Source organism: Falco punctatus, assembly GCF_963210335.1.
Source record: "Falco punctatus genome assembly, chromosome: 2".
In the NCBI taxonomy this organism is placed as follows: domain Eukaryota; kingdom Metazoa; phylum Chordata; class Aves; order Falconiformes; family Falconidae; genus Falco; species Falco punctatus.
Window position 1 is genome coordinate 94,735,373 of NC_137581.1, and position 567,333 is coordinate 95,302,705.

At 40.0% G+C, this 567,333-nt stretch overlaps 4 protein-coding genes and 1 long non-coding RNA gene across 15 annotated transcripts in view; 1 reads left to right on the plus strand and 4 right to left on the minus strand.

Annotated features, from left to right (window-relative positions):
* Positions 1-72,192, plus strand: part of LOC308059481 — a 199,387-nt gene extending 127,195 nt beyond the window's left edge. For 2 of the 3 annotated variants that reach the window (XR_013926266.1, XR_013926267.1), the window contains one exon: positions 8,810-21,199. This is a non-coding gene — a long non-coding RNA (uncharacterized lncRNA). Of the gene's footprint in view, positions 1-8,809; positions 21,200-61,627; positions 62,640-63,555 lie in introns of those variants that run through there. The other variant, XR_013926265.1, reaches the window with a different exon arrangement.
* Positions 39,555-41,155, minus strand: TMSB4X (thymosin beta 4 X-linked). The gene is made up of 3 exons (XM_080376907.1): positions 41,013-41,155; positions 40,344-40,457; positions 39,555-40,013 (listed from the first exon to the last, which is right to left on the minus strand). The coding sequence occupies exons 2-3, from the start codon at positions 40,441-40,443 to the stop codon at positions 39,979-39,981; spliced, it is 135 nt and encodes a 44-aa protein (XP_080233033.1). The 5' UTR covers positions 40,444-40,457; positions 41,013-41,155; the 3' UTR covers positions 39,555-39,978.
* Positions 72,193-96,945: 24,753 nt separating the features above from the next.
* Positions 96,946-109,651, minus strand: TLR7 (toll like receptor 7). Of its 3 annotated transcripts, none has more exons than XM_080376882.1 (3): positions 107,392-109,651; positions 107,121-107,167; positions 96,946-100,570 (listed from the first exon to the last, which is right to left on the minus strand). In XM_080376882.1, exons 2-3 carry the CDS (start codon positions 107,121-107,123, stop codon positions 97,430-97,432), a joined length of 3,144 nt encoding a protein of 1,047 aa, XP_080233008.1. In that variant the 5' UTR covers positions 107,124-107,167; positions 107,392-109,651; the 3' UTR covers positions 96,946-97,429. The 3 variants fall into 3 exon arrangements, with proteins under 3 accessions (XP_080233008.1, XP_080233009.1, XP_080233007.1); XM_080376883.1 differs by lacking the exon at positions 107,392-109,651 and adding an exon at positions 107,258-107,381; XM_080376881.1 differs by lacking the exon at positions 107,392-109,651 and having other exon boundaries at positions 107,121-107,385.
* A 620-nt stretch (positions 109,652-110,271) lies between these two features.
* On the minus strand, positions 110,272-174,665 carry PRPS2 (phosphoribosyl pyrophosphate synthetase 2). Of its 6 annotated transcripts, XM_080376902.1 has the most exons (10): positions 171,007-174,665; positions 151,548-151,668; positions 139,276-148,059; positions 128,626-128,809; positions 126,031-126,051; positions 122,474-122,572; positions 121,364-121,488; positions 118,677-118,850; positions 114,431-114,590; positions 110,272-113,526 (listed from the first exon to the last, which is right to left on the minus strand). In XM_080376902.1, exons 3-10 carry the CDS (start codon positions 139,395-139,397, stop codon positions 113,434-113,436), a joined length of 978 nt encoding a protein of 325 aa, XP_080233028.1. In that variant the 5' UTR covers positions 139,398-148,059; positions 151,548-151,668; positions 171,007-174,665; the 3' UTR covers positions 110,272-113,433. The 6 variants fall into 6 exon arrangements, with proteins under 6 accessions (XP_080233028.1, XP_080233027.1, XP_080233030.1 ...); XM_080376901.1 differs by lacking the exons at positions 151,548-151,668; positions 171,007-174,665 and having other exon boundaries at positions 139,276-150,010; XM_080376904.1 differs by lacking the exons at positions 139,276-148,059; positions 151,548-151,668; positions 171,007-174,665 and adding an exon at positions 138,458-139,111.
* A 7,880-nt stretch (positions 174,666-182,545) lies between these two features.
* FRMPD4 (FERM and PDZ domain containing 4) lies at positions 182,546-483,396 on the minus strand. Of its 2 annotated transcripts, none has more exons than XM_080376879.1 (17): positions 482,657-483,396; positions 294,770-294,886; positions 250,541-250,701; positions 248,301-248,403; positions 213,709-213,754; positions 204,557-204,661; positions 203,280-203,387; positions 200,027-200,158; positions 197,824-197,943; positions 196,930-197,066; positions 195,611-195,737; positions 193,150-193,239; positions 192,384-192,566; positions 188,960-189,098; positions 187,311-188,372; positions 185,697-186,968; positions 182,546-184,482 (listed from the first exon to the last, which is right to left on the minus strand). In XM_080376879.1, the coding sequence occupies exons 1-17, from the start codon at positions 482,695-482,697 to the stop codon at positions 183,131-183,133; spliced, it is 5,295 nt and encodes a 1,764-aa protein (XP_080233005.1). In that variant the 5' UTR covers positions 482,698-483,396; the 3' UTR covers positions 182,546-183,130. The 2 variants fall into 2 exon arrangements, with proteins under 2 accessions (XP_080233005.1, XP_080233006.1); XM_080376880.1 differs by having other exon boundaries at positions 184,352-184,487.
* Between the last annotated feature and the right edge of the window lie 83,937 nt (positions 483,397-567,333).

A 567,333-nucleotide genomic window follows, 5' to 3' on the forward strand; every position in this document is an offset into this window, starting at 1 on the left:
ACAAATTCTGCCTGTAACACAGCCCAAGAGAAGAGAATGGACCCAAGAGAGGCTGTTCATGATGATACAGGTCGCCATTTTTGACATGGGTAGGGTTTTGCACCCTGGCTGTCCTGCTCCACACATGTTACTGCTGAGAACAGTGGTCTCCCTGCCTCCTCTTAGTGCCTTGCTTCCTCATAGAACAAAACAAGTGAAATATTCACCATACCAAAGGAAAAGGTTAGCTTAGTACCCTGCAGTCAGTACTGGCACAAGGGAGGGGAGAAAAGGAAGAATGAATCCCCCTTTCAGCATCAGCTGGCTGTAACATGAATTTGCACCCTGCAGTCTTGCCCACGCCTGCCTCTTTGTTTCCTTCAGATTGTACAATCCATTTAAACCGATTAACTAATGGGATACAAATTCACAACGTACCCATGCATCAATAAAGCCTGTAGTAAAAAAAGCATTTTAAACTCCTTCTATCACCAGCTTTGCCAGTGAGCTTGACTCCAGCTCAGCTTGGTGCCCTGGCGCCCTGTGCCAATGTATGCCTGCTGCTGGCAGGGGCTCTCTGCACTCCCACCCAGTCCCACCAGCTCCCTCCTCCCCTGGGTACAGTCCCCGTGTGGGTGCTCCTGCAGTGGGGGGCTGATGTAGCTTTTGTGACCCCAGCCTCAGCTTGCCATGCCATCACACAGGGAAGATGCTGCACAGAGCCCAGGCCTTCCTCATGCTCTCTTTCTGCCTCTTCATGCTATGGCCACCAAAAAGGAAAGATGTCTTGAAGACAGGGAGAGACAGAATGGAAACAAGGATGAGATGGATTTTTCCTGGTCCATCTCAAATTTATTCTACACTCCTCACTTTGAGAAGAACTGATCTATCACGTATTCCCTCAGCACTCTGACTAGGCTTTTGGTTTTGATTTAAAATAACCACAACTTAAACTAAATTAAGATAGCTACTAGATTTTTCTCTTTTTTCCCTTTAAGAAGCCAAAATAGATGAAAGGAAGAGTTAGTGTCAGGAATTTTTCCAGATGAGTTTTCTTTTGATGTTGTGGTGCAGTCTATATTTATTAATGATATTTAATACCTGCTCTCAGTTTAGTGTTTGTTGTGTTTCTGGGTTTTATTGTTATTATTATTTTATACAAGTATGATGAAGGGATTCTAGTGTTAGAGTTGTGTTTCAGTCCCCTCAGTTATCCTGGAAAGATTTCTGGCAGGCTGGATAGGAAGGAAATAGAAGGTTTAATGACATCAGGGCATGGGTTGCTGATACCAGAACATCACCTGTTAATATACAGCAACCAGTGAAAGATGCGTGTATGCTTTAGAAGGAGAAGCATTTCTTATTCTGAATGGTGAGGGAGGACACACGTGCATGTTGTTTCTTTCAGAAAAGCTTTTACTCTGACATTATCAAGAGGAGAGATGGAACCTCAGCAGACTCACTTTTAAGCACTGAAGAAACCAGTTAAGTTTCAGAGTATTGGCATCTTTTTTTTGAATTAAAGATTGCTCGATATTTTTATCCTCCAAACATTTTTTAGCATCCAAATTTACTTTAGGTGGTTTCCCCAGGCAATTAAGTAAAGAAAGCAGCTCAGTACTATTCATTTGTCTTTATCTTGCTTCATGCTGTGCCTGGTGGCAGAGTGTTGTCCTTCAGTTTCCCATGGTTTTTCATGAAAAATGAGAACACTGAATTCTTCACTGGACAATGCAGTTCTGCAGTTGTGTTTGTTTTTGCAGATTAAAATCCTATTTCAGCACAGTGTTAGCTTTGGACCCAGCACCTAGTGTTAGCATGGTGTAGGCTTGGCTGCTACATTTCTCCAGGTAAAGCACAGCTGGCAAGCGTTAGATATTCATGTCCAAAATAGCCTTTTCTATAGCACAGCAAGCAGAAAAAAGTTCAGGGATTTTCATCTACCACATTTGTTGCGGTGGTTGAGCTCGTAACATTGCTCAGTGTTCAAGAAGGGTGAGGATCCCTGAGTGCTGCTAGTGGAGGGTGGTATCAGCAATTTTTAAAGAAGAGCAGAGAGGAAACACACACTGAAGGACAAGAAGAGAAAATGAGTGGAGGAAAGAGGCAAGGCAGAGGAAAGAAAAGGAGAAGCAGGCAGAGCAAGACAGAGAAATAAGTAAAAAGAGTGATGTGCTGGAGCTGAGAAAGCAGAAATGGAAGTGAAAGAGGGGGTGTTCTGGAGGACAACCCACACCAGCCCAGCCGCAGTAGGTCAGCACTCTGTGTGATCCTTCAGCACAAGCCCAGAGGAGTGGTCTCTCTCCCAACTGCTGCTTAGGGACACCACTGTGCCAACCGGCCACCAAACAATGCTGGCCTGCCCTTCTCAGTCAGGCAGAGCAGCATGAAATGAGGTCCTCTGCAACAGAGAGTACACAAAATAGGGTAGGAAATCCCTCCTGGCTAAGGGAAATAGCCGGGAGTCAAATATGCAAAATCTCAGAGCTTCCCATCACTGCTGTTATTTATATCAGTCCTGATCCATTTTTATGCTGAAGTAGCTTCATGTATGGCTTCCCTAGTTGGCTGAAGCTAAGAAAAAAATGAAACAAACAAAGGGTAGCACTTCCCCACAGTCAGTAGCCTCCCATTAAGTAACCAGCTTGCTGGGTAAGAGGTTCCTTGTGAAGTCATGGTCACTTGTTATTTTCATTCTGCTATGTCAGCCTTTCTGGTGTCTGTGTCAAAGAAAAAAGTCAGTTGCCTGAAACAAACTCCAGTTGAACTGAAGACTGAACTAGCCCTACCAAAAGCCTAACAAGTCATTTCCATATCTTCCCTATTTGTTTTCTAGTCAGGAAAAGTCCCCCTTAGTTTGCCAAATTTTCAGAATTTTCAGCTCTTGAGCTGTAAGTTTGGAAGCATTTTTTTGTGGGTGGTTTGACTTGCTCTTTTTATTTTGTTCCGCTTTCATTCTATGTGGCTACACAGAGTGCCAGGGCAGAGTGGACAGGAGTGCACTCTCCTGGCCCATGCACGTTTTCACATTGGGCAGAGGTAACCTAAAGAGCGAACTCTCTTCTGGAGCCCAGGCTACACGGCCCAATATTCAGTTACTCTCACAGCTGTGGAAGTTGTTAGTGAGGCCAGCGCTGCTTATTCTGAAGTATTTGTCAAGTTGTGCTATGTGAATCCAAAGGGACATCTGGTCTGAACTTCTCTAGAAATGCTTATCTCTAAGCGGATTCAGCTCATTTCTTTAATTTCTGCTTTGGTTTTGGTCTGCCTCGTCTCCATGCCACCACACCACTGGGGCAGCTTCACTTAGAGCAGAGCTTCCTTTTGAAAGATGATGATTCATATGCTCCTACCATGACTCTCTGCAGCCTTCCAGACAACTGCTTCACTTGCCGAAAAAACCCCAAACCAGAAATAAGAAGTTCATAGCCAGGTTGTTGGTGTTGTAGACTAAAGTAACACTTAACAAATCAATCATGCAGTCAGCTTACACATTCTCATTTTGTCCTTGTGAAAGGTTTGTAATAGCACTTTTGTTAGGCTATTCGGTGCTCTTACACCACTTCACAGGTGGGTAGCTTCATCTGTCAGTGAAGGTACAGAGCAGGATGAAGCATCAATGGCAAACACTAAACTTTTAATTCAGTAACTCATTTAATGGCAAGAGTGTGCCAAAGTTTGAAAAAAACCCTTTATGACTGAATCACAGTCCTGATTCTTACAAGCCCAGATTTTAACCAGGCTGCTTTCTTCACTACCTATTCATTTGTGTTCATTGCAGGCTGTATTTTTGTAACTTATGTCAGAGAAGTGTCTAAGCCTACCACAAAAATTCCTTCCAACCCTTCTTTTTGCAGTGACCTTTCCATGCAGATGCTCTGCAGTGAAGCTGATCCCCTGCGAGCCCGACAGGGACAAGCCAGGAAATGAAATGCTGAGAATCTCAGGCTTGAGCTGGAAGGCAGCCAGGGCATACTCCGAAAGCAGGCAGCGACGCTTCTGCCTTGAATGTAGGTCACCGCTAACTTATGGAAATTCACTGCTCATGTGAAGAGTGCCATGAAGCAGAGCTTTAGGGAGAGGAGGCAAACGTGTAATGCTTTCTGTGCGGTAATTACAGCAGTGAAAGGAGGAAGATGCCGACTGCTTTGGCTTTCTCTACTCCATTTTCACCAGCTTTGTAGAAGTGAGGCATATGAGCATCTGACATCACTAGAGAGATTCCTTGAGGGCACATTTCATTTGGAAGCATAGTTCAAATACAAAATTTCTTGACATAAATAAGGCATCTGCCTTTTGTCTTTTTAAACAGATTATGCTCAAGAAGTTGTTCCAGGCTGAACTCTATTGTCAAAGGAGGAGTTGCCTGTGAGCTAATCTCCCCATTCCCTGCAGATCCCTGCCCACCAGCCCGCCTGCAGCAATAAATGGGGATCTTTCCTCACTTGTGGAATGCAAACACACACACACACACACAGATACATATTGTGGACATCTGACTTCTGGTGGACTCTATTAACACCAACTGCAGAGCATGCTTACTGTTTGCATGTAACCACACAATGAAATATGCTGGATGTTGTGCTCTGAAAGCAAGGAAGAAAGAACTAGTTTGGTTAAAATGAGAACTGACAAACATTTCTTTGGTTTTCATTTCACTGAGTCATTATCCTCATCAGAAGCACATCCTCTCTCTTTTATCTCATTTAACCTCAGGACAGTAATGCCCAGTTCTCTTATGCTTCTCCATCCCTTGTTTTGGAGCTCCATCACCAGTTACTTAATGCCCTGCTCTTCTGGCCACTGTCATCACACTGTGCCATCATCCTGTACCTTCAATATATCGTAACGCATCTCAGGCGTGATGATGCAATGAAGATGTAACTGTTCAAAAAGGTCTCAAGAGAGCTCACACTGAAAGAACTTGTACTGGTGCTTCAGTCTTACAGGTGAAGTGGTTGAAGTCTTTCATACTGGCAATCTGTTCTGAAAAGACATCATCTCCTGTTATTAATGATCCTGTTCCTACTTTTCCATCTGCCACATGGTATATACTGTCTCTGTTCATTTACATTCTGTGTTTTTCTTAGTCTCTGCATGCATTCTTCTCCATTACATTGTCTTATAAAAATGGCTTTTCTGTCCATCATACCACTAACAGTTGCACTTCCCAGAATTAACCTTCTGACAAATAATGCAGTTTGGCTGTATGAGGCACACCAGCACTAAGATTAGCTCTTCACCGTAGCTTTGGGCCTGAATCAGAAGTTGCCCCACGTCTGTGGAAACAATTACTATGAAAAAAGAGCCTCCTATCTGCCAGCAGAACAGGGGCTGTAAAAGGAAAGGATGCTGCTTGGCAGACAAAAGTAGGACATCACAGGCCCCAATCTCATACTGTCTCAGTTCTGGCCTGATGTCATAATTATTTAATTTTGCTCAGAAATACTGTGGTTAGAGAGATGGCGCATCTCAGTTCAGTCACTCTGAGCTCAGAGGAGAAACTCATGCAAGTGAGTTTCAGATCCCAAATCTGACCCATATTTAATACAATTTTTAAGACAACTGTCAGGACAAAATACTTTACTGGCCAATGACCAGTTATGAACATATACATCTGGGGTTTAGGGAGGATGTAGGTACCTACATCCAAAATTGCACTGCAGAACCCCCCCCTGGTTCCGACTCTTAGGGAGTTTTTTTTCCAAATACTGTTTTAATTTCCTCTACCCCTAGTGATGCATCTCTGAGCATCCCTAGAAGTGCCTTCCTGCTAACCCAATTGAACAGGTTGCCATCTGAGCCTGATTAGGATTTGCAGACTGGAATAAAAACTCTACATTCTATCTGTTAGCAACCAGGCAGACAAATTTTCCAGTTCCTCCTTGGCTGAATACAGCTAGTTACAGTTTTGCACTGTAGGAACCAGGTGCAGCCACAGCCCTTTCTGTAAGATAATAAATACTGAATTGCTATTCTGTTTCTGGAAGACAGTGTCACTTGTGCTCAAACCTCCATACCCCCTGCTCTAGCCATAGTCTGGGCTCCAGCACTTCTCTTGGTAAATCACTTTGAACCTCCCCATACCCTGAGTTGCTGAGCTGTGAGACAGGTATGCTATGAACTCATCAGATGCTAAGAAACTGCATTTAGGCTTTGTGCAATGACACATACAATGAACTGTCAGTGGGACTTGTCTACAAAGCCTCTAGCTCCAAAATACAAGCCCCCACCTATTTAGCACAAGAATAGCTCCATTAGATTACAGTATCAGGAAGTGACTATACTTAGACTCTTATACGAGAAGGGTATGATAATATGTGGTTATTGTGCAAAATTAATAAAATACCCCAGGACCTTTAGTGGAAAGAGGTGATAGAACTTGAGTTCGATCCACCCATCTGAATTATTTATCCTCCATTAATTTCTGTGTCCCTAGAGAGAGATTTCTATTATGCAGCTCTAGTCACCTAAGAGTTGGCTATCTTGTCAAAGTTGATTGTTTAAGGTTACTCAAATAGTGGAAATATGGGCAACTCCAGAAGAAGTGTCACCCCTTTTACCTTAGACACTTTCCTTAGACTGTCCACATTGACCACAGAAGAAATTGAGATGTGTAGCTCAAACAAGGTAACTACCTTCAAATGCTAAATATGCGCAGGGCCTACCTTGGGTATGCAATTAGACCCTAGTGTGGGTGTACCAGTGAGCCTTTTGCTGCCCCATGCTGGGCCAGGGCTTGTTGCAGGCAAGGCACCCTGCCTGTTCCTGCTCCTGCTGACAGACTCACTCCAGAGCCACTGGCACCTATCCAAAGCAGCAAGAGTCTAATGATTTGGGAAAGACAATGAAGATGGGGCGAAGGAGAGAGAAGAAAAGAATGGTGTTCCCCAGGGCTCAGTAGTAGGGCCAGTTCTGTTTAATGTCTTTATCAATGATCTGGATGAGGGGATCAAGTGCACCCTCAGTAAGTTTGCAGATTACACCAGGCTGGGCAGGAGTGCTGATCTGCTTGAGGGTAAGAAGGCTCTGCAGAGGGATCTGCACAGGCAGGATGGATGGGTCGAGGCCAATTGTATGAAGTTCAACAAAGAGAAGTGCTGGGTCCTGCACTTGGGTCACAACAACCCCACACAACGCTACCGGCTTGGGGAAGAGTGTCTGGAAAGCTGCCTGGTGGAAAAGGACCTGGGGGTGTTTGTCGACAGACAGCTGAGCATAAGTTGGCAGTGTGCCCATGTAGCCAAGAAGGCCAACAGCATCCTGGTTTGTATAAGGATTGTGTGGCCAGCAGGACTAGGGAAGTGATCATACCCTTGTACTTGGGACTAGTGGGGCCACACTTCAAATACTTTGTTCAGTTTTGGGTCCCTTCAATACATTGAGGTGCTGGAGCGAGGGCAATGAAGCTGGTGAAGGGTCTAGAGAACAAGTACTATGAGAAGCAGCTGAGGTAACTGGGGTTGTTTAGCCTGGAGAAAAGGAGGCTCAAGGGACACCTTATTGCTCTCTGCAACTACCTGAAAGGAGGTTGTAGGCAGGTGGGTGTTGGTCTCTTCTCCCTAGTAACAAGTGATAGGATGAGAAAACAGCCTCAAGTCATGCCAGGGGAAGTTTAGACTGAATGTTAGGAAAAATTTCTTCATCAAAAGGGTTGTCAAACAGGACAACAGGCTGCCCAGGGAAGTGGTTGAGTCACCATCCTTGGAGGTATTTAAAAGATGTGTAGACGTGGTGCCTAGGGACATGGTTTAGTGGTGGACTTGGAAGTCCTGAGTTAATGAATTGACTCGATGATCTTAAAGGTCTTTTCCGACCTAAATCATTCTATGATTCTAAGAAGAAAATGAAAATACAACAAATGGAAATCAGCTGCAGGAAAGACAGCAGTGAGGGGAGAAGGAAAGAAAGGAAGAAAAGGTTGTTTGAGAGAAATAAATAATAAAAAAAAAGAGCACCATTTGCAGCCATCAATTAAGGTTGATGCTTGGTACTCCGTGCAGGAAGTTGCATGGGTGCATGACCAGGCAGAGCCATCCCCCAGAGCAGGGCAGGCACTCTCCTCTCCTCTGCCGGGTGCTGCCCAGCTTTCCTAGCACTCTGCCCTACTCCGAGAGGCTTACTTAATGAATCACGTTGACAGCCAGGCATCATAAATCACCTCCCATCACACTGCTCTCATGCTTCCATCCTTGCACACGTTCATTTGTTACCAGGAGGGCTGGACGAGTCAGGAATACGGCTGCCAAAGCAAAGCCGTCGGAGGAGAGGCATTGCTGTGCCATAAGCTGCCCAGCACACACCGCTCCCCATGCTCAAGGCAATGGCCTCCACTAGGCACTTATGGGAAGGACAGGAAGAAAACCAGCACTCAGATGTCCTGAATATGCAGATTTATATTTGGAGGCTGTTACAAATAAAAATAATTTTAAAGCAATCACATTAATCAGGGCCTTTTTATGCGTTTGCTGCAATAAGGCACAAATGAAGAGTCACAAGTGCATACTGAATGTAAAGGTTAATCAAAGTCAGCTTCCTTTGCCAGCTACATCCTTCTGCTGGTCTTTGCCAAGAAACACTTCATTGTTTCTCCTTTTTTTTGGTTTGTTTTTTATAGTGAAAAAAATTTCACTATATAAGTCCAACCTCCCATTCTCAGGTTTCCTAAAAATTAGGATTATATCACACCTGTTTTAAGTACCTGCAGAAGAAAGTGGTGAACCTGTAACATTTCAAAGCTACTTTGACAAACATGTTTTCAGCTTCAGTAGTTTTGACTGAGACTTTTCTATATGTATTATAAAAGGTGCTGACAGATCCTTTGTTGCAGGCATTGAAGGCGATCCCTTTAAGAAAACCACCTGAGCTAGCAGAAGACCGCAGAGCAGTCCCAACCCATCAAGAAACTGTACAGGCCTGTTGATGTATCTGTTCCAGGGACGTTACTTCTCACACACTGCCCAGTGAGGAAGCATTTGGAAACATTTTATGGACAAATTCAGCATGAAATGGTGGGTTGACTGGAGACTGCAGTGCAGAATAGTAGCACCTAAGCCAGCATTTGACAAGCCCGTGCCAATGTAAGATGTCGTTTACCTGGTAACATCCACTTTGGGGAAACAGAAACATTGCCTGTGCTCTCATTCACCCAAGCAGATCACCTCATGTAGCTTCAATCACAGCTAAGCCACCACAGAAGCCCTGATGGCAGAAGTGGAAAGAGAAGTATTAAGTCAAAGCACCACAATTATGTCACTTTCCCTGGGACCACTGCTCCCATTGGAGGTGGAATGGATCTGTGGGGGAAGGCTTGTAGAGCTTCCCAGTGGGGCAAGGTTTGTAGGGCTCCCAGAGTCTCGTGCTGCTGTGAGCCAGTGCTGGGCCAAATCCAGGTGGCGATGCTTGGTCCTTTGGTACAGCAGCAGTACTGACCTTGGCTTCACTCTGCCATAAGCAGCACAGTTCTCATAAGTCATTAATTTTTAACTTTCTTCAGTATGTGCCAGGAACTGAATTGCTCCTATTGAATTTGAAAAAGAGGCTGAGATAAACCAGGAAATCACCTTTTCTTATTGAAAGGATTTTACTCTCCAAGACCTAGTCAGTACAGTAGGACCACTTTCATATCCCACTGTCTCTGTCCTTACTTTTAGCTCAGCATGTTTTATTTTCTGATCACAGAAAGTCTCTAATAATTTTCTTCTTCATATTCTTATGCCACCCCAAACTTAGCTCTCAGAATTTTCTTCTTGTTTAAATTTCTCTTTCTCTGCTCTTTCTGCTGCTAGAAAGGTATAAGGGCTAAATGAGGTGAATAATAGTTTAACCCTGCAACATACTTGTACTTTCACAGTCAGGCCCTGGTTCTTAGCTTCAAAATTCTTCCACTAAAGCTTTGCCTTCAGACTTAAAATAGATGCAGTCAACATCCCCAAAATTTTGCTAGAAAAAGGCAGATTTCTGAGTTTCTTTTAGCCTGATGAAGTAAAAACCTACTTTTGGCTCTGCTCTTGAGACACATCAAATGATCATACTATCTGCTTTCAAATCTTCACCTGAAAAGAAAGTGAGTTTCCATCTTGGTTTTTCACCCACATTTAGACTATTTTAAAATTTCTAATTTGTCTAACAATTTTACATGGAAGCTATGGGTGAGATCAAAAGCCTGCTTTGGGTGTTTTGCTTTGTCCAGTAAGCAGCAGTTTCCATAATCTCATTGTGTTTTCTCTTTACGTACTGTGGCTTTAAAGGCAGTAGATACCATTGAAGCATGTTATCTACATCTGCGTTACAAGCATTACTCATGCTGCCCCAAACACTCCATGGTGACATTAAAATGGCTGCAGCATAGTAGAAGAAGGTAAGGCCTTCTGCATCTGAGCTTAGTCATGAGACATGGAGGCCTGTTCTTGTGCCACAGGGCTCTGCCCTTCTATCTGCGATCCAAAGTCTCCAAGAAGAGAAAAAAAACTACTTCAGCCACAGGATGAAGAGATTCCCTACTGTGCCAAAACCGATAAGCACCCAACCTCCTGGCAGGGGCTGGAATTTTGCTGGAGGTCTTGATGATGACAGCTTGTCCATCCAGATCAGGAAAAGGTAGATGGGTTGAGCAGCCCTGGGAAGCCTGTATAACACATGTTGTCAATAACCCACTCGGTGGATGGTTTCCATCTTCCAGGCAGTTTGATAATGATTTTTCACAGCACTTGAGCTGGAAAAGGTCAGGATTTCTTCTGATGAAATAATATTGGTAGTCTGTGGAGAAATAGCCGTTTGCTTGCAAACTGAACAGTTACTGAAGAGGACCAATTTTTGTATAACTTTGATCAGGAAAGGTCTGTTAGATACAGAGGGGAAAACCTCATCTAAGAGTGATTTTGTTTTAGTAATGGAATGCAATTCACATTTCCTGATACGGGGGGGGGGGGGGGGGGGAGAAGAGGGGAAAAAGAAAGAAAAGAAAAAAAAAGAGGAAAGGGGAGAGAAGAAAGAGGGGAGAAGGGAAGGGCAAAGATCTGGTAAGTGCTGGAGATCATGGCCTATTACATCTGAAATTGTTGTGCTGTGAAAATAGAAGATGGTTCTGTTCTGCTTAGGAATTTAGGTTACTATGACAAACAGCATTGCCCTGTTCAAACACAGCTTTGCAATGGAAAAAATATGTTGGTAAACATCATAAGCTGTACTCTAAAAATTCTTATTCTGCCAAATTCTTCTCAATTTCTTTGGGCATCTCCTGTTATCTCTTCACTGGACACTAGCTAACAAATTTGCTATGTAAACTGTTTATCTCACTGGTGTTGTAGGGTAAAGTACAGCCATCCAAGATGTATCTCTGCTAAAATGATGATTCAAAACTACTTGTATGACTTACATGCTGCCTCTCCCAACAGATACTTTATTTTGCTTCATGACTGCATTTCCAGATTTTATCTTATTGCCATTTACCATAGTATTTGTTGTGTGGGTGTATTGCTAGTGAACAAAGACTAACTAGATTTGCTTTACGAATGCCGTAAGCATAAACTGCAGTAACCACTCTGAAAATTATTATGCCTTATCAATGTGCAAATACTATGTTCCTACCCACATGCCTCTTGCAGTGCTGCAGGTCTGCAGACGGGCCGGGGCAGTGCTTTAGGCAGTATCTGCTGCTCAGCTAGTACAAAAGCCTAGGCAGAGGATAAGACATCCATATATGTTTGAGAAGCTGAATTAGTGGGTCAAAAAAAATATTTAACCAATATTCTGAATTTGCGTGTGCATGCATAACCATGGTGCGTATCAGCAAAGAGGTTCTTTATGCTAAAAATACCTTCTTTCTCTTCTCCATCCCTTCCCCACCTCCACTGGCCATAGCTCAAGGGTACAGTAAAAGGCCACCTATAGCACGTTAGAGGAGTTGGAGACAGGGCTATACAGCATATCAGAATCTACGTATTTCGCTCTGGCAGAGCAGCCCATGAGGAGCCGGTACGAGTTTCAGAGCTACCCTCCCATCAGCAGCCTGCCATCCCATCCTTGCCATTCTGCTCTGACAGTCAGCACACCTCGGAGCCTGGCTGTGCAGATGACTTTTAACAAAGCCCTTTGAAAATCAGCATGGACATTTCTATTCAGGAACCATGTGAGCATTACTCAGGACATACACTGAGGTACATGAGCCCTAGCTCTGAGAATACTGAGATGGTAATTTTTCCCAGCTAGTGGGGAATTTTGCCTTTTTTCTCTTCAGTTCCTATTGCAATTTTTGTCATCACCAGACAAAAGAGACCTTGCATTCTGGCAGATAGTGTGGAGGAACTAGGAATCCTTGTTCCTCATTACAGCATTAGACTTAGCAGTCCCCAAGGTGTTACGAAACACTGCAGAGGGGTCACAACAGGAAGCACAACCAATAGCAGCAAGTAAAATAAAGGCGTTCCTTCCTATTCTAAGATTTCAGAACTTCCTTATCCTCCAGCTCAAAATCCTCTTACAGTTGTTGCATTTATCTAAAACTTTTTTTTTTCCTATTTCTGCCTGGGCAACGTTAAGGACCCAACACCTGCTTGCTCCTATGGCATGCTCAATTTACATAAGAAACAGGCAGAAGGAAAATAAAAGTTGCAGCTTAACCAATCCTCAGAGAAGACCTTGAATCGTCTGGTCAAAGGTCTGAAGACTGTATTAGGTACTCACGGTACCCACTCCCCTGGCTCTATCTGAGCTCCTGCTGCAGTTCTGTGTCTCATTCCTCCAGCCTCATTTCTCTTTTTCTAATTAGACATGGTGCTGCCATTCAGGATGGAAAGTAATCTCACAGCCTATTTAATATGTACCTGTTGACTCCTGCACAACAATTTAATCAGAACTTGATAGGGTTTGGAGACAATCTGTCTGTTTAAAGGCTGAACAAATAAAAGCTGTTTTAAGAAACTGCTCTCAAAATCCAGAAGAGGGATTTTTTCCAACTAGGTGCAAAGACTGGGTCAGATCCTATTCTTTTTATTTATACGAGCAGTCAGACCATGAATGGAATGACATGACTGCGCTAGGTAAGCAGGATCTAACCCATTATTTTCAGCTCCCTGAATACCCCTAGTCCTCATTCGTCAGGAGTCCCAAAGACCTTTTGACCACAGCCAGACAACACAAGCAGCAAGTTTTAGAACAGGATTATCCAAGCAGTTAAAGTTAGGCACATGCTTAAATGCTGGCTGAGTTAAAGTTCAGAGTAGTTCCTGGGGTTTGGTCTTCCCTGCTCTCATTTGTGGACATGAAGGAAAGTCTGCGAAGACATGGCTGCATCTAGCTTTCACACAGGTTAATACGGTACAGCCCATAATTTTTTTTTGCCAGCTGGGGAGATTACTGTGTGCGGGAATTTCTCATGCTTCACAAACAGGACAAAAAGCAGTGACCCCCACTAGCTGGATTTCTTTTCTCACCTTTAAGTCTGACTATCTGCATGGGCAGAGATGTAAAAGGGCTATTGCATAAATCCCAGGAGGATGGAAGAGAAAGGGGGTTCCTGGGTGTACTGCAGCCATGGACCACTCCTGTTGCCAGCAAAAGCAATGGCTGCAGCTCCTGGCCAGGGCTGTGGGAAGGAGACAGAGCCTGGCAACACAGGCAGCCTTCATGTGCGATGCCAGAGCAGCATGCCCACCTTCACTCGCACACTCTGTGCTCCGCACTCTGTTTTAGCAGGCAGGTACAGCATTGCTTGAGCACATGGAGAAAAAAGATGGGGAAAACATAATATTGGAGCCAGGCTGAAGCAGATGCCCTTTTGACTTTATCCTTAGCTTTACCCCTAGCACTCTGAGGAAATTAATACTTAAGCCCACTCCACAGACAGCTGGCAGGTTGCAAGCAACTCCCTGTCCCCACCGTGGACTTCCACAGTGCTCAGCTTTTGTTTCAGGGTTCAGTAGCTGCTCCAGCTGGAACAGCCCTCAGGGCCTTCCACTGCAAAGCAACCTCTGCAGCTCCAGGATTATCTGGCTGTCAGGACCCAGGGACTGTGTTGGTTTTCACTTCACCAGGCTCCTGCAGCACACAAAATGCAAAACGAAGCCAGGGGGAGGGCAGCAAGATACAGGGTAAGTGTGTACTGCAGCTTCTCAAGGTTCCCTGGCAGCTGTTACTAGCCCTGAGCTGTTGATCCAGTGGCCGTTTGTCTCTTTAGGTCAGGATACAGACTGCAGAAAAGCTCACAAAGGAGTGAGTGATGACAGACAAAGTCACCACTCTCCTTCAGAGGACAACAAGAAAACTGACCCAGATGGGTCAACCTCCTTCAGCCTTCTTCAGCCTCCATCCATCCTGGGCAAATACTCAGTGTGCTGGTTTGCTAGAAAATGCGCAGCAGAGGAAAGTAACAATAGAAATTGTAAATTGTGTTTTCTTCAACACCCACTGTAAAAATGCCCAAGGATTCTAAATCCAGGACTGCCTGTATCACTGTCCTTATCCTCTAATTTCAGTGATGCTTCTTCCTCTTTACTATACACTGTCTGAGTAATGTATTTAACGAAGTAATCTTGTTCTTTCCTAACTTTCTTTTTGCTAAGCTAAATAAGCAAAGATCCAGTAATCTCATCTCATTAGTTACTCTCAGTTCCTGTATCACCTTGGTAGCTTTTCTCTGCTCCCGTTTCAGTTTATTTATTTTTTTTTTAATGTAAAGCAACTCTAATATTCTCCAGGTATTCTTATATATGCCTCGTATTGTGGTACTAAAGCTTCCTTTTTTCTGCTGAACATGCTTGGATTGATGCATCATAGAAGTAGAGCAACGTAGGATTGGAAAAGGACTGCCTGGGACTACTCCAGCCATTCAGTCCTGCTCCTCACAGTCCCTAGAAATTGAATCCCAGCAGTATCACACTGGTGGTTCACAGATCTTCAGCCACCTATCCACATTCCCCCTGCCCTCTCTGCTGCCTCTGACACAGGGACCCAGCTTTTTGTGAGTCTATGCCCGTGTTTTTTCATTTTGTGCTTCTATAATTCACCCTGTTCCTGTTGCTCTAATTCACAGGGTCCTCCCTGAATGATGCTCCTGTCCTCTTCATCCTTAGTGACCCTGTGTCACTTCATATTACTGACACATGTCTTAAGCTTAGAGCAAGTTCCAGTACCAAGGTCAATAACGAATGAATTGGTTTGTGTTGGTTTCCAAACGTGTCCCTGAAGAACACCACTGATAACCTCCTTCACCCTGGCTCCCCTTGACAACACTCACCTGCTCCCCACTCTTAATTCTTGTGCAAAACCCACTCACCTCATTACATAAATGCCTGCAACTACAGTTTCAGCAATGCTCAAGGCCCATGGACTTATCCACAGAAAGCACAGAAAACACATGTTCAGTAGAAAATTCTGCAGGGCTTAAACCCACACTTTTTTGCTTTTGATAGATATAATAATGAAGGCAAGACCTCCTCTTGTAATCTAGGGCAAGGCTGATGTAAGAAGCTGTATTGTTTTAATTCTTCTAAATTAATAGTCAGAAGATTGAAATGACAGTTTATGAGGTATAAATATAATATTTTCTTATTTTCTGGTGCTCTCTAAAGTTACTGACGCCAAGCTATCTCTATTCAATATAAATAATAATAAGAATAACGCATTCTCAAAAACATTAATGACAATAGTAAATAATATATAAATAATGAAAAAAGAAAAAACTAGAGGAAAAATAGAGTGAAGTAAATATCTTTAAAAAGTTTAACTTTGGTAAAATGGTTGTCCAGCTATTGTGCAGCTACTGAGTATGACTTAAAAGGAATGTACTTTAATAACACCTTGGAAATTGTCATATAGCAGGTATTTATTGAAACCTCTTCCATCCTCCTCAATTTCTCACTCTCTTCATAATACCTGTAAACAAATTGGCTTTGTAAACTGTAAGTGTGAGAATTTTGAAACAGCTAATCTTCAAAAGATATTACAGTCATAAATTACCTTCAAAAAACTTGGGGCAGGAATCTGGTATAGGAATCAATACATTATTCAGTTACCAGGAACTACCTCCAGAAGCTGTTATTGATGGGATCAAAAAACATTAGTCAGTAAGTTCTTCTGATATTGCATTATTAACACTCAAAATGCAAATTTTCTGAGATGAATTTGCAGCCAAAAAAAGACAGTAGCAGTAGGATATCTGATTTATGTCAGCAGTGATATGAAAAGAAATACATTTTGCATGTAGCACTATTGTGTCTGTGAAAATTGCCACCAAATTGCCACTGAAAACATTGTCATGCTTTTCTTCAGTTTTATATTTATTTGCTAAACAACTTATGAAAGTCTACAATCAACTGTCTTTTCTTAAATTATCTAAAAATGCCATTCAGTGAAATTATCAGATCATTTCCTATTAAAACACAAAAAGGCAGTTTATGATTACAAAGCAATAGATTTATAGTTGCATATGAATTTTGGCCGCTCTGAATGTGGGGTAGAAATAGGGAGCTGACTTTTGTGGGTATTCCTTCCACTGTCCCTAAAGATATCTCTCCCTATCTTTCAGCAACATTGCTCAGTGCTCTTTCCTGACAGGCGGGGAGGCTGTGAGCGGAGCCCAGCTGAAATACAGGGTCTGAATCAATGGACCTCAGCCTTCCTCCTGTCAAGTGGTCACAGGTTTCCCCCGCCAGCCTTTTTAGCTTAAGTTCTTTATTGTTTGCACATGATGCTGCTTCAGACAGTGCTTTGTTAAGGCAAACAAGGTCTACTGCTCCTAACATTTCTATAATCCCCTGCCTTTACAGACCTCTCCTCTGTTACTGCTAAAAGGTCACCCTTTGGTGACTCGATGCAGAGAGGGCTTTAGCTTAGCACGCTTACAGCCAAGGGAACCTTCTCCCCACAGTTGAAGTTCCCCGCCCCTCCGCAGAGGCAGCTGGCATTTATTTAAGTGAGTTGAGATTTTAACACCGGTCACTGCTAGGACTCCCCAGTTGCCTTTGCCAGCTCAGCATCACCTCGCGGGGTCCCTGGGTGTGCTTGCAGCCGCACCAAAAGCTGGGCTGATCCTCTCCACTGTGGCTGTGATCTCCTGCAGCTCCAAAGCCCTCGCTCTACTCAGGGCAGCTTCACCAGAAATCAAGCGAGCGCAGTGAAAATGAGTGAGTGTGAACCTTTTCGCACCATGCGGTAAAAATATACATCATTCATTTATTTCACAAAACGGGGAGGATCCAGCTCACAGATTAACACCATGGAAGTTAGCAATTCAGGTGGCCAAATTCAGAGACGTGGGGCTAACCACAGGCAAGGTGGCGGTGAGCAGCACCCCACTGCCTGCACTGCTGGATACATGGCAGAGCAGCAGGAGCCGCAGGCAGGAGGAGGGGAAAAGCCACAGCAATGAGCCACCGTCCTCTTCTTCCCCACACACTCCCAGATCTCCGTGCAAAGCACCGTGGTGCACGTAGGAGCGATAGGGTGCTCTCATTCTGTTCCCCTGGTGAAATGCTGGTTTTGGGTGGACAAGTGCAGCCTTAGTGTAAAGGGTCAGAGCAGCTGCTGAGCCCCAGGTGAGAAATGGGGACAGAGGTGGCTCTGTACAAGTTTCAGGTGCCATGTTCCTGTGATCAAGAGTAGAGAGAAAGCCAAGAAGACAGCAAGGGCCTGCCACCAGCCCCAGGCATTTGGATCCCTGCTCTGGGCTACAGTAGGCTAGCCAGGCCCCTTCTCTTGCTCTGGACTCCTTTTTAGGGAAATCCTAAACTTGACTGTATTTTTATTTTCATATTCAGGGAAAATAAAAGACAATTCAGTGATTTAGATTTATCTTTGGAATGAGTCATTTTTAATCACTTCCTCCTTTATTTGATACAGACATGGCATCTCTGCGGATTGCTGGCTTTCTCTGAACTCAAGCTAGCGACAGTGAAGCTGAGCAGCCGTCTCTCGCTTCCTCCAGCTGCTGAAAGGAGCTATTTGCAAGCGTGTGCTGTGGGTAACAGTCACTTCCTTACCATGTTTGGCCAGAGAAAGAGATTGCACTAAACCCGGAACTGCTCATCATTGTGCAGTTCAGGAAAATATTTTAAACATCTCTTTTGCCTTCCTGCTCTTTTTGTTTTTGCTTTTTTTTTGTTTTGTTGTTATTTTTGGTAAGGGAAGATACATATGCTTCAACAAAAGGCTGAGCCATCCAGACCTGTCTCAACAGTTTTATTTGACAAAGTAGCATTCTGTGGTTGAGCTGAAACTGGCTAAAACATAGCGCAAGCTTCAGCAAATGCTCTCAGGGCACTTACCGAGCAAAGTGGTGGAAGGACTCAAGCACCTCATGTGTCCCTGCCTAAGTGAAGTTATACTACAATGGATAAAAAAACCAACTAGTATAAGAGCGAAATTAAGCACTGAGCATGAAAGCATTAAACACTGAGTGAAGGACTGCTTTAGAAACCTGTAGTTTTAGCACTGTCTACATGGAAATGAAATTAAAATACAATCATTTTCCATTTTCAAGTAAGCTTGGCTGGGATGTGTACTGCTAGCTGGACATCAGTTTTAAATGCTACCAAACCTGTTACTTGTTGCATTTTTTCTGTCTCATAAAAGATCAGTGTCTCGAAGAATTCAAATTAGACTCGCACTGTGGCAGCAGAGTGCCTATTAGTGTCTTTCTTGGTGTAAACAGCACCCACAGATGCCTATGAACACCCAGGGGTCCGAGTCCCATCACTCACTGCTGTGTGCCCATTAACACAGGATGCTAGTGTGTCCCCTTCTGTTGTGTTTGTCTTCAGGCTTGCCAGTGCAAAAGAGAGTCAGTGACTACGATCAGAGCTGAAACCCTGGTGCTCCAGGTTTGGCTGGCACCATGAACAAGTGGCATAAGCCAGAGCAGGCCTCAGATTGAAATGTAAGGATCTAAGTAAGTCTGAAAGGTGCCAAGCAGGGCTGCTAGGGCATGTCCCACAGGCTGCTCTGGAGGGGATGTCCCTCTTGTCCCAGTTGGGTGCCCGCATGCCTCCTGCCCCCACGAATGCCTCCTGCCCCACAGGCAATGCCTCTGGCAAAGCAGGATGCTAGCACAGCTGCATTCGCAGGAAAGCAGTGGTTTTGCTTTCAGCGCACCTTTTCCTAGCAGAAAGACAAGTGGGCTGATAGCAATGTGTAGCTACGTGTGCCCAAGACACACGTTAGTTTTGTTCTGCTGCCTGGCACCAGGCCGTGCAGTGCCTCCCTTTCACAGCCCTACAACTGCAGCAGGCGGTCTGCAGCAAGAGGAAATCCATCCCTTTCCCAAAGGCAGCCCCACGTGTGCTGGGGCACTTTGGGTTTTTCCTCCTACAGGACTGAGGCTTAGGACAGTGTGCCTGCTTGGTTGCTCATTTCAAAATCCTGGACGAAATAATTCCCCTCATCTATAGGACTGGTTACACTCCTGTCCTCTGCTGCAGGCTGGCAGCGCTCCCTCCCAGGTGTGGAAGCAGTGCTGGTGAGGGCAGCCCTAGGAGCAGTGTGCCTGGGGAGCTGCTCCCCCTCAGCTGCCAGTCAGTTGGCAGGGCAAGGGCTCCAAGCTTTACACTGGCCCGACACGTCACAGCACAGGGGTCAGAAAAATCCCCCTCTCTGGGAAAGCAGTTGATCCAGCTTCTACCAGGGAAACATTTCAAAGGCAATTATCGGGAAGAAAGAGCGATTCTTTATTAATAGTAATAATAGTAACGGCAGCGGCAGCAGCAACAACGGACTGCATTCATCTTTCTCTGCACTGAAAAGCTTTCAGCGTCATCTCTCTTAGTTCTAACATGAAGGGTTTCTGGGAAATTAGAGCTTATTGATTTCCCGGGGATTCATCCCATTGCCTGGGATCCAACCCGGTTTAGGAGGATCATCACTCCATGACTGCAGCTGATTCACACAGCAAGGTTGCTGGTTGCCCATTTCTGCAGATGGTCACAGCCTTCCTCAGAGGCCATGTGCAGACGCGTGGAGCCCCAAAGTCCTGCCTAAGCTGTAGGTAGAGAGCAAACACATGCCTCTGGGAAGAAGGTGTGACTGCAAGGACTGTTGTCTGCAAGTCCCTGCAATGAGAAAGAGCAGGAAGAAAGGCCTTTCTCCAACCACTGCTGATCTTATGCAAGGACAACATTTTCTAGCGAACTCTTTTTGCTGAGAAAATGTTGAATTCCTCATTTTTCCAAGTACCATTCTACAGAGAAGGGGTACTCCTGTACCCAAACTAGGAGTTCCCAGTCACTTTGGAGCTGGCTCTTTCCTCCATCTTCCAGCTGGTTTCTTTCCTGGTCTGAAACTTTAAACATTTTCATAGGGTGAAAATACAAGATTACCAGCCCCACCTCCTCGTAAACCTGTGTGGGACCCTCATGCCAGGCAGAAGTGCACTGCTGATGGAAGGAACAGGGCAGCTTGACTGCTGCCTGTATTTACCCTCTGCATCTCATCTGAGATCACATACCACCCACCCTCCACCCTGAGGCTCAGTCTGGCTTTCAGCCTTGTCCAGTGCAGCCCCTGCCTCTTAAATTCACACCCAGTTTCCTCTCCTTTTCCTGTTTTTGCACACATTTTCTCCTCGCTTCCTGCCACACTTCAGTGCTCCCCGTGCGTGAGAGCAGAACCCTCAACAGACGTCACTGTCGGTTACTACTGTGAGCACAAAACAGCTGAGATTAACCATCAACCTTTGTTTGTGTTCCATAAGTACCTAAAAGACAAGCAGCATCCTTTTCAGGGACAAAAGCTTAAAAGCAAAGATTTTGCAGTACTAGTGGTGGCACTATCCAGTCCCACCACCACCTAAAGGGTCACTCAAAGACTGGTGCTGACCACCAGTCCCAGAGAGCTTTTCTGGTGGAATTAAAGAGCAAGAGGATCCAGGAGCACCAGGTACAGCAATGTGTGATTTGTGTTGCTTTTTGTCTTCAGTTTATCATGTCAAATATTATTCAGTTTATTGCCTGGTGGAGTGATGGTTACTCTGTGGGGTGGGTGGTGGCTCGATGGCAGCGCCCCACCTGGGACAGCACCACGGTGGCTCCTCCACCTCCACAGCCCAAGACTACGCCCATGGACTTGGGAACCAAAACAACAAGGGAGGACTATTGGAGGGAAAACTCTGCTAAGTGGAAGCTGCAACATCCACTACACATCTACCCTGTAGCTTCTGAGTCATCCTGAAAGTGGCGTTGGTGGGTGCTGCCATCCTGGCACAGCCATTTGCCCAGCCAGAAGTCACCACCCTCACCCTCACCCTCACCACCCTCACCGTGTAGCCATAGGCCAAAGCCACCTTCCTACCCTGTTACAACGAACAGGTTGAAACAGAGGTGCTTCTAGAGAAGCACACCCTGACTCATGTTGCTAAGTTCAGCCAACAGGGCAAGTTTCTTCTTTGTCTGCTTTTCTCTCACCCAGTAGAAGAGCTCTTGAACCAGTTGGCCAGACGTGGTGGCAGGATTTAAGTTGTTGCTCACTGAGGTGCCTGATGAAACTGGCAGAAACAACTTACATTACCTGTGACTCACCCCTCTATAAAGCCATGCCCCTTTCAGTTCCAATTGGTTTTTTTTTATACTGTCTGATACTTATCAGTTCTTGTGTTTTATTAGACTTCCAGGTCAAGGGTTTTGAACTTGTTTGTCACGTCTTATTGTGCAATAAAATTAAGTAAGCTGGCTTGACAGCACAAAATTTTGGTTTTCAGTGAGGATTTCAGTATTCCCTGCATCACATGTAGTTCTCCACATGTCTGAATGCTTATGGAGTCAGTACAGATTTCCTGTGTTTGGTTTATAACGTACCGGTTATATGCATCGTTCTTGCACCTACCAGGTTCCTTCTTCATGGTGTCTGACTCCATCATTTCACAGCCTTCTGCTATGTGAAACCTTAAACATTAGCCTGGCCGAGCTAGTATTTTTGGTTTATGTTTTATTCTGTGTAACTCTGGAAAACAGAGCTGAAAGGAGCTTTGAGAGGCCATAAAGTAGAAAGAGTCAACTCCAGCCAAATATCATTTAAATTAAGATCAGAAGTTAAGTGAAACTGCAAGCTCATAGCATCCCGGGACAATGATACCTGTAGAAGGAATATAATCCAAGTACACTTGTTGATATGGGTACAGGCTTGGGTTTGCAACCTCAGGCAGGAGAAGGATGCTTTTAGCTCCTTGGGTGTGTGAAGTCTTTGGTGGATAGTCTGTTCCAAACGTCAGAATCAGAAGGATGTCTCTGCCACTGGCAGTGAACTGATAGTCGTCATGGGACTGACAAATGAAAAATGATACTAATGCATCGGGTAAGAATGTTGAAATGCAAATAACGTATTTGTTCACCCTAATATTTTCACAAACTCTGAAATGCTGGAAGTTGAAGAACTGCTCAGTTGCCTTTGAGGCTGGTGTACCCATAGTCACTGCAGGAGGGTACAGTCACACATAACAAGATATGAACACAACTGAAGTTGTTATGTGACTGAGTATTGCCTGCCTGGTGTGAATTACACCTGGTGTAAATAGTCACCACATTGCCAGTATTCATCTCACTCTTTGGAGAAAAGGAATGACTGCAAGCCATAGGCCAAGCAACGCATTACAAGAAACACTGCAGCACTGATCTGGTAACACACCTGGTGAAAGAGCAGGGAAACAGTTCATGCTGTGATGATCATATGATATAAATTGTATATGGCTTCTGCTACTCAGTGCTCATGCCATACCCTAGCATGCAGCTGCTAGTTTCCTACCTTCATGCTATGCACTAAATTGTTATGGAATCATAGAATAATTTAATTTACAGAAGAGCTCTTCAGGTCATTTGATCTAACACCTGACTTAAAGCAGAACCGAGCCTGCAGTTAGAACAGAATGCCTGGGGTCCCTTGGAGCTTTGAAGATCTCCAGTGATGGAGGTTCCCCAACCTCTCTGTTTCCAGTGTTTGACTATCCTGATTGTCACAACCTTTTTTCTAGTATCTGACCAGTTGCAACTTGTAGTTGGGAAGACTGCCTCCATCTTCCCTATAATATCCTGTTAAGGCTGGGTTTGCTCCAGGCTGAGCAAACCCAGCTGCTCTTGCAGTCTTTCCTCTTATATCAAGTGCTCCAGTCCCTAGCTGTTCCCCATTGGATGTGCTCCAGTAAATCAATGACATTATTGTACTTAGAAGCCCCCCAAAACTTTTTCCCAGCTGCAATTCCCATCCTCCATTGTTTTCAAACTTGTAAGAAGATCAAGAATGGTTAATCTATTTATTTAAAGGAAATAAAAGAAAAAAAGTCATATAAGGGCACAATCCCTGGGCTCTCTCTTCATTTAGCATTAGACAGATGGCTCAGATTCCACCTGTGTCTCTGGAGGCAGATGCAGCCTAGGTCTAAATAGGGAGCTACTCAGCTGTGGCCATGTCAAATGCTGACCATATGTCACAACTGCTGGTGTCAAGGGGAAAAGGGGAAAATGGAGCTTTATAATCCTGCCCAAGTGTCCTGGAAATCAGCACCAGAGCCTCTCGTAGTGTCTTTGCTGTAGATCTTAAATGGACAAGGAATTTTTCTGTGGTCATCTGTCAGGTAAATAAGTTCCAGCAAAGGATAAAAGTCACCACAATATGTAGCATCTCCTAATGGCTTGTTCTGGAGTATAAACACCTTAATGAGAGACCACAGAAGCAGAGAAGCAGAACTGCCCACTTAGAAGACAGCAAAGTTCATGAGGAGGTAAGAATGTAAGCAGTAGCCCACACAGAGATGAGTACAGGAGGATGGGAGAGATGGCAGCAATTACATACCTACCTAGAATAATGGAAAAACTTAGACTGGTCCCTGTCCTTTAGAAGGAAATTTTTCTTGCCATTGGCTGTATGAAAGGCCTCAGCACTGTACCCACACACTGCTTTGCCTAAGAACTAGACCCCTGCCCTCAGCTAAATTAAGTGCTGTGATCTCACCCTTAGCCTTTCCAATAGTGTCTCTCAAGATGCATCCCTGGGTATTTCTAGTGATTCTACAGAGCCAACTTATAATACAATCAACACACAAAAATAATGCAAAATCACCATCACATCATTACCAACGACCTCCATACCAGCTTACTCCTTGAATAACATACCAAGAAAAGTAAATGTTTACAAACTAGACAACGATGGTCAGCAATGTCCAGACATCTGGAAGAAAGTACCAAAAAATGTGTATTTGGGGTGTCCCACTTCTCGGGTGCTTATCTTTGACAGAGAAGTTTTTTGGTGCTTATCAAAGCTGAGAGTCCTTTAATGATCTCAAGCTGGGCACCCAGAGTCACGCTCTGTCTTACTAGACAGCAAGAACATTTTAAGATGAGCTGCGAAAACATCTAAAAATAGAAAGTAATGGTTCTAAACACACTGCTACCTACATACCACTGCCACAAGTAATTGCCAGCGGCTGTACCACAGACACAATTATTATATCAGTGATGTCCTGGTGGTGGTCCAAAAATAATTGTACCATTGTTAGGCATGATTCAGGAAAAAAGAATCACTTTTGTAGCTGGAGAGAACCAAAGGGCACCACATCCATCTGCTTGCCTTATGGCAGGCTCAGTTTGCTATTTGTTGTGAGCGGCATAGTTTTGAATGTGACTCGCACCTCTCATTTTGCCCCTTGCCAGGGAGCTGAGTACTCTGAGTCAGGCGAGTCCTGTCACCCCCACTCGAGCAGCCAGTGTCAGGAAGTCTCACTAAGCACATAGGAGTAGGAGTAGAGGAGAACCCGCTTCCCAGAGGGTGCAAAGTACATGCTTAGCAGGCTAGAGAAGGTGCAAAGCACCCCCAACTGTGCTGTTCTGGAGCCTTCCTGAAGGCTGCTGCCTCTCCTTCCCTGCAGTATGGAGTCTGACGTTGCAGGAAGAGAGGGAATGGCAAATCCAGGAACAAACAGTCTAAAGGCAAGGGAACAAATAGCTGCTGAAACTGGAATTAGCATCTTGGTAGGAGGTTCAGAATAAACCTGTTACACTTAGCCTCTCTTGCAGCTATTTCAGAGAAGGAGGTTAGATCTAACAACGAACCCAGCAGGTAGCATACAGGAACGATATGGGCCAAAGTAGCAGCAACTCTCTCTTCTCTGTCACTTATTATAAGTATACTTACATAAGTATACTCATTATTTATCAAAGCCTAGAGTCCCCAGATTCTTCAGTATTACAATAGCCAAAATGACAGAGCACTTGCTAACTTATTTTAGCACCTTCAGAGAACAAAATAAGGTGGAAAGTAGAATCTCCTATTCAACTAACATGGAAAGCTGCAGTAGCACTGCAGGCACGTGGGCTTCACAGGGGTTCCAGCCTCTGCTGCTGCTGGAGGACCCCAGTCCTTCTCTCCTCTTCCCGCTTCCCACCCGCACCTCTCTGTTGAGCAAGCCTTCATGCAACCACCCAGAGAGCTGGAGCAGGGAAATGCTCTTGCCAGAAAAGAAAATGGTTTTGAGTGATAGTTTTTCATCTCAGTTGTGGTCACTATGTGCCCATACCAACAGCTGCGCCAGCCCAGTGAAGGGAATGGCAGTAGTGTGGATGTAATTCAGCAGGGTTTAGGAGTGAGAGGGAGGAGAAGGCAGGACTACTTACACTTAGCTTGTTGCTAGGCATGTAAGTATGGCCTAAGATGGGTGAAACCTGCTTGCTAGGCTGCTCCTGGGGACCAGAGCTGCAGCTAGTCTTCCCCTGGCATCATACCAACATCTGCCAGCATGTGCTCTCCTGTGCACTCGTCCCAGTACTGGCGTGCTCCTTACAAGCTGCTGAGGATACTTGTCACTGGGAGAGACTTTTGAAAGAAGGCAGGGACTTTTAAATCCTTTTCAAATTGCACACTTTAAACCTCCAGCAGAGCTGCAGAATCCTACATAGCAGATTTCAATGCTTGGTTTTCTGAAGTACCATTTTAGCCAGGATTCCAGGTGGAAAATTGAGGGTCTGAGATGCCAAGCACAAAATAAGTTCTAGGTAGGGAGAGCTCTGTCAGCTTGAAAGTGTTGGGCTGCCTTCCTCCTTTGCTTCATTACATTTCTGCACAGACAAATAGTTCCCAATATGATATTTCCCAGGAAGCCTGATGGCTAATGGTTCATAAAAATGTGTGATAAGGCTGCTTATGCCTTATAAAACAAAGGGAAGAATATCCAACACAACTACCCAATCAGACAAAATCAATTTCTAACTACTTTGGAGATACTTATCCATAGGTTTAGCTAATAAGAACAAAACCGGTAGAGTAGTTTCAAATAAAAGCTCATCCAAAATGGGACTATGGGAGCTAGTTTTTGCCAGAAGTAACACAATAATGTCAGAGAGTAACTGGGAGTTTTCCTAACTGTAAGGAAAGGAACAAAGAGGAAGGGATCTGAGAATGCCCTGTAATATAGAAATGAGCCGAGCCTCTCATAAATAGACAAAAATTGACCGAAGTACACACTGAATAAAGCCTTTAGTGAGTTACCTGCTGGAAGAGGTGAGGTGATGCTTATTCTCCAAGCCACCGTCATACCTACAGATCTCACTGCACCTGGAACAGCATGGTGACTCCATAGGGTCAGTCTGCTTTTTCAAATTTGTCCTGAGCCCCATTTTTAAATGCCCAGTTCTGTAAGAATGACTTTACAGAACGACTAGAACTCTACTGAAAGCCGGGTTTTCAATGCGTACGTGTGTCTAAATGCACTGGATGCTTTTGTAGATCTGTCCCTACCTGTGTGAGTTAACTGATTTCTGAAAGCCTATGTAAACATAGTGTACAAGATAGTCCAGGCACTCAGCACAGTTTACAGTGTAAACAAGAGAGGTGTCAGTGTAAAATTTTCCGTTTGCTTTGTTGTTTTTTTTTAAAAAAAGAAATACTAGTTGCTGATATTGTTAACACTCTGAGCACACTTTTTAATTATAAGATATGCACTACAGTCCCCTCCCTCAGTGGGTTTGCATGGATGCACTTGGATCCTTCTCTTTCATGGGAGCACTAGGGTCTATCCTTACAGACCAACACAAAGGAGCAGAGCATGAAACACTGTAAATCAGGAAACACATTGGAATAAGTCTAAGAAGTGAAAGAGAATGAAGGAGGAAAACCATATTCATAAAGGCAGTAGGGCTAGGCAAATGCTAAATAGTGTATATAATGGTATATTTTGCTCTATAAATGCTTCACATAACTATGAAGGTCTATACTTAGAACTTTTAAATGTAATAATCTGTAGGGCTGACATATATATGCTCCTAAATGCAGCATTCACTCAACATATGGAACTATATGAAATACTCTTATTAAAACAATTGCACAGGATCTAGAAAAAGCAAGAGATCATCAATTAAATCTTTTTATATAGGAGATCAGCCAAGCACACATTTTAATTCTTTTAAGTTACTGGGAGAAAACTGAGACAGTTAAAAATTAATGACAGTAACAACCCTTGATACTTGGTTAATTTCATGGGGGATTTATGACACACATATTTCATAATGTTTTTACTAAGATTGCATTGTCTAAAGTGGACTAAGTTTTTATGCTTTCACCCTGAAGTCAAAAGTTGCAATCAACCAAATATCCATACATTTCAGTTTTCACAAGAGAAAAAAACCAAGGCATTGCCCTGTCCCAGATTTCATCTTCAAAATTATGGAAATTCTAGATAATATTGGTAGCTGTTGAAATTATATCAAGAATATAAATCAAAGGAGCATACTGCATAACAAAGGTGTGCATTTGTGTGGTACAAAATCCAGTGTTGCTCTAATATGACTGAATGTTTACCATTAGGGTAAACTAACCAGAAGATCCAGTAAAGGGTAAGTGATAAAAGTGAGGTGCAATTAGAGACTCATAAGATATCATGGGGAAAAGGCAATTATTCCTTTCCAGTCCTATTATTTTGCTGCTGAGATATGACTTCCTACTGTGAAACGAAATCACTGGTCACAAATTAGAAAAGGATTAAAAAGATGAGAATAATAAAACCACTGTCTATTCAAAACTTCATTTAATCCTCATATATTCATGCCTGCTTTCTGAAGGTGGTAAAGTATGTATATTCTTGTCAATTAAACTACTGACTGAGTTAAAAGTGTGGGTTTTTCAAAAATCATCATTGCCTTAAGGGATAATGCACGTATGATCGAATGTCTGAAAAGCAAAGAACGAGCACAGTAGGACCTAGAGGAAATAAAAGGTGGTACCTCATGTGTCTAAGTGTTGATTTCATAACCTTTGTCTAGCTCCAGACAAACCTTGAGTTAGAAATGAAACATTTCTCTAAGCAATGACAGTGCAGTGCCAGCCTGTCTTCTTGTGTGGTGAGCGTGTTGCCTGTTGCTGAGGGATGAGAGAAGGAGGGACTGCTCTTCAGCGCAAACCAAACTCCTCACCCATGAGAGCCAGGGATGGCAATGAGTGGCAGGGATGGCAATGACTCCCACAGAAGCAACATTCTTTTCCTTCTGCTTGTAAAAAAGGCTGTCCGTGTTGGCACTTTTATTTTCCTAACCAAGTCTAGTAATATCAGGCAGTAAATGATGTGTCAAGACTCAGGGTGGATATATATTTCCACAGTTCCTCTGAGCTCCGTTCATGGAGCTATCCACCCCTCGCTAGTCCAGCTGAGTATTTGAAATGTAACCCACAAAACACAGAGTGCAATAACAGGCTCTTGTTATAACGGTATCTGCACCATCTGTTTTAGGATGGTTTGGTGATCTAACTTCTGTGCAATTTGAAAAATCAAAACTAGCAGACAAGTTCCCTTTTAAAGTCAATAGAGATGTCTGCAGTAGCAAGCTGAACATTTCCTTGCTTGTTGAGATAAAACGGAAGTATGGTTTAACTTCAAAACTATGTTAGCTTGGTTAAATACGTAGTAATTCTTAAAATATTACTAAGAATACTATATGCAAATTAATGGCCAGTTTTAATCTTCTATGTATATCATTTGCCTTAAGCAGCACTGTATACACTCTAATGAATTACACTGGAGAGGGTTCTTCATCTATCAAGTGCTGTAATGTTTGAATGTTCATAAGGGCTTGAGTATGTTTGGTTACCTTACTGGAAATACTGTTCTGCATATGAGGAAGGAACGTCTGCCTGTGATATGCCCCTTCTATGTAAGCAATATGCCGTGGACAAATTGTGCTGAATTTGTAATAATGGCCTTGTTACTGTCAAAAGCAAGAATAGTGGCTGAAGGCAGTGGACAGTCCATTACCAGATTAAAGATCTATACACTGCATCTATGGAAGAAGCAATCTGTAAGGGCCCACTAACATCAAGACATATGACAAAGGGTAATTTCTCAGACTTCATTAAATCTATTGAAAGGAGTCAGTGTATATGGCTGAAATTCAGCATGATGTTATAAATAATTCACATTTGCAAAAACCAGAGCACAGGCCTTGATCACATAATAAATTGATTTAACTGAGCAGAGAAGAACTGAGTACTTAATCCTGGCAAATCTTTGTTCATCAGTGCAGTGTTTACTCATGTGATTAGTCCCACCAGTTACTGCCACCTTTATGCAGCCTGGAACATGCCCATCCCATAAATAGCTCTCCACATAGGAGTGGACAGCGATGTAAACTGCTAGTGATTTCTTTATAATCATAAGCTTTTATTAGTTTGTTCTCTCTAGTGGCCTATTTTCTTTTAACACCGATAGCATTTTAGAAAGATACCATGCCTGAAGACGCGTGTGATTAAGATGCCTGTAATACAGCACTGATGTAAGCTATATTACTTCTGTATAAAAATCAATAACAGGAAATTTTAAAACAGATGTTAAGTACTGCACGGTACTGTAGTTTACTATCTGTCTTTTAATGCTGCATGTATCTTTGGATACAGCTCTGTGTGAAGGATGATGGGCAAGATGCTTTGTCCGAGGAAGAGCAGTGCTCCAGGTAGCCCCCTCCTTGCTGTCTCTGGGCCAGCAGCAAGTAGCAAAAATGATCAGCTGCTCTAGATCACTGGCCAGTGCTGGGCACGAGGGGATGGCCCTTTCTGCCTGCCCTGCTTTGTGGGGATGTGCAAAGAAACTTGCCAATGGCAAGACTCTAGCTGGGGCTTGCTGCTGTCTTGGATGTATCCAGCTGAAGTTCAGGTTGCCCTTACCCATCACCTGTGGCTCCATTTTGTTGCCTGTACTGGGGTGGACTCCTACAAAGTCCTGCAGAAGTAGCAGTGGTCATAGCCACTGAGCAAGGCAGTGGTGACAACAGAAAAACCTCGACCAAATAGCACAAGCCTTTTTCTCTTGGCATTTGGAAGTACACTCCATTTGGAAATTGCACGTGTGTGCAATTGGAAATCACACACACACACACACGTGTGTGTCTGTGTGTGTCTGTGTGTGTCTGTGTGTTGTTACAAAGGGGTGTCACAGTCATTCAGGCCAGTTTTGCATCGAGTCGAATCCTAACCAACAGCAAAGCTGTTTCTTGTCCCTGCTGACTCTTAGAAGAAGTGGCAATGATTCACTGGACTGTGCATGGAGATTTCATACATGTTTACCTTATTATATATCCCAGCCATGCTACATACAGTCTGTTAGCTTATGGCACTGCTGACAAGGACATACAGCACCTCCACATCCCTGCTGTGCAAGATAAGCATACAGTATTGATATAAAATGTAATTGATTTCACTGGCACATCCTGACCTGCAGCTCACAGGCAACATACTAAAATAATTCAAAGGGATCAATAATCTGCTATTAGACTGCAACTATTAATATGCAATATTGCTCTTTCAAAACTCCCAGTGAACAATTTGCAATGGCTTCCTTTCTTTCTCTATAACTTCAGCCTCCTTTCTTTCTCCTTCCATATATATCCCTCATATATACTTGTCTGAGCACTCCTGGAGGATGACATGTAGGAAAAAAAGGTATACTGAGACATAATTACACTGGTATAGCTAACAAAAAAGGCCTAGATGTTTCAAATGTCAGTAGATCTGAAGATGTGTGGGCAGGATTTACAACACTAGTATGTTGCCACTGGTAACTGACTGCATTTTTAACCTTCCCACTGCTGGCTAGCAGCATGAAAGAGGGTAAGTCTAGGGACTTAGCATTAGAGATAAACAAGCTCATTAAACAACATCTAAAACTTATTGTTTTGAAGCTGAGCCAAACAAGGGGAAGGACGGCACAAAGGTCAAATAAGAGCTCTTTCTTACTGTCATGCAGCCTACACAGCACCTAACCCTTCCAGTTTGCTGATGTGCCAGCTGCTTCCTCTGCTGGGTCAGCCCAGAGGCATCAGTTTTTGTTATTCCAGAAAAAGGGGAAAGAAAAGAGTGAAGCTTTTTCTGGGAGTATTTTAAAGGCATAGCCATCTCAGGCAGAAGCTATTTGATGGAGTCCCACTGTCAAAAAGTTGGCAGCAGCCTCCTGCTGCGAGTGAGCGATTTGGAGACACCAAGCAATCTGACAGACTATTACGCTGTATAATGGAGTCAGACACACAAGCTGAAGTAGGGAGTAGTTGCTGGCAGGGGTGGTACACGCACAGTTTGGGTATGATGAGCGAGGCCTGAAGAGAAGACCAAGCTTCCTGGGCATGTAACAATGGTATTATTAGGGTGCCTATCCAGAGGGAGGCGGACAAATTTAGAGAAGGGAACAGGATTCGGTGAAAAAGAAGAATATGTGAAAGGAGATAGCAAGAACAGAAAACCTTGAGATATGCAATTGTACTTTGTATGTCATGCAAAGAGAGGGGATACTCCCATTCCTTCTGAGAAGTGCTTGTTGCAACAGAGTCCTGCCTAAGAGGCCCCATACAAGCTGGTATCATAAACTGGGAGGAGTTACAAAGGACTAAAACTATGTTATTACCCTTAATTAGGCACTCAAATAAAAAATGCCCTGATGTGCATGTGCCTTAAACATCTAGAAAACTCCCTGAAATGAATGGAACCACTCCTGCTCAGCACCTCGGCATTTCATTGGGCTTTTACTTCAGCAAGGAGGGAAATTTCACAGGAAGCTGTGAGCATTCCAGCTGCTCTGTTATCGTTATCCCTAAATATCCATTTAGGAGTCTTTCAAGCTACCAAATTGCAAATTGTGTGAAACCATTCCTGGTCTCAATGCACTGCTGTTTTTTTTGATCTCAGAGAGCACAAACCGTAGATACATAGAAAAAAGCCACAGCGTGGCCTTTGCTGAAAACAAACTCTGTGCCTATCAGCTCACCAAGTCCAGCTGAAAAGGATACAGAAGAGATGATGCTCGTGCTGCAATCATGTGTCTAAACAGCTCTGTTCCATTTAAAGACCTTTCGGAGAATGCCAGACTGTTCCTAGTTTTAACCTTTAAAATGCAGCAAGGACTTTGAGAGCTACTTTGGCATTTCTCAGTGTAACTCACACCTCCCACATACAGCAGACATGACTTTATTAAGCAAAGCATCAGGAAAGCAGCCATATATGGGTATGCACAGCCTATGGACCCCTGTACAAGGGCGCATCTCTCCTGGAAAGGTTTTTCACCTATGTTCCTCTTGGCATCACACTAACTCCTCATGCAGAGAAGTGGTGTCATCTATAATAGCCTCAACCACTTTCAGAGTTTCCCCTTCCCACCTCCACTTAATGCCGGCAAGCCAACTACCAAAAGCAAAGTAGGCAGCAGATTTTTCTGTGTCTCCCAGAGTGGTAATTAAAACTGCTAAAAAAAAAAAAAAAAAAAAAGGAAACGTGAAGTTCTTCCTGAGAGCGATGTTCTCTGTATTATCCAAGAAAGCATCAGCTGCTTTTGTAGTCACAAGCTATGGAGATGAGACTGTCTGGGATCCTTCTGTCCTGCCCTAACATGTCAGTGTGGTGGTGTATAGCTCAGCCACTAGGAGTTGTCTTATTCCTAATTCATGCTGAAGCAATACTGTGGAACCAAAATCATTGATGCCTTTATCAACTCACTTTATTTCTTGTAATGCTTTGTTTGCTACCACTGGGGAATAGAACGTTTGTATAAAGCTCATTGGTATTGCTTTCTCATGGAAGTAATTTTAATATGCCCTTTGCTGATAACTTTTCATGGGACCTTTAGCCTTTGACTTGATCTAAGGACAAGATTTTTTTTAAGATCTAGGCACCAGGCTCCCTATGAAGAGGCCCTGGTGAGGCCACATCTGAGTACTGTGTCCAGTTCTAGGCTCCCCAGTTCAGGAGAGATAAGGAACTACTGGAGAGTGTCCAGCAGGGAGGGCTATGAAGATTATGAGGGGACTGGAGCATCGCCCCTATGAGGAAAGGCTGAGAGAGCTGGGCCGGTTTAGCCTGGAGAAGAGAAGACTGAGAGGGGATCTTATCAATGCATACAAACATCTTCAGGACGAGTAGCAAGAGGGCAGTGTCAGGCTCTTTTCAGTGGTGCCCAGTGACAGGACAAGGGGCATCAGGCAAAAACTGCAACACAGGTAGGGCTTAAGCATTTTACATTACTTCTCTGTATGGCTGAAACTTCATAACTGAGGTGACAGGAAAGCTGGATAGAAATGTTAAAATAAAAAAGGCTCAGATGCCCTGGGCAGCATCCTGAGGTGCCCCTGTGATATTGCCAGCAGTGTGCACCACTGAGTGACACTGTGGGTGATTTGCCCACCCCATCCCTCTTCATGAGAATCAAAAATGGTTCAAATAAACCTGCTGTGAGCCTGGAGGGTGGTCAGCATGCTGAAGATGGTTTCTGCTTTGGGAATGTAGATGCTCAGAGCTGTGTCCACTTTTCTGTCTGGGGATGTCACTCTGACATGGTCTCCTTTTCCTCCCCACTGGTTGCTTTTGTTGCACATTAAGAAAAAGGTGCAATGCAAAGAATGGACTTTCTTGAGCAATTCTCTCTCAGTACTCCTCTCTGGTCTTTTGTTGTTTGTTGTTTGTTTTTTTTTTTTGTTTTGGTTTGTTTTTTTTTCCTTTGGTAGAGGCTCTGCTGCCCATGCAAAACCTAGAAACCAAAGATAAATGTTACTAATAAGCCAAATGGTGAGGATACATTGAATCATTGGGCCATTGCATGCATGCAAAGGCACAGCTGCATATAGGAAGTCTGGCATAGTCCTCGGGTGAGACGGGAAAGCAGGAGGTCACATTTTAAAGGCAGACTATAATCTGTTGGAGCCTTGGGTCTACTTCGAGTACAACTCAGCTTTGCTTGCTGCAGGCAGTCCCCATTCAGACTTGGGATTTTACCATATCTGCGCCCATGAGTCAGCTCTGTTCGTGCAGGAACAGTTTTTTCACTACACGTCTTCATATCCCTAGTTTCACAACAGGCACCAAGGTGCTATCATGCTATCATAATACCTTGAAAAAATAATAGTGATAAAGTCCAAGCAGGTATTTCTTTGGCCAACTTCACTGGACACCAGCATCCAAACTAGTATCTTATTTTTATTGTCTGAGTTTGATGTGGTCACATCCTTTGTAAGTGATCAAATCACACACATGACATCATGGAAATGACTTAGAGATTCTGTTCTTCTACTTGGTTCACACCTTGGTTTTGATATTTATAACTGTATAGTTTCAGAGAGGACCATAAAAGCCTCTGAAGCTGACCTAAATTTAGTTTTCATCCGTAGCGTTGTCCAATACCAAATTAGGACCCTTGGGAGTGGTAAGCAAGTCTTATGAGCCCCTTGCCAAAAAGCTGACATTTCCATCCTTCAGGAAATAACATACCACATCAGACCTTGTACGTATTAATACTAACTGCTATTCCTACTGCACAGTGAGTCAGTGGCATTTCTGAAAGGCAGTGCCCAGTTTAGGGGGAAGGATGAGGAATATCCCTGTTGGCTGAATTTTCTTATATGGGCTAGATGATATAGAACAGGTGAGGTGAACCAAGATGCATGAAAAATTAATCCACAAGTGCTTTTTCAGATTATTATGTAGTTCCAAAATCCTCTACATTATCTTGCATCAAAATCCAGCTGTGCAGAGGGCCTTAAAGATAAATTCCAAAGCTGCAAGTTTGAAGAAATATTCCTCCATTTCAAAACATTTTAAAATGTTATACCTGAGTAATATAAGCCATATTATACATAGTTATATGTCAGATGGAAAGGAAGCACGATTATAGGAAATACAACATAATGTAGTATCTATGAAAATTTGTAAAATACATTAGGTGAGATTCGAACCATCTCAGAGCCTGAATTTCATCCTTTTGGCCTAGAGAGAAGTAGATTTCAGCTAGTTCATCTGTCTTATTTTAGAGACCTCAATGTTGCTTCAAACCATTATTTGGGATGACTAAATTATTCATGGCAAATACAGAACGTGCATATGCATTCCTCTTCTTGAGTTTTGGTTTTGTTTTTTTTGGTTTTGGTTGGGTTTTCTTTTTTCCATTTTCAAACACATCTCTAGTCAGTTTGTAAGTGTACTCAATATTTACCCATATGCAAACAAAGGGCACTGCAAATATCTGTTCATGTAATATGCAATGTCTACAAAGTCACATGAGATTGTTTCTGGGCCCAGATTTCAAGCCCTGGACCACATGCCAAAGATAAAATGATTAGAATGACAGTAGCGGCGAAAAGTTTCTTCATCACCAAGAAGCCTTTGGTCAAAGGAATAATGATTTTTTTTTTTCAAGACAGTGTTCTGGTTGGACATGTGAATATTTGGGGACTATTCAAATGCTGGAAATATATTGAAATTAGAGTAAATCCATCGATTCATTTGCAAAATATTGGTGAAAGAAAAATTGATGTTAGATAAACAGTAACTCCAGAGCCATCAGAAACTCTGAGGCCACTGGAATTCTGAATTAAAAACAAAAAAAAGAAAAAAAAAAGACAGAGATTTACTTTTTACAGTCTCACTTTGTCATTCTTTCATATCATGGCCTGAAACTAATGCTATAGATTTGATTCCGCTTTGCCGTATCAGCATCCTCTTACTGTGAGTGAGCAGTCGTTGGAGAATCTTTCAGTTGCCAATTCTCATTACATTGCCTGAATCATGTCGTGCCTGACAGTTTTCATAAAGCCCAAGCTCCAGGAGACTAAAAAATCTCCTGAGAACCCCAGCTTTTGAGTGCAAGGAAAAAAAGGAATGTTGTAGTCCTCGTGATTGCAGAAACAAGAGAAAAAAATTATCTTCGCTGTGCTCCCAATATGCTGAAGGCTTATTAACCCGGAGGCAAAATGAAACATCTCTCAGAACCCACTATGTTTGATTTTTTTTTTTCTAAGCTGGAAGAAGAGAAAGTCAAAAGGAGGTCTGACGTTTTTGAAACCTGGTAAAAGCAATACTGGAATTCAGGTCATTAACTTCAGCTGAAACAGAGAGAAAAATGGGCGCTTTCTTGTCATAAGTCACAGAATTTTGAAATAGGTGTATGGTAAAGAAGCAGAGCTTTTTAAAAAAATCATCGTATCACAGGGACAATAGCAAATTAATCTGTCAGACAGTGTATAAATAATGGATAAACATTGTCTGGAATTGCCTTTTTCCAAATTAACAAAATAGCCCATTTTATTTACAATTTGGCTGCCTTGCCTGTTGAATTGAAAATGCACAAAGCTGGCGCATCAGATGATCTCACAGAAGGCAGCTCTGCCAAGACTGCCATAGGTTGCTTTGCATAGTCATCCTACTGTATATCAACAAATAAGCATGAGCTGCATTTCTTATTTCTTCACACCCCTTTTAGTATCAGCGCCGTGGAATTATTGCACTGAGCGCTGTATTATGTGCTCATTGTATTTTATATGATGCTTGGATTAGCGCACAGTTCCTTATTTAATAAAACTGTGTTGTGCTGCAGTTGTATGTGGCAGCCATATATGATTACAATACACAATAGGAACTGCTCATTTCTACACTGTTCCTAGGGAAGTAAAGGGTTACTAGGGGAAGTGGTGTTTTATCACACATTCAGCATTGCACAAAAATAGCCTAGAAGACCAAAATGTTTGCATTAAAGTCTCCACACTTCTGTAATTAATTTAACTCCACAATGATCTATTTTGGATATTGTTAGCGTATGCTTTCTGTCCAGTATATGCATAGTTAATGACATGTGGGGAGGTGCATGAGACAGATATAAAATCTTTTCTTAAATATTGAGAAAGGAAGAATTTAGTTCAGTACTTGAGGGCTGAGCTACACACCATGTAGCCTTGGTGGAGCTGCCTCTGCTGGGGGTGGGGAAGCAGCACACCAGACACTGTAAAGCCTTCATCTTGTAGGACTGGGATAATGTGACTGCACAGCGTGTGAGATCAAAAACCATATGTGCCTTTCTGTATCTGATGACCCTTTTTCATAACCAGGTTTTGGGCTGTATTTTTTTTTCTAGCCAGTTTGTTGATGGTGAAAGTTTCTAGACTGACAGTTGAAGAGATTGGTCTCCTTTATTAGCCACAGCCAGCAACCCGTGCAGGCACAGCCCTGAATATTAGAATCGATCCACCCAAGCCTTCATGTTTCATGCCATCAATTCCATTGCTGTAAAATAGGCTCAGATGTGACCACCTCAATGTTGCCTATGCAAAGCATGGCAAAGAGCTGCCACGATTTTCTCTGAATATATGCAAAAAGCTGAACAAGGAGCAAAGCAGGAGATAATAGGCTCCAGCAATTCCTAGATTTGACCTGGAAGATTTATTTTCTGGTTGATTTTGTATTTTGTTCAGCCCTTGATGCCAGAAACAGAGCTCCTAAAAGCAGTAGTAGGTTATTGCTGCATCTCCTGAAAATCATCTCTTACCACATGCCTGAGGCCATCAGGCATGTCGCAAATGGTACCCTCTGGCCAGCACTGTCTTCTGATGTCTTTGGACTTGTAATTCTGAAGTCAGAGGCTGCCTATCTCATTATGGCTTTGCTGAACTACACTGGCGTACACTTTTGTTGACTTACACCAGGCTATGTATATCTCATGCTTTGCCTCTCTCAGAAATATATTGCTTTGGTTTTCTTCCCATAGGTGAATCCGCAGTGAGCAAGTGCTCGCCTCTACTCATTTGCTCACGTACAGTTCAGACTGTGTGCTTTTGAATTTAGTCATGTTACATCCTGTGTTACCTGATTAAGATCAGTAGCTGGGAGTTGATTGTTTAATTGACTTTTCAGAAAATCAACTAGAAGTTTTCTACATCTTTCCCATTATATGAAGGGAGTAAGATGAAAGCTTGAAATATTTACAAGCGCAAGAAATGGTTCACTTCATTCCTGAACTCACCAGCTTAAACTAGCGTGGAGGTCCTTACACCACCAGGACTTCCCAAATTTTCCCATGGACTGGATCAAAACATCTCAGGCTTGAACCCTAGCTTCTCATCTAACACTCCATCCTACAAGTTTTCCACTGCTGGAAGGCTGAGGGCTGCACCTCAAGCACAAGGCACCCCTGGGCTCCCTCCTCCTCCAGCAGCACAGACATCCACCAAACCTCCGAGCAGAGAAGCCCCACCACCCCCACTGCCCCACCACCCCCACTGGTATAAACTCAATGACAGTTTGCTGCTGCAGTCAGATGCTGCACAGGAGAGGTGGTAGAATGAAACCCCAAAGCTACGTGACCCCATCAAGCCACCAGCCTCAGCAAAACCCAGGCCTCCCCAGAGGGACCGATTCTGCTTTATAGGAACTGGCTACAACAAATATAGGCTCAACCCGTTAAGATAAAAGTACAGCACTGCAGAACTATGCTCACCACCCTCCTACAGGCTATCTGACAGCATTTCTTCCAGAGTGTTACTCACTCACTTTAAAGTGCAGTGAGTAGTGGATGAAATACATGACAATTGAAGTCAACTCCTACTGATCACAGGTTTTACCCACTGTCATTTGAGGAAAAATAACGAAAAAGCATCCCAGGCCCGAGTGAACTGCTGTAAAGCAGTGGTGTGGAGTGTTGCTATTTGCATACAGGGTTTATCATCTTAATTTTTTGTTACCGTAACATTTTTGCTACCAAACAGTTAATTATGAATTAATGAAAGTGTAGCTTTTAATACTAATTTGTAGGACCGGGTAGCCATTAAGAGATTAAAAGTCTTCAAAATACGAACAGTATTTTCTTAAAATGGTTATTTGCATGGGACACCAACCACTAAAATAGCTTTGATATAGTAAAAATCTTGAACTTAAAGTTACATTTTCCTTATATACTGTATCAGCAGAACAAGCCTTAATTATTAACTAAACCAATTACAGATTTATACAACTGAGGTTGAATCTCTGCAACAGTACAGAAGGGTTCTGAGTACAAGAGCTATGCTATGGGTGGGGCAAAGCAACAAATGTCGCAAAATTTTTTTGCCTTTATCAATCTCTACATTAAATACTAAAGAAATATTTAAAGTGATATACTCACATGGTAACAAATTAAAGACATGCAATTTTTTACTGAAATGTTTCTAAAAGCTAGCTTCGAGGATCACAAATTTATCTATTGGTGAGAGCACGTATTGAAAAAAATGAGAATGGTGATTGAGGCATCTCCAAAGGTTTTATAGTATCCCGTATTGTCTCAGTACCGGCTTTTATGCTTCGTATCCTTTGATACAGTTCTCCAAATAGAGGACATAAATACCATCCAGATTTTAAAACATTTTATTTGCATATTAAAAAAATTGTGCATTCCAATAATTAAAATCATTTGAACAAAAAAAAAAATGGCACTCGATTAACTGCATTTTACAGCTCGCAGGACCTTGGTACAGCTTTGCATTTATTCGTGTGTTACTCTAGTTTACTGTAGTCCCACCCAAGTTCTTCTTTCATCAACATGCAAGCTCTTTCATGCCACCAGGACCAAAGCCAGACAGGCAGAGGGAAAGGCAGCGCCTTCATTCAGTGTCAGTAGTTCTCTCTATTCTTTTGATGTGAAAGGGGCAGTACAGTCATTTTAAACTTTATCCAACCTCTTTGCATCTTACAAAGTTAAACAGCTAAAAGAAGTAAAATAAGAAGGCAATGCTTGTGGAATGTACAGTGCATAATTTGGAAGGGCTGATTTCATTACGATTCACCCGCTTGCTTCTCCTGTTCAATTGCTAAAAAGGGGGAAAAAAACAGAAAAGGAGAGAAAAAAGAATGAAGATCAAGAAGCTGAAACGCATTCATGTGACAATTCCTACGATTTGTAAAAATGTATCTATCTATCTATATCCACCTCAAAAGAGAAAGGTAAATAATTGTAAATACCGCGCTACTAGGCGGTGGGTTCAGGTTTTCGCTGTCTGGCACAGCCACAGCCCTGCACCCCCGCTGCAGCCCCGCACCCACCGCCCCCTGCTCCCCCCCCCCCCCCCCCCCGGCCCCTTTGTCTCCTCCCGCCTCCCCCCGCCCCCCCGCCCGCCCTCCCCGCCGGTGCCCGCACTCACTTTCTTTTGAAGGCAGCGGGTTTTTCTCTTGCGTCTCTGTCTTCTTCAATTTGGACTTGTCAAATTTCTCGATCTCAGCCATGTCTGGTTTGTCGGACATGTTGGCAGGTGACTCTGCGCACACAAGGAACAGACCGTCACCCCCTCGCCGGCTGCCCGCGCCCCCCGCCCCCACCCCCAGCGCGGGGACCCGCCGCCGCGGGAGCCCGGAACTCGGCGCACGCCGAAAATACCGCGCTTAATCCCCGGCATATTTAAAAGTTGTTTTAAAAAGCGTTAATTTAATCCACCATCAAAGGCGGTGCAGCTCGCCGCCAGCCGCCGCCGGGGGCAACTCCCAGTCCCTGCGCGGAGCCGAGTACAATAGAAGGGAAGCGCCCGGCGCGGACCGTGTTTTTAACTCATTAAGGGAAAATTAATTTAAAAATAAAGCCCTGGAACAGCAACAAAGCCGGCTTGCGGCTCGCACGCCACCGCCCTGTAGCGGTGCGTCCCCCAGACAATAGCCCCCTCCCCCCCCCGGACAATAGCCCCGCGCCCTGCCCTACCCGCGGTCCCTCCCCGGCAGGGGTACCGGGCAGGGGGTCGTAGTGCCTGCGCTGGGGGACCCGGGAGGGGAGGGAGGGGGGAGGGGGGGAAGGGAGGGGAGGGGGGTGCGGCGGGACCCACCGGTATTGCCGCGCGGTGATGCTCAGCCCCGCCGCTCGGTGCTGCCGCCGCTCCGCACGCCAGTATAAAGGGCGCTCGCTGGCGGGGCGGTTTTATCCCCGCGCCTATGCAAATGACGGTGATGTCACCCGCTAACCATTTTGCCGCTTTCCGCTCTTTTTCTTTTTTTTTTTTTTTCTTTTTTTTTTTTTTTCTGCCGGCTTCCTTCCCGTCCCTCCACCGCCCAGCCCGCCGCCCCCCCGCGCACACGCACACAAGACTACAGACACACACGGGCACACACGCCCGCCCGCCCGCCCTTAAAGCCGGAGATCGGCCCGGTGCCGGTCCCCGCCCCGGCCGCGGCTGGCGGCAGGCACCCCCGCGACGGCCCGGTGAGGGGGGCGGCCGCTGCCCCCGGCTCCCTGGCCCCCGCCCGTCCTGCCCCGCCGCCGCGGGGCCGCGCAGGGCAGGGCCGGCCGGGGCGGGCAGGGTCGGGCGGGCGGGGGCAGCCGCAGCCACCGGGCACCTTCCGCAGCGGCCGCGGGCTGCGCCCGGCGCGGGGCTTGCGGTGGTTTGGCTGCGGCTCTGCCTGCCCCTCTCCCGCTCGGGCAGTATCAGGTCGCTGGTTACGTTACTGAGATTTCCGCATGTAGAAGGAAGAGACGAAACCCTCGCCCCTTCAGAGCTCCGGGAGCTGCCCGCCTCGCTGCCCCCTTCCTCCGCTGCCCTTGCACCCCTGCTGCAGGGAGAAAAAGCCCTTAGGCTGCCCCCGCAGCCCCGCTGCGCAGGGCTGAGCGAGCCCGCCGCCCCCGGGCCAGGCCACGCTTCGGTGCCGGCCCAGCAGACAATAGCTCCGGCCCTGCCTCCCCGCCCGCTCCCGGCAGCGGCTCGGCCCCGGCGGGGGCACCGCCCGCACGGCCCCGGCGGCCCTGCCCGTGCGGGGGAGGGCCGGGGCTGAGCCCGCCGTGGGTCCCGGCCGCAGCGCCCCAGATGTCCCCAAGGGCTCGCTCGGGGGGTTCAAGCAGCGCGCCCCGCGCAGCAGCCGGCCCTGACCCTGCACCCTGCCTGCGGGGGGGCAGCCGGGGGCGCACGGCACGGGTGGCTGGTCCCTCTCTAGATCGCCGGGTAATAAACGGAATTATTCCCGTGAAAAAACTGCCACGGGGAAGGGGGGGGGGCGGGGGGGAGAGAAGGGGGGTGTATGTGCGCGTGTGCGCGTGGCTGAATGACAGGGAGCCGGGGAAATCTGCGCCTTTGTCTGGCAGCAGCCCCGCCGGGAGCAGCCACGCTGGCTGTCAAGGTGTGAGGTGGGACAGGAGCCGGCGCCTGGGAGTTCTGGGACATCTGCATGGACCCCATGGAGCCTGTGGCTCCTTGCTCCCTGCCCTGAAGCAGGGCGTCTGGTGCAAGGGTGATTGCTGATGCATTAAAAACCCCAAATCATAAACGGTATTAATACACACAAGGAGAACTGTAAATACATTTCAGGAAATTCCCTGCGGATGATGCTTCCTCAGTTTTGTGGCTGGCCTCCCTCCCTTGGCTGGCCATTTTTCATTGCATTTCCAGAGCTGTAATTTCAAGGGGGTAAAATCTCATCCCCATGGCGGTCCCAATAAAACTTACAATAGCAAACCAGGATTTCCAGTCAGCCCAGAATCTTCCTAAAGCCGAGCTCCTTCACGTTTGGAGGTGTGTATAAAGTCTGGTTTCCTCCTCTAGTCCATGAGCACCACCATAATTGAGGCGAACAGAGCAATGGTGTGAGCTAAAAGTATTCCTGTGATCCAGGCACTCTGCGAGACTGAAGGCCAAAGGAATTGCTTAGGAAAAAAATGACAAGGAATATATCATATAGTTTGGGAATATTCACAGATTTTCATAATAACATCATTAAAAGCGTTCTCAAGGGATCCTCTGTGTTGGATACTGGCTAACTCTCCTAGCTTTTGAGCGAGTTCTGTAAAATGAGTTTATGGCCTTTTACCACTTTGATGCTTTTGAGCATTGAACCTGGTGACTAGGAATTCTGAAATTTCTCTGATGATTAGTTCATCAGCATCCCCAGTGATGTTACAGCTTCAGATTTTTCAGTTTTGCCAAAGATATTTTTTTTTTGCCTTTTAAATGAGACTAAAGTTAATTACATATTTCTTTTGAATTGTTTTCTGTGGCTGCTGCCGTTGCTTACCCATGTGTCTGAGGAAATCAGTATTCCCCTGACTACAACGCAGGCAATGCACTCCTGAAATTAAAGAACAGTGAATGTTTGGGGGACTGGGGTCTGCTTTTTCAGAAGCCATTTGTCCTGTAGCAGTACTGCCTTCTTTTGCCTCTGCTCATTTTCTGACAGAGCCGCAGATCCCTTAAATCAGCGTGACCCACCGCCTTAGATGGAGCTTTGCTACTACTTGCAGACCAGGCCCCTTTGCTGAGTATAATTATAGTTCTGAGAGATGGAGACAAATAAAAGATTTACACTTTTGCTGCTTCTTTGCCTTCCTGTCTCTCCTTTCTGATGGATCAATACTGAGATAGTCACAGATAGTCTGAGATAGTCTTAGAAAAGTCGTTTGTACTTTACTACATATATGAAGAAACTATTGTCCCACTGAAGTGAAAATGAGGGTGTTGCATTCTGGTGGCAGGACATGGGCTAATTTCTGTAAGAGTAAATCCTCTTTCTAGCATTTTGTATTAGTGGTATAGCTACAAAAATAGCATATCTCCATGTCCTTTTATGTTTGCTTCTGTTGTTATTTGGAGAATGCGGGGAAGGTACATGTTCATACAAGACCGCACCATGTCAAGTAACTTCTGGGGATAATAAACTCCAAAGCGTGCTTGGATGGGGCAGAACTGACATCCTCAATAAATGTCCTAGGCCACATGACTGAAGGGATAGCTAGCTTAGTAATTCTTATTTTGGGTATTGATGAGCCGCTCCATTATTTTATTGCTTTATTGGGTTTTGTGTCAGCAGTTTCTTATCACGATTATTTTTAAAAAAATCAGCCAACAAATATTTGGTGGTATAGCACCCTGCTAATCATGCCTCTCTCAGTCATTTGCATGTTAAAGGAGAGCAGTTTTCAGCACATTGCTGATCCCATTTGCAAGAAGGAAATTGGACCCTGGTAATATAGTTTTCAGCTAACACCTCTGAGGGTTGAACTAGAGCAAGGCTGCAAGTTCTTTCATGCCTTCTAGGAAATTCACATTGTAGAAAAGTTAGTAAGTGGTTATCCATAGTCTTGTGTCTCATTTGTATGTCCGTGTTTGAAGCCGTGTAGAAAAAGTGAACACTCCTTTTCCAGGTGAGTGTGTACTGCTCCCTCCTGTTTGCGAAAATGTGATGATAAAAGACATGCTGAAGGCCATGCAACAGGGGCTTCATCAGATATTAACAGATGTCAGCAAAAGGGTCTGTGTCTCAGATCCACTTCAGGGGGCTTTTCCTTGAAGTCTACTTGGAGGCTTTTGAAACATGATCAGGAGCACAAATCTTCTCACCTTATGCTAATTCTGCCATGGAGTCTGTGCATTTATAAAAAAAAAATAAAATAAAAATTAGGGGAACATGAAATGTCTATGTGACAAAGCACCCCAGATTAATTCCCATCTCAGCTTTCTTATTCATAATGGGATCCCAGGCACATCAGATGACTAGTAAGGTAAAAATAAACTCTGTATGTAAATTTCTCAATCATATGGAAAATAAATTAATGGAAGAGAAGCCAAGTGATTGTTTTCCAGGTCTCAGTTTCACATGTGAAATCTTCTTTTCACATGCTTGACTCTCTGAGAGAGAATGCATTCGCTCGCTCCACATACCGCTAGAGGAAACAGCTGGCAGCGATCCTGAGAGTGCAAGGGAAGGGACAATCCCTTTGGGTAGCTGCTCACTGCTCTGCCTCCCTGCCAGCAGCAGAAGGGTGTTGGTGGTGACATCAGGGTTTGGGCGTTCAACTGTTCAAACGTCAGATCACAATATTTGTGGTGTGTCACATGCCACCAAACGCTATTGGCAATTAAAAAAAAAGGGTAACTGATTCATGGAGCAATGTGTTTAAAAGGAGAGCCTTCCCACCCACCCCCTTCATTTACTTTGCAAAATGCCTGTCCTGGCTGGATAAATACTGGCACTAATTGACTTACAAGTAGCGGCATTTCCTTTTTTACTGTGCTTGACAAAGGGAACTTTGCAACAGGTCATGACTTTAAGAAAGCAGTGCTTGTGGGAGAGGAGAAGCCAGGCTGGGAAGCTCAGACTGCTGCAGAGGAAGCATCTTTCAGTAGCAGATGCTCCTCTCCCATACCAGGCTGCCTGACCCTGCTTTCTGTCTTCTCTGTACCCATATGTAAACAATCAAAGAGCGTTGGCCTTTTCTTTTAATGCACGCAGGAAGCTGTTGCAAAGCAACAGTTTGGAAGCTAGGCTGTTGGACAGTCCAAGAGGAAGGCTGCCTGTGTAAGGTCAATAACAAAGCAAACAAGATGAGGAGGGCTTCAGCTGTGGTTGCCAGTTTTTGAGGGATGCTAAGAGTTTACTGTCATCGTGTTCTGAAATTTTTAGTAAGTGGCAAGGAAGCAAGAGAAGTATGTTTCCAACTTTCAGAAAGATTTCTTTACATTTGCAGGGAACCACCAAGGTTTTGGTTATTTGTCTTAGATATTTTACAAAGGAATTATTTTGCAAAGGTCTGTGAACTGAAAGTGTCCAAATGACGTGTTTTGGCTGGAGTACCTTGCTACCAAATCCATGTGCAAACACTATGTTTAAAAGCTATCTCTAGAAACAGAGGCTGATTCACAAACTACCTGAAAAAAGTGAAAACAATACCCTAGCACACCTCCTGACTAAAGTAGGCATCTCTGTGCCAAATTTTCACAATTTTCATCACTTTATGAATTTTGTGGTGACTTTTCTTCCTTCTCATTTATATGAGTGAAAATAGTTTTGAAAGCGTGCAAGTGACATCAGCATAATGCATCACAAAAGCATGATGAATCATTTCTCCTAGTGCAACTCAGCAGCATCTTGATTCTCAATGTTATGCTTCTCCTAAGTAAAACTGGTAATTATATGGCACATGCATGGGTGTATACAGAGATTACAAACAGAAATCTCAGGCAAATAGAGAGACCAGATTTTTATGTCACCATTGATTATGAGTTTCTTTCAATGCAAAGATAAAGCTAGATATACATTAAAAACACTGTGGTCTCTACTCCACATGCAAACGAGACCAAAGACAAGGCGGCTATTCTTACCTGAATTCCATTGAAAAAGGGATGACCAGAGTAAACAGGCAGAATGAAACAATGACTAATAGCTTCAAACTGCCAAGGCTATTGTATGGGCTTTGGCAGTCCCTTTGGGGATTGCCAATCCACTTGATCATAAGAAGCAGCACAGAGATAGGGAAATACCCATCAGTGAACAACCCCAGGATTCCCTACTCATGGATGAGTTGCAGAGCAACAAAATGTAGCTAACATCATTAATTAGGGGAATTATGTCATTCCAGCTGTGGGATTCTCTCCCTCCAAAGCTGACATTCTCATGACATAACTTGACATGATACAGAAGAGCAGCATAAGTTACAATGCATGAGCATACAAGAAAATTAATTTATTTAGCCTGGAAAATAGCACTACCCTTGAGACCACACCTGTGCCACGTGCTCTGTATATAGCTATCTCTGCGCTGGCTTTAAACTAGCAGCAACTTGGAACTCACTCCAGGTTTATTGCTTTGTGTTGATTTTCTTGGGTGGATTTTACCACTTGTGCTGAATGCTGCTGGCCATATCTGAGGCATTTGCTTTAAAACCAACTTAAGCGTATTCAGCTATCAAGCTCCTTTGTGTTTTCAGCTCCCCAAACACACACAAATGCAACAGTCTTTTGTCTCTTGTAAGATTGGAGGCAGGCAAGATTTTTCAAAGTTTACATGTGAGTTTATCTCTCTAATTTATCTATTTATTTTTTTTCTCCACTACTCCCTTCTTAATTTAATTTATTTTTAGTGAGGAAAAAAAAAAAAAGAAGAAGAAATTAAGTTTGCCAACCAACCAGATGTGGAAATGGCTAGGAGGTCTGCTCAAAACCTGACTCACCTCCTTGACATTTGAACTTTCACCAGGGTAAGGAGTGAAGGATGGAGCTGTTGGAGTAAAGCACATCCAGTCCTTCAAACTTAACACTTCTTTCACAGTGCCAGTCTGCAAAAAGTAAGGGAGAAGTGCTTCTTGTCAGTGCTACAGCCATGGATTTCAGTTGCCTCTGGTGTACTCTGCAGGTGTCAGGGACTAGCAGTGTGCATGTTGGGGGGGTTACCTTCCTGAGGATGAAAGGCACAGCTCTTGTGGGGTGAAGGTTTCATCATCCCACTATAAGTGACAGAAAAGATTGTCCTGGCACCCATAGAGCTCCTGAAACTTTCCAGTCTTTTGCCCTTCACGTTTCTTTTTCAAGATGGAAGGGAGTTACAGTCTCTGAGTGCAAATAGAGGTGGGGACTGGGATGGGCATCTGTTGAAGCAAAGTCACACACGCAGGATGTGTGAGTTGAAAAGGAGCCTGTGCTTGGTAGGCATTTAGGATTTTCTCAGGCTTCTCTATGTCTCACTTTTTCAAACAATGTCACTTTAACTACTATTACTGCTGGGGCAATTAAGGCAGGCGGGCAGGAGGCACAGGAAGGCGTTGCTTTACCCGTAGGAGTGTTCAGGTTATTCCACACAGAAGCGTATTGACCAGTGCTAGAGGTTTAAGACTGATCAAGGTTGTGATTTTTGTGTTTAAAGTATCAGGCTTAGAGAGAAATGCACCCAAGGACATGGTCGCTGTCAGTAAAAGTAGTGGCAGGGACAGGTGGAGCAGGGTCCATTTTCCCTTGCAGGAAGAGGACCTCTCAGAGTCACTCAGAGTTTCTGGTGGTAGCAGGGTCTGTGGCAGCTGCTTCCTCAAGTGTCATCTCTATTGCTCATCATCGCTAGGTACAGGTTTGTTTATGTCTAACAGAAACAAAAGCATTCCCTGGCATGTTTTAAAGTTGGTAGGAAGTTACTGCACACGTGCACAGGAAAAACAACAACAGTAACACTAATACATATTGATGTAGTGGGATTATTGCCAAAGCTTGTCACTGCAAGCAGGCAGGCAGGCAGAGCTCGTTTCTGCAGAGAGTTGTACAGCTTCTTTGCACCTGAATGCAAACTATCACACAGGAGCAGAAAGAGCAAAAATACACAGATTCCAGTTTTTCAGTCCATGGGTGATTTGCTACTGATATTATTAAGGATGGGATTAAGCCCAGCTTCCTTTTGTTGCAGTTAGTCAGTGTGCCTGAAAGAGAATGGATGTGAAACTGGAAATAGTATCAAACTTCCCAAAGGTAACACATCTCAACTTCCACGCGTAGCCTTTTCTGCTGATTAGTCTCCTACACTTGTACTATACGTTTTAGTTCACAGCTGCGGTCTTCATAAAATCGGAATTATGGGATGAGAAACAGGAGCAGCCCTGTAGCCTGAACTGGATGTGAAGGTTGATTCTCTCCCCATAAATCACCCATGCGTGCAGACCCCACGCTGTTCCAACGGCGTTTTGTCCACTGGTAACGAACTGCTGCCACCCGTGGGCTGCGGTTTGTATTGACACACGCTTTTAATCCTGCACTTGTGAGATTTTGTAATCCACATCTGAGATATTCCAAGACTGCAGGTCTCAAATGAAGCCACTCCTGCACGGGACGGTTGGAGGGAGCCATGTGCTGGGTCAAAAATTTCCTGCCTGTCTCTGCAAGACGTGCTGAACGTAGATGTTACTCTCTTGGTTTAAATGCACTCAAGAGTTCCATAAGGGGCAATTTTTTCCCGATAAACTTCACAACACATCCACCGCTGCTAGTCCTCCCACACTGGTTTATTTGGCAGAAATACAATTGTATATGCATAAATTGTAGGGATCAAATTTTTGCTGGTGATTGCCAAGGAAACACAAGCTTTAGATACTGAAAGGCAGCTTCAGCAGGAAAGATACATGCGTTTCCTGAAATAGACACGTAAACCATAGCAGCTTTGAGCATCCACTGCTTCACTCTTGACCAAGTTTATTGAAGACCTAGAAATGAAATCACTTTGGAATCCCTTAGGGCCTGGTCGGACCACGGCCTGCACACACTAGGAAACCTGGCTCTTCAAAAATGTGATTTTTCCCACCATTTCTGTGAAAATGTGGCCAGAGATTGTGGTGATGATAATCCTTACAGATATATGTATATGTACCTACTACACATACATATATAAGACATAGATAACATATATAATATGTAATGTATAATGTAGGATATGTAGGATATATAATATATATGATATACAATATAAATGTGCAGTGTAATATAATATTAAACTTTATAATGTGATATAATATTATAATATTATAGTGTGTATATATAATATTATATTACATTATGTTATATTGACACAGTGGTTTTAGTTGTTTCTTAGCCTGAGGATGATTCAGATTAACATCTTTTACCTTGCTGGAAAATATCCTACCCAGGCAGGAACAGTTAACGTAGCATATCCAGTTTATGCATCTCTAGAAAGAAAACAAAGCAAGAGCAATGGAGAATCATTGCTGTTTGAACAGATTACTGACATAGGAAAAATTATTTAAAAGGACAAATTCAGGCTCCTTAGCCAAAATGGACTTCTTGAAAAGAGTCATAATCCCGTAGCATCCCATCCCTCCTGAGCACTGAGGGTTGCAGTCTGTGCTGCCGTTTGCATGACGGAAGCACAGCCCGCAGTCTGCTCAGCTCTCCCATCTGCACCCCAGGACCATCCACCTTGCTACAAATTTTCACCCATTAAAAGATGATACTGAACTGAAATATAGAACACACAATGTTCATGCTCAAACTTCATGTCCATACGAGGTTTGCTACTATCACCATCTTTGCTACAAAGTTGGAAAATCTCAAATTTGCTTCAAATTCTTCAAGGCAGTAAGGGATTATGACTCTGTAAATACAGGGTGGTTTTCTTGTTAAGTGAGTAATGCTTTACATTGGTCTAAAGAGACTCTCCTGCTGATGCTTGGCCAGAGTCCTAGCAAGAGCATCATTTATCACTTGCTGGTGAGCAAAACAGCTGCTCCAATTCCTGCAGTGAGTCTAAACCCATCATTTTGTTCAGCATTTGCAACTCCAACACACTGCCACGAGTAAGGTTTTGAGCATTAAGGGAATACCGCTGATAATTAGGTAGTATGCTCCTTTTCTAGAATTCCCTAATATGAGGAATTTAAAATTATATATCCTCTCCCAGAGTAATATGAGGTTATCAGAAAAATAAGACTGCGACTCTATTAATAGCAGTGGGGGGATATTCTGTTGGCTGCCTGAATGAATCTGTAAAATACTTCAACAAGAAACAAAATATTTTGTTGGTGTTTGGTCAAATTTCTTTCTTCAACCCATACTACAGGGCACAATTGCTTCAGCATCCTCTAACCATCCACAGTATATGGGATTCCAAGTCCATGGTTATGTGCTTCATAAATAACTTTCTTTGCATTTGCTGACAGATGTTTACACAATACATGGAAAATAAGATTAATTTATTTTGAAGGTGAAACAAAGACTTTGGAGACTAGTTTTGTCCATTTTTTAAAATAAAAACCAATAAAGATAATAACAAAACTAAAAAATACCAAAACGCTACCATTTATGGATTATTTTCCTTTCTCATGGCAGAGAGAAAGAGAGAGCAAGGAGTGTGAAGGGAATCATCCAAGAGGAAACTCTGAGGCTTTTCAGTTTCCTGTTCTTGGCAAGAATGAGGGATCCAACGGTGGGGAACCTGCAGTCAGAGAGAGGGACACTCACTTGTTATCAATTTAGTTTGCAATATTGTAGGTCAGTAAGTCACACCAAAAGCTTTGAAGAAGCAGATCTGCTGGGAATCCACATGATCTCATTACAGTCAACTGCTGGGCAAGTACTTTACTGGGTAGAGAGCACTGCATATGTTTTATTTAATTGAAGGTTTGTATGGGTTCATTAGCTGAATTATAATTGAAGTTTTAACATATTCTTAGAAAATACTCTATGATGTGTTAGTATTGCTTCTGGAAAACAGTAAGATGTTGCTTCCTGACACATTAGAATATGAGGGCTAGTAGAGCAGAGGATAAAAAAGAATCAGTAACTACTTTATTTTTTAAAAATCTATGGGAGAGATCTCTTGCGGGGACTCAGAAATCAGACAGTGAGGCAGAAATGGTAGATTAGAAATGGGGAAAAACAGGCTGGAGGTAAATATTCAGGTCTAAGTACAATAAGTGATCCACGTAGGAGAACTGCAAGGATCTGTACAAAGACTGCCATATGGATGCTTCCACATCCATTATTGATGTGGGAACCCCACTGTCCTTTGGAGTGAAGCATGAAGCTTTATGTTCCTTCAGGAGAATGGAAGAACATAACTGTACATTTGCTTCATAACCTTCTTCGTGAGTCTTACCAAGCTTTTCCCCTCAATATCTTGTGACAAGAACTCCCAAAGCAGTTCAAACCAGTCCTCTCTCCTTGCATACATCTGCATTTGCTTTTTACCTGCCCTAAAATCATGCTTTTAATGACTACTAAGCCAAACATCATTAGGGAGAAAAGAAAGAACGCCATGAAATAGAGAGCAAGCAAGTGAATATTTGCAGGGGATACTATTTTGCTGAGGTAAGGCCAAGTGGAGTTGTACATGTACATATTAATGCATTTATGAATGCATTGCTCAAAATGAGTTATCTTATGCCATTATGAAATGCTTTGAGCAGTATTTTGGAGCTCAGCAGTCTGATTATTAGCCTTTTCCTTTTATATCTGGAACTAGCCACAGACAAAGAAGTCACTATGGGACTGCTCTTTTTATTTCAGCCATTGAATCTGTAAGTCTTTCTAGCATCCAAAGCCCCTCTTGGAATCAAGGAAAGATAACATGAAGTCAGACACCATAAGAAGTCATTTATGCTTATTAATCTTGGTCATTGCCCATCTACACCCAGCGCCCATAGTAACTTGCCTTGAATGTAAAATCTTAAAAGCATCCATTATTTCTTTTGCACAAGCAAAGATATGCTATGGATAATATCTGCATTAGTATTCACCTTTGTCCTGTAGCTTGGTGCCAAAATGGGTCAGTTTTGTGGCTATCCCACTACTACCCCTATTAGACTGTAAGGAGGGCTGAGGAGGTTCAATATCAGCTGAGATGGGGGGAAAAGAGACTACTTGTGATACTTCTAGTAAAAACTTGCTTTGGGAGAGAAAGCTACTGTGTATTTTCAATTAATGGGCAAAGGAAAGAAATGAAAGGTAAAGGACGTGCTGGTAATGGAGAAAGAATGAAGTACAAAGTAAGACTGATAAGTCTCACTCAGAGAATGAATTAATTATTTTCTGACACACATTTTTGGCCCAAGCCGCCTTTTGGGCAAGAATTCAAGAGGCACTGTAAAATGACTAGGTATTAATGGGAATTTGGGATAATTTTTTCTCTCAGCATCTTAAATAGTTTATATAAATCTGCCACTTTTCAAATGATGTATTAAAATACTCTTGTGGTTGCTTAATAGCAATATTCCTCTGAGATTTTACAAATACATCAGCAAATTAGATGGATGAATTCCAGTCTGCCATAATTCAGATGCCCAGTATAGGCAATGCTTCACTGAACATTTGAGTATGCAGCCTGAAGCAGGGGAAAAAACCAAGTCTGCTTTAATGTTTCTGCCACGCGTGTCCTGAAGCTCAAGAAGCGGGCAGGGGAAGATGCACTCTGCTTGTCATCATGATTCCTGGTTTTGACTATGGAGGGACCAGAGGCATTTGCCACAGGTAGTCCATTCCCCCACCCCTTCTATTGGTGCTCAGTGGGATCCTGAGCACCCACCCCTATCCCGTGATATCCCCTGGCCCTTTGCAGAGCAGAGGTGCAGTGTGTGCCCGTGCCTGCTCTTTGCACCTTGGTTTGCTAAGATATGGCAACCTCCAGGTAGATAAAGCTTCTCAGCCTCTGTGGGGTTAAAACCTTACTTTAAAATCCCAGTAGAGCATCTTAAATCTAATGTGTGCCCCTCACCCAGACCATAGTGGGATGGGAACATCGCATGAGCATGAGTGCAGGGAGCAAGAAGGGTCCTGGCTTGAAACCACAGGCTCTCCCATTTCCCAGATAATTGCTGTAACTCCACGATTTTTCTCATGAGGTTATTGGTCTTATTACCTATCACTCCCTCATTTAGTTGGTGAGGCCTGTCTGCTTTAACGTGACATGTGACAGAGCAGGAAGCACCCATGTGCCTGAAACAAAAACTTCTGAGCAAATATGAGTGGCTAAAACTGAAGCCCCCCCCTAAGAAATTGTAAGCTAAATAAGAAAACACTTCGTGCCTTTGGATGCCAAAAGGTAAACTGTGCTAAGGACTTAATCACATTAATTTAGATAGATGAAGACAGGAATGGAGTTCAAGCTAAGTGAAGATGGGCTGAGACAGTGTGGCTGAGATATAAATGTATTCAAGCTGAATCATTCTGGTGAAATTTGCTTAAAATATTTATGCAGCGAATCAAAGTAATAACGCATAGACCGTTCTTCAAAGAATGTGGAAGAGACAAGAGATGTCTCTGAAAAGCAGGAAAGGTTAAAGACCATACCCATCTTTAAATGGTGGAATACAGAAAAACACTGGATTATAGACTCGACAGCCTAACTTCAAACCTCAGAAAAAAATTAAATACGTGGAAGATAATGTCATGATAAAGAATTGCCAACAGGGACTCAAGCCAATCCAATTTCTTTCTTTGGATAAGGAGAAAGCAATAGGTGTAAAATATCCGGATTCTACTCGGGCCCCTGAAACCGCTTCTGTGTCATGTTCCTGTAAGCAAACTGAGAACGGCTGGCCAGGATGGGAAACCCGTACAAAACGTGTCTACTAAAATGAAGATTCAACAATTGGTTCTCTACCAAGTTGAGAGATGTTTTCAGAGAGGGACTTTTATCAGCAGCTTGGAGGATGCAGTCTTTTTCAAAAAAACAGAAGTGCCTTGGAAACCTTAATCTGTCTTGCAGAAATAATGGACACTCCCTGATTGCCCTAACGGCTTTTGCAAGCACCACAGAGGGTGTGAGTCATCCTACCCAAAGCCAGTATGCAGCTGTAGCCCAGGCTGCTTCCCACAGCCAGTGCAACTGCATCTCTTGGGTGATTCATCCCATCTAAGGGTAGAGGTTGAGGATAAAGGAAAGTAACCACTCCCCAGAGTTGCCTCTTCCTGCTGTCCTCTTGACTGTAGGAGAGTATAAAAGGACGACCCTACAGCAGCCACTTAGCTTTTAAATAGCTCACATTAGGTGAAATGAACCCCATATTTATTAGTAGCCACGTAATTACCCAGATTCTCAGAGATATTTGGGTACTTAATTCTCTTTAAAGTAGACACTAAGCAGATCTGATAACTTGACCTGGGATCTGTTGACTGAGTGATAAGCCTCCCACATGAAATAGGATATATGGGGATCTTAAGATTCTTACCTTTCCTGCATTTCCCAGGTAAGTCACTGGGCTCACTAAGGGCTCTGAATACAGTAGGAAGGCAGGATCAAGTTATCATCTGATAGTTTTAGTTGTTAGCTACTCAGAAGGAAGTATGAAACTTAGGGTGTAAGCCTGGCTCACAGTCTGTGCAGTATTACAGAGTGGAAACGAGTACAATTTGCACAAATACATCAATGGAGCTAATGCTGATCCCCTGCCCCGAACATCCTCTTCCCACGCAGACCACAGTGATGTTAGTGGAAGCCTTTCTTGTGAAATGAAGAGCCACAAATTGTATCTTACTGGAAACAGTCCTTCAATGGAAATACTTCTTTATGACTTATACCTGGTCCCTTGCAAGCATTGAGGAGTGGTAGTGGCTCCACAATTATTGATAATTCTGCTATTGAAGAATTACGGGTAATTCTCCTTTTAGCATGAAAAAAAGAGGGAGAAACAGCAGACTTCTCTGCATCAAAAGCCAGGAGAGAGCTCTACTACCCTGCAGGATTTTCCATGCAGCCTTTCAATGCACATTCTGTTGATTTTTAAAGTTTTTTAAACAATTCTTCACTCCACATCTCATCCCTGAGGCCAACCTAACCTAGACTCACAGCACTCACAGAAGTGGAGTAGGATCTTGTGTTCATTTTCTGTGGCTCAGTTGCCAAGGTCTGACATTAACAAAGCCTTTCTGGGTGGCTGGCAGCACAGCTGAGCCCAGTGCACAGCCGTACCACACCCCCCCTCACCCGCCCCCGCCTCTGCCAGCCCTGGCACCTCTGTCACTGCAGCCACCAGTTGCTTCTCACCCTGCTGTGGCAGCTGGCCACAGCAAGGGGCTTGTGTCCCACCGCACTGTCTCCTGGACACCAGCAGGTCTTCCAGCTAAGGCAAAGGATGAGCCTTAGGGTTGGTGCAATGACCGTGATTTTTAGGCACAAGCAGCACAACAAGAGTTGGGGCAAAGGGTTGGCTTCTCTCCATTTGGATGAAAGTTGAAATGGCAGCGTGTGGCAGGGATCACTAACAGGAGGGAGATTGCGTCTCTGAGGTCCAAAGGTGGGACCAAATTTCAGCCCTCTTTTTGTGAGGGAAGGCGCTCTGTGGTGTCTGTCACGGCTCTGCTCCTCAGCCAAGGCACTGAACCCCCAGCCCAGGTAGAGTGGAGGCGGCTGCCACTGTGCAGCAGCCACAGGGTGCTGAGTAACCACAGGAGCAGCTGCTGCTGCACAAACCCGGCCCAAAACGCTCCAGCACGTAAACCTGTTTACTTGGTATTATAATGATCATATGGATAAGGGAATGGATCAGAAATGTACACAGTCTGAAAAAGGATCTTATTAACAGATGCCAATAATTAAGGCAGATGAAACAACAGATATTTGCTTACATATTTTCTTCCCTATTCCATATTTTAAAGCTTACTCATAGCCTCTTAGAGGACAATACACTTTCTCCTGTGTATTTGGCAGCGCAGGGGAATGAGGTGTTTGAAAGAAAGAGGAAATGAATTGTTCTGTTATGAAATACTTAAACCCTCTGTGCTGGTAGAATATGAAGGCAAATGCCTAAATATATTCCTGTATTTTTTCTCTCCAGCTATAGAGGGAAATTGCTCTCTCAGGTGAACAGCCTGCTGCTGGTGAGATCCTTGAAAGGCTCCACATCCTGATGGAAGTTGCAGTTAAGATTAGCACACCTGCCCCATGGTGTCATCCAGGCAGTTCCTGCTGCAGGAAAAAAACATCATATGTTGGAAAACAGTGTTTAATTCTTACAGGGAAAATTTAATCTTGTGAAGGCTGTAAGTGATTCCCAGGGCAGGATATGGAGCACATCATCTTACTCCAGTCCAGTCACACCTGCTTAAATGTTAGGTGATGCTTCATAAGGCACTGTGAACTTCATAACTTCATTTTTTTTAAAGCAGCATATTGTTGTGTTCATTCCTGTTTTGTACAATTATTCCAGGATCAATGGAAATCTGCTTCTCCTGAAAGGAGTTTCTTTACATCTTGCAGTTCCATGAGAAAAAAAGTGAACACTGAGTTTACTTTAGAGGTCACAATATACCTTCTTCAGGCCATCAAAAGCCAAAAATTTCAATATAAGAAGCTATTGCCATGCCATGCAGTTTTATGAGTGTATGTGTGCCTGTTCATGTGCATATACATATGTGTTTTAGTGCAAAATAAAATAAAACAAAACAAAACACAGTTTATCTTTTCTCACGGATGCCACTCTTTGCCTGACCCCCTGCTTCTTCTCCAAGCTTTCTCACACATTCCTAACCGCCCCATTTTCTTTTTCTTTGCACACCTGCCAGATTCCTCCTCTGCCCACAGAAAAATTTCTGGCATGTCTGTCACTCTGTTCATATAGTTGCCAGCACAACTGTTCTTACTTGCTTGCTTAGTTTTCTGACAATAATACCAGACTGCATTTGAAAGTACAGTGGTGCTTGAAAATAGTGTCAAGCAAAAATACCAAGCTATGGAATACCAAACACAATTTCTTTCAATTTCTAAGCAAAAAGCCTTGCTTCTTTTCATTTTCTTTGCTTGCATAACCCCTTCAGAATTCCAGCAGCCAGCAGCACTCTGCTGAATTCATGGTACATTCATTCACCACCTCTGCATGACCTTGTCCCAGAGCTTTGAGCGAGGCTGGCTGAACCGCCGTTTATGGCTCCCCGCATCTGTTCTGAGAAAGAAACTGAAAGGGAAATACAGAGTGCAGAAGAGTTGGGTTTTTTTTCCTTTTTTCTCCCTGCCACCCCCCCACACCCTCCCCTTTTTTTAGAAGTATCATGCATACTAAGCCAATTACTTCCTGAAATAAAAGCTCTTAAAGATAGGGTTAGGATTTATTGTCTTTAAGCCAGTTGTTAAAATAGTCACTCTAGGCTCCCTCTATGCAGCCATAAAGGGAAATATCCACGTCCAAAGGGCAAAGACCCTAAGATCAAGGTAAGCATCTGCAGCTGGTCAGATAAATCCTCTACGGAAGTATCTGTTCCCCACTGTTGACTATAACTGAAGCCCAATTTACTCATTAAAATTAAGGGAGATGCACCCCCCACTTGATACACCAGGAAGAAATGGATGTAGGGCTCTTATGTGGATGTGGGGCTACCAGAAATAAAATGGTTGATTTTTGGTGTGTGTGGCTGGATGTTCAAATTCCTTAAGCAGGGTGGTTACATGCGCATATCCAAGGTGCAAAATTGCAGATCTGGTTCAAGCAGAATTCTTACTAAATTACATCATGGCAGTTTAAGTGGAGGTGGAATTCATTGCCCTACTGGAGGCCAATTGTGTTTTTCTTTCATTTTCTTGACTGTATTTACTTATTCCATTTGCCTGAAGGATTGCTCCCAAGTTTTTTAGCTGCATATTTGAACTATATACTGTGTTGAACAGATGCCATAATTTGTGAGTAATATTTCTTTTCAAAAGAAAATTTGTAGTGTTTTTCCTCCCCTCCAATTTAAGAAAAAAAAAAAGAGAGAAGTATTAATCTCAACATAACACTTCTGAGAAACCTACAGCAGCAATCTGCTGGTGCTCCAGGTAAACCAGTGAAAAGAAACTCCTTGAGGGAAGTAGATATGTTTCACAATTGTTAGAATTTTTTTGAAACAAAGAATATTTTTTTTTAAGAAAATAATCCTGGCAGTAATTTGGATATTAAGTATGACAGTGATCTACAAAGGAACTTAATAATTTGCTTGACTTTAAGCACATGATTAGTCTCACTGTCTATTCACATGCTAAATGTAATATTTAATGCACTTTGTTAAACATAGATATGCTGCCAGAAAGCGTCACTGTAATTAGATTGTTACAGCAATGCATATATGAACTTTACAGCATAATTTCCCTGCTTAGCATGATCATTATTAAAAGCATCTTCTTTCAGAGAATATAATTATTTTTTACAGGCTGTCTTTAGCAAAAAACAGCTTCTGCATAGAATGGGAGGGTGCCTTTTAGATCGTTGATCATTTATACTGCTGTATTTTTAGGGAAACACTGCACTCTGCAGGTGAAAACTCTTCCTCATCTTCTAACACGTTGGAAAGGTCTTGGGAAAGAAGCACAGATTTTCTGGGGTGAGCAGTCGGTACTTTTTAACCAAGGAAGGGCATTGTCTGCAGCATGCTTATAAATGGGAACAAGTCTTCTTTCTGTTCTTCTCCACTTCTTACTTTCTGAAGAATAACCAAAAGTATATAGAAAGTCTGTAACGTTTCCTGCAGTAAGGAATTTGTAACTAGACAATAAGCACAAGTTGGCTGTTCACATAATTTGCGGGGCTCAATAACAAGTTCTGTGTCAAATCTAAACACCCTTTGCCATTTCCTGATGCTAATCCTACAAATTGAATTTCCAGTTAGAAACAGGAGCACACTAAGGCTCAGCCCTAAGCCTGCACTCCTAAAGTGAGTCCCTTGCCTCATCACCCTCCTTCATCACTGCCTTGCAGTCGTATCATCTCTCCCTAGTCTCTATTTTCTGATTTCTGGCCATTAGATGGCAATCGTGACCATCATCTGCTTCTCCTATCCATGTCCTCTCAGGGCCAACATGCTTGTGTGCTCATGCTCCTGAGAAGCCTTTCTTGTCCCTCTCTGCCTTTCTTAGTTCCAGCAGCAGTAGTTACGCAGAGACTGGTAGTTACACCTGGCGCTGGTTAACATGGGAAAAAGGAATTGCTTTTACTCAGAAGGACAGTGTTGTCCTGGCACAAGAAATTTGCAGTCCAGCTGAAAACAGCGGCATTGCATGTTAAGGCTGCTGGGAGCTCTCCTCTGTGAGGTTTACTTTCCAGATCCCCAGAATTCCACCGTGGCCGGTCTCTGGCTGGCGTTTTCTAGGCATACAGTGGCTTTGTGGCTGTGAATACGAAAAGTTGGTAAATCTATTGATTCCCAAGAACAAAGTTGAAGCAAATATATGGTGCAAAGCCTTTTAGCTGAGAATATCTTGTCGCCACTCTGCCTTTTGGCAGGGATTTGAAGCTTGCCGGATATAGCAGCCTGAGGCCCGTTGCTGACTTTGTCCATATTGTAGCCTCTAAAGAAGTCTACAGTGCCAGTAGAGACTGGTTTGTGTTTGGCTGCAGCATTTTCTGCCCCTTCCCTGGCTGCAGAGCTGCTATGAGACCACAGAGGAACCCTCTGCTGCAGGTGCCCACCAGCCCCTCCATGTACAGTGTGCCAGCACACCTGCATAGCCATGCAAGCCCGTGCTTACGTGCATCCTGCTCAGGATCAGTAACTGTGGTGCAAAGCTGCAGGCTTTGGGCAGCTTCTGGATCCACACTGGAGGGGCACCTGTTGTTACCTGCCTCTGGCCAAAGCAGACTTTCAGTTTGGCTGCAGAGAAGCCACCCTCTGCAGCCATCTGAAATCCCCTGTGTTGGCAGATCCTCCCTCTCTCCCCCTTTTTCTTCTCACCATGGGGAAGCTGGATGGTACTTTGTAAGTCTCCGTTCAGTGTTTAATCCTCTCTTTTCCCTTCAAGTGGCCCCAGACTTCCAGGATATCCCTGTTCTGCCAACCCAGCTCCTGGACCCCAATGTACAGGTGGCAGTGGGAAGGCAGGATAGTCCCTATGGCTGAATAACTGGAGTGGGGGGAAACGTGTAACACACTAGTCATGGGAATACCCTTCAATATGAAGCAGAGATTCTGCCTCTGAATTCTGGGGCCTTCCCTGTAGATGGCACTTGTCGGTGCTAAAATCTACTAGAGGTCAGCTCATAGCTCTTTCCAGGAACACATCTCATCATCAGAGAGAGGAGCACACTTGCATTTTTAGGGCATCATTCATGCTCTGGCAGAAACACCAGTGACTCCAGAGGGTTAAGTCTGGGTGCACATTCTCGCTAAGGGGCCCCAAAGCAGGCTGGATACCCTGTGCTCTGACTAGCTTTTGGCCAGATATGTATGTTCCTTATGGCAATAAGTTGAAAAGCACTTCTACAATTCCGTCATAAATAGCTATTATCTCTGCTCTCAAGCTTCTTGTTGACAGCATCTGCTGCTGGTTATGTCAGGATCTGTAACATATTAAATTGGAAATTTTCAGCTAGCATTAGTAACCCACAGTTACATAGGCAGGAGTTCCATTGTTTGTACATGTTGTGGTACTAGGCTGAAACATTTTCATAAAAATCTTCAGACAGTTGTGCAGTCCCTGCTAACTAACTGCTGTCAAAGTGCGGGAGCCTGTGTGCTGGCTTCAGCTGGGATACAGTTAATTTTCTTCCTAGAAGCTGATGCAGTGCTGTGTTTTGGATTTAGTATGAGAATAATGTTGATAACACACTGATGTTTCTGTTGTTGCTAAATAGTGCTTACCCTCAGTCAAGGCCTTTTCAGTTTCCCATGTTCTGCCAGTGAGGAGGTAGTATCATCATCATCATCATCATCATCATCATCATCATCATCATCATCATCATCATCATTATATTTTGCTTTATTTCAATTGTTAACCTGTTCTTATCTCAGTCCAGGGGTTTTAGCTTTTTCCTGATTCTCCTTCCCATCCCACCAGGGGAGGGGGAGAGAGGGTGAGGAGCAGCATGGTACTTGGCTGCTGGCTGGGGTTAAATCATGACAGACCTTTGTGGCACACGCTGTGGGGCTCAGTGGGTTGAGATAATGACAAATCTGACTAGAATGATTTTTTATAAGCACTTGTTACATTAGTTTAATGGTTGCTGGTCACAATGTTGATTTATTCACTCTCAGAGTTGGTGTGCTCGTTCTTAAAGTTGCGTCATGTAATATTGTACTTGCAGTATGTGCTCCCTGTTGTTCTGTTTATCACCCATGGGAACTGGGCTAAGGTTATCATGTTGTTGTACTTTGTACCACTGGCTTACGATACAATAGAATGCTGGTTGTGAGATTAATCTGGTATTTGTACTCAGCATTGCCGTCATCTCTGTGCTTTGGGAGCTGTCTATCAGAAACTATTAATAATTACACCTTTAACCTTTTCTCCTCAGACACCAACCTATGGAGGAGACATCTTCCATCATCTCCCCCTTCCCTGCCATGCTGATTACAGCAGCATTTGAGAGTTTTCAAAATTCTGGATATTCTTGGGATGTTGAAATCCACATGGTCCTATCGCTAAGAACCCGCATGTTGCTGAATGTGCTCCAGGTCTTGTTTAAGGTTAAACAACTATTTAAGAATACCAGCCAGAGATCTGCCCTGAGGCTGCATAGTTACGAGTGGCAGGGTATGGGACAGTATGGGCAAGTGCCTAGGACAGTGGGCAGCTCTAGTGTTTTGGAATGTCACATCTGAACAAGTCCAGAATCTGGAAGAACTAGTAAAATATTTGGAAGTATGCTGTCACACTGGCAATTCCAGAGAGGCACAAATCACTGCAATGTGCTGGGGCCTGGCCCATGCTTCCCAAGCCCTGGTCAACACTATTCAGTACCCTCAAGGGGAAGAGAAGATCTCTGGATCTGGCGGCAATGCAATAGGCCCTGGGGCTACTCCAACCCCCACGACAGGTATTGCAGCTATCCAGCCTCTGCTACAGACTGCAGCTGAACCAGAGGACCAACTCATGCCAGTACCAGTCACCCCTATACACAAGAAGAAATGGACATGAAAGTCAGCTTGTTTAGTAAAGGAGGATGAAGCAGGGCCATTATATGAGCTGGAGCCGAAGGCAGCCAAGCTGCATGCCGCAACTGATACTGCAAACGTGGTTTTCTTCAATCCCTTTGGCTGTAGAGTGCAGGCCACAGTTTGCTTTCACTTGGAGGGGCATCCAATATGCCTGGAATCGACTGCCCCAGGTGTAGAAACACAGCCTTGCCATCTGCCATGGACTGATCCGGGCTGAATGGGAACAGGGTGGAGCTCTGGAACACTGGCAGGACATTAATGACATCATTGTGTGGCACTTTTACGTCTCAGCTTTTATGCCATTTCAAGATGGAATTTCTTCTGACTGACTTTATTTTCTGTTCTGGTGAAATTTTGTCATATTAAAATGTAAGTAAAAATAATGTTATTTGATCAGTTGCTAGTACAGTTGAGGGAAGTAATTTTTATGATGAATTGATCTATCTTACCCACTTTTGCTTTTGCCACTGATGGTAAAGAATTTATGCTGAAATCTGAAAACCTGGCAGTCTATGGTGTTGTGGAGTATTTCTGGGTTTTGGTGGCCTTTAATGTGACATTTTTTTCTCCCTGAATGGGTGAGGGAGCAACATGGAATTCACAAAGCAGATAGTGCAAACAGTCTTTCAAAGAGGGCAAAGCTCTGTTTCTGGGACAAGTAAAACACCAGGAAGGCAAGTCAGAAGCAATGATATTTGCTAAGTTAGTATTTTGCTTTATTTTCTTAGATGTGGAGATGATTTTTTAAGTTGCCTGCACCAAGAATGATGTCCTTGTAAATTTCTTTAATGTCTTTAAAATGCATGATAAGATAGTAAATGCAACACAGGAACAGGACATTTACCTGTCAATAGAACTATATTATCATTAAGGACCAGAAATTATGAACACGCACTTTTGTACACAAGAACTCCTTCTGCATGTTTCAAAATTGTGATTTTTCCCAAGTTGTGGTTGTTTGGCTTTTTAACAGAAATGTTTATAAGAAAACTGCAAGTTATGACACTATACCAGTAGATGATACTGAAGATTATGTAGCAGAGTTCTTGTTTTTTAGGGCTAACATGACAGTACTGGTGTGTCCAGAAAATGGCTTTCCTTGCATAGATCTTTCCATTACCTTTTTCATTACCTGGTTGCTATCAGTGATGCTTATAGAAATAGTTTTTACATTTTTTAATGTCACAGGACGATATTAAGTAACATGCATTATTGAACTGCCCTATAACTATAATTAAAAAATAAGAAATGAGAAGAATCAATCACAAAAAGAACTTTCTGCCAGTCACAGGAGCATGGATTTTGTGATAGAAGCCTGTGGAAATGTCTTGCTCCAGAAAGTCTACCAGAAGGACAAAACACAGAAAAGGAACTAACTACTTTGAGGTAATCATATTACTGATGCGTAGGCTACTGTAACTAATGGCGTCATGGAGCAAAACCTGTTCGAGAATATCCAATCCAATGGTCCATTCTGGCCAATAGTTAAACAAAGACATGTAATCATGTTAGTTTTAACTCAATGGGCTGTAAACTTCAACACTGGAGGAAAACGAAAATGGGGTCTCTGCAAATTGAAATGCACTGATAATTGCTGGGGAAATTTCTCTTTCTACCACCTACCAGTAGTGACACCTCAGAGCAAACATGAGTCAGAAAGTTTCTGATTTCTCAAGCTTTCATTAAGCATCACCAGAATTAAAGATAGAAAGAGTATGTAAATAACGATACTTGGTCTATTTTTTACCACCTTTTTAATGGAAAGGAAATTAAAATAAAATATGAAACTACTGGTGGAAACTCCTTGAATCTGGAAAGAGTTATTTTCTTTGTTGAAACAGGCTATTTGTTAAATTTAAATGGATGGTGAAAATAGATAGTGAAAATGCTGTAGTTTTGACAAATCCTTTTACTGACAAAGTTTAGAAGAAAGCCTTGATGTTGCAGATATGACGTATTTGAGATTTTCAAAACTAAATTGTTTCACATTCTGGCATCAAACTGAAATTTTATTTTAAAATCATTCATCAGTTTTGTTGCTGGAAGTTTTGTAAAGACTGGGTTTAAAATTAAGTAGTTAAATGATAACATTTCATTAAAATTTGATTTTTTTTCCCTAGATATTCGGTTTATAAAAACTGTCAAAATTTGACAAATTTTCCATATTTGTTTGGGAATGACTGCTGAATGTTTCAGATATTTTTGCAAGGTAGAAGCCTGTTTCTGCAATGCTCAAACTACAAGGAGCAAAATAGCAGGAAAACCAGTTTAATAACTGTTTCAACAGATTTTTTAAGTGTTGGATAAATTTAAGTTCCAGTTGCATGTCTTTAATTCCATGTAGCTGAGGGAAGTATGGATTTAGGGCCTTACGTCGTCACTCTTAAATTACTTTAAAAATTATCATTGTTTCTTTTCTAATCTTCAGTTAATTTTCTCTGTTCAGCCTGGTTCAGATTTTCCAGGGAAAGTTTGGAAACCTACTTTGGGAAGTAGGAAACTTTAAAAATCTCTTTCCTTATGAATGGTTTGGGAATGAACCACAGATGATGGAGGTGGAAGGACAACCTTATGTAAAGCAAGGATATGAAGCTGACAGTGAGGTGGCAGCAGGAATTTTCACACTCACTGGTTTTAAGATCAAAGGTAGCTGCCCAAATCCTCAGGCTCCCTTTAAAGTCAATAGGGATGGTTGTGCTCCCAAATATTAGGGTCTGGCCCTTTTGGAGAAGCTTGCCTTTCTCTGACTGTATATAGAGGAGCTGACATAAGCATTTACAATGCCACATGAGAAAATTTTCTGCTTGTGAAAAATAGATTAATGAGCTAATTATTCTAATTAGCACAAAACTACACCCCCCCCCGCCCCAAGATGTAATATTTTAGCAGCAGCCTATGTTATATGTATTATCTAATTCAGACAGCCTCCAAAAGCGCATACCCATAACTGTGTCCCAGCTAATCTGTTCATGCCATTGGAATTGAAGGCAGATTTTCCACTAAGTTCAAAGAAGACAAGTATAAAGAAGTTTATTTTATATGGAAATTATTTTTTATTTTCTTAAATTCAGCTTCCAAGTCCATAAGGTTATCATCAAGAAAGGAGAAGAAAAAAGATTTTTTTTAGGAATATTAATATATTTGGGGAAGACAGAAGGGTCTCCCTTATGAAAGAAATGTTCTATTCCTCTAATACAATTAGTATTCTAAGGAGCAAATCCAAGTATGTTGATGAAGGCCCTAAGTGCTTCATTGTGTGCTTCTGTGTTTCTTGTCTGTTATTAAATATATCTATTTCATTCACTTTAAGTAAATGATACTTAGCTGATGATATGAGCCATGAAAACTCTGGACTTCAACCACTGCTTTTGTGCTTGCAGGAAATTAAATAAAAGAAAGTATAAATCCAGTTACCATTACACAGGAAAAGGTACTGAAAGACAAGCAGGTGGTTGAGTACTTTGGTGGACAGGGAACTATAGGAACTGTAAAAAATTATTTCAAAATGAATAATGAAAGAGGAGGAATAAATTAATTGAATGATAGACAAAGACAAAAAGCATTTAGGAATTCCACTGGAAAGTGGGTTCATAACTATTTAAAGCTGTGTAAATCCATAATATTTATTTTTCTTCCCCCCCTCCCCAAACACAAGTATATTATAACATTTATGGATATGATGTTCTATTTATATAATATTATCACACTTCTCATAAAATCAGGCCAAAGCTTTATATATAGTTTCCAACTCTTCCAATCTTTTGCATTTTTTTCAATACAAAACCTACTTTCCAATAAAATTATGGCTACCTTCACAATTCAGGTAATTTCTTCATGCTCATAAAGCAGTTTCTAAGGTGAAGGTTGATTTTGCTGCCCCATCACTCAATGAAGTCTGTATAAAATCTGCTGTACTAGCTTGTATTTTCTGTGATCCCTGCTGTTTCTGTACCCTGCCAGAAAAGGCCCCCAGCCTTGCCCACCTCCCAGGCCCTTTCCTCCAAGTGTGGCAGGACCCCTTTTCCTCAAGGCCAAACTGAAGCTTGGTTCTTTCCATGCTGGTCACCGCTGGCTCTTGCGTGTCCTGTGCAGTGTGTGTGTTGTAGTGAGTGTTTTGTGTGTTCCTGGATGCACAGCCAGGGACTTTGCCAGGCAGGGCTATTGTAACAGTCAAAATAATACAAGAAGAGAAAACACAACATAATGCTGGAACCTCATGCAGGTGCGTAGGTCTGTGTTCACTGTGTTCTAACCTGCCGAATGATCTGGTACTGCATTGATGACATCAGTTGCTGGTCAGGGGATGCTTAGTTAACATTTACATACAGCCATTTTGAGAAACTGGGAATTGCACAGGTACATTTAGAAGGATTCCCTTCGACACCCAGTTACACTAAATAATTTAACTTATTAGACAGGAAGGTTGCTTGCTTTATGTGATGAAGGTGGCTGTAAAAACAAATTTAGATTACTGGCCTCACAAAAAAGTCCATTAGCAAGCTGGAATAACTTGTTATGTTGAAATGAAGTACCTGAAAGGAGGCAAAGCTGTTGGCAGGATTATTATACCTATATTTTAACGATATAAATTATTATTATTACCATCATTACATGACTTTATTATTGAGTATTCATAAATTTTTGCTTTTTCAGCTTAGATGCTTTATTTGAGGGTTTAAGACTGTGCTCTCCATTCAGAAAGCACTGCAGTTCATTGTTGTTTATAAATCGTTTGAATAAATGCTGTGGATCATCAAGGAGTTTCTGGTGGGGAAGTTTGTGAAGTTGTGAAAATGAGGAAGTTTGTTGTGGGATATGTCAAGATACACCAGACTACAAAGATTTTTTAATTGATCTACATAACGGTTATCTCCATCTTTCCCTAAATAGCTGAGATGGTTTCCATCAAACACTAGCGTTTCTAGAGAGCTGTTGAGTAAAATAGTCTCTGTGAGTGTAAAATGCCAAACAACTTGTTGAGTAGCTGAGGTTGGAAGGAACCACTGGGATCATCTAGTCCAATCCTCTTTGCTCAGAACAGTATCAGATATGACAGGTTGCTCAGGATTGTGTCCAGTTGGGTTTTGAATGTCTCTAAGGATGAAGACTCCACAACCTCTCTGGGCAACCTGTTTGACCCTCAGTTTTTTTCTTCTGAAGATAAGGGTTGTGGTCCTGCTTCTTGCTTTGTTCCCACCACTCAGGATCCTGATCTCTGCTATCTCATGATCATTGCCTGTGGTTGCGCCTGACCTTTATGCCCTTGACCAGTCCTTCCTTTTCCTGTAAGTACAAGGTCTAGAAGAATGCTTCCGCTTGTCAGCTCCACCTGTGCCAGGAAGCTGTCATCAATGCACTCCAGTAACAACCCGGATTGCTTGTGCCCACCGTGTTGCACTGTCAGCAGATATCAGGGTAGCTGAAAGTCCCCGATGAACACTAGGATGTGCAAACATGAGACACCTCCTAGTTGTCTGAAGAAGTCCTCATCTATTTCTGCTTCCTGATCAAGTGTTCTGTAGCAGACACCCACAACACTGTCACTCATGTTGACCTGCCTGCTCTCAGCTGGCTTATCATGTTTTCTCACATACAGAATAACTCCACCATCTCACCATCCTGGCCCGTCCTCCCCAAAAAGCCTGAATCCAAGACAACAGCATTCCAATCCTATCAACTGTTCTCCCACATCTCTATGATCCAGACGAGTTTGTAGCCCTGTAACTGCACACAGACCTCTAATTCCTCCTTTTGTTCCCCATACTGTGGGCATTAGTGTATAGCACTTCAGAGAGACATCCACATGTATTTCCAAAGAAGTGTGAGAGCTTCCACCATCATTCTGTCCTCTTGACGCTTTCTTATTCATATGCATACACCTGAGGTAGACCTCCTTACACCCCGTTTTGTTGCTTTCAAGGTCTTAAAAAAAAAAGAGACAGATAAAACTCAGCTTATGCATTATCCCTGCCACAGTAAAGTACTGCTTATTTTCACCAAGATCCAATGCCTCTAAAGCAGGTGGTTTATGAAAAGCATAATGAGGAACTAAGTCCAGTTTATGACTGGAGAAATCTAAATATTTCAGATTAGGTTGGAAGATAAAATTGGTATAATTCAGAGCTTGGCTAATGCTATGAAAAGACAAATTCAAACACAACATCCTCTAAAAACCTCCAAATTTCTCTTTGTCAGTGAAGAAAAACACAAAGTTTGAACATCGAAGGATTTATCAAAGATGTCACACTGAGTTTTCAGCAAAGATATACCACTGCTGGGCTTATCTTCTGGCAAGGGCTTATTTACTCGAGGTCTTTATCTGTTTTTGATGGATTTCATACTAATAGCACTGTTGCTGTACCCTGTGATAAAGGTGGTATTCTGCTGCCAGACGAAGAAATTGTACTTAGTTTACTGAAAAACTGAGATCAATTTGCTTGATAAATAGGACTGCAAAACTGCAGGTAGGAAGATTTTTCTGAAGGGCGTTAGCTGTTCATTATAAAGTCCTTGAACATCAAACCTCTTAAATACAGCTACCAGAGGGAAGCAGGTTACAGTAGTTAGGCATGTTTGTATACCTGCGATTGCACTTATCTTCTGTGATGAAAAGATGAGTCAAGAAGCTATAAATGACACAGAGCAAAAACTCACCCCAGGCTGTACCTTTTGCTAAGCAGTTGAAGTCAAGAGGAGCAGGTTTTAGACATAAAGCCAGCTGGGAGGTGTCATTGGAGGGAGGCTTCAATGCCACCCGTGTCCTGGGTACTGGCCAGAAGTAGCCCCAACACACCCCTCCCCACACCCTTGGGCCCCACGATGCCCAGGGGTCCTGTCCCAGGGGAGGGGGCAGTTCGCTTCAGCCTCCGAGGAGGCTCTTCATAAAGAAGTATGGTTGTCAGGCATGGAAGAAGCAGTGCTCTGTGAGGAAAGAGTTGGGGATTTCAGGGTTTTTTGTTTGTTTTGGGGGGGTTTGAGTTCTTTTTTCTTTTCTTCAGGGATTATTGTAAAGCTGATTCTCTTCCAAAGAGTTCTGCCACTGTGCAAGTGCTGAAAGAAATGTTGCTGATGGAAAATGTGCAATTATTTCTCAAATTCAGAGCAGTTAAAGGAAATGGAAACCCAGCTGGTTTTTTACATAAATTATTTTCATCAGGCAGTAATTCCCTAGGATTTGCTAAGTTAGCAAAAGATTCATCTTCACTTTCCACCATTTTCTTGTATAAATCATGAGGCATTTCAATTGCCTTAGAGAGTGGCTCCTGTGTAGATTTATTTTCATCAGCTTGTTCAGACTGTGAAAAGAATCTTCTAAAAGAATCTTTCTTCTTGTGGTTGTCTGAGAGTTTCAGTTCAGTTACATCTCTGTGCTCTGCTTTCAGGTGATGCATACTACAGCCCAAAATGACAGAGGAATTGTTCATTCACATTAAGTTGTGTCATATTGCATATTTGGGCTCAACCAGTATTTTGGAAATATCGAAGTACAATTCATAAGAGTTGTGACTGAGGCATTGAATTTTCCTTTAAAAAAGGAGCAATTAATTTTACTGTTAACAGGTACATTATTTAAATAAAATTAAATAATAACAAAAAAGATTTTAAAAAGTCTTATCATAAATACACATATTTATGGACTGAGATTTTTCTAAGACATTTGTAGACCTCAGTTTTGCTATTCCATACAAACAATTTAAACAGAGATGCTAGTAATTGAATTTGAATTCATGGAGGGTCTTTGCACAGCAAGGATTGCAGAATTCTTCTGGGTTTTCATTGCTACTGTAGAGAAATTAGACGCCTCTCTAAGCTCCAAAAGCACAGACAATGAGGACTCCTTAACAGAAATAGGATTTATTGCTAATGGAAGATGAAAATACTAGAAATATTTAATCTTTCTGAAAGGCCAATCAGAATTTTGTTACTTTTATATGTTTGCATATGGGAATATGTTTGTATTGCTATTATTATGTTCCAAGACCAGCTGAGGACAGGAAAAAAGTTCTCATTAAATGTGCCAGATAATGTTTGTAGCACCAGCATTCAGGCATCTTTATTTCCCTGGTCAGCTTTGTTCTTTTGCTTTTTTTTTGGATGGAAAATTAAGAATCATGGAAAGAAAGATGTACCAGTCTCAAAACCACAGTAATATTTTGAAGCACAGTAATATTTATGAGGAAAGAAAAAGAATTAGGAAATGTTTAAGAACATTATTATACAAAATAATACATGCATATGGTTAGAAGGAAGTTATTGAAGTGTTGCAGACAAGATTCAGATAGGGAAACACAGAAAGAAGAAAAAAGGGGAAGAATGTGAGATGAAAGCGATTAAAGGACTACCATCAAAAGATAGTAATTAAAATTGTGGTTAGATGATGATGTGATAGATATTCAACTGGTCTGACCACAGACAAGATCGTGCTCTGCAACCACAATGCAATAAAATGCAACAAAACTGGATTTAAAAATATCAAGAACAACCAAACATATAAAATATTTAATAAAAAAATTGAATTTTAAAATAGTCTGAAACAAAGATGAAACTTATCTGTAAAGCAGGATTACTATGCTTCAATGGCAGCACTCAATATTTGATTAAAATACAGTGTTGTCTAAACAAATATACTTCTAAGAAATACTGGAATGTTCTTATGTTTTTCACCATGACAGGGTTACCTGGGAGACTTCCTAAGGTAACCCCAGCTTGTGTAATACTAAAAAAGCATACTTTTTTATAAAGTCTTTTTTTCTAGAAGCGTAATAATTCTCCAGTCAGTAACTGTGAGATTGACTCCAGTGACACATATAAAAAGCTATGTGTGAATAGGAATCAGCGTTAAGGAAAAGCAGACTCAGCCTCTGATTTCTCAAAATCCTGGCAGCATTGCATGTGCTTTAAAAAATGAAAATACTCATCCTCTTTATTTCTCTGCCATAAAAGAAGTCATTGCAATAATAGTTAGCAAAAGATCTATGCATCTTAATAGCAAAACTGGAAGCTGTCACCTACTGATCAACTGACCCAGAGGAGCCAGCATGTAGACAGAAGTGATCTGTGGTTTTCTAGTGTTTGTCCTGGAGTAACTGGAAGTCACACTGACTTTAATAAAGTAATTTCTATACTTACCTGGTGTAGGAATATGAGTTCTAATGACAAAATATGGCCAAATGGGACCCAGAAGCACGATGAGCTGTTATGCCAAGAAAGACACAAAGCTGGTGACCCACCCAGGAGGTAAAGTACAAAGAAGAAACTACCTGAGCATTGGGCCCACAAAACTCCACACTTCTCTACTTAGTACCTTAAGTATTTATGTGCATATACGTAAGCCCCAATGAACTCCAGCCAAAGCTTTCCTTATGGGCATGTACATTTACTTCTACTGGTCTCACAGGTCTTAACAACTCACTAATGAGTCCATCAGTGAGGATGCAGCTCACTGACATGTTTATAAAAGCCTTATAAAAGAGACAGAACAAGCTAGGAGAGCGTGGGAAGTAGACAGGCTTTTACAGCATGAGAAGCTATTGCTTATCTCTGAGGTGTCATGAAAGGCAATCCATGGGCTTTCTGTCTACTTTTCTGAGCAACAACAGACTAACGGACACCTAAGGAAGGATGAACAAGAAAGAAGGACCTCACCTTCTGGGAGATGGATGACTTCTGCTGATGTATATCATTTTTCATTTTGCTTTTTTAGTCAAAAGAGTGGGATGTTCCCGTTGTTGCAGGAGGTGGGCAGGTTTGCAAGCATGCCTCTCAACGCACATCGCCTACTGCTTGGCATAAGGATGCCTCCACTCAGTTTTGAACTCCACCTTAAGGTGCCTTTCTCTGTCCCATGTCCTGTAGGAGAAACCTGGCTGAAGACTCTGAATTCATCTCCTGCAGTTGGATGTTGCCTTAAAGATCATTGTCTTTTGGGCATCTCATCAGCCAACTTCTATGATAGTTTCATGTAAGGAAGAGAATCAAAGCCATAACTGGCATGGCTGAATATCAAGCCCTACAGGGAGAGAAAACCTGGGAAAATGGTCCTAATCATTTCTTGCAGCCCATGTGAGAAGGCCAGGATCACCTGAAATGATCAATAGAAATATCTCATCAATAATGTTAGTAGCTTGAATGTTGATTGGGCACTGCTCTGGGAGATCCTGACAGATCTCCCCTTGGCAAGATGAGACTCCTTGTGTCTTTCATCTCATTACCTCAAGGCACTTTATGGATACAAATTTATCTTCAAAGCAGTTCTCATTATCTACATTGAACAGATTAAGGCAAAGGACAGAGAGGCTTAGAGGGTACTCCTGGGTTGCTCAGAATGAGCAAACACATGTACTATACATAAGCAGCAAACACTCTTACAAGCAGAAATGTCTTTGAACCTTAAGATGATGCCTTTCCCTGCATATCTTGTAAGTAGCATCTTGCTGTGTTGTCCCAAACGTGGAGGCAAGTGTTGCTTTTCTGCTGCTTGGACATGCTGTGCCCAGCTCCCAGGACCTTCCCTCTGGGCAAAGCAGGACTTGCTGCTCCCCGTTTCCTCCAGGCCAGATCTAACACCGGTGAAGCTTGGTGCTTTCCTTGCTGGCCACCGCTGCCTCTTGGGTGTCCTATGCAATGTGTGCATTGTTGAGAGTGCTTTCTGTGGCCATAGACATACAGCCAGACACATTGCTGGACAGGAGCAGTAGGTGTAGTGGGCATCCCAGTGATATAATTGTTGTGTGGTTGCTGTCACAATGATGCTAATAACAGTAAACAGGAAATCATGTGAATCTCTGCAGACCAGTATAGATAGTGTCTCTCTGGCACCAGGAAGTGCTGGTTCTTTTTAGATCCCAGAAAGAAAGGCAAAAGCACTATCAGGAAAGTTAACAATGTTATTAATATCCCACAAAAGGTGATAACAAGTTATAACATCTTATGCCCTCTCTGATGCTGGGATCCCCAAAATGATACAACCTAAAGTAGAGCTCTGGCCACGGCATGGCACACTGCTCTGACTTCCCATCTGTGGTGAGGTCTGCCTGTCACCTTCAGAGTTTTTATATGATTTTATTACAAACAAAGCAACTCTATTCATAATGTTTACTGTGGTGCAAAAGACTGTTTATAGGAAAACATGCAGCTTTGCTTCAAGATAAAGTCCGGGACATGCTCTTGGCATCATCACTGGTGACAAGTTGGTGCTGCCTACAAACTCCTCGGTTACAAGCTGGTTGCATTTATCCTACAGCAAGGGATGTGGGTGGCACGGCACAGTCCTTAAGGCCAAGCTGCATGTGTAGTACAGCGTGAGACAGCACAGGCCTGCAGTGCTCCAGTCAGCTGCAACATGGATCACTACCTCCTCCATGTGCAATGGTCTGCCAGGTAGGACCCCCACGGGGTTATTGTTTACATGCTTGCACAGCAGTCTGTGGTTGTTGCCTGTGGTATAAAGGTGTTAGCTGGCTGTGTCCATCTGATTAAGTCATTATTTTGTCCGTTTGCCTTTTCACTATGTGTCTTTTCAAGCCTTGTAGGTTGACTGGCTCTCTTAGCATGCTGTAACTCGGATCAGGGTACTGAGGACAGCCTTTTTTGACAGCACATCCCACAAAAACCTCAGAAATCCTGTTAAGCCTTATCAGCACAGTGAGCCAGGAGTCTCCAGGGAAAGCATCAATGGCCATGATAAGGCCAAAACTCTGCTCATTCAGCTGCATACAACTAAATACACTGAAGGGTGTTAAGTCAAAGGCTTTTTCTTTGTTGCTTTTCACAGCTAGCGTAGTAAGTATGCTTCAGTGGGGCTTGTTTCTCATTTAATGTGGGATATACCGAGATGTGTTAGGTTATTGACATGCTTTAAAAATGTATGTCTTTCCCATATCTATCTGCTGCCCCATAAAACTTTGAAGTGGTTTCCTTTGAATGCTGATTCCTCAGGAGGATTACTGCTTAGATGGTTGTCTCTACATGTAGTAAATGTGCTCCAACACAAGCTAAAAACCTTCAGGCCAGGGAGATTTCCCATAAATGCCAGCTGAGATGTGAGTCCAGTCTAATAGTTCCGGATTTCTAATGTCTTGTAATGCAAAACTACAAGTAAAATCCAATATACTGTTTGACAGACAGATTTAAATATTTGAAATCACATAGATTGAATTCAGGGCCATTGAAAGCCTGACTAACGCAATTTGTAGACAAATTCATTCAGGTAATTTTCCCAAAGCTTATTAACTAATCTGAGTTAATGAATGTGAGGCTTTTGAAGCTCAAATTCAATGCGTTGCCAGGTCAGGTATTCTGTGGTCTGAGAGCAGACAAAATAAACAGTACATGTTTTTGTCCTAGCAAATGTATGAAAGGCTCAACTAGTCATCTTTTCACAAAGTTAAATGGATTTTTTCCCCAAGAAATTGTAGCAGACTAATTTTATCTGGTCCTAAAGGTGACATCTTGCAAATTAATTTCTGTGAGAATATTAACACTTTGAAAGATAATGAAGTTGGGTTGTTTCATAAAGTTGATCCCAGAATAAAAAAGCTTGACTTTTTATGGGAAACAGAGTTTTTGAATAATGTTCAGATAGGTCTTCAAAAACATAACTTGAAACATTTTATTGTTTTGAAGATATCAGAGAAGAAAAAGACTGTGTGAGGTTTAGATACTGTCGGTCGATTTTTTTTCTCAACATTTAAAGATAACTTCATCCAGAAAGGTCAAACTGCAAAAATTTTTCAAAAGCTATTTCATTCCTTAAATAATTAAATGTAAGGTGTAAAACAGTTCACTGGGGCATGCTATGAAGCCAGATGGTGGGTACAACAGTGGGAGAAAGGCTGGTAGCAATTCAAGTGTTTAGTTTGTTAGCAGTTTTGCAAAGCCAGCTAGTGTTTGGATGGAAGTGTTACCCATGCAGGACTCGTATATGAATTGAGCATTATAATGCCTCAGATAATGCCTGCTTAGATCAAGAGCTTCCGTATTGAAAAGTATATTTAAATCGCATCCATGAGTGCTCTTTATTTAGTTAAACAAAGGTAAAGTTCTGTTCCTGAGGAGAGCAGATGGAGAGGTGCTCTGGTAAAGCTGCTGAAGAAGAAAGAGTGGTTGAATCAGTAAGACCCGCAAAAGCCCCATCTCTTGAATCAAAATTTTATCCATGGGGATCGCTGTAGTAGCAGTCCTTGCTCATTCAGAGCTCCTGTAAATAGAATTGCCAGACCAAACTTCCGGTAGTGCAAACAGCACTGCTGACATTTAGTCCTAGTGTAGCAGTGGAGATGAAAGACCTTTGGGTATTTTGTGTGGATTGCCACTGAAATGTGATTTCCCTAATTCTGTTAAATTAAAGAAAAAAAATTATTTCCATTTATTGTTAAAACCTTCAAGTTTCAGTGCAAGACTATGAAGGAACTGTGATGATTTCTACTTTTACAGTACATGGTAGTTTTCTGGAGTAACATATTTGTGGTCCATGAGGATCACGAAGAGCAAGCAAACCAGGTAGTATTGGATGCAGCCATTTTATTTCAAGGGAAAAACAGTCTGAACGGGTTTTCTCAAGAGAGAATAGCTGGATGAATGGCTCATTAATAAAAGCAGCAATATGGTAATTCTGTCCTATAGTTCTAATAATCGCATTCTAGATCATTTTTAATTATACAAAGGGTGCATTTATAAAAAGGTCACAAGAAAAACTATTAGCAACTTTATAAATATCATGGATTCTAGTTATTTATGGGTTTAATAAGTTTTTTCCTCCTGAGGTTAAAACCATCACATTAAAGGAATGAATATTATATTGGGCTGGTTTTGTGGGCAGTATTTAACATTGCTTACACTGTCTGATTGGTCACATCTCAGCACATAGTGTGACACAAGAATAATTTGCAGAGCAAACCAGTTGGTAGTGAGGACTCACTGTCCATATTATATGTGTTTTAGGGAAGTTTAGTTTAGACAGATGCTGTATTCTAGTCCTTAGACTGTTAACAGCCTGTTAGCTGTGCCTCTGCATAATGTCTTCCAGCTTCGTTTCAGCTGAGAGGAAACTAAAGGGTGTGTTTCAAGACTATTTCATATAGTGAACCAAAACCCAGCAAACACAAACAAGTAAGAGAGTTGCTTCCAATTGCATTCACTCCATATCTAAATAAATATGCTACTGTAGATACAGCCTGTGACAAGAAATGGGCATATTTATGGCTTCCTGCCCTAAAAATGTTCAGTTGCATGTAGCATGTCTAATCTGAGGAATGACGTCTATCTGCTGGACATGACTTGTTGAAGCAGAGAAGTAATGTAGGTATCCTCTCCAGAGGAATATCTTCAGCTTGACCTTATTCCTTTGTTTTCAAGGACACATGGTATAGCAGTTAGCTGCACTGGAGACTAGCCAAAAATAGCTTGTTAGGACTTTCTCCAAAGCCTGTTTAAGAAAGTGCAAAACCCTCAGGAACTATATGCTCCAAGGGAATTCCATATTGTGTTACCTGCTTCAGTGGAAACAAAGTGAAATTACTTTGCGATGGTTGTTCACACCATGGTTAGAAACCCCTGAAATACTGGGATACATTCTGAGTCCTTGGATTTGTCCTCCCTGAAGTCAGAAGTTTAAAAAGTCTTAGTGATGGACTTAACTGAAAGTGGGTAACACTCCATTTTCAGGGGAAAAAAATAATCAAATATTTTGATCTTGTTAAAGGGCTAGGGAACTGAACTTTGTTTACAGCTTTTTGGAACATAAACTGAAGCTCTTTCCATTAACAGAGGTGAACCGAGTAGCATTTCAAATAATACTAATCTTTGCAAGCACAGCTAAAATCTCTTCACATAAAAAAAAAATTATATGCTGACATGTTTTTAGAATCACAATATACTTTTCAGTTACCTGTATTTTTTTAGATTTACTCTGAAAAGAGAGGTGGTTTAGTATTAATGAATAAGAGATGTATTTATAAAGTAGCTTCCAAGGATCAAATTTTAAAGTTAAATTTATCAGACAAGACACAGAAACTAACTCCTCTAGGTGATTTCAAAAAGCATAGGAAAAAGGATGGGAAGACATAAACTAGATTCTTAAAACTCTTCAAATGATGATAGTAAAATCTGGGAAATAAACTAATATGGATAGAAGAGGGGAGAGAGAGAAAGGAAACCAAAAGACCAACAAGCAAAAGCCGTAGTAAAAATGTTGTTCTAGATACTTGCACGGCAAGAATGAACTAGAGGAAGAATATAATCTCCACTCAAAATCCTGTAAGATCTAATAAAAACGTGCATTTAATGCATCAAAACACATGAGTAGAAGTGTTCTGTTTACAGAGTAGTCTATAGGATAGGTCACATATATCTAAAAATCTTAGAAAAATGGAAGATCAGCATTCAATCTAAGTATAGAGCTGTCTAATCAAGCCACTAAAAAACCAGACAAAAGTTCTTATTCTTTTCAGTACCATCAAATTATCCAGGTGACTTCTTAACCTAGACGTGCTCAGAACTCATCATCATCAGTTGTTCTCGACCGTTTGCTCATTAAGGTGAAGGCTTTTCCAAATATATCCCCAGGGCTGATGCTGATTGCACTTAGCCAGCAGTAAAATTCATGGCAGGTGTCCTTGCTGTTGGGCTCAGCAATTTCTGGAATTCCTGGTGTCACTGAGCATGCTGCTATAAAATAAGAGTCAAATCCACTGAGCCACTGCTGCCAGTGGTGGTGGTGTCCTTCCCCAGGCAGCGTTTGGAAAGGAGGGGCAGAGGCACAGGCAACCTGCCTGCAGGCAGCCCAGGGGGATAAGAGAGGCCACTGTCACAGCTCCCTACCTAGGCCAGGCAGTGCCAGTAACATCTGGCCATGGTTTAGTGCCACCTGCCCAGGGTGACCTATTGGCCGTGCTGGCTCTGGTGTCAGCCTTTATTGACTTGTCACAAGAAGAGACAGGTCAGCTCTAACCTGGGGGACGTCCTGTCAGAGATGAATATTCTGGTAAACTGCTTAGAAGATAACAGTGTAAGCCACTGCAAAGGCAGACAGTTTCGTCACTCGCTGCATGCTCCTACTCTTCAGTGCGTCTTTTGCCACATTATGTGCCCATAGCATAAAAAGGCTGCATAAGCTTATGGAAGGCAAGTCACTGAGGTTATTATTCAATAGCCACAGACAGAAGACTTTGTTGCAAGCATGCAGGACTTCACTGACTTGCTCCTATTTGCTCAGTGTACTTTGACTGCATTTTAGGAGTGTAGTGAAGTGGTAGCTTTTCCAATTTCTTTTAGCAGCAGCATCCTTCCTGTCTAACAGCTGCAGACCTAGCTTAAGGAGCAAATGCTGTTCTGTGCAAATACCTGCTGGGGTGGTTTGTAAGCGGCACTGGGCATTTCCAGCCTCCATGTGGATGATGAAGAATGAGCAGCTCTGTTCTTTGTGGGATGGTATTGTGGTTTTCTCTTTCCTAAAAGAAGAAAAAGAGATGCTTGAAAAATTCACTAACATGAAGCTATTCAAATTTTCATGTAGAAGGGCAGGCTTAACTATGTGAGCAGTTGTTTTTTCATCAGAAAGGCATTCTTGCTTATCCAAGCTCACTACTTCATTTAGTGGCGATAGAAAAAGATTCATTTCCCCTTATTCCTGTCGTTTGAAAAGGCTCAGGGTTTGAAGTCAGTAACAGAGCCAATAGGACAGCTGAGCCGCAGTGACCAAAATTCAGTTCCTCCTCTGCATATGGGTACATACATCAATGCATAGTTCTCAGGAGCAAAGGGTACAGGATATTCTGAATTGTTCCTGAACAGCTGCTTCTGTTCCCCTTTAAGTAATCTAGTATAGTAACAATTTGGGGGTTGTTCAATTTCCCGTTCTGTACAGACTTTTTCAAGGTGAAAAATTAGGATGTTTCATTTCAAAATTGTCACAACAAAATGTTTTCACTTATTTCAAATTTAATCTTCAACATCTTCTAGCTTATTGATCAAGGTTCGTAAACCTGATGTGCCGACAGGTATTCTGAATACTTAACCAAATACTCAGCTGCTACAGTAACCAGGCTCGCTCCTGTACCTTTTCAGTTCTGACAACATTAGGGAAGTCACTCTTCTGATTATAAACAGAAGCAGAAATTCAAAGCAGCTTCACCAAATTTACGTTCTGATGGGCATGTTAGCACTTATCTGCTTTCTGTGTAAGCACAAGATAGTACTTTCATACTATTAAAAAATAAAATGTGTTAACGTCACACACAGGTTTGAACATGAGCTATGGTTTGACAAAAATGGGGTACAGAATTGCTTTTCAGTACTTGCTCAGGGTGTGGGGGGAAGGATTATGGCAACAGGAGTGTCTCAGAAGCAGTGATCTAGTCAAGCAGAAAATAAAAAGGAATGTAGGAGATTTTTATCTTGAGCTTATTTTTGTATTTTTTTCTAGTTTGGGATTAGTATCACAAATCCTGCTACAACATAAGATGTCATTAAATAAAATTTCTGAGCTTGCCTTCTATTTCCTATTCTGAGAAATATGCATCAATTGGGCTGGGAAAGTTGTGCCAGGCTAAAGCAGGAAACGCCTGTGATTTCACATGATCCACGCACCTGTGATTTATAGATGGTCCTGGATTTCATGGACATGAGCTATGGGATGAAACTTGAGAAGGTGGTCCAACCAGTGCACAGTCATCACATGCCCTTAAACAGGGTAGGTTTTCAATTCAGAAAAAACTGTCAGCAGGTTTTAGATCCAGAAATTGTGGAGCCTAGTTCAATTAGAGGCATATTTAGAGAAGTATTTAGAGACTTAAATTTATCTGGGCTTATGGAAGCATTTGACAGCTGCCAGCACAATTCACTCTGGAGCATCTTGAAGGTCTATTGCATGCCAACAAAAATCATGAACCTCATCAAAGTTTTATGCCAGAGTTCTGCTTGAACAGTTAAGGTAAATGGAAACTTGCACAAATGGGTTAATCAAACTTTCCTGTCAAACACAGACTCATTCATTCAAAATCCCTATGTCAGACTTTGACTTTATTACCAAAAAAAAAAAAAAAAAAAAAAAAAGATTAAAATTATATGAAGCAAGCATGGCAAATCAAAAAAGGGCTGTACCAGACTATTAAAATGATACTGTCAGCTCAAGCCTAAATTACAAATACAGACAAAAGCCTTAAGGACTGTCCCTCCCCACAAAAATAGACAAAGATACTGATTGGCCAGGTTAAAACGTCCCCGCAGAATGGACCTACTGAACAATTGACCTGCTCCCACTGTGTTACGGTAGAAAGCAATGCCATGCAAGAGGTGAGTGAACTCTAACTCACAGGAGGATGCCAACCAAGAGAGGCCACCTGGAGAAAAGAATGTCATCAAGTACCAGAGTGATGCCAAAGTGTTTAAGCTTCAGCAGCTTAAACAAATTTTCATCACCTTCTAGACTATATATATGTCCCAGGTTGTTGCTACATATGGCCAGGGCAGGTGTGTTCCATAGTGTATCATGTACCTTCTCCCTCCAGGTCTGGGGACCTTCTGGAGGGCACCGATCCTCCCTGTCTGGCTGCAGTTCTGGATTTCCTCACAGTGGGAACCCAGTGGTGTGCAGATGTTGTGTATACCCAAACCTTTTCTCCCCCTGTGCAGTGAGAATATGGCCGCACGTGTTTCACGAAGGCCATGCTACAGACCAGAGTGGCTCTCAGAACAGGGACTGCCTACATGTCCCCTGTTCAAATGCACGTGTTGAAAACACACCAAAGGCAGAGGCAAGTATCTAAATGAACTTGAAAGAAAATTCTTCAGAAAAGGTCTGCAAATTAGACAGACTAACTGTATAAAGAACATCAAGATTCAAAGGAGTTAGCAAAAAGTGATCTTCAAAGTTATTCAGAAAAAAAAAAAAAAAAAAAAAAAAGGAAGGAAGTGTAATGTAGCTGTATGGCAGATGAAGCCACAGCAGCTACTAGAAAAGGAACTGACTGGACAAATAAACCCCTTACTAGACACTACATTGGTAAAATGAATACAATTTCTCTTAATCCAAACAACCAGCCAGAAATTCAGGTTTTGTAGATTGCTGCAGTTAATGGGAGAACCTGGTGTTTGAATCAGGCACATTCTTATTCATACTGTTTTGCAAGCTTTTATTCATAACAGTAGACAAGGTCTTGTTTTCCTGGCTGCAGCGAAGATGGCCCCAGCCACTGTAGGTATTTGCCTTGTCTGAGCCCAAGCGTCCTCTTTGCCAGAGCTGCAAAGACTTGCTGGCTCCTTCCTCACCCCACAATGCTGCCCTTGGCGCCATTGCAGGCTTCTCCAACAAGCTGTCTCACACTGCTCAGCTCTCCCTCTCACATTGCGTACTCTCACATGCAGAGACACCTACCTGCTTAGGACTATACTCAGGCAAAGCATCTATTTCCAAGTAGTTTGAAATTCCTGAGCTGCCTTTGCCTTTCTTGTAGGAATCGGTGATGGGTCGTTGGAGAGTACTACTTAACTGCTGACTTTCAGGGAAGAGTTTAATGACTTCTCATAATCACTTTAAATAAAGTGGTGATGCCCAGCAGCTTCAACAAGGTGTAACACAGATGCATCTGACCTTGTCTGAGACATAAGGATATCTGATAGTGCAGAAATTCACTGCTATTCAGCTATCTAAACATGCAGATAGGTATCAAGTGGGATTTACAAAAGTGCTGGCACATACGTTACTTTATAAAGCTGCCCCTCAGGACCTGAATCAAAGCTGTTGTAGTCATGGTGAAATCACTACTGACTTCATTAGGATTCAGTTTATATTAATGTTGCACACTCCTTTGCTGCCCTTTGCTGACTCTTCCTGTGACTTGGATTGTTCCCTCATGGCATTGCAAAAAAAGGATAGAAATGTTAGCAGCAATGCATGGGAAATTGAATAACGGTTCTCCTGGTTTTAACAGTGTCTGTTCCATGCAAAAAGAAAAATACTGGGTTTAAACCTTAATAGAATTGTTGTGTTCATATCTTTAAAGGATTACTGCATCTTTAAAGAAATTATCTAACCCCCAAATGAAATATTCCACCTTCTTTTTTAAGAGGAATAAACGTGTATGCCACTTCCTGGCAAAAATAGTGAAACCTCACTTATTGGAGTAGGCTGACTGAAAAATTATCCCATATTCCTACAGTAAACATCATGCCCATGTGCAAGAATTTAATTTCTACATCACTGTAGGATATATACCTAAAATCTACCAGCAGTAAATCTTTTCCAATATATCAAAATGTCTGATAATATGCACTTCACACCAAAATTTCCTTCTCTAGCTCTCCTAGGCACCAAACCAAATACCTTAATGAAAACACTGAAGTATCCAATACCTGCAGAATAAATAAGGGGACAAGATTTTTTTTTTTTTTAAGAGTATGTGATTGGATACTGTCTGGTTTGGGAAGTGAAAGAAAAATGAAAGGGAAGATGGAATCAAAAACTAAGAAACAGGAACCAGTTATTTGGTAGTGGGAGAGAGAAGGAAGATAAATTGAAAACAAGTGTAGTGACACATAATTAGTCTGCAGTGGTGAAGAGGTAATTTTGAATTTTAAAGAGCTTAAATCTGTGATTTTAAGAGGAATCCTGCTCTGCATCAGACCCAATGATGCTCCCAAGATCATTGCTATGGGCTCTTACCCACAGAGTAACTAGCCTGACTGAAGAGCTATTTCCAACATCATCTCTACTTGCAGACAGCAGAGAGGAACCAGCCTCAGAAAGGCTGATCTTGGGAACAGAGAACCACTGCTTGCAGGCATGTCCCAGCACAGCCTGGGGAAGACAGAGGCTGGCCATAAGCAGGGGAGGGATTTCACTGCTGGAAAGAAGTAAGGTTGTCACTCAGATAGGCTTGTTCTCTTTGGTCTGCCTCACAGTTTTAAATATATGGACATCAAAAATTCCCTATAGTTATGTGGGTATTCTGGATGTGCACTATCCCTAGCCAGTCAGTCTCAGATACACATATGAAGTGGTGTAGGGCAACCAGCCAAATCTATAGCACAAGTGTACAGCATGTATGTCACGTGTGCAACAACTCCAACATCAACTGGGGAACATCAGATTTCCTGCAAAAAACCTCAATAGCCGATCAGCTCATGAGCAGTAAGCCTGACCCATCTGAGAAGTATTAGGCAGATGGCACATGCACTGTGTTCGTTTGGGACTCTCATCCCAAGACTCTGCATAGTTGACTTGGTTGAAGATTTACATTACAGATGTTTGCCAACTGTGGGCTGTGAACAAGCTTAGCAGTTAGCCTCAGGCGCCCATGTAAGTGATAAAGTGTACTGCTTATGTAGGATTCATCTGGTAAAACACAGATGTCTACATTTGACCTTTTCATGAAGTCCCTTTGCCACTGATGAATACAAAACGCCACTTCCGAAAGATAAATATTCTCCTTCTAAAGTAGGTTCTGGAATAAGGTGAGATGACTGCAGTGGCTATGCTGCATACAGCAGCCCAACAGGCTGAAAGTCTGTTGTCTGAAAGTGGGATCATAAAACTTCAACAAAATGGAAATTTATGACATTTCTGGCTTGGGATTTTTTTAATAGCACTCTGTAGGATTGAGAGTGACCAATTAAAAATGTTTAATAACTCTCTCCTGGCCAAGGGAGCTTCTAGCAGCTGCCACAGGGCCATGGTTACAACACATTTTGCAGATTTCTTGTGGGTGCAAATTCTGCCTCTCTGTCATCCAGATATAGTGTGCCCAGCTGCTCGTCATGGCCATACACAGCTCCCAGGCTCTTCCCTCTGAGCAAAAAAGGACCCACTTCTCCCCGTTTCCTCCAGGCCAGATCAAGCTCAGTGCTTTCCTGGGGTGGTCACCGCTGCCTCTTGTGTGTCCTATGCAATATGTGTGCTTGGCTGACTGAAATCATGCAGATAATTGCAAGATAGGAATTTTGGTTTTCTGGAGTGAACAGGTGTAATGAAAACAGTCCCACCTTGATTTAAGGAAACTGTATAATTTCCAATAGGAATGTTGTCTTGTCTAAGGCTTGCAGTTGGCTACGAATCAACTCTAGATATAGTGGAATGCAACTCCATCAGTTAACTCAATAGAAATCTTAACAATTTTGTTATGTCTCAGAATCAGAGTGTGAAACAACTATGTGTAATTATAGATAGAGTAGTCTTTAACTTTATAGCCATCTGTAATCAGTCCAGACTTAAAACAAGCAGCTTCATGGATTTAAAGTAGCTAAGTTTTTCCCAGATGAGAGTATGTACTCAGCTGCTACTGAGATACAGTTCACTTAAGCTCCTTGACAGATTTTCTAATGCCAATAGAGAGATATATAAAAGTCCATTATAAGAAAAGTCAAAATGTGTCAGATATTTGAGTTGCTTAAACCATCCTATATAATATGCCTCCATTTCTGCATACAGTAACAAGATAGTTCTCCCTGAAGCCCAATTTTTGAAGGGAAAAACATCTTAGTTCAGATCCTAATGATGGTGAAATCTCATTCAAGTTTAAATTTAAAATCTTTACTTCAGAAATATTTTCAATAAAAAGGAGATTCTGTTCCAAACGTGCTACCAAAAAGTATTGTTTGTTATAGCTGATGTCTAATACCTCAATGTTATGTAATTCTTTAAATGCAAAATAGCTTCTGAAACCAAATTTGTTGAGAGATATGTAAATATTACAGATTTAGTGAAAAGGTTAATTCAGTGTTATTTAAAACCTCACCAAGGACGCTTGAAGACAAATTCAAACAAGCAGTACCTTTAAGATCTTTAAACTGATTTACACAAATGAAGAAAGTATTTTTTAGATCTAAATTCAAGACTTTATGATATGATTTATAATGCTGATTTCCCAAATAGTATATTTTCTCTTTTTCGCTATCAGAACATCTTAGTGATGCATGTGACTTAGTTTTCTATTTCCAGCTGTAAAGGTGATCAGCTACCTTTTTTCTCATAAATTTAAGAAAAATACAATCCTCTTTGTTTGTGGGAACATTTTATTTTCTTTTAGAGATAGATCTGTGAGGTTATTAAGTTCCTTGAAGACAGTTATGTCAGCTTTTCTAATACAGTTTGGACCAAGATCAAGGACATTTAGCTTTTTAAGGGTAAATAGAATTCTGTGTGTGCTTTGTTTTGCTTCTTGAAAACACCCTTTAATGTAGTGACTTCAATGATAACTTTAACTACAATGATTTTAGAGATTATAAGTCTTGAGAAAAGTTTTGAGTAGATTTGATTCTGGTAATTGAAAAGTAGATCTTGCTCCTCCAGAGCAGACGAACTCTGTACCAAGCTATCCAGAGGTTATCACCCATGTAAAGAAATCAAATGGAAAAGAGATGCACTTGCAGCTCTGGCAGTTTCTGAAAGCAGACAGCAGGTATTTTGGGAAGTCAGAATTAAAGTCTGCTTTGTTAAGAATGCATTTGAACAGGAGGGTTTCTAATAGAAAAATATCATTGAGGCACTATGACTTATGTCAAGGTGCTGTAGAGTTATGAGTAGGCAGGATGGCACTGTGGAAGCAGTCAAGTTGGTGAGAGTGGGACAGCCCCAAATTCTGTGGGATATTTATAGCTATGACTGAAGCACTAGTTCTCATCCCCACTGATTTCCTTCTAGTTTGTGGTGCTGAGGAAGTGTTCTAATGGAGGAGATGCTGCTGGATGTGAGCCCTAACTAGGCTACAGCAGGTGGAAGGCCTCTGGGTACTGTCTTCAGTAATAATTGCCATCTAGACGCTGTTCCTGTAGCTTTTTAAAACTTCAGAAAATTGCATGTAATCAATACAAAGGCTGGAGACCTCTCCTGGTTAGGTTCTTTGGGATTAATGTGCCCATTCCAGTCTAGCATCAAAATCTGAAGGTTCTCAAAATTGCTGAAATCCTTTTGAGAAATCTCTTCAATACTCTTAAAATGTCATAATTTTAAGATGCAATGTTTCTTTAGTTCTCCCAGGTCTCAAACTTAAAGGTTGCTGATGCTATTTTTCCTATACTAAAATAGGGCATTCATCCTGTAGTACAGACCAAGCAGTGTGCTCATAGTCTGTATTAAAGTGACCAAGGTGAAGTTACATTGCATACTGGTCATCGACTTGAGGGCAAGCAAACATCTTCACATAAAAAGAATGTGTAGGAAGCAATGGCATTAGCTACTGCAAGCTTTGAAAGCCTCTCCAGTAAATTAGGAGTTAGCCTGAAGGAAAAACTTTAGTGATGAAAAACATTATGAAGTCCTCTACACTGATAATTCAAAAATTATTTACATTAACAGCTGGATCACATGCAGCAACAAGCCTGAAACATAATGCAACTCTCTAGCATAGCTATTCCTATACAACACTGTCATGCACAATCACACAAATCAAAAATAACCCAAACTACTTTCATAATTAACAAAGAAAGACTAAATATGGATTTATGCTGAAAGAGATGACTGTTTACTTGTAGGAATGACAAATATACTGGCAACTAATGCAGTGGTTTTACTGCAGTGAGATGAAGGAATGTGTCTGGATATGAATATAGGCATTTTGTCTTCTGCATCATTGTAAAATGACATGAAGCTGTTCCCTGGATATGCTTTCATTTAATGTGTATGCATATAAAATATCTCATACTGAATAGTTAGCATGAGATATTCTGTCATCTAAAATGAGGACAAAACATAATGACTAGAGAGAATATAGACATTTGAGATTAATGTTGAGTCAATTTGTTTGCTCTGCAGAAAAAGCCCTCATAAAACGAAGTGAAAGTGAGATAAGGGAGGAGATCAATCAGAAGTGCTAGGAAAAATAAGAAGTAAAATTGTTATGTCCAGTCATTGATAGGTGAGCAGGCATGTGGTGATCAGCAGGCAGAGGAATGCGAGGATTCATTAAAGAACCAGCTGTCTCAACAACAGTCTTCCTCAAGAACAGAAATATATCAAATTCAGATTCCAGTCATGCTCCAGTTTGTATTGTTTCATTCTGCCAACATGCATTTTCCATTCAGTTACACTACAAGAAATTTTCCAGTTCTGTCCGTGAAAAATAACTGCATCATATTACTAAGGCACAAAAGCTCCTGTGCTCTGCTGCAGGCTTGACAACATATTGAGAGGGAGAAAACATGACACAGAGTGAGAGGGAGAGGTGGGAAGAGAGGAAGAAGGAGAGAGAGATTATCAGAACTTTTTTTTGGCTATCAGGAATTTATGAACAGGAGTTAATATAATTTTAAACTACTTTTCCCCCTGCACATTATGCAGTATAAAACAAAACCACAACAAATCACAGTTAAGGACACATAGAGGAAGACTTGGAAACAAGAGGGAAAGAGCATAGTACACTAACAAAGCAGCTCTTTGCATGATGTCCTGATTAGTTCATCTTTCATTTAGGTGGTCTTTGGGTCTGCAGAATTTCCCTTGTCCTTCGGTCCCTGGCTCTGCTCATCCTTCTCAAGCTTACGCTCAGTGAAATGGCAACCCTACCTCCATCCAGAGAGGACAGCTAGGAGGACTGCCAAAAAGGCTTAGGCTCTGTGGTGCTGAGTTTGCCTTTAAACTCCAGGCTGAGCCCTCTGCCCTGCAGCAGAATCAGAAAAGTCTGTATAGATGGGTATGAGAAAACAGTTGAGCCTGGTGGCCGAAACTGTGAGCTTTATTTGTCCCAATGAAACAACATTAGAGAGACTTGGGGGTCTGCAGCAGGTTGTCTCATGAAAGGACAGTCTAGACTGGGGAGTTTGAGAGGTGGGGGCAGTTGCACTACCCCTTTTTAACCCTCCAGTGCAGGTTCCTGCAGGAGGAAGGTAGCTCCCCCTGGGACTCCCTGGGGACAGCCTGGCTCCTCCTGAAGGTGGGGAGCTGCCCAGGGCAGAATTTGGGTTTGGGCACCCTGAGCTGCTCCCTCTTAATTAGGGTGTGCAGGGCAGCTGCCCACTGAGGGGGCAACTGAAGCACCTGCCCTTTTCACTTGCTGCTCCTCCGCTCATGGCACCACTCACACTAGTTCGAAGTGCGGCGAATGAAGAGGCGGGACGCAGCTTGATGCAAGCAAATGTCAATTTATTGTACAGAAGCACGAGTTTTTATAGACTTTCAGAAGCTGCACGTTTTAAACTAATTGGTTCTTGAAGCTAAGCCTTGCATCCTAGGCAATCCCCGATTGGTGGTTAACTGCCATCAATTAACAGCAAGGTGTTACCTTTCCTTGGCACCATCCTTGGCGCCATCGGTCTCCCACCCCCTGTGCTCTGTGAACATGCCTCATCATGTTAATTGTTGTCTAGACAAGCTCGAGCACATTCCCCTCAGCTAACTGATTGCCACGCATGGTCCTAGTTTGCAGCCCGCTCCTGCATCGAAGGGCCTTGCCGTGAGGCACTAGAAAAGGAGAGCTTTTCTTTTTCTTTTTGAAAAGATAAACTGACTTATCGAAGAGAAACAGCTAATTTCTCAATATTCATTAGTAAGTCACACATTGCATAAAATTACTAATATAAGAAAATACTTGAAAACAGTGCCAGACTTGGACTGTTGGTTAATTATTTTTGTCCCTGAGAATAGAATACTATGAAAAATACTTTTCTTTTCTGCTCTTAGATTCCTCTTTCTTTAGAGCTATTTATATACTTAGCTTGCGTTACGAGTTCTGCTTTCTGTGGGCTTTTTCTTTTAATACATAAACTACATTCTTTCTTTCTGTGAGATTTATTGACTGATTGTGGTATGCTGTTGGCAAAAAGAAATGAAACTCGGATTGTTTGAAGAAACCTTGTTGTAGTAGTCCATGACATAAAAAATTTCTTTTTTTTTTTTTTTTTGGGTGGTGTGTTTGGTTTTTTTTTAAAGCAGAAGATTTTTTGGATATACATATAGATGTACACAAACACACACACACGTATTTGTATATATAAAACTGCTCTGGGATTAGTGTCTGATCAAAGGGAAGAGTCTCAGAAGGTCTTAGCTGCTGCAAAGCTGAGCTCCACCACAGCTCCTCTTTGCAGAGGTGGTTACACCTCTTTCTCTGTCACCCGTAGAGCTGCACCCCTGCTGGCAGGTGCTCTGGTACCAGGGTTAGAGCCAGAGAGGGTGCACATCACCCTTCAGAGCCCATACGTAGGCACATCTACTACTACTACAATAGTCTAGTACATGCTAGACTGCTACATCGGTCTCAGGGAAATTCAAACCCAGAAATGTCTGTAGTCCAGAAAATTAGCTTTTCTGCTAGGCACTAGATCTGACCTAAAAGCAGGGTTTCATTCACAGCCAGCCACAGGAAGCTGAAGTAGACTGTCTGGGAAGGAGCAAGTACTAAGAGGGAATCTGTTGTCTTTCATTTACTCCTTACGCATGTATAGCAACTGTAACTGAGAAGTATCTTACAGACATTGTTCCTGGTCTTAAGAATGTGTTTAGGAAGCATTGCCTACGCTTGTTATTTTTGTTAATTAGAACAAGTGAAAAAATAGAATGTGTAGGGTGGAGTATAAGTATGTGCATTACTTACTCTGCGATGTATTTCACAATGTTTCCAAAACTTAGGAGTTATCCTTCAAAATGCAGCACGCCCTTCTCCCAGCTACCACTGAGTTTAATTGACATGCCCACCCACAGCCCTCACCCTTCCCTCTCCCTTTCCAGACCCAAGTGAGATGCACATCAAACCCAAAACCAAGATGGTCATATGTAGAGGAATTATAAAGGAATGAAGGTGGGTTAATTAACATTGATAATATACAGCTGTGGGCTGGCTTCAGGGGCGGTGGGTTGGCTGATGTAGGTAAGGTGCAGCTGTGGCTGGTTCCTGCTAAGTAGTTAAATAGCTCTAAGGGGTATGGAAGAGAAGTAGTGGATGAAGAGAGACCCAGAAGAAGCAGAGAGAGTGTGCTCCTCATGTAGGAGAGACAAGGAGATGCCCTAGGAGAAGCAGAGAGAAGGAGGCCCAGATGAGGCAAGGCTGGTTGGAAGCAGAGCCCCAGATGAAGGGAGACTCTGGATGCAGCAGAGGTAATAAGCAGGGTGGCCTGGCCTGGCGAGGATGAAGAGACAGCATGGACAGTAGATCAAGTCATCTGCATGAGGGGCTTCATCTTTTCTTATGCTAGAATGGTCCTCATGTAGAATTAGAGAAGATATCTAGGGTGAAGCAACAGGACACATGGCTCCAGCAATATCACAAGGCTGGAAGGTAAAGCCACCAGTTGCTACTTCCTTCTTAACAACACTGATGTCTAAGTTGCCTGGAGTCAAGTACAGGCTATACATCATTACTCCATCCTCTTCTTGCAGGAGCCCAAATTGCTGGTTGGCTTTCAAAGATGAACAGCCCGGTACTGGGATGTTGATCTGGTGCCACTGCTGCATGAGGTGGGGTTCAGGACATAATAGCTTCTGTCACAGTGATGCTGTGCAACATCTGAGGTGAGAAACCACAGATAATTATGGAAGGGCTTGGGGATATGTTTTTCCAAAGGCACAAGGGTCAATGCAATTCTTTTTTGGAAGTCTTTGTTTTTCACAACTTGGTGGTTCAGTTTCTCCTAGGTTAATACTAAAAAGTCATAGTCCAAGGTAATTAGGTAACTAGGTTAAGAGTTCTTATTTACAGAATGTAGCATTCAGCTGTGAGGTTCAGGAGCATAATCTTGTATGAATACAATTCTTCCATTTGGAGTTGTGGATCCCGAATATTCTGGATAAAAGGTGGAGAAGAAACATCTGCAAAAAATATAATGTAAAAACTGTCTTGGCTTACATTTCAGGAATTTTTCCTTTGCTCTTGTACACAGAGAGCAATTTGCTACTAACATGTCAGTTAAAAATCAGATTTCAATTGATTTTTTTCAGTTAGAAAAGCAAAAGCATAAAATTAGGGTGGGAAAAGATCTTCATGAAGAAGGTCTTGCTGACAGTTTCTCTCCTCAACTGAGAAGTACTACATCTATAGGAAAATACAAGACTATGGACATCTGTGTTTTTAAGCAACTAATACTTCCAGAACTTTTCACTCTTGTGGAATCTTAATAAAATACAGTACACTAGAGTTAGAGATAATACTATGCAAAGTATGACATAGTCTGTATACCAACAGCTAAGACAGTGAGGATGGAACTTGGCTTATAAAATGAAGGAAAATATTCAGAAAAAAGACTTACAAACCAGAAGTAGAAACCTTCAATTTTACAAGCTTTTCCATAATTACATAAATTCATTGTCAGTCCTTCAACAATGCCATTGCTAGAAAAAGACTGAAACTGTATTTCCTCAAAAGCTTCTGAATTTGCATTGGCAAAGATTTTGATTTTGTAGGTGTTTCTCTTTAAAAAAAAAAAAAAAAATCTCAGTTACCTAGGTCTGCTTTTGCTCAGGATTTGCCATTAGCAGTATGTCTCGGTAACAATAAAGGAAGTAAATCACAGGTCAGAGGTAAGACCATGGATTTAGATCTGTGGCTATCCTGATACCACTTCTTTGGCTCAGGTCTGTATATCCTGACAAACATACTCTCCCACCAAAACAAAGATAGATGGAAGTTCTACAGAACTTAGTAGGCCTTCCTATTGTCTCATACTTTGTGCACCCAAATTAAGAATTTCTCACCAGGTACATTTGTTTCTGTTTGGTTATTAATTAAATCAACCTGTGTATAAGTAATCTCTAAGTGCTTATTAACAAAGGGATGCATGCAGGTTGCTTCTATAATTTGCATATCCAGATTCCCTTTTCAGTTTCACCAGCAGCAGAAGGACATAGTAGAAAAGATTTGACTTCTCTGTGCTTTATTTTTCCCACTCTATACTCCTGGAGATAATGGTGGATTAATGTGTATGTCTTTTGCATTTAGACACACCGTTTATCTTCTCAAATTAGGAGGCTAACTTCCAAATATACTCAATGAAATTGAGCTCCTCCAGAGGCAACTGAGAATAATTATAACCTAAATGACCTGAATATCTTGTTCAGAGTGAATGGAGACATTTTGCCTGTGGCTGGTTTTTTGAACAGCCTATCACAGAGCTTATTTCTACAGGCAGACACCTTCAGAACAAGATTGAGAAAATGAAAAGGCAAGGGTTATTCAGAAGACAAAAAATGTTCACTGTTTTGGTGGGCTTATTGCCCCAAAATTGGATCTACTACAGCTCAAGGGCTCCTGATCTTCAGAGTTTTTTAAAAGATGCTGTTATGAAGTTCCTTTACAGGATGCCATGTTTGCTATGTAGCACCCCAACTTTATTGCAGAACAGGAACCTAAGCAATTTAATGCTCTGTTGAAATTAGACCTGCTTTAACCTTCAGCGGTCCCTTCTAACATAAATTATTCTCACAGGGAGAAACCTGCATGTTCCTTATGTGTCAGATCTTAAAAATAGGGAGACAGAAGAGACAAAAGAGGATTTATATATTCATATAAACCTATGCTATAAGGATGTTTCTTGCCAGTTTTCATTGATCGTTCTTCTTGTGCCACAATAATGACAGTAATATAAACAGTGCATTTTCCTGCCAATTCCACAAGAACTGTAAGAATCAATAAATTTGCCAATATTCCGCTTCCTTTCTCTTCTTTCTCCTTCTTACACTCCATGTGTGGTCTTTCCAAGCCACTTAGACTAAATAGCAAGTCTAGCCATTGCCTGGTACAATTTCTGTAAGGAAATACCAACTGACAGGGGACAGCTTCGATCATCACAGTTTGTGTTTTAGTACTTCAGACATGTTGTCTGCATGACATGGTTATTCAAGACCAACTTGCCACTAACCGCACAGGTAAGCCTGGAGCAGCACTCGCTTTGCCTAACTGAAGGTATCCACAGTGTGAACACCTACATCTGAGCTGGTTACAGTGGGAACTCTTTATAGCTAATGGAGAGAAATCCTACTTTTGGGTTGCAATTCCTTTGACTCATCTTAAACCTCTGCATTAGGATGAGGTAAGTGATATTCAGAAAATGTCTCTATCATCTCACCTCTGAAAGGAGACTGGTGCATAGACCTGTTAATGCAGCAGCCTACATCTAGGCCAGCTGAATGCCCTTACTTATTTTTGAACCTCACACCAGATCACAAGCTATACTATCATGAAACCTTGAGGTACAGAAACCTCAGGACCCTTGATGTTTTGTAAATTCAGACACTGCTACACCAAGCAGGCAAGCAAGCTCAGAAGTTAAAATTCTCACGCAGCTAAAGCAATAAATTGTTAGTCTGAATCTGTCCGCTAACTCCTACATTTTTTGTGGTGCGCCATTATAAAGAGATTCCAGGAGGAATGGAGGGCATGCCCATTTAAGGCATTTCCTGGCTATAATCCTAACTAACCTAAATTCAGATTGTTTTTCCTGATTAAGACTTAGAGTGAGCTTGTACCTACCAATTAAATGCTCTTAGCTACTACGTATGAAACTAACTTAAAAAAAAGTCCCAAACCCAGTTATTCCATGAGTACAGAGGTAACCTTCAGTCTCCAAAACACACGTGGTCCAGGACAGTATGTGGCCACCTTCTAGCACACCCTGAAGCACTGAGAGAGAAGGACGTAGTCCTGCCTCAGCTAACTGGGATAGTACCTCCTCCTTGAAGCATGGCAACTACCTAGGGATGTTACAGGACACAGAAATGGGGTGAGGAAGGGGACAGGAATTGTCTTCTCTGGCTAAAACCAGAAAACTTGGTGTTTCGATCTTCCTTGATCCCTCCTTATTCCTCTGGCCCTGATCTTTTCAGGGCAAGGCTGCAGGTATCGGGAAGTGATTTGTGACATGAAAACAGCTTTGGGTTGTTCTCCCAGGAACTCGGGCACTGGGTGAGAGTGCTGGCCCTGGCAGTGGGCAGTACCATGCCAGCAGGTTGCTCATTTCCTACTGCAAATTGCAGGGCCATTCACTGTCTCTCTTGGATGCCCACAAAAGTGGCCTCTCTGTGGTCTTGCACTGCAGCACGCATAAACCCCTTGCCACACCATGCACTTGGAGTTTTGTGTGTGAAGTAACATTCTTCAAGGGTCGGTGTTGTGACTGGCACTGTTTAACATCTTTCTTGGCAACATGGGCGGTGGGATTGAGTGCACCCACAGCAAGCTTGCTGATTACACCAAGCTGTGTGGTACAGTAGACATGCTGGAGGGAAGGGATGCCATCCAGAGGGACCTTGACAGGATTGAGAGGTCAGCCTGTACAAACCTCATGAAGTCCAACAAGGCCAAGCACAAGGTCCTTCATGTGGGCTGGGGCAATCCCAAGCTTAAATAAAGGCTGGGCAGGGAATGGATTGCGAGCAGCCCTCAGAAAGACTCGGGGTGTTACTTGACAAGTAGCTCAACGTGACCTGGCAATATGCACTTGCTGGTCAGAAAGCCAACCGTATCTTGGGCTGCATCAAAAGAAGCAAACCCAGCAAGCTGAGGGAGTGGTTCTCTCCCCCTGCTCCACTCTCTTGAGACCCCACCTGGAGTACTGCATTCAGCAGTGGGGTCCCCAACATAAGAAGGACATGGACCTGTTGGAGCAAGTCCAGAGGAGGGTCACAAAGATGATCGGGGGCTGGAGCACCTCTGCTATGAAGACAGGCTGAGAGTGTTGGGGTTGTTCAGCCTGAAGGAGAGAAAGCCCCAGGGAGACTTTCTAGCAGTTTTCCAGAACCTAAAGGGGGCTTACAAGAAAGTTGGAGAGGGATGTTTTACAGGGGCATGGAGTGATAGGCATATAGTAATGGCTTTAAACTGTAAGAGGGTGGGTTTGGATTAGATATGAGGAAGAAATTCTTTACTGTGAGGGTGGTGAGGCACTAGAACAGGCTGCCCAGAGAAGCTGTGGATGCCCCATCCCTGGAAGTTTTCAAGGCCAGCTGTGCCTTGGCTTTCCCGATCCCCTCCCTGCACTCCTGGGCCATATCTCTATAATCTCCCCAGGAGGTATATCCCTGCCTACGCATTTTGCATTTGTGTTTCAGTTTGGCCAAGAGGTCATGGCTTAGGCAAGCTGGTCTGCTGCCTCCCCTTCCCAACTTCTTGCATGTTGGGGTTGACAGCTGTTGTGCCTTTAGAAAAATGTCTTTAAGTAGTTCCCAGCTATCATTCGCTACTTGATCTCTGAGGGCAGTTCCCCAAGAGATCCCATGGACTAGCACCCTAAACAGCCACAAGTTTGCCTTTCTGAGGTTTACGGTCCTGACTCTACTTTTTACCCATCCTATAGCCCTCAAGAATGAGAATTCTACCAGGGAGGGCATAATCGCTGCACTAGGTTGAAAGTTAAGAGTGTTGGTTCCCCATCTGCCAGAGCTGTCACCAAGACTTATTGCTAGAAAAGAGAAAGGGCTTTGAGAGAGAAGGGAGAAGCTGCCCAGACTGTGCTGGGGACAGGGGTGTCCAGCAGGGTGAGAGTGCGCAGCTTCTCCCAAAACAGAGATCATCACAGCAAGCAGAGAGCCCACCCATGCCATGCACAGAGGTTTAGGCTGCCATTACAAAAAGCTTCAGCTGAAGTACTGTCACGTGTTGACAAGGCTGTGCCACGAACCGGAGCAGGGAACAGGCCCAAGTGTTTATGTTTCTGAGCACTGTTTCTTCCCTTTTTCAGGATGCCTCTAAAGTCAGACGTGTTCCCAACTCAGGTTTTTAGTGGTGCCTCAGAAGCTGCTCTGGGAGAGGGACCTGCCTGGGGAACAAGGAAGCAAAGGAGGCTTGAGGCTGCTCCGGAGCACCACAGCATGGCTGAAGAAACAATGGGAAGGATGCTTTCCTTGTACAGCGTGGTCTCACGTGTTTTGGGCTTTGAGCGATAGTATTTAGCTCAGGAGAAAGCCTGGGTGGGCAGAGGGGAGTCAGTCATTTTGGCATGTCCTGAGGCCCCAACCCTGGCTGGACCTGCTAACACCATTCCAGTTGATACGCAAGGGGTTGTAACACAGAACCTAGGTGGAAATGGGGAAGTGAGCTCCTAAAGCTGACAACACAGCGCTGGAGAGGAGCTCTGAGTCCTCAGGGAGCTGCCAGCTCAGCCAGCAGCCAAGCAGGAAGGTGAAAGGCAGAGAGAAGAGGTTGCTTGGAAATTAAATGCTGCTTAGCTTGTATCATGCCTTAGTTTACCTGTGCTTTTCTCCATTCTTTTCACCTCTTCCACTTTCTCTTTTTTTCTTTTTAGCTTCCTTTCTTTGTCTCTTCCTGCTTCCTCTTTGTTTTACTTGATTTTCTCCATCTGCCTTCTGCCTCTCCATCAGCCTATCTGCTCTGCTGCTCCCCTCCTCACTCCCACGCAGCAGCTCCATGCACAGGGACTCCCTTTACCTTGTAACTCCTGATCCACAGCCTGCAAACCCACCCGCATTTGTTTCTTACATACCTCCCCATTTTAGCCCATACATGTTTTTCAAAGTCTCTTCAGACTTACAGGCTTATGTATGCAGCAGTGGGAGTTCCTACAGTTCCTACACCACACCCAAGTGCCTGACAGCAGTCCCACCAGAATTTCGTCTCCCCAGAGATTAGGGCTGTTGCCCACTCGGACAGAAGCAGTGTGCTCAGCAGCTGTAAGCCTGAGATGAAAAACTAGTTCCTACATTTTCCCAACTCCTTGAATCAAAGCATGAGCTTTGCTTAGGGTATTTTCTGAGATGAATGTGTCAGCAACTGTTTTTGTTTTTCATAAATACACCATCAAATACAGAAACCAAACTATAATTTTCTATTACAATCACATTTGCTCCAACAGTGATTTGAACAGCAGCAACTTTAGGCACGACCAACCTCCTTCTGGCAGTCTGTGTACTACAGTAAGCCGAGCAAGTGTCTCACCCCCGTCTGACCCAACCACAGGAGATGCTGGAGGCCTCCTGTGAACTGAAAGGTGGAAGCAGTGATTCTGTTCTAAACCAGGGACTTCCAGTGGGTAGTGCACCTTCTCTTGTTGTGCAGCAATCAATGCCAAGGAAAGTGCATGTCAGCTAAACATTTGTGCTGGCAACAGTTTCTGTTCAATCTTGCCATAGTAAAACAAATTAACTACCAGCTTTGGGACTAATTGTGCATTTTTTGGGGGGGTACAGTATCACAATTACATTTATCCTTCATGCTTCAACACTTTCTCCAAATGTAATTTAGGACCTTTTTCTCACTGTGCATCAGTATTTACAGGGAAGGGTACGGCTAAACAGTTTCTTGGAGAAGCTTGTTGTAAGCCAGCGTATTGCTCATAGCTATTGCATTTTTCAGACACTGCCAGAAGTAGGGCTGAGATCGAGGGTTGGTTGGCCACTCCAGGACAGAACTTCTGCACAGCCTCTTCCTCAGCTGGACATACCGGGACTTCTGCAAAATCTTCTCAAGAAATATCAGTATAATGACATCCATTTTTTCATCTAGAAGTCGCTGGTGGGCCATGTAAAATGCTGTCTTGAAGCTGCCACTTTTAATATACTTGTTGGTCAGCACAAATATGGTCTTTTTGCTCAGCTGAATGCTCTGGGAAAGGTTGTCAAAGACTGGCTGTCCTGGCAGCCAGTCCCTTTCTTCCAGGCATAAATTGAACTGTCTGGCTTTTTGATCTTCCAGCCTTTCAACCAGTTCTGCCAGCACCCACTCATTCACAGCTGGATCTTCATTGTCATAGGCAATAAAAGCATCGTAGCAAGCATCTGGCAAAGATAACCACCGATAGCCCTTCAACTTGGCAGTGCAGTAATGGTAACTGTACCACACATCCCAGAAATAGAGATGGCTCATCACGGTGAACACCATGAAGCCTAGGACAGTTGAAGCTGACAGAGCATACAGGATTACATACGAGGTGTCCAGCTCACAGGTATACAGATCCAAGAAAACAACACTCCTCCCTTTATGTGCCCCTGGGCCAGCACAGGTCACATCTGTGGCCAGAAGAGGAATAGTCACTTGAGTCTGGTTGATCCACCAAACAAACCACACGGCATCACAATTGCACTTGAAAGGGTTGCCATGCAAAAGCAGCATCTTCAGGTTGTTAATGACATTTTCAGGGAAGCTAGATTTCTTAATTATTTGGATCTTGTTTGAGCTGAGGTCCAAGTATTTCAACTTGAAAGCGCCTCTGAGAAAATGTTTGGTTAGCCGTTGAATGTGATTGTTTCGGAGCATCAGTTCTTGGAGCGTTGAAGAGCAATTGGACAGTTCTTGGGCAACAGTAGTAAGAAGGTTATTGCTGAGGTCCAGAGTTACTAGTTTCTTCAGATAGTGGAGGTCCCCCCAGTTGAAACTCTTCAGCCGGTTATTGGTTAAGTTAAGGACCTTGAGTTGTGGAGGCATAGCTTCAAAAACACCATGAGGCAAAAAACTGAGTGAGTTGAAGGAAATATCTAGTTGTTCCAGGCTGGTCAGGTTCTTGAAGAATGACAAGTATCTAGCATTCCCATCCATCCATAAAACATCTAAACGATTTCCACTGAATTCTAAAATTTGAAGAGATTGACTTTCCATTCCTGTGTTAATTGAGGTAGAAATCTCATTCTCATTCATCATCAGCTTCTTCAGGTGGGCCAAGTTTTTCATAAAACTAAGCACATGACTAACACCTTCTGCCAGAAAATAATGCTTGTTATTGCTCAGGTCTAGAATTTCTAAAAGTTTTAGCTCTTCAAAAGCAGTTGAGTATAGTAAGTCAATCCTGTTATTAGAAAAATCCAGGTATTTCAAGCCAGTCAAGTAGGAGAATTCACTTCCATTTAAAGTTTGACTTATTGCATTACCTGACAAGTTGAGGCATCTGAGGGAATCAAGACCACGGAAGTCTGCAGGGCTAATGAAAAATATGTTGTTTCTACTTAAATCCAGAGTTGCTCCATATTTCAGGCACTCTTCCTTAACTGAAGATTTGTATGAAGCAGCCTCCTTGTCTTTGGATCTGCAACTTCGCCCATACTCATCATACCTGAAATAATGCATCTCCTGTAATACTTGCCTGTTGTATTGCTCTACTGAAATCCTAGGATTAGTGCAAAATCCATAAAAGTTGCTTTCACTTGAAGAAGGAGAAATTTTGTTCACTGAGAGGTCTATGAGTTTGAGAGCTGGGAATTCCTTGAATACTCCCAGGTCAGCAACTTTAATAAAGTTAGTCCCAAGATCCAGCACTTTTAGTTTTCTAAGACGGAGCAATGGATCTAGATTTCCTTCTCTCAGTTCTTTAAAGACATAGCCCCTGAGTCTCAGGGTTTCCAGGTTAGATAGGGAGGAAAACGTCTTGGAGAGATTCAAGGATGGGGAATACATCTTCAGTTCAAAATTAAAGGACAGATCAAGCCCTACAAGGCTGGGGATAAATTTCAGAAACTGAGCATCTCCAATCTCCTTCATGAGGAAATTTTGGGAGAGGTCAAGCTCTTTGAGATTCCTGATGTTTTTAAACCAGCTGCTGGGTATGCTCTGAAGAGAATTACTGTGAAGTCGCAAAATTCTTAGATTTTTCAAGGAATAAAAAGCCTTTGAATGTATCTCAATTGTGCTCTTGGGGCAGGGTATACAAGGATATGGGGCATTATAACAACGTGGGCAATTACCACTCAGATCAAGAATTTCTAGGTTGTGAAGGGCACTTAAATCATGTTCTTGAATCACTTGAATCATGTTATTGTAGATATACAATTCCTTTAAAGTAGATGACAAACTGGGTGGAATATAAGTCAAGTTGTTAGACTTCAGGGATAGTATTGTTAATTTTTTCAGCTCCAGAAAGGCTGTTTTTTCAATTTCAAATGAAATATTGCATGGATTACGATAGTAACAGTTCTGTCCCAAATATAATGCTTCTATGTTTCCTAGCTCTGACAAACTGATTTTTCGTATAGAAAAGATACTGTTCGCTTCCAGGCTCAGCAGACTTAAAGAAGTAGGAAGACCACGGGGTATTTCCGAAAGCTGGTTTGCATCCAGATACAATGACTTCAATCTTGTCAGAGCAGCAAAACTGCCATTCTCAATCTTTGGTCCCCTGGTGCACACATGATCTTTTGGCCCCATTCTGACAGGCACACAGTTGCATCTGAAGTCAATCTCCACAAGGTTTTCAAGATGTGCAAAGGATGTTGGATAAATATGGGGGATATGGTTAATATTAAGGGTGAGGTTGGTAGCATTTGCAGGGATCCCTCTGGGGACTTCAATGAGACGCCGATCAGTGCAGTCCACTGTCACCATATCTTCAGAGGCTTTGACTTCACAGGGTAAACTTTTGGGAAACCAAGCTCCTGACAGCAGCATTGGAAATAAGAAGAGCAAGACAAATGCTGACACTTTTGAGATCTTTGCACGAGGTACCTAAAAATAAGGAAATAGGGAGGTATTAACCTGATGCAATGAGAACATCTCATAGGCATATGATTAAAGGCCCCATCTCTGTGAATTTACTTTTTTTAAGGGGAAACAAGCAGTGTTAAACATCCAGCAGATTGCCATTGTATAATAGCATAAATTCCAAAGTTTTCAATGCATTTGAAAGATAGAGAAAATCTATAGTCACTGAAAAGCTAGTGTAAATCTTCAAAACCATACTAACAGGTGAGTGCCTAATTTGAATTTCACGTTGTCAGAAGGATTTTCAGAATCATAGAATGTAATCATAGAATCACTTAGGTTGGAAAAGACCCTTAAGAACATTGAGTCCAACCAGCTCTACCAAGTGCACCACTAAACCATGTCCCTGAACATCACAGCTAACATGCCTTTTAAATGCCTCCAGGGATGGTGACTCAACCACTTCCCTGGGCAGCCCGTTCCACTGTTTGGCATGCCATTCAGTGAAGAAATGCTTCCTAACATCCAATCTAAACTACCCCTGGTGCAACTTAAGGCTGTTTCCTCTCATGCTATTACTTGTTACTTGGGAGAAGAGACCAACCCCCACTTCACTATAACCTCCTTTCAAGTAGTTGTAGAGAGCAAGGTGGTCTCCATGAGACTCCTTTTCTGAAGGCAAAACTACCCCAGTTCCCTCAGCTGCTCCTCATAGGACTTGTTCTCTAGACCTTTCACCAGCTTCGTTCTTCTTTGGACATGCTCGAGCACCTCAATGTCTTTCTTGTAGTGAGGAGCCCAAAACTGAACACAGTAATTAAGGTGCGGCCTCACCATTCCCAAGTACAGGGGGATGATCACTTCCCTCGTCCTGCTGGCCTCACGATTTCTGATACAAGCAGGATGTTGTCGGCTGCCTTGGCCACCCGAGCACACTGCTGGCTGATACTGAGTCAGCTCTCGATTAACAACCCCAGATACTTTTCTGCTGGGCACCTTTCCAGCCACTCTTCCCCAAGCCAGTAGCGTGGCATGGGGTTGTTGTGACCGAAGTGTAGGACCTGGCATATAACATATAACAGAAATTCTGTCCTGGTTTCAGCTGGGATAGAGTTAATTTTCTCCTTAGTAGCTGGTACCGTGCTGTGTTTTGGCTCTGATGAGAGAACAATGTTGATAGGACACTGGTGTTAGTTGTTGCTGGGTGATGTTTATACTAAGTGAAGGACTTTTCACTTCCTTGGGCCCCACCAGCCAGAGGGCTGGGGGGGGAGGGAACTGGCAGGGGACACAGCCAGGAGAGGTGACCCAAGCTAGCTAAGGAGGCATTGCATACCATATGACATCACGCTGAGTATATAAACTGGGGGAAGAAGAAGGAAGCGGGGGAAATTTGGTGTTATGGCATTTGTATTCCTGAGTAACCGTTACACATGATGGAGCCCGGCTTTCCTGGGCATGGCTGAACACCTGCCTGCCCATGGGAAGTGGTGAATGAATTCCTTGCTTTGCTTTGCTTGTGTGTGTGGCTTTTGCTTTACTTATTAAATTGTTCTCATCTCAGCCCTTGAGTTTTACATTCCTTTCTGATCCTCCTTCCCATTCCTCTGGGTGGGGGGGAGTGAGCAAGCAGCTGCGTGGTGCTTGGTTGCTGGCCAGGGTCAAACCATGACAACTTCTTGTAACCGACCTTGGCCCATCTATCCAACCTGTCCAGATCCCTCTGTAGAGTCTTCCTACTCTCAAGCAGCTCAACACTCCCACCCAACTTGGTGTTGTCTTGCAAACTTACCGAGGGTGCACTTGATCCCCTCATCCAGATAGTTGATAAAGATATTAAAGAGAACTTCCCCCAGCACTGAGCCCTGAGGAACACCACTTGTGACCAGCCATGAACTGGATTAACTCCATTCACTCCACTAGCACCACTCTGGGCTTTGCCATCCAGCCAGGTTTTTTACCTGGCAGAGTTCATCTGTCTAAGCTGTGGGCAGCCAGTTTCTCCAGAAGAATGCTGTGGGAAATGGTATAAAAAGCTTTACTAAAGTCTAGGCAGACAACATCCAAAGCCTTAAGATTAAGTTCTACTTGGGTTTTGGCCCTTCTTCTTTTCTCCCTGCATAGCTTCATGACATCCTTGTAGTTCTCCTGAATTGTCTGCCCCTTCTTCCAAAGCTCATAAACTCTCCTTTTTCCCCTGAGATTCAGCCAAAGTTCTCTGTTCAGCCAGGATGGTCTTCTCCGCTCGCTTGTCTTTCTGCACACGGGGACAGCCTGCTCCTGTGCCTTGATTTCCTTCTTGAAGAGTGTCCAGCTTTCCTGGGCTCCTTTGCCCTTGAGGCTGTCTTCCAAGGCACTCTGTCAGCCTGGCCCATAAACAGCCTGAAGTCTGCCCTCTGGAAGACCAAGCAAGCAGTTCTGCTGACCCTCCTCCTTACTTCTTCGAGAACTGAAAACTCTCCCATGCTGCATGTACTGGTGTAGATGCTCTTCAGCTGAGCTATTGATCCTGACACCTGCTCTTCGGGAAAAAGCCCTTAGTCTGATGTGACCATTCTCAGGTGCTTTTGTGGTTTCTAACAAAACAGCCCTTGCACCTTTGCTGCTGTGTGGTTCTTCATCCCCTACCCTCGCTGAAATGGCTAAGGAGCCTTGTTTGCTTTTTACCCTGCTGCATTCAACTTCACAGGTGTCATCACTATGGACAGCAGTCCCTCAGGCTTGCCAGTTTAAAGCTCATTTCACCAAGTGTGCTAGTCTGTTGGCAAAGATTCCTTTGCCTTTTCTAGTCAGGTGGATCTCACCCCTCCCTAGCAGGTTATCAACATGAAAGAGTGTCCCATGATCATGAAGGCCAAAACCTTGACGAAAGCACCAGCCGTATAGCCAAGTGTTGATTTGCATGATGTACCTGTTCCTGCCTGTATCCTTTCTTCTAACCAGTAAAATAGAGGAAAAATTAACTTGAGCACCAACTCCTTTCAATCACACCCCCAGAGCTCTGTAGTCGTGCTTGGTTCTACCCAGGTTCCAGCTCACTGTGGCATTTGAATTTCATATGAAAGAGTGTCTAGTAAGTGTCATAATGGATGGATGGTTGACCTAAGCCAGTCAATGCCTATATTTTCATAGATTTAATACCAGCTTCCATTTTTATTGTCCGATAAGGACAGAGGACCAAGAGGGCACTGTATCAATGTGAAGTGTAAAAATGAAAATCAAAGACAGATTTAAGACTGAGCATGTCCCATAAAAGAATAATAATCAGCAAATAATCAGAGCCAAAATCCTACAGGCATTTAAAGAACTTTCCAAAATACACACTCTCTCTGTCAGGTCTTTGTGGTCTTACCTACTTTATAGATTTGTGTGCATTACGAGAAGAGCAATAAGCTTTTGCTATTTCACAGCTTACTAGTTACTTCCTCAGGAGCGGTCAGCGTCAAAGCAACCCTGTCCCTCTGGCCAGAGGCAGCCAGCCAGGCAAGCAGGCCACCAGCCTTGGCTTGCCTGGCACAGGCAGAGGGGCCATGGCCATCTTGCTGCCTTGCACAGCTTCTTAACTGCCTGTGTCTGCCGCTGGTCAAGAGATGTAGAGATGATAAACCCCACAATAATCAACATCATCATTTCTCCCCAAAAACTCACTGTTGAAGGCTTGGAGATGCATGGCACACAGAATGCTCTGAACAACTGGGATTAGTTATGCATGGGATAATACTGAGTAAACGTGAATACCCAGTTAAGCAGCTGAAAATCAGATGATTAGGTAAGGTGTTCAAGACAGATGCACGGAAATGTTTTTTCTCTTTAGCTGGGACACAAGAACATATAAAGGCCTGCTCAAACAGTCTGTGAAAACCCTATTGAGTATTGCCCAAGCCATGTCAGGTGGGTGGAGACTTGGAGACTAACCGAGGCTTCCTGTTGTGCACTCTGTTTACTTAGGCCACCACATCCTCTGTATAACTTTGTGTCTCTGTCTTACCTTAGATAGCTATGCTAAATCTGTCAACGTGTCTGTGTGCCTGGAGGAGTCTCTAGTGACTGTCAGGGCAGCAGATGTGAGCGAAGCCCAACCAAGTCTCACACAGCACCACACTTGTGCGATCTAGATCCCACAGCCAAACGGAGTCACTCTGGGCGTTCGTTCAGTCAGGTTTTGAACACAAAGCTTCAGTATGGAAGGAAAAAATGTAAAAGTCCACTGCAGACCTTGAATTCAGTGTACTGCCACATGAGATGTGGATCAGTAGTGTGGTACTGTACTACACCACACCCTTTCCTCTGCTACCATTTCTTTTCCCATTGCCCCGAGGTTGCTATGGTGCTTTCTTCTTTTCAGCAGGTCCTCAGAAAAAAGGCAATGTAGCTAAATGTCCCAGCTGGTAGCCATGACTATCTTTCATATAATTTCTCAGGGAAAGCAAACCTGGACTAACTAGGCTTTGCCTCTGAATTCACATTTCATTGTTTTCAACTCTTGCAAAGTCATTTGCTAAGAATCAAAATAACTTTCATGTAGTTTACAGGAATTCACTCTGGAAACTCACCCAGACAGAGGCCGCTGGGCAAGACAGTTCACCAGTGTCTCCGGTATGGTCTAACCAATCAGCTTTAGAGGATTATTAATTTTTCTGATTTCCTGATGTTGACAAGCACTTGGATGACAATGATGAATAAGAATAATCAGAGTAAGCAGGGAGCTAATTTGGAAAAGATAAAATGCATTTATTTCCTCCCACCATCCTAGCTTTTTTTTTTTTTTTTAGAACTCTTTTTTTCTCTACTAATTTGGGCAGGGATGTGGGAGGGAGAAGGGCAGGCTCTACCGCTGATATTAATTACATGGAAACCTGAAGGTCTTTCTTTGAATGTAAAGGGACATTGCTGAAGGAAAATCTGGATATGTTCTTGTAAATAGTTTCCCTTCCTTCTTTCCCTATATTATACATGTAAAAGATGTTGTTAGACTAACGAAGACTAATCCTAACTGAATGGCCCGTGATGCCACAGCCCCTGACTACCTCTATCTCTTGCTTTACCAGACCCACGTAACCCAGGGGCCAGGGCTGTTATCAAGGCAGGTGCCCATGCAGCACAGCAGAGAGATGTCAGGGAAGCTGCAGAGGCTCCCTGCACACAGGACATGTTGCTCCATCACATGGATGCCAGTGGCCTTTATCCATTGATGCACTCCACAGCGGACTGTGAAAGTGCCAGCCCTTACCAGCCATGGATACAGTACCTGCAGACACCCTGTCCTTTAAAAGAAGGAAGGAAAACCTCTGCTGCTAACTGTGGGTCAAACCACAGATTTCCTGCTCTTGAGGAAAAGTTAATTAGAATCAATCTTTAAAGGTTGCTAAAGCAAATTATACCCCCCTGTCCAAGCACTACAGTAGGACCTGGGCAAGTTGAGATTGCAGTCTAGACCGTTACAAACTTTCTACATGAACTCATACTCAGCCACTGCACTCAGGCACCAAAATTTAGGCACTTAACCAATTTCCTCAATTCGTTGCCATCAACCTGGGCTGCACTGACATTCAAGAGAGAGCGGAGAGAGGAGAGAGACCCCTCTGCAGGCACCGCTTAGCTCTGAAGATTGAGGGAGCTCTCCCTGTCTGCGCACCGAACAGAGACTAATACTGCAGGTTTTGGTGCCTAAAATTAGGTGCAATGAATCTGGGCCTTAAAAGCCTTCATGAATATGTTTGTAGGTTTTTTAAGAAGTCAAAAAATGCCTTTTGAGATCTTTGCAATACTCAGATTTTGAACTGCCGTGTACTGCAGTATTTTTAGGAACCTAAGTGTTTTTGCAAAGCCAGCCTAGCTCCTACCGCCTTTCTGTTTCATTTCTTTGTATATCGTTCTGTTCCCTGATACCTTTTTAATGCATTAACTATTTTAACTGTAAACTGTTACATTCTGGTGCTGTGTCTAAGTATTTGCATGTGTAAAACCTTGTGTCTGTTATAGAACCAGAACAAATAAAAAAGATTGTTTTAATTAGAAGAAACACACAACGCTGACTTGTGCAATGTCTTTGCCATGAGAAGCCAGCTTATAAGTACAGCTAAAGTATGCTCATGAACTGTCCTTTTCCCTGTGATCTACACTTGGCTTTATAGGAAGTTCAAAAAGCATTGCTCTGCTGATATTAACTAGCACATGCATAAACCATAACAATTAAGGGTATTCTTCAACTATTCAGCAACAGTACAGCTAGGTGTTTCTGGAGGTAGTTTTTTCTTTAGAGGTTCCATATGTATTATAGAAGGTGAAAGGGGGAAAGGCTAGAGGAAAACAAGCACCTCAGAAGTTATAGCAATTAGAAAAGACATTACTGTACTCATTCTGTAGTACAGTAGTACAAATAAATGCTAGCCAGTTAGAATTAGTGCAAATAAACACTTTCCTGTCATTATGTATTGCAGCTTCTAACCACAATAGTACTGGAATATATAGAAAGTAGAAAAGGAGATAAAGGAGATTATGTTTGTGAAAGTCCTCCACAACACTTCCAGTCAAAGAGGTCTAAGAGCAAATTTAAAATGAAAGTTTAACTTACCATTTTCTGTGTGCTTTCAGGTCTGGCAGATTTGTCGCTGGAGGAGACTGTAAATCAAAGCAGATGAAAACAGCATAAAAGAGGTCCCCACTTGTTCAGCTCAGGTGTGGAAGAGAGTATAGCATGGCATAACTCACTCAAGACAACAGCAGTAATCACTATTCTATCATTACTCTTCAGCTGGACCGCAACTTGAGAAATAATTAAATGTGAAACAACGGCTGCAACCTACTTCCTCAAACATTTGTAGTTAAATTTAAAACAAAAGTACCTCATTTACTCATCTGTCTCCATAACAGCAACTGAGTAATCTTATTTTTTCCCCTTTAAGCAAATTCTCACACTACTCATACTTCCACGCACTTTTGTTCTCATATGGTGCAATTTGTTCTAATCTTCGCTACTTTTAAACATGGTTTTCTTTTCAAACCGTGTATTTTACTTAGCTATAGTGTCATATCTACTTGAAAAATGTGAACGCCAACCCACAGGAAACCCCAAAAGAGGGCAATTGCGAAATACTTGGTGACAGACTGTAAGATCAATCAGCTATGAGACCAATACATGACACAAGCCTAACATTCAGTTCAGACTATAAAGATTTGCAGAAGCTCAAGCTCCTTCTTTTTTTATTTCCCCCTTTTTTAGTATGAGATGCACAGAGAGAAAAAAATTATTAAAAATAATTGTTAAAAAATTTGACATTAGAATATTTTAGATTTAGAAGTTTAGTAGTAGTAGTAGTAGTAGTTGTTGTTATTTGGGTTCATTTCTGCTGCTCATAGCTTCAAGGACTCAAATCTTCCTAAGAATCACTTGTGAGCTCATATAAGCAGACAGATCTCCCAAGCTGAATACTTTGTGGAAGAAATGCCTACCAAGTGAAAGGGACTTTGGAGAAGGTAACCAAAATAAACCAGGAAAAAAAGGGTAGTGGCAAGGGCATAAGAAACAGCATATAAAAAGGTGAAAACTGCATGAGAGTGTAGAAGGGACCAAGTTGAGATGAGATGGCTAGACTTAAGCTGGTGACACTCCGTCATTCCATGGAACACAGTGTCTGTTTGAAAGTTTCTGACTTAGAAGTTTCTATGATTAGCAGGACAGACTAGTTCAATGGTTAGGATATTTAATAGGTGGGGTTCTGTTTCCCATGTCTTTCCCTAATATTTTTCTTCACATTTTAAGTAGCAGCTCATAATTTCTCTAACTGGGGTGGAGCTGATGAACTCATTTCAGAAGACTGCAACCTGAAGAAGGAAGGGGAAAAGAATGTGCAATCATAATTTTACAGTCCCTGGTTTTAGTGGACGAGTCATATAGACATAAAGAAAACCAAGAAAGTGTACAGCATCGTTACTATTTCAATCAAGGCCTAAGAAAGGGCTCATTAACTCACCATAGGTTCAGGACTGTGTTGCTCACTTCTGCGCCTGATCACCGAAAGTACTGTAACAAAGTACAATTTGTCTGCTATTCACTGGTGACTGGATTGTTCTTTTCACGCAGGATGTGCTGAGAGAGTTATTTTCATTGGGGGTTATTGTAACTAATGCAGACATCTCACTAAAATCATGCTGCTTTCTGCAAGGCCACTCAACACATTTCTGGTAGTAGGAAAACCTTTGCAAACACCCTGTGCTAGCCATTCCGCTCCAATTACTTCACAGGTTCTATGTCGACAGAAGAGAAAGTTAGCTTCCACTTCTTATCATCATTCACCTTACTGTAAAGCAGATGTGTTTAATTAGCTGTCAGATAAGACAAGGACTTGGCACAAGCTGGATCATGAAAGTTGAGTTCTTCGGGCACCCAACCACGTCTCTGTTATATGACACTGGAACATTGCTTACACATGAGATGCTTAATGCCCCCTCGCTTTGGATGTAAGTAGGTTTTCTAAAGCACAGCGTCCAGTCACCCAACCCTGTAATTTCTGAGTGGTGCTCAGTGTCTTTGGAGATGTCCCTTGCAGTCTATACCTGCAAACTTTGGAAATTTTAATAGCTGTTTCAACACTTTGCCTCTTCTTCTGGACTGGAGACCGATTTTATTTTATTTTTTCATATTAGGAACTTGCTGTCACCCAGCCAAGAGCACATGAGTTTCAATTCCTTGCAGAGTGAAACTGCAACTTCAGCTGAACACCGAAATCAGAGAGGTTTTTGTTTGTTTTGGTTGGTTGTTGCTGCTTTTTTTTTTTTTTTTTTTTTTTTTTTTTAACCTAAGAAATATGGGAAGCAAAATACAGCAATAGTTCCCTTCAGAAGGTGGGGGGTAAATGCAGGGGAGCTCAGCAGTCCAAAACTTCAGAACTGTAATTTGATTTTTAGAGGCACGGGGAATCACTGATTTACTGATTTTAGAAGCTCAGGTCTCCCTCAGACTTAAAATTTCTTGTGCCTCCAGTGAAACACAAAGTAACTGAATGCAAAGAACCTCCTACTGTGCTGCGTGCTAGGGGAGGACCCACTAGTAACACCGCATGCATTTTGCCACTTCCGTGAGCGGAGAATGTAATTTAAATTAGAGCAAGAGTCTTTACTCTCCTTCATCATCTGCTGTGGATAACTGGCTAGCTGAAAAAGTTCACATAGACCTAGTCCAGCTGGCTGGACAAAAATGCACATCGCTCTCAGCTTATCTGAAGTAAAGCAAAATACACTGTCTTTGGCTGTTCTTGTTACACAATAACAGGAAGATTTCGGTGGGAAAAGAATGTTGCAGGTGGGAACAGATAACTACAGAAGAGAAACTAGGGGCAGGCTTGGTATTTAGGCAACTAACCAATAATGAGCTTAACTTTTGTAATATGTATGAGCTAATTATAAGAAGGCATAAAAGGTGACTGTAAGGTACAATAAATGAAGTCTGCTGATCACTCATATTGAGTGACTGTGTCTTCCCTCCGTCACAACAATCTACAGGTTTGGTTTTCAATCAGATTGAAATTGAACTGGTGACTTTTTTTCCCCCTCTTCTAAATGAAAACTGGTAGCCAGTCTCATGACTCCCAGGGAACTTGCACAGGCTCAAGGCTGCCTCTGTTTCTCACCCTGCCCCACTGGGGAGCAGGCTGGGGGCAGGCAAGAGGCTGGGAGGGGGGACAGCCAGGTCAGTGCATCCCAGCTGACCAAAGGGATAACCCAGCAATACAACTGGGGTGGCAGAGGTTCGCTAAAGCAGCCATCACTCGAAGGCTGGCTGAGCATCAGTCTGCCGGTGGGAGGAGGGTGAGCGATTGCTTTTGCACATTTGCTTTTTTCCCCTTCATTTATTAACCTGCCTTTATCTCCACCCATGTGCTGCTCTCACTTCTGCCCTCCCAATCCTCTCCCCAAGCCGGCTGGGTGGCAGCTGGGGTCAGCCACCACACAGCACATGACAGACCGCAGAGCACCAGCATTAGCAGTAGATGCCTGACAATAGGGACACTGACAGTGAAAATGCTCTGGTTTTACTCCTGACAGTACACTGCCTCAGCCACAAGCTCTAAGCTTTCGGCATTTAAACACTGTGGAGTCCGTGACAAGAGCTTGCAGGAAGGCTAAAAACCTCAAGTACTTTTACCAAGAAAGGCAAAAAGTTGCACTTCTACTAGGGGAGCAGAATGAATCAAAATAAAGTCTATAGACAAACATGGGCTAAACCTGCTAACTTCTTGGACTGCAACACAGTGCTTTTCCTCCTTTATTTCAAAGTAGTGCTGCTGAGAGAAAGAAATTTCCCACCAGGCTGATCTGTCATCTACTCTTCAGACTGGAATCCCAGCATAGACGAGGCAGCATAGACCACTGAACAGCAAATATCTCAGAGTTTTCTGTTTCCATGCTTTTTAATTATGTTAAAATGGATGGCAGTTTCACAGAGCTGTTGGAATTCACCCATAACTCTTCATAAGCATTTCAAGTGCACAAAACACAGCAGACAGTAAGCTTAATTCTGTATTTGCCTTCTGCTCTTTCCCCCATCTCATTCTGTTAAATACAGTTGAGTGGGTTTGCTTACAACCATCTGAGAAATGAGAACTTCAGCTGCTCATCAAGTGTTAACTCAAACTCCCAATGAAGTTTAAACATCGTGTCCCTTCTGTCGGGCCAGAAAAAAAGAGAAGGATGATCTTATTATAAAGATGTGTACCAGTCTGGTGTGATTAACAGTTCATCCCTACATCCAAGACAGCTGGAGCATGATTTATGAGCAAGGTTTGCATGAGAATAAATGCATACATTCTTCCCTCTTTGACCCATGCAGAGCATGGTCTTAAAAAAAAAAAAAAAAAAAGTGTCTCAAAATAAGACAAGCAATCTCTTGGCACAAGTAATTTTCATAATTTTCAAGTTTTATTTACAATACTTGTGCACAGTATAAGCAAACAACTCAGCATTTGGTTTGTAACAAAGATCTGATCTACAGAGCAACCAAATTGATACTGTCCATTAAATGTATTGTATACCTTTTGCATAGTAATAAGGACTAAACTTTGGTATGATTGTCTCTCAACAGACTTGGGGATGAAAATACTGCTTCACAGTTAACAGGTTAAATAATCTTACATTTTAAAAATTGCTTTGGTGAATAAAACGATCTAAATTAATTTCCATTTTTTTAATAATGTATTTTTTAAAACTCCAAACTGTCATGAGAAACTCCTCAGAATGAGTGGCTGAACTGAATTCTCATCACAGTATCTTACAAGATATTCTTTACTCATCACTGAAAACACTACAGGTGAAATTCCTGTACTAGTTTTCATCTAAGAAAAAGAAACCCACAGAAGAAAGAAAATTACTGGAAAAAATTAAGAGAAACTAGATTAATTCTCAGAAAAACCAAAGGGATAATCCATCTAAAGTCTACCTTGGAATGGAAAAAAAATCCATTTATAGTACAACACCGTGTCATCATCAGTATATCCCAGAATAAGCAAGGCAGGATGAAAAAAAGCTGTTTTTTACATGCAGCTCCACAGTAAAGAAGCATCTGTCAAGCATGGCAAATGCTTTTGTAATTAACAACTGCAATTTCAGGTAAGAAACTGAGATTTCCCATGACCTAGGTGTGACAACACTACCTTAATACATAAACTCTTCCTTTTTAGCAGGAAGACTGAAAACATTCCATAGAAGGATTGAAAGACCTAAAATTAACATTAGAGTTGTTATTCCCCCCTCCCCCGAATCCATTACTGACTGCATTACCAGTAGTTAACCATAAGCTTTTTCTGTATACGAGATGCAAAACTGTTTTTGTAAAGATTTTCTCCAATGTTAAAAGTATTCAAGACTAGTTAAGTCATTAAGTCTACTGTTGTTCACTGGTTCCACAGTGAAGTACTGTGATACTTTGTAATAGAAACATGAAGCTCTATTGACTGTGCAATTAGAAAAACAGAAAACCAGAAAGTATTTTCAAAGACTTTTTAATCAAGTAAATGTAGGTAGAGACCAGCTTGTATAAGGGTGTTTAAACTTGCTGTTTGGACTTTGCATAGTGAAGCTTTACAATACTAACAGGAAATCTACAACAAAATAATTCATATGATCACAATCATGGAATGTCAAAAAGTTATGGGGAAAAACTGAAATTTAAACCAACTGCTCATTATTAATTGGTCCTTATTATTGAAACACAAAATTAATTATCCCAGGAATACTGAAACATTAATCTTACAACTGAAGACAGTAACTGCACAGAATAGATGTTAAGCAAATGATTTAATGTAATGAGAGCTTTACAAAAGAAAATAGCAGCCACATATCATGTGGAAAAAAGAATGTGAAGTGTATGAAACTCAATACTATGGATATGTCAACAGTTCCTTAAAATTAACATGAAGTTTACATTCTGTTAGGACTTATGTTTAGCTACAATGAATAATATTTTATAACACAAAACCCAACATCTGCTTGCCTGAGAGATTAGCAGGTACAAGATACCTAAGCTTGCAGCATTTAGTTTAACAAAGAATATGATCTAACGTACAACTCATGAAGCTCTATGCACAGTTTGCAGTTCTGTATAGAAGAACAGATCTGAAGCAGAAGTTTAGCAGAAAGTGAGGATGGGCACATAAAAGAAATTAGGCAACACAAGACTTCCAGACTCTCAGGGGAATTCACAAAGTTTCTGCAAGACTGAGATTTATTGCCCACTTACAAACAACAAATGGTAATTACAAGACAAATATAATAATTAAACATAGAAGCTCTGGAATTGTACAAAGATACTAATTTCTTGTGGTTGAGATGCATTGTTAAAAACAGTGCTAGCTGAAGGGATCTTTGCAAAGATGCAATGCAATCTCCTGCAGTTACAAGGGGACATGGCTGAACAGGTAAGACACAGATTCACCATTGTGTGTTCTTCGAATTGCCTCAGCCAGGATCATGGAAATGTCAATAAACTGAAATAAAATTCAAGAGGAAAGTTTATATTTATTTTTCTTGGCATTGCATAAACATATGAATATTTATTCAATTTACAATTGTGCTTGTACCTCTTCTAGGAAGTAAAATAATATTAAAGGATAGGTACTTAACTGCATTAATTCAACATAAAACTAAAAGATTGAGTAAGAAAGCATTGAATAGAATTGCTGCACAGACATATTGCTAAAGATTTCTGGCAGAGGGCATGTTGTCAAAAACCACTATTCTAGCCATCAGATGGCAGTGTCCACTTGACACAAATACAGTTTAAGGGAAGTATAACTTAAGTGCTTGCCTTGTTTCAATAAATGCCAAAAACATTTTAAGCTTTTTAAAAACTCAATATTGCATTAAAAAACCCAATCTTTTATGCTTTCCTTCATTCTGTACTAACGAAAAACTCCATAATGGACACAGGACTTCCCAGAACAATCTCATTTAAAAGCTACTGACACGTCAGCTTTGTATTTTCAGTTTGGTTTTTAAAAAGAAACTTGTCATTGTTATTTTGAGCATTTTCATTAGTTATTTAAGAAAAGCACACCATCTAAGATTTCTGTGGCATCCACAAAAACGTAACTGAAGTTTCTACATACAAATATTGTATGATTAATACTGATCAAAAAAACCCAACCCAGCCAATTTTACATTTGCCACTCTTTCACAGTCAAGCATACTCAATCTGTTGTAAATACCCAATATTTTGCAATACTCTACTACCAGAATCCCCTTAAAACAGCTCTTTAGCATGCTTTAAGCAAGATGTTCTGCAAACTATATTTCAGAATATTGTTTTCTTCTCAAGGCACAAATTCTAGCGTCAGTGAACAGCAAGATGCAATTCCAGAGTTTGAGCAGATGACAAAACCACCACTGTACCTGAATTTTTGGGCAGTGTTTCATTTTCTCTTCCTGGGGGATTGTATTAGTTACCACAACCGCCTCAAATGACGCATTATTAATCCGAGAAATAGCAGGACCAGAAAAGATGCCATGAGTAAGAATGGCATAAACTTTAGTAGCTCCAGCAGATACTAACCTGTAGAACAGAGGAAAAATAAGCTGTGATACATGTTTACATACACTACTACAGATGAAACCACATACAGAGCTCTCTAAAATACATGTTACACACAAATTTCTCCTGGAAGCTACAGGAAAAATGTAAGTATCTACAAACTAATTCAGAGAATTTTTAACTTTTCCAGGTTATACAAGTAAGTCTCTCACAAAAAAACCCCAGATGAAGCATAAATAAAAATACTGCTATAAGTAGGAATGATACCAATATAAAATGCTGCACTTTTGACCATATCAGCACAACACAACTGAATTCCAGCACAAGTTTTCTATCTTAATCAGGCAAAAATGAAGTAGGTTGGATGGCAGTATTCACAAATACTGTGCTTTCATTTTGTGTACCGTTATTTTCATTTGGAATTCAAACAATTCCACTTGGAAAGAGTTTCTGAGGAACAAGAAATATTAATGATTAAAAGCCTAGCTTTACTGCAAGCTTGTGGGAAGACATGCTGCTGATCCAAGCATGTAGTGAAATGATGCACCACAGGAGGAAAAAAAAAGTATAAATCACAGAACTAGAACACCTTGTGAATGAGTCAACCTCTTAATTTAGTTTTGACTGGCCTCTCTGCCTCTGTATGCTCAGCTATGTCCTAGCTCCTTTCTAGTCTTACAAACGAAGGCCCTGAAGAGTGATACTTTATCAGATCATAGTACAAACACATTAAGATAGGAAGAGAAACAAAACAGAAACATCATCTCATTTTGAATGACTCACCAGAATCTGAAGTTTTCTGGTCAGTCTCAGCGTTACATTTAGTAACTGCCACCTACAAGGAGGATGTACTACAACAGGGTGCATACCGAGGGTGTGTACTTAAGTTCATACTTAGCAAGGTGATCTGCTGGATCTGAAAATACATTTCTTGGTTCATCTACTTACATACGTCTAGGTTGCTACGACAAAAAGAGGTCTAAAGTAATTGGGTGAGCAAGCCTAATTAAGCACGAAGTACATCTCACCTAGATATGACATTAATGAAAAGCACTACTTCAAGCCAAGAGCATGATACAAGGCAGCCTCACTCACACAAAAACATCTGTCTTGGCAAACACTGCAGGTACATTGAAGGTTTCTGATTGTTTTAGAACATGCTCTCTAGAAATTTCCTGTAGATAAATAAAGTGCTTCTTTCTTATCAGGAAAGAAAGGCCCCTTTTTGACATTAACTTCCTCTATGCACAGGAGTATAAAAAAATATTTCAAAAAAATCACTGGGTAGGCAATTTGTGGGTTTGATCTACAAAGGGCACAGCCTAGAAACATGATTTGGGGTCTGATGCAGATTAGCATGCAGATAGCAAACAACTGTACAACATCTCTTTGCAAAATTCCATCAGATTTCCAACAAAGTAAAAAGAATCACAAGACTATATGAATCCCTCTACCACAAGTTTTTCACATCCTTTTTATCTAGATGCAAACAGCAAGCCTGCAACTAAAGACTGTAGACTCAGGGGACGATCTTTACTTCAAACCACCAACAGTAGTATCTGGCACTTAAGCTTTACCCTGTTGATTTGACACCATTTCCCACAGCACACTCCTGGAGAAACTGGCTGCTTACAGCTTGGACAGGTGTACTCTTTGCACAGTAAAAAGCTGGCTGGAGAGCTGAGCCCAAAGAGTGGTGGCGAATGGAGTTAAATCCAGTTGGTGGCCTGTCATAAGTGGTGTTCCCCAGGAATCAGCACTGGGGCCAGTTCTTTTAAATATCTTCATGAATGATCTGATGAGGGGAAAGCACACCCTCAGCAGATTTCCAGACAACACCAAGTTGGGCACTAGTGTTGACCTGCTTGAGGGTAGGAAGGCTCTGCAGAGGGATCTAGACAGGCTGGACCGATGGGCCAATTGTAAGAAGTTCAACACTGTTAAATGCCAGGTCCTGCACTTGGGTCACAACAACCCCACACAGCACTACGGGCTTGGGGAAAAGCAGATGGAAAAGTGCCCAGCAGAAAAGGACCCGGCGGTGTTGGTCAACACCAACCAACAGTGTGCCCAGGTGGCCAAGGCAGCCAACAGCATCCTGGCTTGCATCAGAAATAGTCCGGAGAGCAAGACTAGGGAAGTGACTGTCCCCCTGTTTTCAGGACTGGTGAAGCCACACCTAAAATACCGTGTTCAGTTTGGGGCCCCTTAACTACAAGACAGACATTGAGATGCTGGAATTTGTTGAGAAAAGGGCAACAAAGCTGGTGAAGGGTCTGTAAGACAAATCTTATGAGGAACAGCTGATAGAACTGAGGTTGCTTAGTCTGGAGAAAAGGAGGCTTGGGCAAGACATTCTCGCTCTCTACAGCTACTTGAAAGGAGGTTGTAGTGAGGTCATGTTGGTCTCCTCCCCCAGGTAAGAAGCTATAGGACAAGAGGAAATGGCCTCAAGTTGCACCAGGGGAGGCTTACATTGGATGTTAGGAAAAATTTCTTCACCAAAAGGTTTGTCAAGCATTGGAATAGGTTGCCCAGGGAAGTGGTTGAGTCACCATCTCTGGAGGTGTTTGAAAGATGTGTAGATGTGGTACTTAGGGACACAGTTTAGTGGTGTACTTGGCAGTGCTAGGTTAACAGACAATGATCTCAGAGGTCCTTTCCATCCTAAACGATTCTATGACTCGAATAGAGTCAGGCAGGAAGTACTATATGGACCCATCTTGGATGCAAGAGTATTTCATACCCTCACAGTGTCTACAAATACGTTGGACAGGAATGTAAATTCAAGATGCTCTCAGCTGACACATACCAGCTTTAGAAAGGATTACATCCAAGAGTAGCAATGCTACAGTAAATGTTCAGCAACATCAATTTAACACATTTCTGTGTCTTTCTCCTCAGCAGTTCCTTCCCACTTCCAATGTGCACTATTTACAATCATACGGGGGTGGGCTTTGCTATAAACAATATCAAAATACAGGATCTTTGAATGGCAGATTTAAAACCCGAGGACTGTGGGCAAGTTTAGATTGCAGTCGACCTCCTAAACCAAAATTGGTAGCACAGATTTGGATATGCATGGAAGGGCAGGAGCACTTTAGTCCAGCATTGTTCACCTGTAATACATCACACTTTTTCTTAATGAATTTCAGCCCATTCCTCCAGTTTTTTCAAAACTATTTTGAAGCTAGAGTTGCTGCCATATATATGGCCAACGATAGGAAGAATGAATCGTTTCAGGAATCTGGAACTTTTTTTTTTTTAAAGGCTACAGACATTACCAAAGTTCAGTGCAGTCAAAAATGCCAACTTCTGTGGAAAAACTATACCACCACCCTGAAAGATACCAGCATAAAGCCAGCTGGAAAACCGTAACATAATCCTTTCTACTTAGCACTGCTAGAGCTTCAGTGAAGCTAGTGGGCCTACATTCACATGCTGTGCTCCAACAAGTGGGCTAACTGGAAAGAATCCAGAGGGCATTGATAACAGAGCAAAAGTCTAGAAACTGTGTGGAAAGACTGAACAAACTGAAGTTACTTAGTCTAGAGGGGAATGAGAACACTCAACTAACTTCCAGACACAAGTCAGGAAAATTTATTCTCACCTCCCAGGATGAAAAGTACAAGTAGTTTTTATAAGGAAGACTTGCATTAAAGATTAATATTAAACATGCATTAAACACTGGGGAGACAATACTTTCCAATATTAAATCAAGTAAAGCTTTGTGAAAGATTGCCTAAGGAAAGTGGAAAGGCTCCATGATGAAGTTCAAGAGAATGATTTTCTGTCTTTTCTGCCTTGGAATTGAAAAGTGTGCTAGATGGCCCAAGTCCTTTCCAAGTTCTATGACTTCATATTTATTCTGTCCTCTTTCTAAACACAGATAACGTATTTCTGTAAATATTTTCCCAATTCCATGTTCTAAAGAAGGACACAGCTTGATCACAATACTGTGTGACCTATAGACACAAGGATCAGAGACACTTCATGCTACAGAGGTCAGGCTGGGTTATAAGCATACAGGACACAGCAACTGCTTTCACCAGCTGTCTGAAGGTTACCATACATCAAGACAGGGGGCCAGTTCATAATACTACTTACTTGTCTGCTGCATGACATATTGTGCCACATGTGTCAGCCATATCATCAACAAGAATTGCCACCCTGTCTTTCACATCACCAACCAAGACCATTCTGTCCACTTCATTTGCCTTCTTTCTTTCTTTATGAATGAGAGCAAATTCCACATTCAGTCTGTCAGCAATTGAAGTAACCCTAAGTTACAGGAACAAATACACATTTAGGGAATTATTTTCAAAGAAAGAACAGAGCCATACATCTGCATTTGTCATAAAACACAATTTTAAAGTTTCCTGCTGTCAAACTACTGCAGCACAAACTTCTGCACCTAGTAAGACAGGTTAGCAACAATCTTAATTCACTGCTAATAAGTACAACCAGAAAGACATACTCCAGAAATCGTGTTTTGTTTTGCTTTGGTTTTTATATTGAATTGACTTGGGTTTTCTGTCATTAAGTGCCTAGCTTTGAAAACATTTTGTTTATTCACAAGCTTTTATTAAACTGCTGAAATACCTAGTCACACTAGATAATTTAAAGTAGAGTAGCCTCAGTTCTAAGCCCACAGCAGCGCGCACTTTAACATCCTAACTGAAAATACCATTGTAGAAACATGAAATAAAACCAAAGGGAAACCCAAACAAGCAAGTTAATAGTGACTAATAATTCTTTTAGCAGCACTTGACTAGTAAGCAAGTAGCTTACTTCATCAGTAACTCTCTTAGCATACATCTGCTTGACAAAGATCTTTTAAAACTATGCAGGGTGACCACTGGTGGCCAGACAAACCTCCAATAACAAATTTAATTTGTTACAGTCTTCCAATTGCTTTTCTCAGGTTATTTAATATGCCAGAGCTGGTAGGTATAAAGACACAGGAATAAACAATACCGTGCTTTTTCTGTGGTGCCACAACCTTGTAGTCTGTTTTTTTAGACTACATTTAGAATGTTGTTAACAAGGTTATTAACATGCACAGTTAACAGGGAATACAGTTTTGTTTCTCTACCACTTAAATATGAAGGAATTGTTAGTTACTGTTTCAACAACTGGGTGACAAACAAAAGCCTCAAATGTTTTGGCATTTTTTGAGACAGTGCAATTTCATATCAGATCTCAATACATCCAAGGCATTAAGATAACTATGGAATCTGCATATCTTGTTTCAGTAATAAAATTTAATAAGCTGGGTAAAAACACCAAACAAATGGTAAAAAAAACCAAAAAAGAATTCAGGTATTTTAAATGAGCTTTTTTCTTTTATTTCTTTGATGTTTAGGGAATTAAAATTTAAGACAAGCTTTCTTCATATTCTATTCACTTTTCATTAACCCAATAATTATTTTTAAGGTCTACATGTTTTAAATGTAAAAGCTACACCATTTACTTTACATTACTGGACATGAAAGAGAAGCTGTGATTATACTGAAAGCAACATTATCCCCTACTTCACCAGTAACTGCTCGATTGCATTACAACAGAAAGTTACCAAAGATAGACTCCATCTATGTTAAATAGTGACAGTGGTCCTCAAACACCCCCACCTCCACCCACCTCTCTTACAAGCAACTTAATGTACAAATATTTTGTAGGGGAAAAAAAATGCTGTCTTATTTGAATTCTTAGCAAAGGCTGTATTTTGTTTAACAAACAAAGCAAAAACAAAACCACAAACAAACAACAGTATCCAGATAGGAACAAAGAAGTTTAACTGACAGTCATCCGAGTTTTAGAATGCTTTCCCTAGTTAATGTTCTTCACATCTTTACCTTGGTTAACCTAAAAGAAAACAGCTATGGAGTTCTAATCAGTCTTATTTCCTTATTAATTATTACAACATGAACACTCACAACAGACCCAAGGACTTCAATTAAAATCAAACTGTGACGGTCTTTCACATTTTTCCCCCTACTACATTTCAAACATTTAAATTATTACAGGCTCACATGATTCTTATATCATTTGCCTTGGCTCCCATTCATTCTGTAGCAGCACCACAACCAATAAAACTTGAAAATAAGCATTTTGCCTTAATGGCATGGTTTAATACCTCACCAGCCAGCATGCTTCTGAGCTTTTGCATTAGTTTATACTCAACAGATACCATACAAAGGACAATCTGCTAAATGAATAATGCATGCTGTGAATGAAGAAGCACCCCAATGAATTAACTTCTCTATTTTTACCTTTTGCCACTCAAAACAAAACTTTACTCTCTTTTTCTAGTATCCACAGCGCACAACTTGGGGTCAATAGGTTTACAGCTGGAATGCAATAACGTAATGAAAAAAGAAACAACTCAAACAAGCTCTTACCTAAGTGCCAGCAGGTACAGTGGGGACAGGCCACATGATTTGACAGAGAAGGGAAACTTAGGCAATTCCAGAGTGAAGCAGGAAGAGATGCAGCAACTGGACTAAAGAAGCAAGCAGCAGGAAAAAAATCTCTTCCCCCCTGCAGAGGGATTCAGCTAATGAGGGCATATCCAGGGAGAGAGAAAAAGATTTTCTTTAGACTATAGAATGCTCCTGGATGTTTTCAAGCACGAACAACATACGAACTAGTTGTTCTGTTTTTACAACGCAGTTGGATTCATCAGTGATGTATCCTATATCATGCACAATTCATAGAGGAAAAAGATAACTAGACAAACTAGTTCATTAACCACTAACCGTATGGAAAACTGATTTTTTAGGCTTGTATAGTACCTTTTTGCACCACCTGCATCAGGTGAGACTATGATACAGTTTCTCCACTCCAAAATGTTCTCTTTAATCCACTGCAGCACCGCAGGTTCTGCATACAGGTTATCTACTGGAATGTCAAAGAAACCCTAGTCCGAAAGGGAAAAAGAGTTTTATGAATATATGTTTATGTCTTACCTGGAAGAAAGACAAGGGAAATAACCGAGCCTTTGACTACCATACATGATATTATTTTACACTGACTTCTGATATTACTACAAAATGCAGCAGAAGCTAGACAAATACTAATGTCTCTAAGCATGTCACCCAATAGTAGCGAAATAGAGAACATCTGTTCTCAAATGATAGAAAAGACGATCACCTTCAGGCACTCAAGTAAAATTATGCTTCTGAAAAGCTATCAAAAAATCCAGTGAGTAATACTCAACTGCGATAAATTTCAACTGCTTGACATTCAGTGTTTCAATATGAAGATTCGAGTTAGTATTACTTGACCAGCAGAAATGGAATCTTACTTTCTGTGCAAGTTGTAACAAGAAATCTGTATTAAGCCACGAATGAAACTGTTTTTTATTTACATGACAGCCATACAGCATAATAGAAAATTCTGATTAAACAGAATACCAGAACTGGAAGAGAAGATATTTTCTAGAAAAACAAGGTATCTTGAAAGGAGGTACACATGAGAATGATAAACTATGTTTGCTCTGTGTCCGAGTAAGCCAGCCTTTGTCTCCACTTCTCTTAAGAGAATATCGTTCCCTTGGCTGTAACAACAAAACTATCTAGAGCAATACCATAATCTCTGACCAGGCCAAGATTAAGAGAACATGCCCCAAACCAGTATATTTTATGTTCTGGACTTGGCAAATTCTATTGAAGACTCCAAGGCACAGGTATTTGAAATGCCTGCAAAATCACCCCATAAAATCAAGGCTGGTCTCCTTCAAAAAGGGAATTCAATTAGAAACAGATAGCGAGACTCTGAACCCCAAGAATTTCACTTCTGTACATAGCCTTTCAAAACAATGAGAAAAAACAGATAGTTAATACTAGCCTTTCACATTAATTCAGTAGAGCTCCTAGCCACTGTTAGTAAGAACTGATAGTTACCTGGATCTGAGAGGCATGCAAGTCCATGGTGATGATGTGGTCAGCCCCTGCAACTGACAGCATGTTGGCAACAAGTTTTGCAGAAATTGGAGCACGACTCTGAGGAATAAAGCACAAAATTTTAGTTTTTAAAAAGATGCCAACTAGAAGCACAGTCAGAAAGTTAGCTACTTTTATTGATTTTTCCTTTAGAATATTTAGAATCTAGACATGAAGAGCTTCAGAACTATTGCCAAAGCAGCCTGTCAACAGCTGATCTTGCTACTAGGGTTTTGAAACTCAGCAAAACATTTCAGAATATCTAAATCAGTCTGCCTAATAATGCTTTGTAGGAAGTAGACTAAAAAGCAGATAAAATTTGGGATATAAATTCCCAATTCTATTGAAAACTTTTAGCTAGCTTTTCTATTACAGAAAGTCAGAAAAACTCCATTTCTCTAAGCCACTACCCTGTAATTAACATCCAACTCTCATGCAACTATCCTGTTCTAAAAAACATTGCCAAAAGCGAAGACTGGGTGAACCCAACTTTTGAAAGCACTGCTTTATAACACAGTATCAAGCACTCCTTCATGACACAGTAAAGCTTGTACCAGATCCATGTTGCAGGGGCCAGCCACCCCAGCCTATTTATTCTTTTTTGCTAATTCAGGCTTAATTGTTGGATGCAATTGGGAATCTAAAATTCCCAAAAGGGACAGAAGGGATGAAAAAAGCCAGAGAAGTGGAAAGAACAAAGAGCAAAAATCCAATTAACAGAGTTAATGCTAATGTCCAGAACTTTAAAAAAGTGATAAGGATACAGAACAAACAGCAACATAAAGATGAAAAATCATACCTGAAAGATACCTCATTTTTTTGTGAGCAACTCCAAAGTTTTGTTAGGAGTTCTTTTATGCTCTGAAAAAAGTTATGCTGCTCTAGACAGCTTTCTTGGTAATAGAAATACTAAAAGAAACCTCCTGTTTGGTTTTTGCCAGTCTTTAAATAAGGCTAATAGCTGGCAATAACATTAGCATGAAAGCACAGCCGCTATTCAGAGGTTCCATCTCACTGTTAGACTTGGTTTTTGCTGGCACAGTATGCTCTCCTGCTACACCTCTTATCGAACAGCCTCATTCAGCTCTGCCTCCACCCCATGCAAACAATTAGAGTATCTTTACCTTCCTTCCACCAGTGCTCAAGGGCATAACTGAAAACAAGCTGAACCACTGCAAATTTAACCTGGAAGTTTTTCTGCCTGTGTCATATCAAGGAGCCAGTATTTTCCTCAAAACATTTGCTAATTTAGGTGGAAACTTGGCATTTCTCTGTTTTAGCATGTAGGTTGCCAACATCCTTCCAGAAGGGAAACTGCAATATTGCAGTCTCTCCTATGGGTGGGTCAAATTTAATCACCATCATTACAGAAATGCTTCATTTCAAAAACCATCCCTCCTGGTTTTGTGTTTCACAGAACATCAACACCATGGCATCTGTGTAAGATACACAGCAGATACATGCAACAGCCAGTACTTCCCTAGATCTCTGCAATTCAGATGCACATGGCTTCCGTAAGAGTTTGCCAACATTAGTACTTCAGCACGGACAATCTTCCAGCTACTGAGGACTATGCTGCTCCTCATTTAAATTCAGTTCCATAAGGCCTAAGTCAACCAAAGCTTTCTGGATATTTTTATTACTTGTAGTAAACTTTTGGTTTATGCCATACAGATTTCTAATCACTTCAGCTTGCCTCGCCAGTACAAACTGACATTTTCAAGTTAGGCTTCAAAACATTCTCAAGTCTCTGGCAACATCTCATAAGACAAAGATTTAGTTTCTACTCTTTGGAGACTATCACAACGTTCTCCTATTAGCTCTTCACAAAGATCTGGTTTGATGCTACCGCTAAGCTGGACTAACAGGTGATGCTGAAACAAGTTGTTTACTCCCCTGCTTGTTCCATCCCTTCTTCCCAAGCTATACACTCCCACCACTTCCCTTGCACTGCACACCAGGACTTGCCTGGACCCACAGCACCCGGATGAGGCAGCTCAAATGGAAGAGAAGGGAAGATGGCAAACCAGGACCACCCCTTCTGGTAGAAACAGATAACTAGTTCAGGCTAGCTGCTAAAGGCAAATTATATTCTTCCCAGAACATGGTTTGCCATTTCCATTCCATCCAGCATACTGAATTTTGCTTTTATTTTTTCCCCATTTCTGTTCAACGCGAATACCACTTAGCTTGTCTCACGTATAATGAGTATCACCATCACAGAAAAAGCCACCCAAAATACTTTCCTGCATCAAATACTAATGTATACATTACCAGTTGTTACTTCTTTCAGCTGCTGGCCTTGCAGGCTGCCTTCCCAGAAGGAAAAACTTGAAGGTTTTACCACTAGGTAACTTGTTTTAGCAGACATGCACACATCAGATTGCCTACGTGTTGGTAGACAGAGGGTCTTGGAAGGAAAGATAGCCAATACCTGTTTCTCAAAACGGGCTAATAGGAGATTAAGACAAACGAAGTTTGCAGCTATCCAAATGTTTCCTTTACACAAACTTGTGCATTAAAAAAATACACATGTTCAAAAGGATTTGATTGCTTGCATACAAAATATTTGTGCTACAATACCGTCCAAATTGAAGATTTTTAAATCAAAGGAAGTATATTCACAGGAACCTCAGATAACCTGGCCTCATTATTCAGAAATTTAGATGACAAAGGTAGATGAGAACTCAAGATTTTCTTTAACTTCAAGTTTGTAAGGTTTGCTTCTGATCAGAGAGGCAAGAACACAAAGAAATTCACAGTATTCATTGTTCCATTTTTTGACAATTTGAGATTAATTTCAGAATTAGTGTAAAATGCAACATAACATTATGTACAGAAACTAAATTGTAAAAAAATAATCACTGAATTTTTAGTTCCTAAGCAAATTCCCCACTTACATATAGTAAGTTGTATAAATGATTTCTTCCTTTGTGATGCATTACAAATTTATTCACAATTCCTGAAATTACCAGGGGCAGGGGGGAATCCACAAAGCTAATATTAACAACCTCACAAGAGTAACTATGCAAAGGACACATAGCTGAAAGTAGAAGTTGTCCACCAAGATTAAAGCTCTGTTGGCTTTAAGCATCTTATTACATTGTCTTGCTCAAAATGCAACACATGCATACTGAAAAGATTTCCAAGAAACCCTTAATATTTATAACTGGAACTTTCACTTCCAAGAAAGCCAGTTGTGAAGTGTATGGATACTGAATGTTCACTAATGTATTACCTAAATTTATTGTTTCAAAAATGAGATATGCTTTGAAGCTTCAGAAGTTGACAGCCATTATCTTGAATGTCCAGATAAATTTTTAACTAGAGGCTAGGAATCTTCTAGTAGCAAATTATTCCACAGCATTAATATCATGGCCCAGGTGAAACAACAAATCAAGAAGTGAAACTGAAAATGTTCCCAGTTATACATAATGTAACCCAGTAAGTTTCACCCTTTGAGGCCATATTAATGGAAATGCATAGCGTTAGATAAAAAAATAAATAAGGATACCTACCCAACGCTCCACGGACCCCTTCTACAAATCAAAAAAACAAAGTTACATGAGCTGTAGAACACCAAACTCACCTGTCACTCTACTTTGAACTTATCTCAAAGGCATCTCTGCAGCATCCTACATAAATGTGTCCTGCCCATGGCTTTGAAGGTTAGCATGATTAGAGGATGCATGAATGCAACTATGGCCAAACACAGACACACCTGAGCTAATTTTAAATTAGCCAGCTTGTGTATCAGAAGTGTTCCAGTTTACGGCAGTACTTGACTGTGTCTAAGTTGATTTACCAACTTTTCTACGATTCTCAGCAAGCCTTTTTTTTTTAACCTCTGTTTCACATTTAAAGCTAGTTCAGGTTTAATGCTAGAATTTCCAGAGTAGATTACACAGGCCTTGTTCAGAATATGATTTTTTACTGCAAGACCCTTTCCTTAAATAAATAAATCAAGAGCACTTTCATTGTTCTCAGTGATCATAACTGCAAGAGGCATGAAGAATACAGGGTTATTTCAAGCAGCAAGTACTCAGTCTATTTAGTTCTTTATGGATTAACGTTAACAAATTCAAACCAGAAAACAGCATCCAGCGAGTGAAGATTACACTGCTTCAGTTCATGGTCAAGAAAACTACAGCAATAACTTTCTCCACAGAAAAGAAAACTTGTGTGTAACCATAGGAAGAAAATGGCTGGCACTTCTCTGACACTTCAGGCAGCATATAAAGCTTGTGCACTCAACACGGGTCAAAGACCAAATGATGTGATGCAATCCAACAGCGGGAGGAAAGATCTCCCTGTCAATAAGCTGCCCAGTGCTGACAGCTATATTATAGCTTATTTTGCAACATGGAGGTCAACTACCAAGGTTAATTTCCAAAGATGGCAAACATTTTCTCAATTGCAAAACAGAGGTAAAAAAAGAAAAAGAAATGGCTTGCCTAGAACTGCAGAACTCTGAACTGTTCTAGAGAATAGTCTGGAACAACATTCAAAATCTGTTAATCAAAACCACTTTCCTAGGCTATCCATCTTCAGATGCCATTTCTAAAAGACAGGATGCTCCTAGGTGGCATGCTGGGTGATTACACTACACTACAGGTTTTAAGTGTCTCTGAAGTCTGCCACATGGATTTTGGGTTCCCTTGACAAGGCATAACCTGGATGCGTGGAAAACTTGGGACATACTCATCCTTTTCCCACACCCAGAACTTACAGTATGGTCCAGCAGAATCTTCCAATATCAATTTGGAAATCAAATCGTAGTGAGATGCTTTCCTTTTTCAGCACAACATTTATTGCTTCCCTTTCAAGCTCTTTTGATAAAAAGTAGTATTTCAGCTCTCCTGATCAAGGTAGAGCATTATTCAATACAAAACACAGCAAAAATGAAGAACTAGGAGAGCTAGGCAAAGAATATGGAGCTACTATCCAACTCCTGGATTTTATTTTTGGAAGTATAACAAGTGGGTTTTGATAATGTTAGTACGGTGTTAGAGAACCTGCACTTAAAGAGCATACCAGAAAATAACTTTTCTGTATTAAGCTTTGTTCACAGGCTGAGCATTACATATTTTGTAATAGCTGCTATTATTTTTAGTTTCTGCATTACTACTTAGTACTGTTATTTTTTTTAATATAAACTAAAGAACAACAGAAGGGTTTGGGGGGGGTGGGGGTGGATTTCCTTGATGCCCAAAGTGAAAGGGAAGGGACAGTCCATTTATGGAAAGTATCGGATAGGGGCAATTTTCCAAAGAGTTAACCATTGCAATTCTTTCTTAAAAGCCAAATTCACATTTATTCTTGTTGGTTCTTTTCAAGTGAGTTTAGGTAATAGTCACACAACATACTAGAGGGTATTTTTATATAGAGAGATAGGAAATTTATGTTCTGTATTTTTTAAAAACAAACTCGTCATACAGAATTTGTTACTGTGGTCAGCTTTGCTGAACTGGTATATTCATCAGTTATGGCAGATCAAATTCAGGAAAAGGGGACTAAGATCAGAAAAGTTTTTATAAAATTTTAGGTTTACATCTATAAAAATAATTACAGAAACAAAAGCTTCGTTAATCTGCCTTGCAGCATAAAATAATGTTTATATTAATTACTGTTATGCATTGCAGATTTCATTAGTTCCTTCCATTTGGCTCTGTTCAACCATATAGGATAAACCTCACCTACATAATGGTTACAGCACTTCAAATTTAGGATTCAATTCCATGCAATTAAAATGTTTAAAAGGGTGTACTCTCTTCATATAAAGAGGTAAAAACAGTAAAGTTAGAAAAAGCAGGAAAAACAGTCCCATAAGGTGAGATTTGCTAGCAGAGCACTCTGCAATATACCACACACACAGGACGTGCCTACTTTTTCAAACCAAAGGTATGTCAATTACCAAAACAAGCAAAAAATAATTTGTCTCACTTCATTTCACCTATAGATGAAATAATTTAACATTTTACCAAAAAAGGATGGGGAAAAAAGTGCAAATCTTTCAAATTACTTAAACATTTCTGAAAATATGTTTCATCTCCAAAAATTTCAAGTGAACAAGGTGAAAAAAAGCCTCCTGACATTACACGTGTCTTACCTACCTTGTCTTTCTTATCTTGTCTGGCATACGGAAAACATGGAATTACGGCAGTCACTCTGGAGGATGATGCAATCTTGCAAGCATTGATCATGATGAGCAGTTCCATTAAGTTGTCATTTATTTCTCCACAGCCACTCTGGATGATATACACATCTTCTCCTCTCACACTTTCACCAATTTCTACACTGAAAGAGCAGGAGAAGACCATTTAAACCCTTGAATAACTGGAAAAGCATTATTAAAGAACAGAAAAAAGTTTTAACAAGCTTTCATAAGATTATCTGCATGTAGAGTAAGATTTTTTTACAGCGATTTGGATAACTGTCCCCTTGATACAAAGTCTGTTTCATCATAAGTCGGTTTAAAATTTATTTCAGCCTAGATATGGTTTTCACAAGGTCTGCACAAACCAATGTGTAATTAAGGCTATAGCACAGATGCAGCTCAGATTCTTATTAAGTTTGATACTGCTTTTTTTCTTTAGTCTGTATATTCTGTCTCCTTGCCATCTCCTTGGAGATGGTCATTTAAAGAATAACCTACATAAGTACAGAAACAACAGAGCCAACTTCAGAGCATTAAATACTACCGGCATCAAAATACCTCCTTAAAAAAGGCATTTTTTTTCTGTGATAATTGAGATGTTAGCCAGTTTGAGAAACTACTGTATTTTAGAAGAGAGAAGTACCAAACCACAGCCCCAAAACAGAAAACTGGTTAAAATTTACAACATGATGTCCAAGTATTTTTTTTTTCCTAAATTAAAATCTTAGAGAAAAGCCAAGGACTGCTCATCAACAGCTCACCATGACTCAACAACTCTCAGGGTCTGTCCGTTGTTTTATTTGCTCTAACTGTGCTTACATACTTTGGTTCCTTATACTACCAGTTATTTTATTCTTCCACAGTTTTCAAGGCAAGCTCTGGTACTGATCACTGCTCACATCACAGAATTAAAAAATTAAACAGAGCTTACAAATAAACAGGAAAATTAAAACAAATCGATGTGGATTCTTTTTAAATTCTAGACCCAAGCAATAGAAATCTACTGTTGAACCACACTAACTTTTCACACCCGTTACTCCAAAACGTACACGTAAGAACAGCAGACTAACCTTCGTTGTTCCCTGAATCCATGCAAAACAAAAGAAACATACAGACTTCCTAAATAATGAGGCAATCAGACCTTTCAAACCCACGTTTTGTCATGTTTGTCTTAATTATTAAATGCTAAAAGTCTTGGGCCCTTATTTAAAAAGTTGCATCTTTAAACAAGACAAATAAGCAAAAGCTTCTAGCTGGAAACCATCCAAATGGCCCAGATGTGGGTAGAATAATTTCTCTGATGGGTCCTTCAGTGCTGAAGCTTGTTCTACTGAAACACAGTCCAAACAGCTTCCGTATACCAGCTTTCGGGGTGCTGTGTAACAATCATTAGCTTTCTGTAGATACAAAACACAGAAAGGAATTTACTGCTTAAAACCTTAGTGACATGCAAACATCTGATTTATTACTATCAAGATAGTTGAGTCCATGCTCTCAGCTCCCCTACTTGACTCCTCTGCAGTCCCACACAAGCCATAAAAACATCCTGTCATAATTTTTCTCCTTAATTGAATACATTTTTTTTGCCCGAGAATGCTACTAGCAGGATTTCTTAAGGCCAAAAGAAAGCAAAACATCTAGCAAACACCAGGATCTCTGGAAGTCCAGAGGTGGTCAAGGACAGTGTCATTTGCAGATATGTCAGTGTTAATCCAGGAAACCTTTTGGAGGCTTTCATTATGGCACAAAGATGCAAATTTTTGGTCATAAAACTTAGTTCCCTGTCTAAGATTTTGATCAATAGGGCTGTTAAGAGAAAACTGTTTTGATCAACCAATTTTCTTAGTTTGTTTTCCTTTTTGGACAACATAACAAATTCAGTAAGACGTTTAAGTATATTCCATAAGGGGAAGAACTGGTCAGGCTTAATTAGAAGCCCTACCAAAACCAGTTCTGGTGTTAAAATACCAGAGTACCACCTCCCAGAAGAATAAACAAAACCTGTCATTGCTTCTGGACGCACAAATCCAGCTCCTCAGCTGCACCTCAAATGCTGTGTTCAGGTTTGAGCCGCTCACTGAAAGACAGACAAAGTGCTAGAGCGTGTCCAGAGAAGAGCAATGAAGCTGGTGAAAGGTCTAGAGAAACAAGTATGATGGAGGAACAGGAGGGAATTGGGGTTGTTTAACCCCAAGGAGGCTCAGGGGAGACCTTATTGCTGTCTATAACTAGCTGAAAGGAGGTTGTAGTGAAGTGGGAGTAGGTCTCTTCTCCCAAGTAAGAAGCAATAGGACAAGAGGAAATGGCTTAAAGTTGTGCCAGGAGAGGTTTAGATCAAATATTAGGAAAAATTTCTTCACCAAAAGGGTGATGAAGCATTGGAAAAGGCTGCCCAGGGAGGTGGTGGATCACCGTCCCTGTACGTGTTTAAAGAACACATAGATATGATACTTAGGGACATAGTTTAGTAGTGGACTTAGCGGTTCTGTGTTAATGGTTGGACTTGATCTCAAAGGTCTCTTCCAACCTAAACGATTACCATGATCCACCCACTAGCTAATGGGCACAGCCTCAATCATTGTTACAGGTCCATCGTTACTGTTATAAGGACTCTAAAAAATTATAATCACCAGCGGACATGGCACATAGACCTGCTTAATAACAAGTGTCACATACCAGCCCTTTGGAAAAGGTCCAAAGATGACCACCACCGCATGCAAAATTCTATGGCACCTCTTTCAACTCAGAACTGTGAGGTTAGACTCCAGTTCTGGAAATCAAACTAGGAACCATTACAAAGGAGAAGAAAGTAGAAAAAGCCTAAGAAAACACTGTCAATTTTCAGGGGAGAATGCTATTGGAGTGATAAAGAAGGGCAGAATAAGTCGTTAGTACTCAGGGAAAAAAGTAACCAAATGTTTCATAGACACATTATGTAACAGTAATAGAAAAAAAAAAAAACAACTTTGCTGAATGACAAGAATAAGTGATCCTGTTGCTCATTATAAAACCACAAAGAACACTGAATTACAACACTTGGAGTTGTTTTGCTCCTTTAAAAAACCCAATCATTTCTAAGCATACTGCTAAGAAATAACAGGTTTCAAAATGTCAGGGAATACTCTGAGATAAATATAGATCTGGTTAATACAATGAACCTGAAGCGATCCTTCTTCAATTGCCATTAATTACTATCTTTTCAGTGAACTTAAGCTAGCAATAACTTTTTCATCTTGTAAACAACTTGAAAAACAAAAATGCTACTACTTTCTTTCTTGATGCATTTGAAAAATTTTTGGTTATGCTTTTCAGGCCAGAATGACATACTTATTTGGCACACAGAAATATGAAAGTATGTGCATAGGTATACAGAAATACCATTTCTAGTGGACACAGAAGTTACGTACAGACTAAACTAAATCACGCTTAAATTACCCAAGTGCTATGCAGGTGTTAAACACGCCAGAGAATAGCATAATGTAATTATTGCACAAAGATCTTCTCCCAATCAACTGGAGATAGCTGTGCAACAGATCAGCTTTTCCCATCTCTCATCATCATCTACCTTCTCAAAAGATCAGTATTGAGAAATATTGTGTCTGTTGGTTGAGTTTACACATAGCTGCCTATTTTACCTTCATTGAGCCACACAGTAAAAGATAACTAGTCATTGTGTTGCAAGTATTTCATCAGACGTAGCCTGTACTAACCCTGCTGATTTTTTTGGGATGGATCGGGGGTTTTTTTTGTTAGTTTTTCTTTGGGGGGAGGGGTGCGGGTAGTGGTTTGGGGGTGTGTGTGTTTGTTTTGGGATTTCTTTTGCATTTTTTCAGGGGTTTTTCCTTTGGCTTTTTTTTTTAACACGTTCAGCTATAACACAGGCAAACAGTAAGATACTATAAACTACAGTATCAGATATCTGAGGTATTGTACCTCTAATATCTATTAGAGAACACTAAGTTAACAGCAGTCAAACTTTGCAGCAGTTACTAACATTACTACTAAATTCCAGTTAGACCATCTATATCATGACCCATTAACTGTTAGTGGGGTTATTTAAACAATTCCACATAGCAAGGACACAGAGAAAGGACACAAGAACAAGCTCTTACCTCAAGATTACAAGCTCTGTTTGTTTTATGCAATTGAATCAAATTCAGCTATTTGGTAACAGTTTAAATAAACTTCTCGTTCAAGAAGAGTCAACAGAACCTGTGCATTAAAAGCCCTGACACCACACAATTAGGTTTTAAATTAAAAGTTACAGAAATTAACAGCCCACAAAAGTAATTAACTTTGAGCCAGTTGCTTGGAATCCAGAAGCACAAGGGTCTAGTGGGAAAGATACACATAAGACAGGACATGATGAAAAGCAAGTTTGGATGTTGGTATCTGCCTTCATCTTGCAAAGGCTGATTTGAGAGTTCAGTGTACTACGTAAAAACTTGGAAAGACTAATTACCACAGATTAAGGCTAAGGCTTAAAACCCACTTATGTTGCAAACAAATTTCAATGGCTGAAGCATCTGTTAAACAAAATTCAAAGATCAGCTGTAACAGCAGACTCAGCTCCTTCTGAGCTAAATTTATAGCATGCTCCCAACAGAATTTACAGCAATGGGAATTTTAAATTTGTACATACTAACTAAAAATCCCCGACAAAACAGTTGTGGGCAAGCAGGGGAGTAAGTATGCAGAGCCAGATTTAAACGGTAAATAATGTAAATCCATAACTAGTATCCTGTTGAAATCATGCACTTAAAAGGGGTCTACGTACTTCTGAAAATAATTACAGCAGATTAAACTTCTAGCTATGCTTACAAGTAGTAAGATTTCTCAAGCAATTTAGGTACTGATAAAGTAGATGTGTACTTCAGACACTTTTAATTTCCAAAGAGGCCAAAATCTAAGATCTAGAGTCCTCATACAGTGTGCAAAATGAATCGATATTTCAAAGGTGATCAAAACCAGTCCACATGCTCAATTTGCAATCCTTTGAAACCCAGCCAATGGACAGCACTAAGCAGAGGGTGTGTTTGACCTCTTACCTTTGGGAACGCATTTTGCAGAGCAGTCTTTTAACACAAAACCTCCAACTCACCGGGTAAATATTTTTAACTGCCCTGATGTGGTATAACAAAGCAGGTACTAGCAAAGCCCAAAACAACAAACAGTAAAAATGCCAGCTGGTTTTAAATCTGTAGGTATCCTATATCTCCTGGCACCCACAGTCTCCCCTTAGCTCTAGGCTCTTTCAGCTTGAGTAACAGCTCCAAGACCAACCCCCAACTAGATCTTCATTGACACTGCCCCACCCTAATGGTGGACACGGGCATGCTAGGCACCACAAGGCAGGAAATGCCTTCTCACACTCCACTGTGGCACACAGCCTGCCACCGCAGGAGGAAAACACCTTCACTTGAGCAGCTCTGGGTTAAGCCGTGTGTAGTCCAAAATGAACCCTCAGAAATTTGGAAACAGAAGTCTAACAAACCTGAACAGAGAGTCTTCAAAGGCTGAGTACCAAACACTACAGCTAAGGACATGTGGAATCATCGAGCATGATTCAAATGGATTGTTTTTTGTTTGTAAATTTCAAGCATGTAGCATCTACTTAAAGATTAAACTTGCAAAGTATACAGAAAGGTCAATAAAGTGGAAGCGTCAAGCCAAAAGTTTGAAGATTTTTTGGGCCTTTTCTGATTTGGAGCAATGAAGAACGTGATAAACGGCCATATTTACTGCACCTTCAATTCCCTATATAAACAAAACATGCAATCCAGAAGAAATTTTTATTTTGTTCAGCCAAGCTAGTAAAATCTGTTTCTGCAGTTTCTTCTTGCACACAACAGCATGGATGGGGGGGGGTGGGGGAGGCAAAGGACACAGCTGCCTCCACTGTCACAGGCAGCACACAAAAACCCCAGCTGCAAATCACTTGCTCAGTGTCTGGGCAGTATGGAGTCACTTCACATCCCACTATATCCCTAATCTCTATGCTTTTAGCCAATTTAACACCAGCTAATCACCTGAGCTTGTTTACTCCACAATCAGGTGTCTGCAAAAACCATAACCATCTACTCCAGTGAGGGTGAGTAGCACACACCTCACAGCCCCTGCAGCAGCCAAATCCAAAGGAACCTGGGTACAAGAGATGTAGTGAGGTCATGCCTTATCTGAGATAACTGCAGAGAAGAGCTGGAGGATGCTGAAGAGAAGATGGGAGGGAAATGTTACAGCCCAATGCTCAATTGTACTTCCCTGAGATATATCGCCAATATCAAAGTTTCCAGCTTTGCTCCTGATTTCTCAGTTCTTCATGGAATTGTTTTCATTACTCCACTGTGTGAAATACAGACTCACAGTGATCCTTGTAAAAATTCTCATTATAAAAATCAGCTATTTTCCCCCCATCTTCTAAGATTAAATTTTAGTCCAAGACTCCAGTTTTATTTATTTACTTACAAAAGGCCCTCATAACAACACAGCTTTTCCCATGCAATGTCCCTTTGTACTCAATCCATACTTTCCTCTATAAAAGCATACACTTAATGTTTTTGAAACAACCCAGCTTCAGCAGCTAAATAAGGCTGTGCCAAATTCACGTGCCGGGCAGGACTCCAGTTCCCTCCCTCACAGATCTGTCAAGAAGATCTGCAAGCAGGCCTTCAGCCCATGAATCTGACTGGAAAGCCAGGAAGCTCACAAGAATGGATAGGAGCACTAACTTCTTCCACTGAGACAGATGCGTGTATGACTGTCACCTTTCACTCCAGTTTCCCCATTTTGCAAATAACAAGTATTTCAAGGACAGAATTAAAATAAATAGTCTTTAGAGAAGCAAACATACAATTTATTGTAAGAAAATACAATCATTAAAAAAGTGATGTACAGTCAACAATAGTTTTTTTTTATTAAATCAGCTGACTCACCAAATATACCTGCTTTGAGATTTAATTGTGTATCAACTATAACTAAATGCCATCTCAGTGTATTTGGAGACAATTTTGTGAAAAACTTCAGTGTTCAGTATCTGTATGCTTCTGTTGCATGTCTGTCAGTTTCACGATGCTGAGGTTACAACAGCCATGCCTGTTTAAGAACTTCCATTCCTTTCCTCTTCCTCTAGCTGCAAAACACTGCTGATGACAGTTGCTTGTGGGGTTTGAAAAAGATAAACTGACTGAGCCCCCACTGCAGCCCTAGCATTTGCTAGATAAGGGAGAAGGTGCTACTCCTCAAGCTCCTACCATGACACTGTGGCTGGCACTTAATTGACACACAAGCTCTGAACACTAAACAGAGTTATCTTCCATAACCAGACATTACTGAGGAGCTCTCTTGCTGCTTTAGTTAGGGTTGCTGGACTTTGGTAGTTAGCTGAAGGAAAACATTTCCATACAGTTTAGATAGAAGAAGGAAAAAAAAAACAGGGCAGTGGCCAAGTCTACCAGCAATTTCGCTTACTTCCTCTAGCACAGACTACATTTCTCAGTTACAGACAGAGCTGCAAGACTGCTGAAAGGCTAAATCTGAGGGGAACTGGGATACTGCTAGATATGCTCCTCTCAGTATACATTATATATATATAAAGCCCTTCTCATTTTAAATGTCCTGGAGTTGGGAATGTACCTGCCCACTTAGCCACAGCGCTTGTCAGGCATGGTCCTATCCCCAGCTAACCTTAGGGCACACAGCTTTAGTTCCTCAAACCTACTGACAACTGCTATGGACTGGGCTCTAAAGCTTGTTTGAGTTGATTCAACACAAAATGTTTAATGACTCTTCCCTCCACTCTATTCCGCAAGCCAGACTAACTGCAGTTACTAAACTAAAAGGTTTCCAGCTATGACACTCTGACAAGGATTTAAGCTTGAGGCTGCACATATTTATCAGTTTAGCCATAACTTACATTTATGTTTAAGGGAACGCTGCAAACCAGAGCTTTTAACAAAAGGTGAATCTTCTCTGCAGCTTGCTAACTTAACAGATCTGACAAAGCAAGAGTTCGTTGACCCTCGGGTCCAAGCTTATCTGTTTGCACTGGAGTTTGCCAGAGTGCCATCGGTAAGGTTTAAGGTTCTCTGAGCATTTTAACAATCATGTTCCAGTATTCTGCAATACTGCAAATGTATTTTGTAATGCCAATACATTTGTTTAAAATTTAAAAACACAACAAGAAAAAAAAAAGATTGTCCTAGATTATCTTTCCGTACATGCACACACCATGAAAATTTTCTATAGAGACTAAAAATCCAGATGCCTCAGAAAAGGACCACTACAGCATAAATCTTATAAACTGTAGCTGTAGTTTAATTTCAAACACATTGTTGAGGAATCCTCTTATTACTATTGCTGATTTTTTTCTTATGAAAATTAGTCTACAAAACAGGAAGGCCAAATCCTGAAATAAGTTGCTAAGGATATTGAAAAGATTACCCACTTAAAACATTACGTAGTGGATACAACTGTGCTGGCTGAGGGGTTAAAAAAAAACAAACAAAACAACAAACCACCACAACACCACCACCACCACCCCCCGAACTTCATTTTACAATCTCATAAGTATGGAGCAGTAGATGAAGAAAACAAAACCAAACATTTAAAGTGTTAAGGCATTTTAAGTTCATAAAAAAAAAAGTCAAAAAAAGACATCAAGCCTAACTGGTCACTGTGTTGCAACAGAAGCAACCAGAAATAATGTTTAGATTAGAGCCATTCCTCCTATCTCTACCACACTACATCCCTATTTGCCTAAGAAAATAAACTAGCACTACTAGATTAGCCAAACTACTGACATGCTGCAGTCACCACTACCTACTTGTTTAATGGCAGAGGCCAATACTGCATACCTGAAAAATCAGGTGAAATTATAAACTAAAGATTACTGTATGATGCAGCCTAGAATTTAATTAAGCCTCCTCACGAAATAAATATGCAAACTTTAGAGATAAATTTCTACCTTGGATGAAATCTAAATCAGTTAATCTCTCCTTAAAACATAGCAAATGCAGAACCAAAGATAAGTGTGTCTGGGGAATAAACATTAAAAAAATTAGAAGTTAGCAAGAAAGTCATGCAACCAAATACACAAATTAAGTTTTATCATGCAGAAAAGAGATCAAAGAGCAATAAAGTGAGTATGGGGCTGGAATGACTTGAGAGAAGATTTAAACCTTCATTTAATCAGGAATGAATAGAAGAGTTAGTGTGCAAATATTAGGTTGCATAAACACCAATGGAAGAGGGTTTATAGTAATGCCAGTGAGCATAACTAGAACAAGAGCAATTAAACTGAGAATGCAAAAACGTAGACAGACTAGAAGGACAAGCTTTGTAAGAGCAGTTTTAGAATACACCATGTTAATCTTTCAAAGGAAGCAATGAAAACACGTTTGTTTAGGAGATTCAGAACAAGAACAGATAAAAACAAACAGACAGTAACCTCAGAGACTAGCCAGCTACTTCCAGTCAGGAACTCACGTTTCAGGATCAGCTGGCAGCCAAGTCTCATACACCTATACAGAAAAGCAGCGGTACAGTCTTACCAGCTCACGGGCTGTCACCTCAAATTAAAATTCTCCATTAAAAATGAGTAAATAAAACAGGTGGGTCAGAAAGCGAAGATGACAGACTCATAAAGAGAGGCAATATTAGTAGAAAAAGCACCTGCAAGCACATTCTCAGGGAGTCAGGGGGAGCAAGCTGTCCTCACGGTGTCACACAGGGTCTTTTGCACTGTTACCAGAGGCACTTTCTGCATTTGGCTGGCCGGGAACGCAACACACCTGCACTTCCAGCAGTCAGCCAAGGCCATCGTAACAACCGTACTACCCTCATGCGGGACAACAGCTTTGGACTGGGGAGGGAAGCTGCACAGGAGCTGGAACTGCTGCACCACACACCCCCCCGGCTGCTGATACAGAATAAAGACCCGCTGCAACAAAACCTGAAGCGCGATTCGAGCCAGGCTCCTTTTCAAGTGCCTGGCCGATCACTACCACCCTGCTCTTATGCCCACTCACACACAGAGCCGGCCCAACTACAGAACCGCGCAATACACTGCAACCCTAGATCAACCCAACCTAACACCAAAACGGTTTTATCTTTACGGCGATAAAGCTGCTCAGCCGCTCGGCCAGCCGCCCGCCAAGGGCGGGATGAACCCCACGCGGCAGACAGGCCGCCTGCAGCACCCGCCACCCTCTCCCCCCACAGGAGGATGCTCTCCGCCTGCCCAGGGCCCGGGCCCCCGCCCCTCCTCCGGCCGGCTCAGCCCGAGCGAGCGGGACAGCTCCGGGGCAGCGCCGGTGCGCCTGGCCCCTCCTGCCGGCTCCGGGGAGAGGGGGGGGCGGCGGCCGGGGACGAGCGCCGGGGGCCGGGCAGGACGCGCCTGGCCGCGCCGCACCCCGCGCCCGCCCCGGGCTGCCCACTCGCGGGCCGCGCCGCCTCAGCCGCCCCGGCGGGACCCGCCGCCCGCGGGGGTGGGGCCGGAGCGCGCGCAGGTAACGCCGCGCGAGGCCGGCGGCCGGGAAAGGGGGCCCCGGCGGGGGCAGCGCCGGTGGCCGCGCGCGCCGCTCCCGGCTGCCCGCCCCGCCGCGCGCACCTGGTCTCCTGGTTGCTGAACTTCTTGGTGACCACCTTGCCCAGCTCCAGCCCCAGCCGGTCCGCCACCCGCTGGGACAGGTCGTGGTGGGAGCTGCCGCTGAACAGCACGATGTTCGGCATGGCGGGGGGGGGGGGGGGGGGGGGGGGCGAGAGCGGCCGGGGGGGCCGGGGCTGCGGCGAGAACGGGAGAGAGCGCGGGCACCCCGCCGCGGGGGCAAATAACCGGCGCCGCGGGCCCGCCCCGGCCCCGCCGCCTGCAGCGGGGAGGGGCCGGGGGCGGGGCGAGCCGGGGGCGGTGGGGGGCGCGCGGCACAGGTAGCGACGGCGGCCGTCAGCCCGGGGACGGTGTCAAGGAGGGGCGGTGCTCGGGCGGGCAGCGCCCCCTCCCCCCGCGCCCCTTCCCCGAGCCCCCGTGCCCAGGTGCGGCCCGTGCCCCCCGCAGGCCGCCAGCCGCCGCCCAGCCGCGGAGGCGGGGGTGGCCCGGGCTTTCCCTCCGCGGGCTGAGCTCTGCTGCGCTTCGCTCCGTGCCCTGATCGGGACGGAGGGAAGATCTTAGCCGGGGTTTGGCTACCTGTGCGGTTGGGTGTGTGTGGTTCCGGTGACAGACAATCGCTACATACAGCTCTGGGTAGGCATCTGTTTAGCTGGATAGATACCTAACTAGTTTTACCTACCAGAGCTGTCCTTAAGTAAGCTGCAGCCGATTCTGGATGTGCACCACTCATTTTCCATCATGTTTTTCTCGACTGTTGCTTAGAAGCAGGCTCATGCGCAAACTACTGGCAGAAAATTGAACAAAGACAAAATGGTCTTAACTTTCAGCTAGAGTTATTTTAGCTTGTGCGTATAAAAATAAACTGCATTGGATAAGTGACTTTAGAGCCACCTCCGTTAACCTGCCTTAAGCAAACCGTTGCTTTGAGGAGCACAGTCTTGAACATACATTTAAGAATGCTCTATCAGTGGGGTAATTCATGACCAGGTACACCCCACTGCTGCAGAGTTCACCTCTACAGACATTTTTAGGGCTGGTCAAAAATTCCTGTCAAAGTAATTTTTTAACTGAATACTGGATTTTCAATGAAAACTAATTTCTGTGCAGAAATTAGATTTTTTTCCCAGTCAGGAACTTTCTCCATAAAAAAAAAAAAAAATCCTAAAAGAAGAACAAATGTATGTCTGAAACTGAATATTTTAATCAACACCTGAGTCATAAGTGTTTTGGGTGGGGGAGTTAGGGGTTAATAGTTTGGGTTGTTGCCATACCCATTCTGTGTGGTAGAAACCAACCATCCAGCTGGATACTTCCACAAATCAGGGACACTTCTCGCTGCCCTAAGTATTGCATCGCTGCACAGGCAATATAAACAGGGGACACAGCTTACAGGGACAAGAACGGGAACAATAAGTGTTGTGACTTACCACACATAATTTCAGAATCTATTCCGGTGTTTGGTGCATTGCCACTATGTCAAACGTATGATGACTTACGGCCCACTCACCCCTTTGCCCTCTTTGTATTTTCTCCTTATGCAATTAAAAAGAAACGGGTTTAACTGTTAGTATTCTAGGCACATAATAGCATCTGAAAGTCAAGCCTGTGTTTCTTCCAGTTCATACATCAACAACTGATTTTGTAGGCTGTATTTTGTTCTTAGTTACTTGCAACTACAAGTTTTGCCAGCTGTCCTGATTTTGTTGTGATTTTTAATATTGGTTATTCTAAAAATTTTAGCTTCTGTGACAGGAGATCTCAGCTTCCATTAGACTGCAGGTTTCAAATCTGTGAAAAAAAATATTTGCTGGTATGACCTCAGGTTTATGAGAACTAAAGCAATGCTAGATGGAAAAGGGTAGTTTAACTTCAAAATAATGTAATAAAGGAAAACCATACTTCGCTGTAGACTCAAAACAACACTAGAATTTCTGAAATGGTCTGCAGCAGACAAGAAAACATCCTGGGCTGACAAGAGGGTTTTTTATATATGTTTGGCAGCACTGAACCCTACAGTGAAGTAGCTCGCTTGGTCAATGTCTTGACCCACTCTCTTTCCCCTCCTCCCCCGGGATATCCAGTTAAAAATCTTACCCTCACATGCAGTTTAGTATATATTCCTCTATTTGCTGGCTTAGGATACCCAAACAATGCTTTTCAGCTCACTAAAATTTTTATGCTCAACAGCTAATTAGTGTTTATCCTGTAGCTACATTATAGAAACTGCAGTCATTAAAACCAGTTGTGAAGGCTGACATACAAAAGTAGTGCTGATTGACATGCAGAGTATGATTATCTTTCATTTGGTTGTGAGAGACTGAAATAGTGGACCAGATTTCAAAAGTTTATGTCATCACCACTTGAAGCTTTCCACTATTCTAGAGAAGAAAAAAAAATAATCACTGCTTCCCCTTTTTCTCTTTTGATTAAATGAGAACAATAAGGAAACTACCTGCCTAACAGCAAAAAGTAAATCCTTCAACAGGAAATTGCTTTCTTCTTTTTTTCATGACATCGTGGGTAGAAATGGTCTTGCCTGATGTAGGATGTAGTAATCCGCAAAGAACAAGAAAATGCTGTATCCTGGTAACTAGCTGTTGGTTAAGTATTGGTCAGTTTAGCCAGGACAAGGACTGCAACAATTACTAGTCGGCTGGACTGGAGAAAACATACAATTCTGCTCCTGCAACAGAAAGCCTTTCCAGCAAAGATAGGAGAGCAATGGAGTAGTAAGAGACTTTAAAATATCAGGAGAAACTGGACTACCAAGAGGCTCTGATTTATATAAAACTGAAGAATTTTCACCCATCTTGGTTTCATTGCAGTGCACAGTTTTGCAGATCTTACCACACAGCACACTCTATGATCTTCCTTACAGTTCCCATTCTAAAAAATGTTACACCCTAAAAAATTCACTCAGAGTAACCCAGGGTCTTTGTGGTTTTGTATCACAATGACTTCTGACTGTCTTTTATTTTTTTTTCTTCTAAATTACCAAATACCTTTATGGGGGAATATCTGTTGGGGGAAAAAACCCACAGCCTTTTAAAAGAACTGACAAAATCCCTGTTGGGTCTCCAGAAACAGTCTGCATATCAAGCTGTTTTGTTCCTTCCTTTCACAGTTATAATTTGCAAAAGACTCCATTGACCAATTTCTGCTCTCAATTACAGCATTTAATTGTCAAGTGTTAGCAAATCATGGCTCTGGTTTCAAAAGAGTTGATCGTGAAAAATCTAGATTTAAAATAAACAGGTGCAGGGTATTTTTGATGTGTGTATTTTTAATATGTTAAATTTTTAAAATGTTAGCGTGCATTTGGGTCATGATTTCAAGAATTTTTCAGAATCTCCCGTAAAAAAAGTGAAAGCTACTATTTGCCTCTAATAACTTCTTTTCCCAAGGCTTTGGCTTGAAGAATAAACAGCAAATATTGGAGGCCTTGATATGGAATAGCAGCAGCTGACAGCATTACAGTCACATCTGTCCAAACGTATTATCTCTGCATTTTGAGACCTGTGATTCTATTGTCTTCAAATGCTGACCTGGTTCTCCCAAAGCTTGTTCTATCCTGCAAGTATAAAAACATAAAAAGTTGTTAAAGGAATAAGACTACTGAGAAAGCATAAAGTTTTGTCGTAAGATCCCTACAGTTGTTCCTACCACACAATTACTTAGCATGTTCTTCATGATTTTGGCCACCCACTGCTCCCAAACTGCCCTCGATGTTCCAAACTTCCACATAGCTCCAGTCATCTCCCTCCCAGCTGTCTTCAATACCTCCATTGCTTCCCTGCTTTGCTGTACGGCTTCGAATTTCTGCAGTAGTTTCTAATGTGACCTCTGGATATTTTCTGAATACTAAATATATCAGCAGCTGCTTCTCTTTCAGATCCACAGCTCTATGATACACTATTTGGCTGCTATTGAAAACTCTGATTACTTAGTTTTACTTTTCTTTGTCAGCAGATACAGCTCCTACTGCCTCACCTACTTTATTCTGTAAAGAAGCTTCTTACATATATTCTGAAGGAAGATGCTGTCAAACAGCTTTCATCAATTTCTCCTAATACACATTGTAACACACCTTCCTCAGCTCAAATCATCATCTAACAAGTGGCACCTTATACAGTGAACGATTTATGAAGAGAAAAGAAAATTTCAAACTGCAAGTTATATAAATTTAGCTGTCTACTGTATGCTTTGTTATCAGGATGTTTTTACATCAATAGCCTAGATTGTTCTTAGCCCCCTCCTTATCTCCATAGTGATGTTCTCTGCTTCTCTAACAGATTTTCTCCTAAACTACCTTTAATTGAGCAGCAGAAAATGTCTATTGGTGCTGAGCAACCTGGAAAACTCATCACTATTTTTCCAGTCTGAGCTTTGATGACTATGTTTCAACTGCAGTAAGCAATTGTTTCTTTATTCTTGTAGTTATGACAGGTTACCAAACTTACATGTATATGTCATCTCATAATGCTGCAGTTCTGCCAGACAGCTTACAAAGCACCTTTCAGTATCTTATATTTAAAAAGCTGTATCTGGCATATGTGGTTTGCCCTGAGCATGAATTTTCTGTGACATAACAGTAGCAAAAATGGTCTACTGAAAGCGTTTTTGTAGGTAGTATAGGTTTTTCCTTTCCTATGGAGGAAAGGGCCAGACTAGGTGATTTCTTAAGATCCTTTATAAATCTTATTTTCTGTAAATCTAGATTTTGTCACTGCCAGGAGTTTCTTACAGGTTTCACAATAATATAATTCTTCATCACTTTTTCCATATTAAATCATCATACAGACATGACATTTTGTTCATACATCAGTGCTTCTCTTCAACTTCAGTACTAGCATTTATGTCCATTATGGAAGTGTTTTGAATATCAGCTAAGTTAAAACATCTTTCTTCATTTGCATTTTATTTATTCTGTAGTAAATGATAAATTGACCTTGACTGGCTCTTGAAGTGGCTTCTCATGGGGAACAGCAGTGGGTTCTTCATGCAGAAGAAAGAGTTCTAAACCCTCAAGAACTGTCACGTATTAAAATCTTGTCCAGCCAGCTTTGTTACATATTTGATTCCTTCTCAAGATGAGGTCTCAGATCCTGAAGTTTTTGTTGCAGCTTATCCCTCTTAGGAAGTTCCAAGTTGAAGGAAGTAATTTACTTGATAAGAAGTGATCTGATTCCCCTTGTTTTGTCCTAACAGTTTGGACTAGGATTCTTCAATTTGTGTTTCCCAGTGAATCATGAAACATTTTAATTTTTGCACAAAGTCTCTACTACTAGATCTTTTCTCAACTTTTTCTAGGAAAACAATCACATGCTGTTTTAATTCCTCTCTTTTCAAGTGTTTACAGAACTTCCAGTTTCTGTAATACCGCTTTCTTTAATGCCTTTTCACTGTTTTTTCCTTTCTGCCATGATTTTGCCCACTTGAACTCCAAAGGAACATTGGCTCATAATCTTCATCCTTGAAAACTGCATTTCACCTCTAATACCAGGGGTTTTACCTCTGATTTCCCCAGTTAGGCAACTGCCAGTCTTCAGCATCTTCTGTGTTACCACTTGCATGAGTAAATAAAGGTAAAACAGCAGACTAATCTTAGAATTAAATACTTCTTTGTAAGTCTGTATGTAATCAAGATTGCTGTTGCTTTGCAGAACACAAGCTGTAGGGACTGCACTATTGGAGAATGAAGCATATCAGTGCTAAGCTAAAGTGGAAGCAGATTGTTGTCATCCATTCAGCTATCAGAGGCAAAAGACCAAGACTGTCCAGAAAACCATTTTCTACCCCTTTAAAAATAGCCTAGTTCAAGATAAAAGATCAAAGATTTCAGTTTCTTTTGCAAGACTAAAGCTTGTGTATTCTGCTTCAGGCTAATTTAGAAAGTTTTAGCTTGTTTTTTATGCATCTTAGTTCTAAGTCTGGGCAGCCATAGGACTCCAGCTTAGCCTGCAAGCCTGTCTGTTTATTCTCTGCTCTAATCTTCTACTAAATCAACATATCACCATGCTGTGTCTCAATTCTGTCAAATCACATTTTCCAAAAGAAAACCATTCTGCATGGACATTTTTGACTGGTAAAAGATAAGGAAGCAAGCAAGAGAAGGAAAGAGATCGTGATCTGAGACTGCACTCTTTCATGTCATACTTCACAACCACAGGCATTTGCTTTTGGCTCTAGTCAGAGGCAGAACATCAGATATCTCTGTCAGATTTGGTCTGACCCAGTATAGCCTTTCTCATGTTGTTATGTTCTTGTGTTCTGACAGCACAGAAATCCAGAGTGCCACATCGAACTGAAGAAAAGTGTCCCTGAAAGCAGACAGCCCCTGGTCTGTTTTGAAAGTCACAGGGTAGATCACTGTGATGTCTGTGATGCTCATTCTACTAACATTATTGAACTACTTCTATTTCAAAGGCAAGATCACCCATTCAGTTTACATAGGCTTTCCATCAGCTTTCGATTAAACTTGCTACAGGAAGTTTTTAGGAGCTGTCTTGTAGTTTCTCTGGCTGTGGTTATGCAATGAGACCCAAGAGGACTTCCTTGCTTCCACATCTGAGTGAATATTCCATGTCAGGACAAGATCTGCAAGTGGACCACTGATTATCAGCTACCTCTTGATAAAAAAATCAAGCACACTGTAAGAAGAGATCTGAAGTACACTCTAAAAACAAACCAGGACCAAAGAAGAACCCATCTATTAGCGAGTCAAAACTTCCCTTCTCTTTCCTGTTCCCACAGTATAATTGCTATGAATACTGCTAGTTATTTAAGAAATGTGCACAGAATCTTGATGTAACACCAGACAATAATATAAAAAGATTAACAAAGTAGAGCAGAAATAAAAATGAGAAAAATACTTTTGCTGAATCTGAAATTAAGTATCCCTACAATGTTGCTATAATCACACACACAAAAATAATACAAACCAAATTAAAATTAAATTAATTTCTTTGATATTCAGAAAAGTCTTCTACTGAAGATTCTTTAAAGCTTTTTGTAATATTTGGGGAAAAACCCCACAAAAAATACCTTTTACCTACCTATGTATTCTTTCCAAGTATTTACAGTTATTACTGCAATTCTAACTAAGGATTTAGCAGACCGGAAAAATACTTCTCCATATATATCTTGAAGAATGATGAATCATCTCCACCATAGTGTTATTAGTTGAGACAGCTGTACAAGTTGACTGTTCTACTCAAAACTGATGTGAGAAATATTTTCTTCACTAGATAAAGACAGGCATGCAAATCAGGTTTCACTAACACTGGCATAACAAGTACCAAGGATTAAAAATTACATGAAACCTAGAAAGACTTGGTACTCCTAATCCACTGTAAAAGTCACTCTGTCTTTGAAATGTTTCTTCATGTTGCCTGTCTTCATATACAAACCAAACAAAGTGAAAGCTGCATCACTAGTGTTTAGTCCTTTTTGATTATTCCAAGCTGATTTCAATGATAGCTTCATTAGTTATGTTCAGGATTGGACACACTTACTTTGTTATTACTCCAGGGAGAAATCACAGTAGCTTGTGTTTATTAGCTTCATTCTCATGAAAAACAAACTCTTTCTTCCCCCGTGATCGGGTGCCAACTTATCATGAGGTGGAAAGGAGAGTGAGATTGATATAGAAGCGCTGACTGCTATGGTGCTTGCATTCCCAAGTTATGTGAACTAGGAGCTGCCATGGGCTTGCTGAGACTGCCAGTTGGACTGCTAACCTCCTTAGTGAAAGGGTCATTAATCTGTAAGGATGACATATATGTAGAGAACATTTCTATTTTAAAGTAGACCTACTTAGGTGTTGAATGCTATATCACAATTGCTATGGGACATGGATTGTTTAAAAAAAAAAACAACTGACAAAAAGAATTTATTAAAATAGACTTAAAAATACAGCAGCTATTCCCACAGAGCTTGGCAACTGTACAACTGAGTACAGTTGCTTCACACTCTAAAAGTTTCCTCCAAGATTAGAAGGAACTAGAAACTTTCATATGTATATGTGCAAGTTTGCCATACATATGAATTATAGCTGCAAAAGCTGAAAGCATTGGTCATGCAGGTCCAAAAAACATATCTACATCAATGAGGTCTTGCAAAGACTTTAGATACTTTAACATGCTAAAAAATCTGGAGCCTTTACTAGGAAAAAAAAAAGTTATAAATGAGGGGAAAAAAGTATATGTATACAAAACTGCTTCAAATCATCCACACATTAATGTTCACTTCTATTATGAGGCTAAACAGAGAGGAATGAATATTGAAAAAGTGCAATATGTCAGTGCATATTTGTTTCTGAAATTATTTTAAAACATTATAAATCTCTCAGTAGTTTTGTTTCAACATAATGGTATAATAATATCAGGTCCTAAAAGTATTACGTGGGTTTGGTTTCTGATCATGTCCTGTATCCTGACTTCAAATTATGCATGAAGTTCTGCTCTAATATTCTATGAAGCTTATTAATGAATAAAATTACTCAGAAATAAAAAACATAATAATGCATCAGTTGAGGATTGGATGAGGATATGATTTGGATGAACGTTAAAGCTGTGTATATAAATATACTTGCCTTGTGTTCAAAGTCCATTTTCATCAAATCATTCTCCAAGGTTCATGTATTATTTATATCAAAAGAGGATTCTGTATTTTCAAATCTTCTTTAAAATCTTTAAATACTTTAAAAATCTTTAAATCTTCTAATTTTTTCCCTCTGCAAGTCCTGTAAACTTGTTTCCTGTTTCCTGTTCATCTTTATGGAACCATCTCAAAGAAAAAGGAAAATAAGGTACGTATGGTTAAAAAGAAATGGACAAAAACCTGAAGCCATTTCTTGCCAAGATGAAATTCACAGTAACAGGGATCTCCTGGGTTCTCCAAGAAATAAGAGAAAACAATATCCACGCTCAGCCCCTTTAACTGTCTTGTTCCTAAATTTCTCTTGAGTAGCTATATTGGAACCTCCACAGACCTCCATTAATTTGATCATTATATCCATGGACATGATTGCAGCCCTGACTTCTGCCTTTATATCTTCCTAATGGTAATGGTGGCCATGATTTGACCAGGCTTAATGAAATTTGTTTCTTTCTACCCTTAGCTAAGAAGCCTTAGTTAACCAATGATCAAAACAGGTTCCAAGACACAACACTAGAAGTAACTAAAGATCTTCTGATGATTATAATACTGGTATCTCAAAGGGAGACGGAGAGTCCACAACACCTCAGACCTTAGTTGAACAGTGCTTGATCAATGTTTAATGGTTAAGTATTTGAGATGGTGCTTTCTATGCAGTTTTAAATCCTGATCTTGTTGATTTTTTACTGGGAAAAGAAGAAAAGTTACTGAAAATTGTACTTTTAAATGTAACAGTGTTTCAGACGTGGTAAATCTGTGAACAGAGTTCTACAGAAAGACATGTCAAGTTAAAGATATGTACAGGTGTAGATGGTATAGATGTGTCCTGTTGACTACAGAGCAAAAATGCAAGACAGTGGAAATACTATTAAGGTTCATGTCAAGAATGTGTATATTGTCTGTGAAGCTCAAGAAGAGATCAGACACAGGCTTGTTTAACCACAAAAATCTGTGAAGTATTAATCAGGAGGAGGAGGGATTCTTCAAACTGTCATCAGAAGTCTAAATAGGCAGCACCAAATGATACCTGGTGTCACTAAATCTATTGGAAAAACAAATGTACAGGGTACACTAATCTTACAGACCAGCAAATGAAACCCATTCTAGAATTTTCCTTTGCACCGAGGCAAAGTAGCATGTAATTAAGTAAATCTCTTAGATTCCAAAACAGCGTCTGTGTGCAAACTCCCTATTGGTAATGACCCCCAAAATGATGATCTGCCAAATTGCCCCCGAGAAGTATTTGGGGAAAGCACTAGCTGGAAGGGCCAATCTCACAGCAGGACACAGTTTAACAGTTTGTTAGCATAAAGGATCATGTTCTAAAGGTCAGCAGTAATCTCAGGCATGCTGAATCTCCTAGCACAGCACAGTTATTCCAGAAAGTTCTTATGGCAATGTTTTCTCCCTTGCCCTGTCCTCCCCACCACCACCACCCCACCCCCACCTCGCAAACTAGAAGATACTCATGAAGTGGCTATATTCAATTTGATTTTCACCAGAAAATGACTGAAAACTTAAAGGCGGGAAGCAAGCTTAGTGAAAGTGAATGAGAAGAGTTTATTATTGTAAGAAGAGGAATGAGTTAAAAGATTAGAAGAAAAAAAAGCCACACTGTAACCCACTCAAGGATCTGGCAGATGGAGTCCTCTGGAAATTTAATTTAGATGACAGAACACTGCCAGGAAGGTAGCAGTAACTGAAAAGGTCTATAAATGGAGAACAGAAAACCTCTCTGATGCAAGACAGAAAGCAAAGATAAGAAATCACTGTGGCTGTACCAAGAGTGTTACAAGATGAGAATTAAAGAGAAATCATGCAAGGCACAAAGACATCCTTCCATAAGTATGAAGGAATCATATAAAGGATTAACACACAGGGGTAAAGTCAGAAGGGTTAAGGGCTATAGCAAGGGTTCAAAAAACAAGAAGGGAAAGAAGGGAAAGAAGGGAAAGAAAGGAAAGAAGGGAAGAAAGGAAAGAAGGGAAAGAAGGGAAGAAAGGAAGAAAGGAAGAAAAGAAAGGAAGGAAGAAAGGAAGAAAGGAAGAAGGAAAGAAGGAAAGAAGGAAAGAAAGAAAGAAGGAAGGAAAGAAAGAAGGAAAGAAAGAAGGAAAGAAAGAAGGAAAGACAAGAAGGAAAGACAAGAAGAAAGGAAGGAAGGAAGGAAGAAAGCAAGAAAGACAAAGAAAAAAGGAAGGAAGGAAGAGAGAGAAAGAAAGAGAAAAAGGAAAGAAAGGAAGGAAGAAAGAAAGAAGGAAAGAAAGAAAGGAAGGAACAAACGAACAAAGAAAAGAATGGAAGGAAGAAAGGAAGAAAGAAAGAGAGAGAAAGAAAAGAAAGGAAAGAAAGAAAAGAAGGAAAGAGAAAAAAGAAAGGAAGGAAGGAACAAACGAAGAAAAGGAAGAATGGAAGAAAAAGAAAAAGAAAGGAAAAGATAAAAAAACAAAAAAGAAAAAGAAAAGAAAGGAAGGAAGAAAGAAAGAAGGAAAGAAAGAAAGGAAGGAACAAACGAACAAAGAAAAGAATGGAAGGAAGAAAGGAAGAAAGAAAAAAGGAAGGAAGGAAGAAAGAGAGAAAGAAAAGAAAGGAAAGAAAGAAAAGAAGGAAAGAGAAAAAAGAAAGGAAGGAAGGAACAAACGAAGAAAAGGAAGAATGGAAGAAAAAGAAAAAGAAAGGAAAAGAAAAAAAAAAACAAAAAAAGAAAAAGAAAAGAAAGGAAGGAAGAAAGAAAAAACAAGAAAGAACAAAAGAAAAAGAAAAGGAAGGAAGGAAGAAAGAAAAAAGATAGGAAAGAAAGGGAAGAAAGAGAAACAGAAAGAAAGAAGGAAAGAAAGAAAAAAGGAAGGAAGGAAGAAAGGAAGAATGGAAGTAAGAAAAAAAGGAAGAAAAAGAAAAAGAGAAAAAGGAAGGAAGAGAAAGAAAGAAAGAAAGAAAAAAAAAGAAAGAAAAGGAAGGAAGAAAGAAAAAGAAAACAAGAAAATAAAGGAAAAGAAAGAAAAGGAAGGAAGAATGGAAGGAAGAAAGGAAAGAAGGAAAGAAGAAAGGAAAGAAAGAAAAAAAGAAAAAAATAGAAAGGAAAGGAAGGAAGGAAGAAAAAAGAAAACAAGAAAGAAAGAAAGAAAAAGAAAAGGAAGGAAAAAAGAAAGGAAAGAAAAAGAAAGAAAGAGAAAACAAAGAAAACAAGAAAGAGAAAGAAAAAGTAAGGAAGAAAGAAAGAAAAAAGGAAGGTAGGAAGGAAGGAAGATAGAAAGAAAAAGAAAAAGGAAAAAGAGAAAGAAAGAAGAAAGAAAGAAAGGAAAAGGAAGGAAGGAAGGAAAGGAAGTAAGGAAGTAAGGAATGAAGGAAAAGAAAGAAGGAAAGAAAGAAAGGAAAAGGAAGGAAGGAAGGAAGAAAGGAAGAAAGGAAGAAAGGAAGGAAGGAAGGAAGGAAGGAAGGAAGGAAGAAAGAAAAGAAAGAAAAAGAATGAAAGAAAGAAAGAGAGAAAAAGAATGAAAGAAAGAAAGAGAGGAAGGAAGAAAGGAAAAAAATAAAGAGCTAAAGAAAGAAAGAAAGAAAGAAAAGAAAGAAAAAAGAAAGAAAGAAAGGAAGAAAAAAGAAATACAAGCACATTTGCTTACCAGGAAAGGAAGTGCTTATATCTGCTGACTGTCATGGAAACCAAGGGAAAAAATTAGGTCTTTCTTTTCCGTGTCAGGACTCTGATGATCAGCTCATTTCCAATGGTTGAAAGGGATTGCTCTGCACAGAACAGAGAAGAGAGTGGAGAGATAGAGAAGCAAATTCAAATGGCCAAATGTAAACATTACTAGAAAGTAAAATGCTTTTGACACAGTCTTCCATAGTATCCTTATAGCTAAGATAGTGAGATGTGTACTTCTGGGGTGTGTGTTAGGGTGATTGGAATATTGCTTTGCTCATTAGGCTCAGAGGTTTGTGGTCAACTGTGCAAAGTTCAGCTGGCAGCTGATTACCTGCTGCTTACCTTAGGGATCAATACTGCAATATTGATCTAGTACAGATCTAGAATAACTAGAACTACTAAAACTGTTTTATTTCTTTCTTAACAATCTGAACAATGGGACAGAGGTACGCACTCAGGTAGTTCATGAACAATACCAAATTGAGGAGAGTGGTTGATATGCTGGAGGGCAGGCCTGCTATTCAGAGGCGCCTCAACAGGCATAGAAATGTACCACCAGGAACCTCAGGACATCAGCAAAGGTAAATGGCCTGCACCTGGACACCAAGAAGCCCAGGCACCAGTACATGCTGGGGACTGAACAGCTACAACACAGCTTTAAAGAAGATGACCTGGAGTTCCTGGTGAACGACAAGTTGCATATGAGCCATGAATGCACCTGTGGCAAAGGCAGCGGGTGCCATCCTGGGCTGCATTATCAGGAGTGTGGCCAGCAAGCCAAGGCAAGAGTCTCCCTCCTCCTCTCCTCAGCACTTCGGAGACCCCTTCTGGGGTGATGTGCAGAGCTTTGAACTCCCTGGTACAGGAAAGACACTGACATGCTGGAGTGCATCCAGCGGAGAGCCACCAGGGTGGTTAGACGGCCAGCACACACGATGGAAAGGGAGAGGGTGAGAGAACTGCGCTGGTCCAGCTCAAAGACGACAGAGAGATATGCCTGCTGTCTCCAGCCACCTGCTGGGAGATGACAGAGATGGTGGAGCCAGAGTCTTTTCAAAGGTGCACAATGATAGGAGGAGAAGCAATGGATACAAGCTGGAATGCGGGGAAATCTGATTAGAGACAGGAAAACTTATTTCACCTTGGGGTGGTCCAACACTGAAACAGGTTGCCCGGAGAGGCTGTGAAATCTTTGTCCTTGGAGATACTCAAAACTCAAAAAGACCCTGAGCAACTCAGTGTAATTTGATCTACTTCAGAAAGGAGACTGGAGTAGATGACCCCCAAAAGTCCCTTAAAACATACATGATTCTATGATTATGAAAAAGTGCTGATTGCTTTTGAAGGCAATCAAGAGATGGATGTGCTAAATACCTGAAAGAAACCATCCCTTTCCTTTCTCAGAAACTGTTTCCTTTGAAAACTATTAACGTGCCTGCAGTAGAAACTCGTATTTTTTCCAGATTCTAAGTAGATTTCAAATCAAATCGTAACATAAAAATAATTTCTTCAAGGTGGCAAAACCTTGGTATTCCTATGTTCTGACTCCTCCCTACCTGTCAAAACATAATGGCAATAAAAATGAAGCCATAACAAGCCTAACATGTAGAAGAGGTAAAATCACCTTTTCCAGCAGCCTGAAAATTAGAGGTCTTGTCACCACTTGAAATTATTCTTGGTCTATAAGCATCCAGAGGAGTTTCTTTGCTTAAGGGAGAAACCTTTTTGCTACTGTTTTACACTTCATTAGGAATCTTTTACCCATTTCCAATAGTTCACATCACCTTTACAGCATGGAAGGGTCTCTGTGCTGAGGACTTAGAATTGGTCCATTAATTTAGATTTTCTAGTTACAGAATTAATGTTCTGCACCCAAGTACTTTATCAGTGACAGGGGCTACTGAAATAATAAGCACCCCATAAAACTAAACTACAGTACTCCCAAGGCTACAGTGGGGATTGGAGAACTCCTTAATATTTATTTGTTTCCTAAAGGTTTGCCCCGTTTAAAATACATTCAGACACTTCTGTCCAGTAAACCAAAGGCCATAAGTAAGGGCAAAACAAACCTGCTGCTAAGGCTGGTCTGGTTTCTGTAGGTATAAAAATTCTGAATTTTACCCAGTGCTGGCAATCTACAGCAAGACTACAGAAAAAAGGACCGATTTTCTTTCTCCAGACCTGAGTGTAATTCCTTGTGTACAAGGTTTCACTTTCTGCCATCAGGTCTTACACAGTTCCAAAACCTAGTTTTATTCTGTCATTCTTTGCCCCATTTTTTAATGATACGAACAAAAATAAACTATACGTGGTTTTCTTTAAGGTAAAGTGACTTTATACTTTTCAGCCCTAGTATTCTTACTGTTTGGCTTAAACATTCTTGTAAAAAGGAGAACCTAACCTCTACTTGTAATTGAGGAGAAAACACATTGTTATTTCATGAAGAACTCCACTGAAAATACAAGGTTGGAAATGGTCACAAGTACAACTGAATAACAGCAGAGGCAGGCTTTAATTGCCTTGGAAGATGGGTGCATTATAACAGCTGCTCTAAAGATTTTTTGTATGTCTTCATATTTCCAACTATTTTTCACTTTCACAGTATACGCGTCTTTTCCTCCATTTTTATCATTTTCCCTTCACATAGTAGTCTGATGTTCCATACTCTGATCTGGGTCTGATCACAGCTGTATGCATATTCCATTTCAGTAGCACTCTGTAAAAGAGACAGAGAAGCAAGGCAATAAACAACTTTTTTTCATTAAATAAATTGTAACCTGATGTGATGCCTTGGCAATATCTCATTTTTTTCACATTTTCAGAGCTAAATTCTTGACTCCAAGGTCTATGGGACAAGGCTACTGTTTTCTCCTTATTTATAGTACAAAAGTTGTACATTATGGACATTATATAAGTCACAACTATCATGACCTGAATTTTGTGATTTTCTTCTGGATTAACTGTGGAATTTCATGCAAAAAGTTTACGTGGTTCAGCTAAGCTCTTTAAATCACCCCTCCCCCTAGATAAAAAAATATCAAATGCAACAGTTCCACAAATGGACATGGACAGAACAATCATCTCATTATGGAGAGTACACTGTGTTCTCATGAGAAAGAAGCATGCCTGTTTTCTTTGAGTGTTTCAGCCGAGGCTGGTATGTGCTGTTCCTTTCTATAGGAGGAACCGGTCTCAGCTTTTTGTCGATCCTGAAGGAGGAGTAGAAGATCACTGCCATCGCACAGCTCTGTAAATCTGCTTGCTTAAGTTTTTTTGTGGGTTTTTTTGTTTTGTTTTCCTTGAAAGGCAGAATAATCCTTAGGGCACTGAATAAGAGTTTTAGTTCCAAACAATATTGTTTTATTTTTTCCAATATCCTTAAAAGCAGGGGAAGGTGATACATCCCTTCCTTTCCTTCTCCTGCACAACCTGCTAATTCTGCCTCCGGCCACCAGATAACTCAGCAAAAGGGCACTGAGGAAAATGTGGCCACTTGTCCCACCTCTATAGAGATGAAGTATACAGAGGGTACACATGAAGTGTGAGATATGGAAGAGGACCTACCAAGGAGAGAATGCAACTTTTATTTCTATTTTTACCCTTTGCAAAAACGTTCTAGTATTAGTAAAAGAACATTTATAAGGCCTTCAAAAGCCTCTGGAGTATGTAGGAACAACATATATATTGCTTTTTGGGTTTTTTTGCAGGCAGGTCTAAAGCTTATACCTGGAAGTAGCCTCAGATTAAAATATTAAAATATCAATCCAATTTTATTGCTAGGAGTATCTTAATTTAGTCTGTTGGGAGCATGGAGTTCTTCAGTGATCTTCTAAAGGCAGTTTCAGGCACTGTATTGTCTTACCTATTTTTAATCTTATGCAAATATTTAAATTTGATTTTTATGTATATAATTATACCACAGTCAGATTAGAATGTCCCAATTGCTATTCTATGATGTTCTGGCACGGTAGTTTGTGATACTGTAAAAGAAGCAGTATTTAGGATTCAGATGATAAAACTCTGGATCATCTCCAAGAGGATCCTCTTAGGCCCATTTCAAACCTACTGACTTGTTATTCTGCAAAGGTCATTTTAGATTCAAGTAGTACTCAGTTCACATCATGTTTAACAAGAGAAGAGCAATATTAAAGTAATTGTTACCCACAGTGCAGAGACTGAGAATGAATGAAAACAAAAAGGAATGGAAAGGAGACTCTTAAAATCAGAGAATCATAGAATCTTTTAGGTTGGAAAAGACCTTTGAGATCATCAAGTCCAACTGTTAACCACGGACTGCCAAGTCCACCACTAAACCATGTCTCTGAGCACCACATCTACGTGATTTTTAAACACCTCCAGGGATGGTGATTCCACCATGTCCCTGGGCAGCCTGTTCCAATGCTTCACCACCCTTTCAGTGAAGAAATATTTCCTGACATTCAATCTAAACCTCCCGGGGTGCAACTCAAGGCTGTTTCCTCTTGTCCTGTTGCTAGCTATCTGGGAGAAGAGACCAACAATCTCCTTTCATTTAGTTGTAGACAGCAGTAAGATCCCCTTAAGAGAAGAGTCTTCTCTTCTCCAGACTAAACAACCCCAGTTCCCTCAGCTGCTCCTCGTAAGACTTGTGCTCCAGACCCTTCACCAGGTTTGTTGCTCTTCTCTGGACACGCTCCAGCACCTCAGTGTCCCTCTTGCAGTGAGGGGCCCAACTCTGAACACAGCATTCGAGGTGCAGCCTCACCAGTGCCAGGTAAAGGGAGACAATCAGTTCCCTAGTCCCGCTGGCCACACTCTCTCTGGTACAAGCCAGGATGCTGTTGGACTTCTTGGCCACCTGGGCACACTGCTGGCTGATGTCCAGCTGACTGTCAACCAACACCTCCAGTTCTTTTTCCACCAGGCAGCTTTCCAGCTGCTCTTCCCCAAGCCCGTAGCATTGTGTGGGGTTGTTGTGACCCAAGTGCAGGACCCAGCACTGAGCCTTGTTGAACCTCATACAACTGGCCTCGGCCTATCAGTCCAGTCTGTCCAGATCCCCCTGCAGAGCCTTCCTACCCTCAAGCAGATCAACAGTCCCGCCCAACTTTGTGTCAGCTGTAAATTTACTGAGGGTGCACTCAATCTCCTCATCCAGATTCTTGGTAAAGATATTGAACAGGACTGGCCCCAGTGCTGAGCCCTGGGGAACACCAGTTGTGACCAGCTGCCAGCTGGATTGAATTTCATTTACTACCACTCGTTGGACTCAGCCATCCAGACGGCTTTTAACCTAGCGTAGAGTACACCCATCCAAGCCATGAGCAGCCAGTTTCTCCAGGAGAATGCCGTGGGAAATGGTATCAAAGGCTTTACTAAGGTCCACGTAGACAACATCCACAGCCTTTCCCTCAACCGCTGGGCCAGTGATTTTGTCGTAGAAGGAGATCAGGTTTGCCAGGCAGGACCTGCCTTTCATAAACCCCTGCTGGCTGGGTCTGATCCCCCCATTGTTCTGCACATGCTGTGTGATGGCATTCAAGATTATCTGCTCTGTAACTTTCCCTGGCACCGAGGTTAGGCTGACAGCCCTGTAGTTCCCCAGATCCTCCTTCCAGCCCTTCTTGTAGATGGGCATCACTTTGGCTGACCTCCAGTCTTGTGGGACCTCTCCAGTTTCCCAGGATTGTCGTAAATGTTGGAGAGTGGCTTGGCAAGCTCCTTTTCCAGCTCCCTCGGTACCCTTGGGTGGATTCCATCCGGCCCCATAGACTTGTGCCTAAGTGGAGCAGCAGGTCATTAACCGTTTCCTCCTGGGTTGTGGGAGCTTCATTCTGCTCCTTTTCATCCCTGTCTTCCAGCTCAGGTGGCTGAGTACCCTGAGGGTAACTGCTTTTACTATTAAAGACTGAGGCAAAGAAAGCATTAAGTACATCAGCCTTTTCCTCGTCCTTTCTGGCAATGTTCTCGGCTGCATCCAATAAAGGATGAAGATTATCCTTAGCCCTCCTTTTGTCTGTAATGTATTTGAAAGTACATGAAGGGAAAAGGGAACCAAAAAAGGAAGGAGAAACACTGCTGAAACCTCCATTCCTAGGTTTCAAGAAAAAAAGGTTACCTCTAATTCTCAACAATGATTTGCAGACCACTTGTTTGGATCATAATATACCAGAAAGCCCTGCAAGACTAAGCCCTTTAAACTTGCCTGTATTATTTATCTTCTTCAGTCACTGAGATTCAGCAGGTCAAATGCCTGTTTATGAGAGCCTAAAGGGATCATTAAAAGCAAAATTAGTCAGCAAGCTTGTTGTAGCAAGTTAAAAATTAGCTACTTTGTGGGTCAAATTGCAAGACAAGCAGAAAAAAAGAATGCAAATTTTATGTGTAACCAATGAATTCTTTAATGCACTCAGTGAGACACAAACACAGACTGCCCAGTACTCCTCTGTGGAACCCAGTTCTTTCCTTGGAGGTAACAACATGCTGATAAAACTAGTAGGAAGTGTAGCTTGATTCTCTCACAAGTTATCTTCATTAATTTCAGATCCAAGAAATTGCAGCTGAGCTCTGGAAACTAAATTAGGTTCTTCCAGCTCTGTAATACTGCTTCTGAAGCTCTTATCTATGCCCTTATCTACACCTAAAATGTTTCCAGATGATCCAACCAGCTTTATGAACACTGATAAAGAGAACACCACAAATATTCCGGAGTGCTCTTCATCAAGAGTATTTTTGTTCAAGGGACATATCCTGTGTGAGTGTGTGTGTGAAATCACATGCAAACAGAACAAATTCATTTTGTAAACATAGTTATTACATATGGATGGAGCTGATATAATGCCCCATCCACTACACCAGAGATTCTTATTCAAGCATGCAGTGCAAAACAAAAAACTGCTGTCACAGGAGCAATGGTGGGACACATATTGTGGTTATACCCAAAGCAGGTTCAGAATCATCAAAATCACAAGAAACAATGAATCTGAATTTTGCCTCATGATGGCTTTGACCACTGGACTACAAAATATAAAGACATCTGCTTTCTTCCCAGTCAGTGATGCTTGGTGTTTCTAAACCTGAACGCTTTTCTTAGCAGAATTAGAAAACTTGACCCTTATTCACAAATTGTTTTAAGATAGTGCAATGTATTTACTGCTTTTGGCAGATACTGAGTCTTATACATACTTATGCATACCTCTACTTGTTTTTACTGTTAGAGCAAAGAAAGCATGTACAATTTTTGAATTTCAAAATCAGAAAACAAACCTTCACAACCTCCTATCTCCACAGAGAAACGTATCTCTTCTGATTCTTTCTGTTTCTCCAAGAAAAAAGTTTGAGGGGGTGTCAGTAGGACAGATGTCTGTCTTGTTCTTTGTGTTGTGGCCTTTTTTTTTTTTTTTTTTTTTTGGTCATTCTGGTCATAATTATACCAAAGGAAGAAACAAAATCCCCAGAATCTCAGGAGGAAGAGGATGTGTGCTTTCAAAGGTCAGAATGAAACAATTTTCACAAAATAGTATTTTTAAGAGTAACACTAACAGCAGAAAAATTCAACGTGATGGAACTGACAGTTCTAAAAGACGAAATCGTGAAGGACATTGATTTGCCTTTCTTGGCCAGGTGTGAGGCCAACTACTGAATTGTCTGCACTTCCCAGGCTCAGAGAGCAGTGCAGTCTCTCAGAGAATGTGCGCTAAGATGTTTTTACTGTATAAATTCACAGCAGAGATGCTCTGCTGATGTATTAAATGATCACCACAGCTTTTATACCTGTATGGATTTTACAGTAGATTGAGAACTTTAATGAAAGAAAGCATGAATCATGCAAAATAATTTCAATCTAATTTCCCTTTAGGTGTTACAGGCAGTAATTCTTACTGATGTTTAATTTTAAAAAAATTATTAGATTAACAGCATTAATAAAATGTTAGTCATTAATGTTTCCCCCTAATCCTGCAGAGAATAACTAACAACTCATCAATGCTTCAGGCTTCTGTGATTTCATCCAGTCTCACAGACTTAATGGATGTGATTAAATTATTTTATGCAGAGTAAACATTTGCAATGTTTCTCTTCTTGCTCCTGTCCCAACCTAAGCAAATAAACTGACTGCCAGCATCAGTCTCATGCTTCTCATGTGAAACCTACTGTGAACTTTCAAAGCCTAGTACTGTAAGAGAGAACCTGATGTACTTCTAAATAAATTCACAGATTAATTTGCTTAATAGCTTTGAACAATTAAGGTTACAGCCCCAGTCATTTGTCTACAAAGTATTCTGTGGGAAATTAAATGTAACTAGAAGAAAATTATTCTTCCCGTTTTCATTCCCATTGCTTAAAATGTCTCTCCAGAATAAAATATTTTCCCCACATCCATTTTCACTACATAACTAGTTTTTCTTTCCTGGAATTTGAAGCGAGTTTTCAGGAAATAAAATTACAACATTTATAGGTTCTACTTTTGTAATAAAAGGCTGGATTTCTAGAATGAGGAAATAATGCAGCACAACTGAATGTGGACTGGCTGCAGAACTATTTATTTAACATTGCTTTCCTTCACATGCATCTCCTCTGGCATTGCCAAATCCCTTATGAGACTTCAGTTTTGATATCTATGCACCAACTGAAAATTTCCTTTAAAGGATTATTAAAAGTCTTTACCTATCAATCCTTAAAATCCTTAAAATCCCTCCAATTTGTTATGTTTAAATAAATTATTCAAGATCATACAGTCAGTCAGTGGCAAAATCAGGAATGGACACCAACAGTATTTGAGGGTTTGGCTTCCTATCCTAGTATCTCAGATAACAAGCTCCTGCCATGTGCATACACTCGCTCTCTTCCCTTGTATGCCACTGCACAACTTTAAAATAATTAACATTTGACCTTTCTGGAGAAAGCTGGACAGCAGGTTATTAAAGAACCTGTTTCGAGACTACCCCTAATGTATGAGAGACACACTTTTAGCGTTTGATATTTGCTCAGATCCAATTTTTACTCAGAATATTTTGAATTCCATTAACTGCTTCCAAGTCAGATGGTGGTAAAGGCAACATTTTCACTGTTACAAAATATGAGCATTTCCTCAGTTCTTAAGCAAAAATGTTTACACTTTGTAACTTGAAATTTGTCATGTAATTATTGCCATACAATACAATGCAGATTCAACTGAGATTTGAATGTCAAGTGAATTTGTGAAAACTATATACCACAATTCTCAGCAGCTTTTCAAACTTCAGATATGACATAGTACATTCATCGCTGGAGACACGCTTAACAGAGATGGCAGGATTAAAGGTGAAGCGGTGCACTTCTGTAATCAATAGCAGAGTTTCCAAAGGGCCTGGGCTCTCTGCTTTCTGCTTCTGTTGGTGCTGTAAAATGCTAATTTTGATAACATAGGTGAGATGGCAGAAACTTGCCTGCAGCTGCAGCACAGGGATACACTGGGGTCAAAATTTTTCTTGTTGAGTTTTTCGGAAGGACAGTTGTTTCTTACACTCAGGTCAACCACCAGAAAGGCCTCATGAAAGTAATGAGAAAGCTGGGGCCTGGTGCTAATTGATGATGCCTGTCCTAAACCTCTTGCTGCTTACAATGACTTTCTGTACACATTCTCTTATATTAGGCTATGAATAAATTTGCTAAAATAGGCCTGTCCTACCTAATCAGGCTAGGAATCAGAGCATGTGACAAGAATAAAATCTTCCTTTTTGCAGAGTTATTTGTTCTAAGGTTTGTTTTTTTTTTTTCTCTTGTTAACTCAGTTCCCAGTTGGTGACCTTCAGCGGTTACAAAATACAGATGGTAGCAAGAGTAACCAGGACAATTGCCTTTGCTAGCCAGGCAGTTTCAACACTTTATATACAAACAATCTCTAAACTGCTGTCATTCAGGGTGTCCCTCAAAATCATGGGTCAATGGAGCTGATGCAAACTGTGGCATTCTCATAATCAGCAGTTGTTATGTGATGGGCAATGTTGGGGCTCCACAGTTTTCCCTGGCTACCTGAGACTTAAACAGAATTCAGAATGTTTCTCTTGACCAAGAAATGCATTTAGGGCCAGATTTTTTGCCATCCATGTCTCTCCTTTTGCAATACCAGTCAATATTAGCAAAAGTGTTAAGCTTCTACATGTTAAAAAAAGTAGGTAGTTTTCCCTATCTGGAATTCACTCTCAAATGCCATTTTTGAAAAGGTTACTCCAACAATTTTGAACTTTTAGGACATACACTGAAGATGATGTTTCTCTGTGCTTTCATTTAAGTGGGACTTAACTAAATTTTTTGTTTGTTTTCTTTCCTTGGGGATGAGAATATGCTACCACTTTTATTCTCTGTTGGGTCCCTGATTTTCGCACCTGTCAGAGAGCATAGATTGGGGCAGGTCATCCAAAGAACAGGGCTTTAAATAGCAGCACCGAGGACAGAGTGGACGGAAATACTTTTCAAGTGTTAAGATATGTCTAAAGAACCAAACTAACGAGAACAGTAAAGATCTTACACCTGAAAAGTCTGGACTTAGACAAATGCTCTCCATCTAATTGAGTTTATACAGCTGAAAAGGAACATTCAGGGAAAGCAAGTGTGGTAGATCTGGGGTCAGGGGAGGCAAACAGTTGTGTTATGAAGCTGCTGATGTTTGCACTAAATCAGGTTCAGTGAGCAAGATACTACGAAGGTTGAAAAGAAGTATTTCCATGAGCACGCTAGCACTGAGTGGAGCAGGACAATACTGGACTGTGTCTCACAGAGAGGGAAAACTCTTGGTAGGTAATTGCTGGAAAGCCAAGAGTACTTTCTTTTGGCCACAACATCCACTACTAAAGACCTGTGATGAAGTGTTTAGGAGAGCTAATGACGGATGCCACTTCTGACTAAAATATTAAAGAATGGCTGGAGAGTACTTAGTGGTTTTCTACTGAAATGGGCCTTATGAACTTATGCCAAGGCACTTAAAAATAGGACCTGAAATGCTGCTAGAAAAATGAGAACTGACAGAGATGAGGCACTGAAATCAGAGGACTACACTGAGTTCTTGAAGTCAGTAGAAGTATTCAAGGGTTGCATCTAACTATGTTTAAGTCCATGTAACTTCAGGACTTAACATCAAATATGTAATGTAAGCTGAATACAGGAAGGAGCACGTGTACAATGGCCTGCAACAACACAGAAAATTTACACATTAATCCTGCTTTTTTTTTCCATTTTGTTTGATTTTTATGCTTTCTCTCCTTTTTAAATCATTCAGTAAAATTTCTGCGGTTAAATGTAATAGATTTTTCGCTTGTCTTCCTAGATCTGAAAATTCTCCAAAACCTGAGCTGCAGACAAAGATTTCAAGATGTGCCCATTCAAATAAAGCTGGGCTATAAAGCAAAGAAATTCCCGCAAATGAGAAGCAATCTTCAATTAGTGGTAGGATTCATCTCATCAACATTTACACATTTACAAAATAGAAGTCTATAACTGCACTAGCCTCCCTGAGCCCTTACACAGCTCCTGTTCAGAGTCAGCAGAGAAACCCTCCAGTATTTCTTGGGCACAAATAATCTGGCTCTTTTTGACATCTTAATTAGGATGAGAGGAGTGCTGCTGCAGGATCATCCCTTGTCTTTCTGTTGCTTATAAAATGAAGGTAAAATGATTTTTATCTCAATTTTTTTTCATAAATGCCATCCTGAGCGTTAATGCAAAAACATCATAACTGGAATTGTCTGCAAATAAACAGATGTAACAACCAACTCTCCTTGCCTTTCATTGTGCTGAAAGATACATCCATGAATTTAGAATGAGGCTTTTTTGGTCCAGAAGTAGCAGTAGAATAAGTAACAAAATGAATAAACAGAGTCAGTTCATCCCACATTTTCAAAGATAAATTCAGTTAAAATAATCTGTATCAAACTTTTATATTTTATTGTGAGATTCAGAGGCTTATATTAAATATTTGCTTTCCACTTCATCTCCATTTAGGCTGATACAAAACAGATGCTAAAATCTGCTTCTGAACAGCTATGGGCTTGGAGAAAGTTCATATCTGCCTGTCACACTCATAATTTGCATGCACAATACTTTTCCTAGGATTTTCTTTAAGTTATTTCTGTGCTTTTTCTCTTGATTGTTCTAGCTCTTGGAAGAAAGATAAATATGCCCCTTCTGATTTGCTTGTTTAACCTGATAAGGGCTAGTAAGATTAATTTTCCTTTCATACATTTGCTAATAAGGAGACATTAGCAATCAGAAGATATTCCCATTAAGCATTTGATTTACACCGGATAGAGATGTAGCATTACATTTCTTTAGCAGTATTTGGTCTTGTTCAACAGATCTTAATGAAGGATTGATTTTGATGCCATCTTTGATGAATACATGAACAAAAAGATTAAGTCCTTATGTAAAGCTTATCTGAGACACTGAAAATAATTGAAAAGCTTAAGGTGGCATACTGAGACAGGTCTACTCTAATGTAACCAAGCCACCAAAAATACCAGACTGTCAATATGGCTATCAAGTATTGATTGAGTGTTGCACAGAACAAACAGAGGTGAATATTTGTTTCAAAATTAATTAGGATATATTCCAGAATGATCAGTTGTTCTCCCTCACACTTTGTACATACTCAAGAGATCTCAATAAAGCCACAACATACATCTAATAAGTGTAGATGCTGTTGCTTACATGATAACCCGTTCAAACTGGGGCAGCATCTACTCTTCCTGAGTGGCTTTAGCCAATGTGGAGTAAGAAAAGACCACTAAAGTGGCACGAGAATTTCACTTTAGATTTTTGAGTCTTTTAAGAACGTTATCTCTATCTTCTAATCTTCTCTCATGAGATATTTTCTTATATAACTAAAATCAAAATTATTTTAAAACATTACTTCTCTTAGTTACTGTATGCTTTTTGTTAAAAGTCATCTCATTATTTAATTATAAAACCTGAAAATATCAGAGATAAGATCTATTAGCCACTTTGAGTTAATTTTCCTGCTATAGTAAGAAATCTTGACAAAACTAAATTTGCAAGTTTTTTATCTATAACGATTTCTTTGCCATGTACTGTGACTTAAAAAATTCTCCTCCTCACCAAATTCTCCTACTCACCTGATGGGGTTTTACATTTTGAGTGTGATATTGCAGCAATCCATTAAGGTGAGCTACATACAGAGAAAATAATGACAGTGGAGCATAAACGGTTTCCTTTGCTGTGAACCGAATAGGTCTAATCTAGCATGGCAGCAGTAAAACAAATATTTAAGTAAAGAATCAACTTTTCCTTTTACTTTCCATTTGAAATGTTTCTTTCTCTTTCTCCTTCCCTTCTTCAGTCTAATGGACCTACACAATTACTGAGACTGGAGAATAGCACACCTTTGATATCACAGTCTTGGAAAAACATGTTTGCAACTATATGCACACACATGCACTTTGGAAATCCATGCAAATATCTATTTATTTTTACATTAAAGAGTATAGAATATTTCAAGTTGGATACAAGGCAATTTACTTCTTCCTGATTTTTTCTGTTGGTGATTTTATATTTTGTATTATCTTTCATTCCTCCCATTTCCATTTCATTTCTTCTCTTGCTCTAAATAAAAGTGCAGAAAAGAGAAAAATGTCTGTACTCAGATATTTAATTTCACTTTGATTGCCACTTTCAATTCTGGAACACTTGAGGTCATATTAAAAATATTTCTAAACAACTGCACTGTTTCTCTTCTCCCTGACATACACACACACACACCCAGCCAGGTTGAAATCTAAAGATAGTAGGCTGATTGTAACAAGAAGCTATCTAGCTTTTATATTACATGACCTAGCAGACAAAAAGGAAACAAATTTTTCATTTAATGCTTTGAAACATTCCTTGCTTAAATGCACAACTGTAAGAGTGTGACTTTTCTTGCATAGAATTATCACCACACAGCTTCTACCCAGTTTCACTTTGTCAGGTATTTAACGTATAAGGGAACTAAAATTAGGAGTTTGTCTATGAAAATCAAATAAAAGACTTGGTATTACAGTAAAATAACTTGATTTCTCCTGGTGAAATCAGAAACCTTTTAATGATAAGAAAGGAGGGGGAAAAAAAAAGTATTGCCTCTCTTCAAAGATATTTTTTTTCCGAGAATCATGATCCAGCAGCCCATGCTGCCTGGTGACATATTGTAATACAGCAGAGGTTTTGAAGTTCCCTAGATCCTTCAATCTGAACACATTGGCTGTCCCTGCTTGTACTCATACCCTAGCCTCAGTTCACACCTTTTCATGAAAAAAAGGCATGAATTTTTATGTAATAATGAAATAATTTCTAGTCACTTTCTTTCCCACCCTGCTGCTTGGGAAATGGGATGTTTTACTTGGATGAGTCACAGAATGCAATGCTGCAAAGTGGTTCCAACGGCACTGGGTTCTCATGCTAAAGTCTGAACCTCTCATCCTACTTTTTAGTTTTGTCTGCTGTCCCAGCGTTTCATCTGCTGGAAAAAAAAGTCATCTTTGTATTCAATATTTCTGCTTTGCCATGACTGGCACACACACTGAGGCTCCTAGTCTGTGCTATTTTTAAGAATGAAAGGTGACAACAGCTTTCTTTGCTAGTACAATGTTAATCTTTTTCCACTTCCTTTGGGAACTCACTCCTTGGGATTTCAATATCTTCTAATCTATGTCACCATTCCTCCCCTGTCTTTGCTTGCTCAACTGGGCTTTGACACATTTCAGGCAAAGTCCAGTTCTTTGGGAACTGCCTAAATTCTGCATCTTTGTTTTGCTTTGAAACACTGAAATGGCTTGAAAGCTACTCATGTATGTCTGATGGGGTTTTGGTTTGTGAGCTTCATTGTTCTGTTTCTTTGCTGTTTGTGAAACAGAAATGTCTCCAGCTTAAAAATACTATCAATATTACTCTGATGACAACTTTCATCTCTCGTTATGTGACTTTCTCGTTTGACCTAACACAGCTGTTTGGCGTGCCTGTTGTAAAGGCACGCTGAATTTCAGATAATCGCAGAACATTTGCCCTTTCTTCACACAGCTCCAGATGCCCATCCCTTATAATAAGATCTTTTCTACAGTCTGGTGAGATGTTCTGGAAGTTCAGCCCAGCCTTAATTTAAGACCCAGTCAAATAAAATCTCCCAAGAAAAAATCTTCCAGATAAAACCTTCCAAGTCAAAAATAATACAAAAAGATAAAAATAATGTAAATATGAACACTGGCTACAAACATTTACCAGGCTGTTAACTGAAAGTCCTCATATACTCTGTGAACTGTTCTACAAGGATGCATGAAAGCTCTGGGCTTTTGGGAACAACAGCACCTCTGAGTTAATAGTGACAGATTCTTTCAGTCTGTGCACTGGGGGTCTGTACAGAGGCAAAGCCCTGCACCTGGGGAGGAATAACGCAGGTACCAGTAGAGGCCAAGGGACAACTGGCTGGAAGACAGCTTTGTAGAAAAGGTGGTGCTGATAGGTAACAAGTTGAATGTGAACAGCATCCTGGGCTGCATTATCAGGAGTGTGGCCAGCAAGCCAAGGCAAGAGTCTCCCTCCTCCTCTCCTCAGCACTTCGGAGACCCCTTCTGGGGTGATGTGCAGAGCTTTGAACTCCCTGGTACAGGAAAGACACTGACATGCTGGAGTGCATCCAGCGGAGAGCCACCAGGGTGGTTAGACGGCCAGCACACACGATGGAAAGGGAGAGGGTGAGAGAACTGCGCTGGTCCGGCTCAAAGACGACAGAGAGATATGCCTGCTGTCTCCAGCCACCTGCTGGGAGATGACAGAGATGGTGGAGCCAGAGTCTTTTCAAAGGTGCACAATGATAGGAGGAGAAGCAATGGATACAAGCTGGAATGCGGGGAAATCTGATTAGAGACAGGAAAACTTATTTCACCTTGGGGTGGTCCAACACTGAAACAGGTTGCCCGGAGAGGCTGTGAAATCTTTGTCCTTGGAGATACTAAAAAATCAGCTGGTCCCAGAACAACTTGACCTTTCAAGCTGAATGATGCTGGGACTCTATCTCAGATACTGTGGGAGTATGGCCCTACAACTGAGCTCCTGTATTGCTCTCCTTCATGGGATTCAGAAGGCATAACACCTGTCAGCCCGCAGCATACATAATTCGAGTGATGGTGTCATGTGACTGGGAAAGAATGTCCTCTGACATCCATTGCTTTTTATGCACATTGCTTTCAGCACAGGAATCCTGTGCCTCATTTTCACAGTAGAAAATAATGTTAATTGCTGCTTTTCCTTGTCTTTTTCATCTTTTATTCTACTGCAAGTCTCCAGTGTTTCCAAAATAAGTTTAGAAAAGTATAAAAATATCTTGGTTGGTTAAGTTAAACAATATTGTCCATTCAGTGATACAGCCATGCTGAGAAACATGGATTTCAATTGTAACTCTTCCATTAAGTGAAATTTTCACTCTTCATTTCTTTACACTTTGAACTCACTTATGAGGTACTTTAATATAGATTCCACAACTTTTTATAGCACAGTTGTTTTGTTGTTCTTCCTGCATTTTTTGTGGTGTTTGTTTGGGTGTTTTTTGTTTTTGTGGTTTTTGGTTTTTGTTTGTTTGTTTGTTTTAGAGAGGAAGATCAGGATAAAATTTAGGAAAAAAGCAGATGTCTTTAAGGACTAGAAGTAATAGAAGTGGGATAAATGTGCAGTGTCAACAGATAATGGTAAAAGCCTTAACTGTTGGCACTAATCAATGCCAGAATGATTAGGAGCTACTGATAAGCTGATAATGAAAAATGTAAATGAGATCACATTATGCACATATGAGGTACCGTCAGCAGAGATAGATGACTATCAATGGTGGCCTGATTAAGTAGATTCTGAAGAATCGCCTATATCAAAATGGTAGAAAGAGCTTGTTGAATTCAGCTAAAGAAAACCAGAGGGAACCTGACTATGTGAAGTGGAAAGATGCTGTCAGAGGTTGGAAGAGAACTGTTTAAAAGTCCCCAGTTGCAACAAAGTTAAGTATTATTTTAATCTGGAAATTAAAATGAAGTTTCTAGCTGTGGAAGGAGTGAGGTTGCAGGACAGCTATCCAGGAGGAGCAGTGTGAGTACCACTACAGAACATAAAGAGATTTGTTGGGGTTTTTAACTCTAGAAAAGTTGCTTACAAAAATTAACTAAAAAAGTCAGGGAAGGTCAACGCTTCAAAAGTAAACTCGACTGCCCCTGCAAAATTTATATTTCCCTTTCCCATATGCATGATTTCCACAGCAGTCTTGCTCAATCAGGACATGTGGAAAGAAAAGATACATGAAGATAGTAACCAGACACGGCTGTACAGAATGGGATTTTATGCTTTTCTCCATCAAAGAAGTTCGACATGTTGCTGTTTCTAGGATGGCTCATGGCATTCTCTAGTTTTCCCCTTGAGGAACACAAGAAGTTCAAAAAGTCTTTTTTCCTGATGTAAAACAAATCTCAGTGCCAACACTTCACATTTCACTAAATTAAATGAGCAAATGGGGAAATCTAAACAGACAAGTGGTGGCCATTGTTTTAAATTAAAGGAACAATTATTTACACACAAAGAAATTCTATTATTCAGTATGTATTCCATACAGGCTTATTTCAAATTTGAAAAGAACTATAAGAGGATTTAGGGGTTTGGTTGTGGTTTTTTGTTGTTGGTGGTGGGGTTTTTTTTTGTTGTTGTTGTTGTTATTTGCTGATCATATAAGAATCGCCACTATGCTCTGACTGTCTTTGCAACAGCTCATAAAAACCCCTCTAAATAAATTAAAATTAATTGCATTCTAGGTTTGCAGCCTCTCTCTTTTCTGTTTGCAAAGATATAAATCAAAAGGACACTGTCATTCTCAGCTGCCAGCCAAAACTGAATTTATGCTAGGTTAAGTGTTTGCAGGAACAAGCCTTACAGTAACTTGTACCATAATGACCTGGATGGAGCAAGATTGATGGGGTCCAGCCCTAGAAATGTTGCCACAGCTTGGGAGAATTTGATAACATTAAAATATCTTTAACAATTCTAGATAAATTATTAATAACGAAACAAACAAACTAATGTTTGCTCTTCAGGTCACTCCTACAACATTTTGTGCTTTTATTCTGCAGCACCAAAAGAAGGGACATAAGTTAATTAACAACTGTTTTACTAGAGTCCCACTGACATCACTGATGATGCAAGTTAAAAGTAAAGAGTGAATGTGTCTGGACTGCTTTTGATGTGGTACTTTTCTGGATTACTGGCAGAATGTTTTAAAACCACCAAAATGTACTTTGCTCTGTCAACAAACAGCTTTTAAAGAAGTTTAACCTTCAGGTAGTTACCATACTTGGCCATTTTGAATGGAAAAAGATATTTAGCGGAAGCTGTGAATATGCAACATGAGTAGTTTTGTGGAAACTGATGTGCTCCTGAATAATAAATGTAAACAAACAGCTGTTACAATCCCGTAAATGGCCCATCTGAGACTGTGAGATTCATTTGTACAAAACTTCAGCCTTTGAATCAGAATGTAAGGAATACACAAAGGTTTTGTGAACCTCTGCCAAATTATCAACATATGTTCCAAGCAAAAACATGGCATTTGCCTAAGAAAAGGGAAATAGTCTTTTGACTTCTATAAAACTATGACATTATTCCTGAAATAATGTTTTACATTTTCCATCTGCCTTTTTTCTACTATTTATTACTCTTTTATTTAATAATACTGATCTGTAATTTACTTGATCAGGGATTTAGAAATACGAGAAAAGATATAGTTAGAAATCCTGCCTATTCTAAATTCTGCAAAATACAATTTATGTCATTTCTATACAAATTCTAATGAGGATTCAGAAAGTTCTATTGTAAAACTGTGACTAAGTATGAAGTGCTGTTAATCACTCCTATTTAAGTTTGGTGCTAAAACCTAAACACTCATCTTCAGGCTATGAAAACTCATTTTTTTCCAGCACTGATGATATGCAATGCTTAGGGAGGCAAGTGTGTTGTATGTGTACAAGGAGCTCTGGCAGACGGTGCTGGGGCTCACACAGAGAGACTGAGAAGGCTGGTACATTGCAACTTGAATGAGTATAGGCATGACAGTGACAAAATAAAATCAACACCAAGTTGTGAAGTATTATCAAAGTTATTCATCCATTGCTCAATTATGCTTTTCAGAAGGGCTAATGACATACCAGGACATAAAATTACGAAACGAAAACACTAGGAAAATAATGATAGATGTTAAAAAAAAAATATGTAGAAAGCTTCATAGACCTTCAGAATCAATAAGTGTCAATACCCTTATAATTTCCCAGCTGAGTTCTTTCATTTGCTGGCATTAAGAGCATACAACTCTATACATCTACAAGGCAAGCATGAACATTTCAGCTGGTTATCTCAGACTCTCTTAACAATTTATCAAAGATAAATGGGCATTTCCAAAATGTGAATCCACTTACCTGTTTTTGACCGCTGCTTTCAAGTGATGAAGTGATGTTGAGTAGTATCTAGTAGTGCCTGCTTCTCTCCAGTTTGAAGGGAGACCAGCATGGATTCACATTTGAACACCTCCAACAGAAACATCTCCAGCTGTTTAAATTCTAAATTTTTCTTTTTCACTAACCATAGTCCACTAATTATCCAGTAAAATAAATTTTATTTCAAGAACTTTGAATGCATTTAAGCAAGCTCTATTCAGCTCTAGCAACCCAAAGAAAACCTTTAATATTACTAGTTCTGGAACAGTTCCTTACTGTTTGATACTAAATTGACCTGTAGCTTCATTCTAAAGCACCTTTGGTGGAATCCATATTCTGTTTGGAATTGAATCAGCAGAAAAATCAAACAAAAGAAACTAAGTTTAGACTTACTCTGCATGAAAAAATATTAAAAGTGACCACACAAATTTCTCCAATCACAGCAACTCTGGCAAAACTTTCCTATAAATTCTCACAGTGTACTAAAACTTTATAAGCAAAATGTTAGGAAATGTGAGTATGAATAAGGCAAACAATTAGACAAGGAAAAAGTTGGAAAAGCTGGGATAGGTGGTCTAACTGGCTAAATAACATCCACAAACAGATACTGGAAAAAGGTGCACATCACTTGCTTTGAATGCATTTCTTCTGGAGAAACAACGTGATTAATTCTTTAAAAAACGGCACTTCATTGACTCCAAGATGGGAGGCATCATCAATTTGGTGATGATCAGATGTCACCAGCAAAACTGAAGAGTAGATGATCTTGACAAATACTAATTGATCTGAATTAAAATTTCAAACAGCACGGTGTGAAGAAAAATTGGGGGAGGACAGCCATCTTCATGTTCCTAAATTAATCACTGAGACTGAGGTGGTTGTCTAGACTCTCTATATTGTCAACAGGGAGAGAAAAACGCACATCCAGGAGGTGATTTATCCCAGACACCTTTGAATGTGCCTGTAGAGATGCTTCTTTCTCTTCCTGCATTGACTGTAGAGAGTTTTGGGTGATTTATACCTGATATCCAGCGTTTAGATAATTAAAGTCAAACAAGATAAATTCTACCCTGGGGACAGAAAAAATGTTCCACCGTAATTTAGGAGTTCATCAGTTTTAATTGAGAAGAAAGAACTGAGCATAGTAGTAATTTGTAGAATGACTCTAAGCCACCAGTGCACTTCAGGCATGAAAGGCAAATGGGATCCTATGATGTGCCAGACAAGAAATTTTCCATAGATAGAAGTAATAATACCACTATATAAAGATGGGTCAGATCTCACCTGAAATTTGATGTACAAGCATCAGTGACAGAAGAGAACTATTTAAATAAAAGATGTAGTACTAGTACTAGCCTTTTGTCCTTGGCTTTGGTTAGAAATTTAAAACAGGTCCCTAAACCTTACATCAGTAATGTTCTGGAACAGCTTTCTACAAAAAAAAGACCATGAAGTTGCCTATCTGCACCAAGAAAACACAATTAGACTCTGTCAGAAGGCACCTTTCAATCCAAAGGTCCTATGGACATAAGGGGTAAAACAGTGCAAATTATTGTATAAAAAGACTCCCAATGTATTCATGTTTAACCTGCAAAGTACAGATAAGGACATTCAGGAAGAATAATGTAATTTTAAATGAGATTCCTTTTCAACAAGCTTTGCAAAGAAAACTGCATTTTCCTGAATTTCAGAATAAGAAGGGAAGGAGAAATAAAGATTAAAAAATAGCAAATAAAAAAATAAAATAGAGACTACAGCATCTTCAGATGGTGTTTAAATAAGTTGTCACTGGGTAACTCAGTTACACAAATTTCTTTTAACAATTTTTACTCATAATACTACAATTGCTACAGGAGCCCTCAAACCTACACTGACTGTACTAATGTATTGTTTTACATGCAAGAGAAGTTTTCGTGTTGAATCGGTTTTCTTTTTATCATCCAGTAATTAATTTAGTCATTTATGTGTGTCTTTCATATAGCAAGACAGGAGAGAAAAAACATTCAAAACTATTCTTTTTTTAAAATCAGTAAGACTGGCAGGAGGAATTAAGTCAGAAGAACAGCAGCATTGGAAATGACTTTATAAAACTTGAAAAAGGATTTAATTTGCAATCTTACCTTCATGCCACAAGCAGAGCCATGTGGGCCGCACAGTCTCCACAGAGACACTTCACTTGTCCAAGGCTCCTCATGACTTTCTCTGAGTTTTGGTGGAGATCCCTGAACCTTTCCACCAGATGCAACTTTCTCCATGCTGGCAGGAATCTCCACAGAAGCATCCCCAAGGCAAAGGTTGTTTTTTTGTTTTTTTGTTTTTTTCTTTTTTCCAGACATTGTGTTTCACCTGAAGTCAAATCAGTGTAGAAATGAAGCAGCTGAAAGACATACCCTCATTTGTTCTGGTGAATACTTCTCCTTCCTGACTCCTCAAGGAACACACTACTGCCTTGCTCTTGTAGTTCTTCCATATATTTAAATAAGGTTTTCTTTTAGTATTCTGTTTCAGCAATTTAAAGAGAAGATGCGGCAGTAAACATTTTCCTTTTTAGAAGGCAGGATCTACTTTTTAAAGCAAAACCCTGTGAAGCACCATTGATGAGAGACATACTCAATACATCTCTTCCTTAAGACATGCTTTTCAGGTGTAAAAAAGTTAACAATCAAGGGAAGGAAGAATAAAATAGGAAATTACAAGGTCTGGTGAAAAAAAAAAAAAAAGAAGTGTAAACCAAGAAGAATTAAGTATGATTATCTGCAATACATGAAAAAAATTTTGAAATCAGAGTTATAAAAAGACAAAATTGAATCTGATAAACCGCTTGTATTTAAGTGTCTAATCCAGGTAGTGTTCTGTGTAGGTAACTGTTTCAGAGACATTATATTTGTTGAAACTGGACTAAGTTAAAAGGTACGTCTGGCTGCTTCAGGCAGTGATCATTCAGCATTACTAAGGAGAAGGTCATCTGTAAAATTAGCTGTACTACATTTGTGCCTATGTTTTATTTGCTTGTAGAACTGACCTGTAGCAGATGCTCTAAAATAAATATTCAGTGGGGCTGGGAAGCTTTACTGCTTTCCACTGAAACATGCTGACTTTGAGAACTAAGAGAGGAAGCACAAATAGTTTCCTGCTCTTCCTGTAGAAAGCAGTTGAAGATAATCTTGGTAAATAAGCATGGGTTTATGTACTAGGAAAAGTTTGATGTTGGGGCTGTTTTTTATGATGGTTGTCAGCAATTTGGGCAGTCCATGAATATTCAAGAGATATCAGAAATTGCACAGAGGATGAGAGGATGATCAGTCTCAGCAAAACTACAGACCAGGAAATTCTTCAGGCATCCATGACCTCTTCTGCATTGCTGACGCGGGGACAGACTAGATCCTCAGCTGCCTCTGTGGCCATTTCACAGGCAATGGAAAAATCAAAGTAAAACAGGATCCTTTGGCATCTCTTTCAGCATAAAACAGGCCATCTGGAAAATGGGATTCCCATGAGGTAGTGCTACGATCACGTCCTTCCATGGACACTGGAAGACTTCCTGATTTATATTAAGGAACTCAATACTTCTGAAACTAAAGCCTGGAGCACTGGCTGAAACCTTCAGGTTGTCACCATTAACATCTAAATACACTACCTTCAAACTTCAAACTTTATAGCAAATACTGAAAATACTACATACAAACTTACAGTTTAGCACATGAAAAAGAATGTTTTCAAGGATAAAGCCACTGATGACATTTTCTGTTGCCTCATGCTGTCATTTTAAAGGCATAAGCAATATGGAGGAAACTTGCAATACACTGCCAAAAAGGTTTTAGAAGACATCTTTTCTCTCTGAAGAACAATTTGAAAAACACTGTAAAAACTATTGTGTAGCATCTCAGTGTCTCCTATGTCAAATAATAATATAAAAATGTTTTTATATTAACTGTTACCAGTTCTCTGCAGATTCTGTATTAGGGGCAACTATCTTCTTTTTGCCCTTTGCTTATAGTAAGAAACAACAATACTGTTTATTATTATAAGCTTAACTCCATCTTTGTTGACACAGATGGCTATCCCATTATCCTTTAATGGAATTCACAGGTAGAATAGAGAATTGGTATTGGCCTTCAAGAAAGAAACATAACTTACCAGTAATTAGTTGTCTTAAGGAGGCATGGTCTATAAATAAATCAGTTCTGAGGGTACACCTACACCTTATCACTCCAGACTGCAGAGATTTTCCTTTTGCAGTACCATGGAGGATGTATTCACACTGTTGTCATCACCTTTGGCACAACGGCATAAAAAACATAGCATGCTATAAATCATTTTAGTTCTTTCTCAGCCACAGAGGCATTGAAGGAAGCCTGCTAATAGATCTCAGGGTGTCTTCTTTCTTTTTTTTTTACTTTCAAATTAATATCCATATGTTTGTTCACACTGTGCAACTTTGTAATTACCTGCCATAAATTACCTAGCAGAGGTTCTTGATGTCCCTTATGCAAACAGCACTTCTAGATTGACTCTACCAAGTGCTGTGGCAGCTCTTGAGGCAGCTCATCAGAGATGGCACAGTGCCTGGGAAAAGAATGGTAGATACACAGCAGTTCAGTAACTCAACAGTCTCACTGGAGCTGTATACTCAGTTGGAAGTATAAATTCCTAAGTTTTATAGCAAATACTGAAACACCAACCATCCATCTAGATAACCACCGGACCTGTCAGAGATACACACAGTCTGTATGTTCTGAGAAAGCCTGGACTACAAATATAAAGGGAGTTCTTCTGCTATTAAAGATACAAAATAAGGCATGTTTCTTAGAAGCATAAAGGAACACAAAGGAAAACAAATAAACCAAACTGATGTTAAGACACCACCTTCAGCAAACGTGACAGCTGCATCTTAAGAGATGGTCTGTCTTTGAAGAACAAGGTCAAAGAAGGAACCACAGGGATATGAGTTTCTCTCATTTTTCTAACCGAGAAGATGACAACAAAGCAACCACCTTTCTTGCAGGAGAATCTAAGAGAATGTGGAACACCAGATTCAAATTCCTGTAACTCACTTGCCTGGTGGAGGGAAAGATCTCAATAATCTTAAAGCTCAAGGCTGAGATGGATGTTAAATCACCTGTAACTTGTGATTAGGATAGGATAAGGATAAGGAACTTTTAACAAAGAGCTAGACTGCTTCAGTTTGAGCAGGTAACAGAACAGTCTGAACTGATGGGAAGGGAAGACCAACAAACATCAATCCAAAAGCCTAACCTAGTTAATAATATGCATTCCCTTCCATTACTTATAAAGCTGTCTCTGACAAGAGAGAAATAGGAGTCTTGAAAGAGTGACCCATCCTGCATGTGCAGCATGGAGAAAAGCATTTGAACACCAGGATGAACAAAACAGCCCACATTCTGCAATAACAGGTCCAGGAGTAGCAGCAGAAGACTCTTTGAGAAAGGGAGGAGGCCTTGATATTAAAATTCTGCCCCACCATTGCAGTGGGCATCCTTCATCCTGCCTTACCTTGCCTGAAACGGAAACACAGGGCCTGGAGAATATATGCTTTACCACACTATCAGGGAATTGCCCAAGAGGCAGCCCGATTGTGGAACTACTCTCATGAAGGTGTTGAAGACACATGAACAAGTGTTCAAGAAAGAGTTAAATTAGTATTGTGGGACAGAACCTGATCTGTATCAACTGATATATATTCTACTCCTGCTGGATCCACCAGCAGAGCTCAGACAAGACTTTTTGAGAAAGTTGGGGAGGGCCTGGTAGATGAACTACTAATAAATGAATCTAGTTAGCTGTGACCCTCTGCCAAGGGCTAATCAAATTCCAGAAGAAAGAAAGAAAATCTATGCACACCCTCTTCAGGTTAACAAGTTAAAAAAAGGATAGTTAAGTGGTAATGTCCTCTCTTGAGTCAACACCTTTAGATATGATGGAAAGCCTTGCATGCAGTTCAGATGAGGTGGAACTCCATGATACTGATGTGAAGCTTCCAATCCTTTGGCCAGTCCCTGTTTGATCCTGTTGCCCAAACAGAAATTCAAACCCAGAGGGAACACACCTAATGCTACTTCTTGGAAAGGTGGAGACAGTTAAAGCGTTATTCCCCCAATGGAAATCGCCTTGATGTTGCCACCACAAGAGAAAGCTCTCATACTTCAAGGAATAGCAATGCTGACTTAGGGACTACGTCTATGCAGCAATCCCTTAGTCACTTAGATTGAGAGGTTCTGCCTTCATCTTATCATGATGGAAAGGTTCGGGGAAAGTGCCATATTGAGCATAAGTCTTAGGGCAACCATTTCTAGTTGTGTCAGAATGAAAGCCTCCCCCAGTGCCAAGGACGGTGGCAATATTAGCATTTTGCAGTTTTGACCTCACAGATGAGAAGAAGCTTTTGTGGCTTCTCAGGCTGCTATCTAAGCTTCTGACACCCTCCCATTCTCCTTTTAAAAATATGGCAAAGGGATCACAGAGAAGCATGCCTTCTTCTGAGGAGATAAAGGCATCTCTTATACAGGTGACAAGATATAATTCAAATAACAGTGATCAGACAAGGCTAAAAGGTCATCCTGAAAGAAGACACTGATGAAGACTATACGAACAATAAATAACTTGGTTGGCTGATGTGAAAAACTGAAATAGCTCTAGGTAACATCTGTCAAATATAACATGCTGAGAATAAGAGAATATGGTTGCAAGTGCAGGTACCATAAAAAGCAAACATCCCCCAAACTTGAGCAATAAGGTACACATAAACCCAGTACAATGAGACAAACACTTTAAAAAAAGAATTTAGAAGATTTTCTTAGTGGAGCAGGAGATGCAACAGGTTACTCTTCCTTAACTCTGCAGGCGCAGAATAAATAAGTATTTTTTCAGAATCACAAAATGAACTTTAAAACGCAACTAAATATGGCCTATTGCATGAAAATGTGCCGTTAATAGCACAGTCTCTTTTTGGAATAGAAGTGCATTTCAAAATCAACACTGAAAGTTTACATGTTACTGAAGTACAACAGGCTGCTAGGTTACTTTGCCTTCCCTCCCCCGCCATGAAATCAGAGATTTGCTCCCAGATCTTGTGAGCCTAAATTTCCTCTTCCCAGAACCCATTGTTTTAAAGTCTCCAAAGTGTTGTTATTGCCATGAATTTTCACCCATCAGCATCTCCCAAATTCCATCAGCACCGACAGAAAATTTCACCTTGAAAACACCAACAGGAAAATACAATTACCCCTTTGTTTTATCTTTTAAATGGTGAGTGCATCATGCTCTCTATTGCTTTGACCAAATTGAGATCTGAAAACACAGAAGGGCTGTTCCACAGGTAGGGCAGTGGAAGCTTGTGATCATTTTCTTTTTGGGCAGAACAGCTGCTCCTGAACTTTGAGCGGCAAGTTATAAAGACTGGTTAATGTTAGTGCCACATGCTCAGCAATAAGCTACTTGTGACATGCACCAAGTTTTCACTTTGTACCTGTTTAGTGCTTAGTCCAAAGAGGCTCTGGCTTTTAACATCTGCTGCTACAGCAATACAGTTATATACTATTAAGCCAAATTAATCCCTGGTAAAATATGACCAACTTTAACTGGATTTCAGTGCAGTCATAGGGTCTCAGATATAAATTCTCTGACAAAGTTGCTCAGGAGCCCGATTCTCAGCTTCAAATAATGTGCTACAGTGAATATTTCACATCTCTGATGAGCAGTGAGGACATCATGGAACATTCTGGATCTTCCAGCGATCACAAACTGATGGAATTTCAATTAAATAGAAGGAAGAGAAATGTTGGTATGCAGCTTTGTTTCTTAATTTCAGAATGGCAAAATTTGCCAAATGTTATTTTAGAAAATAGCCTGAACTCAGGGACTTAAACATGAAGATGCCAATCATTTTTTCAAGTTAAAAACATCACTAAACATACAGTATATATATATATATATATATATAAATTTATAGAGGTATAATATATTCCAGATGACAATATCTTATTTAGTGTTCTTTACTGACTTAGTGCAAGAAGTAGGTACATCCCGATGACATTTCCTGATGACATGAAGTTGAGACGTACAATTAATGTAGGAGTCAATTAGGATGCCATATAGGAAGACAAGGACACCTTAATGCTGAAGATTAACAGAAATGTTCTAATTCAGTAGCAACTGAAGTGCAAGGTCATATGCTTCAGAATTACTAGCAGTTATTTCTATTACCATCCAGGGATCTCCTTAGCTGGACAGGACAAGCAGAATCATAGAATCGTAAAATAGCTTGGGTTGGAAGGGAATTCTAAAGGTCCTTGTTCTGTTTTGGCTGGGATAGAGTTAATTTTCTTCCTGGTGGCTGGTACAGTACCGTGGTTTTGGGTTTAGTATGAAAATAATGTTGATAACACACTAATGGTTTGGTTGTTGCCAAGTAGTGTTTGTACTAAGTCAAGGACTTTTCTGTTTCCTGTGCTCTGCCAGTGAGCAGGTGCTCAAGAAGCTGGGAGGGAGCAGAGCCAGGACAGCTGACCCCAACAAAGGGACATTCCATACCATCGAACGTCATGCTCAGTTTATAAACCAGGGGGAGTTGGCCAAGAGCCACTGATGGCTGCTCGGGGGACTGGCTGGGCATCAGTCAGTGGCTGGTGACCAGTTGTATTGTGCATCACTTGTCCTTCTTGGGTTTTATTTCTCTTCCTTTTTGTTGTCTCCCTTTTCATTACAATTATTTTAGTTGTTGTTGTTATTATTAATTTTAGTTTAATTATTAAACTGTTCTTATGTCAGTAAAACCCACAGGTTTTACCTTTTACCCAATTTTCCTCCCCGTCCTACAGTGAGGGGGCATGGGAGTGAGTGAGCGGATGCATGGCACTTAGTTGCTGACTGGAGTTAACCCATGACAGTCATCTATTCCAACCCCCTGCAATGAGCAGGGACATCTTCAACTAGACCAGGCTGCTCAGAGCCCCATGCAACCTAACCTTGAATGCTTCCAGGGATGGGGCATCTACCACCTCTTGGGTGACCTGTTCCAGTGTTTTGCTACCCTCATCTTAAAAAATTCTTTCCTTATTTCTTATCTAAATCTACCTTCTTTTAGTTTAAAACCATTACTCTTTGTCCTATCACAACAACACCTACTAAAATATGTGTCCCCAGCCTTCTTATAAGCCCCTTTTAAATATTGAAAGGTTGCAACAATATCTCCCTGGAGCCTAGAAGGAAGATGAAAATACTGACAAAGGATGATCATGACACACCAACCTAATATGCCTGTGAATATATGTGATTCTAGCAGACGGCAGACAAATTATTTCCAGCAGCTGTGCCATTGTACAAAGTCCTGCATATAATTCCGTGTGGAAAGATTACGAATAAGACATTCACATGGTAGTGGATGGGGATATTTAAAATCCTAGGGCAAAGAGAAACTGCCTTATAAGAGACAACTCGGAGAGCTTGGCTACATGATCCTGTTTATCAAAATGGAGACAGGAACATGGTGGTGGTTTATGAAGTCACACCATGGAGTCTAGTAGGGAGTCACCATGCTGGTCAGGGGCTGGAGCACACAATATATGAGGAAAGGGGTAAGGAACTGGTTTTACTCAGCCTGGAGGAGAGAAGGTTTAGGGGAGACTTTATTCCAGCCGACAGCTACCTGAGGGAAGGATACCAGAGAAAAGAGCCTCACTCTTCTAAAGGGTGCACAGTGATACGATGAAAGCCAATGGATATTGTTGGGACATGTAAAATTCTGATTAGACATAAAGAATTTTATTTTTTTAACCATAAAGATTGTCAATTGTAGGAGCAGGTGGCCCAAGAGGTTGTGGGACCTCCATCCTTGCAGGGTGTCCAATACATCTTGAAACACCCTTAGCAACCTGATCTGATAGAGCTGCTCTGTGCAGGGGTTGGACTAGATGAACTCCACAGGTCCATACAACCCAAATTATTCTATGACTCTATGAAACAGCATTAAAAAGGAGAGGAAAAAAAACCACTAGTTAAACCTGAAAATATTGCCATAGCTAAGTTTAGGGAGCTAAATGAGCAGGTTTACAAACAGAAAAGTTCTTAAACACTAAGGACAACAAAAATCTACTTACCTTTGAAATACAATTAGATCAATTTATGAAATGGAGTGGAATGAAAAGGACTGGACTAGCAACTCTGAAAGTGCCACATCCCTATGATCTATGTCAATGCTTAGTTGTGACAATCCTAAACCTATTTTTGAAACTTGGTATTTCCAAATCACTGATGACATTTTTACATAAAGTCACAAAGCAGTCCAGGAAGATGTACCAATACAATTCAGCTTGTTTTTTCCCCAGTATGAAATACTGAAAAACCACAGAGAGAATTTTGCTGGTAGTTGTAGCAAAAGAACAGCGCACACAGTCCCACTCTCTGGGCTGCCAGAATGAGAGCACTGAGTGTGAGCACCACATGGGACAGGCTGTTGTCACCCACCACCAACATAATTCAGCCTGCAGCCTACCTCTGAGCTGCCCTCAAGAGTGAGGCCATGTGCTAAGCTAATTGGTCTCAGAAACCAGGGTTTTCTCCTATGGACAACAGATTAAGCTTCTGATACTGTGTTTTTGAAGATGTTTCTCTGCAACTAGAGGAAAAAACACATCTTGGTTTCAAAGTGAAGTGCATCACTATGCAAGAAAATGTTTCCTTGGCAAAAAATCCATTTTGTTGGTTTAGTCTTTCTAGGTCTGCACAGAAATCTTCACACATGCTTTATGTGAAGGGGTAGGTTATCAAAATAGAGTGGTGATACTCTTTGCATGTGACATTATGAGAAACAGATGAAAATTACCTACATCAGTTTGGAGAATGGTATTCTGCACCGTCCACAAGGGCTGCTGCTCCTGGGTGACTGAAAGGTTTAACAGATGCTCTTGTGAAAGCCTATTTGCCAGGTGAAACAGAGCTTTTGCTTTGGCTGTCTCTTAAGCACAAGACTACATGTTTTCCAGAAAGGTTCAGCTGGGAGAGATTATTCACAAATTGCCTTTGTCATCATTCAGAGAAGAACTGTCTCTAGCTGGAAATATTTCAGAGATATTTATTGTATTCTGAAAACTTCATTTTATTTCTAACTTATGTACAGTTAAACATTCAGAATCATAAAATATGAAGTATAAAATATTTAACAAAATAGATGCAGTTCGTGTTGTTCAGATGCACCATAGATATATGATGAAATAGTAAACAGCATTGGAATTTCCTGACAGTCCTCTCTCTAGTTTACCAGGGAAAGGAGTGTGTAGACCTGCTCTACACATTTCGGTCTGACCAGTATGGCATCAGCCTTTCATTTCAGAGAGAACACCGCCATGACTCTGGTTTCTGTGTCCTCAGCCTTCCACAGCTACCTTCACTATCTAAAATGCCAACACTAAATACACCAGATACCCTCTGAAGTTGGTGTTTTCAATACTTTTTTTTTTTTAAATACAGAATTTCCTAGAAAAGAAGAATCATGTAATTCAGGCCATATGAACAAAAGAGTCATTTATTATATATATATTCTCTAGTAAGCTATAATAGTCTCTTGAATTTTAAATGTCTTTTTGCTATTTTCAATGCTTAAAAATTATAATTTTAAAACATTAAATATTGTGTTATATACATTATGATTTAATTTATTATTTCTAAACATGGAGCATTCTCCAAGTGAAAACTTGGATGTAACAGAAAACAACTTCATTGACATAACAGGCTTTAAAACTTCACCTTATACAACCATAAATTTGACTATATGAAAAATAGCCAAACATCAATTTATTCTTATGTGGGATTTTTTCTGTTTGTTTTTCTGGTCTTGGGGAGAGAGTTCTTTTGGCTTTTTTTTTTTTTTTTTTTTTTTTTTTTTTGTATAAACGGAAGGACAGATCTGGTCGTTACTTTTGTCAGTGTTCAGTATTTGAACTTTTTTTTGATCTCATTCATACTATTTTATATAAAATAACAAAATATACAGAGAAAGCTGAGTTTGTTACATTAGTTCATACACATACAGTAAATAAAAGTTTTTTATGTATGGCTTTGCAAAGGTAGATTATGAAGTGACTTTTGTATTTTATTTGTTTAAAAGCATTTTAAGAGAACGTGTTAGTGTGCTTACAATAGTGGCCATGGTAGTTGAATGTCGAGCCAAGAGTTTAATGCTAGAATCACTGGAGGTCTTGCCTGACACTGCTTCTGCAGCCTTCAGAAGACAAATGTAGTTTATTACAACCTCATCTATCTTAGCTATAATTTCCTGCTGCTGTGTTTCAGAGTTCATGACTTTAACTAAACGCATGCAGGCTTCTGTTAAGCAACAGAGTACTTGAAAGCTGGAAGTCATAGCTAAAAGCATTTCCTCAGGGCTTTTATCAGCCATGGCCATTTTCCTGCAGGCACTTCCCAACTGTCTCGATTCCATAGATAACAGTTGTTTGTACTTAGAAAGTTTAAGGTCATATGTTTCTGGATGTAAATCTTCTCTCTTGCCCATACTTGCTCGGACCAGTGAGAGTAGCTCATTGGCATCCTTTTGTGCTGCAATAAATCCATCAGGCATTGCATATGTCTTCTCTTTCATCACATTTATTCTTGTGATTCGTGCATCGAAGGCCACATCATTGAGATTCACATCAATTTGGCCACCTTGGATGTCAGCACTGCCCTTCTCATGCATGTTGACTGCCTCATCTTGTGGGGGCTCAGCAGCTTTCAGGGACTCCAAGCCTTTCTGCTCATTTTCACTGGAAAATGACTGACCAACTGGTTCTGCGAGCTCACACGGCATCTGTGGTTCGACAAGACATGAGAGCTGATGGCTGTCTTGGTCATCTTCATCATCATTGTCATTGTTTCCTCTGCTTAGGAAACAATAGCTAAAGGGGCCACGACACCTCCAGGTGCTGGTGTCCAGCTTCCGCAAGGGCAATGTTCGACACTGCTTGGAGTCCTTCTGGCTGCTGCCTGTGCCTGAACACCTCTTACTATCCTTCCTGTCAGTGCTGACGTACACACAACTCTGGGAATAACTTTTTGACAGCTTTTTGCCCAGGGGAACTTCCACCCTTCCCTCTGATTTGGGTTCATCCCTGCGGGTGATGTCCAAGCATTTCAAGCTGGCTGTGGCTGCCTTCTTTTCAAACAGCATCTCAATATCCGCAGATCCTCCAACGATGCTGCTGCTGCGTCTCAGCACTTTCCTGTTGTGCGGCATCCTGAGGCTTCCTCCTATCATGTCATATGGCCGTAAACTAACTGTTGCCCCACAAGCCTGATTTACTTTGGGAATGTCACAAGAGTCTTGATTTTGACTTGGCACCTTTGATTCTGATAGCATGGATGATAGCATGATGGAGTCAGCTAGAGGCTGTCTAGGAAAAGCTGTAGGCATGCCTCCTTGTCTTCCCTTTTCAGGCTCTGTGAAAGCTACACTAGGGGTAGTAGAAGAGCAGACAGAATAATTAAGCATCACCCTGATAATATTCAGAGACTGAACTTTTAAATATCTTTAACAGTCAGGACAAAGGGATTCCTAGTCTTTCCCAGTAGTCACCATTCCTCAAAATATTTCATAAAAAAATCACTGCTAGTTCCTTGTGTCTTTTGTATTTCACTAAGATGCCTCTTAAAATCTATCAACAAATTATAACCTATGAATAGTTAATTGCTCATTCCACTACAGCAGACTTACTCAAAAAAAGGAATAGAAAATCATCTATAAAACAGCCTAAATCTTCCCCAGTATATAGATTGCATGCTTTCTATTAACTAATTAGGTGAATTAATTAAAATACCTTCTTTAACTACACCTGAGAGGGTATGGAAAGTGCATTCATGGTAATTTTGGTTTGGTTATGTGGTTTTTTTTGGCAGAGGAATAACATTTCTCATTCTAGCTCCTAGTCTGTTCCACTTCTTGATTTTCATGCATTCATTCACCACTGCTACATATGGGTTGCAATCCAGGAAGAGGGAAACATTTAAAACCCAAGTGAAAGAATTTCCAGTGCTATCTCTGAAAAAACTGTGCACTTTTTTTATAACAGTAATTTCATAAAATCTCTTGAAATTGGAACTTTAAAAGGCAGTAATGGTTCTATATGTAAATTACTTTTTAAGGAAACACCTACTGTCAGATGATGAAGTAAATACATGCTTAATAAGGCAGTGACATTTTCTCATCCTTACATTTAGAGCTTTTTATTCATACTGGCATGTTTTTGACAATCTGCTGAAATAGCATGTAAGATACATAATAAATGAATCACAGGGGTTTTTTCTCCTACATTAATATATCTTGTGAAGTCATTGTATAATCTAACAAAGATCCTGGAACTAAAGTGACTATGGATTTTGGAGTCTTCCAAAGAGTGGAAGAGAGGCCTCTCCGTCAGTGTCCCCCAAATATTTGTAAACGTAATGACAATTTTTTTTTAAAAAATTGATTTTTGTAAGCAGCTCATAAGAATATCTCAATGTGTGCAAGTAAAATGAATAGCTACACTGAAGGTGTAATCCCACTGCATCAACAGCTTGATGATGTAGTTTCAGGTAAAGATAATGTGAATGTCTCACCTATTCCTCAATGTTAACATGCAGCTTTAAAAACCACCATAAGAAACACTTTATTACTCCTGTACCTGTAGTTTCTTTTATCTTGGGGATCCGATGACATCCTTCTCTCAGAGTGCCGAACAGTGGTTCAGCATTAATTCCTGAATGCACGACAGGCACCGTCATTCTGTGACACACGGCTTCAGGCTGCTGGTGCAGGTCTTTGTATGTTGTTCCATGGTTTGGAAGAATGGCAGCTCTTTCATCTGCTGGAATATAGGCAATGCCTTTCATTGACGGGTCAGAGATAATGTGCTTAACATCAGAGGTACAAAGAGGAGATTCAACAGGGGTAGCACATGTGCTACTGCCTGTGCTGCATCCTGCATCCACTGAAGAGCACTGAGAGCTTTGCAGCGAGAAATGGCCTTCACTTTGCAGAGATGACATGCGCTTAGCCAAGTGATATTCACAAAGTCTAGCCACACTCTGCTCAGCTTCTGGAAGCTTTGAAGGATGGTCATCTGCAGATAAATCGGTATCTTCTGTGTCATTTAGGTCTTTGGCTGAAGACACGGGAGTCATATCTGACAGAAAGTTTTCACCTTGGCTAAGCCCCGAGGTATCATCCTGATCTACCTCAGGATCCACTTCATCCTTACAGTCAGCTTCTGTTTTACCAAGGACAGGAACTCTTGGAAAATTCTTCCCATTCACTGTTTCTGGGCTTGGCTTATCTGCTGCCCCATCATCATCAGCATACCATCTTTGGCGAAAGGCAGTTCTCTCCACGTTAAAAGTGCTTAGGCGTTGACTGTCTCTTGCTGAAAGAGTTCCAAATTTAGCTTTTAGATCTTCATCAGTCTCTGCTTTTTTAATTCCCTGTTGCTTTTTCACAGTAGCATTGCCATCAGAGGGTGCTTTTACTTCGCTGTCTGTCATCTTATTTTTCCTTTTACTAGTGCAAGAATATACCAAGGATCCCATGTGCAATTTGCTAAAATAATCAGTGACAGATTTTGTTTCCATGGTCTCTGGCTCCATTTCCATGTTATCTGAATGAAGAATCTGCTTTGAAGGCACAACTTTTGACTGTAGCTCTGCAGCCTGATGGCCAGCCAAAGGCTGTGAGGGCTTCATGCCTGGCCCTCCAGCCTGATTCTTAGTGATGGGAAATTCAGTCTGCTCTTCCACAAGGGGTTGGTACCCTTCACTTGTGGTCAAAAACATACGTGCAGTGTTTTCTGACTGTTTCTGTGCCGCGGCTAATTCAGAGCTTTCAGTCATTTCAGAGGAATTTGTTTCATTGCCAGAATCTGAAGATGACTCAGGGCTATATGCTCGCAGGATAGCTACACCTGCAAGCCACAAAAAATAAAAAGTCAATTAAATGACAGCAGCTGAAACACCTGGATAAGTGACAAGCAAAGGGGTTGTGTTAGAGACAAAAATATTCTTTGCAAAAATACTCTGACCTTATTGCACGGTTCCCGGGACAGGTAGTTTAATAACATAATGGTAGTTCCATTAAATAATATGGAATATGATATATGATGTACGCAAAATGATGGGGGGGAAAAAAAAAAAAAAAAGGAAAAAAAACCCCAAAACACCAACCCTCATGAAATGGAGTATTTCCAAGGCTAAATGGATGAGATGGAATGATTTTCAATGAATAAATGTAACTATGGTGAAAGAACCTGAATTGTCATTCGTCTGCTGTTCCTCTGAAGCAGCCAAAGCTTCTAGTGCTTGAAGTGTAGAGACTACAGCATCATCTAGCCCCTTCTCACACTTCCCCTCTGTATTAGTAGGAACAGCATCGATAAGTGACACTGGAATGTCATCGTTGCCTAGATTACTGGCTTGTTCCTTGTTGTCTCTAGGCTGTGTTGCTTGATTCTGAGAGTCTTCCTCATCGGAACTGTCCCTGAAGCCAGGTGGAGGCGCAGCAATGGCCATGTTTAAAGTATGCAATAGGAAATCATCTTCATTATCATCACCTTCTGGAGGTGGAAGTGAAGTCAAATCAATAATGTCATCACTAGAACCAGAAAGGCTGAGAAGAGCAGGCCTGTTAATTTCTCCTACTACAATGTCTTCTTCACAGCTTACTTCATCTTCATCTTCAGCATCATCTGTGTTTTCTGCATAACAAATATCATGCAGCAAAGGCTCTTCTATCCCTTCTGCAGCTCCAAATATTTTACTGTCATTTATAGTTGCATAAACAGAATTTGTAGCAAACTGAATGCTTTCAGCATCTGGTGACAACTCCAGGCCTTTAATGTCATTGGCATTACTAATATAAATGGCTCTTTGTTTTTCTAGTACTTCTGGACTTTCATCTAAAAGCCTTTCATAGCCAAGAGTCTGGGGGTTGATACCATCCAAGTTGTGATCTCCAAATATAAAGGAAACTTTTGCTCCCCTGGGGGAATCCTGTGCTTTCTTACTAGATTCCAAACCTGAGAGTGACAGTAGTGAAGGCTGATTAAAATTTCGGCTTTCTTCTGCTTCAGTTGGGTCACTTTGCTTGGCCAGATGCTGATCAAATCCACCTGAATTATAAGTATTTTCTATGTACAGATGTCTGTGTTCTTTTTGACATAACAGACTTTCAGAAACATCTACAGTCTTCTGTTTTGGATCAGCAAAGGACATTTGAGTCTCCTGATCTCCTTCAGCCAGGAAAGTGGTAGTTTTTGGTATACAATTCCACTCAGAAGCAAGAAGGTTATGCTTCCCTCTATTTTCAGTTCCTATAACATGGTGAAATAGAATTGGCATTGTGAAATCAAAGAGCAAAGTCACGTAATTTTTAAACAGTTGTTAATGCTCAGTAATAAACACTGAATAGGACAGCTGAGCCATCAAACACTTCAGCAAAGCACTTTCAAACTCACCCCTGCTCTAAGTTAAATACCTGTTGATTTAACAACCTAAAGTTCGACTGGTACTTTTGTACTTTAGCACAAAACTAAACCTCAGCTAGGTACAAATCCTTTTCCAGGAACAGTAAGACAAAACCAAATCCCCAACCAGTTTCTCCAACACCATATGTATTCTTATAAAAGATAAATGCATATAAAATAATAACACTCATGGGGAATATGCATTTGTTTCATTATAGTATGAAATAAAATCATCAGGTTGTTTATTTTACCATTAAGATGCTAAAATAGGCTGAATATTAGAACATTATAAAGCTGAACCGATATACTGTGGCGCTAGGTCTGAGCTAGCAATCAGATCTCACTTGGCACAGCCTTGAATCTGGAGGTGCACTGGCTCAAGCTGCTTCTGCTTTAAACGTTGGAGTGTTGTTAACATACTGTGCAACGAATACCTGTTTCTCGGCTCCCTGTATTTTTCTTGTTGGCCATGTTAAATATTGAACGCCTTGAGTCAACCAGTAGTCTGTAGTATCCAGCTGTTAGGCAAGCAAGATTCATTGCATCTGATGACTCCATCAGTAGAGTAATAGGCTAAGAAGAATACAACCAAGTCTTGGTTAAGGCTGTCCCTCCTCAATCTGTTTACCTGCTGACCATACTACTACATGGAAGCAAAAGGAATTACATCACAAACACCACATTGAAAAATACACACCAGAACTTATTTTCCTGACTACCAATATCAAAATGTATCAAACATTTATAAAACACTGGAGTTACAGTAAGGTAGAAGTCCAGCTGGATGTTTTACCTGCTGATTTTGCTCTCTTTCTGAACAAAGATAACCATTTTAAGACTCTTGCTCCATCTTTTTCTTGCACAGATTTATTATTCTCACCAAAGCACTGTTTACTGTTACTCCGAAACTGCCAAGGGCTAAGAACCTGGTACATTAGGCATTAGAGTCTGGCAGTAGTATGAGAATCTGCAGCTTCCCAGAAAGTCAGGTGCCTCAGGCACATGTAAAGAAGCAAGGTGCAGGAAGCAGTCAAGGGGAGTTCAGGTTCAGAAAATACAGTAGTGAGGTTAAAGGTATCATTACATGGCAGTGACAATGACTATTACAATGACAGCTTAAAAGATTTCTGTGTTTGTGGCCTGGCATTACTGAAAAGACAGGTGAAAAAAAAATAGGCAGAAAAACAGAGACAAAGAGAACGGAGAAGGATATTCAGAAGGGAGATCAGCAAAGAAAACAAACTCAAAGCACTTAGAAAAAGAAGTCAGACCTAAGAAAAATGAGGGACCTCAGAGCTTTGAAAAACTATGGCTGCCAGGCTAGCAATCATCAAACCTGAAACATTAATGTGAAACATACTTTCTTTAACTCCTTTTTCTTCTGCCACAACATATAAATTTATTTGCCTAAAACTTTAGTTCATGTATCTGTAGCTTTTAACACCAAAAGCTGCTCTTCTTAAATTTATTTCAAGGTGTCTAGCCTCTACAACTCCTAGAGAGGAAATAAAAATTAAGCCCTTACCATGATACATTGGTAGAAATTACACTGCAGACAACTCATCTTATCACTCACAGCTTGTAGGGACTCACAGCTTGTGGACATTTGTGACAATTTATCATAATTTAGCATGCAGAGCCTAATGTTATAAGACAGATGCGTGGACTTGCATCATTTATTCCAGGAGGACCATTACATGCAACAGGGATGGCTCTCCAACTTACTCAGTGCCTGACTAGTTAAAAGACAACTGATTCTGATAGAGGCTGGGGCCAAAACAGAACTGATGATCGTAGTTTACTACCAAACCCACAATAGGTCTGATAATTTTTTTAAATGTCTGTGCTGCAGCATCTTAGGCCAAAATACTCCAGATGCCCTGAATGTTGTATGTACACTTTCCAGCAATATGGAAAAAAATATGCTTTTTTTTTCTTTAAAGTATTTTGTGCCACAGTTCAAGCTTCTAGTCGATACATGCTCCTTTCAAAGCACTGAACTGTAGCTATAAAATTTAACTATAAATTGTTAAACCTACAATGGGCTAATTCATCCCTGTTCTTTTGAGTGACTATTAAAACCTAACATTAGAAATGCTATGTTCATCTCAAATTTTCTGCAGTGATTGACAGAAATGGATGACCTCCACAGAAATCTCAGATTGCTGAAAACAGTGCTGTGAACTACTTGTTAATCTGCTAAACAGTCCTGTGACAGCTAGACTTTTATTGCCTGCTTCTGCCAAGTAATACATACTTGAGAAGACATTAAAAAGAACCAGAAATAAAATAAAGGTCTAGACTGTTGATTCATTTATTCATTAAGAAAATATTGGCATATATGACATATATTGGCATATTCAGAATCTGGATATACAAACCTGCTACCTTAGGGTAAGCCAAGGGATGAAAACATCAGATGAGAATACCTACCTGTGTCTGCCTGCATCTCCTCCACAGGACACAGTGACAACCCCTACCTGTGTCCCACAGAGAGGCATTTTTTTTTGTCAAATTCCATCCAGAGTCTCCTAGATTTGTCATTTTAATGTTAGGCCAGTGTCTCTGGGTTTAAGACATCATGTGTCAAAATCCAAGGAGACAGTGATATGCATGGTTTGCAATAAGACAGTAACAGTGTTATAAAACAACATAATACCATGGTAATATAGAATACTATGGCATACAGTGCTGCATTTTACATACAAGCAGATGGGAAAGATTTAATTTCTATATAACTTTCTTCATCTGTAAAAAGGTGCTAACAGCTTTTTCACAAGAGGGCTGCGAGTTTAGTACAGTAATGCAGGTAAAGTAGCCTGAGATCCTCAGATGTTATCATTGCTAAGTAAGGTGAAAGGGAGGCTGTGTTCACCAATGTGTACATTTCTCTTAAGCTGCTATCAAAAAGCATCTAGATTAATTTACAGCAATGATTTTTTCATTAACTTAAATACAGGGAAATAGTTCCAGGTCAATAAACCTAAAGCATTCAAAGCAAAAACTTAGTAAAATATTCCTTGTGGTTGTTTTTTGTGTATAGTTGGGTAAACAAGAACTGTTAGGCTCTATTTTAGTAGAATACTTAGGTTTCAAGTATAATGAGAACTCTTCCTTCAATCTCTGATTATCCTGGTTAATGCTCTAGAAAGTCTATGAAGTCTTCAAAACCAAATAGAAACCACACCAAGAAGAACCAGGACAGTAATACGCAAAACTCCACTCATTTTGGCATTAGATGCCACAGATGCAGAGAGTTAAGTGGGATTTAAGAGAAATTAAACGACTATAGGTAGATGAAGAGCAGCTGTGAATATATTATGTAGGACAAAGCACTGAACTGGAATTGTAAGGGCTAAGAAAAAACCCTTGCCTTTCTACAGTGTATCTCATTGGTAACTGCCATACGGTTACTTGCAATGAACTTTGCAGATAAAACACTGGATTGCAGGGGACACTGGTCTGATGCAGCTGGTGATTCTCTAATGGTTATAATATTGTCTGTTACACTAAAGGAGCTCCTAGGGGCTCAAGGATCCTCAACAGAAGACCAATTTTGTGATACCTTGTCTCACCATGGAAATCAAGGAAGAGGCCAACAAAGTGAGTTGCCTGCGGTCAGCCAAGAGAAAAATCAGAACAGAACACAAGTGCTGCAAGCTCCTGTCTGGTACCCTGTAGGCCCCCCAAATGACCTAGCTGTATGCTACATGCACTTAGATCAAAAAAGAGCTAAAAATGCACCCTCAGAGTATTATTGGCACAAAAATGTTCAGAACAGTAGAGCTCGATCAAATAAATAACGACAAAAACATTATTGAAAGATGTTATATCAATGTAAATCAACAACAAACTTACTTTTACATCTAAGACGTGCAGCTCAACTCTAACATTGCTTTCATCTTCTGTAAACATCTCAATTCTGTTCACATGGCTGAAGTCTGCCAGGAGAGCCACCAGGTTTGTTTTGGTGTTTATCACATGACTGATTCCATACCGTGGCCCTACTAACAGAGTCACTTCTGAATGCTTTTCTCCCTGCTTTAGCACAAAAAGAGAAAAAGCAAAAGTAAAAAACGTGATAGGTGCCACATAATGGCAGAAATCATTACTACCTTCTCTCATTTTCATGGAGCTACATTTGCACGACATTTCTCCATTAAAGATTATTATGTTTTTTATAAGAAGATATGATATACAAGATCATACTTGATTCATAATTAAAAGTAAAGGAATCTGCTGCTGAATATTGACTATACTCTAGTTTTTTGATGGATAGTTGGATGGGCAGATGGATGGATGGATGGACTCTGCTTCCGTTAAAAGTAAATCTCTGTCATTAAGAGTTTTCCAGACAAATAATTCTAGTATTTTACAGTTAATTGGAAGACACTATTTGCCAAAAAGGTGATACCTATCTCCAAATCCCCAGTAAAATTTACATTATAACAGGAATGTTATTTTAAAGATGAAAAGAAAAAAAGTGATTTGGTTCAATTAACAGTGATTTTTAAAGTGTATTAATAGAACCTACACTTCTAAAGAAAATTACATAGTCCATCTTTTCAAAAAGGCATTTGGATAAAAAAAATCAAGAGAGAGACTATTTGAAGAGAAATGTTACCACTAGTGTTGCCTTGAAAACACGCCCTCCATATAATCGCAGATCACTGAGGAACTTTAGATAATGCACCTTGGCTTGCAGAGCAGATAGCTGAGGAAGGAGAAACAAGGGTAAGAGGTAGTGGTGGAAATCAACAGATCACCAAATTCAGAAAGAAAATGTATTTGTGTAGTCTAAGGAGCATGGACTGCAATAACAGCTTTTCAGAGCCTGAAACTAAATCATTAGACGCTTGAGTTTCAGATGAGGAGAAACAGTTTCCGTCTTAAAATTAAGATCTTGCTTGTTTAGTTAAAATGCAGTGAGGACTTGGGTATGGGCAGATCAGAGCACTGCAAGAACATCGTAACTGCTCCACTGAAGGGAAAACGTTAAACTACTCAGATTAAACATCTGTTCATTGAGGGATTTCAAGGCTAGACAGCAGCTTTCCATTCATAATCACCATCAGTTCTTAAACTTTTATGTACCTATACAGAGAAAAAGAACAAAGAATTTGCTTTTGTCAGCTATGTGTATTACATTTTGCGAGGTACTTGTGGCATATGGCATATTATTCCACCTCATTACTGCTTTTCCTATTTTTTAAAATGAAACTCTTCCACTATATTTAGTAGGGAATAAATCTGAAAGCTAAATACAGTACATCAATACAAACAATCTTATCACACTATACATGTCATAATTTATGCTCTTTTTTCTCCTCTGAGTTTAAACTACCTACTTAAAAAGCAACAATTAAAAAAAAAAAAATATGAGACTGAATGGAAAGAAGAAACAGTTCATTTCACCCAAGCAGTCTGGACCCAAACCTTAGAGCTCCCTGGCGTAAATCCTTGTATCTGGACTTTTAAAAGAAAAGATAAAACAAGCTGATCTCATTTGCTATTCTCATTTCAGCCACTAGATTTCTAATTCAAGATCTTATTTGATCTTGAACAACATTTTAAGACCTCCCTATCCTAAGGTTTTTCCAGACACCAAGGACGAAATGGATCCAAAGCAGAGCAACTAGCTGTAATGTTTTCCCCTTCCCTTCACCAGGTGCACAGTTGGTGGAGAAAGACATGGAGGTCATAAAAAATGGGACAATCCTGAGAATGACAGGCTTCCCTTCATGCAGAGGAAGAGAAGACCCCAGGAAGAAATCGGTTCTTGTGTTAGTACCTACGAGTGAGACAGAAGGTGAAGATGAGCTCAGATGCTTTGTTTCTGAGACCTACCCGCTAAAAAAGCAGGTGGGCACACAACATATTTTCAAAGTGTGAACCAAAGAGAATGAAGCAAAACCAATGAAGTCTGCTTGCTGCAGGAAGGGACTCTTGCAACCTCTCTTCTAACCAAGAACTGACACCATATGCCACTGTCATCACCTGCAAGGGCTGCAGCAGCAATGGCTTCCAAAATAACCCCAAATTTACACTACCAGAACAAACAATAAGCAACTGGCATTATTTAGCTTTAGATGCAGCAGTACAGGAGATGTGCAGTGCTTCAGTCAAAAAGATGGCCTTTCCTCCTGAGCACTGCAGGTCAAACACATAGAGCTACGCTCACAGTCATCATGTGATCTGAAATCTCCCAGCAGGATTTCTGCTGATCACAGTGCACCTTAGCTCAGGCACCAGGTGTTTGGGTTTTTTCCTGTTCAGAAACAAAGTGCCATGAAGCAGGATTCAACTCATCTTGTATCTCAACTAGTCACTCTTAGGTTCTTTTTATAGTCCATGGAGAGAAATAGGCATTTCTGGGACGCAAGTCATCTGTACCTATTTTTGGTTCCTAACATGAGATGGGATGAATCGCTGCCTAGAAGTGCCTGTTTCTCTCCATTGACTACTAGATGACTTGCATAAAGAAACCTCATTCTGGTGTCTAAACCCAGCCTCAGCTGTATGCATTAACAAAGGCATTTCTCAGAGATACTGTCTTCTACATGGTTTTTTTCCCAGCTGAAGTGAACCCTTAGTGCTAAGAAAAGCACTTTACAACAGCAAGGAGGGTCATTTACTGTAAGGACCATCATCTATCCACTTAGATCTTGGCCAGCAAAAAGTCTTTACCTACAGCATAACAAAACAATCTTGAAAAACAGCATTTATGTCAGATCCATAGGTTAATGTGGTTCAGATAAGAGCATCAAAGACAGAACAATAACTTTTCTAACAAGTCTGCCATTAATAGGAAGCACTAAATGAATTAAAAAAATATATAGCTTTATCATACTTGAAGTATTAATAACAAGTTTTCTGGCACTCTCAAGATAAGAAGATAGTTTAGTTGGGGTATAATTAATTATTTTTAATTGTTCTTGGCTATGTTGTACCGAGCACCAGAAGTAAAACCTCTGAAAACATAATGGCTAGGTGCTTCTCCGAAGGATTAACTTTAAATGTTTCCTATGCATGCCACCCCTTCTGTTCTTTAAAACATATTTTCCATTAAGATGCAAATGTAATACCTTTTTACCCGGAGGAACTAGGTTTTGATTTGCTTTGACAAGGTGTGAAAGTGCTTTCTTTATGTTCTTTTCTTTCATGCTTTGCAGCACAGCAGATGGAAGAAAAGTCTCTAATCCCCATTCTTTTCTGCAATAAAAGGCATATATTTAATTTCACATTCCTGTGATGATTATTTATCTAAAGACTGGTGACTGTGATGCCAAGTAAATGAACACCTGAAAACTGAAGAGTTGATCAGGTCCAGAGTTTTGCAGTAACACATTATTTTCTATATTCAAACTATGTATTGCTTATGAAAAAGATGCTTTTAAATAATATATAATCTCTGTTCTATCCCTTCCATCTCTTCCATCATGCCATATAGAGAAGAAGTTATAAATTTGTATGTTTAGAGTCTATGCTATATTGTTAAACACCACTTAATTACATTGGCAAGTACCATTATAGAATTAAAATCACAGATTTAGCAACATAATGTCAGATTTAATTTTATCTTCTAGGGGTTTTTTTAGAACATGCAAACCAGCCAGCCATTGTCTTTTCCACTTCAATTTTGTGGGCTTTTATTCTCCCTCAAAAACAACCCACCCCCCCCTCCTTTTACCAAATTTTCTCCTCTGCTTGAAGCACTGCTTTTGATAGAAGACTGACTTCACTTTTAAGTAATTATTTCTGCTGATTCATTAATAGGCTACAATATAACATGATTTTCAGTAAGGTGGATAAACTCTACAAGACGGAGTTTGCAACAGTTATTATTTCCATTCTGCAAGTAAACTGAGCAACAACAACAACAAAAGTGTTGGGTTTGTTGTTTTGTTTTTTAAATCCAAGCAGATGTACATATAGTTGCATTTTGGAAATTTTCTTTTTATTCGTAGTTACATATACATGTTTTCTAACCTAAAACAGTGCCTACTGGGATACTTCTCTATTTAAGAAATCTTAGACATAGAATCTAAGACCTTATAGTTTTCTGAATCAAGAAATCATCTGAATCTTACTGTAATAATCTCTGTTAAAACCTTAGCATTCAGACCATATAAAATTAGATCACACCATTACATCATTGAAAGCAAATGAGTTAATCTTATTTACCTTTATAGGCTATTTCACGTGCCTAAACAAATAACCAAAAGGTAAATGGACCAAAAGGTCCACACTTACAGCTCTTAACACACCTGAATCAATTTCAGCAACAAAGAACAAATGTAAAATTGGTGTATGCACATACATATATTAAGGAAACAGCCTTAAAGAATCTATGAGTTACTTCTAATGTTTCACTTTTAAAGAAAATGCTGTATTCTCAACTTACTCTATATATTTGAGGGATATTTTCTGAGTTTGCTTGGTGGTCACAGTTGCAATGTACATTTGTAATGCAGCCAGCCTCAGGGCAATGTCGTATTTCAGTTCTGGTCCAAATCTTTCCTGAACCACGTCGTTACAGCTCTGCCAAAGAACCAGTAGAGGGAGCATCAAGTTTAAAAATCTTTAAAATAAATTACAGTCCTTTATTATTTTCTTTTTTTTGTTATTGTTTTTAAATTAATATTGCATGAAGAGTAACCCTGAACTCAGAAGCGGGACCATGCTGAAGGTAGGTCTGTTGCTCTCAAAGGTGTCAGATAGGCTCACCAGGATATGGGCACTTCAGAAGAACACAAGTACTTATGTCAAAGGACAGGAGGCATGAATATTTTAATATAAACTCTCTTCATCCTTCCTAGGGAAAACAGTAATTCTCTCTCATAAAGAGTGTGGGGAGGGTATCAGTGTATCTGGACTCAGGATAGCAGGTTTGTAACTGGTGAGATACCCAGGAGACCACATTGCTTGTACATCAATTTTCTCATCCATTTTACTGGAAGTTCCTTTTCAGACATCATTTCTGTCTGATATTACAGTAGCAGGAAAAAAAAAAAAAGTATTAGCAATTAATTCAGCTTCACTCTTTTCTAAAGCCAAATATATTTTGGAAAGATATCAAAGCATTACTATTTGGAGAGACTTACGAAGGAAGGGGGCTTTGCAGATGATAAAGATTTGCACATTCCCCAAGTGCATTCATTGGCTTTACACAGCAGAAATAAAACCCAGGATTTACTGCAGCCATGCTTTTCCATGTGAAGATACAAATTATATATACACTGAGTGCCATTATCTTTTTATTCTTTTTTACACCAACGATGGCTGTGCTTTCACTTACCTGTACATAGAGATATTCAAAAGCAACTGGATCTCTTCTTAAAAGATCAATGGGATCCTTTGGGACAAAGCTAATCCTGAAAAGACATCTCATCTTATGCGAGCTTGGCCTCTGGGTCACCTAGGGCAGTGCAATAGTTATATTAGAGCTTGGCAACCCTGGTTGAGCAACGCAGGCAATGTGACCCTACTCCAGAGCCATGTGGTAGCAAGAAAAATAATTCTATCCAACAAAGAGCTTTGCCACAGGCTCCTTATACAGTTCTTATGTTCTTCACATAAGAACACCATATATATGATTTTGTGGAGAGACTTTTAGACTCATATAGGCATGACTGCCCAGTACAACTCGTCATCAAAGCAACAGAATTCACTCAATGAAAACCAGAGTGAAAGGATGAAGAAAACAGACTTCAATGAAAACCACCCAAGTGAAATACAAACTGGGTTGTGTTTCAGCAGGACCAAAATACTCATACACGAGAAGGCCTAGAAGGTTTTTGGGATGAGGTCACATTTTATTTCTTAGACTGACTGAGAACACAGGTGAAACACAGCTTGGTAGCTGCTATTCTCACTTTGTCTTTCTTGTTTTAATCCATCAGGCAATTTGGAGATACTAGGTCTTATTCCTGGGTTTTTCTGGATTAAGAAATCTACCCTATGATTTCTGATCAATACAAATCTCTCCCAATATATTAAAAAATTAAAAAGACCGCTTTGTGTGTTGGGCAGCTAAACTTTGTCAAGCATGTAACACTAATCTGGGTATAATTACAGGGGACCACCAGACAGCTAATCAATAATTGGATGAAAGAATAACGATCCAATAACACCATTGTAAATCATGGTCAACAGCAACATTATAATTGGAAATTAAAGTATTGCTGATTTTACAGCAACTCCAAAGAAGACACCCTCAGAATTAATGTAGTTTATTTAATTAGCCTAATGCAGTTAAGAGAGTTAGTGTACTTTATGATCCACATCTTTAATAGATGAAAACATATACTTTTAAAATTCACCAATGAAATCTCTGTCTTGCCCTAAAAATGCCCTTTTCAAAAAGCATGTTTATCTCACATTGTCTTTGACTCCATTCCAACATATCTAGGCATAATTATATATGTATAAATAAAAGCTCTGGATGGGATTTTCAAAAGCTCACTGTGTTGGTTTATTCTGATCCTTCTGATTTTAATGAGAATTTTGCCAACTACTTCAAAGAAAGACAGCTTAGGTCAGGAGAGCCAGTATTTTGAGTACTTATGGATATTGTGCAATTACTGGATAGCTTATATCCACAAGAAAAGAAAGTTAACATAGCAGAGTCAAGTGCTTAAAGGTTAGAAAATGCTAGAAAGACTTGGCTGGTAAACTAAGTTCCCTCATACTATTACACCGACTCAGTTATAAGGTCAAGGGTATTCTGGCATTTAAATTAAATATTTTTTCCCCTGCCATCTAAGAGTCCTTTTTTTTTTTCTTTCCAAATTTAGGTGAAATTTAAAAAATACTAATGTCCTCCTGAAACACAGAAATATGGAAAATTTCAAGCTAAAGAGTTTCGCAAAATGATAAGTACTTAAAATCAGGGTCCTCTGCTGGGAACTGTGAAGCAACTTTTGTTCTAGCCACACCTCCCTGATCTAAGGAAGAAAGTCACACCAGTATTTTCTGGTCACAATTTATCACCATTGAAGTGACATTATGTACTGCTGTATAAACAAGCCAAACTTGACTTCATCAGAGAGAGTATTATTCCCTGTCACTCAAATACAGATCTGTATAATGAGATAGGAACCAAAGATCAAAATTAGGTTTTTAAAGGAATTTGGGCAGACCGTGGTTCTCAGAATTGTTAGCATGGATTTTCCAGCTGTTGAGAACGTTTACTAGCTGGGTCATGTAAGAAATGAAAAAGGCTTGCTAAATATTTTCTAGCTTTCAGTCCAATCTTTAACAAACTTCTTAATACTTTTTAAGGGCCCAATGAAGCAATGAAATATGACGCCTATATAATAGAAAAATAATTGCTTTTTTGTGAGAAACTGATTCTTACAATCATATCTAAATATCATTGGTATTTGATAGACTGTATCAAACTATAAATCTTGCAGTTAACTCACTCATGTAATTAAAAAGATGGATAATTTACTGATTAACCTGTGTCATTAACATTTGTTTTCACATATTACACAAACCTGAGTTAGAGTCTCCTGTTCATGTAGCAAAAGGAGTTTTGTTCCAGATCCTTCAATCCTCTGCTCCAGCATCAGGGAAAAGTGTTCAATACACTTGATGGAAAGCTTTTCTTGGAGTGTTAAGATGACATCCTAATTAACAAAAGATTTATAACGTGCTTAAATCCATGAAGTGCCTGGGACCCAGTTCTTCACTGCCACACACCCTGCATGTGCCCAGCACAGGGGTGGAAGCCCAGATGTTAAACGAGAGGATGGTCATGTCTCGTGCCTGTTCTGCACGAGTATACAAGACATCACAAACATTCACCTAGTGAAAAATCAGTGCCTTTATATTTGAACATCCCTGAGATGGTACCAGATATGCACATGAAAAATACATACATGGGGCTGCTGTGAACAGACAACTTTCTGTGCAGTTTAACATGCAAATTGTACTTATGTGGCCCTTAAATCATATCTCTCTGTCACCCTAGAAATAAAACATCTCCATCAGCAAGGAGAGGTGGTCTTGCTGCTTTCTTCACTTACTTTTGCGGTAGGGTCAACAAGCAGTGCAAACAAATTTATATGTTCAACAAAAAATTAAATGAATGGCCTTTATTTGTTCTTAGGGCAAGGAGGTTTTTGAAGTTCACTTCTTGAGTTTTAAATGCTGACAGAGAAGTCAATAATGATGACAGCTTTGCAGAACAGTAGCTCTGGATTCGGGGACCATGTTAATTTATAGTATAAACTCCATTTTTTCAGACTTTTAATTAGTTTTTTTCACACTGGATTATGTCTAAGGGTAATTAATTTGAGAACATTTTTTTCTAAAATAACACTAAACAAACCTCCTAAAAAAAATAATTAACCAATCCCTACTTTACTTTCATATAATGCCTTGTAAATATATGCAGAGTATTAATATCATCTGGCAAGATATCTTTTGCTTTAGTGAATGTAGTAGGAAAAAGAAATACATAATAACCCACCATTTAAAAATAGTTTCACATTATGTTGGGGAAAAAATTTAAACATCCCTATACATCCAGAAGATTTTTATATACATAAGTATCCAGATGGATAAGACTTATTAAGGAGATCATGACAAATGCTAATTCAAGTATTTTAACATAATTTAGGAAAATTAATTGATCAATTACAGTGTGTTTATGGAAAATCAACACCAAATCGGTGGAAGGATGAAAAATGTGTGTAGGAAGATGGGGAAACTGTACAATGTAAAGAATATAAGACAGCATTAATGGATTGCAAGCAACCACTCTAAATAATGGAGGTTAATATTATGCTGTTCTGACAAATAGGGAAATTATTGCTTACACGTTAAGCCTACTTTTATTTATACTCCTAAACTATGCTCATAGGACGTAACAGGAATGTGAAGAGACATAATAAATGTAAATTTTTAAGAGGGGGTGATAATGGCACTGTTTTCCATTAGCCGTCTTGGGTCTTTTAAAATATGATGCTAAGGCACACAGGCACTGAACTACTGAACCAAATTTTTTTGCTAGCCTACCCTCTCATCCTATAACTCAAGAGTCAGCCCAGGTGCTACCTCCCAGCGATAAGGAAATCAATGACTGCAGGTAAGGCACTGGTTTTACCTTCATCGTTAAGTGGTGACTTACTGGACTGCTAGGGGTGGAAAAAACCTGCAGTAGCCTTGACTCAATTGCAGCATGTCTACTCCACCTCAGTTTAAGAATAGGAGAGGCAATCTACACCCACCCAGCCACAATGAGGAATATACACACACATATACATGCAAGAATATGTAATATATAGCTGTGCAAGCTATGGAATATATAATTGCCTGAATTCAATGCGAAGGAAATTATTCCTACAGATAGAATGACTCAGGTCAACGCAGGCTTACAACATCAATACAGCTAGGTCGCTACGCCCACGTGGGTGTCTTTGCAAATGGCTTCAGGCTGGGTCTATGTCCTTACAGTACATGACACATCCATGACAGAACTACTGAAAACTAACGTAATGTGATGGCCAAAGACTGGTCTTCAGAGGCAAAATATCCTGGAACTGGTTGGTTGGTTTTATGCTCAAAAAAGAAAATACTGGAAAGTGGGCTCGTGGGCATGGAGACGTCACTATTTACGTGAAAAAATGTCTACTATTTCTTCATCCAAACAAATTCTCAAATCAACTGGAGGAATTCAGTATCCCATGGCTGCAGCGTGGAGGCTTGTATCCATTACCTGCACTCAACTTATGCCTAAGGCATATATATGGACTATAAACAGATATTGCAGCCCATTTTTAAGTGTAACTTCAGTATGTGTTTTGCCTTCAGATTGCAGTAAATTTCTTCTTGTTTACCTTAGTAAATCACTCTCCTTGCTGTTCTAACTGATTGAGCATACTGCTGAATCACAGTGAGCACACAAGCAGCCTGTCTTCAAATATACATATCTTTACAATCCCTTAGAACCAGCAAAAGCTGGCAGTGCAGCTGAAAATTGCACCCCCAGCCTTCACTGATCATTCCCACCCATGCATCTCTCTTGTCTCAGTGTCCCAAGCATGCACGCTACCATGCAGTGAACTAGATTTGGTAACCAATCTGTGTTAAAACTAGCTCACCCAAACAAAAATGCTTGAGAGACCAGCAGCATGCCCAACAGTGCTAGCCATGCTGCTTACTATGCTACTCCAAAGCACTCACAGACACCGCCGCCGCCTCTGGTTTAGGAACCTACGTGGAACAGTGTCACAGACACTCCCTAGCAGCCTCAGTTGTGTGCCAGGGCTTCACCTCTTTATTTCTGTATGTGAAATGTGTTATGGAAAGCACAGAGGGCATTACACTGAGACGAGCAATTTATCACCAGCATAACCCTACAATATCCCATCCCAAGTTCACTGGATGACAAGCTAGATGATATTCAATTAGTAACCAACGTCTTAATCTTCTTAGCTCCTGACTTTTGCTGACAAATCATGCTAGTATTTGGCAGCATATCAAAATGATAGGACCACACAATTCTACTTGCTCTCCAGGCACATTAAAATGATCACTTCTACTTCTTCATTGGCAATACCATATGTTTTTAGCAGCAGAAAAATTGACCCAAACCTCATTATTTCTAAATTTTGAATCCAGCCCCAACTGAATCCACCAGTAATTTTGTTATTAAAGCATTCCAAGTAAATTTTAATTACAGAAGGTCTTAAAAAGAGTTAACTGGCATTCTTGGCACTGTATGCCAAGGTATATCTAGCCTACCTTTATTGAAGTGCTGCAGTCAAAACGGAAAGATTTGGTTTGTCCATTTTCAAGATACACCTTCAGAACATTTGGCATGAAAAGAAGTGAATTGTCCTTAACTGTTTCCTGCCAAGCAAATTAGTGAATCAGATTACAACATGTAATAAGGAAAACCTAAATGTTGTTCTATAAAGAAGGACATCATTCAGATGGAAAGGTAACAACTGAAAAGGAGTCTCTTGGCAGAAATTGAAAGCAGAACTTGCAATAGCCTGCAAGTGTCCAGCAACGCTCTTTACAGCTGCCATCTGTAGGTCTCTTTCCTGGAAAAATATAACTGTTCACATACATTTCATGTCTGGCTTGGAGTATTTTCTTTCCCTAAATACTATCTCTCTGACAATGCTACCTTTAAAGTTGAAACATTTTCAATAAAACAGAAAAACAGATTATAGTTCCTCTAAATATAGTGAGCTGTTTAGTGTCCTCAATCTACAAAACGAGAACTCCAGATTCATTACTAAGAATTACAATCAAGACGTTTTACATTCTCTTTATAGTTGGATATTAAATGCTAATATCAGTCATAATTTAAGAAGAGTAACATACACTATTGCTACTTAATTGTAAGAATTCATAACAAAGATAGTAAAATAAACTGGAAAAAGGAAGGGAAGGAAAGCTTTGGTTTGTTTTTTTGTTTGTTCTTTTTAAAGCAGAAATCACTTTTGACAAAATGCAGTATCAATTTATGTTTGGAAGAGTTGGATAAAGACATCAGTGTGGAACAATATTCTGATAAATTATGAAAATGAACTGGGAGTTCATGTTTAAGGAGGAGTTCAGTGCCTCTCAAAGGGCGTCTGTCTTTGCCTGAGGGCTGTAAGCAATGAGTTCAAGTAGATAAAACAAATTTTAAAGAGGTCTGTAACGTAAAGTTAATCTGTTTTCCTGACATGCTACTTCTCTTGAGCTTATGGGTTTTCCCATTGCTCTGAAAAAAACCCAAGCAAGTATTATCAAGACTATAAAGATAGGCACATATGTGTTATCACCACAAAATGCATTCACTAGCATTTTAATTTTATTTTAAGAAGGGACAAATTTTCACAATGTTATGGGCCCAATGGACTTTAAAAACAGATCTTTTGAAAACTTCAGAAACAGAAAAACCCTTCCCTTTGCAAGCCTATCACCGTTGTTCCTACCATACAATTCCCTCACTTTCTAGCCTTGAGGCATACCTTTGGATGAAATGCTCAGTCCTTCCTGAGGTTGAATAGTTGAATACTCACCGACACCTGGCCATTGATAATTACTTCTTCTGAGAAGCGCACTTTGACAGGATTGGACTTCAATCTTGCCTTTTTTGCAGCACTAATAAAAGCTGATTTAGGAGACTGAAAGGAAAAATGATGACAAGATACATCAAATAATTTCAAATGAAACCTTATCTTTCCTTTTCCAGTTACTTCCCATTTCTCACACACTGGGAACTCCATGTATATAGGAACACTTTGCACACCATTCACTGAAGAATGGAAATACAGTCAAACCATAATGCTTTCCAAGATAATATGTATGTGCATACATGTAAGGAATTATCGATGCATACTGCACGTACTGAAAGTTATTCCACTGTCAGACTGCAGTGATGAGAAGAGCTCTTGATGTATGTACAAATTCCACATAGTGTTTCCACAATGACTGCTGTCAACTAAACTTGTTTGCATGAACGGACACCAACCAGTGACCAGCCAGTGACCCTTCCTTCAAACACCGAACAGAAAACTTTTGCGTAATCTATAAGCCACTTTTGCCAAAAAAAGTGTCTGAGAGCTCCCCAAGTGCAGTGGCATCTCACTATATTAGTCCACTTCAAAACACATATTAGAATCACCAAAAGGCACCTGCAGGCCAGCCGACCTCCCCTGACCTTTTCTCCTACGCACACCATATGCAAGGCTTGGCTTCAATAGATCAGATGCTTTGTGGGACTCCACAGATTAGAAGTCTAGAAGTATTCCTAATTTTGTTCTGGAACCTGAGTTTTACCAACAACATTATTCAATGGCTTCACCTATGATCAAGTGTTCAGCCCTTGGAAAAAAAATATCTCTCCATTTGAGGAGTTTGACCAACAACCCCTTTTTAGTAACAAATTAAATATTCACAGTCAATGGGATTTCCATTTTCAGCAGCAGAAACAAGGTAGTATTCTCAGGCCAGTTACAAACACAGCGCTTCTGGCATTGCCTAACTCCATAACCATGATAATAGGCAATGGAAGAAGTTCTGGCTTTGGCTGAAAATCACTGGACTCCCTCAGGCCAGGTTTCAGTCAATTTGTTTCAGTAAAAGGTGAATTAAGATCTTCAGAATCTTATTTTAACTCCTAAGAAGCGGCCTTACTAGTTTGGGATACCAAAAAGACTGACTCATGTTAGTTCGCCTGTGAGAAATACGTGCAGCCATCAATGATGATGATCCTGGAATAGTTTCCTATTATCAATGTGGCATGACAGCAGTCCCTGTAAACACAGGAAGCATTGTCAGCATCCCTCCAATTCTGACTCTGCAATCTGCAGGAGTGATGGAGTAGTCCAAGGCCATGTGCTTGTTGTCTCTGATCTCTGCTGAAACTGCTTATAAAGTTATTTTCCTGTGATGCAGAAGCCTTGTTTCTAGAAACTAGCAGGAAGAAGTCTCTAGCTCATTTCTGTACACCCTGATTCATTATCCCATCAAAAATGTGGTAACTATTACCATAGGCTTAATATCAACCAGTGAACAAGGAATGAAAGATACCACACCCTCCCAGGAAATATCAGGGCCATCCGATAATTCCTGGAGCACAAAATAGAACCAAGAAATAAAAATGAATGCTTCTTCACTTTTACAGTTCAGTCTTTCTTACCTCTTCTCTAGTAGCTATGACCATAAATCTTTTTAATCAGTAACAGTAATTGACAGAAAATTCAACCACGTGATCAAACGAAGCTCAGCTTCCAAAGCCAGTGCTGAAAAATGCAGAAGGTCCCCCAGAAGATTTGAAACAACCACCGAAAAGAAAGAAAAATGTTAATATCTCAGGGTGGGGGACCCAAAACACTTCTTCAGTGAGAAAGGACAACGTGGAAACGCTGAAGAAGCATGCTCACATATTATACTCTAGAGATGAATTCCTGGAAAGACACAGTATACAGTAATACCATGATTAATATAATAATTCTGGACATGCCTTTTCTAATTTCCCTCCTCTCCACATAGTCCCTTTCTGTAGTGTGTTAGCAGGATAGTCTGTGTGGCATCCAAATAACTGACTGCAACCTGTTGATTCCCACTGCCACGGGGCAGCACAGCTACAGGAGTAGGCTATTAGCTCTTCCTTGCAAGGGCAAGGGGAAAACAGTGGCTTTCACTCACTCTTCTTGCTGGAAGAAGCTTTTTCGAGTTGTTTGCTCTTATTGCAGATGAGTCACCAGTCTAGGCTCTCTTTACAGGCAGACTGCCAAATTTTCTTCCAGATTTTGGCAAGGTTATTCCCATACAGCAGATCTGGCAAACCGCTATATGGCTCTGTTGCTTTCTACAACCTCTCCACTATGTCTCTTTTCCCCTGTCTACAACCTCAAAAGTCACTTGTGGGGGGCATAAACACTTAAATTATGTTATCGCAAAAATGTGATAGGGGAGTCCAACACAACTGAAATATATGAACATCTGTGAGTTCCCAAGAACCCTTCTGGGACTTGAGTTTAACGTGCTTATTGCACAGCCAGGGGAGCACACCATGGTCTGCCATAAAACGTGGGGCTTCCCTCCCTTCCCACCTCTGCTGTGGCAACGTGGTGAGGACTCTGGCCCCTTGCCAGACACTCTGGGTGAGTTAGGGAACAGATCGCTTTCTAAAAAGCTTCAGACTTCAATCCAGGGGTGTAAGAAACACTAGAACAGCTGTGCCAGGTATTTGTGGGAACATTCTCTGCTGGTTAAAGGTTTGAGTAATAGCGCAGCTTTTACATTTAATTGTACGATCCCATTGTTTCTACCTCTGCATCAGCCTGGCACTTGGCATTTTCTCTTTGAGAAAGGAAGCGTTTCAAAAGAGTGCGGCAAATACCTAGGAAAACAGTTGGGGTTGATTGTTGAAACTTGCTTGTCTAACAAAGCATCAGCAAGATGATGTGCTGCTCTGTTCTATGTTAATGTTTGTAGGCAAAGAATGCTATCAATTAATGATTCTCAGAGTGCCAGTTCATTTGTTTCTCCTACTCTATCTTTTAGCCAAATGGAAGCCATTATCCGCAGTTAATGACCTTAAGCAGGAGGTGTTTACGCTAATGCAGAACATTTATCAGTGCAAGTAAAGTATTTGCATTGTCACAGATAAAAACAGATTAATTAGAATGACTTTTGCAAAATGAGAAGGCACATTTTAACAAGAAGTCAAAATACTTCAAAACCCCACAAGCTTCACATTGTGACCTCAGTAAAAGCTCAAATTTATCAGGATTTTAAATACTTTTTGTTTCTTTACGCAGAATTCAGTAAACAATGAGCTGATCGTTTCAACACTACCTGGAGAAACTGCTAACAAGAGAAATGAAGCATTGCATAGAGATTTGCTTGGAGGAAATGATAGCGAAGGCCGAGACCCTCCTTTGAACCCTGCTTACTAAAGACTGCAATCAATGGGCATCCCATCAGCAGGGTCAAAACATGACAGAATGCTGTAAGAAGAGGAGGCTTTCTGGAAAATGTTATTTTTCTCATTTTTTGTCAGCAGCATTATAGCAGGTCATTTTCGGATAGATCTTAGAAACAATATCCTACATTTTGAGGGAAACTTTTTTGATGAAAATGAATGTCTAGTACTTTTTCTGGTTTTGCAGGTAAATTACAATGTGGGGGAGATTCCAAGGGAAATGGTGTTTATTTGCTACAAAAGCCCCTTTGAGTCCTCTTGCCCGTAGAGGTGCTGGAGCAACAAACCCTTTACTCCTGCTCAAGAAAAAGGATTTAGCATTTAGAAGAGCATAGTGTAGTACTGGGCTACCATAAAGAAATGAAACAAGACAGTAGTATGGGACAGTCACAAGGTGAAAAGAAAACCTGCTCTGTGACAGTAGGTGTCAAAATCAGACAGAAATATCATAGTTTTAAATAGCCACAGACTGTATATGTGCAATCCATTTTAAGCTTGTTACTTAAAATCAATCATTAGTCTAATATTAAATCTTTGTTAGGAAATAAGGAAAAAATGCATGACCAAAAAAATGTGTTGACTTTTTAGTCCATCCATCCCTAAAGGCAATTATATGAGACAAAATTTAGCAAGGAAATAAAACGTGAATAAGAGGACGAATTAAATTTATTAAGCGGAACAGTACACAATGCCCAAAGGCAAACTAAATACTGCCATTCATAGCTGTGAGCAAGGCTGAAACAACTGCACTGGCTCCCAAGAGCATTGTAGAAGAGCCGGTAGGGACATGGAAGAAATAACGTGGAGAAGTTTTACCATGCGGTAATTTGTAATAAGCACAGGGCACCTATAGATCATTATCAGGAGTATTTCTTAAACTCTTGGCACAAATTTAATTGCCAAAATAGTGGTCAGATTTGTGTTATCTTTTAAAAATTGGTGATCTATCATAGACAATTAAATTTTATTACTTGCATTATTTGTATTTTACTATTTTTAGGTGGTAACCACAGCCTGATCATTTATCCCATACATGTATAACATGTACCTGTGAGGTGGGGAATAGCCAAATCTTACTTTAACGCAGGCATTGAGAAAATCCAATCCATTCCATCTATAGTAAATGACAGCCTAGTTTACTGTGATTGTCCCAGAAAACATGAGCGAAACCACAGGTTAGCTTCACACTTTTTGGAATGATCAGACATTGCAGCTTGTCTTGTGACAAGATGGGCCTGGGCCATCTGTTTCTGTGTTTATTAAATGTGGAGGTCCTCCACAAAATCCCCTCCACTGGCCTTTTGGGACCCTGCCTCTCCAAAGTTCAGCCCTTTACATTCATGGATTACTCCTTTACATTCATGATTACCTGTCATACACAGGTGACAGCTCTTAATCAAGTGCAGAAAAGTACAAAAAAAGTCAGCCACGCCGTACTGCTTCCAGCCCTACAACTGCAAGGATGAGGACCTTTGGGAATGAAAGAAACCTTCACCCCATACAAACCCATGCTGAAATGAACAAACAAAGGACTATATGAATGATAATGGACCTGAGATGGGAGAAAGGGCTGATCAAGAAGGAAAAGAGAACTAATGGCAACTGCAGTGGCAGGGCAGGGAGGAAGTGTAGCGGGCAGAGGAAGAACTCCAAGGACAGGATGAAGGGTGGAAGGGCTCTTTCCTTTACACTCTGCTGAAACAACTGACATAGAAGTTCATGCTGAACTTTCTCACAGTCTTCACTGCTGAAAAGATCATGTATTTCATACAACTACACTCCAGAAAAAATCATGTAACTTAAAAGGAAGCCTCCCAGAAGAAACATCAGGAGCAGCAGTCTCACTGGGATTTGCACACAGGTGGAAGAACAAAGGCTGCGCAGCACAGGTCTGATATGACAGGAGGCTGCTTCAGACAGCAGTGGTTGGACAGTGGCCGTGGACCAGCCAGCACTTCCAGGAGGCAACACAGCGATGGCAAGATTGTCATTTAACCACACCGTGATCCTCCCCTGTGTGGATTAAATGTACACATTCAAAGAAAAAAAGCCATCATTTCTACACCAACTTCACAACCTCAAGCAGTCAAAAACCAACTTGTTCAAAATGTACATGTCTGATTTCCAAATGATTTCTAAACCTACACCTTCTTCACCTATAGTCTTTTTCACTTCAGATTTTTAAATCTTTGTGACAAACCTGTTTCTTTTTTATACCTTTCTTTACAACCACAAGTCCAGATATGGTATTTGTTGCTGTTACACAACTCCAGAAGGCAAAGCAGTATGAAAAATACTGTAAGACTCCATAAGATTGTTGCCACAATCATTACAATCCATAGGCTTTCTGCAAATATTGTGTCCCAGGTATGTAACTGTGTTATAACAAGAAGCATCTCTTTCAAAACAGAAGAAGATTTTATCCTTTTCCCATTGCAGAACTTATGCAATGCAAAATTGCCATAGATCTCAGTTGGGCCTGGACTACTCCAAGGAGTTTAAGAGAATAATCATGAAAGCAACTTATCAAATGATCTCTAACATAAAAACTGAACAGATACCAAAACAGGCGAGTTATTTGATTTGAGTAATGCTTAAAACATAGTAAAGCAGCAATAAGAATGATAGATGCTTTACAGAATAAAATAGTCAGAAATGATAATCAAATGCCATACTTTCAGAAATAAAAACTTTAACTGCTTCACCTGCTTTAGCTGTTCAGTGACCTCCTTATGAGCAGTGGTGATATGAACCTAGCAAAGTTTTGTAGATTGATGGAAAGAAAAAGATAGCCTAATGCTTTGTTTTGGTCATGATTAAAATTAAATTTTAATGAGTTTAAGCATTAAACAAAACGGAATGCACTTAAGCAAAAATGATCCGCAAAAGCTTTCAAAAAGTACTCAGTGAACTACAGAATTCTGTAAACCTAGATGACATCTACTTTCACCTGCAGTCATAAAGGACAGTTACTTGAAAGCATGAAAACAAAACACTCTCAATAGCACAAATAAAAACAATAAAGAAACAGCACTCTTGTAATCCATCCCTGAAGATACTTTTCATGCAATTATAGGAGAAAAAAAAAGGTTTTCCATCAAGAAGAGAGATCAATGAACTGTTTGCAAAGAAGTATTTCTGCCAAGAATGGGAAAGAAATTCAGTCTTTATTTAAAAACTCTTACTTTTCCTTTGTCTGGTTTCTACTTCATCTTTCCAGTTTTATTGGAGAAACAGTAAAAGGAAAAAATGGATGAGTTAAAATTAAAGAAAAGGGGAAAACACATGCACGATCATTTTCAAAGATATAGATATTGTTTCTAAACTGTAAGACAAAATGTATTTGCCAGAGGACCTCCTGCATGGAAGACCAGGACAGGTACACAGTTGGAGTGCAGCCACAGCCAGGATTGCAGAGCTGAGAGGGATGTCTCCCAGCAGGCTCAGGCACTACTGACAGTAACGTTACAGCAGTATGAGGGCCAGCACAGACCAGGTGTTCAAAGTGACTCAGGAGTCCCCAGGAGACTTCACAGCCCAGGGTTTGCATAAACTGAGGGACCCTGCACTACTTCAGGGCTTAAAGTTGGCTGCACACACTGGCAGCATCCTGACTTCTCCCTATTCCACTGCAGGAAAACTTGGGCTTGAAAGTGGTAAGGAAAGGATGCTATAAATCAACAAGACACTGCTCTGGACAGGGAGGGAGGTACAATAAGAGTGCACAAACCAGAGGAGATTTGCAGGGTGCAACAGTCCTGCAGTTGAGGTTATTCCAAGTAGGCTCATGCCACTGAAGCACCTCGACTTTGGGATACAAATGGATCAATCAAAGCTAGCAACAATACGCATACATCAATTGTATCTTCTGACTGCTCTGTGGACATTCTTGGGGAAACAATCTTCAGGCGTACATGAGATACAACGTCCATGATCCCCAAAACCACGTGTGCTTTGTCTGCTGAGGTGGAGCTGGGGGACTCTGACAGACACACCAGAGTGTGTCAACACAAATACGTGTACAAGATGGGCACATCAACCCAAATGGCTGACAGGACAGCAAAGTGTTTCAGTGCCATTCCTAGCTCAGTGATACCTAGAGATAGTTCAGTTATTGATTAGCTTTTTCTAATTTTTTGCTACATAATGAGAGGAGAAGATTCTGCCTTGTCAGGCCTCAGACAGGGCTTGGACCCAAAAAGCTGGGAAGATACCAGGTCGTTATCTTCCTTCTTCTCCAGGTCAAAGGCTGGAGGAGGACCGTACCTGTGCTGTAAGGTCTCCCAGTGAACACGGAGTGCACAGTTCATTTGGGTTTCAGCTTCCCCCATGCTCAGTACATACAGGCTTGCTCTCTTACCAGCAACACAGCAGTAATGGGCCACAACACCTCACAGACATGTAGTACTGCACCTTACTGTCTACTTTTAAGTGCTATGGGTACCTGCACTAAAGCACATGCCCTTTCTTCACCTGACATTTAAAGAAAAGAATGAAGCCTGTCAACAGATGAAATAAGGCAACCTGCATAAAAAAGGCAAGTGGGTGAGGATTTCTTTTCCCCCATATTATATATATTCCCTGTGATGTAAACCGCTGGCTGTAATCCAGCAAGCTTTAAAAGCAGTTAGGTTTCTCTGTTTAGTCAGATCATCACTACGTTTTCATTGCAGGTGCCTGATGTCAACCAGATCCCAGATCATTCTCCTGCCAGCGGTCATATTGCAGCGTGGCAGCCCCTGCCTGCTTTTGCTGAAGATTGCATGCTTTTCCCCCATGATTTTTTTGCTATGCAGTCTGGCTTCTAGGAAGGGTACAGGACCAGCCCAACTACACAGCCACCTCTAAACTATCCAGAAAGGCTAACAAGTAGTACAAAGCCACACAGCACTGGCCAAGTTGCATTTGCAAGATGCATATTTTAGCAGCCTCCTCAGATAAACTTGTTTTCACATCTTTGTGTCAAATCCATCTCATCTCTTATTCTTGGGTGAAAAGAATGCAATTGTCCCTTGTTAGTCAAAACTGGTGTGTGTCAGGCTAGCCGACAGGGAACTGAATGAACCTGTTGAACCTGAAATCACTGCTGATTCGTGGCTGAGGCCCCTCAGCAGCCTGCACGGTGTGTACGGCTGTGGATGGATGTATGGGAAGAGAGAGATGTGCTTCCTGCCCTGGCTTGGCTTCTCTCCTTTTTGATGGGAGATGGGTTTGAGCTGACAGGTCATGAACCCACTTTCACAAGCCACTGAGCGAATTGCAAAGGCACATGGCATCAGCCAGCTCTGAGGTGGGCTGTGCTTTCTCCCGGTCCCTTCAAGGCAGCCTCATGCAATTGCCTGTCTGGCTCCTCTCCCCTCACCTCCACATGCCCCGAGCCAGAGATGCAGACAGAGCCCTCCTTGCACAAGGCACAGCTGGTTTGATACAACAGTGTAACTCTGTGGGACTGAGGCAGAATCAAGAAAAAACCCAGGAGCTGCAACAGATCAAAAATTGAAGCAGAACACAGCAGCCTGCTCTACCCATCTTCCTGGCAGAGTATTATTTAACTTGCTAATGCAATCTTTGAGTGCAGGACGCAGTAATGCAGTCTTAAACATCACCTTTAAGAGATACAGCCCTTATCTCCCTTATTTCTTTTTATTGCACAGATAAGGTAGAGACATAGAATATATACAGGAAAAAAAGCAGCTATGTTGCTAGGAAACTAATTCAGAAAACACTGAAAATACTTACAGGGTAAGGTTGAACAACAGTAAGGAGGATTGATTCTTTGCAGCTTCTACAAAAAAAAAAAAAAAGAAGTAAAATCAAGTAGAGGTTCATACTTTTATTCACTACAGATAACCAGCTTTTTGTTTTAATGGAGAAAAATGCAGTAATATGGTAAAATGTTTATTACAATGACACAGCAGAGAACTACAGAGATTAATAATATGCCAAAATAACAATGGATATTAAAAATTAAGCTTTTTCCAATCTAACAAATTGAATTGTCTTTACTTTACAGTTTATATTATGAAATATTTGATTCATCAGAAACCTGCATGCTGTAATAATGAGTTTCTGCAGCAAGAATGGAATAAGATTTGATTAATTCTATCAGTTCAACATCTATAGACTACTAATTTCTTTCATCTGCTTTACAAATGCAAGCCACTTTTTATACCATCTATCTCTTCTACAATTAATGCCAAATTTATCCGAAGACAGCAGTATTTTCAAAACAAAAATGAGGACAAAATTTAGCCCCCATTTCTTGTCTAGCTTACCCTTTTAAATGGGTGGAAAAAGATTAATATTTGGTAAACACACTCTGTTAGAATTTTTATGTTTTTACAAGATTACTAAAGAAAGTTTTTTCTTTAATATTAAACCAGTCTTCTTTAGGATGGAACTAGCAAATGGAAAATATATATGCCACTCTTAAAAAAACCTCAACTGATTTGATTTACAGGATAGAGAGAAGAAATTAATAGGAATCTTGCCATGATCAAGTGGTCTAGACAAATGACAAATGTATTTTTTGACTATTGGTGGGCAGTTGGGGGTGGTGGATAACTGGGACAAAGTAAGAGTAAAGTGGAAGAAGACAAAAGAAAAGCCAATTGGAGTCAATATATCTTGTATTGCATGGTGGGTCAAATGGCTGCTGAGGACAGTATTAGCTAAGAAAAGGTCAGTTGCCATTTTGTTGCAATGGAGTTGATTTTCTGTTGGTTTTGCTACTTTCAAACACAATTAATTGTTTATTTATGTGACTTATTGCCTGGGTAACTGAAGTGCAACTGATCTGGCATGCCTGGCCTGTTCAGCAGAACTAAATAAAATAAATCACACTGTATTGGTCTTATATAGTGTCATCTTATATCCACATTCACACCACTGATACACAACTTAAAAAGGCAAAAAAGCAAAGAAAACAGAGGAGAGACTGAAGGCCCAGTCAGAAAATAGGGCTGGCAAGTCAGGCTATACTTGTTGAAGCCAACAAATCACTGAAGGCCAACTGGGATAGCAAATTCTACTTCTGTCAAAGCCATCAGTCATGCAAGGGGCAACGTGTGACAAAATATCCCCTAACTAAAGAAAAATTTGCTAAGGTTCAGTTTTTAATCCTCTTATTAGATATTTGTATCATTACACTAAAAGAGTATAGGTAGACTTCAAAAGGAGCGATTGAAGGCTTTGGCTGTTTGTGATGAGAACAGAAACAAAATTAAGTTAGAAAGTTTAAAAAAATTAATAAGGAGCTACACGTAGTGAAAATTAAATATTCTGCCACAAACCAACATCATTTCATCCTCTTTAGATATAATCGTAACTAATGAATTTCCCACAATTATCTTTCATTTCAATAAAACATGTTCCGAAGTTAAAATTATTTATTCAATCATGAAACAGGCTTTATTTACAGTGTTCATATTTCTAAAAATTTACATTCATTTCTAAGGTCTGTAAGCTATAGTTTTGGAAATCTCCACAGTTATTCTTTATTATTCTCCATTTGTTTTCTTGAGGAGTATAGTTACAGCGTAATAGTTTTACAAAATATCAACCTCCATTCTGTTTTGCTCAACAACAGGATTCCCTGTACCTTTTTCTATTCTAACTACCACATTTTTGGGAATCTGAAAATGCATGATAAGAAATGTAATTTATTTCAAGAATCTCACAGTCATATAAATGCTATGCACTTCTATCTGATTTGTCAGTGCTATATTAATCTAAGCATATGAGTAGACAGAAAAGCCCACAGCTGTTAGCTATGAGATAAACTGTGGCCCTGGGGTAACTACTCCATGCCCAACTGACCTCTTCAATTACTTCCAACCCACTAATGTATGTTTCTCATGCGACGTGAGAGTACCACTACCACTGCCTCCTGCGGTACAGCTACCTTAGAGAGTTGCCCTTAAAAAAGAAAATCAGCTTCTCCTGAGAATGTTTTTCAGCTCATTATTCTTGGATTAAACCTGGCCAGGTGCCAGTGCAGGTAAGATTCATTCCAGACTAACAAGAGCTTTTTTAAACCAAAAGGTCAAAAGATTTATTTTGAGGACAAGACTTTCTTATGGGATAATCACTTCCATTGGAATGATGCTAGACTCTGGACCATTCATTCAACATTCGAGGCTACAATAAGGTCAAGGAGTATCGGGACCTGAGCATGTCACACATACACAAAGCAGGTGTTAAGCACCACATACAGTCCCCTCATTATTGGAGAAAACATTTTCTATAAAACACATGCTACGTACAAAACACAGCACAGTTAAAAGAGAAATAAATATTTAATTATCAGCTTTTTGATCTGCAGTACTTGGTCACAACTCCACCACTCATTTTAAAACCTTCTCAACTCATGATGACAAAACTCCATACCACAGCACACCACTTTCTACTTCCAATACCGTTAGCAAAACCTATATATTTAAATGATAACCCTTGCACAGCACTGGAGACTGTCAATGGTACCATGTATTGTATCTGTCACAGTAATGGAAAAACAATAGAATCATTGACCACGTACTGTAATCTGTAGGTTTTATATCTCAAATGTATGTGTACATACGTATATCCATGTGTGACACTAGAACATATGGACAGTTTAGATTAGATTACATGAACTAGGTGTGTCACCACACTTAAATGTGAGCTACTTCTGTTAAACAACTTCCAAAAGATAGTGGCAACAACTAAAAAGACAATTGCAATCTTACTTTCCCCTTGAAATAATGTCTTTTCTCCTTCAAGAATATGACTAAAAAAAAAAAAAAAGTATATATTACAGTTATTTTACTACCTTTCATATTCACTTAACCACAACCTAAATATTTCTCTTTTAGATGAACGTACTCTTTTAGAGTCATTCAAGACCAAACATCTGCAACTCCAAGCTTGGACAACAGCTATGGACTTTTTGGGTGCTCTGCCATCTCACCAACACCACAATACAAATCATCAAGCTTCTTTCATTTCATGACATTAGACTCAAACGGTGATAACAACGCTAAAACCTGAAACCTCCAATGGGAATTTCAGTGATTCATCTCTTTGTCCTTCCTCATGCCCCGCGTGGTGATTATATTTGTCAGTTCTCCCTACTGCAGCTACTTAGGCTGTAACCAGAAGAGAATATAATATCGTGCACCTTGGGCTACGTGTGGCTACAGTGCCAGCCGTTGACTTTATCGGTGAACTTGCAGCTGGGAATCACTCTTTTCTGCTTCTTTCTAGGTGGAAGAGAGGAAGGGATGGGAGGGCAGACTAGGAACGTGGGGAGACTCACAGTACCTGAACCATATGGAACATGTGGCTCTGTTCTTTGTATGCGTTCTACAGTAAATATAGCATATGAACAAAGAGAAAGTATATAAATAACCTGTACTCTCTCTTAAGAACTGAGAATGTAAAACATTGTTTACAGTAATTTAAAAGCTTTTAACAAATTTACGTACTAGAGGAGCACTAGGTTTCTCTCCCATAAACTAATTATCTTCCATAAGATAAATTAATTAGGAATTGACATATAATAAATAATATAATTTACAGGGAATGCAATTAAGAAAAAACTCTCTTAACCATAACTTACCTCTGTTTCACTCACACTGAACATCAAATTCTGAAACTTTCTTGTTTTGGAATGCTATGTTGTCTGCTATAATCGGGATCCTGTTTCACTTTGGGTCTCACTATTGATAAGAAAGGTCTGAATTTCACAATTAGGGAGTGTGATGCCATGATGTGCAGTATGCTTCACACTACATTTTTGAAGTAAGGAAATGGAAATCAGTGGGTCAAAAACTAGCTACAAAATGTAACAGGTTACCTCAAATGCCCTGTTCAAAGCTAAGGGAAGTGGAACTCATCTTCAAATTCTAGCACCTAGGTTAGAGAAAAATCATTCAGTATTTGAATGTCTGTCACTATTATGAAGTTTAAGGCAATACCAACGAACACAGAGTTTGCAAAGTCCCTCTATTATACCACATTTCAAATTATTTCAAAAGGATAATTTTGATTTCACTTGTATGTATGTTTTTACATAAATCCTATTTTACAATAGTTATCTTCACTTAGGGTAGCTCCAAATTTCACTTGTCCAGACTTTTATCATGAGCAATGGTTCCTGTGGGAAAGAACAGTTTGCTCCAGAGATCTACCTAGATTTACTTCCAGGGCCAGAGACATCTTCTGGAGGGGATCTAGGTGGGACAGATAGACCCATCTTAACCGAGTGTTGCCTCATCCTCCACTATTATCATGCAGCCCCCCGTAGTGCACCTCCAGGTTCTGCAATGATGCCAACCTGCCTGAGTGGACTAGGGGAACCTTGATAAGCTAGTGGACAATCTCAGTTTTCACTGAGACCCATGAAACAAGGCAGAGGGACAGCGGAAGAGAGGCTTTAAGAAGATTATGCCTTTCCCTAAGACTATTTTAGTCACAGGAGAGGTAGTGCTGTGCAAACAGGAACAAATAAGCTAAAAGCCCACACAATCCAGCTCTTCTGCACTGGACAACTCCTTCAGTGAGAGCTGTGGTGTGTGTGGCTCTTCCCCTTCCATATCCAAAAGCAACATGGTAGTACACAAACTACAGAACATGTTTCCATGACTCAGTAGCTTCTAACTGAGAAGTACAATTGATTAAACCAGGCTGGAACCCATGCTACTGCGGGCAGATCACTTCTGGCCTCTTGATTCCATCTGCCCATAGACAGATGTTGTTCTAGCAGCAGGTGAAGAATCTGACCTCTCTAAGCCTAGGAGGGAGATATATTCCAGATAATTTTTAGGGGAACACAGGAAATTATACTTTCTCAAGAGGTTGCCAATACATGGCACAAGAACTGCTTGAAGGGTGGCCAATGGGATTTCAGTCTCTGCCTGTCCAGCTGGCTGCACTGGCCTCTGGGAAGTCTTTCTGAAGATCCTGTACACAGCTAGAAATGGGTGTTTCTGCCATCACGCTATGCAGGCAAGGCAGGGTATGCCACACATGGCATTACATCCCCAACTCCACCTCAGAAGACAGTTGCAGGAGTGCAGCAGGCAAGAAATGTAGCAAAAGGTTCATGAAATAAGGTAGGCTACCACAAAGGTGAGGTGTGGGGTCTGAATTTGGGCAGGAGGGGTAACATTGCACAGTATATAGATATAGAAGATGGTACATGAGGCCAAGGTCTTGTTTTGGGGGAGGACACATGAGGAACAACCTAAGAGATGAATGGGACCATTGAATTAGATGCTGGTTTTTTCTGGGCATGACAGAACACAGAGCACAAAGGTCTTCAGGTCTTATTGCTGGAGATAGGAAGGTTGTGTTGGAATCCCTGGTATTCAGAAGGCAGAGAGATCACACATTTGGAAAGCTGGTGGCTGCTTCGTTTACTGCTGTTAATGGTATTACCTGCCCTTAGCCCTACTGTCAATGCAGTGAAATACTCTTGACACCCAAGCAACGTGAGCTTGTGAACTCCTGAACCCTACAGTTTAATTTGAATAGCCCTGCTGCCTCACAAGGTCCTTAAAATTCAAGCCTGCCATTACATATATGAAGACTTGCAGCAGCAGAAGCAATCTGCACAAGACTCTGGGAATTTTACAGGATTTCCGGTCAACTGTCTGAGTCCTAAAAACCATGTAAGTAATGGATGCTTGAAATGACCACTGCCACATAAAGCATAAAAGATAAAATGGGATTGTTACTGCACTGCAGGATCAAACAGCAGCAGAAACACAGCTGAGAGAAAAGATACTGTGATTTGAACATAAATAACTTCAATAATAGCATACAGAAAATTACTGTCAAAGCAAATTACATTTTATATAAATGTTCGTCTTTCTTTTAAAGGTCTGGCATGGTGTGAAAGTCGATCTTTAAAATTGTCACAGGCTGCAGCTGGCACTAATTGGAACCCTTGTTGGCAGTCTCCATAAGGGGCCAAGAAGCGAGCGTGTCTGCAGGCTAAATTACACTTGCTTCCTCCGATAGAAGTGGTCCCTTCAGATCAGGGCTGTGGCACACGGGCGGGCTTTCATACAGAAGTTGCCATTTCAGATGCCTCTGCAGTAAAGGCTTTGAGAATAAAAAAGCCTCCTGTTCTTTAAGCCTGTCCATCTGTCAAGCTTTCACATGTACCAAATTCACTCCTTTTTCTCCTTTATTAACACTGTGGCAAGGTGAGCCCTATAAAGAATTTGTTCTTGAATTTCAGTGCTTTATGAAGACCTGTATTTACCTCCAGCCAAAATAATCCTCCTCTCCACAAATACCCAAAGTTGTCCAGTTGCTTATATTCTAACTTTAAGGCTATAATCTTTGTAACAGAGTTACCAAAACGTTAGTCAAACAGTAAATACCTGTGCATGCTGTACAACAGTGCCTTGGTAAGGTTTCTTGAATATCAAGAGCAGTGTTACACTGCTATCTAACTGCTGAGCAATGTTACCTGCAGTCCTCTACCAGACAGTGCCTTACCATCTCCTTCTTACTACATCAGTCTTCAATTAATTCTGGAGGGCAACTCTTCATATCAGCAATATGCAGAAACCTCTACATTGACTGGGCCACCTTCCCTAGGCAACCATTCTGCTTTCACAGATCAATGATGGTCTTCCTCAGACCCTGAGAGAACTTGGGGTTAAACCTCAAGACAGAGTAGAGGACTTATTGGGAATTACTAACTCTGGAGTTGTCTACTCCAACAGAATCAGTATTTGCTCATTTTGGCGAGTATAAAAACTGAGAACCAAATGGGCATGCATGTATATCTGATGGATTGAGACTTTCACCAAGTCTGATCATTAGCATGCTACTGCCACATGGTCACAGCATAAATTACTTCATGCTGCATGAAGATGCCATACTGCCAAGGAGAAAAATGTAGTGCTTACTCCCCCATTAATTAATTGTTCAGCTGTCCTCTTCTAATTAGACTTTCTGCACATTAGTTTTAGAGGATCAAAGGCAGATAAAGCGGGATGATATTGGTCTCTCAGGCCACTCATGCAGGCCAACGTTTCAGTGCTGGTTTTCCTATCATTAACCGCCAAAGCCTCGGAAGCTCTGAGGAAAAGTTAACTCTCAAAGTGTAATAAACAAAGTGCAATATAAGCCAGCCCCAAGACGTCTATTGATGAGACAGCTTTAGGAACAGTGCTATGAAGCTAGTATACACTCCTATCAAAGTAAAATATTTAGCAAGCTGGGTGGTCTCACCATGGAAAGGGAAGTTCCACTCTCCTGAAAACTTCTCCTCCTTGTCAGACAATATTGTTTCCATCAGACTGCAATGACTTTTAAATGGCATTTCTGTGATCATTTTGAGTGAGCCCTCTCAGACAGGGTTTCTAAGTGAGCTAAGTGCAATTCTGTTTTCCTGTTCTGCAGCTCGCCCTGTGCAGAAGCCAGCAGGTATGCAATGGCTGCCCGCTGCACAAACTAGTTGGGTGTGTTAAACCCATTCAATTAACTTGGGATCCCTTATCTTTTATACTAACATACTGACTGAGGACTTTCAGGAACTCAGACTGCAGTGAAACACCGAGATTGCAGAACAAAATGCACAACATGGTAAATATTAACTGTTCCACAAAATCCAACCCAATGCTGACATGAAAGATTATGCTTCAAAACTGTAGCATGAAGTAATTCTCTGGTGCAGCCACCAGAGATCTAGCAATGATTACGAAATCTATTCCAATGACCCTGTAATTTTTAATGTCAGCCTCCAGAAATGGAGCCATCGTGACTTTCTTGGAGCTGCATACATGGTCACAGCAAAACCTAACTGGGAAAATGTTAAATGTAATTACAACATTCTTGTAATTTTCTAAATTTTTTGTAAATATATCTGGATCTTCAAACCAGATTCAGAATTCATTTACCTGGGAGAGGGGAAAAAAAAGACTACAAAACCTTGAGTGCTTTTCTGTACAGGTCTTACACGTTCTTCTGTATTATCTGTATTAGATTAAAAGAGGCTTTCTTGTGCTTCACTGAATTTCCAGCAGTTGTTTAGACATCTTGATGCAGTTGCAAAACCACTTGAATTTTTACTGTGGTAGTGGAAACAGACGAAATAATGAAGCTTAAAAGAATGAAGGAAATGATGAGGTAACTTTCCAAACCTTGAAAATTGGTGTTATTCCACTCACTCATCTCAGTGAAAAAGAGAGATTAACAATACAATCTAGCAATTGAAAAGGATGTCTCAGAGGGCAAATGCAACTCTAATAGTCACATAATGAAGCCTTGTTGGTCTCTTTTTTTTTTTTCTTTCAAAGAGACACAACATAAATTTTCACTTACAAAAGAAATTCCCTCTTCTAATGGTTTATTTTTAATGTCTTTCTTTTTGCTGACACTATCTTAGAACAGAACAGTCATCCCTTAACTTAATAATTCTTTTCTCTAGTCTGGCTGCACCAGACTTCTCATGCCCCATGGGAGGTGAAAGTTTCGATTTCATCGATGCTGGGCTACTTTTTTTCATTTTAAGTGGCAGAGAAGGATGCTTTAGATGAGGACATCTTGACAATGGGGAAAAAGAATAAAAGAGGAATAATAATTCTTTGAATAGCCACACAGTATCAAGGAAAAAAATCAGTAGCAAAAGACCAACAGCTATGGTGATGGTTTGAGAATACACTAAATCAGGCTTCCAGCTCTGGATTGAAAATTCTGTGGCCGTGCACTGCACAGCTTTGGAGCAGTGTGTGAACAGGGTCTACCAGTTCCAGTATGCTCAGAAACTTCAACAAAAGAAATTTCATACAGGATCAGGTATTGTCTTTCCTTCAGCAAATGCCATAAAGTTAGCATAGAAGTCAACACAAACTTCATGGCACATCTAATGGCTAAATTCACAGAAATGTAACCCTGTGCCAAGGTTAAAACTGCACTGGTGATTGAACAAGCAAGGTGCAGCTCTGCTACCACAAACCATGAAACCAGAGCTGGACTGACAAGTGACTGCTTGTGGCCACAAAGACATGAAAGGATGTGAAAGGAAGTTTGCTTGCTGTGATGGTCACAACATCTTCTGGCAGCAGGCAAAACACTGCTGCCTTCCACAATGAAATCCTGCCTCTAGCGGAGCTCATCTTTGCCTGCCAAGTCTTGACAAAAGTTAGGCACTTGATATGCTGATATTGAAGAATGCAAACATTGCTCCATTAGTGCTTCTACTCTCCCAGCACTCTCCCCCTACTCTGATTTTCATCAAAGGTAGACATACTTTGGACAGAGAGTAAATTTACCATATATGCTGATGCAGCATTTTGCACAGTGAAATTTGGTTAATCTAGATAGTATGGCAGTTAAGAGATCAAAAAAAAGAGTAATTCAATAAAATGCATTATCTAATGTCAAACACTTTGAATAAATAATTACAAAAATGAATTAAAATAAACAATGGTATAAACTTATTGCTTGTTGCTGAGAAACAAGGAAATCATGTACTCCAAAATCACATTTCAAATGGAAATAACAAAGTGAAATGAAAGATAGTTGAAGATGTCAGAAACTGTGCAGAATCAATGCCTGCATCACTAAGATTGCAAAAGAAATCTATGGGAGTTACCTGTTGAAGAGGAGGAAAGATAGCTAAAAAGAAGAAAATCTTAAAAATGTTTTTATTATGTGACAAATTAACCTTAATCTTTTTTGATCAGAGCTTCATTTTCATATGTACTGAAACATTACAAATAATTACAGTTGCTGTTCATAATCTGTATGGCGCTGGCATTTTCACTTTCAGGTTAGGGCATTGTGTATGACGCAGTAATGAAAGGTCAGGTGTTCACATACATCATTCCTGCAGCTATTCCATTTTTTTTTTCCTTAATGCTTTTCAAAAAGCAGACCATCAAATACATTTGATGATCAGATGTTGAATGCTTTAAGAGCATCTTGTTTTAAAGAGTTATCTGAGTTTTTATTAATAATGCATAACATTCACATAGGGCTATTTTGTGTCGGAAGTCCTTCACAGGCATTATCTTAGCCCTAAGTAATCCAGCCAATAAAGAAAAAGAAATTAAGAACAGGAAGACACATTCAGAAATGAGATAAAGCTCTTGAATTCTGAAGAATATTGTCTTTTCAATCACTATAGTATATACTGTTGTCAGTTCAATATTATTTGCTTTATTATTGTTCCTTAAGAAAAACGCATTCACTCAAAGAGTAAATGGCATTTTTCTTTCAGTTGTCTGAACACTATTATGTATGCTTTTAAGTTTTATCTGCTTTTTTGGAACCAGACGATCTGATCCAATCTACAAGCATCTCTAGTCTTTGTTATGGAACACACTGCTATCATTATGTTTTAGATAATTAAAGATTGACAGAAATAGTTTTAAGAAATGTTCCAACAAACCAAGATTCATTCAATTCTTCATTAAGAAAAGTTTCAGTAGTTCATGTCTTCAGTTTAGTGGGTCCTTTATTATAATAATTATTATTATAGCTGCAAGTTTAGACAATTGATGGAGACTGAGCTATAGAGACTAATGCAGAATGATTTTTGCTTACTGAATCTGGAATAGAAAATTGTTTGGTCAGATGCCAACCGAAGCAGTATAAGTGACGGCAAATGTGATTTTATAATGATTTGGATGGGCAGCCAAAGAGGCTACTCTTCTTAAGGTATCATGCACATGGCACAGTAATTCAGACAGCAGCAGGCCTGATATGCAAACTGTTTGGCTATATTTATGTCCCCACATGTTATTTAACATATTTGAGATGAAGACTTATATGAAGCAAAACTGACTCAGAATTGTTGCCAGCCAATTAACCACTTGCTTCTGTTAAATTGCATTAGTTATTAAAAAGTACTGCCATGAATACATGCCATATATCCAGAATGTTTAAAATTCAAAGCTTCACCCCTCTTTTTTTTTTTTTTTTAAGGATGTGTTTATTTATTGTGCTAAAATCAATAAGACACGATTTTAAAATTCTTTTCTATTTAAAGCTCTGTCCAACCTTTCAAAATCAGATTGTTAATTTCCATTTAATACACATCAATATTTATGCTGGTTAACTTAATAATGCATTTACGCTATTATACCCTTTATTTTCCTCCCCTTATGTATCACTAGAGCTACATAATTTGTTTTGCATTTTACTTGTGACAAAGAACCACTAACACAAATCTCACTGAAAAGTTACAAAACAAATGTATGTTGCAAGTAATTGTGGTCATTAAGATTAAAAAATACTTAAGAAGAAATTTTGACTTGATAAATACAAAAATGTTGCAAAATATAGGGAGGGAAGGAACATTTGAAAAGGGGAGAAGAAAATTACCCTGCAAACACAAACCAAGCATAAAATGCTGAACGGTTGCATTCTTCTATCCGCACAGAAAATGAAGACATAATTGCAGTGCAGTCGGATGCACCAATGTGAGCTTTAGTCTAGACACGATGGGCAATAACAGCAGTAAAAATACGATGCCGCTCTCTTCAATATCAGTTTTACCCTCTAGAAAATGCCCACACTTGCAGAGCCAAACCAGCACTTCGTTATCTGTACCAGCCAGATTAAAGTTCACTCGGGGATATGATTTGTACACGTGCTGCATTCAGACCAGCCCCAGCCCACCGCCTCTGCAGCACCGCTATGCTATGTGCTGCAGCAAAAAAAAAAAAAAGGTGAAAATTAACCAGTTTTATCACTGTCCTCTCCTGCTCCTTCGAAGCTGTGGGTAAGTCAGGACTGAAGAGGACAGTAAAACGTCTCTGCTCTTCAGGAAAACGGTGAGGGGGAGGAGGGAATCTGTTCATGGAGGAGGCGAATACATAATTCACCACGCAGCTACAGCCAGAAGGTGGTAGGAGGGAAGATGGATATTGGTGTAGAGGAAAGAAGAAGAAAGGGCTGACTTCGTGCGACTTGCTAAACTAATTTTATAGGTATCTTCTAAATAATTTATCTGGTATACTTCTATTTTTTAATCCAGATTTACATCCCCTGTGGCTTGACGGGGTGCTCCTGCCTCCCCGGAGGGTGCTGCGCCCCGCTGCAGGCAGCAGGACATACTGGGGCTGTGCAGCCCTGCACAGAGGGGCCTGAGAGCCCCGGTGCTGGGGAGGGAACGCGCCATGCCCTGGCACAGAGGCTCTGCTCCTGGCATAGCTGCTCTACTGTGTGAAGCAATTATTTGACACAAAACACTTAAGCAAGCAGAGTCGTCCTACGTGACGGTGCTCTGCAAGCACCAGCCGCTGTACCAGAGGGGTGAGGGCACACCTGCTGCTGCCCCTGGCTGCAGCTCTGGAGTAGCCTGTCAATAGCCAGCTCTGGGTCAAGGCCAGCGCTGCCAGCCAGCGTCGCGCTCGCTGCCCGCAGGTTTCTGGAAGGGAGTGTGGAGACATTTGCCTGTAAATTGCAAATGGGCCAAGGTGAGAGACCGCAGCTGAGCAGCTCAGTCTAGCCAGCACAGCCAACACCCCAGCAGCCATCCTAACAGGACTTTGGTGGCGAGAGTCACCTCAAGCTCTCTAATGGCATGAGTAACCACAGCTTAAAGGACTTTTCTAGATGATTTCTGTAATGAGAGGGACAGCTGCAAATAGTTTCTCCCATCTTCAGCATGGCTAAAGGTGGCTAGTTAGGGCTAAAGGCCCGACTTTAAATAGATGGAGCTCATAGGGGTGCATTTGCAATCAGGTATGGGAGCAGTTTCATTGTTCAAAAACAACCCCAGCCTCTCACACGCACTAACAGACCAGAAAGCTGCTCGTGGGCTGTGCATGGGGGTTTAGGCACCTCAGCTCCACTGCCTGGCTGTGGGCACTGCAGGGCTTTTGTACTCTGAGCCAGCTCAAGTGTGCCACATAGAAGTGTCTCCCATGTAAGCAACCGAAACAACTTCAACAAGTCTGAAAAGCAGGCGATATCAAGGTTTCCCTTCTACAAAATAACTCCTATAAAGAACAACCCTAGAGGTTCGCAGTTTCCTTCTCTTGGGTGAACATCCCATTCTCCTCTTGAACAGCTTATACTTCTGTTTCATCATTAGTAGGTTGAGAACTTTCATTTAAAGCTCATTGATGAAGCCATTAGGCACTACAGATATCACTCACTTCAGCTGCACTCATGAGATAAGCATTAAAAAAAAATATCTTCAAAAGTCTTATCTTTTTCACTTGTACACACTGACAAAGATCTATCTGCACAAGAATAAATTCCTTGTTCCAAGGACGTGCATTAAAATTCAGTTCTCAAAGGGACATAACAGAGGATTTAGCATGCAAAGGATACATGTTCTTTAAAGGCTATATGTCAAACTGCAAGATTAAAAATAGACTTGTCAAAATTGAGTTTGACAGAAATCACTGTAACATCTCCTATGTTCCAATGGACATAATATTCTTCATTATGTAGTCACATAGTAATTTTTCTGGGCAACCTGGAGACTTCTCTGGAGTCTAATTAGACTGCAAATGTGATTTTAAAAAAGCAAATTAAACCATTATTTTAAAATTACATTTACTGCTGATGCAAAGTGCTAGATTATGAGTATTGGCTGGCAGTTTCTTCACGTCTACAGGCCAGTAGTTTTTCACATACATGTAAGCAAGGAAAACAGTTATAGACTCCATCCTTATGCATAATTTTGGCCTTTAGGTTAAACCCGTCAGTGGTAAGTGGAAGACAGCAAGAACAAGATCTAAACAGACAGGTCACAGAACCCTGATAATGTATTTTTACCACCTGCAACCCAAACTAGATACAAAACTGGCCAGGTACATTTCACTAGTTCCTCATGTCATGTATGGCAATAGAAGAATAAAAAAATAAAGAAGAGTTCTGTGATTCTACAGAAAAAATATTAATTTATTAAATGCCTTTTAAACCTTGCAAACCCTTTCTTAAAATTTATTTTCAAGATATTTTTTATTCCCTAATTCTGTCCTATCCTGACTTTTTGCATTTCAGTGATGCTAAAAGATAATCTCGGGGCACGAGCCCTACTTAATCTACAAAGTATCAACAGCCACAAAACCTCATAAAGAGGCAGGGGAGAGAAGTATCCTTATAGAATCCAATTCTCAAAGCTAATCATTAAAAAGAAATGTGAAGGAGGGAGATCAGAAAGCTCTGAGAGGATTTATTTTGTTCGCTTTCTTCCCTCTACCCTCTCCCCAGCTGCAGTCTCCCAAGAAATGTTCAAAGTTCATACCTTCCCTGTGGCTCTTCTGAGGATACGATCTCCAGAAGGCAAGTTTCAGGAAGGTCACCTATGAAGGGGATCTTTGCCTCTGAAAATCCAGAAGTTCAGCATTTGAACCACGTACTATTATCACTTTTTAAGGCAGTTAGAAACAATACTTTCTCCCAGTTCCTGTGAGAGCAGACACCTAACCTTTGCTTTGCTGTTCTGCGTGCTGCTGATGCCAATATCATTAACCTATTCCTTCAGGCTGATGCACCTCGGTGTTTTGCAAAATGTGGTGTTGACTTTTTACTTCACTTGCAGTGCCACCACTGCCTTGCTGTACATCAGGGCAGTGTCCCCGTTTGAGCAGAGGCCTGAAGACCTGTTCCTTTTACTGGTTATGGGCAAAAACTTCCAGGTGTCCCAAAGGTTACATATGTTTTGGCGGCTTGCATAATAAATTCATTGGTTACACAAAGCCAGCCATGGGAGATGCTTTGGATCCTTACAGCTATGTTACACTGACTTCAGACCTGCCACTACTTTTATCTCGCTCCAAAACAAAGATGTCTCTTGGGGAGGGATATTAAAGGAGTGGCAGGCTGCCTCGGCTGCCCCCTGAGCTTGCCATGAGGAGTAAGGGCAGAAGGGACAGTCTTTTCTTCCTGTGCCCTAGGCTGGGAAACATTCCAGCTCCTTCAGATGCTACCTACTGCCTGTTGGTCTACAAATTACTAAGAAGTAATTTGGAAAATTATACTGCTCTGGAAATGCATGAGTCCTTTCCCTTTGCAAAATAAGGGTGAGATCTGCGCACAGAGTAATTCCCATGCACTACAGTGAGGAAGGTGCAAGGGAAAGGGGAAGACAATGGTAAGCCTGTAGTTTCCACTTGAAGAATCCATATCATATATATTCATTAAGGAGATCTTTGATTACATGTGCAGCCAGTGAAGGGAAGATGATGTTGTAGGTTACAGTGTGTTGCAGAGAAGAGCAGGAAACCAGAACCTGTAGGTTTCTGTTGTGCTGCTTTTAAGGGGGGAAAGGAGAAAAAAGACCAGAAGTTACCTAGAGTATTCAGGACTGTTAGGGGATGTCTAGAGAAATGAAGGGAGGGAAAAAAAAATCTTATGCTTTTTTTTTTTTTTTTTTTTTTTTTTAATTAAAAGGGTTGTAGAACTAAATCTGCCCCAAGAGAGAATATTCAGTAAACAAGTCATTGCGTGGTGTCTCTAATCTTTCCTTGAAACAACTGGAAACAGTCTATGAGATACAAAATGCTGGATTAAGTGGAATTTGGATCTGATTTGGTCTGGTGGTTCCTAAATTGTCATATTCCCCTTCCAAGTGATTAATTTGTTTTATAAAAGCTTGTGATAGTGCTCATATTCAGAGGTTACCGAGTACACACAGTACTGACATTTTTGGTTGACATTTGCTTCTCATCAAACTTCTGAACTTCGACTCTCGTCACTGAAGTATCTGTTATATGGATGTAACTGCAGAGTCCTCAATCTAATGAACTTTCTCTGTATAAAATGCTTAGCTCAGGAAGGAAGATGATTTCGCTGAAAACCACATTACAATATTTGTTGTAAAGAGGGGTGCTACAATTAACCACATATTTTGCTTTACTTATTTAAGCTCTACTTTCATAGGTCAGAATTTGAAATAGGAAGACATTTCTGATTCAGCCTGCTTTGGATTTCAATCTCTAACACTGTACTAAGGACTGGAAAATTAAACTGACTAAAGTAAGTAAAGGAAAGTAAAACCAGCAACATGACAAGCAATGACATTTGCCTTCAAAAACTTTCCCATTATTACTACTGAAAAGGTGGTAGTGATGATGCATATAAAGGTACGTCTTACAGTCCATCAGATAAATGGTTAAACTCGCATAACCCTTGTGAGGAAGAGGATGAAGACAGAAGTAGCAGAAGAGATGTGGTAGAGGCAGCCCTCCTGGGTATGGTCTCCCTTTCCTCCCTCTCTAACCTCCTTTCATAGTAACAGCCTCCAGAAAAAGAAGATGAACTGATTTATATCAGAAACTTTATCTCAGTGCTGTCAAACTCACACATTAAATAATGGTGTATCAAAGCTTACCATGGACTTAAAAGCCATGACGCCAGCTATGATAAACTTGTATCTTCTGCTTTTTCATTTTTGGTCTTTCAGAGCTCATGATTTTGTGCTCTTTCTGCAGTTAACAGGACTGGGGTCTTCCATTTAAACAAGACTGGGATTTTCACCCATTCATATGAATGCCATGACTCATTACAAAATTACCTAATGGTTTAAATCAGACTCAAAAAAAATACAGGGAAAGGACTTCCAATTGCCTGCTGTTGTTCAGTAACTACATAAAAAAATATCTACTGGGTTTTTCCTCTTGTAGCTAGAAAGCAAAGTTGAAGGCTGCTATTGCAAACTATGATAGCCCTCTGCTGCACCTCATGCTCCTCTGCACCCTGCCACAGAGATGCTGATATGAAATTGGTACAGAGGGTGATGCAGTGAAAAAATGGTAGTAAAGCTAGTGCATAGACCATCCTACTGAGGCACAAAACCACCATAAAAATTTTAAACCTCTACATGTTTTCATTTATTTACAGCTATCATCACTGTCACTTGTACAGCCATAAAACCTAACACACCAGAAACTCCTCTAGTGTCTCGCTCCCCTATGGTTTTGTTTTGCAATATATAGCATCACCTTAAAAATGGGTTTGGCCTACTTGAAATATCTAATTTTAACCTCGTGCTTTCTGAAGGCTTTGGTAGGCACCCAGTTTCAGAGAAGGGAGAGTGATGGGAAAGTGAAGGCAGAGAAATAGGAAGAGTGATGGGAAAGGGATCTGCAGTGGCTGGCGTGGGTAGCCACAGGGAATGGCATGTCACAGAACCACTCCTTGAATTACCCTAGATCAAGTAGGTAAATGGTTTCTTAAAGCATGTTATTCCACTATTTGACAGCTGTATCTTAAATAAACTGGCAGGCTATACTACAGCCACTACAAGTAATCCATGGGGTAATCCATAAACAGCCTGATTGAAATCCCCCTGAAATCCATCAAAAAGATTTCAGCAGGCTTTGGATCAGACTCATTTTGCTGGAGGATGAATGTTGCTCCGTAGTTCCCCAGAAAACTAAGCACATGTGGCAAAGCAACACCTTTCCTGTCACTTTTAAGAGATCTTTCTCAAATGTTTCCTTTAACAAAACCTTAAACAAGTACACACCTCTTAAGTATTTCTAGAAGCAGGCAGTATGCATTTTAGCTTTTATAGTTATGGACACCTCTTTTACAGATTTAACACACAGAATATTTATCATACTCAGAGCTCTCCCTAAACAAAAAATAAAGTGGGCATTATTCTCTGTGCCTGTAAAACCAAATTCATCATCTCTCTCAGGTAAATAAAACAGAATTAATTCACAAAGCTGTAAAATTTCTTTATTTGCACTTGACTGTTTAACGGGTAGGAGTTTTAATAGTCCTGACACTGGTAGGATAGAGGGAAATAACACTATCACTACCATTGTATCATGTTTAATAATTGTAAAATGCTGTGGTTTGTTGCTCTATTTAAAATAATAACGGTATTGTTAAACAGCTATCATAACAAATGTATTTTTGACTGAAGAACCACTAACGTTAGTCTTTATAAATAAAGCCAGAAATAAAAATACATGTTTATAATGATACTACCTACTTTGAAATAACAAAACAGTGCATTGGTGGTGCACCATGAGCAGCAGCCAGTATCCTACTCGGAAATTTATATCATCCTGCCTCATGCATCAGATACCTAAATGAACAGTCTTGACAAGAGCTTTTTCCCCCCTCTTTGTTAATGACATGTATGCAAAAGCACGGTAATTATTCTAAAGCAGCAGCTGAAGGAAAAACTCTCATAGAGCTATTGGTAATCTGTCATGAAAAGAGTACCATGAAGACAGCAGGCAATTCAAAATCCTAGTATTTTTGGCATGAGACAATTTAACTGCGCAGAAGCATCTATTGAACAGTTAAACAAGTACATATTGGAATAGATTTTTAAAGTTTACTATTTACTCAATAGACTGATTTCTGTGAAATATATGAAGTATAACATATGAATACATTCTAAAATATGCGCAGTAAAGTAGCTATTCAAAGTAGCTATTGCATGCTGCCCTTTGGTAAAATGTCATCTTTCTAATTGAGGCATTAGGAGTAATATTGTAAATAAACTGTTGCTCAAATAGAAACTAGGTCTTAGATCAGTAAATCCTACCAGATTAAAGCATTTATGCCATAAACTTCATCACAGTACAATCAAACCAAATCATTAATTCTTCCTACTGTTTCTGACATTCAGAGGAATAATTGCCAAAATAGAACTTTTCCAAGTATTCAGTGCAGAGAAAAAAATAGTACTAAAAGCTGAAGAGAATGTGCTGTAAATTTTATATGTTCAGCACCAGGTACCAGAAAAGTAACTGCTTAACATGGTGCATTTGACTTCCACTCAAAAACCAGCTCACTAGCTCCAGTGAAATAATGCATACCTCAAAAAAAAAAAAAAAAAAAAAAAAAAGAAAAAGGAAAAAAGAAAAAAAAAAGTAACGTCCTGCATAGGATCACTATCTGGTAAGGCTACAAGGCAGGAGAACACATCCAGCTACAGGCAAGCCTTTGAGAGATGTTCTGCGTGATGATAAGTGTAGGTAGACAGAACATCAGCATGAGTGATAGTGAGCAAAAGCACAAAGAGCTGGAAGTTACCGCTGTAAGATGGGGCTACTTGCTTTGCCACCTTCGCAGAAAAGCCACACCTTCCCAGTATGGGCTGCTAACCCCACAGTGACAGAGCACACCTTTCTGAGCTGTTCATAGTCAGAATTCAGGTGTGAGTAGGGCAGCCTTATTACTCCTATGAATTCAAAGATCCCAAGACCAACATACAACTTATATCTGACATCCTCCAAAACAAAAACTCCCCTGCCAACCATAGTTGACACATGTTTTTTGAAGGCTTTATCTTCTACTTGAGCCACTGCGCATCTTTCCAAAGAGATACAAGATTATCATTTAAAGTCTTTAAATGATGGAGAATGACCACAGCTCGCTCTCTCACCTCTCTCGCTGTTACTAGCTGCAGTTTCTTTAGGGCTGGACTGTACTTTCCTACCAAGCTGAAGAGCTGCCTGCGGTCCAAGTTCTTCTTTGTTCAGATGTCCACATTCAGATAAAGCCATCTGGATTTCTACTGCCATAACCCAACTAGGCTGATCTTCTTATGTCTTCTCATGAAAAGGACAACTTCTGGCTCATTTTTGCTGCTTTTCCCAAACTACATCCAATTACCAGCACACTTTCAGGAACGGACAAGCACTGCAGACCTTCTGTGGTTATACATAAAGTTTATATTGCCTCTCTACTCCCACTTGATATTCTTTTCCTTTTTATATCCTTTTAATATTCATTCTGTTAGCTACAATGTACTGCTCTGAAAGGTCAGATTCAATGAATTATTTAATGCAATAGCAAGCTGAGGCACAAAATGCTTCCTCTTAACAGCCTCTGGTAGTTTCATCCTAGGCTGAGCTGCAGTTCAGTGAACCAAGCGGATCAAGACAGGAATGCTCACATTCACTTGTTCCAAGCAACAGGCACATCCACCCTGTGCTTCACCTTGGCCAGGCTTCTTCTGCAGCAAAGCTTTTACTACCGGAGGCCATATTCAATGTGCTGCACTGGGAAATAACACCTGCCTTGCAATGTCAGTGCACGACTTTGAAAGCTCCTTTCCCTAAATTTCTGAACTTCTGGAATTTGGCCAGCTATTGCCATGTGCCAGTGGTGCTATCAGCTAGAGGTGGGAAGACCCAGTGTGAAGTTACTGCGATGCCATGCTGCACAGACTGTTAACTACAAGATGGCAGGCACCACAGGATTTCTTTGAGGCTGCTCTACCAAATGCCGTGCATCATCAAGAGCTGGCAAGGAACTCAGCTCATAAAAACTGGACCGTGAAGGACTGCCATCCCCAAGCCAAAATGCACAACAGATAGCAGGGCTGCCTCTGAGAGGCAGGCACCATGTATGTTAACCTTCATGTCCTATATGTAACTTCTCCCATGATCTCCTAAATCAGCTTCCCCACAATTAGTCTTTCTTCCTTGATCTTTCAGTCCCATTCCCCAAAGGTCCCTCTGCACCCTGCCCATGCAGCCCCTCAGCACAGAGGCTGGAGACCATGATCTTGAAGGTCCTGGGCTCTACCACTCTCTTGGACAAGACATTTTCCACTTGCTCAGGAGCTGACCGCTGCTCTTTCAGGCAACAATACTGTGGGCTGGAGTGACACAAGGGTGAGTACATGGCCCCTGTCAGAAGGTAGATGTGGTATTTGGTCCACAGCCCCAGTGGCTGAACACTTGGGCTTCATAACCCACCAGGAGAAGTTTTCTGATGATATAACCCCCAAAATTCTTCCCTAGTAAATTTCTGGGAGTATGAGAATCCACCACAGCCCAGTGGGCAGCACTGTAAGGACAGAAAAAGCTGAGAGGTTTTGCTTCAGGATCGTGAGGGTGGCTCAGTATCCTCAGTAATATTTTTGCTCAGTAATATAATCTGGGAAGTGTAAGGCACATGAAGGACAGGGAGGTAATTCAGGACAGCTGGAATGGCTTCATTAAAGGCAAGTCCTACCTGACCAGCCTAGTGACCTTCTATGATGGGGTGACTACATCAGTGGACATGTGAAGAGCTACGTATGTCATCTGTCCAGACTTCTGTAAGGCTTTTGACAACGGCCGCCACAACATCGTTCTCTCTACATTGGAGAGAGATGGAATTTGATGGGTGGACTGTTCGGGCATGAGGCATCAGTTGAATCCAGAGGGTAGTGGTCAATGGCTCAATGTCCAGATGGAGATTGGTGACAAGTGGTGTCCCTCAGGGGTCCGTATTGGGACCAGTACTGTTTAATATCTTCATCAATGACACAAGACAGTGGGATTGAGTGCACCCTCAGCAAGTCTGCAGATGACAACAAGCTGTGTGGTGCAGTTGACATGCCTGAGGGATTGGGTGCTATCCAGAGAGACCCAGCCAAGCTCGAAAAGTGGGCCCATGTAAACCATACAAGGTTTAAGAAGGCCAAGTGCAATGTCCTGCACATGGATCAGGGCAATGCCAAGGCTGGGGGATGAAAATTGAGGGCAGCCCTGAGAAGGACTTGGGGGTACTGGTGGGTTAAAAGCTGAACATGAGCTGACAGTGGGTGCTCACAGCCCAGAAAGCCAACTGTATTCTGAGCTGCATCAAAAGAAGCGTGGCCAGCAGGTCGAGGAAGGTTGTTCTGCCCCTCTGCTCTGCCCCTCTTACTCCACCTGGAGTACTGTGTCCAGCTCTGGAGTCCTCCACACAGGAAAGACACAGACCTATTTGAGCAGGTCCAGAGGAGGGATGGAACACCTCTCCTGTGAGGGAAAGCTGAGAGGGTTGGCTTCAAGGACACCTTATTGTGGCCTTTCAGTACTTAAAGGGGGCTTATAAGAAAGATGGGGATAAACTTTTAAGTTGCATTCAGACAAAGGGTAATGTTTTTAAATTAAAAGAGGGTACATTTAGACTAAATATAAGGAAGAAACTTTTTACAATGAGGGCAGTGAAACACTGGAACAGGTTGCCCAGAGAGATGGTAGATGAATCCCTGGAAAGATTCAAACTCAGGTTGATTTGGGCTTTGTCCCTGCTCATTGCAGGGGGTTTGGACCAGATGAACTTTAAAGGTCCATTCCAAACCAAACTATACTCTGATTCTGTTATAAAATACTGACACTGACATGCTTAGTTTGTCAGCCTGAAGTACCAGCTTTGCCTTGGATCACACTGACGTCCAGCTCTGCCCTCCTGAACTCCTCAGCATCTCACAGGAGCTGTAACTCCAGCTGTTGCTGCCTGACTTAGAAAAGCCTCATGACACCCACAATCTCTCCTGTGGGTGAGGCAATCCCCAAAGGGATTAAATTAACTGTATTCGGTATCTTTAGAAAAATGTAGGCAGCATATATACGTATATCCATAGCTGAACTGTATATTCTATGAATACCAATATTCTAACCCCCTACCCCCAAAAAACTAGTAATATTTATAAAATGAATAGCGTGAGAAAAAAAACCCTATGTTCAAATCATTGTCTATTTTAACATGTATTTTCAAGTAAAACAGAAACGAGAGGTGAACTTCCAATACTGGAGAAAATCACAATGACATGTCAGAACTGGCACTTTTTATTTATCACTTTTAGATAGAGAGACAGGAAATATTTCAAATAAATATTTAAGACTCTCCTTGTAACAGACTGGCTGTACAAACCATATATAATGTCATGACAGGGTTTTGGTTTAAATGAGCTGTAGAACCTCAGTTTCTCATTTCCAAGTAACATGCACATCCCAAATCCATGATAATAAGGCTTTATGAATCACATTCTTCTCTCTCTCTGCACACACATGCAAACATACGCAAATGCATACATACAAATGTGGAAGACATACTACATGCTCGTGATGTTATTTGTCCAATAAACATCCCTAAGACTTACATTAGCAAACTGCACCCTCAGTCTATGTACCTCAAGGCATGAATAATGCAATCTCCTCTTTCTCCAACAAAAAAATGGTTCCAAAAGAGTGTGTTGAATTTTCTTTCACTCCCATATGTCAATATGTGGTATAGTTGCTTCTTTAAACCCATGGCAGTTTGTATGAATTATTAATGAACTCAACAAGCCTGCTGGACACTGTAACATGACTATAATTGGTGTAGAACACTAAGAAATTGTTTCAATGCTTTCCAAGAAGGAAAAAAAAGTGGTATCTTTACTATCACGTTTGTTCTAATATTTAATTAAAGGCTTTGAACACAAACAGAATTTCAGATAAAATGCAGAACAAAAGGGTGTTTCTGGTCACAAAAGTATAATTTCCATGTAAAATTGAGCAGTAAGGAGAACGACAAAGATAAAGAATTAAAAAGAAACTGGACTGCAAACTCAGTTAATGAATAGTTATAATTTTTTGCTGTCTTCTAAAATTGAGAGTTCTTGGTACTATTCTTGATAGACTCTTAGGCAGATGATATTTTCCTTTTAAGTCTCAGGCACACTGTAATGACGCACAGAAAAGAATATTGAGCAGAAAGACAATGTATGGAACAAAGATTTCAGTGCAATGATTAAACCTCATGACTCCTACACTTTCTATGAAATACAGATGACCTCAAGGATTTTAAACTGCTATAGCAACCGATTTTCTTCTCTAGAACTGCCTTTTCGCATATTGCTTTCTGAGTAACAGACCTGCTGAAAAGCTGAAGTGATCATCATACAATGGGTAAGTTCTATGATACAAGATGACAAGACCTTTGCCTCTCCTGCAGTCTTGTTTGATTCGTAAGCTGAACAAATTTGGCTTTAACTAAACCTCCAACCAAGCTGATTTACTTTATTTAACAATATAGATAGTGGACCACACAGGGATTTTCCCTTGTGCAGTAAGTAAAATACATTAAGCTTTAGTCTGCATGAAGAGGAATAAGAGCTAACAGAACAATTAACATTTGAGCACATAACATGTAAGAAATATGCCTTTGGGATAGTGGAGGTTGATGACAATCTAGGTTTATCTCTTCAGTCTCTGCTTTGGTATTTGCAGCCTCTATTTTGACATTTCTTACTTCTTGGTTTCTCAGAACCAGTTTCTCTTGGTTTCTTAGATGAACACAAAGTAAGACTAAGACCAACATCCTCTGGAGGTCACCTGCTGTGAAATACAGGTGATTCATCTTTCCCCTATTACTGTTGCTGCTTCCAGGAGGTCTGTGAAGACTTGGATATTTCAAGTCAAGCAAAAAGTCAAACAGAGAATGGTATCTTTGGGGAAAAGCCTGAAGAAAGCTAAAGCAGGAGCTAAAAGGCTTCTCTTACACTATTTTTCATGTGTTGCTTGTAATAAATTACAGACAATCAACTGGCACATCAGAAATCAAACCAGGAAGAGCTGACTAATAAATCCCACAGAAATCTACTGCGTTAAGCTGCCTTTTGAAGCATTCAGTATTTTTTAAAGGTAAATTTATTTTTTTAGTAATTTTTATTTTCTACTAGCTCTTGTCTCAGATCCTTTGTTAATGAGAAACTGGTTTTGTCCTTTGACCTTCCACTATGACCTAAAATTATCCCAATCAGTGGTAACATATAACTGAAGAATCTCACTTCGGGGGCTAGTGGGTCACAATATGTAAAACCATTCTCCTTCCCTTTTAACTAACCTCCTGATTGGGCATATAAGATAACTTTACTCAATTTCTTGGCAATTTTGGAAGTCCTTGTTGGCTGTAGTATTGCTAAATCAAAAATATGACCTAGTTCTGTGTTCTAGTCCACCAACCTACACAGAAGTCCCTACAACTTTTCTATTCCAATTACATTATACTATCAACTGCTAAGAGACTCTGAGTCACAAAATTATTCTTATTGGAGTGGGGCAGGAAAAAGAAAGGACTTGCTAATGACAGTCTTAAGCCTTTTGATCTTATTTCTCAGTATTTTTGAAAAAGCCTCCAAAACCAAATTAGTCCTTGCCAACACAAAAAGTGTCATAGAAATTTAAAGTTGACTGCACCGAGTGAGATCCAGTTTTGTTACAACATAATTAAGTCTAGACATCTCTGAATCAAAAAGTTTGGATTGAGTGAGTTTTATCAGACTAGTATTAAGCCAGGTACTTCTCATCTCTACTATTTTTGTGATTTTCCAGCTCCATAGGCAAACTACAGGTTACTGGTGTCAAGCACTATCAACCCCACATGCCTTCTCGCTGAAAGCCAACATTGCTGTCAGAGCAGGAATATGAAATGGAAGCGTAGAGATAGCCATTGTAACTGGACCTTAATGTTAAGAGAGGCAGCCACCTTATGACTGCATGTAGGTTCAGGAGGTATGATTCTTCATTTTATTTTACTTAATAGATTAAATGTAGTCTGGGAAGTAAATAGGATTATGATACTAAAAACTAACTCTGAAAGTCAGGAACCCAGAAAGACACAGCATCCGCACATCAAAGAGAAAGGTCTTGCCATCTTCAGGAACTCCTGAGTCAGCTTTCCATCACACAATTCATTAAATTCATTACACCACCATACCAATGGACCATGTGCTATCAAGACATCTCCATGACACTTTGCTCTTAGTAGGGGTTTACCCATTTCCCAGTGACTCTCCTTATTTCCTTCCCGCCTCAGGGAGTGGTGCTTCCACCTTGACAGGGGAAAAAAGTGCTCCCTTAACTGCAAACACAGGATTACACCACCACTCAGCATGCGAGCTGCCCACAGGATCTAAGCAGCCCCAAGGAGAAGGGCTTAAGACCTCCATTTATTCATATTTTCCAATTACATGGTTAAAGATTTTTAAAAGCTATTGCTTTTTGCTTTTTTCTCCCTTCCATTCTCACTGTGCTCTAAAACAGACATACCATAGCCACCACACTAACAGTTATGCTAGCTTTATTTTCTCCAATTTGACAAATGAGTTATTGTAAAATGCACAAAATCTTTCAAATACAGACACTGCCATAAGCTTCCACACAACTAACAGCTAAAGACTAAAGGTATTTTAAATGCATGAAACTGTACAAGACATTGCAAATTGGTCACAGTATTTTCACCCCTTTCTCTCAAAAGTTAAAATTACCTTTTACATTTCCTTTGAGCACTGGTGCATATAAAACTGCCAGCCCCAAAACAGCATTCCTTAAAAACAGGAGATTAAAAGTCTTTCTGCCTTTCCCTGATATGTCTGTAGCAGCCACAACCCTCCAAGGGTCAACTTACAACCGCACAAAAATATCATTTTTCCCTCCAAGCTCTTGATATCACCTTGGCTGTCTTTCTATCAAAATACAGCATTTGGGTATAATTCATAGTAACTATAAGCCTTCTGCTTGATATTGCCATCCACCTTTCAGTCTTTGAAAGAAGTATTTCTCTGTCTTCCTGAAGCTCTTTAGGCAGCAGATAAAAAACATTTCCTGTGATCCAAATGTCCCGCACTGTCTCAGGATAAAAGGGAATCCTGATGCCACCACTGACTGCATTGTGTGTAACACAAGCCTTCACAAATCATCACAGGCCTTATACCACACAAATATTGTGTCTTCTCAGAAATAGCTATGTTTTCCATTACAATAGCTTTGTTAGCTGATGTGTATGTGCTGAATCAGTCAGCAACTGACTAGTAAAATTAGGGAGCTGTAAGCTTCCCAGTGAGGAAAGCCACACACTTCTGGAAGGACAGAGCTGCTCTGTGAGTTCCATGCATGTGGTGGTGAAGGCATCTCTGTCACCTTCATACTTCACAGTCACTCCTTGCTGGCACTCCCAGATGCACAGCACAATCCTCTCCTGTCATCCTATACTGCTTCTGCAAGCCCAGAAGCCATCCTGCACAGACTGATGCTTCCCAAGCAAGCTCGTGAAGCTGTCTCTGTCTTGTCTTCCTGTTTTCTGTTGATTAAACTGCTCCATATGACAGTGCTTGTCTTGTATAAGTGTAGTTGACCTGTAGTAATGTCCTCAAGGCATCCATACAAGCCACAGAATATTCAAGGACCAACAGGATGACGCAGGGGGGTGGCTTGCCCAACATGATCTTTTACGTTTTGGAAATGTCATTCCAAAAGAGACAGATAACAAAGCTGGGAAAGGGAAACCATGAGATTTCTGTAGTTTGACACCTCTGCTTTAACTGTCCTTGCCCTAAACAAAGGACTTGAGATATTTAGGTACGTCCTGCCACATATTCCAACAGGAAGTAATCCTTTGATGCATGAGGGTTGCAGCAGCAGCACAAAGAAAGATAAACATCTGTTGTAAAGTGTGCAATATAGAGGAAATCCATCACACAGAAGGGTTAATTCATAGTAAACTAAAGCTGGGTATTCACTTGTATGACTTTACATGGAAATAATTTGAAACATTCACATCAGTGCATCTGACTTCAAAGTGAACACTCCACGCAGACAAGCCAATGCTTTTATTTAGTCATATGAGAAGCAGTAAGCCTACTGGTCAGAACAAGCTAATGAGAGCAACATTTGCTGGTTCACGTCTGAAGAAGGCATTTTGTACAGTTGCTTGTGTTTTGGGCGCAGCTGTTCCACATCTCTGTTCGTACCCTTGCATTCAGCTACCCTAAAGCAACTTGTTATGGAACAGCTGACCTGAAATTCATCATGGCTGAGTCTCTTTGTAGAGGATAATAGAGTAAGATGATGACACAACACTTCAACTAGATGACATATCAAGCCTTGAAATTTCAACAAGACCCTGGACTCGCTAACTCCAGGGGGCATCCAGCATGGTGAACCTGAAAAGAAACTTACAAAATTAAGTTCTCAGCATTCCAAACATTTGGATTATTGAGCCCAAACCTATCTAAACCATGCCAGCCAACTTTCGGCTACGAAAAGAGCAAGGATAAGAGACTGGATGCTTTCACAGATACAATGGATTTAAAAGAGAACAATTACCATAGCTGGTATTGATTTAACAATAACAAGTAATACCTCTATACAGCTTTCAACTCAGCTTAACTCTTACAGGCCTCTGTGAAAAGGTGGGCAAGCATTTCTGAAGCCATATTACAGATTAACAATTTAAATCTAGAGAGGTCTGAATTAGCTCTCAATATATTAGCTCAAGTACCAGAAGCACTTCCCCACACCAGCCAAGAAAAAAGGTAAAGCAGACAATATTAAATCTGGCTCTCACAGTTAATTGCAGCAGCTGATTTAAAGTACTTAAGTTATCTCAACATTATGTTGCAGAAACACATGAAAAGGTAGAAGACATACATCTCACAACACCCCTCAAGTCAGAAAGGAACTGAGTTCTCATATCCCAACTTCCAGCTCTATGTTTGAGCAAGCTGATTAGAGTTACCTAACTAAATGCCCTGGCAGAAAGCTTATCTCCACCAATGTCAATTGCAAAACTCCGACAAATAATTTGGCCCAACATTTTGTCTGTCTGTTCAGCAATAACTATCTAAACCCCAAAACACTAGCAATTCACAGATTGTGGCCTCAAACAAAATGGGTATAGCCTCTGGATTCATATACCAAACTGGAAGTATAATGAAATACCTTCAGATTTAAAGGTCTGCATGACTGGTTTTTCAGGAAAAACAGGTTTCAAGATTCTCAGTTGCTAAGCAGTATCATAGCTAATAAATTAATATACTTGATTTTTTCTCTATGATGTTGATTAAGAAAGTGTCTTAACATTAAGTCCACCAAAATTGCTTGATCCAATATATGAAATAGTCCAAGCCTAGTGACAGAAATTACATTTGAAAAGCAGTATTTTCAGCTGCTGTTGAGAAGACCATGATGACAGGCACTGCCACTGAGCTCCCTTTTGCACTTGCCTTTAGATATGATGATGCAGAGAAGCAAACTGGTCCTCTGACATACATGGAGTCAAATGGCAGTGACAGAATCCCCATCCACTCCACGATGATGGTGAGAAGGGTCATCATTGATTAAATTCATGTTAGCACTTAAAATGCAACATGCAGCCTGAAATCCTGGAGGGTTCCTTCTCTCCGGTCTTACAGTAATACAAAATTAAAACAGAAATTCTACTGCAGAACTGAAAGAATCCTCCAGATCCCCTTGATGAAAACTTGCCTTGACATTAACTTGCCAAAGCAAGAGTTATTTCAGAAAGGTTTTTGAGTAATTTCTCTTAAATAGAAAATAGAGCCAACAAGAAAGAAAAGCCCTTAATGAATTTCACCTTTTGCAGTTCTCGCTTTGCAATTAAAGTCTTTTAGTGGAATTCCACAGGACGTCAAATACCAATTTACTGCTGTTACAGTTTCAAGGAACAGACTAATCTAGCCTAATTTCTCAACCTAGAAGTCAGGTTTCTATTCTAATAGTTTTCTGTGCTTGTTCTTCAGACAATGCACAAATCGAGCTTTCTCGAACAAGGTAGTTTATTCCAAAACAAGTATCTTGGACAGATCACCCTCTTCAGGTGCCCGTCTCTCCTCACAGGCTGCCTGGATAGCTGTTTTAATAGAAGTATGAACAAAACTCCACTACTTTGCCCTCCTCAGAGTTTGTTTTATGGCATAAGCAGTACCTCTGTGTGTTACTCAAAATTTCAGTAAAATGTCTTGCTAAGTGAAAAGACATTTTACATATGTTGGGATCCTTGTAGACTGATGCAAGCTCTGTACAATCTAAGATAATTCATTTCACAGCAATCACCTATGAACATTTTATAAGGCAAATTATTTGTCAGATGTATTTCTTTAAGTGTTTTAAAAGGTTTGGTTGGTTAAACTGAAGCTTAAAAAGATACATATTTAACATTAACTAATGATAATGAAATATTGCACCTCTGAACAACCAACTAATTGATCCAGTACCTTAATACACTTTCTAATATATTATTTTTGCACTGTTTCTCACCTTGAAACATGCAAAAAGTTGCTACATTGTGCAGTGACTGTAACGTTATCTCAAAGTACTTATTGTTAAGTATGTGTGAAAAGCTTTAAGTCACAGAATCTGTATCAGCAGTAAAAGAAAACCAAGGTAAGTAGCTCCTGCTACAGTTTTGAACTGGCTGCACTTCAAATACATCTTCTTTCTTTAGTATTCTGTTCATTTCCTCCTTGCCTGGACTGTAACCATACATTTAGAAAACTAGGCTTGTTTCTTCCTCTTTTTCAAACGTCAATAACTTTCTGTCTCGAATGGAACACATCTAGACTGCAGCCATAAGAGACACTTATAAAGGTGACCTCTCTTTGAAAGGGAAACCGTAAACATGACTTCTGGGTGTGTGCTTGAAAATAGCTCAGGAGAACATAGTATGGTGCAAAAGCTATTGAAGGTTACCAGGAAAAAACGAGTCCTTATGTATTTTGTCTGCAAACTGTACTGAATTCATATTTCTGCAACCTTGGTTTTCAAAGGACAACTTGAACGCTAATTAAATGTTGCCAGTAAAGCAGAGCCAAAAGAATTAGATGGATGAGAATGACCTACAGGGGATATTTATAATGAATATCCCTGATAATCTCCAGACTTGAGACCTCCTAGGATACAAAGCATCCTTCAATTCTTAAAAAACAAATAAAAATCTTTCACCAGGTTCCTGCTCAGTACCCCCTGGAGTCAGCAGAGGTAGCTTTAATACAGTTTTCTACTTAAGAAAGCTTATTTTCAGTAGTGAATGTTTAGAAAGCACACACATAATTACAATATTAAAATATAATAGAGAGACCATGTGAAAATTTCTGTATTATGTGATCCCTTTATCTTCTTGCATTTTCCCATAGGAAAAAAACCCATTACACAAAAGGGACTTCCTTAAAAGACTGGTCTAACTATTTCTACCCCTGTAGGAGTAAAAAGTACGCAATGAACTTGGAGCTCATAGGAAAAAGGCTGAAGAAAAACAAATGATTGGAAAAAAATTGCTCTGACAATTTGTGGAAAATTTAGAAATAAAGTAGATTTATTGCTTATGGACATACTATTTCCTAATGAAAAAAAGCTTTAGTTGAAATTTTTCAGATACCATTCTTGGTGGACATTCTGAATCTTTTTTTATTTTTTGGATATAAGCTAGAATGTAGCAGAAAGTCTCTTTTCCATTTTATTTTCCTTCAATAGCATAACTTATTTTGTAAGTAAATGTCCTGACAATGTTTTTTTGGAAAACAATTAATATTGCATTACACTAAAAACTGTTTAACATTCAAGGTTGACTTAACTAACATGTGTATATGTTTGCCTGGAAATTTTGAGTCTTGCTAAGCTTGTTAAAACATGATGCTCATCTGGTTATGCTATCTATTTTATTTTTTTCTCATGCAGTTTGGGTTTTTTCTGTTTGGCTTGCTATGATCTTTATGGGTGTATTTTGGAAGCAGGTTAATTTTTTTTCCATGCTCTCTGCAATTATAAAGACACATTCTTTCTTGACTTTACAAAAAGCTTTGAGTGAAAGCTGCATAAAAATAGCCACAGAACTTCACGTCATGAAAATAAAATATACCTAATCAGCAAGAGACCACGCAATCACACACAAAAATATAGTGTTGGAATACCAATTTTTCATCAAATGTGCTGCAGTGACCATTAGGTGGTATAGTGTAAGATCCTGAGAGAAAGGAGAAAAGAGGATCCAAGCTAAAGAGCAGACTTCAGATTGTCCAGGGCACTGGTGGGCAGGGTCCTGTGGGATGCACCTCTGCAAGCCCAGTAGAGATGGGAGATTTTCATGGAGAGCCTCCTCCAAGTGCTGTAAGTCTACTCCAATCCACAAAGAAGCAGGCAGGCACAGCAGGACACCAGTGCGGCTCCAGGGAGCACCTGACTGAGACCCAGCACAAAACAGAAGCCAGCCAGAGATGGAAATGAGGAGAGGTTACCCAGGCAGGGGTGGAGTTTGCTCAGCTGGCACCGAAACTGGTAGAGGATGTGAACGGTAACAAGAAGTGCCTCTACAGCTACATCAGCAGTGAAAGCCAAGGGTAGTATGAACTCACCACCAAATGGGGTGGGCAGCCTAACGAAGGACACTGAAAAGGCTGAGGTACTCAGTGTTTCCTTGGCTTTGGTCTTTAGTGGCAAAGGCTACCACCCCGGTCCCTGAGCTCAGTGGCAGAATTTGGGGAACAGAGGTAGACAAAGATTGAATTAGGGATTTCTTAGGCAAGAGGGACACTCACAAGTCCATGGGCCTAGATGTGATTCATCTAAAGCTGCTGAGGGATTTGGCTCATGTCTTGTAAAAGCTGTTCTCTGTCATCTTCGAAAGGCCACTGTTTGAGAACTGATGCATCTTTCCAGCGTGGTTGTGAAATCTCCATCTTTGGAGATATTCAAAACTTGATTTGACAAGTCTGTGCAGCCACATCTAACTTTGACACTAGCTCACTTTGAGCAAGAGGTTAGACTGGATAACCTCCAGAAATCCCATCTCAGTTTTTCTATGGTTTTGTGATTACATCCATTGCCCAACCTATGCATCTCAAACATACTCATTGCTAGACACAGATACCCTGCTACTGGCTGGGAAACAAGATTTTAAAATTGCTTCTGTGCACATTGAAAACTGAAAGCAAGCATTTTCAAAGTTGCAGATGTATCTAACCCATATCAAAACCTTTTACTATACAGAAGGAATTCATTATTTCATTGGTGTAAAGAATCGGTTCTGCTATGGTGTCAGGACTGTACAGTAACAGTGTCTAATCATCCCAGGTGTCCCCACTGGCATGAAAAGAAAGCACTTTGTTTCAAATGCTGTAATATACAACCCCAATACATTTCATTCTGAGTCTCATCAAAGAATGAATCTCTGTCAAAATCCCAATGGCAGACAGATTCTGAGAGCAGAGGTGGAATTACAGTTTAAGAAAAGTATCACCAAAAGCTTCGCCTGGAATGCAACAACACTCTAATTTAAGACACCAGCTATGGAGTCAACATAATTGGAAAGGGTGACATTCTGATTCACTTTCTTATTTGAAGGCAGACAGAGAATCAGCCACACAATAAATTCAGTTTGTCTCAGGCCTAATCAATCTATTTTCCTTGATGTTATTACTACATATTGCTGGCAGCAGAGAAATGAGATAGAGATCCTAATTTTGATTACTTACATATCAAATAATCAAGGAAAGAATGAAGACTGCAATATGATTGCTTTATGAAGAAAAAAAAGACATAAAAATGAGTTTAAGACCCATTTGTGAGCCTTTAGCTGACAGTCAATACAGAGCATAGAACAGAAATTTATTAGGAACAGTTCCTGCAGTTCATGGAGTTTCTTTGTCTTAAAAGACAAGTGTCAAAGTCCCCTCTTAACGTGCTGTGTTTCTGTTAGTTGACTTGCAGGTCAACACTTTTTTTAAGAAAAATCAAAAAGATATCATATTTTATCCAAACCCGCCTAACATAGATAAAAGCATCAGTGTTGCTGGCGTCTTTATACCATTTCTGTAGCTCCTTTGGAAGTTTGGTTCACAGCTGAATCCCCAGCAAATGAGCACTTTTTTGCTCAATGTGTGATCAGTAAGAGGAGTTCAACTACCACAGCACCTCCTGCCCAAATTTCCAGAAGTAAATTGGTTACATGGCTAACACTGATAGCTACCAGTTCTGGGGAAAGGTACCTGCACAGTTAAAACTTGAGTATCTCTCAGGAATCAACTAGATCCACCAGTTCAGAATTTACACCAATGAGAAGGAAAATAACAGAAGCAAACCTGATTTCCAGCAACTAGGGTACTAGAATTTACAACAACAGAATTTTTATGTTTCATTTTTTTAATTACTAGTCATTTTTCTATGCAATGCACTAACATTTCTTATTACTCCAAACACAAAGCTTATTATGTGAACCACATCACATCTTTTTATAGATCCTGAGCATTTGTCAGTCACTGCCCTTTCTTTCCTTCTACATCCCATTAGAAATAATGACATTTCTTCTTTCCTGCATTCTCCAGTCACTTTTTTGTCATTTTCTGCCACCTATCCACACAGCCTTGCCTCCTGCTCTTTTCACAAACTCATTACCACAAACTCATCCACCCAAACACTCTTTGAGCTTCTCTACATACTACCATTTACATTCACCCATCTGCTCTCAAAAATGACCCCACCACATTTTCTTTCCTCTTCACACAAGACAGACACAATTCAACTTTCTTTGTGTATAACAGTGACTGGAGCTGCCTTGCTCCAGGAATTATCTCTTCAACAACCCATACCAAAAATAAATACCAGAAGAATACTACTCCCGTTTTGATACCCAAGTATTTTGGAACTGTTCAAATATTTTACTATACTTTTTCAGCTACCCAGAGGACATTTAAAAAAGCACTTCATTTCAATACTAAAATGCTTCACCATTCTTCATTATGACTTAAGCAACATTATTTTCTCTTTTCTCAGCCATGAGAAGGCAAGACTTGCTGTATTATCAAATGACTGTACAAGCAATAAGCTATTGGTTCATAGTTTAAGCGACAGGACATCAACTACCTGACAAGGTCGATGACTCTCTCCCTTGGAGCAGAGCTGACTGGCTCATCATTAATCATTATGATCTGATCCCCTGGTATAAGCTTTCCTTCAGAGGGGCCGCCTGGAGACAAATGAAAAAAAAACACACAACACCACAGGTTAGCAGACCATTGTAAATGCACAGATTCACTCTGTTATTCACATATTTGAGTGTTTTTTTCTTCAACTAATGGCACGCTTAACACTATTTCTGACATTACTAGTACTTCCTCACCAGGAAAATCTTGAAAGCTAGTGTATTAGCAGCTTCTACAGAAGTTCCTCAAGTTAAGCTCTAAACTCACATCTAGCCACCTAAAAATAAGGCCTTGATTTTCTGGAGGGCCAAAAGGACCCTTAATGGGTGGCCTAATTCACCCTTTAAAGTGTGATCAACCATACCTTACTTATCCCTGATCAATCGTTGTCTGATATCCTTGTATGACCACCCTAAGGAGGACTCCTTTTCCTGTAAATAAATGATCCTGTTAACTGCTGTTAAGATCAGGAAGCCTTTCTCCCCGGTGTCTACACCAGATCTTCCTTGTTGCAAAGCATTGTTCCCTGTCCTAGACAAAGTAACACTGGCAAACATCTTGCTCCTCTTCCCTATAAAACATCACTTACATATTTGAAAGTCTTGCAGGTCTCTCGCTTTTTGTTCTGGCCAACACAAACCTGTTTCCTTCAATCTTAAGACAGTAATTTTCTATACCTCCAGCCTCTGAGTCTCTTTTCTTCTGGATTCCTACCATTTGGTGAACACAAGCTTTACGTACATCCAAAAGCATTGCCACTTTCAGTCAGACACTGATACTTAGCATTAGCCTGAGTAAACAATCAGGCATGTACATGTCTATGTGCTTTGGATTCTGACACTGCTGAAATGCATATTGAGTTTGTGTGTTATAAAATGCACATAATACTTTGCTTCTCAGCATGATTACATGCCCAGAAGAGGGTGCGACATCACAACTGCTAGTGAAAAGATATATCCCCTTCAGACTTCTGTCTTTAAACTCTGCAATGATGATACATAACCCCCCCAATAATATTCTCAATATGAAGATAAAGTCTTAAAAGTAAATGTTACAGTATTCAAAACCAACTCATTTAACAACTGAACTAATGCTGTTCCTTTCCTCTGGTTTCAAAACTTCACCTAGATATCCAGCATCAATGGATACAAATCCATGCAGGAGAATGTTGTCCTGAGCTCATCTTTCCTCCTGTTCACTTGGAATTTAATAAACACCTTTTCCAAACTGAACTGTAACATAAAACTACATTAATAATTCTAACATGGGAGAAAAGAACCATCTGGATATAGTTCAAATATTAGTTACACTGCTCGCTTCATCTGAAAGCAATACAAATATAATCAATGCACACACATGGGTAAATGACATCAGAACTTCACAAAGTCGATTTTCCCTCTCCTCTGCTATCTGCGGGGTTCTGGAGAACATATTGAACAAGAGCAAAGTCAAATCCCTGCCCTTGGCTCCAAGGCAATTTTACATAACAACCTAAACTTTTAAGCACAGAGAGTAGGAGCCCGCTGTTTGGAAGACTGATTAGTCCCAGGTCTGGTCCCCCATAAATTCAAAAATACCACAAACCTCACTAATTTTCACTCCAGGTAAGACATTTAGGAATCTATTTTGACCTGGCTTTTTGCCATATAGTTATACAGAAGTTTCCATTAAATAAATAGTAATACAAAAAAGCCAGCAATAACACCCTCTTTTTAAAAAGAAAATATTATAGTTAGAACCAAGTATTATAGTTAGAAACCTAGCTCTCCTTGGGAAGCTGATGATAAAAAGAATGAAAAATATGTAAATTTTAATTTCGCAACTCAATATACCTCTTGAAAACACTGATTCAATGGCAATGAAGGTGATATCAAACCAATATAAACGTAATAGGGAGAAGACCTTTCCTTGAATGAAGTGGGTCAACTTTTTTTCAGGCAAACAACAGTAAGGGCTTAAAGCAATAACCTAAACCTGGCTTTTTTTAAACATATTTACATAATGTTAGAAATGGGTGCAAGGAGGGAAACTACTGGGTAATAAAAGGCTTAAAATCCTACTTAGTATGTGTGATTACTTTGCCTGCCTGAATATTTTAACAGTACTCAAATTTGTAGCTGTGTTTCATCTCAGTAGATAAAATCCAAGTTTGTTTCTTGTGGTCATGTGGGGAAAACATACCTGGTGTTACTGAGCGTACAACAACGGGCTTTTCACTACCAGCCACAAACCCAAATCCTAGCACAGGATCCCTCCTCATTTCCACTTTCCGAGGAGCTGGAGGGGTTATTTGGCAGCTCTCTATTCGAGGGTCTTCAAATGTGGCTGATTGTGTCATGTGACTGTGAAAAAAAAATAAAAGATGGAAAAAGGAAAAAAATCATTAAAACATGATTTTGTGGTACCTACTTGAGCCAAGCAATTTCTGCAGCGATATGAGATGAATACCTGAAATGTTCTCACTATAGGAATTAAAACATCAACTTAATTTTCTATTAGAATTTCTAATACACAAAGTAATGATGCTGCTGGCAGGTCTCAAACACTAATCAATAGTATCAACCTATAAAGAGGTCTCTTTGACAGCATACATTTAATTATACCCCATACATGAAAGAAAAATAACCCAATAATAAAGCCTTTGTCATCAGTACTTGAATCTTTCATCCTTCATTTCTGGAAGGGAAAAATAATAGAGTGACCTACTCTTAATGTAAAATACAAGGGTCCACCAGCCTTTTGTAAGAAGAGACACATATTTAAATGTGTTTTTCCAAAATTTTAAGCAAGTTTCTGAGCTGAGTCCTCTCCAACAGGTAACAGCTCTATATTTACTACTCGGGTAAACAAAGTGTGACTCCAGAAAAAAAAAAAAAAAAAAGAGGATATCAAGAAAATATGTTTATCAGCAATTACTAAAATACTTTACTTTCAGCTACAGTTTTATGACAAAGGTGACTTACTGTACCTAGAAGAAAGAATTGTCATATCTGGAGGGAAAAATCTTGATTTTTCAAGCAGAAAATAAAAATGAAAGCTATCCAACATCACATATCCATGAAAGAGGTTGTGGTTTAAAAGCACAGAGACCCCTAAATTAACATTAATAAACACTGAAATGTGAATGATGCTGTATGCAGACTGAACTGGAACATAGTTTGGGTTTCCCACCCAATGCCTGGAGCTCCCTGCTGAATCACGGCTACCAATTCCCAATGTCGATTAGAGAGACAGACAGACCGCTCCAGTGTCACACCCTTCCAAATGCCATTAACTGAACTCACGTGCATCAGGAAACCCAGTCACCACTGCAGGCAACAAGCAATACCTGGTCAGCGTAGCGTGAAGACAGACCTGCAGCTTGTGGCATCGGGTTATTGCAGTCTTGACAGAGCTCAGATAGTATTTGTTTAAAGCTGCCTGGCTGAAAGTTAATTCTTTATTTATCTACAAGAGACTATAAATCTGCAAGTGCTGAACTAACTCCAGCTCCTGATGGATAAATGCGGTAGACAAACAGAGCCAAGTCCCAGCCCCGTCTGCAGGGAGGGCACAGGCTCCTGCAATGAGAAAGGTAACGGCCAGGTGCCCAACATAAGACACCGCAAAGAGCATCAGATAGGCAGATATCCCTACAGCAGTAGGCAGTATCACCATTTTGAAAGTTGATCTCCTCATAAATAATTAACAACATGAAAATAAGTGATTTCCCCATATCCTTGATAATCTTATATATAACATGTTATAACATGAGAGTTATCAGACATCCCATGTGACCAGAATTGTTGCTCTCGCCTACCGTCCCTTTTCCACCTTCAGATACAATTCCCTGAAGAACTCCAGTAAGGCAGTCCATAAGGAGAAAGGCATCATTCAGAGATCACTTTTCAGCATCAATAACATACAAAAACTTCTTTGATCTTTCCCCAACACATCCACCTTGGGCATGACATCAATTTCCATTCTCTCTGTGGTCTTCTTCTATTACTGATACACAGAAGAGCAGCAAAATCTCAGTAAACTCTCAGTGGGAGCTTATTCCTGTGACTGGATTTTTCTAGGGCTTTTCTTCAAAGAAACTCTCTATCCCTATCACAAGATTCAGTCTGCCTAAGAGTAACATGCTGCCTTTTTATGCATATGATCAGAGGTAGCAGAAGCTACATCCTTACAAAAATAGGAGAGAGAGAGTATCTCTGTGCTCTCCTAGTGTCTGCATAAGGTGAAGTCAGCAAAGGAAATACATTTTCTTTTACTAGGTAGAGCAACACATCTGATACTTCATTCTCCAGCTCCTCCTGTTCCTCCAGTTTTTGTCAATTAGTTTCAGATGATTTTCTATTATGTTTATTCAAAAGAACTGTTAGAAAAATGTAAACTCTTTATGAAATCTATCTTTAAGACCTCCCAGACACCCTCCTCCCCATCAACTCCCATTTATGATGTGGCCTTCTAGATATTCAAACATTTTGTCTTTCAACTGGGACACTTTCTGAGATGTCACTGGTATTGAAAAAACTACCTATCTCAACTTGCGTACTTTGCTTTGGTAGAGAATATAAAATTGCATTTGTCACCTCTTCTAGGTCACAGCCTTACCAGAAAGTTAAAATGTTCTATTTAATCATTTGTGTCTAATAGCTGTGTCCATTTCTGCAATACAAGCTGACGCTGTCTTCAAAGAGGAAATGCCATATTTACAAGCAACTTGAAAATACTGCTTGAGCTTTTGAGAACTACTTTCCTGCCATTGTACATTCTCTCTTCAAGCACTTGTGTAGCCTGTTTGAAAACGAAATCATGAAGAAGAAAAAAAAAAAAAAAAACACAAACAAAACGGCCCCTCAAAAGCCCCACCAACAGCTACACTTCAGATAACAAATTCCAAGAGCAGACATAAAGATTTGCTCAAAAGAGCAGCTCTGCTACTGGATGCCTGCCTCCAGCCATTGCATCGGCTTGTACTGAGAATCTGCAGCAGCACAGCATCAGTTATTTAAAGCCTAATCGGCAAGGAACAGTCCATCATGATTCTGAGTGGCACAGCAGGTTTTATTGATTTTTAAGGTTATCCGCCTTCAAATACATCAACTAAAAAGACTCTGCATCTCATGCTTCCACAACTTGCTGCATCAGATATTCTTGTATCATTCAGTATGTTGGAAGTGTATTTCAAGAGAGCAGCAAGATATATGAATACGATCCCAGAAGAGATTAGATGAATACTCAAAGCTTTTTGTGATGGTACATTGACAAACCTGCTTCCTCCTGTGGCTAGTTCATTATTGAGATGTCAGTTGTAGTACCATAGTTCAAGACTAATTTCAATTTTGCATTAACTGGAAGCATTTGATATCCATCTTAGCTATGGAAAATATTGACTTCTGAAGAATAGCTATGTTAGGAGTTCTAAACCAGAATCCTGTAAACCTGGACTCAAAACAGCCACCTTGGGGAACCTTACACAGATCATCACTTAAACAGTGAAACATCTTACAAGAATAACTGCAACACTGCAAACTTCCCGTTTGCCTCAAATGCAAGAAAAACGTCCTTAGATGGTACTCTGCTTAGATCATACCTAAAGGTTTACTTTTCTGAAGGAAAAATGGAAGAAAAGGAACAAGGTTGAGAATTTAAGTATGAACTGTTCTTTCGACATACACAAATGCAAGCTGCCCTTCGATTGCCTTTTCAAAGAGAGATGCTTATTTCCTACGATTTTCAATGACTGAGATGAGTCCCTGCTTTACAAAAGGCTATCTTCTCTGATGTACTCTTATTGTGAGCTGTGGGAGACAGCTTCCATTATTAAAGAGAGTAATTCTTACAGAATTTCTTGAACAGAGTTTTTATACACCAGCCTCTTTCAAGAGATAAACTACCAGCTACAGAAAATCATAGCAGAAGTGTAATTCCAGTCACTTACTCTCAAAAGCTCTCTGTGGCAGCTACTCTACTCAAAAGAGAGTAACAGGGGAAACAAGAGAAAGCATCTGACTGCGTGCACCAACACACAGAGGAGAATGAAGGCATTGCAGGGTGGCATAAAATTCATGCGCACACTCATCTACAAAGAGGCCTACAGTGAGTGAAGGAGGAAGAAAATTAGGAAAGAAAAATACTTTGGGGAACACTGATCAGCTGTGTGACAAGGCAGCCAGCACCTGCAAACACAATTCAGCTGCCCAGGACATTATGGGAAGACTAATGTAACAAGAGCATACCTGAATTCATGATCAGGAAAGTTGGAGGTACAGTTTAAGGCTGGCACTTTGAATCTTCACATTATTAGCTACATAACGATTAACTTGGTAACGCTTTCTATGGAAATATTCTTAACATTTCCTCATTCAAATTACACGCTGAATAACAGAAGGAATATCTAAACAAAGACTGTAATTAAAATGAAAGCTTGATTTAATAATTCATATTAGTAATTAAAAGCACAGTATGCAAGCACAATTCTTTTTCAGCCTTTGGATTTTGATGTATCATTCCTTGACACTTAGGGATTAGTGGGCTAATTCTGAGAGGTTTGTCTATGGTAGCTTAGAAAGCCTGACCTCAGCAGGCTGAAATTTGTTATACAGAAAATGCTTAGGGGGTCTAACTCTTCTAAGAAACTGAAAATTTCAGCATGAATCCAGTGAACCTGTTTACGAAAAACCTTATTTTGAAAATACCTAACAAAGGTACCTGAACAACTTTAGCTCTTCTGCAAAGACATTCAAAAAAAAAACAACAGAAAAGGTGAGACCTAAGGTGAATTTAATACAGCTGCATGCCCACAAACACTGAAACAACTCAACCATAATCAAAGGCTGTTGCATCATATCGTGACTGCATAGCAACAGGCTGCATTTTGGTGTTGCATTTTGTATTGCCACATTACAGCTTGTTTCAGTTACTGCCAAGGTAAACACCAGTTCTCAACGTTGAAGGTTTTAATCCTTAGCTTTTAAATAGTTACAATGTCTCTCATATACAAATTGATTTAACTACAAAATAAGACTGTTTTGACTTGCGACACAGCAGGTGTAATCCTGGGCAATGATGGGAGAAGAGTGTTTGGAAATGTCAAACCACTCATGGGCTGATGAGTGGAAGTGGGCGAGGAGGATGGAGATAAGGACTTTTTATCAAAGGTTTAATTCAGAAATAACAAAATCACTTCAAATTGTTGAGCACTATTAAAATCCTGTCTCATTAATTTGGAGGAGGTGGAGGACCTGCTTTTTTGACTGCAGTTGTGATTTTCAAAAAGACCTATGCAAGTTAAGGATGTAGAGAAAACCTTCATTTACAATTGTCCATCTCAGTCGCTGAGACCATGAACCTCTGCCCACCCTTCCCCAAAAATACATCTTGGCTCACACTCTGATCAGAGCCTTGGGTTGTGCACTCAAAATGTCCTTTGCAACTGGGAGTTGTAAAAGCTATTGCAGCAATATAAGAAAGTAAATTTGACTCTCATTCAATTGCCCGTCTTCAGGAATTCACACAAAGTAAAATAGCTTGAGACTTGAGGCAATATTATGTAAGCTGATATTAACAGGAGGGTATTTTATAGTTTTCCCCTTGATCTGGAAAGATTATCAAAACAACAATTACAGTTACAAGGAAACTGCCACAGGTGAGAACAAACACACAAACTCTCCAGAGAATGAAAAAGTTATCTTATTTTATCTTAACTAGTAACTAAATATGAAAAATAAGCTTCTTCCTTTTATTTAATTTAATTCCTCGATTTCTTGGCACCCCTCAGTATACCTCAGTTTATTTCCTCCAAAAAATCCAAAACCCAAGAATTATTAAGATCTAGGACATGAGTGTTAAAATCATGCATCAGCTGTATCTGTCTTCTACTTGGAAATGATATTTCAGGAAAAAAATTCCCAAATAGTTATTACACTGCTAAGTAAAGTTGCTGCTCCTACAGAGAATCTGGTCGCTTAGCAAACTCTTTTTTTACTCCATTTTGCAACAAACCAAAGAGCTGCTCACAGCTCCAGAATTCTTTTCAGACATACTCATCAGACAAAAGTTTTATTTTCAGTTGTTCAAAAAGGAGTCAAGTGTTAACACTTCAATAAAATATACCCTACATTTTCACTGTTTTTGTACAGGTGTGTATCTTGAGAATTCACTATCACAGCACAAAATACAACTGGGAAGATAGATCAGTTGTTTTTTTGGTTGGTTTTTTTTTTCCCTTTCTTTCTTTCTAGGACTATTTTTCTGCCCCAGTGTCAATTCCATTTTTTTTATAAGCCTCTTCAGCAGTTAGATCCTCTAAAGTCGGGTCATTTTATAGCACCCTAGAAAATGTTTGGCATATGCCATCTGGATGAACATATGGTAAAAATGTAATTAGAAAGAAGAAGGTTTGCTGGTTTCAGAAGAAGTTGGTGACAGCTTTTTTGATAAAATTAGATACAGGGAAATCTGACACGTAAAAAAATTTCAAAATCCACTCCTCTTCCACTGTTGGGCACGATGTGCAATCTAAAGCAAGACAAAGTGAAGCAAAATCACAGTGAATAAAACTGACATGAATACAAATTTAGAGGGATCAAAAGATTTATGTTCAGCTTCAGGCAGGCACTGGGAAAAATAAACTGGAAGTATATTTTACAATGACAATTAGCACGCACCTTGAGAATATTACACATGTAATATGTGAATACTTCTGCATTCTGCATATACTGTATATATGAATGCTGTATATTGGGAAGTAAACAAACTACTTGAATCCCACAAAGACATGAAAATAAGCCTCAAGCCCCTACTGCAGACTACAAGTGGTTTGTTGCGAGTTTTGCAACAGTCTCTACAGATTGCCAGAGAAGTTCCCTCTTATTTTCCTCCTCTCAGGATGACCACAAGCATTTCTAGAGCTCTTTTCATGATGAATGTTCAGTGTCCTGCTGGCTGTATTGGGATGGGACTTTTCCAGCACCATCCAAATAGCAGAAATTGCATAGAAACATCTCGCTGAAATTGGCTACAGCAAAGAAAGGACCACAGAGGATGGGAAGGAAAGATATGAAGGAACCCTGCAGAGATGAACTATGAATATCTTAAGATGAGTTAAAGAACAACACAACAAAAAGGATAAAAATGAAAATAAATAAGGTTTTCAACACTTAAATCTGTTAGAAAAAAAACCTCGAAGGAGAAACTCTCCAAAAGGAAGAAAAAAGGAGCTCCCAGCGACACTGGCCACCTGAATGCTGGAATTGCCTCCCTTGTAAGCAGAACATGATGCCAGCCTCTGCCTTCCTTACTGCCTGAAATGCAGAGCCAACACTGATGCACCAACGGTATGTCTAAATTGCACCGATACACATACAACACATAAAGCATACTGACAGCCCTCCCCCTTAATGTGTAATTATGCTGCTACACACTACACACTGAACAGCATTTCTGCATCCAGTTTTATCCTAGCAGTTTCTTTTCACCAGGGTGACACTGGCTCCAGCACAAATACTCCCAGTTTCAAAGCCTGTAAGCAGAAGGAGATTCAGGGGCCCACTCTGTAGGCTTGAGCAAGTTTTCACAGGCAAAGGAAGCTCACAAATTATTCATATGTACTAGACTGGGTGGACAAAATGATGGATGGAGAGTCAACTGCATCCCACAAGCAACTCCAGGGCAGCAGAATGGCCAGGACTAACATGGGCTGGTTTTGCCAAGGGCCCCAAGTGCACCACCAAGCTGGCCTTGCCTAGTCCTGGAGTAGAGGCTTAGGACCCTATGAAGCTGCTGGCATTTCTTTCCTGGAAAGAGCCTTTCAGAAAGCTGGCTCCTGTGTAGGCAGCACGGGCTGTGGCACAGCTCAGGGAGGCAGGGTGTTTGGCCACTTGCCTGGCCCAGGCCCTTCAAGAAGAAAACTGTGTGAGATGTTTTTGTCAGAAATCAGAACTACTGGCCCTCCTCCAAGGCAGGAACTTCTTACACTTAGTGGGGTAGGATCTGAAGTACACCTGGGGTTTTTTTCCACACAAAAGGCATTTTTCTTTACGTGATCTGAGCAACTCCATTCAGGATAGAGAATGATGCTGAGGCCTGTAAAGATGAGCTGAAATGTAGCTTTTCATTATCTTCTATACATGCATCAATAAACTGTTGCAACTAAAGACACAGCAAGGGAAAAAAAAGAGGATTTACTGAACTGCAAATATACAATAAATTCATTTGGGCCAAAAGTGTCCTCTAGAAAACAGAATGAACAATCCCTATCTATCCTGCATTTCAGAAGTTTCATGCTAACCCTGTCAACAGCAATCTGTGAGCTCCTGCCTAGCTGAGCTCTGCAGCAAGCGTCACAGACCTATGCTGAGGGCCGCCAGTATTTCTCATCCAGTGAGGAAAAGGAGCTGCCATCTCCAACTCAACATGAACAATTTGTTCAACTGAAATATTAAAAAAAAGAAAGGAGGAGGAGAAACACCATGGAAATAGCTTTTAAGGTGCTGATTAGATCAGGAAAGCTCCCAACTAAAAAAAAAAAATAATCTAGTCTGGTGCGATACTGGAGGCTTGCTCCAACATGCACATGTCACTCTCAGTAAATGCTAAGCGTGGGCACACTGGTAACATGGTACGTAGACGGAATCCAGAATTAACGTGCCCATTGTAACCCCCTGGTACAGCTGTGCTTGGCACGAACAAACAGCTGAAACACCAAAGCCCCTGCTTCAGCATCTCTGTATGTGCCTAACTCTGCTAACTCCGTCCAGTTAAGAGCATATGGAGATAAGCACTCACAGCAGAAGTAAAGCCCATTTGTTTCTCCTTTGAACTTAATCCTCCCTATTCCCCCAGCAATCGAATGGATGAGCAGGTCACAGAAAGGGCTTTGAATTATCTACTCATTTCCTTCCTTTTCACAGTTTACGCTGGAGGGCTCCTGAACCAAAGCCATCGCTTCTGCTGGTACCACATCAACCCAGCGTTTCATCTTTTGCCTCTTCAGCAAAACACAGCATTTCTCAGGTAGAAACTAAGCATCAGATGGAAGCAGCTATCAGGTGAAAGTAGCAGCGTATGGGTTAGTAGATACAAAGTGGGTACTCAATACGGCAGCTCCTTAGTTTAGCCATGATCTTGTATTTAAAGGCTCAGGGATATAAACTACTATTATCATTCTGGTGGGTAGAGCGCTCTGCACTCAGAAGCAGGTTGGAGAGTTGACTTCAGCAAAGGGCAACACAGCAACCCAGTTAGAAACATGAGTTTCTCTGACTTCAAGGACACATGGAGAAGCAATCTATAGATCAGTACAACACGCTGTCTCCAGTTTCCCATGCTGGGCATGAATTGTCTTCCCTGGAGACTCCGGCACAGGCAAGCTTAGAAAGTTGCTGTGCTTTTATAAAGTTGTCCAACTTCTGCACTGAAGCAATGAGCACAAGAAAAAACTTTTCATTCTCTGGTTATAAGAGACAAGTAAGTTTATGTAAAGTGAAAGGGATCTATAAGCAACCAAGGTGTATAAAATGAATTTAAAAGATTTTCATAATAACTCATAAAAGCCCCAAAATCAAGCCTTCACATTCTGTAACTAAGTCTTCACAGTCAGTCTTCAAAGCACATCTAATCCTGTAACAACTCTGGAGAAGGCCTCTAGGACAGAGAGGAAAAAGAGAAACCATCTCTTTCCACTCTCTTTTAACAACATACAGATAGAGAGGATTACTCTTCTTGACTGCTGATTTTGGAGTGTGCCATTATGACTCCTCAGCAAATGCAAAACGAGAAAGAGAACTCAACTGAAATCATCTAGAATGGCAGATTGCATTGATGGGAGGTGAGGCTGCCAGATAGAGCTGTCACGTGAAAATTAAACCTGGGATATAGAAAGAAGAAAAAATCAGGTGCGTTTGATCCTTTTTTTTTTTTCCCTTGACAGATTATTCGCTATACTGTAGCACAACATGACTGAATGACTTTTCTGGGCCTACTTTTTCATTTCAAAGTAAGTTGCAAACCTTTCTAAGTAAGAGCATTTCTAGTAATCAAAGGGTATTTTATATGCCGCAAAAATAGGGGTGCTGCTGATCATATTTCAGCTTCATTATATCCAAGAGGCTTTCACTAAAGCCTGTGGGTAATTTCTATTTACCTGTATATGAAAAAAATGCCCAACTACTAATCTACTATTTCTGACAGTATTTGTATAAATATTATTAAAGACAGTACACATGGTAATAATGTACAAGAAACATTACCTCCTTGCATTCAGAACTGCCAGCAAGCTTCCTCACGAGGTGAAGGAGCTAAAAGGCAATATTCGACATTTCAAAACAGACCCCTTGGGGTTAAACTGGGTTGACAGCTGCTCTAGGGAAACCTACTCAGATAGAAACCCCCTACTTACAGGTAAAGAAAAAAGTCAAGCACAAGTGTCATTTACAGTAAGGGGTGGGGGGTGGGGAGGTGGGGATTATAATCCTGGCTGCAGCCAGGATGATCAGCACATCAACTCTCCCTGTTCATCTTGAGAAATCCCAATTCACTGTAAACAGATAGTGGAAGGTCTTACTTAATAAGGCGGGCAAATTAAATGTGCCAGAAGGGGAGTTCAGACACTGTGGAATGACGGTCAAGGGTTTTAGTGAAACACTGATTTCAAAGCATAAGAAAGTGAAAAAAAATGCTGTGTTAGGGACTCAAAAAGGAGAAGGGTGTATATGAGGGTAAAGCCGGGATGCTTTGTCCGAGGCAGTGGCTGAGTAAGTACAACAGAATAATAAACACTGATCACAAAATCCTACATACATAACACAGGAATTTATAGAGCCAGTTAATAAACAAACAGCCAATGTCTAACCCAACTTTAGTAATAATACTAATATACCAAATATATATGAGATAATGGATACATTTTAATAGAATTATTTAGTATGTAACCTGCTAGTATAGACAAACTTTTCGTTCACTTCAGCAGTTTCTAACAGGAATCATAATTTTAGGTGAACTTCCTGTGAAGTTTAAGACACTGGGATTATGCTTTTTTCCTGCAGAGAAAACCAAGCATTTACAGCTTCTGAAATGAAACGAGAAATGAATAGCCAGAGTGAGTTGTGTAACTCTTGTCTACACAGTGGCAGTCCCAGACCAGCATATCAGCAGAGCAAAATGATAAACCCAAAGAAAGATATTTGGAGATATTTTCTCTCTTAATACTGCATGTTGCTCCTCTACAGTTCTTCACCTATCACAAATATTTTTTTAAATTTTAAGAAAAATTTACCATTTTGAAAAAAATGTAACAAATGACTGAATTAGGGAATGAAATTTCTTCTGCAATATACACAGCACATATTGCTTCATGATTTTATCGTTTTCCTATTATAAATAATAAAGTAAAGCTTTAGAAAGGTTTCTAAACAGGCATTTACTTTTGACGAGGCAGAAATATGAAGATTTTAATAGAGCACTTTTCCATTTTAAAAGAAGCACATAAAACTCAAGTTTAATTATCATTGTATTATAATTGGCACAATCTTATGAAAAATGCAGTCTTTATACATGTAATAAACTCTTAACAAAGAATGCAAGACTATTAAACGGCATAAATATTCTTAATGTCAGAACTTTCTAAAACTTAATCTTACTGATAGATAATTAACTTCTACAAGCTTCATCTCTGAACTCCGACCAACATTTTCGAGACGTTTGTAAAAATAATGTGCAATTCTGCAAGGTCTTTTGAACTCACTTTTCCCTTTAATCTGCACTGAGGGCACTGAAAAGGAGAGAGTTACTGTCACAATCAGCTCCCTCAGGTCTGACAGGAGCATACGTACAAAGCACAACCATAGCCAGTGCTACTGATGCCTGGAACAGCTCCAGTGGTCTAGAAGAGCTGCCCTTCCTGCATATCAGGGAGAATTTGTTAACTTCTATATTTATCATTAGCTTCTATCAGACTTATAGTTTTCAGTTAATTCCAAATTACAGCCAGGTGGGATGGGGCTTTTAGCAACTTGGTCTAGTGGAAGGTGTCCCTGCTCATGACAGGGGACTTGGAACGGGATGATCTTTAAGGTCCCTTCCAACCCAAACCTTTCTACGATTCTATGACAATCCTCACTTAGAAGTTCAGAACAATTAGACAGATAGTTTGCTTTTGGGTTAAGTCAGAAAAATATCACTCTTTTCTGAAATCTAAAAGCTGATAAACTCCTCAAAACCCATTCTCATGAAAACCATAATTCAAGGCCTTCCTTCAAGGTTTCAGAACTGAAAATGTACCAAAAGTATTTTGGAATACTGATTTTTTTTTTCAATGAAAAACAACATTGGTGCATTTCTAACATTAAATGCTGTGCTAAAACAAAGACTTTAGAGGCTCAGGCTTTCAGACAACCAAGTACAATTAAAACAAAATCTTGGTCACTGATACTATACCTATTTTCAACCTACTGTAATACCAGATACAAAATGTAATCTTTCTGTACATACACTGGTCAGATTCACAGAACAGGCCAAACTTGAAGAAAACAAGCCCTAATGTTCTGAAATATGTTCATTTCTTACTTATTTCTTAAAGTTAAAAACAAGGATGGGTTTGAGCCACTGGCAATGAATGTAAATCGGTTTAGCTTGTAAGTGTCGGTCACCCGCAGGATCAGGCTGAAAGGAAGGCATGCTGTTTGGTAGCCATACTATACATACATACAGCAAGGCTTTTTTTTTCTTTCTCTTTTCCGAAACCCCACAGAACCAAACAGAACAGATAATAACAGGATGACAAAACACACACTTGTTTAAACATAATTTGTTGCATGATCTAACTACTGTAAAGTAGCTAAATTTAAGCCAATACTACCTCTCCATTAAGCTGCAGTGTCTACCATCAGGATAAATCAATTTTGTAAGAAATGTTCCAGTGAAGAAGTCCCCAATTTACTACATCTCAATTATGCAAGGTATTCTATAATAATGTTTTATAGTTAGATCACACTTCCTGGCCCAAAGCACTTTACTTTTCACATAACATCACTGAACCACAGCGGCCTTTATAACATAGGGCATAATTTAAAATGCACGGCATAGCACATGAAAAAACAAAAAAAAAAAGAAAAAAAAGAGGGAAACCTCTGCACAATTCTACCAGTTAAACCCTTGACTCTTTACAAAAGGTATCGTGGCCTCCTTTTAGTGTCCACCAAAAGCACACTGAACTTGGGGTTTAAATGTCTGCTGTAAAAGTAAATGTAAAGAGCATTTCCACCAAGGAATGAAAAGCCGAGCCAAACCTGCTGACTTAGGTCTGAGCCTTCTGCTCTGGGGGCACCAGAGGCCTGTATTTTCATTTACATGTCATATAAACTAATGTCAGAGCAGCCCAACATGCTTTGGCTGAAATGGGAGTCAGGCCCTTCAGTATTTCCAAGCAGCTGTTTAGATCACCCTTTGCCAGAAGGGCTGCTCTGAGCCTCCAGTCTCTGATGGACCCGAGCATTAAAGCACCTGTACGAACAGCAGCTCCAGGGCAATGCTGGCTCCAGCCCAGGACATCCCTGATCTTCAGAGTTCAGCCACCGGCCTGACGTTGTAACACCTTCAATGCCACCCTCACCCTAACTCTGGGATGTGCACGGGCTCACCCAGCCTCCTGCCCCCCTGCTCTGCCACCTCCCCAGCAGCCCCCGCTGGCCACCACCTTCCCACCACCACACCCGCTTCACGGTCGTCACCACCTCCTTCAGCTTTATTATGTTAAACACCACAAACTCATCAATGTACATATACACACAAATATATAGTATCTTTGCTGACATCTCCAGAAATTATGCACTTCTTGGTCATGTCACAGCCTACAAAGTGAAAGTAGGAAATCACTTTCTGGACTTTCAGTAGACTGATTTTCAATAGAATAACAGGTCAGCATAGGTAGAACGCACACAGTCCCCAAAAGAAAAACATTCCTTCACATCTTCAGTTACTCAGACAACCAACCTTTATATTTTCATATCACATAAAGTCTATTCTATAAATAGAACCAATTTTCATCATTTAATCATATAGCATTTTTGTTTCACAAAATATGCAAATCAAATTGTTATTATTCCGGAAATCAAGAACTCAGAAAGATTAATTAGAGAAGTTTTACTCAGTTCTGGCAAGCCGTTTAACTTCAAAGCCTATATGATTCACAATTAGGGGCAGGAAATACAACATCTATCACATCTGGAAATAAAATTACTCTCTAACTTCTGTTTTGAAACAGCAGTCATATATTCTCACAACTGGTTTAAAACAACTGGAACTAAAAAAGGCAAAGCTCACTCTACTATTTTCTAAAATGAATTAAAACAACTGACAAGAGAAAATAGAAGTCTTCTCCAGCAATGGATAAGTAACCTACTCAACTGCTCTGTCAAAATCTCCATAAACATGAGGAACTGATGCTGGAAAAGTCTTAAGATTTTTGATTAGATTCCTGTCCTTATAGAACATGGTTTACGGTTTATTCTTTGGTGTGGAAAAAACAAGATCCACTAAAACATCAGCATTTTAGGGGACATTATATCTGACCATTATAGTTTTGCTAGAGGTAAAATAACAGGGGAAAAAAATTTATCTGTGTTTTAGAAAATGTCTCATTTAAGCTTCTGTACCCACACTCTGTAAAGTTATGTAGGTTATTCTATTGCCAGCTGTAGGAAGTATACTTCTACCTCCTGATTTTGGCCTGATTCAAATGCATAAAGAGTTAAAAAACCAAACCACAAAACAAAACAGAAAAAATTGCAACTGCAGAAAAAAATATAAAATGTCCTGCAGTAAATCTTTGTTACGCTTCTTTGATGAAACTTATGCTCTCCTGTTCTCCTAAAAGAGAAGGAAAAAGAAACTAATTTCTAATAAACCGTAAGTTTTCCTCTTTAAACTATAGGTAGATGCCGGGCATCTACAATTCAAAGCACCCAGGTGTGAAACAAGAATCCCATCCTCATAAGAAGGTGATACACTAGCACCATCTTGGGGAAACAGACCAAAACAAAACCCAAGCACCAAGCAAACCACAGGCCATATATACAATCTTTCAAGAGTGGTTAGAGAAGAAAGAAGCAAGGAACATGAACACACCAGATCCAGGGTGACTTTTCACAGTCAAAACATGCAACAGAAGGAGGAATGGGAAGGAAAGAAGAGTTGGTAGAGATGAAATCAGAGGAGAAGCCACTCACCAGAAAACCCCTCAATTCCCTTTAATTGTGTAAAGCATGGGAAAAGTGTCACTACTACCAAAAGGAAATTTGCAGTCAAACTTCTGGACTACTAGGAACACTCCACATTATATCTGTGTACATTACGGACTCTCAGTGCAGGAAAGATTAAAAGAAAAACTTTCTAGAAACCTCCATAAATTCCATAACCTCCCTCCAGCCTCCTCCCAGAGACTGACAAAAACTCAACTTGTTCTTCCCCTACCAGGATGCCTTTCCTTAGTGCTCTTGCAGCTTAGTGAAAACATCAATCAACATTTAATTCCTTTCTGAGTCCACTGGCAGCCTGACTTATAGTAACACCCGAGTAAAACTCAGCCCAGGCAAGACAAAGGTGATGTTTGTGGGAAGCAGAAAAACATCAGGAGGCCTTGGCAACAGTTATTATCTCACCATCCATCAAACGCTGCTGTCCACAGTGTGCTCGATTAACTTGCATTCTCTGTACTTCTGGTCACTCTGAAAGGATATTTCCCAGTAAAACACAGGTGAGGCAGTGTAAAGTCACAGTAACGAGATGAAAACAACTTCCAACTTTAAAGGGTTCTAATTACTCCAGCACGCACAAGCCAAGGTACAGCCACTGTGTGCAGATCCCAGTGTACAGCTACTGGCATCCTTTTTTCTCTCAGTTACAATTGCTACACTGCTTGGAAAATGTTCTACAGTAGAGCCTAGATCCTTAGAAGAGGAACTGTCACTAATTCAACCCTAAAGCTGTGTACATGTTGCCAGATGAAATAAAACATGAGCATGAACTGAATCCTTTCTGCAAGAACAAAACCTATCCCCTCCTCTAAGATCTCCTCATAGTGGCAACTAAGGGAATCGGAAGATCAGGTTTTCATTTCCATTTTGCATAGCTCTTGTAAAATTGAGGCTGCTCTGCAGTTTCCATATTGAACAGCTGGACATAAGCCTGCATTTTATATGCTGTTAGGGTCAAATCAGTCCCTCAGACTGAAACAATGTGGTACAATCCTGTCAGGAAAATCTGCACATTCAGATCCTCTGCTGGTGCTTGCCTGCATTTGCCTGTGCCTTCCTTTCTGGATCTTCAGGCAAGACTACGCTTCCAGAGTAATCCTTAGGAGAAATTTCAATCAGTCATGCTGGAGGTATTTAATTTGCTTTCTTAATCATGATTCATATTCTCTTTTACTGAAAGTCATGGGGCAGGGGGAGGAAGGGAAAGGAAGTTTGGGACAATTATTCCCTTCTACCATTGGAAGACTGTTACAACAGTTTGATCAGGCTCTTGGAGTTACAAAATATGGAGTGTTTGGGATTCAGAGCAGACAACTCTCTGCAGCAAAATTAGCTATTCATCTCCATTCTTCTGTATATAAATGAGCAAACAAGTTACAGCCAAAGTGTCTGCCTGCATGGTCTGCTTAGTAATTCTGAATGCAGGACTATCCAGTGCACAGACACCCGGAATTAATGTTGAAAATACTCTGGCAGTCAGTTATTACTACTGATAAATATTAAATTGGATGACAGACTGTACTATAAAAACTGTGAAACTAAAGAAATAAAATGGCTGGGTTTTGAGCCAGAAAGACATGTCCTTTAAAAGATAAAACCAGAATTCTTCAGTAGGTATAGGAATGGGAATAGCTAATGGTTGATCAGAAGAAACTTCAAAGAAGATGAGTCTACAGAGCAAGGAGATCCATCATGAATTCATTAACAAATCTTATCTTGTGTGATTATTGTATCATATGGATGATGCTGGTTGCTTGAACACAGAGCAATATGGGCAGTATTTACTAAATACAGTGAAGTGCTGTTTTCTGTTCTGTATAACTCTATATTAGAAAAAAGTAATACTTGGAGGTTTTGTATACTAATAGTTTTGCGAAAATACACTCTGTGCTTGGATTTGAAAGCCACAAGGTTTGATGCAGCACTTTGTCCTTCCTCATTTTGGACCAGACTCTGAAAGCTCAACGTCGATGTAAGTGCTAAGTGTTGCGGTACATGTTTCTGTGTCAATACAGTGAAATCATGGACAAATGACCTGATCTCAGGAAAGAAAATTACGTCCATCCCAAATTACTTACAGCCTTAGAAGAATATAGACAAGACTTACTTCATGGTATCCACAAAGGCTATAAACAGCAAATGAAGATCCAACATGCTGCTCTCATCGTCACCTGTTCCATAAAAACTTCCAGATTTCTTAATTATGCCATGATCAGACAGACTGTATTGCAGCAGTCCTGCAGGAGGAAATAAACTCATGCTGATGAGTTCAGAGCACCATGCCCATTTAAATTCAGCTGTCCAGGAGATGATAAGGTAGACAGCTCCCCTGAGGGCTGCCTTCATCAGTTTGAAGGCCCAGGTACAGGACACATTGCATGTAGAGTCAAGTTTGAACCCACAATGTGTGGTGTCCTCCAAGCCTGAGCAGTAAGTCTGGTATGGCAGGTATTTGATGTCCTTAGCTCTAGCAGCAAGCACTCAGAATCTTCTCAAATTAAGGCTGAGATCTTACTGACTGGGACCCAGGTCCTCAAGTTGTGGGGAAGCCCATCGACTGAGAAGAAGCTATAAGACAAGCAGCTTCTGACTCGCCTGTGTCTTCTACTAGTAGAAACCTCTAAACTGATTTTTGTGTCTATCTGAATGTAGTCCAGCAAAACAGATTCCTAGTCCAGCCAGCTCCAGAAGCAAAGCTCTGCTGCACCAGTGACAATGCCAGAAGCACAGTCCCCAGTGTGTGCCTGTCCCCTGAGCAAGCACGTAGGAAACCAGACCCAAAGTCAAACAGTGACTGCCTAATGCACTTCCCAGGAGTGCTCAGATCCTTATGAACCAGCCTCTTTAGGAATACTCTATAAAGAATGATGTTGGTTGTAACAAGGTCATGACCCGTTAATCAAGCTGCAGGTATACTGGAAGGCATGCTGCTTTACAGCAAAGCTATATTGTACCTATGTATTTAGACAGGAATGGTATCTGTTGTAAAATGGCAGTAAATGAAAAAAAAGTAAGCTTAAAGGCACAAAAAAAACCTTTTAAGAACCAGTTTGGCTAATGACAAATTTTTAGAGCAGTTTATGTAGCTGGAAAAACAAGCAAGCTTTTAACCAGAAAATGTTGCCCAAAAGCATGACTTGGTTTTGTTTTTGTTTTCCAAACTACCTCTGTCATCCCAGTAAAAGATACTATCTCTGCTAACAAGCACTGTCTCACTTCTATTTCTGGGCCCATCACAACTACCGAAACACTACCAGCACAAATTTATTCACTGTTTTTCAGGGAGGGCTTTTCTGACTCATTGTTTTTAATGTATTGGATACTGGGTAATATACTGGATATAGGCATATTCACCCTTATCTTAAATCAGATTAAATTAAACCATAGTATTGGAACGTATCAGCTGGAAGGTATTCCTTGGCTGCTCTGTTCAGTAAGTCAGCTACAGATCATGATAAATCATACACAGAAAACAAATGAAACTTTCTATACACCCCTCTGAAGCCTCTGGATGGATCAAGTTTCTATACCCCTTTGCTCTGCAACCTGCAGTGCTACAAATGATTTGGTTACTTTCACATGTCAACGTGTAAAATGCCAAAACCTTGCCCACAACAATCAAAAGTAGACAGCTATATTTTGGATTTCGTCTTTAATACAAGTGACAGGTAACCAGAAGGCATTTTCTGCCTCAGTGACAAGGGTTAACTTCCATGGAAATGTCCTGCTGATTTGCTCATGTTTATCAAAAGTATGGCATAACTAACTAATCATGAGACTAAATAAAGGGCCAGCACAGGCTTGCACATCTTAAAGACGTTTCTAAGGTCTTCTAAGCAACTTTACAGGAATACTTCATTGTAACAATAAGGTGCCAAGCAAGATACAGTGGCACATCCATCAAGATTGAGAACAAACCCATTCACTGTCTCTCTCTCTCTGCTGTTCAGATGATAAATCTCTCCTTTAAGTATACCTACCCCTGTCAGCACTGTTGCTCTTACCTGCCAAAGCCTGCCATTGACATGCATCGTCTTTGCAGGTGGCCACAGTGGCTCTGGGTACCATGCAATTTTTAAGCAATGCAAAGTCTCAAGAAGCTTGGTAATAACTTTTTGTAAGAATCAGTGACAACATAGTGTACCTTTTCAAGTTTACACAGCATGTATTTAAAATATCCTTTATCGATAAAGCCTTGAAAGGAAATAATTTAACATGGGTTCTCTAGGAAACAGAAACTCTCCTTTGGCAAAAAATAACGTCAGCCAGCTGGATTACCGACAAAAACAGATATTCATATATAGTGGAAACTGAAAATGGCGTTTCATTAAGACGGAAGTGTTGTCCAAGTAATTCCTCATTTTTCACTTCTCAGGTATTTCTCAATAGATACCCAGTATTGTTCTGGAAAGGGACAAAAAACCTCCAGTATCCCTCATCTCCCTGTTATGTGTTTTCAAATAATATGCAAGCACTATTGGCCTAGAACATTTCTGTCACTGTAGCAATACTAATAAATCAATTATGCCAGAGGCTGTTCCCGGCACGGAGAGCAAGTGGCACAGAACAGCCTGTGCCAACATTATTACTGCACTGTAGTTCTCACTGTGGTTATTCTCTTGACCTCCACAACAGAAGGTACAGCGTCCAAACCCTTGTGGGGAGAGACCACAGCCCATGCCAAATCCCAACCTATGGCCAGGATTTATTTGGGAAATGTTAAGTGACATACGCATAAGCATGTCAAGGACCATTCTAATAATTCAGCTATATGGCCCCATCTAGTTCTCGTCTCTGGAAACATCATGCAGTACTGCTTAATTTACAGAGGCTTCCTATTCAATGGTGTATAAAACAATAGGATCTTACTGAGAAAGTCTGTAGCAGCTTTAGTTAATTGATAACAGAAATAAAAGCTTTGATAAGAGAAGTTTTGGGGTGTTAAGTCTACCATCATCCTGTGTCTCATTCTACACATAGCATTAGAAGAAGTAGCATGTGTAGAAAGATCCATAAACATGACTCTTTAAATACATCTAACAACAGTCAACCAGTTTCTGGTCAAAATGCAAACACACACTTTAAGCATAATTTCTGCACAAGGGGCCTCACAACTAACAAATTGCTGGAAGATGAGAAGGTGTATCAGGTACGTTACAGAATCACTGTGCAACTGAAGCTGGAAAAGGTCTCTTGAGATCATCCAGTCCAGTCCCCTTCTCAAGCAGGGTCACTGCAAGCAGTTTGTCCAGAACTGTGTTCAGCTCGGTTTGGAATACCTCTGAGGATGAAGGCTCCACAACCTCTCAGGGCTGGGCAACCTGTTCCAGTGTTTGACCATCCTCACAGAAAAGAAGTATCCTCTTGTGTTCACATGGAATTCCACATGCTCTTGTTTGCATCCCCTGCCTTGGTTCCTCTTCTTCATTGCCTCTCATCAGGTATTTATGCACTATAGGATCCCCCTTCCAGGCTTCTCTCCTCCAAGCTGAACTGCCTCAGCTCTCTCAGTCTTCCCTCATATGACAGTCTCTTAATCATCTTTGTGGCTCTGTGCTAGACTTGCTCCTGTAAGTTTGTCTCTTTTTGTACTGAGGAGCCCAGAACTGGACCTAGTATTACAGATGTGGCCTTACCATGAGCAGAGAGGGAGGATCACCTTCCTTGACCTGCTAGCAATACTCTTCATAATGCAGCCCAGGATGTTGTTGGCTGCCTTTGCTGTAAGAGAGCACATTCCAAATCTATGGTTAGCTTGGTGTCCAGCAGGACCCCCAGGTCCTCTTCTGCCAAAGCAGCTTTCCATCTGGTCAGCCCCCAGCCTCTGCTGGTGTGTAGGGCTGCTTCTTCCCAGAGGCAGGACGTTGCATTTCCCTCTCTTGAAACTCATCAGGTTCCTGCTTGCCCATTTCTCCAGCCCGTCAAGGTCCCTCTGAATGGTGCCACACCCAACTAGTGTATCAGTCACTCCTCCCAGGTTTTTTTACCATCTGAAAACTTGCTCAGAGTGCTTTCTGCCTCATCCTCCAGGTCATTAATGCACATGTTATACATCTGAGCTCAGTATTGACTCCAAGGGTACTACAGTAGTGACTGTGCTCCAGTTGCACTTTGTGCCACTGATCACAACTCTCTGAGCTCAGTGATTCAGCCATTTTTCCATCCACCTCACTCACCTGACCTTTACTTCATCTGCTTATCTATGAGAATGTTATGGAAGACTGTCAAAAGCCTCACTAAAGTCAAAGTAAACAACATCCACTGCTCTCCCTTCATCCATCAAGACAGTCACAGAATTTTAGAAGGCTGTCAGGCTGCTTAAACATGATTTCCCCTCTGTAAATCCATGCTGACTATTCTGGATCACTCTTGTCCTTCCTGTTTATGGAAATTGTTTCCAGGATTAGTTGCTTCATCACCTTCCCAGGGATCAAGGTGAGGCTGACCAGCCCAGAGTTCCCCAGATCCTCCTCTTTACTCTTCTGGAAGACAGGAGTGATATCTGTTTTTTTCCCACTTTCAGAAGCCTCCCCCAATTCCCATGAATTTACAAAGATAGTTGAATAGTCTCACAATGACATAAGTCAATTCCTTCCACATGCACGGGTGCAATCTACCAGGCCCCACAGACCTGTTTACATCCAGTTTCTTTATGTGTTCCTTAACCAATCATTCTCCATTAAGGACAAGCCGCCTTTGCTCCAGACTTTCCTTCTGGTCTCAGGGGTCTGGGATTCTTTAAGACCAGTCTAACCAGAAAAGGCATTGAGTACCTTGGCCTTTTCTGTGTCCTCTGTCAGCAGTGGTTCTGCACCATTTAGCAGTGGTCTTACATTTTCCAGTCTTTCTTTTGCTGCTGATGCACTTGTAAAATCCTCTCCTGTTGCCCTTGACATCCCTTGCCAGATCTAACTTCAGGTAGGCTATGGTTTTCCTGTCCCCAGCCCTGCACAACTGGGCAGTGCATCTGTATTCCTCCTGGGTCACCTGTTCCAGCTTCCAGCTCTTGTAAACTTCCTTTTTATGTATAAGTTTAGTCAGGAGCAACTTGTTCACCTCCATGCAGGCTTGTTGGGATGGACCAAATTAGAGTGTGGAGAAGGTGGTCCTTGAAGATCAACCTTGGACTGCTCTTCTCTCCAGGACCATGGGATACCATGTGATTCTTCCGAGCAGATCCCTCAACGAGCCAAAGCCTACTTCCCTGAAGTCTAAGGCTGTGACCCTATTTCTTGCCCTGCTCCCTCCTCTCAGGCTCCTGAACTCTCCCATATTATGCTCACTGCAGTCAAGGCTTCTCCTGACTTTCACATCCCCAAATGGCCTTTCTTTGTTTGTAGGTACGACATCCAGCAAAGCATCTCCTCTTGTTGACTCCTTGATCCCCTGTGCCACAAAACTGTTTCTTCCTGTTGCACACCAGCAGGTATCATGGTGGTTCGCATTCCCCATGAGGACCAGTGTGTGTGAATGTGAGGCTGCTTCCCGTTGTCTGAAGGTCTCATCTACTTCTTCCTGATCAGGTGGCCTACAGACTCACTATAGAATCACCCAAGTTTGTTTACCCGCCAGTCTTGACCTACAAGCTCTGAGCTGGTTCCCCCCCAACACCCGCAGCAGAGCTCCTTGCTTCCCAGCTGCTGTTTCACATAAAGGATGAGTCAGTCTTCTTCCTTGCCTTCCCAGCCTGTCCTTCCCAAGGAGCCTGTATTTCTCCCCTGCAGCACTCCAGTTCTGTGAGCTATCCCAACGTGTCTCCATGACCCTGATATAGTTATAGCCTTGTAACAGCACACAGACAGCCCCTCTGTTTGTTTCCCCTGCTGTGGGAATTAGTGTAGGGGCATTTCAGAGAGGCACCCAAGTGTGCTGATTCCACGGACCAGGCATGCAAGCTTTCCAGGCAGGGGCTGTCCCACAGACACTTTCTTTTTTACATGCATATGCACTTCAGCTGATTCTGCTTCAGCCTTGTGGTGTTGATTGCCATGGCCCTTCTCTCCCCATTAGCTCAGGCCCTTGGCTCACCTGCCATGTCCACCACTTCAACTGTTGAGGAATCTCCCCCATCTTTCCTACTTTAAAGCTTTTCTTGCTGGGTTGGCCAGTCAAATTTTCTTTGACTCTTTCCCTAAGCATCTGCTGCTAGATACTGTCCAGTGTCAGATGATGGACAGACTTCTGGTCTGAGCCAGCAAAGCTGTGCTTACGGTCTCACTTAGATGCACAGATAAGCATTATAAAGAAGTATTTTTTTTCTAGGCAAAACACAAAGCTTATACTTCAAAAATCTCTGTAATATCACAATAAAAAAAATGACTAATTTGTAACACTGATTGATTACTTTTTCCTATATGGCTTTACTCTGTGTATGCTAAACATGGGAACAAGCAGATAAAGAATACTCTCCGCTGTTCTATTAAATGCCTTTGAGCAACCTATAATGAAAACAAAGATTTCATGCCTCTGCTCACAGGTGCTGGGTAATAAAAGTACTGATGTTAAACAAAAAAATCTACTTGTTATTTCTAAATACAGCTTTACTGCAAATGCAAAGCATTATAGTATCTAATAACATTTTCATCTCTAACCTTAGATACACATTTTTAAAATAGCTTGCATTACTCTGTATGTACCAAATAACACAGGCCAAACTACTTTTATAAAATAAACAGAATTGAATGGAACAAACCCCATAACACTGATTAAATACTCATACACTTTGCTCAGTGTATGAGCAAAGTGCTACTGCAGGCCAAGTAAAGATTTGTAATAAGTTAATTTTATAGTTAACTACCTCAAAGAAAAGCCATCATTTGTGTGTGTGTGTATGTTTATGTGTGTATACACACATGCATGTATATATATATGAATATAATTGAATATATGAATATATATGAATGTATATATTATATGAATATAAATCTGATACAGGATATATGATTTCATTTCCCAAACACTAGATCCCCTAAGGGAAGACACAATGCCAGCAACAAAAAGTAATGGTGTGTGTTAGCCATTAGCTATATACTTGGAGCCAGAATAAGAAAAAACCCACAACTATTATTACTATTATTCATGTTTATCTTGATTAAGATATACTTGCCACAGGTCCAGGTTTTTCACGTGTCTAGGGATGAGTCCTTCTTGGTTAGGATAAACACTTCATACTTTCACAAGCACTGAACCACCCTCTTTGAGGCTTTATAGCACATACTGAAAATTAGTGGTTACTTTAAAAAAAACACTTATCGAATGTGAAAAATGAAGAAATAATAAAGTGTTTGGGGTAAAGAAGACTTATACAATGTTAATTTAAAAATGTATCGTGGGTATATGTGGAATAAATCATTGAATTATAAGCAGTGTTGCATGAGAAATTAATAACCAGATCTTTTAATTCAACTCAGTAGAAGATTTATTAAAATAAACTATGGTCTGTGGCAAGGTAGTTAATTTTTATAACTTTGTTTTAATCATTTCAGACTCCTCTCTTGCCTTCAGTCCAAAAGGTAGGGGTTTGCTCCACTTTGCTGAATAGAAAAATAATTACTTAATCTCCAAAAAGAGCCTTCAAATAAATGTTGAAGACCAAGTGCTTATCCTGTAGCAAAGAAGGTTTCTCTAGAGGTCACAACAGATCTTACTGCATTTTCACGTTTGCTACATGTGCACAATACTGATTTTTCTTGATTTATCAACATCCATAAAAAGTGATGTAGCTGCTCTCTGCCTCCTAATATTCTCCGTAGGAGAGTACAAAAGAGAGGACAACTGAGATGTAAACTCTCAGTTCTCCCATAAAACCAAAGCCCTGGAAAGCGCTTAGCCAGTCCCGCTTTTAGTGCTGTGGCTTTTGATACAGACTTTGATCTTGCAAAAATGTTTTTCTGGGGATCAACAGGAAAGGAGCTGAAAACTCAAGATCGAGGTGAAAAACATTTGGGACTCAGACTGGACTCACTCCTGCCCAGGAGAAGCAGTCTCAAGGACTGGAAATGAAGTTTTTTCCCCAGCTTCCCGGGGTCTGGGCACCAAGCAAGCTCTGTCAGCATTGGGGGAAGACTGACTGTTACCTCCTTAGCGTAAGGCTGCATTGCAAAGTCCGCGGGTTAAGTCTCATCTAAATGCTACCCACAGGCAAGCTAAAGCAAGGCCAAATGACTCATCTGACAAGTGTCATACTTGGTCCCACCTCTGCTTCAGTGAGCATTTTATTCACGTTTATGCAACATGAAGCCGTAACATCATGACCAGGGATGCTGGGTGATCTTGCACGGGGAATGGGAATTGTGGGCTTACCTCACCAGGCAGAGGACAAAACTGGACAACGTGAAGGCATGAATCACTTTCAAAAGCAAATGCAGTTTCCTGTCTTCAGGCAGTTCTGTGAATTTAGCTCTGAACAGGCTATTTTGTGTAGAAGAAAGTAGATTATGGAACACTTTTTGTTCCAGTCAGGGAAGAACCAGGAAGAGAAGAAACAGTAGCACACAATATATTTTATTTGATCCAAAATAGCAACCAGGCTGAAAAAACAAATATTGACAGAATATAGCTGCAAATTCTCATGGCGTCTGTTAACTGTAACAAAATATATGAGACTCCCTCATGCAGAAAAGACTACTACATCCCTAAAAAGTACCTCCATGAGAAGACAGGTCAGGCTAAACATTTGAGTCCATCGTTAAGGACAACTGCCTATAAAAGCAAATAATTGAGTACTGAGCTGTAAGAAGCCTGAACTATATACAGTTTTCAGCCGGTGCACTTGGATGCCGTGGGAAGCCTGGCTGCTGCACTGCAGAGCACAGCACAGCACAGGTTTAATCTGCTCAACTTCACATCAGCCTCAACTTGGTGCTGCCATAGCAAGATTTGTACTGGTACCTGAGCCAGCTCATTTAAGGCTGACTGGGATATATTGACCACAGGATTCACAGCAACTATCGCTGTGACCGCAGTGCAGGACGATCCCTGGTGTTTGACTAGGACTTTTTTCTTCCTGACTGAGACTTTGATCCAGCAAAATGACCCCATAACACACTTTGCTAAGAGAATTGCATCAAGGTCCCCACAACGAACTCAGCAGGTCTAATGAAGCAAAGCAGGTGCTCAATTATTTGCAGTTCAGATTCTGCTATGGGGCTGTCAGGACATCCAATTCACATCCATAAATGTTTAAGTGTGGATGATTGCAGAACAAAGCCAGAAAGGTACAGGCAGCCAGCTTACCATTCACAGAAGGCTAATACACACTTTGGCTATTATCTCTGATTAAAAAGGAAAAATTAAAATGCCTTGGCAATAGCTACATACAAAAATCACAATATTGAACCCTTTTCCACAGCTACTGAAACTAGGGAAGGATATTTTCAAGCTCAGGTGGCTGACAGAACAATGAAAGCACAGAGGAAAAGATGGGGGGAAAAATTGACTGTTGTTCTAGGAATCATGAAACCCTGTCATAGTGCAACTCATGGGAGAGGCAGTAAAATATTACAAGTGCTTTTGTGTCATCTCTGTAGGAATAAATCAGTGGGACTCTGCTGATATTGATAAAGCTAAGCTGACTTATGGCAGAGAATCTGGCTTTTTATTTGCTATGATGATGATTCATGTCTAAGTTCAACAATTTTATACAATTATAATTAAAGGTCTATAATAACATACAACACAAATGTAGTTTGTGCAGGAGAGTTGCATTCTTGTATTCATCTTGTGGCCTCATACCGCCAGTGGCACCAATGTACATAATTAAAATATTAATAACATCTCTGTGAAAGGTAGCAACACAGCATGAAATGAATACTTTAGAACTAACTACTAGCAGTCACATTCCAGGACAACTAAATAATACCACTCTATAAGACAAATTTTGATTCAGTTACCAAGAATCACAATATTTAACTCATGTCACTCCTGAACTCTCATAATGTTTTAGTAATGTAGACTATGTATTTGCTTATAACACATGGCTATGTGTTTTGGGCATTTGACTAAGGTAAAATATTAACATTTATGTTGCAGACTTAATGCTTCTATCCATTTGACAGGCATAAATACTGACAGAATTTATAAACAAAGAGTTTATAATAAAACCAGACAGCATACAGAACAACATCTAAGGAAAGAAATTCTGCAGAACTGTAGCAAAGATTATTACAGGTCGTAACTGGATCATGAGTCAATTCCACTGTATTACAAAAAAATTATAGATGCCATTTATTACTTCCTCTGTTCTCCATCTTTCCACATCCCAAGTCCTTGTCACATCAATTCTTTTCCACCTAACCCTACTGTCCTGTTTCCTAATGACTATCTTGTACTCAGTTAATCCAAGTGTTGCCATTCACACTAGTTCCTCCTCAAATTGTATTGTCCCTTACTCTTCCCTAGCTTCCTCATCTGCTCTCCATTCTGATGCCTAGCAGTCATTATTGGCATACTTCTTTTTAGTCATGCAATTTTTGGACACACTGCGTGGATCCTTTTTTGAAGATTTCAGTTTCTGCATTCTACTGAGCATGGAAATTTCTAAAATTTTCAGATGGCTCTTAACCTGGGAGAACTTCACAGTAACATCAGAAATGACATCCCTGGCTGCAAGGTGATCCGTGGGTCACCTTTCAAATACCTGTCTTAAAGATTGGGAACCAAGCTTTGTAATGACCTTTGGCAAAACAACTTCTGTTTCTCCAAGAAAGGGATGATGCTTTTCAAAATACCAATTAGGTCTCAGAAAAGCAAGGGGAACAAAAAAATTCAGCTCATTCAAGGAAAGCTCGGTAAAGTTACAAACAACTAAAGTCTGTGGATGAGAGGTATTCAGTAGCTGTTGTAAAGGGAATGAGACCAAGCAGAGTTTGGTAATTTCATTCCAGTTTTCTGAGATTAGGTAACATGCATAAAGCAGTATATCTTTTCAAAATTCTACATTATATGGCTTAGATAGCAATCCTCATTTACTGGAGATAAAGCACATATAAATAAAAATATTAGAGCTCCTGAAGTACTGTTAGAAAGGATTCAAATACAATAAAGCAAAATTAGAATCTAAAAATCACTGAAAAAGGAAACAAAAATCTTCTAACTTATGACATATTGTGCCACCATTTATTCCCCAAAGTTTGATGGTTATTGACAGAATCTGGAATGGACACCTCCTGGGACTACATAGTAAGCACAGGAACATTAGTTATCATAATGGGTCATTTTTATTTTCTTTTTTTAATGGGCAAAGAGATTGAGGTTCAGCTAATCATCCATGAAAAACTACTGGGTGTGTCAAGAAAAACACACAGCACAGTGAGAAGTGCCAAAAGTCACAGAGAAGGCGGTGAGGGCTCGCTGGGTTCCATGGGCAAGTGAGTGGGAGCCATGTGAGAGATGACCACATCGAAGGGGAGCCCTGCCAACCACTGGGCAACTGAACTTGCAAAGCCAACAGTGCCAAGGGGACTGTGTCGGTCCTACCATGCAAGGCTAATGGTATCTAGGTGATGGAATCGCAAACACCAATTTCAGGTGCAGATGCCACAGAAGTGGAACCAACGGGGAAACATAATTGGGTGTGTAACCATGGAGAGACGGGGGCAAGGGTCTGCTGTGGGGAAGACCATAGGTGTGGATCAGCTACTGCAGAGACCCATTTCTGCACATATATGGGGAGGCTGTATGTGCATGTGTATGCATGACCTGATAGCAATCACCCTGATTTCATCATGCATAAGACTGTTGTACTGGTCTTATTGATGTGCACGCTGTTTGTGTTGATGCGGTGCCTGTAAAGGCACTGGTTGCCTGTATGCATGGCTCTGGTGGTTGGCTGTGTTTGTACAGAGCTTGTGTGGGGATTGCATGCTCAGCACCATAATGGACCTGGGGACAGGGACACGTGCAGCAGCCTGGTGCTATCAAACCAGGATGGGAGGAATGCCCTTTCATCTAGGCAGCCACCAACCTGTTCTCTCTTAAAGCATCTTCTACATTTGACTAGCATTATTTCAGTTGTGCTACTTTAATTGCAACAGTAACACCTCAACTCAAATATATGAGATAAGTGAAAAAGTCTGAGAACTTAGTGTTCTATTGTCTTGCTCCAATACCATTGCTTTTTTGACATTACTTTACATCTGTACATCCTTGAAATGTGCACTAAGTACAGCTTCTCCTTGGGTAGTTGTGGTACCACCACAACATCGCAAGTTATTGATGGGTCTGTTCAAGGAAACTGTTGAATGTAACTGCCAAGACAAGTATGCTATCGATATTGAACACTGAAAATAAAAGCTAGTCTTTAAAACAAACAAAGAAAACTACCAGAAGCCAAAACCAACGACCTGTGTGAAGGTAACCTTGTAGTCTTAGATAAAAGAAGAACTTTATTATTACATTATTACACAGGACACCTGAACTACGGAGGCTTTAACAACTTGAGCCACATGCATGCCAAAGGAGGTCAAATTGTTATTTTCTGAGTCTCTGAAAAGCCAGCAAACCAGCATATTTCCAAAGCACTGTCATATATATTATCCGCAGTAAATGTCTACTCACTAGAAATGTCACAGCCCTTATATCATTTAATAAACTTACTATAGTTATGCTGAAGTTCCACCCAAGCAAGTGGATTCCCTAAATGGCGTTTCAAAAAAATTGTATCAGATACTAGAAATTACCTTTTTATATAGGTGGGCAGAAGAGGAAGCAAACATATCCTGATTAAATTAATAACTCATCCCAGTTATTATCAGACAACAGTATAAAACTCAAAACTGCCAGTAAGATTCATTCTTTTAACTTGTCCTTGTATTTGCAGCCCACTTCCATGTTTTTCACTTCAATAAGATTGATAACATCTGTTTTCCACAAAAAAGCAAAACATTTTGTTGATAGTATGTATAAACACTTAAGAAAAAAATATTTCCTCTCCTATCTTTCAATGAAAGCGTTTTTTAAAATAGTTATAATTCATCATTCAGCATTTAAAAAAGAACATTTATACAGTTATCTAAAAGCCTGGTCAAATCATATCATCTCCCTGAATATCATCCCATTTAAGTAATTTTATTACCGTATGCTTACTAAAAACACTGATCTTTATTCCACTTTTTATGTGGTAATCTAAATTGCCTTAAGTAATCTCTCTAACGGAGATAATTAAATGTGTTTCATTAATATCTGCAAAAGGTTCCAAGGGCATACAGTGGATTAAAGTCTGGTTTGCAAACATGTTGCTCAGATTTCATGATCCACATGCTAAAGAAACAAGCAAAGTGCCACTTGACTCACAGGAAAATAGGAATGGAAAGGATCTCCTTTGCCATCATCTCCAACCTCTTGTAATTTTACACTGCATCATATAAACTGTATCATATAACCTCCTTTAAATATTTACCAATGATCAGTGTAAACCCCTTTTTTGGATTTTTCAACCCAGTGCTCTGACTGAAAGCTGGGGAATGAACTCCATCACTCTAATCTTTAAGGGTTTTCTCCCTTGCAATTTAAATGTATAATCCCTTCAGTTCTTTGGCACAATTTTTTTTTTGTTTTAAACATTTCTCATTTCTTCCTGGTGTTGATTCCCTCCTGATGTCAGTTTTTCTGCATTAGACAAATCAATGTCTTTCATCTCCCCTCATATAATAATTTCCCCCTCCCCTTATCATTCTAACAGCATTTTCTGCATTTGTTACGTTTGGATGCCCAATCTGAAACATGTGTAGCCACAATTAATACTTCCCTATTGCCAAAACAGCATTTGCTAGTGACATACCCAAATGACAACTTTTGGAAGTCTCTCAGCAATTCAGCTAATAAATCGAGATTCCTCTCCTCAGTCATTTTGGACACATACTTCTCTATCATTGGGAAGATTTTGTTATTAATCCTCAGTCACGTCTTTGACTTTTACTGTATTCATATATGTTCTTTACACAGACGTCCCCATTCCTCTTTTATGTGGGCAAAGAGCCACTTGCAAGGTGTTTTAACATTTTCTTGTAAGAACTAACGCGGGCTGAATTTATGCAATCTCACTTCAGCCCTCTAGTTTCTGCTTTTATAGAAACTTTCTATGTTGGTCAGTTCTTTTAACCTTTTCTACCACATTTGTTGCTTTTCTGCAATGTCTTTACTGATGTGATTATTTAGCTAATAATGACTCTCTTACCCAGCCCAGTTTTGAGGTGCATGCACATCACTATAATATTTGAGGCTTATAAACTAGAACATAAACCTAGATGACTTAAAATGTCATCTTTAAAAATGTGACACACTTTTTATAAGTATTTTCTTATTATCAGCAAGAATCATTGTACAAATGGAGGAGATACATATATGCGTGTGTATATATGTACACACATCTCTCTCACTCACACACAACTGTACCATCATGTTGTATCTTGGAATTTGTACTTTCATAGGGAATGAAAGTCCTGGCTTTTTCTGCCTCTCTTTTCTCTCCCTCTGAGTTCCTTCCCTGAGAATCTCCCTTAGTCTCATATACATCAACATTTAGCTCTCCAGTAACAAGAACATTTTTCAGATTTAATGAAAGTGGTAGCTTGTCTGTAATGCAGCCATTAGACCACCTGCACCTGTTTTCTTGCACAGATATAGCAAAGTAATTTTAAAGTAGCAAAGTCAGATGCTGGTAGCAGCTTAGCTGTTGCAGCAGAGACATCAGCTTGAGTTGTAAAACCTGCTTGAGAAGCCCAATAAATTTTCAGATAGTCCATGCTGAGCTTTATGATTGCCTGAGAGTGGCAGACAGGCCAAGTTACTTAAAAGCTCAGTAGGGAATATTACACTGATTGGTCAGTGCAAACATATATTAGGTTTCTCTTCCATGTAGCAGAAGCATTTGTGCTGTATTCTGTGTAAATCTAGCCAAAGACTCTAAAGAAAATCACTTTTCAATCATTAATATTCACGTGAAAAAATCATTAAGACTTTCAAATATGGCACAACACTTAGCCTGGCAATATGTGGATTCTTAGCTTTTAAATTTGTCTCTGAACAGTAGTTATGAAAAAATTCACATGCAATTCTTAAGTTTTGACACAGATCTGGGGAGGAGAGGGTGGTAGTAAATCTCTCCTTGAAAAATTCACTTAATCTTACTATACTTCAGCACTGCAATAAAAAATGAGAATAAAGTCAATGCCTTTCTAGCATCTCCTAATTAAAATATAACGACCAAGCACATCGGGATGCCAATTTTCTCTGGGAGACTTCATGTGCTCCTGAAGCATAAAACCAAACCCATGATTTTTTGAGCAAACCTGTCTGGAAGTTCAGCTGGTCAATTCTTTAAATTTGAGCACAAAATCAAATAACAGTAGCAGTACGTGAAGTGCTGCCTGGCTAACTTGTTTTAGGCTGCCACATCCTGAGCATGTGGCGTCACGATATCCTTTCTTTCTAAGGGTGCCAGAGAAATGCCAGCTGACTCTTGAGTACAGCTTGCCTGAGACGCAGCTTATGGAAAAGAAACCCAACCGAGCTTCCTGCTCCGAGCAGCTCTACAGAAAGCCTTGTCCTGTCACTCTCCCTAACGGTGCCCAGGCTTTTGGCGCGGGGCTCGATTGCCTATGCAAGTCACAGAGGCAAGGCTGAAAAAGCAGCTGTGCAGCTATTACACATTATGTTCAGGTGATGGGGTTCCTCCTCCAGGAACTATATTCCTGAAGGCTCATGCCACGAAAGCAGCTGGTCCCATGATCTGCCCATTAGTTTGCACTTGCTTTAATTAATTCTAGTCGGGGAAACTAACAGAACTGCTTTTAAATTGAGTTTGAGGATACTGATGTTTGGATTCCTCTCACTGGGCATCATTTATGGCCTTTTGCAAACCCCTGGCCAGTCACAGTGTGACACTCGGGGAAACCAAGTCCTTTTCAAGACCTAGCCACAATCTGGCCCACATCTGAAGGCATGGAAAACCCTACTTTTTATATGTATGTTTTAACTAAAAAGATTCGCAACCGGAAAGTTGTGACTTTTCAGTGCGCAACACCAATGTTGAGCTGATCTTTTTATGGTTTCCGTTTCAAAGGCTTCACCATCTCCTAGTAGACTGTTGAAATGGTGGAACTGCATTTTAATAGGATGCTGGCAACAGGAATCACGCAACAAAATCTCTAAATGTCATTACTATGAGCTGCCAGAATCAGACTCTTGTGGCCCAAAACAAAATGTCTTTTATCAGTATGGCTTTTTGCCAAGTCTCTGCTGTCCAGATCAAGGCGCTAACTGGATTAAACAAAACCAATAAAAACAGCAGCAAAAAGAAAACAGTGTACAAAAGGGATTATAAGCAGGAAGAGCAATGTGAAGTACCTCTTTAGACTCCAGGTAAAATTATGTTATTCTCACCTGATCAAGCCCAGGGACAGTGCTAATACAGCACTCCTACAAAAAACATCTCCTTTATCTGATAAACCATTTCTTGAGGAACTGCTCCCATATATCCCTGACTTTTTGGTTTTACCTTATGTTTCATCAATACTACTACCGTATTTGCTGGATGCTTATGACAGGAGCTCTCTTCAACAGGGCTTCTGCATTTTTGTATGATAAAAGAGCACCACAGCAAGTAAACAGATACTTTCTACATTCATTCCTACAAAACGTACTTGGTATTCAGCTTGTCCTTTAGGAACTCACCTGATGCAATGGGTTTTGGATATAACTGCAGCATTTATCATTAATTTTTAACAAAGGCTTTTCATCCCAAGATGCAAAAAACCAAACTGCATCTCAATGTGCAAAGGAAGAAATTTTAACTTAAAGACAAGAAAACTGGATGTCAGACAGATAGTAAAATTGAAGCAACATCTTTTCATAAGAGCAGAGCTAAAAAGCCTGTCTACACACAAACGCCTAAGCTTGTGCTTGAAATGAGAAATGAATAGGGAACCAAAGACATTAAACACTGCATAGAGTCCCATAGTTAAAAGCAGACACCAAAATTCACTCTGACAGGTTTGGCAAGTTCCAATTCCCATGTAAGAGGTGCAGTTGTGGGCCTATCACCAGGTGTCTTAAAATATTTTCTAAGCAGCACATTTGCTCTGCAAGGTGGAAAGTCCATCCTACCACAAAGAGTAATTACAGCTGGATCCCAAAACCAGCTTCGGGAAACACTGGTGGTAAGCATCCACCTTGGTCTTAACACCCTGTGAGCTCAAAATATTGACTGAATATTCAGAAAGCAGAGGTGCTACAAACTTTACACCTGCCTAATATGGGATGAACAGCTGTGGATCATTCTCACATCGAAGGCAGCTCAATTCCACCTCTCACAGGTTGGCAGGAAAGAATGACAGAATATGTCCTTGTAAATCTGATCTTTACAGCCCAAAACCATCACCAGGCATTTCTTGGACAGAAGAGCCCATGACTACAACATCCCTCGATCACACTGAATACCTGCTGATAAACTAAAGGTAGGGATTAAGGCTCACAATTTTGATGAGGTATTTCAACTTTATGCAGCAGTAAGCCACCATACCACTGTGATAAGAATAGCTCTCCTACAAATGAATCAAAAGCCAGTGTGAAAAAAGAAAAGCAAACCAACCCTAAACCACACCACTAAAAGCTGAAAACTCCACATGCCAGCAGATTTGCAGCTCCAGTATTTTTTTAAATACATGAGAAAAAGCCAGGAATAGAGCCAGAGACAAGCAGAAATACATCAGGATTGATTAAAACATCACCCTATGTCTTCACTGAATATCAGTGTGTCTGTCTGCACTGTAAGTGTATGTATCTATTACACATTAGAAATGTTATTTTAAAGCAGAGCTGCGAACAACCATCTTTCCTAAGTGAACATAAATTCACACAAAAATTAAAAGTAAAATGGTGTTATTACTCTGTTCAATTTCTTAAACTATGGCAAAGTTTTTCCATGCTATTTGTATCCTTAATAATATGCCTCCCCGGGTTTTAATTATGAAACGCTAAATAAATCCCATGAGCAAACGCTTATTCGTATCTGTCTGCTGAGCTTCTATTTGTAATTCCAGCTAATTATTTCCCCTGTCAGGAAAATATTGTCTGAAGTCCCAAGATGCCACACAAGTACCTTAATCTCTTTCATTTTACACCTTCCGGTGTTTGATATCGAAAATGTAAATTCATTTGGCTATGCTGGAAGAGCAAGAAACTTGAAATAATCTCTGCACTGTCAGCAGGTCTTTACCTTGTATGCTTAATCCCTGTTACCATGGTGATATTTAATTGTGCAGCCACACAGTTTGATTGGTTTATTTTAAATTGAGGTTTTTCTGTGGAACAGCACAGGATCCTAGTGAACCTTGGATAAATTATTTTCAAAATATTTCAGTGAGTCATATTTTCAGTGACTAGATTAATCTGAGTTCAGTTAAACTGTTTCTTCACCTTAATCTTATACATATATGACAACATACATAATACAAGGATTTTTAGCATTATATTTGGGAACTGAGCATTTTGAGTATAATTAAGCAGTATTTTATTGTAAGAAGGGCAATTAAAACCTAAATGAGAATTAAAATTCAGTAAGCTTTTCTTGGCAGTATCATCTTGTCTTCCTGAAACAAATTACCTTGCTGTTCTACAATAACAATCCAGATAAGAACCTTTTACAGTAGGCTTATACTTTATTTTCTTTATAGAAAACTGTAAATATAGTAATATGACAGAAAAGAAACCAAAAGGATAAATACAGCCTCTTCAGTGCTCGCTTTCATATACCTCTGCATGCAGTTCCTTAGTATATGAATGACTGCTGGAAAGGCACCATCAATGTGGTATTTCCCGGTACAGCATAACATATTAGATAACATATTACATTCTGTACATACACTATGATGAACTGGTGTACTTCAACTATGCTGTTTAAAAAGAAACAATATACTGTGCTAATTTTCACCCCTTTTTTCTGCTTTATAACCTGCTCCAGCACATTTTTTTTTCTTAATGCTGTAATTGAAGCTCTGGGGGAACTTTTCACCTAGCAGCTTTGCTGTGGAAGGTCCCAGTTCCATCCCTATCAGACAGCTTTACCTTATTTATCTTTCCCAGCTTGTGGCCATTAAGGCCCCAGCGTACAGCCTGCAGGGTCACTCTACCTTTTTGGTGTTTCATAGGCTGTTGTCCCCTCTTTTATTTTTAAGGATGATCAGTTAGCCTGGTTCTATTTCATATGCAAAGCCTCTGTGTTTGCATCATTGGGGTACCAGCACATGACCCAGGATAAGACTTACAGCTTCTTACTAACCATCACCACTCTCCCAACCACATACATGGCTTTGCAGAACCAGAATTTGATGCTTTTAATCCCGATTCTGTAGGGACCACACTGTTTTACAAGAGAAATGTTTGAAAATGCAGACTCTGTCTGGGGCTATCATTCTCACACAAATTGTTTACAAGAATTAATTTGGTTTTATGCTCCTGGGAAGGGTAGCTTGGTATACTGAAGCAATGCTTCTACAGATGCATTTACATGCTGTAATGTACAGACAAGATGCTGTTAGGCCACATGAAACATCTCCCTGGAAGCACATGAACTCCAAGAGTAACGAGGACTTAATCTTTTCACCTCTGTACATTGTTTCCCTGCGTTAGAATACCTTGAATTTGTTTTTCTATACAGGTTCTGCTCCAGAAGTTTTATTCTGCTTCCTAATCAAACTTGAAACACACAGGAATGACAGTTTTCAAGATGCAATACTTCTCTGAATTTCATGGCATCCACATCCAGTTTGTGCTTGGAGAAAACACAGGGACAGAAACACTGACTTTGCTGTAGCAAAGGCCCCAAATACCTGGTTCTTTATATTCCACTCACGTAAAACTACATCCAGGCCATCCAAGGCTAACAACTGAGCAAAAGCTTCTTCTCTTCTGAGTAGTCTCACCCACATTCATACCTACCCTCACCTTTCCACTGTGAGGAATCCTCGTGGTTCAGCAAGTGATGGTTGCACATGTGCGCAGAGAGGACTTGGAAAGGGGCAAGCCAGGAGACAGGGAAGGAGCCACACTGCTGTGGTTAGCGCCTGAGTTACTGCACATCAACTAGCTTAGGTGCAGCTGCCTTACAATGCAATGAATTCTCCATTTGTTCCATGCTCTAGCTAAAATAAAATAACCCCACAAACCAGCATCTCTGCTATTATTCCCTCCATTATAACAATGATTTATCCTGGTCAATATTAACATCATTTTGTCTGTCACATTTATGCCTGCCTATTTATGGCTAGAGCAACAGTTCTCTGTGAAGGAAGGATGACTGTTAAATCATCCTCTCTTTTCAGGAGGTTGAGCTGATTTAGCAATGCTTTCTTTTTCACCATATGCCCGAGTTGTCTCCAAGCAGACCACTGACACAAACAGGTTGCTATATAATTTTCATTCTCCTCCTTTCTAATTATTCAGGTTTGCTTTAAACAGTCAGTTGTGTTTGTGCATCCCTGCTGCTGCTTGTCTTTTCTAGCCCCACTCCCACTTCCACCCTACAATCCTGTCCTTGAGCAGGTCAAACCCTTAGCAACAGAAAGCAAATTTGTATGCTGTCTGAAACGAGCATAGTAGCCCTCTTTTGCTAATAGCACGCTATTCATATCAACAGCCCATATTAGTGACAAGGGAATTAAAAAAAAAAAGATAGAGAAAAAATAAGAATCACCATACCAATCAGACCTGTTGTCCGCCTGGTCCAGTATCCTTTCTCTGACAGCACTCAGTACCCACTTCAGAGGAAGGTGCAAGAAACCTTGTAATTATAGAGTAACCTGATTAATACAGGAAGTTTCGTCCTAGCCCTAGGCAGTCAGCAGCTGACTTGCTCGCTTGTCTGAAAGATAACATTTCATATCTGCTCTAATTTTTTTTTTTTTTTAATCCTATGTAATGTAATAGCGGAAGTCTCATTACGAATGTACATTGCAAATGTACATTTGAATCCTATGAAGCATTTCAGGCTTTACTGTAACCTGTAGCTGAGAGTTATATTTGCTAATTATATAGGTTGTACTATTTTTACCACTGTTAAACTGCCTGCCATTCAATCTCATTGGATGTCCCTTTTAGGGACGTGGGAATAAGTGGGCCAGAGAGCGTGATTCCACTGCCTGTTCCCTCGGCATCTCACCTGGGAGCGGAGATGCTCCAAGAGGGGCACTGCAGTCAGCCTTTGGCTTCAGGCATTACCCTGGCGTACAGACTGCCTTCATTCACATCCCTAACCTGAAATGGAAGAAGTAAATGAACCCTCTTTTCAACACCCTGCATAAGTGCAAGTGTTCTCATAGAGGACAGAGCAGAAGCAGTGGTGTTGCTCGTATTTTTGCAAATGCCACATAAATCCTCTGGTGAATCTAGTCAACATGTTTCTGTACTTAAGAGATGAAGGAATGTAATGCATTCAGTAAAGTGCTATATAACAGGGCAGAAAGCAGCTCCTGGGGCTTCAAACTTTCATTACAGCCTTATATACTAAGGTAGTGTTAAGGTACAAATAACAGCAGCCTTTTCAAAACCCAGGAAGATGAAAAACACAGTAACAGCAATCAAGGCTTTCACTATAGTTTATATCCTTTGATTGTTTTCAGAATCTTCCAACAGAGCAAACTCGAGAAATATTCTGAGAAAGGACTAAACTACCAGTGGGTGTATACAACCTACAGAACACGTGGACAAGAAGGTTGGGGTAGGGCTAGACATATCAAGAGAAAATAAAATAAAAAGCTGAATGATCCTATCCTCTTCTGTGCTTATTTATTTGGAATTAACTGATTAGCAGGCTACGAGTCTCAACTTTGCATATTCTATAAATTAGTGGCCCTTAATAAGCAGGATGCTTGATTGATATGCTATTAATGCCATCAATGATAGTGTTCCATCATTCCACACTCCTGGCCAGCTAGGAGAACTGGCTGTACAAGGAGGACCACACAGGCCAGACAGGATGCACACAACATGCATAGAGGCACTTCAAATTTCAGAAAACATGAATATGTTTCCTCTTCTAAGCACAGCAAGCACTGAAAGAATAAGATGAAGACTACTACAGAAAATGTACATGAGTCTAGAAGAATATCATGACATTGCTGTATTGTAAAGAAACATTGTACTGTAGATGCTTTGGGAATTTAGGATGTTGGGAGCTGCACTAGCTATCAAAGAACATGAACACGTTACCTCTGTTTTATGTATGGGGTAAAAGTTGACATCCAAGAATTTTATGTTTCAGGAATAGCTTAGCTACTAAGCAAAGCAAGGATAACCAAAATGTAACGATTTAACCAGCCAGAAATCATGGAGCTGATATTATATGCAGGATAGCATACATTAGAGGAAAAAATAATTAAGTTTGCCAGATAAACCTGGAAGAAGCCTGGAAGAATTTAGGGTTACTAAATACAAATGCACCAGTGAAAAACAACAGCATACGCTCAAGACATCAGAATATGTTGTGACATGTTTCAACTGGCGTAGCAGCCACGTCATATTAACGTAACAAGATTCAGAAAGACTGCCGACAAGTAGGTCCCTCCAGCTCTGCTCTGCACTCTGGAGACTAACCTGTGGTTTCAAGCCAAGCAGTAATGCTGCAGGCTTTGATCTCTGGGTTTGCTTCCTTTTATTTCTTGCCGGGGATCCCAGCTGTTTCCTGAGTTTGTTCCAGACTGGAGCACAGAAGCAAGCTAATATGCATGAAGTACAGATGGTCAGGGTCCATGGAGTGAAATAGGGGTCAAATCAAGCTGGTAACACAAACAGACCCTGTCATCCTCTCTGAGGCAATAGCAAGAGTTAGTAAACACAACCAATAGCATCTCTTGCAAACAAAGATATGGCAATAAGCTCACCTAACAAACTCCTCAAAAATTATCTTAAGATTGTAAAAACCGACTGCACCTTACTGGGACCACTGCTGCTTTGAGTCCACATGGAAAGGGCTACACTTTCTTTCAGTTAACCTGATTTCACATTCTCTGGTCTTAATTTGAATGACAGAAGCCAGATCCACAAAAATACCAAAGTGCCTCATACCTTAGGCATTAAATAGGAACAGGAATCAAAAGGGTATGACTTTTCATGGCAGCAAATGTTGCTTCAGCTTGCACCTTAGAGGGCAGCTATACAGCAGCTTAAGCCAACACAAGGCTGTTGCAACCCAGTTCCAATATCAGTCAGACATTTCAGTGTGTCAGCAGTGCTGCTCATCACCTGGCATCAGCCATGCTCTGAGCAGGAGGTTGGACCAGCTGACCTTCGGAAGTTTCTTCCATACTAAACTGTTCTGCAGTGTTATGGGATCATGCAAAGGACTGGCTCAGAGAACTAAACTGACATAAAATTCATTGCTTTCTCTGTAGGATTGATTTTTTGATTAGCTTTTGACAGTTTATTTCCCTCTATCAACTACCTTCCAGGTCTAACAAGCAGGAAGACTGACACAAGGGAAAGGGTGAAAAAGTAGAGGTCCAAAAATCAGTACAAATGTAGCAGTAGCAACTTAGGAGACAAAATCATCTTAAGTCTAAACCCTTTGCAGACTAAATCAGCCAAAACCTTCCTGCTTTGCACACTACCTCCCTATGTTCAGATCAAATACATTTTAAATGTCACGTTTGTATTCAAATTATCATCACAGAAATTTCTTGTAATCATATACTACACACCATATATAATAAATGCAAAGAAAATAGGCTTTTATAATGGTTAGATATACACTGCAAACTATTTCACATTAAAGGTCCAGCTTAAGACAGCCTGTGCAGTACAGAAACATGCTGGAGGAATACTAGGATGATTGCCATCCTCCCACACTGAAATGTATTACTTATCTTATAAGGCAAGTAAAAGTGGCAAGTTAAAAGGGAATGGGTGAAGTTCTGAAACTTTAATTTACTATGGCCAAAACTTAAGAAAAAGTATTTTAGAGGTTTGCAAAATGACCCTGGTTGTGCCATCTGTACAGAAGAGATAATGAATTGATAGCGACATCTGAAAATATTTTGATAAAAGACTCTTCTTGCACTTTCACAAAAGTGCTGCCTGGTGATGGAAGCTGCCCCTGATTATCTCAGGCCATAGGGGCTTTCAGAGATTTGAAAGAAACCAAATTTGCTTCAGCAGAAAGAATAAACATCTCTTCCTATTCGTGGCTTAAAGTACTTGCACCGACCCTATATAATTACTTTTCATTTCACCAAAAGATTCTCCTGGATTCTCTATTCCTTCCACAGTTTCAAAATTATAATATGTCTGCTTGCAGTCGAATGGATATGTACATATTGCACTAAGTAAATTATTTAACTAAAAAGCAGTTAATGTTGCTATGAATTATGTTATTCGCTTGCACAGAACTCATGCGCACATTTCATTGTGATAATACCTGGTTGATACATCTTCAATCAAAACCAAGCAAAGGATTTGAATTGCTTTTTCTCCTTCAGTGTGATGCAAACAAAGTTAATCTGTATGGCTATAAAAAGCCTTGGAGACAATATGAAATGCTATCCTGCTGATGTCTCTCCTGCCTTTATTGACATAACTGTCAACAACCACCTCACTATTTCATTCCTAAAATCCAAACATGAAAAATGATGGAAAGAAAATTAAAATCTGTTTTCATTTATGTAGTTTCATGTAGTATTTGCAAAAGCAGTCATTTTGAAAGCCAGAGAGAGCTTCTCCTTGGCCGAACAACAGGCCCTGTAGGGACAGGTACTATATACCTCCACAGAGGAATCACTGGCAAAGTCACTAAGCGTATTCAGTCTTTGGTCATTCTTCTGAAACAAAGATATATGTTGTGTAACTACCCGGTCACGACGCAGTAGCTACCTGGGCTGACATTCACTAGTAACGGTGGATAGCAGGTTATTCAGTATAGCAGTACATGGTTCCAAACCATTTCCTGATTTCATTCAGTTTCTGAAGGCACTGGCTTTTAATGCACCCCGGGGGACCATCGGTTCATGTTAGATGCATTACTCCTCTGGAGACGTGGCTGGTGCATGTGTTACAGCCAACACCATTCCTTTAAAACACTTGATACAAGACTATGTAAAATAACTCATGTAACGTGTATGTACATAGGTTGTTCAGCTTGCACCTAAGATTGCACAGAGATACTGGTGGGTAAGAAAGTCTGGCAAAAAATACCTAAGGCTTCTGCCCACCAGCCTCCTCAGAGGTCTCATTCTCTCCACCCCTTAAAGCAGCCTGTTTTTTCCCCACATAGTCTGCTATCCACATGCAGAGAAAACGGAAGAAAGATCAGGGCCCCAAAGACAATGGAGATCAAGCACCTTATAAAAGCATGGAAAAAACCCCAACAACCACAACAGCAAAACAACAAGCCCAACACTACTTAAGGCATAACTTGGCACTGCCTGTTATGGATTTTTCTTTCCAGATACAGTTTTCTGCATTTAAGAGAGGGATATGGCACTTTAAGGTACTAAAAGGCAATCCGAAAAATAAACAAAATAATCATTAGCTACTGAGAGTTAGAAAACATTCCCAAACTGCAAAATTAATGAGTACTAATGCACGTCATTTTGTAAGCCACAGCTGTTTGTAGCAACACAACAAATGTAGCATCCCATTATGTGACCAGTGAGAAAAAAGAAGGATTAAAATGTGGTGCCTGTCCTCAGAAGCAGGGTATTAATTTTTCAAACAAATCTCAGTCAAGCAGAGGAGAACACAGCAATGGTCTGCAGAAAAAATGGACACCCAAGGTTTGCAGGTCCCTTCACTAAACTGGAGCAACAGAAGCAGCGGAGTAACAGAAGCAGCAGTGTCACATCTGCACAGTACTTTGGAGGCTCACCTATATTCTTGATAAGCCTAATTAGTTCAGGCATAAAACTTGTGCTAATACATTTATATTGTACCTGGCACTCAGCTTCACATTGTCCAGCACCGCACCTGGTGTCTTACAGACATGCAAAACATGGTAAGTACTTCTTCAAGCAAGAAAATAACATTTCAAAGCTTTTGATCCCTCATTAACGCAGACAACTTGCTCCAATTTGGGCAGGTCTGAAATCGTTTCAGAACTTGAAAACCTGCAGGACACTGTGCTGCTACAAATTGTGCTTTGGCTCCAAAATCAAATGCCTCCTAGGAAGCCAAGGCACACACCCTGAGCAGCAGGAGGAGGAAGAGAAAGCAGAGTAGCAGGGGATCCTTGTTCTTACACTGCACAATTCTTTTCTTGCAGTTGACAGATCTTGAGTGAATTAAGGGCTTTTAACGGTCAATTTAAAACAAGTCTGAACCTTCTACTCTGTGTTAAAAGAAAGAATTGTAATTCTCATCCAGGACTTTTTTAAGCACATGCAAGTTTCTAAACAGACTGATAAACATAAAAATGAAATAATTTAGAAAAAACCCAGCCCTTTACATGAGAAGAATCAAAATGCTACCCTTAAAAAATGGAATGTAAGATAGAGCAATGAATGCTGCAGAATCAGCCAATGCTTCTCCTAACTCACCACTGTCACCCATTTTTAGTGAAGACATTCCAAAGCCATGTAAAAGTACATTTTCTAGAACAAAAAACTATTTTATCCAACACACTGAAGTTATTTTAAATAATAATTATGCACAGTTTTCCCTGGGAAAAGAAAAGCCAATTTTGTTTATGATCATATCACCCACATTGAAACTTATTTTATAAACATCTAAATTCAGAGCTAAAGGACTGCGGGAAATCTAAGAATTAGACTATTTACTATACAGGATCAAAATACACACTTCCTCATTACCAGTATAATGAAAATATTGGACAAACTAGAAGAGCTCATATGGCAGAGATGGAGGAGATCTGTTAGTGTCAGTCAGAACTGACCTTTTGCCTCATTCTTTAAACATGGCATTTTAATTTTTTTGTTAATGACATTTGTTGTAATTCCTCAATGAGTTACAGATCTTTGTATTTTCAGCATTTTCTTGGGTAAATGAAATAACCAAGTACCAAAACAGTGCAGCAAAGTACAGTCAATGCTATCTCTGCACAATAAATCAAAACAGCTGAACATAACTGGGTAAGGCTGATTCTGGAATTAGGATTCCAAGGAGATACAGTCAAGAACAGGGCTGTAGCACTGTGCTACAGACTGCACAGCTCACACTGCCCACTTACTTGATGAAGTAGTCTCTTCCATCTCTGTTTGCCGTCATCTCCCATCCATAAGGTGTCCCCTGGTTCAAGCTCCAGGTCCCTGAAGGGTGAGGCCAGCCTGAAGACTTGTTCCTGTGGCTGTAATTTTAGGAGGTGGGGGAGAAGGAAAAAAGGAAAAAAAAAAAAGTTATTTGACTGTTGTATTTATTCTTCCAATTTACGTAATTTACATCATTCAGTAGACATCCAAATATTTTCACAGTTGTGCAATACACAGCCAAAACCTGGACAAGAGAAAACAGGTTAGCAGGTCTACTTATGTTTGTAATATTCTTCTAGTCAGTGGAAAGATACATTATAATTTCTAACAGTCTTTGAGTTCAAACCTTTGGCCAGTGAATGTGTCATAGCCCATCAGTCCCACATCCACAATACTCATTTTCAACAATATTTAGTACGAGAGGCAGGAAGCATTCTCATTCATTGCCATGCCCCCTTCAAATGCCAGCTTTCAGTACAGTTTTAGCAAAAAAATCCAACAAACCAAACCAAACCAAATGACCCACCACACAGCCGCAGATCACACACGTGGTGCACTACCTGGCAGAAGAAGGAACATCAACACCCCTTCTCAGTGCTAGCAAACCATTTTCTGTTTCATGTGTTGGAATGAAGAAAGGCCGTAACACTCCTGCATATGGATGCTAAAATGATTTGATACACAGATGTTGCACTTGATCATTATCCATTAAACCCTTCCTCCAAATAACTTCTAAAAGGCTGCAGCATCTCTGAGCACACACGCTGTTACGTACCACTGCTCAAGCACTCTCTGCTAGGGTTCCCACTCCCGAGCAAGGGTCAGGTCACACCATCTTATATAAAGGAGAAGCTTACACAGCTCACCTAAGGGAGAATCAGCAGCATCCCAAGTGACAGTATCTCCCCACTAGATCTGAAACATTTTGTGAGGTGCCATCTAAGGACTCCAGACACAAAAAAGACACAGCTAGCAAGAATCCCCCATAGTTTTCCATAGAAAACCCCAACTTTTGCACTGATGTTTTACCCTTCACTTCCAGGAATGAAGCGAGATGTTATTGCACATTCCCACTTTCTGCTGTGGGACTCAGAGGTACAGATGGCAACAAACAGGTCTTTCAGCAAAATTAAACAAATCATTAATATCTACGTACAATCGGAAAAAGAGAAAGAGCACGAAAAGGAGGCAGGGCAACCAAAGATGCTAAAGACTGGCTAAGAATGTATCACAGACAAAGATGAATCAGCACACAACACTGAATACAATCCGAAATTTAGACATGCAAACCAAAAAAGCAAACAAAATAAGTGCATTTTTAAAATTAGTTGCCTTCTCCCTCTCTACCCTTTCCTCACCCATCGTAAATGTATTGCAGCTTAGTTTTACTTGCTAGATTTACTTAAGTTCAAGTGCTAGCAAGGAGCTTATTATCTCTTGCCTTAAATAGAGATGTAAGAACTTACTTCCTTTAGAGAAACAGCACAAGGTTAACCTGATGAACACTCTTCTGAAGGAACAGAATTGGTCTCCACGGACAGCTCAACAATTCACTGCAAATTGCTAAACTCAACAAAGTTGTACATAGTTAATCCTTCCCAAAGGGGGAATGCATCATTAAAAACAAACTAGCTGCTTCCCCCTCCCCCTTTATTTCAAGGATTAATCACTACTGAGAAAAGATACGGTGCTTCAAAATATAATTTACATGCAAAGTACAGCATTACAATGGAGTGCTAGATATATCTGATATACCAATTACGTTCAGTACTCCATCTTCAAGGAGCAGAAAAACTTTTCTTTAGCATATTCAAACACTGGTATTTGCCATATGATAGGGCTTAAGTCTAATATTTGAACATACTAGAAATCTTAATAAAATTAGTTAACTCATGGCTAATGAAACACAAAAATGTCAGATATGCTACATTACCCCAGATAAATGTAACTAATCCATTCCTGATCAAAGGAATGAATTAAAAAAAACCAGGCCTCTGAAGAAAGAAAACAAATATTTTCAACAGTTTTTCATGCAGTTTCATGTAAAGCTGAGCTTAGGCATTCCTGTTTTTCCATATGCTTGACAGAGGGAGAACGGGTGGTCCCTTCTTTTAGATGTAAGCCATCCTACAAGCTAAGCATGACAGCTTAACTACATCTATAGACTTCAAATTGCACTTTAGAGTATTTGGGATCCTAAACACTGCAGTTAACTAAATAAAGTAGAAAGAAATCTATTTTACCTGGACTATAAAGGGATATTCGTGCATTTAACACTTTTCACTTTAATTAGGTGTGTTTCACAACCTCTGTGCTAAAGTTTCTCCATCTATAAAATGGGTACAGTGACAATTATATTCCTATGTAAAGCACATCAAACTTCTATTATCAGATAATTTGTAGGAGCACAAGACAGTGATGATATTATTCCTCTCTGCATTCAAACTAAGGGCTCATCTTTGTATGGATTATAACATCAATAGCTTTTAAGGTAAGTTTAATTCCCCTGAAAGTTTTCTTTGAGCCCTTAAAATGGTGTCAGAGTCTATCAAGTATGATGGGTAATAACTGTCCTACTTAAATATAAATATGTGTATATCTGATCTAGTCCCCCAGACTTTCTTATAATCAGTGGGAGAGAAATTAGCACTTGATACGCTTGTATACATACATTAGATGTGTGCAAATGCAATAAGGTGGCTCCATAGGAAAAAACAAATATCAAATGTTTCCTACAGTCATTGTACAGTTAAATAATAAACACTTATCTCCTAACAATAAAACAAGGTTTTTACACTTGAAGGTGATTAGCGTTGGTGATTCCCAGCTGCCTGCACAGTCCGAAAAAATGAGCAAATGAACCGCATTATTTCTTTTTATACACCTCCATTCACTTGTTGAATATTATTCTGCTTGTCTGCAAGGATTCTGTTCAACGGCCACTACAAAGGCCACAAGACAGCAAAGATGAAATAAATGCCAGAAAGAGTATCAAAGGCTCCAGAGGAAACCATAAGCAGCTCAGGCATTTCAGCTGGGGGAAGCACAAAGCCATCTTGGCAGGCTCTAAGTCCAGATGATGCCTCCGTGGTGAGGAAGATTATCAGGCCATTGGAGATCCCAGTCCAAATCCTACATCGCTACAGCTGATCTTAAACAAATCCCTCAGTTTGCTCATGAACATTTGCCACTTCCTTCCCTCACCGGCAAAGGAGGAGCACACCAAGACTGTCTAGGTTTCTGGAAGACTAGCACACTTCCAAAGATCAGAAATATAAAGAAAACATGCATTCTACCTGAGCAAGCCCGCCTGCGGAGGAAGCACTGTCACCACTGTAACTTGCTGCTTGCTGTCCGTCACTGCCCCTGCTTGCTCACAGCGATCGGACCTGCTGCTGGCGTGCCTGTGCCCGTCACAGCGCAGTTCTCGGGGGGGCAAACCTCATCGCGAAAGCTAGGCAAGCATCGTGCTAGCAGAGGTCTGAAAACAAGGTGGCGTCAGCTACAATATCCCATCAACCTGCTCTTGACATTCTTGTTGCTGAAGTATAAAGCTTGATCCCTCTGAATTGCTTCACATGGAACAATCAGTTCATCCAATCACCAAAGCGGTGTGTAAGGAACCGGCGTGCCCCACGGAGGGACCTTCTGACTGAGAATTCAATAGCTGCATCACAGTGAACATCTTCAGGTCAGCCTTTTTTCTGCCCTGTGCTTGAGGCGTGACTGAAACATGAGTTCATACATAAAGTCTCCTGTACTGTATCAGCAGTATGCCACTGATGTGATATGCAGAACATACTCAGCATAAAGCGCGGTACAAACAAGAGATTAAAGTCTGTAATAATATGCACCTCTTTTCCAAAGATCAGAACTAGAACAGTTTGAATTTTTAAAGCATACTATTAGAGCCTAATGTCCAGAGCACTTTAGACAGTGTTAATACTGAAAGCAGAAAGCAACACCAGTCATTTTTTAAACCATTGAAAAATAAAGTGTTTAAATTTTCTGGAAAATTCAATAATAAAAAAAAAAATAAAACAGCATCTAGAGTCAGTTAATAAGCATGCGATATTGCCCGAAACTTGTTTTTTAAACCAGCAACTGGAGATTCCTCTCAATAGGTCTGTGCTATAGAAATCTTGACAGACTTTTTTTATACTCCAAGTCTGTAAATTTTGTTATAAATGTACCACTTCCCTGAACTGGTAGAAATTAAGCTCTTCAGGATGTAATTTTAAAACAGCACAAACTGGCACTGACACAAAAGTAGCATCCTCATCCTCCCGACATCAGACAGTCCTACTTCACATCACAGTTGCTCTTGTGCCAATGGAAGCAAACTGGTTCACTTTAAACCTAGTGGCTATTTTTTCCATTCAGATTAATCTCTGCCTATTCTGTGGCCTCACAGATGGCCACATGGCATAAAAAATGAAGGGCAGGACAAAAACTGCCTGCTTCAGGTAGTCCTCAGGCAAAGGCAAGACAGCACTCAACTACAATGGAATGCCCCAACTATATTTAGCATATTTAGTGTCTACTGGGGCATAACACTCAGTATACAGGATTAGCACACCTACCCACCCCAAAGATGGACATCATGTCTACTTTTACCCTTCTCCATGGACAAGGGACGCCAAAGTCCTTGCTTGCTTCCTTAGGAATAATGTTGGACACAGAGTTGGGAGGTCTGCCATATCTACTGGGGTTGTCTTTACTCCCTCAGCCAAGAATTGCAGCTTGCACTCTGCTGACACATTTAAAACAGCAATAAAAAGTAACAGCGACCTTGAAACTCTCCACTTCTCTTTATTTCCCTAATAATCTGAAGAAGGCAGAAACCTGGTTAGTCTTGGTCATAATGACCTTCATTCCTGCTCCCTAGAAACCTCTACTGGGTGGAAAGGGGAGGCATTATATTTATGTGTTCGGGTTTTGGTAGTCTCGTTCCATGATTATCACTTTCCCTGATTGACACTGGCATAATAAAGGTATCCATCTGTATTCTCGTGGCTGCCTGCCACTTTCTGTTTGATGACCCCTCACTCTTGCAGGGGTGAACAATTTCTCCTCTTTTACCTTTTCCATGCTACTTATAATTCAGTAGATCACTAACATATCCCACCATCAACCTCAACAGTCTCCACTGTAGCCTAAATCCTAACCTATACAGCTGTTCCTTGTACAAGGTTTTAACAGGCTTGACAATTCTCCTTGTTTTTCTCTGAAATCTCCCCAGTTCTGTGCCTCTGTTGAGACAGGAGTTTGGGCTTGCGCTCAGGTTATGCCTCATACTGATGGGCTGCCTCTTTGGTAGAAACCCAGAAGAAGCTATCTCAGGATGCAGTTGAAGACCATCTCTGGCATCTAGGGTCTTAGTGAAGAGCTAGAGATTTAGCTCTATTCTCAAGTAGACATCTGAATTTGCAAGCTTTCTACCCATATTGACTGGCTCTCTGCTAAGTGTAATTCAGAGCTTCGACATCTCACTCTGTGTAGACACCAAAATTTGAATTTCAAGCATATAAATCTGGAGATGAATTCTACATCACCCTCAGAAGAACCTTTTGCAACAGAAAGTGAGCCCGTATCATGAAATTGCTGTATAATGTAATAAAAATGGCAAATTTTATCACCAGATAATTTATTCTCATTCTATACCCCCTTCCAAAACACCTAAGAGCATCAAACCAACTGCAAACACCTTCCAAGCTCCTGGTATCATTAGTTTTATGTGAGAAATTTCACACTGTGTTTATCAAATGAGCTTTTTTAATATCAAGAACTTCAGAATTCTGGGGTAGATACCACCTATCAATTTGTTACCACTTGCTTCAGTGATATGAACACTAAGATCACCTACAAACTATTCAACTTGGGGCACATCTTCCAAAAAGTCCCCAGCAAAGAAGCTCCCCTTGGAAATCCTCTCCAACACACACCTGCGAAAAATATTTATCTTTCTTTATTCTGTGGCCTTATTTTCTCCAAATGTTGCTTTTAGTTAATGAATATCTGTTCGCTCACAGACTCTAGCAACAGCTGAAGTTATCCATAGAGTTTCTGATAGAAATCTTCATAACTGTAAAATCTCTTTATGTGGAGCCATGTGTAATTTCTCTAAATATAAATAATCTGAAATATTAATATTCTATGCATGTTTCCTCTTTAGTTATTTTAAACTTTTTAAGCGTTTACCTGATTTCCTCTGCTGGATTAAAATAGTAGAAGGATTATATTCTAATCTTCTTTTAAAGCAATCCCTTGAACAACACAACTGTAACTGCAGAGGATGACTAAAGTTACAGAACTTGTACTATGGAGATTCACAATATAATGCCATGTTTACCACTTGGACATTTAACGTTTTGGAATCATCTTGTTTAACATCTTGATTTCTCATAGTACTTCCTTATTTACAGCACTTCTTTGTTCCTGAAAGCATTATCTACAGCGGGGTCAGTGACTCACTCAAGGCTGACCGTCTAACAAGTAACTCAGCATTGGTAATGAACTAATAGCATCGATACACTGGCTTCCTTTATGTTAACATACTGAGAAAAGCTTCAGAATTTTGATTCTTGGTGTGCACCTTGGCTTAATTTCAACTCTCTACTGGTACAAAAGCCCGTTCTTAGCCTCCCACATGCCAACACAGAAGTCAGTCCCTCTCCAACCCATCATAAAAGGAAGGCATCCTGACCAAAAGCCACATTACACTCCCAAAAGGTGACTACAAAGGGAACGGAGCTCCACAGCATCCCCCCAGGAGGTATGTCCAGCCACAATGATCCCTAGCAGATACCGAGAGGAACACCAGAGGCATAATGTTTTGCATTATTATTTTTTAAAGGTAAGAACTCCACACCTAAAGTATCTGCAGGGCATGTCTATCTGGAGTAAGAGACATATTTGTGAAACCAGTGGAGTTCAGTAATTGTCTATGGTATTTAATCTTCCACGGCCTCAGGAACAGAAACCTGCTTTCTCAATCCAGTTCTCACCCACTCCTGTCCCAGCAGACTGCCACACTAAGCTTGCCTCCATCCTACCATTTTAACTTGAAAAAATGAGAAAATGAAATTTTCAAAGATTTTGTAGCTATACTATTAAGATCAATCATCATACCCTGCTATCGAAACTCTCCTGAGGGGCACTGTACAATAGGACAGATGTGATGGACAATAATTTCTTGAACCAAGATCAAGAACACTGAAAGGCTTGTTGTCTCTGTGTAGATGAGTCCTATAAACCCCTGCAGAAGCAGTCCTATCAGAAGGACAAAAGAAGAAAATAAACTGCCCCAGACACACTCCGCTGTACTAAAAAACCCCAAATAAATTCATATTGGGCCACCTATTACTAAATCACGACAGTACAGGAGGGAACTCTAATGACTTCAGATACCCACAGAGTCAGACACTCCCCGTATTCTACAGCTTGCATGCTTTCAAATCTTTTGCTGGGTGAGAAAGCAAAAGGGTTTTAGTCCTCACATAAATGTGCACTATTTCTGAACTCCTAGAAACTCTGTATCAATTAAAAGAAACCTGAGGAGCATCACCCCACAAGAGAGTTTAGGGTTTCAAGTTTGTAATTAAGAAAAACATTAAAGGTACAATCATTGTCCAAGATTGTTTTTCTTATTTAACCATAAGAAAAAAATGCTAAAAAAATAGTTTTGTCCTGTGACACCTGTCCATCTCAATAATCTTGCAACACAGCCATGCTCTAGGCAAAGGTAAAATAATGTTGCAGTACCTTTCAGGCTTGTCCTGAACTTTCTCCCTGAATCATGCATCATCAGATAAACACAAATGCTATTCAGAAAACAAAGACATCCCCCTTCTAGCACCTTCTCTTACTTTTTCCTATTTTTCTAGTAAGGACTATGAATAAAGCCAGGCTGCCTTGCACCATGTGTTCAGAAAATGTCTCCAGCTGAGAGTTTCACTTTCTTAGGCAGTAACTACTCCCCAGACTCTGGCTGGAACAAATAACTCCACACTTTTTTTCCCTCTCTCCCCATCTTCCACCATAGATGCTCTCAGTTATTCCTAATTTCACAAAGTGCCACTCATTCTTACTCCAAATCAACAACAATGCTAAGGGCTCCATTCAACCTTTAAATACTTCAGTGGAGCAGAAGAAAACCCCGAGTACAACTCAAAACTTCATACTGAACTCCTCTAAGCCTGTTTACAATACAGTAGAGAAGATACATTTCTAGAAAATCCTGTCAGCCTATTTTTGCTACAGATTACATTAGCTTCCATCTCCTCAGTGCATAAAACTGGAGATTTCTAAATGGCAGCCTATGCCTGGGTTAAGAATAGGAGACAACCCAGTGATTGCTGCCTCCACCAGTCATTGGTACTGCTGCCAGTCAGGAGATAATGAGGGCCCGTGACCACATAGCTGATCTGAAAGGTAAGAGATGCCTTTTACCAGGGATCTCCTGGCTGCCACAAGAAAGATCCTGCTACTGCTCCCCTGCCAGACAACCAGGGAAATAGAGTGGCAGCTGCCCATCGCAGTGGTGGGGGGAAAAGGGGCAATTCCATATGACCAGCAGAGTCCTCTCATGGGTTCCCACCACTTCAGCTTCAATTCCAGACTCCTGTCCATATCACAGGGCAGAGTGATGCAGAACAAAGCCACTGGCTGTTCAGAATGTACACTGTACCCATTACATGACTTGCTCTTAATCTCAATTGAACACAAATCCTCTTAATCTGAAACTACAACAACATAATGTTAGTTCCTCACAAGCTTTGTACTAATGTACATGTAGACCGGTTTTCATCACGTATCTTCCACAATTGCTCTTTTGCTTTCTTCCCTCTGCTCCACTTCATATGGCCAAAGATGCAAGTACCCAAACAGTGCAGTATCTATGGCACATGGTTTTGCCTTTACCTAGGTAGACAGCTCCTCAGCATTGAGTGGTGGCTCCCCAAAGAGCCACTGTTGTCCACTGCTGTCCCAAAACTACAAATCTTATGATAAAAAGTAATAAAAGTACAGACAGCACATTGGGAAAGGGGATGAAAGAAACCATGTGAGGCAATGCTGGTTTGTTCCAGGCACTAACAACTTCTAAGTGCCTTGGGAAAGAGATAAGGTGAAGGTCTCATCGTTCCCTGAGGCACGTTGCCTATCCTGGTATGCTTCCTTTCTTGTCTCCGATTCCACAACAAGTTTTAAACTCTTCACCACTGGTACAGTTGTTTGCACTATCCTGTTCAGCAGCAGCTGTTTTTCCTTTTTGCAAGAAATGTTCTGCATTCTGATTCTCTATAGTCACTGCTACCCAGTAAATGCACTTTCATGTCTGTTGCTTGTTTTGTTCTAAGTTTGAGGGGTTTTCATCTGTTTGGATTTGTAGGGTTCCTTTAATATCTGATATAGGTCACATCTTCCATTTCCCTGTCTTCCTTTCCTGCTATGTTGTACTGCCATTATCATTAAAGATATGCCCCCATTACAGAGAAAACAAAAGTCTCCATTGTATTTCATTTTAGAGTGCCAGGACTTTTCATTTAAAGCACACTGACCCCATTAGAGATCCAAAGTCCTGAAGGAATTACTTTCCCCTTCAGAATCTTGTATTGCAAAAGCAAGAAAGTACCCAAAGCAGCAAATAATGGTTGCTATTTGGATGCCTGTAAAAAGCTCTTTGACTTTCTGTTGTATATGATGCTTTAGCTTCATGCTGATATGACCTAGAAAGTCTCTAAAAACTGATGTGTGCAAGTTTATTTTTTTTCTGTTTTGGTGGGACTTTTGACCTTAGGCTTTCTCAGGTTTACTTAATATTTCTGGAACAATAAAAAATCCAAACCAAAATGAAGTATGTGAAGCATATTTGGCTCTTTCTTATTTAGTGAATGGATTATTGGTATTTTTTTCTGAATGTTCTGGAAAACCTTTTTTATTTTTATTTTTTCTCTCACACTAGTACATGTTGGAAAACCTTACGGTATCAGAGCTAGCATCCTTCTACAGCAGACACAAAACTAATTTTTCATACAATGCAATTTTCAGCATTTATCTCTGAAAAAATCACAATTATTATCAGATGCTGAATTTTACCCTAAATAGATTTTTTTTTTCCTTGAAGGGTTGTGACCTCTGCTCTCTTACCAGTTTTCCAGTAAAGTGCAGCCATGGTTGACTGTTAAGTTTCAGTGAGTAGTACAGGAGTTTTACCATTCCTACCTTACAGAAAATAAGTCCCATAATACCTACGACAGAGATGCTGTCTATCTTACTGACGGCATTGTTACTAATGATGGCAGTTTATGGTAGTATAAAGTAGAACACTGGAAATGTAATGCTGTAAAGCTTAATCATATTTTAGATAAAAGTAGCAATACATCGTATATTTTCTTACCACCTACTTATTACACAGCTGTTCATTTCATACCATAAAAATTTGAGGTGTATGCATTCATTAAAATTTGACTGTGCATGCTGCATTTGGAAAAGTAAAAGGGAATCTCTTTTTAATACATAGCAAATTTTGTACTTTTTCAGTACCCTCATTTGAATACAACCTGCCTGCTGTGAGCCAACAGATTTTGTAAAATCATACACCAGGAAAAGCAGCTGAGAAATTTTTCAAGCACTTCTTAGGAGATTATTTCTGTGGGAGCATCCTATTTCTATAAAGATGTCACCCACATGTCAGGCCTGTGGTCATCTGAGAATCCTTCACAGTGTTCGCTTGCTGTAAGGTGACATTTTAGTGTGTAGGAGGCTGAATTTGCATCAGAAGGATGCAGTGAATGAGGATCAAATTGCCAAAAAGGAAATAAAAGTGCTTTTCTAAATCTGAATTAAATCCTAAAATCCTACTGTTTCATTTTGGTAGCAACCCTTACTAGGGTCTCGAGAGGAACTCCATCAAAAAAAGAGTAGAACAAAAAATCTGACTGAATCTTAATTAAGAGGAGAGTACTGCAAGAAGGAAAACACTTTCCTACATTTACTCATTCTTCAGATTTCAATTATGAATTATTCTCTTCTTCCTTTCAATTTGTTGGGAAATAAAAATAAATGGTCAAAAAATTAAATTATGGCAGCCTATCTTAAACCTATTTTGTAAATGAAATTAATTTAATACTATCCTCTTGATTTTGAAGGGGGAAATGGAGGGGGTGGGGTGGGGAAGAAGCTATTTTAATTATTTTCACCACTCAGAAATTAGTATAATACTGAGAAGCATCACTGCCCGATGATTCCAGAAGCAGCTCCAAAAGCCCAAGTGCCTTCTCCTCACAAGACACATTTGATGACCTTGAGATGAGATGCAGCCACTGATCACTGGCTTAGTTTGTTTTCCATAAACTTTTAAAATAATTATTTAGAAAAACTATATCAATCTTTTCCGCAAGAGAACAATAAGGAATATATCAACCTATATAAGAATTAGCCTTTAACAAGTCTATTCATCAGAAATCTCAATACCCAAGTAATCAGTCTGCTAGATTTGTCTGTTTCAAATACTATATATAAAGAACTTAATGGTAGTTAAAGGCATTTTGTTCTTTCTAGATAAAAAAGTCTCAATATTCCACTTGGCTTTAAACTAAAATTCTCAGACCTGGGAATATATTAACAAATAGAGATTCCCCCTATTAAAAGGCTAACCGTACCACATACTTTTCTATACTTTACTCCCAGAGAAAAGTTAAAATAACTTCAGAAAAGGACTACATAACACAAACATAAAATGTGTTTATATTCTTAAACCATCTGCAGAGAATTCTGTGGTTCTATTGCTATTATGCTACCAGGTTGGTTGGGGTTTTTTTTCCCTGTTCCTCTTTTCTTTTGATTTCCTTTGTATAGTTCCATTAAGGGAATTATGGTTTATATGGTAACCTACTGAGAAATAATGTAAGTAAAGGGCATTTTGTCTAACAGTCAATGGTTTCCACCAATGGTAAGAAGCCTTCATTCAGATATGAGGTTACTTAAAGCATCTGAACATAAACACACCTGTGAAAACAAGCAAATTTGCATCAGTTACCTTCTTAGGAAACCACCAGCACCTTGCGTGTTCTGTCACAGAATTGTGTTGCAAACCAAGGCACATGTAGAACCGTAACAAATGAGAAAGAAAAAAAGTATTTTTTTTATTTCTTCCTTATACTTAATGACTCCACAAGGTGTAAGCCAACAAAACTGAACCAAAATGTCATGTTTCAAATGTATTTTAAGGACTTATATACCTAAGAGCCAAATACAGTATTTAACTACGTGTATCAGTAGAATGTAAAAAAAAAAAGTACATTAAAAACTAAGTGATGTAACTTATCGAACATTTGCATGGAAGCTATGCAGATGCAGTTCAAAACTGGAGAGAAATAATCTCGGTGCATTAGTCCCTTCCAGACATCTCAGGCCACATACCACAGGGGAGCTTAGAACGAGGTAGGTAAAATATCCATCCCTGAGTGACAGACCCAGCTTCCCGTGGCATTTGGTCTAGACACAAGCTCAGGAATGCTTTTCAAATCTTTTTTTACTCCACTGGGTGACACACATACCAATATAAGCTATAGTTTCCTGAAATTCCAAGGAAATCACTGATTTCCACGCAAGGAGCTACAAAAGGGAAAAGTTGCGAAGCAAAAACAGGAGGCAAAGACAGACATTTCTTGGTTACAACTGGTCTTCAAAAAAGAAAAACAAAAACAGGGCAAGCTTTAACATTTGACAAGAACCCCACCTGCCCAAGAATACCACCACAAGTAGCACCAGTAAAATTAACCTTCTCCATTATCTTAGAATCACTTTTTTTCACAGTATTTATGGTTTAAAATACACTGTAGCCACACGCTTTTCACTGATGGTTTTGAATGGCTGCTTTACTAAAAAGAAAGGAAAAAAAAAGGTGTATTTTTAAGTCAATTCACATGACTGCACCATTTCTTTTGTTTGCTTTTAAGATTAGCAGCAAGGCTTAGAGTTTAACTTGAATGTCAGTTCTAATATCGGCTGCCTAAAACCAATGGGCCCACTGCCCATTTTCATCTTACACAATCAACAGCAAAAGCTCTTGCTGAGCAGTAAGGCAGCAGTGTTCATGCTCCATCAGCAGGCTACCAACTTGCATGTGTCACAGGATCACAGGACAACCCCATTTGGAAGGGACCTCTGGAGGTCATCTACTCCAACCTCCCACTCAAAGCATTTTAGCATGCTTCACGTAAAACAGTATGATAATTGGGTATTACACTGCAAACTAAGTTGCCGGGGGTTAATCTTATATACTTGAACTCTGTAACTCTATTAATCATTAAACAAAAGACAGAAAGAGAGAAATTTGCTATTCCTTCGATTCTTTGGCTTACATCCTTGTGCTTTTTGTATCAGTATTTCCTAACCCTGTGATTTCTAAAGATTAAGTCTGTGAAACAAAAACCTGAATGTAAAAATGTGGGGTTTTTTTCTTCATTACCTGAAAAGCACTCTGAAGGTAGATGGTACTTTTAGAACCAGAAGAGAAAATATAAGATCTCGTTGCATGTTCCTTAGTTGGAATACTAATGTTCCAGCCATCTAAATCCCTAGTATTTTATGATATTAAGCCATCTAGTTACATATCTGGGTGAATGGACTCATAAATTTATTGTAATAACAGGTTCTTAAAAATGGAACAACACAAAAATCCCATAACCTAAATCTTTCCTCCTCCAATTTACATCAATCCTTGGTTATATACCATGGTAGGAGTATGGGTACATATGCTTGCATACAACCTGGCAAGCTGCAACTGCATCACCACTGTGACAGCTACCGGAAAGTCTCAAAAAAATATTCTCCCAGCTATTCTGTAAGTTCTGGCTAAGGAAAGTGATACGGGCAGAAGTACAACAGGTTCAGCTAACCTGCTTAAGCCACTGACAAGTCCTGCAGCAGAAAATGAAAGTTTCCCTGCAGTCAGAAAAATTAGAGGGACTCTGGGACTTACAAAGCTGTAATACTGCTCTCTGACATGAGGTTATAGTGCTTCCGGATGTTTTCCCATAATAATAAAGGTGAATCTGATTGCAGATTGCAACTGCGTGTTCAAACTAAGGAGTGCACCTATAAACATATTTAGATGCAATTCAGCTCTTTGAAATGATGCATTCTCTATGTTTGCACTTCTTAGAGCTTGCTGATGATTGCATCGCTAACAAGAATGAAATTAGGCACAGTATCAATAGAGGAAAACGTGAGCCAGAGCATACAGAAATACTGAAGTTTAATAGCTAAGGCAATTCTGAGATAAACTTCAGTGTTTTCAGTGCAGAAACCACTAGTGCAAAGCTTGGAGTCACCTAGCCAGCTCTGCCCATCACTGTATTTCCTTTTTGCTGTTAAAAAACCACCACACATACAGGTTTAATCCATTTAACAGGTGATACGTGCATTTTTACAGCGACTACTGTATTGTCACCCAGTAACTTCATAGCATATTCTGTAAACTGGGTCCCCTCGTACCAACAGGGTACGTCAGTTGAACTGGTCCCAGCCTTACCACCAGCTGTATCATCTCAGGCTTTCAAGAGATGTTCTTAGCAAAGATATTCTGGAACTAGAGATCTATAGGTGTAAAGATTATTCAGTGAGAATATGTGATTTGCAGAATAAAACAATGTGTCATCTTCCTGAGTTGCAAGAAGAAAAAAAAAAAAAGAAGAAAAAAATTTAAAAAACCATAAAGTGGAGGGGAATGTACAAACTAAGAAATGTGATGAAAACAAAACCCAGGAAGCTTTGGGAAGAGGGAGTAAACAAAACTGCTCTTTTCCTGCCGCCCTGTGCCACAGAGCAAAGGATGAAGCCCTGACAGAAGGGCCAGAAGAAGGGATGGTCCATGCCAGGCTAGAGGAAGCCTGGAGTGCCTATGGGAGGCTGCAGGAGCCCATTTCATCCAGGGAAGAAGGAAAAATGACCTTAAGAATGGACACTGATGGTCAGACCCAGGCTGGCTTGATCCCAGCCTCCTCGCCAAGTCTCTTTCAGTGGGTAGCAGCAAAACCTGGGGAAGAAGCTACTATCACTTCAGACCAGCTTTTCCCCCAGCTGTGAATATTAAATTACTTAATCTCTTCTTTCACACAAGCCATTAGACAACAGATCATCCTTTCAATCCTTTCATTTTTTTCTTGCACAAACTTATCTTACTTGAGACAGCGACTATAGACAGAAGTAACTGACACAACACCTACCAAGTTTGATTTGAGAGTCATACAGGTGTTAGCTTTTATCCTTTTGCACTCCTGCCTCCACCACTGCAAATGCATTTAGAAATGGATTCTAACTTTGACAGAATAAAGTAAACCTCTCCTGCTAGCCTAAAGTCTTGGCTGGCAGTAAGACCAATGTCAAGCAACCTGGCAGATGCTGAGCTCTGTGCTCCTTTGGCCATGGGGATGCACTACTGGACCCCCACAGCAGTCAGCCCCCAGGTTTTCACCTATCCAACCAGTTGCAGGAGTCCCAAACCATGGGGCAGCCTAGGAGGATGCCAGAGGCTGCTTGGGATGTGTACCAAGCACTGCTGTTTCATGAGGAACAGCCTTTGCTGGCAATCCTTAGCCCAAGCAGCAGGTCAGCAGGTTGATTTTATCACCCACAAGTCTATTATACTTTATAGAGCTGCTTTTATTTCTTCAATGTGTTAATTCTTCAACCATTTTCTGAATCACAGAGCCAGAACTTGATAGCATACTTACTGTAAAGATGTTCAGAAATGTTACATGTGGTCATAAGGGCCCAGTTATTTATAAAACAAGCAAAAAAGTGCCTGGTAACAGCAGTTATTCACTGTGGCATTCTTTATATTCCTATTGAAGCCCACCTGAACGATGCTTCAATATCCTTAAAATCCTGCTTGCAATGATTTAGAAAGATAAATCTAAGTTTCAAACAACCTAGGCCCAGGTTTTATAAACATGTTGCTAAGTTTAAGTAACTTGAAACTATGTTAGGCATTTTTTTAAATAAATTGGTATGTCAAGAAATTTGACATACTAATTTGACACTATTACTGAATTATTCAGATGGTTTTATTTTAAAGGTCATACTTTAACACATTTATTATTGCACATAAATCTTCAATTTATCAGTAACCCCAACAACAGAATAAATTCAGATATGCCTGGCTTTTTAAAATTAAAGTTGTTATTCTAATTTGTAATTTAAATGAAAGAATTACGTTCTCAAATGACAGCATATTGTTTATAAAATTGCACTTTGGAGGATGGTGATTACATGTAAGAACTACAGCTTCACACCACTATTATTGAAGGTACAGGGAAATGCTAATGCCATCTAAGGTGGTGGAAATTTGACTACCGATTTCAGTGGGGTCAGGTTTTTAGCCCTGGAGAATGATCAATGACAAACCCTACTACCTAATTTGGTGGAGCTGCTGAACTCCACAGCACAACTGGTCTTGTTTTCCCCAGCAGGAGGGTTTCTGAAGCTTGTGACAGGTATGTGCTGAGACAGCAGGCACTGGAGTGCAGCACATGCTCAGAAATGTTGCCATCTACATTAGCATCTCACCCAGCTTAAAATTAGCTCCACAGAACTGACAGCACAAAGAAACAATACAGGGTGGTTTGGACGGTAAATATTTACAGGCTGTCAAGTTGGATTGCAACAGCATTAACTCTACTGCTGGGTTAAACCTAGTTGATTCAGAATCCTGAAGCCTTGAAGTTGATTTACTTTATGTATAAAAAGGATGTTCACTCCTAAACAGGTAAACAGACAAGTATCTGTGAGGTTATACTTTTTTTTTTCCCCCCTCCCCAAAAGTAAATACTTAAGAGAGAATCCAGAAAATGAACTTGTTCAAAGTCACCACAAGGCAATTTTTTCCTTTCATCAGCTGTGTCAGGGCAGGCAGACACGTAGGCATATTTGAAATCCAAGTAGGCAGTGAGCAATGTTTTTCAAACTGGTCTCGGTGATCTACTGTGGCATTAATAGGAACATTTTGATGTCTACAAGTTTACAGGACACTGTATGAGATTATACTCCTGCCAAAATACGGAAACATGATTTACTTACCTCTTTTTCTGTCAAATACTATGTCTGCACAATCATTTAAAATTCTTTAAGCCTCTTATGACTAACCCATGAATATGCATATCTAGCTGCATGTAAAACAAGAAAAGGGAGACGCGCAAATATATATATATACATATACACACATGCAATGCATGCACAAAGTATTGCAAATACACATCTTGCAAAGTACTTTGCTTTCTCACCACACTTCAATTGACCTGTATGTTCGTAGCTTTCCACTACCGCCATTCTTTTTCCCAATTTCATTATTTTAGAGCTAGGACCTCTGATTTCATTACAAGTTTCATGATTTTGTCTTTTTATTAAACTTCCTGGAATCTTGATTTCTATGATAACTTTCATTTTGATATAAAAAGAAGTTTCCTAGGCAGGATTCAAAGTAAAGCAGATCAGCTCTTGCAGTATGGGCAACTTGATGTGATCCTCTTCCAGACACAATTTAAAATCTGGATCTCAAAATCTGACATCTAGATTAAATTCTCTCTCAAATGCACAAATAATTTTTAAAAATCATTTGCCAGTCAATCTCAATGATAACACCAAAGGATTTTTAAAATAAATATATCATAATGAGTGTACAATTAAATAGCTAAAAAAAAAGTGGCATTGGAGTTCTTCTTTAAGGACTTTAGTAAGTAGGAACAACATCATTTTGTAGCTGACCCCTGTATAGCAGCAACTTGTCTTAATCTGCATCCCATTGCCAGATCAAGATGCAATGGTGACTCAGAGTCCCGGTGACAAAAAGCACTACCATCTGAAACAGGTAACCTTTGCAACCATGCCTTTAAGAAGTAACTCAGTCCTCAGAACACACTTTTTTCTGATAGTTTTGGATAGCTGCTGAGCCGCACAGTCTCCCTGCTGCCGTTGCTTTGCTCCGTGACCACCACCTGCCATGAAATATGGTGCAGCTGGTGACAGCCTTTCTCCAGCTGCACCCTTCAGACGCAGCCATGAGAAAGTCTGACTCCTCCAGGGAGAGCAAACCATGACGCTTCTCCAAACCTCTCTCCTCCTCCAACAGGCTGAACAAAAGCTCCCCTTGCCACAAGCCCTACAAGGTGACAAGAACCATAGGAGGCGCAGGCTAAGTCCCAGCTGAGAGCAGGAAAGAAGCAGTGTGTGGCATGAGTGGAAAGCTTCAGCCTTGCTCTGGAAGTGCAAGAGCTTCACTTCAGCAACCTGAACTTTCCTCCATACAAAGGTTAAATGTGAATTTGCGTTTGGCAGCATTGGATTTAAATTAAACCAAAATGCCTTCCACCCAGCTCTGGCATCTGGGTCACCATCCTCTGTTAAGGACTTGTGGGTTAGGCATTTGTCTTTAAGCATGGGGCAGTTGCTGAACTGAAATGTTTGTTGTCCTTGACATCTAGCCCTGAGCCCCACTAGTAAGTTCTGCACTGTCTTCACCATGGAAAAAGCTGTTCCCTTGCTGTCAGCCCTCAGGGCCTGCCTCCCTAGAGCAGCCATGAGACGCTGTAGTTAGACTTACCATGGCCTGTTGCAGCTTCCGCATAGGGACTGCCCTAAATCGATCACAAAAATGTCACCAGAAAAGAGATCAAACCTCCATATTGCTTGTTACCACACATTCCCTTTTATCTGTTAAAAAGAGGATGCTGCTCACATCCCTTCGGTCTCGTCTCCCAGTTCCTCGGGCATTTATAAAACCCTGTTGTGATTTTCTTTTGTTGTTCCTGCTGTTGTGTTTTTCCTCCACCTTTCCCCGCCAAAAACCTCCGGGAAGGCAGCCATCATGCTCTTCCAGGGTTTGCTTTTTATAACTGCTCTACTTCCTTTTATATTTTCTTCTATGTCTGCATCTCTGCGCATACCACCTGTATCTTCATTAATATTTACTGTCTGTTGAGAAGGAAAGCGCTTCTCAATTTACTGGCATATTTACCTCATGTGCTTTGCTGCACATGGAGTCATAAAACAGTGTCTTTCTCCATTCAAACAATGCAAACTTCATCTGACACCAAATTTCCCTCACCACCCCCTACGTCTTTCATGACTTGCTTGGTGCACAGAACAATTTGCAGTTGCACAGAAGCATTACAGGATGATGCTTGAATATATTTCTTGGCTCCCTCTCCCCCCCTCGTTCTTCCTCCTCCACCCTGTAGCTTGACTACCGCGAACTCCGAAGAGCCAGCAAGCTCAGTGATCCTTCCCCCCTTACTGCAGCTAGCTTTGAGAGCTCCAAAGCAGCGAGCAGAAGCAGCAAGCTGGGGAGCATGGGCAACCTGTGCACCAGCGAGGGGAGCACTGCACCACTCCGCAGGGAAACGCAGTGCCTTCCCTCAAGAGGCAGGGGCAAAGAGGGATGAGCAGGAAAAAGGCACATTAGTTCCAAGGCACAACTCTTCCCCTAACACTGCCCAAAGCACTGAGGCTAAAGACTTCCACTAAATACAAGCACAGACCTGCAGGCACAGTCTTGCTCTGTTACTGTGCTTTATGAAACTCTGTCTTCCTATTACAATCTTGGCTTCTTAGGTAATTTTCTCAGTTGGTTTTATTTAAACTGATTTCTCCCCTCTTGCCAAGCTAATCATATTTGACTCTTGATCTCCTCTTCTACTGACTCCTCACACAGCAGGAACCAGGCACACATTCATTCCACCACGCTCCACTTGCTTGGGGAGCATCCTGTGGACACTGTCCATCCTTCTCCACTGCTCCACTCCCAGCTCACTCGCATGCCGCACCCCTCTCACCTCTTAGTTACATTCAGCTGGAAAATGCTACTGCTTATTGTCAAAGCAATCATCTAGGAAGCAAAAATAGCACACCAGTTTAATCTGTAGTGCTAAACAATCAAAACAGGGTAAAAATTATTGCAAGGCAGCCAATTAACAAGGCTAACTGTGCTCACTTTTTAGTATAACACGTTGAGCCCAGTAGCTTTCTTTACCTTGTAAGTAAACACATGAGATGCATAAGCAAAGCAAATACCAAGAATGAAAATGCACTGCTTTGGGAACATATCAATCAGCTCGAGTCCCAAAAAGGTCAGTGGGGTGAAATCCCAATACTCGTTCTAAAGTATCAGTTGTATCCCTCGGCCACATCCCATCCCATATATTCTTAAGAAAAAAATTGTGTATTATCAGCCATTGAGATATCTGTCTGAGTGCATATTGCACCCACCAGGGCTAGCCCAGTTAAAATGTTTTTAACTCGTTTACCTGGCAGCAGTGGGCAGAGGAAACTAAACACTCTATTAGCATATTAAAAAAGTGGAAAACATCTTCTGCCAGAAAAATTTCCAATTTGTACCTTCACTGAATTCAGCATGTAAGAAATGTCTCCCTGCTTCTCAGCAGCAACCCAGATTATCTAATTAGTTTAAAGTCATTGGACCAAAGTTAATTAGGGAGAAAGGAGGCAGGGGGGCAGGGGGATACACAGGGTTATCCGTTCATTCCTCTGTTTGTGTCGGAAGTAAAGTAAAATCCAAGAAAAGTAACACAAAATCTAGGAAACCTCAAGTTCAGCCAGGGTCTCTGTAATGAAGTGGCATATTAAGAGTTTGTATCCTAAAGACTGTGAGACATACAGGTCCATTTTTCAAGGCATTATTCAGAGGGCCATGATTTCACTCCCAAACCCAGCAGTCCAGCAAAATCCTGGGAGCAGGGGCTGATAGCCCAGGCCACGAGCTGGCAGGTGTCCCATGAACCAGTGCCCAAGGCAAGGTGCCACTGCCTGTCCCTGGAGCATGGATGCCGGGAAGCCCCACACTGCAGGATCAAGAATCACTGCTTGGATGCTGAGGAACCGCAAGAAAAAGCTTGAAGCCACTGATTTTAAAAGTATCAGGAAAAATTAAGTTAGAATTTATTTCAGCTATTGCTAATAGTAATTGTTTCAGGCTTCATTTTCTTAAAATCCTGAAACCGTGTGGTGTAACAGAACAGATGAATTATCAATTTTTCAATCTTGCTTGGCAACAAGGAGCAAAAAACGATACTTGGATTCCAGAAGGACAAAGTTTTTATAGAGGCCACTTAGTCATATTTTTGAGACATCTAGTCATACAGTTTGGAAAGCTCCCTGAAGCTGAAGAACACACTTTATTTACGCCTAGAAAGAACAGCCATCACAGACCGTGGGGACAGAAGAGCGGCACAAACACTTCGTGGTGACCACACACCCGTAACCTTTGGCAAGCCATGAGACGTGGGGAACACAACAAGGGATGTGGCATGGCCTGGACTCTCTAGGGGTATAAAGTAAGTAACTAGGTGCAAAGGTTTTAATTTTTTATTAAAACAAACAGGCACCACAAATAAAACAGAACCACCCCAAACACTTCCTGTGGAGCTCAGACCTATTCTTCCCTGACTGCCTGCAGGAATGTTTTCCCAAATAAAAAGGCACTGAAGTACAGTGTTGCATTTGCAATTTTCTCTCTGAAAGTCTGCCTTAAGATAAGGATAATTTGTCTCATACTGGATGAAACGTTTATATTTCCAGATATGCTTATTGATGCTTTTATCCTTCAGTTTGCTGGGTAGAAGATCAGAAGCCCAGTTGTAACAGTACCAAGCTGTATCAAATACAGCAATAGCACAGTATTACTTTCCAAAAAGGTGCATGCTTGAAGCCCTTGAATTAATTCTTTATTGATTACTCACAAAAGGCAGCTGCTTTATTATAAAAGCACTTTGGAGAGTCTTCATTTTTCTCTAAATAGATATATACTTTCCTAATTGAGATTTTTAAAACCTTCTCTTCCAAAACTCATCTTTCATCTGGAAATGATACCTAAAGCATATCTAAGATGCATCAAACTCCACCTTGCTGTCAGCCTGCAGCCCAATATTTAGCTGCTGACCTGAGTTGCATGAAGTCATGCAGAGATGCTGCACAGAAAAGCAGCAGTGCAAGCATGAAATACTATCAGCAAAATTCTTATTTTTAAGTTATGGGAAACAGTTAACTATGCACAAGAAGAGATATTAATCTTGTGCATTCTGTAATCTTCTCTTTTCTTGGAGTAGTAGTAAAGCAAGCAGACATTTTTCCTTGGAAAGTAATGAAAAGCAGAAATAGTTCTTCAGGCACCACATTCCTCATTTCTCTTTTTATCAGACAGTGGGATTTATTTGGTTTAGCTGGGACTAAACCTGTTATAGTGGCATCAGTGACAGAAACGAGAGGTAGACAGTGGAAGAGAAATTGTGGAACCCCTCCACATAATAAAATAATTCAATTTATAATGCACTTCTGACACCTGCCATAGGGGTGTATTAGGGCAGCAGGTGCTGTGACCTTCAGCAGATAGATGCATCTCAAAGAACATAAACAAATGACAATTAAATAATCACTTGTAAAAACTGCAGAAGTTCTAAGGCAACTCATTATTTCCCATCCTACTAGATATCTTCTTATGTTTAAAATGAAAACATAAAAGAGAGAGATTTAAGCAGATGTAAAGCAGTAGCAGAACCCATAGTTTCCCCCTCCCCACTCCGTTTTGAATTTAAAGTACAAATGCATTCCTGAAGAAACTTCTGATAGCAGATCTCTATCTACCCAGAAAATAGCGTAATGAGAGTCAGCGGCTGGAAATGATAGCTAGATGAACGAAAATGAAAAATGGGGGGCACATTTTGATCATTATAGATCAGGTAATTAGCCAGGGGAATCACTTCAAGACATAAAATCAAACCTGGAGCTCATTAAAAAAACATAGGTAAAACAGAAAATATAGACTCAATGAAGAAATTAATGAGTGCAAATTTTTTTAACTGTGCAAAAAGTCAAATCAAAAGACCAAATTAGTTCACAGGCTTTACTGGGTGATCTATTACAGCTTAAACAGAAAGAAGACAAGATGACTTAAGACATTTTTAAGGTAGGTCAGCATGGATCTGTGGGAAACAGGTTGGTCTTTGCTTCAGATCTAATCTGAGTTAAAATTTAACAACTGCACACCTGAAAAATTTGCAGCTCCCAGAATTAGTAGGTGGCTCCAGGGCAAGCATGGAGGACAACAGTAAAGACAAGGGAGCTTGGTTATTTCCCAATTAGAATATGGGCCAGTCAAAGGGGAATAAAGCAGAGAAATGGAAGAAAAATTCAAGCTATACTATGCTGCTGACAAGAAATTGGCTTGATTAGTCTTTGTTAAACAAACATTTAGAGAAGGAACATATAGAGAGGATATGATGGTGGAACAGGAAGAAAATCCTAGTTCCGTGAGCTTCCATATCTCAAAAATATTTATATACCATAAATCCTGATAAGTAACACTACAAACATTTCAGTTCAGATTTCTCCTCCTTCTAGGCACCGTTACAAAACGGCTGCAAATATAATCACCTTACTCAAAGAGTATAAAATTTTCTCTCCATACAACCTGTGAACCAATTTTAGAGGCTGCAGTGAAGAACTTCGCAACTGCTAAAGCTTATCCAAGGCTATCAATAGTCTGCTCTGTTCAAAGGACAGAATATTGCTTGCCCATGCCCTTCTGATGCCACCTGAAAATAGCCATCCAAACATTCACAACAGACATTTTCCAAACACTTCCGATCTGCCCCAAACATTTCCAAAATACTTTCTGCCTGGAAATGAGAAAAACTCACTGTATTAAAGTGTACTTCGTTTAAAGCAAACCAGTTGGAAGCTGAGTTACTTTGAATTTGATTATATAGCATGTTTGAGGCGTTACTATCAATACACAAACTACCCATCACAGGAAAACATACGAGCTTCTGAATTTCCTGTCATTTCTTCTAATGTAATCTTACATTCTAAGCACAGCAATATTTTCAAGAAAGACAGTACTGACAGAACTAGTTAATCTTGATAAAAAGCATAAGTTTACTCATACTATTTTGCAGAAACGCTATTTGTCAACTCATTGGAAAGCTTTCACAATGCTCCTGCATTAGCTATCCCTTTATACTGCAAAACTAGTGTTAAAATTCCAATGATGATACACCTACTGCCTATTTTTCACTAAATTTGAACAGAGCAGTGCAATGTTACATGAAAATAAATCAAGTACTGTGTTAATTGAGACAGTGCAGCACCCTTTAGCTGAATGTCAAGCATTTTTAGATCTTTTTTTATCCAAAATATTCTTTTCTGATGTGTCTTACATTACCCCTTTCACTCAAATGTACCATGTTGCATTTTTGCCATATTGAAGCTGCTAAAAGAAACCAGTCAAAAAAAAAGGTTTCAAGTAAAATACTATCATTTCATACTAAGTATTTTCAATAAAAAATATAAATATGGAATACAAAGCCCAAACAGAAGACCAATCTCATGCCTAGAGACTCTCTATCATACAGTGCTGCTAAAGCAAAAGGAGCCTGAGCCGAGGCAGACCAAGGGGACTGAGGGTTATGGAGAGCTGCAACTTCCACTATGGTCAGGTGAGTGAACCCCTCTGCTGATCACGAGCAGTGAGACAAACCCACCTCACTTCAATTTCCAGCTTTAACTCTGACATCAGAACAACAACAACAAACCCCAAACATTAAGGTGTCTGGCATCTCAGAGTTTGAAAGCTGGCACATTAGCACTGAGTGAAATATGGGCACTTACTGCTAGACATTAATTCCCAGCATATTTGGCAATTATTGGGATGAAGAATAACTTCTTTGCCATCCAGTTCAGAGCAGTGGAGAGAGATTAGGCACGTACTGCACAACATACACAATTTAGTCTGTTGCTCCAATTAGAAGACTAAATTGTAACACGTTTGATTTTGTGAAAAGAGAAGAAATACAATACTTTCCTGGCTTCCATCCACCATCTTACAAAAACTGCACTGAAATCAAGTTCTTATGAATGGGCTTATTTACAATATTATCCCGCTCAACTCTCCATTTCTATGGGGAAACAAAAATTTGAGATAATGGGATAACAATGGGACAAGGGAAAAATACCTGCCTGAAACAAACTGATCTGTAGAGAGCAAATTTGTATCTCTTCGTCCATGGCACAATGCATACACGGTCCAGACAAATTTATTCATGCAAATAATAAACTACTCCATGATAGATGCATTACTATTATCATGATAACATGTAAGAAACATTCTATAAACTCTTTAATAAGGGTTTTGATTACATTGTCTGTACTCTGACAACTAACCCACCATGGCAAGACTACTTCAAGAAGTTCAGGGCTTTCAAACACCTACAATTAAAAGAATATGAATGGAAATATTTTCCCCTGGGAAACCTTCACTTCACATGCTTATTTGATGCTACTGTCGTGTTTCAACAAGATCTAATTTATTTGGGGGACAGTTAAATTTTTTTCTGGTTCTAATTTCAGTTCTAGGAAAGGCAACAAATTCCTAATTTCTAGAGTTATGAAATTTTCATTAACATATGTTTTAGATGATCTCCAGGTGTATCAACACTGAGTAATGCAATTATGCCAAATTAATGCAATGTGTCATTATATATTCTCTTTTCTCATTAATGAAATGCTATATAAAACTCACTAACACATGGAAGTCTCAGCCACATTTTTGCTTGAAGTGCAAAACCTGGAATATATTGGTAATATTACAGGGTTTTATATATGACAGCAACTAAAGGAAAAATTATTAAAATATAATGTGCTGCAAGACATTGGTTATTTGTTGGTTTTTAAAAAATCATTAATTATTGAAATTGTATGATGAAAAGACAGCAGTCTTCACTGTTTAATACGACTATGTGGGTAATTCAGCACATATTAAACTATCTAATATACTGATTTTCTTTTAGCTTTTTTTATTTAAAAAGCAAAAAAGCCTCAGAAAAATTTTGCAGTATAGATTCCCATGTTATTCTGTTATGCAAGTTTTGCATAAAAATTTCTCAGATTACAGCTGGTTATTCTACTGTGAAGGTATTTTAGAGAATTGAAAAATATTATTTTCTTTTTTGCTTTTGATGAAACCTATTCTAGGGATAATTTAATTTTAGTCTTAGTTAAGGCCTGTACAAGAAACAATAGGTTGGCTGTTTGCGTATTAAGTTTTTCTAAATAGTAGTAATACCATTGTTCAATGTACAACAATTTCTTTTGGAGTAAGTATGTTGCATTTAGAATACAACAATCAGCATGCAGGTACACATTCAACATACTGATTTGGCATCATGACATTCAAAATATTCTCATTCTCTTTTATCTGCGTTATTTTTATCTATTAAATAGCACTCTGGGAAACCTCCAAAAGAACTAGCCTTAGGACAGTAATCTCATGAGGTTTCCTCTACTCTTAATGGACAGAGACAGAAGTTTCTTCATGGTGCAAGCCAGCTACCACTTTCTCTTCTGTCATTATAGAGGGACTCTCCAAAGACCAAACTCCCACGGTTAAAATTTGTGATGGGAATATGGCTCTTTTAGTTTCACGTTAGCAACTCAAGAACCTTGTAGTTCAAATATGCAAGTTAATGGTACCTTGTACCAAGGCAAACAGGAACCCAAAGCAAACAGGAATCAAAACTAGTGCTAAGTGAGATTCTTCCCAGACAAAGTGATCTTAAACCTTCTTGCTGGGAGATCAGTATAAAGAAATGTGTGTTCATAAAGAGATGCTCATTAGTGAAATGAATTGAGGCTGCTCAGCACTGTTGTTTGAGATCTGAAATCAAGAACAGCATATCCTGCAGGTCTCATCTGAAAATATGTTCAGTTTTGACTCAATACAAGAATGTGGGAGGGAAGAATGCATCAACATCTGAAATTACTAATACCTTCTCAGAATCAGCCAATAGGGCTTTTTCTTTAGTCCAAATAAACTTGTCTTGTGAATGTCATAAGAAAAGATCCTCTATATTAGTTCCTATAGAGCAACAGAAATAGGATTACACTGAAAGCTGAAGTAACAAAAGAAAATTACTTCCTCCAGAAATATTTTTCTTGCAATAAAGCAATTATGCAAGATTAACATATTGTCTAAGAACCTTATCTGGCCAAGAGAAAAAACAACAGTTGAAATTCAAAGGCGGCCTTGAGTCATTATAGAGTTTTGGAGGATCATGTGCATTGAGCTTTCGGCTAAATGAATTGTTAGTGTTTTTCACAGATGATGTGAAGGCATTTTTAAGCAATTAGTCTGCAAGCATTATCAAGTGCCTATCTGCTGGTATTTTACCTGTGTGCTTTTCAAAACTAATGTTATAAATCTAGCAGAGGCTAAACAAATCTCATTTATGCTTCAAAAGGGTGTCATCATGAGAGTGAAAGCCTTAACATGTATACTCTGAACTGCCTTATTTTGAACCAGAAGGCCGTAGGAGACAAATGGGATAAGAATCTTTTGATAGAGCTGTTTTTCAAACCTCTGGAAGACTTCAGACATTGACTCTGATCCACACTGGAATATTCTTTGTTACCAACCACTGCCACCCTACCACCTCAAGGAATAAGTATTATTCACCAAATGCATACCACTTTCTTACAGCCCCTTTTTTGAAAAATAGGAATAAATCTGCTCCCAAACTACAAAAGACAGCATGCTCACAGATGCTGGATTCACAAGTTTCAGCTAAGCCACTCAGCCAATGCAATTCCGTCTTCACTTGCAGTAGTTTTATCAGACTTGAAAAACATGTTTCATGAGGTTTAAATAGCTCTGGGAATTAATCTGTAACACAGATATATGGCCTACCCATAGAGGGTAAGAGGCAAAACTAACACTAGAGTTCTGACTGTGCCTATTATCATGAAGTACAAATATAGCATTATTAGAGCAAATCCTCTGTCAGAGGACAAACAACCCTAGAAACTTCTTACAGGTACAGCAGCACTATCATCTCTAAGGGATACCAGGAGAGGGCAACACGGAATAAGTCGTGAAAGGCTACAATACTGGCTTCTTGAGCATCCTCTACTCCAGCAATGTATGATAGAGATGACAGAATTAATTAAAGTGAGCTGGCAGCAAAGTCAGAGGCTATAAAATCCAGACAGCTTTTTGTATAATCACATAATAATAATAATGAAGGGAGAAATAGCAAATACATTTGTCTAGCACTGAGATATAATGTGCAAATATTCGGAAGAACAGAGGCTGTTTAAAGCTCATCCACAGCAAGAGATTAACACTTACTTTCTTGATGTGCGCACCACCTAATTTCTCCTTGGAACTATCCATTTAGTTTTTAAATTGGCCAATCGTATGGCATTCAACACTACCTCCACACAATAAGCAATCAATACAACCTCACTGACTCTTAGTATTTTCATTTTCTTTTGCAGATATAGCTGTCTCTATGAAAAATCCTGTTAATCAGTACCATAAAATGACATCTATAGTAATACTGCCAGAGATTCTGTGCCCAGCAGCCAGTTCTTGCAGGCTCTACACATTTTCCCCCCACCGCCACCACCCCACTGCAAATATTAAGCTGACATGCCGATATCAACACTCTGCTTCTCATTCTTGCACCAGTTGTCAGACAGAAAAGAATATAAATGGTAGCCTTCATCTGATTGCTATCCTTACCAGAAACTTGCATCAGAAGCTTGCATATACTCATATTGCAACTGAAAAAAACCCCAAACATTATTAAAACCCCAATGGAAAGCTGTTACATTCCTTGCACAGAGCGCACCCGGCTTTCCTCCAGCACATTGAAGAAGAAGCAGGGGCACATGCTGCAGCTAAAAAGCTGATTGAAAAACAATGACCACGCGCAGTGCAACAGAAGATGGTTCCTCCAGCTCTGCTGTGCAGCCTCTCTCTTCTCCCAATTGAAATGAAATCAGGGACTTAATCACCTGTCTCAAACAAGCTAATCTTATATACCAATAGGTCAAATTAAAGGCTCGGTGGGAAGTTTTCCAGCGCTAGAAACCCTACATTATTTTCCAGGAAAAGACAGCTTCTTGACTTTCCCTAAAATTTTATTCCTTGCACTAGAGTATTTACTTACTGCATTTTCATTTTCTACCGTCGGCAGTCCCAGCAAAACATTCAGTCAAGATACACTTGTGTATCAGTGAGGCAGCATCTGATTAATAACTTGGAGTTTAAACCTCAAAGAATCCTCAAAAAAGCCAAACTTCTCACAGCAGAAATTTTTAAAATATGCATGACTGGTAAATCTATATTTTTATTCTGTTATAAAAGAAAATTGTATATGAGAAAATAAAACCTGCACATTAAAATTTTTACTTAATTTTATTTTTTGGTAGTTTAAACATTGATAATACATTTTTATCACGTTTTAGGGCACTAGCTATCTTCCCATAAAAGATGTAAATAGTGCAAAGGGATTCATTGCCAAAAATCCTACATTTCACATTAATTTCACAATCCCTTATGTTTGTAAAGAAGTAATTACAAATGTGGTGACATTTTGCCATTACTTCACACTAATTCAGTTAATTCTTCACAACTTGGCTCAATAACCTCCTTAGCTTTCAGCTATCATGTATTTCCTAGTGACATATCAGCTCTGAAGTTAATTTAGTCTAAAAGTAAGTTGCCTTGGAAAACAAAGTGCTCAAATTATAATTACTTATTTACCCTTTATACCATAATTTCACTTTGAGGATCCCAAAACAGCTTAGCAACCTTAAAACATTCAACCTCATAAAATCCTCACTAAAGGAAGTTTGTCCACACCTGCTTTGTAGGTGGGGAAAATTGCAGTGTGGAGAAATTGCCACGATGCCCCAAAAGCTTTCTGTGCTGGTCAGAAACTGCATCTCATGACATCTTCCCACCTCTCTGCTTTCAGAAGACAAAACAACCCTGTGAACCACACCAAGACACCTCCATATACACTTGTTTTCTGAGGACCTTACTCTAAGCAGATAAGCAAAACCCAAGTAATTGTCCAGCTTCCTTCTGTGGCCTAAGCCCATAAATCTGGCAAAGATCAGGAGAGAAAGGAGGAGGAGAAAATTTTCTTGGAAGCTTTCCAAGTCTGTGGGCTGTACTCTTGGCACATCACGCGGTGAGGGGCTACCAGAGGTTTGGTACCCTGTGGGTAGAGCACCGCTGCTCAAGGGCTGCCCCGAGGCCATAGCCAGCTGTGGATGTTGCTCCTGGTACAGCATCCATCGGCCACATCACACATATTTAGAGTAGGCATATTTAATCCAAAGGTAACATAAGACAAATTTGTGTGTGTGTGTGCATGAAACTACTCCATGCCACAACTGCAATTCAGGGATTCCCAGAAAGTACACTGAAGACAGAAGAGGAATTACTCCTGAGCAGAAGAGGGAAGCTGCATCTCCAGAGAGCCTCTCAGAAGAAAGGAAACCTTGATGAGGGAAAGCAAGGTTGTGAACCTCTTACACTACCCATATATTCAATTTTAGGAGGTAACATGCTACAAAGTTGCCCACTTGGATCCAAACAGCCAAATAAAGCTTCAAAGAAGCTCCACTCTAATAGGAGGCACTCCAGGAGAAGCATGTTGCTGAGGAAGCTCCTTAGTTTAACCAGCATTGAGAGGTGTCTCAGACAACCTCTAAGTGATAAGAAGGTCAGGAGACCAGTGACAGTATTTTCTAAGTGTGGATGACAGTTTCTAATTTTTTACACAAGATTTTGTATTTTGTTATGTCACCTTAGAACCAAAGAAAGCTGAAAGAGTAAAAATGTTCCACAAACATGGTAAGAGCAGAGCACACGCCTCCCTCAGAAGTAATGCAGCCAAATAAATCAGTGTTGATAGAAAGCCTTTCTTAAACCAGGAGTCAATGTACTTCCCAATAAAGTGCAAGAGTTCATTTGAGGGCTGATATTATCCAGTGTCAATGGTACTTCAGTATGTATCATCTAGCAAGTCTTTCACAGGAGGCACAGTCGAGAGAGACCTTGCAACTTGTAAAAATTCATGCTGTGATTTTGTAAAAATATAAATATCTTAACAGTGAAGGACTAAGCACAGGAAAGGCACTCTTACTGTAATAGCATTTCAAATCAAACTTGTGCTTGTTTTATATTTTGCCCTTTGCACTAGTCATACATTTAACATACCTCTGAACTGAATTACTTTCAACTGTCATCAGCAGTGGAAAATGAATGGCACAAACCATCCCTTAGTGCATCCTGGTCCTCACTGTCTCTTTTATTTGCAGTCTTTGGATTCTGGCCTTCTGTGTGTGCATGTATTTCGCAGTGCATGCCTGAGAAACCTGCAAGCAGAGCAAACTTGTATCCAACACAGCTCTTACTGCTGCTTCCCTGCACTATCTCAACTAGCAGAGACCTAACAGCATCCCCACAAAGGCTCTAGGAACAAAGAACTACTGCTAAACCAACTCCCAGAGGGGAACTACTGGTAAAGTAACTCCTCTGCTACTAACTGAATAAATTCCCATTGAAACTCATCTGAATACAAAGACTAAATAAATAAATAAATAGCCCCACCCATACTTCAGGTTTTTAAAGTATTTTATCTGACATGACATTAAATATCTAGGTTTTCCTACATCTGTAGGTGACAACATAATGTTCATGGAAAGTTAAAATATTTGTTATCTGTTTTCAAATGGCAAGAACCTAAAGCATTTTCTTTAACTTAACTCTTAGCTTTTGGTCTGCTTACTCTTTTTCAGGTTTCAGTGCTCCCCTGGGAAACATTTTCACAGTTGAAAGCATGCTGTGTCATCTGTTATTCCCCATTTCAAAATCTTAGATGCTAGTGCAGGAACACATATTAATCATTTATTACTGTATAAATACATGAAAAATTAATAGCTCAGCTAGAATTCCAAGGCATCCACTTAATGAGCTGGGACTCGAACCCAGGAGCATCATGTCATTACTATCACACATATATAAAATAGTGTTCAGAAAGCTTCATCAAATGAGACCTTTACTACAAATTCAGTACATTAGAGCTGTGAATAAGCATCCAAACCCCAAATTAGGCATTTACTTTCTGCAAGAGGGGAAACATAACCTTTCCTCTTAATTACAAACTTGTTGCAGAAAACCAAAAATCTAATCTTAGACTTTTAAAGATAAAAATTCAAAAAGCAATTGACATAAAATATTTGGTAAACTTGTTTTAAGTTTTAGTTAGTTTAAAAATAAAAAATCTGTAGCTCTAAATGAGAGAATGCTTGACAATTTTCAAAATATTTGGATACACTTTCCAAATGTCAATTAAAGCCCTGCTTACTGCCGCAAGAACCAGTTAATGTGACAACTCCCAACACCACAAGCACAGATAATGAAAAAATAATAAAAATCAAGAGTCAAATGATGTAATTATTTTATTCCAGTGCTCTGAATTGTGATCTGCCTTCACAATCAGAAGTATACATAATTGTATTTACACAGACTAAATGGGGCAATACAAGCATGCCTATTTCCAGGACAGCTGCAACCATGGCATCTATTGTAGTATGACCAGAAAGTCTGTGCTGGTGCCCACTTTATCTTAATGACACTTTGAAGCTCCTCAAAGGTCTCAAAGTAGTTCCTTCTTAGAATCAGTAATTTTTCTTCTCAAAGGTGGTAATTTAAAAGTGGTTGTTTTTTTTTATTCATGATACACCACACCCCATCAAGAATAATGGAAAAGCTCAAAATGAATAATAAAAGCAGGCTGACTGGTTGCCTTTGGAAAAGGGAGGGCAGACAGGTCAGAAGAGGCTGGTGGAGGACACATCATCATCAAGCCATGAGCAAGACAATTGTTTTATCATAAAAACCTCTCCCACAAAGCAAGGGTTTCTAGGGAAGTAATTAACATATTTCCAGAAGAAATTAAGATGTAATATGTAGAGCTGGAATGTATCAATAATCAGATGAAACAGTAATTCTGTCTTGCAATGTTTTAAAAATGAATTTCCATATTACTTAGAGAGTAATGAGCTATTTGCATCTGTTGTGCAAGAGTACTTGATGATAAGGAACGAGCTCCTCTATGACCTACAAATGCTTTACAATTATGAGCTATGTTTCTGTATTTCCTTAAGCCAGAATGATAGTTCTAATTTATTCAAAACTCATTTATATTTTCCTCAGAGCAATTCATATAGTTACCAAAAAAAAAAAATAAAATCTGAACAGGCTGCTGGCAGTCATTTAGAAAACATGGAGTAAGCTTTTACATAGTTCAAAGGAAATACGTCCACCCATAAGCCAAACAAAACTCTGTGTATTAAACTTGAAATTATAGCATGAGGACAGCACCGTGATCTTCTTAACAAGGTTGCAAAGACCTGATTCCCTGTTTTGAAATGCTTCACAATATGGGAAAGCCAAAATTTCTCAGGTCTAATCTCAGTTTAAAGCAGTTGGGTTTTGTGAGAGCACCTGCACAGGCAGACCTATGTATTTCACTGTTAACTCCCTGCACATTTGACCCCCTGCCAAAACAAAGTGCTCCTGATCACCTGCGACGACACAACCTGATGAAGTTGCCCTGCCCTCCTTGCCTTAGAAAATTTCAATCTCATCACAGGTCTGATCTTGACACCACCCAGTTGAGGGGAGTATTCAAAAGTCAGCAGGGCAAAGACATCACCTGCAAAAAAGTCAGTGAGGACACAGACTAACTGCAGCATAAACAAGGAAGCCGTTAATTCAGGCCAAAGCTTTCATTGAACTGTCCTTACTAAAGCAGGGTTAACTCTGGGTCTTAATCATGAAATTCCCCAAAAAACATACTCTTCCCACCACCCCTCACTCCTTGTGAATATAAATTCCTCCGGCTTTGAATATAAAGAATAAACCTCCGGCTCTGTCAGGTGAGGCAGAAGTATTCCAAGGACTCAAATTTTTCAAATGTCAAATTGCAGGATTACTCCCTTAAATCAAGATAGAAGCACCATAATTCACTAAGTATGTGCACTAAGTGGGTAAGATACCCTTTACTTTTAAGAGGTATGTAATTTTGGAATCAAATTAACAGGTACCACTGAAGCAAAAGATTATTTCCTTTAAAAATATGAACCAAAACAGATATTACTAGCTATAAAGAAGAAGAAAGTGGCTTTTGCAACACAGACAGCAGCATGAGAAGTTGATACAAAAAGAGCTGAGGAAGCCTGTCTTATGGCAGAAACTCAGTAGAAGAATGTATTATTAATACTAGTAAAAATAAAAACAGATTCATGATAACTTTACAATAAAAGCCCTGAGAATTACAAGTTTCACAGACAATGAGGGCATCTGGGGTTTGTTTTCTCTTGTCAACAAATTCTTTGTTCTGGATGATGACAAACTTGCCCAAATTCCTTGCTACTGTCATATCTCTAGATGCTGGGAAGAATAATAAAAAGGGGACAATTAAGCAGAAAGACTGGCAGGAAAGAGTGAGTACAAACCTGTACTTAAAATTAACAACAAAAGAAGAAAAAGAAGCGAAAAAGCAGCCCATGACATGGTTAATATGAAGAAACAGGTGCACTTGGTGTAAAACCAGTGAAACAAAGCACACAAAATGAATTCCAAATTTACAGCAATTGATACCAGCTAAGAATCAAATGAACTGCCGCAGCATTCAACATGAAATTATCCCTGATAATAACGACTAATGGTTTTCTATATATCATACGCCAAGGCTAACCATTATATAACAATTTAAAGTCTATGAAAGTAAATCAGTGTCAATACTGAGAAACCACAGGTCTCAGCATAATTCATTTCCATAAATTCACTCTGTTCAATTAATTCCTAATGTACTTAGCTGTAAAGCTTGTTTGAACTTATTGGTGTTAAGCTACTGAATGTTGCAGGAGTTTGCAGCATTGAGGCTTGCACCCTGCTATCTAGAGGTGCTGTATTTCCTAAAATAAAAACAAATATATAATTAGGGTTTTTTTTTTAAAAAAGGGCTAAAAAAGGTGGAGGGAAGCAGTGTTTCATGCATAGACACTGCATTCTCACCAGAGACACCGTGGGAACACATACACAGTGGCCCAAGCCACTGTGGCTCAGAGCCCTGCCCTCCCACTGCACCTCTGACTCCCTTTTCTTCAGCCCATCCTGCCCCTCCCAGGCATCCTCTCCCACCCACTACTCCTAACATCTCCCCTGGCCCCTGAGCCCTTCCCACTGGGGCTTCCAACCCCCAAATCACCCCCCACTTCTCTTTTCTGCTCAGACTGTCCTAAGTGCCCTCCTACCCTAGCTTCTCAGCCACACCAAAACCCCCAAACCTTGAGCTTTTCTTGCTACACTTTCAGTAGAGGCCCAACACGATACTGCTGTCATCCTCTGTCCACCTAGATGCTGCTTCTCTCCACTGACCGGTAATTTCATAGGTCTAACTTCTTTGGGAAATCAGGATAAACCCAGAAACTCCAATTTTGATCCTGGCACCAGATAAGTTTGAGCTGAACTACCCTGGCTCTTTGGAGAGACAGCATCACATTCTGACCCTGAGGTTCATTTTTATTTTTTCATGTATTAAAAATCAGAAGCCAGTTACACCCAGTTTGGTGGAAAATAGCATCTATTAAACATGGAGAAAAAGATGACAAAAGGCTGTGGAGGCACTGGCCTTTTCAAAGGGCACCGACTGTAGAGTTCATTAAGGCCCGATGACCATGCAGTTTATAGTTGGGCCCCTATGATTCTTGCATAAAGAACACTCTTATCCCAACCAGAGAGTAATTCAGGTTGTAAGGGACGTACAGAGGTCTCTAGTTCAACTTTCTGGTCAAGGTAAGGTCAGACCAGGTTTCTCCTCAGGGCTTTATCCAGTTTAGTCTTGAACACATCAAAGGATGTAAACTGCACAGCCTCTGGGCAAACTGCTCTACTGCTTAATTATCCTCATGATAAAGTTTCCTTTCCTTATACCCAATCTGAACCTCTCCTTCTACAATTTATGATCTCTTATTCTCTAGCTACACACATCAGTAAATGGCTCGGTTCTGCCTTCTTCATAACTTAAGCACTGACAGGCCGCCGGTAGGTCCTCCTAGCATCTCCACTCCTGAACTGAGTAAGTACAGTTCCCTGCGTCTATCCTCATAGCTAATGTGTTTGCAGAATATTCAACCTCGTATGAATCTCACCCTTATTCAACATTTATCACTCTACAAAAATTAGGTTTTTCTTTCTCTTTGTTTTTATAATAAAAATATTCTGACTTCTACAGTTGAGCAAATTACTGCCATTACTTCTTGTAATGGAACCAGCGTGGTTTTATATTCAGTCATTTCCTCAAGAAATGAGGAACTTAAATAATGAAATGAGAGCACAACCGTTTTTTTTAATACCAATGCCATAACCATAATGGTCATTAAAGAGAGAAAGAGGACCAAATCCATCCTTTCCTTATATTTTCAAAGGCACTGCGTCAGTAGCACACAACTCTCTCTACAGTCTGTGCTATCAAAACCCAGAAATTACAGCATTTCTCTCAAGTTTATGTTGAAGTTCATGTCATCTTAGAGCCTTTCACAGCCTTCTCCGTCTCCTCAGCACAAAACACTGGAGTCCAATAGCAGATAACCAAGAAAAATGAAAGCCAAATACTAATTCAGCAAAGCCTGTCTGGTATCTACTTAAAAGAATACACTGTGGAGAAAAAGGCTTTTAAACTCCAATTATAGCCTGAGTAGCTCATGCAGGCAATCCATCCATGGAGGGTTTCAAACTTCAACTGGTCCAAACCCTGAGAAGCCTGGTATGACCCCAGAGCCAGCCCTGCTTTGGGAGGAAGAGGCCCACATCCCATCCCACAAGAATGGCTCTGGTTGTAAGGGAGATGAGAGAAATTCAGGAGCTGTGCTTGCCAAAACACCATTGCTTGGACAGGGCAGCACAGATGATATATCAGCGGCAGCAAGCTCCTGCCTCTCCACTGGTTTTGTGTACTGAGCCCAGGGCACCCACCTCCTAGGGGAAAACTTCTCAGTCTTCAGACATGGAGAGATGCATGTGAGGAGGGAAAGTACTGCACAGTGAACTGAAAGGCTTCAAGTTACAGATGTATATATTCTCTGTACTCCACAAGTTCAGAGGGAAAAAAAAAAAAAAAGGCAAAATAAAAACTCACTAACAGGTATTTTAAGGTAGAAAGGGATAAAGCAGTAACAGTCACAATGTTACTGTGTTTTACACAGAAACATCTGGAAGGGCATTAAGATTTTTACCTGCTGAAGAGATGTTGACACAGAACTGACAAATGCTTGAGTTGGGCCCCTCAAGTGCACTTTGGAGAACACTGAACAGGTAAGTATGATTTTAAAAGCCACGAGCTATTGCAAGTAATCACCTTTTCAAATAAAGCCAAATACTACAGATTACTATTAAAAAAAACCCAGAAAAATCTGTCAAACTTATTTTATTCAGCATATTATATAATTAACATAATTATTACTCTGTGATTTATAACAGCATAATTAACTCTGTAGTTTGATATACATAGCCTTACATACGTTCATCAAGTTGGCGTTTTGATTGGTGAAAATTAAATTTGACTACCTTTGGGAAATGACAATGTTCTAGCTAAAGTTTTCTCATTGATTTTCTGTAAATATATAGTGGCAGTTTGGTGCTACTCATATATAAAAAGGCTACCCTTCTTTACTCAGTAGAACAATTAATTAGTGTGGTGTTGACATTTTCTACAGAGACAGACACTGAAGTATTTAAAAGAAATACTGAAAACTAAAAATTTACCATGTTGAACTAATAAAAAAGGAACACAATCATAGAATGGTTTAGGTTGGAGAGGACCTTAAAGATCACCTAGTTCCAACTCCCGTGTCATGGGCAGGGACACCTTCCACTACACCAAGTTGCTCAAAGCCCCATCCAGCCTGTCCTTGAACACTTCCAGGGATGAGGCATCCACAGCTTCTCTGGGCAACCTGTTCCAGTGTCTCACCACCATCACAGTGAAGAATTTCTTCCTTTTATCTGATCTAAATCTACCCTCTTACAGTTTAACGCCATTCCCTCGTCCTATCACTACATGCACTTGTAAAAAGTACTCTTCCCATTACATAAGTCTGGAAATATCTTCCGTTTGCATAAGCCCTCCAGAAAACATGTCGAGTTACTTTGGAAAATCCTTATTTATTTCATAGCATGAGGTACAAAATTTCAAAACTTTGAAAATTCTGGCTAATAGAAATGTGTACAAAACATTAATTGTGTATGTGCAGGTGTGTGTATACAAGAAGAGATTGATCTTTTAGCAGAAAAGTAACCACTTATTTACCAAAAGGTAGTGATCTCCAAGTTGGTTTCACTATGAAAAATACAGCCAAATTGATCACTGAACTACCATCTCACTCCATAGGAACAACCCCCAAAAGAACAGTTTCAACTTCTGTTTTACGTCATAACATGTTTCAAGCACACGTATCTCACAGGTCTAAGGGTACAAAGGTCCAATGAAAATTTCTGGATGAGAAAGTAATGGATGAGGTAGTGAAAATGAGAAGGACAAGGCCATCACACCAAGAAATCCAAATTGCTTAGTGACTTTGGCCATTCAAACAAAGCATTTTGAACCGCTCACTGAAATCTTAAGTTATGTACACAAGCTAATGCATCCAGGGACTGGATATTAAAAGTGCAACGTAGAGGACAGTTCTGGAAAAAAGCCTTCTGTGGGCAGCAACAGCACAGCAGCCTCCCCACAAAATGAGTCCGTGAGCACCAACCACAAAGCCCAGGTGTACAGGGAAAAGTTACCCACAGCTGCAGAGGGAATTGCAGAGATCGATGTCAAAACACAGGGATTAGCTTGTGCCTCCATATTCCAGCGGATGCAGCAGAGAGCTACAAACTGTATCCAGAGAAGAGAGGGAGCTGGTCTGTGGGACTTGGACACCATGACTCGATTCACCAACAAAAGGCAGACTTACATGACTCAAATGCAAAGAGGTAGCAGCAGGTCTGGAAAGGGCTGTTCAGTCTCACAGTGCAAGACAACAGTAAGAGCCGAAACCTGACCTGAAGTCAGACAAATTCATATAAAAGGAAGGTAAGAACGTATTCACATTAATCTATAAAACAAAAGTAAAAGCAGCAGTAGAAGCGTGCCATCTCCCAAGGATGTGGAGGACAAAGATGCTTCTGAGACAGAAAGACCTCTGTTTCTGTTAGGGGTCAAAGAACAGCCTGTTTAAACAACCTGCAGCAACCAGATGAAAATACAAGGTCTAAAGGTCCTTTCAGGCTTCATATAGTGGAATAAATAAGACTGCTCAACACGCTTCATTTCAAACCAGGGGTAACCATGTCTGCTGTGCAGAAGCACGCGTCTAATAGCTATCAGAGTGCCAAGACACCAAGGCCACCCAGGTACAACAGCCCATTGGAGATGGCACTTTGACAGTTAATCAAGTCACATCAGGGACTTGTTTTGCATGTTCTGCATTTCATGTTCTGCAACACCTGTGCTAAGAAGGCGCCCTCAGCCAAGACTACCTGAGCACAATTCTTGGGACACCCCCTCAACACTAGCTTTTTGTCAGTATTTTGAAAACTGTTAGCCATTTTTCAGTTCATTATGTGCCACATTCACTGTTATGGTGATGATTTCAAACACTGGTAGTTCTAAGTAAAGGTTTTGCAGAAAGAATATAATTAATAGGGACACTTTGGTACTTACCATTATGAATATTTTCCTAACGTGCAGAAAGGTAATTATTTCATCTTTTCTTTTGTATTCAGTATTAAAAATCTGATTTTACCAGAATAGCCTGAACAGTCTCAAAAGCTCCTCAGACAACTTTGAAAAAAAGTTGACTATTTGACTATTGTATTAAGTGTTTTTAAAACAACTAATCTGTAGCCCATGCAGTAAAATACCATGTTGATTATTTTACTGAAAATATAGAACAATTTTTCTGGAACAGTCAAATGCCTGATTATCTCTTCCTCAGGCTGATTTGTTCTTATTTAACTCTGAATGTTTATTGCAAGCGGCAGGTCCCATCACGCTGTTATTACTACGTTAGTTATTGCAGATCAACAGGATGGCCTTGGCATGGAGCTGCTGGGCTTTTTTGTCTTCCACAATTCAGATACATCCAGTGAAAAATAATTTTAATTTAAAATGTTATAATTTCTTAAAAGTTGAATTAAAGTGATTATATTTCACCAACAGGTAACTCATGCATTAGCTCACAGCAATACCTACAACTAAATTATCTTTACTGAGTTGCTACAACCTGGGGCAATGGCACAATAGGGCAATGTTTCAACATTCCAGTCCCACTGGATGGTTCTCACCAGAGTAAATTCAAAGACAAGCACTGTATCGCAATAGGGGTCAGGACATGACGCAGTAACTTCAGAGAAGCCTCTCCACCTAGGCCAGGCTCCTGCATGCTGTTGGGTTCCTGAGCTTCCCCTGGCTCCTTCCTCAGCTGGCCCCAGTTTCTTTAGCTCTTCACAGAGAGACTTCAGTGTTCAACAGAATAAAACATCATAAAATCTGCTTTTTTGAGGTCAAAGATTTCTCCTCACATCTTGATTTTGCAACCACGTCCCCTTTCAACTAATCCCTCCAGCTACATGTATCCATTAAAGCATGTTAGACAGACGGCACGTGCACTTGCAACAATCACCGTTTATACTAGGCAGCATCAGATTCATACAGGTGTATTCAAAAAAACCACAAAACCAACCAAGAGACCATTCATGGAGTCTAGTTTTCCCTCCATTCAAATGAGTCCTCTATTTTAAATGTGACAAAGTTACATTTTGCTTGGGAATTAACCCACACAGAAGCAGCAGTTTTCCTATTCTCTCCACTCCATACTCAAAAAAGACTTTTCACAGTAAGAGAAGAGCAAATCAAGGGTCCAAACAATCAAAAAAACCCCAAACCCAACATGTAAGCAGCACACAAACTGCATGTAAGAAAATCTGGTGCTAACAAGGCTGTACCAAAGCAAATTGTCCTGATTTTCTTACAGCTTTTGCAGGACTATCTGCATACAGATTGAAGGGAAGAGGCATCATTTCTATAGCACACAGCATCCTGCTGAACATTAATCACAATTACCCACGTAGATACTGCAATATGCAAGACTAGTTGTTGCTCCACAGTCCCCTCAAGCATGCTAACCCTCAATGCTACCACGTTCCTCTCCACCTTCTTACCAGGAATTTATAGGAAAACATTCCATTTTCATGCCCTCAAAGGAAAGGCAACTCAAATGTCGGAAGTCAAGATGAGTGGTACATAATTTTAGAATTATCACTACTCAACAGCAATTGAGCCAACAGGTCATTTTGGGTTTCTTGTGTTTTTCTTAATTTGTTCATTAACCTAAATATATAAAAAAACTGAAATCACTGGGAAAGAACTATCCATTTAGTCTATATAGATGGTCTTGAATTCTGTTGGACTTTGGTTTGGAGCTTTCTTTTTTCATTTTTAGTCTTCTTCTTTTTAAGAATCTATAAAGGTGTTTTTCCGAGGAGACAGGAGAAGTTTGGGTCAGATCATTTGATACCAGTTTGTAATATCAAAAACTTTTAACAGGCAATTTTTTAAAGCAGAAAACCTTTCAAATATTCACAAATAGAAGCATTTTTGTTCTTGTTTTATACTCACGTCTATGTTGAACATCATTAACCAAAACCAGTAATCAGACATGTCTAAATGCATTAACATTTCCTTATTACAGTGTATGGCAATCCTTTTAAGCAGCAAGTGCCACAGTTCATGAGATACTTTGCATATCTTGCAGGGTCAGGCATTTCTTCTTCAATTAGTCTGTTTTGAAGGATGACATGAAAAAGTACTAATTGAAAACAAAATACTCTTAATTAATACAGCAATCTGCTGATAAGCAAATGTGGGTTTACTTTGTATGTAGCTTAGTTAACGGGTTGTTTCACCACTTTATAAGTAAAAATTGCACTATTTATGATTAATGCATTTATCATTATTTATTAAGTTGTGGGAATCTACAGTCCGTGTCTGTACTACTATAGGTATACAATACACATCTCTACACAGGGTATCTGCATTGGTACGTAAGTTAATGATGAACTTTCCAGAATATATAAAGTCCTTCTTGGCCTTCATTTAGGGGCTGGGGAACATTTTTCTATGAAATGTAAGAACAGAGGATAAACCGCATGGAAAAAAAAAAAAAAACTTCTCATCCCACACCATTTCCAGTTCCACACAAATGTATCTGCTATTTTTACCTTTGCATTCATGATGGATTCAGCCCAGAATTAATTGAATCTTTTGTCTGTATCTATGAACTTCTGTTACTTTATTCTCCAGCACCAGAGAATTTTAAGAGATCTCAGTGGATATTTTGTAAGATGTTTCTTGAGCCTGCAGTCAGAAATTCTGCTAAATACATGGCCATAGGTGACAGCTGGCACATTTGTCAGAAGAGACCAAGAGTATCAACCATAACTGTACAGACATTTCCCCACACCCCACCTCACCCCTCTTCAGGAGAAAATACTTCCCTGAAACCTCTTCCAAGAAGCTGGAGCTAACTATGGAGAGTTTGTGGGTTTTTTTAGTCAGTGAGTCATGATGAAGACATAAAGACAAGACGAGATGGGCAGGAAGGAATCCCTTTTGAAACCTGTAGTCTGTAGTAAATACAAGGACTTTTCTAAGCTACTAATCATCTTGCAAGGAAAAAATGCCTTTTTATTTTTAAGGTGATCAGCACATGTAAAAATAAAGCATACAACTCTAGAGTAACTAACACCACTCACTACTGACATTATTAATATAATTATGCTAATAGAATTAATATACTTCTTTTCCCAGGAATCATTCTTCCTAAATTCACTATTCCTCACAAATATATCCAAAGTTGCTACAAATTGGGTTTTTTTTATTCTTTGGCTTTTCTTTTTGCTCCCCCCCCCCCCCCCCTTTCTTTTTTTTTTTAAATTGAAAATAATCTATGGGGAAACAGACAACACCAGACTAGTTAAAGGAACCATTCACAGAGAAACCATCCCATGCATAAATGAAAAAAAAGATACCATGCTTTCAAGACTTTATTTTCCCCTTTCCATTCTACATCTTTTTCTTCACCTTCCTTCCCAACCTTTCCTCTCTGAAAGTAACACTTAGTATAAAGCATAGAGAAAAGAGTATTTGTAATCTTAGTATCTAGCATGGTAATATTGTACATTTAACCAATCCCAAAATTACCAAGTTTTCAACGCAAAAATTTGAGCATCTGAAGAGAATTATTCCATCCTCCTTCCTACCCCCACATCTCCCTGCCTGAAATGTACATGCCTTATTTCAGCAATTCTTCGCATGACACCTTCAGAATGTTGATATCAGGTGAGTTCATCAAAAGTCCCGTAGTGTTCATGGCACTTGGGTGCTCAGCCAGCACCAAGCATGAAAGCAGCAAACCAGATTATTCAAATTGTGATAACACAAAAACAACTCAGAAGCAAAGGATCAGGAGAGTGTTAGTGAAAAGTAGGGGGCAGGTTGCAATCACTCTTGCTGTAGTTTCTCCCCCAGCCAAGTCCTAGCTTGTACTTCATACTTGGATGGGAGAAAGGCTTAGTTTTGCCCTGTTCAAAATAAAATCTTGCAGATTACAGTTCTTGATGGGCATGGACGTTTATTTTACAGTTATACTTGGGGAGACATGGAGGGGGCGATATATTTGATGGCTGTAAAGCAGCTAATTCTGCATACTACCTTGCAATATCTCATTTTTTCCCCTTTTAGTTGTTGAGTCACTTGTCTAATTTGAATGACAGGCCACATGGGGTGTGCCCCTCTCCCGCAGGTCAAAAGCACATACTTCAGGTACTGGCCCAAAATTGCTGAAGAAGTGACAAGATCAAGGAGATCACATCCATCTGAAAGTCAGATGCTGTATCTGAGACTTGTCACCAAAAAGCTCTGATCTGAATCGCTGCTTCCTCTTCATTTAGGGTCTGAAGGGAGGATGGGATTAATCCCTGACAGCGCTTGCAGCCCTCTGTCCTTCAGGGTTTGCTCTACTGGCACCAAGTCACTGTGGAGGCTCCATCAACTAGCAAAAGGGACTCCAGGATCACTGTCTTTACTAACCCCAGCCTCACACTGCTGGCTGCACAGAGATCAGCCAGTGTTCAGGCAACTGTCCTAAATGCACCCCCGAGCACCTGTTAAAGTTAGGTCCTCTTTAAACTTTGATCAGGACTTGCCTTTACTCCAGCAGATATCTTGCAAAGGCCGTTACTGGGAAGCAAAGAGGTAGCTGGCTCTTACAGATAGACTGAGGAGACAGTGTGTTACAGTAGGTGATCCTCTTGCTAAGTGGGCAACGTGGATATCATCATCATTTGGTTATATTTATTTCCTTTGGGAGGTGGTCATTTAGTCAAAATTATATAGGTTTTAAATGTGTGTGCTCAATGAGAAAGAAGGGTGTTGTACCACACTGCCAAAATGCAATTCCCTTTCTCTAATTTATTTGGAAAATATTTAACTTCATTTCAACATGCAATTAGATTAGGTTCTTATTGGACTATTAAAATCTTCAGAATAATCATCCATCTAAAGCTATTCCAGAGCCTGAATTACTGGTATTTTCTAATTTTATATAATGTATTTGGTAAGAACCCAAATAGCTTTTAATTTTTTTATGTAGCTGAAAAATCATAATACAGTAGGTCAGAGCATGCCTGAAGCAAAATGTAATCCATGATATATAGGGTTTTTTTTCCTTTTCTCTTGCAGGCCTGAGTAATGGGTGGGCACAAGCAGTTTCGCATGCTGTTCTGCATCACAGGATTTAGTCAGAACTACCCCACCGAAATAATTAGGTATTTTTCCATACTCTTATTGATTAACAAAGTAAGGAAAGCTAAATTATCTAAACTAGACTGGACAAGACAAAAGAAGGAAGACCTTCTGTACCTTGTTGTAAGGGGGTGGGGGGGAAACCCTATTTTCTAAACAGTCTAAAATGTATTTTAATATTATTACAGACTTACAAGCTACATCAAGGTATGAATTTATACATACATGTACTCCACGTTATGCCTCTTTAAAATGTATTAGGCTGCATTAGTAACACGACTAACTCAAACCACGCTGACGTCTGTAACCCAAGGAGGAGACAGGAGAGTACGAACATATGTTTTTGTATTGCTGGCTTGTAGAAGTCATCCTGCAACAATCAAATTCCTCTTGTGTACTTAAAAAATGTTGTTTTCAGCTCTGTGCTCTTATCTTCCAGGTGTTGTCCAAGTTATTTCAAAAGACTGTTGCTTCTCACACCTCTGCTCTTCATTCAGCAAAATTTGGTAAAATAAAGTCACAAAGCACCAGTGACTAAGCATAAAAATCATCCTCTGCCCAGTTCAAACTCCAGTTTCAAATGCGGTAACGCATATGAAACAGGACACGAACTGAGGAAAATCAGAAGGCAATTCTCTGTTTGCTGGAATTCATCATTCCTTTCATAGAGAACAGGCAGTTAGTTCTACTCCAGTGTCTGGGATAGAAAAGCCTGAACTTCCCAAATTTTATTGTACACAGTGGCCATCTCCTACAGGTCTCCCACTCCTAATTGATATGACATTCATTTTTAAAATGATACAGATACTCATCAAACTAAAAGAAGTCCTTGTAGGAGTCAGAGAAGGTTCGAAGTCAGTTGGTACTATGGACTTCACTACTGTTCACTACAAACAACGTAGCAGAAGATCACATATTAAATTTCATGTCAAAGCCAATGACATTTAGGATCCTTAGTGCCTTAGACATTTATAACATAGAGCCTTATTTATGACTTACATCACTAAAACCAGAGCTGATTAATTTTTTAAAGCTAAGTCATTAATCTGCAAAGTGACAATAGGATGGTTAAATTGAAGAGGAAATGCAGAAAACTGTCATATTCTGTAGTAGCATGTCTACATTTAAAAGCTAAGCTTAAAATCAAATTACAACTTTTTTTTTTTTTCCTCAATCCAGACAGTCATCAGGCATACTGCTCCTTGCTACTTCCTTGAAAGCTGTTGTATCAACCATTGCTATGTGTGAACCAATTTTATTAATAATTTATGCAATACTATTCAACAGATAATTGTTTAGATAATCAATTTTGGTTTGGTACTAGAGACTATAAAGTAAGGTTTTATTTTTTGTTTACATCTGAAATACAAGCAACTGAAAAAAAATATTCAGTTTTTCAGAAGGGACTTCACAAAAGCAGACTGATGACCCTAATTTTCAGACTTGACAGTGCTCTCCTTCCGCTTGCTACACAAGCAAGCACAGCAATTAAAAAGCAATCATCCCAAATCAGAACCTCTGTTACCTGACAATTTTTAGTTTTGCAAAATGAGTTGATTCATAAAGAAATTACACCAAAATTACACAAATCACCACTGAAATAGGTATTAGCTGTCAGCCTTCTTGGCCATAGGAGCAGAATGACCAAGAATATTAGCAACATGCCATCTGTGCTGCTGTGCCAGCATTAGAAATTCTCGTATTAGACATACATCTTAAAAAAAGTTTAAAACACCATGTTTTGCAGCTGTTTTAAGCTTCAGTCTCGTGCATCAATAAAACATCTAAACGCATACATTTATATTTTCCAGTTAACTTTCAGGTTGGATCCTGAGTGTATTTCAGGAATATCAGTCCTGCATTCAAAAAGATAATTATGCTTCACGTAGATACACCCAAGATATAAACACCTCCCAGATAGGTACAGCCTTGGTCTCATGGTGTAAGGATGGGTGGTGCAGCAAAACTGCCTGCGAGTGGCATATGCCCATATTCCACATTTTCCTTCAGCATTCTAGAAGCAAAAACCAACAGAATAAACTTTCCTTGACTCCCCGAGTTAATTATGAAGGTATATAGTTATCTGGTCAGTGCATATGCATCACACCTTCCAGTCCAGGTGCATAAACTGCACGTGCAAAGCTCATGCAACGTGCTGACCATATCCCTGCACATCAGACTTCTTGCTACATTCCTTCTGTGCTCCTTTAGTCCCTACAGTAACTCCATACTTGTAACAATATTCACATAAATCGTAGTAGCATATGATTTTGCAACCAACTGCACTATTACTGTCAACAAAGCTAGCTAGCTCAGTGGTATTCAAAAAGGTACAACTACAGTTTAGGCATACCCTAAAATGAGTATTTCAGATATTCCTTGCTCCTCAGCTATTAAACATGGCTTCAGAAAATTTCAAGCAATGTAACTGCCTAGCTAATAAAAGCTAGATTATTACTGATGGGATTTAACATCAAATTTGCATAAACACTAATAAAAGCTGCAGCAGTAAACAGGCTTCATGCATCATGATGAGATTAAACAAGAAGTCTGATTAACTGATAGGAAGTTCTGCGGTTTGTTATAAGAAGTAGTGAAAATCTCTTTTTATTGCTTTCACATTGTACTGGCATACACCCAATCATTTCATGTGCACAAAGAGAGATTTTTTTGTGAAGATATGAGCAGGAGTTAGAAAGAAATATAAGCAGGGCACTAAAAATTTTATTAAAAGCATGCAAGCATACACACAGAGAGCTCTCTGCACAGACAGATCCAAAACATGAAAGGGGACAAAAAGACAGCGATACATTTACTTTCAGACTATCTCCTTAGTCTTCCAAAGATAAAGTATCTAAAAATACCACTACTGACCATCATTCAATGGAACCAAAATGCTCTCTTTGCAGCAGACTTTGAGACTAAGCAGTAGAACAAAAGGCAGTCAAGCTTGGAATTACATGTGTTTTCATCAGGTTCCCTGAATCCAGGCAGTACTTATCAAATGGGCCACTCTTTCAGGACTTTAGACCCTTATCTAACCTATGCTGACAGAAGAAAAGAGATGAGCTCAGAATACGTGGGCAACGCTTGCTCGCAGCTTTTCAAACTACCTGTGCTAAAAAGTATCCCTATCTCTAATAAAAACATGATTGTAAACTTTTCAAATTATATCTCAGGTGTAAAAATACTGAGCTGCTTTATTTCAGCTTAAGTGATAGTAATGACTAGAGATCCACATGCAAAGCCTAGTGCCCTAAGGCCAAAAATACACTCCTATAGGGGATGCATATTTGATACTGACAGAGTAACTATCCTCTTGTACGTAATTTTAAAGCATTTTAAAAGATCCAGAGTGAAGAAGCTCTTTTTAAAGTCATCTGTGAAATCTGGGAGGGTGACACCAAAGAAACCCCCACCAAGTGGTCCATGAAAACATTCTACTCGATGAAGACTGGTTTCCTACAGCTTTTTGCTTCATACTTCAACCAAACTGTCTCCAGATCCCCTGTGTCTCTGAGACTTGACAGAATCAAAGAAATGCTGGTTGGGATGCCAAATCTGCTGCCCAAGTGGGAACAATTGCTAACAGCAGATCAAGTCAGCCATGGCTCTGTCGAAATGAGTCTCAAAATCCTCTGAGGATGGAGATTAAACCACTTCTGTGGGCAATATCTTCCAGTGCTGTTCTGCCCCTGGAGATAAAAGTTCCTCCCTACTGTTCAATCCCAAGTTACAATTTGTGCCATTATATCTCTTTTTGTCACCTACCATTACTGAGCAGAGGTCAGCTTTAACATCTTTGTCAATGCCCTTCAAGAAGTTTTAGGCTGCTACTGGACTTCTTCAGATTCCTCTATTTCAGACTACGCAAGCCCAGCTCTGTCACTCTCCCTTGTAGCCTTGTGCCCTGAGCCCCTTGCCATTTTCCTAGGCCTCCAAATGGTCCCTCTCCAACTCTTCTATCTAGCCCTTGAAGTGGGGGACCTTCAAAATTGAATAGAGTATTCCAGACAACCTCACAAACACTAAGTACAGGGCATAGAAACTTTCCTTGAAGTACTGTTTCTATGGTAGCCTGGTGCCTGATTTGCTTTATTGGCAATGACAGTACATTTATGGCTCATGCTCAATTCAACATAACAAACACGTGGAGTTAATCTGTACCAGGTGCTGAACTTTGTATTTCTCCTAAGGCAACTTCAAGTGGTTTCTGTTGCCCTAGTCCTCAGAGTTTTTGATCTCTCTGTGGATGGAAGCTCTACCATCCAGCATGTCAAAGAACATAATTTAGTATATCTGCAAATCTGCACAAAGCGTATCTTGCTTCATGACCCAGGCTGTTGATGAAAACTCTGTCAGCCACACTATCATCCCCTAGAGTATCCTGCTTGTTAAGGACCACCAATTGAATGTAAAGCATCACTAACCATTCAGCTGCTAATTTTCAACCCATCTAAATCCCCACTTGCCTAGCCCATGCTTCTTCAGCTTCCAAATGAAACTTCTATGGGAAAGAGTGGCAAAAGCCCTACTGAATTTGAGACATCTACTGCACTCCCTCACCCTGTAGCAAGTCATTTTATCCAAGGCAATAAGGTGACTCAAGCACAATTTGCCACTGCTAAATCTGAGCTTGCTGTTTCTTCTTGTTCTTCACATGTTTGGAAATGAGAACATACTCTGTGATCGTTACAGGCAATGAGGGGAAGCTAGCCAGCCTATAGTTGCCCAGATGATCCTTCTTGCCCTTCTTAGACAGATAAAATGCCAGCCTTTTTTCATTCACCGGCTACCTCCCCCACCTGCATAGTTTTTTCTGTTGCGGTCACACATCTGCCAACCCTTTTTGCACCCTCAGCAGCTCCCCTCCAGTCCCCTAATCTGAATATATCCAGCTTTTCTAAGTGTCCACTAACCTGTTGCTCTCCAGCTGTTGGCTGTGCCTCTCTTTCCCAAAAAATGCTGGCACACACAGAGGCAGGGGAACAGGTTTTTCCCTGAGGCAAACAAAGCATTCAGTGCTTCCATTTTTCTGTACCATCACATACTAGCTTCTCTCTCCTATTCATCGATGAATTTACAGCTTTCCTGAACTTCCCTTTGCTATCAATCTACTTTAAGAATCCCTTCTTGTCACTTTAGCTAGTTTTTGCTCTAACTACCCTTTTTTTCCTTCCTTCTTGATTTCACTCCTATGCATCCAAGCTATGCTTTTATACCCCTCCTCCATTATCTGTCCTTGTTTTTGTATGCTCCACTTTTTGCATGCTGCCTTTCTGAGTTTCAATTCCCAAAGCAGTTCCTTGTTTAGTCAAGTGGGTCTTCTTTAAAAATCCCCAGTCTTCTGGCACAATACGGTTATTTTTTTCCTGAGCTCTCAGTAAGTTTTCATTAAAATCAAGCCTTGCTTGTCCTCCTCCTCAGTGGGAGGACTGAGGAGCCTGCCACTCAGGCACCTGTCCTTCTCACCTCTGCCCTCCGAGCCCTACAGTCACCTTCAATCTGCTGAAGGCTTTTCCTGGCCGCTTCACTGATGCCTGTCTAGATGAGCTGCCAGGGAAGCAGTCAGAAAGCCAGATAAGCCATGGCAGCTTCTCTGCAACACCATGGATCCAGGTTCCAGGCAAGCAGCAGACCTCCCCAGGTGATCAATCTGGCTGGCAAACAGGATGCTCTGCCCCACAGAGGGCAAAGTCACAAACCACTAATGCTTGTCATGGCATCTTCAGACCCGTTGGATAGGTCTAAATTTGGTCACACAAGGTGTCTAGCCTACAGTGCCCTCACAAGCAGAAATCATCCGTACTCCTCTGCCGTCGAAGCCCAGGCAAACAGCCATGAACAGAGACAGAGCCTTCTGTATGTGCATCTGCCAACCTCCCGCCAGCCCAATGCTTAAGAACTGGTAGGGGACACCTACCAAGGTTAATTTGACCTGATAGCTGGGAGAGGGAAAGAGAGAGAGAGAGCACTTCACCTGGGGCTAATCCAGCCCCACATGGCCACCGGCTGGCCAGCCACATGGCAGCTGCCTGCGGCCACAGGCAAGTGCCTACTGCCCCTCCACTACCTGAGTGAGTCAAAGAGAAGTGCCAGGGAAGGGAGCAATAGGTCCTCTTGGCTAAAGGCTGCGGTAGACTATTTTAGGAGCACTGAGATCACTACCCATCTGGCCAGCTTGAAACACATTCGACAATGAGTTAAAATGTGTGACAAGCACAGAAACAGGCAGCAAAGTTATGCAAGCTTTTTTTTTTTTTTTTTCCCCCCCCCTTTGGAAACCAGGCTGTCACCCCTACACATGCATACATCCTCCATATCAGCAAACTAGTTTTGCCAAATCCCAGTTCAACTATTAACACGTATTTATTTCACTCACTGAACATGAATATCATCCTGACCTCCTTCTTCATTCTTTTCTCCTCTAAACCATGCTTGGCACTATTGACACCATATAGTCAGAACATGCTCTTTTTGTTTCTACACGATGGAGAAAAATACAGGATGTCTCCACAGTATACAGTTTTCTCTAACACCCTTCTTTCATCATGCTGCTATATATATATTAAAAAATATATATTTTTTTTATGCCTAACCACAGAAGATGAAGCAGGTGCTAAAAATCCAAGTCTTCCTGCAGGACAGTTTTATCTATTACTTAGTTCCATCAAGAAATAACCTAAATGGCCCAATAGCATTAAAAAGTTATTGCGGATTTGTTACCATCAAGTTGAAAATGTAGCCTTACAGAATGTAGCATATTTTCCACACATTAGAAATATTACAAGAATTAATTTAACACTACCCACTACCCAGCCTAAATGGTTCAATAGCCCATTTATTCAGGAAATTAACATCTTCCACATTCCTCTAAGTAGATGTAATTCAAGATATAACTTAAAGTACAATGAAGAATAAAAATGAGTAACAAAAAAGCTTGAGTCAAATCTACTGATTGGCATTTTAGCTGTAACGTAAAAGAAAACAAATCTAAGGTAGACCTTTTGTGGGATTTAGGGGACTGATGTAATACAATTGATTTTTTCACCTTAACAGCTATGATTTAGATAATGAAAACAGCAAACAGTATTAAGAAGAACAGAAATTAAAGCCTGCAGGTTCAAGTCAGGTTGCTCCATGCAATTTTTTATAAATAAAATTCAAGAAACACTGATTACTTTTTCCTTCAGTACTCATTATCCCATATGTCATGCTTTATGAAGTCCTAGCTAACGACTGAAGGTTCAGGGTCATAATTTCTGACATGTCCGTTATTGCTAGCCAATGACTAAGGCTTAGTTTTAATAGGGGCCGCAAAGCTAACTAACTTGAATCAGACACTCTTAAAAGTCACCACAAAAAGCCTTTGTGTTGCTGAAGCCAGAAAATAATCTTATGAGGAATGGAAGGTGATAGTACAACATTATTTAATGCACTATAGGGTGAGGGGGAGAGCATAAACCAACCTGACATTGCCTGAGAAGCTGGACATGAAATATGTTTTTACCAGCAAGTCTGGCTGTCAAATTGCAGCTCACCATTCTGTTTTGGAACAGGTCAGACTGCCCGGCCTAAGCACTGGTAGCTAGCTAGATGCAAAGGAAGCTGCAAGTCCAGTATCAGTTTGTCCAAAGCCCTAGTAATACTTGAGATGTAAGCATTACCCTTAATCATCTAGACTGCAGGAAGACAGGCATTTACAGAAGGGATGGGCAAATCTGTCTCTCAGGCCCACTCTCCTGGAGTGGGCTCTTAGTTTAAATAGAAACTACTGTAAAAATAATGAAATAAACTGTTGCTTCTTCTTTAAAAAGGGAATTGACTTCCATGGCAGAAAATTAGTAAACATTCAGGCTGTATTGCTAACCTTCCCCCTATCCTCTAGAGAAGAAACCTTCAATTGAAAAATTTTTGGCAGGTGAGCCAAAGCAAATTAGGCTGTATTCTTTCCAACTCTATCCTAACACAAGCTCTTTGATACAAGACTGCATTTGCACACCTCCCACGTGAAAAGATTATTAGTTATGCTGTCTTTGCAGTTTGGTGAAAAAAACCCAACAAAACCACAGAACAAGCTATGCAAACTCTACAACTAAAGGTGAGAAATGTTATCACTTCATTCTGCAAGTGCACAGTCCATCCATCAAGATACCCATGACTGCTTTGTGTGAGAGGGGACCTATGGAAATATTTCTTCAATTTACAACACAGACTAAGGAATATTGCAGTGATTAAGCAGAAACTCAGTCCTTCCCCATTAAGAAGAGTCCTCCTTTTCTCCTTCTGGGGGTGTAGTTTGAAGAAAAGCAGGTAGCACTTCCAGTCTCAATGATTGCATACATGAGTTTGTAATATCACAAAACACCAACAGAAAACACCGCAAACCATACAAAAAAAACCCCACCCTCTCACCCTTAAAAGGTGCTTTAAAAAGTTGCAGTGCTGGCACTACTAAAATCATGCTGGCTGCCACCTAAACATTTTAGTATCATACTAAGAATGAGTGATCCAAATTCTTCTGTTTCTGTATTCACCTGCATTTCAGTTTTTCACCAGTAATGGAAATGCTACTGCAATCTGCTCCTGTTGATGCTCTAAGGACTCCATGGTTGGCATTTCAGATTTCTCCAAAAGGGGAAGCACTTCTGCAAGTATAAAAGAATGTCTAAACACTTTCCACAGGAGTGCAGTCTTGGTATGCATATTGGAGATGGGGCTACAGGAAGACCGCCCCATCCCCCCCCCCCCCAAAAAAAAAAAAAAAAAAAAAAAGGTAATGTATTTTAAGCATCACCATGCTAATTTCAGTAACCATTGTATTCCTTCTGTTCTACTGAAGTTCACGGTAGAATGAATCTTATAATCTGTAAAGCAGTATTTATGATTCTTAAAAGACTGCCTTTTGTCACAAGGTCTTCAGAAGCTTTTACGTGGAGATGTCAAGCAGGCAGACAAGACTTTTTTTTTTGCCAGATAATAGAAATGTTACTTAAATAAATCTTGTAGGAAAAGGAAATAGCTGCCACTTTACTATGTAAATATCACCATGTTCAAAGGATAAAGGTTTTGTAGAATAAAGTTGTTATGTTTGGGTTTTTTTAAAAAAAAGATTCTAAGGTTTGGATTTGTAAGACTTACTTATTTTTCAAAATCTATTACTTTTTCTTCACTATTATATTTGTTTCTACTTTTGGAGATTGCTTTTATAACTTTAATTTCAATAGCATAAAAGTTCTTTTATAATTCATTTTTGTCTACTAATAAAGATGAGAACCACAGCCTCTGAGTTCACAGATCCCTCTCCAAGTGCAACATCATGGTCACAGTGGTCTCCAAGAGTTCAAGTGGCTTTCCTTCACAAAGCTACAGAGCTTTAGACATGAAGGAGCAAGCCTAGTAAAATCTGCCCAGCAAGCATTGGCCAGGACTTCTAGCAAGCAGCAAGAGAAGGTGGAGACACAGGCATAGTTCCTTTGAACAGCAAAAGTCTAGTAAGATACTACAGGCTGAGGACACCCAGCTTTAAATAATCAAAACAGCAAGAGACAAACAGACTTTCAATACCAATTCTGGAACCATATTCCTTTTGCCTAGTACAGTATAGATTTTAACCTTCTGAAATAAGGCTTTTAGGATCCTTCCTCTGTGCTGTTTGCTAAAACACAGGCTAAGCTGAAAAGAAAAATAATTACGCTTATCTAGGCTTTTTGGTTTGCTGTTCCTTCCAAATTCCTTTATGCTCTGTAGATGCCTTCATTTTTGCCAGAGCTTTCCTCTTTAGGATTCTTCTCACACTCTGCCCTGCATCACCTTCTGGTGCCACTCCAGCCCCCAGAGCCATGACAGAAACAGCAAACCCTGAGCTCCATCCCTCATACACACACAAACCCAATCTTTCAAGTGGATCCTATTGCTTGTCCCTCCCAGCTATTTTTCTCTTCTGTCAGTGTCGTAGCTGTGACTGCAACACCTAGTTTATATTCTTGTCTCACCACAGCCAGCCAGGATGGCATAGAAAGACTCCATTTCACCAGAAGAAAGGAACACACAGAGAAACTCACAGGCTGTGTAGAGAAGCAACTAACTCTCTCTCACACTCCTCCCCAAAAGCCTCCCACTCACATCCAAAACTTAGCGCTCTCCTGACCTGTTTCTCCATCTGAGGAGGCTTCTTCTACAACTGCAACACAACAACACTGCCCACAAATGTGCAGAGAACAAACACCATGTGGGCCTACATGTGTCTCTAGTAAGCTCCTCCTTGGCTGATGGATCAACAGTAACTTTGAGTCATGTTTTTTTGGGTCAGAGCTCAAAATGTTTGTGGTGTTTGGCACAACAGGGCTACAATGTACTGCTCGGAGTCCCTGCAAAAACAAGGCATAGGCATGCTCCCTGCTGCTCCACACTGCAGCCCTTCTGGGGAACAGCCATTACAGTGAAGGTGGTTGTTGGTTTAAAGCCATGACAAGGCCTGCTTTGGATTCAGCAAAAAGTCCTTCAGGTAATAAACCACCCCACCAAACAACCAACCAACCCACCAAAAAAACCCAAACAAAAGCTATTAAGATTTCCAAAATTATATGTGAACATGCAACTCCTTACAGAGGAAACTAATTAGTAAACTGGAGTATACAGTCAAAATGTAAGCCACTGTTTGCAGTGATTAAGGATGAGAAATATTAAATTAGCAACTATTCTTACAGTCTACAGCCAAAGATTTGTTACTCCAAAAGGACTTCACTGTCAGTAGTTTCCGACTAAACAGAGGCAGAACTGCAACAGACTTCAACCTAAGTAGATCTGACTGCAGATTCAGTGTACGCACTCAGGAAGGTGATGCAATCAAGACTTACACATCAACATCCCGGAGACACTCAGAGCATGTCATGCTGTACAAACACAATCTTAATGCAGTGTGAGGCAAAGGTGCAAACAGAAATATAGCTGTGGACTTAAACATTAAGACAGACATTCATATGCGAAGATAAATTACACGACACTGTGTACAAAGCTCACACCCATAGAACAGAAAGGTTATCAGAATTAAAATTTCCACACATATTCGTTTTTGAACTAGATTTAGAGATAAATGACAAAGTATGCAAATCACTTCAGCCACCTGGCAAATAGGGAAATCTGCTGCAGGGAACAAACAAGTAATAAATAAATAAATAGAGAACATGTTGCCAGGCTCTGAAAGGGCTACAAGAGAACGGACTCTGTTCCCTCCAGCAGAGGTCATGGCAGGCAATAGGAATTATTAGCATAATTCTTGCAATGTGAGAACAAGTCAAGCCGCCAAGTAATAGCTGCACTGCAATATTATTTCAAAGACCAGCTTTAGCAGCACTACAGAAGAAAATTTTTCTTTTAAAGGAAGATTTCCATCAAGAAACTAAACTATCAATTCTCTTATTATGCTTTTTTCCTGTTGAACTCTGCGCATCTTGTCTCAAAAGCTCTCTGGCAGCCCTGCTACCTAATGCAGGGCTTTTCACTGTAGTGAAAATCCTGTCGTAACATAAGACAAGTCACCAGTATTACACAATAACTTCCCAGAAACAGTAGCCCTTTATTATTTTTTTTTTCTTGTGGTCAAATGAAATTGTCTACTCATGACAAATTCGTTAATAAAAACTCAGAGAAGTTAAACACAGAGTGAAACGATGCCTGAAGGTTTAACATTCATTAATACCTTTTCCCACTGATCAAACATCTGAGCTCATGGCTCATGAAAACACTGCCGGTTCCTATTCTCATTTCTGCCCACTGAACATTGCACAAACAAAAATAAGGCACATTTTTATTTTTGTTTGTCCATATAAACAAAGGCTTAACCTGATGGATTACATCCTTATGATCAGTTTTGAAACTGATGGTAACACAAAAACTGATCTTTGAAAGAAATATTGTGCATGCAAAACGCTGATTTATCACAAGGAGAAATCCTCAAGTCTGTTTTTCTCAGATGACACCTTTATTCAAACTATAGAATCATTATGATATAGTAGGGAAGCCACCTGTACCCAGAAATGTCTTGCTCAAGTTGTTCATGTGGTTTTTGACAAAGAAAAAGCTAACCAAACAAAACCCACCAGTTAAACTGGATTATACCAAACCTGTTTTCCTCCTCTTACTTGAGGAACTATTTGCACACCCAAATGTGGAATGTGTTCTGAATGTCTGCTGGCTTCAGCTGAGTAGCACTACAGAGCATAACTCCCCCCAAAATGGGTGAGCTCAGTGGTTCCCTCCAGGGATAAAGTGTTCCTTTTATATCCATTGTTTCAAAGTATTTTGTTGTAAGCGCTAAGGTTTTTCAGAAGGCAAATTTAGGATACATATTTTGGGAGGAAGTGAGAAGCCACAGTACCCAGTCATTTGCACTGGCAATACTAAGTTGTAAACCTGACACTGGATGGCATGTGATGAAAGGAAAGGACATCTGAAGTGCTGAAATACTACTGCCGCCATGAAGGCGGTGGAAAATTAATGGCTCCTTGGACTGGAATGATGAAGAGAATACACTCCTCTAAGTTTCTGTTTTCCCCACACATACACCTTGTATTGACAGAGACAGAGGCATTTTTCAATAATATCAATTTTTTTACTTTTTTTTGTTGATTTCTCCTTTTTTGCTTTTTACAGAGAGAGGACTGTTTGGTCCATCCGTATATTTGGAGTTGCAGCCTATAATACTTATTTGTTCTAAGCGTTCAGCTGAGCAGCTACTGCTTTCCAGAATTTGTGTTTCTGGTGAGAAATTATGAAATTAACAAATTACCTGGTCTGTCCTCTCCTCACCACTGGAGGCACCACCACCACCACCACCCCCAGCAACTGCCTCAGCTGCAAAACAACATAGCTGCTTGCATCAAATACCAGCTCCAGGTATTTTTTGGTCCAGGAGGCTGTATTGGGTTTGTTTGGCAAGGTTTTGATAGCAGGAGTGCTACAGGGGTGACATCTGTGAGAAGCTGCTAGAAGCTTCCCCTATGTCCGACAGAATCAATGCCAGCCAGCTCCAAGATGGACCTGCTGCTTGCCGAAGTCAAGCCCATCAGTGACAGTGGTATCACCTCTGGGATAACATATTTAACAAGGGGGGAAAGTTGTTGCACAAGAGCGACTGCAGCTGGAGAGAAGAGTGAGAATGTGTTAGAGAAAACTCTGTAGACACCAAGGTCAGTGCAGCAGGAGGGTGAGGAGATGTTCCAGGTGCTGGAGCAAAGATTTCCTCACAGCCTGAGGTGAAGACCATGGTGAGGCAGGTTGTCCTCCTGCAGCTTATGAACGTCCACAGTGGAGCAGATATCCACCTGCAGCCTATGGATGAGTCCACGCTGGAGCAGGGGAATGCCCAAAGGAGGCAGTCACCCCATGGGAAGCCCACACTGGAGCAGGCTCCTGGCAAGACCTGCGGCCCCATGGAGAGAGGAGCCCATGCTGGGGCAGGTTTGCTGGCCAGGCTTGTGACCCCATGGGGGACCCACACTGGAACAGCCTGCTCCTGAGGGGCTGCACCCCATGGAAGGGACACACGCTGGAGCAGTTGGTGGAGATCCACAGCCCGTGGGAAGGACTCACATTGGAGAAATTCATGGAGGACTGTCTCCCATGGGAGGGACCCCAGGCCGGAGCAGGGCAGAGTTGAGCAGCCCTCCCCTGAGGAGGGAGGAGTGGCAGAGACAGCGTGTGATGAACTGCCCCCAACCCCCATTCCCCGTTCCCCTGTGCGGCTGGGCAGGAGGAGGCAGACAAAACTGAGAGTGAAGTTGAGCCTGGGAAGAAGGGAGGAGTCGCGGGTAAAGTATTTTAAGATTGTTTTTATTTTCTCATTATCCTACTCTGATTTTATTGGCAATAAATCAGATTATTTTTTCCCCAAGTTGAGTCTGTTTTGCCCATAATGGTAATTGCTGAGCGATTTCCCTGTCCCTATCTCAACTCATGAGTTTTTTTATTATATTTTCTCTGCCCTGTCTAACTAGGAGGAGGAGTGACAGAGAGGCTTTGGTGAGCACCCTGCACGTTAGCCTCACCCCTGAATACCTCCCTGGTCAGGGCACCAGCTGGCAGAAGCTTGTGAGCAGAGCAGGAATTAAAAAGGACAAGCCAGATGTCAGAGAAAACAACTGCTTAGTGACAGCACTGCCGCGGTAGGAAGAGACATCTCACAGAAATCTTGTCTGAGATTTCAACAACACATGGCCATGAGCCCCAGGCATGCCACATGACACAGGGAATGAAATCTCTAGTTACGCTGAATGAACAAGTGGTACAGGGCTATAGTCACAACGTGACACTATGCTTACCTTTACCTGTTAACGGGATTTGAGATTCTTTTTTTCATTAACTTTTTTCCTTTCAAGTCTGGATGCTCACAATTTTAGCAGTGCAGGAAGCACATCCCAGTGTGCAGCACCTTCCCTGCAGTCTGTTCCCCCAGCAGGAACCAGGCGCCTTGCCCCTGCCTGCACAACTGGGGACCAGGAGGCAACACCTCTCACCTCCATTGCCCTCTACCTACCCTGCCAGTCCCATTGATGGCAACACCTGCCAAATCCCTGTCAACCATGGCAAAGGGGGTTGCTAGGGTCCAGAGTCGGGCCATGAAGTGATCAGAGGGCTGGAGCACCACGCCTATGAAGACAGGCTGAGAGAGTTGGGCTTGTTCAGTCTAAATAAAAGAAGACTTCAAGAAGACCTTATAGCAACATTCCAGTGCCTATAAGGGGCTCACAAGAAAGGTGGAGAGGGACTTTTAAAGGAGCATGTAGTGATAGGACAAGAGGTAATGGATTGAAACTGACAGAGGGTAGATTTAGCTTAAATACTAGGAAGAAATACTTTACTGTGAGGGTGATGAGGTGCTGGAACAGGTTGCCCAGAGAAGCTGTGGATGCCCCATCCCTAGAAGTGTTCAGGGCCAAGCTGGATGGGGCTTTGAGCAGTGTGGTCTAGTGGAAGGTGTCCCTGCCCATGGCAGTGGCATGGAATGAGATGATCTTTAAGGTCTATTCCAACATAAACTACTCTATGATTCTGTGATAATGCTGGCTTGAAACTTGTTTTTTGGCGAGGATGTTTAATGCCCAAGAAGCTGTTCTCTTATTTGGGCAAAAAGCAGGTTACTGGATAGAAGCCATTCACATCTCTTATTCTATTTTACGATCAGATGGACCATACTGGCCAGGAATACAGCAGTTTCAAGAATGTGCTAGATGCTCTGTAACTGAAGACATACATTTAAAATAAAAATCTAAATTAAATAAAAATGAAATAATAAGCATGTTGAAAAAATGTTTTATAAGATCTGAGTTATCACTAAAGAACAGATTGCAGAGTTGTTATATCCTTATGAAATCCAATGTGATTCTGAGGGGCTTCTTTACTATGATTGTTTTAGTATCTCTTTGAAACTGAAAACCAAATCAATTTAGACAAAAATATTACCCAATTTTGCTTGCTGCCAGTGATTCCAACTGCACAGGAAATGTGAACATAATTGAGTGTGAAATGATCCAGTCTCAGACAGAAAAGTCAGGAAAAGTATCTGCACTAAGGGGGTACAAAGATGTACTTCATTTACTGAAGAGGCAACCAACGATCAAAACTAATGTTAAGTTGTACTAAAAGTTTGTGTGAAAACAGAGGGAACCAAAGTTGTACTGTAGCCTTTATCCAGCTGAGTTAAATGTAACTCCAGTCCTCACAATACAATTTCTCTTAGCACGTGTCCATGTAAACCAACCACCACTCACCTCAGGCAAGGTGCCTTTTCAGAAGCCTGACATGCAGAGATGCCCTTTCTGCAATCTTACTTCCAACACCCCCCACACTCACCACTCATCTCCTTTTCCTTCCCTCTGTTTGTGCTTTTTAAACCAACAAGGAATTTTAAACTCCTTAGAGGGTTTTTTTTTATATTATTTAGACTATTTTATTATTTATTTTTAATAACCCAGGCTTTCAATGCTGTTGAACATGCTTTCAGACATATTCGCAGTATAAAGAAGGATGTTACAGACGACATAAGCAGTCTCAGAAAAAAAGTAATACGTTTTTTATTCCATTTTTCTCCTCACTTGATCTCATATCCACATATCTCCATTGCACTGTTTCTCCCTCTTCTGAAATCTAAGCAAACCCAGAGAGAGCGGACAGCTCTCAAAGTCTCTTAGAAATCCTAAATGCTTCTTACAGTTTTCACTTGAGCACTGCCCTCTGAGAGCCTGTGGAAGGTACTCAGAAAAGCAACCTTTGGTTTAGTGATGCTTGTCCCCTTTAGCTTGATCTATCACTGACAAAGATAAAGAGGCTCTTCCAAGAAGTGGGATGCAGCAGCTGCTATCCTGCTTGGGCAATGAACTCCCTTTTGGAAGGGCCACCTTCTCTCCCCTGACTATGGGACGTGCAGGGAGAACAGTCTCCAGAGGCCTTCCTGTACATCAGCATCACAGAAGACCTTTCTTACCTACAACTGCAGATGACTCCTCAAATTTCCATGCACACTCTCCTACACCTCCCTACCTAAATCCATCACTCAGCTCCTGCTCTCTAAATCTAGCATGTTAACAGCTGTGAGAGGCACCTCTAAATATATTGACTTTACCTAAATGATACTTACTCATCAGTGCCACATGCAAGTTTGCTGTTACTGGATAGCTTGCTACGAACAGAAAGATAACGAAGCTTTACATAATACCGTTAAGTTACAGATGAGACAGGTAAACATAAATTAAATTAAGAGAAGGTTTTGCTGAAGTCTGTTGCTGAGTATCTTAAATGGACACTCTATGCTGAAGCTTGGCAACTCTTGTTAGTGAGATGCCCATGTTGCAATGTATTATAGTGTGCTTTTTAAGTTATGTAATGCACTTACTAGCCAGTAAAAGAAGTGGAGTGTGTCTAAATCTATGATCAAAGTCTATTCTGTCTGTAAAGTCATTAGCGCCCATTTCCATACTGCAGAGTTTCACTAAAAAAGTAATTCCAAATGAATTTTTCAGGTTCACAAGACATGCCAGCAGGTCTCGGGTGAAAGTCCCTGGACAAACTGGATGAATTTCCACTGTATTCACTGTAGGAAAACACTTTCAAGCTGGATCTGAGCAACAGACCCAGAGTCATGGGCCAGTGCCAGAAAGCAGCACATTAAAGGACTATACAGCCAAGAATAAAAGCCCTTTGGATAAGACAGAGCTAATGAATTGCTGCAAGTGATATAAATGAGAAAGACCAGTTGGCCACTGGCTTACATGACAGCACCATGAGAACTGATGGCAGTAAGAATAAACAATAGTACACTGACTCCTATAAAGGAAGCTCTGTTGGATCTGATGTTTTGAAGTTTCCTCGTTCAGCCATTTTATACATTTTGAAAAGGGTAACAAACCCCAATTATAAATGGGCAGACCTGTATCACCCTGTTCTGTGACGCTGCCTTCCTTGCACTGCACCGTGAACAAAGCTCCTCTACTACCCTTGGTGTAAACACAAGATTTCACTGCTGAAAACAGCAGATTGTGGAATTTTACGGAACTTTTTCTCTTTGAGACAATAAACAAGGAAATCAATAATGTATTTTACTTTCTTCTGAAATATAAGAGATTTAGAGATCCTCCTTCTCTCATCCTCCTCCAGTGACAACCTTCCCATGAAAACTCCTCCCTACAGTAAGTTATTCACCTGAAGAAAACCAGCTTACACCTTTTCTTTTAGCTATAAATTTCACTTTCCAATTCATGATAGCAAGTTCTGTGCCTTTGCTTTCCATAATACAAGAAACAACACTCACAAACCTCTAAGAAAAAGCTTCTTTAAAAAGTCCCAAACATCTAGTGTCTGAATGTAATGGCTATGCATCAGCCACACTTCCACCCAGCTTCTACGTGTTATTTTTCCACATTTTTAAATAGCACAACAAAAGAAAGTTCATTCACTTCCTTATTGCTAAAAAGCCCCAAAACAATTCACACAGAAGTTGCCTTTAATTGTTCCTAAACAGAGGGAAAACATATAGAACGTCAATATCTAGCTTGCAATGAGTTTTTGAAAATTTTACACGGACTACCAAAATATACCATAAATGTCTCTGATAAGAATTTAAACTGGAAAGGATATAAAAGGAACTGCTGATCTTTAAGCATCAAGGGGAATACTGCAATCAGTTGTTACTCCACTGCGAGCAACCAGCACAATGCAGTCTCTCTCTACTCCTACCGCCCCTTTACATCATTACAATACAAGCAACGTAGTACTTAGCAGAGGTGAAGAAAAGAGGGCCTGAACCCAGGAAGTTAGCAAAGAGATATTTAAACCAGCTTTGTGCAAGACCACACCTTAGCTGCCTTCATTAAACCAGCATACTTACGTACTTACCTCTCAAAACCTAGCAGATTAACTAAAATAATAAACTTTTCTCAGAAAAGAAAACGTAAGATTAAGAGTATATATTGCATCTCCCTCAGGTCCAGTCTTGACCCCACACCAGTCACAGTGTAGAAGGCATTTTTCATAACTTTAATGCCTTTTTATAGCTATATAGTTCATGGCTAGGTAAGGAGACAGACAGGTATCCCACTGTTCCCAAACAGAAACTACAGACATTGTAAGAGGTAGTTGTGTTATTCAACCTTTATTGCAACCAACGCCTTCAGGATTTGGATTTAAGAAGGAAGTGGTTTTTTTCTGTTTTAGTATGTTTCTAAAAAGAAGAGGCTGCAGCCACTTGCAGACGCTTGGCCTTGCATCTGTAGCTATAGAAAAAAACCTGCCAGATTCAGGAAGCCAGGCTGATGACAACACGTATCTGGACCTGCTTTGCAAGGAAGAACTGCTTGACCCTAACCAGGACAGTCTCTTCAATGCCAAGGCTCAGTCAGCCAAGGAGGAAAAGCACAATATGTGACCTTGTTTTGCTTCCCCTTTTTACTTGCACAGACAGAACACGAGCAGACCCAAGCCTCATCTCTGAAGAGCTCAGTGGCAGCAGTCACTTAACACACTTTCCACACCAAGACATGATTTCACTTGCACAAGAAGGGGTAAGGTTAAGGTTTGCTACAGCAAAGGAAGTAGGACAGCACCGGTCAATCACAAGTGATGAGAGCATAAAATGCTGGGATTTTAGTTCGTTCCAAGGCTGGACATTCATATTTCCAGGGGCCAAGCGCACACACCAGCAAGGGTTCCAAATAGCACACTAACCAGCTTCCCACGCCATGTGGCTTAGCTGCCCAAAGCCATGTAATGAGCTCTACACTAATTTTAATACAGAAGCAACGGTGTCTGGGAGGGTAATGCTGTTGCTCCTTGTACTAAATAAAATAATATTCAAGACTGCTGTGTCTTCCAGGTAATGTTTTTCCAGGCACTTACTGAAAGAAAATAAGTAGTACCAAGCTTAAAAAAAAACAAATCAATAAAACCCACTGTGTATTGCCCTATAATTTTTCTACAGTCATAAAATTTCCAGGAAGAGACCATAGCTATTTACTACATTACCCTAAATTGGTGCCAGACTGGGCCCAGTTTGCTCCCTGACATCAATGGCCTCAATTTGATCCTAATCACCCAGGTGGCTGCCAGCCAGCAAGGCGACACATTGGAAGAAAGGTCAGAGTTTAGTTTTGGTATTAAAAGACAGCATACATGCATACATGTATATATGTATAATGGTCTACACTTGCTGTTTTGTATTTACAAGCAAGGACTTTAGAGCCCAGGCAAGGACATGTAACACACCAGAAATACAGCTTTTAACAGTCACTGTGCAGACCCCTATATTTTACATTAAAATGGCCAACTGCAGGAAAAAACCTAAATATTTTCTGCAAACCCAGATGGTTTACTCAGTATTGCCCTCTAACAAATAGCTCCTAAAATGAAGCAAAAAAAGATGAGAAAGAATTCTTTTGTTTTCCAGTTTCTTCCTTGGCTTTTGACAGAACTTCATTCACTGAAAATAAAACTGCTTCTCATCTACTTTTTACAGGCTGGCAAGCAGACCCTTTTTTGTTTGTAAGTGCAAAGCAGCAGAAGAAAAAAAATCAAAACACTTTTCTGAAAACAAGAAAGCTCAATACTGGAATTCGATGTTCAGATTTTAATTTCCAATTTAATTTAAGAAACTGCACATTATGGAAGACAACTGTTCCTTTGAAAACATAGATATGCTGCTCTCCTGCACCCAAATTCTTGTCACATATCCTCATGCTCTGCATTTTGAAAATGTAACAGGCAGGAGTCCAAACTGAAACTAGTTCAGAGCTAAAAATTATTTGTCAACCCAGGCACTCTGGTGTAGTCTCAGTTAAAGATAAAGTTCTAGGATACACTATTAAAATTATTATTGAAATTAAAGTTCTCCTGGAAATTGCTGCAGAACTTTTTTTTTTTTTTTTTTTTTTTGCTTCTCACATCCAATAGAAGTTTAGATTTTTTATTCTTAAATAATAATTATAACAAACAGTAATAATTCCATCAAAATTTAAAGACAAAACTAGAATAAACAGTGAAACCAGGGCTGGAAATTTTTAGAATCGGCTTTAATGCCTTCATATCTATTTTTTCAACATTTCAAACAAGCTGACTAGTCAAGTTCTTGTTCAGCTATCTACATCTTCTGCAAGTTTTCCCTTTCAGCTTCATGTTTCAGTACAAACTACCTAAGAATAGAAGCAAAAAGACTACAGAAAGAAGTTATAAGCAGCATAAATATGACTAGAGCCCTAAGTTTTCAACCAAAAATACTAAAAAAAAATTATAATTTTAATGAAAAGGTGTGATCCTACCCACAGGTAAAGCTATGGATAGGCGGGCTCCCATGTTTTCTCAAGCAATTTTTTCTTGATGGCACTGCTGAAAAAGGACCCCTGAGACACTCTAGCTGCTGACAGGAGATTTTTTTATTCTTTTCTAAAGAGACCTTCATCTGCATGGATGGACAAGAACAAACCACATCAGACTGTACACTGAAAAATAATCTCCTTAGAAAAGCTGGAGGCCCATTTTTGCTATGTTTCACACTAGAGCCTCATTTTTGCATCACAAATGGAGCCTGCCCTTCTTCAGAAGATACAACAGCACACAGAAAAATGCTTTCTTCTTTCCCTCACTCCCATTAAACCCTCCCCATCTAAAAACATCTTTTTGCTCATGTTTCCAAATATCACTCGCCATTATTAATGGCTCAGAGCTAACAAAAAGGTATCTCAGCCAATACCTCCGTTTCCACTACTAGGAAACTCCATCTTCCATCACACTTTGCAGAGTCTATCAAAAATTCACTTTGCCACCAGCAAGTAGTTGATAAAATACAACAAAATGCAATTACACATCTTACTTTACGTCACCGGAATTGACATTCAGCCCTATGTAACTACTGCTGCATCCTTACAACAGCAGGCAGTTACTTTCTAGTGTCTCTCAACGAAGCCTCCAGAGACTAATTATCTCGACTACATGTTTGTCAATACAGCTTTTAAAAGTCCACACAATGCATTAGGTTCACAGAAGGAGAACTGTAATTGTCGGTGGTCATTGCCTACAACAACAGATGCCTGTTCAAGCTTAATACATCAAGGCCCAACCTTCATCCCCAGTAAAACTCAGCTCCTGAAGTGGGGAACCAGAACCCCACTCTGCCAAGCCTGGAAACATCACCCTGCAGTGGGATGGGAATTAAAGGGCCTGGGCTGATTAATTTGCTATTTTTTTTTCCATGGCACTTCGTTAAATAAAGTCTATTCCAGTTTGCAAAATTAATGCGCTCAATCTTTATAAAGAAATGTTCTGCATTGTAGATTTGTTATGGTTCAGCACTTTGGCTCAGAGCAGAAATGAAATACGAGCACAGAGATGTAAACAACTGCACTTCAGCTCTGCCAGACTGTTATGAGGTATAGCTCATCAGTATGAAAAAATACAATTTGGCTCCAGAGAAGACTTTTGTTCACAGATTAAGTATTTAAAACCTAGAAGGGCCAAAAATAATTCCCAATCCCACACACAAGCCACGTGTGTGGTTGTGTATACGGACCACGCATACATATATATATATATATATAAATACAGAAAAGTAATCCCTTGATACTAACTCCTTTCTGAATAAGCTGATTTTTCCCCCCAGAACCCTCACAGAAAGTTAGAAATTTTTTTCTCCATCTGAAATGGAAATGCACCAGAAAAGAGACAAAACACAACCTACAAACAAGACACAAGTTTCAAGTGTAAATGCATATTGGCTTCATCTGGTTATGCCACCAGTCTTTGGAGAGGAACCTTTCTTTTGATTCATTACCTTCTTATTTTACATTTGCTATGCCTGTCATCTGTCAGCTCTACTACATTAAGAAGTCCCCCCACTCCTTTTCCTTGAATCAATTATCCTCATCATCTGCAATTTAAGCCAAAGTCCTTGGAAAGCAGAGCAGAACATAATGGCTGGCTCTTGTTTTTACAGCAAAGCCATCACCATGGCTTTAGTCCATCCTCCGAAGGAGACAGTAAGCCACAATCTCACCATATATACTGGGTGCCCAGGTGAAAGAAAAGCTAATCCAAGGGCAATTAAAAAAATAGTTGGACATCCATAACTTTGTATGAACTTAGTAGTTTCACAGACTTGTTCAAATAATTGGTTTAACTAGATTTTCAGCAAAAAAAAACCCACCATCTTGAAGCTTTCACAAATTTAACCTTGCAGAACAGTGACGTCTTTCATTAATAGCTACCTATTTATAACAGGCATGACTATAAGACTAAGAAAAGCCAGATTCCACTTAATCATTTTCAAATATTCCCCATTACTGTTTCCTAGTATCCCCAAAAAGGGGGTGGCAGTCCAGAACATTGATATATGTGCTTTATAGGGCCCAAGAGAGTATCAATAATGATATACACACTAGTATGGTGCCATTTTAATTCAAAATAGAATTATGTTCATTTTCTGAGCACAGCACTTGCTCAGTATTAATTTCATAGTTACCAATATAGAGGAACAAAAAAACCCCTACCACTACGTCCTCCTTAGACTATAAATTCCTCCCCACCCCTTTTTTTTAATAATTATTAAAATAGGAGGAAGATGGCATTTATTAAAGGAAAATTTCCACCCACCACTAACAAACTATGAATCTGTGGAAAGAGACCACACCTAGAAACAGTGTATGAAAAAGCTCTCAAAAAAATGTGAGCAGGCAAGTAGCTAAGACACATACAATTTTCACACCTTAACCTCACATTATACTTCTAAAATATAGTTAATCTAGAACACATCATACACAAAATACTCTGCAAAATCTAAAACGTCCTTACTCCATGATAATTTAGTGCAGTTTTGTTTGGCAAAGCCTTTCCACATGGCCTAAGTGTTCCCCCACATTACCTCTGCACTGCCAACGCTTTTAAGAAATTTGGAATACCAGCTCTTAAAGTTACCAAGTCACTGAAGTCCAATGTGCTGCTCTGGTGACTACACATAAGTATTACAGTTCAGGTCACTGCAGACCCAGGGGACCAAAGGAGGTGATACGAGATTATTTTACTGACCCTACACCATGGCTGGATGATCCCTCTTCCCCACCTCAGTAGAAGTGCCCGCTGCTTCCATGAACTATACTGGTGTGCCGGTTGCCCCAGCCAGAAGGGGCTTCTCTGCTTCTGCTCAGCTGCCGATTCCTTGGGTTTTGAAGCAGAAGGGCTACACTCCATTGCTGTCCCCTGGTCATATGGAGTCAGAGGTTCTACAGTGCTCTCATGGGACTCACCACGGCTCATTACAGCCACCAGGATCACTTGTTCACCACTACTGAGGCAACTTAATGGTAATAAGTGCTCGAAGAAGTTTTTACATTTATTTAACAGAAAATAAATTCTGAAAACTTCTCTTGGAAATCTTCTTTTTAAAAATCACATATGTGTATTAATAACTGTGCTCCTAAGATTATATTAATTCATGTGATTATATTATGCAAAAATGGAAATATTTCAGAAACTCGCATTTACAATTTGGATGAAAAAAGTCCCCTTGAATGTTAAAAACATGCTTTTGCATTGGCTCACTACTTCTGTAAACCCAGCATATCTGTTTTATTGCTTAAAAATCATTACTTGGCTAATGTCTATGTTTAAATCTTCACTCAAAAGTACAACAGTATTTATGACACCAGGGTACATAAGTATGTTACAGGCTGTTACTATAAAACCTTGAATTTTGATGGGTCTGAACAGCAACTGTTTGAATGCAGAATTCCTGCAGAACTTTTTTTCAGATGGGCCTTGCATGGTAACTCAAGCTCCCCAGGCAGCTCAGCCGGGACTCCTGCAAACCGTTCCATTACACAGACCTCTCTCTCCATGGTTTAGCAGCATTTGCACACATTTAAGTGCAGCCAACACCAAACATAATGCTGTCAACTATTTTCAAGCTTTTGATGCATTGGTCAAGTTAAAACTTTTGGGTTGTTCAATACCTTTCCCTTTTATGTGCTTGGGTTTTTTTGTATGTTTGTTTGAAATTAAAAAAAAAATAATTGTAGTGACAGGGGATCAAAAATTGCAACTGAAAAAACCCCTATTTTGTAACACATTTCTGGGTATAAACAAACTCTTCTTTTCACAGGGTAGATATTTTACATTACATAGACACTGAAACTGAAAAATTAAATTTGTTCTAAGACACAGCACCATAAACAGCCACAAACTTTTCATGAAATGCTGTCACTCTTGTAAATAAACATCACTTTCTCTTGTTCTCCTTTTCCTTTTATTAAGTATTTGATATCAGGTGCTAAAATTATTAGAAATTTCATTTAGCATTGAATATGGCATCTCTTTTCTACTTCTGAACAATACACCCAGGTCCTGAAATTCTTTAACAGTTTTCTCAAGTAACTGAGAACTGCAGAATCCTACAGACTGCAACTGAGATGGTTAACAAGCGTAATAAGTTTATCCAGATCTTCCTCAGAAACTAAGGATTTCTCTACAGACAGCTTTTTAAAAGTATATGCACAAATGCACACAAGAAAAGCGCTCGTTTATTTATGACCTTTCAATTAACTTTATGCTTTCTTCTCCAAGCCCAAAGCTAATCCTTAATATGGAACTGACATTTACAATTTCTGCATCTTAAACATTGAGTGGGAAAAAGTCTAACAAAAAACTGACAAAAAAACGTGACTGCAGAAAGATTTTTCAAAGACCAAGAAACATGTGATGCAAGACAACCTGATCTGCAGCAAGGACTTCATTGTACTGTTGCTACTTTCCACAACACTTATAACCTTATCCCTTTGGTGAACATCAAAGCATGAATGTCAATTAACTGTTTTCATTGGCAAACAACTTTCCCATCCATTAGAAACTCTATGTAAAAAAGTATTGAGTTACAATTACCCTTTAATTTCATCCACAGCATTTTCCAACAATTGCAACATCCTCTTCGATGAAGTATAAATGATGTATATTGCATATACTCAACTAAATATACAATCCAGTAGTCTAGTATGGCTACATCAATTCAAGGACCTTGTTCCTTCTTCACAGATTAATAGTAACACTCTAAATCCAAAGGAAATTCCAATCTGAAATTATTTTTCAGGATGTGAAAGGAAGACTCCTTGCCAAACATTGGGACCGTTCCGCAGAAGCAGCTGTCCCCAGACACGGAGTTATCTCTCTTCCCCTTGGGAGAGACTGTTCCCATGAGAACAGCTGGGCAAAAAGGCAGCTTATGGCCACCTCCAAGCTGACTTACCAGTAGTCATCAGTAAAGGCTGAGCTCACTCCTTGTCAGAGCATGAGCAGAACTTTGAGCCTTTCCCCTCTATGCAGCTGTCAGATGGCTGGGAAAGTGACCAAAACCTGCCTGAATTACTGCAGCTTAAACTGGAAAAGCAACTTCAAATACCACATCTATTACCTCAATGTGGAATATTTTCCTTCTTTAATTAAATTGTAACTAGAAAAAAAGTGTACAATAAGAATATTCTGTAAATTTCCACTTATTATTTTTCTAGAGGCACCTGTATTTTCCCCGAACTACAGCTTCTAAAAACCTCTCCGTTGCTATCTTCAACATTCCAGTAAGAGAGAATTTTTTCCCCGTCTGCAAAATGAGTAAGCAGCCAACTAAATTTAGCATAAGAGCACTCTTTTCCTCAGAGTCTGCCTTGGCATTCAGGGGGCATCCATCAGAAGCAGACATGGTACCTGCACGTACAATGTAAGCATGCAAACTTGTTGTGAAAGCACAACACTGCAAGTGGATCTTGGGCATCAGCAGCAAAGCTACACTTTTCGAAAGATAATGATGATGCCTTCCTAAAGCAATGGTAACTCTGATTTTCTTTCCATCTCTTCTAATGTTCTGGTTTAGGTCTTCTCTGGGACAGCTCAGACATATCCTCTATACAAGGCTAACTCTTCTATCGCCACCCTGGAACTACACAGGGATAACCACGCAGCCCCTTTGACGTTTCTCTACCAACGAGTGAAAGGCTGCAGTTGCTCACAGGTAGCATGCATGCTATAATATACCTGGAGGTATTCTATATGTTCTCAGAGAAGGATGACTATGGTAAATATTCATCGAGAACTGGCAGACAGCTCTCCTTGAAAGCAAATGTTTAAAATGTTCAACAGTGAAAGATGGGCATGCAGAGCTGCTGACTGACAGTTTTGTATTATTTCAGAACTAGAGCCCTCTGAGCTTATCAGAAGAATCAGCTAATTAGCACTATTGAAAGCACCCTGTTTACATGTAGGAAAATGGGCAGTCATCACTTTCATCCTTCTTATAGGTAGTTGGAAGAAAGGAGTAACTAACTTATTTAAACTTGGTGTTAAGATTTAATTGTTAAACATTGCTCTAAGGTCAAATCAAATTTTAAACTCCATTCTTTATCTGGATTCTGGACAAGAAGCTAAGGCAGTTCTGCAAGTGAAAAGGAAAGATTTGTCAGTGCAAAACCAAGAACACCCATTTTAGAAAAGGAGCGGGACTTCAGTGGTGACATGACAAACAGCATATTGCTGAGAGGTAAACAAAAGCATTAATCATCAGATTTCTGAAGAGCAAGAAGCTATCTCCCGGTACTGAAAGTTAATTAATGTTTAAGATAATACTGGGATTCTGGTTCCAGTTTTCACAGAAGAGTACAAAATGGGTTGATTTTCTTTTCTTTTTTTTTTTTTTAAAAAAAAAACAAACCAAAACATCAACCAACCAAAAAAACCAAAATATCCCACACACATTCCCCCCAAATGAACGTGAATTTAATAGCATAAAATTGAACACAGTCAAAACCTGCTGTGTGTATGGGATAGGAAGAGGGCTGTCCAGCTCAGGGAAGATCAGTGTCTTTCAGCCTTTCAACCAGTATCAAAAGTGGTGCAAGTCTCAATTTGCATCGCTTCCCATCTCTCCCCAGCCCCTCCCCCCGCCCCCCCCCCCCCCCCCCCAACCACTGGCACATTACAGAGTTGCTGTTAATCCCAACTGTACCAAGCAACAAATACAGTCAAATCCAGTACATCTGACAGTTATGGGGGCAACAAAGCAATCCCTTGGACTGTAATAATTTGACGGGCTTCACGTCAAGCCTTTTTCCACAGCAGCCTCTTTCAGGGGAAACTGCACATCACATCTAGGCTTTTCACAATGAGATGCTGCCAACACAGGTGGTAGGGAAGAGTATTTGAACAAATCTTTGTGGGACTGAGTGAGCTATGTGCTGCTTACATAGTATTTTCATGCAAACATAGAGTCCAGCTATGCCTTCTGGAAACCAATTAAACAGATATCTCGGAAAGTCACCAAAAGCATTTATCCAGCTCCAGAGCACATTTTACAGTCTTATGATTCCACACTTACTCTGACTTCCAGTGTCACTGAAGCCCATACAGTGCACCCACAAAGCCCAGTGCAAGTCTGTTTTTCCTATTTCAAAAAAAAAAAACAACACCCCAAACCTAAACCAAAACCACATTCCAGTACTGAAATGCTATATAGACTTCATTATTTACCAACACATAGTTTACTACCAGTAATGACAGCAGGACCACCTAGTTTCTGCCATTAATCTGACACCACTAATGCAATCAAATTGCCCAAAGAACATGTCACTGCTTGCAGCATCTCTACAGTAAATCACCCAAACAGAGCCAGTCAACCCCAGGATTAACTGCATGACAGTTCATGTTATCCTGTAGGAACCTCTGATCTAGAATGTCCATGAAGAGTGGCTAGGCCATCTCAAGACATGCCACATAACACAACTACTATACACGTCCAGTTTGCATAAACAATTCAAAAAAACAGCACTAGACACCATGTCTATAGCTTATGTTTATATACATAAATGAAATACACACATCTTTTAAGTAATTTACTCTTACTTTGAACATTTTCTCACAGTGACAGCTCCCTTGAGCAAATATTGCAGACTACTTTCACTAAACAAGCAAGATTTTAATCCGAGAACACAAAGTTTCATTGCAGCAGTTGTCTTGCAAGGTATTTTATCTTATCTGTGGGAAAGACAGGGAAACATAAATAAAGAAATAATAAAAACAATAAATCCGCATTAAAGCTCTGGAAAGGGTGTCTTCAAAATAAAAAAAATAAAAATAAAAACAGAGAGCAAGCATGCATGCAGAGAAAGAGAAGAAAGAAAATTTCAGGAGCGTTTATAACACAAGACATTCCTTAATGTTTAAGACACTGTTAAACAGACACCCTGCTGAAATCGTGAAGGTATTTATTTCTGATATTCAGCTATATACACAGGTAGTGGTCATGTGTGTGCCTGTTGCAGGGTGGGAGACTTGAACAGGCGAATAATTTAGACTAACATAACAATTCTTTGGTTCTCATAAATCTCTTCACTGTGAGAGCTATGCAAGATTAAATCTAGTGCGCATGTATAGCCTTACCTTTTCTTTCTATAATTAACTAGTGATGCTTTTAAAATATGCCTAAGGCACTGCAAGATGACACTGTGCTTCACCCAAGAGTGGCTGTGACTCTCCTCCATGCAGCCACCCAGTGCATTAAGGAGAAAATTAGCAAGTTTGGGTTCAATGAGCTCTATGCTATTTTTGAAACAGCAAACAAAACATTAATAGTGAAGTCTATCTTTAATTATTTTTAATAAATATTCTGGTTATTAAATGCTGTATCCAGTGAAGTTTCTCATTTACTATAGCTCTAAGCAAAGTTAAAGCTGCAGTGCTGTCAGACAGAGAAAGGGAAAGGATACAGAGAAGGCACATCCTACTCTCTTTTAACTACCAGCAAAATACAATCTAACTATCCTCAGGTATAAAACCAATATACTAATTCACTTACTTATGAAGATCTAAACTTTATTGTAAAAACAGCTTTAGTTTAATATAATCCTGACCTGTGCTATGCAGCCATCCAAAACCTTACCAATGATGCTTTCAACACCACCTTCAATACACACGGTCAGCAAATAAATATCCAATAAACAGCAGTTTAAACAGCAGACAGCTTAACCTTTCTCCTGTCTTTAAAAAATGCCAGACTGTTCAATGTTTGCTCAAGACTCTTCTTTTACCAACATTCAATTTGAATGAGCCGGTGCAAATGCACTGTTCATCTTCTCATGAGAGGAGGGTGCTTTTATGTGAAACATGAGCAGAATGCCTAATGCTGAAACATACTCTCTGCATCCTCAATGAGATTTTATTACAGGGCTCTCTTTCTTCTCACTGGCATGTGTCAGCATGTCTGCAACCATTCTACTTCTTTTATGGCCAGACGCTATCCGTACGCTTGTATTTATGTTTAGTGTACACAATTATATATCACACATACATTATAACCCGACTGGGGCTATTTAAAAAATAATCAACCTTGTTACTCCCAGCATTCCTATGTGATACTGACATAAAAAAAATAAATCTGCTAATACTGCATACGGCTAACTTTCTGATTATTAACAACCAGATTTTAAAACTGTTTTGGATTCCAAAAGCATTAAGGGCTTGGATTTTCAAATGTCGCTAAAGGTAAGTCCATTTTATAAACTAGCTCTACGGTCACCAGAGGAAAACCTGTTAGCTTAATTAAAAATACAAACAAGTTTTTAATTACAAATAGTTATTTTGTCTATGGTATCAGAGCTCCATGTGACAAAAATGTGTAATTTCTGAAATTGTCAGCAAATTTATGGATTAAATTCTGTTTTAAAAACCCCAAACAAACAAGAAACAAAAACCAAACTACAAAACCGTAACCAGCTTCCTAGAGCCTGCAACCCTTTAAAGAGCATTACTAGTGCAACTGTAATTTTTGGTTAAAGAAACATGACTTACAAAAAGAATGGCTTTTACTGAGATCTTTGAGTATCTTGGGCTGTGACAACTAGATTTCACCAGTTTTGATAAATAATAGAAGAGCCTGGCAAACATTCAGTTTTTCTAGTCCTCCACCTACACGGTTCTACAGTTCCTATCGATACATTATTTATATTTCAGCAGCATTCTCCACGCAGTAATCGCCTTCTACACCAGTAGGAAATAAGTCTCTGTTGCAAAGATCTTCCATTCCAAGACAAGGAAAGAAGAAGTTATTCTTTTAAAAATACGGTTTCCTCGTCACAATAAAAATGCATGTTACAAATAAAGGGACAGACATGCTGCTGTTCTAAATGCAAATATCTTAGAAATAGTGAGCTTGAGAAAAGCACTATCTGTGGCAATACCTTTCACTATCATCTTTTTTAGAACAATACCAGTTCAATAAAATGAAGCCTTAATAATATAATTCATCCTCATGGCTTCTGTGTCTTCCTTGCTTTTTCCATCTATTTGTTTCTCTTTATTCTTTTCAGTATATACCAAATATTCATTCCTCTTAACAACATATTTCTCATTCTATCACTATGTCCTCTAAACCGTCATCTCCTTATCACCATATATGCTGCAGGATTGACCTCAGGAATTTTCTGGAGTGTCTGACTGCTTGGGGTGGGGTGTGGGCGTGGGCGGGTATACACCACACCGCCACTGACTGTTCCTGGATCGATCTTCCTGATCACTCAGTGCCCCAGAGAAGGGATCACCCCTGACATAACCACACGAAGCACAGCAGGACTTTCAGAGAGGACTTGCACTGCTGGAAACAAGACTTTCTTAATAGCTGCAACACAACAGGGCATGCTGTGTTGCAGAGTTTTCACGGAAGTAGTCAGGGGCTTTATGGGCTGATATGCCGAACTGACAGTATCCCCAGTGTGATGAAATTATTCTGCTTAAATTCTCAGTGATCCTTGAAGTTTATCAAGCAAGACAGCTGGTAATTTTGTTAGAAAGACTAGGAAAACACACGACTCTAACCAACTTTTTTTTAAAAAAAAAATCAGCAATGGACTAAAATGCTAAAAAGAAAACAGTATGGAAAGTTTGTGGGTTTTTTTTTAAGTGCTTCTGTTTTATCTACTATTGTTGATGCCATTCTATTATCTACTTATGTTTTTATTGGAGAAAAGAATATAACATCATGTAAAGATGGCAATCCTCCTTTTTTAGAAATAAAGACAAGTAACCTAATTTCTTTCTGTTTAATCCCCAATGGAATTTGCAATAAGAGCATCTCCAGAGGAAGGCAAAGACACAGCAACTGCATTACAGAAAAGTTGTAAATTTAAGGACATATAATTTTGGAAACTTAAGCTATGACAAATGATGTTCGCCAGAGAATTATATTAATTATTAATGACAAACATAAATATAACATTTTCAAATTGAAAGGCACAGCAATAAAATATCAGCTATTCTTGTATGAACCAAGATTTACTTTTTCTACCTTCTGGCTTCATCCCAAGTTTTTATGCAATACATGCTGATGTTGGCAAAGGCTCGGATGGTTAGTTACACCTAAGACAGTCATGTGCATAAGTGTTTGCTGAACCAGTCCTCCAGCACTGTCATTTGGTATCTTTTTTCCCCCTATTTTACTAACTGCAGTTCACACTTGCAATGAAGAATTAAAATATCTTCCTTCTGTATAGGCAGAGTTGCTGATTCCATGTGCATTGTACCTCCACACTCATTTAAAGACGCACCTACCTGGAGGGGAAAAGCATCAAGGGCTTTCCAGGTAACAGAGCAACTTTCAGATTTTTGCTCATTCTACATTTAATCACCTATCAGTGATTTTCAGTATCAGCCAGTTCCCTATTTGTTTCTATTCAAAATAGACGGCTACAAGTTAATTATTGCCTCTTCAAATATGGAGGGTTTATGATTTTTCAAAATGGAGTTGAGTGAAAACTTAAGGCCTCCATTTACCAAACATCTCCTCCCTCTTCATCAATGGGGGAAAAAAAAAAAAGGCAAGTAAACAAAAAGCAAACAAAAAAAAGTAAAACAATGAAAAACAAACAAAAATTATCCCCATGCAATAAAAATATTCCCCCCCCCCTTTTCTATCGGAAGCAGAAGACTGACAGATTGAAGAACACGTTCCATCTGATGGGAATCAGACCTCCTGAAGACTACTGACTGCAGTAAAACAACTAACATTATAGATATGATGTAAGACACGTGTAGGAGGAAAAAAAAAAACAACTAAGAGCTGAAATAATGTCAGCTACTTGCTGGTTCAATGTTTGATTTGTTCATTTTTATTCTGAGATAAGAAGTTACCCTCTTCCTAGTATGTCCCTTGCTGAATAATTCCAGGAAAAGTAACAGGTGATTTGTATTCAGACCAAGACTTTTCTATTTTGCCTACTGAGGAAATTCCTCTTTTCAGCTGCTTTACCTTTAGTCATAACGAGCAGAGAGGTGCAATAAGGAGGCAGTATTCAGAGACCCAGAACTGAAAGCACCACCCCTGTGCACAATACAGCAGTTCTATTATGCCAAGCTCCATTTACCCCACTTGAACCAACTGAGTTCAAACCTCCAAGTCCTCTTTTCTGCTATTAACTCTCAAATGGAAGTAAAACAGGGACTAAGCCACTTCAGGACTTTCAACTTCTGTCACACAGCCATGCTTGTTCTTCGCAGAAAGCCCCTGCCATGTCCCAGTTTCATTCTGGGTCACATACCAACCTGTGCACAAACAAGTAAGAAAGATTGTGTTTTTCTATTTGCACCAAAAAAATATTCCATCCAACACCAGAGTAGCTTCATGCTTGTCTGCAGAAACTCAAGATTATGTTGACTGCCTATAGTCACCACTCAGTTAACAAGAAAACAAACTCAACTTCAAGAATAAATGTACTGATGGTTCATAAGAAACCTTGACAAAATATATAGGTAGTGGGAGCAGGAGGAACAACCATTGAATTCTTATGCTGCAGAGGAATACTCTGAAAATGTCAATTGTATAAACAGAAATTTGTTACTAAAGGATCACCAAATCAGTGCTTAAACAAGTGCTCTCCCAAATGTAAACAGAATGGACTGACACAAAGACTTGTCCAAAAAGGTGATCTTGGAAAGCACTTCTTCAAAAGGCAATACAAAGTATAACCTAAACTAGCAAAGAAAACTAAGCTCATCATTTTCTTAAACTATATTAATCTGCATTAATTCTAATACAGCCAAAAGAGGATCTCTGTCTAGGGGTATATGTCTATTTAGGTCTGATTTAGTATAAGGTCATTGTTCAAAAACATGAAGAGGAGACTGGGTGACAGCACAAATCAAAGCAAAACAAAGATTTGCAAGGGTGACATTTACAGCTCTGTGAGTCTTAGGACAAGAAATTTCAAAAACTAACTTAGTCACCAAAATCCCACGGAATTTCAAGAGCACCGAGACATCTTCCTCTCTGAAACACCATGGGTTTTAACTTTCAAGTACTTTTCCCTAGCAATAAATAGTCAGAAAGAAAGTTACTCTATCACGGTATACCTATCCAAATCACACAGTGCTTTGGAAGCATCATAATTTCTCAAGACAATAATGCGTTCACTCTATTTCTTCACTTTAGCCAAGGTAAGAGTCCAATAGAGATGAGAATTTGGGCATAAGTAGTTACAAATCAACTGAAGAGCAAAAGATATTACAGACTTCTTTCCTATGTTCCTGATTCATAAAGATTCCAGCAGTGGAGCTACAATAACTCACACAAGTCAGGATTTTCCACTTTATTGTGAGTATCCAAAAACATCTCTTCTCCCTTTGGCTACTTACTTTTTTGCATACATAGTTTACATAGCAAAATGTAACTTTATTTGTAACTCAAGTTTTTCTGGTCTTCATCTTTCTGGAGAAAAGCCTAACAATGGCAGGCTTTGGAGTTTGAAAAATAAAACAGCAGCCAAAATTTCTACCTAAACAAAAGCTTATATAGAAAGAAGTCCCACTTGGGAGGAGCGGCAAGGTGAGGCCACTCAAAGGGATTTATGCACAGAAACTTATTTAGCATCCATCTTGCATCTAACGTTAAAGCTATATTACCACTCTAGACTACCAGCTTACCTGTACGTTAGTAATAATACAGAATGGGAGAGAGGATTTCCATGTCCATCATCCTCACCTTGCCAGACCACTGTGCCCAGCTATTTTTAAAAAGGAGGGGCCAGTAAATAAGACACACTAAGCCTATGGCTTACATAAAGCACTCCATGTGAAGCATCTGTTAATATGCATATTAGAAATTTTCTCAATAACGAGTTTTGCATGTTTGCACAGCTGTTACAGATAAAAGCTCTTTATCACTGCTACTTTTTTTTTTTTTTTAATTAAAGTGTACCACTGTTAAATCACTGCCTTCTTCCCCTCCTCCTCTCCCAATCTGGTTCTCTGATTTGCACTTATTTGTATACTTCTTCACCTTTAATTTCCTTCTTTATTTATAATTTTTCTCCACCATTTCTCCTAGTCTTTCCAACTTCTCATTTTGCTATTTCTTCTTTTCCGTTTCACTTTGTGGTTTCCTTATACTTAACTCTGTTAACTTGAATTTCTTTCCCTGCTGTTCATAAGAATCAAAATCATAGAATATCTCGAGTAGGACAGGACCCTGAAGGACCTTTGAGCCCAACTCCCTGCTCCTTGCAGGACTACCTAACAGTAAACCCTATGACTTAGAGCATTGTCCAGACAGTCCTTGAACCAGAGTTGGTTCAGGCTTGGTGCTGTGACCACTTCCCCAAAATATGCTGTACTCCACAAATTTGTGTGTCATGGTTGTGCAGGGGGCATGCTAATTATCTGTGTATCATTCCAATTATAGTATACGTGCTGCCAAAGCGAGCACAACTGCATGTCTGTTGGATGTCTCCCATCCCTTTCCAACAACCCCAGATTAGCAGACCAGCTCAGATGCTCAGATGACAGCAGCCTGCCTGTGGCTTGCTCCGGCAGCTTAACCACCACGCAGGAAGTGAAATCTCAGAGTCTGATCAATTTGCTGCCACAAGACCACTGTTTGTAAAACCAGGAGATCAAGCAGTTCAAGTATTTAAGTATGGCTAAAACATAAGCTCATGGTGAATGCTCTGAAGACCAAGGCATTGACAGCTGAAACACAGTAGCATAAAATTTCTTCTTGTGGAAAATTACATTTCCTCTTATTAAGGAAGAGCCCAAGGATTCGTACCGTGACTGTCGTGCCACTCTGCACTATGTCAACGCTGAACACACCATCACCAACTTCCTATTAGCAATCCTTCTTCCTACAAATGACATAAAACCATCTCATCTTGTGAATTAACCCATCCCATTCCCATCCCCAGCAGGGTTACAGCACAGCAGCTCCCCAAAAGGCTTCAGAGGCAGTGGGTTAATGGGTGGTTACTGTCTCCATCAATATTCAGAACGCTGGTCTCCACTACCTTCAGTAGGGCATTAACTGCATTATTCTTGGACCCAAAATATAGGACTGAAAGCTGATATGGAACATCACTGACTTTTCCAAGAGCCCATTTCATTGATTAACTGTACTCACAGCTGTGAAGCTTTTTTTAATATTCAGCCTAATTATGTCTTTGCTGACACTTAAAGACCATTACTTCTTGAAATACTTGTCATGGTCAGCCACCTAAATGTGTTTGTTTTGCAGAACATGAATAAGTGATGCAACTAATCACAATGCAAGTGTTATGCAGCTTCACAACATTTTTGTTGTCTGGCATAATGAGCAAGCTCAGAATACATGCTTCCCTGTTGGCACCGTCTCTCTTTCAGAGAATTTCCATTCATTTAGTAACTCCAGACTGGCAGCTAAATCAATCATGAATGGCCAAAACGCATTCCTCCACCAAAGCCACAGACCTTCATTTAGGCATAGGCAGTTCAAAGTACACCCAAAGCTCTCCTGCTGAAAAGATTTTGATTTTCAAGAATAAAATAAAATCAGAAAAAAGTGGAGACTCCTACAATTGGCCTGTCAATAGCAATAGACAGATGAGAAAGGGGTTGATGGCAGACCAGCACACAGCTACCTCTACACACACACAGCATGCAAAACTCTGCCTGCTGCTAAGAAAATAGTTTTGCACTCGGTATTCACAAACACCAAAATCAAGCGTAAACTCCTTTTCACTTCTGATGTTAAAATGGTGTTAATTTCAATTCATAAGAATATCCTCTGGCTAGAGAGAAGGCCACTCTCTCGAGTGAAGTCTTTTCTGATGTTCAGACTACCCCAGCACTGGGCAACCAGGTTTGCCCCCTTCTGAGCACAAAATTTAGCAAGGTATTTCCCTTGTACCGTCCTGAGAAGACAGCTCTATTTTCTTGAGCAGGATGAAACTCCACAATAGCTAAGCATTAATTTCCCACTTACCATTCAGCAACTCTAAGCAAAGTGTATAGACAGCTTCTTGCAGAGGCTGAAGGAAAATCAACTTCTTTTCTTGCCTCCTAGTGAGTCACCACCAGAGATGTAAAAAAAATAAATGTTTCTTGTCTTTAAGCTACATTTTCTCCACATTTTTCTCAAGGCTACAGATCCTTTGGAAGTCCCTGGAACAACATTAGTTCTTCACCTGCCCTCATTGCTACAGTATTATACAGTAACATAGAATTTGCCTAGTCTTCCTTAAAATAGGTGAAACTGCCAACTGACAGAAAATCAACAGCCTTTGTCACCTACAGTGAACTCAGGCAAAACCAAGTGGGAGCTCAAAATGCTGCTGAAATGTATGAACTGTGTGGGGATATAAAAAAACTAGGAAACAGGAGATAAATGCAAACATTTATGTTACTATGAAGGGCACAGAAGAAGAAATGCAGTTAAGCAGGAAGTCCATTAATAACAGAATAATTCAGAACAACACACATTCAAGTACAAAATGCAATTAATTCAGACAGGAAATAGGAATTAAAAAGTAATTATTATATTTTGCAAAGGCAGGGTAAATGTAACTGAATCATACTGTTCGGTGCCTTGTAGCCTTTGGGTTTGTTTTTTCTTTTATCTTTACTAAATCCTCACACACCCCACGCCCTCTCAAATCAATCAAAAATAGTAATTAAAAAAAAATCCACTTCAGCATCCCAATATGCCTGTGGGTAATACCACATATAACGTCATGGAAATAGTTAGCAGGAAAAAAAAGCCAGCTATCAAATAATTGACTACTGCTCAAAGCACGGATGTTCAGGACCTGGGTCCTGGTTTCCTGCAGGTCAGAGACTTTTAGTAAAAGCCAGTGTGCCGTAAACGTTATCGCACCAATTGATTTTAAAGACCAGTTAAAAGCTGTTGCCTGTGACAAACCAGGTAAGCCAAATGATCTGTATTCAGGGACTAAGCAAACTGCATTTGCACTTGAAATATTTTGTCCTTGGTCCCACAACTGCTCCCAGCAGAGGTCCAGCAATGATACTGAAGCCCTATCTTCTGCCTCTATCTGCGTCTATACATGGGCATGTGTCGCTCTCCTTTACACTTAGAAAGGAAAAACATCTCCTCAGACCTCAGTAACAACCTCCAAACTGTCTGCTAGAGGGCAGGAGAAAAAAAGACACAACAAAATCTCTTTCAACAGAAGCAGATTTGGTAGCCTTCAAGAAGCAGATGAGGTAGTAAGGACAGTGCTATTTTAGATCATGTGTATGTGTCAGAAGATGACAAAGAGAAAAATAAGCACAAAATGAATTCTTAAAATGTCAAGTTTCTTCCTGCAAACCAGATTACTGCAAGGCATGGGGCGAGCCAGCAGCAGAAGCACGTGAGTTTAAAATGCAGCAGCAGCAGCCCATGAACAAGAGCAGTGATAATGATCAACCAATTCTATATACACCTCAGGATTACCTCACCAAAACTTCCAGCATAAACCCCATCCCAATACAGCCCTCCTTCCAGGAACTCTGAATTTCATTTTCACTGCAGCACAGTATACCAGAATACCTCATAGTGTTTGTTTTGGTTTAATTTGAAACCTGATCACAAGATACTACACATGCAGAGTATCTTCTAAAGGGAGCTGTTTCAGCAATCAACAGTTCAGTAAAAAACAGCTGGACCGTTAGCTTTGACTCCTCTAGCACAAGCATTTATGAATCTTAGAAAGAATTTTATTACCTATTTCTATACACTAGATGTGCACTGTAAGCTAAATCTTTTTCCAGTAATGCTTTTGGAGCCAATTCACTTTTCTTCTGAAAGTCCTATTAATCTTGTAAAAGAGAATAATAACCTGAATCTGACCAGATATAAAGTATTTCTGCAGTTCAACATATTTTTAATTCATTTTGATGTCTGAGCCACTGCACATTCACTTTCATGGTCATTTACACAATTAGGTTTACAGCAGAACACACATGCTAAGCTTCCACAGAAACTGAATTTAAAAACTAATTACCAATATGCATTCCCACCAAAACCTCTAATACAAAATTGGTTCTCAGCCAGATCAGGGAAGTTAACAGATAAAGTACTTATCTAGGCCAGAATAGAGCACAGGAGTTAGCAAAATCGAACCAGTAATTCCCCAAAAATACAAGGAATTCTGAATAATGGAACATTTGGAGGAGGCTGGTGTTCTGCCAGTCACATCATGAACAGAGGAAGACAAAATTTATTATATAAATTATTAATTAGTATTTAACAGCTCAGCACTGGATCCAATATTTATCTTTTGGCTAAAGAACAGAGCTATGAATTCATCCACTTGTAACCACACCACTGGAAAAGTTAATGTCATTTATTGACAGGTTAATTTATAATATCACCTTAATTAAAAAAAGATTATTTTATCACTTTTTAACTGAAATGAAACTGCAGTTGATTGGGAACAATGCACCTACAGGCAAATGAATGATTTGAAGCGATTCGGTGTCCAATTAACACCAGCATCTGGTATGGGGATTTTTACCCTGTCAAAGGACTAGTCCAATATTAATTATACTTTCAGTTAGAAGTAACAGAAAGTTTCAATCTCGATGTTATCATTCAAGCAAAACTACAGAAAATAAAATGGTCAGGACGCGGCATTCACACACTAAAAGCAAACTCCCTATCACTTGCAAGCACGCAAAGCAGGGTAGATAGCTTTTCCTAGCCTGGTTTCAACAGCTATCTCAACACAACACTAACTGAAGAAATGAGGTAAGTGTCCCTTGTTCCCAAGACATAAGAACAGTGTGACCCATCTCCTTCCATCTGGAGAGTCCTCTCTGAAGCCAGCTTCATGCTGTACCAAACTTTGCTTGGTCAAGAAGGTGGCTTCTTTAAACTAATCTTTGCCACTAAAAAGGTGATTGATCTTCAAGATTAAGCACAGTTGGGAGATTTGGGACAGGGTGACTTGGAGGGTGTGGAGGAAGTATCCTTTGACTCTTTAAAATCTCAGAGCATGTAAAATGAGTGGACACCAGCATTTGCCTCCTGCTCGCTTATTAACACTGGATTAAGATTACTAAATTACATACTAAGATTAAAATTACTAAAATACAGTGTTGTTTTACAATAAAATTTCATCATTAACTTTACTAACTCTCTAAGACCATAACTATACAACTAAGATAAAAAATGAGAGGAAGTATTTAAGTCCAACTCTGGCTTGGTGTTTTAATACTGTGAGCATGGGCAGACTTAAGTCTTACATACATATTGTATGCTAGCTCTGTTACTGTTTAGTATAGGTGTATTGTCATTTCCTTAGGGCATACGTGCAACTACACCAGGCAAGAGATGTTGATTTGGTGTAACAAATGGTCACCTGAGAACAAAATAAGTACTCATTCCTAAAAGACTGATTCAGAAGTGGAGTTGAGCTCTGTAGTTGCCAATATTTTGTTCATCAGTCCCAGACTCACAATGTTCACTGAAAGCAATTAGAAAAAAAAAAACCCAACAAAACAAACAAACAAAAAAAAAAAAAAACCAACATAAACCCAGGTACCACCTTTGCTGCAGAACTGGGTGATATTATCCTGTATCTTTCCCATTTCCTTTTTGAGTGTCATTTTTATGTCTTCTGACAGAAAATTGTGAGAACAGCAACCAGCACTAGCTTGAATCCAAACACTGGAAAGCTTTGCAAGGAGGCTTCAATGACCATATATATATGCACTCACCTGAAAATCTGCAGGAAAAAAAACAACCAAAAATATACCTTTGTTCTTATAAATGCTCAGTTTTAATGAAATATCATCAACTAGCTTACACCTCATCTTTCCTTCAGAAGCAAGGCAGAAAACCCAATACTTCTGCTTCTTTTTAACTGAGCTTTAACAATGCTTCTAGATTCCCCTTTGCTTTTATTTACAACAAAGATTTCTTACCCTTCCCTATAAGCTGAAGCAATTTTATCCCACCCATGCAGCAGCTCTGTGCAACCGTTGCCAAGCCAATAAATTAAAAGACTCTTGGATTGATCATGCAAGGTAATTCTCTTTTGGCTGTTTTATCACTAAACTACAGACAGCACTCCCCTCTCAGACCTGAAACAAACTCATCTCCTAGTCCCCATTGCTGTGCTATTGCCTATCAAACAGTTTAATACAAAGAAACAATAGATCAAACTTCTTTCTAGCACTTGGCTCCCCAAGATGACCAAAATTACTTATTTTCCTCATGCTAGAAGAGGTCTGTCTTGCAGATTTAAAGGTTCAGGATGCACATTCTGCCAACAGTACACCTAGAAGAAACTCAGAGTTGCAAAGTACTTTTCAGAAGGAAAATAAAAGAAGGCGGGTTGTTTTAAAGTTACTTAGCATTTGAAAGTGAGTCCAATTCTCTGTTGAAAAAAACCACACTTTATGATACATGAGTAAAAGCCAGATTGAATGCATCATGAGTAGATGCATGCAACCTTCTGCTTCTCCTTACCCCAAAGTAGCTCCTAATCCATATCCCCTTCTTCCTGCCATAATGATCTCCCTCTGCCCCACAGGCCAATCTGGATACTCTTCCCTGGGTTGTACAGGCTCTATCCCTTCCCACCCAGTTCTGTTCCCCGTATCTTTCCCTCCTGCACTGCATGCACATCTTTTAGCACAAGCAAGAAATAACCAAAAGAACAAATTAACGCAATGTTACATTTATCTTTTTCTACTGTGACTAAAGAAAGGAAATCTTTACTGAAGGCGTGTAAACTACTGTCCTATTAAGAACAGCTGCAAGTATTAAATGTTGTCAGAAAGCTGCTGGTTGCCAAAATAAAGCATCAGCACAAACCAACTGCTATGCCTGCTATTCCTAGCCTTTCATCTGTACCTCCTTCCACAGAGCTGGAGATAACACTTTCAATACCATAATTAAATTAAGCAGATACCTGAAGGTCACCAGAAACCTCTCAGTCTTGAGACGGTAATGAAAATAAAAACATAGCTTGAAAATAGTTATTAAAGCTGCAATATAAATCTTTGGGAAATTACTGTCCACATTTGATAAACCAGTGATGATGACACAGAACTAGAGTTGCCAGTTAAATCTCACTTAATTTCTAAATGAAGCACTTTGGAAAAGTGGAAATAAATGAAATGAACTCAATGGAGTTGCTTGGTATGTCTTGGGGAGCAAATCCCTCTGGGTTTATTGATACATCTGACCTCCAGATTAAATTTTCAGTTTAACTGACAAGGCTCCTCCCTTAGTTTGTTAGGAGACATACACTGAAGTCAAACAAACAAGTAACAATAAAATGTTAAAATGCCTCTTCTGTTCAAAATGCCCACCTCCTATTTCTTTTACTTGGGAAAAGATGAAGGGTATCCATTATGAAGGCTCCCTGGGACATACCACTAATTTCACATTATTTTTTCGTTCTGGTTATTTTCTTCTTTGAAAGCTGTATTTAACAAGCTGAACAACAACACACACTGTGCAGATTTACCGACAGCACTTCTAACAAATTTTATTTCCAAGGTAATGAGCATATTGGAGCTTTGTCGTCCATGGGGAAGACTGACCAAAAACACCAAACTATTTTTTTTTTTTTTTTAGTTTTAGTTTTCTGCAGCAAATGATGACTCTTAATGTAACAGCTAAATCTTTGTTTCCAGATGAAACATTCAGATTGTTGGGTTGTTTTTTTTTTTTTTTTTCTTTTTTAAATGGCAGGTGTTTTAAGCTTGGCTGCTCATGCTCTTTTCTTTGCCATGAGCAATCTAACATCCAAACACTACCTGTCATACAGTTTCACCATTAGCATCATTAGAAGGCAGGGTGGGAAGCATCCCAGAGGGTACCTTAGGTTGGATTGCCAAATACAGAAACTCACAGAGGAACAGAAGGGTAGGAAGAGCATAAATAAGGCCTGTCATCTATCAGTGAATTAGACTTGCTAAGGTTTTCCTGAGTGTCCTGAGGAGCTTTCCTACGCATAGAGGAACAGTGATGATTATACCAGCTTCACAAACCTTTTTGATAGACATCAGGCAAACTTCCACTCGTCATGCGAGATCCCACCTAATCACTGCATGCCCTCCTTGCAATGAACTCGGGCAGAGCAGTGTGTTCTACCCAAGCCAGAGGCTGAGGGCACAGATGTGTGTTTAATTTTACCCAATTCAGAAAGCCGCCAAAAGGGACAGTCCTTTTGGGCAGCCCTGCCTTGTGCTGCATTCAGCACTCAGCCATGCCGTAAGTCAGGGTTCCTCAAACTCTTTAACCAGGGGGCCGGTGCGCGGATGCAGTGGCAGGCCGTCATCTGCGGCTGCTTGGTTTCCCCCCCCAACCCCCAGCAGGGGGGTCTGTAAATACCGGGGGCCGGATTGAGGACCCTGGGGGACCGTATCCAGCCCACGGGCCGTAGTTTGAGGACCCCTGCTAAGTGAAGGAAGGCGGGTTGGGGTGTCAATGTGGGGTGCAGAAGGGGAGGCCAGGGAGGATGGGAGCCAGGCTAGCTTTCTACTGAATCAACAAACTGGTTCAAGGAAACACAGAGCTAGGAGCTCGGGGGGAGGAGGAGTGGAGAAAGAGGAGGAGAAAGAGCCTGGGCACTTCTCTCATCAGTATTATACACCTAAACCATACCATATGAATGGTAAAACCACACAGTATGTCAATAAACAGAACTGGCAGAAAACAAGTCTCACTACTCCCAGGAGAATTTCCTCTTCTGCACCTGGTGAATCCAGTAGAAGTGTGCTTGCCATCCAGGACATCATTACCTGAATGAGAGCTCAAAATCCTTCCTCCCAGTTGCACTCCTTGCAGTGCAGCCCCCTTGCCATGGTCACACCTTCCCAACAAGCTGAGCATGCTCAGCCCCAGCAGCAGGAATGCTTTTCCTCCTCTTCCCTCCCTCCTCTAAAATCCTAGCTCCCTTGCTTTCGATCCACCATTATGTGCCAACTGCCCCCTCAGTATATTGCCTTCCCTCATAGCTTACATAGATTATATATGGTGCAAGTTATACATATGAAAACATGATGGTTATTTTGACAGTTGAAGAACAAAACAAATGAAACAAACAAAATCCCAAACAAATAAGCAAACAAAAAGGAACAGTAAAAATAAAAGTGCATAAATCAATGGAGAGGAACTAGGAATAATGTTTCACAGACAGCAGAAGATGGGAATCCTATTTAAAACAAGAACTCAGGAGCCAGAAGTACCTCCCATTAAACAAAGGAATTGAAAACAAAACCCATTAGAAGCAATCCAGCCTTCCCTGAAACATATACACATCATCATTAACAATAATAATTTGGCTCTTCATGTGTAATCACTGTATGCTAGCCTCACTTAAATTCATAACAGCCATTAACGTCAAGAGGAATTGTGCACATGGGCACCACGCTGCCCCCGTGTTCCTCCTCAGGCTGCAGGCTGCTTCACAGAGAAAAGCACCTCTGCCTACCACTTCTTCCCTCTAATCCAACGGAAACAAGGAAACAGCTGGGGCAGCTCAACTGAGCCAAATGTAGCAAATATTATTTCTTTTTTCTTTCTTTTTTATAATACAAGAATTTTATGCTATTAAGTCAGCGCCAGAAAGGTAAATTGTAAATATCTGCTCACACAATACTGAATTCAAGACAGCACATACTGGAGCTCTGCAAGGACATAATCCACCACAATCGGTGCTTTGGAATTTGATGATTGATTTTATAGGTTACCGTCATCTAAAAATGGCCACCAAGTTTATGCATGCAGAAAATGCCAAAAAGAAACAAGCATTAATTCAACATAATTCATCCAGGATGTCTCACGTTCCCCTTTACAGAACAGGTATGGGGGCAGAGGAAGCATCATATTCTGCCTCCCCACTACTTTGACAGGATCCTCACAGGCTGAAATTTTCACTGAGAAAAAAACTACAAGATATCATTGCAGTGTTGTAGGAAAGTTTGGTATAGAACAAACAGCATTAAATCGCTCTCATCGATGTACCAGTTACAACGCTCATCAACTGTATGTTCATTATAATCCTCAACTGACTGAGACACAGAAATAAGGTCGACTGACTGAACTCTACTACATACAAGGTTGAGCACAATGATGAAGTACATAATGGTTACCATGCCCTAAGGAGCACAGATGAGCCACGAAACTATAGAAGCTAAGGTTTTCTTCACATATGAGCAAAGCCACCAGGAAGCTTCCAGAAATCTAACTCCAGAACACTAAAGAAATGTATTTTACAAAAATATCTACAATAAATAGAGACTATACTGTTCAATTGGACCAATGCTTTATTTTTTATTGCGTCTTATCTTCTCCTTTTCTAAGCAGAACAGACCAAGTCAGTCACAGTCAAGCCACAAAGGTACAATATATTCCTGTCAGGACAGAGGCAGACATATTTCTTGAGATGGACTTACTTCACCCACTCAGTTTGCCCTAAAGCTATGTCAAATCTAAATCCATTACTACAGCTACCAACTCTAAAGTAAAATTTCACATAAAACCCACAGAATTGTGAATTCCAAATGGTTTTGCCTTAAATAAAAGTTCAGCAGAAAATGCTTACATATCTAATCTTCAATTCTCAGGTTTATAAAGAAAATCCTACATTAGGCAATTCTTGCTTAAGTTTATAATTCACTGCAAGTCCCTCATGCACTTCTTTCTTCTTACAGATTGCCAACTTGCACCCACATCATCTCAAGATACTTATTTTTGGTTTCCATTCCACAGTGATTTCTCATTTGGCTATCTTCCTTGCAATGATTTAAACAACATACTTAAGAGTTGTTTAGATAAGGACATTGAACAGAACAGTCCTTCAGAAACCTTACTTGTCAGTGCCCATTATTTAATATAATTATACAGCTAAATAATATCCTACTGCTTTGACAAGTATTTTATTACTGTATCAAGTATTATGTGACATAAGGCCAAGTTCTATATCTGTAAGGACTTCTATTACATTATATCTTATTTTCATATAGCAACTCATTTACTTAGGCCATGAGAATTCCATAGGAAGTCACCAGGCACTTCCATCTTGTTAAACAAAATTTTTCCGGCTGATTTCATGCATCCCATCCCGAGCTGGAAAGGGGAAAGGCACATTTCTAGAGGGAATAAGTCTTCTATACACCAAGAACAACTTCTCACTGCAAGCAAAGCCTGGTTCCGCGTTTGGGGACATCTGTCCCCAGACCTTTGCAGAATTTCTGTATCACTGAACGTATTTAACTTGTCTGTAGTTTGCATCTTGTTTTACTGGAAAAATATTTAATACCTGCAGAAATGAAAGAATGTGGAGAAGTGGGATGTAAGGAAGGGCACTCCCACCACCCAGCAGGTAAAGGAGAAGAGACGAACCACACTGGAGCTGTGGGGGCAGAGCATCATTTTTCCAAACACACCATGCTAACCCACCCTTCGGCACCATGCCCCGGACCTAGAGGTCTGGAATTCCAATACATCTATGAATATCTTTGTTGCTAGAAGTTTCCAGCTCCTGTCCCTTGAAAAGTTAATAAATGATACTCTCACAAGGCTGACTGAATCATAATCAAGATATGCTTGCATTTGGAAAAATACCTCTGTTAAAACCCTTACAGCTTTAGCAGTGCCCATTCACTCCCCAAAAAAGAATTATCTGGCAACTTATGCAGGTAAGTAGCTAACTTATAAAAAAAACCAACAAAAAACCCACAAAAAACTTGATTAGACATTCTTATTTATTTGTAATTAAAAGATGCTCATTCAATAATCACATAAAAACCATACTTCATTTATCTGAGTAAGATCTATGGCAATTGATAGCTTCTTTGTATGTAAAAAAGTACACTGGAATTCTAAGCTACACAGTATTTTGATTTTTAATTTGGTTTAAAGAAATTCCTCATCACCAAGAAAAATTATTTAGCTTTATGGCAAAAAGTCCAAAACACTGCTTTGTGAGTTAATTATTATCTTTTCGTCAGTTATTTCAGCAGACAAAATTTTTCTCCGTTTCCTGCAATGATGAGATAGCCTTTGCAATTTCCCAGTTGCTTCTTCACATCAACATGCCAACATGCAAGTTATTATGGAACACCAAACAGCATCATGGACAGATCACACACCTTCACCTGGCACCAGTAAAATCATCTCTGTTTCACTGGTAACTCATCTCTGAAACCTTTTTTAAAATGTAAGAAGGTGAAGCTCCAAAAACTCCTGCAGTTTTAAAGCAGCCTTCACAAAGACAGATCACCACTCATCTTTCACTCATCCTCTTCACCTGCGACCTTAGAAAATACTCAACAAAAAAGTTATTTTTAAATATTATTCTTAGGAATGTAATTTTTGAACTTTCTCTGTGATACAGTCTTTAACACAGAAGTCGTCACCAAGCACACTCATGGAAATAAGCCTCTAAAAACACTCAAGCATTAAACATTAGATGACTTAGTTCCTGTAAAAGACTATCACAAAGATATCTCACAAAAATACAATCTCTAAAAATAACCCACAAAAATATATTACGAAAGATATTGATATTTATGGCAGTAATAAAAATGATGTTCTGTATTTTATAGCAAAGAATTCATATTCATAAAGACATTGTCTCTGAATTCTGAATTTAACATCCTTAGTTAGCCTTTCTGTGGAAAAAATAAAACTGTAATACATACATGCTTCCATACTGAAAGCATTTTGACAGTTGCAGATTACAACTTTCTCTGCTCAATATCCCATTAAGTATTTGCTTTCTAATCGCTTTTCTGAATGCTTACTTAAACCTACTTCCTATTCAAAATAATTTGATAAATCCTAAACTACACCTAGTATCTGAACACTGAAGAAAGTAAATAAAATGTAAGGTACATACTGCCACTGCTGTTGTTTAAAAAGGAGAATGAGGATCAAATAAATTAAATGCAATAGGAGTAACTCATTCTCCCATGAGAGAAGAATCACTGTCACAGGAGGTGTGAGATTCATGAGCAATGTTCAGGATTTTGAAAGTATTATAGTAGTTGTCTAGATACTGATATCCTTCCACTTATTTGAAAGAATCATGTATTACACAGGAATATATGCAGGAACTGAGCGCTAACTACCTAAGGGTAGTTTCCTTTGCAACTTTCTCCAAACATCAGCATATTAAGTCAACAAACATATTTGCTTTGCTGTCAGGATGGCAAACTCCCTTCCAGATAAAACTATGCACAAAAGAGTGAAAGGATAGAGACTCAAATCAGGAAAAGCCTGCCCATCGGGTTTTCTGCTTAGCTGTTATGTGGCTAAAAGCCATTTGTATTTCAGAATTGCAAAGCAAGTGTTTTGGTATATGAGACACGGAACTGGACAGTAAGAAAATAAGACATCTGAAACTTTGACCTTGTTAGCATTTTCAAAAAAACAAAGCCCCAATTCTTTTAAAGACTACTTAAAGGGAAATGAAAGGGGAGGGGAGGGAAATGCTGCTTAAGAGGGGAAAAAGGGGTTAGGAGTGAAGAAAAGTTTCTGCCTGAAGCAAACAGCAATGGATACCTTAAGAAACCAAGTCTCTGTGTACCACTTTTACTTCATTTTTAAGGAAACAAGTTATTAGTTAGCACTGTGCTCACAGAAATAACAGCAGAGTTTGGGCTAGAAATACAGATACCACAACTGCTTGGTGGCTTATGACTCAGCTAATCATGACATTAAGTTCAACGATCGTGACAGTAAAACCATTACAAAGTATGGTAGTGTGCAAAATTACAAAGTGGATTAGGAGAAAAGCAGTAATATTTCATTGTGGTCACCTGCATTCAGGTCTGAAAGAAAGTTATTGAATCTACAAAAATAACAGTACCTATGAAATCAGCAAGTATTTCTGTTTCAGTTTTACTGAGGACAGCGGGCTTTTTGAAATGGAGTTTTAAAATTTGTTTCAGGGATTCTCAGTTTTATTAAGTACAAGTTTGAAACACTCTGTTAGTAATACATATGGCTTTCATTTAAAAGAGCATAATATATATATATAGCTTACTTTTTTTTGTAACCTTAAGGCACATGTTACATTAATAATGTAAATGTGATCTATTAAACACGAACTAGCTCCTTAATGGCTTAACTGACCAAGCACCTTTTCTTTTGTGCATTGTACAGATGTTACCAAAATGGACTTCCTTGCCCAGGGTAGAGTCAATGTGCAAGTAAAAGATTACTACTAAGCAGCAATCAAAAGAAATTACAAAACGATTAAACAATTGTCACCCTCAGATACAAGACTATACAATGAGAGAGGATCCTATTATTTCAGAAGGTACACTACTTGGAAGTGCACAGCTCGTCCAAGTTACACAGCCATGTATAAATTGTGAAAGCATAAAACGTAATCAAAATCATGACTAAAAGAAATAGATACTGCATGATGTTTCTTGCAGCAACAGTAAAATAGAGATGGCAGATACCTTCATCTATGTCCCAGAAAACTACTTATGTGTGATATAAACTATCATATCCAAATACAGCAACACTTTTCAAAGATACCTGTTTTATTTTAGCATGAGATTGTAAAAGGGGAAAAAATAAATCAGATTTGCAAAGAATACATGTGCACGTATATCCATGTGGTGTGTGTATCTCAGAATCAACCAGATTAGATCCAAAGCATCTGTGCAGAACCTGATACGCTTGTTTCTATAAGAAGTCACATCCCCCATCACATGAACAACTTCTAGTACTTCAGCCTCTGAAACCAAATCAGTGAACACCTTCTGCCCTGTCTGAAGAAACAGCCCAGACCTTGGTGGTTCCTGTCTTTAGTTGGAGAGAGAAGATTACACCTGCAACAGAAGCCAGCAACACCAAAGCAGCATTCAACTGGTAATTCAGCACAGCATAGACACACACTTAAACCCACAAAAAAAGTAGGAGCAATAGCTCGTGACCAGTTAAAAGGAGTGGTAAGAATTCCTTTCCTAGTACCCAGGCTGAAATGTCCTTTCCTAATCCAGGCTTCAACTCTAACACTTCCCATTCTTTCAGTTGGATTCCTTTGCTCAAATCCTTATGCTTCTGGGCACTGCTGATAGGCACCATCCTGCACAGCAACAGAGACTGTGTCCTCTCAGACTATGCTTACAACATAAAATATTGCATCAATATTTAACACACATAGCATTGCTCTGGCATAAAGATGATCAGCAACCTAAACTTCAATCTAAATCTGAGTTCACCAAATACAATCTCAGTAGGAACTCACCTTGCACTGGATGCCTTTATGGTTGCAATGGATATTCTCCTACAACTAACTTATTTATTTATTTAATTTATTAAAATGGGTCAGGTTTTTCGAGAGGCTCTAGCAAACAAGGAAAAGAGCCATCTCTGGTTCTTCCTTTGTCCAGACAAACAATATCCATCATCTCAATCCTTTCTGACAAGCTGCCAGCTCCAAGAGGCTCAAATGGAAACCCAAAGCCCATCAGAAGTATACCACCTGCTTCAGAGTAGCACTTTGAGACCTGCATTTGATTTTCTGTAATTCTCACTCAGCTTTTCTATTACAAATACATGTGATATGTGTTTACATAGTTTCTGGAATAAAAATATATAAAAAGAAGTAAAATGTGTGTAAGCACAAAGTAATTTTTCAGTCATTTTCCTCCAGGGCATGTTTTATCCACTCCATCATGTTCCATTGCTCTCCATAATACAAGAAAGAGGAATAGGAAACACAGGTACTGGAACATTTTTCTTTTACATGGTATTTGCACTGGTTTTGCTCACCTCAGCAGCATTATGTGATAGCCCAGACCAATTACTTTGTCACCAAGAACAAGAGCTAAAATTATTTGCTAAAGCAGCCAAGGGAAAGGGTAAAGCAGTTTTCAAACCTCTGTATTATTGCCTAATGATTGGAGGAAAAAATTGCTAATGAGCATGATCTAGCTTTCACGAAGTCTGGAATAATTTTCATGGCTTCCTTTCAATAAATTCTCACATCACAAATAACAAGTGCAAACCCATCTTCAGCAAAGTTGACCATATCCACCTGTAAGATCCCAAAAATTGCAGAACATGCAGAACACAAGTGCAGAGAATGCTTGGCTGCTCATCACTTGCAAGAGTATGAAAAGGCAGCTGGAACTATAAGTCTTCTGGCATCATGTCAACACAACAAACTAAACCCATGGCTACCTGCCATTGCCTCTTTACCAAAAACATCCACACTAACGACAGGATGGAGAAAAATACCACTACTGCCTCTCATTATGGTTTCCTCCAACTCCCATCACTTTCTGCAGGGGGGCTTCTCTCTTGTTTTCCCTGTTTTTATGTCTTACTTTCTCTTCTATTTTCCATGTTCCTACTACTTCAGCTTTCATTCTTCCCTATTTTCCATGATTTTAATAATTTTATTTTTTCAGATGGTTTTCTTTCTTGTAGGTTTTTAAGGGTATAATTTATGTAATAATGAGGACTGGCCCCAATTTCAGCCAACAGTGTCCAGGAACCTGTACAAATATTCTGGTTTGGCTCTCAACAGCAAGTCAAAAAATCAGAGGTTAAGTTTAACAAGGTTTCAAGTTGAAATCCACTTCAAACATGCATATTACAATTTTGTCATCCATACTTTGTGATTGTAGGGACCCAGCTTTCATCTTCTACCCAGCTGTCAGTCCCTTTCAGACTTTTCTTATATATCAACAATAATCTCTTTTCTTTACACTCACACAGTGTCTTACCCCGTTCGATTCCCCAGTATTCATTTCCTACCTTCTTTCCATAGCAATTTATCCCTCAGTTCTTCTCATCCAGACCTGTCCACTTTCTCTGGGGAACTCTCTACGTCTTTGAAGTTCCTTTTGCCATTCTCCCACCACCTTTTCTTTCTCTCATCTACTGCTTCTTCCTGCTTCTGCTCACCAAAGCCAAGAACCAACACAGGCATCATGCTGGGAGCATCCATGTACCACCACATGTACAGGTACCAACCAGTGCAGCCACTGGAAGCTGCTCCTGAGCATGAGGAGCTAGGCAAAGGAGGCATGGGGGTTCTGTGTTGCCCCACAGCTCTTCAACGGTTTACGGGAATCCTGGAAGTCAGCAGGTCCTAAGTCCTACTCACTGCCAGGCAACAAGATGAACTGATGCCTCTCCCGGCTACGCAAGACAGGACCTTATAGACCCAGCTAGACTAGTCATCCTATATGTTAGAGGATGGCTAATTAAAATAAGAGCCACTTTTACTGAAGTAGATAACAGATTCACATTTAATTTTAATTGAAATGGTCATTTTTACTGTGTATTTGATGTTCCTCTACATTTTCCTGTACTTAACAGTAACATTACGGATAGCGCGTCAGAGCACAAGATGACAGAGAAAGAGGCACACCTTCTAGTCAGCTTTTGATTGAGAAACACAGTATAATAGATACTCATTAATTCAATTCATGCTAGTAAGACCAACACTGAATTATTAAATTATTGTGAACAAGTTCCAGAAAAAATAGCATAAAAGGATTCTTAACTGTAAAATGTATTTTCTCATTTGTGTTGACAGCTGTAACACAACTATAATTATTTATTGTACTCTGCAAATTACAACCTTTTTAAAAATACAAACCTTCATCATAGCAACAACCATTGCACTTCTACTAAGCAATGCTGAAACCTGTTTTCTGAGTTGTTTTTCCTGAGTTCTTCAGTGAGACAATTAACAGAGATGTTCTGGCATACATAACAGACACTGGCACTAGTGAAAAAAGGGATAATTTGAACCCATTTTCTCATAAGAGAAGAAATTTTACTCATAAACATACAAGGCTCCTCATGGTATGTTTTTTTCTACAAGATGGGATGCTTTGGAGGGGGAAAGAAGATACACTGAGATGGTAAGAAGATTGTTATTAGCCTGATAGCAAGTAATTTATGCCTGTTCATACCATGTAGCTTTCCAATGGAGTCTGCCAACTCAGACAGGAAGAGAGCACAGAGCTGTACTTAGGAGTAAGCAACTTTTAACTTGAATTTCAAGGAATGTGTACTTATTTTTTTATTTATTTTACTTGATGGCAATACTTCAGTGCCACTCAGAAAAAAAAATAAATACAGTAACTTGAATTGTTTCTGCACTTTCAATACAACAATAAATAAGATATAAACCTGGATCTGGGCTGGACCAGGACAGCGCATTTGGAAGAAGGGTTCCAAGCCAGTGGGAAGCCACCAACCCGATCTATTTGGAGATGGAGAAAGGTCACCTTGTGCCTTGTAATCCAGGCTGATATGATCTAATGGAACCAATAAAACTGAACCATCCACCTTAAGAAGAGTAACAGTTATATGCTTGCATGTATTTTAGGAGAAATGGCTAATTTAAGGCATGGTACATTGTATGCTGAACCTGTTGTTAAAAACTGCCATTGTACTTCAGATAATGAATACCAATATATTTGTAGAATGAAAGATAGATATACAAATCACACTTCAGGCATTTAAAAAGACAGACCATATCCATAAGCTTAGTGGGTTTTTCATGGCCTTTTATGAATCCAGAATTGACTCTGTTGGAGGGGACAGACTCACAGTTGAAACAGGTTTTTTCTTCTTTAAGTGATGTCAGATAACAGGCCTATGCAAGTCTATATTCAAAAAAATCATTATTTTAATTGTATTTCTTTAGTACCCTCTAGCCAGACCACAACCAAGTCATTTTTATGGTGCGTATGTATATAAAACACAGTGTTCTAGCACAGCAATCCAGTACTACATCAAGTTACACAAAATTGTTGCAACTGTCTTCAGTGTTAGAATGCACATACCAGACAGGAGGCCCTTCCAAAAGCATATTCCCAAATCATATTCAACTTTCTCCACCTCAGATGGAAGAGAAGGACCGAGCTAAGGCACTTCTAGTGAAGCTGCAGCAGGTCCAGATTAGCGTAATGATAACACCTTCTGCTTAAAAGCAAAAGCATAGGAAAGAAGTTTCCTCTTCCCTAGAAATGTGGGAATGTTAAAAAAAAAAAAAAAAAAGCCAAAACCAACCAAAACAAATCAAACAAGCTGTCAGACAGAAAACTGGCAGATGCCAGACAGCAACAGGGAAATGGGCTGGAACTGGAAAAGGTTACTGGCTCCATCTAGTTCCTCAAGGTAGGATCAGCTCTGCCTACATCATTCTGACAACTGTCCAATTTATCCTTAAAGGCCTTTAAGGAGGAAATATAACCTGGAAATGTAAGAGAGTACATGTATGTAACCACTCTGCTGGCTCACAGAAATGCAGAGCAACGTCAGAACTCTGCAAAACTTCCAGCCTGCAAGTAAACTCCTTGCAACTAGAGGGAAGTTTTCCAGCTGTACTCTGCTTTACTTTGTATCACCTAATCCAGGTTTCCCTGCCATGTTCATTACATTGGATCAAGAGTAATACTGGGAGTTAAGAGAGGAAACATCTACTGCATCTAATTTTTTTCTGAAACACAGTGATAGACTGACTTGTTTTAATGTGCTGTGTTCTTGATCAGACTGTTTTCTTCCAGGACCTTTCAAACAGTGTAACTATTTTTGTCCAGTATTCTTCTCAAAGGAAGTTGCTAACTAGTCTACTGCTCCTTCAGCTTGCACTCTCCTTAAAGGGGGGAGGACGGGGGGGGGGACACGAGGGGCAGGGAGAGGACAACTATGACAAAACCCAAACTAAAAAACGGAGAGAGAACAGGAGGGAGAGACAGCAGCATGTTCATTCCTTTGCCCATTTTCCTTGGCCCTTACCAACCTTCAGGGACTCAGTGAAATGAGCAATTCCAAAGAGCTGTATTATCCCCCAAAGCAAGCCCTCCTCCTACATGAGCTGCCACCACACATGCACCACCACAAGAACCCCAGTTTCAAACCGTCAGTCACTGTTTGGTATTTGAAGTTACCTAGAAGTGTTAAGGCTGGTCAGTACCCTCTGCAAGTATGGCCTGCAGCAAGCTGGAAAACATTTCTTGTGTGAATGCTCTCCATAGATGTGCTGGCTGGCTTTGCATCACCTGCTGTAAACTACATTTCTTCATTTGCTTTTATGATCTATGATATCACCTACTTCTGTATCTTCGCTGGTCATACATCTTGAAATGACCATACTGAGGCATTTCATAAGCAGCGCATCTTTTTTCATATCCATTTTACTTCCTCTATTTCAGAACCAGTGCAAAAAATTCCCCACCAAAGCAGTACCTGTACCACTTGTCAAAGGTTTTTAATTTTATGCATTTTAAGAAGCTTTAAAAGAAAACCATGAGACTGCCAGAAGCAGTAATGACTTCTTCACTTCCACACAGTACTCTCTCATACTTAACACCCACTGAAGTATTTGCAGGTTTTGGAAGAAGAGGGCCTAGACATCATCATGATAATGTAAGTCATTTGTCATTGTGAAGGTCAGCAATTCTTCCTACGTTAGTGAAAAATGCTGCAGACAGTACGTAATCATAAGCTTTGTTATACAGCATCTTCTAACAGCTGTAATGCTCTATTGTCTGCTCCAAGATGAGTAAGAAAAAACATTATCCCCATCTCTTTACAGATACATTAAACATAAGCTTTTAAGTCAGCGTGTACAACTGCTCATCTTTGTGCCCTGAAGCCCACTGAAAGACTGTACCATTTGCAATGCTTTTACTGTTTGATGTTTGGAGAAGAAAGATTAATTGCTGTTGAGCACTCTCCTGAAAAGACCCAGAACCAGCACCTTTCCTTTTTTTCCCCAATAAAAATACACTAGTTGTAGCATTCCTATTTGCATGATGACAAATGCATTAAACTTTGAGCTTCAAATGCCTGCTTTGGGGGATTTCTCTGGGCTTAGCACAACAAAGCAGCAGTTCGCACAGAAGGGCGTGCAGGGTGGAGCGGTGGTATCCACCCGGCAGAGCGCCATGGCTTCTCTAAGCTCTGCACCCACCGCAACAGACACAGCGGCCCAGGCGGAGCTCCAGCAGGAGCTGGCTCTGCCCTCGGCGGCAGTGAGCACTCCTGTGGGAGCGCGGCCAGATAGAGGAACTCCTCTGCGCACTGACAGACCTCTGGGAAGAGGTGAGTAGGTTGAGGAGTATCAGGGAGCGCAAGAGAGAGACAGACTGATGGAATCACACCTTACATTCCCTGTGACAAGCCAAACGGGCAGACGGGACACATGACAAGAGGATTCCCTATCTCTCCACCTGGCTGAACACAGTGACTCAAGGGATAGGGGGCAATGGCGGTCCTGCCAGGTGCAGCAGGCTGTCTCCTCTGTGACCGCCCCACATGCCCAGCAGCCCTGGTGTCATGGGTACGAGGCTCTGCAAGCAGAACCGAACAGTGACAAGGACAATGGCTCATCTAATATGGAGGTGGCGCTGAAGTTAAGCTGGCCTATGCCCTGTGTCAAAACTGCTTCCATAAAGAAAAAAGGGCAGGTCAATGTCATAGGAGACACCTTTCTGAAGGGAACAGAAGGCACAACACACAGACCAAACCCACTCCTTAGGGAGGTCTGCTGCCTCCCTGGGGCCTGGGTTAAAGGTGTGAAGAGAAAGCTGCCCACCCCAGTACGGCCCTCAGGTTATTACCCATTGTAGACTTTTCAGGTAGGCAGTGATGAAGTTGCAACAAGAAATCCAAGGGCAATCCAGTGAGACTTCAGGGCCTTGGGATGACTGGTTAAGGGATCAGGAGCACAAGCAGTGCTTTCCTCTATCCTTCCAGTTGCAGGGAACGATGAGGGAAGAAAAAGGGAGAGCCAGCAGATCAATACCTGGCTCCAAGCCTGGTGCCACCAGCAGAACTTGGGGGTTTTTGATCACATATCAGTTTACACGGCAGTGGGCCTGCTGGCAACAGACAGGATATGCCTGTCTCAAAGTGGGGAAAGGGTCTTTGCACAGGAGTTAGCAGGGCTCATGGGAAGAGCTTTAAACTAGATTTGAAGGGGGAAAGGGATCAAACTAAGCTAGCCTGTGGGCAACACACCAATGTTTGAGGGATGGTATGCTGTCTCAGTGGAAGAAGGGGATAGAGATCCATGCAGCAGCCAAGACACAAAGGTTATTGATGAATTAGAAACCTGAGAAGTGCCTGAGAACCATCATGTAGGAATTATGGCTTGTCCCCCAGAAAAGCTGGCAGAACTGAATTGCATCTACAGCAATGCCCACAGCATAGACAACAAACAGGAGCAGCTGGAAGCCATTGTACATCTGGAAAACTATGACCATTGTGGAAACGTGGTGAGATGACTCACTCACACAGCTGGGGTGCTGCAATGGATAGCTATAAACTTTTCAGAATGGATAGGCAAGGAAGAAGATGCAGCGGGGTAGCCCTGTATATTAGGGAGTGTTTGGATTGTCTAGAGCTTGATAATGATGAAAGACTCAAGTGTTTACGGGTAAGAATCAGGGGAAGGGCCAACAAGGCAGATATCCTGGTGGGAGTCTGTTATAGATCACCCAGCCAGGATGAAGGGACATATGATATATTCTACAAACAGCTGGGGGAAGTCTCACAGTCACTAGCCCTGGTTCTTGTGGGGGACTTCAACTTACCAGATGTCTGCTGGAAATACAACACAGCAGAGAGGAAACAGTCCAGGAGCTTCCCAGAGTGTGCTTTGAAGCTAACTTCCTGACACAGCAGGTGAGGGAGCCAGCTAGGGAAGGCACCCTGCCGGACCTGTTGTTTGCAAACAGAGAAGGACTTGTGGTTGATGTGATGATTGGAGGCTGTCTTGGGCTTAGTGACCGTGAAATGATAAGAGTTTTCAATTCTTGAAGTAGAGGGGGTCAGCAGAACTGCTCACTTAGTCTTCTGGAGGGCAGACCTTAGCCTGTTTAGAGGCTTGGTTGACAGAGTCCCTTGGGAGGCAGTCCCCAAGGGCAAACCAGTCCAGGAAAGTTGGACACTTTTCAGGAAGGAAATCTTAAAGGTGCAGAAGCAGGCGGTTCCCATATGCCAAAAGATAAGCAGGTGGGGAAGACAACCAGCCTGGTTGAGTAGAGAGCTTTGGCTGAATCTCAGGGGGGGTGAGGAAAGGAGAGTTTATGACCCTTGAAAGAAGGGACAGGCAACTCAAGAGGACTACAAGGATGTTGTGAGGCTATGCAGGGAGAAAAGAAGGTCCAAAGACCACCAGCTAGAACTTAATCTGGATACTGCCATAAAAGACGATAAAAAAACCATTCCTTGAAATACATCAACAACAAAAGTGGGCTAAGGAAAGTCTCCATCCTTTAGCTGATATGGGGGGAAACATAGTGACAGGGGCTGAGGAAAAGGAAGAGGTACTTAATGGCACCTTTGCCTCATTCCTTGATAGTAAGACCAATTGCTCTCAAGGTACCTAGGTCCCTGAGTTGTAAGACAGAGACAGGGAGCAGAATAAAGCCCCCATAATCCAAGGGGAAATGGTCAGCAACCTGCTACACCACTTAGACATGCACAAGTCTATGGGTTTGCAAGGGATCAACCCAAGGGTACCAAGGGAGCTGGTGGAAGGGCTCAGTGAGCCACTTCCCATCATATATCAGCAGTCCTGGTTAACCAGGGAGGTCCTGGTTGACTGGAGGTTAGCAAATGTGACACCCATTTACAAGAAGGGGCAGAAAAGGATCCGGGAAACTACAGGCCTGTCAGCCTGACCTCAGTGCCAGGGAAGGTTATGGAGTAGATCATCTTGAGTGCCATCTCATGGCACATCCAGGACAACCAGGTGATCAGGCCCGGTCAGTATGAACTTATGAAAAGCAGGTCCTGCTTGACTAACCTAATCTCCTATGACAAAGTGACCCCTTTCCCATGATGGAAAGGCTATGGGTGTTGTCTACTTAGACTTTACTAAAGCATTTGACACCATTTCCCACAACATTCTCCTGGAGAAACTGGCTGCTTATGGCTTAGAGTGATGTATTCTTTGACGAGGAAAAGGCCTGGCTGGATAGCAAAGCCCAGAATGATGGTGAATGGAGTTAAATCCAGTTCATGACCAGTCACAAGTGGTGTTCCCTAGGGCTCAGTGCTGGAGCCAGTTCTGTTTAATAACTTTATCAATGATCTGGTCAAGGGGCTCAAGTGCACCCTCAGTAAGTTTCCAGCTGACACCAAGTTGGGCATGTGGTGAAAATTTATTAAACTGATTACTGCTTATGAAAAAGCCTTTGTCTTTAGTTAGGAATCACTTAACTTGGACGGGGAGCTCAGGGAGCTCAAGGACAGCTTTAATGAGCAGGTGGTGTTTGTCTTGAACCCCCCAAACAAGCAAGACAGGAGCAGGAACATCCAGACAATAAATGTTCTGTGCAGCTATGTCATGACAGTAACTCCACCAGATTCGGGCATTTGGCTAATGTCCCTGGCATGTGTAAACCTTACAAATCATGAGATAGTGCATGCCTGCACTTAGCCTAAACATAGAAGTTTGCATATGCTACATGTGTAAACTATTGGTTTTTACCAAGTATAAAGGTGGACAAGCTCCAGGACTGTGCTAGAAGCCTCACCTACAGGTGGACACACTGCATAGGAATTTTCCCAGTTACCAAGAGACTCCTGGCACCAGCTGCAACAGGGCTTCCCAGGCAAAGTGTAGGCCTGGATCCTTTTCTTAGTCTTTGTAACATTGTGCAGTAATGATCCGATGTTTCGCTCCCTATTACTCTTTTATCATATTGTGCATAATAGCTAGTACTGTTTCCTTTTATCATATTGCATGCTATTTTTCCTTTATAATGTAGTATAATAAACTGTATGTATTCTTATATTTGATTTAGAATTCATTTTTGCTTGGTATCCAGTCAATCGCCAAAACAGGGCAGAAGTATTGATCCCCTTGAGGGCAGGAAGGTTCTGCAGAGGTATCTGGACAGGCTGGACTGATGGGCTGAGGCCAATTGTATGAGGTTCAACAAGGAGAAGTGCCAGATCCTGCACTTGGGTCATAATAACCCCACACAACACTACTGGCTTAGGGAAGAGTGGCTGGAGTGGTACCCAAGAGAAACGGACCTGGGGGTGTTGGTCAACAGCCAGCTGAGCATAAATCGGCAGTGTGCCCAGGTAGCCAAGAAGGCCAACAGCACCCTGGCTTGTATAAGAGAGAGTGTGGCCAGTAGGACTAGGGAAGTGATCATCCCCCTTGTACTTGGGACTCAGTGAGGCCACACCTCGAATACTGTGTTCAGTTTTGGGCTCCTCACTACAAGAAAGACATTGAGGTGCTCGAGCATGTCCAAAGAAGAACGAAGCTGGTGGAAGGTCTAAAGAACAAGTCCTATGAGGAGCAGCTGAGGGAATTGGGGTTGTTTTGCCTTCAGAAAAGGAGTCTCATGGAGACCACCTTGCTCTCTACAACTACTTGAAAGGAGGTTATAGTGAAGTGGGGGTTGGTTTCTTCTCCCAGGTAACAAGTGATAAGATGAGAGGAAGCAGCCTCGAGTTGTGCTAGGGGAGGTTTAGATTGGATGTCAGGAAAAATTCCTTCACCAAAAGGGTTGTCAAGCAGGGCAACAGACTGCCCAGAGAAGTGGTTGAGTCACCATCCCTGGAGCTATTTAAAAGACATGTGGATGGGCACTTAGGGACATGGTTTAGTGGTGGACTTGGCAGTGCTAGGTTAACAGTTGGACACAATGATCTCAAAGGTCTTTCTCAACCTAAACAATTCTATGATTCTATAAAAAATTTAGACTCATTTTGCCCACTTTTTTTCTTTAATTTTCAGTAATCCCTACTCCGGCTTTGGGCCATTGAAAACAGCAGCGTGTTTCTGAACAAAGGCCCACTTTTTTTTTTTTTTCTTATAGCTAAAAAGTAATTCAAAGATATTCAACAGATTAGTGAATATGGACTAAGTGCAATTTAATGCATAGTAGCTTGAGAGAAGAAAACCTTGTGTTTCTGAAAAATGTACAGCAGTATGTAGTCCTTTATTTCCAGTGTTGAGAACTACATAAAGTGCTTCAGTATAAAATACACTGGGCTTTAGAATCTGTACATATTCAGGAAGTATCTACAATAAATAATTATTTTAGAGTTCTGTGAAATAACAAAAGATCCAACTACACAGAAATATTTTCCACAGAAGTCACTAGACAAGCACAGATTCTTATGCCTGCAGAATTTGTACCCAAGAGGTTATATTTAGTCATCATTACCAAACATTTCTTCTTCCCAGATTCTGCAATCAAAGACCTACCTGTGTATATCGACAAGTGAATGTTCTTTCTGAAGCACCTGGCTCTCACTCTGAAGTGCACCATTATAACTGTCTAGCTACTGAGATTTAAATGTTTAAGAAAAATAATGCTATATCCAGAGAATCCTGGGAACCCCCAAAAGGGCATTCTCCTCAGGCCAGTATTGGTCACTGGAGCTAACTGCAATGAAAAGAAGAATGTGAAACAGTTTTCTTAAATGTTAAATTTTAATCCAGTACCTTCAGAAAAAAATTAAATAGGTACCATCTCCAGGCAAATATATCAGCAATAAATTCAATTTGAGAACCTAATTTCACTGATAGGCAGATATAAACAGAATATAACAGAACTGATAAAAACCGGGTTTGAATAATAAAAAAAAGTGAATTTGACAATGCTTTTTCTCCTTCAAACACAGTTTATCACTCTCCTTTTCATAAGAATTTCAGCCTGCTTTCTAAATAAATAAAGTCATTACACTGTAGGATAGATCAGTATTAATTAGGAAGACTGGCAATGTTCATGTATAAGGTAATGAATAATCCACCCTAAGACAAGACAGAAACAGCAATTACCTGGATCTGCAACTGAAGTCTCCTCAGACTCAAGAAGCTAAAACCAAATGCATACAATATTTGACTATTCCCCTGCCACTCTCAGAGAAGGTGCAAAGAGATTACAGTAATGTTGGATGTAATATCAGATACAAGAAAAGAAAATTTTAAAAAGGGAATGAAGCGCCGCCATCATATGCTATTTCCAACACTTGCAAACTATTAAAACTCAGTCTCACTATTAGTTCAGGTAAAATAAGAGATTATCTTATACTATTTAATTTTCACTTAGTACATACATATTCAGTGACGCTTCTGGACACAATTAATAATATACTTTAAAACAGTGCTAATATAGGTTAAAGAGATAAGCCATTGTGTCCATCTGCAATTACAATTGAGCAGTATCTCAGTCTAAGGATATTCAAGAAAGAAATAGTTTTAGACTGAGAATTTGTATTTATTGAAATAACACTACACCTTCTTTCCGGAACTGCAGTTCAAGATACTGGATTCTGTCATACAACAGATTTCCTGCATAGGACCAACATTTTCCCAAGCTGAGTTGTTTACTGAATAGCCTCTAATCACTTGCAAAATCCTGTGTAAATATGCACACAGCCTGCAAGGCCATTGTTTTTAAAAGTTAAGTATATACGGTTTCCATGACATATCCAGAGAGGGCAAGATTTCTATTTTTTTTAATCCTAACATTTACAATTAAAGCAGATGTACACTGATGGGCTCACAACAAGAACGTTAGTAATCATCATTTCAATCCCTCTGAGTTTTAAGAAGGGGACTACAGTTTGCATTCTACTTTCTGAACTAAGCAATGCTTCATGCAATTTCATAGTTTTAAATGATAGTTCCATCCCACATTGCCAAGTAGACAGTCTACTCAAGGAAGTTATTGCTTCAAAGCTGTATTTTTGTACAGGTTTCAAGTCAACAGTACACTAGAGTCTTCTCAGTTCTCTCTCCTGAAAGAAATAATGAGCTGCAAAAAAGCCAAAGTTCTGTACTGGTCTGAGTAGCAACATAATAAAGAAATTAAATAAAAAAATATTAAAACTCACATGAATCATAATAAGAAACTTAAATGTTATTAAAGGGTCTTGTTATTAACAAAGGCAACAAATACCAGGCATTATACAAAGATGAACAACACATGTTAAAAATGTCAGAAAGTCATCCACAAATGGTAAAACTGAGGAGGAAAAAGGACTGCAACACAGCCATGACATGAAATTTTTTTTTTAGATCAGTTGATCTGCCAAACTAAATCAGCACAAACTAAATGGCAGGGCATGGTGGAGCAGGTATACAAAGGCTATCCAAGCTTCTACAAATTAAGAACACAGCATTAAGATCGGAACTATCAAAACCACGGCCAACTAGTGAAAACACACTATTTACACACCAAAGTTCTCCAATCTTTCTCAGAAAAAAAAAGAAAAAAAAAACACCCAAAAAACCCAACCAACCAAACAAAAATATCAAAAAACCCCAAAACTACTAAAACCCATGACCAAAGCCTCTCTTAAAAAGAAACAAACGAGCTCACTCTTCAAGGAAAAGAATACCACGAACCAGATGCAATGGTCTGAAAACTGGTATACAAGTATTTTTGTGGGGCTTTTTTTCATTTGAAAGTATGTTTTCTCAACACACTAGTAAGCAAGGCATGTGTTTTTAGAAATCTCTGTAAACATAGATATCTACTCTTAGTACTTATACAGTCACGTTACAGAAATACATTTTCTGCATTAGAGTGGATTGACTGCGTATTGTGCAATACGTGCTCTGTTGAACTAGCAGTAGTTCAGACAGCTCCCAGTCAAGCAGCAGCTCAGCACACTGCACTCCGTATCAATCAGCATCTTTTACACATCTGTCAGACATAGCTCTAAGAGTTCATATTGTTTGAAGCTCCTTTCTACATTCTACTAAATGAAGCTTCTACTACATTTCTACTGCAGTCAATATACCTGGTCAGCACAGCAATGCCAACCATGAAAAGCTCCCATCTGTTACTCCAATCATCCTATTATCCAATCTCCCAACAAATCTTGAGGCAGAAATAACGACAGTTTTCAGGTGAACCTTACTGGTAAATTTCATCTTTTTGAGACGTTTTAATACAAGTAAAAGATACACTAAACTATACACCTGGTTAAAGTAGCTTTCCTTACAAGACCTAAAAAGCATGGGAAAACAATTAATTTGTAACGTGCACTAAGCATCATTATATGATATGAGCATCTGATGAGATACATAAAACAGTATCATTGTCAAATGCAAATTTTAGAACACTTATTTCTTTAACTAAATCCAAAATAATGTTGAGGCCCAGTGGCATGCAGGAAAGCACGTTGCAAGGAGCTGCATCTGCTATTGTGATGCTGCAGGGCACAGGAGAAAGCTGTAGGGAGAAACAACAAAGGAGAATAGCTACCAGACGGCAACCATAACCTTAGGGACATGGCCAGCTATCCCCTATAGCACATTTTACATAGTGACAGCTACAGTCACTTACAACATTGCCAATACAAGCTGTCCATCTACATTTACCTATAAAATGAGCTGGTGTCAAAATTTTATCATCATATGTATTTCTATCAAATCTCAAGTAAGTTATTTGTTATGATGTGGCCCTATTTTATTTTACTGGATAGCTTGACACAATTCATCTAATGTACCTGACATGAAAAATCTTGAACTCAGGCAGAAAACCAAAAATATTACAGAGGAAAAATCCTAAATTAAGGATTAATACAGTAACATACTCAATGTTGAAAAAGAAAGAGTAACTTACATGCCAAGAAGTTATAATGCAGCTTGACAATCTATATTAACAATCAACATTAAATCCATAATGCAATCAAAGTTATAAAAGTTGTATGCTATTTCTGGGTAGCTCACGTCTTCCTTACAAGGTGCATTAGATACACAACATAATGATGAAAAAATGTCTTAAAGCCAGAAGTCTTTTTAAATGGGATGTACCTCAAAATTATGAAATTCTTCACAAAACCTATGAAGGCCTTTTAGAAGTCTTTTGGCACTGTTTAAGAACAAAAAGTAGGTCTGCGCTATTTCCTGAAATGACCAGGACTGCAGAGTTATTATTTAAATGTGCAATTAGGCATCACAGGAAAAGGTATTTCAGACAACAATATCCATCACAGATGAAGCCAGTAAGGTTTTGACACCAGAGGAATCCTTTGCAGGAGTTCAAAAGGTTTCATTCATCCCCCCATGTTGAGAGCAGTAATGGAATTAACAGACTTGTTTTTCATGTAACTAAAAAAAAAAAAAGCAGAGTACAGGCTAATTCTGATTCTCAGTCAGTCTAATCTATTATCACTCAATTTACTTTATTCAAACTGTGATAACTTACATGAATTAGGGATCTGGCCTAAGATTGATTTCTAGCCTCTTAGACATCTGATCTGAAGCAGAAGTGTTTCTTAACTGCTTTAACACAAACCAAAATTACTTATGATTTTTTCAGCAGAATTTTTTTTTTTATTATTTTAAAATCTGTGAACAAGAGCATATAGATTCTACTTTTTTGCCCTGCAAGAAAGTATGGTAAAAACAATGATTTATCAGTTTCCAAAATGCAAAGAGTTCACAGTTCCCTTATGACACCCACTCTCACAAAGCAGCAGATGAGGTTGAAGAAGCATACTCAGGTACAGCACCAAAGCCACCTGGTACACTCCAGCACTGCTAAGAAGCGCTGATGATCTGTGAATGCACTGTAAGTATTGGCATGCAAATAAGGCATCCTGAACAATCTTCTCTGCTTCCAAATTTGGCACATTTATTACAGCATGAAAAAAATCTTTAGAAAGTAGGCCAGGTTTTCACTCAGCTAAACTTGGCCACAAACACATACACAATCTGTCAGGGATCAGCAGCAGCATCACAAAGAAGCAGTCTCTTTTGTGTAAAGCTGGGTAGTCATGAAGCCTACAAAAAGAACAAGGTATCGGGCTTTAAAAATACCCAATACAATAAGCTGCACAGCAATCAAAGCTACTTGAGCATAATTACCCCAATGGACTGATGCTGAATTTGAGAGCAGAGGTAAGAGAAGGAAAATATTTTCTTCAGCCTATACTATTACAGATAACGGGAATAACATCACCAGAAGTATAGAAATGTTTAAGATACAGCAGGGATACAGGCTATAAACTATTATCTGCAAAAGAAAATAATGCTCTGTTTTAGATGCAAGATTTCAACAAGGAATTGGAGATCCATTCCTTTCATTCCTTATTTTATTCCCTCCTTCACATAGCCATCACACTGGCCAGCCGGCTTAACCTCTCAAATCTGAATGCTCCAGGTAGACAACAGAACATGCTCTCATTCTGAGGAAGATTTTTACACTGGGATAGTTTTATGATACTCTCTAAACATATAATGCTAAAGTTTTACAATTAAAACTCTTTATAACAGAACATTTTTTTATGATAAGTACATGTTGAAATCAATTTAGATGCAGAAGTGACAAAAAAGCCTCATGACAGCATATGAGAGGCTGGATTATCTGACATCCTAAAATACTTGCAGATGGTGGGGAGGGGGAGAAGAATCACTGTTCTAGATGACACATGAAACTTTCCATTCAAAATGTCCTGTCTAGGTGTTGCAGTTCACCTGCTAGCACTCTGCCACGCAGCATCTGTAAACTCATCATCTCAACAATATCTCTGACAACAAATGTGCCAAAACTTCTCAACCAACACTTCCAATTATCTAAAGGAAACAGAGGGAAAAACATTTTGTTGCAATCAGTGTTTATGGCATTTCCCTGGCATCATCTAATCTTCTGAATTTTAGAAGATGGCAAGTAGCATCATATCTTTATTCTGCCTCTGTGCCTTCAAAAGAGCCATCAGCTAATGACTCATGAGTCAACTCAAGACATCTATAATCCATTTCTCCAGCACTGTTTGCTGACATCCCTTATGTTTTAAAAATGCATTAGCAGGAAAATGTTTATTCCCACCCTTAATTCAACTGACCTTTCAGATGACTAGGTTTCTCTAGAACATAAGCTTCAATGTGCCTCTTCACTGTCAGTCACCTGTCAGAATTCAAAGCTCTCTTCACTTCTAAAGAGGTTTCTTAGGAAGATCAAAAGCCAAGCGTCTCTAGCAAAGATTAAGTCAGAACTAAAATCGCATTTTGACTCTGAAGACATATTCACTTTACCAAATGTTTTTTGCTTCAGCTGAGACTAGCAGAGGCATGAACTGGCTTCAGACTACCTAGTCTTTACTGTTGTTACTGTGGGGTAACTGAAAGTGGTGCCCCTTCTCCTGACAAGGTTCAATTAAGGTGACTGAAGTTAGCTTGTTAATAAAACAAAACCAAACCAAACCACAAAAACTTGTTGATATTTTAAAGGCAAATTGTTTTCAATTGGAATTATATCCCACAACATAGCTGTTTACACGATCTTGCTAAATCGCCTCCAATGCTAAAAGGATCGTATCAGAGTCACACATTCAGCTTTTAAAAACATCCTGTTCACTCATTAGCACAGCATTTGTCCCCCCTCACCAGCTCAGTGACAGCATTGTCACAGAAAAACTGAAAAATGGGAAAATAAGTAGAATCCTCACAAAATTAGTCCCAGACAAAAAAAAAGATTCGCTTCCACAAAGTTTTCTCCCCAAAAGAAAACACAATGAAGGACAATAGGAAAACAAAAGTCTGTTTCATGCCTCAAATTCAACAAAACTACTAAGCACAACAAATACATAATCTTAAAATAAAACTAATGACAATGTGTCTATTCACAAGTTTATAATTAAACTTATTCTTAAGCACGCCATCAAATCAGCTCCTTGATGAATATGCAATATTTCAGGCAAAGTGTGTACCATCATAACTTCTGTTGCTATAAAAATATAAATATTAAGTTAAAGATTCTCTCATATTAAACAGATAACTCCCAAATTTTTCTGGTTATATTCTGACCTATTGTATTTAATCTGAAGTTAGACAAAAAAATTCTTACCAGGAAAAAGATTTGGTTTACTGCCAAATCTGTTAATATTTCAGCTTTCCCTGATGTTTGTGCACTGATGACATCTTAAGAAAGTCTTTTAGCAGATATAAGTATTAAGCAATTAGCAATGTTTATCTTGTTCTTTTCACACAAAAAGGTGAGTGCAGATTAAAAGGAAAGAAACACACAGAGAATTACACACAGAACAGATGTTCAATCAATAAAAACGTATCAAACCAACCCACACACACACACATATTGAAGCTGATCAAAACATCCAAAAAGTATAAGACTTTATTATTTATTTAGTATTTCTAACACTAACTTACAGTTTCATCACTTGGAGGATTCCTCATCCTTCTCTAATATACAAGTTAACAGCATCTATTACCTTACTCTAACAAAGTCTGTTCAACACTTGTGCAGGTTTCAATCCATTCTGCTCATGCAAACAGCTGTTCCTAAAGATAAAATCCAAGTAAGTTTATCTGAACTGCTTCAGCTGGTGAGACCAATTCAGTTCATGTTACCTGCAGACTTCTGTCCTGCAGCTTTTCCAGATACATGAACTCAGCTGTACAAGAAAGTAAAAAGATATTTCAGCTATGCAGTGCGTAGTAGCTCCACAGAATTTAGAAATTCTAATTTGCCATACTCTGCTTCACCTCCTCTGTATTCAGTAAATAGGATGCTTTGGACCATCGTGGTCTGCATGCAAAACCTTTCAATTTTGAAAGGTAGCAATTCACAAGCAACTTCAAGGTACCGAACACCCCCAAGTCCCCTGATGATTTATGGTGGTTTAAGAAGAAAAAAAAAACAAAAAAAAAACACCCCTCTCTCTTCTAAAAGTGTTATGTCCTGCTTCTCCACAAGGAAAAAAAAGGAAAAAAAAATCTTACACAAACAATAACAGAAAAACTGGCCGCATATAAAAGGACAGGATGGCTATATCCAAAGTGCTGCAAAAGCAGAATATAAATGAATATAGACAGAAGCATTATCCTCCTCCAATTTTGTATTATTATAGTTATTTCAAGTGTTACTTATAACAAGAGTAAGCTTGAAATTTGGAGGCAGATACATAATAATTGCCAGTCAATGCTCTCCCTTTAATTTGGTATTATTACGTTCATTGTTTTTCTTCTTTCCTTTTTCTTAAGTGAGGTTGAACTTTTACAATTACACTTTTTATTAGCAAGATATTTGTACTTCTCTACACAATACTACTGCTCCAGTGTTTAGGCACAGTCCTACGGGTGCCCATGGCAACATACAGTGAAAACCAAAATGACAGGGCATTTCAAATAAAGTTACTTTTCACTATTCCTTACAAGTAAACTATGACATGCAACTTATTTGTAGTAAGTAGACCGTAGTGTCCTGTATTTGTATTGGGGTAAAATGATCATTAGCGGATGAAGGCAGTCAGTGCATTGGAGACTGAGAGCACGAAGGAAGAATCAAAGAACGTACACGATACTCTATGTCTCATGAACCTGTAGCATTTCTCATAACATGGAAAGAACAGTTTCAAATTGAGGGAAGAGTAGCATAGGTTAAGCTGCAAAACCCATAAGATTCCACAAGAGGAAATAGTCTCAAGTTGCACCAGGGGAGGTTTAGATTGGAGGTTAGGAAATATTTCTTCACCAAAAGAGTTTTCAAGCAAGGCAACAGGCTTCTGTTCCAGGGAAGTGGTTGAGTCACCATCTCTGGGGGTGTTTAAAAGACATGTAGACGTGGTACTTAGGGACATGGTTTAGTGGTGGACTTGGCAGTCCTGGGTTAACAGTTGGACTCAATGATCTTAAAGGTCTTTTCCAACCTAAACAATTCAATGGTTCTGTGTTTCAGCCACATGGATATTTTTTTCAAGTTTGAAGAAAAAAAGATAAGTTAGTCAATGCAGTGGGTACTGTAAAAAGAAAATCCAACAGGGACTTGGACAGTATTGTTGTGTTGAGAACTAAAACCCTTCCCCCCCCCCATAAAAAAATCAACCCACCACACCTCCAAATAAAACCCTAAAACTACCCCCCTCAAAATACCCCAACAAAACAAACACCAACCCCCACAAAAAAAACAAACAACCCACAAACAACCAAAACCCCTACCATGACAAATCACCTCAGACAACAGTAAGTTTACTGTTGAAATGGATTCAGATGTGTGTTAAGAACTTTTCAAGCTCAAAAAGAGTCTTTTTTCCTACTCTGGATCCCTCATGCAAAGCAGGTCACCCAGTAATTTTAAAAGGTACAAGAAGGTATGTGGCCCACACAGGAAAATATGTATTAAGACCTTAATTCTTATAATTGAAATCAAGGGACAGTTCCACATAATGACTAGTAAAATAGACAGAACTTCAGAACACTGAGGTGAGCCTCATCTAACGAAATTCACACCTACATCCAACAAGAAAGCTCCTTCAGGAGGGACCATGGACCCTTTGCATCTGCCAGGGATACTCGCTGCTTCCCATTGTAATGGCCTTTGTAATTGCTTAGCTCTGGCTGTGTCACACAGCTGAGACTAGCATTTACCCTAAGAAACAGTCCTTCCCTCAATCTGAGCTTTCCAGAGACCTTGACCTAAAATAACTCATTTTCAGAAACCAAGGCTGGGGAGAGCATAAAAATTATTGATAGGTAGTTTTTTCAAAACACTTTGCCCTTGGTCAGGAGCACAGAACCCTTTAACCTCTTGAGATCTTTACCAGCCCTTTTCCCCATGAGCTAAATAAAGTTTTAATTAGTTATGAAATAATGCTAAAAGTTGTCCAGAAACTCCCACTTCATTCATGAACATCAAGAAAATAAATGTCTGTGCTAGAAGCATCTTCTAAACTTTCCTTTGCTCTTTATTCTGCTCAGAAAATATCAATTCCAGAAACATATCTCTTTGAGCTTTTGTTGTTTGAGGAATACTGGTACAGTTTTCTCTTAAAGGGACAAGGCAGATGAACAGAGATACTCAACTACCAATTCCTGTTACAGGCCTGTTTTTTGTAGTCTCCCTTCCCCAAACCATTTTATCCATCTCGATCACTGCATACTAGAAGAGGGCTCAGAGTACTTCCAGATAATCTGAGTGAATAACACCAGAGTAGAAATCAAAGTAGAGGGCAGTAGACCTGCCGGCCAGAGGACTAATTAGCTGCTCCAATCTGAGCAAATGCCTCTATGAAATAAACAATTTTGTAAGAGAATCTGTCAAGGGATTCAGCGAATGCACATGCAAGCTCCAATATTACCCTGATTTCACCTCTGTAGGAGCAACCTCCGTATCCACTCACACGCTCACCACGCAGCAGATACTAGTTCCCAGTTGCCTGGTTTCCCACACCCCTGTTTCCTTGTCTAGGTAGCCCTGCTCCTTCCACTTTGCTCCTTCTATCAGGAGAGCTGCACTTGTCACCTCCTCTCTTTTCTTTTTATTGTTTCCAACCAGTAGACTAATACACCAATACTTCATGTCTGTTACTTTTACCATACCAAATTTTCTCCATTTTGCCAAATTATGAGCTTTCCTTAGTCCTCCATCCTGTTATCCCATGTCTTGTGCCACCTACTTTCCCACACCTGCTCCACTCCTACTTGCAAGCCATCCACCTCCACAGTCTCTGCCCCGCCATATGGCTGCCGGTGCTTCGCTAATGTAAGTCACCAAGGTGGGGCTGAGGCTTGAAACCAGGACCTGTCAAGCACAGGTATAGCTCTCCTCTTCAAATAACTGAAGATCCCAGTTTCCCTCCTGCTATATAATCCCATGTAGCAGACAACTGGCAAGCAAGAGCTGCTGACTGCACAGAAGTCAGGTGAGATTGAAAGGCCAGCACATGTGCAGCACAGGAAAAGCCCATTGAACCCCTCCTGTAGACCCCCAACCTCACCGGAGGGCAGATGCCTGAAGTCTCTGCCTGTTACCATGCAATAAATTAATTTTCCCTGACAATAATCCCTTCCCTATTCATATTCCAGCAGTGGAAGTTCTTCTTGGTAACAAGATCCATCTTTGAAACACTGAACTGCTGAGGTCTTTTTTTTTTTTATACTGGTCATATTGAACTGGATGTTCACAGGAAAGGCAATATACACATCCGTTATGCAATGGCATCTTTATACATTACGTTCCTCTTCAGCCTTCTCCTCTCTAGACCTAGTAACACTAATCCCCTACTATGATATCCAATTTAAGGTAACGTTTCTCAGCTCCCAGCTTGTTTTTCTGGTTTCCTCCTGGACCGAAATGGGTCCACACTTTTTCTACAATGTCTTACCAAAGCTGAATAGACCAAAATAATCACTTTTTATGTCTTACATAAAGCTCTGCTTAAACTTAGTGTGATGTTTACACTTCCTAATTACATGACATCCTAACAGAGTGCCTGATTTCCATACTGATTTTTTTTCCTTAACCAACTATGTCGAATACAGACCTTTGCAGAACCTTGAGTCCCGTCCCACTGCCTCCTGCTGATGTGTAAGCAGCTCCAAAAACGTCACATGTGGGGCTGACACTACAGACCTTGAAAGCTCTTGGTGTGGCATCAGCTTCTGTGTGTGCCACTCTTCTGTGGCATCAGCTTCATGATATATCTGGTCCCAGATATAGCAAATACAGACTACTAAGAGAAACATTCCACTTCATTTGGGGTCTTTGACACTGACTTTGTATTTTTTTATTGCATTCACAAAGACCCGTTCCACTCTATATCAAACAACTCCTTCAGTTTGTTTCAAAAGCTCCTAAGTCTTTTACCTTAAGACACAGCTAATATGCAAAGACCTTATTATCACCACAGCAGGCAATTTTCCCCCAACAGTTCTGTAGAGACTGAATTGGACAGGAGAGAAAGAAAAAAAAAAAAAACCATAATAAGTATGATACAGTCAACGGGGTATCTGATTGAAGAGCACTCCCACACCACGCACAAGCAGTCTCTGGGCACTTCATTAAGCTTTTTTTTAACCTGACCTCTTCAGTCTTCTTCCTCATTCCCACTGTGACAACAAAAATGACAAAGCTCTGAATAATAAATGTGATATATAACTAACATTCACAACCATGACATCACAGTCAATCCATGCAGATTAATTAAGTGAACCCCTTCTAAACAGCAGAAATCATTATTTAAATACAATGAAGTGAATTATAGCCCAGTATATTACCTGCAGTGTCAATCACACCATTAATTTCTTCAAAACAGACTTTAAATTAAGCTGCAATGGTATCATTCCCTCACGCTTATGCTTGCCCCTGCTTAAAAGATTCTTCCAAAAGCAAGTCTAGAAGAATACATGTGTATTTCTCATTTTAATTAAAAGTTTTTCTGGATCACTTTGGGCTTCAAATTTATTATCAAGTAAAAAAGAATCATGAATAAATCTAATCAGATCTATCATAGCTTCATTATGCCAAAATGGTTGCAGATAATCTGAATGAGCAGGATTTTTAAAACCTACTAGCTTATCAATCATTCCTCTGGTTATGTCAGTATCAGAATACCTATATTGGGGCTTCATGTGCAAGGACACTTTTTTTTAGTCTTGCTACATTCACACTGGTTGGCAAAATTCAGGTTTTGCTAAATATATCATAACTGTAACAACTGACACCTTCATACTCAAAAGTCTAACAATATAATAGAGCATTTATCTGCCTCTTGTCAAATTGCCTATTTGCCACTTGCTGTGAAAGTGCTCTCCACAAAGTTAGACGATGTGGCTAAGTAGAAAACCTGTGGGCTGTTTGTGCTTTTGCCCAACAGCTTGCAATGTAACCCCAGCAAACCACCTCCTGTTTGAGTCGTGGTGGAAGAGAGGTAACATGCTTGCTGCCTTCATGTGCTATACATGGCCAAGCTACAGTGATGATGCACACTGCTCAAAGGTGACACTCTCGATATAAAACTTACACTTACCTCAGCAATACATAATTTTACACTCTGAGGTTTCAGAAAGTATTCATTACCAAAATTGCCAAAAGACACATTCAATACCTGTTGATAAAGAGACTGAAAATGGTCTTTTAATAGGGCGAAATGACATAGGAATGGCAACTGAATTCAGCCGCTCTGTACATTCGGTACATTTTCCCTGAATATCATTAATGCAAAATGAACTTAAGGCCATAAGGTCAGGACCTCAGAATTCCCCAAAAGAACATTCAATAGACACTATCCAGTCTATCACTTTTTTGTAACTAGATAACAAACGATACTACTTATTAAGAGATTAATTTTCTACAGGCCTGTGGGATGGGATCCCTTGTCTCCACAAAACACAGCAAAGTCCTTTAAGCTTTCTGAAGAAGACATCCACACACTTCATGTGACTGATGTACAAGGAGGTAAGAGCCAGCAGATGCCCTCTAGACATGAAGGAAAGAAATCACTAATAAAGCCAGATCCCAACTCCAGCTGGACAGCAGACAGCATGCTACACAGAGCATCACCCCAAAGGCCTTCCTTTTATGAAACTTAATCCCACCCTGGGACTTTATTTCTTTCTTGCAGCTAAGACCCAAGAAGTAGCAAGGTCAGTCCACCTCTCCATGACCATCCTTCTGGATTCTAAATGCACAGCTCCATCATCTGCCTCACGGCAAACTCAGAACACTTCTGAATGGAAAAAACAACAACACACCACCGAAAAAAAACCACCATGCATCTCCAACTGTGTCACTCTGAAATCCGTTTCATGCTCTTTGAAATGCATTTCATACTGCAAGCCAAAAAAGGAAGGCAAAGGGCAGAGGCTGCTGCAAGGAAAATCCTACCCAGCTGTGTTCTCTCAACATGGAACTTGGTTATGCTTACCAAGAGGAGAAAATACCATTAAAGGCATTGACAGGACTCATGAAGAAGAAATTATTTTATTACAGAAAAGTGTATACTGAGAGGTTGCATAATGCATAGGAACAATTATAATTGGGTATTATTTTAGTATAAATTTACTAAAGAAGATTCATGTTTGGAAAGTGAAGTCAATGCCTACAGCCTAATTATGAAGGATCAGTCATGCACAAGAGGTAGGGAACTTTGTCAAAATATCACTGCCTTTTCCCAGTAATTAACAACTCTGAAACAAATTGTCTGCACTGCTTACAAAGTAAGATTTTGTATGTCATGTTTATTGCAAACAACAAAAACTACACTAAAAACAAGGCAGTTTAATCATCTCTCTTCTTAAAGGTTACTGCATCTTTGGGTATTGAAAGTGGGAGGACTTAAGAAGAGTGACTTGTATTCTAATAACACTAAGACCATTTTTAACGAGAAAAAAAAGTTTAATTCATCAACTATAGCATTTAAAAGAGACCAAAAACACTAACACAAAAGGTAGTGAAAAGGGATTTGTACTAGAATTGAACTGGGGGGTGGGTGGGGGGGTGGGGAGAAAAATGTTTTCTTCATCCTTTAAAAATGACAGATTTTGCTAAACTTAAAATAATTACGTGGTCAGTCAAGCATGGCATCTATAAACAGATTCTACATCAACATGCCTTTCTGTTATATATAAAATTGTAAGTTCAAAAGTATTCAAGAGGTCAAAAGAGAAACCTACTGCTAGTGAGGTTAAAAGCATAGTGGGAGTGGGAGTGGGGTTTTTAACAAAGTCACTAATAAGTGATGGACCTGCAATAACAACACAGAAATTATAAGTCTAAAAGTAGTACTTTTCTAATATTTAGGTGCCTTTTTTCTTTTTCCTTTTAACTTTGGAAACACAGTATTAATATATTAAAATTAGTAGCTAAAGTGCCTAGCAGAAAAGGAGTTTTTAAAAAAGCTATCCAAGAAGAATATAGTTAACAGTATGGATTTAAGGAAAAATTTTATGTCAATACAGCTCCAAAAATTTTGTCGCAAGATTAGAAATTTGATTGATAATAGTTCTCCAGTAGTGACTACCAACATGCCACCTTTGACTTGACTATATTTCTAGCAACATCCTACAATCTCCAGTGTTTTCATTAAATGACTTTAAAAAAATTTACTTAGATATCTGATGATGCAAAAACAGGTAATAAATAATTAAGCCAAAACAATCAGGAGTATGGATCACTGAAGACAGTAATTTGACTCCAATAAATAACAAGGCTCAAGTTAAGAGGCACAGATTTACCAAAAATTTAAAAAATAAAGAGTAAGGCAGCTGCACTTAAAGATTAATGAACTTCAGTCTGAAAAACCTCTGAACAAGATTTAGGGTTCATAAGACCTACTTGATAAACTAAGCAAACTTCCTATAAAAACCTTCAGGGAAATTAATGAAATTAATCTTGAATTTATACACTGAAACAATAAAGAGACTGCATGACCTCTGTTGTTGTGGTAGCTCCCCTAAGATAGAATCAGCAAATAATATCCAGTTTGCGTGCCCACATACTGAAGAGGGTTCAGAAAAAAGCCACAAGAATGACTGAGGGGACCAAAACGCATGTTTTACAATGAGCACATGAAAACATATAACCTCATTAGTGTGTCAGAAAGAAGGCCAAGAGGCGAGTTAATACAAATTAAGAATAAAGAGCTCTCTAAATCAAGAGTTGTAGCCATGTTGTCTCAGACTAGAAAGGGTCACCATATAGTTAAAAACAAAAGGAAAAAAAAAAGAAAAGCTGTGAAACTCGCTACCCTTTGGAAGTACTCAGAAGAGGAAAAACAAAGGCAAAAAGGCAGCACTGTTTTTCAAGAGAAGTATTCAGAACGTGAAATAGCAAAAGGAATGGAAAAAGCACTAACACAAGACTTTCTGCCTGCCCTGTGCTATAGCTGACCAAAAGAGATCCGGTGACAGCTCGATCAAACAGAAGAAAAGCTTTGTTACATGAAGATGCCTTAGTTAACCCACTGGAGTTATCAGGAGAAAAAACAAACCGTCAGCAATCACACAGTATAAATAAAGATGATATGCAAATATACTGATGACAGCAACATGTCAAACAGTATTGACACAACTGGTTGCATATAAAGGCCTTTCATTTCTTTGAAGAAGTCAGCTAAAAAGATGAATGTACAGAAACCAATGGCAATACACATTTTTCCTCAAGGCATTAGGCCAGCTGTGATTCTCTACACAATCCTTTGAGATGCATATTTAAATGAATATTGATATTTTTTCTCTGAAAATTATATTTAGCAAAAACATCCCAGCAGATGTTAGCGCTTGTCCAGATGTAGTGTTCTGTCCTGAATCAGCACCCAGCTTACCCTGCTCCTTGTCAGGCAGGCGGCAGTGAACGACAGACCATGAGCTGAGCCAGGTGGTGGCACCCATGCCAGTCCATACGTAGCTTTTAAGACTTTTCTACTAGGACACTGTTACCTCAACGTCTCTATGCACACGATGCCTGTGTTCAGAGGCAAGCTTTTTACTTCAGAGCTGTACAGACATGAACCTTTGTGAGACTGCTCTGTAACTTGATCTCAAGGGGGATCTTACTACTATTTACTCAGTCAGCTGCCTCCTAGTTCTACACAGTCAGAGGTACAGGAGTTGCATACACTCTTCTGCTACTGCTAGGCACTGCCTGCTGTTGCCAACAGTTACAGGTGTGCCACAGCACTATTCCTTATAGCCACTCTAAAAAAAAATAAAAATAATAAATCATTACAAGGGTGGTCACGCATTGGAACTGTTGCCTGAAGACCTACATTGGAGTAGAGCCCCGAGCATCTCAAATTCAGTACTGACCTTGCTTTGAGAAAAAGGCTGAACTGCATACCTCCTGAGCTCCCTCTCCACCCTGAATGACTCCATGACTGCTCATTTCTGTTAACACCAGCCTGGACTCTGTTGACTCTCCTCCCATGATAACAGTATATAATATTTAATATAAAAACTGATTACAGTAGAAAGCCCAGGTACCTTGTAAAGTTTTCCTTCTTCAGATAACAACTTTTGCAGTTCGTGCTAAAAGCATGCTGTCACTTCCAGCCACACACGACAAACTTATCCTTTTAGAACTTTTGCTGGAGAGCAGTTTCACAGAGCACATCACCAAAGTGAAAAGTATGAACTACACCTTTCTATTTCTGTACAGAACTGCCACCCAGCCTCATCCCCCCAAACTGCCAAGCAGCTGCCCTGCCAGCCCCCAGGGCCTTACACAGCAGAAGGCCTGAGCAGCAGCAATTGTAATTGTTTTCTTGAGGATTATGCTGTTTCACCAGGTTTCCTCTCATCTCTCCTCCCCTCACACATTCCACACGATCTCCCACTTTTATATAAATCTGGTTCTTTCCATCCTCTATTTCACTGGCTCATCAGAAAATCCCACACTATGAATAACATTGCTCCTGTTTTTCCTTCACAAGTACCTGACACCCAAATCCAACACTGGAGAACTGCTATCTTTCAGATTATTCAAGGGTATACTATAAACAAAAGATTTTAAACCAACAAGCAACAACAAAAACTACTACCCCAGGGATATAATTATTTCAGTCTCAAACAACCACAGAAGACAAAATACAGATCCAGAAACTATTTGGTCCAAAGGCTAGTAAAGAATGAGCCGAGATCAATTAATTAAACTAAGGCTTGTTTTATGTCTCTTCTAGGCAGAAATAATTTTTCTGGAAACCACTGAAAGGATCTTGTATCTTTGTCAAATTAAAAAAATCAGGATTTCTCTTGTCCTATACCTATTCCTATTTTATGACTATATCTGCACCTGTATTCCTCTGACACCACTGAAGGTAAGGATTGGTTGTTTCTGGAAGGTAACATGAAGGAGCACAGAAGTATGAACACAGGGACTGGGATTCATTTTGCCTAACCTAACCACCTGCATTCCATTTTAGAATAAAGGAAGAGACAGAAATGGGCATTGGACATAGAAAAAGCAACAAATCATCATTTGCCAATACTTCACTCAACCGATTACTACACAAAACTAGCCAAACTACCTCAGCCTAGTTGCTAATTTCTTGTCTGTTCTCAGTCTGCTTCTGAAAATGCTTGAGCTCCAGGTAAGGATGTGCTTTGGCACAAGGACAGTCGAGATAACTGGGCATGGGTAAGAAAAGTCTTCTTGACTGCCTGGGCTGTAAGGCCCTGTGTCTGTGGATGGACAACAGAGAACAAGAGACATAGGACGCAGGAGTGCTGAAGCCCACTCAAAGCAGCAACCTTGATCCAGTCATGAGTGTCAGCACCCCAGCCTGTGCAGCGGTCGCAGAAAAGCACTGCTCAGCCAGCCTTGGACATGTGCAGTGTTATTAGCTACTGACAATTGGGCTACCATAGTCTATGCTTCAGAGTTTATTCATCTCATAATTAGGTTCTCATAAGTACCCTTGAGTTAATTTGGAAGAGCACATGCACATGATGAGAGAAAGAAAGAGAAAGAGAATTATTTAGAAGAGTAAACACAGGAGTACCATTAAAAAGGCAAATCACTCCACAATCACAATAGTAGCAATCTTAAAATATCAGGTGTTTTCTCAAAATATAAGTCAGCATTGCAGGTCTTTGGCATATACCAAAATACTGTGCTGTAAAAAATAAACCGTTATAATCCATGTGTATTATAGCATCTAAAAGGGAACCTGCCACAACAGGGACCATGTACAACAATTCAGTGTGAATGAACACTTTTCATATTCAAGCAGGGGCAAACCCATTAAATGAAGCTCAACAAAAATGACAGTGAGACTGAATTAACATAGAGTTCCTCATCATTTCAGATCACAGAATCACACACATACTTATTATACTACAGGATTTGGTTTCATGCACCTCACCTTTTCAAGAAAGCAGCCTGTTACCTCCTATTGAATGTCAAGCATTGCAAGCTTGATATCATTAACTGCACAGAAGAAATAATAACTAAATACCTGCTTTCTGGACCAAAGCAGGAAGGGGGATTAAAATTTGATCCCATATATATCATCTTAGTTTAGATTATTTTGCATCTTTGTTGAAGTTGCAGGACCCTTATTAATATTCTCACAGGAAGAAGTCACTGCAGAACTTCACAGAAACTTGGAGGAAAACAAGGGTCACTCATTTTAGACTCCAGAAAATAAACAATTTCTAACAAGCTTGCTTTCCTCCTAATTTTATAACCACAGGATTAGTCATACAACATAAAACATTACAATTGGAAATGAAACAATACATGCATATGGAAGTAAACAGATGCAGATTTTTCTTAATATTAAGAAACAGATTTTTGAAGTAATCTTTCAGAGTGCAGAGGTAATTTCTACATGGATTGGACACAACTTGCTGTGGCATGGGGATCCTTTCATCATTCCCCCAGAAAGAGGTAGCTACAAAAACTTGTTGAAAAATCACAGGAAAATTAGTTGGCCTTTATGTTGCAGGTTTACAGTGAAGTAGCAGTAAGAATAGCATTGCCCCCTCCCCCAGACACGTTCCACAGTTCAAAGACTGAGAATATTCTGTCATTTTCATTTCTTCAGGGACAATTCTTCGGAAGGTGGTTGTTTGTTGTTTGGGGTTTTTTGTTGTTGTTGTTTTTTAAACCATGACATTTCAGGTACTCAAGGAAAAAAAAAAAAGGAAGAAGAAAGGTGACTAGTGCAGGTGCAGGACTATTTAACCCATTCCAGGACTTCTTATCTCCCAGTCCCAGTTGCTTCACTTACCAGTCTAGTTTCTGACTAGAGAATGTCTCTGGGAAGAAGAGCAGCAGAATACTAAGTATTTTATTCATTCAATTACTGAAGGTTGATAAAGAACAAAGAATTTTGCTAGCTCACCTAGACAGAGTAAGCACAAGGCTGAAAAAAGCTTTTTAAAGCACCTTCTGAATGGAGGTAACAAAATCCAAAATGCGATCAGCATCACAGTTTCAACTACATATTTGTATTTCTTTTATTGACATCTTTATGTGCACCTCATAGAAAATAAACTAAAATTTCCAGAGGAACACAAAACCATGTGAAAACTGGGTGTAGAGAGAATTCCCTCCCTCCCCAAAAAAAACAATAGGGTCTTATGACACCAGACCAATCTTCAACAAACTCAGTTGTATGAACTTCTTCATAACCATGTACCTAGGTGACATGCACATGGTTCACTTCAGCAGTTTCTTAAACTACTCAACTTGTTGGACTCATCTGATATTTGAAAACAGGCTTTGCAATTTTCCTCTGCCTGAAAAGCAAACTCCTCTGCACAAGACTTTTATCCAAAAGCTACCGGTTATTCCACAATAATTATGTCTCAACCAAATAGAAAACAATGAGGTTTGTTTCACTCCCATATGGAATCTAATAAATCTGCCAAGAAAATAAGCTTGCTTAAAAAAAGAGACAACTACAGTTTGTGTTCATTTCATCCCTCATCTATGCACTAACAAGTATTCTTGCTAACGCCCTGGGACAGAATAAAGAAAAACAACAGAGATAATGACCAATAAACTAGCATACTTAGCATGTATTTATACTAAAGCACAGTTACTGTTAAAAGGATTTCATCTTGTAAGAAGAAAAGGAAGAAAATCTTATATCCACCATTGACAGTTACTTTGGCTCGTGCTTTCATCTTTAAGTAGCTTCCCTTTGCCTTAAGAGATTTTAAAAAAATCCTGCTATTTCTTACGTATGTGCTTCTCCTAAAAGTACTCTGATGTGAATGTCAAATTACCTTGTGTGCCAGACAATTGTTTTTTATAATAAATAAACACAATTTTTTTGTTATCACCTTAATGTTTTTCTAAAATATCATAACTGTGTCTTTTATTTATTTAACAGATGTAATATATTCTGCTTTTAACATCTAGGTATTTTTTCCTATGATATATGAAAACATAATTACTTCCCTCTCAGCAGGTGCCACACAGCATTACTCCATGGTTAGCCAGTCTATTTGATGTATCAAGCACAGAGTGGAAAGCTTCTTTTTATTTTTATAAAAGAGGTTTCAAGAAGAAAAAAGATCTGGAGGGAAGTTTAAAGAGCCTTACCAACACTGAACTATTTTAACTTTCACAGCATAATTTCCAAGGTAACTTTTCTTAATCTCCTCTGCTGTTAAAATCATGCAACCTGAGGGCTTTCGGCTTGCTCACAAAACAATTAAATGTAACGAACCAAATGAAGAAGGTGATTGGGAAAAGCAAGCACAGACTTACGAAGGGCAAATCATGCCGACTAACCTGATCACCTTCTACAACAAAATAACCTCTCCTATTGACAGGGAGAGCAGTGGATGTTGTTTACTTGGACTTCAGCAAAGCATTCAACACAGTTTCCCACAGCCTTCTCCTGGACAAACTGGCAAGATGGGTAGGAAACGGGCTCACAGTTTAGAGTCAGAGGGTAGCGATAAATGTTTTTTACTCAGGCTGGCAGCCTGTCACGAGTCATCCCCCAGGGATCAATACTGGGCCCCATACTGTTCGACATCTTCCTAAACGGTCTAGATGATAGGACTGAAAGCATCCTCACCAAGTTTGCTGACAACACATCAGAAGGGAGAGCCTTCTTACAGAGAGACCTGGACAGGCTGGAAAAGCGGACTGGCAAGAACAGTATTAAGTTTAACAGGCAAGTGCCAGAGTCCAGTACAGGCTAGAATCTGTGTGGCTAAGGAGCAGCCTTGTTTAAAAGGGACCTGACAGTCTTGGTGGACTACAAGCTGAACATGAGTCAGCAGTACGCCACTGCAGCAGTAAAGGCAGATCTGATCCCCGGCTGCATCTGCATGGGCACTACTAGCAGCGATAGGGATGTGATCGTCCCAGTCAGCTGGGAGTACCATGTCCATCCTGGTCCCCACAATTCAAGAAAGATAGGGACAGACTGGAGAGGATCTGAAGGAGGGCCATGAAGATGATCAAAGGGCTAGAGAACCTGCCCTGTGAGAAGACTGAAGGAGTTAGAACTTTGCTCCCTGAAGAAGAGAAGGTTCAGGGAGGACCTCATGACAGTGTTTCAGTACTTAAAAGGCTAGCTACAAAGAGGATGGAGGCTCTCTTTTCAGAAGGAGTTACATGGAGAAGACAAGAAGTACAAGTTGCACCAGCAGATGTTTCATCTCAACATGAGACAGAAATTTTTTACAGTGACAACTAACATTCACTGGAACAACTTCCCCAGGGATGTGGTAGAGTCCCCATCACTGGAGGTTTTCCACATGCGATTAGAAAGGGTGCTAGATAACCTCATCTAGGCTCCCATTCCCACAAAAGTTTGGACCAGGCATCTTTCAGGGTCACTTAAAACCTGGGCTGGTTTATGATTCTATGATTGCAATTCACAAAAGCAAATACAAAAAGTTTTGTAGCTACTTTAGCTTTATTTCACCTTTCCACCCACCCAGAGTATAAATATCCCAAGAGGGTGTTGAAATCAGTGGGGTTGTTCCAACCTTTCTTAAGGATGTTTAAGGTTTAGCCCATTGTCCCATGCCATTACCTCTTTCCACCTCCCTTTTAAATTCCTAAAAAGAATCAGGAACAACTTTCTATGTCACAGGCTGTTTCAGTTCAACCACACAAAGGTCCAGGTGATACAGACGTTATGGTAACTGAGTCTGCAAGGCTCTGTAAGGTTCATGGTACACCCTACCTTCAGAGATGCAATGATCTCATGTTTCTTAAATTTCTCTGCCTGAAGGAACTGCGACTAAAAACAAATCTATGAAACAAAGCGATGTGACTGAAATAGAACAGAATGACATACTTTATCTAACCTATTTTTAGAGAAATGTATTAAACCACTCAATTCTTCTTAAAAATACTTTTCTTTTACATTTTTTTCCCTTTTTCTTCAGCAGTCACAGGTTGATGTTATCCTCCTTCTTCCAAGTAATTTACATTCAAGTGAATTAAAGAAAGGAGGTATTATTTCTCACATGCGTCCTCATCCTAGAGGACAAACAAACAAGATGCAGAACCGCTTTGCTATGGAAGCAGTCCACATTGTTCCTAGATGATGCGTTAGTTTTACATAAATGTTTTATTTTCTGAATTACACATATATATCTAGCATGGCAAACAATACATTACAGTCTTAATATAAAGGTCTTAACAAAAGAAGGATAGCCAAGTAAGATGCGCATCTTTGAACCCTGAAGCAGAAGAAGGCGGAGAACAGTCAGTGTGCCTCACCAGGTAACCAGCACAGTCTCCCAAGTCTCATTTGCTGAACTTCACCAAGCAGCCCAACTAAATTTTAAAAAAACAAAACAACCAAACGACAAACAGGGCTTTTCCTACTTAGCCCCACACAGACACTGCCTAGCACTGGGAAGCCAGGCTGGACTCCTTCCATACAGCTTATCAACAGTCCCCCAACAGGGACCACATGGGCCAGTTCAGTGTTGGTTACACTCACTGCCTCTGTGCTCCTCCTCCTCCACAGCACCCATGGGATGAGACCTGCGTGGTCCCCGGGGGAGGCAGAGGGGCAGCCAGGGAGACAGCAAGAAAATGGTTTCTACAAGGCATGGGAAAATGTCACCTTACCCTCACCCTGCTAACGCTAAACAGAGCGACAGCACTGAACCACTGAACCTCCACGGTATCAGCTTGCTCTGGGTGTTCATGTACGCAGAACTCTGAAGTGAGTAAAAACCCGAGTGCTGTCTCCTGTCAAACTAAGGTAAAACTCAAACTGTAGAAGTTTCTGCACTGTTGCAAATGGCAGGATTCTGTAAACCTGATTATCCATAGAAAAGTTTAGGCAAATTTACTTCATTGTTCTTTTATACTATAATTTTACTTAATTTCTCTTTTATACTACATATTGCCCTTATATACTATATATTCATACTATACTATGTTGGTTTTTCGGAACTTTTCACTGTCTGTACAGAAAAAAATACTTAATTTGGGGGAAAATACAGTCTTAAACTCTGCAGCTATTGTTATGTATTTTTACTTACTTATCCAGTTCAGTGAAGGCACATTTCTCCTTGAATCTTGGATAGAAAATGCATGGCCAAAACCAAAAATCCTAATTTCTCAAGATGTGCTCCTTATAAATCTATTATTACTTTTTTCTTTTTTTTTTTTGGTTTTTGGTTTTTTGCTATAAATTCTGTAGCAGTCACAACATTCTTATACTACACAGTTCATCTGGTTTAAATTTTGGGAAAGCCACCAACATACAGCTTTAATGTTGCATCTGCTATGCAAGTTTACATGGACTACATTAAATGACAGATTTGTAACCTTTATTAAAAGCAGGTATTTCTTAAAATATACGCTCTATTATAAAAATCCTGCCATTTATACAAATCCTGCAAGCTCGCTGGACAAAGCATTAAAAATCTCACCTTATAGAGTCTCAGGCATTTTATAATAAAAAAGAAATACGACATACAAGAAACAGAGTAAATTCAATTAAAACTAGCAAAAGGTACCTGTTTTTCTATATAAGCCTGATTTTATATTTTTAAGATGCAGAGCTTGTCTTTCATCCTGAAATATAAAGGTTCATAATCTGCATGAATTGCTTGTCTTCCCTAGCTTTTAACTTTTGGAAGCAAAATCTAGGGGAGTTTTGACAAAAATTAAGAAAATAATTATGAAAAAGCAAATTTGCAAAACTCAGATTGTTGGGTTTTTATTATTATTTTGCAATGATAAATAATCAAGTTAAACATTTCTTATGCCTGATAATCAACTGCAAGATTAAGTGATCTCTCATCAGTTCGTGTTTTTTTGGTTTGGTTTGTTTGTTTTAAAACAAGGCAGTAGCGCTCTCTTCTTTCTATTACTGTTTCCATTAAATGATGGTGTCCAAGCAATGGTTGCCTGAGTGCCTCTAATTCAGTCAAGGAAGAACTCGTCCTTAAATCTCTTAAGAGGGGAAGAAAACTGCAAAATAAAAACCCACCAATTTTTAAATACAGCATTATATAGACTTTTACATAATTCACCACACTGCTAAGTACAACAAAGTTGTGAAAAAGGAATCATCACTTTCAATAGATTATGATCAGTCTTTCCATACAACAAATCATCCTAACAGAGTCCTTCTGAAAAACATAGTTCAGGTAGCATTAAGTATGAACACAGACCCAAAACAGATGCTTAAAAGTAACTTTTACACTTCTATTTAGACCCCACCATTCCATTATGCATGTTTTTTTCTGAGTATCAGTCTAGAAATACAATATAGCTTTAACCTATATCCCAGAAGGAAAAAAAGGAAAAAAAGGATAAACATCCTGCAGGCATAAAGAGGATGAGGCTCTCCTAAGTCTGGAGTTCAGTGCCACCTGGCAATGTGGCACAAACCTCCCACAAGGAGAGCATGTGCATCGGAAGAGTTGCATGATGCACAGTAGTAATGCAGGAGTTAAATGTTACAATTTATTTTTTTTCCAGACACTCTCTGGCAAAGTAAACATATCAAAAGGGAAATGGAGAGAAAAATAGAACACTGCTAATGGAATTTAAGTGGCCTTTATTTCTAGTTTTCAAAATAAACAAGTGCAGAAGTGAGAGATTTCTAAAACACAGTGAGCAGCTGTAGGACAACCAGAAAGCAGTGATCTGATTGATCAAAACCTCCTCAAAACATATTTACTAAGGTAAAAGGAACAGTATTCAATACCCTACAGTGATAATCAGAATAGATGGGGGAAAAGGGGAAAGTTTTTTAAAGCTTTTTTACAATTTTACTGTGATCACAAGAGAAAAGTTCAGCTATAAATTCCAATGAAAACCAAGAAAATATCCTCTTACAACATCAGAATACAAGAGAAATCTTAGTGCTGACACAACCATAGAAATAGATGTCATGAGCAATGCACCTCTGTCGCTGTTAAATCAAGTTTAGGTAATGACTGTGTGCATTGTTAGGCCTTAAGGGAAGAATTAAGCCAGCTGGGCACACTTTCACCGATAAGAAAAAGGCCAGCCTTCAGCATACATGCAACCTTACCATTAAATATCACATTCTCTGTCCCAGTCCACAGAGCCAAGCTGCATGTAGAACAGCAGCTACAGCACAAAAGTGTGGAGAACCTACAGCACCTCTGACTGAACTCCAGAAACGAGAATATTCTTAGATTACACTAGAGTGCTTTTTAGAAGGATGTATCTCTTTAGGAATTTAGGGTTGTAAACAGTGGTTTAAAAAACTTGCATCCTTAAATTGGATTAATTTAGAGAGTCTCTTTCTGTGACCTGAAACCGTGACAAGCCACTGCACTATCAGCCATCTGATTAACTGGGGTGTGGAGGTGCTACCCAGCAGGCATCACATTGAAAGACAAGCTGGCCTCCACATTTATATCTTGGACATAATCATTTATGTTATAGGATTCATTATACATGCCCCATATGGAAAGGCTCCACCTGCAACACAAGTTTAAGTTTTGTACACTTCAATAGCATGCAGACTATTTCTACTGACGATGTTCAAATTCTTGGGTTCAGAATATGCAGTACAGTAGGAAAATACTGGGGATGCACAGATGTACAGAGATGTAAAGGAAGAAAAGAATACAGGACTACCACCCCATGTAAGACACACCTACCTTAAAGGGGGAAAAAAACCCAAATGACACAACACAAACCAGCAACACTCTACAAAAGTCATCCCCAAACAACAGGTACCTTCAACCTTGCCTACACCCAGACTCTGCTGTGCAAGAAGGTACAAGTTCAAACTTGATCACTGCACATGGCTTCATGAAATTTTTAAGCATGTTTTTACATATGAATGGAAAAACTACTAACACAAGAAGAAAACCCATGTAGTCCATGTCTCACTATTTGCACGTATGAATAATTTTTTTCTGGTTTCTGGGTGGGTTATTTATTTGGTTTGGGTTGGGATTTTTTTGTTGTTTGCTTTTTGTTTTAAATAGGAAACACTAGTATTTTTCAACTAATTTGAAAGGACAGAGAGTCTGTACGGAAGGCCTAACAGAGCACTGACATAATACAGCAAAACTTTCTGAATGCCCGCATTCATCGAATTCAGAAGCAAAAGGGGTACTGCCATCTTCTCTTGCCAAAGGCTAAAACCCACACATTCAGATTCCAGCAGAAGATTTGCAAGGGTTTATAACGATAGCCTGTCCATCAAATGGCTGCCAGGTATAAAGGCTTTTTATACCTCCCGCTATCTGAATGATGCTACTTAGAAAGAAAAAAAAATTGCTTTGTATGGACTTTACTTTTATGTAAGCTTTAAGTTGTTTACATAAACCAAAAAAAACCCCAATGTAGAGTAAGGATTTGGTTCTAACTGCAAAATAATTACCTGAATAAGCTCACAAAATGTTTCCCAGAAAACACTTCACATATAAGCAAAAAAATGGCCTCTTTTAGAACACAATCTCTCTTGACTATTTGCAACTCTTAAGAGTACTCTCTTTCATATCATATTAAATTCAGATTAACAACCAAAGCATCTCAACAAACCTCTTCCAATCACAATATAGCTTGCTGAAGCTGCTAATGCCTTAAAAAATTACACATAAAAGTTACCGCAAGTATGACAAGGAACAAAAAATGCAAACTCCTACAAAAAAACCAACCAATAAACATCTGATGACTTAATAGTAAAACAGACAATACACGATTACCACCGCCACGACCTCTGCACTCATATTTCAAGAAGAACTGTTATTTGCATTGCACTGCTGTTGAAAGTGATTTTTCTCTTGTGTATCTGACTCCACTGTTTTGCTCAGGTTTCATTCTGTTGCACTAGTGTGCTGTGTAATTAAGAGCCAAGCCATATGAATTTCCCATGGAATCCAAAACTGTAAGAAAGACATTTTTTGATGGTCACATTTGATTTTATACATGTTTTCAATGGTATCATTACGGAGACACTAAACAGAGTTTCAAGCTCTGTTACACAGATTCATTTTTTGAAATGCCACATTCTGTGAGTAATAAACATATAAACAAAACACACTTAGAGGTGGTCATGAGCTATTGAAAACTGCCCCAAATCTGCAGTGCAGGTGGTTGTTGTGGTATAACCCTGGCTGGTAATTAAGTGCCACGCAGCCACTCGCTCACTCCCCCCTCACCCAGAGGGGTGGGGAGAAGAATCACAAAAGAATGTAAAACTCAAGGGTTGAATAAGAACAATTTACTAATTTAAATAAAATAAAAATGAAAGAGTAATAATAACAATAATGAAAGGAGGGGAAGAAAGGAAAGAAAACAAGTGATGCACAATACAATTGCTCACCACCCACTGACGGATAGCCAGCCAGTCCCCAAGCGACAATCAGCCCATGCCCTCCACCCCCTCCCAGTTCATATACAGAGCATGATGTCCCATGGTATGGAACACCCCTTTGGCTAGTTCAGGTCAGCTGACCTGGCTGTGTCCCCTCCCAATTTCTTGTGCCCCTCCTGCCCTCTCGCTAGCAGGGCCCAAGAAACTGAAAAGTCCTTGACTTCGTATAAACATCACCCAGCAACAACCAAAACCATCAGTGTCTTATCAATCAACATTGTTCTCACACCAAAGCCAAAACACAGCTAGCAACTAATAAGAAAATTAACTCTGTTCCAGCCAAAACCAGGACAGTGGCAAACAAAGATGTAACTGGAGATTCCTACTTTGGGAAGCAAGGAAGAACTGCTATGAGTGATGCAGCATTACATGTTCCTGGGAACTCAGCTCCTTCCCAGCCCACCAACTACCGGAGACCCTGTGACAGACATAATCCTTTGCAAGAGTCCCAACTCCTGGGCTTCTTAGTAAGCGATGCACTTTGTGGATCCCATCGTATGAAGGTTATTTTTTATATGCAAAGGAAGACTGGTCATACCCAAATGACTACGTCCTGTGTTGATACTTCACCCTACTGGGAGAAGCAAAAATGACAGCACTGAAGTCTGAGGATGAAGTTTGGCACTAACAAAAAAAGGAACAAATACCAAAAAGCCTACATTTGGGAAACAGAGGAGGGTATAGCTAATTCAGCTTCCCTCAATAAGAGACATGGCCAATACTATGTCATCTAGCCACCAATCTGTATTTATAAAGTTAAAAGTAGATTGGATCATCATTGTATTCATCGACTTCCTTATTTGTGAGACCAGTTTTGAGTAAGGGCAATGAAACACAGATAAACTGGATGGAGTTTCTGATACCCTTGGCCAACACAGGTACAGAACTATCCCTGATAGGACAGAAAACGTAACTTTATTTTTTGGTATTTCCTATACTCATACACACACTTTAATTTCAAAGACTAATTATTTTAAAGGGACCCAGCACATCTTGGAGACTTGGGCTTGCCAGAAAATTCAGAAAAATGCAAAGACTTGAGGGAAACAAACTCAGTGATGGAGTCAAGCAAGGCAACAGCATCCAATTACATCACACTGTTTGGAGGCTGCTCTGTACTTTTGTAACAAAATAGGCTTAACAAACAAAGGATACAGCACCAGCCACATCAGACTTCCAACAAGTTGGTTTAGCGTTGGACTCAAAAGCTTCTATTTTCATAAGATCTAAGTTTCATAACAGCATTCAGAGCTCACAGAACATTCTATCAATAGTGGCAAAGCTGGTTCCTTCAACCAAAAAAGTAATACTGAAATCAGTAGTTAAATCACTCATTCCTATTAAAGACTTTACCTTAATGTTACTCCTCTCTTCTGGATCTTCTTAGAAGCCAGAAGAAAAAGATTCTTAACTACTGCTGCTAGCAGCAACATGGGTAGTAGCAAAGAAATAGCAAACCTCTTTTTCTAGAGCAAGCAAATACTATTTGCTTCTTCCTCTACAAAGATGAGATCATGACGATGACAAGTTGGAGCTTAAAAGTCTTTCCTGTAAGTTATGAAACTATTCTACGGTCTGTAATACTAACTTGGGGTACATAAATGACTTGAAGATAGTGGGACACAGCACAATTGATACATTAATGTTTTTTGGGCTTCTGGTTTCTTTGCAGGATGGGGGGAATTATGTATCGCAGCTGTCCTACAACTCAAGAAAACTTAAACCCACCCTCCCCCCAAAAAAAGAAGAAATCATTGCCAAGCCATCTGTAAGACTCCAATGCTGCACAAAAAGCAAAGCAGAATTCAAAGAAAGGATCTCAGAACCTTTTCACACTGAACTGGCATATAAAACCTCCAGAGAACATCAGATCAACTTCTAGGTGAATTCAAGGTCTGAGCAGTGGGACTAACTTCTGGCAGAAAAAGGAAAGAAGCACCACTGACTAGGTCTTTCAACATGGTTTTAACTATTCCTTGGTGTCTTTATGAACAACTTTGATATTAATATACATATGCATATATATATTAAACATTTTTTAAATTCTTTTTAATACATGAAGAACTAATGACTTTTTATAAGACAAAAAAACGTAAAATAAATATTCAGGGTTTGCAGGAGGATGATGTAATTGTATTATCCAAATCCTGTTCCCATCATATGGCCATGCTTGTTTTCTTTCGGACATCCCAGGAATTTTACTCAACAAAGCAAGTCAAGGAAAGAAAAAGGATTCTTCTTCACTGTTAAAATGCAGGTCTTTCTTCTGCAAGCACACACATGAAAGAAGATTCCCCTCTTCCTCTAATAACTAGCTGGCACTTAAAGAACTGCCAAGGCTTTCCTCAGTATGTTAGCAATATGTTCAAAATGCTCCCATTAAAGCACACAATCTTTCTATCCAGCATTTTTTCCTTTTACAGTATTTTACTCACCACCGTACAATAAGACAATCAAGAATCTTGGCTTATTTTTCATTTCATATAAAAGGAGAGTAAGCCCAAATCATTCAGCAACTCAGCAATCACAAAGGAAATTGGTACTTAAATAACATTAATATAGACCTCTCGAGATCTCACCTTATATTTTATGAAGTGTACATTTAGCCTGTGGAAAACACAGCTAGAATTAAAATATTTTATATCAGATGTATAAATGCATTCTAATCACCTGAGGAAGTTAGGCTGCAGTCTTAAAACACAGTGCAAACTGCTTCTATGACACTCATCACAGTTTTAGCCTCCACATATTAAACCCCCAGAGTAGCACAGTGTAATACAGAAATCATCAGGTCCTCTTCATTCCTATTCTGTTTTGTCACCTTTCATTAATCAGTACAACCCTGGTGCAAGTAGTTCACCAAACAAAACTGCAAGTGAGCTTAGCCTGCTATTATTAAAATACATTCTTCATTCCATTTTCCTGTTGCCATCTCTCCCATCTTTCCCTGAGTCCTGAATGTTCATTTGAAGCTTGGCAGTTCCCAAACCTTTTCATTTGGAATGCTTTAGACCAAAGAACATTAGCACATGTGATCAAGCATTTACACATACATACTTCATTGAAAGTATTTAACAATTTAATTTCTCACAAGTACTGAGGAATAACGTAATATGCAAGAGACAAAGCTGCAAATCAGTAAGATTCTTCTGCTGTTAAATCCACCTAGGTTTTTTTGTTGTGGCTGAAAGTGTAAATCAAACTACTCTTACAAAATCTATAAAACAATCACGTTGTTACACCTCCCCCCTCCCTGGTTGTTTGCTTTTTACTAAGAATAAAGAACATTCCAGTTTCTCGTTGTATTATGGAATTCTGCCTTATCCCTTCCTCTGTCTGTGTAAACCCGTGATGCATGAGATGTGGGTGGCATGAGTGGCAATCAGAGGAAGCAGAAGAGCCCAATCTACAGTGCCGGAGGCCAGGATGGGAAAGAGAAGCAGATATATGATCTGACACAGGCTAGCTGGCAACATTAAAAATCAAAATAAAAATATAAAATAAGAAAACAAAGACCAAGAACAAAAAATTGATTCACTACCTGAGAAGCACAGCAGCTAACTACATTATTTGTACTTACTTACAGACTGGGAGATGAACAGATAGGTACAGGATTATGAATCTGTGCAAACAGCTAGGAAGGAAGACTAAAAAATAAAGTTTCCAAATACTTTTAACAGTGAAGAAGAATCCTTCTTGACATTCTCTGTTAAGCAAAATTCTTGGGACCTCTGAAAGAAAGCAAGCATGTTCATGTGATGGGCACATCATTTGGGTAATATATTTGCATTTCAAAACATCAGCAGCTTTCTGCACTGCCCTTGTACCACAGACACTGGTGTCCCATCAGTTGGGATTTGCCACCTGTTTCAGATGACAGCAAAACCTGAACTTAGCACTTAATCTTTCACAAGACCCTACCCCAAGTAAATGGTCTAAATATGTTTACCAAATCACTTGCTATTAAAGTTTTAAGAAGTTATCACTTGATTTGAGGTGCTCCATTTCATATAAGAAAAGGGGGGGTTATTTAACTATGTTTCTCTGAATACTACTATTTGAATTTTATTCATTTTGTAAATGCTTTTATACCCTTATTTTCCACAATCCCACACTATTTAAGATGTTTTCTTTGACTCCCCTCAGCTTTTGGTTATATTCCTTTCGCCACACTTACTTTTCTTGAAAATTTTGCACAGTTCTCAGACTTTATAATATGAACGTACAACTTTTAAAAGTGTTGTCCCGTGAAAACAATTTTCTTTTCTTTATTTTGTAACAATCCTTTATGCAAGACACCAAAATGCAACAAAACACACAACCCACACACTGAGTCTGAAAAAGGAACAAGAAAACCTCACATGCTATTTGTATGTGCACAACTCATGAAAAGACACAAGTTTGATTTCTACTTAACAACACTGCTGCATAAGAACAAACAATGAGTGTCATTCGAAAGAGGATGAGTATAATGTGAAATAAAATGATTGCACATAACTGTGATGTATTAGAACAGTCATCTAAAGGGTAACAATTTCCAGAGGAAACGGTGAAGGTATTATATTCACGTAACAGGAAACTAGATTAGAAGGATCTATCTCCATAATTATCAAAGGGAGCAACTAACAAATTTCTATTCCTAAGTTTCTATATAAAATATTGATTAACAGTATATTAAAATGCTGTCCTGTAGAGGAGCCATTGCTACACAACCTACTTTCCTTAGGGAAGGCTGTTCATCATAAAGAGTAACTCAGAGAAATAGAAGTACATTTTCTAACATACCTGCTTACACAGGGGGTGGGGTGGTGGGGAACCAATTGAAAAAATAAACCTCATACCTAAACAGAGATTAAGAAAGAAGTTTTTAATACGCTTAATGACAGTCTGAGTCACACTAGCCACGTGACACTTTTCTTCAAACCTGTGTTTAGGATTCTGTGTGTGCACATGCTCCCTAAACAAAACAATACATCCCTCTGCACAGCTGCCTTACAAGGTGTCCAGAAAAAAATGATTATTTGATAAATCCATTATGCCTACCTAACTATACCACAAACTACTAAACTGAAGAAAATAAATACCCAGGACTACAGCAGACATTTCTATTTTAACAGTGACTACCAGTGACTCCAACATTAAATTGGGACAGTTAGGATGAAATTCGCTGTACAAAAGCAATAGCTCACAACAATGGCAGGGAACTAAATTTGGCATTTTGATTAACAGTCTTAGATTAAACCAACTGGCACTGGCTGGAATCAATTATTTGATTTATTCCCCCTCCCCCAAAAAAGAGCTCTTTAGCTGGTCAGTTCTTGGAAAAATACCTGCTGACTGTCACTTTAATCTAGTGAGCATCCATAAAAATACTATCAAGAAATTCACTGAGGCAAAAATATCGATTAAATGAACAGCTATAGCAACATGAAGCAATTATTTAGTTCCCCAGGTATATCAATATGCATTTTATTCTTTGCATAATTTTCCTAAGCTCTGCATGACATCTGGCAAGACAAAGGAGTTAATGTGAGATGTGGCAGGGGTTTTTCTTTTATTTTTTCTGGAAAGAAAAATTGTTTTTAAATCTCAACTTAGATATTTTTACTATGATTCTGCAGTTGAGCTGATTTACTAATGACCCAAATGAATACTGTAGGGATGTGCCAAATGAGAAGAAGAAAACAAAAGCCATGCATTTTGTAATGCAAAAAAATCTTGGTGGAAAGAACAGCAGAACTTAAGAATCCAAAGTATTTTCAGTTCAGAGTTCTTGCAGCATTATTACAGATCTGATAACAATTTGGTATTTATCTTAAACTTTTAAGGATCCTGGATTACAAAAACAAAAGGATGTCATAGCCTCATAACATATTGAGGGTGTTTTTTTAATTTCCTGAGCCTTGTAATTGGGAAAGTGCAAGATTTATGTAATGTCCGAGATGGGAGCAAACTCGTGAAAACAGTCATTTCCCATTTTTGGAACATATAGGGGTCAAGCCTGATCATGCAGATCACGTGATACAACTTCTGTTTCCCTACCAGAAGATAGCTCTGCTATCAAGAAGAAAAAGAAAAAAAAAAAATAGTTTTCAATTGCATGAGAAGATGTAAAGAAGATTGGGAAATTTTAAGAAATACTGCAACATTTCCCAATACACACACACCCCTATACATACCTTATACAAATCACTGTTTGTAGATGACAAGATCTGCAGTTTTGCTTATTACTTCTACCTCAAGCCAGATTTCAATCTGTTTCATTACATCCATGGAAATTAATTTAGTCAAAATCATGATTTGCAGACAGATCTAGACTGACAACTCAACTGCCAGATTTCACAACTAAAAATTCAGAGTTTCTGCATGTTCAGTGGCATAAGATTCTTGTGATTTATCACACAAAGACTATGAAAAATGGAAAGGGGTGATTATTGATGTTTCTTAGACACTAATGCCCTTAAAAAACAACAAAAAACCCCACCAGAATTACTATTGTCAGAGCTGCCCTGAGAGCTGATCACATAAGACCGGCCTTGGCTCCTCAGTACAGCTCCTTGACTACAGCTATACCAGGTTCACGTACACCACTTCTGGCACAAATACCAGCGTCACTGTTCTTTGCCTTCCAAAATCCCAGTTAGGATTAAGATCTTCCTTGATCTTGTTTTACTTGTCTACCAGTAACCAACTTACCCCCTCCCCCCCCCCCCAAAAAAAAAAAAAGGACAATTAAGAAAAAGTCATGCTTTTGATGTTGAAGGCTGAAAAATCTAAGATTAATTAGCAGATGAAAAACCTGATGAAAACTAAGCACAAAATTGTTAAACATGTAAAAATAGTAGAGAAGACACTAATTACAGATAATATACATCCATCTCATGAAGGATTTTATTTACAGAAAATAAGAGTAAACTAAACGCAAGGCCATCCTCAAAGCAGAAACTTTTGTGCTTACAGGTCTATAAATAACTTTCTTAATGGCAGGGAATATGTGCCAGCCCTGACCTGCAGAAATAATGAAATGAACTCCCCAAGCCAAGAAATGAGAAGTAACAAGGCTGGCTAGACAAGTGAAGGTGGGACAAAGGAGACAATAAGATGGCTTTGACAACAGGAATGACTTTGTAAGCTGAGGATCTCTTCCTCAAAGTAATTCTAAATATTCTCAACACAACTTGCACTTCAATAAATTACTAGCCTAGAAATCAGTATGTGCTTAAAAGGAACACTTACAGTAGGTTTCAGGTAGAAGATAAAACTCTACATTTACTTGAAACAAACTTAAGACACTGATCCTCACATCTTGAAAAAGTGAGACAGTTTGAACAGAAATCTTAGATACAAATTCCTAAGGGAGCATTTAGATACCTCTGGAGAAACCCTAAAGTTCACCCTATCTTATGTAACATCATTAACCACGATGAAAAAAACCCAAAAGCTACAACACATGCTTCTGCGTGCATAAATATAGAGTCTATGCCCAACAGAGCAAAACGAAACCATCACAAAGGATGTGGCGGTTTTGAACACAAAGCATGGGCACTAGCTGACCTCACCGACAGCTTCACTGGGCCGACCCCGAGCTCCCTGATCTTCATTTGGTCACTCTCTCATCTCTTCAGACTGCTTTTGCTACAAGTGGACCGAGGAAAGCCACATATTCCCAGGCACGTTTTGTTCACACATTGTTAACGCAGCTTGTACATGTGCCCAGACCTTCAGAAGGGAATATTATAAACAAAGCAATGTAACATGCAAATCATAGCCAGCCCTGCTGCCTCCCTCGTGCCTTCCTGCCAACTTGCATCTCTGCAGCTGGGCCAGATACAGAGCTCAACAGAGGTAAAGGTTCAACAAGGTGAGGGGGGTGGGGGGGGGTGGGAACACAACCAGAAACAAACCTCCTCCGTGGTGCTCCCCCTTACTCACAAGGCTGCTGTTCTCCTCAAAGAGCCTCAGCTAGCAATGGTCCTGTTCCCTCACCGTATGAGGATGACCCCAGTGCAGTGCACGGGGCCAAGCCAGCCCTGCCAGCACCAGGGCTGCATGCCAGCTCCCGCTTGGCCATTCAAATCCTTCCTCTTGTGAGAAGCCTACTCACTTTTTCTGTTTCCGAGGTTAGCTCATCCTAAAGAGCACAACTGTTTCATATCTTCCTTCTGGTGCTCATGGCTGTTTTGCAAAGGTACAGCCATGCTTAAAGCCCTTGGAAAGGAAGTAGGAAAAAAAGTAATCCCAGTGCCTCCAAGCACTTTGTGGCTCAGAAGGATTTCTTTGATTAGGCATCGCTACAGCAATTTGCAGTAGTGCTGCAGGACTCACTTTTAGGGCCAGCGATAAAAATCTTCTGCAGGTTTTTAGTTCTATGGTGGATGGCTCTGTCTGCTCACACTAAAAATCTATTGCTTCTTCCGTTGACTACATCTCTTTGGTACAGAGGCTATTAGAAAGGAGTACACTGCAGGTGACAGTTTTAATGGCTTCTCCAATTTCAGTGTCAAGACCTTCCTTAACTCCCCACTTAAAAGCTCAGTCCTTCTCTAGGGCATTAATGAACAAGATGAAAAAATGGCACATACTAGCATTTGGAAGGTATTCTGCCCTCGCCCTGCGATGACAGCTGTGTTTTGAAAGAACAACAAAAAAACAAAACCCACCCTTTTGCTTCTTGGGCAACAGACAAAAGAATTCTGGGTTTGCAGTTTGGTTCTATTTTGCGGTTCCTCAATATTTCACAGCTAATCCAGCCATGCTATAATCCAAGAGGCTGCTTTCTATTTACAGTTATTTAGGAGACAACACGTTCTCTACAGAGATTATATATGGCATGCAAATCCCCATACAGCAACATCTCTAGGAATAGGGGTGAGAGGACAAGGACACTCAGAAAACTTGTTAAAATTCAAGGCAACTGCATAGTAAACCTATGTTTCTGTTACATCCGTAGTCCTCTCCTTTGCACCTCTCTGCTAGCTGTAGGCAAGAGTTCTCATATGATATACCAAGAGGCAAGCTAATAGTTCTATTTGTACAGCCCATTTCAGATGAACTCATTCCAACAGCAGCACAAAAGCTCCTGTTTCCTCTCACTCATACAGCAAAGCTGAAGGAAGAAAGGACATGTTCAGGTTCTTGATATTGAGACCTACCTTGTGTTCAAAATCATTAGCAACAGCTCAGAGGGCCATTTGACCGAAAATGCAAGTACCCAACAGTTCTACTGCTTGCGGAGACCATTCACCCCGTGGTGATCCTTACAAAAATGTGTATTTTTATTTTTTTTTTTTACAAAAAAAGAAATCCAAACAAGTATTTTAATAAGCAGATAAGCAGGCGTTTTTGTTCACTCTTCTTCACTTTAAGAAGGGTGGGACTTTTTGTAGCTTTATCTGTGCTAACTATAGATAGAATTCCTGGGGATAAAATGCATACATACTATATCACAGTTCTTAGAAAGGATCACAAAATACTGAGATCTATCAGATCCTACTGGAAATACATACATTGGCAGCTTCAGGCATGGAGATTTTCAATAGAGCCCGATTTAAGTAACAAGTAAGGTTAAAAAGGCAATTTTACTGGAAGTTACTCATGCGTATCATTCTCATCATAGCCACACTCATTCTTTCCCAGTAGTGTTCTCAGTGTACATAGCTTCTACGTATCATAAAATCAGAATGACCCAGCTTCCATCAGTGGATAAAAACCGTGTGGTTAATCCACTGCTGTCATTAACAGTGGTCAGCAGAGATACACTGCAGTCAGCCTGGACATCTCTACTTGACACTGCCTCCATTCTTTCACCCACATCACCACAAGGCTAGCATTACCTCAGAAGAGTAGTCCTTGCATGTTGATATCTACAACTCATGGATTTTTCAGGTTATTGCACTAAAGTAACCAAGGGAACCTAACAGTGGTGCTGGTTGCAAATGAAAAGGACTGTTGAATTTTGGTATTATCAGTAAAAATCATACGTAGTGTTTTCCATACTGCAGGGATGTTCTGAAGTCAGGGAGGTTTTGTACAGAACAAATGAAGAAATGAGAGGGCTAAGAATTTTGTCCAGTTTTTAATACAGGAAACAGAGAGAAATGTACAATATGAAAGTAAATGGAGTTTTTGAATGCAGCCAGAAAATGCCCATTAAACAGCTGAACATTTCACAATCATTTTATTGTTCAGTCACAAGCACTAATGAGATTAGCTTTTACCTAAACACTCAAACACTAAATCCACTAGCTGCCCTCTGACTGTTCAAACAGTGTGCTCTGCCATCTGAATGTTTCCTCCTATGGATAAAATGAAGCTCATTCAGCTTTACTGGAGGCACTGCTTCCTCCCAGCGACCACGTGCTTGTACTTACTGGCAAGCCTCACTCTGCAGACTGTGCAAGGCCAGTGGCTACTGGGAGCCTTTAGCAAGCAAACATCATGTCAGAAGACTTGACTTCAACAGCAACACAGCTCCCGAGCTCACCGCTAGTTATAACAAATGGTCTCATAATGATTCACAACAGCTTATCCCTCTCCTAAGAGACCCGTTACATTAGAAGTGTGTAAGTCTTTAAAATTTCCACTTTTTTCAGTTCAGTAGGTGCATGGCATGCACTTACAACACAGCCAGCTTGTGGATATAGTATGCTTTTATTACACTGATAATGACATATAAAAAAATATGAATGGAACCTAACATGTCTCTGTAGTAAAACAACCAAGTTTTAAAAGGATTGATTGTATCTTAAACAGAGATACCAAACCAAGTCTTTTTGGCATTCTCAGGCTTATTCCCACAGGATAGAGTTATCAGCTACCTTGGGAACATATTACTTTTATGATAGAAAGGTCATTTTACCATTTCATAAATACATTGGAAGAAATATGCCAGTTCAGTCAGTCTAAAAACTTCAATGAATCCAGATCAAGTTGTCCAAATACCTTCATCTTAATTTTCATCTCACCTCCCAAAGCATGATTCCAAAACCAAAGCAAAACAAAAAAAAGGGGGGGGGGGGGGGGGGGGGGGGGGGAAGAAAACCCACTCCACTTACCCCAAAAACTCTACTGGATAACTATCAAATTTCTGTTCAACACAAGGTAGAGCACAGTTCTGAATTTGGACTCCCTAAATGAGTGCCTTGGCCACTACACCATACTGTGCATGGAGGAAAACTCTGTTGTTGTTTCTGCAGCATGAAATGTTTGAAATAATGACAGAAAGAATTAAAAAAAAATGCAAACAAAAAAAAAAACCCAACAAAAAAACCCACAAAAAAACCCCACCACCTGGCTTTAGATTGTATAAAATCAGATTTTTCAGCTGACCTGCCAAACCAAAAGAATTCTTGCACAGTTCTTACTACAGAAAGGAAAGCCAACTGAATTACTTGTGTTTGCTAATCTAGTTCAATGTTTTATTTCCTTCCGTTTTTAGCAGTGGATAATACCTTTTGTTTATAAAAGACCAGATCAAAAACATGTTCGGTAATTTTCTATGAACCATTCCACATAATGCAATATTCTGTTTGCATCACCGAATAAGTGTTCTGCTATTTATAAGAAGCCAGCTACAAATGTAGAGGTGATCCATGAAGAATTTGAAATGAAGTAAATGACACATTAGACTCCAAGAGAGGACAAAGAGGGAGAGAAAGACTAAGTTGAATATTCACTACAGTGAATCATAGGCAATTGACTCTTCCATATGAATAAGCAAATAACCTGAATGTTCTTTAAATGTTTGGTATTATAAAAAGCGCGAAGAGTTGTGGCTCTAATAATCTCTGCAGAATGATAAATCACTGAAAATATCAGTTCGCAATGGAAGCCTCTATTTAAAAGAGCTGTCCACAGATGGCATTACTTTTGGTAAGCCTGAAGTATCTTTCTACAGTACTTACAGTCAATGCAAAAACAAACTAGATTATGTCCAAGTACTGAACTATGCACAAAATCCCATAATGTCATCTTTGCTTCATTCGCTAAAACCCCTCTCTCCTGCAATTGCTTTGCACAAATTTGAAGAGATTTGTGCATTATCAACAAGCTCGCCAAGGAGCTTCATCTCTTCCATGGAAGATCCCATCTTGCCACAGACATCTGACAACCCTGAAGAGATTCAGCCACCATTAAGACTGCAAAGAAGAGACAACTCATCTCTTTTTTTACCCAAAACAAAACTGTAAGTAATTATGCCCTTTCTTATTGAATTAACTAGATGGCCAAGAATAGTGTCTTACAAATTAAGGCAGGTCATCTTACAACTGTATCTAAGGCCTTATTGAAAGGCGTAAAAGCCTTTTCCCTCATAAAAAAGGTAGAATGTCTGATATAATACCATCTCAATAAATGCTGTGTAACAGGAATACAAAAATAGCTAGTGAATTATTACAATACTGTGTGACAATGCATTTGCAAATAAGATACAACAACCTGAATGCAGCAAGATTTACTTTCGACCGTTATTCAAACACTGAATACCTCAAGTCAGTTCTACAGCAGCCCTTCTGCAGGATGTGCTATAAGTATGAGACTCCAGTGGCTTTGTAAATGAGTAACTATTTGCAGAATGAAGTATTCATTGCCAAACACTTGCTCAGCATAGGAAAAAAAACCCAACAAAACAAAAGAAAAACAACAAACCAAACACACAAACAGGAAAAAACAAGCACTGGAAGGAATTAACCACACATTGGCAGGTACCAAGAGCGGAAAAGCTTAGCCAGGAACCAGGTACCAAGAGCCAGGTACCAAACTTGGCTCTCAGTTTGGAACTGAAAGCATAAACAACTCCTTGCCTACCAGAGGCAACTCAAGATTCAGGGAAATAAAAAAAATAATAAAAAAAAAAGCAGCAGCTAGAAAAAAATGCTATTTTGATCAAGCAACTGTCCTTGCAAAATGAACACAATGCACTGGGACATGTGTACACACAGAGAAACAAACAGACCACTTCAACCACAGTCAGGCACAAGTAGGCTTTCATCCTGCTCCTTCCCATATTCACTCCCTCCTCCTTTAGAAACACCCAAACAAAGAAGAGCAAGAGTTAATGGAGAAATAAGTACGTTTTAAAAAGCAGCTATTGTACAAAACAAGGTATCAAGTATAGCTTCACATGATGTAAAGATGCTCCAACCGAAAACGATTTGCACATCACAGGAACTACATTTCTCAATGTAGCAGGCTAATAACTTAAGTCTTAAGCTTCGGTTATACTCACCTCCTGATGGCAAAAAGTCATTTCTTAAAAAGAAGTATTTCATTATTTATCCCTTTGATCATTTTGGCTGAACTTTTCAGGCGAGTTGTGAGGGTTAAAGTAGAAATCATGCATGAAAGACTAAGCTTTTGTATAGAAGCTGCTTCACTGCAGACAGTATTAATTTACCACACACTTAATTTTGCTACTTTAAATACATGGTGAAACACACTGGTATTCTTCATTGGGCACTTTATTTTTCTGAACTGAAGCAAACGCCCAGCCCTTGGAAATTGTGAGGCTTCATGCACTCCCAACAGGAGCTGAAGCGTAGGTGCCTCAGCTCTGAGGCTTAGAGGGGGAGAAGAGCTCTTTGCTCCACCTAATGGTGACACGGAATAAGCATCTCCGTAAGGTTTAACTTACCTACCTGGTAAAGTCAACCCAGGGCAACTTGTGCACATTGGTTTATGTCATACTGGAGCAAGCTTGGGCTGTGTGCTGATAAGGCATGGCAGAGGTACACAGCTGCAGAGGCACTCGCAGGCACATTCCTGGAGAAGGCAGGTTACGTAAGCATGGTGTGTAACCACCACTGACATCAACTCCTGATACAGGAGCTAGGGTTTCTTCCCATGCCCTTCTTTGTTTTCTTCCCCAAGCCCCCAGACCCTGTGCGGGGCACTGGCTGCATGCATTGGACCTCCTGGCATAGGAAGGCAATGTGGTGAGGGCAGGTGGGCTGGAGCAGGGCCAGCAGAACCAGCTTCACACAACACTGGGCAGCAAAAGGCTGAGCAGCTCCTGTTGCCGAATGGGGTGTGACCTGGCAGCATGGTCCTCTGCCCAAGCCAGCTCGTTCTCTGCCCCCGGCACCCTCTTGAGTATGCCACCAAAAGACATGGATAGAGGAAGAGCAGACTACACAGCTGGCCTTCACCCACTATTAACATTTTGCTGAGCAGACATCATTATTCTGACCAAAGGTCCGTGCTGTTTTTCCAGTGAAGGACTATCAATGATTCTCTTACTCTCCAGGGCTTCCAAGAGCCCTCAAACAGGAAAAGTAAGAGTCAGGATAATTTCTATGTTACATGAAGGCTAAGACTGCAATGTTTCCAGAGACTTCTGAACATTCTTTAGTGTGAAGGAGTCCATAAATACTGCCCCAGTCTTGCTCTTGCAACACCTAATGGCTCCAGGCAAGAAGCTCATGCAGCACCACAGCCATCTTTTGGGATCAGGAAGCACCCGCAGGTTTAGACAAACCAAAGGATGTATGGTTTGTTCTCAGGCAACACGTGCTACACTGAGCATCGGGAGGCTGGAACAAGGCGAGTTAGCTGTCTCCCAGGCAATCAGACCTCAGAGCAGAGGGCACTGTCATGCATACACCCCAACATCCACACCCCGAGCACTACTGCGTGCGGGGAACTGCTCACACTGAACACACCCGGCGCTTACTTTACGATGACTGTGTTCACATTTCCTTCACAATCCATCAACTCCTGAACAGAAAGCAAAAATACCTGGCTTGTCCTTTTAAGAAATTAACTTGGACATACTGAATCTTGGTGTAGAGGTGTTTTAGGTTCTTATACATTGATGGTCAAAGGAAAAGTTTTAAAAAAAAATTCTAAGCCCTCAAATTGCATCACTTTAAACAAGCTCAATTTTCAGAAAATAAGGAGCAGCTATTCCTTCACAAAAATCAGATCTTAATGCAAGTTGGGCACTCAAAATTCTCTAGTCAGTTTACGCACATTATTTTAGAAGCAGGAGGGAGATATCAGTAGATGTTAATTGGTAGAAAAGGAATGACAAACAGAAGCAGAGTTATCATCTAATCTGAAATGACACGAGGTGCAGTTTACCCAACATAACCTCCCTTCAAGCCCAGTAACACAGCATAAGTTAATTCAAATATCTCCTAAAGATAATTAATTGCTCTGCAGGTAGAGAAGGCTTATTTTGTTCTAATTCCCTATACCATCTGGGAACTTTACGATCTGGTCATCTTGTGGCAATTAATATCTAATTTCTACCTAGTTTTGTAAAAAGCCTAACAATTGCATAATTAAAAAACCTTGAAACATTATCTCAGGTCAGCATATTTCTTTTACATTGATATATATGTGCAATTTCATACAAATAAGACATATATTTATATATATTAAAAAATGTTTACTGCCTTATTTCCAATACACATTCCAAATTCCCTAAGCATTTAAGGCAACATCTGTAAATATTAGCATGATGAAAGGAAAAGCAATAAAACTTATCTGAAAATGTTTTCTTCTGCTGTATCTTATACAGTTTTACAGGAGGAAAACAAAATCATATTTCACTTCTGTCTTGAGGAAGATATATGAAGCAAATAATGCAAAACCTGCCACACAAAAGCCCTTTTTTAATAAAAACATCAGAGATCTGCCATCGATATAGCTCACTTCTTGCTACAAATATACTGATCTTTGTAGAGATCTCATCCTCTTTTTCCTCCAACTTTGAATGTAACATGAAATACTTAACATTGATTTTTTTAATTATTATTTTTATTTCATGCACACAGGCCACAGAAGAAAGTAATTTGTACTGATTTGTCCAAGTCTGTAAAAAAATATGGCTTAGAAATTTAGCACAGTGGGAAAAGAATTAGGCCCTGGATCAACCAGCATTTTCCTTTTCCTACGGTTATGCACTAGCACTTGCTGGGGGGTTGGCTAGCATGAGGAACAGTTGTTATCATTCCCTTCAACAATTAAGGCACTTTTCATTTATAGTCAGAAAAAACATAACCAAAGCTGAACTTTCACTGTCATCTGGCAATAATCTGTGTTGACAAGCTTTATACTAGCTTTTTTTTCCAGAAATGTAGAAGAATATTTTTTATATATATAAATTCCCCGTGTTCACTATTTGTTTAGAAACATGACAGCAAATGAGCACATACACAAGTCCCACTGTATGAGAATTTTTTTAATTATGTCCCAACACTACAGAAACAGAGCTACTCAGAAGTATCAGATACATATATTCAGTACCTTGGCATTAGTCTGAATGGCTTAAAATAATATTTAAAAAAATAGATACAAATATAATTACGAAATGGAAGTCAAGAGAGAAAGCTACTTATGCACAAGAAAAAAAGATCCTCCACTGCCACATCATGATGTAAGTACCATGAAAAAAGTCCATTTCAGGATTTCTTCACAGATAACTAGACTAAATTTCTTCTGATAGTAATTAATCACTAGGTCTTACAGTTCCTGCGTGCTTTGGTCAAAAGAAGAGCAATGCCATCTGTCTAGAGGTGCATCGACGAGGAAATTAAATTGGCTATTTATTACTAAAGCTTCTGATGCTATTCATATATCAAAGAATTAATAGTCAGAAATGAGGCAATGTGCTTCCTAAGAGAAGCATGCCACACAGCATTTTGTAATTTAATGGACAGCCAGCTGGCAGGACAGCATTCCTGAGGTCAAAGAATGCACAACCTTACTCAGGTGCATATACAAGAAACATATAATACATCTTGACCACAGACAGGTAGGGCATTCAAATTTCTAGGCTTGTCAAAAACACATAATGCATTTGTAGTAGGCAGACCTAAAATATACATAAAAATTAGGTTTTAAAATTGAAAGTGGTAAACAGTGAAAAACATGTTACTTGTGGTAAAAATGTTCACAGTTTTGATATAGGCTGCAAGAGAGATGGGAAGTTTTTGATGTATGAGTAATGATACAAAATATATAATTAAAAAATACAATCAGCTTTGCAAGAGCAGTTTGAGGTAAAGATTCAATTTCCATTGGCAAAGAGGTAAAGGTATCTTCCTCTCCTTTACACAATCCTTGTGCTGCGATGAGATTTACCCAGCTAAATACGAACATTCTCTAGCTCGTGTTTAAGGTACTTGCTCAAATTCTCCTCTGCTACTGCCTTTAGCAGTGAAGGCTTCCTCTGGCAAACAAGCTTTCCAGAGTGAGCTTTTTGTTATGTCGCACTCCCAGTATTAGGTATATCTGCATTAACATTAGTGTAGCAATTCCTTATTTCTTTTAAATAGCCCCTCCTCTCTTGCCTTCTCTTGGCCATATTAGTGCTCCTACACTCATAGACTCCTGGCACTTGAACTTTTTTCTTTTTTTTAAGAGTTTGAATTTTATACTTTGCTTCAAATATTTACTTAAGAGTTTCACTGTACCAAAAAATATATATTAAATTTTGTCATTTATCTTCCTTCACACTATATTCTCATCCATTTATCAAACATACTCCCTTTTAGTTTCTCTTTTATTTACCTATTCTTAGCATTTAAACTACACTGAAATAGCAGTTAAACAGTATATTAATTCAAATTTTCTTAATAAAAGACTTTTAGCTGGTTGCTTCCCAATTTTCATTTTGATTTATTTTTTCCTACTTGCTCCTTTAAAACATACAACAAAAAGGGTATAAGGAATATAAACATAAGAGCTTTCACTCTTAACTGTGATTTATACACATGTATTTATTTTTTTTTTAGTGAGTTTCACAATCCTGAATGAATTGAAGTAACAAAACATGAGGGACTGTAATTTAGTAAAAAAAAGTGTTGAAGAAGTAGTAATAGAGGAAGCATACCATGCAAATCACTGCATTACACAACATCAAAACAAATGTATCCTTAATACACATTTACTAGTGATAACATAAGTGATATAAATCTTGTTTAAATTCTGAGAAACTGGATAAGCAGCTATAGTTTATCAATTAAAAGGAGTATGTCACGTAAGTCTGTCTTACTAGATGACTTACTGTCTAAAAAGTGTAGTTCCTTATTCTGCTCCTGGATAAGCGGCCGACTTTAAGACAATGCTCTCCAAAAACAAGTTAACATTTTACTCCCATGTTTCAGTTATAACAGTGGTTTATTTTTTTAAAACAAAACCAGCTTTCTGACTATTTCTCCTGCTTTCCATTTCCCAAAGCATGTTTTTCAATTGGGTTCATCATTATCTATTTTGTTTGCAAGGAGGAAGGGGAGAGGAGAATGCAAGGACCTTTTATATAAAGAGAAAATTGCATAAGTATGAAGTTCTACACTTGGCTTCAGGGAGATTTAAATTATGGCTCAGTAATTTCAAACGTGTATTCCAAATAGCATATTGGGATAGACTGTTCCAAATCCCCACCGTGTGCCATTCAAAGGAAAGAACTGTGAACCACAGCTTGAGATGAACCTGCTACCAACTTCCCATAGTTTGGGAGGACTACAGATGAGCCAGCTGGTGACACTGCCTTCTCCAAGAGGCGAGACTGTCCAGACTGAGCAGTCACCCTCTCAACACAGGTCACCATGCTCTAGGGACACATAAACCCCTACACCAAGAGCCAGTTTATCATAGCGCTTAGGTTGCTCACCTCTGATTTAAGTGAACTCATCTTCAGCATTGTAGTAAGTAAGCATGGACACACTTCTATGCCTCCCGGATTATGGGTGATAACTTTTGAAAAAGGCATTAACTCAAGGGAGTTTGAATAATCTATCGTTATTAATTTTTAACTAATCATATAAAAATCAAAAACCAAGACAAAGAATTCAAACAGTGCACTTAAAAATGCTTTCCCTTACGTTAATAAAAACAAATCAACTTCTACATAGCATAGAATTGGTATCCTGCACCTCTGTCACACCTCTACAAGGCTGTTATGCCTTCTCCTTTCTAAACAAGACAGTAAACCACTAGCACCCAGACTACTGAAGCCATGAGAGGTACAGTTTTCTTCTGGTGAATTATTTTTAGAAGATTTAATAGTGTTGGAGGTTATACTGCAGGGGTCCTCAAACTTTTTAACCCGGGGGCCGGCGCGCGGATGCAGTGGCAGGCCGTCATCTGTGACTGCTTGGTTTCCCCCCACAACCCCCGGCGGGGGGGAGAGGCAGGGGGTCTGTAAATACCAGGGGCCGGACTGAGGACCCTGGGGGGCCATATCCAGCCCGCGGGCCGTAGTTTGAGGACCCCTCTTCTACTGCCTCACTGGCACAAAGTTTACAGAGATATTTGCTGCAGATAATGCTTTCTTTCCTCTAAAAATATCCTCCCACAGACAGGTAAGTAATCCAGAAGTCAGACTGGGTCCTCTCCTTCCACATCACCGCTCAAACACAGCAAGCCAAAGGACAGCATCGCCTGCACCTGTAGAATCCTGCCTTCCTGGTGGTAGCATAAACAATGTTGTCAGCTGAACGCAGGAGGAATTTCCAAACTAGGAAAAAACAACAACAACAAAAAATACACACACCCCTCCTGACACCCATAAAAGACACATGGGGTTTGCAGATGTACAGAGTCCAGCAGAGCCTGGAGAGAAGTCACTGTACCTGGACTGCCTACCTTGCCATATCACTTAGAGCTGCCCTAGAGCCACATTCCCTGCTTTGTCTTTTGCTGCTACACATCAATTTTAAAACTCAGTATTCCCTAACTCCTCATTACTGGATACAATTTCTAGAATTATTCCAATTAAATTTCTCTTGAACATAATTGGAACATGTACAATTAGAAGGAAACAAGTTTGTCAGGTTGTAAAGAACTGCCAGAACTCTCTTATCAGCCCAAAATTAGCAATTTCTCCACATGGCTTTTACTAAGAAACTTTGAATCATTATGTATCTCAGCCTATACTTGCTCTCCTCCCAGAAACATTTCTGACAAACTCAACCCACAGCCTTTAAGATGAAAATGTTCCCTCATCCCTCAACCACTGAAATCATTTAGACAGCATGCACTACATTTACTTTGCACCTTTCCTCCCCCTCTGAACCTACAAAACCATAATAAATATTATGCTCTAATATTGTGTGCATATTATGCACAAAACCTGAACTTATGGAAATATGTTCAGTATCATATTTATCTGAGAAATAAGTTTTTAAACACTGTTCCTTTAAACACAATTCTAATGCCAGAGTTTATAAATAATTAGCTAACAGAGCTTTCTGTGAAAGTTTATGTACAATATCTCATTGCATGTACCACACTTTTTGCTCCCAACTGGAAGAATTTTTTTTATTTTCATAATAGCACAAATGTTTAAAACAAAAAAAAACCACAAACAAAAAAAACAAACCACACCACCAACACCAGAACCAAAAAATCCACAAAGAAACCCACACCACAAAAAAAACCAAACCCCAAACAACCAAGGTGACAGAAATACCTATACTTATCATAGGTTGGAAGGAGGACCCATACGGTTAAAGTTATTCTGAAACAATAGTGAAGCTTTCTCATTCCCTGGGATTTTCCAGTGTGCTTAAGAATGACCCAAATACAGGCATTCACAGCCCACATCTCCAGCAGCAAGATGCAGCTAAATCCTGAGGCAAACAGTCTTTCACATAAATCAAATGTTAAATTTGGTAACACATTTCAATACCTTTAATACTGGGGCCAACAAAAAAAAAAAAAAAAAAAAAAAAAAAAAAAAAAAAAAAAAGGTAAAAGGATAAAGAAAATGAATAGTAGCAAGCCAAACATTTCTGGTGGCTTTCATTTTATACTAATGTTCACTCATGCTTCCAACTTCTTAATATTCACGTGCTGCTGCATGTTGATAATGCATTACTTTACATCCAAATGTTAGGGAAGAGCACAAAATTCATGAGTAGCCAAGCAGAGCTGAAGGTGTAAACGGAACCAACGGCATCCCAAAGGTAGGTATGACCAAGGGAAGAAATGAGGTTTTGGGGTTAATTGAATGAAATGTGTTTTCCTATTCTACCTCCTTCCTGCAGGCAGAGGCATTTAAGGGAAAGTGGTACGATTTAAACATCTACCTCCCATACAATAAACCTGCCACAGTAGTCAGCATCGATCCAAATCCAAATGGAAGCACGTAAGTGACTCCCACTACTAAAGCAATTAGTAGTGAAGTATTAATGCGGAGTATAATTACAAGTAAACTGTAAAACCAGATTAAAAAAAAATTAACTGTGAGAAACAAAAAGGTACGTGAAGCCACTCCACTCCATTCATTTTGTATCTATTGCTTTAAGTTCTTTGTAAGCCTAAGAAGATAACATTTTTTCCAACAAAGCACAGAACCTGGAAATTAATGGTTGTGACTTATAAACTAGCAATTATGAAATTTAAGAAGTGATGAAATGTATCAATAACAAATCCATAGGAATTATTGTAAATAGCAAGTTAAGTAATAAAAATACTTCTAAATTATTTTTTAAGAAGCATAGGAAGTGTGTTCTGCGTTTAATATAATTCTGTATCCTAAGAGTGATGATTATCCACAGGGATGCAGGAAGAAAAGAGAAAATAATGCTAAAACCTAAAAAGCATTTCTACTCACATGTGGGGTAAAAAAAAAGCACAGCCATCATAAAATGCTGTAAAAATGGGAAAATGCTTTTACAAGAAATTGTTGAAGAGCAACTACTGCAATAAAACTATAATAACAAACCTTAACTGATTTAATAGTCAAAGATATAAACTAAACCTGGTTGTTAAATAAACATATTACATGTTCACTGAATAAACTATCAGCATATTCTGCATGCCAAAAATGGCTCTGCTCTCCCTTTGACTCAAAGACCTGCCTTTTTGATTGCCATTTTCCAGCTTCAGATGAAGCAAGAGCAGGCATCCTCCTTCCGTCTCTCCTCCATCTGCCCAGAAACAACAGGAAGGTCTCCCTGCAAGGACACGCGGGTTTGAATCCACTTGTGCCGAATGAAGAGCTGAACCCTAACATCCCAATTTGTAGGCTGCCATGCAATGTATGGGAAACAATCCTTAAAACTTCTTAAAAAGACCAAACCACACAAACAGTGTACTTTAAATCAAATAAAGGGCTCCAATAACTGCCCATCAAGGTGTTGGCCCTCACCCTGTACAGGTACATCAAGCACAGTCCCTCCTACCTCCACCTCCCATGAAGGGCGGGCAGCAGACACATCCCTGGAGCCACCCATCTCCCCAACAGCTCTAGGCAACTCCCCCAGGAATGCCAAACTGTCCTTTGCAGGGAGGACTGACACCCCCCCAGTGACAGTACAGACATGGCTTTGCCCTGAATCAACCTGCCAAGTCCAACTTGTTAGGGACCGTAACACCTGATCACACACTGGCAGGAAGCTGCAGATCCCAACGAGAATACCCTTACATTGATCATTGCTAACACAACCCAGCTGGCTCTTGTCCGCACTTACACATTTGCTCTGAAACCATGAGAAGAGGCCTGACAAGGCAGATTTCAGAATAAAAGGAAAGGCAAACATTTTTCCCAAATCTCCCAATTTCGGATATTGCATCCAAGTACTTAAAGCAAAGTATTTCTTTAAGACACCTTTTGTTAGTTGGTCAACAAGACCTATTGTTTTCCTAGATTAGAATTAGAATAATCTGTTGAATAAATTAAATATAGAACGAAACTGGATATATATACACAGGCTCCACAAACATAGGCCCAGGTACATAAAATATGAGCCCCACAGAAGTCAATAGAAGATCCTCACTAGAATGAGTATTTTCTCCTTAGTTTTGAGACAGCAATTTCAGCTGTTATATTACTAAATTCTAAAATAATTATTCACATGTATAAATCCAAATATGTAACGGCCAGCATTAAAATTGATGTATGTATACAAGATGTCCATAGCTAAAACCAGGTGAATGTAATACTATATTGAAGAGCATTGATGCAATGTCTCACATTTTCAATGAAAAATTATTTATCCAGTCATTATTTTGATTTAAAAATCAAGTCATTTACAAAATAATAGAATTAATTTTTAAAAAGCCATTATTTAACATAAAATTGCAATTAAGTAGGACCCACCGAAGACAGTTCTTGGCACTTTGCAATTTAACAGTTTACCAGTGACCCAGAAGACAAGCAGTTGCCGCTGATACAAACCACAGCTAGCAGAGGGACTGGGGAAATAATATAAATTTTACAGCTGAACATAAAATATTGTAACCTATTACGTAGAACTCTGCATGTTCCAAGGAGGAACGTCTCCAAAAAAATTCCTAGTGAGCTAGTAGGTGAATCTAAGCTCCTAGGATGAAGGCACAGAAATGAAGAGACACAGACCAATCCTTCGATAAATCAACAGGAAAATGGCAAGAGTATTGATTTTAGTATGTTGTATTGCGTTGGAGAGGCAGATGTTCACAGTGTATGTACAGTTCTCTTTTAAACCTTTTTTTATAAGAATACAACCAAAACGATTCACATAGATAATGTAATAACAAAGGGCTAGAGAAAATGCCTTACAGCAAGAGTTAAAGAGCTGTCTGATTGGTTTAGAACAAGAGAATTGAAAGGTGACTTCATTAGAGAGTATAAACATCTCACTAAGAATAAAGTATTGGAGCTCTGAAGCAGAAACCAGAAGCAATGCCTGGAAACTGAAGCCAGACAAATTCATATTAGAAATAGAGCTTAATTACATTTTTCAGCAATGAGGGTCATTAACTACTGATGAAGTTAAGAGTGAAATGTGGCTTCTTTGTCCTTCCATGTCTGTAAATGAAGACCAAACACTTCCAGTAGCTGCATTCTGTGGTAAATACTAGCTTAAGACAAAGGTAGCTGCCTGAAGTCAGAAAAAGCCTATATTGCAGAGTTTAACCCATATGATACAATGGGCCTGCAAGATTTTAAAGTTGCTAAGGCATGTGAATCAATTCCAAGATAAATAAATTAGCAGTAATAAACCACATAGGATCACACGGCTCCATTACAAACAGATGCCCCATCTTCAGTAAGTCACCCAGCCTTTCTACATGGGATCAAGTTATCTCCACCTTGTAAAAACAACTTATTTCCCTGATGTGATCTTTCTTTTCATGCATATCTTGAAGTCTAAATTTATCCTTTTTCAGTACTTTTACTACTTCATAGCTGTGATAAATGTCATCTAGATATTAATACAGCGTTACTGAAATTAACACTATATCAAAACTAACAAAATTCAATGAATGCTCATTACTATAATACTTCAAAACGTTGCCACTGGTTGGCAAAGCTCATTAAGGTTTGAAATAACTACTTTGATAAAAGGAGAAACATTGATTACATAATTTGCACTCATTTTGTCACTTCTGTCCTTTTTATTTTGCCGTTTTCTCCTCTGCTGCATAGTTGTTTGACACTGCTGACTCACAGACGGCAAGTATATTCCCAGACTGAATGTAAATGCATGTTATGCCCCTAAATTGACATTTTCCAGATATTCATCTCCTCCTTAACACCACCTGTACTCCAAGGGTGCATCTGAAAAGAGGTTGAGGGAAGAAGCAGGGCTGGCCTGTGAAACAGAATTGTTTTTTGCTTGCTTCATTGGAAACTGTTCTATTAAGTTACACCTCCTGCATACGGGAGCAGAAACAGCACAGAAATACTCCAAATTTGGAGAGCGGGCTTCCTGGTCTGCAAAGTTTTATTACAAATAAAAAAACGGAGAACTTCAGAGTATCATATATTCATACTAAATTTTGACTTACAAAGGGTATGGATCCTTAAGGAATACAAGTCCTAATCTGAGAAGAAAAAAAAAAAAAAAAAAAAAAAAAAGGCACCAAAGAGGACCTGAAGAAGTCAGGTAGCCCAAGCCCTGTTCCAAAGCAATGCAGACAGACTTTTCCCGTCTGTTCCTCAAAGTCTCCAGACAACCTATTCCAGCGCTCACTATTCTTACCACTTGAAAGTGGTTGGGGTTTTTTGCTTTTTCTTTGTTAGTTTCTGTTTGCCTTTTTTTTTTTTAATATCTAACCTACATTTTTTTAGCTGCAGTTTTAAACATCTTGTCCTACCCACTATGAATAGAATGCAGGTTATTGCCTCTCTCCTGGCATCAGTCTTTTACATATTTGAAAATTTGCTTCTCACATCAGTAAGTAAGCACGATTTGTTCAAACTTCTCAGAAGGTCACTTCTTCAATGTCTTATTATCTGCCTCTATCCCCAAAACCAACTGGTCCACATCTTTCTTGAATCCCAGTGCCTCACCCAGAGCAGTGTATGGGGCCGAAATATTACCATGCTTTCCTGAACAGGCTGCACTGAACTGGAGTACATCCTCACACAACCTGCACAAAATCAGAGACTGAGAAAGCAGTGGGGAAAAAAAAGAAAGGAGCACACTACAGGAGATCAGAGACCCCAAGATTCTACAGGGTAAAAATAACGTCCCTAACTACATGCAGGTTTTTATATCAATATTTTAGTCTACTGATTTATTTCTGCCTCATTATAAATATGAATTTATTTGTAAAGCATGATAAAAAGGGGGTTGTGATTCTACCTGAGGCTTCTAGCATAATAAACTATACCAACTCTATAAATCTGCTATAAACAAAGGAAAAATGAGGAAATCATATACATGTTATATATGCACAGTAAATATTTTGACTAATTTCAATAGTTCTTAAAACATACTTTTTTATTATTATTATTTTAACAAAGAACAAAGCATTTTTCCCTCAGAAAAGTTTTAAAGCTTAACTAACAGCCAGACTGCACTTTGAAATAATTCAGCATGAACTAATGTATCATTGTTCTATGTTATATCTTCCACCTGGTCTTTCTTGCTATCCTCCCATCCTGACCTAGCCAGCTATATTCCAGCAATACTGGCTTCCAAATTGCTTAGACAAATGTTTCACAAATTCAAGATTAAGTTGTCTTTTTTTTTGGTCCTAGTGTTCATATGGGTAGTGTGCAACCTTAAGCAGCAAAACAGTTTTGAAACTGCTGTTCATGTAATTGTGGAAAGGAGTCTGTCTCCCCTTGAATTTTTTAATTGTGAACTTCTGATTTTACATCAGTACTTAAGATCTGAAAGTGCAATTTGGATGCACTGCTTTATCACCAAGTCTTGGCACTGACGTCATTCACGCAAGCCCTAATGATGCTGAAGTCAAGAGTTATTTTTCATTCAATACTCTAGTGCAGAATAGGTTCTCGTATCAGCGACAGTTAGTTATTCCAGTGTTTCAGAAGATTTTTTCTGTACCACAAGCAGCTTCCTTCTTGTTGTCAGTCCTTCAGACCTACTTATACAGACAAGAAAATTGAATAAATCAGATTTAGTTAATCTCCATCAATTTGTCAATGCTTCACGTAGTTGGATCTGAAAGCCTCAGATTAACAAACCAAGGGAACACACACGTGAAAAAGGCACCACATCTCACCCATCCTAACAAGTTAATGCACATTTGAACACTCAGTTAAGTATATATTCTTATGTACAGCAGTTGAGTGTTTATAGGATCTTAACATATATTTAATCAATATATGATTCATAAGAAAATACCTATACAGATGGCTCACACTTGTTCTACAAAACCTTTAATACATCAATCAGCACATGGATTACACACACACACACCCCAAAAAAAAAACAAAACAAAAAAACCACAGATAGATTGGCACAGAAAAGAAGAGGCAATTTGGCAGCTTCTTAACAAACACAGATTAAAGCACACAAGCTCTAGTGCATACAAGAAACAAGATAAATAACCCCAAAAGGTCACAGAACATACTCTGAGATCTGTGGATACTTATGTAATAAAAGATAAAACCTGCTTCTGTGAATAAAACTGAGTAATTACAGTATTCAATTTCAACAAAATTTTAAACATATAACAACACAACGATCATCGTATGTGTTGCAATATTTTTCCAGTAACAGGTATGGTTTTCTAATCCAGTCATAGGAAGTACAGCGATGGCCACAGTTAAGTACTATGACCAACCGAACTCAATGCCAAATCCCTTCACTGAGTTTTTGCTCTATAAAGGATGCTACCGGTAACTTTTGTATTTGACTTACATCTCCATGTAATTCAGAATAGTGTACTATTAATTCATATTATCTTACACTGCAAAAATATTAGAGATAATAAATCACTATAGTCTTACTGCTAATAATATGGTATTGAAGCTACAAATGCAGATTCCTTATAGAAAAAAAGAATCAGCTGTTGAGCTCAATAGGAATTTTCTGGTATAGTTATTCATACATTGGGAAATGCTAATTCTACATTACCCCTCTTCCTGAATCTGAGATATCCATGGAAACAGAAAACAAGACATGGGCTGAAAGCACAGCAGAATAATCCCATTTCTTTCATCAGCCATATCACTGTGGTTGGGCCAGTAACTGCCACTCCTCCCCCAGCAATATTCAAATACTTCCTTCACATTCCTTCACAGAAAGGCTGGGTTGGGTTGGGGGGGGGGGGGGGGGAGGCAGCAAGCACAGAGGGTCCATGCAGCTTTTTTCACATTTAACAGTCTCTATTTTAAACAAGATTTCCATCATACATATATAGAAATGTAACAGGCTTCTCTCCATCCTTGCCATATCCCTTCTCCCAGCATTGATTTCTGGAAACAAGAAATATTTTTGTGCTTTTCCATATTCCTCCCCCTTCCCAGTGAGTACTTCAGCATTTCACTGCACACAGCTCAGCTTATAGACTTTTAATTCTAAGGTAAATACAGTTTTATTAACTAGGCTAACCAGTATCTGATCTGAACCAGCATGGCTGCTGGTCTCCTGAAAACATAATTAAGTTAGCACATTTTTAAAACAAAACAAACAAACAAAAAAAGAGTTGGCAGGGGAGAATCTTACTGATAAACACTCTTTTGGGGAGGCCTGCTGCAAATGAAGGGAACTCTCATACCCTTCCTTACCTGCCATCCACGCATACACTGAAGAAAGCACTCACTAGCCCCAGAGTGCCACTGAGGGTGTTCCACCAGTAAATTGAAGTAGCTGAGCATGATTTCCCTTACAGCTGCTCACCCTCTCGAGCAGGAGCCATTGCACCAAATGGCACAGAAATGGAGTTAGAGAAAAGTAGCCTGGAACTGTCAGGGAAACAGATACCTGCTGAGGGGGAAGGATGGGAAGGAAGAACTCTAGCAGTGATAGAAGCTGGACATAAACTAAAGCTGGGGAACGCCTGGCGTCAAAAGATGCAATTGTGAACAGCTGGGAAGTCCACCAGACTCCGGCATTTTCTATCTCAATTGTAGAGACAGACTGTAACAGCCAACTGCTGAAATTTTGTATCTTAAAATTCAGTATATGACATACAAAAAGATTACTGTTATTCCATATGATGGATGATGCGTTTAACAGCACATATAAACCAACAACCCAGAACAAGGAATATACACACAAATAACTGTACAGACACAGAAATATGAAATGCCAGCATTTCCCAGATGGACAGGTTTAAAAAGAAGGAAGAAAAAAAGCAAAACACACACCTGAAAAAAACCCAAATACCTAGATCCACTGAACAAGTAGAACTAGTATACAGGATCTCCCAAACTACGTAAGCCAAAGTGTCTACAGACTACAGCTGTGGGTTTGTTCTTCACAAATGCTGAATTGAGGCTTTTTCCTGCCCATGTGTTAAGCAGTTGCAACTACTACAGTTAACGATGTGCTGATCACATAAAGGAAAGATGGCCAAACACAGGCACAAAGCCACCCCTGGCAGAAAAGAGGATTCTGGCATTTGCCTAAGATAATGGAAAAAAATATTTTTTAAACAAATAAATAACCAACAGGCTTGTCCTCATTATTTGGAGAGGGCTGCAGAAATGTCCAGCACCATGAAAAATCAAATCTACATGTCCCATATTACAAATGGAGACCTAGATGTTCAGCTGGTTTAGCCTTAATCATTTCATACCTCAATTCTCCTTTAGTAAACACATACTAAAAAGCTGCCTAATCTTACAGCAGCAGTGTAAAATAAATTCATTATAGTTTTAAGTATGCAGATACAATGATAAGTGAGCCACAGAGCACCTCTGAGAAGACAAGCAATTCTGTACGCACTGCAGAGTATGGACACAGTTAATTTGAACCAGAGGCAGCATAGGCAAAATGAAATATTGAGCAACTGTTATTTGTCAGAGTACCAACCCACCTGCACACACAGAAATACGGGAGTGCCATGAAAGAACAAACACACGCACAAAAAGTTGTTCCGTCAACATTGCGCTCTGCATTGTTATTTGCCAATTTTGACACAACACATGCAGAAATTACTAAACCTCAGAGTAATTCTAGTTGTCACCAAACACTGCAGAAAAAAATTTTAATAGTTAGAAGAAAAAATACATTCTTACCATACAGCACTTCCAGGTTTCCCCATCAAGTCTATTTTTTTCTCATCGAAAAACAAGATTCTTAAAAAGTTTTTAAAAATCATGTCTTAAACATAAAGAGTCTAAAACTGAAGGTATGAGGACATACCATAATGAATTTTACTTACGAAAAGAAGTGCTAGATACTTTTAAGACCTTTGCCAAATGCTTCCTGTCCTTGGATAAAAGAGGCGGCTAAGGCTTCGTTATGTAGCAGTAAGAGATCTTCTGTTTTGTATCAGTTTGAGTTTCAAATGTTGCTAACATTATTAGACAAATCTTTTTGCAGAAGTGGTTTATCATACCGATTCTTAGTGCATTTTTGTGCTTTTCTACCAATACTTGGTTAACACAGTCAAAACTGCACTCCTCTAATTGCCTTCAACAAAGCTATTAGATCTCATACCACTTCAACAATTTTTCTGTCAGGTTTTTCCTATGCTGACACTTTCATTTTAACGTCAAACTGACCCTAATACTTTAAGATGCTGATCTAATTTACAAGAACCTCAACTATAGCAAAATATTTGTATTTCATTAACTCATTTCAATTGTGAGCCAGACAACAAATCTTACAACTAACTCAAAGTTCTTCATGTATTGTATGATGGAGCTTAAATATCACAGGCTTTCTCCTGAAATTCCTACTTATTCCTCAAGTTTCCAATATTAGTGTAAGAAAAATATAGAGACAGATTACAATGGGAAAAGTAAAATTTATTTTTATCAAAATGTACATACCTCAATAAACTGCTTGTCTTAAATTTCCACTGAAATACATTGGATTTCCTAAATAGCATCCTTTGAAAGGTGGTATCATTCAGAAGTTAGTTAGCCATGTTCTACAAGGTTAATAGAGTTCCTACAGTATTTATATAGATTTTTAAAAAAAATAATCCACCCCTTTCTTTCAATATTAATCTTTGCTAATTCATTAACAGTAACATTTATTTCCCTGATTTTGATCACCAACATCATGAGGTAAGCATTTGGCAACTGTCAAACACATAGAACCTTCAGTAAGCCAGTAAGGGAGTGACAGAAGCATCCTTCTCTTACAGATGTAAACCCAAATGTTTTAGAAAAAATTCTTACCCAATAATAACTAAATCAGAGTCATAACTTCTGTAAATTCTCAACTGTTTTCCTGGGGGGTCTGGGCATGTCTGATGGGATAGGTTTAAAGCAAAAGAACAGAACTCTGACTGATAAAAAGAAAAATTAAAATAAAGACAGAAATATTCTGTTAAGTCCCAATGAAGATGCGAGCTAAGAGGAAAACATACCAGCTGTGAATAAGAATAAAAACAAAAATAAAATAAAATAAAATAAAAGAGGGGGGTATACTGTAGCAAATATACCACCAGTTAATGGCCTGATCTGACCCAGAGGGACACTGTTTGGATATGTCTTCGGAGACAAGCCTGAATACTGCAATAAATCACAAATGAATAAGCAATTTTCAAAGTCTTTTCCTAGTACTTTTAGATAAGAAAAAATTCACTCGCAGGCAGTTCGGCCAGCAACACTCAAAAGAAGTTCAGAGGCCATTAGAATTTTAAACTACAGAGTCCTGCACATCCTTCCTTCCACAGCACTGCCACCTGTGCGGAGCTGTGTCAGTGCTCCACCTCCCCCAGATCCCTGACAACCCTCCACTTGACACACACACACCCTAGTACCTTCTTCCAAAGAAGAGATCCAAGTACTGCAGTTTCCCTGTAGGCAGCTGAGCACATGGAGAAGCTGAAACCACAAGTTGCTGCTTTCTCTCAGCTACCTGAAGAGTCACATGCGGCATGAGAGCAGCAGGGCAAACCAAGGGGAACTGCTGGCTCACACAGCATCGCATCGCCTATGGCATGACAACTCTTGAGGTGAAAGCTGTCAGGAAGAACTGGGGTGCCTCATAGAATATTTCTGTTTACAGAAACATCTACATTCAAGCTAAATTTGGAGGAGTTACATCAGCAGGTCGAGGGAGGGGATCCTGCCCTGACGTGTAGCTCTGGTGAGGCACACCTGGTGTGCTGGGTCCAGCTCTTGGCTCCCTAGCACAGAAGGGATACAGGCATACTGGAAAAAGTCCAAAGGGCCACAAAGATGATTAAGAGCATCTGACAAACACCAAGAGGCTAAGAGAGCTGGGACTGCTCAGCCTGGAGAAGAGAAGGCTCAAGGGAGTGTATCCATGGGTACAAATACCTGATGGGAAGAGCAAAGACAATGGAGCCAGGCTTTCCATGGTGGCGTCCATTGACAGGACAAGGGGCAATAGGCACAAATATAGGAAATTTCATTTGTACAAAGGAAATATTTTCTTACAATGATGGTGATTGAACATTAGCTCAGGTTTCCCACAGAGGTTATGGAGTCTCTACCCTTGTAGATATTTTAAACCAAATTATACACAGTCCTAAGGAACCTACCATGTGCTCACTCTGCTCGAAGAAAGGAGTTGGACCTGATGACGTCCAGACATATCCCTCCAGCCTCAAACATTCCATGATTCTGTATACATCAAGATTAAATGACTATCCTGCTTGATGTCAAGTAAGAATGGAAATACAGCATACATACAAACGTCAGCAAACACAGAGACAGTTAATTAAGTCTCCAACTTAAAGCTACACTGAATGGGCAGAACTAAAATAGCTAGAGCTTTTGCTTATAATTTGTTGGCCTTGACCCCCTCTCTTAAGGTCCCTTTGCTGTTTGATGAGGTGACATTTTGCAGAGCCAATTTCTGGATTCAAAAGAAAAGTTTAATGAGTCAAGGGAGTGCCAACTTGGCCTCAGATCTGAGGAACGGGTTGATTTTTATCTCATTCCCTTTAAACACTCATTCTGTCTCTGCTATTTCTCTCCCCAACATGCATTTATTTCTCTCATTTCTTCTGCATGCTGTTTAATCTTTTGCATCCATCTGGAATAACCCTCCCCTGTCATCACTGTATCCTGAATTACCAGCAAGTGACATTCTTGAAGTAATAATTTAAGAGCCATTGCCACAATGCAGTCCCTGCTTCCTGCTTAACAATTTCACACTAATTTCTATTTTTTGCTCCAAAAACAAAAGGCAATGTCATCCACAACCATAATAAGATCTCCACTGCAAAGCTGTAATTAGTCTTCTTTCAGGGCTTGCCAACTTTTCTTTTTAAAGTGGTAGTAAAAATGTGTACAAACAAGCACATCTTGCTAGTACTCTGCCTAGGAATGCTTCTGAGACAAGATCTCACAAAAAATGTTAGTAAAAGCTAGAGCAATTTAGCGTAACCTATCGCAGCTCAGGTGATTTATAGCAGTTACTTTTAAAGGGCTGCTACCAGTGAGTACAAGCAGGACAAGAACAGGTGTACTCCTAAGGATAAGTGATTTCATTTTTCTTCCCACTGGTCATTTTCTTCTATCTCCTTATCATTTCTGCTTGCTTTGCTACCTCCTCCTCAGCTATCTCGCTAATTCAGTTTTAAACTCCAATTTCTACCTGCTTATAGCTGATGTTGCCACTATATATATATATTCAGGATAAAAAAAAAAAAAAAAAAAAAAAAGATACTCCAGGTTGTGCCTTGAATACTAATCCACATAAACCACAGGACTTTCTGCGTGCACTAAATTAATGCCTTTTCTGTTGTCTTCAGTACTTTTTCCCCGTTGCATGAAATGGAGATCTCTGGTGGACTCCTGGCCTTTTTCAGAACATAAAGCTATTTTCCCAGGCAGGGTCTGAACCATTTTTAACAAGGTGATATTAATTCTGCAGAATAAGATTGAGAAGCAAAGAATGGATGCTTAAGGCACACATTCTACTTCCAACTCAGTGCCAGAGAATATGCAGAATTTAAATTGAGAGCACATAAGCCTGGCTGTTCTTGTGTGAACATGAGAATGGAAGTAAAGTAATGCTGCAAATTCTCAGGAAAACCATTTTATTAAAAAAATAATGCTGCTTTACTAGCCTATAGCAGGACTGCAGATAAACGCTCTTCTTCAGCTTCAAGCTGCACCAGCTGAGGAGAACAACCCAGCTCATTCCCCCTCTCTGCAAAGGAGATCTACATGACATCTACAAAATCTTAACCACATCTTTCTGCATCCTCATTCTCTAGAAGATGCTTCCAAGCCTGCCAGTTCACTGTAGCAACTACTCAAAAGGCTCATTTTCAAATGGTGTAAAATTACCCAAATCATTTTGGCCTACAGAGGACAAAGGGAAAGGGTGCACAAGCGACTCTGCCACTGATTATAAGGGCCCAACAACCTTGAGCAATCTGGGGTCATACAGGCACCAGTGTCTTATTCAGTTGCAGCTGGAAGACTGTATCCAGCCACCACTTAAAGAGTTTGTGTTAACTTGCTCCAGGAACACATCACCTCGTTAGAACTATTTTATCAAACATACAGCATAATATAAAAGCAGCAACTCTAGGACAGCTGAACTTATTTACACGCTGATCTTTAGAAAATCCAAGAACCTGTCATTTAGAAAAAGGAGGTGATCAACAGAGGCTATCAAAACAAACAGGTGCAACGTTGCCAGTGGATTAATGGAATAAATCAAGACAGGAAAGGGCATGAACAGATTGCCCAGGTATTACCGTGCATACCTTTTTCCCCTGTTCAGGTAGTACATTCCCAATTTACAGTTTAGTCAGCTTCCGCAGCCCCTTCAAATCAATATACAAGCAGCAACAGCAAAAGTTCACAGAATTTACTCCTATACCCAGAGCTGCAAGAAAAGTTGCATTATCCGCATGGCCTACTACTCCTCAGAGAATCCTCACTCAGATGACTTAAGAATACAATGACTGGTAACTCTCTACTCTCAGAAAACACTGGAAAGAAAAGGGAAAAAGAGTGTAGAAGATCTAATCCCTCTGTCAGGCATCATTCTTATCTTTTGGCTTGAGGAACACCAGGATTTTTCTCCAAAATCCCTCAAGAAACACTTGCAGTTGCAATTGCATTGTGACCTGATGGGAGCCAAAGCTAACTCTCAAGCTGGCAGCCCGTCAGTTATTCCTTCTAACCCAAACAACCTTCACAGCTATAAATTCTTATAAAGAAAACATTTTATTATGTAACTACAGTTACTTCTAAGTTAGTACTTCAAAGGTACCACCACGTTGCACAAACCTGAAAGCTGTGTTCTGGATCTAAAACAAAATTCAAGGAAACATTCAGCGTCAGACTGGACGTGGCTCTGAGCAACTCGATCTAGTCGAAGATGTACCTGCTCATTGCAGGGAAGTTGGATGAGATGACCTTTAAAGGTCCCTTCCAACTCAAACTATTCTATATTTCTACAATTCTTAAATATGATATATAGCATACATATATATATGTATGTATATATATGAATCCTGAGGCAGTAGTAGCCCATCATACCTCCTTGGGCCACTGATGCATCACTTGGCAGCTCAGCACAGATCTTTGATAGCCTCAGTCGTCTTCAAGGGAAAAAGGGAAAATGAACAGAAATGAGTTCACAATTAATGCTTCAGTCACTTCCTCCTTAATCTCTAATGGGGCAACCCAAGCAGGCAGGAAGAGGAGGTGATCACACTGTAGGAGCGCAGCACAACACATGTAAATACTCTGCAGTCCTGGAAGCTTCTGTGAGTGTCAAGCAAGCTGTAAGAAGAGACAAGAATTATTCTAGCACTCCTAATTTAATAGTGCCTTTCTGTTATATCATGCCATGTTGGCATGGACTGCAGTTCTAATGGATCATCTTGCCTCACTTAAGCATTAAAGCTTACTTTCACCAAATAAGTATTATACATTTTAAGAAAAATATGTCTCAGGAAAAGGGATATCCTTAAGTCATCCTCAGCCTGCCTTCAGACTGGCATAGTTCCTAAATATAAATCACGTCCATTTGGGGCCTAACCTCCAGTACACTTGTGAGAAGCAACCTTTCCATAACATCCCTTCTAGGGACCACTAACAGCAAAACACACCAATATATCTCCTCTAAGAATTAAAAAGTGAACAAAAATAGTCTTGGAGCTTTCTAAACTGATTTCAAAGAGCCTTCAACTGAGTAGCTTCAAAATGACAGCTCTGCTTTAGTCTCCTGGATTAGCTTGTTAAATCTATGAGCAAAACATTGGAAACGGCACATCTAAGGTAATAAAGCAAATAGCTGCAGACATGAAATTTGGACTTCTACCCCAACCATAAACATTAAAACAAAACAAAAAAAAAAAAAGAGTGCAAGAGGCTAATAAGATTGTGGCTTTGCTTTTTTAATTATCCTTTTCAGCTATATCACACTCCTCTAATAAGCTAATGCAGCCAAAGTTAAAAGTCTCAGAAAACACACAGGAGTAGACTATATACTCTTGAAAGGTCTCCTAATTTGAGTAGGAAGCACCTTATCTATCTGTCAACAGGTCTTCGTGGCCAAAATACCAACTACCTACATCAAGGAGATCAACTTGCAAAGTTTAATCAACACCACAGTGTCCATACATATTTGTCATTAGTGATTCGTTTCAATACTACCTATACTTATCACACAGTGTTTACATATTATCATAAGAAAATACATAATTTGTAGAAGTACATATAAATATATATATTTGAAAACTAGCAACCCTAAAAATCAGCATGCTTATATAAAAAAAAAAAAAAGTCCTTACAAACATGCTATTGGGCCTACAATAAGATCCAACAGCTATATTTAATAAACCACATTTGAATAACCTTTAGCAAGTTTAAAGGTCTCGCACATCCAATGTATTTGGTCTGCACAATGACACACAATTTTTTCTTGATTTGTGAGAAACACTGCTGGTCTTACAAACCAAATACACTGGACTTAACTTCAAATAACAGGCATTGCAAACCATTTAAGACATAATAATTTTCTTTTGCTTTAAAAGTCCTCATGCCAAGTGCAGGTTTTCCTGGTCTTTTCACTTCTTCCACTGTGCCCCCTTCCTCTCTTTTCGAGCCCACACCAGTTTCATTCTTTCCCACACTTTATGCACACACATCTGACAGCGTACGGCACGCCAGCTTAAGTGTGTGACCTCAGTATTTCCATGGCTCCAGATCAGCCTCATGGATCTAACCATTGCACCTTAGAAACAAGGTCTTCATCTGTGCTCCCTCTTCTGGTTTACAAGCATACACCACAACCCCAGTAGGGTGACGTGGAGACCACCTGAACACAGCCACCAAGGTGCTGTTTATGGTCCCACCTCACCAAAAAACAACACAGACCCATAAAGAAACTGTTCCCAACCTGCACGTTACTGCTCACGGCAGCGCAACACACTACAGAAAGATCCCAGATCAGTATTCATGACAGTGATTTATCTTATTTCACTGCCTAACACAAAAGACCAAGTACTCAACCTCCAAGGACGCTGCAAAAATAGCTTCCAGCTAATTTTTTAAGCCCATCCTAATGTTAATTTTAGCTCTGGAAAACCATCATGCATAACAGGACAAATAGCTTGGCACCTTCCATAAAGAAAAAAAGCAGTAATATTAAATGCTTATATTTGGATATGTCTGGAATAAGAGGCTTTCATTTTCAAGTTCAGAATGCATTTTAACCATTTTTTTATTTATTTTCATAATTTAAAAAAGGACTTAGGTTACTTTATCAGCTTTGGCATCAAAGAGGAAAATGAAGGGGGAAAAAAGCCAACCGCACAGTCGCTTACTTTTCCAGCATAATGTTATACTGCAGTGGAGGTCTATTTTGAGAAGACTATAGTTGCCAGTAGCATAGCCTTCTTAGGTCATTTTGGTAGAAACTGTCAAAATGTAAGTTCTTTGGAGTCTTGCTGGATTTGGAACACTTTATCTGGCTTTATTTTACAACAAAATGGAAATCTGTGATCATCCTCTAATGAAAGTGTTTGAGGAAATGTTAAGCCTGGGTGGGAAAGAGCAAGCAAAGTCATCTATGGTTTTCTCTGGAACACACGGGATATATGCTACAATGTAGGACTAGACAGAGTCAAATGTTGAGGAAGGGAGAGAGGAACATAATTTAGGCATCTTTGTCCACAAGAACAACTTGGGAATTATTAACTGAATGAGGCAGTGTGGAGAGAAGCTGCAGAAGCTGCTGGTTGTTGGAAGCCCTAATCCCTATCTCTGCTCTGACGGTTAGAATGCAAGAGAATAAAAGCCATGGCTAAACCCAGGAAAAGGGGCTGGAAACCAAGGAGTACCTTTCCTAGGCCAGTGCCTCAGCTAATCACAACTACTTAACAGTGAGACATTGCATTCTTCACAGCTCCATTTTCATTCCTGTATTTGCAACTAAATTCTATCTCTCTGGAATATCCTAACAACTGGTAGTCAGAAGCAACAGATGTTGGCTTAGACCTCCAGCCTTTAGAGGGGATATGAAATGCACAAACTCCAAAGAAAGACAGAAACTCTGCAACACCATTGTGCCTGATAATATTTTCTACTAGCTACCGCCAAATGGTTTCCCAGATCTGCTCATGAGGGACATCTGGTATTCTGCATTAGCCAACATGAACTCATCTGGAACAATCAATAGCCTCAGGAACGTGGTGTAAATTCTCATACTTAAAGATGCTTTTTTGTGATGACAAAGTTACTTGACTCTTCTGAAGCTTAGGAGGTCACCAAAATTTTAGAAGATATCACATCACGGCAAATGGGCTCTAGAGTCCCTCTAGGTGAGGCACACTTGCCTCACCACCTACCAAATCTTGTTTGGCATACAGACATTTTAGTTTCTAGAAAGATTTGTTCAAAAGCAAATGATTCTGCATGGTCTGTAGCCAACTCCAGAAACGGTGCTTATAAACTCACTCAGAAGTCAAGTTAACACATGTGAAACTGGGTAACAGCAGCTTACTTTTACACACCAAATAGCAAATGTAGGGACACTCCAGCACAGGTGGCTTACTCAACCTCCATGGTTTTTTTGATTTATCTTGCAGTTCTTGTAGATAAATGAACATTTAAGCTACTGAAAAAATCCTGGAGAAATCTAAACATAAGTCATCGTAACACAATTTACCAACACTGATCAGCCAACCAACAGCATGTCTTCCAGATTCTCAACACTTTATTTACTGTTTATCCTCTCTGAGTGAAAAAGTGATGAAATTCATTTTTGTTTTTTAAAAACATATACAGACTGCTACAGTCTGTATACCTTTCAAAATTACAGTTTATATTAAGAATTAAGTGTTACACACTGCAGCCTGTGGAAAACGGATGAGAAGACACTTTTCCCAATGAAGCATATGACAGCTGTAAGACTTAAGTTTTCTATGTGATAGTAACATGTTACAGTCACAAACACCTGCAGAAGTGCAAGTGGTTAAAGATTTTCCTCATCACACCACATCCACACATTCATATTAAGGCCAAACATAGCTGAAACCTGTAGTAGATTGACCTTTCAACCTTTTTGCCTAATTTCATCACCCAAATGTTAAATTACATGCTGAAAAAAATGTATATACTAACACATTTTATGCTAGATCAAACTATAAAGTTCCAGAAGGACTTGACTCTTGAGGGTATCCAAGGCTTGCATAGAACACAACTACTAAACAGGGGTTCATTTTTGTTGGATACGCTGTCCTGTAAAACCTATCTTTCTTAGGTCTGTTTTGCTCCCCTCCCCCCCCCCCCCTTTTTTTTTTTAAACAAAGGTTCTGGAGGTCTAAAGTTTTTAATGAAAAAAGGGTAAAAATAAAATACAACACTTTATTTCACCTTAAAATTTCGGTTTATATATCTCTAAGAAAGTTTCCTTCTTTTCATCAGTGCCCAGATATTATAATTCAGCCACATGGGGAAGTTTTTCCTTTGCTCCAGATTTGGTTGGTTTGTTTGGCTTTTTTTTAAACAGTACTTGAAACTAAGCTCAATGTTCCAGGTAAGAGTGGATTATCTCACTGGATCTTATAATATATTCACCATCACCATGGAAGCAAAGTAATTCTTCAAAATATACTGCCAAGTCCACTCCTTACCTAGGGGATGAACAGAACACTTTTTTTAAGTGCTGCCATTGGATGCTGACAGGTTTTTCCACAAGTAACACAGGAAAATACAAGAGTTTATTCTGCAACTGATTAAGAAGTTATAACGCAGCAACATGCATGAACGCAGCAACATGCATGAAGGGTTCCTTCCAAATTACTAACAGACATGTCACACTAAACAGTCTCAGCAAATGCATTTCTATGCAGTTCCCATCCAAGGGAGCAGCTCTCGGCTAAATCCAGAAGCAAGCTGAGCAGACTGCAAGGTGATCCGCTCCTCTGTCACCACCAAGCACCACTGCAGTCAATCAGAATCACTACAGGGACATGGGACAGAGGAAAGCTGACAGTTTTAAAACCAAAAAGGTGTATTTTTAATTTCAGTACGTGCAAGTATTTTTAACTGTACACTAGAAAAGCATGTTTTAAGACAATTACATGTGGAAACAGGGTGTCCTTTAGAAAATTCTTAAGGCCCAATACCTAACTGGTAAAATGTAATGTCAAAGGTGGCCTTAAATTTCAAAACTAGCTGATGCTTTGGCATGCTCATTTGCAAGCCAGCATTCATTAGCTTAGAGACAATCAGATGACAAACACACAGAGGAAAATAAAATAGAAAAAAATGGCTTTGATTGTTTCCCCCACCTCATGATAAAGACATCAAAAGAAACACATAACAAGCAGGTAATCAGAACTAGTGGCTTCTTCTAGAATAACAATTCTCTCCCACATTCTACCATGGTGACAAATTAATTCTGTGATCTGGTCTTTACATTAAGCCCAGGCAGAGTCAATGCCTGATAATTACAGAGGTAAATTTTCCATCCAGTTGACCACCATGATTATCACTGTCTGAGTATTCGTGTTTTCTATGTGTGTTGATAAATGTCAAAAAATACTACACAAGTCACCATGCACTAAACTGTTAAAATGCCTTAGTGCAGAGATGAATTAGTTTTGTTGTTTTTTTTCTTTTACTGTGGAAGAACCATAACTTTCAACACAACAAGCATGAGTTACGGAAGTCTAACTTAAGAATGGAAAGACATGGTCTTTGCCTCTCAAATGACTCAAATAGTAAACTCTCTTTACATATTTTATAGGAGCTGCACAGTAAGCTGAGTGGGAACGCGTGTGCATTGGTGCATTTACACATCCCTATACCACCAAACATGCAATTCCTTTGTCATTATTAATGCCAGTTACTCAACAAATTATTCAAAACAGTTGCTGGACTAAGCCGGCCAGTTTGGAGAGTAGATCATATCATCCAGAAAAGTAATGCTGATTTTACATCCCCAGCTGAAGAGTCTGCCAAGCCTGGGAACCGTCACATTCAGAAGCACTCCATCAGCACAGGGAATCAGACCTAAAAATATATAGCAGGTTTGCTTCCCTCCACCAACCTGACAGCAGTAGCTACTGCAGCACTGCGCTGAAGGTGCTTCATTAACTCCCCTCGGGGTACTTGGGGCCAGCTGTGGCTGCCTAGAGAAAGAGAACCAGCATCTGGGACAGGCAGATCCTACTGGATGAAATCAGAGCAACTATTAAGCCTGCAAAGAAAGTTCTGGCTGTGATTCAGGTAACATTGTTATTTACTTTGTGAGTAAAGAGACGCTGTACACAGGGTTATTGGGTCTATGCTCTGTGAATACAGTTTGGCTGGAAGAAAAAAAAAAAAAACCAAGAAAAAAAAAAAAACAACCACACCACACAATACACCACATTTAAGTTCTAAGGGAACTTTTAGTTCCAGCCAGTTTGGCTGGAAGGGGACAAAAAATCCACTGCATTCAGTTCACACAGTAAAAAATGAGCAAGTGAAGAGGGAATGAAACGGCTGTGTGTATTTGAAAAACAAAGTAGCCATGCTCTTACCAAACTTTTGCAAAGATCACAGGAAAACAAGAGTAAAGTTTCCTTATCATTTCACATAACACTACACACACTTTAAGCCCTCCTGTCACTAAACACTAAAGGCAGAACCAACAGCAAATTTGCTGTCTAATGCTCAAAATTGCTTTTCCCTGGCAAAAATATAAGAGAAAACACAAACCACCTTTTTCCCCCCCTGCCCCCCAACACCTTTGAAAGCCAGAATACTCGACCAATTAATACCAAAAAATTTGGTGCAAGAAGGTGTCTTTTTGTGGTCAGAGTACCCACAGATGCACACACGCCACTGCCAATACTGCCAAAAATCATGACAATTCGTGAGTCAGCATGAAGTGCTTATCATGAAAGTGTGTGTGTATCTAGCATGAGACAGCTAGTCGAGTAGAAAACCGATCTGGGAGTCAGATGGCAGGGAGGACCATACTACAGAAATTAAGAGACATGCTCTTTTCTGCTTACCACTACTTTTAGAGATGAGAAGGAAAAAAAAGAGTATTTTGAACACTGGATAGAGCAAGTGTCAGTTGTTATCATTACAGCTTCATAAATGCATGTTGATCCAGTAATATTTTATGTAGCTAAAATAAGTTTCAGCTATTTTGAGGTAATGCCCAGTAGGATAGGTATTGTGTCCACTAATTAGAAAGCTGCCCATTGCAGCAGTGAACTATGAACCATTTAAAAAAATATTTCAAACTGATACTGCTTTATCTTATCCTATGAAAGAAACATTTTAAAATTTAACATGAAAACAGAATTTCTCTTTCCGAGAAGTAGCATGTAACATGAGAAAATGGGATGAACTCTGACATGAGTAGCTAATGAACACACATGAAAGGGAAACACTTCCACAAGCATACACTTGTCTATTCATTTCAAGGCCACAGAACACTACGAGGTCGAGATGAGCTTTAGAAAACACAACAAAAAGCAAATAAACATTCTGCTATTAAATAAATATTAAGTACTTTTGTTGAGATGAAGGATGAAGCTTGCACTGACATCTGGATGAGTGAAGGTTCCGCCCTTACCCTTTACATAGCAGGTGACTATTAAATCTATTAAACAACCACTGCGATGGGTAGAACACACAGGCACCTTAGAAAACTTTAATCTAATAGAGCAAGTACAGAAACACTTTGCAGGAGCACAGAATCTGACAGCTTTCCACATTGCCCCTTCCACTACCTTTTTGGAATACCGCCTTCAAAACAAGACCTGTCACTGTACCTTAATGTCTGCTAAAGTCATCAAAAGAGAAGAGTAATCATCAGGTTTTTGCTTGGAAAAAAAACACACTTGGTTTTCAGTACCAAATATCCAGTATATTCAGCATGAAAAATAAAGATATTGGAAGTATTTTTATCCAAGCATGTCAACTAAAGCAAAACAGGCTTGTATTCCACTGTTCATATTCCAAGAATATTGCTTATAAAGCAGTCTTTTTTGAAACACACTACATATTAGTCATCCAAATGCATGATGTGAGCCACCTAGAAGAAAAGAAGAAAAATTATATAATTTTCAGATGTGCATCCTGACAATACTTCCCTTGATATAGTATGTTTTTATACAATAAAAAAAAATAAAAAAAAAAACCAACACACCAAGCCAAAAGATTGAGTAGTTCTTAATTTAAGTTTTTCAATGGAATAATTTCCTGTGGGTTTTTTTAGAGTGATACTTTAGATGTATCCTTCAAAAGCCCCTTAACCACACCTTCTTTAGCCCACATTTTCAATGATGTGGTAAGAGTTGATAGGCAAACATTGCAAAGTATGAAAGTGATAGACAAGGAAGGGGCTGCTGAAGTTCCATATGCATATAAAGAATGACAGAAGATACGGCAGGAACTGAAAAAAAAAAAAAATCACCATATGGAAATTTCTTGACATTTACTCCTGGCTTGTGTTATAAAAGAGAAAGCCACATTGTTCAAAGCTGAATTAAAAATTCAGGCTAATTAATGCACCTATAAAACTTCCATTTCCAGCTTAGAAATGAAGAGCATTTGAAAAGCAAGCCATTAATACCCTCCAATTATTTTCTGTGGTTTCAGAAGCAGCACAGACACACTACACTAGCTTCTGCAAGATGTTCTTTCCAAGTTCAGAAATAGAGCATTTGAAAAGAAACCTTTCTTTTCTTGAGACAGCTTCTAGAATCTGGAAATCATGTGCATGGAAAGGCTATATGAATGAACACATGTTCATTATTTAAAAAATTAAAAAAAATAAACCACCTCTCATTTGTCCTGGACAGTTCATCTTCTACAAGCAATGAAAATTAATCCCTTGGACAACCACTCTCCTCTCCTGCCTCATAAGGTAAAGATATGAAGAAAAATCTATTTTAAAAAACAATTCACACCCATAGGAAGCCATTTCTTTAGACTGTATGGCATGGGAGCAGGGGCAGAATGCCTGGATACACCAGGATGTACACTATACACAAAAGCTGCCTTTAGCATTCAGAACCTGCACGTAGTTTTGCAAGCGCCCAGGCAAAGCCAAGTCCCTCAAAGGCAGCAGAACAGGCTCTGAAGGAAGAAGAAGGTAGAGACAGGGAAGCCAGAGGGGCCAAGAAAGACCCGAGGAATTTCAGAGGGGCTGAAACAGCTTCTTCCCCTTCCAACACATCTTTTCCAGGATACCTTCCTCTCCCCAAATTCACTCAGGTGTGGGGTTCTCACATAGCCTCCCCACTTCTCAGTTCCTAGAGGCAACTGAATGACTCCACAGTCTCCCACAGCAGCTCCCACCACCAGATGCAGTGCAACATAACAGAGCTGAGCAGATGCCAAAGCCCCACTTCTCCCCTTCCACCTTGCTGCCCAAGACAGCACACTGCGATGACTTCTGCCAGGCCAGTTTAGGTACTGAAACTAGCAGAAAAGAAACATTCCAAAACCAGTTTTCTAGTGGTTTTTGTCCCTGAAGTAACTCACTATGGTATAAGATGTATATGAACAGCTGCAGGGAATAATGGGGGATGGGGGGTGAGGACTAGAAGAAAGCAGAGGTCAGACCCAACAGTCTTGTAAGGACACCTTCCATCAACAGCTACATCAGGTTGACCATATTCCAGATGTGCCCCCTCAAAGTGCTTCAGAGTGCCAGGGCCAACTCCTAATTCTTCCCCATATCAATGAAAAAAAACCCAAATGCTTCCTGGTTTGGGGGATTTTTTTTTTTTAAACTACAATAAAACATAAGCATGTTCCCCAATTACTATAGATTTTGCAGTCATCTGCACTTGAGAGGGGAAAGAAAAAATAGTCAAAGGGCTCACCAATCACTAGGTACAGGGGATGAGCTTCACCCTGAGAAAACCCACCATCCTGAATACAATGTATTTTAAATAGCAGATACACAGGGAGACAGGGATCACCTCATTATTTCATATGTTGAGCTAGTTCAAACTCAGCCACCAGAAACCCCATGGAGAAAGAAAGAGTTTCAAGAAGAAACTCAAGACCTTAGGAAAAAAAAAAAAAAATCTGTTGCAATGCTGGAGTGAATTCTTCCTGTTTTCAAATAGCAGTCACACAGATAACAGCACATCCAACCAATTTATTCAACCAGCCTTATGAAGCAAATAAACTCCTACCCAGGCAACAATGCAAGTTCATCTTCACATAAAGTTCCACTAGTCTTGAACTACTACTTCAATTCACCCACAGCACATAAGCCCTCATTGAATACAACATTAGCTTTCTTACGCCAATTTCTTCTCTCTTCCTACCTCTGTCACTCCTCCCCTATTACACGCTGTAGCCCTTACTCACCCTGCCCTCAAAGCAGAATAGTCAAGGACTGATCACTCCCTGTGCACAGTTCTCTGTCCTTCTTTACTGTATGTCCTGGCAGAGGAGAATGCACCCCTTGTAAACATGACAGGTAACATTCAATACATAATGCAAGGTAAAAACCTAGGCAGATAGCCAACTTCACGAGAAAACTAACTGCCTCTCCCCAGAAACTTTTTTTTCCCCAAAGACAAAAATTAACATTTTGGTTACTATCATCTAAAGCTTTCAACAATTAAAAAAAAAAAAAAAAAATCAAGAAAAGCAGATGCCTTTAAATTATGATTTTCATATGAACCATAACCTAATGTCAGTAAAAAAACATGTGAATTTTGATCATTTCTACTTGAACACATCAACTACATTTTGATTTGATTAGTCACATCATATAGTCAAAACGAGCGACACTTGTCTTTTTGGTGCTGAAGTTGCACAACCTGCTATGTAGTGCAGTGTTAAATGAACAGCCCACTTCTTCCTAGAGTAGGCAAGGCCTTAAAGGTAGTGCTATAGCAACATCCCATTTTTTGTGGGATGAAGGCCTAACATCACACGGAAAGTGAAATTTGAACTTAAACACCATTGGGCCGGCTTTTCTGTGCAAATGCAATCTCCACTCTCTTACGGTAACTGTCATAGACGCTTCAAGAAAATCAGGCTTGTGCTAGCCCCATTTAGAGCAAGCCACAGTTCAATGCTATTGTTCAGGCATTCAGGTAAATATGAAGCATCCTGACTCTACTGATCTTCTTAGACACAAGCTATTTCCAGATTTCTTCTCCAGTTCTCTACTGTTCTGTTTCAGTCAAACACAGAGCACAAGTAAAATACACACAGCTCAGACTTGTGACACATGCCTAGCTTGTTCTACATGGCCGGTGTAACTGTGCTTCTGGCAGCATTTACTGCCACAGAATAATGGGCATTTTGCTCTCTAAACATGAGTACGGCCAAATCCCAAGTAATGTAAATCACAAATTCAAGATTAAAAACAAACAGTGAAACTGCAAAATCTATAAGGTTTTGCTTACCTTGCTTATGGGCTGCATAATTTTATATGAATGTGTAAGGACTTACAGGAGAAAGGCCAACAGTTCAGCTGAACAATAAAAAAATATATCGTGCAAAAACCTCTGAAAAATCTTCATCCTAAACAGGATACAATCAGTACTACAAAATTTTACAAATATTGATTTTATATTGTCTTCCTAAACAAGGTTATTTTCAACAATCACGTCTTCTCTACCCCACCTCCCCAAAACAAACAAAAGAAGTATATATACAGAAATAAATTCTCAAGAACAGGATGGACACTTTCTTGGCCTTTTTGATTGTTAATGAAAATCACTACGTAGTCCTCATTAATACACACGCACATACTCTGTATCTATAGATATCTTTTTTAAAAAAATACATATTCTAATATCCCAAGTTTCTTTCCCTTAACATTTCAAAGATTTCAAGCAGAATCCCAAAATAAACTCTATCAAGAACTAGATCATAAAAAGATTTATTCTCAGCACCTGACTTTAGCACACAGATATTCCTACTTTGTCTTCACCACCTTCTTTCTATTCTCTGTATAAATCTTTTTACCAGTGGTTCACAAAATCTTGCAAGATAGCCACCCGTTCTCCAGAACCTTATCTTCCCAAACTCCCAAAGCTAAAACTGATATTTGGCAACTCCCCTCATCATTTTGTAACAATTAAAATGAAAAAGCTGGCATTCAGTACCCACTGACAATGCTTTTATAATAGAATACTTTGAAAAAGAAAGTGTTTCATCTATGTGCTAGTTTTGGCTGGGGTAAAGTTAATTTTCTTCATAGTAGCTGTTATGGGGCTATGTTCTGGATTTGTGCTGGAAACTGTTGATTACACGAGGATGTGTTAGTTATTGCTGAGCAGTGCTTACACAGAGCCAAGGGCTTTTCTGCTCCTCACTGCACCCCACTAGTGAGCAGGCTGGGGGTGCACAAGAAGTCAGGATGGAGCACAGCTGGGACAGCTGACCCCAACTGCCCAAAGGGATATTCCATACCATCTGATGTCATGCTCTGCAATAAAACTAGGGGGGGAGGATGACCAGGAGCCACTGCTCAGGCACTAGCTGGACATCAGTCAGCTGGTGGTCAGCAACTGTTCTCGTTTGCATCACTTGTCTTTCTTGGGGTTTATTGCTCTCTATATATATTATTTTCCCTTTCATTACAATTTATTATTTTATTTCAATTATTAAACTGTTCTATCTCAACCTATGAGTTTTCTCATTTTTATGCTTCCAGTTCTTTTCCCCCCATCCCACTGGACAGGAGTGAGTGAGAGGCTATGTGGTGGTTAGTTGTCACCTGAGGTTAAACCATGATAAACTATTAACTCTTAAAACAGTTGTGAAAATACCCAAGTCAAGCAGCAAGTGTTTTCCTTACCATCAAAGGAAGTTATTTTTGTCCAAGCAATAAAACTCACAAGTGTCTTTGCTTAAAAGTTACTGAGCAGTTTTTTATCACACCCTTCTCCTATTTTAAGTCACCAGTGAAATTTATTTAATAAAGTGAAAATTATTTAATAGGATGCAGCTTTGCATTACCCACCACCACACTCATTCTACTTCTTCAGAGTTCTTACTCAGAATTTTTTTTTTTTTTCCGGTTCTTAGTTGGTTATTAAAACTAATGAAAATATTTTTCTGCTTGTATAGCAAATAATCAACTTGTTAAAGGGAGTTTCTATAGACTCCATACTAAATGAATACTGGTAGAGACTTCCAACACCATCACACCCTGATTTAGGTCAGGGAGGGTTTTGAGTCCTTGAGTACTTAGCATTTCTAGCTCCAGTTACCCATATGAATCTGTCAGAGTGAAAAGATAAGCAAGCTTTGGAAAAAAAAAAAAAACACACACACACAAAAAACCACAAAACTCCCCACAAAAACTAAACAAAAAAAACACCCTATAACACACCTCAGGCTCTTCCTGATACCAGTGAATAAAGAGGAAAGAAAAGACCCAACCTTTTCTACCTTTTCAAACCATATGACAATATTAACAGATTGACTTAAACATGCACACACAAGAGCACTGGTGCAAGTTGCAATAAAAGAAACTATCCCAACATTCTTGATTCAACCATGTCACTAAGGATTTGACATCACAGATTGAAGTTCTCAAGAAGAAAAACAAAGCTAAATGGAAGACCAGTCTTCCTAAAAATGAAAATATTATACTGATCTGCACGTGCTCTGATTGTTCTTAAATCAAAGCATCCACTTTCAAAGTTCTCAGTCCATCTTCTTTAGTAACTAGCAGAAGATGGGGAAAGAAAAGCATTGCTTGACGTGTTTGGTTTTCATTTCTTCGCTTTCTCAAAAATTTCCAGAGACAAGGTTACTTCTGGTTACATCTTTTAAGCACTGTATCACTAGGCAAACAGTATTTAGAGAACATACATATCTAGCAGAGTTGCATCATCATTCATTGACCACTTGACAAGTTTACAGCAGTTCATAATACGAGGAGTGGTTTTCATAAATCTCTAAACTGCTGAAGCCATTATCACATCCAACATTACTAACACCACAGATATTAAAGCATGTGTCAGCTAACAAAACAGATAAATAATAAAATATAAGGTAAAGCTTTTCTATTACTAAGAATAGACAAATATTTCACTAAATTAATGCAGCCCTCCAGAAAAAAAAAAGGTGAAATGAATTCATAGTTATTTGAATTATCATCCAGTACAATAAAATCCTTTTTAGAATTAAATTACCTCCTTTGAGTATAAAAAGGATAATCATAGGCTTTCTTACTGACACAGTCTTTTGTAAACACTGAAAGTAACTTACAAGCTATGATACTGTCATTTCAAAAAGCACTCATAAAACTTGTTCCAAAAATCATATGTATAATAGCATCAGTAACTTAAGTACATTTTTAATTGTCTCTCCATTAAGGTGCCTTTTTAAACATCACAGCAATAAAAACATGACAAGGAAAATCACAGATAAAGAAAGATGCTATTCGGATAAACAGAAGAGATAAGCATCCTAAAATCCTCTTAAATTCCTAAAAAAAAAAAAACAAAAAAAACCATCCCAAAACAAAAAACCCAATCAAACAACTGACTAATCTCAGAACATTAAATCTGAAAACTTACATCCGCTTGACCACATAAAAATAACTAAACCATGAAGCCAAGCCAAGCAACCTCATTCCCTGTAAAGAACAGAACCTAGTATTCATACTCTACAAACACAGGTCCTGGTTTGTTAGAATTTAAGTCAGATCTAGGAGAGGTCCTTTCACAGCAGTTTGGCAGAACATCTAAAGACATTCAGAAGACACCTCTCATGCCACAGAAAACAGGACCAAGCACAGGGCTACAAACACTAAAAAAAAAAGACAATAAATATAAGACTCTGAGAGTCTGTTTATACTTGCTTCACTTTTACAAGTAGTAAGAACCCAAAAGCCCAAAAGTCCGTGCAGGTACCAAGTCAATCTACCTGATTAGAGATGCCTAGCTACATAATGATAAGCACAGCAGATGAGAATGTGAGGTTCATCCACCCCAATAAAAAAGGACTTTATAAGAAGCTTCTCCACAGTGAGAAACCCAGCCTCAGGTGTAGCATCACAGGAAAAGAAGTTACATTTGAGTGCTCTCTGAAAAGAGGAGTTTGAAGGGTTATGAGATTCTTTTGTTGTTGTTTTAAAGCTGATTCCAAGGGGTACAGTAGGGATATGGTTATTTATATCCAGTTTTTAATGGAATAAATTTAAACTCAACAATAATGGGTGGCAATGCAAAACTTAAGCAGAAAAGTAAAGATCCATGTATTGTAAATTTACCTACCATGCACCACAAATGAGCATCACTGTTAAGGATGGGTCCAAGTCTTGGTATACTCCTGTTTGTCACACAGGGTTAACTCCCCATAAACTACACTTTTAACAGCCACAATGAGGTAGTGCAGGTGTCTACTTTCTTACCCCTTACTGCAGCCCTAGTTTTGGGAGCATTCCTTTCTGGTGGCAAATGGCTCACATGAGCTCAGAACTTCTCCCACAAAGGTAACTGTGTGACAGAGAGTCCAACCTAGCTTTACAATATCACCACATCTTAGAGACTGATGGCCACTCATGTGGACATCTCGTTATTTTCTAAGTTACTGTGTGTTATTTGGCAGAGCTACAAACAGTAGCAGAGGCACAGGAGCTATGCCCCCCAACTCTGGAGGGTCACTTAGTCACATTCAGGTGGTATCCAGACACCCATCTTTCCATATGAAAGTTTTAGATCCTGCTATGAAAGCTCTGAAATAGAACAGACCTCTGCAGACATCATGAAAACAGTCATTCCCAATAAATGGATTTTCTAAATAAAAATATTTTCTACAAATACAGGCTTAAACCCTTGCTAACCTCTGTCCACTATTCTGACCTATTGTTTTACAGTTCATCTGCTCAGTACCAATTAGAAACGATGCTGTGCCCTTTACTCAGATTTACTTTGATCTGAAAGCACTCCATTTCATATTCAGCACAGCAGCACCATCATTCCTCCGCTACTGATGCCTAAAGAATCACCACTCCATACCTGTGCTCATTCTAGTCTTTCCCCAAGCAACTGCTAAAAGTAATTAAGAGAGAATAACAGGCAAGACAGACTTCTGATGCAACCTAATCTGGCAATTTCTACGTGTACCTTATCTATCCTACTAATCCTCTCTCCCGAATTACAGATACTACCACACTATACATGTTTACGCAGCCCACACTACAGAAATATTCACCTGCCTTGTACAGCTCCACATCAGAGTACTGATCTAACAAGGTTTGTCAATCACTACCTATGCTTTGAAATTCATTACAAGAAAAGGGTTTGGGTTTTGTTGTTGTTTTTTTTCTCTAGAGAATGATGCCACAAGGTTTATACCAAAACAATTATTCCAGACCATTACTAGATTGGTGAATTTCCAAAAAGGAGGTGGGAGAGAGGCTATGTCAGTGAAAGTGAGATTAATATTTCTACATGATATTTTTGTTTTCAGTGTCAGATGAACATCTCCAATCTTTAGAAATCAACAGAAACTCTACTATGAAGCATCTATATTTGATGCACAGTACACAGCATGACAGACTGCATAGGCAAGAAAAGAAAAAAATACCAATGGTCACATTTGTCACAAAACCAGCTTGGCATTCTTTTCCATTTCTGCACACATCACTTTTCCAGATTATGCCTATATTCCCTACTCACCTAGCAACTGTGGATGACTGTTGAAGCAACTGCAAAGTATGAGTCTCTAAAAGACCCTACATGCACAGGTACCACATAAAAAAACCTGCACAGATAATTAAAACATAATAAGGTTTTATGTATGCTATGTAAAATTTTATATCCAGTAGCTACCTTCAAAGAGTTTATAACCCATTTTAAGCTTATTCTAGATAAAAGCTCTTATACATTAATTGATCAAGCCAAAATCTAAATTCTCATATCTATTAAAACTATACCCTGACTTTAAGAAGTATCTCTTCAAGTGGCCATGTATAACACAGCTTATTCATGCCACTGCCTGCTGAATCAAGGCTGCAAACTATAACTGTAAAAGCTGACCAGCAACCTAACACGAGAAAATCTGTATGCACAACAAAATAAAACTAAAAAAAAAAAAAAATAAAGATGCTGAAGGTCATAAAAAAGTTCAGCACCAGCCAAGTTCAAAACTACTTTCTGTAGGTAATCTGTCTGCAAGACCACACGCGCAGTTAAATGCTGTTTACCATCTCACTTCTTTCCATCAGAAAGGCCTTCCTTCTAACAGCAAAGAAAGAACCAGTATTTTCAGGCAAACTAGTTTTTCAACCCAAATGCACAGAGGGATTAAAAATGGGGTTTACACTGGAACCTGTCTGCTTCATGAAGCTCTCATAAAATTGGAACAGATACCTGGCTGTTGCCTAGGAAACAGCAAGTAAAGTCAAGCCCTGTGTAAACTATTAGGTCTTTTAACAACCAAAAAATTAGAAACAAAAAGAGTAGCTCAGTACAGATATGATTTACTGCAATCTACAAAAGATGAACTTGGTCCCAAGTACTCCATATCCTTGAATCAAGCAAAGCCAGTTACAAGCTTCAAAACTTGGGATTTCATTTCAGAAGGAACTTTCAGGTTCTTCAGGAAAAATACTATGATCTGCCTTTACTTAAATACAAATCTCAGCACTGGCAACAGCTGTGTCTTCAAGTATGCAGAAAGGTACAGATTTCATACATACCAACAGAGACTGAAGCTTCCTATACATACATATAAATATATATATATATATAAACTGCCATCTACCCGAGCTAATAACATTTCCAAGCAGCATATCCGTTTCTCTCCCTTTGATTCTGTCTCAAGAGTGACATGAAGATCTGGGAGCTTTTCCTAAAACACTGTCCCTAAACAAACAGAAAAGGTGAAGCAATTCAATTACCTGGAAATAAATATCATACTACGTGACCTGTTCCTTATCTACATGAGCATATTTTCCTTCTCCTCAAAGTTTCCACTGTAGTTACTGCTGCTGTAGCTCTAGCGGTATCAGCCAGTAACATGACCCAAGGAAAGATGAGTGAGCTGCTAGTGTTGTAGCCGTCACATCGTGTGAAATTGCTGTGAGCAGGATGAGACAATGATGTGCTTGAATGATAGCAGCTGTTCTACGCTGGCATCGCCACCAGCAGAGCTGTAATCACAGCCAGGTGTAACGGTGGGAATTTTGGGGGATAAAGGCTACGCCTGCACCTGTGGCACACTCTGTAACTTCCAGCCACGCAATATTTGTTTTTTAAAGACCATCTGTCATTCTGACAAGCTCCCTACCTGAGCGTCACTGGAGCAAGCTACCTTTTGTATTTCCTTAACAAGGCCTTTCTCCCTTTTGCACAACGTCCAATTTCAACCTCATACGTGCCTCGCAACCAGAAAATGATACGGTAAAAATGGTGTAGGAACCACTGTAGCATAAGAATTCAAAACACTCCTAGTTGCTGTGATCAAAGCTAAATCCTTTAGGAGATTATCTGCACCAGAACCCTGAGAAAATCCTGCGGCTCAAGTACTTTTATACTGCGTCTTTGAGATAAAGCACAATTTCCCCCGTCACCGAGCAGGGCTACCTCCAATTAGGTTTAACTACGGTGAGAAGGTTCTACCAGTGGCCGTTGTGCTTCTTGATCCATCCATGCAGCTTCGGGCCTGGCCACTAGCTGTGAACGCAACAGTCTACAGATACAGACCACAACTCCGAGGCCATCAAAAGGAAAATTTATTTGGGAAACGAATAAAAAAAAAAACAAAACCCAAGAAAACCGATCCTAACCAACCACTCATTCAAGCAACCAGAAGTACGTGCCTCACGAGCGAGGGGTAAGAGGTGCCAGATCCCCTCGCGCCCCAGCACCCATCATCGTGGGAAGCGGCAGAGGGGCAGCGCTCGGATCTGGCGATGATTTCACCGCTCCGCTAAAAATATCGCTCCTGGAGGCGCCGGCGTGTCCGGAGCGGCGGGTACCGCGGGAGCGGAGCGGGGCGGAGGGGCCGAGCGAGCCCCTTCCCGGCGGCGCGGCCAGGCCAGGCGGTGCCCGCTCCCGCAGAAGTTCCCCCCTCCCCCGGCAGATCACCGCTACCCGCACCTCGCCCGCGGAGGCGGCGCGACCACCGCCACCCACCTACCCACCCACCCCCGCCGCCCCGGTTCCGGCTACCGTCGCCGCTGTGGCATTCTCAGGACCGCTCCGCTCGCCCCTTAGCGCCGGCGTTTCAAGGCGGGCACCGCTCTCGCCCCACCGCGGCCGTACCGGCCAGGAGCGCCCGCCGCGGGACGCGTTCGTTGCCCCTTAAGGAAGGGAGAGGGCAGCGCCCCATCCCGAGCGGAGCCACCGGCGCGGCCCGGCAGGTGCCAGGGGCAGCGGGCGCCCCCCCCCCCCGCCCCCAGCCCGAGCCCCGCTGCCAGGGAAGTTGAGCGCGGCGCGGGCGCTCCCCCCGCCGGGCAGCCCCCCCCCCCCGCCGGGCAGCCCCTCACCCCTTCCCGCCCCCGCCGGGCAGGGGCAGCGCCCGCTGCCGCGGGACGCCCGCAGGTCGCGGAGCAGCTGCAAACACCTACCCGGAGAGCTTCCCAATCTTCACAAAGCTAAACACATCCATCCATGCAGCCGGCTAGCTCTGCCCGTCACACTCACTCACTCCAGCAGCGGCGGCGGCAGCAGCAGCAGCTCCATGTCAGGAGAAGGTTGCGTCCAGCGGCAGCAACAGCCCTGGCGAAGGCAGGAGCCGGCGGAGGCAGAGGCTGCTACCCCCCTCCGGCAGGGAGCTGGGCGTGCAGCATCTCGCAGGAGCAGCATTCATCTGTGCGCAGCCCTCCCCCTCTGCTCCCCCCCCCGCCCCGCTCTCTGCCTGCCTTGCCCCCTCCCCGGGGTAACTCAGGGAGCGGGCAGGGCGCCGGCGGCTGCCCGCAGGAGGGCTGCCCTCAGCCCGGCTCCCCGCCGCGCCGCGCACCGGGAGGCTGAGGGCGAGGCGGCGGCGCTCCGCCGCCCGCTGCCTGTTTGCGGTATCCCCAGAGGAGGAGGGCGGGGGGCGCTGAGGGAGGTGGAGGGTGTGGAAGGGTGAGTTTCTCCTCTCGCCGGCAATATCTCCCCCTCCTGTGGGGGAGCGGAGGGCGCAGGCGGCGCCGGCCCGGGCGAGCGCCGCCCGCTGGCTCCAGCCCGAGGCGGCGCTGCGGCCGCCGTGAGCGGGCCGGGCCGAGGGGCCTGGCCGCCCGCCGCCGCGGGGCTCCCCGCAGGGCTTCCCGGGGCAGGGGGCTGGGGCTTGCGGCGGTGCCCACTCTCGGCACCCCCGCGCTTCCCCCGGAGCCTGAGGGAGAGGGGAAGGGCAGCGCCGGCGGGTGGGAGGCGGCTCCTCCCCGGTCGGGGAGCAGCACCCCGCGCTTGGCAGGAGAGCGCAGCCCTCCAGATGGAGAACTGCGGAGAGCCGGGAGCCCGCTTCCCCCCGCCGGTGATCGCCCCTCAGCGATCGCACTGCTCCGTCCTCCCTCAGGTGGGGAAGGATCTGCTGGCCTTCAGCCCGCACGCTGGGTGCTCACCGACGGTGGACCACTGGCAGGCAGCCGGGCTGAAACCATCAGCCTGGCTGTGTCACCATCCCGTGAGCCCTCCACCCGTGCCAGAGGAGCCAGAGGAGAGGCTTGGAAGAATGGAGCCCTCACTGCGACAGGAGCATGGCAAGGCTGCTTCGTGGCAATGTAATTCAAATCAAGCATTCTTCTTACCATGTCTTAGTGGAAAAATGATACGTCCCGATGTCCTGACACCAGAACAGTAGAGACACGCTGCCTTACACTTCTGTCCTGCATCAGGCTTCAAAAGAGACCCTGGAGTTTAGCTATCCATAAGCTTCCCATGAGGGAGCAGGACAGGAAGGCAAGTGAAATTCAAATTCATCTTCACGCAAGCTTTACACTGCAAAACAATAATTCTCAGCATAGGAATGAATTTTCTCCACCTCAGTGTTTTTATTTGTGGTTTTGTTCGCTGAATAGATTGATATGCTCTTTACTTCCTGCCTTTACAGAGTTTCGGTCTCTTCTGCAGGCTTACACCTGCGCTCTCTCACCAGCAAAGAACTTCAGAAAGAATAGTAGAGCCCAGCATGCAGGAGCCAGCAGCCAGATGGGAAAAAAATGCACTTTTTAAATATTAAAACTTGTATTGATAAGAGAACAAAAAGAACAGGCAGTGCAAACACTCACTGTGAATTGGGTTTCAAACTATTCTTTGAAACAATAACAACAAAGAATGATTGATCATCTATTTACACTGGGAGAACATTGAACTGCCAGCCAAAAAACACTTGCTGGCCTACCATGGATGTAAATGGTTTGGGCATATCCTCAAATGCCGTATGAAGTATTTTATGCTAGTGCATCAAAATATTTATGTGGTTCTTAAATGTAACTATATTTATTTTCTGTTATACCAGATTTTTTAAAACTGCAGAACCTGTGCCTGTCATTCACAGTGCTCTATTGATTGGTAAAAGTTACAAAGATAACACAGTTTCAGCTGGTTATAAACTGATTTATTTATAAACCTGTCATTATTTATTTATAGACTGAGGAGATAGACCAAGATCCTACAAAGCTAACCAAAGCTGATAAAATGATATACCATATATAAAATTAAACACATATGTTTTATATCAAACAAAGTTCCTGTCTTGAGCACTTGTCCTGGTTTTAGCTGGAATAGAGTTAATTTTCTTATTAGCAGCTAGTGCAGTGCCATGGTTTAGATTTAGTGTGAGAACAATGTTGATAGCACACTGATGGCTTTGGTTGTTGCTGGGTGATGTTTATACGAAGTCAAGGACTTTTCAGTTCCTTGGACCCTGCCAGCAAGAGGGCTGGAGGGGCATGGGAAGTTGGGAGGGGACACAGCCAGGACAGGTGACCCGAACCAGCCAAAGGGATATTCCATACCATGCAGCATCACGCTGAGTATATAAACTAGGGGAAGAAGAAGGAATGGGGGGGCATCTGGCATTATGGTGTTTGTCTTCCTGAGTAACCGTTACACATGATGGAGCCCGGCTTTCCTGGGCATGGCTGAACACCTGCCTGCCCACGGGAAGTGGTGAATGAATTCCTTGTTTTGCTTTGCTTGCATGCGTGGCTTTTGCTTTACTTATTAAATTGTTCTCATCTCAGCCCTCGAGTTTTACATTCCTTTCCGATTCTCCTCCCCATCCCTCTGGGTGAGGGCGGAGTGAGCAGGTGGCTGCGTGGCACTTGGTTACCAGCTGAGGTTAAACCACAACAGCACTTCACGCTCCAAGGCACATAAAGGTGCCTTAAAGCTGAGTGGTGAGAGCTAGAGAAGTGGAGAAGTTCTAAGGGGTCACTAGAATTTCTGTGGTTTCGGAGTCTTTCAGTGGAAAGACAAATGTGATCCTAAGATATACTGACTGAGGTATTTCCAGTAGAGATATATAGAAAAGTAGAAAGCATAAGATCTGATTAGAAATGCTGTACTCAGCTTATTCAAAAAGTACATTTGAGAAAAGTGAAAGCAGGTGCAGGAGGATGCTGCTAAAAGAGTGTTAAAGGCAATGAAGAGTCAGTCTTACAAGAGGAGACTGGAAGAGCTTTGCCTAGCAAAACAAAGACTGAGAGGTAAAAAAGATTGTTGTTTATAAATGCATCACCATGGTAAACACAGGGTGTGTACCCAAAATGATAAGGCTTTATGGAAAGTCTTTAAAATGTGAACTAAGCTGAAATTGTCTTCTCTTTCTTTGGCATTCCAAACATAGGTGAAATATTGCTATGTTTATAGCTACATTTATATTTTTGTTTTCCTAGGCATAAGCTATTGCAACAGTACAAATTTTCCAGAATGGCGGTGGATATACTGTTGGAATAGCTGACATCCTGCCATTAATAGCAGTATCACAGGAGTCTTGCTCCCAGATGTGCAGACATGAACAGAGAACCTGGACAAGTGTGCTTCGTCCAGTTGTGCTGAATGCTGATAACTTTTTGCAGCTGTATTATATGAGAATCACGGGGGGGGGGGGGGGGGGGACCACACACGGGGGGGGGGGGGGGGGGGGACACGGACAGGGGATCAGGGGATGGGGTGGGGCGGGGAGACTGGGGTATCAGAGCGAGTACTTCGGCTCATGGTTGTTCGGGTTCTGGTGTCACAGCACCTGGATATAAAACTAGATCGGAGCTGTAGGAAAAGATTACAATTTGCCTACGCAAAGAAGTGAGGTGGTGGGTGTTGTTCTATTTCGAGAGGAAATGTTGATATATGTAGTTTGGATTGGCTTTGGAGCCATCATCTGTACAGTGAAATCGTATTTTTGTATTATGTCTTCATTTGCAAGATCATCAACTAGACAATGTCATGACTGAACTCTTGCACATACATTTACACCTTTTAGTTGCTGCAGCAGGATTCTTCTCACTGATAACCAAAAGTTAGGGACTCAGCGTCAGCTAATCATACCCTACCTCTGTCATGGACAAGCACCTATCACTCTAAACCATCTCCCAGAAAAAGTGACATAAATTGCCTTTTACAAGTGCGTAATTTTCTCTGTCAACTCCAGTGGGAGGAAGCCCAGATGCCTACCTTTGACTAGAGGACTGCCTTGCACATGTCTAAGGTTAGGTGAAATGAAACCCATTTGAAGGTGACAAAGGTACATGTATCGCTGAATAAGAACAGACAGCCAAAGACAGCAGAACAACATGTATTTAGTACCTCAGTAGCAAACAATAATTGAGCATGAAGTTCTTAATCTTAAAGCAGGAATCCAACATCAGTTCCAAGCTAAATTCCTAGCTGGCATTTTTTTTTTTTTTTTTCTTTTAATAGCATAGCAAATACAGCTTTGTAAGGATGCTTTGTTACCGTGTACTATTACCTTTTTATTACTTTTGTCCAAAGTAATCCTATTAGGACACTTAATACTAATTTTTTTGTGTAATCATAGATATCCTAGTGTAGACTGTGAGCCAGTAAAAGCCTTAATTTCATATAGAATGGCAGTTTCATATGCATTTATAGGGAAGGGAGCCTGTCTCATTTTATAATGCTCCCTGTTCTAAAGGAAATGACAGACATTTTAATGTGCATAGGAATGTTATGCCATCTTAAATTTAAAACAAATTAAGTCACTGTAAGGACTTAATTTTTTGAATACCCTAATTGTTTTGATCCTAGGGAAACTGCTATGAAGATACAACGTAGACATCTCTATGAATGACATGAAGAAACATTTAATTTTTTTCTTCCTGGGTTTTAGGGCTTTACATTTTTCCTTCTCAAGCACTGAATACTCACCAGCAGAATATGCTTTGGGTTTTCCTGGATATCACACAGCACAAACTTTTAGCCCTGCAGCTAGGCCAATAATATCTTTTTTTATTACTTACAAGATTTGTAGAATTTGATCCTGGGTAATTTAAATGAAGACAGATAGAACCCTAAACTGAAGGCAGAATATGAAACCTCTGAAAATGTCTGAGGTCTGGTTTTCGTTTTAATACTCCTGGAGGTGTCACAAGTTTTCCTCTCACATAAATTAAAACACCATCTCTATAGTTTTTTTAAGGCTAGTCAAGGTTTTTTTAATGATTTAATGATAATAAAATCAGAGGAATCTTAAAAAGAAACTTAAGAGTGCCATATCTCACCTTCAGAACAGTTTTAAATTGATCAGGTTGGAATGATTTTTTACCCCCTGAGATAACAGCTGAAGGTTCCACGATTTTTCTGTAGTGCTTGATGACACTTCTCATATCCAAATGGCAACAATGTTTAGAGGAATGTGATAATAAAATCCATTGAGTAGTGACATGTTAATATACAGGTGGTGATGGCAAAGTTTTAAGGAAAGATATTTTGTTGCAATCTGGTACTTAAAGATGTATCTTATGACTATGTCATGTAACAAGTTCTGTAATACTCTGGTCTACTTGTATTTTATGCTGTTACATTCTTTTTTCAGCCTTGAAGCTTCAAAACTTGCATGTTTTAGAATCCATTTATTTACCCTGTATACAAGTCCATGTAAAAACATTGGAGCTGGTACAGATTTTCTCTGTGTCCACGTTCAAAGCATTATCAAGAAATTCCTCTGCTTACCTTGAGTCCATACACCCAGCTTCTACGTATCCTTTTTGGCACCTTTATCAAATAGAGTTTTATCAGGCATATTTTTTTATTGACCTATGCAGACTGTTAAGCACTAAGCGATTTAAACTTTGCTGTATAATTTAGTGTGGTAGACATGACATGTCACATGCAAATGCAAAATTAAATCATCGATGATTGAAAATTTAAAAAGCAGATCAGATTTTCTTTCTTGCCAGTTAAGAAACAAATAAATCTAGACGCCTAAGGATACTGAATTACATGGAACAAGATGAGCAAGTGTATTGCAACTGATGCAACAATTCTGCTGAAGCCATACATAGTCACATCTATACAAGCAGGTTGGTTAAAAAGACAGTTAACAAAAACTAGTGGTTTCTATTATGAACTAAAAAGTCTCACAGTACATTGAAGCTGTAACATTAAAAACCTAAAAGGAATGTTTTCATATGTTGCAATAAGCAGATGAGATCAATGTAAGGAATGGGACCTTGGGCAACATAAAAATAGTAATGTTTTCTGCTTTAATAAATAAGACAATACTAACACATTACTTATTTTAAAATAATCTCAACTTTATAAAAAAAAAAAAAAAAAAAAAAAAAAGGATTCACTTTTCCATAATGAATATGTATTAAATATTCGAAGCAGAATATGGCAAGAGCAGACTTATCTACAGTGGCTCTTTTACTGACAAAAGACCCAATTCAAGGAAATCTCTAGAACACGCTTATAAGATGAGCCCTATTTATGGCATCACTTAGTCTAAAATGTAACTTAAAACAACTGCAAAGTTAAGCATGTGTTTAAGTGTTGTTGCAATAAATATGATTTCACAAACCATAAGAAAATATATAAAGGTGAATCAGAAAAAAAGAAATGTGAAATGTTAATGTGCAAGTAAGTGAGCTTAAAACTGATTTACAATAAAGGGAAAATTGAGGGAAAAGTAAAACCTCATCCACCCTTTCTCAAGGCGTATCTGAAATATATGGTGAGTTTTACATATCAGGGGCGTACTCTATTTTCTCTGAAGACATCATTGAAACAAACCAAGGATGAGATGGTTGTATTAGAAACATACTGTAGTGGGAAGCCTTTATTTTTGTTTGTAATCTGAAGTTTAAAAACTCCATAAATATTTTTAATTATTATTATTTGCCAGCACCAGAATATGATTTCAGTTATGGCTCATAAATTTGCCAGCTTGTCTGTCTGTGAACACAAAGAATTTGTTTTGTTTTCCTTGTCAGAATAGGACATTACCATGAAACTGAAAAAACACTGTAAACTTTTGTTCTGTGTGGATTTTCCTGGGAAATATCTGCAACCATCTGAGCTGAGGGGGGGTGGGGAAGACAATTTCATAGAGCAAAATAGCTTACACTCAGAAGAGAAAAAAAAAAAAAAAGGCAAAAATTCACAATGAATAGGAACTTAACAGACGCAGTGTTTGTATCTGGGTGCCAAAATCTAGTTTTCTCAGTCCATATTTAGGTACTTGCAGATAGGTGGCCTACTTGTCAGTAATACTAAACATTCACAAATGAACAAGAAATTGCTAGTTACTTCTGAAAACGAAGCAGCTTATACAAAATTGCCCAAGTATCTGAAAAGCCAAACTTCAGCATGTAGTTTCAAAATTTTCAGCCTATATTTAAGATCGCACACACCAGATTTTATCCACTAAAATGTGTTCTTTTGATCTTAATTGCAGGTTTATTAAATCTAGACCCATGATTTATATGTGAGGTCTCAGGCAGTGGGTAACTCCTCAGCTTAAGCCAGTCATAGTGCACTGCAACTGCTATACCACCAACAGAACTGCCCGTCTGGGTGGGTCACGGTTTGTTCTGAGTGTAACTATGGGCATTCGAGGTCTGTACAGGCAAGTATTTCATGCGGCTAGCATTAAGCATGCTGTTTCTTCCAGGTAGAAGAGAGGACTGAAAATCTGTCTGTAGAATAAAATACAGTAAAGTAGCTACTTTTTCAGCATACTGAGTAACGTGGTAAGGAGTCTTGCATGCTGAAGGTACTTCTGTTTATTCAAGTGACCAACGGTAGAATCATTGGGGATTTTGGTTTTGTTCAGGCTGTGTAGTGCTTCTAGAACAGAAACTAAGTCCCTCGTGGTTTAACAATAAATAAATACTGGAGAGGAATTATCATGGGAATCTGGTATGTAGAAACATCAGTGGGAGCTGCAAAGTTGAAAGGGACAATAACATGATATAAAGTTCACAGAATTTTCTTAGGAAAATTTGTGTGCAATTTGTAGAAATGCACTGCAGTCAATAAGAGGTACTCTGTAAATACAGTGCAATTAGGAAATGTTTACTTACCACATTGTACAAGCCTAATGCTTCTGGTTAGGAGGAAGTAGAAAACTAGCCTTTGAATACCCATCAGCAAATGGCCTATGACATGGCTGAGTAATCTGCACGTGAAGGCATTTGCACCATACTTTCTGCTAACAGACATCTGTTTGCCCAGATCATTAAGAAACATTGGTGAGTGTTTCACACCTGTGTTCTTTTCTTCAGCTACCAGTTCTAATCTGGGTGAAATTTAAGGACCTGTATTGTCTCCACACTCATTATCTCAGACCTGTCTTGCCCTAACCCCTTTTCAGCATGCTACATCCTGAAGTTGAAAGTGAGGAGCAGAAAGGTGAAAGCTGCAGAACATTCCTCAGGAAAGGCCATTTCAGCCTAGATCACACACCTTGATCACACAAGTTGACGTGCTCACCTTCTGGAGTCAAAAGTGTGTCAAAGAGCCAATGCACAACATAAGAACCATCAGTCTGTGCAGATCAGCTTACAGGGTAGAGACATTTTAGAGCACAATGCAAGATCACTTTCTTTGTGCTCCCTAGTAGAAACAGTCTTTAGAATTCACTGACATTTAATCATCTGCCTCATATCACTCCTTTTCAGACTAGCTATTTTGGTGCTATGTGGGGGTTGTCACAGAAATGGTTGCCTAATTCTGATCTAAATTTTGTGATGTGCACCCAGATCTTCTACTGAGAAGCATTTTACATCCAAATGCAATAATAAAGGAATTAAAAGCAATTCTGTTTCATGAAAGAGCAGTGACACACTTACCAGATATTCCTGCTCTTGCAAAAAGAAACATAGCACAATTTTCTCAAAGCCTATGGAAAAATAATTGTACACCTCTACACAAGTTCCCATTGCCTGCCCTATCTCTTTAATTTCAGTAGTTATGGGTGAATGGATTTTCAGTAACATCCAAGAGATCAGGACTTGTTCCATGTAAATGATGAGGATCGGTATTTTCAAATCACTGCTGGCCTCATAAAATGGCTGAAATTCAGAACTATTTTGATGCTTAGCAGTCAGAAAAGTACCAGTGAAACAGCCAAGAATCTTGCTGTTTCATGCAGCAAGGACCACAGGTTTAAATGTGATTTTCCCCTTTTTCTTGCAGAGGAGCAATAAGGAAGGGGGTGTGGAAAGGGGCTGCTCACTTTATTTTCCCTGAAATACACTGTGGCTGTAGATTTGAATCAATCCAATGAGTTCCTTTTGAGTGGTTTTAATATTTTATGTAAGTCCTGTTAAAGGCTTCTTGTGTTTCTCTGCTGAGGTTAGCATCACAATATGCCAATACCAGTTTTTTGTCCCCTGGATGATTCTTTTGAAGTTACATTAGTACATGTCTATACTAGGCTCAGAAATAAAAGTTTTGTGTGAATAAAAACTAAAACCTAAAATCTCAGCTTTTTAAAAGGGAGACAAAAGAAGACATAAAGAGAAATAAAGTTTTCTACAGAGTTCTTTCAAGTCCAGTGTGTTTTGAAGGCTAGTCCATGATTGCAGCTAACTTAAACAACTTGCTGAATGGCAACAAATTCTGCTTCGCCTGCTCTCGTCCTCAAGAAATACTCCCCTTCACCTCCAAAGCCTGCTGTTCTGCTCTCTCATCCTCACTGTAGGCTTTCAAACCATGCATGTGCACCACCCCGCTGCTATAACCTTCTTGCTCACCCCATCCTGCAGTCTCCCGAGCCTTCTCTTTTTGAGGATGCTCAGCAGCCCTAAGGGAAGGAACAACCTTATTTTCCTCCAAGAGGTACCTCTTCTTAAAAAAAAGCACTGCACACACTTGGGAGAAATAAATCAGACACCCATGAAATTCCAAGCTAAGTCTGTCCCAGCCTGTTTAAGACCGCCTGAAGAAACACATCTATGAGAGAGATGTATGACATATGGTTAAACCTGCCAAAGGATTAAATTGGTATAGTATAGTCTGAAAACATGTCAAAAGATTGGGTTTTCTTAAACATAGAAAATTTAAAATATATATTTTGTTGTATCAGACCATCCACTTGAATAATTGTTCTGGTTATCCATCAGGCCAGCTCACTAATCCTGGCTGTCCTCCAGGGCCCATTTTTCTTATGCCTCTGCCAGATGAATGGCCAAATTGTCAAAAAGCCATTGTAGTATGAAGATGAATTAGAATCACACAGCAGAGGTCATGACTACCCACATCAGCTTCCTGCTTAAGATGTTTGCCACCTCTTTGCAAGGAAAGTAACTCTACTTACCTGAAAGTCACCTTACAACTGCATTCTCTCCAGGTCTTTATGAAGCCAGTGGACACTGACTGCAAGCATTTCCTGAGGGCAGTTCTGTCCGTCTAAGGTCTGACTGTTTGGTTGTTTGCATTGAGTTTGTTGTGTTTTTTTGTTTTTTTGATGTTTTGGTGTTTGGTTTGGTTTGGTTTGGTTTGGTTTGGTTTGGTTTGGTTTGGTTTGGGGAGGGGGGACGGTAAAGGCCAGGTCTCAATCTCTGTAAGAATAGTTGTGCTCCTAAGTTGGGCGTCTCAGGTAGTGTCTATGCTGAGGTAAGCTTGCAGCATTCATCACTTTGCCAATCAGAGTCAGCTGAAGAGTAAAAGGAGAGGAACAGAGGACTCAAACTGTGTTAAGGGAAGTGCTGTTATACCAAACACAGGCCCTTCCATGGCTCGCTCCCCACTCGGCGGTTGGTACGCACCATCATATGCAGTTTTACCTTCATCCCTCCGTAAGTTTGAGGCAGTCTATCCTGCCAAAAGAGATTCCCAATTTCTTGGCACTTACTCAATATTGCACTCTTGTCTGGCTTCTGGCTTGCTGTTACACTTTTGTAAGCATTGCATCCATTTGGGTCTAGTCCTTTACGGACTAATACATTTTTCTTCACCTTTTCATTTTTTTCTTTTTAACGTTAAAATATTGGCAACCCTTTTTGCAAAGGAGATAAAGTATACAGTAGTAAGACTGCAGTCATTGAAAGACTAGACACATCTGGGCAAACTGGAATGATTTGCCACTGAATTCAAATCAAAGTGTCTTGCCTGATTTAAATGGAGACACTGTTTTAAATGGAAAGTTAAATACAGACGAAAGATGAAAGAGCTTCTAAGGACCTCTGGGAAGTTTATTAAGGTTATTAATTCCATTGTAACTTACGAAGCACAGAAGGAGTGTATGATCAAAAGACTGCAGAGATTGCTAAGATCTCTGACCTGCAAAGTTTACGATCCAATGATCTAATTCAGGTAAAATATCCAGGAAAATCGGATAAGAAATGTGTGTGAATGAAAACTTAAAATAAAGGAAACACGGCACAAAGCATTAACTCAGATTCTTTGTGTCTATACACTGCAGTGTCCAGATCTTACCAGCTCAAGCATTCAGAAATGATGGATCGGAGCCCAAAACATAGTGAAACAGAATTTAAAGCAAGATTTTAAGAAATTACACATTCTAATTTGTTTCCCTTCTGTTCTCTAAGCTTTTAGTTAGCTCTCAGTTAAAGCTTTCAAGATTTCATCTTCAAACTTGAGAGCTGGAAACTCACATTTAGTGGTATCAGAGCTTTTAGGCAATCACATTTATCAAGAAATTAAGGTTGTAAGGGAAAAAACCCACAAAATATTGTGAGATTAAAAATAAACAAGTGACCTGGCAACCTTGGATACAGTAATATGGGAAACTTTATAGTTTAACCAACTTTACAAATATAGGATAATTTTCAGAACACTTTCAGGATAAAGAACTATTGCTCTAACTTCCTTTCAGTATTTAGGAAACTTAAGTGGGTTAATGTTCTAATATCTACCAGCCAGTCTTCTAAAGTAATAAATGCAAAATTTAAAGAAGTAAATAACATATTGCCTAAATCTCCATTATGAACTCAAGTACATCCACCTTATGATCTAGTACAAATATCTGTTGCACCCATCTCTCTCTTCTTACTACAGTAAATTAGCTTCTTGGACAATGGTCGTTTCATTATTTCATAGTGTTATTACTAAATGTTGGTTAAAACACTGTCTATTCAATACTACTACACAAACTGATATTTTGACAGTGATACAAATGAGAAAGTTCCTCCATAGAAACAGTGGCAGAATCTTAATAGGGACTAATCTCAAGCAGCTGCTAGAAATTTCATCACCACAGTACATTGATCTTATCGGGGACAGAGGGACGGACACTACATGGGGGGACCTGTGGAGGAGCATATGGGGAAGTGAAGACTTTTGTAATAGTACTGCTAATACCTCTGCTTTAACAGCAGAGGAACTGAGGGAGCCTGGGAGATCAGCAATTGGCGTGCTGGACTAAACTCCCGATCTAGCATCCTTTCTCTGGCAGTTCCAATGTTACATTTCAAAGGAACCACATAATAGCAAATGGCAGATAGTCTGCACACATGCACAAAAACACGCATGCAAGTCTTATCCCTGTACCTAACAAAGATGGACTTAAACCCTAGAGCACAAGGCTGAATATCCATTGCAAATCATGTATTGCATTTAATTCTGTATAATCTTGATTCTCTTGCCATTGAAATGGTCATGTCACCAGTGTTTGTTCAATAAATTATTTTTTGTCAAAAATAACACTTTTCATTTCATCTAGGGTCAGACTTTACAGAAGAGTGCACAGTACAAAGTTGAAGTCACACTCTTCACAAGTCTATCTACAGAAAATAGTGGATGGCCATACCTCCCTAGGGGAGGCTTCTGAGTTGTACACAAGAGTGTTAGCTTTGAGAGATTTATATTGGTCTAACCTGACAGAGGTAACAAAACCAGGAGTAACTTTAATGTTACATTCACGCCATGTTCATTCCACATATTCAGATTCATCCCACTCTGCACTTTCCACTTGAGACATCAGCTACAAACCTCTGCTATCCTCTGCTACCCATTGATCTTCAGCAATTTTTGTTTGACTGGTTGATAATGAAATTCATAAGGTAGAGGAACAGATACAAAATCCATTATTAGCAGCCTTCCAGTATCTTTTCTCTATCTTTTGCAATAAATATGGTACCAAAATTCTCACTAAAATCCCAATTTTGGCCCACTCAGTACAGTACGAAAAATGAAAGTCTTAATACTATTCAGATGAGAAATCAAGTTAAGAGTCATTAGCCCAATGATGCCAATACAGCTCAAAACACTGATGAAAAAGAGTCATAACCAAGCTGAGTTCCACAGTGTCTTGCTCAAAAGAGTCATTGGAGCAGAAGAACGACTGATCATACTTTTGGTTTGGATCTACTCCCACAAAGTGGAAAAGAGAATGACTGGTAATTGCTAACAAGTGCTGAAGACAGGAGTAAGCTATGAAGATCACCCACAATATAGGTAAATATAGTCAATATAGGCAATATAGCCCAAAGGCACAAACTAGTGGCTTGTTTATTTATGCAGCATTTTAGATAAATTTAGAGAGCAATGTGGAGAAGTAACTATAACATTTTTAGAGAATTTTAAAATTTATACTATAATGCTGCTCTCTATGGCATGGTTGCCTAGTTACAAAGCAGAGTCCTTGGGATGACAGGGAAAATAGTATTTATACAAGTTCAAAGACCACCAAAATATCAACAATGTCTTGTCTCTAGATCAGAGAAATGCAGGCATATAGTCTGATAGCTCACAATTTGCTAGAGCTAGACGCAAACATTTACACTATTTCACACCCTATTTGAGATATAGCATCTCTTTCTAGTTCTGGAGTTATTCATATCAAATCATAAGCAATCATTATGCAGGGTTTGGAATCTGCCGGTCAGAAATTTTAGTCTGCTGAGGAGGACAGAAATTCAGCAGTTCAAGAAAGCAATAAGAAACAGGGGGTTTAATATTTGTTTTATTAATCATGGTAAACTTTGGGGTGCTGAGGGTGTTGCTGTGTTAGCCTTATCTCAACACAATGGGAAGAGTAAAGATAGGCCAGAAGTTTTTTAAAAGGAGAAAAATTATGCTATCATTCTATAATTTAATTTGGACTTCAGCAATGTATTCTGCAGGTTTTAAGAGTTTGTATGCAGTCTAAATTAATTGCATGTCTGATGTATACAAGGTTCACCAACAGGAACATATGCTGCCTTGGTCCTATGCAGACATCCTTGGCATCTATATGTAAACTTTCCGATTTAGAATTTAACTTTAAAACACACTTCATTATGCAATAAGAACAGTAAAAACATTCAGGAAAATGAGATTTCACTCCTTTTATCACCCTGATTACCGAATTGTTCTACACCTAGCAACAATAAAAATAAGACTTAAGGTGAAGGATCCGAGTCAGTCTGCCTCCTAATATACCCAGACTGGATTTCAAACATCACAGGTAATCTTCTGGAGCTTATTTGTTCCTGAAGCAGTGAACTCGTAATTGCATGCCAATTTAAGGATAGAAATAGCTGTTATTAAAGCTATATGCTGCTACAACAGCAACAAAGAAGTCCAGATTTCTATATTAGTTGATTAGTTTCTCCATTCACTCCTGTGTCATGATTTATATATTGATGCTAGGATAGTTTACATGAAAGATGTTTTATTTTGACACTGTAATGAGAGCTCTGTAGACTCTGACTGTTTTTTCCATGGCTGGCAGTTTTCACACCATCACGTTGTAAATAAAATACACATTTATTGAACAATGCACAGTTTCAGTAGTTGGCTTTGATAGTCAATTGTCTTAATAAGAACACCAAAATTTCCAAACTTCCATTAAAACTAGCTTTCCATAAAGTTTCTACTTTGTTTATCTGTGGTTTTTTAAAGTATGGGATAGTTTGTAAGAAAAGCAATTAGAGCCATGGGGATTTATTTTTCTCTCTGTAACTATAAGAACATGATTAGACAGATGTTCCATTGTAGATTTGTTTTAGACCAATGTGATTTAATACCACTGAAAATATAATACCCTTTAGAATGAAGTTTAGTATTGTAGCATTGAGAGAATGCTATATTATATATTGAGAGAACTATATTATAGTAAACCAAAAAGCTTTCTCAAATTAACAAAAATAATATTAAAAGTGAAATTCTAAATTCACCAGATAAAGACAGACATCAAAGGAGAGTAATATTGCAAGAAAATACTTTGTGAATACTTTCTACCTATTATCCCTCTTCATAATTGCTGTCAAATAATTTAAATAAATGCAACCTAAAAGAGCACTGTAATAAGATTGCTGTACCAGGGATAAGAGTGTACCCACTATCTGTTTTATTTTATTACAAAACTGTGGGGTTTTGTTCTAGGGTTTGGATTGATTTTAGTGTAAAGACAGAAAAGTAGCTACTCCAGCAATTCCACTTAGTTCCTTCATTGGTTTATCCTTTGGTAAATTCTGGCATTAGTTTGTATCAGATGTTAATCTCTATAGACTTAATAATCTAATAATAGTGTGGGATAAATCACAGTGGATGAAAGGTGTGATGCTTTATGTGAATTTGTTGCTGAAAAAAACGGTAAGAGCATTCAGTGTATTAGATGTATACTACGGAGATCAGTTTCTTGGTTTAAGGAACTACATCTCTATGGCTGTGAGATTAATTTATTACTAGTTCTGGCCACAGTAAATTAGAGAATAAGGAATACAGAGGTTGTAATTGCAATTGTAGCATGGTGAATGTTGCTGCTGATAACAATTTTGAAATCTGGAATTTCTTAAATCTGTTTTGGAGGATATGTTTCTGTGATCCCCTAACTTTTTCTGATTCTGCTGGACCTTAAAAAATATACTGTGAATGTAGATAACAAAGCTAACTTATTCATTTGGCATACTCAAATACGGATAAGACTGGTTCTTCTTGATTGTCTCCTCAAAGTCAGTTGAGGCCTTGAGAGTCCCAGAGCTCTTTCCAAAAGCTTTGTAGTGTTCCTTTTGCAAAGTTCCACCTTTCATTATTGTTATTTTGATGACATGTTTTGAATTATCTGGCTAATTATAATTTCTGTTTCTTTTCCAGCAACTTCGAAAAAATATTAGAACATACCTTTCTGTCTTTGTGATGTATTTATCACTGCTTCTTCTGTAATATCACTGAACTATAATATCACCTTCATACACCAGGGTGTGTGTATATATATGTAGATGTCTGTAGGTGTATATACATTTATATGAAACAGAAGTGGTTATCTCTTCACCAAACATATAAAAATCCTCTTTTTAAAGCTTTATAGTCAAAGAAAGTGTTCTATACCATCTTTTCATACTGAAGCCCATAAATTTTCCTTGCAGGTCAAGGAAGTGCTAAAGTATATGCATTTTTTATTGAATGTATTTGCTATTTTCCACTCTGCCTAGTCAGAAACTTTGTGAAATAGAGATATGTCTTTTATGTTTTGAGTGCCAGATTCTCTATAGTTACCTGGCCCCAGGCATCAGTTTGGTAGTAAGCATTAAGATCTTTATTAAAAAAAAAAAACAAACACAAACAACTTGGGAAAAAAATGAGCACTTTGAGAGTGCAGACATAGTAATGCAAATTTTTAAAACTTTTTTAGATGTATTTGCCATTTTTCTATCACCTCTGCACTCCCCCCACTTTTGATTTGTGTTTGTGCAGAACCAATTTATTCACCACCTGGCTTATGGACTCCTTCCAGTCAAATTTTCATGCCAGGATTTAGAATACACACACCACTGGCTGCAATGATGTATGATCTACTCTTGCTCATTTAAAGATTCCTCTGTCTTTCTACAACATTCAATATATTCACCACGCTGAGTAGTTATTTTAGCTAGAGGAAGTTAATGGTTAAGCACTGAGCTGGAAAACATCCACTGTACAAAATGCAAACAGAGGACTGATGGCCTGCTCTGTCTTACTTGCCACAGGTATGAAGACCCTCCAGGTTCTACATCAATCACTCTTTCTTTTCAATATCCATATAAAGGGACCAGGGAAAATTATGAGACATCATGTAAAATACCAACAACATGGATCACTTTCTGTCCCAATGGATGATAAGTCTCTTATTCTGTAAAAGTTACCCTCTGTCAGATAGGTCCCAAGTCAGAAAGAAACCTGCTTAGATCCATGGGTAATGCCACATTAAATGCAAAGGCCACATTGTTTTTTCTACTCACTCCATCTAAAATTCCTTCCTCTTACCAGGCTTTAGGAAACTGAGACTGTTGATATTTGACAAGTTGTCCTTTAACAGTCATTGAAGTCTCTTTTAGCCTCACCCTGAACTGCATCTGTCTTCCTAAAACTTGTCTGACTTGGCTTTTAGGCTTTCCTCTTTGTCCTTTCTCATCCTTTAGTCAAATAGCAGAAAGAGTGAATGCTTCACCAACTCAGAAGGGCTGTGAACAGCTGTTGACTGAAATGAACCCAAAATTTAAAGTGAGAGAGTCACAGCATCACAGAATCATTGAGGCTGGAAGGCACTTCTGAAAAGCATCTAGTCCAACCCTGCTGTTGAAAGCAAGGTCAACAAAAACAGGTTGCTGTCTCCATTTGCATCTTTTAATATCTCCAAGGATGGAGATTCCACATCTCTCTGGGCAGCCTGTTCCAATGTTTGAGCAGCCTCACAGTTAAAATGTGTTTCCCTATGTTTAAACAGTTTCCTGTACTTCAGTTTGTGCCCAAAGAGATGAAGACATTGACTGCCTTGGCTATTTCCACCCACTTTATCACCATGTCCCTGACCGCATTTAAGAGGGGGCCATATTTTCCCTAGTTTTCTTTTTCTTGCCCATGTACTTGTAAAAGTACTTTTTGCTCTTTACATCGCTTGCCAAATTCAACTCCAAGTGGGCTTTGACTTTCCTAACCTCACCCCTACATGGTTTGTATTCCTCCTGGTCACTTGACCCTGCTTCCCCCTCCTGTGCGTTTCCTTTTTATGTCCGAGTTGAGTCAGGATTACCTCATTTACCCATTTACCCTCCTACTGCCTTTGCTTGATTTCCTGCTCATTAGTATAGACCATTATTGAGGATGAGGAAGGTGATCCTTGAGAATCAACCAGCAATCCTCGACCTCTGTTCTCTCCAGGGGCATATTGCATGGCATTCTTCCAAGCAGATTTCTGAAAAAGACCAACACTGGCTCTACTGAAGTCTAGGTTTATAATCCTGGTTTTTGCCTAGTTCCCTCATATCAGGCTCCTGAACTCTGGTCATCATAGTCACTGCAGCCAAGGTTGCTCCCAGCCTTACCATCCCCAGCTAGACCTTCCTTGTTTGTAAGCATGACATGAGCAAAGCACCCCCCATCATTGGCTTCTCAATCAGCTATCGTCAATGTACAGCAGGAGACATAGCCATGGTTCAAGTCCCTCATGAAGACCAGGGCCAGTGAGTGTGAGGCTTTTTCCTGTTGTCTAAAGAAGACCTCATCCACTTCTTCCTGATCAGGCAGTCAGTAGCAGACACTCCCAACATCACCCATGTTGGTTTGCCCCCTAATCCCGATCCACAAGCTCTCAGCTCTCTCATCACCTGTCCCACAACAGAGCTCCATGCATCTGTGCTGCTCTCTCACAAACAGCATAATTCACCCTTCTCACCATCATTTCCGAAGAGCCTGTATCCATTCATTGCAACACTCCAGTTGTGTGAACAATCCCACCATGTCTGTGATCCCAATGAGATCATAGGCCTGCAACTGCATGCACACCTTTAATTCTTCCTATTTTTTCCCCATGCTGCAGGCATCACTGTACAGGCACTCTAGGGAGGCACCCAGCCATGCTTATTTCCCAGAAGGGGTATGAGAGCTTCCCACATGGTGCTGTGGGGGACATAATAAAGATGGGAAGAGAGGAATATTAAGAACATGTCGTATCGCAGCTCCTTTTTTGCTGCCAGGGGACTCCACTTGCAAAACTAAGTAAATAATGTTGTGACCTGGGAGTTTTTCTGTATGATTCCCAAATTCTGACACAAGCTGATAAAAATGTTCTTTTCTCTCTGAGTAGCAGGAAGCCTAAATTGCTACTCATTGATAACAAATGTGGTTACAGTGGTCTGAGACTTCATGACCTTTAGGTTGGCTCATCATAAGTCAGGTTTCTTGGGGATAAAGCACTAAGTTGAAAAAGATCTCACTGCTAATTAAAAATGCAGAAGCCATTTTTGGGAGACAACTGGAAGTACCTGTTCTCCTGTTGAGTCCTGGATGATTCCCCTTATAATACCAAATTAATTCCAAAATAGTTTTCCTTGTGTTATACTCTATATACTGACCACCAGCATGAGCCACAGCATATTTCATTAAAGGAGCAAGAATTCCCTCAGTATTTCCATGCTCTACTGCAATGATTCAATTGTCAAATGCAAGAGTTAAACTTCTGAACACTCTACATCCTAAAAATGTATTCCTTGCTTGCTCATCTTAAAGTAAGGGCATCCCTTCAGTCAAGCAGTTCAAAAGTTTCACCTACTAATATTACCTGGAAGATATTTTCCTCCTTTTAGCTCTAATCTTGCATACACCTGTCAAAAGGCAGCAAGGACCGAGATAAGGAAATGTTTCAACAGCATCATACGCAAACATGGGAATTACAGTGCATAAGCAGGATCCTGCTGTCAAAGTAATTCTGTTCTGGGAGACTTTTAGGGTGGTAGCACCTGCTCTAGGTCTAGTGTGAGAGGCAGACAGAGGAAGCCATCAAGAAAACACAATAGAGTGAATGCATATGGCAAACAAATATCAACTCAACGTACTTCTTATCTGTACAAGTCCATGTTATTCAGCAAAAGTAGAAATAAGCTTGCGTTTAGAACAGGCTTATGGAATTCATGCAGAGTTTTAATGCCCAAACCTACTGATACTTTCTTGTTCAACTTAGCTATGTTGATGCTTCAGCAGGATGCTATTTTTAGGTGAATTGTTATTTACCATTAATTTTGATATCTCTACATGTATCATGTGGAACACTGCTTTAGAATGCTTGCAGTTCCAAACTGAAAGTCAACATTTTAAAAGTTATTTGAGAAAGGATAAAATTTGTATATAGAAGTAGATTTAAAAGTGAGATAAAACAACTCTTCCTTTTCTTCTTTTTTCCTTCTTGAGCAAGACATGAAACTTGAGCAGTACTTAGCAATACCATATCACCATAATAAATACATGTATTTTTTAAGTATCTAAGCAGGGTATTGTTGGATGATGCACAATCAAAGCTACTACTAAATCATTGTTCCAATGTCTGAGCAATTAACTTTCCAAAAGGACACAGAAATGGAAACAAAACCCTGTAATCACTGGGGAGTCATTCCTCAGTGATTGCTTTCATTTTCATTTAAAAATGTGATAAATGAACCAGCACTACTCCTTTCACTGGAAGATGATTTCAGATTATCTGAAAACAGCTGCATGTTTTTTTTTAAGACTAGAGATTCTTAATAGTATTCAGACACACTGGGTAAATCTCAGCCCCTGCAACTTGAGCCTGACAAACCTTACATGTCAAGTTCAAGCCAGTTCATCAAGGTTCTGCGTGTATTCAGTGAATGAGGTAGGAGCAAGTGTCTTCTGCAGGTGCTTGCCTAGAGCACCCATCTTAGCAGGGACTAAATTGCACTCTGGAAGTTCCTATCCCTGTTGACTACCGAGAATGTAAATTATTAGTTTACAAAGACTTAAATTACTAGAGACTTAGTTTATAGAGGCAAAAAGTTAAAAGAGGTGAATTTGATTTGTAAATGATGTCTGTGTTAAAGTCTTGTTCTGTTTTAAGCAGACAATACTGCAGCATTTGTCCTGTTTTATTACAGTGTGGCTTGAAGGGAAGAAGTCAGAACTGCCTGTGATAGTAGAAACACAAGTAAATCAATATATTGTGCAGAGAGTAAAACTACAGGGAAAAAATATGGAAAAAATCTTCTCATAGAAAGTGTCAATTAGCTGATTAATCAGAAAAGAGCAGATGTAGGCTTTCGTGGGAAATTGTAGTAATAATAGTTCCTTGGAAAAAGGTGAACATACTTTTGAATAATGGTTGACTAGAGAACTAGTGGGCAGACTGGGAGACAACTCTAAATTTGAGTGGTTTAAGGACACTACCAAATAGTTGTGTAGTCCTCTTATTTCTTCCCCTCCCCCCTCCACCCAGAAAGTATTTGTTCAAACTGGGGGGTGGGGGCGGGGAATAAACTCTGAATAAACCCATCTGCAGACTGTCCCTTAAACATTAATCACATATAAACAAATGACTAGCTATTTTAGCCTCCTTAGAAATGGTTAAACATGTGGTAAAGGAGGAATTATTATGCTGGCACTGCGGTACGTTTAGGATTAAAGTAATCTGTTTTATTTCTGGAAACAATGTGCCCCCTCTTCTTATTGTGGCTATGTTAGCAAGGGAAGTGAGCTGTTAAGCAAAGAGGCTACAGGGAGTCGGTGCCGTCCCCAGGAACAGCTTGGTGCATCCTGGTGTCGCACTCAGCTGGATAGAGATAAAGAGAAGGCAGGCTTGAAAGGGGAGCATTATGTAGTTAATCTCACGCTGGCTTTAAAACTAACATATCTGACAGAAAGTGTCACAACAAGGGAGTGATGCAGAGAAAAGGGTGAGGAGCATGAAACAAGTGAGGTATCGCCATTCGATGAGCAATTTGAACTGACACATGCAATTGTTTGGGGTGGACAGTATCTGACTTTCTGCATACTGTACAGTAGGGATGTGTTTTCAGCAAGGAGCAGAGTATAGTTCCTGGTATGAATAATGGGAAATGTCTCCCACATTCCTTGCTCATTTCACTGGTAGCTGATAGCTTTGCATCACTGTAAATTCTGTAAGTGCTGTTTTTACTACTGCCATTCTCAGTATTTTAGCTCTTGTGGGATAATTGGGTTTTTCTTCATGGCATCTTTACCATCAATGACAGATTAATGTCAAGAAGCTGAAATTTCATTTTAGTTTGGATAAGCATGCTAATATTTTTATCATGCTAAAAGATGATTCTTTTAATCATACATGAACTGGAAATCTCTGAATCTGAGCTGAAAATGTGACAAGTGCAGTATTTTTCATGAGTTTGCAGACCCTTTTGTGTTGAGTTACACCTAAAATTACAGAGAAATCAATGCCCCTGTAGTATTCTGGCATCTCCAATGGGGGAAAAGGGAAAGGCTTGAAAGCTCAGGCTAGTTTGAATAAGAATAAATTCGATCTTACTATATGCAGCATTATAAAATTAGCAGAGCTGTATTGTATTTTTCTAACTGAAAAAAAAAACCCACAACTGTGAGATTTTATGTCATAATAGGAAAAAAAAAAAAAGAGAGTATATGTTGTCTAAAAGTAGCTTGATGGGTGAAAATAATCTTGCCTAATTACAGACTTCTAAAAGTTAGATATCTAAGTCTATTCTCCCTTTATAGTTAATAGAATCATCTTCAGAAGACTGTTTACTGACCTGTCTTAGATGCCTATCTTAGGATAAAATGAATGGTTCTCTGGAGATCTCTGTTTCTGTCTATTGAAAGGAACTGAAGGTAACAACATTTTCAAAACACTGAAGCTGTGAAATAGAATTTCAAAAATCTTTTAATCAGACTGTGTAGAAAAGAAGTAGAGTGATTCCTGGTGTTTACAGTGATCAAGGGAAGGAGCTCTGGAAAGTCATGATCTACTTCATTTAGTTCTTGCATTGTTTACTTCTTTTATGAGTTTGTTATTGGTAAGACTGAGAAGCATGCAGGTAAGAATTTGTTCCCCATGAGCTTCAAAACAACTTAGAAAAGAATTATTTGTGTTCCAAACTTTCATTCTTTTTCTTTTATTTTATCACATTACTTCTGGATCTTCTAGCAAGTCTGTGAATTCAGTGGTGATATCCAGATGACAAAGTGCAGATAGATCATTATGATAGATCCTTTTTTTTTTTTAATACCTTTGACCATTTCAGAATCACTTTGCTGACTACTTGACTTCCAATATTTTTTTGTAATATCTTAAATAGTTGTATAGCTTTGAAGAGCTGCTCTTTCAAATATTTTTTTCCAGTAGTGCAGCCAGTCCACAATGCTTTCCTGTCTTCTCCCTAACGTATACTGACCTGGAGCTCTGAATTGGTGATATATATATATATATATTCCTGAACCAGTGACAGCTTTATTGTGTTATCCAAAATCCAGCAGGGCCACAAAATGGGAGCTGTATTGTTCTGGGAACTGCCAAACCCCTGTTTTTCAATTGGATACACAGTGCTGGTTGTAATACAATTGGTGAGACTGTAACCATCTTACAGTTACTAAAAGACTGGTTTAGGTAATTTGGAGGCCTCAGATCATTTACCATCCACAGCTTTTACTTTCCATGCTGTAACTGTAAAGCTGGACATACACTATTCAGTTATCCAATTGGCAGCCAGGAGATGAGAAAATACTTCATTTCTGTGACTGTAGACGGTGTGAGTAGTTATTTACATCAATGCAAACTGTGCATGCTGTTCTACCACTTGATTTGTAAGGTTTTAAGTCCAGTCTGCAGGGGATAGGAACTTCAGCATGCTCAAAGGATAGTTAACCTCACATATTCTAAAAAATCTCTGAAACAAGCTAACAGTTATAGTTAAAACTGTAAGAAGTAGTCAGTCCTGAAGTGGTTGAGTGGAACAGTAAACAGGTTTTATGTACAAAAGTTTAGGATAATCCACGAAATGTCTGTGTGACTCTTCTCAGATAATAAGGTTACCATTTTCCCCATTAAATGCTAACCGCGTGCTCCCATTGCAGGATTCTCTAGTGAGCCTGAAAGCTGAAGAGCACACTGTCACACTGGGCATGGAGAGGGCGAAAGCCATGCATGAGGCAGAGCTCCCACTCGCCAGCCCTGTCCACAAAACCAGACCATTACACTCACTGGAGCCTATGGAGGGAACACTGGCTGCCAAGTGAGGGAGTAAACCCCGGTGGCATTTGTCCAGGACACAAGATTTATCATACTGTGTCTTCCAAGGGCTTTAAGGGGGTTTTAATGACCACATGTGGGCAGAAATGCAGTTTTATGTTGTGTCCAAAAGCTGACATTATATGCCTAGCTTAGTTCTGGGGCTTTACAAGCTGTCATGGTCTTGGCTCAGAGGAGAGGGGTGGCACATCTTTGATCACTGCTGAACTCTGCAGCACCTGGGAGCTGCTGGAAGCTTGCCATCTTCCTGCCAATAAGACCTGGCTCAGCTAGTTTTTTGACCTTTGACAAGATCTCAACCTGGTGCAATGTTACTGCAAATGTTGGTAATGTAACACCCTGATCAGAAACATAAGGAAATTTTCTTTTTACTTTTTATTGGTCTTTATTGAGCAAGCTATTCAGTTGATGAGATTGACAAAAAGGTGCAAAGGACACATACCACATCGTGCATGGATGTCTGGTCATATGAATTTTATTTTGAAGAGCAGACAGAATGCTTGGACAAGTCATCCTTTGTTGCTTTAAGTATGTGAAAGTGTCCCTGTGCTGACCTCCTGTATTTTTATTAAGGTCAGTTGCTCTTCTGTTGCAATTCATGTTATGTATTTGTCTTCTTTTTTTCTTGTAAATACGTGAAGTTCACATAATGAGAAATTAGCACTTTTTTTAACCTTTTTTAACACAATCTGCCCAGTCTGATTAGGCCATGCCATGTAATAATTGAATAAACTTCTTTAAATTACTCAGTTAAACAATAGAACCAAAGAGAAAGAGAACTAGAGTCCTCCTTGGAAAAAATACTTGCAATAATCCAAAGATATTTAAGACTGCATTGCTATGTAAGAGAAATCAAAGTGAAAACACATTTTTTTACTGGACAAATAAAAACTCCCAAATGACAGTTCCAAAAGATTCTTCCTTTACCACAAAAAAAAATGATAATGGCATGTCCAAGTGTTTTGGAAGTTTCTGTTTCAAGGCCTGCCAACAGCAGCTCTCATGAGCTGCGCTGGTGAATTTGAGCAGAACAATGGTTGTAGATCAGACACCCAGGAGGTGAAAGCAGAAAGGACATAGACCTTCTGAGTAGGATGCATTCAAAGAACATTATCAAGATGAAAAAGGAATTCAAAGAAGAGTCCTTTAGTCATAAAGCTTATAAATCACAATATCTCTAGCCATAAATATTTTTAACAACCTGCATCTCATCTTTTCCCGAATGCCTATTAGTATCAAAGACTTCCTTAACAGAAAAAGAAAAACTGAGGTTTAGAGATATATATTTCTTCACACATTCAGTCTCTAAAAGATGTCTGAAGACTGATGCTAGTTCTAGGTCACAGCCAAACAGAGAATTGCCAAAGACAGCAAAGGGCATGTGGACTAGTAGGTACTGTGAGGGGGTAGAAAAAGAAACAGCTTCAATATCCCATATTGGCTGTTCCACATTTCCCAGCTTTGGTGGCAGTGGAAGCTGTAATGCCATTTGACCAGAGGTCTCCTTTGTGCTCGCTTCTACTTTCCTCTGTCAGCATGGTTGATGACATTGGGTCCCTTGGGACATCCAGTTGCATGGATGACTTAAAAGCCTTGAGTCAACTCTGGTGAGAGTAGCTGCATACAATTAGCTGTTGTGGGGCGAATGGAGTGTTCCCATAAATGAGCAGTAACTTCACTGCCCTATTAGAAGAAAAAAGATTAAAAAGATTTTATTAAGCCACAAAGCTAGAAAGGGGGCAATTGTCTAAATTTCTGGCAAGTGACCATTAATATATAGAATGTGCAAAAGATCAGATGAGATTTTCAAAAGGAGTAGTGGTTTAAGAATCCTTTGCAAAACTTCTGAAGTTACATTCCTTATTTAAATATGGCTTAAACTGGCTTCTTTAAAATACAGAAAGCTAAGCCCTATGATCACTTCCTTTTGAAATATTTGACCGATACCATCGAATATGGTGAGGGACCTTAACTACAATTGTACAGTTTTCTGTTTACAGAAAGCAGTATTATTTAACACAGCAGATGTTCTACGGCAGCAGCTTTCAGCAGGAAAAAAGCGGAAGGGGCATTAAACAATGAAAAAGAAAACTGTGCTTTTATTCTGCTAGTAAGTGGTGTGCCCTTAGGTATTACTGAGGATGCCACATAACCACAGGAAGGGTGACTTTTTAAACTTTTTTTTTAAAGGATCCTCAAAACTTCACTTGGCAGGACTGCAAGTTTAAAAAAAAAACCAACATAATGCAAAATTACACTTTTGAATTTACATGCTGTTTCTTACAGTTATTTGCTTTTCAGGAAAATGGTTACAGAAAGAATGACAGCAAAGCCTAAAATTAGCTGGTGATTCTCCAAGGATCTACTGCACTTCTCTCTCAGGACCTTCTACAGGATAACCTGCAGCCCTTCCATTTGCCACTGTACTGGTTTCTATTTTCCAGCTCCTAGAATAGCAGTTGTATGTGTACAGTGTACAGGCATTTTTATTTATTGCTTCAGCTTAACAGGAAAAATATGTACTAAGAGAACCACTTACATCAGTCTAATCAGATCCACCAAATCTGAGTGCTTACTGTTTGAGGAGATAAGTTCCTCCATTGCATATTCTGCTAGTACAAGTTGTATGGGTGGTGAGGAGTTAAAATCACATCTCCTCTACTGTTTGCCATTCAAATTGTTATTTGAATTAACTGCTGTCATTGACTTCTGGTCAGAAAACTAAGCTAGAAGTGATAGTTCGGGAAAAAAAGCTGAACACTCCCTCCAGCATTTTTATGTAGGTTAGTAGGAACTGAAATTCTTGATGGCATGCTTCTGGTTTTACATAACATTTACCTGCTTCTCTAAACAACTTTTTTATTTCAATTATGTCTGGATCACTTGGGCTAGGGCAGTAAAAATGCATTAAATGAGCCCCAAATAGACATAGCACAGCAGGAGTAATACATTTTTATACTTTCTAATCAAATATTGTGAGTGTCTAGGGGAAGAGGTTTTATCGTCTGTTAAATGCAGGACTTAGAACTAGCAATTCTGGGGTCGTCTTCCATCTTCATCACTGACTTAACTGAAAAATCTGGTGTTGGTTGTGTGTGTAGTTACAGTGGCAAGATGCATTTATAAAACTCTGTACAGACATGACCCTTTACAACTGAAGCTACTACCAACCCTAATCAGTACTGAAGCTGTCCAGAGCAGTAAGTACTGCCTGCATCAGCGGTGTCTGCAGCTGGGCTTAGAAAGATTCTGGTTCCAGCCACCCAGAAGAAAAATCTCCACAACCTGCAGCGAGTGACTGAGTTTATGTCTGTCCTCTTCTCCTCCCTGTGGAAACTGCTGCTGGACTTTGCAGTTCTCAGGATTTGGGGGTTAAATCTGTTTGGGTGCTTCATCAACAAACACATTGTTTTACTTCTTTTCCGAAGTGAAGAAATTCAGATCCATCTAATCCACAAGAATGTGGAGAGAGGGAAAAAAAAAAAAAAAGATAAAAAAATGAAAAATCCTACTTTAGCTATGCAGGATGAACTATCTCGCTTTACAGACAAGAAATCTAATAGAATGACTTGCCTGAGGATCAGCAGTGTCTTTGTGGCAACACTCTCTCCTGAATGCCCAAGTTGCAAGATTATCCTTCACCAATGCTGATTGTCCTTTTAATACAGAGAGGTATCTTATTTTTTAGGATACAGAGATGATTCATGCTATTATGAAAAGGAATTAACTTCAACAAAGAAAAAGACTTTCCTTCCAAATGGTGGAAACCACATTTACAATGAGTAGATGATCTTTGTGTCTGGAAAGACTGTTTTCCTGTCATTAACTTCTTTGTATAAATTACAATAATCCTGTGCTGTGGAAATGCTTTCTGTATCTTATCTCTATTATAGCCGGTCAATAAAGAATAAAATGCAGTAACTGTTTCTAACAGCAAACTAAAGTTCTGTTGAGGTTTATCCATTAAGTTAGTGGTCAAATCCTTGGAGAGGCTGAGCAGCTGGGACTCCCATGTCTCCACTGCTTAGCACCATCTTACTTTGGAGGCCCAAATTTTACATAGTAAATGATCTAATCACCTACCAGGGTTTAGAACTATGACGAGTTAATAACAACGCTGCAGCCGTAGCTGCAAAATATTGAACAATAAAACAAAATAAATGGAAATAATCTCTCATGAGTGCCAATATTTTAGATTTACAGGGTAATCCATAGGCATCGCAACTCCTAACAGATTGCCAAAATACTCTTTGGAGACTTCTATTTCAAATCTAGTACATTTTATTATCATTTTGAAGGCTAGGAAATTGAGGAATAAATTAAAGAGCTAAAATGGGAAAAACAAACTTGTACAGATTGGATTTAAATGTACGGAAGTGTGAAGCAAAATTCCCTTTTTTGAAAGGATTTCATTAATATTTAGTTAGCTGAGTCGCAAACCAAGGCTCGCTCTGCAGTGTCCCCTTAGCCCAGTGCAGCACGCATTGCCCTCCCGCGTGAGCAGAGAGGCAGGCTTTGGTGTGGGTATCTAGCAGCAGCTCACGGGTGACATTTTTCACCAGCCAGTCTCAAGGCAATTCATGAAGTTAGCACTGTAAGTGTCACCACTGCAGACAAGGGATGGATAGGCATCTTCCTTTGGGTTGCCAAGCAAATCAAGGTGGGATCTGGGTGGTGAACAAAATACTAGCCTGTGTTCCCTGATTTTTGAGAGCTGAGGCATTTCCAATATTAGTTCATTTTGCTCACTGGATGCTTGGTGCCAGGAAGGGGAGCCCACTGTCATGGGCAGGCCCACCAACCAAATATTCTCTGCGGTGCCTATGGATTTTTCCCCACCACTGTTAGCACAAAGGCAGAAAACAGTCTACTATAAAGATGAACCAACCTAGACAGCCTGGTTTTGTCCAGTAATGAGTTTTATGTGAGTGAGGTCTACACGGAAGAAGCAGAGGCTCATCTTTCTCCAGACACCTGCCTGACGTGTTGGGCGAGCCTTTCCAGGGTCCAGCACATCACACAGCGAGCAAAGCCCAGGCTGGCCAGCTCACCTTCTATACATGAATTTCAGTCTGTGCAAAGCTGAGTTCAGCTTGAAAGGTGACATAGAAGTGACCACCATGAATTTCCTAGTTACACAGTCCTCTCATACAACACCCTTATTTCAAACAAATTGCAGTCATTTTTGTTCTACTGTGCTATCATTCTTTAGAGACTGTATCTTGGCTCTAATCGTCCCCCAGCAAATCCTTGTTCTTGGTTATCCATCTTGTTCTACCCTACAAATGCTGTGGTCTCCCTCTGTAAACAAAGGTATTTCTTAGGAAGCCTGGCTGAGGCATCCTGTTCTTCAGAAAGCAGGTATAACTTCAGCGTCACGATACAAATATAAACTTTGTAATATTGTAAATTATTGTAATATTTATCTCACATATTTTAATTCTAAATTATTTTTTTAAATTCTAAATGTACTCATGTACAGCCTGCAGTACAGATTCATTAAAGATAATTATATTGACCAAGTGTAAGTGTTTATGAAGATCTTAGACAATAAAACATAAGTGCATGCTGCATTCTACATTAACAGAGCTGTGATAGCTTTTTTGCCAGTGTCATCTGTATAACAGATAGTGACAAAGACCACAGTTTAAATGCAAGTGGTTCAGCAGAATCTCAAACAGCTGGTTAAGTGTGGGGTCAAAAAAGGGCTATTTAATTCTTAGAAAACTTAAAAGGTAAAAGAAAAAAAAAAAGACAGGTTTAGTGTTAAAAACCACAAGACTCTTCAATGAATTAGTATTCAAAAAAATCTGGGTTTATGTACATGAATATACATCTCACTCCTGTTTTTGCATGTGCAAAGTAGTTAGTGTTGCTATACCTGGATAATTAGTTGTGTCTAGATATAAAATATATACAACATTTTGATACTACGCTCAAAGAAGTCTTGACTCATTGGAAAGCTGGAAAAATGTGCTAGCACAGAAACCAATGCAATAGACAGTCAAATCTCTAATGCAAACAACAGGAAATAAGACGAAAATATAATTTAATAAACGTGAATTATACAATCTTGAGAAGCTTTTTGACTGTTTTATTAAGTAGAGTTTATTAGCAATTTTTTTTCCTATGAGGGAATGAGTTTAATAATAAAAGCCATACAAATTGTTTAATTATTCTTTTCATAATGCTAATGGCCAGACAGCGGTGCTTTGGAGAGGGCAAAACCTTATTGTAGATAATTAAACACAATGCTCATAGAGTGCTATACCAATATTGTATTGGTTTTGGTGTAGAAAATTACTGTAGTAGCTTGGGTGTTCAGGTTTTTCAGCAACAGGTGATTTTTCACTGATTCACCGAAGCATAGTGGTTTCAGCAAACACTTCACAAACAATAATTTGAAAGGCATCAAGAAGTAAGTTTCATATCACTTTAGAAATATTAGCCAAACCTACCTGAATTCTATAATACATAAAGTCTATTGCTTAAAGATACTATTCATAAACAACTGTAACCTTTTCTGTGATGCTTGAGTCAAATACAGAGATTCCACGCTGGGCAGGACAGAGTAGCTCTGTGTTTCATCAAAAGAAGACCAGAATATGTTAACAAATATTAACCTTCCTGCATCTTTCCAGCTACAGGTACTACGTTAATGGGTATACCAGAGACTGCTAGCCATTAAAATCATTGGACTTGTGCTACTTTTCATTTACAAAGGGCCTGGTTCAGCGCCCTTGGACTGACCTGCTTTTTCCTGTGGATTACAGTGTATATTATGCTATATATGAAATAGTATTACAGGCTTAACCAGAAGACAAAACAAAATATGACCATGGAAATCAATTTGGTCACTGGGTTGAACTTTCCCTGTGTCTGCTGTGCTTGGCTGCATAGCTAATGTGTTTCCAAGCCTCAGTCACGGGGAGCAAATCTGTCTCTCTCCGGCTCTGGAAGGTCAGAGCAATAGCACCCATGCTTGACTTGAGCGCTGTGCTTCAGCGCTGAGGGTTACCAAGTTAGGCATGGCCTTCAGTGCTTCACTGGCTAGATACGATTTTTAAGAAAATGATGAGATAATAACAAACTTTGTAAATTTGAGATTCCATTTTGTATCCATACGTGCTTAAAGAAATCAGAGCGTTTCTCCCTGATCACAAGTGTATAAATATGTACTCTAATAAAGCAGCTATTCAAAAAATGGCTTAGAAAGCAAAGTTCTTTTCTGAACATCACTATATGATATACTCTAGTAGATCAATTTCTGTTCATGCCAACATTTGAACTCACAATGGCTTAAAAAATAAAAACTAAGTAATCTGAACACTAAAATTTTAATAGCCGCTTCCCAAAGAAAGACTACAGTATTCATCAACCACTGTATTTTTGCCAGAGAAAGTCAATTGTGGACACCTTTAAATCCCCTAGATTAAGTACCCATATTGTAGCAGACCTTAAGCAAACTAGCACTGACAAATTCAGGACTTTTTCTGAACTGAACTATGAAGTTTAGATGCTGTGGATGGTACAAAATTATAGCAGCTGCAGCAAAGATAAAAGAGAGAATGAGAAGATATTAGAAGACGGTGTAAATATGATGGAGCCTTCAGAATGAAATCCTGCTTTCCTTTTGGTTACAATAACTGTCAGGAACAGTCTGGAGAAAGAAAATCTCTTCGTTGTAGTATGGCACATTGCATTAATATCAAAGCACACAGTTTTAGATCCAACAGGAAAGGTTAAAAAAATATATGATAAAAGAGAATCATCAAAGGAAGGAAGACATAAAGGTCAGATATTTCCAGTTACTGACTGATTGGCTGGGTCAATGACAGTGATCATTAACTGCCAAGAAGTGCCCTTCCTGTCGGCCTCTGTTACATAAAATTGAAATACACAGCAACGTAGATTAGAAGCTATTAGATGTTCATATGTGGAAGCTGCTCTCCAAAATGCCACAGCATTTACCACTCTAAATGTGATACTAGTGTTCTTGCTCTTTCTTTCTCTCTAGTTTACCCTCTTATTTGCCCATGCAGTCACACATATATATTGGCCACACAAAAAAACTAAGAACATGCCACCAAATGGCTTGTGGCTGTCACTGTGCAAGATGAGAAAAAAATCTGAGATTAATCAAGTGATTAATCTTGTGTTAATAAATAACTGAGGAGATGTGAAGATTTTAAAAGCAAGGACAAAAAGGTATAATTGGATATGGTAACTTTTGCACTGAACAGAAGAACTGCTGGGAAGCAGAAAAACAAGTAATTATAAAAACAAAAAAGGATTAAGGAGATTTTTTTTTTTCCTGCTGGGTACAAGCACCTGGATGGCAGAGCGCCTAGAATTGGATTACCTTTGAATTTTCTAAATTGTTTTCATAAGGAACTTTTTTGACCCATATGAATGAGTGGCAAAGCCTCTTAGAGAAAAGAAAAATTAATTTATAAGAAACCTTCCCTTCTATGTGGATGGGATACACTGACTGCTGAGTACTGCTTGATTTTTTTAAACTCTTTCTGACTAGGTCAGTGAGTTACAGAGCCAAAATTCATGACCTTCAGCAAGGAATAAAACTGCAAATCTTCAAAAGAATGCATTCTTTCCTCATGTTTTAAGGTATCCTTTCAAAGCAAGCTTAACTGTTGAGAAATAAGTAAATAGCAACTTTCAAAATAAAAAATTGCACGAGACATTTTTCTCCCTTCTGCAGCTGCTGATTTTACACAGGAAAGGATACAGTTTTCCTAGTACCATTTGTATTTTTTCAATTCAACATTATATTTGAAATTAATTTTCTAAGTGGGTCAAATATTTGGTTGTAAACACCAGTTAAACTGGTATGTAGTCACAATAAACCACAGCAAGTTTTTCCTCTTGTAGGGGGCTGAAGGACTGACAGCTGGAGAGATGTTTTCCTGTGTCAGTGTAAGCAGGGATGTTGAGCACTTTCTCTGGAGAGGGCTGATGCTACCCTTCCGTATCCCACAAGCGCACCTCCTGTACGCTGCCAGGTGCAGCTGGTCAAGGTTGGAACTATATGTGCACCCATATGTCTTTTCCATTTATACAATGTTCATTAGTATCCATTAAGCTGTGCTCTTCCAGCTTCAATATATCAACATTAACAAAATATTAATGCTGGATTTTTGCCATAAAATGAAACTAAATCTCATTTGAAATACAAGCATGTAATGGAATGCAGCCCGTTGCCCCTACTCCAGATCCCAGGCATCTCAGTAAGACCCCAGGCAAGCTATGCAACTCTGACCTTTTTGCTAAAATGTATCTGTGGGAACATTTGGTATTTAGAAGTGGCTGTCCCTCCTGCAAAAAGCTTTTGCTGCAGCACCATAAAAGAACTTGAAGCTTTTAATCTGGTAGTTCCTACCCTGGGAATCCGAGCTTGCAAGACCCAGCTGTTATACAAGCCCCCTCCAGCAGTGCTGAAAGATGTGATGGAGGGTGGGGCAAGAACAGACAAACCCACACACTCAGCTGCCTCTGCTTGGGCAGCCACATCTGCAGCAGCAGCCCCAGACCAGGAGCTCAGAGCCTCTTTAACCCCATCCTCCCCAGACCCAGCATGGTGGTCCTTCAGCAGATACAGCTCCATGAGGCCATTGCAGTAGAAAGATTCTAGACCAGCCATGGCAGCTGTGACCTCCCCTTGGAAGGAAGGACTGGCCGGTAAGGCCTGAAGCTCCCTACCTGCCACCGCTGTGGACTGGCACTCGCCATGGAGTGAATTTGTCAGCAAAGCCACAGTGGTTCCAAGAAGAACTATTTGGAAGAAGAGGATTGCTGAATAGCCCGTGCTGCCTGAGCTGGGCTCAGACGAAGCCTGAAACCATGCAGGGATAACTTGCCTTCACATTACCCAGCTCTAACCCTGAAGCCCTGAGATAAACAGGATGTTATTTAAATGGAGGAGCAATATGTAACATGCATTGATTTTGGAGGGAAGTTAGTTATTCAGCATTTCAGCATGCTAGGCACGTTGGTTCAGCAGGGAGGGGTTTGTGCTGTGCTTCCAAAACACTCCCCAGACTTTACCTGGAGAATCATCGCAAGAATAATTAGCTCCTGTGTCTCTTCATCTGGAAAGGTAAAGGGTCCATACGGACGCTACAGGTGTAGAGGGCAACTGCTGTGTTAGGGAAAGCGTAAGCAGATTGACTGATGAGAAAGACATGACTAGCCTTTGTGCTGATAAATGCAAAGCTTCTTCCAATTATAGGAGTTTTGTGAGGTGGCTTTTTCCAGATAAAGCATATTCTGGAAAGGTTTAAATATTTAAATGAAATTGCTTCTCCATACTTGCTCTCTGTTAACAGCAATTACATTTTCTGGTGGGAATACGTGTGATAAATATGAATTGTGTTTTGCATGATATTTATAGAAAAATAACTTAAAAGTTTGTGTTCGCAGAGGAAAAGCCCCTTTTACTAGTCACTCCTATCCTCTCAGAAAGAAGAAAACACACCTCGTGACCCATCACCTGATTTTTGTAAAGTGCTTGCAATGCATAGGCAGCAAATGAACAGCAGATAAAAAATTACTGTTGAGATTCTACTAATAACTATATCAAAAATTATGATCTGTGTTCATGAACAGAAAAAAAATTATCAAGTACATTTGTTATGAAATGTTTTAGAGCAATTCTTTGGTTTTGATGAAAAGCACACTCTAATGCCTTTGAAGATATGTGCACATATACATCAGTTAACAACATGTACCCCCTATGGTACGATTCGTACCATGCAACATGAGAGTTCTTCATGCAAATAATCACAATTCCAGCCTGAAATTAACAGTGGTATACGTGACATGCAGCATACCACTAGCAAAAAATATTGCAGGAGATTTACTGCAAGGGGAAAAAAGGACCGTAATGTGAACCAATAATATCTTCACTTAATCAAGGCATAAAGATAAAAGGAGAAGAGAAAAATACAGTTAACAATCTTCCCCAGGGTGTTTGAGTGAAGAAAGTGCCAAACTGTGAATCAGAATTGAATAGACATAAACATTACCTCCTTTCAGAAGGATGTTTGCCTTATAGAGATCAGATATTGTAATAGCACGGAGCTGGCTCCTTGCCTATGCTTTGCAGCATGCAAATGAATATTTTCCTTTCTCAGCAGCTCTGCAGTAAAACTACCATGAAATCACACAAATATACACAAGAACCCTTTAAAATGACCACTGAATCTGCTGTCAAACACTAGAAACATCTGATGCCCGATTTGCAGAACTGCAGATAAGAGCCCTCCATTTCAGACTCACTGTCAGTGGAAGCACCAGCAATCAATACCTCTGAAAACTGGGCTCAGAGAGGCACATTACCAAAGGTGACTCATGATCATAGAATCATAGAATCATAGAAATATTTAGGTTGGAAAAGACCTTTGAGGTCATCAAGTCTAACCGTTAACCCAGGACTGCCAGGTCCATCATTAAACCACATTGCTAAGCACCACATCTGCGGGTGTAAAACACCTCCAGGCCATGATGCATGGCAGGTGCCAGGCAACTCTTTAAGAAAAAATACCTACATGCTAACGACTTGAAGGGGCAACTATGTTTACACCGTGGATTGCAGAGGAGAGTTACATCTGCTTTCCCTGAGAAAGCTCTAGTCTGTCATGCTGAAGACCAGGATGTCTCAGCTCACACTAAACTCCTCTGTGTCACATCCAGACCCTTGCAAGGCTGAGCTAGCTGGTTTTGGGCAAGCTTTGATAATGAGATTTTATTGCAAACTGAAACTGAACAATCTGAGGATATTCTGCTGCAGCTGTGCCAACTAAGCATGTTTAAATTTCAGCTGGGTCTCCTAATTCGAAAGACCAACAAATAGCTGGTCACTCTCAGTGTAGAAGAAAAAAAAGCCTTTTCTGTTTACTAACTTTGTAAAGACTGAAGTCCTCACTACATACTCTGCCACTGTCAAGTGTTGGGTATTAAGGTGGAAGTAAGAACATCACAGAAGAAGGAGCCAAAATGTGTTATTGCCAATTTAACCATGTATCTGATTCACTAATATAATCTTTCAGGCTTGTACTGCAATTGCCTGCGGCTCTCTTCATTTCATCAACATCGTAAACCAGTATTTGGCTTACATTTAAATGACACATCTAGGACTTCTAAGAGGCACATAAACTTATTTTGCATAAGCTACTTCTAGCATATTTCCTCTTTACTGTGCTGTCACCATCACAAAGTCATTCAGAGTAGAAGGGACTTTGGGAGGCCTCCCATCCAAGCTCCTGCTCAAAGCAGAGCCAACACTGAACACCTTGCCGGGTGGCCTTCTTCAAAGTCTATCAGTCCTTGGCCTTTTCCAAGAAAATTAGCACCTGTCATAATGATTTATTTGGCTTTCAATTGTAGGTCACCAGCTCAAAGACTACCATTGTGTTCCTATTCAACAAGAGTTCAGTGGCCTATGTCTGAGGTCACCCTGTCCTTCCACAAAGACAGGCCAATGGGCCGATGTGAGATGATAACCATGATCACTTACAGTACTCTTAGCTAGGCTGGAATTTCTGGGTGAACCAGAAGATTCCATAATCTCAATATCCAACCACTTAAAATGAATAAACTTTTCAGTAGACAGAAACATAGCACAGTGAGCTGCTTTTCGTTCCCAACCATACCTTCTCAGTAAAGTGTTTTACAGAGTTGGTCATGGAAAAATCTTATCTATCCATTTGCCTTTTCAGAGACTTTACCACTGTATGCAAGTATTTCAGGGACAGGAATGGTTTCAACATTTATTCAACGTGAACATGCAGGAAAAGAGAAAATAGCAGACATGAGACATTTAGGGCAGCCACTGTGAATTCACTGTAGGTCTGGGAAGACTGTCAATACTGAGGGCTTGTGGCAACATGCTGTGAAAGTACAGGAACAAAATCAATTGCAGCCAGAATTTTTCCCTCCCAGTACACATGACAAAATTATTTACAAGTGGCTTATTTAAATCTATCCAGAAGTCAGCTATTTCAGGGTCCTATTGAGCAGAAAAGATCCCCTGTGAGTTAAGGAAGGTCACCGATCCAGTTACATCACCCAGATGATCTCTCTGGCAGTGTTTGTAACACTGCTCTACCTTGCTTTTGTTTCAGAGTTGATGGCTTGTGACAGTGGTTTTTTGCTGCCATTTTTCTGGCATTGTCTAGAACTTTCTCTATCCTGACAAAACCTTCCACATAATGATGATGAACATAGTGTAAAAAAAAAAAAAAATCTAAAAATTAAGAGAGAGAGAGAGAAAAATACATCTTTTCTAGCAGCAAAAACAAGTCACTAAGACCACTCGTTTGGAAACCCTCATCTAACCTAAAGCTAAAAACTGCTTTAAACACCACTCACACTGCAGTCATAGATTTCCTGCTCAGCACCTCTCCATAATCTCAATGCAAGCCACTGCAAAGGCTGGCAAGCTAATAGCTGATCTGGCTCAATGCCAGCCTGAATTTGACTGTCCTCTTAGAAGTCTAGGGCATCTCTGCATTAGCAAGCAACACAGCTTCATTGGAGTGGATCTATAGAGCAAAACAGTGGGTGCAGAGGAGATGAGGGCCACCCTGTACACATTTTAAAGATTTTACTTCAAACTAGCTCTGGTTTAGGCCCTAACAGAATACCATACACAATGTTTGGTGTATAGCAGGTGCCTTGCTAGAGCCCATCTCCTGGTTTCATCAGAGGGACATCCAGTTTGTGTGCTGCAAGACCACTTGACATTGAGAATGCAAGTACAGTAAATGGAACAGGATATTTGTTTCCCAAGTACACTCCCGATCTGAACTGTGTTACTAATGCAAACACATCTTTGGATCTCTTAGGAGTGGTCTTGGTCCAGGGAAATCCTTTGTGTAGGAAGAGGTTCTGGCTGTAGAATTAATAAAACCGTCATTTTCTGCTCACACTGTCAGTACAGAGTTAGACACAAGTCTAAAGTTCAATGAGCCACTATGCCTGATAGTGAATTATTTTTCCTTCTTTACTGGAAAAGGCAGGACTACAGCCTGCTTTTCTGTTACATAGTTAAGTCTCTCAAAGTTTCAAATTTGGAAATACCTGCCTTTCTGTAATTTGAAGGTTTAAAGCTGAGCGGTACAAATCACTGATTTTGAAGTCGTTTGACATTATGAGCCTTTTCTGTCACACTTTGATGCTGACTGGCTTCTAAAGTGTATTCAGCTCATGCCATCACTGCCAAAGATTGTCATCTTCCAAGCATGTCCATGGAGAGACACCTGTTCTTATGACACTTCATGAGTCAGGAGTAGTACTCAGGGGACAGCACTGTGCGGCTGCATAGGGGAAATGTTTATTTCTGCCAAATCACAGAAACCACAAGCACTGTTTTCCAAAAAGCTGACTCCTCTGTTTAAACTCTTGCAAGCTCACTTTACAGTCAGCTTGATGGGCTTTCAGAGAAGTGTCAGAAACAGAATCAGAAAAACACCCTAACATACAGGTGTGACCCTCACTGCTCAACTGTCGTGAGGAAGCTGGTGAGATGTACTGCTTGCTTTGGGGTTGTTTTTTGTTTGTTTGTTTGGGGGTTGGGTTTTTTTTTCTTGTCTCCATTCTGAATGCAATGAAGCACAGTTGTTTACAGAGATAAATGGCTTTCACAGTGATGAAGACAGCCATTTATATTAAGGAGCATATGCCTAATCAAGCTTTGTGGGTAGGTTTTTCACAAGTGGTTAAGGAGCTATATTACTGACTTCCAGGGAGATAGCTGGGTTCTCTGGAAAAAGCACAGCCTACCTCTCTAATGACTGAATTCTGGTTCTGAATAGATAATACAGGGGCTTGATGACTATACAAGAGTCCTCATTTAATTCACTTGTATCCCTTTTTTATCCCTGGCACTCCTCATCCAGATAATCAAAGAACTGAGAGTGTAATGACTGTATCTGAATATATCCTTTCATTTTAAGCTTCCAAATTCCTCATCGGTATTACTTATGCTTGTGCAGGACTTGCCAATTTTATTCATGTTTTAAGGTGAACGTGCATAATAGAGATCTCTCCCTCTTACTCGTGGCTCTGCTGTGGAGCCTGCACAAGCACTGCCCACTCATTCCAAGCATCTTTTGTTTTGACGTAATGTGCTTGAAGAATTACACTTGGAAAAAAACCCCAAACATTTAATGAGCAGTTCTAAGCTTGCTGAGCATAACTCTGGTGCATATGAATTTTAACAACTGCATCCATTGTACACAGTCTTCAGGGTTAGGGTGCCATTAACCCTTACTGAAAAAAATATGGATTTGCAAACACACTTCAGGCCCACTGACATCTGAAGGAGCTTATGGTAAGATGGTCCTGTCTTTCCATCAATTTATTTGGAAAATCTTCCTGCAGTGGTTCAGTTGCTATGCCCCATTAAACTGGCAGTGGCTGGTTTGCTTTACATACCAGCTCAACGGGCCTCAAAGGCAAAGTATCCAGAGCTTCTGGGAGACCAAGGACAATGGCATTGCTCCAAGTAGGTCCCCTGTGTGCTTCAAGCTGAATCGTCTGTCCCTCCCCTGCTCCTGGGAATGTGCTGATTTGAATTCCAGCTGCATTGTCTATTCCAGGCTGGGTTTGTTTTCTTGTCTTCGGAGAGGGGAAGGCATGGAAACGAAATAATTATGAATATGGGTTTGTATTTGCTACGCCTTTTGTGTCTCTGTTTCTGTTCTCTCTTTTTTCAGTCTGCCCAGTTCCTGTATTCACCTGCAGCATCCAGAATGAGAGGGCAAGCTGACCCCACAGCAGTGGTTCATCTGCCTTTGGGTGCAAGGAGAGCAGGAAGGATGAATTTTACATTGATAAAAAAACCTATCCAGGATTCTGGCATTTATTTTAATGTGCTCCAGAATACGCTAGCCTTTTCATTGGAGAACTGCAAAGACAAAGTCCCGGTTCAAAAGGTTTTCTAGCACAGATTTAAAACTTGCCATGATAAATGAAGATGACAAAGAGTAATGAAAAGGAAAAAATGCAGAAGGAAAATACACAAAGTTTTTGATTATATGGTTAATGAAAACATACAGATATCTTTGGGCTTATCTTATTTTGTCTCATTTATGGAACATTAATAGAGGGGGGAAAAGTTAAATAATTCACACACACACACACAAAAAATCCCATTACTGAAAGACCCAGAGGAGATTTCAGCTGCAGTCCAGTTCCACAGGAAAAGACACTTCTAGTCAAGTAGAAAGGAGCCAGCTGAGACCAAAGCTTTGCAATTCTTGAAGGTTTAGATAATGCTAATTTGAATTTTCCTTCCACACTGCTATTCAGTAAGTTCACGTTTCACACCGGTTTTGGAGATGAAAAAAGACAGACTCAAAAAAAAACTAGCTAATGTGTATTTGGCTGAAGAGGTGTCTTTGGTGGCACTGGAAGGACAATGGAGGCTTACCAAATCCCAGCCCTCCTAAGTTCTAGACAGCTTCTTTTGGCAAATAAATGCAGCAAGACACACTTTAAACAAACATTTCCTATGCTATGACCCAACATACATACAATGAAATCCTGTATAATTTATCTAAGATACGAGTTCATTCTTTAAAGGCGACATACCACACAGTGTAATGGAAAATTTCTTTCATAACTTTCAGGATCTTTCAAATGCATTTATGAAATAAATACATGCTTGATAAAGCAGCTAAGAATTCTTAAAACTTCTCAATGGATCAACATTCTTTGGAGAAAGCAAATGCCCAATTCCTTTTTTCACTTTCTGAAGTTCACTGCAGTTCTACAGCGTTTTCAATAAATTACTTAGGATGTCTGTGTTACCATTTGTTGAAATGATACTTAGATTAGTTTAATTCAAAGGTCAAACTGTTTTCAGTGTTTAACTGTCATTCCCAAACATGTCTTATCATTAAGGGCACAGAATTGTGAGTATTTAAAATCATATTGCCCTTGCAAAGTATGCTTATATTTAAATATTTATATTCCCATTAACTTAAAATATGAAGTACGGATGTATTAGCTTACTCACTGAATCACGGTAAAGATTCCCAATGGATTATCATAAACGTCCATTGTATTTAAAGTCGATGACAAAGTTGGCAGGGTACTGCTCCCGGGACCCAGCAGTCTTGGTCAGCGAATCTCTGCCTCTTCTCTTGCTCTACCCTTTACATACATACATACATACATACATGCATGCATACAGCCCTCCTCTGTATGTCTTGCTTGGCTTCACCCGGTTCAGCTCTCCACGTCAGATCAGCTATTAAACCGCTAATGTTGCTGTTGGTTAAGAGCTACCAGAGGCACTGGCCAGTGGCTGGGGACACGGTGGGGTTCTGCTGCAGTGACGCTCCCACATGCCAGTTCGTGTCAATGCCACTGACAGGGGAGGATCAATGTGAAAATTGCAGTCCCATGGTCTGGGCTGTAATGATTTAATGACAGTTTTTAAAGCTGCTGTGTAGCTTCACCTTGAAACAAGCCTTGAGATTAACCTTAACAAACACAAAAAGGTATTTTTATGCACCCTATTGTACAATACAGCAGGTGTGACATGGAATTTCAGCCTAATGTTAGTGATGTGTCAGTGTCTTCTGAGGGAGGGACAGGCAGAGTTGTGATTCATTTTCCTTACCTGTGCTGGGATTAGTATTCATATAATAAAATACGACTTTTGGGTTTGTGATGAAATAGTTTTCTTCTACTTATGCAAAAAAGAAGCGTAAGAGAAAGACTCTTTATCAACTAACTATCACAAGATGAACAGTACAAACCAATCCATTGAGCTCAAAAAGGTCTTCAAAAACAACAACATAACAATTTTTAGTGCCTCAGTTTTCCTCTGCCCAGATGAAGACCTCTGATTTTCAGAAAAGGATGCCTCTAGCTTTTGATAAGCAGGTCTTTTTAAAGACCTCTTTAAACCCCTCAAAAACTTGTGAGCATCTTACAAACACCTGTGAAAAACACAGTGTCTTTATGTAGAGACAACTTTTCCTTACCGATCTGCACTGCACCTTAAACACAACCGTGGTAAGAGAGTTGCTGAAGGAATAACATATTATTCCCCGGTGATCCTGCATGAAGGAAACATTCAGCTGAGTAAATCTGATGGCATCGTCAAAGTGGGTACTCCCTCTCCTTCCTCCCTCCAGCCCCTGATGACCCCACTCCAGAGCGCAGCACTGAGCTCAGCTTCGTTCCGGGAAGGGGCAAGGACAGGCGGTACAGTGAGGCTGGGGTGACTGGCTTGTGGGGAGCCGTGCCAGAACACACCAGCCCTTACACTGGGCTGTGGTGGCCGACAGGAACCGCTGTGTCCAAGTAGATGAAGAGAAGCAAAATGAGAGGGGAAAGCGGTGGATCTGGTCATACCAGTGATGTGGGTTTTAGGTGTAAAAGGCAGCTGCTGTGGAAATGGATGTGCTGAAAGCAGTTAGTTAAATGGCACCCTCATTTCTAACAAGCTAGACCCATCTTCTCTCCTGCAGCTCTCACCTTGGCTGGACCAAACTACAAACAAGTGCAGTCTATCCCAGTGATGGGAAAAACTCCTCCAGAACAGAAGTGCAGACGGCTGGATCGTAAACACTGCTAGCATTGCTGAAGATAATGAATAGCAAAGATCATTTTAGCTAAACTCTAATGATCAAAACCAAGGACATTTCATTGCAGGCCTCAAGAAGACCAAGACATCAGAAGAGAGAGGGGAGCACAGTGGCTGCAGCAGATGGAGGGCACACCTGGAAGATCCATGCCAGGGCTGCAGAGCCTCATGGCAAATGCAAACTGAAAACTGCTGGGTTTTTGTTGTATTGCCCAACTCATATTTTCACACAGTGGAGAAAAGAAACAGAGACCATTCTGAAGACTTCAATTAAAGAGTGCCAATGGAGATTCCAGAGTCTAAACTTTCAGGACAGAGGCTTAGCGCAACCAGCACCAGCCTTCTTGACATGGCAGAGTCTGCAGGGCCTGTTACACACCAGCAGAACACTCTGGTCTATTTGCAGATTTATGTTTTGACTTTCCTCTTGGGATCACCAGGGAAGTTAACTTCTCCACTTGTGCAAAGAACAGACAAGATTATTTTCCTACAATGAGCTTTGACTCAGGCTAAACAGACCTATCACAAGTGTAATTGCTGTTTTCACAAGGTGGGTTTGAGTACATGATCTAAGAGCAAGGGAACTCTAGGGTAGTGAAATAGTCCAGGTGCAGTATAGTATAAACAAGGGGTTGGGCATAATTTCTAAAGTCAGATCCTAGAGCTGAAACTAATTTGATTTCTGGTGATGGGCAAATTGCTAACAGATCTTGGAGAGACAACTCTTCAAACGTAGCTACTGATACTCAGTATTTAGCCTGAGACATGCAGGGCTGTGTTTTCAAAGCGAGCTTCATCCTGAAGGTTTGGCTACAGGTGACCATTTTCTCTAAAGCTCATGTACAAGCTATCACTAATTGGACTGCCGTAATCAGCAGCCACTTTTGAAAATACAAATTTTTACCTCAAATTCATCGAATGCTTTTTGAAGATTTCCCACTAATCTGACAGGCTTTAGAGCAGCTGTTTAGGCTGTGTTGGTTTTCACATCTACAAAACAGGGGTAAAATCTTACATATATAAAAGATTATTCAGGGAGTATTTGTGGAGTAGTCTGAGGAATGATGAAGGTAGTTACCCCATATGGTTTCCTCTCATCTGCAGTTAAGTTAGATGACCTGATCACTTACACTTGTGTTTTCTCCCCATTCTGTGTGTTTAACTGGATATTTTCCTTACTCGTGTTTCAGATTTTATTCTGCATAGCAGCCTGGCTATTCCTCCACACTGTACAAGGCAAGTGCTGAAATTATTCATGTACCATTAAGTGGCTGGAGTTATTCATGTACCATTAGACACTGAGTTCAAACTCTTTACTCTGAAAGAATTCAGTAGACCCCTTTAGAAATAACATGATACAAAATCAGATAGGTCCCAGAAGCCAGACTTCAACATGAGCAGTTTCCTTACTATGGACTCCCCTGCTGCCTGTTGTAAAACCCCAGCAAGAGAAACACTGGAAAAACTAGGGAGAGGAAAAAAAAAAAAAGGGGGGGGGGGGGGGGGGGCGGGGAGAAAAAAAATACCCCAAACCCAACATATGTTAATTTATTTGCTTTTCCTAGTGCATCTCTTGTGAATGAACCAATACACAAATAAGCCAACATTTAACATAATCCTTTCCTCTCACTACACTCTTAATAGCATCTTGAGAAGAATGTACTGAACATTAGGGGCTCATCTGGCATGAATTGATGCACACAAGCTGAAACCAGTAGAGCAATGATGATTAATATACACTAGAAGTTACGACAACTGGTCCTTAATAAAGGGTTTCGTAGGTTATGTAACTGGCAATTCCAGTACAGGATTTGGTTTTAATACGATTGACTTTGTTGAGATGAACATGTCTAACTTTAACCTTGGAAAACATGCCATTCTATTTTGAAAAAAAGGACAAAAATCAACTAAACCCACAGTTAACGGTGTTCCTAGAACTCACAACAAAATTAATTCCTCCCTGACTATCATGTCCAACATTTTTCCATTTAAACTGGAAGAATGAGACCCATCTTACCAAGTCCAGACTTTTAACCCCTTAACTCAAGGCTCCAAAATCATCAAAGAACAGAATGAGGCACCTATAGGATGTAATGCATCTCAGCTTCATAGAGATATGTTTGGGTCCAATAAATCCCATCGTAACAGTAAGGATAGCCGTCTAAACTGAGGCAAGCTGAAGCCTCATCTGAGTTGGTTACATTAGAGTGGAGTTAAGTAATTATTTTTACTCTACATCAGTTTCACTCCACTGTCTGCAACATGGTTTCTAAGGATGAGGTGTCAATACCATTTTGTAAAGCCAAAGGCACACTTACTAAATAAATGAATACATAGAATATTGCTGATAAGTTGCCAATTTGACTGTGCTGCTAGAAAGAAGATTAACGACCACTTCATAAGAATCACTAAAAAATTAGAACTTTGCTTGTTGTCACTGACTCAGATCTGATGACATTTCAATACATAAAAGTTTCTATTTCAGTAATCAGTAGGTCATGTATGGTGACAGTACCATAGGACAATTACTAGGTAGCATGATAGGCAAATTCAGTTTGGAAAAAATAGAAATATTGAGAACCCTATTTCAGGGTAAGAAAGGGGTGAATTTTTCTACATGATAGCTAACGTAGGCATGCTCTTGATCTACAGCTTCATTTGATCTTTGCAACAACCCTCACAAACAGGACTCAGCTTACATCAGACATGTATGGTACAGTTGGCTGTGTATGCTAGTCACCCACTACTTGCTTCCACAGCATCTTCTAGGATGTGATCCATCTGACCTAATTCAGCCGGCTGCTCTACAGATAAGATGAATAATACCTAGAAATGTCCATTTCTAGCCATGATTACAAAAGAAACTCACAGTGACAAGCTAGGAGTCATATGTCTCCACTGAATCAGGTGAACTCCAAAGTGGTGTCTTTACCATTTTCTGTCTATCTGAGCTATCCAGTGTGTGGTCCTGCAGATGGTAATACCTTGTGTACAATGAAGAAGAGCTGGAGCTGGAGGAGAAACTCTGGACTTTATACTTCCAGTGAAGATTTGAGTCTCAGAGCCTCCTCTAAGGCTCTACATTGAAATTACATGAAAGCAAGGTGTAAACTGGCCTTTGATGTTACATTGGTCTACCCAGCTGCCAGTACCAAAACTTGCTGTCCTGATGCAGCACTCCATAAAATTACAGTTGCCAGTGTGACTGAATCTGGCCTTTCAGAGGTTGGGAAAGAAGTTTTTTGAAGAAAAAATTTCACATGTCAGAAAGTACAGTCTTGCCAGCAGCTGTGTGGAAAACATGCTCTAGCAATTGGCTAATAGAATATAATAAAAAATAATATAAAAAAAAATCCCAACACCCCCCACTGCCCCCAAACCCCAACACATTAAGACCCACACACCGAGTTTGGGCATAACCTGGTATTTCATGTAGACCATGGTGTGGATTGTGTTTGGAAGAAAGAGTCTTCTTTTCTTTGCTTATCATATTTATAACCCCTGTCAAAACTTTTCATACAGTGTTTCTCATTTGCAAAGTGGGCTCCTACTTCCAAGCTCACTCCAGCCTTGGCCACTAGTGAAAGGAACTGATACGTGGAAAAGACAGGGATGAGTAACTGTGGGCAGACTGGCAGTGCTGGAGTTATGGGCACATCCTAGGCTCTCTGAAAAGAGTGGTCAGAACCGGAGGAAAGCAGTGATGGAGCTAATCTCACATCTATCATTCACTTGGAACTGCAGTGCATGTGTTTAACATTCAGCTTATGTTTGGCTTGTATTTATTGATGTTTGCATTAAATCAAGTATTTTTTCCTGCACTGATGTTATATCAACAAAGCTATATAAATCATTTTACATCCTTATGAAGATTCTTTATGTGCTACTATTTATCATCTTAAAACCAGTAAATAGATCAGTAAAACAAGCAAACAAACTGATTTTCAGGTGCACTATGGAGTTGCTACAAATGTTATTGGTATACATATTCCTTACTTACTGGGAAATGTAAAATCAGGAGAAAAATTAAATTCTGTTTTTCCAACCTTGCACCTGCCAGATAAGATCCTATGTCATAATCCCACATGCAGAATTAGATACTACTCATTGTGAATATGCATGGCAGAATCAGTCTGGGATACGAAAAGGAAAATGAGAGAAGCTTCGGTGCTACCGGTAGTGTGTAAAAATGTTTTTTCTGTTTTAGAGACTTAGATGTACAGAAAACCCAAGTAATAATCAGCTTAGACACATTCCTTACTTCCTTGAACAAACAGAAACTGACACCCTACTGTAAGCGAGCTGGGACTGTGAGCCCAGAAGTCACGTCCCACCAGAAGATTTATATCCACCCCAACATATTTTATCAGAAAGTTGCCTCAGCAGCCAAGCAGGAGAAACAGATTATGATCAAGGTTAAGCAGCTCACAGGTGGTTTTTCAATGACTGACGAGGCAGGTCTGTTAAAAATAAAGCTGAGGTCAGTCACTGTCAGTCCTTTTCAGTGGCTACTAGCTCCTTCCAGTGACTGAGCTGCTGTGGCACCTGAATCATGTATCCAGAGCCATGTCACTGAGGAGGCTAGTGTCCCCTTCTCATGTGCTGCAGGACTGTTGCTTAGGCTCACGCCTTGCTGGCTGCTGTGCATGGAGCCTGAGCACGGACACGTTACACCAACAGTGATGAGCAACATTCCTCTGGGAAAGGCCCAACGAACAACCCAGTGACATTGCAAACACGTCTTACAAATGATAATCGGGCTACAGGTGATACACACAGAAATTATACTTTGGAGTTCCAGTAACCCAACAAGCCATAATTAAAAATCACCTGATGCAGACAAAGAAAAACCCTGAGCATACTTATTTATGATTATATCTATTTCTATCAAGGACTTCCAATGAGCCATTTTCATCATTCTCATTCAGATGTCAGAATACTGACTACGCTGGAGGTTATACGGCATTAAAAATGATGTTCTTAAACTCATGCATATGCAGAGTGATGTAACTCAGCGCTGTCCTTCTGTCTGCCAGGAAAAGGCATATTTCCATTTTGTAAATATTATGGGGTTTGTAGCAACTAAGCTATGCAGACAAGAGATGCCCTCCTAGCTGGATGGGAGATTCCAAAAGCATCATTAAGTAACAAAAGAGAAACCATATCAGAAAAAGATGAACATGAGGAATGGCAGTTGCGAGTTGAACAACTGCACTAATTAAATTACTTATAAGAGTTTGTGAAAAGTCCCATAGGCCAATTCACTTGCAACCAAAAACTGAGCAAGGTGAAGGAGAAACTTCACTTCCAAGGCAGTCTCAACTCCAGGGAAGGCAAATGTCAGGGCAGATTTGTTAATGGAGATGCTTCCTGTGCTGGAAGGCTGTGTAGAGTGTTTTGGCAGTCAGTTTGACAGATCAATCCACTAACCAGGAAATACTTCAAAGTCAGACAAAACTTATCAGCAGGCAGCAAAATACTTCTTAGATAAGTATTTGACATCTCTGTACCTGCACTTTAATGGAGTGGGTAATTTCTCACATCTTTCATTTTAATAGCATTTTTGCTTCTTATGCACTTTTTTTTAGTATAAAGGCAATGTCAGAAAATGACACCCCATTTTCATGAGGTAGGTGATCCTAGGCATGGGTGGTGGGCTCACTGAGCATTCCCAGAGCCATCTACAAGGTGACTGAGAGCCACAAGTACTCCACATCACACCACATGGCTGCTCGGTGACCTGATGGCACAGGGGACGTGTACTGGCCACAAGCTGGTCCTCACTGGCCAGTACTTCTTCATCCACATGGCTTCTTGGTCAGTCCCTCAGTCACAAGGGATCCTCCAAATGTGAAGATGCTCCATTCTAACAAAACATGGTGGAGGACAAAAGATATCTTACTCATTTTATCTCCTTCATCTTTTTCCCACCCCACAGCAACCAGGAGACAGCATCAGCATTTTTTCTCACACATCTGTATGTAGCAGCACCTTCTATGGAGGAAGAAAAGGAACTTTTTTGCACATTTCTCCTCTCTAACCGTTCAGTAGAGCATTTTCATGTTAGCTCAGTTGGGCTGGTTACTATTTTAGGTAACCACAGAAGTGCACACACATTACCTAGGCCATCTCCCACAAGCACTAAAAGCCCTCTGCTGCACACCTCCTTCTCCCACTCATTCTTGAGCTTGCCTGGGAAACTGTTCAGGCAAAGCAGCAGCTGAAACATAATCTTTTTTTAATTACTAACAACTGTGTCTACCAGTGGAGATGTGCTATTGTAAATCTACGTGAGCACTGACCTCAATGCTCTTTAGCCTAAGTAGAGCTCACTTGCCAGACCTCGTCTATATAAATACTGCTTTTCCCTTCTGCCAAACGTGAAAATGTTTTCACTTTTTTTAACTTGGAATTCATGACTGTACAAGGACTTATTATCTTTGAATCACTGCCTATCACTCTGTTAAACCACAATGTATCATCTCCCTCTGCTTTCTGCTGATAGAGCTGATTTTCAAAAGCAGTTAGCAACTTGAGGAGCCTTAATGTGGGGTGCAGGGAAGAAGCCTCCTTTACAAAACTTTTGCCGCAATTCCCTCCAAAAATCATTCCCACTGAAACAGCTGACAGTAGACATCTTAGATGTGAGAAGTTTGTAATTACAGATTTTGCAGAGATAGTGAACTTTCTCTCTTATTATTGTGAGAAATTATTGTGGGGAAAAAACATTCAGAGGCTGTAGGTCTCCACCCTAATTTGTATCCAGGCTCGATCTCAGCATCTTCTTTTTTTTCCTACATATTCAGTTTATGTGCAACCTAGTTTTCTTGACTGAAGGTTGTGAATAACAGATGTAACCTCGTTGTCCTTACTGACTTCACTGAGCTATAATTGAACACTGCTTTTGGTACACTCTCAGCAGTGTTGCTTGTACTGCAAGTCATCTAAGTACTAATATTGAATTTCTTCCATCAAATACTAGCCCCTAGGGGCAAAAACAAACCAGAAATAATTAAATTCATCTAGTAAACCACAGGCTCCTTTGAATAACATTGCCTTCTCTTAATGCTGCGTGTACATACAGGAAGCATACATCCTTACAGCCTGGCATCAGCTTGAATGCCTCTGAAGCCAAGATTCCCTGTTTTGGCTTCACAGGTAACTAGTGCTTTGAACAGGAGAGAGGAGAAATCTGAGTGTCTATTTTTTCCCCAATTAGAAAAGCTATGTACTCTACTGCCAGGTTTTTCACTCAGTGCTGTGCTTGTTTGAACTCCTTTTATATTTATTGCACGAGTTTTTTATTTTCCTTTTTTTTTTTTCTTCCAATCTGTCAGTTAAATGACAGTAGTCTTATGTCAAACCAGTTGTACACCTAATTGAAATCCCTTCACATTTCACCTTAAGCTTATTAGTTTTCTTGTTTCTATCCTGTTCGTAGGACGAACCAGTTCACAGTTCATGCCTTACCTGGGATCACTTATATCTGTTGCGTGCCTCAGAGGTACAAGGGCTGACCAACAATGTACGGGATTCCACTTAATATTTCTATTTAGTATGACACAGCTTGTTGTACGGATGCTCCCCATTCACCAAGTTGTTCATTGTCCTACTTAATTTGTTACGCTGCATTTCTCCTAGCACATACAGTAAAGTAGGCAGAAATCTCTAATCAAGTGGCATTTATCAAGGGCCTTGCTGAAATTTAGGTCTGTTTATAAAGCCCAGTGATGAATGCTTCCTCTTCTATCTTCCTTGAGCTCTTGACATAGAAAAGTTTTAGTAGTCAAAGATTTAAGGAAAAAATCAATATGTGCTTGAATATTGAGAAGTGGGATGTTTTACTTTTAAAATTTCTCTTTTTCAGCTGTGCTACTTTGTATTTTGCATATGAATAAAAATCACAAAGAGTTACATATCACACCTTGAATATCAAAGATGACTGTCAAATAATTCAAACAGAAGGCTCTATAAGTCACTTTACTGAACAACTTATTGGAAACTGTGGAAATGAAGAATAGTGCTTACTGAATCAGAGTAAAGGCAGTCTTGCCTCCCAGTCACACCTCTGCTCAAGTGCTGGATAACTCACAGCTTCGGTGTGCCTCTATTTCTCCACAAAATGGAAACAAGTACTCACCTGCCATACCTCAGAAAGGTAAAATATATAAAGATTTCTTTCAACAAATATCATCAAAAAACACCAAGTGGTCAGCACCACTATTTTTATCTTACTTAAAATTGTCCACATAAAAACAAGACAACGCAGCTTTTCACTTACATGTCCTTCAGCTTATTTCTCATTTTTCATTAGGTTACATGTGCTTTGGATGGAATGTGAATATTGCCTCAGTGATAAACTTTTTTCCCTCAGAGGTGGTGGAGTGCTGCATACAACTACATGCCTCTTGTTCTAGTTGGAAGAAGTATTACAGGAAGAAGAATGGCAGTTACCCTTTACTGAAGATCTGAAAGCATTTTGGGTGGCACTGGTGTCACGCAAAAGTACAATTAATTAATATCACCAACAGTAATAAAGCTTTCCTAAGGACGTGCACGTTCACCACCTTATCATGAAACAAAGAGCAGTCATCAAAGAAAGAGACATTCTTATGCATAACAGTAGTCTTAGTTTATGGCACATCATTTGTATAGCTATTTATTTTTAACAGCTGGTGAGCAAATGACTTTACTATAATGTTGAATTTCTTTCACTTGCCAGATATATTTTTCCACAGAGGTCTGATCCAAAGTCAAATCAAAGTCAGTCTGCATCAGTTTGCAAATGAACATTCTGTTCTATGTTAATCCAAGGTCTGAGTGACCATGCTCCTACTGATGCCAATGATAAATCTATGGTCCCATTTGGTTGCAAAGACAACCAACCAAAACTGCTAGATGACTAGAAATTTGGCAGAAGCTTGTATCTCAGAGCTGAGAATACTTCAGAAGTTAGAACTATATTCATATTTTTAAGAAAGTATCCATGTGCAATATGATGTCTCTAGTATGCAAAACACATCAGAGGAACATAAGCTACTTTTATGGTGTGAAATAAATGTTAGATGGAAGAATGAAAATGTTCTCAAGTTGCATAATGTCAATTTTACAAACCTTTCTGTGGAATCCTTTCTTGAGCCTTACTTGCTAGACAAAACTATATAAATTACTAGTGTATTATTCCAATGACAAGGAATTGCTTAAAAAAAAATCAGAGAATTGCTTATAAAACTTTATGTCCACATCATCAGCCATTTTAAAATGTCAAATTGTTAAACTTTATTAGAAACATTTTTTCAGATATTCCAAACTATCTCTCCTTAGCTATCCAAAGAGGATTCAGAAAGGAAGTGTACCCAAAAGCCACCTCTGTATCTCCCCGGTACTGTCACCACCCAGGTTTCCCCCTGAGGCAGAGTGTTAATGCTGTGAGCCCTCCCCATAGCAGCAGCTGAAAAGCAATGTGTCTGAACTCTCCTCCTCCTTCAACTATTTGTTGCAGAACCGCTGTGGAAGGAAAGTAGGGTCCAATATAGTATATCTCTAAACTAACTCTTACATACCCTACCAATCTTTGCTTAACCAGCGTTCCCTCTCCTTTGCAAGCCAGCCCTCTGTTTTTCTCTGTATTCCTTATTTCTTATTAACATTTATTTTCTCTTACTGGTATCCTCTCTGTATTTTTGGTAGAATTGTACCTGAGTTTTACTTCTCTGCCTTCCATAAGTAGCAGATACACCTGCTAGCCCTCCCAGGATTCAGTGTGAGAATGCAGGATCTCCTAATTTGCAATAATGGATGCACCCATACTGTGCATATATAGCGGCTGTAGGGCTGTTCAGCTTACCTGCTGTTCAGCCAGCAAGCCTCTAAGCCTGACCTCCAGCATGGTCAGAATCACATACATCAGGATGCTGCATGCTTGAATGCAATAAAATGATTACCATGTTCCCTGTTGCATCCAGACAAGATGTCAACGGGCAATGTGCAATCTGCCAAGCCGATAAAATATGGACTGGAAGCAGAACATGCCATGTTGGCTGTTGTTTGTGAGATCATTCTTCCACAGAGAAGAATGATATTTCTTTCTCCACAAAAGATGTTATCTCCTCTGTTCCTTTTCTTCAAGTCTGCAGGCTGTTAAGGGGTGTTATGAAGAGATTTAAGTCTTCCTTTAAGCATCAGTGCCAAGATCTGTTGTCATGTAAGGAACTCTTCTGCTTGCTTCACACTCCTCAAGTAGTATGGTGATTAGGAGGAGATGTGTCTGTGTCCAAGGGAAATGCTAACACTCTAACTTATGCTCATCAGAGCGGATGACAAAAATCTTCTGGGGCATATTGAAATGCCAAGGTAGAAATAGTGAATTTTATGGCAAACATTCAAGGCATATCATTCCTACAGGGAAACCTTGCTGCCGAAGATAGAATGAATGTGTAAAGACAACTGATTACTAGCAGTAACACACTAAAAGACAGGCAGGCAGGCAATAAACAGGTACTAGCTGTCGGGCATCACTTTTCCCATTCGTTGTAGGCCTTAATTTCTGCTAGACAAGTAGCAAGTTGTGCAACAGCATCCATGATACAAATGTTTCCTCCTCACAAGATCATCCTGGTGCCCAAGATGGCAATCCCCCATTGGAGCTCTTGTGATGTGTGCCAGCTCCCCCGCTCAGCCTCTAACACTTCTTCCCATCCCTCATGCCATTCAGCTAAAGACTACTTACATGCAGTAGTAACTAACACCAAAATTCACAACAGCAAAAAAAATGTTTCCTTTTAATAACTTCAATAGCTCGCACTGCTTCGCTGTCTGTAAGTGGAGCTGATACGTGATAAGCGCAGTAAAATTTTCTACAGGAACCACCTTCTGACAAAAAATTGTGTTTGTTGCTAAACAAAAATGGAGGGCAAAAAATGTTAGTTTTCATTACCAAAAAAAATTAAAAAAAAAAAAAAAGGAGGAGGGGGAGTGTCTTCTTTTTATTTAAAAACTGCATACTAGAGCTGAACATTATTGGGTTTAGGCTGAAAACCAAAATACTTTGGACAAATGCCAGAACATTTCATCTGAGAACTAGCTAATGCTTCATCACTGTGGTTAGCAGATGTGACTGGATCCACACAGGGAATGAATTTGTTCACCAAAACTTGACATTTTATCGCATTCAAGTAGAAAAGAAATCCTTTAAAAATGCGGTGACAGATTAAAAGGAAACCATCCCTCGTTTGCCAAGGAAAGCCAGGTATGTATGTGTAGAATGGAACTGGTAATAAAGTCTCACGGGCTTTCCCTGCTCATTCTCCTCCCTGCCACACACAGTCTGTCAGTGTCACCGCAGGAGAGAGCAGTCAGACCTCTTGGATAGTGGGCATGCAAAAAGCTGTCACTCCAAATCGTTTTTAAAAGTGTGCTAGCTTTTAGAAACTGCCCCCCAACCTCATGGAGGAATCCATTTCGTAAAGGCCAAAGCCTTGGCAAAATATAGTGATTCCAAGTGCTTGAGACACTCAGTTATTTAAAGGTTTACTGTATGTGGCAATCTATAAAGAGCTCAGAAAAGCTCTCCACTTTGCATGTCCTTCAAGATAGGAGCCAGAGAAGTTTTACAAAATTCAGGAGGTGCTTAAAGTGACAACCATTCAGTCTAGCTTATATTGCTGTCCTCCTTGCACAGTTTGAAATAAAAACTGGTGATGTTTGTTGCTACCTCGGTCCCAGATTTATTTATTTTTTTAAGCTGCATGCACGCAATTTATTGGGGTTGATTTGTTACATTTGTGCTGCTGGTCAGGGAGGCTATCCTACAAAATGCTCTGGCTGTCTCCTCACTCCAAATCGTGGAAAGTCCCAAGCATGCCCAAGCCCTGTCCCTTCCCAGTGCAAGGGGAATCTGGCCACGGTGCAGCCTGCTGGCTGTTTGGCTGACGGAGGAATGGCACGGCACGGCACGGCACGGCACGGCACGGCACGCTGCAGCAGGGAGGTCTCGCTGCAATCACTTCCGAGCAGTGCTACTCTAGGGAGATGTGTCTGCTGCCATTTATTTTACTTTACTGCTTGGCGAGAAAGTAATCTTTTTTTCCCTCCCTTTTCATCCTTTGTTCCTTGCCTCTCCATGTGGCAAACTGTAATTTTTCTTTCAACCTCAGTTTCATTTTGTGACAGCAAGGAGCACCTATTCCCGTGGGGCTGGAGCTGTTGGCATGGCTGGAGCTCTGTGTGTCGCCAGGCTGAGGGGTCAAAGCTCCCGCCATGGCTGGCTGGCTGCACATTCGGCATTGCCAGTGAACAAAGCACATGGGGTAGAAGTGAAACCACTTTGCTCATTAGAGGTTGATGTCCTTGAATGGCCCAGCACCCATCCGCTGCCTGGCAACACTGTGTAGCTGTTGCAAGCGCTCCAGTTTAAGAGACTATTAATTTGGCTGTTTTACATGTACTTATTTAGCAATCAGTAGCACTGCTGTTACCAACAACTCTATGTAAGAATAAAAAGTGGGTGAAGGAACCGAAATTTTACCCTTTCTCTAAAAAAAGTGATTTCCCCCAAGGCAAAGGGTGCTACTGGGGTGTGTATGGGTTCATTACAGTCAGCTCCTAAACCTCTCCCCTGCTGCAAGCTGCAGAATCAGTGGGGTGTCAGGGACCTCCCAAGCTCACTCTGGGCTGTATGGTCCTTGGGGGACCGCTGCCAGCTGCCATGTGCTGGAGTGCTGGACGGGCCCCATCCTGGCTGTTGTTAGAGCTCATTCGGGGTTTGAAATGTTCCCCCCTCTTCAAGGGCCATACGAGATGCTGCCCAACAGACCTCTCTTCTCTTGCTCTTTCAAAAGCATCTCAAAGCCTATTCTCACAGCTACAAGGTACTCATGGGTGAATCCCTCAGGTGTCTCAACCCCGAGAGCTCCTACCTGGGATGAACTGCAGCTGCACCATGGGTATGGTGGAGGAGGTGGGCACAGACAGCATGGCTGAGGCAGAGGAGCCAGCCTTGATACTTTGAGAGACTGTAATCCCAATCCAAACAGTTTAAAAATGTATTGCCAGTCAACGAAATTCACCCGGTCCAGACCCATGCTCACCAAGCCTTGACAGACTTAAAACACAACCATCTTTGAAACATACTGTAAAAGCTTCTCATGTCCCTTTATTTTAGGCTGGGAAATGGGTTTAGAATAAACCAGATCCCTCTCAAATACTCCGTGTTCTGCATGACCACTAAGTGCAAGGAGCTGCTCCATTGCTGGTGTAGCGAGGAGACCCCTCCATCCCCACCTGCTCATTCGTGCAGCACTGCGAGGCAGCTATATTCCAGCTTCCCCTCAGCCAGCTCTCACCATCCACGCTTTATGGCTTTCTTTTCCACCAGAATCAGAGAGCTGATTTGTTTGCCTTCCTTATGACCTTAAGACATTAAGAACTCAGGCATTTTTCTAATTATACCATTTGGTTTTTAAACTTTCCACTGCTATTTTAAAACTGCCTGGTCTCTTCCAGCTTTTAAAACTACATCAAAGAAATACCTTTGCTGTTCCTTTTAACAGCTCTTAAATATTGATCATTTTTAATGACTTCATTGTAAAGCACCCTTGTGACTCTGAGCAAGGACACTGTATAAATGCAAGGCTGTGATGATGTTGACCCAGCAAAAACATTTTCAGCACTTTAAAACCTGTAGTTCTGGCATTCTCTGGAAATATAGGCAGGGTTTTATTACAAACTCTCCCTCACGCAACATGCTGTAGTAGTAGTAGTCTTAACCTGGTTTATTTTTCTAATTAAACCCACAAGAAGGTCTTGGAAGAAAAGAGTTTGGGGTGGTTGAAATTTTTTGTGTTGAAGAGCTGGTTTTTTTGTAGAACTATTATCTTTTCAGTAACAGGCCAAAGAAGCGCAATGTGCAGTAATGGTGCTGGCATGTTTTCAGTGATCATGGCAGAATTTGTTTCACCTCTCAGCATGAAGGAATATATTCTAGTGGGTAAGAAGTGTTCATTATTTTAGGCTTGACTCAGTAAAAATATATATTAAAAAAAGGAATATAACTGGCTTCGGCCCACACAAAGCCATGGAGCCAGATGTCTTTTTCGCCTGTCTCAAATTCAAGTAGATCGTTTATAAACTGATGTGGAAAAAAAGCAGAAAGGGAAGTTTTAATTATATGCTACAATCAAGAAGGCATTTTACATCCCAATTGGCAGAGCTCTTACTGTGTATTTTAAGCAAGATGAAGATGACAGAAGAAAGCAGAGAGGAAAAACAGCTTCTGTGCTGGTTCCTTGGTGCAAGGAACAGCTTGACCTTATTTATTGTACAGTTTTTGCAAGTTCTGATAGTTAAAACCAGTCTTGTAACATCCAGGAAGAAACACTAAGAAATCTTAACCATATTAGAATGAATTATAAATTAATTTCCTGGAGTCACAGCCATGGCTCCCAGAGGGATGTTAGCATATATGCCATTTCTTTTGGCACCTAATGAGCCTCTGTTAAATCTTTCATCATTAATCTTCACAAAAATGAATGAGGATTAGGGGGAGGGGAAATTCTTTCAGCATTTCCTTTATAACTTCATGCTATTTTACCAGAAACAAGCAAAATATTATAGTTTTCTTCCTTAATTAATTTGCTTTGGCAACTGCCAGACTTATCTCACAGCTTTTTCAATATATCAAATCTGCAAAGTGGCAGGATCCAGGATTAATGCTCAACCCTCATAAAACCTGAATTTTGTAGATACACACCATTTGACTTCCCTCCCCTTCTAAACAGAAGAGTGATCTAAATAATCAGTTCTTTATGCTTCAGTGCATTTACTGTGCAAATTTAATGTCCTGTTCTTGATTAGAAAATAGGGTTCGGTAACAAGCTTTTTAAATAGAGCTGCCTGTAGCTTTTGGCCAGTAGATTTCACAAAAAGTTGTTCTCTCCTCATTTACGTAACTTTTGCTGAATGTAGAATGAGCAATAAACATAATCATAACTATTAGTTTTATGTATAAACAGTTAGCAATATTGGGTGCTAACAAATACTGGAGTATTTTCTTGACACATCTAGTCATTGGTAATGTAACTACAAAACATTAAACCTGAAGTTTCCTGCTTTGGTAAGAGGCTAGAGTAAAAAGGATGATAGTGCTTTTGGGGATATGAATAATCTCTGAACAGTGGAGCTGTTAAGGTTTCCCGGCCTGTACTAGTAAACAGCACTAACTCTTTATTGAATGTGATTAATGAAGTGTAATGATTGCGTAGTTACACACCGGAAGAGCAATCATAATTACCATTGTCAACTATAACAAAGTTTCACTCCTGTAGTATGAAGTACCAGGTATTTGTTAACTGCTGCTTGGCATCTTAACTGACTTAAAATGGCTGAGACAAACTGAGCCATTTGAATTCAGGTTTCAAATTTTCAGTCAGTACTCTTAATTCTCCATAATTGCTGAATACCTAAGATTGTGCTCAATTTGATTTAATGCTACAGACATTACTATTTCTTTAAACATAATTATTACAATGCTGGCTGAGCTCTTACTTGTCCTCCTGTTGAAGTTAAGACAAGTGGACCTTCAGGCACAGGGACTTGTTCTTCTTTTGGTTTCCATTCACTGGTCCAGCCTCATCCTGCCATTCAGGGATGCCAGACCTTGTAGTACAGCTGCCTGAAATCCCACTGCCAACACTAACGGCTAAATATTGCTAAGAGTTTATGTCCCCCTCAGAATCTCACATCATGGACACTGTCATCTATTACTTTACAGTTTAAGAAACACATTGACAAGTAAGGAAAACAGATATTTTTAAAAAAAAAATATTAACATCTAAGCAACGGACATTTCTGCCACACACAAACCCAAGATCTAGAAAATTAGACACAAAAGCGCTGTGCATGGAAAAATCCTTTTGTTAATACTTGCTAAATCTGAAATGCTCTGGGACTAATGACTCCTACAGATATCACAGCCCTCTTGCTGTTCCTGTTGGAATCCACTGGTGGCCAGGGATGGCGTAGTCTTTTCACATGAAGTGGTATGCTTTCTGTCACAAATCTTACTTACCAATAAAACTGGGCTTTGTCCCAGAGAGCAATATTTTTTTGTTGCTATATATTTTTGTAAATTAGTTACTAAATCTGAAGAACTTCATAACGTTCAACTGGCAAAAATATGAGGGCTAACCATATGTCTAGAAAGCATTACCCAAATAGTTGAGGGATCCTCCATGTGCTGGAAAATATTTTCTCAATTCACCATTGAAGAATATTTTTCATGCAACTATCATGTGTAGGTATATTTTTATATCTGCATACAAAAGAGCTGGCTTAATTTTACCTGTCTGCAATACAGGTGTCCCCTGGTACATATTGCTTGTCTAAGGTCCAAATATATGAAATGGAGATGTAATTTCCAATGGTCAGCAGTATCTGAATAACTGTTTGTCTTACCTCAAAGTCACTGAATCACTCTATAAAACTCTGCTGATGCTAATGGGAGCTGAGATACCTGTATAAGTCATAGCACATCTAGATGCTGGAAGCATAACATACAGTGGGAAATAGTGATGAACTTAAGACTCAAAACAGCAAACCTCAGCCCAAATATTCTGCAGCTTTGACTGTTTGCATCCCTCCCTCAACAAATACCAGCATGCAGTTCCCTTCAAAACAATAAGGCTTGGAACACTTACTAAGGAGCTGCAACACTGCGCTTCAAAGGCCAAATATCTAGTTAGCTGTGAGTCACATCCCATCTATTGATCCCATGCCATCTGGAAGCGCAAACTCAAATAGCTACCATCACCCGTTGTGTAACTTTGATAAAGTCAAACTGCTGAGATATTTCAAGTCTCTGAAAGTGTTACTGGAAAGAATACTAGCTGGCCACAGAAACACGGGGTGTAGAAAAAGTAAGAATTTGTTGTGCCAGTGGACAAAATTGGACCAGGGCAGAATAAGCCCCCTTAAGATAATAGATGATAAAAGTAAGAGAAAAAGGGGTCAAGAACAGTAAATAGCTGGAACAGAGGATTAGGCATAGAGCCATTCTGGTGGATTTGGGCCAGATATAGCCTGAGGCTGTACTTAAGCCTCTCTGATTTGGAATGTTTAGATGTTAGTTTGAATTGCTATAAAAGTTTAATTAATGTCTGAGGGGCTTGGGGAGACAGATGAGCAAAGAATTAACATCCAAAAAACTGCTTCCCATAAAAAAAAAGAACTATCAGTTTCTCATAAAACTTACAAAAGCAAAGCAAAATATGTGAATTTTTTTTTCTTTTGTTAATATGAGTCTTTGAAGAATTCCTTCATAAGGCTCAGAATTCTTACTATAGCTGTAATAATTAATTCATAAATGCATCTATTTCCTTTCTAAACTAAGAGATTTATTTATAAATATCTTGAACTTCAAAATACTGTGACCAGAAAGAAAAAGCAAATCTACATTTGCATTTTTGTTGCACAGAAGACTGAGGGTACATTTCCCTGACACTACGTACTTCAGTGTGCCAAACTCGGTAGCAAAACAACTGAAGAATGTGAGGACGTATTTTGTAGCTGCACAAAACATTATCAGTCTTGGTGCTGTGGACATGTATTGATCATCCTCTGTGGTCAGGCAGAGTTTTTCCCTACAGTGTAGTGTTGCATAGCTGACTGCATTGTAACTGCCTGCTGCAGCATTCAGAACTAATTAGTTCTAGATACATTATATGGTACCCTTAGGTCATTGGCATGTTTCGGTATGGTAAATATTTCATGTGCATTGTTATATATGGTATTATGAATATATTCAGTACATGATATAATCCCCGAAAATCCACCCACATATGCAAAAAGTGCATAACAAATGCAACCCATTAGTTGTGCATACCTCTTGTTGGGTCTTGAAGCAGACCGCTACTAAACCTCTTTGCTTCTGCATACTGGCTTACTTCCACAGCAACCTGCTAAGTTAGTCCAGATGTCCCTCACCTTCGGTTGGATGCTATTAGCACCGTCAGCCAGGCTCTCTTTTTCTTTCTAAAGCAGAAAGCTCTCTTTGCCACCTAAAATAACACCAGCCACTTAACAACGTAACAAAATAACAATTAACAAAACCATCAGGTCAAGGAACATGCAATCTTGTATCATAATGAGTTTATAAGGTTGGCTGAGCAATTTGCCCTTCTTGTTGGCTAGAAGTGAAAGTGCTGCGCTACTGGAAAGTGGAGATTTACTGTCTTCCAAAGTATTCATATACTTATTTTACTTCTTCATCTGTCCCCCAGGACTCGCTGTAGGCAGCTGGCTGGTTGGCTTAGCTCCTCTGGAAGCAATTATTTAATGTAAGAATGTATTTACTGTGTGGTTAATGATAGTAGAAACATAGATCCTTGGATGAATGTCTCTTTTTCTTCTTCCCTAAATCTAAATAAATACATGAAAATCAATCTATTTTTCCTCCTTATTCTTCTTAGTTGCTAATAGTGACTAGAACCTGGGGAATTTAATCGGACTCCATATTTGAAGGCATTTTTTTTCACCTGTTCTAAATCTCTGTGTTTTATTTCTTGGGCAGAACTGCAGGCACAGCTTAGACAGGCTCAATTGCAAGCCATGTCTGAAAAATCAAATCTACATTTTTTTCTCTAAAATGCCTATAAAAAGACACATTTAATGACCAGCATTTTGGAACAAGTATGGTTAGAAATTAGATACTTAAGTTATGTTTCAAACATCTGAATGTGTGGCCTGATTTTTACAAGTGTTAGTCACACAGCATATCCAATGGAATTAACTGGGGTTGTGAATTTTTCTGCAGTTCAGAGAATTGGCCCTTTCCACATAGGAAACAAGTATTTGGGCTTGAAAATGTAGGTTTTGTTAGCAGGAATATGGTTATGCGATTGTAAAGGTATTTGTTTTGAGGCTTCTAATAAAGGAAGACATCAACAGAGCATTACCAGACTGCTGTGGCAATGTATGTGGTAGCACAGCACTAGCTGATGATTCCTGTAAAAGTAAATTTATATACAAACACCTATATGTCAGCACAGATGTAAAGTAACTTTGGTTTGCAGCTGGAAAACAAAGTTTGTAAGAGCGACTTGCATGAATCTTCCCTCATCTGTAACTTGAAGGCTTCCTGGAGCTACACAAAAGTAAAACAAATTTTCTGTCATCTCCATGTTAGGAATGGGAAGCTCCAGTCATCTGAATTTCCCAGAGTTTGAACTTGTTAGGCATAGCTTATGCTATGGAATAAGCTATGTGGAAGAGAACACACAATGAACAAGGTTTGGGTGCTGGTCACAGAATATTTATAGGAATCAAAATGGTCATTTTAATTTTTCCCATCCAGTTTTTTGGGGGTCTCTTCTCTTCTTAATTAGATGTCTGGACACAATTGGAGACGCCCTCTACAGGCTTCTGAATGTGATTAGAAAGAACCTAGTCTATAAAGTAAGAAAAATAAGTATGAAAAAGTCACAAACTCTAAAGAACGATCATTGCATTATGGATGTTCAGTTCCCAAAAGCGAACACCATCAGTAGCAGTGTAGCATTTTAGAAATATCTTTTTGAGTGTGGAACAGTGAAGTCTACAGGGCAATGGGAGTATGATATTATCTGCTTGGGACCACCTCCATCCTTGTCATCAAATATTTACTTTTGGTCATTAGAGTTTTTTAATATTGCTGCTGCTTTTGATGACCTTTTCAGAATTTACCTACTCCTTGTCTATGCAGGGATAATTTTCAAGAATATTAAAGACATGGTGCTTGCAAGAATATTTTAGGACCCTTGAGCTGTTTCTTCGGGGGGATGAGTGACCAGGCACTTAATTTGCAGGACCTTTGCTTTAACTAGACCCAGAGACATCACAGCTATAAAGCACTCACTCCTTATCTCTGTCCAAGACACTGCTATATTGCGCAATACAAATTCCGCCAACATCGTTAAAGAACTTACTGGGGAAACAACCCTTCATACTTGCCTCTGAGGCAAAAAAAAAAAAGTAACATCTACTCATTTCTAGTGTCTACTGGTATCCTTACAATGAACCAATTCATTATTAATGATATTATATTTATAGCAAATTCAATGGAAGTCAATTCATTAAGCTGAGAAGTTTTGCTGCATGACCATCCCTAAAGCTTTATCCTACTCATTAATTAAAGTCAGGTTTTGTCACTAATTACAGTAGGAGTATGCCCTAAAGAGAATTATGTATAAACCCTGGCCATTACAGACCACAGACTAAGCCAAAGAATGGGAACTCTCCAGATCTACTGAAGTTCTATTTCAAGTCATTTTGTCTGTACCAGCTCGAGGGAACTTTTTGTCTGTTCCTTTTACACCAGTAGCTGCAGAAGTGGTAAAAATGCCTTTTAGCCTGAAGGACCCCAAAATGCTTTACAATCAGAAATCACTTCAGCACATCCTGAAGTGCAGCCTCCTTTGTCTTGAGATAGAGCAGCTGCTCAGCTGTGCACATCAGCAGCAGCACACAGCAATTTCAAAGTGAACAATATCAATTCTGACTAAAACCACAGGGAAGAATTTAAGCCAAAATAATGTGGCTGCCCAAGTGCACTTGTGCCCAGAATACTGTCCTCCATCAAACCCTCACAAAGACGTACCAACAGACCACTACCTTTCTGGGTTTTTATGCTTTCTTCCAAAATAGAAGGCGGCTACAGCCACGGTGTGCTGCAGCACAAATCCTCCACACTGCTTAAAAGGGAGGTGTACAAAGGCCCCATTGAGATCCTTGGTCATAAAAAGCATGTGGGTGTGCATTTCACATGTAGGGTGCACATGCACCTGACAGGACCTCTGAATGGGCAGACAGGGCAGATGCAGCACATCAGCCCTGAGGACTTCTGCAGAGAGGCCCAGAGCAAATGGCACTGCTGTAATCCTTCCCCAAACTAAAGATGAGTAAAGTCATGTCTAGTCAATCGTGACATCCTGGGGCTAACGGATTAATAAGATACCTGTAAGGCTTCAGCACAGCAGGTGGCACTGAATGCAGGTGGAAACCTCCAACACTCCAAGTTCATCACTCATAAGCACACTGCTGCAGGTGCCTCTACAGAGTCACTTGTAGGGTTGTCTTAATTTCCGTACACCGCTGGGAAACTGCTGGCCGTACCTTTGCACATGTAACCTGGTGGTTCACAAATTCTACGACAACAAAAAACCCTCAGACTTCATGGAATTTTGTAAACCTTCAACTGCAAGCATCTTTAGACGTGAGAAAGGGTTGTGCAAGTGCTATCTGTGCTATCTAAAAGAAAGCAAAGCCTTTTCACGCAAGTTCATCCCAAACACTAAAGAATTTACATGTGCAGGGTGGCCACTACTGAAAGTTGTTAACAGAGCTCTACAAAGAACCCACATATTATTAACATATACATTTATTCCATGCTTGTATTTTATGCTTTCTCCCAGTCAAGGCACATTTTCCATTACACGAGTCTCTCCTCAGGTAAAGCAAGTAACAGTGGCTTGCAACTTGATTTTACGAGATTGTAGACCACCATAACCCTCTCTGATTGTCTTAGATCAAACTGTCCTAAGTATCCTCATGGATGGAAAAGATCTTAAAGAATCATACAAACTTAATTAAAACCCAAGAAGTATCTGCTGTAAAGATGCATTGAGCTGAAGTGATTACTTTTTGTGTACATGTTTTTAGACACGATTTACATGACTTTTAGATCTTAGGTTCAAACCTAAATTCTGTTTTTACATCATTAATTCACTCTCTCAGTGATTTACACTTTATGATCAACCCATGGTCATCCTGGAGGCACCAATAGCTCAATTGCACAAGCATGTCCCTCTGCTATGCAGATGGGGGTGTGATGCACTTTCAGGTCAAGGATTGAACTGTCAGTGTCAAAATATAGTTTGTGTGTGGCTCTTGTAAGCCACATCAAGCTTACATATGAAGTGTATGTCTAACAGGTTGGCATGCTCTTATGCAACAGCATGAAATATTTGAAGTTTTTTGAACTTAGAAGTATTAGAGGCTGTCTACACAGTAAAAGAAATTTATTCCACCTCATTACATCTGGAAGAATAAATCTTAATAGTGATGTTGGCATGCAGTCACAGAGTAAAACATCGCTAAGAAAGACTTTCCAAGTTTTGGGGAAAAAAAAAAAAAAAGTTTTCTTTTAACTTAATAAATGTTTTTCCTAGTATCAGTAATAATGCATTTCTTCATAATGATGGCGTGGTTACCTTATATATCCTTTAAACTTTGAAGTGTTTAACTGTGTTCCTTAACACACTAACATTGACTCTCCATGGAAATGAAGGTTTCTGTATCTTTAACATAACGTTTATTGCTGTACATCAGTCCCAGAACGCTTTTGATTCAGCTACCTTGACACCAAAAATGATACATACACATTAGTGATAGGTACAAATATATGTGAAAAGTGTAGACTCGTAGAAATACAGAACAGTTTGGGCTGGAAAGGACATTTAAAGATCATCTAGTTCTAACCCCCCTGCCATGGCCATAAAAGTCTTTCACTTGACCAGGTTGCTCTAAGCTCCATCCAGCCTGACCCTGAACACTTCCAGGGGTGAAGCGTCCACAGTTTCTCTGGGCAACCTGATCCAGTGGCTCACCACCCTCAGCATAAAAGAATGTCTTCCTTACATCCAATCTAAATCTACCCTCTTTCAGTTTAAAACCACTTCCCCTGGTCCTGTCGTGGGCCAAAGGGGTCTTCCAGATTCCACAAAACATTGAATGCTTTTTTAAAAACACAATTTAACTGGTAGCAGAAACTGCTCTGCAAAATTTCAGGGAGTATATGGAATATTCTAGCGGCCTATTTGGTGTGAAAAAGGGAAAAATGAATCTGGAATATTGCAAGATATGTAGGACTCATCACAGTGGAACTGCAAACTGCAAACGTTAACAGCTGCTGATTGATTATGGTTTTAATTGTCATACTCAGTATGTAAACTGACCTTCATTGGCTTTATATTGTAGCTTTTATTTCCATTAGAAACCACTAATAGAACATAATATGATCATTTTATAATTTGTAATTTGATAATTGCCTACCTGGTAATAGATTTGTCATGCATATTAGGAAGTTGATTATAAAATTTCCTGCAGAAGAAACAGGTCAAAAGGTCTAAAAGAAGAGACAAAAAAAAAAAAATAAAAATTGTGCACTATGTGGGAACAGCCAGCTCTGACAGACTTGTAATGATTTTTAGAAATGTGAGCATTAAGAATGGCCGTGAGATCGCCTTTCTGACGGGGCACTGGTGCTGTGGTGCCCGGGAGGGAGAGGGGCCGGCAGATTGCACCTTCCGATGGGCAGCGGGGCGCGGGGCTGGGGACACCCCCACGGGGCTGGGCAGCGGGGTGAGGCTGTACCCGAAAAGCACGGGAAAGCCGTACTGGTTCTAACCCAGCAAAGAGAGTAAGGCCGGTCTCACAGCCTGGGAGAAGTTCAATCTCTGCATTAACATGGCAAAAAGAAATGACAGCATTTGCTGAGCACCGGCGTGGAGTGCTCTGCCTTCAAGGCAATTCTGAGATTATTCTGACTTGCCTGCAATAAATGTAAATATTGTGTAAACATTGTGTCTTGTATAAACAATGAAGTACAATTAATTTAGGGCTTTGCCAATTCTCAGAGATAGAAAAAAACCAGAGGTAAACATATGCTGGAGGTGATTCCACTGCATTTTACAACTGTTCAGATCCTAGTTCAGAGGCAGAATCTCTTCCTGCTAGATTCATCATTTCATCACTCACACTCTTTTTTGTACATGTAGATGGAAAGTCCCCATCTCACTCTGTTCTTGCCAAAAAAAGATCACGGCATCTTAATTTTTATCTGTACTCCACAAACACTGAGTATAATTTTTATCCTTAGCCAAGCATAAATGCTGTGTATGCAGTGACTTGCTATAAGGCAGCCTGTTGCAACTGTCCTGTCTTAAATCTAAACTGATGCTGAACTTACAGTGTGTGCACCTGAGAGTCTGATGTTCCCCCACCCTTCAGCAGCAGTTTGTGATGGGTGGCTGTGCAGTCAGCAGTCATCACGGAATGATTTTGTGATGGTTACCTTGACTGCAAACAGCCACCTCTGGGACAACCACTGTTCCCAGGGTGAGGCACCTACTGCTTATATGATGGAGACGAGACAGCCCGTGACTTACCGGCATCAGCAGTCACGTCCTATTTATTTGTGGTGTTTTAACTGGACAGCACAGAGATGCATGTTAACATGTTGATCGATAAGGGTGTTAAAAGGGACTGCTTGGCATTCATAAAATGTCAGATCAGTGACTCTCTTCAGTGCAAAGGAACCATGTTGTACTCAACTGAGATCTTCAATTTCCACTGTCCACCAGAAAAGGAACAAATTAAGCTAAATAACAGTGCTTTGTTTTTATTCTTGTATGATTAGTTTGGATTTTTTGCTGTGGATTTCCAGGGGAAAGTAGAGCTATGCCTGCTTTCTTTGAGCAATTGCTATTAACTCCTTTCATAGGCTTGCTAGAAGTATAGCAGCAATATTAAAAAAGAAAAAAAAAATAAAAAGGAAGGATTGGCAGGGGAGAGACTAAAAAAGCTGTTTTAGCTGAAGGTGTTTCATGCACGTGTTTATTACTGTGCTGTGACTTCCATTGTTGAGACTAGACTGATAATCCAGGGGAATGCCTTCTCTTTTATTAATGTAAAACACAAATATTTCTCTATTTCAGTCTCAATACATGCAAATGCTGAAATATTGCACTGGTCCGAGCTATGTCTCTTTTTCTGTCATAAACATACATTGTGTGTATTTAATTTCTTTCTAAAAGAAGGACCTTAATTTTCTTCAGGTTAAAGGAAAAATACCTTTTCCTTTTTCCAGCATTACGTCCAGTCAAGAAGAGAAAGCTGTTACTAGAATTGGTGGTGTAATTGAAGTGTCAAAATCTACCATGCTGTGCAAATTACAAGAAAAACTAGAAAAGCCAAGGATACAAATTAGTAAGCGAGCAAAACCCTGTATTATTTTCAGTCAGCACTTCTGAAACATCACTGTTTGCTATAAGCTCTCTAAAGACCGCTAAAAAATGCAATAATCTCAGCCAATTGCAGTTCCTTGTAAAACATTTAATTGTTGTTCCTTGTAAAAGATTTAAAAAAATAAAATGCAGAAGCCTAAAGCTTATAAGACATTTCATTATTTCTGTTTACATCATAGTCCAGCAGATTTTAACAAGTGCAGCACAACACTTAACATCTTCACTTTAACTTTTCATCATTTTCTAATCTGTAAGAATAAATGGGTCTAACAATGATCTAAGGGGGCGGCGGGGGGGCGGGGGAGTTAAATTCAGTTTTAAAAACCCTGAGATAGCCATTTTAGGGTGCCTTAAAAGATCAGATATTGAAACTTTTGCTTAATAAAGGCACTCTTGTTGAATGTTTGATTTTTAACTGCCTGAAATCCCACAAATGCATGTAAACTAGCAAAAATAATGGGGAATTGATTGTTGCTACTATGTTAACTAGTTTGAACCATCTTAGCTCCCATAATATGGCATCAGCATTTAAATTAACTAGTCAGTTAGTAATGATTATTAAGAGTGAGGGAGAGTGTGATGTCATTTCATTGTAGTTAACCTACTGTGACACTTAGCTTTACCGTAAAGGATTCCTCCAGATCCAACCAACACACACCTGCTTTCCCTCTCACTCACACCTAGCAAAGTATTGGGAGATAACAACTGTTCTGATGATGGTGTCCTAGAGTTTACTTCTTGGTCATTTTGGTTGCTTACAGAACAGTGTGATTCGCTGATCTGTCTGGGTTGAAATTATTTCTGCTAAAACACACACACAAAAATCCATAACCCACCTTACCCCCTGCCCATTTTCCTCAAATTTGAAACTGTTCCACAAACTGTAAAAAAAAAAAAAAAAAAGGACAAATTTATTTATGCTTTTAAATTTCTGATAGAAATGCTAAAAATCTAGGAGAAAGCTATTTTCAAATTTATGCAGCTACAATAGATTTCCTGAGCCTGGTGTAATAAAGATTCAGTGCAGAATGGAGAGAGACGCTTCAGTGAATTTGATGGATTGATGACAGTCTTCCAAGGACCCGCATCTATTTTCCCTGGCATCTACTACATCATTAGCCGTGACTGACAGGTTATGAGAGAGAACTAAAGGAGTTAACAGAAATACAGGTAATACATTGCAATGACTTAAGACTTTCTGAAGGATACACAGCAGGTTCATGATGGGAGATGGCACGAAGCTCCAGACTTCTCACTTGTTAAGCAAACATTAAGAGTTGGTCCTGGTGGGATTCCACACCTCAGTGAAGCCGTGAAGAAATGGCATGGATTTAAGAGCATGCAGTGAACAGTACACAACTTCCTACTTGGAAAGGGAGTGACGGCTTCACAGCCCTTAGTGGGCATCCTTATCTTGCTCTCATTCAGAGAACAGCCAATTTAATCAACATTTGAACAAAGACATTTATGCTGAACGGGCAGAAGAAAACAAAGATATTTTTCAGCTGAATATAAGTGGTGTTTGTCTTCAGATACACGTAATGCTTACTGGTCAGACCAGCATACAGTTTGTAAATGTTGACTTGCAAACAATGCAGGCAGCCAGCACACTCTGTCCCTTAAAAGTAGGGGACACCATTCCCTACTGGTGGCCATTTAGTTCCCTTGGTACAACCTCTTGAGCTTACCCGAACATGATATTCTCAGTCTGTAATAAACTCTGTATAGCAATTAGTGTTGCATAAAGCAAATTCAAGAATTAACTTGGTCACCACAAGGGCATCATTCCTGCCTCCAATTTCTATGCTGACTCCCCAGGAAAAAAAAAAATGCTCAGATGCAAGGTATCTGTCCTTACCTACAAGGCTTGGATTTAAAATATCCCTAATGTTCCCAACATTCTATGATAAGGAATATAACCTTATGTCTGCCCCTCAAATGCAATTAATTTATCCATAGCAAAGATAAAGATACAAGAACTTTCTTGGGAGACAAGTAAAGGATCCAGAGCGTGAAACACACTCCTACAGATAACCACAAACTGCTTGTTTGACATTGCCTTCATTGACAGATATATAGCAAATACATGGTTATACATTAAATCTCCACAAAATATGTGGCAGGGAAGCAAGAGAAGAGGTCAAAAAACCTCCACTCAAATTAGAAGTTATATTAAACCATGGTAAACATTGAATTAGTGAACCACACCATTCAGGCCACTGTTTACAAAGGAGGTAATTATGTAATACTTCTTTAAATATTATTAATAATTTTTATACATTGCATAAAAACATACTGTTAATATACCTCAAACAAACTGTGAAATAAGCATTTAATATTATGGTTTTCATTAAAGCAAAATTCAGTTTTGCTTAAAGGCTGACAAAGCTGTCCGATAAGCATCACATATTTAAATATCAAGAGATACAATAACACTTAAGTAGGTTGTTACTGCCTTTTGTAAGATATATTTTAATTCAACTAACTCACGTCACCTCCTTTCTGTTTTCTGCTTGTCTCATTTAGAAAAAAAACCTCTCAAAAACTGTTAGGTATCTTAATTGTTCTAATGAATGACTTTATATAATGATGCAATGGTGTACTGTAAATGTAGCTTCTTTTTCCTCACACTTTCAAGTGCCTCCTTCTACGGTGGAAACCAAGTGAATTCAGTAATTTGAAAAAATTAAAATTGAAAAAAAAATTTACATTCACACATGAACATATTCCTACATGAATTGCATTAAACAGAATCTGAATTACACAAAATCAGTCCTATTGAAGGGACTGCTAGAAAGTCTCAGAGCCAGGGCAGATTTGCTTGTCTAGTCTGGAGCATCTCTCTGATGGTAAGTAGCAGGAGACATTACAAGGAAGTGTAAAACACCTATCACAGACAGTTATGGATCTGTCAGACCACTTGAGCTCCCTGCTTTTGCCCTCAGGTGCCTCTGTCTCCCTCAGCCATGTCCCCCCAAGGATCCCAAATCACCTACATTCCTCAGTACTTTCTAAATTTTACTTCAAACCTCAAATCCCAGTCTTAAATTTCCACTTTTGTTGTTGCGTAGCTGTCTTCATAAGTCTTATGGATTAAGTCCTTCTCCCAAACCAGCTGATCCTCACCTCCATCTAAGGGCTCTCTGAATTTGGGAATGAACACAACCGGCAAGAAATGCTGAAGGCCTCTCTTAAAACTGTAATTATCCACAAGGAGAGAATTCGTATGATTTGTAGGTGGGCTGGCTACAACAAATAATCCTAAATTAAGATCTTGGCAAAGTGCTCTCCTTTTCTCTATTGCAGCTTAAAATAAAAATATAGTCACTGCCTGTTTGATTGAATTTTCTACCAACGTTTCTTTAACAAAGATCAGGTTGCACCCAGTAAGTCAACAAAGCTGAAGTTTTCCATTTGCTGAGGTTCAAGAGACATGTCCTCAGGAATTACTGTTACACTGCCCAGACCCAGCTGTGCTAGCGTGGTCAGAAGTGAATCGTTTCCCTTGGAGAGCCTGTAGGAATGTGAGGCTAGCAAAGAGTCACAGGTGTAGTGATTACATACCCCTTCCTCTCCTTTGTATTCATATCTTTGGATGCTCAGCACTGGCCAGCCCTAGCATGTGAGATGAAGGGTTTGTGATGCTCTTCCTTTCCCCTGCTGCTGCCAGCAAAGTGTAGTCAAACGGGTACTCATGAGCAGTCTCATTGGAAGAGCATCCAACTGGCACACTGAGAAGCTGTCCTTAAGATACCTCTCAAATCTGCCTCCACTTTCAGTGCACAGTGAACCAGTTTGAAGCACGCATGGGTTCAAAATGCAAATTGATGTTCAAATGCTTGACTGTAGGCTCAAAAGACAGGAACGCTTGATTTCTAGCTTTCACAGCTTTACAGCAATTTCAGATGAAGCAGAGCTAAATGTCCTTAAAGGAGATGCAAAAACTTTACGTGATTAGCGTTGTTGTGTCCATAATAGGGATAAGTGAACAACAAAAAGGGAATTTCTAAAAATACCTCCTTGCATCAAGAGCCTGGGCTAAGATGTCCTTGAATTGTTTCAAAGGAATCAGTCTGTGTTTCCACCTAAAATAAATAAGCAGTGTTTTTAAATGTTCCTCCTAAGTAAAAAAAAAAAAAAAAATTACAAAATGAAAAAATCATGAGTGGGACTTTGAACTGCGACACACCAAATTCCAGGCCCTTTCTGAAAGTTCTGGCACGTGATTATTAAAAGATCATCCAGAAAATCAGTGACTGGATTAGAATCTAGCCAAATTGTGACTAGATTCCTCATTCTTGCTGAAACCCCACCCACTTATTAAACTCAACTTTTTAAATAAATCCAAGGAATTATATGTAAGCCACTTGCAACGACTTTAAAATCTCCATCTGAAGAAAAACATGTGTGTCCTCATTTTGCCCCAAGCAACACCAGCTTACTGGTCTCCTTGCTGCTTTCTGTGCCAAGCCTCTGGCTCTGAGTGGAAAATGTGATTTTGAGTAAACAGGGCACATGTGGAAGAGAGGACACCTCTGCTGAGAGTTTCACAGATCAACCCCAATTGCATTTTACAAAAGAGGGTAACTTCTGCAGAGTCACTGTAATAGTCTTTTCTGGAAGTGACAGTGTTCCATGTATTTCAAATCAGATGAGAAAAAATAGTAGATAAAAGTCTGTAGCTGAATGACAGCATGGAGGAAGGAAATGTAAGCATTTCAGATATGCTCGAGTGACAGCTCATGCTCAAGTTCTTAAAAGGCAGAATAGGGCTCACTAGCATTTCCAGATATCAGTAACATACAGAGAGTCCATCTACTGGGGGGGGGGTGTATCAAATAATTATTTATAACTTAATGATTTCCTATTTTATTACATCTGTCACTATTTGTTCTCTAATTTTTAAGAAAAAGACAAGGACTGGTCGAGATGTTGGACAAGATCAAGAAAGGATCAGGTTTTCAACAAAATCTGTATCTGACACATCAGGCAGTAAAATAATCCTGATGTTAGTTTTACTCCCTCAACAGCTCTAATAGAATAATTTAGGCAACACAAATCAACATTTAAATAGCTTAAACTGTGTAAACCTTAAGATGTACCATAACTAAAGAGACTACTGTGATTTATATTAGGAAAAAATAATCCTCTTTAACATATAACAGTAAAAATGCATTTCAGAAAGGCTAATGAAAGAAGATAATACAGCTGAATTTTAGAGGATTAGCTAAATATACCTGATTTGTGTTCTGAAACAAATGAAATCAAAGTTCCCAAGAGGTACTTTGCAGCTAACCACTGCAACTGATTTATAATGGAGTAATATTCATGAAAACAATCTTAGCCTGTCTCTTGAAGATGTCTGAATCTGCAGAAGAGCATTTACAGTTTCCATTTGCCTAAATTTGTTGCTATCCAGAAGAACAGCTTCTCCGTCTCCCTGAAATGAAAATGTAGTTCCATTGATTGAAAATTATATTCAGATAAACACTGCCCTATGTATCTTACCAGCCTGCATTCCCTTTGGTTTACACAACTTTCACTGAGGTATGTTCAGAACAGATTGTAAGTGTATATTTAAAAAAAAATCCTTGATACTCTCAGAGGTCTTTTCCTAATCTAAATGATTCTATCATTCCATGACTTAAGGGTCTCAAAAAATAAACAAAAAAAAAAGGTTGAAGGACATACAGAAGAGCCAAAATGCTCACAATTACTGGGATGCTGAGGAAATTAAAACTGCACATGAATAGTGATATTGACTACCAGTACCAAAAGAGTGTTGATTTCTAACTGGGTAGGCAGCACCTTTCTGTAGCTCAGCTCCCTGCCCAGCTCTTCTGCTCGGGGCAGTACGCTGTGTGCCGCTGGGTGAGAGTGCCACTACACATCGGGAGCTTGGTGTGCAGAAAAGGTCTGTTGGGGCAGTTGTAAGAGAGGGCGAGATCCAAGACCTGTTTGCTGGGCAGTGCAAACCACAGCTTTTTTAAGCTAAGGCCGCCTTTCTCTTATGTTGTGGAGACGGCACACTGAGGCCTGAGAGACAGAATGCTTTGGCACTAGGAAAGAAAGAAAATAACCACCATTTGTTCTAGCTAGTGTTGAGCTGGCTTTTCATCAGTAACAGATCAGTGTACTCTGGGTTCTTCTAATGAAGCCCATTATTTCTGTTACTTGAACTTTGCACAGCGCAGCATTCGGTGTCACATTGCTGAAAGCTTCACAGGATAGTATTTCCCTTAACTGCACACTGTGTGTCAGTTGTGCTTTTATATCTCTGCGAAATACTTCATTTGGTTAGTGACGTATGTCTACTATGCTTTTGGAAGCTATACTTCCTGGGCAAATTTGCTGGTATTAAGTAGCTAATGCTTACCATTTAGACCAGGAGCAGTGAATATTATGTACTGGGAAATTGGACTGGTATTATGAGGACATGTCCATTAATTGACCCTCAGAAAAAAAAAATGTGAAAAGAAACCTCAGCCTGAAAAGCAGTGAATGTTACCTACAGCATCATTTCAGCATCTGGAGTGCTGGCCTGAAAGGCACTCACATCACCACCCCCGTTTTCCTCCGCACCACTCATGGCTCCTGCTCTCAGCCACCAAAAGCAATATCTGCTTTTTAGACCAGTGGATTAAACAGAAACACTCCCACCCATCTTAATTTTGCGTTTACTTAGGTTGCATTTCAGATTTAACTCCATGACAGAGTCAGGTCAAAAAGATATGTGCAGTCATTCCTTCCAAAATTAAGTTTTGTCTGTTTTTTCATCAAGAAGCTCATCAGGAGAGCCCTTTTCAGCTCAGTTAACATCAAAACATTACAGCCTAAATACAATGTACTTAGATGGGGCTTCTCAAGCGGCCCCAGCTCCAGGAGCAAAAAATGTCAATGAGGCCATGAACCATGTCCCGACATACATGCACCAGCCTTTCACAAATGCTTTCAGCTCTTACATAACAATAATGATTTCACGCTGCATGAAAGTGCCTCTGCTGGTGGTTTACATCATTCCCTAGATCAGATTATTTACTCAGAAATCTTTCTGTTTCCCTCAACCTTTTACAAGCTGTTCCTGATTGTTAGAAGGATCACATTGAGTGCCTCTATAGTCCTAAATAAAACAAGGCCAGGGAGCAAGCTTCGTTATTGATTGTCTGCACAGCTTAATTGTTCTCTGAGCCCCTGGCTCCAGTCTGGATTTCTCCAAACAGCTGTCTGCAAGACAGCTCTGATTGGCATGAGGCCGCTGCTTCCCAGCAGATGCATAAACCCCATGCCTGTCACTTGGACTGGGTTTGAAACCAGGTCTTCTTTTATTCAGCAGTGTCGACATAACTCTGGAAAACAGTTCAGGGACTGTACGCATGGCCTCTGTGTGTAAAATTCAAACTCCAGGCAGCTCATTCCTGAGGGCTGTTCTTTATGAATGCTGCTGTATCACAGTGCCTTGGTACACGCTACTATGCTCAGTTCACTCTTCTGTGTGCTTCTCTTTCTTTTTTAAAAGCTGATTTACATATTCACATATTCACCTTCTTCCTATACCGGGCAGGACACGGCATTCTGACACTTCTCCTTTCCTAATACAAAGACTACATTCTGGGAAATGTCTGTTGTATTATGTGACAGTCCAACATAGCTCCTTGATGACCCTCTGGACTGAAGGTGGCAAAGGTATCATCCATTTAAAAATAAACAACCAAACCCAAATGCTACCTACACACTATAATACGGAACAGGAGATGCCTGGATAATTTTGGGGCATCGGGGAAGAGTCAGCATGGACTTTGTAAAGAAGTCCTGACTCACAAACTCCTGAAAGAGTCAGAAAGCACCCAGTAGAGCTTGCTAGGCTCCCAGCTGGCTCCTGGCCACCTCAGTCATCAACAGTTATTAGGAAAACTAAGCAACCAAGAAAGGTCTCCACATGGATTGGGGGGGGGAAAGACAATAAAACAGATCAAAAGTATAGGAGTAAAAGGACAGTTTTTACAGTAAACTGTGGAGCTCATTCTGACGGGGTGTGGCAGGGATTCCTGGTACAGATGAGCAAATTATGGAAGAGACACCCATTGAGTGTAACTGAACACAGGGTGACCACCAGAGAACTCAGTCTCTGAGCTGTAAATTGTCAGAAGCTAAGAGACTACCCTGGGAAAGTAGCACAATATGCTTGAAACACTCTTCTGCTCTTATTTTCCACTCTGATTTTTCTGCTTCTGGTCAGTGTTGGAGAACATTTGGCAACTGCCAGTACTGTTATTCTTGCAATCATATGTTAAGCTGACAAAGGCAGAAAGGAAATGTATGCAGGCAGAAATAGTAACTTTACCAAAACTGCAACCAAACAGGAGAGAATAATGTGCTGATCTAAGTATCAGGGAATACTGGCATCACCTACATTACCAAATTACATGCTTAAGACAGGGAACATGAACATACTTCCTCATGAGAGTCCATTGAAATCATTGGACTTTTTCTGCTGGGCCTTAGTTTTTGCATCAAACAATGTAGTCTGTGCAGAAGCATCTTTTTTAATATGTCTACATCCCAATCTGTGGAAATCTGTCTCTGTTATACATACAATCAGCAAAGAAATGTTTGTTTTTCAATCACAGACATATCATTTTAGTAAAACGTCCTTCTGAGGCCCCAGGTTTTTATTTCTAAAGGTTTCAGATGTGATACTGCTCTTCTGTAAGCTTACCTTCCTTCATAGTTTACTGTCTAATTTAGGGAAACTCACAGGAAAAGTTCCATTTATGAACAATACTTTACATTTAAAGAAGATGTTAGTAGCACAACCTGTGAACTACCTTTCAACCATGGTATCTTTTCTACCTTACTGCATTATTCATGATTGTCAGCTGTTTCAGAATTCATTGCTGTCAGTTACTGCATGTGCTTTTTTGGGACTATTCTGTACATCTGGGTGAATTGACAGGCAGAAGTATTTAGCATCTCTTCCTACACCGAGTACCAATTAATGCAACCAGGTATCTGATCAAACCTACTGGGAAAAAGCTATACCGGATCAAAAACTACTTTTTGAAAATACTCCTTTAGATTGTTTTGCATATTATGATTAAAAATCTCTTACCTGCTCCATTTTCCCAGAAGAAAAATATTTGCCCAGAACAGACTGTACCTCAGCTTATGGCAACTCGAAATATTACAATAGTGTAATGTGTGTGTTGCTATAGAAAAATGGGATTATATTAAAGAAGCAAACGCAAATGGTGGCCTTGTAAAGGACATGAGCAGCTTGCCATTTCCAAGGACCCTAGCCTCCTCTGAAATGAAGCAAGATAACACTTCTACTTGGTTCAATTTGCCGCTGGCACAGAGGGCCCTTCCTACCTCTCCTCATTAGTATCCTGATTCATGCAATTGTTTCTCTCCATATCTTCTCAGTGGTATCTCTGACAGGGAAGAAATTGCCCATGGGTATGGGTATTTAAATCAGTTATGTGTTAATAGTTTCCCTTATTAGAAAGAAGTTATTTATTTATTTTCATTTAGACACATATCCTTCTGACAAGTGATAAACCCAGATCTAAACAGTAGGGTAAGCCACAGTGACACTTTTGTACCCTGCAGAACTCTTTACAGTGTTCACAGAGGGTTAATTTATATATGAGCATTCAAATTTGTTCCCCTAATCTATCAGAGGAAGTGGCTACACTCATTAGTCATGCTCATCAGTGCATAACAACCACTTAATGTAACACAAAATACTCCTAGAAAGCCATAAAAACATCATTGACTTTAGTCCCCAATAATTTCAGGATCACTGCCTTGACTTCTAGCTGCTCCCAATGAATTATAAATTGCCCTGAGAGAGGAAGAAGAGTAAATAGTATCTACTGCAGCATAAATTAGTAATTAGCACACACATTAAGAAAGATGGGGGAAAGGTGCAAGAACTGAACAAATTGCCCACTGTCATTCATAGACCCAAATGAGCCAAAATCAGTCTTTTCATCTTTTGGCATATGGCATTGTAACCCCTTCCAGTACTAACACTGGAGTTGTAGCAACCCCAGGTATTAACCCCCGCAGAGCTGACAACCACTGAAGAAGAAATCAATGTCGCTGGATTTGCAAATACTCTAGACTACCTTGTTTTATTTGCCCGTAAACATATATTTTGAAAGAAAGAGGGTCAAATGCTTTAGAGAGCTCTCCACGGACCACATACACCAGGTTGCCAGAGTGCTGCTCTCCTTTAGGAATGGATTCTGATCCAAGAGTAAAGAGGAGAGCAACCTCTCCTGCTGCTTACCCAGCTTGCTCAACTCAGAGGCTGCTAAAGCCTCTCTGAGGCTGGCACACCAGAAATTAACAATTCAGAGTGTTTTCCTGAAACTGAGTATTTACTCATATGAAGAGGAAAAATCTGAACGCCTACATGAAATAGAACCCCCTGGCTCACCTTCTGAATAATATTTTAAATGATAGGCTGTGATGAATAACCCCAGTGTAAGCAGTGTGTTATTTTGATGGTGAACAACAAGGGCCATTTTCAAGAGCTTACTGCTGCTGGGAGAAAAGAAAAGAAAAAGTAAAAATAAATTTTACAGTAACAGAAAGAGTTATAACTCCCTTTCAGTCTGTAAATATAGACATCTACTGCTGATTCTCAATGAAAATAGTCACCAAAAAGGGAAGTAGCATATCAATTAGCACACTTTCAGGATTCGGAACAAATTTATAAGGCAATATTAAGATGTATATTCAAGTGCAGAAAGCTGAAATAACACAATGTTAAGGGTCCCCTAGTGAATACAAAGTAGTCCTCATACAAATACAGAGCAAATTAACACAGTCCTCACTTCAGTGCCATAATGTACCTGTACAGGGCAGCCATTGAGTAGCAACAGGTTTTACAAGCACGCTTTTGAAGTTCTTGGACCTTATTGCTGTGGCCCAGAATACGTAACACAAAAAGAACAAACAGAAATCAATGTGCTGTTTTCGAAGTACTGCACTGGCTGAGCTTACCCTGCTCCTCCTCTGGAGCAATCTCTGGTGATTACAGCAAAGCTGCTCCAGAACACGTTGATAACTACAATTCAGGAGCTAACCTTTTGCAATGAAACCCTGCACTATGAAAAAGCAGCTTTGCTTCAGCTAAGACAGAAAACGAAACATCGTGTGAATGAGCCACATGGCTGTTACTAGAGTCTGATCTATTCCAGTTCTTAAAATCACGAGTTGTTCACAGGAACGGTTCTGCTTGAGCCCAGGAGGACTTGGGTGGGAGTGAGAATCTCCTGACTCCAGCCTTGCATATGTCAGCACTTGCGCTGCAAGAACTTGACCTCAAAGCTACTGAATCATTTGATCACTCTGGGGTTTACTCAGTCACTGTTGTGGGGTTGGGATGCAAAGGTATCAGTGCTACCTTTGTAAAAGGAACTTGAGCAGAGATGTAGAGAGGAGGTGACCATGCTACCAAATGGGAACAAAGATGCCCGAGACATTTCAGAGCTTCTTTTCTGGCTCTTGGCAGCAGCCTGAGAGAAGGCAGCAGCACCTGGTAGGGCTGGGGCAGTAGGTGGAAGGCAAACATGCCCCTGACATCACATATTTCGCTTCAGTTGAAAAAAATAACACCAAAGGAACGGGTGCAGAGAAAACAAAGGTATTCTGACTCCCTTTCCTAGCAATCTATCCGAAATGTTTTGGAATGGAAGGAGATAAAGCTGCTTTTAGCCTCTTTTATTCAAACCATGGGCTGGAAAAAAAAAAAAAAAAGTAAGTCCCATGAGCAGTGAGCAAATGCAGCCTGGCTTCTTGTGGATCTGTGATGTGTAGCTGAATGATTTCAGTGCCTAAACTTAAGCTCTGATTTCAGTTTTCCCTGAGTGGGTTGCCTATTTCCTAGTGAAATGGGGAAAAAAAATCCAAAATGAGAAACACTGCAGGTTTTTTGTTAGATGAGGATACTCTCTGCTTATAGGCCACTGATTTTCACCAGTTGTGGGTTTCATCCCTTTAGGCAGCTACAGCCAAAATTGCCCAGCAAGTTCAATAGTGGAAGGGGGAAGAAAAGCCAACAACCCCAGCACACAAACACAGGCCATGGGATTTCCAAAGCCACCAGTCCTCTTCCAAACATTTCACTCACCAGCCCACAATACCAGCATGAAAGCTGTCACTGGCAGGCATACCCGATCACAAGAACTGCACACACAGGAGGAAGCAGGCACTGTCAGTCTCCATACTGACCAGCCAAAGGACCATCTTAATAAGACATGCTGAGCAGAGGTAAACATTCCTAAGTCAGCCAGCTATGCTTACAGTTTTAAGGTGCAAAATTGGACACACAAAAAAAAAATTATTTGTATAGACCTGTCTAGCCAGAGTAGACTTCCCTTCATTTTTGCAGCTGCAGTTCCTGAGCATGTTAGACACTTCAAGAGATTTGATTTATTTTCATATTCAAGTGTTATAAATAAGTGGAGATCATCTGCTTGTAAGTGCCCACTTTTAACATTTACAAACTTACAATTGTGTTCAAAATCAGTGTAACAAAAGAATGTGTGTCACAATAGAGATATTTTTTCTATGGATCTATGTGGGGAAAATCTGGTCCTGGTATAGCATTAGCATCAAATGTGATACTTAAATGACCTTTGTAGATTTGTGCTTCAGTCTAACATTATATACTTAATATTAACTTTAAAGCAAAATATTTTATCTGAGTAATCAAATAGAGCCTAAACAATAGATGTGCTAAATAAAAAATTACATTGGAAGAAATCATATAACTCAACACTTATTTCCGGAATCCAAAATGGACGTGCAACTTATCTTTGATAAATTTGAATGATTTTCAGTTTTAAGGCAATGGAAACAGCACTTGTGATTCCTACCTACCCCGAATTGAGTCCATCATCTCGAACTGTTACCTGTCATGTAAGACACTATCCTGCACAGAGCTCAGCTTCTACTGCAGGGCACTGAAAAACTTTCATTCTTAGTGGAGCGATAGGGTTTGAGGTTTAGTGGAGTCTGAAGGGTCACTTTTGGGGGCATAACATATCCTGTTGCTATCAAAGAACAATGGAAGTGCAGCCATCAAAGTTACTGAGATCGCCTTTAGTTACGGGAACATAAGAAATCGGGATCTGTGGCACTGCCTTGCCAGATCACACCGTTACCTATCAAGCCCATGCTTACCAGATGTATTTTCAGGTGCTTTGAAACACTCAAGAAATGCTGTAGAAAGCCCTGCTGCTACAGGAAATACCATTTTAAGCCTCATTGTCTCCATGTCTTCTCATTATTTTCTTTTTTACTTCATGTATAGTTCAATGGTTTTGTTATTGATACAATTGTCTAACTGCTTGCAGAAACTTGCTAAACTCTTGGGCTAAGTGGTTATCACATGGCAGTAACTCCTACAGGTCACTAGTTCAGTGCTAAATGGAAGAGTACCTCTGTATATTTCAGGGGTTTTGTATCTCAGCTGCATCAAATATCTCCTTAGACACACCACCTGATTGCCTTCCTCTGTACCATGATTTCACGTATCTTTCACATCCTTCTTCATCTCCCCTCTGAAACAGTGTTCCTGCTCTATTCAGTTTATATTCCTACGGAAAACTTCCATTGCTTCTAAGAATTTCTGTAAGGAGTCCATAAACAGGTAAAATATTATAAAAGGCAGTGAAACAGGGGAAAATATTTTTATATGTCTATCAGAAATAGGCATGTTTCTGTGTGTATATGTGCATATGCAGAATACCTGAAGTATTGGCACTTCAGAGGTATAAAATCTTGACACTGCACAGAACATTTGAATCATAGGACTACCTTTTGATATCATAGGACTAAATATTTGTGTTTCTACAAATTCAGCTCTGTAGATTGGTGAATATTTTGTCAGTACATATATGTGCACGGATCTACTTACACACTCCCACCAATGCACTCATTGAAGATATCTGAAGATACCTTATACACGTGTAATAAAGTACATTGCATATAAAATGTAGTATTATTATTTTCTTATGTAGACATCCAGTCACACTTTGACCATCACTGCAGATAAAGAACACTTTGGTGAATTTTTTTAAGATTCTTCCCACCCCCAAGTGTTTTTTGGGTTGGTTTTTTTTTTCATTTTAAAGCTAGCAGCATTATCCATGATACAGTTTTGTTGACATATTCCATCTATCACCCCACTGACAGTTTACCTAGCTTTGTTAGGTCCCTTTGTTAGGTGTTTTTCACACTCTATTGCACTTCAGGTGAGCTCTTCCGTCATTTGAAATGTATTTGACAGCAATCATAGTGCAGCTCTGCAGTTATCGCTTGGCTGGCCTTTTGCCAGCATGGCACCTGGGTATTTACTTACATTCCTTGCTTTTTTATGGCTGCTATTCTATAATCATACTTCTCTCACCTTGTGGTTACTTAATTTCCTTAACAGCCCCCGCTTCAGGAATTTTGCCGAAAGTAGATTTTAAAAGGCCAAATAAATTATTTCACATTATTTTACTTTAGACATTACTAGGCTATCATGTACAATAAATTGTCAATAGACTGAAAACATCACTTTCTTTCACAGCATCTATGTTGATTTGTGAATATTATATATCTTCATCTTCCTATTGGTTTCTAATGACTTCTTTTCATTATTGTTTTATCCTGCTAATCAATACTGATGCTAGACAAACTTGTTTATAATTTCCACAGTTACCACAGAGCCTTTGTTAGAGAGAGGACTGAAATTTGCTACCCTCAGGTCTGCTGTTAAAACAACATTGTGTGTTTTGTTAACAACACAACCATTTCGTTCTTGTGGTTCCACAGAATACTTGGTGGAGCAGCAACCAAGTTTTCTTTTAAATACACTACTGCTTAATATAGCAACTTGTTCTAACATCTTTTCTTTTGACATCTCAGTCTCACAAGGTTTCAGCTTTATTAGCTGGAAACCAGCTATTTCCAATTTTTTCTGCAGTCAAAATGCACAAGAAAATGATTTCATTTAAATACTTCATCTACCTCCTTTACATCTTTAAAGGCACATGAATGAGAAAAGCAGCATGAGAAAGTATGATCATAACCAAATAGGCATGTCTGGGGGAGAGGGAAGGGAGAAACTTAGGTTTATATCTGTGATTTGTGCCCTTGATCCCAGGACCAAATGGTGACAAAGTATACAAATCAAGCATTGGTTTTGATTTTGACAATACCACACACTAAAATTAACAGGTGTTAATTATCCTCATTGAAGAGCATTGTATGTAGACAAGCCCTTATTAATTTTTTCCATTTCTATATACTTAAGTGTTAATTACTTTCCTTCACAACTAAGAATACCCCCATCTTAAAGTAACCTTCAAGCTCTCACCAGGATGCTTTCCAGAGAGATGCAAGCTTGGGGGTCCTCAGACTTAAAAAAGAAGCTTGGGGAGTGGGACAGAGAGGCAAAAAAAGGGACCAGACAAGGATTTTCCTGAATGGTTAAACAGTCTTGCTCCTTCAGGCATGATTTTATGTAACCAAACACATTGGACAAGCAGTGAAAATTGCTTCCAAGTCTAGAAACAGAATTGGGTGGCCAGGGCACTTCTATTAAGGCTGAGGCAGTCTTAGGCATGTAAACAAGCAAATCTGGAACAGTCCCTGACCCAGCACACAGATTCTGATAAGGTTTTCTACTGATGTTATGTAGCAGATAAACCAGATGTTTTCAGGACTCCAGCTGTGAATTTAGGTGTCTAAATTTCATCAAAATCTCTACTTCAGCTGAAACCTCTCCATCTGCTATTGTCCTGCATCTCACTGGAAGCTGGTTTCCTTGAATAAGCAAACAAAGCCAAGGAAGAATTGGTGCCACCAGTACTTCTGAGTGACCAAAGTTTGCTCTTGGACATTTCCACAAAAGGAGAACAGCACCTGCTTGTTCTTTTGAGAAAGAGCTGTCCTGGCTTCTCTGGAAGCTTACTGCAGGACAGGACTCACAGGTGTGAAGACATTGCTAGTTATCCCAAAATAACACTGACTGGAGGGAAGAAGATCTAAAACTCCATATGTCTCTATTGCTAGTTGCTACCTAGACAGCTCTCGTTTTGGCCTTTAAGGGTTCTGTTCTTCGGCGTTAATTCTCCTTGTACCTTGTAGGAAGAGCAGACATACCTCCTAAAGGGAACTCCTACTGCGTAGAAGAACACCTTGTAAATCCTCTTTGGGAGTGCAGACTGAACTATTTATTACCGTTTAAGCACAGAGACTGCATCCAGCCATGTGTCTTTAGCTCCACTCACTTCTGCAGAGTCCTGGCAAGATCCCACACTAAACCTGCCAGTGATTTTCTTAAGGCAGTATTACCTTTGCTAACTTGGAAGTTGATTTTCTTTCTCTTTTTTTTTTATTTTCTCTCCTCTTCCTTCACCTTACAGCATTAGCACTGTTACCAACTTGGAAGAGTGCATGCCTGATAAGGCAATTTTGTAAACTTCATTGCATCTGCTAACTAGAAAGCTGCTTCATGTCCACAGGTGAGCATCCCGGTGAGTGGTTGCAGCGGATGAAGGATATAAGCATGACAAGGAAGAGTCAGCCTAATGCTCTGAGGAAGATTTCCTAACTGAAGGAGGAAAGGAAGCTAATGCTCTGGATGGAGGAGGGCTGGCAGGAGCTTCCCTAGGGGTAGGGGAGCAAAGAAGGAAATACTTTGGCCCAGGGTTAGTCTAGAAGCAAGGAAAAGTTCATTCTGGCTGGACTGTGCCACTTGTTAAAAGATTAAAAACAGCAAGGATCTCGAACACTTCCAATATTTTACTTAGTCAGCCCTTCTTCTATGGGCCTGATGGAAGTAGGACTCAGAGACTAGCAAATATAAGGCTCTATCTTGCTTTTCTACTGAACTCTCAGCTCTTGTTGACAGCTGTTTTAGCCTGTAGGGAATGAGGATTTGGTCTGTTGTTCTTCCATGTCCTCTTTCTTGGAAACTTTAAACACAAATGAGCAAAAACTCATTAAGAAAGTCAATTAATCAAAGGAAGGTAGAGGAAAAGCTCCGTCAAATTGTGTTAGACTGAGGACAGGCATGTTTGTGTGAACAGTCATAGCAAACTCTTTTGCTACATCAGCCTGACAACCTCTTTATTTAAAAGCAAAGTTACAAGCCACTAGATAAACTAATCGAAGGACTTGCTCTATAGCTTTGTCATATATTGTTCATGAGGTTGGACAATTACT

Coding starts and splice junctions, on each gene's coding strand:
- FRMPD4 (XM_080376879.1), bottom strand. CDS start 482,697: ATGGATGTGTTTAGCTTTGTGAAGATTGGGAAGCTCTCCGG. Junction 189,099..192,383: donor TGCACGTCTTAGATGTAAAA/GTAAGTTTGTTG, acceptor TATTCTTCTTAG/CCTATTACTCTACTGATGGA. Junction 188,373..188,959: donor TACAGGGAGCCGAGAAACAG/GTATTCGTTGCA, acceptor ACCATGTTATAG/GAACTGAAAATAGAGGGAAG.
- TMSB4X (XM_080376907.1), bottom strand. CDS start 40,443: ATGTCCGACAAACCAGACATGGCTGAGATCGAGAAATTTGACAAGTCC. Junction 40,014..40,343: donor CCCGCTGCCTTCAAAAGAAA/GTGAGTGCGGGC, acceptor CCCCCTTTTTAG/CAATTGAACAGGAGAAGCAA.
- PRPS2 (XM_080376902.1), bottom strand. CDS start 139,397: ATGCCGAACATCGTGCTGTTCAGCGGCAGCTCCCACCACGACCTGTCC. Junction 122,573..126,030: donor AGGGGTCCGTGGAGCGTTGG/GTAGGTATCCTT, acceptor TTTATTCCTCAG/AGTCGTGCTCCAATTTCTGC. Junction 121,489..122,473: donor TGCATGCCTCTCAGATCCAG/GTAACTATCAGT, acceptor CTTTCGGACTAG/GGTTTCTTTGACATTCCAGT.